The 538247-nt window shown below is 39.0% G+C and overlaps 2 protein-coding genes across 3 annotated transcripts; both read right to left on the bottom strand.

Moving 5' to 3' along the window:
• Positions 1 to 51362: 51362 nt before the first annotated feature.
• Positions 51363 to 338870, bottom strand: XYLB (xylulokinase). The gene is made up of 19 exons (XM_056804817.1): positions 338512 to 338870; positions 327733 to 327815; positions 304356 to 304425; positions 303385 to 303465; positions 294129 to 294215; positions 292406 to 292534; positions 278156 to 278221; positions 274267 to 274339; positions 213215 to 213333; positions 198571 to 198652; positions 192163 to 192203; positions 190747 to 190862; positions 185689 to 185804; positions 178415 to 178488; positions 174807 to 174903; positions 75796 to 75854; positions 68099 to 68186; positions 65865 to 65959; positions 51363 to 51975 (listed from the first exon to the last, which is right to left on the bottom strand). The coding sequence occupies exons 1-19, from the start codon at positions 338554 to 338556 to the stop codon at positions 51898 to 51900; spliced, it is 1599 nt and encodes a 532-aa protein (XP_056660795.1). The 5' UTR covers positions 338557 to 338870; the 3' UTR covers positions 51363 to 51897.
• Positions 338871 to 377455: 38585 nt separating this feature from the next.
• Positions 377456 to 421754, bottom strand: NINJ1 (ninjurin 1). Of its 2 annotated transcripts, XM_007500373.2 has the most exons (4): positions 421228 to 421720; positions 389078 to 389309; positions 381632 to 381797; positions 377456 to 378671 (listed from the first exon to the last, which is right to left on the bottom strand). In XM_007500373.2, exons 1-3 carry the CDS (start codon positions 421300 to 421302, stop codon positions 381643 to 381645), a joined length of 462 nt encoding a protein of 153 aa, XP_007500435.1. In that variant the 5' UTR covers positions 421303 to 421720; the 3' UTR covers positions 377456 to 378671; positions 381632 to 381642. The 2 variants fall into 2 exon arrangements, with proteins under 2 accessions (XP_007500435.1, XP_056660794.1); XM_056804816.1 differs by lacking the exons at positions 377456 to 378671; positions 389078 to 389309 and having other exon boundaries at positions 421228 to 421754.
• Positions 421755 to 538247: the final 116493 nt, after the last annotated feature.

The raw sequence follows: 538247 nt of genomic DNA, 5'->3' as shown, positions 1-538247 counted from the left end.
GGAGAGAAAGCTCACAGCCAAGCATGAGCTGAGCTGCCCTCCCCTACCTCACCTACGGAATTGGAGTAGGGACCAGCACACTCACTGGAGACAGCGAGTGAGTGAGGAACATCTCTGAAGTGAGAGGGGAGCACTCCAGGGTCCTTGGTATATAATGAGGACTTCCAGGGAACTACCCCTCAGAGTGGTTTCACTGGAGAGTGTGCAGACCGTGGGGGTTCTTGCAAACTGCAAATGCCATGGAGTCTCTAGAAATGGACTGAGGCAAAATCGCCTCCACTCCTCACTATAGTGAGAGGTGGGAGGACTCCAGGGTCCTTGGGAACTGACAAGGTCTACCAGGGATCCACCCCATGGAGCGGTTTTACCGGGGAGGCCTGCATGCACAGGAGAGAAGAGACCACAGATCAGGTGGGTGGACGAGCTAACAAACTGCGGAGTCTGGGAAGAACCAGCCTAAGGCAAAAACATCAAAATCCACCCATCTCACTCAGATTTCTGACTAAAAAAGAAAGGGAAAACCACCAAAGGGATGGCTCAGAGTGCCCAAGAACAACCCTCCAAGAATAAAGGGAAAAAAGTGACTATTGAAAACTTTTATGGAGGAAAAATGCAGGCTGCAGAGGAAAAAAGAGGATGAAATGCAAACAAAATCAAAACACACCCCCCAAAATGGAAATTATCCACAAGCTCTGGAAGAACTCAAACTGGAGCTTATCCAAAACATGGAAACCTTCTGGCTAGAAAAATGGGAACAAATTCAGAAAGAGGTCTTTAGCCTGACAGACAAAACTCACTATTGGAGAAATAGCTGGAAGCCTCAAACAGAAGGGCAGATCAAACTGAAAAGAAAAACCAGTCCTTAAAGACCAGAATTAAGCAACTGGAAGACAATGATCTTGCAAAATGGCAAGAATTAATAAAGCAAAGTCAAAAAATTAATGAATTAGAAGAAAACATAAAATATCTCACTGACAAGGTGACAGACCAGGAAAACAGAGGAAGGAGAGATAATTTGAGAATCATTGGTCTACCTGAAAAACCAGAGATTAACAAAAACCTCGATGCCATACTACAAGAAATCATCAAAGAGAATTGCCCTGATGTTCTCAAACAAGGAAGCAAAATAGAGATCGAAAGAGTTCATAGAACACTCTCTATACTAAATCCCCAAAACACAACCCCCAGGAATGTAATCGCCAAATTCAAGAGCTTGCAAGTTAAGGAGAAAATTTTACAAGAAACTAGGAAGAGAAACTTCAGATACAGAGGAGCGTCAATAAGGATCACACAAGACCTAGCAGCAAACATGCTAAGAGTCCGTAAAACCTGGAACACGATATTCAGAAAGGCAAGAGAACTGGGTCTTCAACTAAGAATCAGCTACCCATCAAAACTGACTATATACCTCCAGGGGAAAGTATGGGCATTCGACAAAATAGAAGATTTCCAAATATTCATAAAGAAAAGACCAGAACTCAGTGGAAAGTTTGACATCCAAACACAAAAAGCAAGAGACACATGAAAAGGTAAATATGAAAGAAAGGGAAAAGGAGAAAAATACTTTTCCCCCCTTTTATTCAAACTCTCTTCTATAAGGGCCACAATTAGATCAAATTATATGTACTAACATATGGGTGAAACATTATGTGCAACTTTCAAAAATTGTATGCATTAATAGAGTAATCAGAAGAATCACTTATAGGGAAAGATTGGGGCATTAACATGATTTGGAGAGGGGGAAACAAAAAGAAATAAAAAGGAAGGGGGGAATCAATGATGGCACTGAGATATACTTGAAGAAATAGAAATAAATTAAATAGAACAATTTTTGTCACACAAAGATACACACAGGAAGGGGAGGGGAGGAATTCTCTCTTATAAGAAGGAGAGGAAAAGGGTGCTAATTGGTATTACTTAAACATTACTCTCAATGAAACCAACTCTGAGAGGAAAGAGCATCTAGATCCATTGGGATCTTGAATTCTATCTTATCCAAAAGGGTAAGGGAGAAGGGAAAACCAAGGTGGGTAGGGGGGGAGGGAACACAAAAAGGGAGGAAAGGAGAGGAGGAGGGGAAGGGAACAAAAAGGGAGGGGCTAGAAAGGGAAGCATAACAAGGGAGGGGACTAGGGGGACTGATTTGAAATAAACTACTGGTTTAAAAGGCAATAGCAAAAAAAGGTCAGAATTAGGGGAGGATATCAAAATGCTGGGGAATTCACAAAATGACAATCATAACATTGAATGTGAATGGGATGAACTCACCCATAAAACGTAGACAAATAGCAGAATGGATTAGAATCCAAAACCATACCATATGTTGTCTTCAGGAAACACACATGAGGCGGATAGAAACTCACAAGGTCAGAATTAAAGGTTGGAATAAGACCTATTGAGCCTCAACTGACAGAAAGAAGGCAGGAGTAGCAATTATGATATCTGACAAAGCCAAAGCACAAATAGACCTAATCAAAAGGGATAGGGAAGGTAAATACATACTAAGAAAAGGGAGTATAGACAACGAGGAAATATCACTAATCAACATGTATGCACCAAATGGTATAGCACCCAAATTTCTAATGGAGAAACTAGGAGAACTTAAGGAGGAAATATATAATAAAACTATATTAGTGGGAGACTTGAATCAACCACTATCAAATTTAGATAAATCAAATAAAAAAATAAATTAAAAAGAGGTGAATGAAATCTTAGAAAAATTAGTTGAAAGATATATGGAGAAAAATAAATAGGGACAAAAAGGAATACACCTTCTTTTCAGCAGCACATGGCACATTCACAAAGATTGACCATACACTAGGTCATAAAAACATGGCATACAAATGTAGAAAAGCAGAAATAATTAATGCAATCTTTTCAGATCATAAGGCAATAAAAATAATGATTAATAAGGGTACATGGAGAGCAAAAACAAAAATCAATTGGAACTTAAATAATATGATGCTCCAAAATCAGTTAGTTAGAGAACAAATCATAGAAACAATTAATCATTTCATTGAAGAAAATGACAATGGTGAGACATCCTTTCAAACCTTATGGGATGCAGCCAAAGCAGTTCTTAAAGGAAAATTCATATCCCTGAGTGAATATATTAAAAAATTAGGGAGGGCAGAGATCAATGAATTAGAAATGCAAATCAAAAAACTTGAAAGCAAACAAATTAAACCCCCCCAGAAGAAAACCAAATTAGAAATCCTAAAAATTAAGGGAGAAATTAATAAAATTGAAAGTGATAGAACTATTGAACTAATAAACAAGACTAGAAGCTGGTACTTTGAAAAAACAAACAAAATAGACAAAGTACTGGTCAGTCTAATTTAAAAAAGGAGAGAAGAAAAGCAAATTAACAGTATCATAGATGAAAAGGTGGACTTTACCTCCAATGAAGAGGAAATAAAGGCAATCATTAAAAACTTCTTTGCCCAATTATATGGCAATAAATATACCAACCTAGGTGATATGGATGAATATTTACAAAAATATAAATTGCCTAGACTAACAGAAGAAGAAATATAATTCTTAAATAATCCCATATCAGAAAAAGAAATCCAACAGGCCATCAAAGAACTCCCTAAGAAAAAAATCCCCAGGGCCTGATGGATTCACAAGTGAATTCTATCAAACATTCAAAGAACAGTTAACCCCAATACTATACAAACTATTTGACATAATGAGCAAAGAGGGAGTTCTACCAAATTCCTTTTATGACACAAACATGGTACTGATTCCAAAGCCAGGCAGGCCAAAAACAGAGAGAGAAAATTATAGACCAATCTCCCTAATGAACATAGATGCAAAAATCTTAAACAGGATACTAGCAAAAAGACTCCAGCAAGTGATCAGAAGAATCACTCACCATGATCAAGTAGGATTTATACCAGGGATGCAGGGCTGGTTCAATATTAGGAAAACCATCCACATAATTGACCATATCAACAAGCAAACCAACAAAAATCACATGATTATTTCAATAGATGCAGAAAAAGCCTTTGATAAAATACAAGACCCATTTCTATTTAAAAAACTAGAAAGCCTAGAATAGAAGGGTTGTTCCTAAAAATAATAAACAGTATATATGTAAAACCATCAGCTAACATCATCTGTAATGGGGATAAACTAGATGCATTCCCAATAAGATCAGGAGTGAAACAAGGATGTCCATTATCACCTCTATTATTTGACATAGTACTAGAAACACTAGCAGTAGCAATTAGAGAAGAAAAATAAATTGAAGGCATTAAAATAGGCAAGGAGAGACCAAGTTATCGCTCTTTGCAGATGGCATGATGGTCTACGTAAAGAATCCTAGAGATTCAACCAAAAAGCTAATCGAAATAATCAACAACTTTAGCAAAGTTGCAGGATACAAAATAAAGCCACATAAGTCATCGGCATTCCTATATATTTCCAACACAGCTCAGCAGCAAGAACTAGAAAGAGAGATCCCACTCAAAATCACCTTAGACAAAATTAAATGCTTAGAAATCCATCTGCTGAGACAAACACAGGAACTACATGAACACAACTACAAAACACTCGCCACACAATTAAAACTAGACTTGAGCAATTGGAAAAACATTAACTGCTCATGGGTAGGACGAGCTAGTATAATAAAAATGACCATCCTACCCAAACTTATCTATCTATTTAGTGCCATACCCATTGAACTTCCAAAAACATTTTTTACTAAATTAGAAAAAAGCATAACAAAGTTCATTTGGAAGGACAAAGGATCAAGGATATCCAGGGAAATAATAAGAAAAGAATACAAAGGAAGGGGGCCTTGCAGTCCCAGATCTCAAATTATCCTATAAAGCAGTGGTCATCAAAACAATTTGGTACTGGCTAAGAGACAGAAAGGAGGATCAGTGGAATAAACTTGGGTAAGTGACCTCAGCAAGACAGTCTATGATAAACCCAAAGAATCCAGCTTTTGGGACAAAAATCCAATATTTGACAAAAACTGCTGGGAAAACTGGAAGACAGTATGGGAGAGATTAGGTTTGGATCAACACCTAACACCCTACACCAAGATAAACTCAAAATGGGTAAATGACTTGAACATAAAGAAGGAAACTATAAGAAAATTAGGTGAACACAGAATAGTATATATGTCAGACCTTTGGGAAGGGAAAGATTTTAAAACTAAGCAAGACAGAGTCACAAAATGTAAAATAAATAATTTTGACTACATCAAATTAAAAACGTTTTATACAAAAAAACCCAATGTAACCAAAATCAGAAGGGAAACAACAAATTGGGAAACAATTTTCATAAAAACCTCTGACAAAGGTTTAATTACTCAAATTTACTAAGAGTTAAATCAATTGTACAAAAAATCAAGCCATTCTCCAATTGATAAATGGGCAAGGGACATGAACAGGCAGTTCTCAGCCAAAGAAATCAAAACTATTAATAAGCACATGAAAAAGTGTTCTACATCTCTTATAATCAGAGAGGTATCACCTCACACCTAGCAGATTGGCTAACATGACAGTGAAGGAAAGTAATGAATGCTAGAGGGGATGTGGCAAAGTCAGGACACTAATTCATTGCTGGTGGAGTTGTGAATTGATCCAATCATTCTGGAGGGCAATTTGGAACTATGCCCAAAGACTGTCTGCCCTTTGATCCAGCCATAGCACTGCTGGGTTTGTACCCCAAAGAGATAATAAGGAAAAAGATTTGTACAAAAATATTCATAGCTGTGCTCTTTGTGGTGGCCAAAATTTGGAAAATGAGGGGATGCCCTTCAATTGGGGAATGGCTGAAGAAATTGTGGTATATGTTGGTGATGGAATCCTACTGTGCTCAAAGGAATAATAAAGTGGAGGAATTCCATGTGAACTGGAACAACCTCCAGGAAGTGATGCAGAGCGAGAGGAGCAGAACCAGGAGAACATTATACACAGAGGCTGATACACTGTGGTACAATCGAACGTAATGGACTTCTCCATTAGTCTCAATGCAATGTCCCTGAACAACCTGCAGGGATCAAGGAGGAAAAAAAAAACACTACCCACAAGCAGAGGACAAATGGTGGGAGTAAAAACATGGAGGAAGGACAACAGTTTGACTACAGGGGTGGAGGGGATATGATCGAGGAGAGACTCTGAATGAACACCCTAATACAGAAACCAATAGCATGGAAATGGGCTCAGGTTGAGGACACATGTGATACCCAGAGGAATCATGCATCACCAATGGGAGGGGGAGGGGGAAGAGGAAAAAAAGATGATATTTGTTTCTAATGAATAATGTTTGAAAATGACCAAATAAAATAATGTTTAAAATCTTAAAAAAAATAATTTCTAATTGTTCTCCAAAATGGTTGGATCAGTTCATAACTCCATCAACAGTATATTAATGTCCCCATTTTTTCCACACACCCCCAACATTTGTCATTTTGCCCCTTTGTCATTTTAGCCCAGTAATCTCTTATATTAATATTTTCCAATTACATGTAATAAATTTCAACACAAGTAATATGATCAAACTCATCTCTCTCCTTTCCTTTTCTTCCCAGTCCCAGTGCTGATAGGCGATTCTATTTGGATTATACATGTAATTATCACGCAAAACATTATTTCCATATTGTTTACCAGTAGTAAAGGCAAACACAGAATAGTATATATGTCAGACCTTTGGGAAGGGAAAGATTTTCTTTTTGTGTGTGTGTGTGTATTTTTTTTATAACATTATTTTATTTGGCCATTTCTGAGAATTATTCATTAGAGACAAAGATCATTCCCCCCCCCCTCACCTATCCCATAGCCGACGCGTGATTCCACTGGGTATCACAAGTATTTTTCATTCGAACCCATTTCTGTGTTGTTGGTATTTGCATTATAGTGTTCATTTAGAGTCTCTCCTCAGTCATATCCCCTCAACCCCTGTAGTCAAGCAGTTGCTTTTCATTGGTGTTTTTACTCCCACAGTTTGTCCTCTGCTTGTGGATAGTGTTTTTTAGATCCCTGCAGATTGTTCAGGGACACTGAATTGACACTAATGGAGAAGTCCATCACCTTCGATTGTACCACAATGTATCAGTCTCTGAGTACGTTTTCCTGGTTCTGCTCCTCTCACTCTGCATCACTTCCTGGAGGTTGTTCCAGTCTCCGTGGAATTCCTCCACTTTATTATTCCTTTGAGCACAATAGTATTCCATCACCAAGATATACCACAATTTGTTCAGCCATTCTCCAACTGAAGAGCATCCCCTCGTTTTCCAATTTTTTGCCACCACAAAGAGCACAGCTATGAATATTCTTATACAAGTCTTTTTCCTTATTATCTCTTTGGGGTACAAACCCAGCAGTGCTATGGCTGGATTGAAGGGCAGACAGTCTTTTATTGCCCTTTGGGCATAGTTCCAAATTGCCCTCCAGAATGGTTGGATCAATTCACAACTCCACCAGCAGTGGATTAGTGTCCCTACTTTGCCACACCCCCTCCAGCATTGATTACTTTCCATAGCTGTCATATTAGTCAATCTGCTAGGTGTGAGGTGATACCTCAGAGTTGTTTTGATTTGCATCTCTCTGATTATCAGAGATTTAGAACACTTTCTCATGTGCCTATTAATAGTTTTGATTTCTTTATCTGAAATCTGCCTGTTCATGTCCCTTGCCCATTTATCAATTGGAGAATGGCTTGATTTTTTGTACAATTGATTTAGCTCTTTGTAAATTTGAGTAATTAAACCTTTGTCTGAGATTTTTATGAAAATTGTTTCCTAATTTGTTGCTTTCCTTCTGATTTTGGTTACATTGGTTTTGTTTGTACAAAAAACTTTATAATTTGATGTTATCAAAATTATTTAGTTTACATTTTGTGACTCTTTCTAAGTCTTGCGTGATTTTAAAATCTTTCCCTTCCCAAAGGTCTGACATGTATACTATTCTGTGTTCACCTAATTTTCTTATAGTTTCCTTCTTTATATTCAAGTCATTCACCCATTTTGAATTTATCTTGGTGTAGGGTGTTAGGTGTTGATCCAAACCTAATCTCTCCCACACTGTCTTCCAATTTTCCCAACAGTTTTTATGAAGTAGTGGATTTTTGTCCCAAAAGTTGGATTCTTTGGGTTTGTCATAGACTGTCTTACTGAGGTTACTTACCCTGAGTCTATTCCACTGATCCTCCTTTCTGTCTCTTAGCCAGTACCAAATTGTTTTGATGACCGCTGCTTTATAATATAGTTTGAGATTTGGGACTGCAAGGCCACCTTCCTTTGTATTTTTTCATTATTTCCCTGGATATCCTTGATCCTTTGTCCTTCCAAATGAACTTTGTTATGTTTTTTTCTAATTTAGTAAAAAATGTTTTTGGAAGTTCAATGGGTATGGCACTAAATAGATAGATAAGTTTGGGTAGGATGGTCATTTTTATTATACTAGCTCGTCCTACCCATGAGCAGTTAATGTTTTTCCAATTGCTCAAGTCTAGTTTTAATTGTGTGGCGAGTGTTTTGTAGTTGTGTTCATGTAGTTCCTGTGTTTGTCTCAGCAGATGGATTTCTAAGCATTTAATTTTGTCTAAGGTGATTTTGAGTGGGATCTCTCTTTCTAGTTCTTGCTGCTGAGCTGTGTTGGAAATATATAGGAATGCCGATGACTTATGTGGCTTTATTTTGTATCCTGCAACTTTGCTAAAGTTGTTGATTATTTCGATTAGCTTTTTGGTTGAATCTCTAGGATTCTTTACGTAGACCATCATGCCATCTGCAAAGAGCGATAACTTGGTCTCTCCTTGCCTATTTTAATGCCTTCAATTTATTTTTCTTCTCTAATTGCTACTGCTAGTGTTTCTAGTACTATGTCAAATAATAGAGGTGATAATGGACATCCTTGTTTCACTCCTGATCTTATTGGGAATGCATCTAGTTTATCCCCATTACAGATGATGTTAGCTGATGGTTTTACATATATACTGTTTATTATTTTTAGGAACAACCCTTCTATTCTAGGCTTTCTAGTTTTTTAAATAGAAATGGGTCTTGTATTTTATCAAAGGCTTTTTCTGCATCTATTGAAATAATCATGTGATTTTTGTTGGTTTGCTTGTTGATATGGTCAATTATGTGGGTGTTTTCCTAATATTGAACCAGCCCTGCATCCCTGGTATAAATCCTACTTGATCATGGTGAGTGATTCTTCTGATCACTTGCTGGAGTCTTTTTGCTAGTATCCTGTTTAAGATTTTTGCATCTATGTTCATTAGGGAGATTGGTCTATAATTTTCTCTCTCTGTTTTTGGCCTGCCTGGCTTTGGAATCAGTACCATGTTTGTGTCATAAAAGGAATTTGGTAGAACTCCCTCTTTGCTCATTATGTCAAATAGTTTGTATAGTATTGGGGTTAACTGTTCTTTGAATGTTTGATAGTATTCACTTGTGAATCCATCAGGTCCTGGAGATTTTTTCTTAGGAAGGTCTTTGATGGCCTGTTGGATTTCTTTTCCTGATATGGGATTATTTAAGAAATCTATTTCTTCTTCTGTTAGTCTAGGCAATTTATATTTTTGTAAATATTCATCCATATCACCTAGGTTGGTATATTTATTGCCATATAATTGGGCAAAGTAGTTTTTAATGATTGCCTTAATTTCCTCTTCATTGGAGGTGAGGTCCCCCTTTTCATCCTTGATACTGTTAATTTGCCTTTCTTCTTTCCTTTTTTAAATTAGATTGACCAGTACATTGTCTATTTTGTCTGTTTTTTTTCAAAGTACCAGCTTCTAGTCTTGTTTATTAGTTCAATAGTTCTATCACTTTCAATTTTATTAATTTCTCCCTTAATTTTTAGGATCCCTAGTTTCGTTTTCTTCTGGGGTGTTTTTAATTTGTTTGCTTTCAAGTTTTTTGATTTGCATTTCCAATTCATTGATCTCTGCCCTCCCTTATTTGTTAATATATGCACTCAAGGATATGAATTTTCCTCTGAGTACTGCTTTGGCTGCATCCCATAAGGTTTGAAAGGATGTCTCACGATTGTCATTTTCATCAATGAAATTATTAATTGTTTCTATGATTTCTTCTCTAACTAACCAATTTTGGAGTATCATATTATTTAATTTCCAATTAATTTTTGATTTGGCTCTCCATGTACCCTTGTTAATCATTATTTTTATTGTCTTATGATCTGAAAAGGTTGCATTTATTATTTCTGCTTTTCTGCATTTGAATGCCATATTTCTGTGACCTAGTGTCGAAAAACTACAAACAATTTTTTAGTGCCCTCAAGACTGTCTATGGGCCATTAAAACCCACCACTACTCCCTTGCTATCCTCTGACGGTGACACTCTCATAAACGATATAAAAGGCATCAGCAACAGGTGGAAAGAACACTTCAGTCAGCTTCTCAACTGACTCTCTTCAGTTGACCAAAGCACCCTTGACCAGATCCCCTAAAACCGCACCATTGAACAACTTGACATCCCTCCTTCAATAGAGGAAGTCCAAAAAGCCATTCAACAAATGAGTGCAGGCAAGGCACCCAGTAAAGATGGGATCCCAACCGAGGTGTACAAGGCCTTAAATGGAAAGGCACTCTAGGCATTCCACATAGTGCTGACCAGCATATGGGAAGAGGAAGACATGCCCCCAGAACTCAGAGATGCCTCCATCATAGCCCTATACAAGAACAAAGGCTCACGAACAGCCTGTGACAACTACAGAGGCATCTCACTACTCTCCACTGCTAGAAAGATACTCGCCCGTGTTATACTCAACAGACTCCTGTCATCTGTTTCAGAGCAGAACCTGCCTAAATCACAATGTGGCTTCCGACCAGATTGCAGCACCATCGACATGGTCTTCACGGTGAGGCAAATGCAGGAAAAATGCCTTGAGCAGAACCTAAGTCTCTACGTTGTCTTCATAGACCTGACAAAGGCGTTCGACACAGTGAACAAGGACGCATTGTGGGTGATCCTCAGCAAGCTCGGTTGCCCAGCAAAATTTGTCAAACTGATCTAGCTCTTTCATGTCGACATGACAGGGGAAGTCCTATCTGGTGGAGAGACTTCCGACTGCTTTAACATCTCCAATGGCGTGAAACAAGGCTGCATCCTTGCTCCAGTGCTATTCAACCTATCCTTCACCCAAGTATTACGACATGCTGTGATGGATCTAGACCTGGGCATCTACATCAAATACCAACTGGATGGCTCACTATTCGACCTTCGTCACCTGACTGCAAAAACAAAGACAACAGAGAGACTCATCCTGGAAACTCTCTTCGCAGATGACTGTGCTCTCATGGCCCACCAAGAAAATCATCTCCAAACCATTGTGGACAGGTTCTCCACCACAACAAAACTGTTTGGCCTGACTATCAGCCTCAGCAAAACAGAGGTGCTGTTCCAACCTGCACCAGGGAGGCCAACTAACCAGCCATGCATTACAATTGATGGCACGCAGCTTTCTAACATCAACACTTTCAAGTACCTGGGCAGCACCATCGCCAACGACGGGTCCCTAGACCACGAGATTAATGCCAGGATCCAAAAGGCCAGCTATGCATTTGGGTGGCTACGCTGCAAAGTCCTCCAACACAGCGGTGTAAGCACTGCAACGAAGCTCAAAGTGTATAAAGCAGTGGTCCTCAGCTCACTCCTGTACAGTTGTGAGACATGGACACTGTACTGGAAGCACATGAAACAGCTGGAGCAATTCCACCAACGCTCTCTCCGGTCAATCATGAGGATCTGATGGCAGGACCGAATCACCAACCAGGAAGTCCTCGACAGAGCCAATTCCACCAGCATCGAAGTCATGGTCCTCAAAACCCAGCTACTATGGTCTGGACACGTCATCCGCATGGACCCACAGCGAATACCAAGACAGGTATTCTATGGCGAACTGTCAGCTGGACTCAGAAAACAAGGCCAACCAAAGAAAATATTCAAGAATCAGCTAAAGTCCAACTTGAAGTGGGCTGGCATGACACCAAAGCAACTAGAACTCGCTGCCTCTGACAGAAGCAGGTGGTGAACCCACATTAACCATGCTGCTACCACCTTTGAAGATGAGCGACGTCAATGTCTTGCCGCTGTGCGTGAACGCCGACACCAGGCCACAGCAGCACCTCCCATAACAATGGGCGTCCCATGCCCCATGTGCCACACACTCTGCACCTCAGTCTTTGGACTGCAAAGCCACATGAGGGTACATCAATAGATGATAATGCACAAAGACAATCGTCATTCTCGGTCACCGAGAGACTACCACTACTGTATGATCTGTTTTTGTGAATGTGCCATGTGGTGCTGAGAAGAAGGTGTATTCCTTTTTGTCCCTATTTATTTTTCTCCATATGTCTATTAACTCTAATTTTTCTAAGATTTCATTCACCTCTTTTACCTCTTTCTTGTTTATTTTTTGGTTTGATTTATCTAAATTTGATAGTGGTGGTATATGTTGGTGATGGAATACTATTGTGCTCAAAGGAATAATAAAGTGGAGAAGTTCCATGGAGACTGGAACAACCTCCAGGAAGTGATGCAGAGCGAGAGGAGCAGAACCAGGAGAACATTGTACACAGAGACTAATACACTGTGGTATAATCGAACGTAATGGACTTCTCCATTAGTGGCGGTGTAATGTCCCTGAACAACTTTCAGGGATCCAGGAGAAAAAAAACACCATTCATAAGCAAAGGATAAACTATGGGAGTGGAAACACCGAGAAAAAGCAACTGCCTGAATACAGAGGTTGAGGGGACATGACAGAGGATAGACTTTAAATGAACACTCTAATGCAAATACTATCAACAAAGCAATGGGTTCAAATCAAGAAAACATCTAATGCCCAGTGGACTTACGCGTCGGCTATGGGGGGTGGGGGGGAGGAAAAGAAAATGATCTATGTCTTTAACGAATAATGCTTGGAAATGATCAAATAAAATATATTTAAAAAAAAAATAAATTTGATAGTGGTTGGTTCAAGTCTCCCACTAATATGGTTTTACTGTCTATTTCCTTCTTCAATTCTCCTAGTTTCTCCATTAGAAATTTGGATGCTATACCATTTGGTGCATTCATGTTGATTAGTGATATTTCCTCATTGTCTATACTTCCTTTTAACAGAGTATATTTACCTTCCCTATCCCTTTTGATCAGGTCTATTTTTGCTTTGGCTTTGTCAGATATCATGATGCAATTCCTGTCTTCTTTCTATCAGTTGATGTCCAAAAGGTCTTACTCCATCCTTTAATTCTAACCTTGTGAGTATCAACCCGCCTCATATGTGTTTCTTGAAGTCAACATATGGTAGGGTTTTGGGTTCTAATCCAATCTGCTATTTGTCTATGTTTTATGGGTGAGTTCATCCCATTCTCGTTCAAAGTTATGATTGTCACTTGTGGATTCCCTGGCATTTTGATATTTTCCCCTAATTCTGACCTTTCTTCTTTAGCTACAACCTTTTGAATCAGTGATTTCTTTAGGTCAGTCCCCCTAGTTCCCTCCCTTGATATGCTTCCCTTTCTGGCCCCTCCCTTTTTATGTTCCTTTCCCTTGCCCCCTCTCCTTCCCTCCCTTTTTATACTCCCTCCCTCCTCCTCCTCCTTAATTTTCCTTTCTCTCTTACCCTGTTGGATAATATAGAATTCAGGATCCCACTGGATCTAGATGTTCTTCCCTCTCAGATTTGATTTCACTGATAGTAAGGTTTAAGTAATACCACTTCACGCTCTCTTCCTCTCCTTCTTATATGAGAGTTCTTCCCCTCCCTTTCCCATGTGTATCTTTGTAGTCTCTTAAGTAATTTAACAGATTTTTCTCAATAGTTATCCTCATCCTTCTTCTATGCAACCTATAGCCATTCTCTTCTAAGTTTCCCTGACCCTTCCCTCTACTAGTTCTCTTCTTATCAGACCACTCATCATTCTTTTTTTTTCTGGATCTTTGGGTAGTATTGAATACATATTCTCCAAGGCTCCATCCTGAGCCTCCTTCTCTTTTCCTTCTATAATCCTACACTTGGTGATATCATCAGCTGTCATAGATTCAATTATCATCTCTATAGAGATCTCTTTTTCCAGGTCTAACCTCCCTCCTGACCTCGAATTACCTAGCAAATGTTTTAATTGGAAGTCCCATAAACATTTGAAATGCAAAGTGTCCCAAACTGGACTCATTAACTTTCCTTCCCAAATCTCCCCTCTTCTCAACTTTCCTATCACTACGATCCTCCTAGTCACCCAGGCTCATAACCGAGGTGTCATCCGAGACTCCTCACTCTCTCTCACTCCCATATCCAATCTGTTGCCAAGTCCTGTCAATTCGACCTTGGTAATCTCTCTCATCTACATCCCTTTCTCTCCGCCGATACTGCTAGAGCCTAGCAAGGGCTCTTATCATCTCACACCTTGACTACTGCGACAACCTTCTTATTGGTCTCCCTGCCTCAAGTTTCTCCTCACTCCAGTCGATCCTCCACTCATCTGTAAAACTGATCTCTTAAAGTACAGGTTCAATCCAGGGCTCCACCTTTACCCCCAATGATCAGATAGAAAATTGTTTCTTTGGCTTTTAAAGCTCTTCATCTGGCTAATTCCTCCCTTTTCAGTCTTCTTAAACCTTATTCTGCTCTACATATTCTGCAAGCCAGTGACAATGGCCTCCTCCTTGCTCCTTTCGCAAAATACTCTATCTCCCACTTGGGGCATTTTAAAATGAGCACTCTGCAAACTTTAAAGCCCTTTATGAATTCTACCTGTTATTATTCTAGCTATTATTTTACTGACTGCGACTCTCGTGTCTGAGATTCTCTTTCTCCTTATCTCAGTCTCCTGGTTCCCCTGACTTTCTTCAAGTCTCAGCTAAAATCTCACCTTCTGCAAGAAACCTTTATATGGTCTCCCTTACTGCTTGTGCTTTCCTTTGAAGATCATTTTCAGGGTCTCCTTCCTACATCTTATTTGTATATAGTTGTTTGAATTGTTGGGCTGCTTTCCTCTCCCCACCCGACCTCAATTGGATTGTAAGCTCCTTGAGGGCAAATTCTGTTTTTTACTTTCTTTGTATCTGCCCCCCCTCACCCTCCCCCCCTCCCCCCCCCCTGCTTCTCATGGTGCCTGGCAAATAGCAGGTGCTTAATAAATGCTTGTTGACTTGACATCTGCTTTTTTTTTAAACTACATGTGTCCTCAAATACTCAGACCCAACAGCACGCACATCCAGGCAGGCACAATTGGTGGATGTATAAAGATGCTTTCTTTCTTTTCCTTCCTTCCTTCCTTCCTTCCTTCCTTCCTTCCTTCCTTCCTTCCTTCCTTCCTTCCTTCCTTCCTTCCTTCCTTCCTTCCTTCCTTCCTTCCTTCCTTCCTCCCTCCCTCCCTCCCTCCCTCCCTCTCTCCCTCCCTTCCTTCCTTCCTTCCTTCCTTCCTTCCTTCCTTCCTTCCTTCCTTCCTTCCTTCCTTCCTTCCTTCCTTCCTTCCTTCCTTCCTTCCTTCCTTCCTTCCTTTCTACTGAGAGTATTTAGTGGAATACACTAGTACTTTAATTAAAAGTTTACTATTAGAGAAAAAGCAACTGAGACTAACTTGTGTGTAAAAGCTCAGTTAATTACTCCTGATGGGCTTTACTCAAGAATCTATTCCTATTCTTTCTGAAAAATCCCCCCCCCCTCGCCCAGCATCACCATTCTTCTAGGCACAAAAGTCTGCAACCTTGGAATCACACTCCCTCATGCCACATGTCCAGTTGGTTGCCAAGTCTTGGTGATTCTACTTTCATAACAGGTGTGTGCTAGAGCCAGTTCTAGCAGAAATTGGCAATTGTTACAAATCAAGGCTTGACTTAGTATTTTGTTAATTGTGCAGACTTAAGAAAGTGTTAATAATGTAAATTAATCTCAAGATTGTGTTTGCTTTTATCATACACATTTTTAAAAAATCCGTTCCTGCCATTTTAGAATCAACACTGTGTATTGGTTCCAAGACAGAAGAGCAGTAAGGGCTAGACAATGGTGGTTAAGTGACTTGCCCAGGGCCACACAGCTAGGAAGTGTCGGAGGTCAAATTTGAACCTAGGACCTTCCCTTCTGGGTCTGGTTCTCAATCCACTGAATCACACAGCTGTTCCCAACCCTGTTAAACATTAACCAACATACCTGTGCTTCACAGAAGCTTTCACATTCAACTCCTTTCTCCTAGTAGAGTGACCTCCTTAGTTCAGGTTTACCCTTATTGTTGTAATTGTCTCTTAACTGGTCTCCTTGCTTCAAGTCTCAGATTTATTTAATGTGTCCTAGCTCCTGAAGTGATACTGTATTCCCAAAGTCTGACCATGTTACTCTCTTGCCCAAAAAACTCTAGGGACTCCTTTCTATTACCTCTAGGATCAAATCACAAAATGCTCTCTCTACCTGCCATTTACAGCAAGGATCCCACCTACCTTTCTAGGCTTATTGTATTATTATTATTATTATTATTATTGTATTGTATTGTATTATTAGTAGTAGTAGTATTGTGTGGTATTACCTTTCCTCTACTCTTTAGTTCAGACAACTGGTCTTCTTGCTGTTTCTCACACATTATATTCCATCTTCTGTTGATGTGCCTTTGCATCCCTTATGCCTGGCATGGGCTCCCTCCTCACCTTTGCTTCGCAGAACCCCAAATTCTTACAATGCTCAACTCCAAGTCACCTCTTACATGGATCTTTGCCTGATCTCCCCAACTCTTTCCCGCAATCACTTTGTACTTATTGGGCATATACTTGTATACATGTTGCCTCTCCTTATAGAATGTAAGCTCCTTGAGGGTAGAGACTGTTTCATTTTAGGGTTTGCATCTCCAGCTCCTGGCACAGTGCCTGGGACACCATAAACACTGAATGAATGCTTGGCAAATGATTAATTATCCAGCTGGTGGCCCACAATTGAACTGTACACCAGGGTTATTGCTTCCTAAAATTTTCAAAGGAATTATCCTAAGATTCTTATAAGTGAAAGGGAGTACAGAGATCATCTGACTAACAAACCTCCTATCTTCTTGTCTCCCACCCTAGCCAGGTTCACTTATTCTTTCTTCTGACTCCCTATTCTCTGCCTTTTTTGCTTTCTTTTTTATTTAAAATTTTTATTTAATTAATTAATTTAGAATATTTTTCCATGGTTACATGATTCATGTTCTTTCCCTTCTCCCTTCCCCCCAGTAGCCAACATGCAATTCCACTGGGTTTTACGTATGTCATTGATCAAGACCTGTTTCCATATTATTGATATTTGCACCAGAGTGATCGTTTAGCATCTACATTCCCAGTCATATCCCCATAAATCTAAGTGAGCAGGCAGTTGTTTTTCTTCTGTGTTTCTGCTCCCACAGTTTTCTTTGGATGTGGATAGTGTTCTTTCTCATAAGTTCCCCAGAATTGTCCTAGATCATTGCATTGCTGCTAGTAGAGAAGTCTATTGCATTCAATTGTGCCACAGTGTATCCGTCTCTGTGTACAACGTTCTCCTGGTTCTGCTCCTTTCACTCTGCATCAATTCCTGGAGGTTTTTCCAGTTCACGTGGAATTCCTCCAGTTCATTATTCCTTTGAGCACAATAGCTTTCCATCATCATCAGATACCACAATTTGTTCAGTCATTTCCCAATCGATGGACACCCCCTCATTTTCCAATTTTTTTCCACCACAAAAAGCATGGTTATAAATAGTTTTATACAAGTCTTTTTCTTTATTATCTCTTTGGGGTATAAAAACAGCAGTGGTATGGCTGGATCAAAGGCATTGCTTTCTTTTTAAATAGCCCTTTATTTAATACTGTTGCTCTGATCTAGAATTTCTTTTTGCCTTTTTCTTTTTCTTAGCCAGGTTCTAAATTCATCCGCTCTAGGAAGTCTGTCTCAATTATTTTTCAATGACTTGTTTCCAGTAAATTCCCTGTGACCAGCCTTGAGCTTGAATCATGGAATCTTTGAAATTCTATTCCCATCCCAGATATCTCTTGAAGACTTCTTGATATGGGCTTTGTTGGAAACAGAATGGAATTGTGGAAAGTGTACTGATTAAATTTCCCACCTGGCTCTACAACTTTGGGATTTCCAAGCTACTCCTCTGTCAAATACCTCCCTTACCTCCTTTCAGCTTCCTTTTGTTTGTTGCCTTCCCTCTATTAGATTGTAAACTCCTTGAGGGGAAGAACTGTCTTACTTTTTAATTTTTTTGTATTTGTGTCTTTAATACAAGGCCTCACACATAGTAGATACTTAATGAATGTTTATTGGCTATTGACTTGGAGTCAATGAAGACTTCAGTTTAATTACTTTCTTACCCTCTTACTACTAGTATAAGTTTGAGCAAGTTACTTCAGTTCTCTGACTCAGTTTCCTAATCTAGGAAAAGGGCAAAATGACTAAAGTTATCACACACAGGAATGTTTTGAATATTCAATGGGATGATTTATGTAAAGAGTCCAATATACATGCCATATTATTGTTCCTCTTGCCTCATTCAGGCAATCAGTCTGAGTCTGAAAGATGCTTTTTCCATGCCATGGACTTTTGGACTTTGCTCTATGCCAGAATCAATCCAGCACCTATTCTAGGGGTGATCCAATGGCGATCCCTTGAAAGAAAAGAAGATGTTTAGCTTGGAGAAGGGAAGATGTAAGATGTAGCAGCTACATTCAAATATTTGAAGGCCTGTCACATGGCAGAACTGGGAGGCTTTCATTTGGCCCTGGAAGGCAGAATCAACCCCAATGGATGGAAGTTGCAAAGTGAAGAGCTGTCCAAAAGTAGAATGGGCTGCCATCGAGGTAGTGGGGAAACCTTTCAGGTATGAGTTTAAGTAGATGCAGTTGAGATTTTTTTCCAATGCTCATTTTTGTTCTATAATTTTTTGATTTGGTAAGGGAAAAGTGTCCTAGTCTATGTTGCATGGTGGGAGATAATTCCTGGCTTGGCCATTCACTAGCCAAATGACCCGGTGAATGCCCCTTTGCCTTGTTAAGTCTCAGTAACACAAGAGGGCTGGATAATTCCAAGTGAAGGTTGGCTTCTAGCTCTGCCATTCTAGATTCTAGGAGTCTATAAAGGTGGTGTATCCCAAGAGTCTTACAGTCTTACTCCATAGGAGTAATCTTCAGGCTTTGTCCATGCACCCCCTGGTGGGAAAACAGCAGAACGGGTGATGGAGGAGGAAGAGTAGCCAGTAACATCATAGTTGTATCACCTGTGGCCAACAAGGGGCCAGATAGTCACTTTGCACAGCTGTGGTCCCTGCCTACTTGGGCTTCTCCTAACCACATATCTAGGCTGAGATTTGGGGACCATGTGCATCTATCTCAGTGGCTTTATGACATAGCAATAGATGGATACTGACTTTTACTGAGCAAAAAGCTCTGTGTGTGTGTGTGTGTGTGTGGTGTTGGGGAGAAGATTCATGGATAGACTGAGAGGAGAAGGATATAGAAGGTGATGTTGGCCCCACTTTGGGCAGATTATACCCAGTTCATAGTAGAAAGAAAATGCACACACACATTCACAGAAGCTCTAACATGTAGTACCATAGTCCAGTGGAAAGAGCACTGACTAAAGTCAGGAGATCCTGATTCGAATCCTATCTATGACACTCAGCTGTGTACTTTGGGCAAATCACGTAAGCCCTCCCCTCTTTCCTTATCTAAAAGTGAGGGCTGGGAGTAGATGGCTGCTAGACTATGACTCTGTAATGGCCATGATCTTGTACATACACAGATATCAAGTATATCCAAACACATATGGGGACATGCCATTACATCTATATATGTGCACATATACATGGATAAGGCACACACAGTATTTCTTTCACACATATGTCCCAAACTACATATCAAGGAAAGATATAAACATGCTAGTTAACCCAACTATGTAGAACCATCCATCGAAGTGCTGATGTGGATGACAATGAATGCATTTGGTCAGAGACTGGTCAAGGTAATTAGGGATGGGGAAATGGTGGGGATGCCAGAGACAATGTGGAATCTGCAGATGGAAGCTTGCACCTCCTCATTCCCTTCCTTATTTTCAGTAGCACCCTGCAGGACTTTGCGGGGGGGGGGGTTTGAGAGTGTGGATCAAGGGAAATTATATGCAGTTGTTTGTTAAGTGATATATTGAGGCCAAGGAAAGGAGGAATGTATGAAGTTTGGGTGGACAAGGAGATGGCCATGGGTTGGTTATGGAATAATGGCCATTTTAACAATATTCTTTCTTTTACTTGAGTATTTCAAACTCTTGTGATTCCAATGTTCCTATGGTGCTACTCTCCAAACATGTAAGCCCTCCTATCTACCTTCTATCTTACTATTCCAAATGTACTAATTTATATGATTATAGCTAAAATTTATAAAACTGAGCCAATTAAGTCCATAAGAAATTAGGTGGCCTCAGTAATCCCCTCTGGAGCTACTAGCCCTCTCAGAGTTCTAAGGATAACCTTGAAGAGTTAGTATTTCTAGGAAACTCATGAGTCTCCATTAGTGTCTTCCTAATTATAAACCAACTAGCTGAACTCTCTTTAAAAAACCCAACTGAAGAACAATCTGAAATTACACTCAAAGAGTTATAAAACCATGTATAGTTTTTGAACCAGCAATACCATTATTGGGTTTATTTACTAAGGTGATTGGGGAAAAAATGAAAAGAACTTCTATGTTCTAAAATATTTATAGCAGCTCTCTTTGGGGTAGCAAAGAGCTGGAAATTGAAGGAATGCCCATGAATTGGGGAATGGCTAAACAAGTTGTGGCATATGATTGTGATGGAACACTGCTACGGCAAAAGAAATGACAAGCAGGTCAATTTTGGAAAGACATGGAAAGTCCACATGATATTTTGAAGAATGAAGCAAGCAGAATCAAGAGAACAGTGTATACAGCAACAGAAATACTGTTTGGAAAATGACTTATGCATATCCACCTCTAGAGAAAGAATTGATTAATAGAAATAAGCAAGACATAGTTTTATATATACACATACCTTCTTGTACAATGATGCCTTCTTTAATGTGTTGAAGGGAAAGAGGGAGTTACCTGGGTATTTTAATGTCACAAACAAATGAATAGATTTAAATTTTTTAAATAAAAAAAAGAAAATGGATTCATTGAGAAAGTATAGCAAGATAAATAGTTACAAAACATTCTCTCCTCCCAAATGAGGGCACTCTGTCCTACAAGTACACAAAGAATTGAGGGGATGAGTGGATTTAATTTTAGAGTGTGATTGTGGTAGTAAATCATGCATGTAGGGATTATGTATGGCATAAGGGGCACTTCATAGTCCTGGTTAATAGAAGTCATTTTCTCCCTTCATGGGGTCTTTGTAAAGCCTCCTCTTGGGTATTGCCCTCCTTTGGGCTTCAAGTCTTTTTATATTTCATAGCTATTATTTCTCTCTGTCACCAGGATTAGGATCCTTGAAATTTCCACCATTCTTGGGTGACCATCTCCCCACATCTATCTCTAGGCACTTTTTCTGTTATCAGCTACTACCACTCTAGTGGACACTGCTATTTCCTGCATTTAATGGTGGGACTTCTGATGGGTCCTTGGTAAGGACCCTTTCTTAGTTGTCTGGACACCCCTCTCTTAGAATATCCATTCACATAATGTCAGAAAAGAAGGAACAAAAAAGTCCATGTATGCATGGACAAACAAAGGAAGGAACAAAAAAGGAACAGATTCCATGTATGATGGACAAATGAAGAAAGGAACAAAAAAAGAAACAGTCCACATACTCATGGATAAATGAAGGAAGGAACAAAAAAGGAACAGGTTCCATGTATGATGGACAAATGAAGAAAGGAACAAAAAAAGAAACAGTCCACGTACTCATGGATAAATGAAGGAAGGAACAAAAAAGGAACAGATTCCATGAATGATGGACAAATGAAGGAAGGAACAAAAAAGGAACTGATTCCATGTACTCATGAACAAATGAAGAAACAAAAAAAAAGATACAGAGTCCACATACTCATGGATAAATGAAGGAAGGAACAAAAAAGAAACGGAGTCCATTTATATGCATGGACAAACAAAAGAAGGAACAAAAAAAGAAATAGAGTCCCTGTACTAATGGATAAATGAAAGAAGGAACAAAAAAGAAACAGATTCCATGTACTCATGAACAAATGATAGCTGGATAGGAAACAGTGAAGCTGCTTCTTCTCCCACCCAGAAGTTCACAGCAGTCTTCTCCTGGCTAAAAAGGAAAAGAAAGTGTGAGAGATTGATAAGTTGTCTTTTTTGTACACCAACTCAGTTTTGACTCAATATCTCCCAAGTTATCAGCTCTTTTTCTTTGGTCCTCTTTCTCAGCTGATGCCAAGGACTCATCCAGGCTGCTTGATTATTCGCCCAGTTTGGATGAGATGTGAATGGATATTCTAAGAGAGGGGTGTCCAGACAACTAAGAGAAGGTCCTTACCAAGGACCCATCAGAAGTCCCACCATTAAATGCAGGAAATAGCAGTGTCCACTAGAGTGGTAGTAGCTGATAACAGAAAAAGTGCCTAGAGATAGATGTGGGGAGATGGTCACCCAAGAATGGTGGAAATTTCAAGGATCCTAATCCTGGTGACAGAGAGAAATAATAGCTATGAAATATAAAAAGACTTGAAGCCCAAAGGAGGGCTATACCCAAGGGGAGGCTTTAGTGGATTTGCTACATCAGCTCTATCCAATTTGGTGAGATGGAGGACAACCAAACCTTACAATAACCTGCTACTGCCTCCTCTGATCCTCCAGTCTTTACCACTGTCCTTGCCTTGATATCCTGTACTCACTGGACCACTGACATAACCTTAAAGACTCCTGAGTCTTCCCATCTACCCTAGCATTTCCCTCTTTGGATTTCCAGACTTTTCTACTAACAGCCTCATAACAGAACTTTCTTTTATATATTGCCTCTCCCAATTAGAGTGTACACTCCTTGAGAACAGGGACTGGTATTTCTCTTTTATTCCCTGGGTTTAGAACATGGCAAATATTTAATGCTTTTCCATTCATTCATTCATCCCCTAGAAGAGTTCATAAACTAAAGGCTAAACTCTAGCCTCCATCTGCTCCCTTGCCCTGGGCCCCACTTTCCTCATTTATAAAATGAGATGATTAGAGTAAGAGTGAAAAATAGTGCTAATCTTGGTGTCAGGTGACCTGGGTTTGAATCCTGCCTCTTCTTTGAGCCTTAAGTTTGTCATTCACACAATGGATAACCCTCATGCTAAGAGTATAGGTTAAAAACTGGAAGTGACTTCAAACTATGGCGCCATGACTCTCCTTTTGGCTAAGGCTCAGAGTCATGCCGCCCTCTCCTCTGGGTCTCAAGCTATATTCAGTCACTGACTTCTTCCTGTTCTACACCTAAAACATCTTGACTCCATCTTCTCCTTTTCATTGTTGGAACAACTACTTTTACTGAGGCTCTTGTGACTTTTTACTCTGGCTGTTGTGAAAGTATGTGATCTTCCTGCCTCCAGGCTTTCCCCTCTCCAATCCATTTTAGGCATCGAATTTTTTTTTTTTAATCTCATACCTTTTTGCCTTAGAATCAATACTAAGTATTGGTTTCAAGGCAGAAGTATGCTAAGGGCTAGGCAACTGGGGTTAAGTGACTTGCCCAGGGTCACACAAATAAGGGGAAGTGTCTGAGGTCATATTTGAACTCAGAACCTCCCATCTCTAGGTCTGGCTCTCTACTTAACCCACCTATCTGCCCCTAGAATCACCTTTCTAATGTAGATCTTTTACTGTCCTAAATCCCTCAGTTGCTTACCGTTGTTTAACCAAAAGAAATAAACAACTCCTCAGTCTGACATTTTAGGTCCTCAACAATACTGGTTCCAGTCCTTATTACAGGAGCAGCTAGGGGGTGCAGGGGATGGAGTGGCAGGTCTAGAGTCATGAAGACCTGAGTTCAAATCCGACCTCTGATACTTGCTAGCTGGGTGATCCTGGATAAGTCGCCTCACCCTGTTTGCCTCAGTTTCTTCATCTATAAAAGGAACTGGAGAAAGAAATGGCAAACCATTCCCAGTATCTTTGCCAAGAAAGCCCCCAAAAGGGGTTACAAAGAGTTGCATATGACTAAAAACAATTCAACTCCCCAATCCTGACTCTCCAAATAAGGGGAGAAGAAAGAGGGCAGATCTTTTCGTGAATGGGGAAAAGGGTGGGAAGAATGAGCCTGAGCTTGTACAGGACAATAAGGAAACTGATCTGCTTGAGGAGCTAAAGGAAATGAGGAAAACCCGGATTGCAGCAGGCCTCGAACCCCCCTGAATTCCCAAGCCGGATCCATTGCGTCCCCACAGAAAATGCCACGTCGTGGTGTCTCCCGATGCCCACCCCATAATAAGGTTGAAAACAGGGAATTGAAATTCGGTTTCTTCCTGGAGGAATTGGGGGGGACCATGACTGGCCCAGCATGCGCCATCCAGGCCGATGGGGGTTTTTGTGCGTTTGGACTGGCTCCCCCCACATGTAATGGTATGTAACCGTTTAAGAAGCCATTCACATAAAACATAGTGCCCTGCAATCTGTCAAGTAAATCTGACATAATAAATATGTCGTTTTATTTAACGCCCCTGGCGCCAAGGAGAGTGAGGCACGGCAGAAAAAAATCCAGGAGGAGCGTCTGTCACACAGCTCGCCGGAGGGAGAGAGGCAGAAATTAAAGCCATCAATCAGCCCTCCGCAAAGGGTCTGGCCCACACCATAATACTTTATTGTCTGCTATTGACTGCCCCTCCCCCACTGAATCCAGGCACAAGATGGCAAGAAGAAGAGCTTGTCTTGAAATCATCTCTACAAATCAAAGGGTCCTCCTCAGAGCTGCTGGAGGGCCTCAGGCGAGGGCCTCAGGCCCCAGCCCAGCCCCAGGCAACACTGACCAGGCCTTGGTCCCTCCGAGCGGGGCCACATGGTTATGAAAACCCTCTTCAAACAATGGAGCCCTTTTTAGCTACACCTGGTGAGACTTTGAATGGGGCTCCGGAGTGGGGCAGAAGCCAGACTCCTAAAGTTTATAAATATATACATCTCCCTGCTGCAGGTGTTCACAGTCTTCCTAGAGGAGGGAGGAGGGAGGAGAGAGAGAGAGAGAGAGAGAGAGAGAGAGAGAGGAGAGAGAGAGAGAGAGAGAGAGACAGACAGACAGAGAGAGACAGAGAGAGACAGAGAGAGAGAGACACACACACAGAGAGAGAGAGAGAGGAGATGAGAGAGAGAGAGAGAGAGAGACAGAGAGAGACAGAGAGAGAGACAGAGAGAGAGACAGAGAGAGAGAGAGAGACAGAGAGAGAGAGAGAGAGACAGAGAGAGAGAAGAGACAGAGACACAGAGACAGAGACACAGAGACAGAGACAGAGACCAAAGAGAGAGAGAGACAGAGAGAGACTGAGAGACAGAGAGACAGACCAGAGAGAAAGAGAGAGGAGGGAGGAGGGGGAGAGGGTGAGAGAGAGAGAGAGAGAGAGAGAGAGAGAGAGAGAGAGAGAGAGAGAGAGAAGAGAAGGAGGGAGGGAGAGAGAGAGGGAAAGAGAAAGAGACAGAGACCGACAGAGAGACAAAGAGACAGACAGAGGAGAGAGGGAGAAGGAGGAGGAGGAGAGAGAGACAGAGAGAGAGAGAGAGACAGAGAGACAGAGAGAGAGAAAGAGAGAGACAGAGAAAGAGAGAGAGAGAGAGAGAGAGAGACAGAGAGACAGAGACAGAGAGACAGAGACAGAGACCAAAGAGAGAGAGAGACAGAGAGAGACCAAGAGACAGAGAGACAGAGACAGAGAGAAGAGAGAAGGAGGGAGGGAGGGAGGGAGGGGAGAGTGATGAGAGAGAGAGCGAGAGAGAGAGCGAGAGAGAGAGAGAGAGAGAGAGAGAGAGAGAGAGAGAGAGAGAGAGAGAGAGAGACAGACAGAGAGAGACAGACAGACAGAGAGAGAGATCACCAGTGTTCTAGGCCAAGAGAAAGGCTGAGATGAGTGGGGAGAGGAAAGTAGCAGAGATGGGGCAATGCCCCTCTGCTTTTCCTCGCCTTTCTGATACTCCAGAGTCAATAAAAGCCATGTCTGGTCCTTGAGGTTCCAATCACCTCTCTTTCTCCATGTAGGGATTATGGGGTCATTTTAGAGGCATCTTCCAGCTTCTCTGGGAATCTGGACAGATACCATCCTGACCCCAGCCCCAGAGCTCTCTCCACACACTGTATGTGTTACCAATATGTTCATGTACATTTCTTACATATTAATGATGGGAACAAGTGATAGGCCTGATGGTGACTAGAATACATATGAGCTTCCCTCAGCTGCCCCACCCTCCCAATATCTCCTTTTATGACAGAAGCAGAGACCAATCTAGGATTCTGGACTAGGAACAGCAAAGGAGATGAAAAGGAGACCAAAGAGAGCAAGGGGAGAAAGAAAGGAAAAATGAAAGAAATGCAGGTGTGAAGAAATATTATTTTTCATTCTGGCTGCTTCATTTTCCTGGGTTGGGGGTGGGGGGGGAGAAGCTTTCTTTTTCTTTTGGCAATGTTTGGCCCACCTGGGCACTGAAATCATTCGTATGGCGACCATCCTTTCACTTTCGTGCTGCCAGCCTGACAGGGCACAGGCCTGATTCATCCCCTTTGATACTGTCTCCAGGACTTTTCAGGATGGTCACACTGCTTTATGCCAAATTCATTCTTTAGGCTGTGAAAGGAACCCTTGATTAGAAGTCAGTTGTTCTGGGTTCAAATTTCAGGTCTATTTGCTATGAGTAAATCACCTTTCCTCTGTTTTCTTAATTATAAAATGAACGAGTGGACTAAAAGATATCTAAGGCTCTGGTCAGTTCTAAGATGCTTATCCTATGATTTTCTGAAATTTAAGTCCACAAAGGGGAGATGCAACGCCCAGCGTCATATAACTAGCTAGTGCTAGAGTCAGGGTTCAAACCCAGGCTTCTGACTCTTCATCCAGGGATCTCTTTACCAGTGTGGGACAGAGTGAGAGAGACAGTCTAAGTTTCTGCCAAAGCTGTCCTGTGGCATGTTTCTAACACTCAGTTAAATGAATTCCTTTTAACCCCAAAAGGCACCAAATCATTGAGCTGGGGCTCTGCTTTAGATGGGCTGGTGGGCAGGACCTTATGTTCCTTCCCCTCGTTCCCCAGAGTTCAATTTATATAAAACTATTAACAGAGAAAATCTAAAAATTCTATTAACAGTCAGTTTAATACATCGTTCAAAGATTTAATCTCTCATCTCTGGACAGGGAGATGAATTGAGATGCTGTTAATTGGGCCATTCAGCTTCTGTATGTGAAATTCTGGGCCTTGGAGTGCTTCTGGGTGGCGTGGCTTGTAAAAAAGGGAGACAAACTCTGTGTGTGTGTGTGTGTGTGTGTGTGTGTGTGAGTGTGTTGGGAGTGGGATGGGGAGGATGGGAAATAGTCCCTTAGGGACCATTTTCCCTGTTATGCCATTCTAGATATGTAAATTCTCTTACATGCTCATTGCCTCCATCCCACTAGAAGGTTCGTATCATATTCCTTAGAATATGATGTCTAGGCTGTGTGTGTGGGGGTGTTTTTTGGTTTTCATGTAATATCATTATTCTTAAATTATATCTTTTTGATCTTTTACATTTTCAGTAATCCAGATCAATTGTTTTTGCTATAATATATCTTATATTTTATTCCATTTTTCAGTATCTTGATTCCTTATAACATTTCTTGTTCTATTATAGTCATTAGCTTCTATTTGGTGCACCATATTTTTCAGAAAGTTTGTTTCTTGGACAAGGCTTTGTACATTGTAAAACAAGCTATTAATTCTTTTTCCACTTCTTTCTTCATAGTTCTTATTTATTTTCCATTTCTCCTCTCTAACACTCATTTCATTTATAAAAAAATTAACTTATTAAAAAAATTCTTGCTTCATCTCTTCCAGGAACTGTAGTTGTACTTGTGCTTAAGCTACATTTTTCTTGAGAATTTGCTTGTAACTGGAGTCATTCTCTTCTTCTAAGATCACGTCTTGAGTGAGAGATTCTTTTTTTATTTTCTCATTCTTCTAACCTTTTTGACTCAGGTTTTTATATTACAGTTGTGCTCTGCATGTTTTTTTTTTTTTATAACCCTTACCTTCCGTCTTGGAGTCAATACTGTGTATTGGCTCCAAGGCAGAAGAGTGGTAAGGGCTAGCAATGGGGGTCAAGTGACTTGCCCAGGGTCACACAGCTAGGAAGTGGCTGAGGCCAGATTTGAACCTAGGACCTCCTGTCTCTAGGCCTGGTTCTCATTCCACTGAGCTACCCAGCTGCCCCCTCTGCATGTTTTTAAAGGAAATGTCTGGGCTGATCCTGGGGCTGCTTTTTAAGGGTATTTTGGGTTGTATTATTCCAGAATTTCAGTCACACTAGGGGACAACAAGATTTTCATGTTCCCAGAATGGTTTGATATAGAGAAAAGCCTTATTTCTGCCTCCTAGACTTAGTTCTAAAAGTTATGAATCTGGGGTTGGGTCTGAGAAACACATCCATGAGCTTGTGCCATCTGAAGTTCCAGGAGACTGACATGGTACTTAACAGCTACATTCAGCCATCCAGAAAACTCTGCTGTTTCAGAGTAACAGAACTGCAGGTCCTCATTTTGATCTGGAATTCGTGTCCTGATTATTCCTCTGCATGCTTCAGATTGGGCTGGAGCTGCGGTAGAGGTTTCAAACCCAAGAACTGGAGTTACAGTCTGGGAAATCGCTGGAGCCTCCACCACAATGGATGAGGGGCACCAGGAGAGATTCTGGAATCTTGAGAGAGCAGGAGATTCTGTGAGAGAGGCAGTTAGCTCTCTCAATCCTGAGACAAGCCTAAGAAAAGGTCTGGTCAAGACTTGCTCCTGAGAAAGGACTTACATCTTTCTCCTGGTGACTGGACACCCTCTCCCCTCCCCAATTCCCAATGGAAGTGGCCAGCTAGAGAAGACACAAAGCAGCTGACAAGACCACCTCACAATTCCTGGTGCTCTGGGTCTGAACTGTGCCCAGTGGGGCCAAGACCAGGACCATTCAAGCCTGAATCTCTCAGGGGCCCAAGGCTGCCAAGGCCTGGGTTCCCCAACTTGAGGAGGGAGGAAGGGATAACTAGAATAGGGACACCTTTTCCCCTTTCTCACAAACCCCTCCTGCAGCCATTTCCCTGTGTTATCCCCAATTGATCACTTAGAGTAAAGGTTGTTGTCTTCCCCAACTGATTCTAGTGTGAGTGGGGAAACAGTTCCAGCTTGAGGGGGAGAGTAACTTCTCTCTCTCTCTCCGTCTATCTGTCTCTTCCTCTCTCTTTCTCTCTCTCTCTGCCCCTCTCTCTCTCTCTCTCTCTCTCTGAGGAGGAGGAGGAGGAGGAAGCTCTATATATTATAGTATTAGAGGGAAGTCAAGAGGCAGTTTGGGTGAGCAGTCATAGCTGAGGGAGGCTGAAAGGGGGAGCTACAGATTCACTGCCCCCTCTCCTCTCCCTTGGCCAAGTTAAACAGCAGCTGCCTCTCCTGGACCCCTGCCTTGAGAGGGGAGGTCTCCATTCTTTCTTTCTCTTTTTACCACCAGACTAACTCGCTCTATACAGAACTGATATTGTACTTCATTCTTGGAGTTCAAACCACACAACTGCTGTTTGCTTCTGAAGTTGCTCCCAAGGATCTGGATCTGGATCTAGGATCTCTTCTTGTCATGATGCACAGCTTCTCTCTGTGTTGGAATGCTCCCCAATGGCTGGTCTCTGACTAGACTCCTAAAGAAGATCTCTCTGTTACCCTCTTTTGCCCCCAAAATGGAAAAAAAAATTCATTGTAATTATTTCTTTAATTTCTAAAAAAAATCTGGTGTGTTTTCTAGATCTTTTAAAGGAGTTGGGGGAACGAGGAATATTTCATAGTACTCCTAGCTACTCCTATGAAATATAGATATTGAAGAGGTAACCAAAGTAGGAAACCAGAAGGCTTGGTCTGAGTGTTTATTCAAAGGAATACAGATAATTGAAGAAGCTGAAAATAAGGTAATCACTCACCATGCATTTATTGACCATGAGCCATTATAAAGGAGGCAGGTAGGTGGCACAGTGGATGGAATTCTGGGTCTGGAGTCAGGAAGACCTGAGTTCAAATCTGAACAAAGACACTAGCTATGTGATCCTGAGCAAGTCACTTAATCCTATTTTCCTTAGTTTCTTCATCTGTAAATGGACTGGAAAAGAAAATGGCAAACCACTTCGGTATCTTTGCTAATAAAACCCCAAATGGGGGCATGAAGAGTCAGACATGATGGAAATGACTGAACAACAACAACAAAAATATGAATGGAGTTCAGGATATGGACTCAGGTTCTAAAAGTAGTCAATTGCATGCCCCAATGTTGCATTGCTTTTATTTTGAGTACTGCTCTAGTGGCCAGGGCCTCTGGTCATCTGTTCCTGTTAGTGGTGGACTAGAACACCTCCAGACTCCGCTGTCTTGTCCATAACTCCCATGCCTTCTTCTAGCTGCTTTAGTCAATTTTTCTTAGTTCCATCCCCTTTACTTGTTGCAGAGGACCTCTAATCAGTAAATTGAAAAGTGTGAATGAGGTTAAAACAATTTTTCTTTATTGAATATCATCAACTTCAAGGCTATCCACTTTAAAGTGCTAATTAAACCTTGTTTCTTGTCCCAGCATCCCAGGAAGACAGATTGCTAGGGACAAAATTAATTTAGTTTGCCAAGGACAGGCTAAGAGAGAGACAAGTAAACAGTGTGACCTCCCAAGAGGCAACATGGCACAGTAGAGCACTAGGCCTATAGATTTGGGTTGGAATCCAGTTCCTAACACTTGCTACCTCTGTGACTATGGACAGGTCACTTGATCTCCCTTTATCTCCATTATATCACCTATGAAACAGGAGTAAATAATACTTGCATGGGCTATGGCATTATAAAGTTGTGAAGAAAATGCTTTTGTAAGCACTATAGAAATGTGAGCTATTGTTGATAACATAGGAGGTTCACTTGTTCTACTTGAGCTAAACTCTTGCATTTTTCTAAATGATCAGAGGGGCCAGGTAATATCAGGGTTGAATCCTGAAAATGGTGGTATATAAAAGATGTTGCTAAGAGATTTGGATGACAAAGCCAGAGGCTTAGGGAAATGTGTGGATCAGAGTGAAAATAGTCTCCCATTCTCTCTCTCTCTCTCTCTCTCTCTCTCTCTCTCTCTCTCTCTCTCTCTCTCTCTCTCTCTCTCTCTCTCTCTCTCTTTCTCTCTCTCTCTCTCCCTGTCTCTCTCCTTCTTTCTCTCTCTCTCTCTCTCTCTCTCTCTCTCTCTCTCTCTCTCTTTCTCTCTCTCTCTCTCTCTCTCTCTCTCTCTGTCTCTCTGTCTCTGTATCTGTCTCTGTCTCTGTCTCTCTTTCTTTCTCTCTCTCTCCCTGTCTCTCTCCTTCTCTGTCTGTCTGTCTGTCTGTCTGTCTGTCTCTCTTTCTCTCTGTCTGTCTCATCTAAAGCTTGTTCCTGCTGATGGAAAAAGGAAACCATTAGGTTATAGAAAATACTCCTTTTAAGCTGACTTCTCTGATGATGTAATAAAGCATGTGTCAATCAAGGCTATTCCTTTCAGAAATCAGAGATATTGAAGACTGATGATGGGGAGGGGGCAACTTCTCCCAGGCAACAATGTGGGTTCTCATTTTCATTTTATATGTTTCTGGTAGTAGTTTGGGATAATAAAGTATGAGATTCAAAGGAACTTAAAGGTCATTTATTCCAGTTTCCTCATTTTATAGATGAGGAAACAGCCTCAGAAAAGTTGTATGCCTCAATGAAGGTCATACAGATAATAAATTGCTGAGTTGGGATTTGAACTCAGGTTCTTTGATTCCAGATCCAGTAATTTTTGTATTGGACCATGCTGGAGCCCAATAGAGCTTAAGAGTTTCTTGATTGTAATCATGGTGAAATTAGCTAATTAAGGAAGATGCCTCAGTAAGGTTCAATAGAACTTCACCTAATTGCTATTCTGAATTTTCTCAGTGTGGACCCAGAATCTCTGCTTTGGCACTCCTTTATTCCAAATGGATATCTAATATTTTCCCATTAGAGTCTCTCAGCTCATCTCTTTGAATGATTGACTTTGGGTTCCTCTCAACTTTTATCATACTGCATTTCAGAATGGCAATATGGTGTGGTAGACTGAAAGCTGGCTTCAGACCCAAAAAGACTTGGATTGGACTCCTGCCTCTGACACATATTGATCAAGTCCCCACTCCTCAGTGCCCCGAGCAGCTCTCTACATCTTTAAGTTGCAGAGTTTTCATTTGCATTAATAGAGGAAAGTTCTCCTTGGAAGACTCCGACATGAATGAAATCATTGGTCTGCTCAAATGCCATTCATTTTCTATTCTATAATCCAACTTGATTATGCCCATTTCTACTCTCAATGAAGAGGCACATTAGGCTATTGAATAATGCAGTTATGTAGAAAACATTGAGTTTTCTATAGGGATTTTCTCCTTCTAGAAACTGGAGAGTGGGAAGCTTTTGCTGGATAGCCATCTTCCTAACAGTATGTAGATGGGAATAATTTGGGGAATGAGCAAAGAAACATTGGGACTGTGAAGGCCAAATCAGTCAGTGGGTTGAGTTGGAAGCAAAGAGGTTAGATTTGAAGCTCAATGGCTCCTGATTTGTCCAATCTTGAGTTATCTACTTCTTGGTTTCTCATCTATAAAATGAGGATGGAGTGGGTTAAAAGGTCACTGGACTCTAGATGCTGCTGCTATTATTATCATTATTATTGTTATTATAATTATATGAATGTAATTCTTTAAGATTTACAAAGTACTGGGGCAACTATTTGGTACAGTAGAGAGCCCAGACTGAAGATGAGTGGTTCTGGGTTCAAATTTGACCTCAGACACTTCATGGATGTGTGACACTGTGCAAGTCTCCTAATCCCCATTGCCCAGCCCTTACTGCTACCTTGCAACCACCCATGGGCTCACTCCTGCACTCAATACACAGTTATCTGGTGTTGACTTCTTCTGTTCTTTTGCAAGCTCCCTGGAGTCTTTTCTGGCTATTTGCTCACACATTCTTATGTCTTGGAACTAATACCCAGCATTGATTCTAAGATGGAAGGTAAGGGTTTAGGAAAAGAAAATATTATCTTTAAAATATCTTTGGGTCCCTTGTAGCTCTACATAAAAGAATTTGAGAGTTGGAGTCACCTCAGTGGTCATCTATAATACAGATGTGAAATATATTCTTGACAAATGCTTATCCAGCTTCTGCTTAAAGATTGCCAAAGAAGGGACACCCACTTATTGCCTCTTTAAAAAAAATCCCCCAAACTTTTGCCTTTCATCTTAGCAAATAATGCTATGCATTGGTTCCAAGGCAGAAGAGTGGTAAGGGCTAGGCAATGAGGGTTGAGTGACTTGCCCAGGGTCATACAACTAGGAAGTATCTAAGGTCAGATTTGAACACAGGACCTTCCATCTCTAGGCCTGGCTTTCTAGCCACTGAGCCACTGAGCTGCCCCTAACTGCCTCTTGAGACAGTCCAATTAGGAAAGGTTTTCCTGATGTCAAGTTTAAATTGACCACTTTGCCCTTTACATGTATTTCTCCTGATTCTGTCCTCAAAGGGAACATAGAAAAAGTCTAATCCCATGGCTAGTTAGAAAAGGGGGGAAAGTATTTGAGAGGATTCATCACTAAAACAATGGTTAGAGGTTTCCATCTGTAACAGTGTCCAAACCTTGGTTGTATTCACCTTGACGTTGGTGGAAGAATGTATGAGCAATTGGCTAGATAAAGCTCCTGGGAGCTTGCAAATGGCACAGAAGGAGCCAAGGTCAGATAAATGTTTGTTGAGTGAATAAGAGAGCCAGTGAGTGGTCTTTCACGGTCTTCTTTCTGTTTATTTTTCATGGCCCCAGCTGCCAGCCCTCTGGGAAAGGTGATCAGGAAGCTGGAGGTGAGCATTGCTGGTCCCCCAGGTGTGTGAGAGGTGGTGGCAGTGGGGTCTCCAGTTTGGTTCAGGACTACTCTGAACTGACCACTGACTGTGCCAAAATAGGGAATCTAAACAGTGATGCGGCGATCTCAGTTTCAGTCTCGAACTGCCCATTTGTGTTTAATTCCTGGTAAAGATGAAGCCAGTAACAGACAGCAGAATAACACCTGGGTCTGCATACACACACATACACACACTGGCAAGAGCTCTAACGGGAATTCCATTCTTCTAGGGGCACAGTCATATTAGATGCTTGCATTCTGGCCCATCCAGATCCTCAGCTTTTCCCCTTCGCTCTTGCCTTTCCTTTTCACTTGGCTATCCAGTGGCCATCAAGGCAGTTATGACAATGTAACTTCTAGGGTGGTCTAGCAAATGTTTTTTTTTTCTTTTACTTCTGTGTAAATTAGCTTCTCTTTCTTGCTTTCCTTCTTCCCCTTCCTCCCTTCTCTCTTCCATTTTTCTTTCCTTCCTGTATTTCTTCCCTTCATCTCCCTCCGATCTTCTTTCTTTTCTCTCTCTGTCTCTGTCTCTGTCTGTCTCTCTGTCTCTCTGTCTCTCTCTCACTCTGTCTCTCTCTCTCTCTTCTCTTTCTCTCTCTCTCTGTCTCTCTCTCTCTGTCTCTCTCTCTCTCTTTCTCTCTCTCTCTCTCTCTCTCTCTCTCTCTCTCTCTTTCTCTCTCTCTGTCTCTCTCTCTGTCTCTCTCTGTCTCTCTCTCTCTGTCTCTCTGTCTCTCTGTCTCTCTGTCTCTCTCTGTCTCTCTGTCTCTGTCTCTGACTCTCTCTCATTTCTATCAAGTGTCCTCCACAAGCTCTAGGCAGTCAAAGAAAGTGGCCATCTTCTGTGACCTGTGGCACACTGAGGCACTGGTATATGAGATAGATGTTGGGTCAGCCAGGGATCTCCTCAGATATGGTGCCGTAGATGGTTGTTTTTCCTTTCTCTCTGGAAGCCATTGTGGTAAATATGAAGAAAATTGTAGGCACGAAGGTTAAGTATCTTGTCAGAAGAACTTGAATGGAAAAACATTACATCTTTATTTTCACTAACCTCAAACTCGGGTAATATTTTCTTCAATTATCCATGTAGGCAGTTAACATCATTCTGAGAGGGGAAGCATAGACTTTACAACAAAAAGGAAAATGATTCTGTGCTAGACACTATCAGATACTGCTATCATGCTGGAGATTGTTACCAAGTGTTGGGTCAAACTGTTTCTAAAGAAACTCAACCCCAGTTTTTTTTCTAAAACCCTTAACTTCCACAATACCAAGAAATATTGGTTCCAAGAGAGAAGTGTGGTATGAGCTAGCAGCATTGGCAAAGATGTGGCACACGTGCAGAGCCGGCACATGGGAAGCTATTCCACTCTTCCTCTTTCTAGTGCCCAAGAACATTTTTTGCATGCCCCAACCCTCTGCCCAGCTGCCCAAAGCAAGTACTTTCTCCCTTAGCTCTCTCTGGTAATCCAGAGCTCACAGACAGCTTGAATTTGCCAAATGAGCACTTGAACTCAGAAAAGGTTCCTAAATGAGGAAATGGAGATTAGGTGACTAGCCCAGGGTCACACAGCAAGGAAGGGTTTGAGGCTAGCTTTGAATCTAGGACCTCCCATCTCTAGATATGACTCTATCCACTGAGCCTCCTAGCTGCCCCACAACTAGAATTTTTAAATGTCAGTCAACAAAAGACTATGATTCTGTATACAGAAATTAACTTTACAAGTTGTCCAATTGAACTTATTTGGTAGTATATGACTCATCTATATTGTTTTTCCTCCTATAATAAAGTATCAAAGCAGAGAGAGCAGAGATTCAGCCTCTAAAACAGGAAGGCCTGACTTCAGAACTTGTCTTTGACATATATTGAATATGTGACCCTCAGTAAATCACTTAACCTCTCAGAGAAGGGGCCAATCTGTACTGGGAGAGTATAGTTTCAATGAGATCTTCCTAATTAGTACAAACTCAAAATTAAAATGGTAAGGGGCTTTTGATCTAGCCATAGCACTGTTGGGATTGTACCCCAAAGAGATAATAGGGGAAAAGACTTGTACAAAAATATTTATAGCCTCACTCTTTGTGGTAGCAAAAAAAATTGGAAAAGGAGGGGATGCCCTTCAATTGGGAAATGACTGAACAAATTGTGGTATATGTTGGTGATGGAATACTATTTTGCTAAAAGGAATAATGAACTGAAGGAATGGAATGACCTTCAGGAAGTGATGCAGAGTGAAAGGAGTGGAACCAGGAGAACATTGTACACAGAGACTGTTACACTGTGGTACAATCAAATGTAATGGACTTCTCTACTAGCATCATTGCAATGATCCAAGACAATTTTGAGGGTCTTCATTTTTTTAATTTTTAATTTTTTTAATTTTATTTAGTCAATTTAGAAAATTATTCCTTGGTTACAAGAATCATATTCTTTCCCTCCTTCCCCTCCCACCTTTCCTGCAGCCAATGCGCAATTCCACTGGGTATTATGTGTGTCCTTGATCAGAACCTATTTCCATGTTGTTGATGTTTGCACTAGGATGTTCATTTAGAGTCTCCATCCCCAACCATATCTCCCTCAAACCATGTAATCAAGCAATTGTTTTTCTTCGGTGTTTCTGCTCCCATAGTTTTTCCTCTGAATGTGGATAGTGTTCTTTCTCATAGATCACTCCAAGTTGTCCTGGATCATTGCATTGCTGCTAGTAGAGAAGTCCATTACATTCAGTTGTACCACAGTGTATCAGTCTCTGTGTATAAGGTTTTCCTGGTTCTGCTCCTTTCACTTTGCACCAATTCCTGGCAGTCATTCCAGTTCACATGGAATCCCACCAGTTCATTATTCCTTTGAGCACAATAGTATTCCATCACCAACATATACCACAATTTGTTCAGCCATTTCCCAATTGAAGGGCATCCCCTCATTTTCCAATTTTTTTGCCACCACAAAGAGCGCAGCTATGAATATTCGTGTACAAGTCTTTTTCCTTATTATCTCTTTGGAGTACAAACCCAGCAGTGCTATGGCTGGATCAAAGGGCAGACAGTCTTTTAGCGCCCTTTGGGCATAGTTCCAAATTGCCCTCCAGATTGGCTGGATCAATTTGCAACTCCACCAGCAGTGCATTAATGTCCCAACTTTGCCACATCCCCTCCAGTGTATTATAAGGGGGTGTGTGTTAATTTGTAAGAGGTGGGTTCATTCTTTCAGTATTGAGAGGGGAAAGAGTGGAGACCCCCCTCTTAGTGGGGTTCAAGGGAGACAGCTGATGTTTAGTGTTGGCTCAGAGAGAGGAGAGGGGGGTCTGAAGATTTTCCCACTTCTGCCTGCCTTCCTTAGCTAAAGCTGCTCTCCCCAATTCACTCTTGTCCCTCTTGCCCCCCTCCACTACTCAAGACCAAAGGGTCTCCCCTTGATCTGTTCACTCACACTCAGCTTGGGGTACAGATAACTTTTAATGTCAAATCAATCAGATAATACAAGAGGAATAACAGGCAGGGAAGAATGGGAAAAGGGAAGTGGGGAAAAGTCCCTGTCTCTATCTAAACCCTTTTTTCTCCCTCCTTGAATTTGGGGGGAACTCAGGTCTTGGCAGCCTGAGCCCCCTGAAAGTCAGGTTGAATCATCCCTGGGCAACAGGAGCTGAAATAAAGTCTGCTCACGTTTCTCTTCAGAAAGTCCCTTCAATTGGGAAATGTTGGGGGGGGGAGGATTTCCACTCACTAGCAGGAAAAAGTAGATAACCCTCAGGACAAAGTCTTTTCCCCACCTTCTGTCTTTGGCTTCTCAAGACTGAGAGCTACTCTTCTACCAGCCAGTCTTCTCCTCCTCCAGATTCCAAACTCCTGGAGCCCTCCCCCATTGAGGTGACCAATTTCACACATTCTTCAACCTATATTGCCAGCCTCTGTCACACCAGTATTCATGACTTTCCATTGCTGTCATGTTAGCCAATCTGTTAGGTGTGAGGTGATATCTCAGAGTTGATTTGCATCTCTCTGATTATAAGAGATTTAGAACACTTTTGCATGTGCTTATTAATAATTTTGATTTCTTTAACTGAAAATTGCTTATTCATGTCTCTTCCCCACTTATCAATTGGAGAATGGCTTGATTTTTTTGAACAATTGATTTAGCTCTTTATAAATTTGAGTAATTAGACATTTGTCAGAGGTTTTTGTTATGAAGATTGTTTCCCAATTTGTTGCTTCCCTTCTAATTTTGGTTGCATTGGCTTTGTTTGTACAAAAACCTTTTAATTCCATGTAATCAAAATTATTTATTTTACATTTTGTGAGTTTTTTCCAACTCTTGTTTGGTTTTAAAATCTTTTCTTTCTCAAAGATCTGACATGTATACTATTCTGTGTTCATCTAATTTACTTATAGTTTCCTTCTTTATATTCAAGTCATTCACCCATTCTGAGTTTACCTTGGTGTAGGGTATGAGATATTGGTCCAGATTGAATATCTACCATGCTGTCTTCCAATTTTCCCAGCAGTTTTTTTTTTATCAAATAGTGGATTTTGTTCCCAAAAACTGGGATCTTTGGGCTTATCAGAGACTATCTTGCTGAGGTCACTTACCCCAAGTCTGTTCCACTAATCATCCTTTCTGTCTCTTAGCCAGTGCCATATTGTTTTGATGACCACTGCTTCATAGTATAGTTTGAGATCTGGAACTGCAAAGTCTCCTCCCTTCACATTTTTTTTTTCATGATTTCCCTGGATATCCTCGATCTTTTGTTCTTCCCAATGAACTTCGTTATGGTTTTTTCTAATTCTGTAAAAAAATTTTTTTGTAGTTCGATGGGTATGGCACTAAATAAGTAAATAAGTTTGGGTAGGATGGTCATTTTTATTATGTTAGCTCCTCATATCCATAAGCAGTTGATGTTTTTCCAATTGTTTAGATCTAGTTTTAATTGTGTGGAAAGTGTTTTGTAGTTGTGTTCACATAGTTCCTGTTTGTCTCAGCAGATTGATTCCCAAGTATTTTATATTGTCCAGGGTGATTTTAAATGGAATTTCTCTAATTCTTGCTGCTGAGATGTGTTGGAAATACATAGAAATGCTGATGACTTATGTGGGTTTATTTTGTATCCTGCAACTTTGCTAAAGTTGTTGATTATTTCCACTAGCTTTTTAGTTGAATCTCTAAGATTCTTTAGGTAGACCATCATAACATCTGCAAAGAGTGATAGCTTGGTCTCCTCACTGCCTATTTTAATAGCTTCAATTTCTTTTTCTTCTCTAATTGCTACTGCTAGTGTTTCTGGTACAATGTTAAATAATAGAGATGATAATGGGCATCCTTGTTTCACTCCTGATCTTATTGGAAAGACTGCTAGTTTATCCCCATTGCAGATGATGTTTGCTGATGGTTTTAGATAAATACTTTTTATTATTTTTAGGAAAGGCCCTTCTATTCTAGGCTTTCTAGTTTTTTAAATAGAAATGGGTCTTGCATTTTATCAAAGGCTTTTTCTGCATCTATTGAAATAATCATGTGATTTTTGTTGGTTGCTTGTTGATATGGTCAATTATGTGGATGATTTTCCTAATATTGATCCATCCTTGCATTCCTGGTATAAATCCTACCTGGTCATAATGAATAACCCTTATGATCACTTGCTGGAGTGTTTTTGCTAGTATCCTATTTAAGATTTTTGCCTCTATGTTCATTAAGGAGATTGGTCTGTAGTTTTCTTTCTCTGTTTTTGACGTGCATGACTTTGGAATCAGTACCATATTTGTGTTGTAAAAGGAATTTGGTAGAACTCCTTTGCCTATTCTGTCAAATAGTTTGTGTAATATTGGGATTAGTTGTTCTTTGAATGTTTGATAGAATACCCTTGTGAATCCATCAGGCCCTGGGTAGTTTTCCTTAGGGAGTTCTTTGATGGCTTTTTAATTTCTTTTTCCGATATGGGGTTGTTTAGTTGTTCTATTTCTTCCTCTGTTAGTCTAGGCAATTTATATTTTTGTAAATATTCATCCATATCACCTAGATTGCCATATTGATTGCCATATAATTGGGTATAATAATTTTTGATATTTGCCTTAATTTCCTCTTCATTAGAGGTGAGATCTCCCTTTTCATCTTGGATACTGTCAATTTGATTTTCTTCTTTCCTTTTTTTAAAGCAGATTGACCAGTACTTTGTCTATTTTATTTGTTTTTTCAAAGTACCAGCTTCTAGTCTTATTTATTAAATCAATAGTTCTTTGACTTTCAATTTTATTAATTTCTCTTTTGATTTTTAGGATCTCTAATTTAGTCTTTATCTGAGGATTTTTAATTGTTCACTTTCTAGTTTTTTTAATTTGCATGCCCAATTCATTGACTGCTCCCCTCCCTAATTTATTAATATATGAACTCAAGGATAGAAATTTCCCCCTGAGTATTGCTTTGGCTGCATCCCTTAGATTTTGAAAGGATGTCTCATCATTGTCATTTTCTTCAGTGAAGTTATTAATTGTTTCTATGATTTGTTCTTTAACTAACTGATTTTGGAGAATCATATTGTTTAATTTCTAATTAATTTTTGATTTGCCTCTCCATGTACCCTTACTGATTATAATTTCCATTGCATTGTGGTCTGAGAAGGTTGCATTTATTATTTCTGCCTTTTTGCATTTGTTTGCAATGTTTTAATGCCCTAGTACATGTTCAATCTTTGTGAATGTTCCATGTGCTGTTGAAAAGAAAGTGTATTCCTTTATGTCCCTTTTTATTTTTCTCCACATAACTACTGACTCTAATTTTTCTAAGATCTAATTCACTTCTTACCTCTTTCTTATTTTTTTTTGTTTGTTTTATTTAGTTCTAATACAGAAAGGTTCAGGTCTCCCACTAGTATAGTTTTTTTATTTTTTCCTTGAGCTCCACTAGTTTCTCCTTTAGAAATTTTGATGCTATGTCATTTGGTGCATACATGTTGATTACCGATATTTCCTCATTGTCTAAACTGCCTTTTATCAGGATGTAATTACCTTCCCTATCTCTTTTGACTAGATCTATTTTTTAATTTGTCTTTCTCAGACAGCATGATTACGACTCCTGCCTTCTTTTTCTCAGTTGATTCCCAATAGGTTTGGCTCCATCCTCTTACTTTTACCCTATGTGTGTCTACCTTCCTCATGTGTGTTTCTTGTAGACAGCATATGGTAGGGTTTTGGTTTCTAATCCACTCTATTATTCGTTTATGTTTTATGGGTGAGTTCATTCCATTCATATTCACAGTTATGATTACCAGCTGTGTATTTCCCAGCATTTTGATTTCCACTCCTAGTCCTGCCTTTTCTTCTTTCACTATTTCCTTCTACACCAGTGTTTTGTTTTTAAGCAGTCTCCCTAATTCCCACCCTTATTTTACTTCCTTTTCTATCCCCCTCCCTTCTTATTCTCCTCTTATTTTCTTTACAGTCTTTTTAAACTACCCCCACCCTCTCCCTGCATTGTATTGCTTCCCTCCCCACCTGTTCGCTTGTTACCCTTCTACTTTCCTATAGGATACAAATCAATTCTCTGCCAGAATGTATTGGATTGTTTTTCCCTCTTTGAGTCAATTTCAATGTATGTAAGGATTGAGTATTTCCTATCTCCAACCTCTTTACCCTTCCAGTGTATTGATGTTCTCCCCCCTACCATGCGCTTCTTTTTGACATATAAATTTATTCGATTTTGCTTCTTTTCCCATTTCTCTTAGGATTAATCTCTTTTAAAACTCTAGTTGTATATACATATAGATTTATGCATACATATATCTATATGTATATTTATGTCTTGGCATTTCATCCTATACAGTTTGTCACTGTTCCCTCTAAGTATAATTCTTCTGGTTACCCAGATGATAATAACAATTTTTAAGAGTTACCAATCTCCTCTTTTCTTATAGGGATACATGTCATTTTAACTTATTGGGTCCCTTAAAAAAAGTTGTTTTTTTGTTTTGTTTCCCCCCTTTCTTAATTACCTTTTGATGATTCTCTTGGGTTCTGTGTTTGGGCATTGAACTTTCTGTTCAGGTCTGGTCTTTTCTTTACAAATGCTTGGAATTCTTCTATTTTATTAAATGACCATACTTTCCCCCATAAGAATATAGTCAGTTTTTCTGGGTAGTTCATTATTGGCTATAGATCTAGTTCCCTTGCTTTCCAGAATATCATATTCAATGCCTTTTGGTCCTTCAGTGTAGATGCAGCCAAATCCTGTATTATCCTCACCGTAGTTCCATGGGATCTGAACGACTTCTTCTTAGCAGCTTGTAATATTTTTTCCTTAGTCTGATAGTTCTTGAATTTGGCTATAAGAGTCCTGGGTGTTGTCAGTTGGGGATTAAGTACAAAAGGTGATCTGTGGATTCTTTCAGTCTCCACTTTTCCCTCTTGCTCTAGAATGTTGGGCCAGTTTTCTTGGATAATTTCCTGTAGGATGATGTCCAGGCTTTTTCTTTTGTCATGGTCTTCCAGTAGACCAATGATTCTTAAGTTGTCTCTCCTGGAATGATTTTCTAAATCTTCTGTTATGTGAATGAGATGTTTCATATTTTCTTCAAATTTTTCATTCTTTTCATTTTGTTTTATAGTTTCCTGCTGCCTTGTGAAGTTGCTTGCTTCTAATAGTTGTATTCTGGTTTTTAAAGACTGAATTCCATCCCTGGCTTTTTGGTCATCCCTTTCCTTCTGATCTTTAATATTCTTTGCCTCATTTTTCAAGATGATTAATTTTGGCTTTCAAGACACTATTTTCTGTTTCCAGATGACTTATCTTGCTTTTTAAATTCTTTTCCCAGTTGTCTTCAGCCTCTCTTAATTTTGTTTTTTGAATTGTATTTTGAGTTCTTCCAAAGCCTGTGTCCAATTCACTGGACTTTCTGTGTTTTTGCTTGGTGTTCCTTGATTTTCTCTATTACATTTATTTTTGTTCATTGCCTGGATAGAAGCTATCAATTATAATTTCTTTTTCTTTTTCTGTTGTTTGCTCATATTTGCACCTTCTTTTCCACTGTAGTTGCCTGCATTCTTGCTCTTCTCGTTATGTGGGTTTGGGCTTTTCTGTCAACCTTCACCTTTGGAGCTTCAGAGCAGTCTGTGGGGGAGGGTGTTGGAACTTTAGCTTCCCTGCCCTCTGAAGGCTTGATAAGATTAAGCCCAGAGGAGTTGAACTTGCAAAGCTGGATGTGCCCTGAGGTCAAAACCTCCAGAAAGGGCAGGGGGGAAATATCGAGAGTCTAGGCTGTGACTAGGCTGCCTGCTCTGAGCTTTTTCTCCAACTGCTTCCCTACTGCCTGTGTTCAGAGCCCAGGGCCTGGCACAGCTTTGCCTTCAAGGTACTCCCTCCAGACTAGCGCTCTTGCCCATCTTTCCATTCCAGCCACTGCTGGAGGCTCAGCACTCTATGTGGGGGAGGGGTCCTAGGATCTTCCTTCTTCCTTCCCCTTAAACTGGAGTGTTCTCAAATTCAGGCTTTTGGTGTGTGTACCTTTTAAGTTGAGTCCAGCAGGAAGGTTCCTTGGCTCTGTCCTATGTTAGGTTTGATTTTCAGTCCCCTAGTTGCATTTGGTTTATAATCAGTGAGGAAGGGTTTTCAGAGGTCTGAACTTTTGCTGCCTCTATGCTGCCATCTTGACTCCGCCCCTGAGGGCCTTCTGAGAAAGAACACTATCCACATTCAGAGGAAGAACTGTGGGAGTAGAAACAGAGAAGAAAAACAACTGCCTGATCACATGGTTCAATGGAGCTATGATTGGGGAAGTAGACTCTAAATGATCACCCAAGTGCAAATATCAATAATATGGAAATAGATCTTGATCAATGACACATGTAAAACCCAGTGGAACTGCTCCTTGGCAATAGGGGTGGGGGAAGAAAGGAGGGAAATAACACGAATCTTGTAACCATGGAAAAATTATTCTAAATTAATTAATTAAATAAAAATTTCCAAAAATCTAAAAACTGGTAAGGGGCTAGTCAAACACCATGATTCAAATCTTACAATCTCCCAAGTAGGTACAGGGGTCAATGGCATCCAGAGGGGAGTAATAAGGAATGTTTGGGTGTTGTTAGTGTATTTTGGCTTAAAGGTAGCCAGTGTATATCATCCTATCTTGGAGGACAGAACTGAAGCTTTTGTTTCAAATAAGAAAGCATGCAGACAACATTACCAGATGTTGCCATTAAAGGATAGGGGGTTTCTTCTTGGCAACTACATCATTTTTTTAAGATCTTTAAGCTTTGGGGCCAAGTTTGAAATTTCTAAGTTCTGAGCTAGATATATCCCTACCACATTGCTGAATGTAAATCCAAGAAAGAACAGGATTATAGTGATGATGGTGGTGGCAGCAGCAGATAGGCCAGATCAATGAAATCCTAGTCCAGGCAAAATAAAATTTAAAAAATTCCAGTGCCTCAATTGGATCATAGATCTAAAGCTGGAAGGAACCTTAGAGGCTCAGCCAACCTCCTTACTTTATAAATTAGGCATGGGGAGATAGAGAAATTGGGCCACAACAGTAAGAAGTAAGAAGTAAAGAGTGTCTTACGTGGCTCAGTAGATTGAGAACTAAACCTAGAGAGAGAAAATTCTGGATTCAAATCTGACCTCAGACACTTCCTAGCAGGGTGGTTCTGGGCAAATCCTTTGTCTAGACTTTGCTACTCTTCTGCCTTGGAACCAATACACAGTATTGATTCTATGATCGAAGGTAAGGGTTTGGTTTTTTTAAGAAATAATAAATGACAGTAAGGATCCAAATTCAGTTGGCAGGATTGGGAATTTGAACTCAAGTTTCTTTGTAGCCATTTCTGTCTCCAAATTCAGTGCTCTTCACACATGCTCTTCATATATGCACCATCAAGTCTAAAACCCAACATTTCCACTCAGTGCAAGGACAAATGCTTAATTATCAATCCTGAATAGAAAAGGTTCAGCTTATTTTCTTTTCTTAAAGATGAGCTGTTTGAGGTGGATCTTGAGGCAAGGACACATCCTTTGACATTTGGATCACCAAGACTTCTGGGCAACTTCCACATGATTTAGGATCATAGATTTAGAACTGAAAGGAATCGTAGAGATCAGTGAAGAGATTTTTAGTCTTTTTTTTGTCTCATGGATCCCTTTGGCAATCTCATGGAATATCTAGGGACCCCTTCTCAGAATAATATTTTAAATGTTTTAAATACACACAATGAAAAAAGAAATCAAATACACTGGGATAGTTACATATGTGTATATAATTTTTCATATTAAATTTTATTTTTACCCAATTACATGTAAAAATTTCCAACATTTTTCAAAGAATATTAAGTTTTCAATTCTTTCTCTCCCTCTCTTCACCCCAAGCTCCAAAACCCCTTGAGATTGTAAACAATCTCATAAATATTTTATATGTGCAATCGTGAAAAACTTTCTCTATATAAATCCTTTTGTGGGAGGAAATTCAAATAGAAAAAAAAATTAAGAAAGTGAAAAAAGTTTGTTTTGGTCTGGATTCAGACTCAGTTATTTTTCCCTGAAGTAGATGGAATTTCTTTTTATCATGAGTCATTTGGGATAGTTTTGGATCATCATATTGCTGAGCATAGCTGTTATTCACAGTTGCCCCTTATAAAGTATTCCCCTCATTGTACAATGCACACTGTATACTGGTTCTGCTTATTTCTCTCTGCTTCAGTTCATGTAAGTCTTTCCAGGTCTTTCTGATCTCCTCATTTGTCATTTCTTACAGCATAGTATTCTATTACAACAATATACTATAACTTACTTAGCCATTCCCCAGTCCATGGAGATCTCTTCACTTTCTAAGTCTTTACCCTCCTAAAAAGAGTTGCTTTGAACATTTTTGTACCTAAAGGTCCTTCTACTTTTTGTTTTTTCAATGGTATTACTGGGCCAAAGGGTATGTACTGTGTTATAACCCCTTGGGCACAGATTTAAATTGCACTCCTGAATAATTGAATAGGTTCACAACTCCCCCAACAATGCTTTCATGTCCCAGCTTTCCCATATCCCCTCCAAGTTTTGCCATTTTCCTTTTCTGTCATAATAGCCAATCTGATAGGTGTGAGGTGGCACCTCAGAGTTGTTTTAATTTGCATTTCTCTAATTAATCGTGATTTTAAGCATTTTTCAATGACTATAGAAAGCTTTAATTACTTTGTCTGAGAACTGCCTATTCATATTCTTTGACTATCAATTGGGGAATGACTTATATTCTTATATATTCAACTCATTTCTCTATTTTTTGATAAATGAGGCCTTTATTAGAGATTTGTAAAAGTTTTTTGCATCATTATGATCACTGTGTGTTACTTTCCATCCTATTTATTTCTGTTTAGTTTCTGACTTCCACCTCTCCCAATTTACCCTCTTATAAGCCCCACTCCTCTTCTCTTATCCCTTTCCCCTCCTATTTTATCCTATGAGCTAGCTTTCTTTTAAAAATTTTTTTAATGTTTATTTATTTTTAAGTATTTTTCCATGGTTCCATGATTCATGTTCTTTCCCTCCCTTTTTCCTTTCCCCCTCCCAGAGTCAATAAGCAATTCCACTGGGTTATACATGTATTATCACTCAATATCTATTTCCATATTATTCATTTTCGTAATAGAGTAATCTTTCAAAAACCCAAACCCCAAATTCTATACCCAACAGACAAGTGATAAATCATGTTTTCCTTCTGCATTTCTACTCCCACAGGTCTTTCTCTCGAGGTAGATAGCATTCTTTCTCATAAGTCCCTTGGAATTGTCCTGGATCATTGCATTACTCTCAGTAGCAAAATTGATTACATTTGATTGTGCCACAGTGTTTCAGTCTCTGTATACAATATTCTCCTGGTTCTGCTTATTTCACTCTGTATCAGTTCATGGAGGTCCTTCCAGTTCACATGGAAATCAAGCAGTTTATTGTTCCTTATAGCACAATAGTATTCCATCACCATCAGATACCATAATTTGCTCAGCCATTCCCCAAACAATGGAAATCCCCTCATTTTCCAATTTATTGCCACAACAAAGAGTGTGGCTATAAATAGTTTTGTACAAATATTTTTCATTATTATCTCTTTGGGGTACAGATCTAGTAGAGGGGTATTGCTGGATTAAAGGGTATGCATCAAGATAGCTTTCTCTACTCAACTGATTGTGTATGTTCTTTACTCTTTGAGCCAATCTGATGAAAGGAAGGTTCACATGCTCTCCATCCAACATCCTCCTTCTTCCCCTTCACTGTGAACTTTCATGCCTTTCTTATGGGCAATAATTTACTCCATTCTATTTCTCCCTTCTCTCTCTTCCCAATGCATTCCTCTTTCTCATGCCTTAATTTAATTTTAATTTTTATATCATCCCATTATATTGAACTCACACCCTCTGTCTTTGTATACTCCTAGCTGTCCTATAATAATGACAAAGTTTTTTAACATTACAAGAATCATCTCCTCATGTAGGGATGTACACAATTTAACTTTATTGAATATCTTTTGAATCTCTTTCTTGTTTACCTTTTTATGATTCTTTTGAGTCATATTTGAGAATCAAATTTCCATTCAGCTTTGGTATTTTCATCAGGAATGTTTGAAAGTCCTCTATTTCATTGAATATCCATTTTCCCCCCTGAAGGATTATGTTCAGTTTTGCTTGGTAAGGTTTCTTGGTTGAAGTTCTAACTACTTTGCTCTCGGGAATAACATATTCTAGGCCCTTCAATATTTTAATGTAGAAGCTGCTAAATTTTATGTTATCCTGGCTGTGGCTCCATGATATTTGAATTCTTTTTGGCTGCTTGCAATATTTTGTCTTTGACCTGGGAGTTTTGGAATTTGGCTATAATATTCCTGGAAGTTATCCATTGGGGATCTCTTTCAGGAGGTAATTGGTGGGTTCTTTCAATTGCTATTTTGTCCTCTGATTCTAGGAAATCAGAGCAGTTTTCCTTGATGATTTCTTGAAAGATGATATCTAAAATCTTTTTCTGATCATGGCTTTCAGACAGGCTAATAATTTTTAAACCATCTCTCCTGGATTTATTTTCCAGGTTAGTTGTTTTTCCCATGAGAAATTTCACATTTTCTTCTATTTTTTTTTATTCTTTTGACTGATTGTTTCTTAAAGTCTGATGGAGTCATTAGCTTCCACTTGCCCAATTCTAATTTTAAGGCATAATTTTCTTTTTTCTTTCTTTTTTTTAAACCTTATCTTCTGCATTAGAATCAATACTATGTGTTGGTTCCAAAGCAGAAGCATAGTAAGGGCTAGGCAATGGGGGTTAAGTGACTTTCCCAGAGTCACACAGCTAGGAAGTGTCTGAGGCCAGATTTGAACCTAGGACCTCCCATCTCTAGGCCTGACTCTCAATCCACTGAGCTGCCCAGCGGCCCCCAAAGACATGATTTTCTTGAGTGAGTTTTTGTACCTCTTTTTCTAAATGTCCAATTTTACCTTGTAAAGAGCTCTTTTCCTCAATGATTCTCTTTTCCCAAAGAGTTGATTCTGTCTTTCAAGAAGTTTTTCTCTTTACTGCATTTTTGTGTACCTCTTTCCATTTGGTCAATTTTGCTTTTTTAAAGATTTCTTTTCCTTTGGATTTTTGTGCCTCTTTTACCAATTGGCCTATCCTGTTTTTTAAGGTATTAATTTCTTTTGTACTTTCTGGTAAAGGTGCATCCTTTACCAAGCTGTAGACTCTTTTTTTCATGATTTTCCTGTATCATTCTCATTTTCCCCAATTTTCTTCTACTTCTCTTATTTGATTTTTAAAATCCTTTTTGAGTTCCTCTATTAATTCTTTATGGGCTGGAGAACAATTCATATTTTTCTTATAGGCTTTGGATGCAGAAGTATTGACTTTGTGGTCTGAGTTTTACTCTACTTTTCCACCAAAATAACTTTCCATGTTGAGTTTCTTTTTTTGTTATTATTTTCTCATTTTCTTGCCTTTTCCCCTTTTAATTAAAAAAAAAAACTTTTAAAGTTGGGGTCTATAACTGTGGTGAAGAAAGCACTCTTCCAACCTTCAAATTCTTTGGGCAGCTGCCTTCAGAGCTGGCACTGAGGACCTATTTGCTTTCAATTCTCCCAAGGAGGTATGGTGTAAGGAGTTTTTAATACGGTTCAGGTCTGTGCTCTTGTCTGTGAGTAACCCCAAGTATTCTTTTACCCCTTGGAACTGTGACTAGCATCTCCTGCTCCCCAAAGGCTACAAATGCTGGTGTATACTGGTACACCTTGTCTTGCAACCATGTTTCAAGACTGCAACCTGGTTTTGTGTATGGGCAATAGAACAAGAATCTTATACCCAGAACCAGCAAAGGAACCCCTGTAATCTCCTTCTGAGCAGTTGTTTGACACTCTTACCATCTGTGGCTAAAAGATCCAGAAGCCTTGGCTGCTGTTTCAGTTGCACCCAAGTCCTGTTGCTTCAATGGAGCCTGCCCTGGTGAGCTGTGCTCCACCTCTACCCAGGTACAACAGATCTCTTCTGACAGTCTTCTAAGTTATTTTGGGCTGAAAAATCACACCGTATCTTTTTGTGGATTATGCTGCTCCAGAATTTGTTTTTCGGCATTATGTTATTGCTTTTTAAAAAACCCTCACCTTCCATCTTAGAATCAATACTGTGTATTGGTTCTAAAGTAGAAGAGTGGTAAGGGCTAGGCAATGGGGGTCAAGTGACTTGCCCACAGTCGCTCAGATAGGAAGTGTTTGAGGCCAGATTTTAATCCAGGACCTTCTGTCTCTGGGCCTGGCTCTCAATCCCCTGAGCCTCCATCTTCCCCCTGTCATTGCTTTTTGGAAAGTAATTTGGTGGAATTCAAATGAGTTCCTGTACTTTCTCTGCCACTTTAAAAAGCAATTTTATTGATACCAGGTTAAGAATCCTGACACAAAATAAGGTCCTCATTTTGTAGAGGAGGCAGATGCTAATGAACTATTTTCATTTCTTGTATGTTCTTTCTGATTTTGCAAGGCTATGGTCTCTAACACCCAAGTCAAGGAAGCCTGAGGGACAGCTCTGGCCCTGGCATAATGGTCTGTGCCTGTCCAAGCAAACTAAGTTTGGTTCTCAAATAGTCTGTCTCATAGAGGGTCAGTAATATGCCAAAGTCCATATAGTATTGAGAAGCAGTGTCAAGATTCAACCCAGGACCCTGGTTCCAGGACCAGTACTCTGTCCACTACACTACAATGTATCTTTATCTTTGGTGGATGGGTGATTCACAAGATTACAAGTTTATTCAACAAAGTCCTTAAATGGTAGCTCCAGCATCATAGAATGTTAGAGCTTCGGGGGAAGCTGGGTAGCACAGTGGATTGAGAACCAGTCCTAGAGACAGAAGGTCGTAGGTTCAAATCTGACCTCAGACACTTCCCAGCTGTGTGACCCTGGGCAAGTCACTTAATCCCCATTGCCTAGCCCTTACCACTCTTCTGCCTTGGAGCCAATACACAGTATTGACTCCAAGACAGAAGGTAAGGGTTTAAAAAAAAAAAGAATGTTAGAGCTTCCACAAATCTTGGAGACCATCTAGGCTGGTGCTGAACTCAAATAAAAATGGATCCCTCTGGTCACAAAAGAAACCCGCAAATTAATATTGTCGATGCTACACTGTAGTTTTATTTTGTTAAACATCTCCCAATTATATCTTCATTGATTGGAGGTTTTATTGGCTTTTTGGAGTTGGCACTTCTGATCCAGGCCAGCCTCTTCCACCTATTTTTGTAGATGAGGAAACTGGAGAGAAAATACCTTGTTCAAGGTCATACAGCTAAGATTTTAATCCAAGCTTTTGACTCCAAAGTCTAGCAGTTTTTCTGCTATGAAGTAATTGACATATCTGAGTGCCTAGTGACTTGTGCCTTCCTTGTACCAGTTTTCTAAAGACTTTACCTACCTAGCACCTCTAACCCTGCTCTTTCCCTCAAAGATTAGGTCCTTATCCTCTCTTGCTGGGATTTCCCTGATGATATAATATTTGCCTAAAAGATTTCTGCTGACTGTCTGTCATTCAGTCAGAACTTTTCCCATCTTCCACATATTTTGTCCTTCATCCAATTACTTGTCATTTGGACCTTCATTGACTGCCTGGACCAATCTGACTTTTGCCTATGATAACTGCTGTGATCTAGATTTTAAATGGAACATAACTTGGTGACTGGAAAGGAATTAGGAAAACCTGGGCTCAAAATGCCTACCTCATACTTTCAAGTTGACTCTCAATTTTTTTCATCTATAAAATGGGCATAATGATCCCCTTAGTACCTCCTTTATTGTGAAGCTCAAATGGTATGAGGTTATGAAGAACTGTGCCAATGTTCGAGAGCAGTATGTATAAGCTATAATTCATTTTATTTGGATTTCAATTCATTTCCATTAGCCTTTAATGAGTACTCGGGCTCGTGACAGACAACGTACACATTCTACCTAAAGAGTTTTGGTGAAAGCATGTCATAGATGCTTGCGAACATTGTTTAGGAAATGTTGTACTTTATCAGGGAGTTTAGGTGAAATCTTAACATTTTTGTGAGACAATGTTCAGGGCAAATTTATGCATGGAATCTGGGACCTTCCTTTAAAGCAATTAGTGATTAAAATTATTAAAGTCTAGTTGGGGAGACAAGACACATCATTGCAACAGACAGCATTCGATGGCAGTACATAATCAGGTTTGGTGTACAAGATCAGAGGAGGGTTCAGTGTAGACCAGAGCAGTGAAAGGCAGCTTCCTAGGAGGAGACTGTTGAGTTGGACCCCTACTCATTATGCTTGATTAACCAGAGGAACAAACGGGAACAATCACAGGAAATTTCAGAACATGTCGATTCCTCTTTTCAACATTCATAGCATTCTGGAGCACCTGACTTTTCAGTTGGGTGATGCATGGGACTCCAGGACAATCTGCTGTTCCAACTCATCATACCTCTTGAGGAGTGGTCCATAAACCTGAAACAAGAGCAAATTGTTTGAGAATCTGGAAGTTTATCATGTTTGGTTCAGTGGAGAACTTCCTGCAGTCTTGGTTTGCACAACTTCCTATAGTCTGGTAAAATGATTTTTAAAGTTGTATCTTAGCATAACTAGATTTAAGAGGCATCATGATCATGGTATAGGGGATAGAGAAAGAGAAAGAGAGAAATAAAAATCTGAATCCAAGTCCTACCTCTGATACATATTGACTATATGATCATGGACAAGTCCTTTAACTTAAAAAAACAAAAACAACTTAACTTCCATCTTTGAAGAAGAGTGGTAAGGGATTAATGTGGGGATTAAGTGACTTGTCCAGGATCATATAGCTAGGAAGTATATGAGGCCAGTTTTGAACCCAGGACCTCCAATCTCTAGACTTGTCTCTCTAGCCACTGAGTCATCCAGCTGCCCCCAAGTCCCTTAATTTTTCAGTTCCCCAGACAACTTTCTAAGTTGTACAGTTGTATTCCTTGGGATTTCCATATACAGATGAAAACACAACTTGTCATTTTTTAAAAGTGAATTTATACCAATAAGCGCTGCAATTCAAAGTAGACTATCACAGAAAAGTATTGGCCAAGAAAGCTATATAATGTGACATGATGGTGAAATGATTTGACTTGGAGCCAGGGTTGGGTTCAAATCTGGACCCTCCAACTTAATATGTGCGATTCGAATGAAAGAGAAGTAAAAGTCATATCCTCTCTCTGGATTTCTTGTCTCCTTTGATCTTTACACAACATAATTACTTTTTCAAAAAATGAGAGTTTAATCCCCAAGGTAGATACTAAACTATGGTGAGCTCAGACTCTAGACCTTGACTGGTTTCCTGTGGAAGAGAGTTCCTGTGCCTCATATAGTTCTTGATTGAGACATAGATCATAGCCTCAGATGGTCTTTAGGAATTGTTGTGGCTGAAAAAAGTCATGGTTGGTGATGGGCCTTTTTATATATCTATATTGATCTATATCTAGATGTCTAGTTTTCAAAATCTGTCATCTCTTTATCAATTTATCTATCAAGAGTATCTTGTCAAGCAATACTCATTAAGTATTCCATTCGTATCAGTGGTGCTTTTGAAAGAAAAGCAAACTTCTTAAGAATTAGAGCCATGCTTTATGCTGTTCCTCTTTCTCTTCTTAAATTTAGAATTTTGGGGGGAAAGTAGGCAGTCAATAAGTGGCATCCATTATAACTCCATTATAAGCTCAGCCCAGGTACTTCTTCCTCCATGAGACCTTTCCTAATCCCCCTCAATTGTTAGTGATCCCTTTGAATTTACTTTTTTTTAAATAAATTTTATGGGTATCTTGTGTTTACATCATCTACATTACCCACTGTATTTCTCCCCCATCTCTTTCTAGAGCATCATCCCTTCTAATAGAGAACTTTAAAAAGGAAGAAAAAGAGCTCACCAAAACTGAGCGACATATTGAAAAAGTTTGACGTTATATAGTGTTCTACACCCACAAATAAGCGGGAGAAAGTATCTTCACATGTCTCTTCTTTGGGGCCAAGCTCAGCCATTATAATTGTACAACATTTACTTTTGAATGATTTGTTGTCATTCTTTCCATTTCCATTGTTGGAGTTGCATATGTTTTCTCCTGGATTAGCTTTCTTCACTTTGCATCACTTCATACAAGTCTTTGCAGCTTCTCAGTATTTTAACCATTTTCTTTATTTCATGAATGTAGCACAAGTTGTTTATTCATTTCACAGTGGATGGGCATCTATCTATGGCTTCTCTATCTTTGCCACTAAAAGTTGCTTTAAATATTTTGGCATTCTTACCCCTCCTATAAATTAATTACATTTTTATAGAATTACATAAAATTACATTTTTGTGTCTATTTATGTTGATTTCTCTACATACATGTTGTATCCTCTCAGGGGAATGTAAGTGTCTTTTGAACAAAGACCATTGTTTTTGTCATTGTATTCCCAGTGCCCAATGCAGTGAATATATAGCACATAGCAGCTGCCTAAAAAATGTTTATTGAATTGAAGTCTAGACTTAGCACATTTAGGGTATTTGGCTTTTCTACTTACAAGAAAAGTAGAAGGCTCACTCATGGTCCTTGGGAAGCTGATAGGACCAAAGGAGATAATGGATGTGAGAAACTGTTAGGTATTGTGCAAATTTAGGGTAGCACTTTAAGACTTCCATTGATTATCCCAGCAGGAGCCCTCTGTCCACTTGTACTGAATGCAGCTCCTCTTCCAGCATTTTGTAGATGATGTAATAAGTTGCTACAGCCAAACGTACGATGGACATGTTTTTCCAATTGTTTCCCCTATTAAAGTGACTGTTACATACCATCAGGGACAATGAACTCACGCCACATTGAAGGCACATCCATTTCTGTATAAACTGAGGCCAAGGGCTTTCATGAACCAAATGGAAGCCTAGGGGTCTCTGCTCACAGAATTCTGACCCTCTGAGCTCTGGGGATGGGTCTCAGGTTAGTCAAGGTAACATTTGTTTAATTGTATTAGTAGTCAGAGTTTTGGTGAGAATGAGGTGGGACCCTTTGGCCACAATGGAGTTCAGGGAATGACAAATTCATAGCTTTAGAGCCAAAAGAGACCATAAACTCAACCTAGTCTAGTCTCTAATTCTTTATGGAGGAGGAATCTGAGGTGTAAACCAAAGTCACAAAGTTAATGAGTGTCAGAGGCAGAACTTGAATCTTGGCCCATCTCTTCCTTAGAGAGTGCCCTTCCTAACCCACCATCCTACATGGTACAGCTGAAGTAATATTGGACTTGGACTTAGAATGTCTGGTTCAAACTATAGCTCCACCATCTACTACCAGTGTGAGCTTGGGCTATGTCAACTTCTCTAAACCTCAATATTCTCAAGTACAAAATTAGGGTAATAATATGAATATCATTCACAAAATAATATTAATATTAATCTAGAGTACTAAAGGATATACTACCAATATTCTACATACTACGGATACTTCCAATGGGGTAATTGATTATTAATATTATTAACTACAAGTATTATATGCTACATGACAAATAATAATATGTTTTAATACTGGAATATTATTAATTATTAATAATAGTATTCATACAAGTTTAAATGTGTATTATCCATCTATGAAATCATTAAGATGGACTAGATGGCCTATAAAGTTATCTTTAGCTCTGTGCTTATGATCCTATGATCTCCATTTATCCTGTCATCATTTATTCTTCTGCATGGTGGTGCAATTGATGAATGATATTTTTTTCTACCTATGGTTGGTTAGTAATGGTGGTCACATGGCCTAAGTACCATGGTATGGGCACAAATATGGGCATCTGATAGAGGAGGTAGCTGCCAATCACCACCATGTCCCAACTCCAAAGCATCACACACATGAACTCTACCTGGGCATTTGAATGAGGCAAGAATATGATACCACCACAACAAATAATTTTATTATTATTATTATTAATAATAACAATAATAATGTACACCACCTTCACTTCTGCTGGGAATATGTGTGGCATTTTGGGAATCAGAGTTTCATTCCTAAATGAAATAAAAATGTTGTTTAGAGGCTAAAAGTCCCAATTATGTTAAAGAAATGCAAAATGCATTTTCCCTGATGGCCTTGGCCAAATAAGCTGAAAAATCTTAAAAACAGAAAACCCCAATCATCCCCTTGGGATATTAGCTAGTTATTAGACAATCTACTGCAACTTATTAAAGGGATAAAAAAGATATTAATAGGTGTGTGGATAGAATATTGTTCTAGCATTTCTAATGGCCTATTTCACTGACTTCAGCTTATATGCCTTCTCCTAAGTGAATTCCTGAGGCAATTATAATAATTCCTTTTCTATAAATAATGTCTAAAGGAATAAAGAACATTCAATGTTATACAGAACCCAGAAATACAAATTTTTACTATCTTCCTAAAACCTAATAGGTCTGACCCAGAGATAGTCACAAAAGCCATTATCACACTATGAAACTTGCTCATACTTTTAAGGTCTTTGGGGGGAGATTTGTGTTAGGCTTTGCTCTACCAGCAAACCTTGCGAGGGCATAGCTGTAGGCTGGACCAAGCTTCAGTAACTGTCTTATGAGACTAGCATTTCCCTACTAGGAGAGGCAAATTTCACAAAAAAAAAAAATAGCACCAACTCTGGCCTTCTACTGTCTCCATGGTTATTTGCTTTCGGAAAGAACACAGACACCCCATGTCAAATGGTTTTTTAAAATGAATTATGCCATCAAAAGATAAACAGATCTGTAAGTGGTCTGTGGGCTCTCTCCTCTGAGGCATGACTTGAGACATATACTAAGTACTATATAAATGCTTACTCCTTTCCAATAAGGTTTTTATTTTTAATTTTTTAAATTTTATTTACTCAATTTAGAACATTATTCCTTGGTTACAAGAATCATATTCTATCCCTCCCTCTCCTAACCCTACCCTTCCCACAGCCAACACGCAATTTCATTGGGTATTACATGCCTCCTTCATCAGAACCTACTTCCTTGTTGTTGATGTTTGCACTAGATTGTTCATTTAGAGTCTACAACCCCAATCAAATCCCTCTCGACCCATGTAATCAAGCAGTTGTTTTTTTTCTATGTTTCTACTCCCACAATTGTTCCTCTGAATGTGGATAGTATTTTTTCTTGTAGATCCCTCCAAGTTGTTCAGGATCACTGCATTGCCACTAATGGAGAAGTCCATTACATTTGATTGTACCACAGTGTATCCATCTCTGTGTACAATGTTCTCCTGGTTCTGCTCCTCTCACTCTGCATCAATTCCTGGAGGTTGTTACAGTCTCCATGGAATTCCTCCACTTTATTATTCCTTTGAGCACAATAGTATTCCATCACCAACATATACAACAATTTGTTCAGCTATTCCCCAATAGAAGGGCATCCCCTCATTTTCAATTTTTGGCCACCACAAAGAGCGCAACTATGAATATTCTTGTACAAGTCTTTTTCCTTATTATCCCTTTGGGGTACAAACCCAGCAGTGCTATGGCTGAATCAAAGGACAGACATTTCTTTTAGCACCCTTTGGGCACAGTTACAAATTGCCCTCCAGAATGGTTGGATCAATTCACATCTCCACCAGCAATGCATTAATGTTTCAACTTTGCCATAACCCCTCCAGCATTCATTACTTTCCTTTGCTGTCATGTTAGCCAATCTGCTAGGTGTGATTTTGATTTGCATCTCTCTGATTATAAGACATTTAGAACACTTTTGCATGTGCTTATTAATAATTTTGATTTCTTTAACTAAAAATCGCCTATTCATGTCCCTTCCCATTTATCAATTGGAGAATGGCTTGAGTTTTTGTACAACTGGTTTAGCTCTTTATAAATTTGAGTAATTATACTTTGTCAGAGGTTTTTGTTATGAATATTATTTCCCAATTTGTTGCTTCCCTTCTAATTTTGGTTGCATTGATTTTGTTTGTACAAAAAACTTTATAATTTGATGTTATCAAAATTATTTATTTTACATTTTGTGATTTTTTTCTAACCCTTGCTTGGTTTTAAAATCTTTCCTTTCCCAAAGACCTGACATGTATACTATTCTGCTTTCACCTAATTTACTTATAGTTTCCTTCTTTATATTCAAGTCATTCACCCATTCTGAATTTATCTTGGTGTAGTGTGTGAGGTGTCGATCCAAACCTAATCTCTCCCATACTGTCTTCCAATTTTCCCAACAGTTTTTATTAAATAGTGGATTTTGGTCCCAAAAGCCGGGATCTTTGGGCTTATCATAGACTGTCTTGCTGAGGTCACTTACCCCAAGTCTGTTCCACTTATCCTCCTTTCTGTCTCTTAGCCAGTACCAAATTGTTTTCATGACCACTGCTTAATAGTCTAGTTTAAGATCTGAGATCTCAAGGCCTCCTTCCTTCACATTTTTTTTCATGATTTCCCTGGATATCCTCGATCTTTTGTTCTTCCCAATGAACTTTGTTATGTTTTTTTCTAATTCAGTAAAAAAGTTTTTTGGTAGTTCGATGGGTATGGCACTAAATAAGTAAATAAGTTTGGGTAGGATGGTCATTTTTATTATGTTAGCTCCTCCTACCCATGAGCAGTTAGTGTTTTAACAATTGCTTAGATCTAGTTTTAATTGTGTGGAAAGTGTTTTGTAATTGTGTTCATATAGTTCCCGTTTGTCTCAGCAGATAGATTCCTAAGTATTTTAAATTGTCTAGGGTAATTTTAAATGGAATTTCTCTTTCTAATTCTAGTTGCCAAGATGTTTTGGAGATATATAGAAATACTGATGACATGTGTGGGTTTATTTTGTATCCTGCAACTTTGCTAAAGTTGTTGATTATTTCAATTAGCTTTTTAGTTGATTCTCTAGGATTCTTTAAGTAGACCATCATTTCATCCACAAAGAGTCATAGCTTCATCTCCTCATTGCCAATTTTAATAGCTTCATTTTTTTTTCTTCTCTAACTGCTACTGCTAGTGTTTCTAGTACTATGTCCAATAATAGAGGTGATAATGGGCATCCTTGTTTCACTCCTGATCTTATTGGGAATGCATCTAGTTTATACCCATTGCAGATGATGTTTGCTGATGGTTTTAGATAAATACTGTTTATTATTTTTAAGAAAGGCCCTTCTATTCCTATACTTTCTAGTGTTTTCAGTAGGAATGAGTATTGTATTTTGTCAAAAGCTTTTTCTGCATTTATTGAAACAATCATGTGGTTTTTGTTGGTTTGCTTGTTAATATGGTAAATTATGTGGATGGTTTTCCTAATATGTAACCATTCTTGCATTCCTGGTATAAATTCCACCTGATAATAATGAATGACTCTCATGATGACTTACTGGAGTCTTTTTGCTAGTGTTCTATTTAAGATTTTTGCATCTATGTTCATTAAGGACATTGGTCTATAGTTTTCTTTCTCTGTTTTTAACCTGCCTGGTTTTGGAATCAGTACCATATTTGTGTCATAAAATGAATTTGGTAGAACTCCCTCTTTGCTTATTATGTCAAATAGTTTGTATAATATTGGGATTAGTTGTTCTTTGAATGTTTGATAGAATACCCTTGTGAATCCATCAGGCCCTGGGTATTTTTTCTTAGGGAGTTCTTTGATGTCTTGTTCAATTTCTTTTTCTGATATGGGATTATTTAAGAAGTCTATTTCTTCTTCTGTTAATCTAGCAATTTATATTTTTGTAAATATTCATCCATATCACCTACATTGCCATATTTTTTGTCATATAATTGGGCAAAATAGTTTTTAATGATTGCCTTAATTTCCTCTTCATTGGAGGTTAGGTTTCCCTTTTCATTTTGGATACTGTTAATTTGGTTTTCTTCTTTACTTTGTTTTCTTAGTTTGATCAGTACTTTGTCTATTTTGTTTGTTTTTTCAAAACACCAGCTTGTAGTCTTATTTATTAGTTCAATAGTTCTTTCACTTTTGATTTTATTAATTTCTCCCTTAATTTTTAGGATCTCTAATTTAGTTTTCATCTGGGGATTTTAATTTGTTTGCTTTCAAATTTTTTGATTTTCATGTCCAATTCATTGATCTCTGCCCTCCCTAATTTGTTAATATATGAACTCAAGGATATAAATTTTCCCCTGAGTACTGCTTTGGCTGCATCCCATAGATTTTGAAAGGATGTCTCATCTTTGTCATTTTCTTCAATGAAATTATTAATTGTTTCTATGATTTGTTCTTTAACAGATTTTGGAGAATCATATCATTTAATTTACAATTAATTTTTGATTTGATTTGATACTCTCCATGTACCCTTACTGATTATTATTTATATTGCATTATGATCTGAAAAGGTTGCATTTATTATTTTTTCTTTTTTGCATTTGTTTGACATGCTTTTATGCCATAGTACATGGTCAATCTTTGTGAATGTACCCATGTGCTGCTGAAAAGGTGTATTCCTTTTTTCCCTATTTATTTTTCTCCATATATCTATTAACTCTAATTTTTCTAAGATTTCATTCACATCTCTTACCTTTTTCTGATTTATTTTTTTATTTCATTTATCTAAATTTGATAGTGGTAAGTTCAGGTCTCCCACTAGTATAGTTTTACTATGTATTTCCTCTTTCAACTCCACTAGTTTCTCCTTTATAAATTTGGATGCTATACCATCTGGTGCATACATGTTGATTAATGATATTTCCTCATTGTCTATACTGCCTTTTATGAGGATGTAGTTATCTTCCCTATACTTTTAATCAGATCTATTTTTACTTTGGCTTTGTCAAATATCATGATTGCAACTTCTGCCTTCTTTCTCTCAGTTGAGGCCCAATAGGTTTTACTCCAACCTTTAATTCTAACCTTGTGAGTGTCTACACACCTCATGTGTGTTTCTTGTAGACAATATATTGTAGGATTTTGGTTTCTAATCCATTTTCCCATTTGTTTTTGTTTTATGGGTGAGTTCATCCTATTCACATTCAAAGTTATGATTTCCACTTGTGTATTCCCAAGCATTTTGATATCCTCTCCTAGTTCTGTCCTTTTTCTTTTGCTATATTCTTTTAAACCAGTGGTTTGCTTTTAATCACTCCCCCTAATCCCCATCCTTAATATGCTTCCCTTTCTGCCCCCTCCCTTTCTCTTATTATTTTAGAGTTTGTTAAGTTCCACCCCCCTCTCTTTCCCTCCCTTTTTGTACTCCCCACCTACCTACCCCCCTTAGTTTTCCCTTCTCATTTTCCCTGTAGGGTAAGATAGAATTCGATACCCTGATGGATATAGATGCTCTTCTCTCTCAGAAATGATTTCACTGGGAGTAAGGTTTAAGTATTACCTATTAGCACTCTCTTCCTCTCCTTCTTATAAGAGTATTCTTCCCCTCCCCTTCCCATGTGTATCTTTGTGTGATAAAGATTATCCTATTTATCTTATTTCTTCAAGTATCTCTTGGTGCCATCTTCAATTCCCCCTTCCATTTTTCTTTTTTTGCATATCATCTTATACCACTTACTACCCCAATATCTTCCTGTGAATGATTCTTCTAATTACTATAATAGTGAATATAATTTTTGAGAGTTACAAATAACATTTCCCCATATATTAATATAAATAATTTGATCTTATTGAAGCCCTTAAAGAAGAAAGTTTGAATAAAAAATCATTCTCCTTTTCCCTCTCTTTCTTATTTACTGTTTCATGTTTCTCTTGATATTTATGTTTGAATATCAAACTTTTCACTTAATTCTGGTCTTTTCTATATAAATACTTGGAAATCTTCTATTTTGTTGAATTCCCATACTTTCCCCTGGAAGTATATAGTCAGTTTTGATGGATAGGTGATCCTTGGTTGAAGACCCAATTCTCTTGCCTTTCTGAATATCATGTTCCAGGCCTTGTGGTCCTTTAATGTGGAAGCTGCCAGATCTTATGTGATCCTGATTGGTGCTCCTTGGTATCTGAATTCTCATTTTGGCTTCTTGTAAAATTTTCTCCTTAGCTTGGAAGCTCTTGAATTTGGCAATTATATCCCTGGGAGTTGTCTTTTGAGGATTTAGTGTAGAGGGTGTTCTTTGAACTCTTTCAATGTTTATTTTGCCCCTTTGTTCAAGAACATCAGGGTAGTTTTCTTGGATAATTTCTTGTAGTATGATGTCAAGATTTTTGTTTATTTCTGGGTTTTCAGGTAGACCAATGATTCTGAAATTGTCTCTTTGTGATTGGTTTTCCCTGATCTGACATCTTGTCAGTGAGATATTTTATGGTTTCTTCTATTTTGTCAGTATTTTGACTTTGTTTTATTAATTCTTGCTATTTTGCAAGATCATTGGCTTCCAATTGCCTAATTCTGGTCTTTAAAGACTGGTTTTCCTTTTCAGTTTGGTCTATCTTGCTTTTCATGTCTTCCAGCTGTTTCTCCAATTGGGAGTTTTGTCCTTTAAACTGTTATTTTAATTTTGAACTATTTCCCACTTTTCTTGCCAGAAGGCTTCCATCTTTGTGATAAGCTCCAATTTAAATTCTTCAAGAGTTTGTGGACAATTTCCATTTTTTGGGAAGGTTTTGGTGCATTTATTTGTATTTCCTCTCCTATTTTCTCTGTAGCCTGGGTTTTTCCTCCGTAAAAATTATCCAGGGTCAACCCCTTCTTGTTTTTCTTGGTGTTGGGAAGTTGTTCCTGGACACTGTTTACCATCACTATGGTCATTTTTCCTTCCCTTTCCAGTCAAAAACCTGAGTAAGATGGGCAGGCTCTCTATGTATGGAGCTAAGGAGCAAGGATTTTGCCTGAGGCCAGCTCTCAAATCTCTGAAGCTTCTATTGTTTGCTGCCCTTCTCTGTGCTATCTCCCTGTGGGTGCCCATGGTCTGTGCTCTTCAGCCTACTGGGGTTTCAGGTCTAGCTGCTCTCAGGGGTAGGTCTTTGGTGGTCTTAGTCAGCTGCCTAGGACCTAGAGGTGCTCCTTACTCACTCTAGAGGTGCCCCTTACTCACTCACTGATTCTAGTGTGTGCTGGCTCTGATTCTGGCTCCATAGGTGGAGTGGGGGATGGTAGATCAGCTCGTGTTTTGGTGGAAGCTTTTTCACCTCCTTCTAGTGTCGAAATGCCCAAATCCCATGTACCTTCAATGCTGCGCCCTATTGTAGAGTACCTTTGTTCATATGAATTTGGTTTTTTTGGTCTTTTGAGGTACTCTGTATTGGTATGTGCTGAAGAGAGGAAGAGTCCTACATCTAGACTGCCACTATGTTTACCTGGAAGTCCCCAGTAAGGTTTTTAAATAAATAAAATAAAAAATGCATAGGACTATAGAAAAAAGAATTATATTCAAATATGTTGATTTTAAAAATATATGACACATAAAAAACTAACCTATATTGAAGTTATCAATATAATCTGAAAAACAAGTTCTCAGACCCCAATTTAAGAACAGCTGGCATAGAGGGATGCATCTAGTCCCAGATAAATCACTTACTAAAGTCACCCCTAGCCCAACCTTCACTAAGCCCTCACAGACTAGGGTTCAACTTTGTGCATGGTATTTCCAGTATATATGCCCTTATAAGGCTTATGTCTTCACTCCACGGTGAAGCTGAGGACCTCCTACGTTCACCCAGGTCTAAATTCTTTATTATTATGCTCAAATAATAAGAAACTCAAGTAAGTTATAACATGGAATCAGAAAGAGCATTCACTTGAAACAGAAAAGAAAATAAGAACTCAAAAAAGAGAAACAACAAAACATTAGCAACACTCTTCACCACCAATCCCTCCCAGCTTCCTTTATCTCCCTCAGTTCAGCCCAAGAAGGAAGCTTCTTCCCTACTCCAGGCTTTTCCCTGAAAATTGGGGGAAATGACTATCTTGGCCACCTTCAACACCTGTGTGTGTAGCTGTGTGTAGCTGTGTGTAGCTATGTGTTTATGGCTCTCTGTAACCTTCACGCCCTGACAACAAAGTCTACTACTCTCTGAGTCTTAGCTATCTTATCCTCCTAAAGCTCAGTGATGGCCAGCTCATTAACTGAATACTTGGCTCCATTTTTGCAAAGCTGTGTCTCAAGACTTCTTTCCACCCCATTCCCATCCAGTGGCTCCATTTATAGGTCTTCCCCTATTTCCTTGCCATGCCAACATGACCTCACTGTCACAACAGGAATTTGAAGTCTCAGCCCTCTGATATCCAGTTTGACTTCTTGGGGTCTTTGCTCATAAGAGAAAGCAGTGGAAGATGGAGGCCCTTAAAGTTAGAGCCATGAAGAATTTCATTCCTAAGAGGATGGTCATGAACTTACACTATCCACTGGAACATATAATGTTCCCCTCTTCTGATCCATGTAACCCTGTGACCTTGTACAAAGATAGCACTTCCCTCTGGTCTCTTCTGTAAAAGGGGGGAAATAATCATGAGGGGCAACATGGTATAGTGGATAAGGGCCTGGGTTTTAGGCTAAGAAGATTTTGTCTCATTTCCCACCTTTGACACTTACAAGCTGTATGACCTTGGAAGAGGCACTATCTGGCCTTCAGCTTTTCCTTATATAAAATAGGGATTTGGATTTGATGAATTCCAAGGTCCTTTTCAGCCCCAAATCAATGATTCTATGATCTGTGCTCTGGCCAGCTCATAGGATTGTTCTGAGAATGAAATGGGATAATGGAAATGAGCACCTTGTGAACTGTAAAATGCTGTACAAATGTGAGAGATTGTTATTATGATTTTTTGGTAACTGGATTTTACTCCATATCATGGTCAGATGTGATTATCTCAGGATAATCCTATTTCCTCTTATGCCTCTTTGCTTAATTAGCCAAGAAGCCAAGCATTTCAGTTTATAATAAATTATTAACATAGGGCTGAATTTGAAAATCTGAATGCAGCAGCTGTAGCATCTCATTGTCTGTTCACATGGACTTCGGAGGTCTCCAAGTTGTTTCTTTCATGCTGGCTGGTTCGGATTAGCTTGGGGAGAGGAGCTGTTCCAGGAGAGAAGACTGATTAATGCTTCACTGAGTCTATTGGACAAGGCATTAGACTATGAGTGGAATTGTGTTTTAATTCCTTTTGCCTTTGTGGCCCCAACATCTAGCATCTAGCACAATGCCTTGTACACAGGAGGAGCTCAGTAAAGATTTGTTAAACGGAATTCAGTAGGATCACCCACCCATAAGACCTTAGACCAATTCTTTCTCTATTTTGCTTCAGTTTCTTCATTTGTAAAATATATAGTGGAAGTATACTTGTTCTAAAGTCAGAAGATCTGAGTTCAAGTTCCATCTCCATCTCTGGCAAAATCTAGTTACCAAAAATCCACTTACTACCTATGTGACCTTCAGCAAATCATTTATCTTCTCTTGGCCTCAGTTTCCTCATCTATAAAACATGGGGGAGGATATTTAGATGATTTCTAAGATCCCTTCTGCTCTGCTCTATGAACCTGAGCTTTGCAAAGTTTGCATTAAACACCTAATGAAGCACTTTTACCTATGTTATTACTTTTGATTCCCCAAAAAACTTAGCAAGATAAACAAGCTAGATGTTTCCTCCATTTTACTGATAAGGAAACTAAGTCTCATAAGAAAGAAGTGATGACTTGCCCAAGTAAGTCATGTACCTATTAAATCACGTATCCAAGATTAAAACTCCATGGTTCTCTGGGTTCAAAGCTGGCTTCAGACACTTCCTACCTATGTGATCCTGGGCAAGTCACTTAACCCCAATTTGCCTAGCCCTTACCACTCTTCTGTCTTGGACCCAATATTTAGGATTGTTTTTAAGACAGAAGGTAAAGTTAAAAAACAAAACACACAAACAAAAAAGCAACCCATGGTTCTAACTCCAGCCCTACTTGCCTCATGTGAACATGCGATAGAAATGCATTTTATGAGGACAGAATAAGCATGAATCTATGACGATCTTAGAAATCCTTTGAGGAAAAAATGCCATGTGTATAAATAAGTACCAGGCACAATGACAGATGGCTCATTTAAAGGAAGCTCCCAGTAGAGAATTGCTGTTTAAACAGGTCAGCCTCTTCTAAAGATTCGAGAAAGAAAGGAGAATTAGCCCAAGTAGCTCTGGGCTTTCTTACCATACAGAGTTAAGTGAAGGAGTAAGTCCTTGAAGTGTCCAGTGAGGTGAGGAGGTCAAGCTCCTGGAGAGTTCCTTGTCTTCACATCCAATGGAGACAGAGGAGGCTCATTTTACAATTATTTCTTAGGCAATGTGACCTCAGAGTCTTCTTAGAACAGGGCTCATTATTTCAGAAATGCAAGCCTGGCTCTTACTGGGTTTGACACACAATATGCTTAAATAGCTCTGGTTACAAAAAGAATCTGGAAATGGCTCCATTCCCTCCCTTTCCCCCTTCCCACCAGATGTGCTCACCTGAGCTGCTCCAGCAGTTGGTACAGCGGCTAATCTGGGCTCTGGGGCTAATTTCACAACATCAGTAAAGGAAATGTTCTCCCCTATGGCAACACCTGAAAGAATTAATCACATTTTGGAGCAAAGCACTAAAGTAATGAGAACTGGTTCCAGAAAAAAGAATGAGGAGGACTGGTCACTGAGAAAAGATGAGAACTTGTCCCTGAGGAGGCATGAGAAATTATCCCTGAAGAAGGATGAGAGAAAATGAGGGCTGACTCCTGAGGAGGGATGAAGGCTCATCCCAAGGAGAGATGATCAATGAATGGTCCCCAAGGTGAGAGGAAAGATGAGTTTAAAACTACACTCCCTCCACCTGGAACATCTTCTCCCTAGCTCCTCACTCCTACTGACTCACTAAAATGCTACTTACCTTCTAGGCTTAGCTTAAATGCCATATTCACCATGAACTTCCTCTGATCTCCTCACTTATTAGTGATGCCTTTCTCATTTGTGCTTCTCATTCACTTATCATAGTTTAAGTTCCATTATATTATATTTATATATATATATGTATATATATATATGTTATCATTTCAGGACATGGGTAACAGGAGCATATGTTCGTGTTGCCTAGGTTCTTTTTTTTTTATTATGCCTAGGTTCTTTTAAAAAATAATATGTTGTTTCCCTGTTAAAAGTAGAATAATTTTTAATATTCATTTTTTTAAATTCTGAGTTCCAAATTCTCGTCTCCTGACTCTCCTTCTCTCACTCAATTTGACTGTTAGATTTAATAAGAAGACTCTCAAACTGTTCTATGTTTGGCACCAAGGAAATGTCCTTAGCTTCCTTTCCTTCCTGGTCTTTCTACCCTTAAGTTCAGGATTGATTTTATTCTCTGTAGAACCTGAAGAAGGAAGAAAAGGGGATGGTGAAAGAACAAGGTGATTGAGAGATGGGGTTACATCAGGACAAGATCCCCTCCCCCCCAAAAAAAAGAATTCAGGAACTCTTTTTAGCAAAGAGATAGGGAAGTCCAATGACTTTACCCTTCCCACTTCTGTATTATGCTACTATTTTTGGCAGAGCCCTAGGACTGGATCCCTTCCTTTGGCCCCTAAACTATAGTAGCATGAGCTATATCCCCTTAAAGTCAGGATCATCTGATCTTTAAGGAAGGAAAGGAGGGGCCTTTTCCTTCCCGACCATTTAGGAGCATCTCATCTCCCCAAGGAATATATTTATTTTAGAGTCCCCAGTTAGGCTAAATGACATGGTTTGACTACTTGATATGGAAACATAAAACCTTAGGGAGGGTGTGGAGAGACAATAAAGAATTCTTGGCCATATAAGAACTAAACTCTATATAAATGGATTAGGTTCTTTTGACAACCAAAGTAATCCATCTAGAATGTGGAATCTACTGGGTAGGTCAAGGGCTCTGAGGATAAAAGCCTTCATCCTCATCAAAGACTTTGCCAGGGTAATTTCTTTCCTAGGAAATACTCCAAAGAACTGGGTTGTTACTGGGCTTCCTTCTAAAGTCCTCTCTGATCCCACAGACCATAGCTTGACTCTAAAATAGTCTCAGCCTGTTATGAACTTTGTTCTTTTGATTGCAGTTACTCTTGAGGAATGGGGTGGAAGAGATCGGTGCCTGTTAATCCTTCTAGTTCAAAGAGAGGAAAAGCAGTGAATGTTCAAGAACAGAAGGGTCCTTACTCAATGAGAAGAAGGGAGATGAAACCAACATTCCCAAAGAAGTAGACTGTTGGATGATCAGAAATACAATTTGTGACAAGCTTCATTCATTCTTTCAGGAAATATTTGCTAAGTTCCTACTATCTTAGCACAGTGCCTGGCACACAGCAGTTGCTTAAAAAGTGTTTCTTGATTGACCTGTTGGTGCCTAGACACTTTGAGAGCTGAAATTATTCTTTATTCATCTTCACATTCTCCAAAGAACTAGAAACCCATCAGTGAAAAAGAGATATGTACAAAAACAGCTATGAAATGAAGTAGATTGTGAAAGTAAAGTAAGGGTTATACACAGTCCTATAGTGTCTCAGAGGAGGAAAGTATAACTTCCACATAGCAGGAAAGCTTCATGGAGGAGGTGACACATGAAGTGGGCCTTGAAGGATGGGAAAATGAATGCCATTTTTAAAAGAGTGAATAGCATATGCAAAGGCACCAAAATAGGAAGAGGACTGAGGAATCCATTTAGCATATATAGTTATCTATAATCTTACCATGAATTGCTCTATAAGCACATCCCAAACAAGCTGAGTTGGCAGTTTCAATAGTGTATACTGGGGCATTGAACACATCAGATAAAACCTGTGGAAGAAAACAAAGTTTCCATTATCTCCCAATGAGTCAGTTCCATTACTGAGAATGGGCATTTACAGTTCTAATTCTGTTAGTTCCTCTCCATCAAGTTCCTTGACTTCTGGTTTCAAATACATCCAAACTTCTACCTCAAAAAAAATTTCACTGGATCCCATTGCTCTTTGGAGCCATTGTCTGATCACTAGTCTTTTTAAAAAAGTTATTCATTTTTGAGTATTTTTTCAAGGTTTCCTGATTTATGTTCTCTCCCTCCCCTCTTCCCTCCCCCCTCCTGGAGTTGACAAGCAATTTCACTGGGTTATAACGTGTATTATCACTCAATACCTATTAATATATTATTCATTTTTGTAATGGAATAGTCTTTTAAAACCCACCCCCCAAATCCTATGTCCATATAAATAAGTTGTGTTCTCTTCTGTATCTCTACTCCCACTGTTCTTTCTATCAATGTGGATAGCATTCTTTCTCATAAGTACCTAGGAATTGTCCTGGATCACTGCATTGCTATTAGTAGCAAAGTCTATTATATTTGATTGTCCCATAATGTTTTAGTTACTGGGCACAATGTTCTCCTGGTTCTGCTCATTTCACTCCACAACAGAACATGGAGGTCTTCCCAGTTTTTATAGAAAACAAGCAGTTCATCATTCCTTATAGGACAATAGTATTCCATCACTATCATATACCACAATTTGTTCAGTCATTCCTTAATCAAGGGATATCCCCTTATTTTCCAATTTTTTTTCTACCACAAAGAGCATGGCTATGAATATTTTTGTACAACCATTTTTTCTTATCTCTTGGGGTACAAACCTAGTAGAAGTGTTGCTGGATCAAAGGGCAATGCATTATTTTAAAGCCCTTTGGGTAAAATTCCAAATTGCCTTCCAGAATGGTTGGATCAATTCACAACTCAACTAACAATGCATCAGAGGACCAATGTTCTGATCTCTTTTTTCACTTTTCAGTTTTTGATAAGTACAGTTTGCCCTTGACACCTCCATTTTTCTATTCCAAATTCAATTCAATTCAGTGAATATTTATTAAGTACTTACTATTTTCAATACTGTGTGCTAAAAACTGGGATAACAAACATGAAGAATTACATAGTCAGGGGCCTTCAGAAGTTTACATTAACTATTTAGAACATAAAGGTTCTTTTCTGTTTCCCTGATCACTTTAGGAAACAAACCCAATAGTGCTCCTTTTGAGTCAAAAGGCATACATAGTTATATAACCCTTTGAGCATAATTCCAGATTGCTCTTCAAAATGGTTAGATCAGTTTACAATTCCACCAACAATGTATTAATTTCCACATTTTTGCTTATCCCCTCTGACATTTGTCCTTTTGTCATTTTAGCCAACCTGATATGGGAGATGTTATCTCAGAGTTGTTTTGATTGCATTTATCTAATCAATGATTTAGAGTATTTTAATATGGTCATATATAACTGATTTTATTATCTACAAATTGTCTTTTCCTATCTGTTGACTATCAATTGGAAAATGGCTTATATTCTTATAAATATGACAAAGTTCTCTATATATTTTATTTTATTTTTAAAACCCTTACCTTCCATCTTGGAATTAATACTGTGTATTGGTTCCAAGGCAGAAGAGTGGTAAGGGCTAGACAATGGGGGTTAAGTGACTTGCCCAGGGACACACATCTGGGAAGTGTCTGAGACCAGACCTGAACCTAGGACCTCCTGTTTCTAGGCCTGCCTCTTAGTTCACTGAGCTACCCAGCTGCCCCCTCTATATATTTTAAATATAGTACCTTTATCTGAAAAACTGCCTATAAAATTTCTTACTCAATTTACTGCTTTCCTTCTAATTTTTGCTACATAAGTTTTATTTGTACAAAATTATTTTAATTTAATGTAATCAAAGTTATCCACTTTATAGCTCATAATGCTTTCTATCTCTTATTTATTTATAAACTCTTATAAATTCACATTAATTTGTGGTGGCAATGATATGTGAACACGGAAGCATAACATAAGGCTGAATGTTGTAAGGGTAAAGGAGAGATCCAGAAAATTTTTTAAATTAAATTATTTTCATCTTGGAGAACAAGCAAGGCTCTGTGTAAGAGGCAGTATTTAAGCTGGCTATTGATGGAAGAAGAAGATATATGTAGATATGGATGAAGATGGAGTACATATGGGCGGGTAGTGGATTTGAAGTGTCTTCAAATATTTGAAAGATTGCTGTGTGAAAGGGGACTTGTATCTTCAGAAATCAGAATTTTTCCAACTGAAAGACTGATATAATAGTTTTCCAACCACTGAAAAAGTTCAAAGGAGGATAGATAAGCTATTTGTCTGGGACAATGAAGCAGGATTCCTGCACTGGAGTACAGGTTTCATTGCGATTCAAACAACATTTAAAAAATAGCACTTACTAAAGGAAAGGCATTGACAAGATGCTTTGAAATCTAGGATCCATGAAGCTTATCTCTGTCCTTAAGGAGATTGTAATCTTTTAGAATAGATAAGATATGAACATAAATGACTATGTGACAAACTGGAGTATTATAAGTGTAAAGGAGAAGTCCAAATAGAGCATCTAGAGAATTCTGGGGGAGAGACACATTTCAAGTGGGGTGATCCGGACTGGCTTCATAGGAAAGGTGAAACATCTTTGGTCTTAAGGAAGGAAAGGATTTCAACAGGTATGGAGTTAAGGGAAGAATACAACCCAGGAGTGGGGGCCAATAGAATAAAAGACATAAAAATGAGAAAGAAAGATGAGAGTAGTCCAATTTGTCTGGAATACAGAATCCATTAAAGTGAGAAGTATTAAAATAAGAATAGAAAGGTAAAATGAATCCAGACTGTGGGAGACCTGGGATTTCAAGCTAAGGCCTTTACTACATAGACTATGGGAATCATAGAAGGTTCTTGAGTAAATGAATGCATAAATCAAAGCTGTACATTAGGAAGATTATTTTTGCAGCACTGAGAAAGATGGATTGAAATGGGGAAAGGACAGAAGCTAGGGGGTCAGCGACAGAATGATTATAATAGTTTAAGCAGGAGAAGATGAAGGTTTAAACTAGGATAGTGGTAGAGATAGTAGAAAGAGGGGGAGTAAATATGAAAAACCTTGTAGAAGTCGACACAGTCAGGACTTAGTAACTTAATGGTTAAGGAGAGAGAAGAGAGACGAGGCTAATTTAGTCATTGAGCCTTAAACTATTGGGAAAGCCCTCAATAGACATAGAAGCTGTTAGAGGGAAGGTATTAGCCCTCTATTTTTAAAAACATTCTTACCTTCTATCTTAGAATCTTAGGACTAAGGACTAGAACTAGGCAACTGGGGTTAAATGACTTGCCTGGGGCCACACAGCTAAGATGTGTCTGAGGCCATATTTGAACCCAAGACCTCCCATCTGGAAGCCAAGCCTGGCTCTCTATCCACAGAGCTACCTAGCTGTCCATAGCCCTTAAAAAAAAAAGCATTCAATAGCACAGGTGTTGGGATAGTAACCTCTTCAGTCAGCACTAAGGACAGGGGAAAGCAAGAGCTGTATTTTAATGTTGCTATGGAACTGTGGTTCAAAATTGTGATAGTGTTAAGAAAGAGGAACTAGCCTGATTTTAAAAAACCCAACAATTAAGTCTGTGTTATTAGGTGATTTGGACTGCTCAGTGAGCAGAGAGCAGGACTCGAATGAGTATCTGAGGCATACAAAAGGAACTGGTTTTCCCAAGGGAAAATTCTCTCACATGCTTGTCTCACTTTGATTAATAACAATGGCTAACATTTATGTAGCATCTACTGTGTGCTAGTAAGCACTTCATACATATTCTCTTAACTGATCTTCTCAACAATCCTGGGAGGTAGGTGCTATTGTTACCCTCATTCTATAGAAGAGGAAACTGTGGCAAATAGGGATTAAGTGACTATCTCAGTGTTAGAAAGTTTCTGAGGCCACATTTGGATCAGGTCTTCCTGATTCCAGGTCTGGTGCACTATCTACTGCACCACCTACCTGGTTGTATGTTTATATGTGTGTAAGCATTCCCTTGACTGGCTGTAGAGTCTCTTATGACAGTATGTGGTACTATCTTTACATGGCAAGCAATCAATATTCAGCAATTCATTAGAAAACCAAACACTAATTAAATAATGATGATAATAATATAGCCTTTATGTAGAACTCTAAAGTTTGCAAAGCATTTTACAAATATTAAATCATTTATCCTCTTAACAAACTTGTGAAGCAGGCACTTTCATTGTCTCCATTTTACAGGAGAGAACACTGAGTCTGACAAAGGTTAAATGATTTGCCCAATAAGAATCCAAGATCAGATTTGAACTCTGGTCCTTGAAAACTCCATATACTGTGCTACGTAGCTACCTAATTAGGTTTCTTCTCATTGCAAGGCAACAATATTGGTAAAGGCTGAGTCTATGATGAGAAGGTATTTCAGAGGCAGCTTTTTTGAGGCTGTATTTCTGAGACAGCTATGTGGTACAGTGGATAGAGTGACGAACTTGGAGTGAAGAAGACCCAAGTTCAAATCCTGACTCAAATACTTACTAGCCATATGACTCTGCATAAATAATTTAATCTCTCTGTTTCCTCAACAGAAAAATGAAAATATAGATAGAATGAGATCATATTTGTAAAGTGCTTTGCAGATATTAAAGTGCTTTAAACATATTAGCTGCTATGTTTTACATTTTTGCTATTATAATGAGATGTTGCTTAACCCTCTGAGTTGTTAATGCTCATTGTCTCTTGCTCAGATGATGATGTATATGTTTGTCTGTTTACATGCTTCTTCCCATTGGAATGTAAACTCCCTGGGGTCAGGAGCAATTTTTCATTTTGCCTTTGCATCCCCCAAAGTATCATGATCTAGTGAATAGTGTAGTAAAGGATTTATCAGGACAAGCTGAATGCAAAAGATGCTGCAAACCAGTTCCACTCAGAACTCCCAGGAACTGGGACTGAACATGGGGGCAGTTGCTGGACACAGTTGGTGGACCCTGGAGGAGGGAGAGGTTGCTTTTCTCCAGAAGTCAGGAGAGCCCAGAGAGAATATCTGTCTGGTATTTCTGGGGTAGACCCAGAAGGCCAGTGGATCCCTCTTCTTTGGCTTTCTTGACATTTCTGCCTGTTCCTATTGCTGCTGCTAGAGAGAAGTGGATTTCAGCCATTGTTGGTGACATCTTTCTGGGACTGCTGTTTGAATCAAAGAGGACTCCTGATGTTGTGAGATTCTTTGGGCCATTTTGTCCTTGCCCCTGCAAATCCCTCCCTAACTTTAATTAATACTCAAATTAGTTAGTTTAGAATAATTATAGAAAGTTTTAGGGTTTTAAATATCTGTTGTGGGTTAGAAGTAAGTTATTCCCTGATCCCCTTCCCTTCTCCCTTTAGCTAATTAAACCTTTTAATTATATATATATATACATATATATGTATATATATATATAGTTTGAATCCCTTCTTTTAACCCACATATAACAATAGAGAGCTGATCTCTGAATCAGGAAGACCTGCATTTAAGTCATGCTACTCATGGAGGCTAACTGTATGACCTTGACTAATTCATTGAACTTCTCAATGCTTCAGACAAGTCCCTAATCTATAAACTGCAGAGATACCTTAAGTCTACATTCACAGGGAAAATTTTTTCACAGTTAATTCATTAAACCAGTGAAGGCACAAATTTGGGGCACACACACATACACCTAGATGCCCAACACATAGATTAATAAATCCTTGTTAGATAGAATTGGGGGTAGCTAAGTGGCACAGTGGATAGAGTGCTGGGTCTGGAAGCAGGAAAACCAGAGTTCAAATCTAGCCTCAGATATTTCCTAGCTGTGTGACTCTGGAAAAGTTACTTAACAATCTTTGCCTCAGTTTCCTCCTCTGTAAAATGAACTGGAAGAGAAAATGGCCAACCACTCCAGTATATTTGCCAAGAAAAGCACAAATGACCACAAAGAGACATGACTGAAAAGACTGACCTGGAAGAATATAGAATTGGAGAGTCTCCTCCAGCACCCTACAGGCATGTTTTGAGATCCCACATGTAACAGAGAAGCAGATTTGGCAGGCAATTGGATGAATTCAATTTTGGATCTGTTGAGTTTGAGGTATCTGTAAGAATGGGGTCAGTTGGCTCCTCATGACCACATTGGGGGTAGAAGGGCCAGCTTGCAGATAAAAGCTTCACTTGGCCCAGCCAATAGAGAGCATAATAAAAGCCCTTTTCATAAACACTAACCAGCTGCTTTGATCCAGTTGCTTAAAGTCCAGTTCCCGCCTTATCTCTCTGCCAAATCATGACTTCTGTAGTATGCTCAGACTCCATTTTCAGCGTGACTGCCCCAATTTTCCCCACAAATGTTGATATTCATCTTCATCTACACTCCACCCAATTTTTTCTCCCCTGTTTTTAACCTGACCAAGATTACTATAAGATCCCACCTCACATTTTTATGGGTCCCCAAAACTCTTTTAGGGCACCTCAGGCCTATTGCCATCACTATCATAATCCTAGCCTACCCTGCTGGCCAACGTTCCCCAGGATCTCCCCCAGGGAGCTTATGGCTGTTTCTGGGATAATCTATGGCCACAAAAGGCCATAGGCTCTAAGCTCATGCATACTCAGGATAATGCTGTAATGAGGTTCAGATGGAGATGCCCAGCCAGCAACTGAAAATATGGAACTAGAGCTAGAGTTCTGAAGCACAAACTTGAAAGTTATTAGTACACAGTCATGGGAATAAACGAGGTTGCCAAAGGAGAGGGAATAGATAGGGAAGAGGACTGAGGCCAGAGCTTTAGATGATCCCCATATTTAGGAAGTAGGAGGAAGACAGAGAACCAGCAGGAACAGATGAGAGGAGTGAGAAATAGGAAAAGAATTAGAAGAGTACAGTGTTTTGGATACCAAGGGAAGAGAGGAGAATATTCAGAAAAGGGGATGTCTAACCTTGTTAAACTAAATTGCTGAGACTGGAGATTGGAAGATCTGAGTTTAAATTCTGCCTCAGACACATATTAACTGTGTGAACCTCAGCAAGTGAATTAACCCTTTTTGACTTGATTTCCTCATCTGTAAAATAGAAATAAATGACAAACTACTCCAGTATCTTTGCCCAGAAAACTCCAAAAAGGGTCAAAAAGAGTAGGACATGACTGAAAAACAACTGAACAACCATGCTACAAAGAAGCTAAGGTAAACAGAACTATAACAAGTCCAGCATATTTGGAAATCAGTAGATCTTTGGGGTTGGGGGTGTAAGAAGTTTTAGTTGAATGAAGAGGATGGGGGGATTTGTGGGGGACTAAAGAGTAAGGGGGTGTTGCAAGTATAGGTCTCACTTCCTAAAGAATTGGCACTAAAGGACAAGGGAGAGCTAGAGAAGTAGCTGAATCAAGGGAAGGGTTTTTTTCACTTGTTTTATTTTTAAGAGAGGGTAGGGAAGCCTAAGCATTTTTTGTAAGCCTAGAGAGATGAGGTCCCTTTCAATTCTGAGGCTCTGTGGTTCTCAATTCCTACAATTCTGTAACAAAATCAGGGATTGAACATGTAAGCCTTAATGGTTGCTATCTGCACTCACCTGTAAGATGTCTCTATTATGTGAGGCTCCTCCAGTAGCCAGAATCTTGGTCCTTGGCACTGTAAGGGAAAAGAGTGAAGCTGAGGTTGGCTTGATCAAGCTTGCTTACATTATAATTCATGTTTCTTTGACACAGGCATATGGTCACAGATTGTCTTACTTCTTATATCCTTCTTATGGAAAAAGAAATAGAATTTCACACCCTTTGCTCTTAGCAATATGTGGTTGCTAAAAGGAGTTGTTAACTTTATCCTATTGTGATCCCAAGATATGTGATAATTTCAAAAAAGGACCGTACATGGATTCTGACCATGTATACTGATGGAAAGAATGGACAGGAAGGGAATAATAGCCGAGTCCTCTGATTACTTCCTGTCTAAGGATTCTCTTAAGAATCCCAATACAGTCAGTCCAATAAAACCATCTTCATGAACTTCCAAGAGTGCAGACTGTAGTGACTCTTAAGAACTTTCTAACAGTGACAAGAGAAAGGAAACAAAATTATAGAAGGAAATACAAATAAGTATAACAATATACTAGACTTGCCACCTCAAAAAGTGCCTGAAATGTACATGAAATATTTTCTGTGGGAATGCATCTTTGAGATTATGAGGATATTCAATGGGAAAGTATGATTTGGTATACATACATTTACATTACAAATAGTTGGTCAGGAATGCAGCAAATGCATAGCACCAAATTCTAGATTGCCTTTAGATTTGTGACTATTTGACATCCTGAATGTCCCATTGCTGATGGTGACTGCCTTCATTTAAACTGAGCTCTCATTTTTTCTAACTGTTGATACCACTTTAGCTTGTGTGTCTCTGTCTATATGCCTATCTGCTGCTATGGTTTCTGGGCTAAGCACACAGCTGCCTTGAGCCTGTAAATCCCTAAAACATTTCTGTCTTCTACCCTGTTGGTGGTTGCCCTTTAAGCTCACCATAAAGCAGCTGCTTGGACTGTGAGGAATCCCCCAGGTCAGGGACCCTCAATTCACAGGAAGTCAGATCAAAATAAGATACAGATTTCCCCCCTCCTACCCCCCCATTAGGAAATGCCTAGCTCAGACTCCCTGTAAACTATAAATATCTGAGCTCCCAGTTGGGGATAGAGACATCTATCTCTTTTAGTCCCTGAGCAATGTCAGGCTTGATATCCCTGGCCACACCTTGATTTGTAAGTTTCTATCTTCCCTAGTGCTCTCATTCCAGTATTTGTTCCTTCCTTCCCTTCTTTCCTCTCCACCATGTGCCAAATAGATTGAGTCTGTTTTTTTTCCAGGGTTTATTCAGAAGGAAAAGAGATGTATCCAGTCAGAGTGAAAAGAATGTTGGCCTTGGATACAGAAAACATGAATTTGAATCCTGGCTCTAACATTTACTAACTGTACAACTTTGAACCATTCATTTAATTGTTCTGTGCCTTGGTTTCCTCATATATCTTCTTTTTTGTTTAAGATGAGTGGTTCCAAAAGGTTGGAATACTTCACAGCTGCACCAAGGGTGAAAGAATATCCTTTCTACTTATTATTGTTATTAACATCAACATTTTTATCATGACTGAATGATACAGAAAATTTGAATTTCTAAGTATACTATCATGTCATCTGCAAATAATGGTATTTTGACTTCTTCTTTTCCAGCATTAATCCCTCTAATGATGAATAAGACAAATTCAGAGAAACCTAGGAGATTTTGTACGAACTGATGCAGAGTGAGGTTAGTAGAATCAGGAGGAAAATTAACATGGTGAACACAAAACTGTAAAGAGAAACAATTTTGAAAGACCTCAGAACTCTGAGAAGTACAGTGTGATCAATCTGACTCCAGAAGATTGATGACAGAATTTGTTTCCCACCTCCTGGCAAAGAAATAATTAAAGATGCAGAATTAGATAAACATTTACAGATACAACTACTTATTAGATTTGTTTTGTTTGGCTATAGAGACTTGTTAACACGGTGGGCTTCTATTTAGAAAGAGAATATATAGAAATGGTGGATAGAGATAGTGATACCCACACACACAAAAAAAGGAGTCTCAATAAGGCATTTAGAATATAGTAAGAAGAGAATAGGAGATTAAGAAAGGTATATTTGTAAATAGGGCAGTTGTGTTATTATCATATAAATTTAAAATACATGGAAAAAAATACACTACACAAGAAGTTCCTGGTTTTTGTACAATCTCCCTTTCCATTCTTTGTGTATATTCATAGTAAAAAGATAATTTCAAATTTTTCTAAAATAAAGGATATATAGGGATTTTTCCTCAACAAAAATTTTTACAACTATCTTAAATCAAGAGCTAACATACTATGCACTATAGAAATATATGGAGAAATCCCACTAAAACAATTCCTTTTAATGCTAGTGTATTCCCTCTGAGATTATCTCTCACTTACCATGTCAGTTTGTTAATAGTGATTGCTATTCAATTATATTGCTATTCAGTTATATATATTGCTATTCAGCTATAAAGCAATGTATTGAAACTTAAACACCCAAGCCAACAGACTTGAATCTGGGTGAACAACTAGTAGAGTTCACCCTAGAAGGGCAGTAAACAGGTTTTATCCAATATCACATCAATTTGAAAGTACTGAAAACTTGCAGGCTTCTATGCTGAGCTGTGAAAGGAGCAGAAAAATATAAAAGGACAGAATTTCAGGCCAGACATTTCTCCCAGAAACATAAGGAGCCCTGCACTAAAATAAAGACAAAGCAAAAGTAGGCTGAAAGAATGAGCAAACACAAAAGAACCCAATCATAAAAACCTGAAATGGTGACAGGGAAGCTTTAATAGAGCTACCTCAAACATAGGAGAATGACTTTTAAAACATCTACAAACAAAGCATAAGAAGAAAGAAAAATGCAGATTAGATCAAGTCCAATAAGAATTCCCAAAAGGGTTAAGGAAAGGCTAAATAGAGATTTTAAAAAATTAAATGGGAACCATGGAAGAAAAAGAGGTATAAAACTTCAGTGAAGAAAATAAGCTCCTTGAAAATTAGAATTAGCCAAATGGAAGTTGACAATTCCATGAGATATCAAGAAATAATAAAACAAACACAAAAGCCTGGAAAAAAAAAGAAGACCATGGGAAATATCTCATAGGAAAAACAACTAACCTGGAAATATATATTTAAGATAATTTAAGTGATCACTTTTTTAAAAGAATGTATAAATCCAATTTCAAAAAATCATAAAAGAAAATTGCCCAGATATGTTAGAACCTGAGGGAAAGTGAAAATGGAAAGCATCCATTGGTCATCTCCTGAAAGAAACTCCAAAATGAATACTCACTGAAGTATTGTAGTATTATAGCCCAAATCCAGAACTCCCAGGTCAAGGAAAAAATGGTACAACCAGCCAGAAAGAAATTATTCAGTTATTATGGAAATACAGTAGAGCTAACACAAGATTCTGCAGCCACTATTAAAAAGAAACAGAGAATTTGGATCCTGATACTCCTAAAGGCAAAGAATCTAGGCTTATAACCAAGAAAAAAAATGGACCCTTAATGAAATTGAGAACTTTCAAACATTCCTGAAGAAAATACCAGAGCTGCATAGAAAATATGAGAAGTAGGAACAAGTCATGTATCATAAAAAGGTAAATATTTGTGAGAAATTATGTGGTACTAAAGAAGATCAAACTAATTTACATTATCATATGGGGAAAAGATAAGGTAATCCCTAAGAACTTTATCATTACATGGGGCTCTTAGAAGGACAATAATTAAACAGAAGGTCTGAATGTGATTGTATTATGTTTGAATGATCTAAAAAGAAGAATGGGAGGATGGAGAAGAGGAATAAACTGGGAAAGGGGAAAAGGGAAAGGAAGAATGGAGAATATTATCTCACACAAACTGAGTGTGAAAGGAAGAATTTATACATTGAGAGAAAGGGAGTAGGCAACACCTGAACCTCATTCTCATTTGAACTGATTAAAGGAGGAAAGAAGGCACATAGACACTGAGTTGGATCCAGAAATTGATTTTGCTCAATAAAGAAGTAGAAGATAAAGGGGTTAATGGAAGAGAGAGAGTGGAATAAGAAGGAGGATAGGGGGAAGCTGGGTGGCTCAGTGGATTGAGAACCAGGCCTAGAGACAGGAGGTCCTAGGTTCAAATTTGACCTCAGACACTTCCTAACTGTGTGATCCTGGGCAAGTCATTTGGCCCCCATTGCCTAGCCCTCACCACTCTTCTGCCTTGGAACTAATACACAGTATTGATTTCAAAACAACCAGCCAGAAAGAAATTATTCAGTTATTATGGAAGTACAGCAGAGATAACACAAGATTCTGCAGCCACTATTAAAAAGAAACAGAGAACTTGGATCCTGATACTCCTAAAGGTAAAGGATAAGGTAAGGGTTTTTTAAAAAAGGAGGAGGATAAATTAAGAGAGGCAATAGTCAGAAGCAAAACAAACTCTTAAAGGGGGGATGGAAAAAAGAGAAGGAAAGACATAAGAACAGGATGGTGGGAAATGCATAGCTATCACAACTATGAATATGAATGAAATGAACTCACTCATAGAGTAGAAAAAGAAAGTAGAATGGCTTAGAAACCAGAATCCAACAATATGACTTTTGTTTTGTTTTGATTTTACACAAAACACTTTTGAAAGAAGAAGATAACACAGTTAAAATAAGGAACTAGAACAGAATTTATTTTGATTCAGCTGAAATTATGAGGCAGGGGAAGTAACCATGAGCTCAGACAAAGCAAAATTTATTGAATGATCTAATTAAAAAAAGATAAATAGGGAAATTGCATTTTGCCAACAAATGCCATGGATAATAAATTAATATCAATTCACTGAATATATGTGCACTAAATGGCATAGCATTAAAATTCTTAAAGGAAAAGTTAAATGAATTATAGGAAGAAATAAACAGTAAAATTATAATAGTGGAGAACCTCAATTTATCTCCATCAGACCTAGATGAATCTAATAACAAAATTAACAAGAAAGAAGTTGAAGTGATTAATAGAATTTTAGAAAAGTTTGATATTATAGACCTCTAGAGAATATTAAAAAGAAAAAGAAAGTAATAGATCTACTGCTTAATTTTGCATGGCATCTTCAAAAAAACTGACCATGTATGGGAGCATAAAAACTCACAAGCAAATGCAAAAAAGGAAAAATATTACACACTTCTTTTTCTATCCATAATTCAAAAAAATGACATTTAATAAATGGCCTTTGAAACATAGATTAAAAATTAATTGGAAATTAAACAACTTAATCCTAAAGTATCAATGACTTAAAGAACAAATCATATAGGAAAAGCAATATTTTCATTTAAGATAATAGTAACAATGAGAAATATACCAAGGACTGTGAAATGTAGCAAAAGCAGTACTACTGAACTTTCAGAAATGACCAACCCGCTAATTTTGGAAAAACATAGAAAGATCTACATGAAATTATGAAAAATGAAATGAGCAGAACCAAGAGAACATTATATAGAGCAACAGAAAGATTGTTTGAAGAATGATTTGTATATATCTACCTCCAGAGAAAAAACTGATAAAAGAATTAAGACATAATTTTAAAAAAATCCTTGCTTTCTGTCTTATTGATTCTAAGGCAGAAGAGTGGCAAGGACTAGACAATGAGGGTTAAGTGATTTTCTCAGGGTCACACAACTAGGTAGTGTCTGAGTTCAGATATGAAACTAGGACCTCCCATATCTAGGTCTTGCTCTCAACTCACTGAGTCACTTAGGTGCCCTGCAAAACAAGGTTTTATATGTACATATATCTCTTTGTCAAATGATGCCTTCTCTAAAGGGGGAAGGGAAAGGAGAGAGTTTACTAGGTATGTAAATGTAACAAATGAACAAATGATTAAATACATTGAAAAAGGGAAAAAATCAGCAATAAAGCAGATATTAGATAATGTTTATTTTTTTACATTGAATATTTATTTCTTAGAGACTATAAATATTGATGAGCTTTTTTGTCCCTTCTTCACATAGAGTGAACAAGTCAAAAAGCCCTAATTAAGTGCTTACTATGTGCCAAGTACTATGCTAACTGCTGGGGATACAAATACAAGCAAGAAGAAAGACAGTTCCTGCCTGCAAGGAGCTTACATTTCTCTCTCTTTTTTTTAACATTGTTTTTTTATTTGGTCGATTTCAAACATTATTCCTTGGTTACAAAAATCATTTTCTATTCCTCCCTCTCCTCTCCTACCCCTCCCATTATTACATGTGACCTTGATCTGAACCCATTTCCACGTTGTTGGTGTTTGCACTAGGATGTTCATTTAGAGTCTACATCCCCAATCATATCCCCTCGACCCATGTACGCAAGCAGTCATTTTTCTTCTGTGTTTCTACTCCCACAGTTTTTCCTCTGAATGTGAATAGTGGTTTTTCTCATAGATTCCTCCAAGTTGTTCAGGGTCACTGCATACAATGATCTCCTGGTTCTGCTCCTTTGGCTCTGCATCAATTCCTGGAGGTTGTTCCAGTCCCCATGGAGTTCCTCCACTTTATTATTCCTTTTAGCACAATAGTATTCCATCACCAACATATATCATAATTTGTTCAGCCATTCCCCAATTGAAGAGCAACCCCTCATTTTCCAGTTTTTTGCCACCACAAAGAGTGCAGCTATGAATATTCTTGTACAAGTCTTTTTTCTTATTATCTCTTTGGGGTACAAACCCAGCAGTGCTATGGCTGGATCAAAAGGCAGTCAGTCTTTTTGTGCCCTTTGGGCATAGTTCCAAATTGCCCTCCAGAATGGTTGGATCAATTCACAACTCCACCAGCAATGCATTAATGTCCCAACTTTGCCACACCCCCTCCAGCATTGATTACTTTCCATAGCTGTCATGTTAGCCAATCTGCTGGGTGTGAGTTGATACCTCAGAGTTGTTTTGATTTGCATCTCTCTGATTATCAGAGATTTAGAACACTTTTTTCATGTGCTTATGATTTTGATTTCTTTGACTGAAAATTGCCTATTCATGTGCCTTGCCCATTTATCAGTTAGAGAATGGCATGATTTTTTTTTTGTACAATTGATTTAGCTCTTTGTAAATCTGAGTAATTAGACCTTTGTCAGAGGTTTTTGTTATGAAGATTGGTTCCCCAGTTTGTTATTTCCCTTCTGATTTTGGTTGCATTGGTTTTGTTTGTACAAAAACATTTTTAATTTGATGTAGTCAAAATTATTTATTTTACATTTTGTGACTCTTTCTAGGTCTTGCTTGGTTTTAAAATCTTTCCTTTCCCAAAAGTCTGACATGTATACTATTCTGTGTTCACATAATTTACTAATAGTTTCCTTCTTTATGTTCAAGTCATTCACCCATTCTGACTTTATCTCGGTGTGGGGTGTGAGGTGTTGATTCAAGCCTAATCTCTCCCACACAATAATGTTTATTTTTAAAAAGAGAGAAGATAACAAAGTTGCTCTATCAAAAATGAAAGGGGGAATTCATAACCATGAAGAAAAAACAAAAGCAATTATCAGCAACAATTTTGCCCAGCTCTATGCCAATAAAGCTGATAATCTAAATGAAATAGATGGATATTTACAAAAATCCAAATTACCCAGATTAACAGAACAGGAAATAGAATACTTAAATAACTTCCTCTCAGAAAAAGGAATTTAACCATAAATGAACTTCATGTGCCCCCCCCCTTAAAAAAATCTCCAGGAATGAATGGATTTACAAGTTAATTCCATAAAACTTTTAAAAAACAATTAATTCCACAACTATGTAAATTGCTTTTTTAATAGGCAAAGGAGAATGCTACAGAATTCCTTCTATGACACAAATATGGTCTTAATACCTAAACCAAGGAGAATCAAAACAGGTTAATAAAATATAGATCAATTTCCTTAATGCTTATTGATGGTACAAACCATTTACCATCTCTGAGAGGGAGGAGGAAGGAAAAGGAGACAATTTAGATCTTGTAATTTTGAAAAATGTAGGTTGAATATTGTTGCTACAAGTAATTGTGAAAATAAAATATCTTTAAATTTGAAAACTGTTGATTGATGTAAAAAAATTTAAATATAACATTAGCAAGAAAACATGAACAATATATCACAAAGTTCATACATTGTAGCCAAGCTGGATTTATACCAGGAATACAAGGCTGGCTCAATATTAGCAAAACTATAAATATACTAAAATTAACAACAAACCAACAAAAATTATATGATTATTTCAACAGATTCAGAAAAAGCTTTAGATAATACCCATTCCTGTTTTTTTTTTTAAATACAACTCTTAAAAGCAAAGGAATAAATGGATCTTTCCTTAAAATGATAAGTAGTATCCTCTAAAACCAAGCATAAGCATTCTCTATAAATAAGGAAAATGTAGAAGCCTTTACAATAAGATCAGGGGTGAAGCAAGTATGTTATTAATTGCCATCATTATTCACTACAATATAAAAAAATGTTAGCTATAGCCATAAGACAAGAAAAAAGAAATTAAGTACAGAGAAAGGGAAACAAAGTGATCACTTTTTTTTTTTGCAGATGATATAGTTTACTTAGTGAAATTTAGAGTTAACTAAAGGAAACAATTAGCTTAAGTACTTTCAGAATACAAAATAAATTTTGAGCATTTCTGTTTATTACCAATGAAATCCAGCAGGTGAGGACAGAAAGAGAAATTTCATTTAAAACAACTAGAGAATAAATAAAAATAAATATAAAATACTTGGGAATCTAGCTACCAAAACACACATAGGAACTACATGAGTACAATTAAAAATACTCTCCATATAAATGGACATCTAAATAATTGGAAAATACTAATTGCACATGGGTAGATTGAGTCAATATAATAAAAATTACAACAGAACCAGAATTAATTTATTCAGTGACATACCAATCAAACTACCAAAGAATTACATTATACAGCTAGGGGAAAAATAACAACAACAACAAACAATCTACAGGAACAAAAGTTCAAGAATATGCAGGGAGTCAATAGAAAAATTAGAAGAAACTGGGCCGACAGTGCCAGACCCCAAAAGCTGAAACTATCAAAATAATTTGATACTAGGTAAGAAATAGATTGATGTGTAGAACAGATTAGGCACACAATATACAGAAGCAAATGAGTATAACAGTGTTTGATTAATTTAAAGATCCCAGAAATCAGGGCAAGAACCCACTATTCAACAAAAATTGTTGGGAAAATTGTAAAGTGGTTTGGCAGAAAATTGATATATACCAGGATCTCAGAATGTATAGCAAGATAAGCTCAAAATGGGTATATAACTTAGACATAAAGATAACATCATATAACTTAGACATAAAGATAACATCATAAGCAAATTAATGGGCTATGGAAGAAATTAACTTTCTGGTGTATGGACAGGGGATGAGTTCACTACCAAACAAAAGATGAAAAGTTTAAAGGATATTCAAGTGAGTAATTTTATTACATAAAAATTTAAAAATCTTTGCACAAGCAAAATGAATACAGCCAAAATGGAAAAAAAAGATAGGAAACCAGGGAAAGCCTTTGTAGCAATTTCCTCAATGTCTCATTTCTAAGTTACATGGAGAACTGAGTCAAATTTACAAGAAAAAGAGCCATTCTGTAATTGGCAAATGGTTCAAGTATATCAATAGGTACTTTTCAGAGGAGGAAATCCAAGCTATAAATAGTCATATGAAAAAATGCTCTAAATAACTAATAATTAGGGAAATTCAGATTAAGACAACTCTAAGACACTATCTCATACTCATCATATTGGCTAAGATGACAAAAAAGGAAAATGTCAAATGCTGAAAGAGCTGTGGGAAAACAGGTACACTAATATATTGTTAATAGTGCTGTGAACTAATCTAAGTCATTCTGGAAAGCATTTTGGAACTATACTCAAAAAGCTACTGAACTGTGTATACTCTTTGAATGAGCAATTCCACTACTAGGTCTATATCCTAATGTGATTCAAGTCCCATATGTACAAAAACATTTACACCAACTCTTGTTATAGTGGTAAAGAATTGAAACTAAAGGGATGTCCATGAATTAGGGTATGGTTGCACAAATTATGGCATCTAAATGTGGTGGAATACTATTGTATTTAAGAAGTTATGAGAGGGGTAGTTTCAGAAAAACCTGCTAAGACTTGCATGAACTCATCAAAGCGAAGTGAGCAGGACCAGGAGAACAATTTATACAGTAATGGCAATATTATAAAGATAATCAACTTTGAAAGACTAGTAATTCTAATCAATTCAATGACCAACCACAAGGACTCATGATGAAACATTCTATTTACCTCCAGGTAGAAAAAGATGATGATTTCAGAGTACAGATCAAATCATATTGTTTCTCCTCTTTTTTTCCCCTTCCTTCCTTCCTTCCTTCCTTCCTTCCTTCCTTCCTTCCTTCCTTCCTTCCTTCCTTCCTTCCTTCCTTCCTTCCTTCCTTCCTTCCTTTCTCTATTTCTTAATTTTGTTTTACACATTTATACATTTTTGTATTGGTTTTTTATCTTCCCAATGAGTAAGGGAGAGGGAGCTGAAAATTTTAAAAACTGAATAAAAATAAAGTACAAGAGGAACTGTTAAAAAGTCACAGCAGTAATTCTTATCACTTTTTTATAGAAGAGTATTCTATCACAATCATACAGTACAGCTTGTTTAGTCATTCTCCAATTGAAGGCAATTCCCTAAATTTCGTTTGCCCTCACAAGGAAAACTGCTATAAATATTTTAGAACATATATGTTCTTTTCATAAATATCAGCTTAGATGAAAGTTAAAGGATATGAATAAGCAATTTTCAAAAAATAAACCACAAATTGTTAATAATCACATGAAAAAATTCACCTTCACTAATAATCAACAAAATGCAAATTTAATTAGTTTTGAGATACCTTCTCACACCCACCAAATTGGCAAAAATAATTAAAAGCAAAGAAATTCAATAGTGACAGGGTTGTGGAGAAATTGCACATTCAATTCATTGCTGGCGGGATTGCAAACTTGTATAATTGATTTGGAAAGCAATTTCGCAGTATGCAGTAAAAGTAATGAAAATAATCATACCCTTTAAATCCAGTTATTCCATTGTTCATAATATATCTTAGAGATGTTATTTTCTGTTTAAGGACTTTCATAGCAGTACAATCACATTAAAAAAAAAGCAAAATAAATATCAAACCACAAGCAAATGTTTAAATAAACTGTTATGTATTCATATAACCCAATACTATAATGCAATGAGGTCTGACAAGTTTGAGGAATACAAAGAAATGTGAAATGGCCTTTAGAAGATAACATAGGGCAAAAAAGGGGGAAAGCCAAAAACTAGAAGATTGACCTACACAATAATGGTATCTATATGAGAAAAAGCAAATGAGATTGAATGTGCAGAGAAACCTGGTGGGGGCTCCAAAGAAGAAACTGAAATTTCATTTTGTTGCTATTGCTCAGTCATGTCTGACTTTTCATGGCCCCATTTGGAATTTTCTTGTCACAGTTATTGGGAGTGGTTTGCCATTTCCTACTCTAACTTATTTTGTAGATGAGGAAAGTGAGGCAAACAGGGTTAAGTGACTTGCTCAGGGTTAGGGTCACACAGCTAGTAAGCATCTAAAAGCTAGATTTAAACTTGGCAAAATTTCAGGAGGAACACTCTATCTACTGTACCACCTAGATGCCCAAATAGCATTATGATAGTTTATATCATCACTTCCCACTAAATTGCATTCCTTTTCTTTTACATCTCTATCATTCCTCAGAGGAGGTATCTTCCTTTCTTTTGGGTATCATTTTCCCTGTTAGAGAGTTAACTCTTTGAGGAAGGGACTATCTTTCATTTTCAGATTCAGTGCTTAGCACAGAGCCTGGAACACAGTAGGTGCTTAATAAATGCTTATTTATTGAATGACCGATGTGTACTGAAATAAAGCACTTTAAATGTAAATAGTTACTAAGCAAATTTAATGATTTATGCTGATTTGATGAAGTTTCTAATAAAACCTGATTAAGAAATATAAGTAGGTAAAATGACAGCCCACACACTCACAAAGAAGCTAAAAATGATTCAGATTGTATTGTATATTGTTTTTATTTTATAATAATCTGCAATATGATCTGAGTATTAAAAATGTGGCACAGAATAGAAAAGACTGAAATTTTAAATCCTTTTTTGAGGAAACCATTTCTGAGTGACCCAAAGAAGTTGCTGGCAAAGACTACACAAAATCAAGGTGCATAAATGCCTCCATGTTAGGCATGGCATGTTCCCGGCATGAAGCATAGGCTTCACACCAGACTGAGTAACCAGAGGAAGCCAAACCAACATGCCAAAGGTGCTGCCTAGAGTGTCATATCTGACCACTAAAGTCTGTGCCAAGGAATTTTTTTAAAGCTTCATTTCACTCTGTAAGCCTACACCCTGAACAATGACCTATTTCATTTTCTTTCTTTTTTTTTTTTGGTTGTTGGTATTTTTTTTTTATTTTCTAAGTTCACAACTCCAAGTCCTCATTGTATCTCCTCCTTTCTACAGAAGGGACAGATTGTTGTTTTGTTCTTGAATTTCAAGTGACCACTTCTAATCTGTCTGCCCTGATTATACAACTTTATCTCGAATAAACTTATTGTTGTTGTTTTCTTACTAAAGAAACTGGCTGGGGAAAGTTTATGCAAGTAGGCATATATATATATATAATATGTGTGTGTGTGTGTGTATGTGTGTGTGTGTGTATGCACACATACATGTATATTTAATCACTCTTCTATACACATATACCATTTTAAGCTCTCTTTGTCTCTCTCCATATCCATCCATCCATCCATCCATCCATCTATCTATCTATCTATCTATCTATCTATCTATCTGTCTGTCTGTCTGTCTGTCTGTGTTCTACTACAATTACTATTCAGTGTGTGTGATAATTTCGGTAAGAGAGCAGGATTCTACCTTTGAAAGCCCGAGTCCTATCTATCTGCTCTCTTTTCTGTCCTGACTCTGAAACTAACTAGTTGTGTGATTTGGAACAAGTCATTCCATCTCTCTGTGTCTCAGTTTGTGAAAAGGCTCTGTCCAACTTTTATCTACTTATAATTTATGATTCCTCACACATATTCGGGGTGGGGGGGCAGGATATATCTCTCATTCTCCTTCTAACTGTTTAAAACCCAGCTGTGAGCAAGCCCTGAGAGAGTGTGGACCAAGGTAAATTCATTGCCAGTTGCTGGGATTATTCAACTTTTGGGGACTCTCAACTGTGAATAGGTAGTTTGTATGAGAAGGGGGGAAATGGTTGACATAAATTAATTATAGGTTGCCTTGGGAAGACAGCATATTTCTTGTATTGTGTTTTATTTTCTGTTTCCTTTGCTCTATTATTTGGTACTATTTAAGTAATCATTTCAGGAACTGAGGCAAGAAATTCCTTTAAAGAAAAAAGAAATTCAACTGGTGGGAGAAACAGGATTGACATATTAGAAGTAGGTAATATCCCACGAAAAAATGGAGGCCATCACTGGAGAAACTTCATGTCAAGTATATTATCAAGTGAAAAACCAGATATTAACATAACAAACAAATGAGTTAGAGGGGAAGAGAGAGGATGGTGAGGACAAGGAACATTTATTTAACCAACAAGTGTTTTTGTTAATCACTTATGCTCTGATAAGCACTGAGGATAGAAAGAAAATCCAATATAACACTTAAAAGTAATAGGTAACAAAGAGGGAAAGGCCAGAAAGGGAATTGATAGAACCTGAAACCTTCTTTTAAGCTTGAGCTTTTGTCTCACCCAACTTAAGTGAAGTTAAAAATTCTATTCCTGATGGAGCATCTGTAAGAGGAGCCAACCATCCACGATTCATCCAAAACAAAGTTTGTGTGTTAAGGGTACCTGCTGATACTCTCAGCAGAAAATCCCAGGATTGTTTCTTTCAAACAAAACTGAAGGCCTCATTACTGACCCTGCATTCTAATCCAGGAAAGTCAAGCAGCAGAAATGCTAAGATCACATACAACATTTGCAATCACAGCTATGAGATGGATCCAAAATGAAATATTCCAAGAGACAGGTGACTTCCCAAGTGGGTCAATTTTCAATTATTTCAGCTGAAACTATTGACTCACTGATGTCTGCTTGAATGCTGAATAAGCATACCACCTTTCCTTCATTTCTTGCCACATATAACCCCCACCCCAAGACATTCAGCATGGCTATATAAGCAAAAGAATTACAAATTCAGATGCTTGATGCTCAGGGAAGGGAGAGGGAGAGTAAGGGTCAAAAGGAGACAAGTCTTTCAAAGGGCTAAACAAATCTAATGAAATGGCAAGAATGCTTGATTAATTATTGTATGTGACCACCAAGCTAAAAGGGACACTTTTTTGCCACTGAGCTGGGCATGAGATTATCAACTATAAAGGGCAGAGACACCTCTTGATTTGGGTCTTTAAGAGGCATCATGGTATAGTGGAAGAAACACTAAATCTGAAGACTAAATTCTGAGGACCTGGGAAGGGAGGGAAAGAATATGATTCTTGTAACCAAGGAATAATGTCCTAAATTGACTAAATGAAATTTTCAAAACAAATGTGGGCCAGCTTTGCTCTTAAAAGAAAAGCATATTTCTCCACTTTCCAGGTTTTAAAGTAGAATGAAATGTTCCTTAAAAACAACTACAACAGGAGAGTTTCAGTAGGAAAAGAAGACCCAAGCTATGAATCCAGTCTTGAAATGGATTCTAGTGCTATTCCTGCTACACCGTACTACATTCACAACTTGGCTCCTTCCAACCTTTCCTGTCTTCTTACATCTTACTCCTCTACAAATATGCTACAATCCATTGACAATGGCTTTTTTTAATCAAGATCCTCCATCTCATAACATAAGTGTTTTCACTGACTGCTTCCATACCTAGATCTCTCTGTCTCTGTCTCTGTCTCTGTCTCTCTGTCTCTGGCTCTCTTTCTCCCTCTGTCTGTCTGCCTGTCTGTCTGTCTGTCTGTCTGTCTGTCTGTCTGTCTGTCTGTCTCTCTCTCTCTCTCATCTCTTCCTCTTGGATTCCTGAGCTTCCTTCAAATCTCAGCTTCTCTTCTACAAGAAGTCTTTCACAGTCCTCCTCAATCTTGGTGCTTTCCTTCTGAGACTAACCAGTTTATCTTGTTTGTACACAGCTGTTTACATGTTATCTCCTTCATTAGATTTTGAGCTTCTTGAAATCAAGAAGGGTTTTTTTCAACCTTTCTTTGTATTCCCAACACTTGAAGAAAGTGTGGCATATAGTAAATATAAATGTTTGTTGACTTGACTATCTCTCATGACCACATTGGGTTCAAAGTTATAACTTCTGTCCTTATTGGCCTTTGATGTTAGGATTTCAAAGTCCACACAAAAAACTATGCATCCTAAACTATTGTTTCTAGTACATAGAGGTAACGGATAGTCCAGGCTCCTCAAGTGACCAATGGGAGATAACAAAAAAACCAGTGGGTAGTAAGGATTACCCACTGCAGAGAATTGGCTTTTAGGAAAGAGTGGAGCTGAAGTATCTGACTTCATCTATAGAATAAGTTGAGGTAAAGATCTAATTTCTGGAAACTAGATGATAGTGAAGAAACAGAAAGCAGAAGGACAAGACAAAGCCAGAACTTGCTTGGATAGAAAGGGGATTTAGAAGTGGAAAATACTACTGAGTCACCAATCCAGGAAACCTACAATCAGCCAGGAACAGATTTCTTTTTAAAGAAGGTTGTCCCAGTATGAAAGTTTATAATATAATCACAGAAAGCAAAGGAGAGATGGCAAAATGTTTAACTGTAAAGATGTGGCCATTAATGGTAATTTTCTTAAAGAGTATGGACAAATTTCATTTTGATTGAAATGGAAGGAGAACATGGTAATCAGAAGGACTAAAGATACCTTCAGCACTGCTTTCCCAACTTAGAACTTATACTAGAAGTTTATATTCTCACAAGTTGCTTCTTCCCAGGTTTAAAGGGTATATAAAAATAATAACTGCAAATATATACAAACAAGCTATGTATAGGATGAATAGGAAATACTTAAAAGCATTGGAATTAAGAGAGTCTGGGAAATGCTTTCCATAGAGGGTGGGATTTTAATTGGACTTAGAGGAAGTCATTTTAGGAAATGCATTTTAGGAAAATCACTTTAGTGGCTGGCTGGAAAATAGACTAAGATGGGGAAAGACTGGAGGCAAGCAGATCCAGAACTCAGCTATTGCAATAATCCACTAGTGAGGTTATGATGGTTTGATTTAGGGTGGTAGTAGTGTCAGAGGATAGAAGGGGGCATATTTGAGAGATGATGCAAAGATGGGATTGGAAACAGGTTGAATATAGGGGGTAAGAAATATTGAGGAGTCCAGGGTGACTCCTAGGTTGCAAGCCTGAAAGGTTGGTAGGATGGTGTTGCCTTCTACAGTAATGGGGAAATGGGTGGGGCAGAAGGTTTAGGGGGAAATAAAATAAGTTCTATTTTGGGCATAACTGAATTTAAGGTGTCTGCCAGACATCCATTTTGAGACATCTGAAAGGCAGTTGAAGATGTGAAATTAGAGGTCAGCAAAATTGGGGACAGGAAAAGTATATTTGAGAATCACCAGCATGAAGATGGTAATTAAATCCATGGGAGTTGATAAGATTGCCAAGCAAAGCAGTATAGAGGAAGAAAAGAGGACCTAGGACAGAACCCTCAAGGTCACCTACAGTCAAAGGACATGGTCTGTAGAAGGATACAACAAAGGAAAGAGAAAAGGAGAAAAGAGGTATGTGGAAAAATCAGAGAGAGTGGTATACCAAAAACCAAGAGAAGACATTATCAAAGATGAGAGAGTGATTAATACTATCAAAGACTACAGAGAGATCAAGGAGAATGAGGATCAGGAAAAAGCCATTGGTTTTGGCAACTAAGAGATCATTCATTAGTAACTTTTGGAGAGAGAAGTTTTAGTGGAATGATAAGGTCAGAAGTCACATTGTAGGGGCTTAAAAAGAGAGCATGAAGAGAAGCGAAGGCACCTATTCTAGATGGCCTTTTTGAGGAGTTTATCTACAAAGGGTAGAAGTAAAAAAGGATGAGGGGAAGCCAATCAATTCCTGAGTTTTGTCAATCCTACTTTCTCACACCCATCATTTGCTTCTAACTATTCACATATTTATCTAACTTCAGACCCTCATCGCCTTTCACCTGGATTACTTCATCAGCCTCCTATTGAACAATTTGTTTTCTGACAAATTTTCCCTTTCCAAACTATTCTGCTTATAATGTAGCATCTTCCTGATATACAAGTCTATGTTCTGCTAAACTCAAAAATCTTCAGTTGGCTCTAGGGTAGACTCTTCAGCTTGACATATAACTCCCTTCACAATATGACCTCAGCCTACCATTCTAGGACCATTCCACATGACTTTCATTTACTTACTCTACAACCAGTCTTTTGCTGCCCTCAGCCCACTACTCTTCCTCTATACAAAGGCTGAGTTCTGTGCCTGGAATTTGCTCTTCTAACCCCACCCCCTCTTAGAATACCATCTCTTTCAAGTCTCAGACACATGCCATGTCCTCTGAGAATCCCTTCAGGATTCCCCTGGTTAATACTATGGCCCTCCTCAAACCATCTTGTAGATCTTTTCCATTTATAGCTTTTTATCTTCCCAAAAGTTTTAAGATCTTAGAGGGCATGGACTTATATTTTTGCCTTTGTATTTCCAATACTCAGCAGAGAGGAGGCATTTAATAAATGTTGGGATGGATCCAATTTGGTGTAAATTGTTTACAACAGACAGATTGAAAATAGCCCAGAGAATCCTAGAGATTCAACCAAAAAGCTAATTGAAATAATCAACAACTTTAGCAAAGTTGCAGGATACAAAATAAACCCACGTAAATCATCAGCTTTTCTATATATCTCCAACACAGCTCAGCAGCAAGAACTAGAAAGAGAAATCCCATTCAAAATCACCTTAGACAAAATAAAATACCTAGGAATCTACCTCCCAAGACAAACACAGGAACTATATGAACACAACTACAAAACACTCGCCACACAACTAAAACTAAAGCAAGACTAAATTAAATTAAATCAAATTAAATTAAATCAAATTAAATTAAATCAAAATTAAATCAAATTAAAAAGTTTTTGTACAAACAAAACCAATGCAACTAAAATTAGAAGGAAAGCAACAAATTGGGAAACAATCTTCATAACAAAAACCTCTGACAAAGGGCTAATTACTCAAATCTATAAAGAGCTAAACCAGTTTTACAAAAAATCAAGCCATTCTCCAATTGAAAAATGGGCAAGGGACATGAATAGGCACTTTTCAGTTAAAGAAATCAAGACTATTAATAAGCACATGAAAAAGTGTTCTAGATCTCTTATAATCAGAGAGATGCAAATCAAAACAACTTTGAGGTATCACCTCACACCTAGCAGATTGTTCAACATGACAGCAAAGGAAAGTAATGAATGCTGGAGGGGATGTGGCAAAGTAGGGACATTAATGCATTGCTGGTGGAGTTGTGAATTGATACAACCATTCTGGAGGGCAATTTGGAACTATGCCCTAAGGGCAATAAAAGACTGTCTGCCCTTTGATCCAGCCATAGCACTGCTGGGTTTGTACCCCAAAGAGATAATAAGAAAAAAGACTTGTGCAAGAATATTCATAGCTGCGCTCTTTGTGGTGGCCAAAAATTGGAAAATGAGGGGCTGCCCTTCAATTGGAGAATGGCTGAACAAATTGTGGTATATGTTGGTGATGGAATACTATTGTGCTAAAAGGAATAATAAAGTGGAGGAATTCCATGGAGACTGGAACAGCCTCCAGGAAGTGATGCAGAGTGAGAGGAGCAGAACCAGGAGAACATTGTACACAGAGACTGACACATTGTGGTACAAGAGAACGTAATGGACTTCTCCAGTAATGGCTTTACAATGACCCTGAACAACCTGCAAGGATCTACAAGAAAAAAAAAAAACTATCCTCAAGCAGAGGACAAACTGAGGAAAAGCAACTGCCTGACTACAGAGGTTGAGGGGACATGATCAAGGAGAGATGCTAAATGAGCGCCCTAATGCAAATACCAACAACAAGGAAATGGGTTCAGAGCAAGGACACATGAGATACCCAGACGAAATGCGCATCAGCTAGGGAAGGGGAGGGGGGGACTTGGGAGGGGAGGAAAAGAAAATGATCTGTTTCCAATGAACAATGTATGAAAATGATCAAATAAAATAATGTTTTTAAAAAACGATGGCAATGGGACTTCATATCTTAAATATCTTATATATATATATATATTATATATATATACATATATATATATCCTATTAGGATAGATTGCTTCTAGGACCTAGAAGAAAGAAGAGCTGATAGCAATCTTCAAGTCATTTGAAATAAAGGATTACATTATTTCCATAAGGACCCTAAGAGTAACTAAGACCCTAGGAAGATATTAAATAGAACTTCCAGGAGAAAGATTTTGTCTTAATATTAGGAGAATATCACTAATAATTGAAGCTGCCCCAAAGTGGTTTTTCTTGGAAAGTATTTGGCTTCCCTGTACTGGAAAGTTTTCAGTGGATTCCAAATGGTCACGTGTTGGGAATGCTGTAGAATGAATCAGGTCAGGTAAAACATTGGACTACATATGGCTTCTGAGTGCCCTTCCTAGTCTGAAATGCTATGAGTTTTCTTGAGATATTACCAAGATGCACAACTCATATAATAACTCTTAAAAGATTAAATCTGGTGACAAAAAGCAGATATCCGCACACAAAATATCCAATCATAATGAAGTCCAACACACAAACATACCCATGAATATGGTATCCTATGCAGTCACATTTTTTATCTCACAGAATCCTAGAAATATTTGAGACCTTGGATCATTTTGTTCATAACTGGTATTGATGTTGGTTTTAAGTTTTACAAAATTCTTTACAAACTCTATTATTTGAAACTCCTAATAATACTATGAAGTAGATGCTATAGATATTATTCCCATTTTATAGAAAAGGAAACTAAGACTCAATAAGGTCAGGTCATTTGCCCATGATCAAACAGCTATTAAGTTTCTCCAGACTGTAAGTGTAGCCTTCTTTCCAGTACACCAGTATGCTTCTATGTGGTTTCTGCCCTCAAGGTGGAGGAACTGCCTTGGTAATGATCTGTTAGGTATGAGGGAAACAAGCCCAAGTCAACTTTTGATATTAGACATTTCTCCAATGATAATCTGCCTCTACCTCGATTTAGTCATTACTATCATCCCTCATCCAGCAAGAACTGTGGTGCTCCCTGGATTCCATTCTCTTTGAGACAAAGAAGACCAAATTCACCCACTTGGTGTTGGGCCAAGTGCAGTCCAATCTCTAGAGTGCCCCCAAAATCCCCACAATAACATCTGGCCCTGGGAATCCCAGACGGCACCATCTATTACATAATCATGTCAAACTCTAGATTGTTCCCAACACTGCACCCTGCAGATACACTTTGGATTCTTTCTGGGAAGAATTTCAATTGGCCAGTCTAAATCACCAGCAGTCTCCTACTGACAGAACTCACATTATATAACCTGAATGTAATTACCACCCCTTCCAGGGTGTAATTTCCTGCCAATGCTCTCACCAGGTGATGATATTCCTTCCACCTGCTTCTTTCTCTTTCCTGGATGGAGCTAGAGTGTGATTGCTCCCAGCTCCTTTCTGCTTTGCTGTTACTGACATGCTCAATAATACACATGCTCAATCACATACAGAGAAACCAAATCACAAGCAATGATGTAACTTGGCATTAAGTACTCTTTTGCCACACCAGCTCCCCACTCCAAGACCCCAGAACCCCAGCCCTATTCTTGGAACATCTCCCTTCTCTCTTTTCTGATGTCCTCCTCAACCTCACCTCCTGCAGGGTCTGTCTGAAATTCTTTAAAAAATGAGAGTGATAACTCCTTTATTTGTAATCTGTACCTCCCAAATCACTATCATACAAGCAGCAATCTTGTCTTCCCTCCCTGCTGGGAGTAACGATAAAGGAGGAGAGTGATTCGGTCCACTTTTATGCTGGTACTTTCTCTGGTGAGGGCAAAAGTCTGCCTGGAAGAAATGGAAAGGATGAGCTTTTGCAGGGCAGATATGGGCAGTTCCTTAAACTGCGCTGGGCTTATAAGAATATAGACTTAAAGCTCAAAGGGACCTCAGCAGTGAGTTAGTCCAACCTCATCATAAATGAACACTGAATACAGAGCACTACTAATAACTGACTGACAGAGCAGTGGTCAAAATGATAGACTTTTGGATAGACCAACCAAAGACTGACTAATGAACCAATTAACTTATAGACCATCAAACTGACCAGTGGTGCTACAGGCTGACTGTCTAAATGGAAGTCCACCACTGCTCACACTTAGCAGCTGCCACTCATCAAACTGGTACAAGTAGAGGAGGGGCTTGGTACACAGACCCAGATTTCACATAATCCTTTTTTGACAATTGCTGGTTGCCTGGGCAATAGGCTAGATTCATAAAGGCATTGGTTCATCCATCAAAATGGTGTTTTTCCTTTAGCTCTTTGTAATGACAAACTTCCACTCTTCTGATAATTGTCAGACTCCTGCATTTCTCTTCATCTGTCCCAAAGCTGATGGCCAACACCAAGAACATCCAGGTTCTATGGCACTTGTCCCCACCTTTTCAAGCATTAGGAAAACGGATTAGACCACCTGACAGATAGCTTGATGGCTAGGTCCACAGATAATCAGGTGGTCACCCAAAAGGCAATAGGGGTGAACAGGCTGAAATATGTTATCAAGGAGAGGACATCAAGAGTAGCTTTAGACAGATGTATAGCTGGAAAAGAAGGGAGGCTATTCGTGTTTTGAGATTGAGGGATCATGTTGTGAGATTGAGAGTATCCAGAGCTTTGGAAAGATTCTCTGGGAAGAATTTATAGACCAGAGTGCTAGTCAGTCAACCATTTACTTTGTCATGTAGTCAGCCAGTCAGTCAACAAGCATTTGTTAAATGCTTCTAATGTATTAGGTTCTATGCGGAGTTTGAGGGATATAAAGAAAGGCAAAAACAGTCCTATCCACAAGGAGCTTATATTCTAATGGGTAGATAACATGAAAAGATATATCCTAAATTTATGGTTAATTGCCCTAAAATTGGAAGATTCTAGTCACAGACATGAGTCAAAGAGCATGTGGATGGGTTGTGTATTATTAGAGAAAGTTTCCACTCTTTTGCAATCACAGATCCAATGATATATCAGAGGATGCAATCATAGGAACTTAAGAGTTAGAAGATCCAACTCCATACTCTTCTTTTCCCTTTCTATGAAATCCCTGACAAGTACATGTAGTCATCTTGCACTTGCAAAATTCATTACATCACAGGTAGCTCTATCCCCACCTTGCTAATACACTCTATTAACAGATGACACTAATTGCTAGAATGGTTTTTTCTTATATTGAGCTAAAATCTGCTTTCCTACTCCCTTCCTTGCTCTAATTCTGCCCTTTGAAACCATATAGGGTAAATTTTCTTCCTCTTTTTCGTGCTAGCTTTGAAATTTGTGAGGCAGTGAGGTGGCACAGTGGATGAAGTACTGGACCTAGAGTCAGGATAGACTTGAGACCAATTTTCACCTCAGAAACTAGTTGTGTGGACCTGGGTCTGCCACTTCATTTTCAACATTTTCAACTTCAGAAACCATTTTTTTCTCATTTCAATAAGAGTATGGAGCCCCAGAAGAGACAATTGCATCCTCCTGAAGAGATGTGATCATTATTTAAAGTGAATCTGAACATGAGTTACACAATTGAAAGTTTTGTCTCTTCGGGGTCCTTTTACCATTGGCATCATTGTGAGATCATTTATATTTTGCAATTTCCCATTCCTGTGATGCAATTACTCACCTCTACCTCTGAGAATCCTCCATATTCTTCACTATCCAGTTCAACCACCATTTTCTACCTAACAGCTTTCCTGATTTTTCTTCCTCCTAACCTCAACTGCCTGTGTCCTCTTTGCTTAAGTCCATTGTATTTAATTACAATGATGTTTTATATTATTTATCTATGCCTACTATCACCTGGATAGGAATACAAGACCTTTAAGAACAAGGCGTATCACATTGCTTTTTTTGGTAGTGAACATAATGGATATTAGACATGCCTATTCGTAGTAAAAAATATTTTTCAGACTATCCCAGTTTCCCCAATTGTAAAATGGGAATAATGAAAGCACCCACCTTTCAGAGTTGATGTAAGGATCAAATTAGGTAATATTTATTAGGAGATATTTAATAAATATAGATTTCCTTCCCTTCATATTCCCTGCCATCCCACCCACCAAGTACTCTCTTTTCCAGCTTTGGAGATGGAAAATACTGTTTGTGTGCTAAGTGTTTTTATTCAACAGTTTGTTCTCAGTACTAATTGGTGCACTCCCCACACTCCCAACAACACTCCCCTCCCTCAATGGGCCTTCTGGCAGCTCTGAGGACTTTCACACAGTCTGGGCTGAGATCCATATTCCATGGTTATTATAACTAGTCCAAAATGAAAATGCAAAACATTCTTTAAAACAGCAGGTGGCAAACGGCATGTACTCAGAATAATCAGGGCAACATGACTCTCACCCATTAATTACTTCTCATAGCCCTTCCACCAAAAATCAACCTTTTTAGGGATCATTATGGTCATGATGGCCAAAAGTCCTTTCTTGAAACAAAACCAAGATCAAAATCAATCATTCTTGTCAGGGTCCTGGTCCCAGGCCAATTCCCTATAACTGACCTTGGGGAAGGATGTTCTGAGGAGGATAAATCAGTCAGTGAGGAGGATGAAGAGGAAGTCTCATTCAATCACTCCCTGAGCAGTGCACTGAATCCCTGGAGATTGTGGCAACTCCTGTGAAGAGGAGCCTTTCATTTATTCAAAATATAGAATCCTCTAGTCTAAGGCACAGGCTAAAAGCTCCACAGGGAATGTGGATCCTGGCAAAAAGGTGCAAGGCACCTTGTAACTAGTTCTAGAAGTTCAGACAGGAAGACAATTGACAAGAGGCAGGTAGATAGCAGGGGACAAGGGAGTGGTAATATTCAAAAGCTAGCAACAGAAAAATGGTGACGTTTCAAGCAAGCAGGTCATTGGCAGCAGGTGAAAGTGTCCCATTAGACAGAGGGAGTCAGCATCAGAGGAGTCAAGTGGCAAGCAAAAACAAAGGTTCAGGAAGATTGCCAGGACTGGGAGTAGATGGCAGAGAGAGGGCTTCAAGGGCAGAGCCTCTACTTTTTAGCCCAAAGTAAGAAAGGGTCTCAATTTTGGAGGAACAGTTACTCAAGCCAGGTGCTCTGGGAACAGGTAACAAAATGACAAAAACATCTTAGAATCTCAGAGCTGGAAGGTCCCTAGAGACAACTAAATCAAACCCAGACCTATCTTTATAAAATGAGGACGAGTGTATTATTTCCAAAAGCAGTCTATTCTACTTTTGGATAAGTTAACATGTTAGATTTTGTAATTTCTCCCATCCTTCCACTATTGCTCCCAGTTCTGCCCACTGTGGCCAAGACAAACAAGTCTAATCTGTCATCCATATGACAGAAACTTTAGATATGTAAAGATAGCTATTGTGTAACTCCTCAAAACCTTCTCTTTTCCATGCTAAATAACTCCAGTAATTTAAAATGATTTTCCAATAATATGGTCTTAAGGCCATTCATCATTCTAGATTCAATCCAACTTATCAATATCCTCCCTAAAATATGCTACTCAGAATTGGACACAATATTTCAGATTTGGCCCAGCCAATACTAGACAAGTCTAGCAAGATAATCACCTCTTTAATATTGGGCTATCTTTCTTTTAATCCAGCCTAAAATCACATTGGTTTTCTTGGTTTGTATATCACATTTGATATGTTTGAATCTATCATCCACAAATATTTTAGAGACAACTCACCTAGCTATATCATCCCACTCCATCTTGCACTTATGAGGTTGATCTGTTTAGCCTAAGTACAAGATTTTAAATTTATTTTATTAAATTTCATCTTATTAAATTTGTTCCAAATGTTCTGGCATTTGTGGGGAGCTTTTTGGATCCTCACTCTGTCATCCAGCATGTTAGCAATCCTTCTCAGCTTTCTGTAATCTACAAATTAAAAGGCATGTTTACCTACCCTTTAAGTCATTGATGAACACGAGATCAGGACAGAGCCAGGCTTAGATTCCTGGGTACTCCACTAGAAATCTTTTCCCAGGTTGATTTGTAATCATTAATGCCTACTCTTAGGGTCTAGTTATTCAACCAGTTTTGAATCCACCTAACTATACACCATCACCTAATCCACATATCACCATCCTTCCCATAAAAAAGGCATGAGAGCCTAAGGAAAATAAGGGCACCTCTACTTAATAGGGCAATGTATGACAGGGTTAGGGTCACAAGAATGGGAAGAAAAGCTCAGAATCCTGAGCCAAAGTCAGTAAGATTAACTACATAATTAGTTCATGGGCTATGGCCTCTTTTATCTTCCCTATATAGTGAATGACTATACACAGAACCTGAGATAGGGCTTGGCATGCAGGTGGGAGCAAGAATGACATGGGGGTAGGGAACTGATGTGGTTTTTAAACACTTAAATTAGGAGATAGTCAGCTGCTTACAAACGACTCCCTAAGTCTTCTTTCAATTTTGAAGTGACCCTTTGGGTCTCCCCATTTTAAATAGCAGAACTAGCTACCCTTTGATTAGTATATCTAAAGCCCCACATTTATCAGTCATATCACTTTGCTCAAGAACCTTCAAATAGTACCTATGATGGTCACCAATCCTCAGAGGATGAAATTTGGACTCCTCATCCTGGCATTTAAGACCCCATCTTCTCTCAGAAAAGTACATTCCTCCTTTAACATAACATGAACATTCTACTCTAGTTAGGCCTTCCTCTTCCCTTCTCATACTATATTCATTCCTACCTCTTCATTTTTATTTAAGTTCTTCTTCTTCCATTTAAAAGACTTTTCTTTGCCCTTTTATTTAAGATGAGAAGAATAGTGGAAAGAATGTTGGCTCAAGAGTCAGAGAACCTAGGTTCAAATCCTACCTGTAATACTTATTACCTGTATAACCTTGTGCTAGTCAATTAACCTTTCTGGGCTTTGATTTCCTGACCTGAAAAATGAGAAGGTTGGACTTGATGGTTTCTATCATAGTATGATCATGAAAGTAAGAGGACTAGAATTGCTCCATGTTCCCTAAGGGAGAGAAAGAAGAGTAAAAGTTTTTTACAGAGGTAGACTTTTATCTAGTTAGATGGAAAAGACTTCCTAGTCTTCTGATGTCATGGTTCTTTACAAGAGGTCTTTAATTGAAGGCCACATGAATACCTGTGAGAGTTTGGTGTAAGAGGGGTTCCTATTTAGTTATTTGTTAGACTAGATGATCTCTGAAGTGCTTTTCAACTCTGGAGATGCTGTGATAATTTGTGATACAAGTGGAAAGAAGGATGGATTTGGAGTCAGAGAAAGCTGGATCTGAACACCAGCTGTGTCACTTACTACCTATGTGATTTGAGGCAAGCCAATTAACCTTTCTGGGTTTCAACTTCCTCATTTGTAAAATGAAAAGGTTGGACTAGATGACTTCTAAGATCCCACATAGCTTTAAGTCCATGATCTTCAATAGGCTTTGAGGATGAGTCCTCTGAAAAGTCTCAGAGACTACCTCACCCTGGGGGCTATCCAAGGTACTGAACAGTCTCTCCCGGCCTTGAACCTTGCTTGCCCTTCTGACTGACTTAATTTTAGTGTCCAGTCTCTACCTGGGTGTTGACAGACTTCAGTGAATCCTTGTGATATTTGGCTGTCCTAATGATAGCCAATCTGGCTTCCACTACTGCATACATCTGCCACTTGACTTACTGAACAATGACCTGGCAGCCCAGTCAGGTTCCTGACAATTATCATTTCCAAGTAATTAAATTGTAAGCTTTTCTCCAGGACCCACCTGTTTCATTCACAATATAGTTTTGATCAAATAATAAAATGAAACCTTTTCCTTTTCATTAAAATTAATGAATTCTTACAGAACAAAGCCCATTTTCCATAGTCATTCTATGTCTCACTCATGGTTGGAATAAGGGGCAACTAACTCTGAATCTTTGGAACAAGAAAAGGGAGTACCTATACTTGATCCTTTGACTCCTCTCATGTCAGAGCAAGAGATACCTAAAGTTTATCTACTAGTCTTGTGACCCTGTGATTCTATTATGCCAGGGAAAGGTGACACAAAACCTTGGTCATCTGATTTCTGAGCACGTGTTTTTTGTTTTGTTTACAATAGGAAGAAGCAGCTCAGTAATAATGGGAAAATTGGAAAACTGTGTTGATACAGATCTAAGAAGAATCAATTATCAAGCATTTATTAAACGCTACCTGCCAAGCAATATGTTAAGTAAGATCCAAAGAAAAGCAAAAACACAAAAACAGTGTTTGCCCTCAAAGAACTTATATGTGAACAGGGGAGACAATGTCTAAATAATAAGTACATGTATAGTAGAAAGTAGAAAAAAAGGCTCAGGTAGCTGGGGGAACTAAGCATATTTCACAGAATGGAGTCTATAGTCTGAATTGAGTCTTGAAGGCATTCAGGAATGTCAAAGGGTAGAGGACAGGAAAGAGTATTACAGGGGTGTAGGACAGCCAAAGGCATTGAGCCTGAGGCAGCAAGACAAAGACAGATGGAGAATGAACTCTGGACTGGTTTGGTGGAGTGAAAGCAAGAATCCAACATCAAAGGGAAACTGGACTTCTCTGAAGCCAAGTAGAAGGAGATGCAAGACAGGAAGGAGATAAAGGGGGCAAAATCAGGGTGGGGACAGTCTCTGAGGGACACAGGTCCCTAACAAGCTTCTGGTACTCTACTATTATGTGTAATTAACAAATCTCTATATGAGCTGAACCTGATCCTCCTCACATCAGGGTGAAGGAGTTTCTTAAAGGTCTAAATGAGGCTTTCCATATTCCTTAGGAAAGGTGTAGAGAAGACCTGTTAAAGCTGTAACTTTACACCAGTTTCTCTTTCCATCATACAGAGACCTGAACTAAATGTAACTTTCAGCAAGACTAATCAGCACAGTCTGTTTCCATGGCAGCAAGATCACCAGATAGCTGGAGGTTGCTCTGGTTGCCTGGTCACATAGATAGGCTACACTCCCTTGTAAGACTGAAAGCTAGGGTGGACCCACTTCTCATAAATGACTACAGAATTCTCACTGACAAGGTGACTAACCAGGAAAGAAGAATGTCAAAGAAGACAAGAATAGAGAGAAGGATGGGGTGGCCAGGGATGCCAAGGTTAAGGGAAACCCAAGAAGTTAATCAGGCTAATATGGTTCAGAATGAAATGAATTTTTTCTCTCTAATTTCCAAAATTAAAATGATGTTGAATTCACAGATCAGCTTTCTTTTGTACCTTTCTTTTGTTCACCCTTCAGTTCTATCCCCTTCAATCTCTACATGCTCAAATTCATCTTTTTAAACATTTTGATCACATCTTGTAATCAACAAAAATCAATTAAAATGGCAGTCTTTGCTAGTAAGGTGATTAATCCATCTTCCCATGTCAGGGGCCAGCATATATCTAGAACTATTCTTTGCCACCTTGAACTATTCTTATTTTCCTATTCTTTGCATATTTGTGAACTTTATGGCACTTGAGTGAATGTTTAATGCCCTTTTTCATTCTCTGTCTTCCACATTCCTCTAGTCATCAATATAACACTTTCAGTGAATATCCTTGAACAAGGAAATTAAAAGCCCCCAGATTTCCCAAAACAGGTACTTTTAAAATAGGGACACATTGTGAAGCTATTTCAAAACCAAAAGCTGAAAATACTCTTTTAAAATGAAGCCAAATCTAGAGAGAAGTTGAGAATTTCTCAGTCTGAGTCCCTCTCCTATAGAGGTAGGAAGACCTGGGGATCTGGCGTGGAGTGCTATTTGGGGAGATGCTTTCTTCCCAAACAAATTTCCCAACTTCCTGATCCCCTTTCAGACATATTCCACCTCAGTGAACCTCTTTATATCTTTTCAGAAAGGCTCACATAGAAACACTAAAAATTTTAAAAGTCCCAATCTCGGAGGGTAAAATTATGAGATTTGTTAGCATTTATTGCTATAGGCATATAGATGGGGTATTAGAAAAACTGTCCTCTTCACAGCAGAGGGCTTGGCAAAAATCAGGTGCTTAATAAATGCTTAACTGATTGGCTGATTATATGACTGATATATGTAACAGTTTCACTTCCTTCATAAATGGTTTGAAAATGTATTACCTTAGTTGTAAACTAGTTCAACAGTTCCGGAAAGCAATTTGGAACTATACCCCCAAAAGCTACTAAAATGTGGATACCCTTTGACCCAGCAATTCCATTACTAGGCCTATACCCCAAAAAGATCAAAGAAAGAAGAACAGTTCTTACACATACAAAAATAGTTATAACAGCTCTTTTGTGGTGGCAGAGAATTGGAAACTGAGAAGATGCTCATCCACTGAAGAATAGCTAAACAAGTTATAGTATATAAATATGATGGTACATCACTGTGTGGTAATGAATGATAAAGAAAATTATTTCAGAAAAACCTGGGAAGACTATTTGGGAATTAATACAAAATGAAATGAGCAGAATCAAGAGAAAAATCTACAGAGGAATAGCAATATTGTAAAGGTAGTCAACTTTGAAAGACTTAGTAATTTTGATCAACCCAATGACTGGTTGGTTAAATGTTCAAAGAACGTATGATGAAACATGCTATCCATCTCCAGATAGTAAAATGATAGACTCAGTGTGTAAATTTAAGTATATTTTTTCTCCATCCTGTTTTCTTTTGGGGGGAAGGGGAAAACATGGCTAATGTGGAAATTTGTATGACTGCACATATATGTGATGAGTTTTGTTTCTTGCCTTCTTATTGGATGACTAAGGGGGAGAGGGGAGGGAGATGATTTGGAACTGAAAATAAAACAAAATTTAATTAAAAAAAGAAAATCTCTCTCCCTTATGATATACATGTACATATACAGTGGGAGGAAAACACTAAAAGGAGAAATCAGAAGACCAGGAGTTGAGATCCAATCTTGTCATTAGGTAACTTTAAGCAAGTCAATTAACACAGAATTACAGGAACATAGATTTAGAACTGGAAGGGACATTAAAGGACATCAAGTCCAACTCTATCACTTTACAGAGAAGGAAGCTGAGGCTGAGAGAAGTTAAATGACTTGCCCAGGTTCACATTGATAGAAAAATGGCAGAATGAAGATTCAAACCCAGGTCCTTTGGTCCCAGAGTTTATCTAACCATTCTATAGAAGAGGTGAATGCAGAAAGGAAGTACTGAACTTGGAGTGAGAAGAGCTAGGTGTTGATTCTGGCCCTTCCACTAGGGCAAGTCAGTGCCATGGGACCTCAGTTACCTCCTTCTATAAAGTGGAGGTTGAACTAGATGATCATAGATTTTGAGTTGGAAGGATTCTGAGAAATCATATGGTCAAATGCCACCATTTAAAGGAGGAAACTAAAGCCCACAGATGTGAAATGATTTGTTCCAGGTTATAGTGGTAGTAAGGAGCAGAGTGGGATTTGAACCAATGTCCTCTGATTCCCTGTCCAGCATTCTTTCCACTGTACCATTCTGCTCTAAAATCCCTTACAGATTTGAGATTTCTTGTTTCTCAAACCAGCTTCACAAGGTGATAAGGACCAGTTATGATCTATACTTTTCTCCCCCTCTATGTTAGATTCCAAGCCCCTGACCACATGGTTTAACATTCTATTTGTTTTCCCAGCACTAGTCATCCTGATAAACTTGCCCCCTGACCTGGATCAAGAAAAGCAACTTCTGCTTGCATAAAGATGCTCACATTGAAGGAAATCAAATCAGTGAGAAGAATGGTCTTATAGTCTGATCAATGAGCTCAGTTCAAATGGAACTGAAAACCACTGGAAATTAAAACCCTCTCAGAGCAAACAAGGTTTCTGCAAATAAAGGTCATTTACCTGGCCCTGTGGCAGTAAGTTATTTGCCTGGTACCTTCCTATACTAATTTTTTTAATCCAAGTCTTCATCCTGAGACATTACTCTTAGTAAATAGGAAGGGAGCCAGTCAGCCAGAGATAAACATTTACTGGGCACCTACTATGTGCTAACCACTGCAGACACAAAGCAAAGCAAAAAAAATAAACAAAAACAATTCTGCTCTCAAGGAGCTCACAGGCTAATGGGGAACATAAATAACTATGCATAAACAACATATAAACAGGATAAATTGACACTATCCAACAGAGAAAAGGCACTGAAACTAAGAGGGAAAAGGAAAGGCTTCTAATAGAAGGTGGGATTTGAGCTGGGACTTGGAGTAAACCAGGAAAGTCAGGATGTGGAGATAATGAGGAAGAATATTCCACACATTGGGGAAAACCAGAAAAAATGCCTAGATTTGAGAGATGGAGTATCTTGTTTGAAGAACTGAGGAGCATATAGCAATCATGGTAATAATAGTTGTAGTAATGATAATATGGTTATAACAACATATTGGAGAGAAGTTGGTCCTGGAGTCAGAAAAACTGGGACTCTAGGCTTGCCTATAATATGGCAGTGGAAGGAGTACTGGACTTGAAATCAGACTACCTAGTTCAAATCCTCACACTACCACTTAGTACCTGTACAAATTACCAACTTTTGGGGGCTGCCGTTTCCTTATCTGTAGAATGAAGGAGTTGGATGAGATGGTCTCTGGAGTGCCTCTTAGCTCTAAACACATGATTCTATGATCTTTACATGCCAGCTACATGGGCAATTACTCCATACTTAAGAACCCAAGTCTTTTTTCTAAAACTTGAAGTTAGGCATAAGTTAATGAGCTACATGGATGGAATGTTTTCCAAAATGGTAATTCCCTACACTTATTAAGTTACGGCTCTTCTCCCCAACCCCCAAATGATTATATCATTATCTTACATTTCCATCAGGACTTATGACTTCCCAAGGTATTTTCTCACAATCAAAATTGTGAGCTCTGTGGTACAAGTATCAGAAGCCCCATTTTACAGATGAGGAAATCAGCTCTCATAGAGTTTAAATAACTTGTCCATAGTGCTCCAGCCAGCAAGTGGCAGTGTTGGGTTTTAAACACATGTTTTTACTTCAAAAACACTTTCATTCAAAAACAACTACAATAACAGGGCAAAAATATATTAATTCCATGATGTGCATGAATCACATAAAGTTGTATGGCTCCATTGAAAAACATTAGAAACTTCATTCATCTTCAGAATCTTTCTTTAATGGTATAAAAATGTCACTTAGACTTCATAAGTATACCTTGTCTTGAATACCTCTTACTTAGAGAGGGTCACAGTATTTATAGGTATTACCTTAACCCATTAGTTCAAAGTGAGCTGCAGATTCACTCTTTGAGACTTTGAGGTCTGAATTTTCTGAAGATGAATGAGCTTATACGTATATACACATAAAACTTTGTTTTGTTTCTTTTTTCTATTTAACAGTTCATCCTCTGATATAAAATATTGATAGGTTTACAGGCATATTGAAGTAATTAACAGCTATATAATTCTAGTATTAATGAACATCTTAGAAACTATAAAACTGTCCCCAAAAGATTTGTAAAGAATCCTAACAAAAACAAGATTAATGAAAGACAGGCATAATCACCCTGAGGGAGTTATAAAATCAGAGGATGATAGATTTATAGATGTAGTATTGAAAAGGAATTCAAGAGCTTTTTAGTTCCACCTTCTTTTACAAATAAGATACTGAGGCCAGTCAAGTTAAGTGACTTGTCCAAAGTCACCTAGTTAATAAGAGTCAGAGATGGGGTTTGAGCCCAGGTTTTCTGACACAAGAAAAATAATCCTTTCTATAATATCATGCTATCTCCTAGATGACCAACTTCCTTGAAAAAAGGAGGAAGAAGATTGATAGATATTGTTTGATTGGATGATAAACAGATCAAAAACCTACAGAAATACTTTTGGGATAAGCAGATACTACCTCACTGAGCAATACTAAAGGTTGATAACAGGTACAGGACATTGAATATGCCAGATCTGGCTTGAGATCATTTGATTCCATATGGAGTCTAGAAACAACTGACAGAAGAATGGAATCAAAAGGCCCACTATGGATGATATCTTCCTGAACTCAGTCAGCATATGGCAACAAAGAGGTAGTAAATAAATGACTAGCATGCATTTTTCTTGGACGGGGTAGAGGAAAGAAGGGTTTATAAAGGCAACTCGGGTCATTGCCATTAGAAATTAGAGAAGTCATCCTTAAGGAATTTGAACTTAGTAACCATTGAAGATTGTGGAAACAAACTGTGCAACATATCACTATAAAAATTTAGCACCTATCAAATATCTAGAAGTACCTATTAGAAGCTAATTATCTGTCATGGACTAGCTGACCACAAATTTCCACACTACAAATACAGTCTTCAAAATACTTGGGAGAACCCAACCACATTAAACCACATTGGAACTGGACCATTATCATAGAAAAAAACTGTCGCACACAATCACAAAGCTGTAACATTAAGTCATAAAACCTTAAGAACAACATTTTAAATCCATGTTTCTCTACAAGATACTCATGTTCTTCATGATACATGGAACAAAACAATGTCCAAATATAGAGACTTAGTAGAGACGATCAAAATCATGTGGAAACAGAATGAGATGTGTTTTATCCCTATAGTCCTGTCTACTCCTGGAATTATACCCAGAATGCTTTAAGTGAGTCTATAGAGGATGGTTTATATCATAATATTTTTCCAACTACAAAGAGCAGTTATTTTTCTCACCTGTATAATGATCTATAGAACACGAAATATAAAAGAATAATAATAGCAGGATAGTGACTTGTTCCAGGACCATTTCTACCTGAATGCCATCAGAAAAAATGAAAAGAATGAACCACTGATACTGATGATGTACATGTATTTAAGAATTTGTGCTTTAAGAGTTTGTAAAATGCTTGACATACATTATTCCTCTTGATCCTAATAGCAACTTGGTCAAGTAGTCACAAAAGACAGGCACTTTAAGAAAAGCTAAATAGAAAGAACTGATGAACAGAAATAAGTAAGGCATATATATATATATATATATATATATATTTGTCAAATGATGCCTTCTTTAATGGGGGAAGGGTTGGAGAGAGTTACCTGGATATTTTAATGTAATGTAACAAACAAATAAATAAATGAGAGAAAAAAAAAGAAAAGCTCCATGAGAAAAATCTGTGTTTATCATGTAAATAAGTTAACATTCCATGATTTTTTGCAAATCCTTTCCAGATGAATTTAACTAATACACTTAAATTTATCCCACTTTTAGAAATTTACATATATATTTATATATATACATATATATAGTTTTTTGTATCTATTACCTCTGTATAGTGTATTTTTCACTCTGTGTGGTTTGGTGGAAAGAGCTCTAGTTTGGGAGTCAGAAGGCTTGGATTTGAATCATAGCTCAGCTGCCCATTGCCTTGGTGACTAGTACAGAGTCTTTCATCTCTCTGACCTTCATATGTGATCTCTGAGGTGTGAGGAGATCAAATGAGATGTTCTCTAAATTCTGAGATCTGTGACCACTAAGTTCTGTACCTCAACTGGTTGAGTGCCACAGGGACCAGCTTCCATTTCTGTTGCCCCTCTCCCATCCTTTTCAGTTAAGCAGGCAAAGACCTGATGAGTGAGCAGTAATGAAAATGAAACAAACATCATCCCATTGCATTTCAAGAAATCTATATCGAATTACATCCTGAATTACCGTATAGATTTCTTCTAAGATGATGATTTTAATGGTTTACTTACAGACTAAAAGAGACATGGGACTTTGACTTGGTATAAAGTATGCATGAATATAGCAATAGAGTATATTTTCAACTATATTAAGTGAGAGATACAATATTTAACAACTTGCATTTTGCCTCAATTTAGTGACTATCTGATTTAAAAGGAGGAAATATGTGATAATAAAGAAAGATCTGGGTTCTAAGGCCCGCTCTGCCATGAATTAGCTATGTGACCATGGACAAATCTCAGAACCTCTCTAGACCTCAACTTCCTTATTTGTGAAATGAGAGGTTTGATTTTCTGAGGATCCTTGGAGCTCCAAAAGAACATGTAATTTGATAACTCTGGATTCCATTCGCTAGACTTTTATTAAATTGTTCCTATGTAGAAGGCATTATATAACTAAAGAATATGCTAATAAATCACAGGCTTCTACTCTAACTTGGGGTCTTTGTAATGTTAGTAGTATTTTGTGAGAAGGACTCAACCTTATAAAAATCACTCTGGGAATGTTTGCAATAATTTAAACTTGAAACACTAACCTTACAGGGAAGTATATTTCAACAATCTTTTAACTATGTTTAAAAAATAGCAGAAATATCAACTTTCAAGCCGTTTTAAACTATTTTTACTCCTAAGGCAAAGCCAGAAGGCAAGAGATTCAAAGCTGCTGAACCCCTGGTAATTTTTTCTTTTAAAGTTTATTTTAAAGACAAAGTCCCATAGAGAAATCAGTTTATACTATTCTCATTTTCATTTGCTAATCTATGCTTTGTCAATGTTGTAATTTGTGTGTGTGTGTGTGTGCATACGCATTTGCCCAATCTCTAAATGAACTGTAGACTTTCCAAGGGAAGGGTGGTTTGGTGTTTCTTTCTCATAAAAAAAAATTATTGAAAGCAGAACTTAAATCTCTCTCTTCAACTCAGACCTTCTCACAGCAGGATCTTGGATTATTCCAATCATACTGGATGTTTCTGGAGGCCAGGGCTCATTTCTCCTTATCAAACCAGAGTCCTCCAAGGGCAGTGCCTGTGTCTCTCCCATCAGACCTGGAATAGTGGTTAGTCATTCTTTAATTTCTTTTATATCTTTTCTCTAATTGTCTGTTCCCAGTGCCTTGTATAGAGCTCTGCACATAGAAATTACAAAATATAAAATCACAGAATTTAAAAGCTCATCTCAGAGATCATGTAGTCCAGGGGTAGGTAAACTGTGGCTCACCATCTGTTTTCACACAGAACCTTTCTTAGTTTCAAGGCTGACAGGGCAGACTTGATCCTTGGGCCATAGTTTGCCAAACCATGACCTAGTCCAAACAACTCATTCTGGAAGTGAAAAAAGCAGAGATCCTGAAAGAGAAATCACCAGCCTAAAGAATTCCTTGAACTAATGTCAAAACTGGGCTTAGGATTCAAATCTCCTGACTGTCAATTCAGGACCCTTTCCACCATCCTGTCTCACTGAACTACATCTGTGCCATTGTCAACCTCACTATGAATGATTTTTAATTACTTTTTAAAAGTTTTAAAATAACAGTGTATTGGGGAACCTAAAGAAGCTACATTTTAGTTTGTTTGCTTCTATTGTGCAGTACTGAAGATTTTGTTCTAATCATTCATTTACTCTTACAAATATTTGCTGAATATTTCCTGTGTGCAAAGCCCTTTATTAAGCTTTGTAGAAAAGAGATTTTAGAAGAGCTTTGGCTCATGCCCTTATGGAGTTTCTAGTTTAAGACAGTTCAGTTGTTTTAGGTTGTATATGACTCTCTGTGACCCTATTTGGGGTTTTCTTAGCAAACATACTAGAACAATTTGCCATTTCCTTCTCTAGCTCATTTTACAGATAAGGAAACTGAGGTAAACTGGGTCAAGTGACTTGCCCAGAGTTACATAACTAATAAATGTCTGAGGTTGGATTTGAACTCAAGAAGATGAGTCTTCCTGACTCCATCCACTGTGCTACCTAGTTTCCCCCAACTAAACATCTACTGATACAGAATAACTATGTTAGAAGTGCCATTTGAAATATGGGGTTGAAGGAGGAGGAATTGTTTTTTCTTTTTATGTATTTAGGGAAGCCTTCCCGAAGAAGATACCTCTGAATTGGGCTTTGAAGGATATATGATCTTCAAGAGGCAAAAATGGGGGAAATAGAGGAGTGTGAACAAAAACAAGAGATCATTTTGAGAATAGAGTGCCACCCAGGTTGACTGAAGCACAGTATGGAAGGGAATAATAGGAGATAAAGGTGTCCAGGCAGGTTGGTTAACAGATTGTAGATAGCCTTGAATACCAAGAAAGGGAATTTAATCATAGGATTTAGGTTTAGAGCTAAAAAATAACAAAGAGAACATCTAGTTCAACCTTCTCATTTTAGAGTTGAGGAAATAGGCAACAGAGGTGAAGTGATTTCCCAAGGTTACACTGGTAGAAAATGTCAAAGCCTTAATTTGAACTCAGGTCCTCTGGCTCCAAATCCAATGCATAGATTCACTGAAGCCTTTTTCAGCAAAGGAATAAAAGAAACAAATCCATGAATGAGAAAGGGGGATTGAAATGGGGAGAGAGGGGCAGCTAGTTGGCTTAGTGAAGAGGGAGACAAGTCTGGAGACAGGAGGTCCTGGATTCCAATCTAACCTCAGGCACATCCTAGTTGCCTGAGCAAGTCACTTAACTCCAATTGCCTAGCCTTTACTTTACTACTCTTCTGCCTTGGAACCAATACTCAGAATCCATCCAACTCCTAGTAAGAGTTTAAAAAACAAATGAAGACTGGAGCCATGAATACCTTTTAGGAGACTACTGAAATCAATTAAGTGAATGGTAATGAGTTCCTCAATCATCAGAAAGACACCATAACTTTTGGTAATCTGTATGAAGCAGACATGGCCACAACTTTATTAAACTTCAGTTGATCAACTCAATATTTCATTAATTAGAACCTCTCCTCTGAGCATAACCAATTTAACGCAAAACACAAGCAGTCTCAAAGAGAAGAGCCTATCCCTTGTAAAATAGACGTTGTTTTGCCCCTCCCCTCAACAACTGAGTCCATGATAAGGGAAGAAAACTATGATTTCCTTTTAAAGGCTTTAGCTTGTTGCCTGCTAACCTCCAGCAGTGTCCTTAGCCCTCTGGACACACTACAATCAGGAGGACAGATTATAATAATGTTTTGCTACTGATCAGAGTTCCAAGGAATGAGAAGCCACTGGGGACAGGACAAAATATAAATTTCAAGGCATTATGTGGCAATTATGTGGTAGCTCTGAGATCCTCATTAAGCACAAAATAATTCTATGAATTTTAAAGACTTTGTAATGTAAAATTATTTTTAGCATTTGCTCAGAACACTCCCTTTGAAAAGACCTTTACAAACACAAATACTATTTCTCACAGTTGCCTTGGAAATTATACATTGGAATCTTCATCCTTCTACTGTTTCTAGTAGTAGTAGTGCTGGTGGTGCTGGTGGTGGGAAGAGGAGGAGGAGGAGGAGGAAGAGGAAGAGGAAGAGGAAGAGGAAGAGGAAGAGGGATTTACAGGCATCAAGTAACCCTTCTGAGAAAGGTCATTTGAGATAGAGAGCTAAGATTAGAACTCTGAAATTTTGATGCTGTAGGACAGCATTGGCAAAGTATTGGCATGTGCCCAGCACACTTGGGGAACTGTTCTCTTTTACATGCCCTGGCCCTCTTCTAGCCATTCAAAGCAAGCAATTCCTCCCTCCACTCTGGGGGCTCACAGATAGATTTAATTTCCCTCTGGGCGCTTGAACTCAAAAACCTTCACTAAGACTGCTGTAGGGTCACTTAGAATATCCCCCACTTAATAGAATTCTATGTGCCAGAATTCTTGAATCAGGACATCAATTAGCACCAATGAAACCATATAAGCCAAGACCTGAACATCTTGTCCTTGTTATTCCCTTAATCGGTAGCTAATAGTTATCAAAGGTTTGAACCTTACTAGGCTCAAAACAAACAAACATTTTGAGGCTCCAAGAAAAGCATCCATTAACTGAATGGACAAACTCCACAGGATGGAAAGAATAATCATCATACTCATGAGCTTGTTATCAGATGTGAGAGGATTAAGAAACTAGACTGATAATGGGGGAAATTTGACCCTAATGGAAGATACTAGCAAATATTTGAGGGTGGTATGTTTCTCCTTGGTCTCAGATGGTGCAGCAACCAGAAACTTCCAAGTGGAGACAAGCGTACTTGGAAACAGAATGCAGAAGAAAGTTTGCAGCTTGGGAAAGCCAGGAGGAAAAGTGATAAAATCTTCAGTTTCCTAAGTAGTAGTGACAGACTAATTCATAAGGAAAGAAAAATAAAGGAGGAAAAACACAGGAGATCCTAAAGACAAGGTCATGGATAGGTATTGGGCATCATAGCTCATTGGGTCATAGATTTAAAGCTGGAAGGAACTTTAAAGGCTCTCTAGTCCAGCCCCCTCCCCTATTCTGCAAGCAGGAAAACTGAGGCAAAGGGAGGTTAAATGACATGGTCAAGATCATACTAACAGAAGTATCAGAGACACAGTTTGAACCCAAGTCCTCTGACTCTTGATTCTACCACATTACTCTTCTTAAGTTGAATCTCATTGAAATGCAGGCATGAACAATGAAGAATCTATTTTGCTCTCCTTGTAGGAAAGGTGTTTGGGGAAAGAGCCACCACAGGAAAGGGATTTCTTGACTCTCTAATATCCCTAAATTCTTTACCCATCCAGGATAACCTATTTCCTCTTCCCCACCAATAGGCAATACTTTAATTGTAGCACACTCTCTGGGTCTCTGGAAAAGGACGAAAGAAAGGGAAATTTTCTTGACTGTGTGCTCAGGTACAAATCGTTCCTCTATTCTTTGTTATATGTAATAAATTCATTCTCAATTCCATGCCTTGCTAGTTTGGTGCATGTATGGGGGCTGAGTATCCTTTTAGACACGATCCAAAATCTGATTTTCCCAGGGGAAACCATGAATCAGGAATGTGCCAGAGAGATTTTAGCGAGAAGTACTCAAGATAAGGCCTGAGCTTGTAACTATAGGGAGATGGGTTCCATGCCAAGGATAACCTGTAGCCCCACCATGCCGCTTGGTTGGTGTGGATAATTGAAAGCTAACTATTTCCAATGCAATAATTTGAGCAATTACTACAAACCTATTGAGTGCTGGCTGACACAGCGTTGAGTCAGAGTGCAAGCAAGACATATCCACAAATGATTATGCTACAAGAAAAAAGCACTACATGACATTTGAGGAGAGAGGGAGGGATTTTCTTTTTAATCTGGGAGGAAGGATTTATTGCCTTGAAGGAAAGAAGAGATTTCAATATACAAGATGGAAAAAGAAATCATTCTAGACATGAAGGTATGGGTAAGAAAAAGCTTGGGAGAAAATGGAATGAGAATGGAGGATTAGGTGGAAAACAGTCTAGTTAGATTGGAACTTAGATTATATAAAAGGAAATAGTAGGATATAAGACTTGAAAGATAGTTAGAGGCCAGATTGGGGGTAGTCATAAATGCCAGGATTAGTCATGTATAATTTATTTGGAAGGCAACTGGAACCCACTGAAGATGTCAGTATAAAAGTGACATGATCAAACTCCATTACCAGCTAAAAAGGAGGGATATTCAGTTGTTTCTTTTCTTTTAAGTGTGAGTCTCTTTACATGGTTTTCTTAAATAGTCAACCCACGGATCCATGGAGGTTTTATCTTTCAATAGCAAATCCTGTGGGAAACTGTGAACGTAGCTGAGGGCAAGAACAGAGCCATGCGCTGGAGTTTATGAAACTTCCTATGGTTTTTATTCATCGCTGAGAGACTAAGGTGTTGCTACATGAAGGAAGTCAATTTTCCATCCTGGGGCAAACTCTCCACTTGCTTTTGATCTTTAACAAGTTAGCCTTTGTTCTGGGAGCCTGCATTCCTTGCTGAGAGATGAGCCAGGTTCTTGTGTCTTTCACTGCAGTCTTTCACCCCCCAACCACTCTTCCGAAGGAAACAAAGCACTATGGAACCTGTTTCCAGCAGGCATTCTATGATATAAATCTTGATTTAAAGACATTTCCTTTGAACCAAACAAAATTCCCATTTTCATTGGATAAATAGAATATATTCTGAGGGTAATGCCTACCCTGATTTTTTGGCTTTGTTTTGTCAGTAGACTAATTTCCCTTTGATTAGCTAACTTCTGACAAAGAAAAAATATTCTCTCTATATTAAGGTGCTTTATATACTATAACAGAAGGGAGAGGGTATCATAATTTGAAGACAAAATTCAACAAATGCTGCTGAGAGTATGACATTTTGATATGTCTATGAGGTCTCTGCTTATAATGTGCATTTACAGACAGCATAGACTGACCTGTCAACCTTAAAAAGAACAAAAAAAAATTTTTTTGATCAAGTTTCTAAGACCTGAAACTTTCCTTGGGGTTAAGCAGTTAGAGATCATGTTCTCTCCTTCCTCAGTATATACTGTTTAAGAGGTTGATTTTCTATTTTGAGGCCAAAAGGACACTATTTTTAATTTTTAAAATTCCATTCTCTTGTTTATTCTTGGGTAATATTCCCCTCATGTTTACAACTTTCTTCCAGAAGCTTCCATACCTCCCATATCTCCTGAATTTGCAGAGGAAAATTAAACAATAATTTGGATTTTCTAATTTTCCAGTGGCACAAAGCATTGACTGAAAAAGATCAGAGTACAGGACTTCTGGGAAGATTGTGGGATGAGTACCCATTTACTCTTAGCCTCGGCATCAAAGGTCACAAGAATACAGAAAAACAAAATTTCTAGAAATGAGAAGAGAAATAAAACTTATCTAAAAGACAATTATCCAATTCAAGAAAAAGAACCTCTCTGATCTATTATATGAAGAGTCAGATTTGCCACCAATTTAGCTATATTGCTTGGAATAAATTACTTTACCTCTCTTGGCCTTGATTTCCTCATTTGTAATATGAAGGAGTTTGACTAGATTATCTCAAATCATGGTTTTGAAATTTGGAAAGGGCTTGGCAGAGTAAATTAGTGTGCTGTTGGGGAAAGAAAAACAAAATCCTGAATCTGGTTTCAAAGGAAGTGAGTCTGAATCTGAGCTCTACTATTAAGTAAGGATGTTATCCTGGAAAGTAATTTGCCCTCTTGGGACCACTGCAAGTAGGAAGAGGGAGAATCAGCACAAAGAATTCTCTACAACAGAAACAAAATGGAAAAGACCAACAGAACTAAAATGACCAAAAAAAAAAAACTTTTCAAGAGGGCTAAAACGGTAGAAACAATGAGTAGCATGTCAGGAAAAAGCAAGCAGCCTAGCAGATTTATTCAAAAGAGTCAACCTAAAAATCAACAACTTTCTAGTAAGCATTGAAAAAGAAAAGACCTGGAATGCTATTTTGAAAAAAAATAACAAAAGAAAAATTCTCATAATTAACAAGTAAAAGCAACATCTTCAATGAGAAAGAATTCACAGTGTACCAGCAAGGAGAATCTCCATTTCAAATCTCCAAGGTATATTATACTCAAATGTGAAAGCTATAGAAAAGGAGGAAAAAAATAAACCTGGAAGCTTCAAGAATGAAGAAAGAAATAGTATATAAAAATCATTCATCTGGATTTCATTATGTTTCTCAGAATAATACAAAAACAAAAAAGCAGGGAAGAATGGCACAATTAACACATGCTTAGATACTAGAACCTAATTTCCAACTAACTAAAGAAGTTGTTCAAAAGCCAAGCAGAACTTAAAAGCAAGTAAGGTTTCAAAGAATTCATAGACCAAAACACCTATCTGATAAACAGAAACCTAAATAAATCCTTATAAATAAACATAAAGAAATGTCATCAGATATAAGTAAAGACATATATCAAGAAGAAAGAAAATCTAAGGACCATCATTGGGTACTCCTGAGATTATGATGTAAGCTATCAACATTTTTCATAGGAAGCAAAAATAAATACACCATTATGTCAGTTAAAATAAGTCACGTTATAGTGAATTTAAAAATATTAATAGTAAGAGTAAAGATATGAGCCTTAAGACTGGTGTGGTATAGAGTGAGCTCAGCTCATAATTCAGAACTAGATTTGAATTCTTTTCTCTGACACATTAAGGGGTATCTTCTTTAACATCTCAGGGCTCTTAGCAACTTTCTAAGATCAGTCAAAGAGAAGGTGCCAATCTATCTTTGTAGAGGGAATTTCTTCATCAATCCAAATCAACCCAATAAATATTTATTAAGTATCTACCATGTGTCATGCATTGTGCTGTACCCCAGGATTCCATTAATAAAAGGAATAATAATCCCTGCCCTCAAGGAGTTTACAATCTAAAGGGAGAAGACAGGGATTTTTTAAAGTAATAAAACTCAATGATAAAACAGGGAAAGGAATGGGAAATTCTCAAAACAAAATTCTTATCTTTCATGAAAGGGAAAGGGAGTATTAAACCTCGGGGAAACAGAAAGTTGTATGTATCAAATACCAGAATTTAACTTAGTTTTAAGTTATAATTAGTTTTAGTATCAGAGGATCAGAAACCTAGGGCTGAAAGGGACCTCAGAGGCCTTTTAGTCTAAGTCCCCTCATTTTACAGATGAGGAAACTGATTTTAGTAGAATAAATAAAGATTATATTTCTTTCCAGCAAAATTGATAGCAAATAAATGGCTGATCTGTCAAATACAAGAATTACAAAATTCAATTAATTCCCATACATCAAGGTTAAAGAGTTAGGGAATGGGCCATTAAACAAAATCCAAAACTAGCATACAGAAACCACATCTAACTCAAAAAAGGGTGCTAAAAACTGAAAGGCTAGGTTGAAATTTATCATATAATAGCCAGCTTGAGAAAAGCAAGATCAAATAACAGAATCATAACTGATAAATCATTAAAATAGGTGAGAATATTAAGTGATAGTAGAGGGAAGAGTAATCAATCACTAAGGAAATACTTATGGAAGGAAAATATTAAGTGATAGTAGAGGGAAGAGTAATTAATCACTAAAGAAATACTTATGGAAAGAAGGAAGGAAGGAAGGAAGGAAGGAAGGAAGGAAGGAAGGAAGGAAGGAAGGAAGGAAGGAAGGAAGGAAGGAAGGAAAGAAGGAAGGAAGGAAGGAAGAAGGAAGGAAGGAAGGAAGGAAGGAAGGAAGGAAGAAAGGAAGGAAGGAAGGAAGGAAGGAAGGAAGGAAGGAAGGAAGGAAGGAAGGAAGGAAGGAAGGAAGGAAGGAAGGAAGGAAGGAAGGAAGGAAGGAAGGAAGGAAGGAAGGGAGGGAGGGAGGGAGGGAGGGAGGGAGGGAGGGAGGGAAGGAGGGAAGAAGGAAGGAAGGAAGGGAGGGAGGGAAGAAGGAAGGGAGGAAGGAAGGGAGGGAGGGAGGAAAGGAAAAGAAGAAAGGAAAGGAAGGAAGGATTAGAGGGGAAAATATTTATTAAAAATTTATTGCATGATTTGGACTTATACCCAAAGGGCCATAAAATTGAGCATACCCATTGATCTTTTAATGCCACTACTGGGTCTATATCCCAAAGAGATAATAAAAAAGGGTTAAGGACCTGTTTGTACATCTTTTGGAATATCCATCAATCAGAGAATGGCTAAACAAATTGTAGTTTGTATTAGTGATGGAATACTATTATGGTATAAGAAATGATAAGCAGGATGATTTCAGAAAAAAATGGAAAGATCTACATGAATTGATGCAGAGTGAAATAAGCAGAACCAAGAGAACATTGTATACAGTAACAGCAATATTGTACAATGGTCAACTGTAAAAAATTGATTAATCTCAACAATGCAATGATCTGAGGCAATTCTGAAGGACTTATGACAAAGAATTCTATCCACCTCCAAAGGAAAAAAACTCTTGGAGTCAGATGTATATGGATCAAAGCATACTATCTTTCACATTAGTGCATTTGAGGTTTTATTTAGGGGTTTTTATTTTGTACGAGTGTTCTCTTACAACAACCAATATGGAAGCGTGTTTTGCATGATAATACATGTATGGCCCAGATCTAATTGCTTACCTTCTCTGAATGGGGGGAAGGAAGGGAGAAAAAGGGGACACTAGATCTTATAATTTTGAGAAACATATGTTAAAAATTATTATTACATGTAATATGGAAAATAAAATATCCTTTAATTAAAAAATCTTAAAAAGAATTTACTGAATGCAAAATACTGTGCTAAGATCTGGCTATAGAAAGAAAACTACAAGGAGCTCAAAGTTTAACTAGGAAGGTCACATATAAAGAGGGGAGTTCCACTGTAAGTTAGATTTTAAAATCCAATAGTCTTTAGGGAGCAGGAAAGAATCTAACAATACTAAATGCTTCAAATAGCAGGATTGTTTATTGTTTTTAAAAGCATTACAAAACTAGAATATTACAGTCATAAAACTGATCACACTTCCATATCTAATAATTTCACCAGTAAAAATGATAATACCAGGATAGAACAAGAAAAAAGGATCTTTCTGAAAAAAGATATCTATGGCTGTGTTCCTATTAAAAATTATAATGCTGATAATAATACTAACAAACTGGAAATAACTTAAATCACCAATAGCTAAAATAATTGTGGTATGTTATTTAAACAGATCATTATACCTTTATTAAGATGATAATGGTAGTTGACATTTATTAAGCATTTTATGATCCAAAAAGCATGGCATTTGATTTAAAAAATGAGGAACATAAAGAAATATGCAAAATGTCAAAACTCTGGAATTTGTGATTTCATCAATTTTAAGTATTCTTTCCATAAGTATTTGCTGTCACCCATTAATGTTTGCTCAACCTTTGTGGTTTTATTTAAATTAGATTTAGTAATATAGGTGGGTTTAGTAGAATGTTGTCCCTCTGTATCACTATTATATTACTAAATCTGGTTTTATGTTTCCTGATGACGTCCACACTCTGGTATGGCAAGGCATGAAATAATACAAAGTGAAGAAAGCAGAGTTAGAAGAGCAGTATATAAATTTTAATTACAATAAAAATGTTTCCACTGATACAAATGTAAATAGTTTAATTCAAAAGATATTGTAATTTGGGGTTTCAGTTTTAAAAGATTACTCTATTACAAAAATGAATAACATGGAAATAGTTTTTGAGTGATAATATATGTATAATCCAGTGTAATTGCTTGTCAGTTCCAAGAAGGGGGGAGAAGGGAAGGAGACAATAAGACGATATGAATCATGTAACCATGCAATAAAAATTAAAATAAAACTTAAAAAAAAATTTAAAAGGTGATATTCTAGGAATCACTGAGGTTGTATTATTTATACATTAGGGGATTTTCTATAATGTGATTCTGGGTGAATATTCAATTATTTTTGGTAAAGAAAAATTTAAGGTTAAAGTTGATTTTTAAAATTAGCATTTAGTCTACTGATTTGGGAATTCTGGATGTGTTTTGCTTTGCATAAAAAAAGATTGAAGAGGGATGGGATATCACATATTTTAAGGTTCATTGCCTGAAAAGGGGATTTGTCTTATTCAGAATAAGAAATTATTCTTTGATTAGGTAAAGGCAAAACCCAGGACCCACCAACGGAAATTATAGATTCAAATCAATAGGAGAAACTTTCAAAACAAAACAGGGAAATGATGTGATATGTGTTGCTTTAAGAGGTATTGGGTTCCCTACTATGTGAGGTGCTCCCGCAGGGGATTAGATGATCCTGGCAAGGAGGGAGGAAAGCAGTTAGGAAGGAGAAAAAGAATCTAATCAATTCAACAAGTGGTTATTGAGTATTCACTGTACACTACACACTGCTCTAGGTTTGATGATTTGAAAAAAAACAACACAAGATAGTGTCTGTTATAAGACAAAATGAAAGAATTCTTCCTCTCAGGTAGACTGCATTGTATAGTAGAAATCAGGATATTGTAGAAGAGATTCCTGCTTCAAGTATGGCTGGACTATTGTTTTTCTGTCATTAATCTGTATCTGATTCTTTGTGACCCTGTAGACTATACGTCCAAGGAATTTTCTTGGCAAAGATCCTGAAGTAGTTTGCCATTTCCTTTTCTAATGGATTAAGGAAAGCAGAGGGTAAGTGACTTGCCCAGGATCACACAACTAGTAAATGTCTGAAGTTATATTTGAGTTCAGGTCTTCCTGACTGTAGGCTCAGGACTCTAGATCCACTGAACCACCTAGCTGCCTTCTTTGGCTGAATTAGACAATTTCAAAGGATCACATAATAGAGGGGTCTTAAAGGTGTTTGATTTTAAAGAAGAGAAAACTGAGGTTCCCATTCTCAGTGGCTAAAAGATTAAGCGACTTGCCTAACTCCCCACAACTAGACATTTGACAGAACTGGGATTTGACCTCAGGTCCTCTGACTCTGGGGCTTTCTAGCTCCCCATGTTGCACAGTCTTAGATCTAATGATGTGATGATGCTTCAGTCTCTCCGCCAGTATCCCACACTGACCCCCTTAGAGCAAGGACTCCTCCTTGGAAGTGTTAACTGAACTGTTTGCATTTCTTCCTGTCCTTTCTTTTTTTTTTTCCTAAAAGATTCCAGTGGGCTTAATAAACACCAATCACTTCCCCCTCCATTTAAGAACAGCGGCCTTGACCTTGGGGAGAGATTACAGAAGCTGTTAAGCAGCAATATTTCCCTGCTTAGGACAGGGAGAGAAGAGAAAAATCTATACACAATACAATTGAAATTGCAAGGGTGATTGGGTAAGCAAAATATCCCTCCCCAAACAGAAGACTCTCTGGCATGCCATAGGCAACTTCCACAGCTCACTTGGGAACTTCAAAGAGAATGCAAAACCAAATGTGACTCTCCCCAGGGAGGTGGGGCAGTGGAACCTTAGAACCCTCAGAGAACAAAGGAAAGAGAAGCAGGGTAGGAGAAATAACAGCTCACAGACATGGAGTACTTCACACAGTCTGGGGAGGTGAAGAGTGTACGGATTACTGTCTCCATTAAATAGATGCAAAGAATTGTGCAAGAGGGGTCAAGCCGAGCCATACCAAGAAGTATTTATTAAGCACCAGCATGGACCAGGCATTGTGGGAATTTTGACAATACAAAGAAATGCAAAGTCAGTCCCAACCCTCAAAGTAGCTTACTATCTAACCAAGGAAGACAACATGCAAACAATTACACACACATACATATACACTTATACACGAGATATATGCAAAGCCAATTGGAGATAAATTGGAAGAGGACAGTGAAGCAGATTACCTTTGGTAAACAGTCCAGTTCTTTCAATGGACTCAAGATTCTCTATCAAACAATGGATGTCATTTTTTAACATAAAAAATTTCCAGTGAAGTTTGGTGGTTGTAAGTCCTGGGAATACCACCATCTCTCAAGAAATGAAGTTGAGGACCACCCACAAGGTCTTGCAGAGGGAACGTGGTGAGTGTGAACATATATTACCATTGTGGAATTATACAGGAAAGGTGGTGGAAATGAAGTCATCAAGGAAATGTATTGCCTGGGGGAAATAGGTCAATCAAGGAGCAAAAGTGTGGAATAACCAATGGACCACCATGGTGGCATGTCAAGAGAATGAGAAGAGGATAGCTCAATATGTTGGATAAAACTCAAGGGTGAATTATTGAGATCATATGAACAAGAATCACAGAGGAGAAGTAGGCATAGATGGAATTTATCTGAGTGGAGGTACAACCATTGATGAAACTATAATGAAATTATCAAATAATATCAAATCCAGCAAACAGATGGGGTTGGGGCTGAAAAAATAAAGTCACTTGTCCAAGGTCACAAGACTTTTAAGTAGCAGAAACAAGACTCAAACTCAAGTCATAAACTCATAGAGTGAAGGATTGAGATTTGGAAGAAATGTCAGAAGTCTTCTGGCCCAATCTTTTCACTTAAGAAATAGTAAATTGGGCTCAAAAAGTCATCTGACTCCAAGCCTTATGATCTTTCCATGGTACTCTATAAGGTAGCAAGTCATAGGGGACAGGGCATTGGATTTGAAGTCAAGAAGACTCAGACAGAAATTCTGCCATAGATAGTGTGACTCCATGAAGGTAATTTTACCTCTCTCAGTCTCAGTTTCCTCATTCATAAAATAAGGACTCTAAAGTCTCTTCCACTTCTAAGTCAATGACTCTGATTTTGCATTGCCTCTACTAACACAGAAAGAAAAATATAGTAGCAACAGGGAAGAAACAGAGGAGATGGCAGCATTCTAACTAGCCAATTTGTTTCTGAGGAAAGAATATAACATTCTACCCTTTATGCCCACTCTAAAGCTATGGAATTCTTGGGATGGTAGGTGCATATTTTGTGTTATTCTAAATCCCTCATCTATGCATACCTTCACTTGACTTACCATTATTATGACTGAAAGATGGGGAAAAGGACAAAGAGAAGAATGGAAGAAACGGTTGCCAATCTGCCTTACTGACCGTACTTTTGTATGTTTCTTTTATTTAGCACCCCCTTTAATAAGATTGTGCAAGCCTCAGTCAATCCAGAATCCATATTCTCCAGAATCCATAATCAGAAATCCATATTCTACAGCATAACATAGTGGTTAGAGAGAGAGCTTTAGAGTCAAGAAGATGTGGGTTTGAATTTTGCCTCTGGCATTTACTAGCCCCTGGCAAATCCATTGACTGATCAGCTGCCCAGACATCTCCAAATGACTCCAAGTTGTAAATCAGGATCTGATCTGAATTCAAGAAAGGAGTTTCCATACCAGGAGTTCCCTGTACCAATGAAATAAACTGAAAATATCTATAGAAAGAATATTCCCTAGGAAACCTAATCAAAACCACTCATTATGTGAACATGGGGAAATTTGCTATTCTAGTGACAAGTATTCACATCTGTACATCACGATCCTTTAACCCAAACATCTGTTTGTCAAATTTGTAAAACCAAATTTCAAACCAAGGTATTAATTATTTAAAAAGTTTTTTGCATGCTCAGCAGCAAAGATTGCTCACGTGGCAGGTGTAGAGGAGGCAACTTGCCAGCATGAGCAGAGAGACCTAAACAGACGGAAATATTAGCTGAAGCTCTCAGCCAAGAAGGCTGGCCCACCTGCAGCTCAGGTATATGCAAACCCAAAGATGCACATGCACACATACACACACACATAATTTAGGACAAGATATGATTTAGAACACCAGACTTTATGGAAAGAACACCATGGACACCTAGTAGGAGTGAATAGAGTGTTGTGAATAGAGTGCTGGGCCAGGAGTCAGGGAAGAGCTGAGTTCAAATTGGCCTCACATACTTACTAGGTGTGTGACCCTGTGCAAGTCACTTAACTCTGCCTTGGTTTCTTCATCTGGGTACAGCTAGGTGGCTCAGTTGATGGAAAGTCAGTCCTAAAGATGAGATAGCCTGGGTCCAAACCTGGCCTCAGATGCTTCCTAACTATGAGACACTAGGCAAGTCATTTAACCCCCATTGCCCAGCCCTTACTATTTTTCTGCCTTGGAATCAATACATGGCATTGGTTCTAAAATGGAAGGTAAAGGGTTTTTTTTAAAGAAGGAAAAGGAAGGAAGAAAGAAAAGGAGAAAGAAAGGAAGGGAGGGAGAAAGGAAGGAAGAAAAGGGGAGGAAGGGAAGAAGAAATAAAGAAAAAGAAACAAAGAAAAGAGGGAAAGAAGAAGGGGAGGGAGAAAAGGAAGGAAGAAAGGAAAAAGAGACTCAGAGTCATGATACATATTTGAGTTCAAGTTGGAGCTCTGAAATTAACTGTGTGGCTCTTGGGCAAGTCATTGGGTCTCTCAATATTCTCATCTGTAAAAATGGAATAATAACTTGTTTCTCCCCAGTTTACATTAAGGTTATGAGAAAATCACTTTGCAAATCATAAAGTGCTATGTAAATGTGAGCTATAATTATATTATAAGGAAGTTAGCAGAGGAGAAAAATTTTAAGTAAGTTAGTTAAAGGATGCATGGTATAGAGTGATTGGCATTTAATTTTTAAAGCTGAAAGGAACCTGAGAGATCATCTTGCCCATTGTCATCATTTTAGGAAGCAGATGAGGAAGGAGAGGTTCAGACTATAAAATCATTTACCCCAAGTCACACAGATGGTAACAGCTAATATCAGCCAAAAATAAGCTCTCCTGTATTCGTTTCAGGATCAAATTTATCTAATGGATATAGTGTAAATGAGATGAAAATCAACAAGTGTTTATGCTAAGCAAGACATCACAAAAAAGAAGTTGGGCATCAATATGTCTCAGAATTGATCCTCACCTGTCACTTTAAATTTATGAAGCAACTGGAGCAGAGGAACTAATTTGATTCTCATAACAACCACAGGAGGAAGGGAATGCAAGCATTATAACCCAATATTACAGGTGAGAACATTGAGGCCCAAAGACATGAAACAACTTAATAAACCGCTGCCAAGAATTAGAAACAGAACTCAGAGCTTGGTCTCCTGATTAGAGCTGATTGTTAAATTTTTGGTGTGAATATTTATACCTTGGAAATCAGTAAATGTGATAAATTGGGTCTTATCTTGTTGTACGCTGATTGTCTAGACTCAGGAAGATGATGGAGAAAGTGTTAATAATGCAGATTCATGTTATTATCATGCTGTAAGAACACACATACAATAACCAAACTCCAAAATAAAACCATAAATGCACTGATGTGAAAAATAGTATGCTTTGATCCCTATCCATTCAACTCCAACAGTGCAGATTAACTTTAAAAGTGTGTTGTATGTACTTTTTTTAAATTTCTCAGCATGCCCCTGATCCAAGCCCATTGCTAATTTTTCCCACTCCCCCAAGTCCCATATTCCCTTAGAGAGGGTGCCATGAATAGGTACCCTCTCTTCTTCTTGAAAAAATGTGTATAATCTCATCCAGGGGAAAAAATGTTTCATTTCATAAAAATGCTGAGGCAATTTGATTAGCAGAGCAAACCATTCAGTCTGATGTAAAAGGTCAAAAACAGTCAAACCAGTTCATTCAAGTTCACTTAATTTGAAAGACTCTCACATCCAGAGATAGCCAACACAGCTCAAACGGTGAAAACGAGACAACCATGGGATTGTAAGAGGAACTTGAAGAGCCATTTGGGGGTGGGCTCAGTTGACAGAAAGTCACTCCTACAGGTCCTGGGTTCAAATCTGGCATCAGATACTTCCTATCCATGTGACGGAGCAAGTCATTTGACCCCTATTGCCTAGTCCTTGCTACTTTTCTGCCTTGGAACCAATACACAGTATTAACTCTAAGATGGAAAAGTAAGGTTTTTTTTTTTTAATTTTTTGAAAAGTCAATTATTGGGTCGCTATCTGGCTCAGTGGATAGAGTGTCAGGCTTGGAGTTGGGAGATCCTAGTTCAAATCTGAACTCAGACACTTTGTAGCTGTGTAATCCTGGACAAGTTCACTTAAATCCAATTGCCTAGTTTTTAAATTCTTTTGCCTTAGAACTGATACTTAGTATTGATTCTAAGACAGAAGGTAAAGGATTTTTTTAAAAGTCAATTAGGCCAGATCCCCTCATTTTACAGAAGAAGAAACCAAGGGTTAGTAAGTAGTGGAGGAGACTGGCCTTAGAGGAAGGATATCAAAGATGAGTTCAAGTTAACCATTTACTTAGTTGGTTGAGTTTTGGCAAATCACTTAACCTATTTATGCCTCCATTTCCTCATCTATAAAATGGATTGAGACCCCATACACATACCAAATGCTAGATAATCTTCCTGACTCTAATATCTAACCCACCCTCCACAAAGCTGGCAAAAGGAATTTCCATAGACTCAATTCTGATCATGTCCTTCTCTTCCAAAAACCTTCAGGGAGCTCTCTATGGTCTAGAGGATAAATTAACAACTCCTCAGCCTGGCATTTAAAGCTCAGGATAATTTGGTTCCAGCATTACTCAAATGATATTACCAGCGATTCTCTGTTCTTGCGCTGCTGTTTCTCACTCCTGTGAATTCACAGATGCTGTCCACCCCTCCTCCTCGTCATCTACTGACATATCTCTCTTCCTTCCAGGTTCGTCTCAGGAGCCACCTCTTCCATGAGGTCTTCCTCGACCCAGTCCCACTGGAAATGATTACTCCTCTCTTCAATGTTCCTGGAACACTTTCTTTGAATCTCTCCTTTGCTCCTTTCACATTCTATTTTGTATTATACCCAAATACACATCAAAACTACCCTGAGAGATCATATGCTCCTTAAGGAGACTACCTCAGGTTCTTATTATGGGCTATTACACCTGGGCTGTTACAGTAGCCTGTTTAAAAAAACCCTTACCTTTTGTCTTAGAATCGATACTATTATACTGACTCCATGGCAGAAGAGTGGTAAGAGCTAGGCAATGGGAATTAAGTGACTTGCCTAATGTCTTACAGCTAGGTATCTGAGATCAGATTTGAACCCAGGACCTCCTATCTCCAAAGTAGGCTCTCTATCCTCTGAGTCATCTAGCTGTCCCCTTATAATAGCCTCTTAACTAGTATCCCTGCTTCCAGCATCTCCTCTCACTACTCTATCATCCACCCACACACCTGCCAAACTGTCATCCTTAAATACAGAGATGATCTCAGTTCAAAGATCTTCATCACTTTCCTATTTTGTCTAAAATAAAATACAAACTCCTCAGCTAGCATTTAAAACCCTGTCTTTTCCATCTGGTTTCAGATTCCAGAATGCTGACCCTGGAGTCAGAAAGATCTAAGCTCAAATCTGAACTCAAGATGCTGATGACCCTGGGCAAATTGCTTCAACTTTTTTGGGGGCTCAGTTTCTCCTTCTGTAAAATGGGTATAATAAGAGCACCTACCTCCCAGGGCTGTTGTGAAGATAATAATAGTAAATTGCTTAGGACAGTACCTGGAACATATTCAATGCTATATAAATGCTAATTATTATTTATTATTTTATTATTACTAATTTAAATTTTATTATTATAATTTTGTTACTATTTGCTACTATTCTCTTTTAGTCATTCCATGTCCCAAACTAGCTGGAAGCTGTTCTCTGTACATGTCATTTTATCTGCCACCTCAGTGACTTTGCACATATGGTCTCCCATGTTTGGAATTGATTCCCTCTTCACCTCTATCTCATATAATCTCTTTTTCCTTCAAAGCACAATTTATATTCCATCTTCTATATAAGATTTTACTGATTTCCTATTTATTAGCATTCTCCCACTCAAAATTATTTCATGTAATAGAGGGTGTGCCATCCCCTTTCTCAATAATGCAGGGGTCCTGAACTAGATAGGTACAAGGCCCAGACATCTCTATTGATTGAATGGATCTAAACATTTTAACTAAGTGTAAAAAATCCTTAGTCAGTTTGGGGGTACAAGCCACTGGGTGATTGAAGTGAGCTGACACAAAAAGTGTTTTCAGATTGGTGAAAGAGACTTGATCATGCCCTCTGGGACTTATATCAAACAGTGTGCTGCTTTGGAATTGGGGACATTCCAGGCAAGCTTCTGGGAGGAAAATCGAGGGGAATAAGGTGGTCTCTACCTTGACCAAAGGAGGATTTTGTGAATTTTTGGAAGGCAGGAGGATTTAGACTTCTGCCTAGAAGCATTCCCAGAGCAGCAGGAGCTGGTGGCAATGATCATAGTGGGAGGTAAAGACAACTTGTAAACAAGCTGAAGGCAAATGAGGAAGACATCTTCAAGACTCTATAAGGGAGTCTAGCAGAAAGCCACCATGTGCCTAAGGGGAACATTTCGGTACCTCTGGAAAGGGAGAAAAGGATTCACAAAATGATTCCTAATAACTCCATTGCCTCTTATACTCTCTAAACTTGAGTCCACTTTGCTTTCAACTGTGTATGTATTGGCAAGAGAATATGACTCATGGTACATAGGGAACTGAGTCAAATTTATTAGGATAAGAATCATATTTCAATTGATAAAAGCCAAATGATATGAATTACCAGTTTTCAGAAGGAGAAATTCAAGTTATCAATTGCCATCACTAATAAATAAAGAAGTGCAAATTAAATCAATTGTGAGGTACCAGCAGCCATCAGACTGGCAAAGTGAACAAAAAGACAAAATGATATCTGCTAGAGGGACTGTGGGAAAAATATATACATTAATGCACTGTTGGTGGAGTTTCTGTGAACAGATACAACAGTTCTGAAAAGCAATTTGGAACTTTACCCCCAGAGCTATGAAGTTGTGTATACCCTTTGACCCAGAAATATTGTTAGTAGGTCTAAAAGAGATCAAAGAAAGAGGGGGAAACACCCATATGTTCAAAAATATTTTTAGCAGTTCTTATTGTTGTGGTAAAGAATTGGAAACTGAAGGAACATCTGTCATTTGGGGAATGGCTAAACAAGGTGTGGTGTATGCAGTTGATGGAACACTATTGTGCTGTAAGAAATGAGGGAGGTGACTGCTTCTGAGAAAACTGGAAAAACTTGTATGAATCGATGCAAAGTGAAGTGAGCAGGACCAGGAGAATAACACAATAACAACACTACTGTAAAGACAAACAACTTTGAAAGACTTAGGAACTCTGATCACCACGATGGAACCAACCAGTCCAGATGACTCATGATAAGACTCATGCTGTCCACCATCAAACCGAAGTGACGAATTCAGAATGCAGACTGAAGTATGTAACATTTTTGGACATGGCTAATGCTGGAATTTGCTCTGTTTGACTATACACACATGTAGCAGATTTTGTTTTCCTTGCTTTCTCAACGAGTGGAGAAGGAGAGATGGAAAAGAGAACTAAGAAATGAAAATAAAGTAAGATTGATTTTTTTTTTAAAAGGTAGACTCTGACAGATTTGGGGGTATGTTATACTAACAATTTTGAGTATACCATCTTAATAAATACTCACTTCCAAAAGCTAAGTCTCATTGCCTAATTGATATCAACTAACAATCACTGAGATAAAGTATATAGGTGGGGGTTTATAAGGTATAGTGCTAGAAGAGATACCTCAAAGGGAGAAGTGACGACTGTCCTCTGGAGGCCAAGCCTTATAGTATGAATGGAAATCAGAAAAGTGAGTCCAGAACATACACTTCATTAGCTTAGACAAGCTGCTCTCTGAAGTACCATCTAGCTGTAGATCTATGATTAAATGCTTTTACTTTGAATTACTTTGTATATATTTTATCTTTTCTTACTTAGGTCTGGTTGTCTCCTCCTTTATGGGAGTTCCTTTAAAAGATGAATTATTTTGTTTTTTTACTTAGTTAGATTAATTGAATTTATATTTTTGTATCCCCCAAACCTATTAGATCAATTTATAGTATCATTGTTTTGGTCATCATTAACTATCTTGACTCTGTATAGTCATTTAGCAGCTGAGTGGATTTTAATACCTTAACTCCTACCTCTTGTATTATATCTTTCTATATTATAAAGAAATTTGAAGACCCTTCAGATAACTTGTCAGATACAGTCTGCCCCATGGATAATGATCACAATAGATCAAATGTATTTAGCATATTAAAGCTTACAAAAGACTTTCCTCCCAAGCAACCATGTTGAGTAGGTAGCATATTATCCCCATTTTCTAGATGAAGAAATTAAGGAAAACAGAAGTTATAAGACTTACCCATTATGTTTTAGTGCTTATAGATATTATAGTAATAGTATCTAAGATTATCTTAAAATATTTAGAAAAACAATGCCTATTCATACAAGTATTAGGTATGTAGGGAATCATTTCACAAAAACAGTGTAAGATATTACTTAAAAAGCATTTTAAACCCTTACTTTCTGTCTTATTATCAATACTGTGTATTGATTCCAAGGCAGATGAGCAATAAGGGCTAGGCAATATGGGTTAAGTGACTTGCCCAGGGTCACACAGCTGGGAAGTGTCTGAGGTCACATTTGAACCCAGGACCTCCTGTCTCTAGGCCTGGTGCTCAGTCCACTGAGCTACCCAGCTGCCCCTTAAGACATTACTTTTGAGGAAAAATTGACATTTAAAAGGCTACCCATCAACTGGGGCATCGCCGAACAAGCTTTGGTATATAAATGTGATGAAATACTATTATGCTGAAATTATGAAAGGGTTGGTTTCAGGGAAACCTGGGAAGACTTGTAAAACTGATCCAAGTCAAGTGAGTAGAACCAGGAAAACAATTTACATAGTAACAACAATATTGTACAAACAGCTTTGAAAATCTTAGGATTCTCATGAGCATACTGACCAACCATGATTCCAGAGGACTAAGGACAAAACCTGCTACCCACTTCCTGATAGAGTGGTGAAAGTTGCAGAGTACCGAATCATGTACACATATGCTGCATATGTGCACATATACATTATATGTGAGACACATGTACGTATTTGGACATAGTCAATACTGAACTTTATTTTGCTTAACTATTCAGGTTTCTAACAGGAGTTTTGTTTTTCTTTCATTTGCAATTGAGAATGGGGTAGGAAAGGGAAGAAAGCAGATTTGGGTGACTGAAAAAATAAAATGTCATTTTAGAAGATTTTTAAAGACATCTCTACCTCTGGGGAGATAAGATTTACACACATACTAGAACATAAAATAAATTATAACTCACATTTATAGTGTGCTTTATAGGTTACAACGTGATTCCCTCACAAAGACCTTATAAGTGGAACAAGTATTAATATCCCTCTCTGATAGATGAGAAAGGGGAGGCACAAAGAACTTGAATGACTTGCCCATAGCTATATGTAAGTGACAAAGCTGGATTTTGCACCAATCTTCTCATTCCAAGACCCAACTTTAATGTGCTCCACTGAACAGTCCAGTCTACTAGAGAACTGGTCAGTAAATAACAAGAGATCTAATATCTAACTGGCCTCCACATAGCCAGTGAAGCTTTCATCATTTCAGAGCTTTAATCGACTTATGACAAATAGGCAATGAAGCACGAGAAGCTTGCCCCATAGCTATGTGTGGATCTGTGCAAATGTGTAAATAAACCATCAAACCCAATTCCCATCACCCTGAAATCCAGGGACAAGAGGAAATGACTGCCAAGAGTCCTGCCTGGTGCCATTCCAATCAAACAATCGGACACTGTCACAGCAAGTCTAGTTAGTCCTACCAGATACGATGTCAGGGGATGAAGGGCATTTCTGCCAGTCATCATGGTTGCTAGCTGATAATGGCAGAAATGGGGCCATAGGCTCTTTTCAAGGACATAAATGATCAGTTTCTTTAGAAACTGATCAACTCCTACATATAAATATCTAAACACATTGGATGATAAGACGAAATCCCCTCCTGCAAGGGTGCAGCTGAGTAGCTCAGTGAATTGAGAGCCAGGCCTAGAGAGGAAGGTCCTACGTTCAAATCAGGCATCAGACACTTCCTAGCTGTGTGACCTTGGGCAAGTCACTTAACCTCCATTGCCTAGCTCTTACCACTCTTCTGCCTTGGAGCCAATACACAGTATTGACTCCAAGATGGAAGGTGAGGATTTATTTTTTAAAAATCCCCTCCTGCAACCAAAACAGTCCATGAAGGCTCCTTAGGTCCCAGGATGCCCAAGCTCATAAGAGCTAGGGAAAGGGGTAAATTCAGAGATCATTTAATCCAATGTTCTCCTTTTACTGGAGAAATGAGATAGAGGGAGAGTCACTAGCCAAAGATCAGTCCTGAAAAGAATGTTCAGGAACTAAGAATGGGGGTAAATTTGTGAGTGACAGCAGAGGTCTGGGAATGCCAGGCTGACCTGCTCAAAATGGTGCCTCTCAGGCACAGAGGAGAGGTCACTATCTCTCCTTGTAAAGAGATCTCATATATTCAAAGGGTGATATAAACAATCAATGCACAGGCTGATTTATGCCCACTGGGTTAGCCTTTACCTTCAGGGAAGGAGGAATTTCTGCCTATAGAGGCTCACTACAATTATGTCATCTCTGATCTTGCCTCCAGCTTTCCAGGCTTTCAAATGTTTCTTCACATTTTTATATCACTTCAGATGCTGGCCCATAATGAGTGATGCTGATGGTTATCAGCAGGGGTCATGGGCATGTTCCTTTTCCTATGTCTACTACTGAAGGGCTCATCACCCACCCCCAAAGTGGGGTCCCCTTTGGAGCTGAAGCAGCTCTCCCACTTCTGTCAAAGGGGTTTTTTCATCTCTCTCAGATTGTACCCCCTTGACAGGAATGAGATCTATCCCTCCCCACATAATCTATGGGCCAGTAAAACTGTCCTTTGTTGATCCCCAAAACTGCCAATTCTCCCCCTACCCCAAAATTATCTTCTTGGGGTTTTTTGTATATACTAATATGACTAATAGGCAAACATAACATGGCATTTCTCTCTCCTCTCCTTGTCTCCTTCTGCTCCCCTAGAATGTAAATGACTCAGGGACAGGGATTTTCATTTTAGACCTTCTATCCCTAGTATCTGGCACATAGGATGAATAAATAATCCTTGTTGACTGATTGGCCAATTACCTTGTTTTGAGAGAAATGAACTGAGGTAAAACAGCTAGACCAAATTATTTCCTTCCTTCCAACTTTTACCTTCCTCTTTGTATCCCTTTCTGGGAATTGTGAGTGCCTTGCCCTATGGTTAGGAGCTTTGGACGTAGTGTCACCATTGGCAAAATTCCATTTTTGGGACAACAGTCATCTGTATGTGTTGTTAAGCAGAGATACCTTATTGATTGACATCAGCTCTTGGGTTCCCATCCCAAGAGGGGAAGGAAGGAATTTGTGGTCTGACTCTGGAGATAGCGCAGTAACAACTTACAGGCATGGAAAAATAGAACACCAGGTGAGATGGGAAGTAGAAAACTATTACCAAAGCTGAAGAAGAAAAATTTCCAAGGCTAGAGGAAAGTCTGCCTGCAACAAGGCCAGGAGGATGGGATATGTAGACCACATGGATACTGCTGACTGACAAATTGTGTTATACAAGGAATGGACCTAAGATCTCATTCTTTTTTTTTTTAATCTTTTACTTCCATCTTAGAATCAATACTAAACATTGGTTCCATAACAGAAGAGTAGCAAGGGCTAAGCAATTGAGGTTAAGTGACTTTCCTAAGGGCACACAGCTAGGAAGTATCTGAGGCCATATTTGAACCCAGGACCTCTTGTCTCCAAGCCTGACTCTCTATCCACTAAGTCACCTAGTTACCCCTGAGGTATTGCTCTTGAGCAGCAGCATTCTAGACTGTCTGTTCCACAAGAGGCCAAACACCAAAAAGTAACATCAGGAACTCAGCCACGCTGTAGGGACTGGAAGGGAAGTGACCCTTTAAAAACCAGCATGAACAGAGTGGGCTGTCAGGTTAATGTTCATACCTACAGAGTCCAATCACTCTAGTACTTTGCCATCCTTTATATCTCTGTGAGTCTTGAGTCTAACCCCTTGCATTATGCTTCAGACACGGTTCCCCATCTACTACCTTTGGGTTTCATCAAACTGGTACCCCAACTTCCTGTTCTGATCTCAGACTTTTTCTGCTGCTGGTTTCCCTCATTAGATAGATAGATAGATAGATAGATAGATAGATAGATAGATAGATAGATAGACAGACAGACAGACAGACAGATAGATAGATAGATAGACAGACAGACAGACAGACAGACAGACAGACAGACAGATAGATAGATAGATAGATAGATAGATAGATAGATAGATCAATAGACACTGAGAAAGAGAGAGATGGATGATAGATGGATAGGTAGAAGATAAATAGGAAGATAGATAAATGTATGAATGGATGATAGAGAGAGATATAATGTTTATTAATCACTGTGTTAAGTGCTGGAAAAAAATACAAGCAAAAAGAAAAATAAAGTTCCTATCATCAAAAAGCTTGCATAGTGATAGGGAATACCACACATAAAAAAGGATATAGAAAGGGGAAAGGGGATAAAGGTACACATATACGGTCAAAGTAGAAAAATCTAAAGAGTCTGGAGTGGAGCTGGAAAAGAAATGAGCATGAATGGTCTGGACACTTCCCAAAATGATAGTTGTGGACAGGAGCTCCTCAGTTTGAGGAGGCTGCCTCTGGGGCAGAGGAATCTCCAGGGTGAGAAGGCTGGCTTTAGAGGTGAGAAGTCAACAGTAGGAACAGTAGGCTAGGCACAATATGTGATACATAATAAATGCCTAAGAAATGCTTGTTGACTGTCTGACAACTCCCTCCTGCAATGCCTGAAATTCTGAGCTGGGTGCCCCAGCTTTCTCTCAATGTTCTTCCCATTATTCCAGTGTGATGTGTGCATTTGCTGGTCCCAAGTGAGGCCCCTACTGCCCTCTACTGGCACTAAGAAAATCCCTAGGGCTCCTGGTCTCTTCTGTTTTTGTTAACCCCTTCATCAGTCTGGACCTCCTCTACAGGTCTGGAACATTTGATGGGAACTGGCTCCTAGACCAGTGAGAAATTGATTTCTGAGCCAAAGAGAAGGGTGGCTCCTTCACTTCACAAAATGCGCAAAGATGTTTTCCCCCATAACTGAGCCTGCAGCACCCCTTAATTTTAAATGTGAGAAAATATATGAATGGTACAATAGCAAAACTATCTATGGAAAACACTTCCTACCCCACCTCCTATAACTTCATAGTTTTCATGTGCAATGAAATCTAGAGCAATGTCTGAACACCTAGTCAATTTATGAGGCTTTCCAGAATTACCTCTTTCAGCAGTTACAGTTCCCAAATATCTGACTTCACAATTTAAGGAAGCAAGGTGCTAAAAATTTTAATTTCAAATTAAGCAGCTTAAACAAACTTCCATAATTCAGCTATTTAGCAAGTTGCTTTCTCTCAAAATGTAGCTTCAATTAGAGCCCCACTAAGCCCTTGATTTCCCCATGAATTAAACAGGATCTTAAGGGGGTTCTAAAAACCAAGCAGTGCCCATAGGACACTTTAGGAAATTCTTGCTCCCTTCTCCAGTTAACACTGTTTTGGGACAGCAGGATACCAGAGGGGAGATTTCACCAAGCTTTGGAGCAGTGAGAGCAAATAAATGGTGGGTGGTTGCTGGGAATAGTATGGAGCTGCTTTAGGATCATTGTTTAGAAGAAAAAAATGCAGAAGGAAAGTAATCCTAGGGTTTAGAGCTAGAAGAGATCTTAGGCATTCTCTACACCAGCCTTCTCATTGCACAGATGAGAAATCTGAGTCTAGGACAATATTGAATGGTGATGGGGGCATCTAGAGAACCAGATCTGGAGTTCGGAGGATGGATGTGGGTTCAAATCTGACCTCAGCCCCTTCCTAGCTGTGTGATCCTGGGCAAGTCACTTAACCCCAATGGCCTAATCCAGTTGATGATGAACCTATGGCACAGGTGCCAAAGATGGCACACAGAGCACTCTCTGTGGGCACATGGTCACCTCCCCCATCAAAGTTCATTACTAAAAAGGTAAAAGGACTTGGGTGGAGCTGCTCCTTTCCCCCTCTCTACCACACACTGAACCTGACAACATTTTTTTTAACATCACCCACCCCTCTGCCCAGCAGCCCGAGGGGAGTGCACAGGGGGTAAGATAGGTGGCCAGCTCATAGGAAGCAGAGCTGGAGTGGAGCAGAGTGCTAGGGCCACTCACCTCTCCTACTCTACACTCACTGAGGACATTCCTCACTTCACCCACCCACCCCACCCAGCAAACCAATGGGAGTGCTTCTTCCCTCCCCTGTGTGGGGCAGGCACCCCCAGCACTTGGTGGGGTGGGGTGGGAGAAGGGCTTGGCTTTTGGTCTGGGGTGGGAGTAGGGGTGAGACCCAGCACTCTGGCTCTAAAAGGTTTGCCATCCTAGCCCTTACCATTCTTCTGCTATATAAATGACACCATATTGATTCTAAGAGAAGGCAAGGGTTTTACATATTTATACTGCACAGGGGTAATTAGTTACTTCATGTGGAATATACATTCATTTATTTAATGTGTATAAAATAAGTGTTGGTTTTCATCTTAGCTTTCTCTATAAAATGAGTGTGCCATCAACTGATGGTCTCTAAGATCCCTTCAAGCCTAAAGATGGATTTTCCAAAATACCTATAATAGCTAGTGTGGAAAAAGAAACAGAAACAGTCACAACAGCTCAAACTTTAATATATGGCACCTTGTAGGCATTTTATTAATGCTTGTCAATTAATAATATTCTAATCTGAATTCTCTGGGTAACTAGGTAGCACAGTAGATAGAGCACTGGTCCTGGAGTCAGGAAGATTCATCTTCTTGAGCTCAAATCCAGCCTCAAACACTTGCTAACTGCATGACTCTGTACAAGTCACTTAACCCTGTTGGCTTCAGTTTCCTCATCTGTAAAATGAGCTAGAGACGGGAATGGCAAAAAACTTCAGGATCTTTGCTGAGAAAACCCCAAGAGTCATGGGATTCAGACATGACTGAAGCAATTCAACAAGAAGAATCTTAAATTCCTATTTCCTCAAACCACTCCTCCTTTTGACTTCCTTATTTCCATTGCTTCTTCAAATTACCAGGAGTTTGAGCATCTTGGAATCAACTTTGGTTTTTTCCTTTCTCTCTTCCTTCATATTCCACTCACCAAGTCCTCACTTATTTCACAAGAAAAGATTCCTTTTGGAGGCAGGTAGTTGGCATAGTAAATAGAGAGCCAGGTCTGGAGATAGGAGGTCCTGGGTTCACATCCTAGCTGTGTGATGTTGGGCAAGTCACTTAACCTCCATTGTCTCACCCTTGCCAGTCTTCTGCTTTTGAACCAATATACCATATTGATTCTAAGAGGGAAGGAAAGGGTTTTAAAAACCAATCTTAATAATCTATTCCTTTTTTAGTCCCACCATCATCAGCCTTGCTCAGACCCTCCTTCACATCTCATCAGCACTATTACAAGAGCCTCCTAAACTGGCCTTCTTGAGTCCTGTCTCTCATCTTTCCAATTTGTTCCTGACATCATTGCCAGATTAATCTTCCTAATGCACAGGTTTGATCATGTCACTCACTTGTACGCTCAAACTAGTTAACGGTTTCCAATTATCTGAGGAACGCAGCCCAAACTGCTTAAGGGGATTCATTTCTTTGGGTGCAGATCTCATTAGGGGAAATGGTGGGAGCATCTCAGAAATGTGTTCTCAGCTGCATTTTGGATACAGAAAGCAGTTCAGTTCCTCTCTATTTCTATCCCGGGGAAAGAGGTTTCCCCTCTGCCCACAGATGAACATTCCCTGCATCCCAAAAAGCCGTAGTGCCATTTTTAAATTCACTAAGACTATTAGGATAGCCTGGACCTCAGCAGATTCTCATCCAGAGCAAATTCCCCAGCTCCAGCATATACACAAACAGGTCGATCTACCCTAGAGTTGGGGCCACAGGCTTTAGAGCAGGAAAGGACTTGAAAAGTCCTCATTTTCCAGATGAAGAAACTGAGGTCCAGGGGGTAAAGTGACTTACCTCAGGCTACACAGGTGGCAAGCAATAGAGCCAAGTTTTGAACAAAGGTGCCATGGCTCCAGATGCTACACCACACAATAATGGAGACACATGAAATGGACACAGAGGGACCAACAGGAAAAAGAACTCTCAGACAGCTGCAGTGAATCCAGATTCCCTAGGGCTCCCTTGCTGAGCAATTCTAACACCTGCAAAAACCCAGAACTATCCTGGGCCAAATGATTCCCAACTCACATCCCCACAGGGGCAGCCTCCACTGATGATACAATCATGACCAGAAGAATGTCAGCCTTTATTTATGCCCTGGTTAGTAATTGGGTGACCAGGAGGGAAAAAGTCAGGAAACAGAACACTAGCCAGGCTGCTATGGAGCCCTCCTGCTCCGGTTCCTCAGCTCATATCCTGGTCTATGTCCTTTCTTAGGTCTATTAGTGGGGGTGGCTGTCCCTTAGGAGCAAAATGAAAGGCTATTATCATAGCAGAGGGGAGGCAGCCATCGTCAGGGAGGAAGCGTTCAGGCTGGGCTTTCAAGGATGGGGAGGGAACAGCTTCAGGGAAGGAACAGAAGCAGGAAAGGGTATAAGGCACAGAACACAGCCGGCTGGCAGAGTGTGATGATGAAAAGGTATGGTGGCACCAGATGAGAGAAGGCCTTCAATGCCAAGTAAAAGTAAATTTTATTCAGGATGTAACAGGCTTACCTAGGGCTAAAAAGGGGCATCCAAGGCCATCTAATTCAGCCCCCTCTGATGACTCAGTGGATAAAGAGCTAGGCTAAGAGATGGGAGATCTTGGGTTCAAATCTGACCTCAGACATTTCCTAGCTGTGACCCAAGGCAAGTCACTTAACCTCATTTGCCTAACCCTGCTATTCTTCTGCCTTGGAACCAATATTTAGTACTGATTCTAAGAAAGAAGGTAAGGGTTTTTTAAAAAGTTCACAGAAAAGAAGGAAGGCAAGAATCACAAATAGGACAAGTGGAGGCTAAATTTATTATATTTTTATATAAATATATTTAACATTTTAAAAGAAAAGCAAGCCATATACAACAGATTCAAATTCATGAACAATACTTTGAAGTGCTGATTTTATTTTGTGTTCAAGATCAGAATAAAAATAAAAACTTTTTAAAAATCCTAACCTTCCATCTTAGAATCAACACTGTGTATTGCTTCCAAAGCAGAAGAGTAGTAAGAGCTAGGCAATGGGAGTTAAAGAATTTGCCCAGGGTTACACAGCTGTGAAGTGTCTGAGGCTAGATTTGAACCTAGGACCTCCTGTCTCTTGCCTGGCTCTCAATCCACTGAGCTACCCAGTTGTCCTCCAAAATAAAGAATTTTTAAAAGAGGGGGTAAAGGTAGATGGAAATTCAAATCTGGATCTATCATGGAGATATATGGCAAATCTAGTGGACAGAATAACATGTTTCATAGGTGGGTGTCTTATATTGGAATTTTATTGCATAAACAGAGAAAAGGTATTATAGGTGACTTTAGAATTTTCTTCCTGTGGGCTCTTACTTACTGTAATGTTCAGGGGAAAAAAAACAAAAACAACAAATAACCATTGGGCAAATACCCCGAGCAATGTCTGGGTTGCAGTATCACTAGACAGTTTTCTAAAATGTTCTTTCTGAAAGAATTTTTACACTTCAATTCCACATTAGCACAGGCAGATCGAGGTTCCTTGAACTGTCCACCCTCTTGGAACATGAGTTCTTAGTTGATTTCTCCAGGAGGAAATTGCTGAGATTCTGTCTAAATTCATATCTGAAATAAGAGGGAAAGTAGAGCCCAGCCCACTTAGAGTCAGAATTTCACTCCTCCCTTTGTTTGGCCCTTGCCTTCCTTCCAATCCCTGCACAGCAAGGGAGCTCTGCTACTTCTAGAGAAAAATTAGAGAATCACCAGCCAAAGCTGGCTTCTACTATGGTTCATTATACCTGCTGGTGATCCCCCATTTGAGGTGTGAGTACCAACTGCCTGTCATCTGCTGGAATGGACTTCGTGCACCTGTCTACTAGCTTGTCCAATGCCAGCTCTTTACTGAGAGGAGGGATGACCTGCCCCTGGAAACACTCAAATCTATTTTCCTGTGCTCAGTCACTAAACCTTAGGAGGGGAACAACCCAGCTTTAATCATGTAATCTCTCTCCACCCACAGGTTCCCTGCCTGATTGTTGCTGTTCATTCTTTTCAGTCCTGTCTGCCTCTTCATGCCCCCAATAGGGATTTCTTGGCAAAGATACTGGAATGGTTTGCTGTTTACTTCTCTAGTTAATTTTACAGATGAGGAAATTAAGCCAAACAGGGTTATGTGGTTTGTTAAGGTCACACAGATAGTTTGCCATTTCCTTCTCCAGCTCATTTTACACATGAGGAAACTGAGTCAGAGAGGTTTAAGTGACTTGTCCAGGGTCACACAGATAGTGTCTGAGATCACATCAGAATTCCAGGCTGGGCACTTTATCCACTGTGCCACCTAGCTGTCCCCTCCCTCTTTGATTGTTCAATGAAATAGCATCTAACATTAGCACCTATGTGGGTATAATATATGGGAGCACTGACCTTACCCTGAACAAACACTGATTAACGTCTTATTATGTAACTTTCTCTAGTTCATTGAGAGGTAAATGACTTACACAGGGTCATACAATTAGTATGGGTGAGAGATGGGACTTGAATCCAGGTTTTCTTGGTTCTGAGGCCAGCTGTCTATCCATTATACCATGCTGCCTTCTTGACAAAGTATAATAGTTCATAAATTATAGAATTTAGAGCTAGCTAGCTGCTACCTCAACATGGCACAGTAGAAATGGATTTGGGGCCAGAAAACCTGGGTGAGCTTAGACAAACAACTTCACATCTCTGGATTTCAGTCTCTCCATTTGTAAAATGGGAAGGCTGGACTAAAAACGACCTCTAAATTTTCTTTCACCTTGAAATCTAAGATTCTGATAATCCTATCATCATTATTTGGTATGGCTAAATAATGCCTCAGTCGCCACACTTCAATGGTGGGGTCAGATGTACAAGAGTACAGATACTCTTGTAAAGGAAAAGAGGACTGAGGAGTAGAATGGCACCCGAAACCACAATTAGCAAGTTGCCATTCTAGACGTTGACTGTGTGATGGGCAAACCATGTCCTGTGTAATTCCTGGACCATATTATCAGCCCCAGGGTTAGGGGATACAGGAACAGACCAAAGTCCGATGAAGCTTCTGAAACTGAGGATAAATCACAGGGTGAGACAAATGTTTCTACAGCCCTTAGAGTGATGACCAAAGAAGTCTACACATTCCCATTCCTGGGCTGGCAGAGGAAAGCCATATAGGCGTCTTATCTAGAAAGAGGTCCTGATTTGGGATTGGTCAGGACTTTGGGATCAGATGAAAATACAATTTGTCAATGAACATTTATTAAATACCCACTTACTATGTGCTATGCACAATGTCAAGATATTCCATGCAAGTAAGACTTCTGCTTTTACTATCTAACTAAATGCTTCAATTATTAATGATGTGGGGAGATATAAAGTATCAAGCACATAGCCAGAGATACTATAAAAAGTAGGGGGCAGCTAGGGAGTTCAATGGATTGAGAGCCAGGCCTAGAGACAGGAGGTCCTGGGTTCAAATTTGACCTCTGATACTTCTCATTGCCTAACCTTTATTGCTCTTCTTCCTTAGAAACAATACACGGTATTGATTGTTTAAAAAAAAAAAAGAATAAAAGTAAGGGCAGCTGGTAACACAGTGAATAGTGTGCCAGGGCTGGATTTTGGAGGTCCTGGGTTCAAATCTGTCCTCAGACACTTCCTAGCCGTGTGACTATGGGCAAATCACTTAACCCCAACTGCCTAGCCTTTACCACTCATCTGTCTTAGAATAAATACTTAATATAGATTCTAAGAGAAGAAACAAGGGTTTAAAAAAAGGATAAAAGAAATAGTCCATGAAGAAGGGACAACCAAACAATTTGATCTCATTCAAGTTTGATTAGATGATTCACACACACCCCTAGACTAAGAAGGGGTGGAGCCAAGAGGTGAAATTGCTCTTCCAGTCTGAATGAGGAACAGGGAGCCTGGTGGATACCCCAAAGTGTCCTCTGGTGCAAGGCGGTAAGTATTACACTATGCTCTTGTCCAATCTTCTTATTTTGCAGGTGTAGAGAAGGTAGGGGAATTATACTAAAGCAATGTGGATGCACAGGGAACTCACCAACTAAATTAGATCTTTATAAAAAGTATTTGCAAAAGAAAAAAAAAAGGACAGGTAATAGGATGAGAAGACTGGTAAAATCTGTCTCTGATGTGCCAGAGTTCACAATGGGCAGCTTTTGGCTACAAAAGCCAAAGGCAACTTTTTTTTTTTTTTAGTTTATCAGAGAAGGAGGAGGACCAAAAAAGAAACAGACTTGTTTAGGGGTAAAGTGGAACGATGATAGGACAATTAAAAAAAAAACTACTCCGTTGTTTTTTGGCTTCTGTTTTCTCTGCGAAGGAGAATAGCTTTTGAATTGGAAAGAACAGAATAAAAGTGGCTAATAGGGCATTGAAAAAAAGTCAATAGTAGGAAATCATCTAACTGAGCCTTGATGACTTCCATTTGACTGATGCAGCTGGCCTGCATCCTCAGGGACTAAAACAGCTAATGACACAACTGTGGAGCTACTGTCCATGATATATTACAAAAGAGAGGAAAAAGGGAAGGAACCACAGGATGGGAAAAAGAACAAATGTCCCAAATTTCAAAAGGGGAATGGGGTAAACTGTAGGCTGACTCCTAGGTCTATACCCCAAAGACATCAAAGAGAGGAAACTCAGGTATGCAAAAAAAAAAAGTATAATAGGTGTATTTTTAATAGTTGTGAAAAACTTGTCTGGGAACTAAGAGGGTAGGTACCTACCTACTAGGGAGAGCTAAAGAAAACATAGTATATGAATAAAAAAAGTACTATAATGCCATAAGAAATGATGAAATGAATATCTTCAGAAGAACCTGCCTCTAAAGTCAGCCCTCTATCTCCTCTGTCATGTTATATTTCTATTAATAGTACATTCTTAGGGCAGCTAGGTGGCTCAGTAGATAGAGAACTAGGCCTGGAATGAGGAGGATGTGGGTTCAGATTTGACCTCAGACACTTTCGGGTGCATGATCCTGGACAAGTCACTTAACCCCATTTGCCTAGCTCTTACTGTACTTCTATTTTGAAACGGATACTTAGTATTAATTCTAAGATAAAAGGTAAGAGTTTTTTTAATAATTCATTCTTTGTTTTGTTAATGAGAAGGGAAGGGAATAAACATTTTTATAGTATCTACTATATGCCAAGCATATAGCATGGGATGCTGAGCATTTTTTAAACAAGTAATATCTTCTTTGATTCCCATAATAACCCTGCAAGGTAGGTACTAATATGATTGTATCTTGCCCAGGGTCACAGGTAAGTAGGTGAGGCCAGATTTCACTTTGGGTCTTTCTGACTCCAGGTTCTGTGCATAATGGGGACACCTTTACTTTAATGGCTGCCCTCAGTTTTGATCTAATCAAATGCTAATCTTAAAAAGAAGATAAATCCCATCCATCTTCTCTTCTTCAACTTTCCTGCTATAACTGAACATAGGATCATAGATCTGGAAGCATAGATTAGGCAGCCATCTAATTCAATACTTATTTTATAATTGAGTTCCAGAGAGGTGACTTGGCCAAGGTCACATAGTAGTAAGTAGCAGAGTCAGGATTTGAATCCACCTCTGACTCTGACTCCGGGGCTCATTCAAGGGTACCACATTACGCATCTAAATTTAATTGTTCCAAAATTAGTCTCATGCTTCAGAATCAGCTTTATGCATCTAAACGAATGCCTTAAACAAGAAAAACAAGTAATGGCAATAATTTTGGAAAGCTCCAATTCTAGAAGACAGCTTCAAGAACACTGTAATCCTCTTTCCCTCCCCACCTGCAAGAACTAGGAGAATCAACACTAAGAAGATCATAGAAATCCCTATAGTTCCTATGGGCCTTCTTCCATAAGTAACTCCTAAGGGAGTAAACGGCAGTTTTGTAAACATAAAAGCTTCAGGATCTGAGCCAATTTCTGGGGGAGGCACAAGCACAAAACTGGCAAGGACTATAAACACACATGAGCCACTAAAAGAAAGCTATTAACGTAGGGCAAGTGAATGACAATGAATTCATCCTTGACTCAAAAACATTTTGGTTTCCTGATTTCTCTTTTCAACACAGCACATGCTGCAGGGGAAAATGAAGCAGCATCGACTCATTACTGAGCCAGGCTCCTAGCTGAGGGGGGTGAAGGGGGGGGGAGGAGGAGGAGGAGGAGGAGGAGGAGGAGGAGGAGGAGGAGGAGGAGGAGGAGGAGGAGGAGGAGGAAGTGGCAGCATGCCACCTAAAGAATCCCACTTTTACAGGGACTCTATGGAGGAATAGGTGGATTCAGTCTGAAAGGTTGAATCTAGGGGCCAGGTTTAGGAGAATAAGGGAAGAAGCCATGGGAAGATACTGCTAGACATGCAAGGTCCCAGGCCACCTCTTTTTTGTTAGTTGTCTCTCTGGGCTTATTTTGGTCCCATCTCAGAACCTGAGCCATGTTTCCCCTGTTCCTTCTGCCTCTGATTTTCAGGGCATCAGACCTCCCTTTTCCTTTATTATTATCATCTTTCCCAAGATCCTAATCTCTGTGTTTCCAGCTTTGAAAGACCAGTTAGTCCAGTCACTCAATCAGTGAACACTCAGTTTATTGACTGACTGCCCTGGTGACCTCTGAGTGCCAGGGAATTTCACTCTGATATTCTCCCACCTAGATCCAGTGGGTTGTAGTGGAAAGAGTGCTGGACTTCAAGGAGAAGCTGGACTCAGATTGGTCTCTTTCACAGGTTCTCTGAGTGACTTTTGGCAAGCAACTTGCCCTCTCTGAGACTCATCCGCAAATGAATGGGTTGGACTAGATGAACACTAAGGTCTTTCCACTCCTAACACTGTGGGGTTCTGTGATTGCACCCTAATTTCCATCACAGTTCAGAAGTGGCTCATTCCTCCACTAACAGAGACTTTGATTAATTTTTTAAAAACCCTTAACTTCTGTCTTAAACTTGATATTAAGTATAGGTTCTAAGGCAGAAGAACAGTAAGGACTAAACAATTGGGGCTAGGTGTCTGAGACCAGACCTGAACTCATGTCCTCCCAACTCCAGGTTTGGCTCTTTATCCACTGAGCCATCTAGCTGCCATAATATTCATTGCTTTTTTTAACCCTTACTTTCCATCTTGAAATCAATACTGTGCATAGGTTCCAAGGTAGAAGAATAATAAGGGCTAGACAATGGTGGTTAAATAATTTACCCAGGGACACACAGCTAGGAAGTATCTGAATTCAGATTTGAACCCAGGACCTCCCAACTCCAGTGGATCTTTATCCACTGAGTCATCTAGCTTCCCTGATATTAATTTTTAATACCAGGAAGACTGAAATTTCACACCTTAAAGGACCAAGCCATGCCAATTGACACAGTTCATTGTTTTTATCCGTAAGTCAAAGAAAATAGAGATAATTGAATGAAAAATTCACTTCAAAATACAATCATATCTGCTTATAAAAATGTGTGTTTAAAGTGTGTTTGCACAGACAAGAGAAATCAGTTATAAAAATTATAATTTTATTTTTAAAATCCTGCTTGTGACAAGCTGGATCCTTCTAGTGTGATCCTTGATCTTTGATAGCAGTGCCTAGGTATACCACAAGGCTCCAATGTGGGATACTCTTGGTGAAGGGAAGCTGGACTCTTCTATACCAGAAGACAAGTCAGAAGTTTTATGGGAATGAGTGATCAGGTGAATATTCATTCATTCATTCAAACTTTTACTGCATAGCTACTGTCTGCTAGTCACTGTCATGGATATTGTAAGGGAAAACAAAAAGTTAAACCATAGCACTTGCCCTCAGGAAGCTTATAGTCTAATAAAAAAGGGAAGTCATATATGCAGACACCCACAAAACAAGGCAGCATGTAGTGCTACAATATGTTATTTGGGTCCATTTCAGTTAAACAAGTACCTTTAAATGCCTCCTATTATATTTAAATGCCTATCATGTTCCAGAAACTCTACTAGGATCTGAGAAAACAAAGATCAAAATGAAATAGTCTCTGCTCTCAAGGCACTTATCTCAAGAAGCAGGGAGAGGAAATGACAACATGTACACAGATAAGTAAATACAAAAGGTGTAAAAAATACACCCAAAGTAATGGAGAGTCAGGAGGTGACAGCACAAGTAACTGGGGGAATTAGAAAAGACAGGCAGGGCCACAGGAGCTGAGAGTCAAAGATAAGAAGGGAGTGCTCAGAGACTACTCTGAATGGAAGAGGCTTATTACCAGGAGATCATAATTCTTTAGTGGGGGGGGGGGGGAGGACCATAGAATATACATGGGGAAGAAACCTCAGCTAAGGAGCTAGATTGAGTTTATAAAGGCCCTTGAATGCCAAGCTGAGGAGTTCGGACCTTATTTGTTAGGCACTAGGGAGCCATTGGAGGTTACTAAGTAGTTTAGAGACACTTGGAGTATCTAGTTTGCTTCAAATAAGTAAGCCAGGTCTGGTTGCTTCCTGCTAGTCACTGTCCAGAGGATTCTTGGGCAATACAATAAGGTTTGGAACCTGGTTAGTGGAGTTAGCTTTAGTTCTGATTTCTCTGGGCCATAGACCAAAAGATCCAAAGCACCAGTATGAGCATAGGTCTAAATCAATAAATTCAACCTTCTCCCTGGAGTCTACCTAAGGAGGGTAGAGAATCTGTTCTTATAAGAAGTCAGAGCCTCAGGGGGTAATTAGTTCATAGCTAGCCATCTGGGAATCTCAAGATCAAAATCAACCTGTAATATCATACATCACACATCCTAACATTCAGGTGACAACCCTACACACACACACACACACACACACACACACACACACACACACACACAGAAACACAGAACACAAAGGGGGACAGAGAAAGAGAGAGGGGGGGGCAGAGAGAGGAGAGAAGGTAGGGCGTGAGAGAGAGGGGTTGGGAGGAAGAGGGAGAGGGAAAGGGGCAGGAAGACAAAGGAATGGAGGAAAGAAGGAAAGGAAAGACGGAAGGAAAGGGAGAGAGGAGGAAGGAGGGGGAGGGGGAGAGAGAAACAGAGATGGGGGAGAGAGAGAGGAAGAGAGGCAGAGGGTGATAGAAGGAAGGGAAACAGAGGCAGAGACCAAGCTGATCCTAACCCATATGCCCAAAACACATTTCATCTGGCCCTTCCTTTTTGCATGGTTCCCAGTATGACTGACCCAATCTAATCTTTGTATTCCAAGTATATTCACCTTGGGAGGGAGAGAGGAGGATGAGAACACATACACAGATCAGTAAATACAAAAGATAAAATGAATAAACTGACTTTAATCCTGCTTTTCCCCTTATAACTTCATCATGACTGATGGTAATTCAGCCTCTGCCACAAAAATGTCATCCCAATTCTATCCCCCGCACACAACTGATAATATCTCACCCTGATCCAACCTCTCCACCAGTTAGCCTAATATAAATTGATACTCATCTATCTTCCATCCTCCATTATACAGTGGATTTGGAATGGATCTGGGTCACAGGATCTGGGTTTGAATCCTGCCATTGATACTTATTAGCTATGCAAGCGAGCTTGGATAATCATTTGCTTCACAATGGAAAAAACTGAAGGATATGGTTAAATGGCTTCCAAGATCCATTCTAGCTCAGAACTATTGTGCTCTTATTCATAACCTGCTAACAGATCTGACCCTAACTTGTTCTTTTGCCTACTCACTATGCACACAACTAAAATGAGGACCAGACCTTTCTCCCACACAGCTCTGCTCTTGTGAAAACCAGGGCAACATGAAGAGAACAGATGAAAGCTTTAGACAATTCATCTAAAGAAATGGAAGGCATTTCTGTCTTTCTAGAGCTCCCTGAGAAATATTGCCCATTATTTATTGGTTTGAAGGGCCAAGTCAGACTCTCTCTCTCTTCGTCACTGGCATCATTGACTCAAGGACTCAACATGTCATAAGATTAATCACTTACAATAATGTGATGAGCTGCCTTACTGTTGCCCTACAGAGAGCAAAAACCAGCTCTAGGTAGCAAGTGGCAGGTACTGATTGGTAAGGTTCATATACATAAACTCTGTTCATAAAAAAGGGCAACATGATGTTAGACTTTTCTGTCTGCATGTTAATGGAGTGGAAGAATGTATTAGAGAAATCATTTGTGAGCTACTGATTTTGTACATGACAACCAGGGACAAAACCTTCTCCTTAACAATCAGTTCCAACTGCCTCATTTGATGCCTGAATTTGAGGCCTAAAATATTCTCACATTGGCTCATGGAACACATTCTGGTGTTAGAACAGACTAGACTGAGTCTAGGCCAAGGAATGGTTCAGAATATGCAGAAAGGCAGAGAGATTTAGTAAAATAAACTTGGAAGGGACTTCTGTTTAAGATGGTGAGAGGTCATAAAATTGAGCTCTCAAATATACTCTGGCAATGATCTAAAAAAGGGCACCAGCTACAATAATGGTTGAGCACTACAAAGAGATTCTTCACTATGCTCTTTCTGGTGCTGGAAATTGCATGCCAGCAGGAACGTCAGTATGAGCTGAGGTGAAGAAGCAAGAAATCCACAGCAGCACTCAGCTCGAGTAAGCTACAGAAGGAATGGGAGCCCACATTAGTACCAGGGCCAGAGATGGTCTAATCCAGAACTCTGACTGAATGCAGAGAAGCCTGCCAACACTCTGTGCATAGAAATATCAGAGGAGGTAGAAATCAATAGCAAGAACCCAGGAAATTAAAATCAAGACAAAACAAAGCCTGATTACTGCACCCAAAAGTGCAGGAAGGGGAAGAACTTGTCCTTCATGGTACACAAAGGTGCATGTGCACATGCACACACACACACACAAAACAAACCAAGAGCTGAGGTTGGAGATATGAGTTAACAGAAGACACAAAACACTAAAGAAATACTTTGGGTCAAGAAACTTCTAAGAGGTAACAAAAGAAATTACAAAGGAACCAAAATTACAGAAATTACTGAAAGTCTTGGAATGGATTTTTTTTTTAATTTGACATTTTTTATTTAATTTTGAATATTTTCCCGTGGTTACAATATTCATGTTCTTTCCCTCATCTCCCCCCATAGCCAACATGCAAGTCCACTGGGTTTTACATGTGTCATTGATCAAGACATATTTTGGAATAGATTTTTAATGGAAAAGAGGGATTTCAAACATTCTGGATGAAAAGAACAGAGCTGAGAAAAATTGCAAACATTATAGTCCTAGAAAAGTAAATATATTTGAGCACCTAGAAGTGGAATATATTACAGAAAGAATGGGAGAGAGAGAAGTGTTAACCCTAATCTCCAATAAAGAAGTATTTATATTCTTATCTCCACTGCATTGATTCCATTGTTATCTTCCATGCCATCTTTGTGACCCCAGGCAAGTCTCTTAACTTTCCCAAGACCTAGGCAACACTAAAATGGTAAGTTGCAGGAAAGGTGATGATGTCCATTTATAGGTATTTCCTCATCTAGGGAGTTCCCCATACCAATTAAATCATAGGTCCAGGCTCTATCACTACATCCTATAGACACATATATGTACAGTAGGACCTAATTTTACATGACCAATGTGTCGAAAACCCTTTTAGGAACTTGAAAATCCTGCATAATATTGAACCGCATTATTTAATAAGTATTCCTTATACAAAAATATCTAGTATTTTATGACTTTTCTTAGGTTTATCAGAGCTACAAGCATTCACAACTCTCATACTTTTGTTTTTAATAACAATAGTGTTTAATGAACCAAAAAGAAGTACTTGTTTGACATAGGTGTGACTTGTTACAAGTGAGAACTCTGGACAAAGACTGATGCCAGAGTTAATATTTGGCACAAAATAACGTAATGACTCACACTAATGCTTCTCACAGTGAAAATGAATGAGATTGTGTGAGTTATTTTGAGACTTTATGCCACTTGGGAAAATGGCACAGATTTAGCATGTAATTAAAATTTTTCATTTTACATATTTTTCTGTCTTCATTTTTTTTATTGCCAGTCATGCACACTTGAATTTGGGTGTGCTGATTTTGGATAAAATAGAGTCCCTACTGAATATGCATATATATATATGTACTTATATATTGTCTCCCCTGGTAATAGACTATATATATATGTATATATGTATACATATATACATATATATATATGTATATGTATATATGTATATACATATGTATATACATACATGTATACATATATACATATATATATAGTTATCCCATTCAAATCACAACTTTTCCCCTACTGTAGTTTTAATATATCAATATAAGAAATTAAATTGGAATTTGAGGGGAACTTTGTGGAAGCCATAGATAATACACAAATGGCAGCAAACGGCAGACTGAGAAATGCATACTTAACCCAAAATTTACTCTAAGGTACTATAAACACTCCAAAAAAAGAAAAAGAAAAAAATTCAAACCTTCTCTGGTATGAAAAAAGGGCAAAAACATTTTATGCAGATTTTTCTGATCTTGGGGAAGCCATGCCCCTAGCCCCTGCAATGTGGAAGGGACAACTATACTTATATATTGTCTCCTCTGATAGGATATAATATATACTTATATATGACCACCACTGGGGGGATATAAACTCAGTGAGGACAGAGAGTTTGTTGTTGTTGTTTTTTAACTTTCTGTTTCCAGTACATAGCCAAGTGCCTAACACATAGTGGATGTTTAAAAAATGCTTGTCCGTTTTTTGACTCCCTAACTCTTATTTATGTTGCTCATAAACAAGGTCACAAGTGAACTTGCCAAAAGCATTTATCATGGCATTATGGTAAAGCTTATAGATCCTTTCATAGAATAACATTTTGAACACAGAAAATAAAATACATAGGATCACAAAGAAAACCAAATATATTGTGGAGAGTGTAATTCTCCCCCCCCCCCATTCCTTGAAATTCCTGGGTCCCCTGAAACTTCTCCAAATCTTTTGAGAGTCCCAGGACACCTGGCTAAGAACTCCTAGATAAGCCTATTGTGCCTGATCCCAGAAGGCAACATTAGGAGCACTGGGTAAAACTTGAGGAAAAGCATGTTTTGGCTCAATATAAGGAAAACCTATCAGATGTCATAGTAATTACCAATCCATAAGGCCCCAAAGTAAATACTAGAGGAATTTTCTGTGTCCATGCTGTCTTGAAGAAAAGCAATTCAATACTACCAATTAATGAGCAAGATAAGAAAAAAGGAGAAGGAGAAGGAGGAGAAAGAAAAGAAGGAGAAGGAGAAGGAGAAGGAGAAGGAGAAGAAGGAGGAGGAGGAGGAAGAGGAGGAGGAGAAGAAGAAGAAGAAGAAGAAGAAGAAGAAGAAGAAGAAGAAGAAGAAGAAGAAGAAGAAGAAGAAGAAGAAGAAGAAGAAGAAGAAGAAGAAGAAGAAGAAGAAGAAGAAGAAGAAGAAGAAGAAGAAGAAGAAGAAGAAGAAGAAGAAGAAGAAGATAAAATAGCCTTTGTAGAGTAAAGCACAATTTTAAGTGCTCTACTTTGAAAACATTGTCTCCTACCTATACATTACAATTACATAAAACCTTTTTAAAAAATGCAACCATAGAAATAACTTTGTTCAATGATTCATTTTTTATTAGGTCAAATATAAATTAGCACATATGCTCACCAAAGGTGTTGACTATTGTCATGGAAGATGGTCTGTAAAGCTTTCAAAAAAGAGGAATTCCCTAAAAATTGTGAGGTTTTCCCAGATGCTCCTGTTTCTGGATGATATGTACTGATTGCATCAATCTTTAGCAAATTTAGCCTATTAATCCATATAGCAAGAAACACACAAAAGTAAATGAAGAATGTGCATTGCTCAGATTATGACATTCAGTTGAATAGATGGTCCACTGAGTTAGTCCATCATTTAGTACATATATCTTGAATAGGCTCTACAGATAAGCAACAATCTAGGCCCAGAACTGACAAGGAGATTGGAATTAATGATATTTGGGAAATTGAACAATGCTTTCAATTATCTGAAATTGTACTTACTCCATGTAGAACTTTGGACCTTAACCTCTCAGGATTAAAAAGATAAATAGATTTTATAAAGAGAGGTGAAAAGAGAGAATAAGAGGGAAGAGAGGAAAGGGAAGAGGGGGGAAAGAGAGAGAAAATATTTTTAAGCACTTTCTATATGCCAAATATTGTAAATACAAACAAAAACAAATAATATAGTCCCTGCCTTCAAGAAGCTTTTACTCTGAAGAAGGAAGACAATATATAAAAGGATGTAGGAAAGGATGAGCCATGATGTGGAGATAGCCAAGAAGCGTTGAGGAGGCCTAGTTCTGGGCAAGATAAAATGAAAGCTTACCTCTCAAGAGTGAGTAACCGAAGGGGAAGAGTTCAAGTTCATGGAGTAAGGAGATAAGAGTGATGACCAAAGAGCAAGCAGTGTGGTATGGAGATGGCCAAGAAGTAAATTGTGTCTAAGGTCCCTTTCAGCTCCAACCCTATGCTAATCTGATCACCATACTTTAGATATGACTTTTTTTGTTCAGTCATTTCAGTTGTCCAATTTTTTATGACCTCATTTGCAGTTTCCTTGGCAGAGATACTAGAATGGGTTACCATTTTCTTTTCCAGATCATTTTGACAATAAGGAACTAAGGTAAACACTGTTAAATGACTTGCCCAGAGTCACATAGCTAGTAAATGTTGGAGGCTACATTTGAACACAGGTCTTTCTGAGTCTAGATCTGGAGTTCCACCTAGTTGTCCAACATGGAATTTCAGGTTACCCATTGGGTAAAGGACAGAAGCATGGAGGATGTAAGATATAACAGTACTGTAAATATGCAATGTTATCAAACTACTGATAATAATTTGCATGCTAGAAGAGGTATAAAAAGATCTATGATGTGTGTGGCTGGCTAGGTTTTGGCTGGTAATATTGTTTCAGCAAGAGATATTTGTTGTTGATGTTATTCAATTGTTTCAGTTGTATCTGACTCTCTGTGACCCCATTTGGGGTTTTCAGTAAGAGATTACACATCATTTGAATGTTGCTCTGACATCCACAGAATGTTTTTTTTTTAATTTAGATATTCCAAAATATTTATAGCAGCTCTTTTTATAATGGCAAAGAACTGGAAACTGAAGGGATGTCCATCAGTTAGGAAACAGCTGAACAAATTGTGGTAGATGACTGTAATGGAATACTATTATTGCATCATAACAGATGGCAAACAAGTTGATCACCAAAATCCTGGAAAGAAATATGAAATGATACAAAGCGAAGTGAGCAGAACCAGGAGGGCATTGTACATAGCAACAACAATAATATAGGAAGATCAGCTGTGACTTAACTGTTGTCAATAAGACAAGGATCCAGGGCAACTTATGATGAAAAACAACATCCACCACCACAGAAGGCACAGAGTCTGAATACAGATTGAAACATACTATTTTTCATTTTATTTCCTCCATGAATTTTTCTCTAATGTAAGCAATATGGGTCATTCCACAACATGATGAACAGGAAATATGTACTATATTATATAAATAATATATAAATGCATGATCTATATCATATTACCTGCCTTCTTGGGGAGGAAGGGAAAATGAGGCATTCAATTTTTGGACATAAGTAATGTGAAAATTTATTTCTCTTGGATAAGCATATTTACAAAAAATCATATGTTATTGTTACATCTTACATAATGGTATATGTAAAAAACAAAAATAAATGGTACGTCAAAAATATGTAAAGGAAGATCTCTAGCATATTGGATAGATTCTCTATGAAGGATTTATAGAGATATGCAAATTAAAGAAATCTGAAAGTCTTACCTTACCCATTAGATTGGCAGACAAGAGACCCTGGAATGCATCAGAACAGAGGAGCTATGGGAAAACAGTCACGCTAATGCATGATAGGTAGAACTTTGTATCAGTTCAACCATTCTGGAAAATGACTTGGAATTACATTTTAAAAATCATTAATCTGTATATATCCTTTGTTTTGTGATATTTACGATGTCACAGCACAGATGGTACATCAGATAAGAGCACTGGACCTGGAGTCAGGAAGACCTGAGTTCAAATCCAGCCTCAGATACTCACTAGCTGTGAGACTCTGGTCAAGTCATTTCACTTCTGCCTGCCTCATTTCCTCATCTGTAAAATGAAGATAATAACAGTACCAATTTCCTCATCTGTAAAATGAAGATAATAACAGTACCAATCTCTCAGGGTTATTGTGAGAATCAGATGAGAGTATCTCGGCTAACTATAATTTATGATAGCACTACTAAGCATATTTTTCAAAGACAGAGTGAAAGGTCTCACATGTACTATATAATTATGTTGTATGGCCATATAAATTGCTGTAAATTAATACAGCATAATATTATTGTGGTAGTGTTGTTTTTTTTAAATGACAAATGTAAAAAATTCAAAGAAATCTGGGAAGAAAATCATGAAGACATACAAAGTGAGGTTACTAAAATCAGGAGAAGTTTACACAAGCAAAAGGAAAACAACATGGAAAGACTTGCTAATTCTGCTCAGTACAGTGACCAATGGTGACATCACAGAGATGACATCAACATAGAGGAGACAGATTGCAGCTGTGGAACAAGGCACATGTTTTCAGACATGGCCAGTGTAGGGTTTTGCTTGATTGTGCTTATTTGATTAAAAGGAAAAGTTCTATTTCTGTGCAGTCATTGGGAAAAGAGATTGATGTGAAAAAGAATAAAAGAGCTTCAATAAAACATTTTAAAAACAAACTTTAAAAAAGGAATATAGAGCAGAACTGTCACAGATGGGAAGACTGTGGTGAAGAGTTGGGGTATGTGCTGAGGGAAGGACTAACTACACAGATGATCAAGTGAAAGAAATTTCCTAACCAGTCAAGTTGCCCCCAAAGGGAAAGGACTGTCTTGGGTAGAAGAGAGCTTCCCAGTTCTGAAGGACTTCATGTGAAGGCTGGATTACCACCTTTCAGGAAAGTAGGAGAGCAGATTTCTCTTCAGGGATGATAGGACTAGGAATTCTAGCACTTTTTAACCCAGTTAGTAAGTGGCCAAGTTTACATTTAACTGGAGTTTTCCTAGTCCTGCTTACTCAACAGAGTATTTAATCTAATATACTACATTTAATGAAGAGTCAAGAACTTGTACTAGGAATAACAAACATAATGGGCATTTGTTCCACCCCACTTACCAACAACATATCAATAAAAACAGTATCTGCAATGGATTAGGGGTTTGCCTCATTTGCATTTCTTAATTTAGTGTTTAGCTAATTTAACAATCGTAATGATTTAATTCAAATTAAAATCCGGAGTGAAATAAAACAATTTTAAAAAGTCATTAAAGATTTCATTAAGTTCCATCTAAATTAATATTAACTTTCTTGATGCTATTTTCAGGAAGTGTGTGTGTGTGTGTGTGTGTGTGTGTGTGTGTGTGTGTGTGTGTTTTCCCCTTGAAACAAACATGGTTTCCTTTGTGCAGTTAAGCTTCAGACAAGGCTTGTTAGATTTATTGGCATTACTTCAGGCAATTAATTAATATACATTAAAAATTCTTTAGGAAAAAGGGCAATGACCAGGAGGAAAATGAATGGAGCTTTTTTCCCCAAGCATCAAATTCAATTGAGATAATTGGCCTTATATTCAAAGACCTTCACGATGGCAGCTGTCTTCAGATGTGTTATCCATTAATTCATATTTTCAAAGCATTTGAAGCACTATCCTTAAATCCTGGATGTGTGTCCATAAGTTATTTAATTTACAAGCTACAACTAAACAATGGATTCATCTGTCCATCCATCTACCAATCAATCTAAATTCTGCATAATGCATATGTATTTGGGAAGTGGTTGAACAAACTGTAATCATCAATATTATAACAGGGGCAACTAGGTGAGACAATGGATAGAGTACTGAGTCTGGAGTCAGGAAGACCTTAGTTCAAATCCTTTCTCAGACACATTATTTCTCAGACACTCGGACACAGACACTCGACCCCTTAGACAATTATTATCTCAGATACACACCGTGAGACCATGGGCAAGTCACAACTTCTGTTTGACTCAGTTTTCTCATTTGTAAAATGGGAATAATAACAGCACTATGTCACAGGGGTGTTGTGAGGATCAAATGAGTTAATGATTGTAAAGCAATTAGCACAGTGTCTGGCACACAGGAGGCTCTATATAAGTGTTACCTATTAGTATAACATCTTTTTTTTAAAAAACTTTACCTTCCATCTTAGAATTAATACTGTGTAATTGTTCCAAGGCAGTGGTAAGGGCTAGGCAATGAGGGTTAAGTGACTTGCCCAGGGTCACACAGCTAGGAACGATCGGAAGACAGATTTGAACCTAGAACCTCCCATCTCTAGGCCTGGCTCTCAATCCACTGAGCTACCCAGCTGTCCCCTAACTTATCTTTCTTAAAGAAAAGTCAGGTGGCTGTATCCTGCTCTATGAGACTCAAAAAATAAAAGGAAGGGTTTACATGGAACTAGTCATACTCTTCTCCAGACACTCTTTTCTACTAATGGCACATCTTTGTTCAATGATTTTAGAGGGTCATCTGAGACTGGGGATAAAAGGGTCAATTTATTTGCTAAAATAAGAATTTAAATAATGTCAGGGTTAGTGAATTAGTCTGAAGTTTGGGTTATGGATGAGTCCCTGCCTGGGATTAAGAGTTAGGCTATGTCTAAGGTTAACTAGTTTGAAACTGGAGGTAGGAGGTCAGGTTGTAGCTGGGAATAAAGATAAGAATGTCAGTAGTCGGGAAACAGCTTTACTCTGAAGGAAGTCAATAATATCTCTATGCTCATCCTGGAAGCTGTTCCCTAACTTTCTTCTATTTGCTAGAATTTCGTGTGCTGGTTCCAAAAAATCAAATAGATTTGCTCACTACAATAATCTTTCTGAGCTAGATTGAGATACACATCTAAGTCAGATCACCAGCATCAGAGGAACAGCTAACCCTGTTTCTTATACAGTAAAGCTAATTTCCTCTAGCTAGCCAAGGCTGCAGTTAATGATAACACACATCAGCCTGCTAAGGGGTTACTTTCCTCTATAAGAAGTCTATGCCCAGGGGGCAGCTGGGTAGCTCAGTGGATTGAGAGCTAGCCCTAGAGACAGGAGGGTCCTAGGTTCAAAACTAACCTCAGACACTTCCCAGCTGTGTGGCCCTGAGCAAGTCACTTGACCCCCATTGCCTAGCCCTTACCACTCTTCTGCCTTAGAGCCAATACATAGTATTGACTCCAAGACGGAAGGTAACAGTTTAAAAAAAAAAAAGAAGTCTATGCCCAAAGACTTTTCTCTAAGACTCAACTCTGCTCATGTGATGTCTCTTGGACTATAACTTTTTCCAAAGGCATAATGATTTGTATTTATTTTATAATTTTTCTATTAGCTAAACACTTGTTTTCTCTCCCTTTCACTTCCTATTTGCCCTAATTTGAAGAAAAGAGAGTCAGAGACAGAGACACACAGAGAAGAGAGACAGAGACAGCGAGACAGAGAGTCCTAATAATGAATGTACATCCCTAAGTCAAATGATGCAAATTCTCTCATTGGCTGTGACCAAAAATGTCTCATTCCGCATTTTGCGTCCATCACCTCTCTGGCAGGAGGTTGGCTGTGTGCATTCCTTTACTTTATTTAGCTGTTGCCAAAGAAAAGAGCTGCTGGAACTATGTTTGTATATATAAGGTCCTTGTCCTCTTTCTTTGATCTCTTTGGGGTATATATAGGTCTAGCAGTGGTACTGCTAAATCAAAAAGTTCAATCAAAACATCACATTTTAGTGACTTTTTGAGCATCGCTCCACATTGCTTTCCAGGACATCGAGATCCATTCAGAGCATCACCGATACTCTACTAAATTCATTTTTTGTCATCTTTGCAAATCTGATGTGTGTGAAGTGGAACTGATGAATTGCTTTGGTTTATATTTCTCTATTAGTTACTTGGTTGGTAGTTAATCACTTTGCTTCCTCTGAAAACTCCCCTTTCACATATCCTCTGATCATTTATGTATTGGGGATTAGTATTTATTTTTAAATTTTTGAATCTGTTTCTTACATTTGTCTCAGATATCAAACCTTTATCAGGTAACTTACTATGAAAATTTGTTCCCGAGGTTGCTAGATGGTGGCTAAGTGGATAGGGAGTCAAGCCTAGAGAAGGAAGGTCCTGGGTTCAAAACTGACCTTAAATACTTCCTAGCTGTATGACCCTGGCCAAGTTACTTAACCACAATTGCCTAGCCCTTACCACTCTTTGGCCTTGGAACCAATATTTAAAATCAATCCTAAAACAGAAGGTAAGGGTAAGAAATATAAAATAAAATAGTAAAAATAAATAAATGATAAAGAAAAGAAAAGAAAAGAATATAGAGAAAAAATAAAAATAAAAAGTATTGTTTCTGCTTACCTGGCTCCCTTCTAATTTGTACTGCATTGATTTTTCTTTGCATGCAAAAATTTGAAAATTTTACATAATTGAAATTGTCTTTTTTTTTTGTTGATCCTCTCTAACCTTCTTTGGCCATGAAAGCTTCCCTTTATCTGTCTATCAGAAAGGTAATTTCTTTGTGGCATCTATAATTTGCTTACAATTTTATCTTTTATGTTTAAATCATGTGTCCATTTGGAGTTTATTTTGATCTATGAAGTGTTAAAAATGAATATGAAGTATGAAGTGTTTATCTAGGCCTAATTTATACCTTTATTTAAATTCTTACTCCAATAATTACTTTGGGTTTATCAACCATTGCTACTATGTTTGCTTTTGTGCCTAAATCGTTGCACTGATCAGCCTCTCTATTTTTAAACCAGTACTAAACCATTTTGATAATTGCATATGGATTTGTTTGGGTCTTTTTTTATCAGCTATCATTCATTGGTAATGAAGAATCTTATATTGGCATTAATCAAAATGGTAAGGTAGTCTGAAAAGCCACCAAAAGAATAATAAAAGCATTCTTCCTATAGGCCCTGATATAGTCTAAAAAGTGATCAAAATATGTTGGGCTACAGAAATAGTTTTTTATTTTAAAAATCTTCTTATAGCATTTCATGGCTCCCAAATCACTTCACTTAATGTTCCTATTTCTGTTGAAGTTATAAGAATTCTTCTAATCAATAGAATTCAAAATCTGAGTCTTATCAAGGACTTTTACCAAGCCTTCAACCTCTACATCCCTGCTATGAATAAACTTTGTCAATCAACATCTCTCATATCCATTTCCTTTTCTCGAAACATACAGACTAGTTCAATCCCCTTATCACCAGAGGCAACCAACATGAGGCCTTTCTTGATCCCCACCCCAGATTTTTGTGCTTTTTCCCTCTTAAAATTATGATAGACAGATAGACATTAGATAGATGGATGGATAGATAGATAGATAGATAGATAGATAGATAGATAGATAGATAGATAGATAGATAGATATGTAGGTGGGTACATGGGGGTGGGGATGGGTAGATAGAGAGATAGATGGATGGATAGATAGATAGATAGATAGATAGATAGATAGATAGATAGATAGATAGACAGACAAAGAGATAATGTTGTTTCTCCTAGAATATAACTACTTGAGGGCAGGGTTTATTTCATTTTTATCTTTTTAACTCCAGTGTGTCCAGTGTTAATGAACCTCCTGTAGCAAACTTGTGTAAGGCAATAGATGAGAGCTGCAAAAAATGGACAGATGTGAATGGATCGCACTATGTATTGTTAAAGAGAACTTGTGAACTAACAAGATCACAGCTACATGTAAGTATAATCCCAGCATCTAATAACACTGTGTAAATAGCTAGATTATCATTAATTTCTTCAGAATATACAACTTCTGGAATGAGAACTCCTTCCATCAATAGAAATTGGCTTGAAACCCTGAGAGGTTAAGTGAGTTGCCTAGGGTCACATAGTTAATAAATGTCAAAGCTGGGATTTGAATCTAGATTTTCCTAACTACAGGTCTAGCACTCTTACCATTACACTACACTCTCTCTTTTTTTAAACCCTTACCTTCTGTCTTAGAATCAATATTGTATATCAGTTCCAAAACAGAAGAGCAGTAAGGGCTAGCAATTAGAGAAGAAAAAGAAATTGAAGGTATTAAAATTGGCAATGAGGAGACAAAGCTATCACTCTTTACAGATGACGTGATGGTCTACTTAAAGAATCCTAGAGAATCAACTAAAAAGCTAGTCAAAATAATCAACAACTTTAGCAAAGTTGCAGGATACAAAATAAACCCACATAAGTCATTAGCATTTCTATATATCTCCAACACATCTCAGCAGCAAGAATTAGAAAGAGAAATTCCCTTTAAAATCACCCCCAGACAATATAAAATACTTAGGAATCTATCTGCCAAGACAAACACAGGAACTATATGAACACAACTACAAAACACTCTCCACACAATTAAAACTAGATCTAAATAATTGGAAAAACATTAATTGCTCATGAGTAGGAAGAGCTAACATAATAAAAATGACAATCCTACCCAAACTAATTTACTTATTTAGTGCCACACCCATCGAACTACCAAAAAACTTTTTTACTGAATTAGGAAAAGCCATAACAAAGTTCATTTGGAAGAACAAAAAAATCAAGGATATCCAAGGAAATCATGAAAAAAAAATGTGAAGGAAGGTGGCCTAGCAGTATCAGATCTCAAACTATATTTTAAAGTAGTGGTCATCAAAACAATATGGTACTGGCTAAGAGACAGAAAGGAGGATCAGTGGCATAGACTTGGGGTAAGTGGCCTTAGCAAGGCAGTCTATGATAAACCCAAAGATCCTGGCTTTTGGGACAAAAATCCAGTATTTGATAAAAACTGCTGGGAAAATTGGAAAACAGTATAGGAGAGGTTGGGTATGGAACAACATCTCACACCCTACACCAAGATAAACTCAGAATGGGTGAATGACTTGAATATAAAGAAGGAAACTATAAGCAAATTAGGTGAACACAAAATAGTATACTTGTCAGATCTTTGGGAAAGGAAAGATTTTAAGACCAAGCACAAATTAGAAAAAAATTTAAAAATGTAAAATAAATAATTTTGATTACATTAAATTAAAAAGGTTTTGTACAAACAGAATCAATGCAACCAAAGTTAGAAGGGAAGCAACAAATTGGGAAAAAATCTTTATAACAAAAACCTCTGACAGAGGTCTAATTACTCAGATTTATAAAGAGCTAAATCAATTGTACAAAAAATCAAGCCATTCCCCAATTGATAAATGGGCAAGGAACATTAATGGCAATTTTCAGATAAATAAATCAAAACTATTAATAAGCACATGAAGAAGTGTTCTAAATCTCTTATAATCAGAGAGATGCAAATCAAAACAACTTTGAGGTATCACCTCACACCTAGCAGAGTGGCTAACATGACAGCAAAGGAAAGTAATGAATGCTGGAGGGGATGTGGCAAAGTTGGGACATTAATGCATTGCTGGTGGAGTTGTGAATTGATCCAACCATTCTGGGGGGCAATTTGGAACTATGGCCAAAGGGTGATAAAAGACCGTCTGCCCTTTGACCCAGCCAAAGCACTGTTGGGTTTGTACCCCAAAGAGATAATAAGGAAAAAGGCTTGTACAAGAATATTCATAGCTGCACTCTTTGTGGTGGCAAAAAATTGGAAAATGAGGGGCTGCCCTTCAATTGGGGAATGGCTGAATAAATTGTGGTAAATGTTGGTGATGAAATACTACTGAGCTCAAAGGAATAATAAACTAGAGGAACTCCATGTGAACTGGAACAACCCCCAGGAATTGATGCAGAGTGAGAGGAGCAGAACCAGGAGAACATTGTACACAGAGACTGATACACTGTGGTACAATCAAATGCAATGGACTTCTCTACTAGTAGCAATGCAATGATCTTGAACAACCTGGAGGGATCTACAAGAAAGAACACTATCCACATTCAGAAGAAAAACAACTGCTTGATTACATGGGTCGAGGAGGATATGGTTGGGGATATAGACTCTAAATGATCACCCTAGTGCAAACACCAACAACATAGAAATAGGTTCTGATCAAGGACACATGTAATACCCAGTAGAATTGCATGTCCGCTATGGGAAGGGATGGAGGAGGGGAGGGAAAGAATATGATTCTTGTAACCAAGGGAAAAATCTTCTAAATTGACTAATTAAATAAAATTTTCAAAAAAAAATTGGTTTGAAACCCTGGGAGGTTATGTGAGTTGCCTAGGGTTACATAGTTAATAAATGTCAAAGCCGGGATTTGAATCTAGATTTTCCTGACTACAGGTCTAGCATTCTTACCATTATACTACACTCTCTCTTAAAAAAAAAACAAAAAAAAAAACTCTTACCATCTATCTTGAAATCAATATTGTATATCTGTTCCCAAACAGAAGAGTGGTAGGGGCTAGGCAGTGGGGGTTAAGTGACTTGCCCAGAGTCACACAGCTGGGAAGTATATGAGGTCAGATTTGAACCCAGGAACATTCATCTTCAGGCCTATTTATCCATTGAGCCACCTAGCTGCCTCTATACTCCCTCTTATATATACATATATATATATATATATATATATATATATATATATATGATTAATGAATTTTGAATTTAAGTGAATTATCCCAATGTCAGGGTAAGTAAATATCTGAATTCCATATAAACTCAGTCACAGAGAATCCTCCATTGTCTAAATGCAGAATTCACATGCTGTAAATACTTTGACTTCTGCTGGTTATGCAGGAAATGCAATTGTTCAGTCAGTGACAGCATTTTATCAACATGTCAGGAAAGAGGCTGACAGTGCACCTTCTACACATTTTTATTAAACCTTTTCCCCCATTGTCTTCTTGTTTAGTTTCTTTAGCACAGGTAAGAGAACAAGATGGGGAGGGGAGACAAGGATGTGGAGAGAAAAACAAACAGCTTAGGAACTCTCTTCTATGAAGGCAATTTCACACACACACACACACACACACACACACACACACACACACACACACACACACACACACAAAATCCATACCTTCCTCAAGGTCCAGACCCGTGATTTCATTTATCCCAGATATTTGCTGGGAGGAACTTTCCCTCTACCAATGTAGATTTTTAAAACTTCTGTAATTTATAGTTTTAGAGTACTTTTCTGGGGTCTTACAGCCAGTATGTGTCAGAGACTGAACTTGAATGCGGATCTTCCTGATGCCAAACTAGTTCATTATATCCACTTTATAAGGCTATTGTAAGACTATGGTGATATGGTTATTTCTGGTACCAGCTGAAAATCAAAATAGTTTTCTCAATTAGAGAAAGGAGTCTCTGTCCCTCATCTGTAATAATCTATGGCTCAGTCAATAGAAAATAGTTGGATTTGGAGGTAGAATACCTAGTTCTACCTCTATACCTTTAGGGGAATTATTTAACCCCTCTAGGCCTCTGTTTCCTCATCTGTAAAATGAGAAGGCTAGATTAAATGGCCTTCCAAGGTCCCTTTCAGCTTTAAAGGTCTCTAGGATTCACTGGAATTATATTAGCTAAAAAATGGAAGAACCCCCTCTCTCCTACTTATACCTGGTTGATAAATACTAGCGTAAATCTTTGCTGTTACCATAATTTAATTTTTGTACTTCCTGGTTTTCCTCATTCTAAATGAGTTCAATAAGTACACTTTAAAATAAAAACAGATTATATGTACAAGAAGCATTTTTAAGGGTTTACTGAGTATTAGGCACTAGAACAAAAATACAAAAACAAAATCACCCCAGACTTCTAGGAGCTTTCTTACTCTGGTAAACCCACAAATTTTCCATAATGCAGAGCCTCAATATCAAGAAACTTTCAAGGTGCAATTGCAATTTAGCTCTATCAGACCCTACAGACACCTAGAAATGCATTTATTATTAAAGAAAAAGAGGGTGGTTCAGTTATTTGAAGTTATTGAGCTTAGATCTCTTGAGTATCAGCTTTTTTCAAGAAGGAAGGGAATTCTTTCAGCATAGGCTTAAGAAGCTGTAGATGGCTGATGGCTCAATGGTAATCCATAAGGAGAGGAAGCACAGTAAAATGTGGGAAGGAAACACGTCCCCTTCCACCTCATAAATGAAACAATTCTCTGTAGTAACAAAGCTTTTGCTACTTCTGCAGTGTCTGCAAGGCCACAGGGTTGGCCACTAGCTTAACGCCTTTCTCATCTCCCCTTTAATGGGAAAGACAGAAGGTAAAGCACTCCCTGAAACCACTATTAGTTTTGCTATAATACTTGTTTCCTAACTGAGCCCAGAGCTGAGGGGCTCCTCCATGGCAGGGGGAGAAGGCAAGGAAGTCAGTCTCCTTGGAGTCTGTTGACCAGATACTCATATAAGGATCAAGCCAAAAAGGCTTATTTTTTTCTTTGAAAGATAAAGAGGTCATTTCGAGTCAATCACAGGTCCTAAATTCCTCACATGCTCAAGGAATTCTAGGAGGCCAGTTTTCAGAGAGGCTTGATTTTCTTTTCTTTTTCTTATTTCCCCACCTTTATTATTTTGGAATAACTTTAAAGTCCTTTTGCAAGCAGTAAGAGTGGTATCAACCCATTAGAACTTTGTAAAATGGTGTGGTTTTGTTAAATCATGGCATGTGTTTGGAAAAATGGAGAGACTGTTAATTACTGCATTCGAGCACTCACCATGCCACACAGGGAGGCTCTTTAGTATAAAGTACTGAGGGAAGGCATTTGAAAAGGATAAAGCTGATCCTCTCCAAGTCACTTAAGAGCACTCCAGATTTGGGACTAAGGACTCTGCTAAACACACTCCAGTAGACATTCTCAACACAGCAAAAAACTGGGTGGAATGTAAGGGTGGGGTTGATCATGCCACCCCGCTTAAAGACAGTGAGGAAACACTAGCCCTGGTACCTTCACCAGGAAGAAATTTGTCTTGGTTGAATCAAATTGATCAAAACCATTCCAAGAAAGTATTAAAAAAAGCCTTAATGAGTCATTATATTAACTACTGAGAAGCTGAATGGGAAGAGTCAAAGGAAACTTGGGGTCGTGCCTAGAGTTCATCTATAAAATATCAAGTCAGTTGAGAACTGGAGTTATTCAAGGGATTTGAATTCTACAGAGCAGCGAACCAGGAGGCCATGGTGCAGCTCACCTTTGTCCAGAAGAGGACCTTATAAGCTTTGGAGGTCAGCAGGTCTTCCTATCAGCATCCTAGCATCATCCCTCAGGGACAGAGGCAGTTGGAGCCAGTGTCAGTTTCAGGAACCAAAAAGAGACTAGAAACAGATTGAGAGCAAAGAAGATGTACCATATCTAAGTGAAACATATTGAGTCCTTCAAAGGGAGAGGACTTCCAGCAGCCAGGAGGTCAAAGGTACTCTTTGGCTACATGTGTTCCCTCAGCTTAAGCCCTCTTTGCCCTGATTCTGTATTACTTATGGGACCATCCATGGTAGTCTTTGGGGAAGGGGTATATTTTATACCAACTGTTCTTATTGTAATTTGTAAAGCACTTAGCAGAGTGCCTGGCACACAGTAAAAAGCCCCATAAAAATGAATGAGAGAATGTAGTGCATGTGATAAGCTACCAAAATTTCAATTCCTTAGAGCCCAGGATTGTATCTTACTCATCTTTTTATTCTTCACAATACTTTCACATAATAATCACTCAAAAATATTCAGGAATATTAAGGGATTTTATTTTTCTGAAGAACCAAAGCTCCTAAGTGGCATACTAGATAAAATATTCAGCATGGAAGTAAGGAAGAATTGAGTTCAAAAACTGCCTCCAACATTTACTAGCTGTGTGACTGAGTAAATCACTTAAACTGTTTGCCTCTATTTCCTCATCAATAAAATGGGGATAATGTGAGCATTTACCCCTAAGGGTTGTAGTAAGGATAAAATGAGATCATGCTTGTATAGGACTATCTAAATGGTAGAAATCAGAAGTATTCTATTTTATAATGATAGCCCCCCCCCCAAAGACTGACTCTCCTAAATTTTGCTCTCCAACAACTTCTATGTCTATTCCATAAAATGAGGAGTTCTGTATCTTAAACTACAAATTCTTATTTATTTACTGGAGCAAAACTATCAGACACAGAGTAGGTTCTCATGTAGTGTTTAAACAACATCCATACCCTTAGCAACACATGCTGAGACACCAGCTTGCAGTCAGCACAACATTTTAGTATTGATTTTCTTTGAAAAACTTAAATCCCACTTGGGGGTGGGGAAGAATCATCCACTTAATCTGTAAGCAGCCACAGAATTGTACCCTAAATCTCTGTGCTGCCAGAAATGGAAAACCCAGTAGTGCTTTTCAAGGATACATGACCCCCTTCTGCAATGTGAATTGCAATAAAACAGACTAATCCAGCTCACACTGAGAATACCATGAGTGCAAACATAATGCACATTATTCTCCCACATATGTGTGGGGAATTCACTGTGTAATTTTTACCTCGTGCCCTGGATAAATCCAAGGAACAGGAGTCACCCTTTATGCAGCTGCCCTGGAACCCAGTAGACCTAATGTAAGGCTTACATTGATGGGATACCCCTACTTAGTGTTCAAATGGAGACTTGAACCCCATAATGCCAATGACAGCAGCACAACTTGAAATCTTGGCTCTTTCTTGTCAATGATCATCTCTTGCAACATCCCCAGCCCTGAGTATTTAAGGCAATGCCCAAGTCATAGAGCCCCACCATCTTTTGCACAGAGCTTGGTCACAGCTTGGCTCTGGGTCTGGAAAGCAGAGCACTGAGGACAGTAAAGTGCTATACAACCAAACCCTGTGAGATAGTAGTGATGAGGAATATCAAATTTTCAGAAATGTGCTACAACACTCTGTGTCTCTGTCTATCTCTGTCTTTGTCTCTCTGCCTTTTTTGTCAAAAACAGAGCAGATAACTAGTCCTATACCCGCCTTTCATGTGAATTTCTTTCCCCAAAAGATGGAAAAATCAGTAAGATATTCTTTTCTGAATTGGCTTCTCACTAACAGGGAGAAACTAGTTGTTGGTATGAAAATAATGGGAATGCTAGGAAAAAGTGACCACTTCATCCTACAGTTTGTGGTAGAGAAAGAAAAGAAATCTAGCCAAAGTCTGACACAAATCCTAGATTTTTGAGAAAGCCAATTTCAAATAGTTAAAAGGAATGATAGGAAGGACACCAAGGAGTAAAGTGATTCAGGAAAAATCAGCCCAGGAAAGATAGGAGATGCCCAAGAATGAAATTCCAAAGACACAAAGAAAAACAGTTCCAATAAGGAGGAAAAGTAGGATTTGTCTGAAAAGAATGGTGAATACATATATGGGACACTCCTACTAACTTAGATTAAAAAAATGTTTAGAAGATGGAAACAAGGCCAGAAAAACAGAAGATTAATATAAAAGCATGTCATGGTCCTATAAAAATAATGCTAAAGAATGAGCTGAGACTATGTGGAAAGGAAAACTGAATCAAGCTCTGGACTTTCTGACACTGAGGTGGAGCAAATAGCAGTTGGAAGATTAGGGTGAAATTGATGGACAGCAATGACAGTTGGTGGGGGCAGGGGGACTTGGAGAGTGACAGTTGCTCTTGAAAGCTCTCTCTTTCCTGGCCCTTGGACTGGAAGGAGTGCTCTCTCCCTGTCTCTGGATAGAAGTACCTCTATTGCTGGATTTTCCCAACTCTACCTGGATTCCTGTGATCATATCATCAAACAAAAGGATTTAAGGGGAGAGGTTTGAACAGTAAAGCTGGTCTTTAGGAGCATCAGCCTGAAGAGACAGGCCCAACCAGCTCTGAAAGTCAGAACCTTTTCTTCCTCTTGCTGTCTACTGCTAAAGACTTTGAACCTAAGAAAACTAGCACAGATTAGCATAGATAGGAATAAACGAAACCTTCCACAAGCCTGCAAGGCCTGGCCTCAGCTTGAAAACTGAGAGAGACTCAAACCCAATCTAGGGAAATCCCAATTCCCTCTTCCCAATCCAAATGTTATTAAATTCATCTTGAGTTAAATAACCTGCAGTCAGATAAGAGAACTGTCATTTCAGGGGGACATAGAGGGAGCTGAACCTAAGGACAGCCATTCAACCATAAATTGTCATTATTGTACCCCTGCCAAGTGACCTTGGGGGGGGGGGTTTCTCCTGTGTTTACCTGCCCTGGGGTATCTTCAACATTAATCAATAGAGAAGACATCCCCTCAGGCTATCATAGTTGGCCCATTTCTCAGGAACCCCATTTTTCAAAAATAGCCTTTCAGCAGGGGATATCTCTCTCCTTTTACCTCACCAGCATCCATATTCCCTCTATCTCTCCTTCACTCCTCTATTCCCTGTTACAAAACCTTACTTATTCCTTGTACTTCTTAAATCCCTACAATTCCTTTAACTAATACAACTATCAAGGGAAGCTATGAACAATAAGAAATACTTTTTATTGGGAGAATAAAAAGGAATACCAAAGAAAGGCAAGGATCTTCGAATGGGATGAATTAGATGGTTGTAACTGACAAGAAAGAGAAGGAAAAGTTGTTCAAATCTTTTTTAAATAGTCTTTACAAGCATTTATTATTTCTCCATCTCATTATTCTTTTCCCACCCTCTTGTTTGAATAATTTTTTAAAAACTATGAAAAGCAAAATCTTATTCTATTTCTGTTTTCTTTGAAAAGAGGAATAAACTTTAGAAATGGTGAAACAAGAGCAGCGAGATACCACAGCAGATAGAGGGCCAAGCCTGGAGTCAAGAGGACCTGGATTCAAACCTGACCTTAGAGACTTCTTATCTGTGTAGCTCTGGACAAGTCACTTAACCCTGTTTGCCTAGCCCTTGTTCTTCTGTCTAAAAGTTGTTACTAAGAAAGAAAGAAATAGTGAAACAAAAATTACTATCTGAGAGCTGATATTCAAGATAAGTCAGGTGCTAATAAGAAAGAACCTCACTGGCCTTAATAAATTCAAGTCACTTGGCTTAAAAGAACTACATCAAGTAACTGACTGATGAGATGGCTGAACCATTGTCAGTGACATGTGAAAGATATGAAAAACAGAAGAGGCATCGCAACATCAGAGAAGGGTAAATGTCCTGATTTTCATCAAAATGGAAGTGAGCTAGAAGTCAATGAGCTTTACTTTGATTCCTGGGAAAATTCTAGAACAAATCATGAAAGAAAGAATTGGTAGACACTGAGAAAGGGAAGCATGATTGCAAGCAGGTCATGCCAAAATAAACTTCATTTCCTTTTTGGATAGAAAAACCAGACTAGTAAGTGAGGAGAATACTATAGCATGGATATAGTTTCTATCAATTTTTAAAAATATCTTATTTTTCCCTATTACATGTAAAAATAATTTTTAACATTCATTTTTTTTTAATTGAGTTCCAAGCGCAGTTAGGTAGCATGGTGCATAGAGCACCAGTCCTGAACTCAAGGGGACCTGGATTCAAATATGACCTCAGACACTTCCTAATTGTGTGACACTGGGCAAGCCACTTAATCCTGTTTGCCTAGTCCTTGTCCTTCTGTCTAAAAGTTGTTACTAAGACAGAAAGTAAGAGTTTAAAAAATTAAATTTTGAGTTTCAAATTCTCTCTCCCTCTCTCCCCTCTCCATTCCCTGTGATGCCTTCTAACCTAGGCTTAAGTGAATCCTTTGTTAAAAAATATCTAATTTTATGTTTGTGGAGAAAATGGAGAGATACAGATAGGATATGATCAGATGGATTCAGAACTAAATAAAGGGTTCAATGTCATTATGGAAGAAGCTTCCTGGAGAGATCTAGGCTCGGTCCTATGCTATTTATCATTTTTATCAATGACTTAGATAAAGGCACAGAGTCTGCTCATCAAATTTGCAGAGGATACAAAGAAACCAGATGTTGTGCCAAATGGATGGTTGTTTGCAATGGCAGATCAATTCAGCCCCAACATAAAACTATATTCCAACAGAAATGCACAACATCGGAGAAAACCTGCCTGATGTAGGGCTTGGATGAGCCCAATGAGAACTGGGACTATGATGAGCCACAGATAACAAGCAGAAGAGCCGTTATATTGCTTATGTTTCCACGAAAGGAGCAAAATGACCTTGGATGTTTACAATGCATAGAAATTCAGAGCCATACTAATGTTTCAAGAATATGCACAAGAACCAGAAAAGCATGTAATAAAACCTATTTCTCCTCAATAGAGAGGAGAGGCACTATGAGGGGAGTATGACATATCAAAATAGTCACTCTATGGATTGTTTTCACTGAATAGCTGTTTTATTATTACAAGGGAGGGTTCTATTCTGGATGGTATGTAGGAGGGAGAGATTAGTACCCAGAGATAAATGGGATATAAAAACTAAAGACATTAATAAAACTTTTTTAAAAGAACATGAATAAGATAAAGGGCAATATTATCTGGACTGCCCACATTTATTGTCCACTGGTAGAGAAATAAACCAAGGAGATCAGGTTTTCCATTAGTGAATCTGGTAAATTCACTGTTATTAAACATTTATGTGGCACTTTATATTTTCAAAGTGCCCTCTAATAGATAGGAGCACTCAGTGCCAACTATATATTTTTCACATGGCTAAGAAGGCCATCATATGATCAAACCAGAATCCAAGTCTTTTTTTCTATATTTACTTATTATCTGCATACATATAGTTTTCTCTGTAGAAGAATGTGTGCTTGAGGATAAGCAGTTATTCATGCCTATAGTACCATAGTAGGTGCTTAATTAATTCTTGTTTACTTGACTTAGACTCCGGTCCTTTCAGAACATTTATATTTGTTGTCTTCAGGCATTATCTCTAAGACTATATCTATAGGAAAGATCAGATAGATTGTTGTCACAACTTGCTAAAAATTCAACTGGAAACTATGCCAAACCTTTTCTTAATGGCATTGATTCTTTGGTTCAACATTGTATTAGGGCACAAGAAATCGTAGTATTTAAGCCAATGCTGTTAAGACTTTGTCAATTGATTAATCAATTTCAAAAATCCAATCAATTTACTGGGGGAGAGGGGGAAATCTTTGAAATTGTTTGTTTTGATACAAGCGGTTGATTTAATTTTCTCCCTTTCCAAATGGCTTGCTTTTCATGAAAATCAGTTTAAACAACATTTAAGATGCTTGCTGAGCACTGTTTACTAGCAATCATTGTCCAATGTGGGATCTGCAAATTGGCCCAAATGCACCTGGAGCAGTGATAGCTCCTGATTTAATCTGAAGCCCCAAATCATGAAGACCAGAGAGGCTAGCATGTGGTGACAATTTTCAGGGAGGATTGTTTTCTGGAAATTGCTGGGAAAGGGAATATTTTCTACCTGTTATGCCTTCTCAGAACTCAGATCCATTTTTCAGATGCTTTTTAAATGTAGGCTTGTTTGATTGTTGTCCCTTGTGCTCTCAGAGGTTCAGAATAGATTCTCTATGCTTGACTCAAAATCTAAAACCTTTGTTTAAATGAATAAAAACTTTTCTATTTTTAAAGCTTGCTTCTGAAGATAAATATGAACATCTAAAATCTCAGGACAATACGGGTTTTTCTGTTAAATTCTTCTTTATTCAACTTAAAAACATTAAAATAAGGACATAGCACAACTGACCAAAACCAAGACCATAATTATATTTCTCTAGCCATTCATAACTATCAAGGCTCTAGGATGTAATCTAAATCCAGAACTCCCATGTGCAGATCAAAGTTCTCATCCCCCACATCATGCATATGAAATTATACTTGTGCAATCCATTATACAGGCCCTTTCACAAACATTTATAGTCATCCCGTTAAATTTCATCCTCCAATTAAAAGGGAAAATTTTTATTTTTAACCTGCTAACAGTATCAGCAAGCCTAAATTACTTTGCAAAAATAACACTTCCTACATTGGGGAAGGGGAGCTATGACATAGCTGTTATTGTAATAAAAAAAATTTTAAGTCAGCCTAGAAGATATGAATTCCAGGTTAACAGCCACTTTTCTCTGCTGATTCATAATTTACATACACATGGAAAAAGGAAGCCACTTAAAACAATAAACACAAGAAACCAAAGGTTGCTTTTGATAAGAGGTGCCAGTATTATCAAACATATGCTCTTATATTTCATGCTAATCCCCTCCATGCACCCTGTGCTTCAGACAAACTGGACTCCAAGCTATTTCCATCTCCCACCTCCAAACATTTGTACAAGTTTTTCTTCCAAATCAATAATATGCACTACCTACTCACCTCTACATCATGAGTTCTTGTCTTCTTTCAAGTCTCAACCCAGGCACAATTTCCTTCATGAAGTCTTCCACAATCCTCCCCATTCCACCCTCAAAATGTCATTGTTCTCTCTCGTCTCAATTTATTTAGTACAATGCTTATTTAGGTATAGGCTGTATTTTGTTAACATCCTACACTATTAGAATGTAAGCCCCTCCCTGAAGTCAGAGTATGGTTCAACACATGACAACTTGGGCAACTGGGAATTTTCCCACAGTCCCCACAAAGCAAAATTGTTTTTCTTCCGATAAAGCCCAATCAACTGTTACTTCAGCCTCCAGAACCTTCTACAACCATACTTACCAATTCTGTAGCCCAGCTTTTCAGCATGAATCCTTTTGGCCATGAACTGTCCTTCAATCAAAGCTCTGATCTCCATCTCTTTAGGAAAGTTTGATACCTGTATTAGAATATGAATAAGAGAAATAAACAAAGTTTCACCTTACTACTCTTTGTTTGAATCTTCTAAAAAAGAACACGATAACATAGTTCTACAGTTCAGAATTGTTACCCAAGTTCACAACTTAGCTAGACTCGCCCAACTCGGTTTCTTTCTTGGTCTGTCTTCTTCTTGCTTCTGTCTCTTCCTCTCTCTGTCTCTGTTTCTCTGTCTCTGACTCTTTCCTCCCCCACATGTACCCACAAACACACAGCTTCTGGTACTGTATAGTAGAGGATATCCCCAATCTTTGTTTGGCTAACCCTCCAAGCGGGTATAGAACAGAAAGCATGTAATGCCAAAAGAAAATTCTCTGATCTTCAGACTCTAGCAACAACTGTTATTATAAAACTTGCCTCAGAAATAATAGCTTCTTTGGGAAAAAGATAAGGACAGAAATCTGATGTACAGGCAAGTTTACACATAAATGTCTATCTTTTCTTTATGAACAGTGATAATCAAATCTAATGTCTGTCCCTGGGGAGAAAAATTGAAGTAAGTCATTTTACTTTCAAGTAAAGCTTTTTTATTTGACAATTAAGTATCATAAAAGCAACTTAAAGCATAAAACCTAATAGAAACAAATTATTATATTTAGTACATCAATATTCTGTACTGACATTTTCTAAGTATTTATTAGGTACATAAACATCTGTCAAGTCCCCGGGTACATACGATGCACTGTCTTTTTCATGGACTTTAATGTCAATGGCACTGTGATCTTTGATTTAAAGAGTCCTTCTTCCATTAGTAGAGACCACAATCCATCTACATCTTGGCTATTTATTTGTTTCCATAAATCTTCCACAAAGGGCCCACCACCTCACATCCTACAACCTTCCTTCAGAGATCTCCTGGGGAAGGTGGTGGATTCCAATGTAGGCACTTTGGGTGTGAATCTGTTAACTCTCATCTCACTACATAAAAAGCTTGCTTCTTTTTCTGGTTATGCATCCCTGCAATAGCTTTTACACCACTTCTTAAAGTACATCTTTTTTTTTTTTGACTAGGAAAACCAATTTAATTTGGGAAGCATTTCCAGACCAATTACAAAGGGTCTAGCATTGTGCTAAGCCCTGAACTGATGCACAGGATATCAATGACTGTTTCATTAATTAAGTTAAGACAGTATTCCCTGCTATCTCCTTAGTCTAGTAGTAGTCTCTCGGTAACGGAGGATGACGATTGTCTTTGTGCGTTTTCATCTATGATAGATGAGTGTGCACAAAAACACTTGTGCATGAAGATTTAAGTGGAAAAGTCGATGCACAGAGACAGTCTCACTCTCGCAGCATTGGAAGCCTGGGTCCATTGGCACGAAAAGTTGTTACACCTGGAGACTTCCTCAGCTGCATTGGATGGCCGTGTTGTCTTTTGTGCTCCATCATGCCCTGAGCACTCCACAGTGCTTTGCTGCGTCGCCATCTCAGCCGTTGAACCTTCTTATTGGTTTCTTCCGCCTGTTCCGCCGAAGCAGTCTTCACATGCTGGGTGAACAAAGCCCTGGTTCACCAGGGGTCCACGATGACCCGATGGCTACCCTCACAAGGTTTAGCCGGCCTGTCGAAGCCGTTGCCCGGGGTGTGGCAGCTGCCGCATGCTAGCAGCTACTGGGAGCCACAAGTGAGTGGCTTACAATACAATAAAACAATATATTGATTAAGGGGGGGGAGCCATAAGCAAACAGAAAACTGGTTTTTGACACTGGCTTTGTACCTTCCTTATGGTAAGATTGTGAGCAAACCCCAGGATTCCCCTGTTGCCTTCAACCGCCTCATTTGTAAAATGAAGGGCCTGGATTAGAAAACCTCTCAGGTTTCTTCCAGCTCTAACTCAACATGTTTATTAACCTTCCAACAATCTTGTTTGTTTAGTCATGCCAACTCATCATAACCCCATTTGGGTTTTTCTTGGCAAACATCTTGAAGTGGTTTGCCATTTTCTTCTCCAGCTCCTTTTACAGATGAGGAAACTGGGACAAATGACTTGCCCAGGGTCACACAGCTAGTAAGTGTCTGAGGCTGGATTTGAACTCAGGAACATGAGTGTTTCTGACTTTAGGCTCCGTGCTCTGTGCACTGTGATACCATCTACCTGCCCCAAATTAGACAATTAGAACTGTCCAAAAATGGAATGAGATACTCAGGAGGTAAAGAGTTCTCTTTCTCTCTCTGAGTGTTCCTATATGGTATAAAGGATTCACAAATATGGTAGGGGATTGGATGAAATGATCTCTAAGCTGCTAAATACAACTTACTTTGGCATCATCTCTTCTCAGTAGTCAGTAAGGCTGTTTTTTCCCCTTTATGTAATTTTCAGCTCCTTTGACACATCTCTTGTCACTCAAAAGCCCTGAGCCCTAATGTGGAAAACTGGTTCTTTGGGCACACAAGATCCTTGGACATGCCAATCAATCTCAGCCAGGTATCACCGGCATCCATACACAGATTGGAGGAAACAGTTGCTGTCTAATGTCAGCCCATCCTCCTCTTCTTTCCACTAGAACCCTGGATTCAGCTCCTCAGTCCCCCAGCCCTATTGTGTCAGTTTTTGCCTTCATGCCATTGTCTTCTCACTATTATGGGTCTCTCCAACATCCCTTCTTGTGTCATCTTCCCCCATTTTATGGGAGTTCCTTGACAGCAAGGACTGTTTTCTTGAATGCATGCCCAGTGCCTAGCAACTCCTACCAATTTAATAAACGCATTGTCTTTCTATCTTTTATCCTTTATCTGTCTCTCTATTTATATTCTCTACTATCATGTATTTATTATGTATCTATCCTTTCTCCATTTTGTGATTCAGTTCTTCAATTGTATCTCACTCTCCATGACCGCATTTGGGGTTTTCTTAGAAAAGATACCGACAGACACTCCCCAGCTGTGTGACCCTGGGCAAGTCACTTGACCTCCATTGCCTAGCCCTTACCACTCTTCTGCCTTGGAGCCAATACACAGTATTGACTCCAAGATGGAAGGCAAGGGTTAAAAAAAAATATATACTGAAATGTTTTGCCATTTCCTTCTCTAGCTCATTTTATAGATGAGAAAGCTGAGGCCAACACGATTAAGTGACTTTCCCAAGGTCACCTAGCCATTTAGCATCCAAAACCAGAGAAGTCTTTCTGACTCCAGGTCCAGCATTCTATTACTGTACCACCTAGCTCCCTCAATCTATCTATATTATTTATTTATCTCTATCGTTATTATCTACCATCTATCTATACCTATCAATCAGTATCTATTGATTTTTTTGGATATTTAAACATTCTACATTGTATCTGATTATACAGTGTCTTTGCTTAGGAAAAAAAACTCTTAAAATTACAGAAAATGGTTGCAGAGGCCTGGAAGCCTGTTGAAGCAGCAGAGCTTAATAGATAATTCAATTAAAATCAAGCTCAAGCACATAATATTATTAAGAATATTTTAGGGTAAATGATATTAGGGAAATTACAAACACTGGTCTGTACCTTCTGATTGTCTGCATTGAACCTGTGACGCCCAGTGGTCTCTGGAGTAATTTCCATCACATCAAAATAAAAACCTAAAAAAAAGCCAAGAAAAGATTAAGTTTATAAAAATAAAAAACTAAAAGATCAATTTCTTTGATGGTCCTACAAAAAATGGCAAATTTGAATAAAACAGGGAAATGAAACCCACATATTCTCTCCTATGGTGTTCCAGAGTGTTCTCTCAAACCATCACACCCTTAGGAATCAGGCTTTTCCCTTTTTCTCACTAACATGGGATCTGACCATTGTGATATGTCACTATATGGGCATTCTATCTGGTTTCTCCAGAAGAACCCAATATACCTTTGGGAATTAAGCTTAGATTTGGGATGAAATTCAAGAGAGATATAAACTGGAGATATCCTTGTAAATTCAGGGCTACCCCTCCAGAATAGTATGGCTTTGGGATGGCTCAAGGACTCCTGAAAGATACCAGTGACTGATGTTGAGGAAGAGACAATGGTGATGACAATAAATGCAAGAGGTTGACCATAGATGTAAAGTTACTAGAACCTTACTTACAGCACATTTGAATAGCCTAGGAAGTGGGTGAGGGAACTGCTCTTCCTTAACTGTGTTAAAAGCACATCCTGACAGTCCACTTCTTTCCCAGGACATCTGATTCTATAATATTCTGGAAAAATCCAAAGATGGATTGGCCCCAGCATGTAACATGGCAAACCACCTGTTGCATGGATTCAGGGCCAACGTGTCTATAGTAGATTAGGAAATCAAATAGTGAAGAGTTAAAGGGAATTGACTGTTTGCCTGGTACAATCTACTTCCTCAAAGCTTTCATCTTTCTGTTGCAGCTGCTGGCTTTCTTTACCCCTACTCAGCCAGTGGGATAATGGGCCACTGGGTCCTCCAAATCTCCTCGTGACCTGGCTGCCCAGCAGGCTGTGGGAACATATAGGTCATTTGGAAAGGCTTGGCAATAAGGAAGAACCTTGATTCCAGACCCCTAAGGATTCTGATTTAGTGGAAAAAACAAGGAGTACCAAGAGTCTTTAAAATCAGACTCAAACTGATTTTATACCAGAGACCAGGTGTTCTCAACTGTTGTGGGGTCATGGGTTCCCATGGCAACCTGGTGAAGCCTATGAACCCTTTCTCAGAATTACAGTTTTAAATGCATAAAATAAAATTAAAAGGTTACAAAGGAAGTCATATATACTGAATATACAGTTATCAGAATATATCAAACAAACAAATTTACGGACCTCAGGTTAAGAACCCTGGCCACAGATCAAATCAGGCAATAAGTTTAGGTCCAGGAACTATCAAAGATGCCTATATTTTTACACTGAATTTCTGTCAGGACTAAAAATCACAACGCATGATGGCAAAATGGCACATAGGTACAGCATTCCACAACCCTGGACAAATGGACCCACCATCTTCCAGACACACTATGATGGTATCACATGCTGCAAACATCTGGAGACATCAAACATCCCAAGCCATGGCCATGCCAGGAGTGATTATTCATCAGTATGTAGCCTACAGTAAAGGAACAGCCCTTGTTCCTATTTTTCCAGTACCCCAGAGAGATCATGCAATCCAGAAGACTACAGGACCCCAGAGTGAATAGACTTCTTTCTTCTCTAATCCTTTAGTCACAGAATGGAACACTGTAAATGCTCACCAACAATGTTTTAGCATCTGCCTGTCCTGGAAACCCAGAAAGGGAATGTGAGTAGAAACAGACTGGTGTAGAGAAACTGCTCAAGTTATAAGCCAGGAAAAGTTCTGAGAATAAAACAGCTGCATGAATGGTAAAATGTAAATGAATATTTTTTACATATTTCATATTTAATAATTACTCTCTAACCAAAATTTTCTACTCATCTTTCTCCAAACATGTCGTACACATTCCTTTGCTCCCTTTGTTCCTTGTCCTATACCTGCCAGCTCCACCTGGACTGTTCCTAAGGCCCCTTTAGGTCCAGCTCAAATGCTGCCTCTCCGAAGAGGAACTCCTTAACCTACCTTGACCCAAATCAGAAGTAATCTATTCCTCTTCTGAGATTCCTCCCTTGTTCTGCCTCTCCATCAAACTCTCACATTTTATCTTGTGTTGTAGTTACTTGTGTACCTGCCCTATATCTTCCACTCAACTGGAATCTCCATCCCTACCTTCAAGGGATGATTAATAAACATTTAGAGAAAGATGTGGGTCTTCCCAAAGAGTTGGCATGGCTTCCTCAAGAACAGATCACATCAGATAAACCATCCTTCCCTTCTCTGATAGGGTTCCTAAAGAGGTGCATATAGTTTAGCCAGATTTCATCAAAACATTTGACAGTTTCTTGTGGATAGTATGAAAAGATGTGGGCTTCATTATAAAGTGCTTAGATGGCTATAAAACTGGAGACTCAAAGAGAAGTCACTCATGTGTTGATTTCAATTCAATAATTCAATTCATTAAGCATTTTTCAATTGTCCACTATATGCCAGTGACAGTACTAAGTGCTGGGCATACAAATAAGGAAAAGATAGTCCCTGCCTTCAAGGAACTTACAATCTAATAGAAGAAATCCTGGAAGAAAATTTTATGGCAAGTGCTCTAGACACGCATCCTTGAATCTGGGATGTTTAATATTTCAATCAGGGTTTTGAATCAAAGATATAAATGACATGCTAATTAAATTTTCAGAAGACACAAAATTAGGGACAGCTAACATGCTGGATGGCTTAAGGATCCAAGAAAAGTCTAGTAGGCTAGAATGTTTGGCCAGATCTCTTAGGATGGAATGACAGTCATAAAGGCTAAATTTTCAACTTGGGTTCCAAAAATCCAGCTTCATAGATACAAAATGGCTATTAACTTAGGTTCCAAAAAAATCAACTTCTTAGATACAAAATGGAAGAGTTAGGGTTAGATAGCAATTCTTTTGAAAATGATCTGGGAATTTTACTGAACTGCATAGGAACCATGAGTAAACATTGCAATATGGCAGTCAAAAATGCTAATTCAATCGCTGGCTATACATTAAGAGAGGTCCAATGTTCAGGCCTAAATGACTGACAATTCTATTCTCAACCCTGATCAAGCCACATTTATGAAGGATATCATTCTAGACAGAATACCCCTTTGCACGCTCTGCTATCTGGCCAAATTGCCCTTCTCTATGTTCTATAGCAGGCACAATACCCATCTCCTGTCTCTCTGCCTTTGAACAGGAAGTTGTTCATACCTAGAACACATTTCCTTCTCACCTCTACCTCATACAGTTTCTGGATTCCTTCAAAACTCAGCTCAAGTGCTGCCTCTATGGCTATGAAACCTCTCCTGCTCCAAATCTGTTGGGCCTTGACTCAACATTCCCTTGCATTCACTTTGTATATATTTTGCATACATTTATTATATGTGTACATATTTTCCTTCCACAACAGAATTTAAGTTTTTTTCATTTTTTTACTTTCTATATCTAGTTCTGGCATGTAGTAGGCACTTTTAAAAAGACTTACAGGTTGATTGATTGACATTAACAAGCTGAAAAACACAGAGTGAGAGAAACCAAGAGGTAAAAAGTCTTGAGAGCATTCCATGAGCAGAGGAGTAAAAGATACTGGGGGGAGGGGGGGGGGGAGAAAGGTGGCTAACCTGCAGAAGAGAAGGCTTAAGGGTGACATGAAAGCCATCTTCACATATCCAAGAGGTTGACATATGGAAGAAATATTTAGTACTTTTAGGGGGTTCAGAAATTAGAATTAAGAGTAATTAGTGGAAATTTCAAAGAGGAAGACTTACCATGACATAAGGAAATTATTAACCATTGGAACTATCCAGATTTCCTCTCAGCAGCAGCCTTCAGGTCAAGGTTGAAAAACCACTTGTTGGGGAATTTGTGGATTCAGTTCCTAATCAAGTATGGGCATACCAGATTGACTCTGATTTCTCTTTTGATTCTAGATTGTCATGTAGTTTTCATTTTTTTAATTCCTCTTAATACCATACACAGTTCTATATAAAGTAAGTGCTCAATATATCTTAACTGAATGAATGAGTCAATAAAACTATATTGAGGATCCATTTAAAAAGAGTTTGATACATATACCAGAGATTCAAAAATGAAACAAAAAGAATCTTTTCACCTCTTAAATTAAACCTTCTGTGAAAAAAAAAATTATGGGGAAACATGGAAAAGAATTACATGGGATGAGAAGAGGGTGTGATTTGCATTGTTGAGGCAATATTCACACTAATGAAATTTCAGACCCATCAAACCATCATTGGGATTGAAAACACAACAAATTGTTTGAATTAACCTGAGATGACTTTTAATTTTCTGAATGTATTATGTTATGGAAGGAATGTTTGACTTTATATCTGAATATAATAGACTAGACTAGGTGGAATTATCAGAACTCAACCCATGAGACCTCCCATATTAGAGAGCTAATGGATATATGCAATTGCTGGTAGAATACACCCCTTATCCAAAGACAATTGATTCCCTATTGAATTTCTCACAGTGGCTGTGTTAACGAGGATTTTGAGAAGTGTCAAAATGGATCTGCAGAAAAGCAAGAGGCTTGGAACTTGGTAAAACGCCAATCAACTGAGAGGGAGACAGAGTTCTAATGGAATCTTGAAGGAAGCAGCTGAACTTCACTGTCTTCTCTGACTGTTGGAAAGAGAAGGTGGAAGAAAATCTTTCTCTTTGGTAATTGATTATCTATATGACTGAGTGCTGAGAAGACTTTTGGGTTTAGCTCAGAAGAAACCTGTCAGCCTTTGCTGTCACCATCTCCCCTTAGGGAAAGATAATGTTTTTTCCTGAATTTGACTATATCTTGAACTCTTCAATCAACAGGGATAACTTAGAAAATATAGGGAAATTTTCCTCTCACCCCTACCCTCTCCCTACTTCCTCTACCCAAAAGTATAAAAGACTTTTTAGTTAAAAGATTTGGTTGTGGAACTTAGAGGAAACCTTCAAACTTACCATTTCTGAGAAGAACTTCAAGACAGTTGAAAAGGGAACAGGAAGTAGGGTAGGGGGCAGGAATACAAGATCCAGTCTTTCCCCTAGTTGGCTTCCTGGTGTTAGGGCTCTAGTGTTTCCTATTACCATAATTCTCCTAATAGTGGTATCTACTACAACTGTTTTAAACCTTTTCCTCTCCTTAAATTTCTGCTCCACATATCTCCCCCTACCACAGTGATCTCCTTAGTAGATTACCTCTTGTTATTCTGAAAGGATCCAAATCATCTAAACTGAGCTTCCTCACTCAATTTCTATTCTCTCCTTTTCAAAATTTCTTTCTTGACTCTTGGTTTCTCCCCCTTGTCTGAAGAAGAAATGACTCTGCTCTCATCCTTACCAAGGTCATCTTCCCTTCATGCATCCTTAAGACTCCATCTTCCATTTTTTAATTTGACTACATCCTTAACATTTACAAACATGTTTTGGTTCCTCCTATTCTAAAAAAAATCTTAAAAATATTTCTTTCAAATGTATGTATAGCCTTTAAGATGCCAGAGAGACATGTTTAGAGCTGGAAGGGATATTGGAGATCATCTAATTCAACATTCTTGTTTTACAGATGAAACCAAGGCTCAGAAAAGTTCTGTGAATTGACCATGGTCACACAGGTGATGAATGGCACAGCCAGGATTTGATCCCAGATGCTTGGACTTCAAATCAATGTCTTTCCACTATTTCATGTTGCCTACTCAACAAACTTCTAGAATGAATAGTCTGCCTTGTCTGACACTTCCACTTTTTTGCCAGTCATTTGTTTCTCCATCTTGTAATCTGGCTTCTGTTCCTACCTAAAAAGAAATCTTACACATAAGAAGTACTAAGTAGATATTTTTAATTGAATTGACTATTGCATACACAGAAACCAGAACTTTTGAGATGAATAACAAAATCTCCAATAGATATTTTACAAATTAAATAGATCAGATTCCTTTCACAACTGCTAGATGGAAAGTTAAATATGAAATGATATATTTCTTTTAAATGAAATAAGGCAGAAACTTCCCCTTAATAGAGTGACCTTCATATCATATGTCTATTTTAAGACAGAACCATACATGCTAGTCCTCCTTTAAACACTTTATTTGGTATGCAGTGACAATTTAGGGTTTTTTTCTTTCTATCCCAGGTGCCCACCACAGTGTCAGGAATAAAGAATGCACTTTATAAATGCTTATTGGTTGATAGATTGATAAAATGCAAAAAAAAAAAGCTAAATGACAGCTCAGAGAACTTTGAGCCAATCTCATACCTTATTAAAATTATCCATAAAATTAGTAAACATCTATATTTTGCTTAAGACTTATTTTTTTTAACCCTTACTTTCTCTCTTAGTATCAATTTAAAGACAGAAGAGAGGCAAGGGGTAGTCAACTGGGGTTAAGTGACTTATCCAGGGTCGCATAGCTAGGAAGTATAAGAAGCTAGATTTGAATTCTGTCCTTCCCACTCCAAACTTGATGCCCTATTCACTGTGTTATAATAGTGAAGTCCTTACCTTGTGGCTTTGTGATAGGTATAATTGTCAGATAGTTCTTCCATACATTGAAATGAAATCTTACCTCCCCTCTAGGTCAAGGTAGAATAAGTCAAATCCTTTTTTCTCTTCATAGTCTCACACATTTATAGAGAGCAACTGTATTTCCCTGTCTTCTCTTCTCCAGGTTAAATATTCTCTCATATTTCAATACCTCTCATGTGCTAAAGTATCCACTTCCTTCAGCATCCCATTGCCTTCCTCTGTATGTTCTCCAGCTTATCAATGTCTTTCCTCAGATGTGACACAGAGAAATAAACAAAGTACCCCAGGAGTGATCTGAACAGGGGAGGCTCTATAGAACTATCACTTCTAAGAGTGTATTAGTGCTGTCAGTTGCCAAATCTCACTGCTGACTCCTTCTGAGCTAGCAGGCAGCCAACAGGTCTAATCGAGCATAGAAGAGTTTCCCATTGGTAAGTAGGGAGGTTAGTTAATAAATCCTTTCACCTAACACAGAGAAAAGGGCAGTTAAAGAAAGATCTTTATCTCTCCCTTGTTCTCATCACAGTGAAAAATCCTTCACTGCATTATACTGCCAAGAAGAACCTTAGAGGAAACAATACCCAGAAATTATACTCCATCAAGCTATCCCACAGGGTCCTCTTAAGTCCTCCACATTCTACATGAACTTCTTAGACTCAGAAAATTCAGCCCAGAACAAAGGTCCCTGGAGTTTTGTCTTCCCCTAAAGCACATACCCAGATTTCCACAATTTCCAATTTCAGTGGATCGTAGAGCTATAGAGAACTCATCCCAGGAGCCTGAAGCAGATTCATCTCGGACCTTCTCTCTCATCAGAGACCCATTCTTAAAGCTAGAGAAAGTAGAAATGATAACTTAAATTAAAAAAATTAATTTCCCCAAAAGAGTTGTTGACATAAATACGTAGAGCCATCTGCCTAAAGAGGCCCACAATCAGATGTTCTTTTTCCTACCATTCAAATTTAGTAAAGCCTAACATTCTGTAGCCTGGTATCAAGCAATAGGACAAACAAGTATTTATTAGATATCCATTACTGATGTGGAGTATAAATTGCATGCATTTCTACCACATGGAACTATAGATATCATGATATAAAGGCACAATGATATGAACCCTGGAATCAGTATCATGAGTGCATACAATTTAGAGCTGGAAGAAATCCTGGAGATCATACTGAGAAAAATGAAATGACTCACCCATGGAGACCAGAACTCTAGTCTCAGCTCACATTTATATAGTGTTTTAAGATTTACAAATTACATATGTTATCTAATCTGATCCTCACTCTCATCCTTACCCTGGAAGGTCAGTGCTATTATTATCCCCATTTTGTAGGAAGAACCTGATGCTAAGAGGCAGGATTTGAACTCATGTCTTCCTGACTCCAAGCCCAGTCAGTGCTCCACTTACTGTATCACCTAACTGCCTTCATTTCTCTGGAATTCACTTTCCTCATTTATAAAATGAAAGGGTTAGACTAAATAACTCCTTATATCCCTCCCTTGCCTAAATTCTATGACTCATATTTGTAGAATTTGAACTGGGGACTTCTAGCTGCTCCTGGAGAAGGAAGGTGATAGTAGAAGGAACTGGGTTAGGGTTAGGAAAAAGAAGAAAAACAAGAGAGAACAACTCTTCCTGTAAAGTTGCCCCTTAACACATTTATTCTTTCCTTTTTTCCTTCTTTCCATCCATCCTATAATGTGCTAAGGTATCCTTGCCCATTCGGTGGTTTGGCCCAAGTAAAATGGGAAGCCTTTAGGGTATGGGCTACTACATTTTCATCTTTTTATTTCCAGTGCCTCTTACGGTGTGACCCACAGTAAGTAGGTGCTTTATACACTGAACTGAATTGAATTCAACTCAGAGGGTTCTTTAGTCATCCCTCTCTGGATTAGCCAAGCTCATTTTTTCTCCCTTTTAAAATTTACAATATTTTTCCATGGTTACATGATTCATGGCCCCTCCACCTCTCTGCTCTTTCCTCCCCCCTCCCAAATCCAACAAGCAGTTCCACTGGGTTATATATGTATCATTGTTCAAAACCTATTTCCTTGTTATTCATATCTGCAGTAGCACAATCCTCTAACATCAAAATTCCAGTCATATCCCTATCGTACTACATGATCGATCACATATTTTTCTAATGCATTTCCTTTTCCACAGTTCTTTCTCTGGATGTAGACGGGGTTCTTTCTCACAAGTTCCTCTAGATTGTCCTGGATCACTGCATTGTTGCTGGTAGAAAATCCATTACATTCGATTGTACCACAGTGTATCAGTCTCTGTGTACAATGTTCTCCTGGTTCTGCTCCTTTAGCTCTGCATCACTTCCTGGAGGTTGCTCCAGTTCACATGGAGTTCCTCCAGTTTATTATCCCTTTGAGTACAATAGTGTTTCATCACCAACAGATACCACAACTTGTTCAGCCATTCCCCCATCAATGGACATTTTCCAATTTCATGCATCCTTAAGACTCATTTTCCAATTTTTAGTTACCACAAAGAGCGCGGCCAAACCCATTTATATACCCTCTAAAGGGAGAGAACAGAAGGCAGATCACAGCAGAAGAGCCTGTCATATCTGGTCAGAATCTAGTCTGAAATATAATGCTTCAGGACTAAAGGGAAAGGAGATAAATTCTTTAGCAAGCTAAATAGCATGCCCATTAGTGAGGCACCTATAATGTGTAGTTAGCCTGTAAACTTAGTATGTGATGATGTATATTGTGTATGACCTCTGTGAGAGTTCTATTATATGAAACAGTGCATAGGGAAATAGTTTTCAAGTCAGGAAGTCTAAGGTTCAAGACTGCCTTGAACACATAGCAGTTGGGTGACCCTTTGGGAAATCCCATAACCTCTTGGTGCCCCAGGCAATTCTCTAAGACTCAAATTTACAGCCTAGATGTCAGTCTGCATAAGGGGAGGAAATTTCTCCATAGATTTCCTCATGCTATGAAATAGGTCCAGACCAAAAACAGCTGCTGCTTTTGGTCTTGTCTGTTGCCCTGATACATGACATAATAATTGGTGTTGTACCTATGACATCTAACTTTGCCCAACTATATGCAATGCTGACAGGATAAGAGGACATATATTATGCACTCCATGTGACTTACATATGGCCTCTTTGGTTTCCATATTATAATGTAAAAATCCGCTATAAGATGACATCTATTATGCATGGCACATGACATATATCTGGGCAATGGAATGGATGGGACTTTGCTATATGTACTAGATATCCTGTTTCTGTCCAGGGCTAATGCGTCTGCTCAGCTGCCTGCAATGCTAATGTAGCTGCTGTGTGTGATGTGCCTGCATGTATATTGTATATTTGGGATAATTAACTCGGGACAATACTATATAACAAGTAATGAATGTGTGCTTACACATGTACTTGTGTGATTAGCAGTGACTGCAAATTTGTGTCTTGAGAAGGACATAAAGAACGTCTCCCGTAAACCTCCTTATTTCCAGAATGCATAAGGATCAGAGGAAAGCTGGTGAAAGGTTATGTTTAAAAATTATCAGCAGAGGCAGTGAGCTGGCTCAGTAGATTAAGAGTCAGGCCCAGAGATGGGAGGTCCTAGGTTCAAATCTGGCCTCAGAGACTTCCCAGCTTATAACCCTGGGCAAGTCACTTAACCCCCATTGCCTAGCTCTTACCACTCTTCTGCCTTAGAACAGTATTGACTCTAAGATGGAAGGTAAGGGTTAAAAAAAAATAATCAGCCTATGGCCACAGAAGCTGGGGGGCTGAGTAGAAGAGATTCAGGTGGACAGGAATGACATGACATTACCAAATATCAAGTAAGTAGGTAACATGCCCAATGAAATCAGCAATTGAGAGGAGACATGTTTGGAAAATAGAACAGAAGGCTATACAACTGGAGATATTGGCACCAAAAAGCCAATGTCAAGAGTGAGAGGCAGGGAAGGCAACCAGAGGCTCTAAGGGAAGTGGCACAATTGGAGACAACAAACATGGATAAGTGTGAGGCAGTTCTAAAATATACAGCATAGAAAGTTAAGGTGAGATGGGACAAGAAGTGATGTATGTTTGAGTGGCTATTCCTGCCAGGTTAGGAATATGAGGGAGCTTAGAGAAGAGACTCACATTCCCAAGTGGAATTCTCATTTGGTTTGGATGCCAAGAATGCTATTACTTAATTCAAATTTAGCTTATTTTCCTTCTTTTGAAAAAATGCCATTTTTAGCTATGATCTCTCATATTTCATCCTGGTATGAATGATCTGGCTAAGCTACATTGGTAAAGAAGAATAAATGAAAGAAAGTGATTTGTGATACCATCCCTGCAAATAAACTTGTTCCTCATAAATTTGGAGCTTCTGGCCAATGGAGTGCAAGAATATTATTAGTTATTTACTCAGTAATTCCACATATATTTATCCTAAAACTATTATATGCAAGCAGCTAGGTAGCTCAATACTGTGGGGAAAATATTGCACAGAAAGGGTTCAGAATGTTAGAGCGAAGACTGACGGACAGCAAAGGCAGTTGGGGGGGGGGGGGAGATTTGGAGAGTGACAGTTGCTCTCAAGTGGTACTCTTTCCTGGACCTCTGGACTGGAAGGAGGTATCTCCCTGTCTCTCAGAATAGAAACCACCTCTATTCCTGGATTGTTCCCAACTGTTTGCTTTACCTGGATTCCTGTGGATTGTGTTATCAAACAAAAGTATTTAAGGGGAGCTGCTTGAACTATAAGGTCAGTCTTTAGGGGTGTTAGCCCAAAGAGACAGGTCCAACCAGCTCTGAAGGTCAGATTTGTCCTCTTTGTCTCTTTGTCCTCTTGCTGTCTACTGCTAAAGACTTTGAACTCAAGAAAGCTAGCATAGATACAGCATAGACAGGAATAAAAGAAACCCTCCACAAGTCTGCAAGACCTGGCCTCAGCTCAAAAGCTGAGGGAGACTCAAACCCAATCTGTGGCAAAGTACAGAGCAAATCCCTATTCCCTCTACCCTGATACCTTCCCAGTTTGAACTTCTTAGTAAATTAATTTTTAGTTAAATAAACGCAGTCAGATAATCTTTATAAGGGTGAGGGGACCCTGAAGGGAGTAATTTTTTTTAGGGGAAAAGGTTCTCTGTAATCTCAAGTACCCTAAATCTTGAGGTGCCCATCCATGCCTCTCCCCCTGTTATATTATCTGTAAGGATAATAATAATTTTCCTACAGTAGAGCACTGGGCTTTGACTCAAGAAGACTTGAGGTTCAACTCCAGCTTCAGCTACTTTCTTCCTGTATGATCATGGGCAAGTCACTTTAACCCTGTTTGCCTCAGTTTCTTCATCTGTAAAATGAGTTGGAGAAGAAAATGACAAACCACTCTAGTATCTTTGCCAAGAAAACCACAAATTGATTCACAGAGTCAGACTAAAAAATGAATGAATATGCAAAGGACTATATTAGACGTTGGGTTAATACATAAGGTTAATAAGTTATATTCTAGTCCTCAAGGAGCTAGCATTTCATGAGAAGTTATAAGATATATGAAAAAATGATACAGATCAAATTTTGTCTCCATCTTAGGTACTATATCTTTTTTTTAGCTTAGTTATTTGTATATCCAATGTAGCCTCTTACTAAACTCTAGAGTCTAAGCATGCTGGAAGCATCCTTAGAGAACACCCCTTTAGTCAAACCTCCTAATCATAAAGACTTTGTGTATTATGTTTCAACAAACTTAACACAATAATTAAAGTGCATTTACTGTTTTCAGACCACCAAATATAAACAACATACCACAAAAGGGCCATGTATTCTTGAGAATTAACAGGGTTACAGAAGATGTGACCTTCTAAAGCAGGAGTTGGTTCCTTGATCCAGAGAAACAGAGTATCACTGGTGCCAAGGCTGACCTGGGAAATAAGAAAGCCCAACTAAGCAATAGGAAAGTGTGTAGAAAGAAATTAAGGCTAAGAAAAATGACTTCTGTTTTTCAACAGAATTTTAAACCACTTTAAGTCAATAACATGCAGAAGAGGTGTAATCCCAGCTTCTCACCATATAAATTGTAGCTTCCCCCCTACATTCTCCCTACTCAGCTTCTGAAACATTCATATACACTCACAAATACAGAAACTCATGAACCATTTGAGCTGCAAATTCACCTAAAACACCACAATATCATTAATTTAGAGCTTGGAGGGGCTTCAGAGGCCAACTAGTCCAATGACCTCATTTTACACAAGGGAAGTGGTTAAGTAACTTATCCAAGGTCATGTAGGTAATGAGCTAAGCTGGGATTGGATCCTAGGTCCTCATACTTCAGCATTAGTGACATTCCCACTATAGTATATTTCTTGACCAAACAGACTACAGGACTCCTTGATCCAGGTGCTATAGATCTGGACTCTTAACCAGAGATTTATGAATATTTTTTATTTTGATGTCTGTATTCCAACATAAATGGTTTCTCTTCTAATCCCAGGTATTATTTTATGAATTTAGAAACATTTTTTTCTGAGAAGGGATACACAGGCTATACCAAACTGAACGAGAGGTCTATGACACAAAAATTGTAAAAAAAAAAAAAGAAAATACCTTTGCTTTAGGATTACCTGAGAGCTAGTACATGGCCTCTAAGGTCCCTTTCTACTCAAGAGATTTTAGGGTTCCATGGTTCACTTATTCTAACATTCTATAATTCTATGGCTCACACTGTACAGCTACTAAAAGGTAGAAGGCACAAGTTAGGAAGGCATATTGCCAGAAATTCTGTAGGCTAGTCATTTAGCAAAGGAAAACAGCTTCCCTTATAAATAGGATGTCGTTTTCTTGATTCAAACCAATATTCCTCTCAATCTCTTGCTTTCTTTCTTACTCTCTCTTTTTGTCCGTTTCTTTCTTTTTCTTGTATCTCTCAGCCTCTAACTCTCTCCCTCCCTCCCTCTTTCTGGACCTCATCCCGTCTCTCACACAATGGATGAGAAGGAATTGATAGAAAATTCAAGAAAATTCAAGCCAAAGAAACCATGGTAGTCTATAAACGATATCTCAATGTGTTGGTGCCTCTCCTCCCACATCCTTCATCTGAATGAGATTCAGTGGGAAACCCCTGGGGAACCTATACCAGCTTTGAGCAATGAAATGTGATGAGTTTATGAATGAATGAATGGATACTGGTTGAATGATGTTCCTTTAAAAAATAAAACTTACTGCAATGTCACCTTCTTCCAGTCTCATTCCAGCTAATGATGCTGAAAAAGATAAAAGAGAAGCTTTTGTTTAATTGATAAATAAGAGCACAGCCACACTATTATTACAATCAACAGAACAATACGCGAGACATTTATTAAGTGCTTCCTGTGTGCAGAGCAAAGACTCAGAAGTGAACAATCTGGACAATTTTTGGAAATCATAAAGAAAAGTTCAGGCCACTGCAACACTGATTGAGTTGCATTGTTCTGGTTTGCTTCCTGCAATCTCAAACAGACTTTCTCCTTCACTAATGAGAAGAGGCTATGAAGGGGGCATCTCTGTGACAAATGAGACATTTACACAAAAAGCCAAGTTCTCTTTTTATTGAAAAATCAAATAGAATCTATGAGGGGACTAACTTTGGGCTCTTCACTTGTCACAGGAGGTACTAACAGAATGATCTAGAACAATCCCACAATTCAAAAGGAAATTTCATCAGAAAATAACTGAAGTATCTCAATGATTTGTTCAGAGATAAAGGAAAGTCATGGATCTGTGAAGTCCATAAGTTCTTCGTACCTCTACAGGATGAAGTGATGTTTCACTTTACCAAGGCTAATTCTTCCACATTTGCTCTGAATCTTTCCTCCTCTTCTTCCATCTCAACCCACTAGCCCAAATCTGATCTGGTGGAACCTGAAGGAAAGTAGGTGCCACAGTCTGCCTTCTCCTCCAACCTTTCTCCCAATTCAGAGACTCTGCCAATGTAAGGACTCTGCCTGCCCTCCCATAAGAAAATGTATGGGGGTGGGATCATTATCCATACAGGAAGATGAAAGGGCCTTCCTACCTGAGCTACAACTACAGCCTCCAGACTCACAGGCATTGCCATATGATCAAAGGATATATCCAAGGACACCCAAGTCAACTAGATGGCACAGTGGACAATAATAGCACTTAACCACCCAGGGTCAAACAAAGAGGATCAAATGAGATAATATTTGTAAAACACTTAACACAGTCCTTGGAATATAGTAAGTGCTACAGAAATGCTAGCCACTACTATTACTAATGCTATTACTACTACTACTACTACTACTACTACTACTACTACTACTACTACTACTACAAGTACTATAAATACTACTACTACTATTACTACTACTACTACTACTACTACCACCATGACCATCACTACAACAATGATGCCAGTTACTACTACTTCTTTAAAAATATCTACATCCTTAACATCACTGAGCCTTTCCATCTACTTTGAAGTGAATCCCTCATGTATGTGTTGTCACCTCCAAAAAAGAATGTGTGCTCTTTGAGAACAGGGACTGCCTAGCTTTTCTATATTTATATTCCCTTGTCACCATGCTTTGTATGTAGTAGGCACTTAATAATAACTTTTTTCACTTATTCACTAATTTATCTCCACTCCCTTTTCTTCCAGGACCTTACCCCATAAGTCATGCCCCTATCTCTTTCATCTTCAACCTCTCCTTTTCCACTGGCTCCTTCCCCTCTGCATACAAATACATTCATGTATACTGTTTCCTAAATAAACTTCTCCTTGATGTTGTTATTCCCTTTCTCTTCCTTCCCCAAAGTGTCATATTTCTAAAATCTCTTTTATATTAACAGCCTTTCCTGCCTCACCACCCACTCACTCCTTTGTCCCTTTTAATATAGTACTGAAATCTCTAACATTGCTAATAACTTCATTACCAAATTAAATGGCTTTCCCCCCCTATTCTTTATTCTCCTTCACCTTTCTAAAGTATCTGACATCTTAAGCTGTTCTCTTCTCTTCCACAGGTTTTCCCTCCCATCTCCCTCATTATTCCTTTTGTCATCAACAGGCTTCTCTTCCTCTTCCTCCTCCCATCTCCCAAATACATGTCCCCAAGGTTCTGTCCTAGGCCACCTTCTTTCTATTCTCTTAGGGTCTTTATCTATTATGGATAAAATAATCACTTTTATGCAGGTGACAATGTAACCTATATCTTTCTATCAATGTACTCTTGGTAAGTTATGAAGAACTGTGAATTTGCCGAGCCATTTTGGAAAGCAATTTGGAATGATGCCCAAAAAGTCCATGAATCTTGTCCCAACAATACCATTCCATCTTCCAGATGCTCAAGCATTTCCATGAACCTTTTTTCATGCTTTTCCAATACCTTTTGGAATACTGACACCATCCATGTTTGCCAACATTTCTAAGTAGTTCACGTCAGCAAGCACATTCTTCATGAGCCACTGGAAAGGGATAAGTGCCTAAGAAGTTCCTTGGGGAATGCTCCCAAACTGGTAAATGAAGTCTACCTTCTCCTTGCCTTTCTTTACCAGCAGAATATGAAAGTATTTACTGCATGAATCCAACACTGAAAACCATTTGGATTCATAAATGACTATCCAGGACATTTTGAGTTTCTAGTATGAAACATTTATTCAGCTTAGTTTTCTAGTTCAAAGTATGAAAGCCTACATATATCCAGATATTTTCACTCTCCTTCCATATCACTCCTATGAGGAAATCACACAGAGTACAGGACTCCATTATGAAACCATTAACCAACAGTTTCTTTAGGTAATTACTGTAGTTTCCCATCTCAAAAAGGGCAATTTTCCATTAACAATGTCAAAAAGGTCAGGACTTATTGAGGTAGATTCTGCTGATTATTTCACAGGCATACTACATGCCCCATTCATGTAGTCAAAGAACATTAGTCTCCATGGTGAGTTTGTTCCCTAGATGATCCTTCTAGTCCGTAGGTATTAGAGACTCACTAAAATCCAATTTTTCTACATTCCCTCTTGAGGTGAAAGGTACAGTGTTGTTTTGATGCTCTCTTCAACCACTAATCTCTCTATTTCATCAAACAAAATACAACCTGCTTCTGGGGGTTGTTGTGGTGGAATAGTAATAAGCTTCCTTACCAGAAAGCAGGATTCATCAGGGTGTTCTGTGAATCGAGCTCTAACCTGCTACATGCAATATTCTGTCTCTACTTTGAACAGGCTTGACTTGGACTCAATAAACCCTGACATTACAGAGGAGTTTCCCAGATGCAGACATTCTTCATTCATGGTAGCCACCTTCTTTCTGATAGTCACCACCTTTCCAGGGAAAATCAAGGTCCCATTGGGGACCAAATCCAAAAATGAGTTTAGCTCTTCTCACTCAATGCACAGAGTCCTAACCCCTGCACAGGGTGTAGAAGTACAATTTGCAAATGTCCTTCACAAAATGACCAGTCTACAATTGTCACTTGGGATTCACAGCTGAGAAGGACATCAGGGCACTCTATAGCTTCAATTCTAGGCAATGTGGCCAATACAGTCCCAGCCTTGCAGTCAGCAAGATCTGAGTTGACACAACCTGTTTCAGATACTTATTAGCTGAATAACCCTGAACAAGTCACTAAACCTCCAAGATTCATTTTCTTCCTCTGTAAAATGGAGATAATAATAGCAACTTGGATAATAATAGCAACTATCTTTTCAAGTGGTTTTGAAAATAAAATAAATTAAGTTAAATAAAATTAAATAGAGAGTGCTTAGCAAATCTTAAAGTGGTATATTTGTTAGTTATTATCATCATCATTGTAATTATAATTACTATTATTGTTATTTTCTTTACTATCACTATTGCCTGAGGTTTTATAAGTTCAAATTTAAAGGACACAAGAATTTGTTCAGCTGAGAATAAGGCTATTTAAGAACTGGAATAATCTCTATCCCTATCTTTAAGCTCACAGCCTATTGCTAGACATCTGGGATTCATCTTCTGAAATACTAATTCCAAATTTCTCCCTTGACTGCATCCAGTACTCATGTGACCACCTAGCCTATAGCTGGGCTACAATGCTGTCTCTTTGGCTGTGCTCTCTGTGCCATCTCTTAGGAGATTTGCCCTAAGGCTCTGAATGCTCTTCCATATGACCTGGGGCTGCTTTTCTTGGGCTTTGCTTCTGTGACCCAAATCTGAGATGTTTTAGAACTAATCAAAATGAGTTCAGTTAATGTAAAATCTCTCTCTTCCTCTGTCTCTCTTCCCCTCCATCTCTCTGTCTCTGTCTCTATTTCTCTCTCTCTCTCCCCTCCTCCTTCTCTGTCTCTGTATCTCTGTCTCTGTCTCTCTCCCCCCTTACTCCTGCTCTGTCTCTGTCTGTCTCTGTGTCTGTGTATCTGTCTCTTTCTCTCTCTCTCCCTCCCATCTGGAATTTCTTCAGCACTCTAGGAGCTCTGCCTCCTTTAGAAACTATTTATGTTGTTCAATCATTGTTAGGTACCCCCTAAAATGGTCTTGTCATACAGCTCCCTCTTGGTCACTTGTTAGAATAAGACAACTGTTGGTCAGGAAGAATACACATGTGTGTACAGTACAGCCTAAAAAAATACATTGCAAATATAAAAAATCATTTGGTTCTAGCTTGAGCCTCAGATCACTCCATAACTAGTGTAGAAGGGACAATCCTTCCAAAGTTCTGGCACTCAGAAAGAAGTAATGGTGGAATCTCTTAGCCTAGCAAATGAGAGCCATTAGAACCATGTGGCCCCAAGAGAGGGGAATATTGCACCACAGGACCCAAAAGACAGCAGCAGCTTTGGTATTGTGGTGGAAGAGTGGGAGGCATCATAGTATGGGGGAAAGAGCACTGGTCCTGGCATCAGAGGACCTTTGAACTAAACTCCAGTCCCACTTCTGAGACTTGCTTACCACCTATGTTATCTCAAGCAAATCTTTTAACCTCCATGAGTCTCAGTTTCTTCATCTGTAAAATGAGAAGGCTGGCCTGCTGGCCTCTGGAGTTCCTTCCATCTCTACAGTTCTTCATCTATGGATTCAGAAAGTTTTGGGATCCAAAGGAGAGAAGAGGGACTATCTGCACAGTGCCTTCTAGGGAGAAGTAGGAATTGCTGGATGGCCCTGACTTTGTGAAGGGGAGAGCAAGCATAGGGCCCTGTGCCAGAGGAGCAAGAAAGGACTAATCCCTGATATTTGGTAGCAAACCTGCTCCAATATTTGAAATGTGGAGGTCTGAAGCAAAGGAGATTACCCTTTGGGCAATGCCAGACACAAAAATCCTTTTATAGGTACTCCAAAGATTGTACCACAGGATTATTTTTGCTAATATTATAAATATTATAAAATTCTTATATAGCTTCCTATGAGAAATGAAGGCTCAGAGGAAAGAAAGGTTCAATGTCAAGTTTGATTCCCTTCTAGGATGGGAGGACCAAACCACAGAGTATAGCATTATATATCTTGAGAAGTGCATTGGCCCCTAGAGGAAGAAGTGACCCAGAGGAGAGGAAAGGAAAATAATTAGGTCTTTTTATGAACTAGTGTGCATCCTTTATGTTGTGGTCTATTTTCTGGGGGTTCAGCCAAAGACTGTCCTATATCTAAAATATGTTGTTAGTTGAATGCTTGCATACGACCGAGAGGCCTTTTACTGACATCTACAGAGATCAAGGTAATGCTCTGCTATTCTCAGAGGGGACCCTAAGAACATTAGTCAAAATTAGTCAAATTCAGCAATTTCTCAGATACTGCCAGAATTAAGCCAAGCCGCTATAAGCTCAGAGTTTAAGGTTCCAGGCAAAGGGCTACAGGAAGAAAATCAACTCTTAAACTTTAAATAGCTAGCTATCCTTTGAAAATCAGTGAGCCAAGTCCTGGAGGAGATCCACACTTAAAGGGCATGAGGAAAAGGAGATTCCAGAGAAAGAGACAAGGTATATAATATCCTGAAGAAATGTTTTATTTAAAGTCAACATCCATACTTAAAAAAATAAAATAATGATTCCCTTTATTACAAGAAGCTTAAAAACAGTGATGGAATCAAAACCTCTGTCATAGAGAAATGGATGAAGGAAATGCATATTTAGACTACAGGGGAAAAAATTAGAGAAAACATGTTATCTCTGAATAATTGAAAGGCTATTATGGGGAAAAGAAATTAGACTTATTCCCCATATGTCTAGAGGATGAAAAGAGGACCAATAAGATGGGAACTCTAGAGATGCAGATTTTGTCCCAATACAGGAAAAATTCATGAGTCAGTGCTAAGTCAAAAAGAAAATGCTACCTCAGGAGGAAATGATCACCTGTTTACTACAAATGTGCAAATGAAGAGTGAATGGACCCACTGAAGATGCTGAACATGAAATTCTTGCATGGGACAAGAGCTGGGCTTGGTCAGGTTCTTGCATCCTATAAGATTTAATTTTATGAATCTCCAGAATATAGTGAAAGTACAATTGCAGTGCAAACCTTATAACAGAATGATGAAAAAAGATGGGAAAGCTACTCTAAGAAGTAGTGACTATGTGCAATTGTCCTACTGATTTGTTTTTCTTGTGGATTGATGTGTTCATTCACAAACCTCTGAAAACATACAATGTTCTTCGTACCTGGATTGTCTCCAGTGAAGGCTATCACTTTACATTCAGAGTTGAACCCGTAACGCTGAACATGATAGGAAGAAATGGGTCCCTAGACAGAAAAATAAAACAAAGTCAATCCATCAGCTACAGAGTGTTATTTTCATCATTTTGCAGATGAATAAACATATCAGAGAGATTTAATGATTAGCCCATGGTCAAACAGCTAGTAGGTTGCAGAGGCTGGATTTGAATTTATGTCTCTTCTAATTCTCTCCATTACAGCATATTGCCTCTAAAAGAAGCTCTCAATTTTATAGCTGTTAGTATTTACATAATCATAGTCAATATATATATAATTATTATTTTGATTTATATTTTTAAATTTTGAAATAATTTCATATTCCATATCTCTTTGTATTCTTTATATTTTATCATTTTATGGGACAATCATATGTATCTTTAAAAACCCCAAATTATATGTGTTTTATATATATACCATTTTTGTTTTTGCTATTATGAATAAATCTAAGAAACAGTTATGAATATAGAGACGACCTTGGAATCATGAAACCCTGGCTTAAAGTCCTACCTCTGATATATACTGGTTGGGTGACCTAGACAAAGCACTTAAGCTCTCATTGCTCCTCACCCCCTTCAAATTATCTAAGATGATAAGTTTCAGAGCAAATGTTGATCATACAGGTATAAAAATTTCAAATCCAATACAAAATAACAATTTATTATGAAAAAGTTTTAAACTACCTCCTTTAATAAATAAGTATGGTCCTAGTAGTAGGATCATTGAGACAAAGCTAAGAATGATACTCATTAATCAAGAAAGTTTATTTCCTACCATGTGCACCATTCCCCCCCCCCATCACACCCCAAATAATAGCAGCAATCATCTGGAAAGTAGTTTACCAAAAATTTTATTACTAGTCTGCTGAATCAGTTATAAAGATATGAAACTATGAAGATATGAATATTTCATTTAGAATATATTTAAACAAGTTTAAAAAACATTACTCCAATATTCCTCATTCTCAATTCTTTAACCAAGCTAAACAATTATGAGCTGTAGGCTAAAATAATGATCATTCCCTTCTCTACATCATCAGCCATGAGATCTTTCAGCTTGGGTGATATGCACTGAAATTTTCTTGATAAGAATTTCTCTGAAATATGCTAACATCCCAGGAAAGCAAAAATCAAAAACATGCCTTCAAAAATTAATAGCATATAGCAGCAGGTGGTTACTGCTGAAAAGAAATTGGACATGTCTGAAAGTAATGTACAGAAATGAATTTTAAAATGAGAGAAAATTAAACACATACCCAGGTTTTCACTTATCAAAAAAGTAATCCACCCTGACAGGAGAGGGAAGGGTGGAGGAAGGAGATACTAGAAGTTTTTTAAAAAATACATTTCCAAAAGTTTCAGTATTTGAGGTGTTCTTGACAGAAAAGAGGGTTTGTTTGGGGATTTGTTTCCTTTGTTGAAAGTTTTATATCTTTCATTTTCCAATTCAACTTGGGGGAAATCATGTGTACAGAAGGGTGTCACCAGTATCTTTATGATGCCCAGGCAAGCCTATTAGTCAGTAAGGCACAACCAAGACACTTGGAGGGAAAGATTCACTGTAGTCTACTCTGTAGGGGCAGGATGTAATCTGTAGTAGAACGTATACTGGAATATAAGACTAAAAGTCTTTCCCCATTAAATAAAAGCTCAAAGGGTAGGAAATAACAATTTTCAAGAGAAGAAATGCAAACTACTAATGACCATGTGAAAAAATGCTGTCACTAAAAATGTAAATTAAAATAACTCTGAGATTTTACCTCCCACAACAAATTGGCAAAGATAATAAAATTGAAAAATATATTCTATGTCAGAGGAGCTGTGGGAAGACATATATAACAATAAACTGCTAACAGCGCTGTGATCTCAACCAACCATTCTGGAAAACAATTTGGAATCATGCAAGAAAAATCACTAAATTGTTCATCTTTTGTTCCAGTGATACCACCAGTCACTATATAACCTAAGGATGTCTAAGTTGTATCTACCAAAACATTTACAAAGGTACTTTTTGTGGGAGTAAAAGAAATGGTTACAAAGAAGTACTCATAGATTAAGGAATAAACTAAAAATGCTATGTAGATACAATGTAACAGATTGTATTTTAAGAAATAGCAAACAGGAGAAATGCAGAAAAACTCAGAAAAATTTCACAGAGTAATGAACCAAAAGATACATAATGACTACAACAACAAGGAAGATAACACAAAAAGATCAGATCATACCCTGATTTAATAACATAACTTGATTCCAGAGAACGAAAGATAAAATATTTTTCCTTGCTCTCAGTAGTGAGGTGTGGGAACACAAGAAGCCTCAAAGAAACATTTTTAAAAAAGAAAGCATGCTTTCGTCTTGCCATTTTGTAAAGCAATTTAGAACTATATCCCTAAAGCTACCAAACTGTGCATATACAGTAATACCACAACAGGATTTATTCCCTAAAGAGATCAAAGAAAGAGGGAAAGGGACCATGTGTACAAAAACAGTTATAATCGCTCTTTTTATGGTGGCAGAGAATTGGAAAGTGAAGGGGTATCCATCAAATAGTGAATGGCTGAATGAGCTGTGGTATATGTATACGATGGAATACTATTGTGCTGCAAAAAATGCCGTTGCTCTTACCACTAATAATAGCTAGCATTTATAAAGCATCCTACGGTTTGCAAAGTACTTTAAATACATTATTTTATTTAATCCTCATAGCCTGGTGGGGTAGTTACTATTATTATTGCCATTTTATAGATAAGGAAACTAAGGTTGAGAGAAGTTAAATAGTTTGTCTAGAGTCACATAACAAATAAGGTCAGAGGCAGGACTTGAACTTATCTCTTCCTGATTCCAAGTCCAGCATTAGATCCCCTGCACCACCTAACAAAGGAAATGGTTTCAAAGAAACAGGGACATTAGTATGAACTGATCCAGAATGAAGTGAGTGATTTGTATAATTAATAGCAGCATCACAGAGACAATCAATTACAAAAGACTTATGGATTCTGATCAACACAATGACCAACCACAATTCCAGAGGCCTTGAGATGAAATGTGCTACCCACCTCCTGACAGAGAAGTGTTGGATATGGAGTACAGATTGAGGCTTTTTTTTTTTTAACATGGCTAATGTGAGGAAAATTTTTTTCCTTGACTAAACATACTTGTAACAGGGTTGTTGTTTTTTTCCTTGCATTCTCAACTAGTGGGTGGAAGGAAGCGGAATAGAAGATGGGGATGGGGATGGGGATGAGAAAATAATGTTCTGAAAGAAACAAAAAGTTTAATTTAAAAAAGAAAAACAGGGGGTAGCTGGGTAGCTCAGTGGATTGAGAACCAGGCCTAGAGATGGGAGGTCCTAGGTTCAAATCCGGCCTTAGCCACTTCCTAGCTGTGTGACCCTGGGCAAGTCACTCGACCCCCATTGCCTAGCCCTTACCACTCTTCTGCCTTGGAGCCAATACACAGTATTGACTCCAAGAAGGAAGGTAAGAGTTTAAAAAAAAAAAAAGAAAAGAAAAATAAGTATTCTTAACCTGGAGTAAGGAGATCCTTGGGTTCAAAATCTATCTCTACTACTTATTGTCTATTTATAAGGTTTGGCAAGTCACTTAACTTCTCTGACTATTTACATATCTGTAAAATGGAGATAATTACACCACCTGTTTTACAGGGTTATTGTGGAGAAAGAGCTTTGGAGGTCCTAAGTGCTATAAAAATAAGGGGTTTGGGTACAACTTTCTTACAAATTTCAGATAGTCCAATTTGTTTTCCCCTATTCACTACAATGTCTGGCAAGGTAGACTTGCCTCACTTTTAGCTGAAGATCTCACTTCCCTATTTCATTGAGAAAATCAAGACTTTCTGTGATGAATCCCCTCTTTCCCCCATTCCACAACTAAAAACCCTTCATTACTCTCTTTCTTTTGTAAAATCTCATTACTCTCTTCTTTAGATTTAATTTTTGAAGAGGTAGGCCTTCTCTTCACCAAAACCAATCCTTTTGCAGGTGCCGTTGATCTCCTTCTTTTCCCTATCTTCCTTAACAATCATCCCCCTGCCTCTTTCACCTTCAGTTTCTCCATCTCTACTGGATCCTTTCCTACTATTCCACAAACAAGTCCAAATGTCTCCATGGTTCCGTAAACACTCCCTCCCTCTGAGATGACCACCTCCAACTTCACTCATCCTTAAGAGTTGGGTTCCCATCAAGTAGATGCTACTTGAGGCTCTAGTGTACTATGTGGGTGGTCACTCCTAAAATTATATAGCTCCAGATCTCCCACCAGTGTATTTTCCATTACCAGTCATATAGTAAACATAACTAGTCTTTCCTAAAATGGCACAGAAAGAACAACAGCTACAAAACCACTCCCCCATAAACCTGGGGCATCTTGCCCCACAAATATAAAAAGCATCCATGGGAAGAGTGGGCACAGGCTAAGAGCACAAAATAGCATAACACATATGTAGGGAACACATGTGGCAAACACAACTTACAACTCCAATAATGCAGGGTCTCGGTGTCAGGGTCTCTCTGCAATCCAACTCTCAATTGCTAGGGCTAGCTCCCTCCTGGGTCCAGATCTGGCTCTCTTCTCTTTAACTGATGAATCAGACTTTTCTCAGTCCTCATCCTTCCTCTTTTCTCTATCGTTTCTCTCAAACTGTTGACAACCCACCTGGACCACCCTTAGCATCAATGACACTGTCCTTTTCTTGGATTTCTTTATACTAATCTAACTGCTCATTCTCAGGTTCTGTGTTAGGTCATCATCTAACTACTCCCCACCTATCATGAATGTTACACAAAGCTTTAGCCTGGGTCCTCTCTCCTCCTTTTTTATACCCTATCTCTCGATAATATCATTGACTTCTATGGATTCAATTATCATCTCTTTGCAGAAAACTTGAACATTTTCCTGTCCCTTTCTAATCTCTCTCTCTGAAACTCTAGTCCTAGACTTCCCAATGCCTGCTAGATATCTTTGTCTGGGTATCTCATCATCATTTCAAACTGTTTTCAAAATGTTGTGACATTTTGTAGTCAGGAAGACATAGATTCAAAATATGGTTGTGATACATATCAATGCTCTATGACATAGATAAGTAACAACCTCCTTGTGGCTGAGTTTTGCTGTTCAGTAGTTTTTAGTCATGTTTAACACTTCATGACCCTATCTGGGGTTTTCTTGGCAAAGATACTAGAGTGGTTTGCTGTTTCCTTCTCCAGGTCATTTTATAGATGAGGAAACTGAGGCAAACAGGGTGAAATGACTTTCCTAGGGCCACACAGTTAGTGTCTGAGGCCAGATTTTAACTCAGGTCTTCTTGACTCCAGACCTGGCACTCTATCCACTGCACCACCTGGCTGCCCTGTGGCTTAGTTTATTCATATGTAAATTGAGGATAATAATAACAACAATAACTACCTCCCAGGGCTTATTGTGTCAAAAGAATTCATCAAATGAGAAAAAATGTAAAATGCTTTGTAAACATTAAAATGCTATATAAACATTAATTATTATTTTTTAAATAAATCCTTACCTTCCTTCTTAGAATCAATACTGTGTATAGGCTCCAAGGCAGAAGAGAGGTAAGGGCTAGGCAACAGGGATTAAGTGACTTGCCCAGGATCACACAACTAGGAAAATTATTATTATTAGTTACTCCTAAACCTCCTGTAAACTTCCACTTTTCCATTTTATAAACTTTATAAACTTCCACTTTATAACTTCAGTCTTCTTTAACTTAAATCCTCTCCATCTATTCCTTCACCCTCCACATTTAATCAGTTTCCAAGTCTTTTCAATTGTACCTCCAGAATTCCTCATATTTGTCCCCTGCTGTACACTTCTAGAGATCTTCATTGCCCTCTCTACTGTGGTAGCCTTCTACTTGGTTTCTGTATTACCAGTCTCTCCCCTTTCCAATTCCCCTTCCATGCCCCATATCTTTGTTGTTTATATTCTCCACTATCAAGAAAGAATCAAAAATGGACTTTTGTGAGGTCCTTAAGCCAGAAGGTTCTATCTTCTTCTCCTCCTTTGCCTTCCATATCCCCTATAACATAAGACTAGGCTCACGGCAAACAATAAATATCCAATGATTTAACTCCACCATCATTCCTGCTTCTAGAAAAACAAATAAAATGAGAGAGATAAAAATAATATTTTCTTTCCCCGATTTTGCCTCAGACCCAGAGGAAGTTGAAAAAAAAAAAAGATGAGCTTTTCCTGGTATCTGGAAGGAATACTTTGCCTCACTCAGCAAAACTCAGAATTGCACACCAGAATAAGACATATCTACTGAGGAAATAAATCTTTCCACTTTCTGCTACCAAAAAAAAAAAAGTTAAAGAAAGATATCCAGAGGCTATATTTCAAAGACAGAGATTCTCCAGAAGATTGTTTTAGCTTCTCCCTCCTTTGCTCCATCCCTCTCATAAGCCAGACAGATTGTGAGTATGTTGTGATTAAAGGTGCTTTTCTGAAAAAAAAAATCAATTCATATCTATTCCTTTAAGCTGCTGTTCTCATTAGCAGCTGCTTACTGAGGAAAGCATATCTTTTTTAGCCTAAAAGTGACCAAACCATGCTATAATGAAAAACATTATTTCATCCTACCTACAAATAAGCACACACAAATCCAGGAATTAAATAGTAATTTGTTATTAAAAATGAAGATTTCTTGTTAAATAAAAAGCATTATTTTGTGTTGAGACGGTTTTTACACATCTGTCCGATTCATTGTTGTCCGTCAAGAACACCTGTTTCACTCAGTGTCTCTGGCAGATGGTCTCTTAATTAATTAATTAATGCTTCAGATTATGATGATTTGGGTTAATTTTTCACATTGGTTTTGAATTTCTGTCCCTTTTCAGTTGAAATAGATTGCGTTTAGTTCTTGGCATATATATGCACTGCTTTTATATTTTCATTTTAATGAAAAACTCCTTGTAAAGTGTTTTATTAATGTTTGTTATGTCACAGTATTCTTCTAGATCCACCCCCTTGCACACACCTTATTCATCACCCCACTAATGAGTCTTCTAATGCAATAACAACTTTAAAAATTACACAAAACCAACTAACACAACATTCTACCCCCATACTCCATCACCTTGCCAGTGAAATAAAAGCATTTATTTACACTATTTTTTAAAGAAAAACTTTCTTAAGATCAATGCTTTGGTAACCTATTAGTGAACAGGCAAGGTACTAAAACCTTCATAGGCATCAGCTTCCTCATCTATAAAATGATGGTGTTGGTCCACATGGCCTTCTCAAGTCTCTTTTAAGTATAGATCATCAATCCTATGATCCCAATGATATTCTGTGACAAGGAAATCACTTTAAAAGACTGATATATATTAATTTAAGGTCGCCAAGGAATTCAGCTATGTAATTCCTAAATGAAAACTCAAGTCAGCAGTCAACCTTTTATGGAGTTTAATTACAACAGGAGGAAGAAAGGAATTAGAGATAGAGAGAGAGAAAAGGGAGAGAAGGGAATAGGACTTAAATACCCCTTCTGTTTAGGCTGGACCAAAAGGCCCAAGCCCTTAGATAGCTGGGGCAAAGAAAAGAGATCAGTCCCTATTACTCACGTGACCAAAATGGAGAAACAGTCTCAGAGGCCCCCACCTTCAGCTTCCTTCAGAGCAAGCTTCTCAGAGCACACTCCAACCACTCAGACAAACTCCTCAACCACCACCCCCTGAGTCTTCAGAGCCCTCTATCTTTAAGGAAACCATCCAAGTTCCCTCCCCTCAGTTCTCACATCTACCAATCACTGTCCATCAATTTCCCTGTGCCAATGGAGGCTCTAGCTTAACCCAGGACCGCCCAGAGGTCTCTGGCTTTGCACATGTCTGTTGAAGGTCATATTTTCAAATAATTAAATCTTTGATCCTTTGCTACAGCCCTTCCTAAATCCTGTTAACCTGAGTAGGGTAGAGATTGGAATAATTAAATTTTGATCTATGCTGCAGCCCTTCCTCAATCCTGTTAGGACTGAATAGGGTGGAGATTGATTCCAAGTATCTCCATTGTATCAATTCTAAAATCAATCATGACTCAAAGAAATTCCTGTTCTATGCTTAAGCATAGGTCAAAGTCCTTTCCATTGTTCAGCAAAAGGTTTCTGTCCTAAAGTAATCTTAAGAAGGGAGGAGGAGGAAACTCTCATGCCAATGGGGTTCACATTCCAATAGCCAAGACCCACTATCAATAGGAAATTTTTCAAGTATGAAATTTCCCAATGGTGAAATTTCCAACATTTATAAGTCTAAGAAATTTTGAGGTTTACAATTCATAAGTGATCAAAGTTCATCCCAACCAAAGGTCAAACAGGGAAAGTTAATGTAATAATATTGGAAATGCTGGACTCAATCTGAAATATATTTATATATATATATATATATATATATATATATATATATATATACACATACACACACACACATTAAAAAACCCTTACCTTCTGTCTTAGAATCAATATGTTTGTCATTTCCAAAAAGAGCAGTAAGGACTAAACAACAAGGTTTAAGTGACTTAACAGGGTCATACAGCTAGGAAGTATCTGAGACCATACTTGAACCCAGGACCTCCCATCTTTACGCTCAGCTCTCAAGCCACTGAGCCACCTGTCTACCCCCCAGTATGATAGAACAATATATGGCTTATTCTTTTCTGCAATCACTGTCCATGCTAATGTTCCTTTTCTCGGAATTCTTTAAAATAGAATTTCCCATATGTTCCCCAGACCTCTACTGATCTACATGAGAAGAATACCAAATATTCCTGTGGTGAAATTCTAGTTCTATACACAAGGACTACAACAATATAAATGGAAAGAAAATCCACAACAAAGCAATCTAGATAGTGATATTATAAAACTTTCCTCAAAGAAAATGCAAGAGAAGGCATCTCTTCCCCCTTCTTTGCAGAGATCAGGAACTATGGGTATGGAACACTGCACATTATGTGAGACTTTTTCAATATTTAGGTTAGTAGTTTCCTTCTTTTGGTTTCTTTGTTAAAAGAGGTGGCTCAGAGCAGAGTAGGAAGAGAAAGGTGTACTTTGGGAAATGTTTGTGGTATAAAAAAAGATACCAATAAAATTTATTTTCAAATAAAAATTTTAATTCGAGTAGCATTTTCCTCTCTAGAGCATTAGCCAAGAAATTGCATCTGTCTGAAAAGCAGCCGCCACTTTACTCCTCCTCTGATGTCTCATCAAGGCATAGAGATGACACAGAGTTCTCAAAGTCCACGCCAGTGGAACATAAGCTCTGGTAGGTTTTATCAAGCTGGAAATTATTTTATTAAGAACTATCAACTAGGTCTACCATCTAAGAACCAAGCCAGCTAAGTAAAGAGAGCCTCATTACCAGAAGGCTAGCCATGATGAATTCTCTGCCCCTGGTAACCTATAAAGTAGATAAAAATTGAAAAGATGGCTTTGGGCCCTGCACAAGCCCTTTCCATTTCCCTGGTGACAATGAAAAATGTTGGAGAAAGGGGAAGACGACAAAGAATCAAAGTTTCTAGATCTGTACATTTGGGTGTGTGTGTGTATGCGTGTGTTAGAGGGTTGACTTTGAGTCAAAAAGATCTAAGTTCAAATCTGGCTTCAGATTCATCCTAACTGTGTGACCCTGAGCAAGTCACTTAATCTTGTTTGCTTCTGTTTTCTCATCTGTAAAATGAGCTGGAGAAGAAAACAACAAACCACTCTGTATCTTTGCCAAGAAAACCCCAAATGGGGTCACAAAAAGTCAAGCATGACTAAAAATAATTAATAACAAGACTGCTCAATAATCAATGAAATTATATTCTGTGGTACATCATTATTGACTTTCATTGCTATAAATCAAGGATTCTTAACTTTTTTTGGTTAGACACATAATAGCTAGGTGAAGCCTATGGATCCCTCTCACAAGTGCCTTTAAATGCACAAAATAAAATGCCTAGAATTACAAAGGAAACAATTATATTAAAATACAATTACAAAAAATTTTAGTTAAAGTTAATTGCTAGAGATGATGGATGATGTTATCCAGATACCTAATCCCACTTAAGCTAATTCTAGAGCTATGTGGGGGTTCAGAAAGGACCTTAAAAAAAAGCAGACTCCCAGGAGCAAGAGAAAGCTAAACTTGTTAATTTAGCTCAATACTTAACACCTTCTGATAATGAAAAAAAAAACTAGGTTAAATTAGTTAATCTTTCCAATACAAGGCAATACAAGGCAAGGAGGGGTGGAGAGGGTGGAAACATCTTCCCTAGGTGAAGCCCCAGGGGCCAGCTAATTGTTGTTTAAGAAAAAATACTGGGCAGCAGCAAACAATTGCTGGTAATTTAGCTGTTTACAGTTTAAGGAAGAAAAAATAATAATAAATTTAGGACTTACCCATCCATGCAGGAAACAGACCAATAGCTATAGCTTGTGAGCTAATCTGCCCTTTTATCTATTATAAACTACCCTACCAACTTAGAGCAGAGTAAGAACTCCAAGCTCCAGAATTAGCTACTAAAGACCTGATTTAAGGATTGTTTTAGAGAGAGTAAAAAGTGAAGAAAATTAGGAAAATGAGGGTATTCATCAAACCTTTGTTGTCTGCCAAAACTGTAATAATTAAAATGGGTTGTGGTCAAATGAAGACTTATAAAAAGTTGTGGTCACCATTTATAATAGTTAAATATTGAGTCATAAGGTTGTTAGTAGCTTTATTACAGCAAGATAGAGATAGTAAAGAGGGAAATATAGGAAGGAGGTAGAAAATAATGCCAAGCTAAATACCCTAAATCTAGATCCAAGTGCCTCCAGACCGTGAGTGTGAATCCAAATGTGAATCTCACTAGCTCATGAGAGTGTCTCCAGCCAAGCTTTTCATCAACCAACAGAGAGCCTTCAACACACAAAGGTCTCCAACGCCCAAGAGGTTGAGCCACACCAGACTGAAACACTCAAGAGTGAGCTGTCCAAAAGACCTACAATGCTCACACAAAGCTAAGCCACAAAAGATCCTGAGAGTCCCAGGGGTTCCCACTTATATGCAGTTTTCTCCACCCATCAACTCTTCCCATCACATCTCAGGAACCAATCATAGTTTCTTCCTGGGCAGTGCCTGCAGGATCCACCTCCTGTCCTCTTAGGGTGTGAACTTTTATCAAAAGGATCCTCAAGTTCCTGACTGATTAAGTGAAAAGGGTGGAACATTCCAAGTACTTGATTAAGTTAAGATAAACAAAGGGGGTTAAAAATTCCCTTTCATACTGGGTGAGTCACTTAACTCAAATTGCCTAACCCTTACTGCTCTTCTGCCTTGGAATTAATATTGATTACAAGACAGAAGGTAAAAGTTTTTGGTTTTTTTAATGTAAATGGGAAATATTTAACAAAATAAATAAAAATATAATAAAATTGATAGCATTACATTTAAGCCAGTATATGAACTGCAGGGATCTTTATAGACAGTCTAGTTGCTGCCCTCCTCATCCCTCTAATTCTATATGAGTCTGAGCACTGCAATGTTGAGTGATTTGTCGAGTCATCTATCCCGCATGTGTTAGAGAGAGGTCTTAAATCCAGGTATCTTGGGCTGGGAGGCTAGCTTTCTCTCCACAATGCCATGCTACTTTCCTACTAGGGGATAGACAGAACATTAAACTCAGTCATCAATGATATATTTTGAACAGATATTACAGAGGAACAATTAACTGGGACCAGAACTGAATGAGAGAGGGCAAGTGGAATAGACTGCATTCGAAAAACCACATGGAGCCTTCAACAATTCTAAGATTTGCCTTGACACAAAATCATAATTTTTCAGCAGCAATATTCTCTCAGTGATAGTAATTATATGGCTGCCAATCATGACACACCATGATCTCTGAGGAATCTATACTGTGGGTGACCTAAAGAGCAGTGGGGCAAGATATATAGTAGGTGTAAGAAGACTAGTATAAGAGCAATAATGATTTGCACATAAGATATCATATAAATGATACCATTAAAAAACATGTAGACAAGAAAAAGAAGCAGGTGGGGAAGTTGGGTGGCTCAGTGGAGAGGCAGCCAGAGCTGGAGATGGGAGGTCCTGGGTTTCAATCTAGCCTTGGATAGTTCCTAAACTGTATGGCCTTGGGCAAGTCACTTAATTGCAATTGCCACACCTTTACCATTCATCTACCCTGAAACTCAGTATCCATTCTAAGATAGGAGATAAAGGTTTGTTTGTTTTTTTAAGAAAAAAAAAAAGAAGCAGGTCAGTCAGGAAGGAGGAATAATGGACTGTCCAAGTGTTGTACCTGCATCCGTAAAATATTTAAAGATCTAGCAGAAAGTCTCAAAGGTATTAGGTAGTTGCTATTTTCAAGATTTATTGAAGGGCATGGATAAGATTCGCATAGGTTGAGAAGTCATGGGTAAGTTGCAATCTGTACCAATAGAAGGAAGTATCCAAAATATTTAAGTATCCAACCATCAAAAGAAGAGAGAGATGAGGAGGTTTGGATGGATGCTGCCTAAATAAAGCACGAATCCCAGGGTGCTCTAATTGAATGGGGAAATGCAGAAGAGAAGGTACATACGAGATAGAAACTTTAAATAAACAAGCATCAGTGGGAGGCTAGACACCAACATTAATGAAAGGGCATGGTTGGTAGAAAGCCAACAAGCTAACGGGGGGGGGAGGGGGGGGGGAGGGACAGGGAGGGACAGAGTCCACCATTCAAACTCAGATGAGAACAGAAGCCAGAATTAGAAGTGAGAGTTGAGCACATGCTTTCAGCAGAGCAAAGGAGGGCTGAGCCATTCCTTTGCTGATGTTGTTTGCTTTCCTACAGTGCCCTGCATGGACCCCTGGGCCTTTGAACTACTTGTGAATTCATACTGCATTTTCCTGGCTTTGATCACTGGATAGTATTCCCAAAGATCATGTTTCATTTCTTGCTTGCTCTGTTGATTCCCCACCTCTGGCAGTGGATTGGGAATGTCCTGCTCATCTCCTCTGGGCTTTTTAACTCTCTAACAATTCGAATGGAGACTTTATAATCCCCCATTAATCCTGAGCACATGTTGGCCCCTACCTTCCTACTGTGTAGTTAGAGGTACCAAGATGGGCTGAGGATAGGGGTGGGATAAAGTGGTCACTGTCCAATACCTTGACTTACTGGAACCTATCACTATGCATTGACCTCCATTTGGAGTTTCCTTTGTGAGTAGGGAAATTTCTGTCTTAGAGTCAGGAAGATTTAGGTTCAAATCTCACCTCTGATGTTACACTGACCATGTGGCTGTGGACAAGTCACTTCATTTTCTAGTATCCTAGGCAACTCTCTAAGATTCTCTGTTCCAGAGTGGAAGATGATATATATTGTTAGAGGGAGTTTTTTCACTGAGAAGGTCCCTATACCAGTGAAATCAAAGGTCTACTTTGCTAAAAAAATTACAATTAAACCTCATTTTATGTGATCAAGATTGATGCATTTCAAGACCCTTCATATAAGTTGAAAATCATGCATAATAATTAACCCCATTATTTAATAAGTCTCTCTTATACAAACATGCCTAGGTACTTTCTGACTTTTTTTTAGGCTTATCAGAATTACCAGTATCACTCCTCTTGTTCTTTGGGGCCATTATTAATAACAAAATAACATCAATGGAACAAAGAGATACACCATTCTGATGCAGACGCAAATTGTTAGAAGCAAGAATTCTGAACAAAGACTAATGAGGGAATGAATATTTGGCGCACAACAATGTCATGATTCACACTAGCACTTCAGAGCAAGAATGAGTGTGATTGGGTGAAATGCTGCAAGACTCTGCTCCACCCAGGAAAATGGCACAAATTTAGCACATAATTTAAATTGTTTATTTTACGTATTTTTCTGCCTTTATTTTTTTATTGCCAATCACATATACCTGAATTGAGTGTGTTAAGTTCCTGTGAAATGAGGTCCTACTGTACTAAATAACAACAAAGCTCTAAGATGTGAAGTCTGATCAGACAAGGCTATCATTTTCTAGTTGTGTCATCATGTGTGTATGTTGTGCTTCTGTTATTCCAGAGCTTTCTAAAGGCAGGTTCCATATTCCTTTTTCTCCCCAATGCTGTACATTTACTTGGTATAGGGAAAGTGTTTAAACAATACTTACTGATAATCTGCACAATATGACATAAAGAAGAAGCAAGAAATAATCGATAATGTGTAGGACCTCAAGTCAGGAAGACCTATTTTCAAATCCTGCTTTGACAGGGCAGATAACCTTGAGTTAAACATGCATATGTAAGAGGATTTCTTTTTTACATGAACAACTTCTTTGAGGTGCAACTTTCTCATTTTAGTTGAACAGACATTTATCATAAACTATATTCAATGACTCTGATGTAATTGTGTACTACAGAAAATACAGTGCTTCTGTTTTCTCCCTAATTTTCCTCATTTTCTATAGAATTCTTCCACGTCTGTATAGGCAATGAAATTCTACTTAATGATTTCTCTACTTAAGCAAACCATATTTGTGCTAGAAACTATACTAAAAAAATAGCATCCGTAAGCTTTTAATCATTGAGCTGAACACATACCAGTACTGAACTCGAGGGTACCGCTGGTCCAAGTTTCTCCTCTAACTCAGGTGCACATGCATCAAGGCAGAGCTGGGACCAGGATTTTTTACGTATGTTCAATAAATTCATCCCAGAACCTAAGAAGTGAAGTTATGACAATATGAAATAATCACCTTAAAAATGACATTTTATTAAGCTATGTACAGTAGTGAGAAAACAAACAACTGTTGTGACCTTTGAGACTGAGCTTCTTTTTCACTGAATACACATAACTGACCTTCAAGTATGTAAAACACATATATTGACCATAGCCAATCCAAGCACAGGAAATTTGCTCAATTCCCATTGCTACCTCAAGGAAATTCCTTCTAAATAAGCCATCTCCTTCTTGAAAAGATCTCCAATTATTGGCATGACTCTCCCCCACCCTCAGACTTATACAGGGATGGGAGCTAGACTTGTAATTTCACTGGAAGAAGGAAATAATATGTTGGCCTCTCTTCTGCATCTTAGAGCCTAACTAAGAGTTGCCTAGAGCACTGAGAGCTAACTCAGCAAGTATGTGTTAGAGGCAAGCCTTGAACTTGAATCTTCTTGGATTCAAGGCCACCTCTACCCACAATGCCTTAATGATTTTTTTACTCACTATATACAAGACCTCTTTATACTCATCATATTTATATTGTTACTTATGACTAAGATACTATCCAAAAACAACTCCACTATTTACACATCTACTGGGAAAGTTAAAATGTTCCTCTGATTAAAGCCAAGAGTGCCCAGAAGTAAATTTTGATGTTTTTGAGTTTTTCAGGCATGTTTGAATTTTTGCATTAAATCCAGAACTTGTATTTATTTGAATTTATGTTTGAATAGTTTGAATGCCAGCTGAAGAAGTGACCAATTCCCAAGTGCTTTGGTTTATGTGCTTCATTCTTTATAAACTATTGCTTGTATTATAAGAAATGATAAACAAGAGGTTTCAGAAAAAAATGGAAAGATATGCATGAACTGATGCAGAATGAAATAAACAGAATGGGGAGAACATTGTACACATAACAACAATATTGTATGATGATCTGGAAAACTTATCAACTCTCAGCAATGCAATGATCTGGGACAATCCTGAAAGACTTAGGACAGAGAATGCTATCTACCCCCAGAGAAAGAACAGTTTGAGTTGGCTGGATGCAAGTCAAAGCATACTATCTTTCATATCAGTATATTTACAGTTTTATTTGGGGGGTTGGTTTTGTATGAGTGCACACTTACAGCAATGATCAATATGGAAGTGTGTTTTGCATGATAATAAAAAAATTTTTTAAAGAAAAATAAACTGTCAATGTAAAATGAGAAACAGTGGCAGGCAGGGAATAGTAAAAGCAATAGCAGCTTGGACTCTCAGTTTAAAGGCATAAGCATTCCATCTAGACTGGAGACTACTGAGCAAAATGAGAGAGATTTAATTGATATTGATTTCTTTGATATTTTGTATAATTGTCCTAAAGCAATGTTACAAGTTGTTTCCAGGTTGTTTTTCTCCCTTAGGTAAAAAAACTAAACTAGCTGATTGTCATGATTGTCAGCTGAAGGGTTGAATATTATTGGGCAATGCTTTCTTCACTGTTTTTCCCCATTTATATCGAAATCTCTCTTTATAGGTAGAGTAGTGTAGGGCAGTGACTATGGAGTAAGTCTGCCTATTGGGAGGGGCAAGAATGGCCGAAAAGCTGGTAAAACTGACATTCCAAGTGTGGGAGCCCTTGAAGAGGGAATAGTTCTTCTTTCTCTTACACAGTGAAGTCTCAGACAGGTGGTAAACATTAAAACAGGTTTTCTAACCCCTCCCTAAACCCACTTTTCCTCTTTCCCATTCTGTACCTTGGGCTCCAGTTTTCTCACCAGTAAAATAATGATAATGATGTCTGCAGTACCTACCTATCTCATAAGTTGTTTTGAGGGCCAAATGAGATAATGTTTATACAGCTATTATTATTTTTATTCTTCAACTAAAAATCTTTTCTCTTTGTAGAAATTTGAACTAACTAAACCTGATTCAAGTTCCCTGCTCTTTGGATTTTTGCCTTTAGGCTAACAGAGAATTCTCTGTTAATTACCTTCTTGTCTCCCTAGAGGGCAGAGGAAAGATTATTCATTAATATGCATCTCAAGTAACTAGTACTGTGAGAATCAGACTTCAAGAACTCACTGCCATGTAGCCAACCAGGTCACACAAAAATGATTCCCTTCCATTGCCTTCATTTCCAGTGCTCTCAATCAACAGCATTAGAGCACCATTAGTTCCTGTGCTTTAATTTCCTGCTGTGCTGGAAACTCACTTTGCACCTCTCTGTAGCAATACAGCTGCTGTGGATTTTGGTCATTCAAACGTCCCTAAGCAATGCTGCTATTTATGCTAGTGGACAGCTCCCAGCCTATGTCTCCAGTATGATGTATGTGCTCTTTCATCCTGCTCATATTTATTTTCTCTCTCCCATGCCATTTGCTGATTGTCACAGGACTGGAGAATCTAAGTTGGAAGGAACGGGCATTCATTCTCTCTATCATGAAGATAACAAATGATTAGCCAACCTTTGTTTAAGGTCTTCTAGTGTGAAGGAACAATATATCCCACCTTAGGACAGCTGTAACTGTTGGGAAGATTTCTTTACATTACATTCCATCAACTGCATCTAGTTCTGGTCTTTAAGGTAAAAGAAGAGTTGAGTTTAGAGGTTGCCAACCTAGGGTTTGTGGAATTTTAAATAATATGTTTATTATGGTATTTTGCATAATTGGTTTCCTTCATAATCTTATGTATTTAAAATAATATTCTGAAAAGGAATCCATAGGGTTCAACCAAGCTGCCAAAAGGGTCCAAAACACAAAAGAATGCTAGGAACCCCTAGCTCTAATTCTTTTCGGTAATATTGGCTCTCATGCCCCCCCATAAATGCTTTCTTCTCCAGGATAAATATTCCAAATTCTGGAAAAATTACTTGCTCACAGTGTCTAAACTGCCACTAGTACTTAGATATTTTGTTACTCTAGTTCATTACTCTCCCCTTTACATTAAGCAGTCCCTCTAATAATTTGGACAATATTTTGTTGCCTATTATAGGGGTTCTCTCTCTCCTTTTCCTTATTCCTCCCTCTGTCTCTCTGTCTTTGTCTTCTCTCTCTTCCTGACTCTCTTTCTTTCTCTTACATACATACATACACATGCATGCATTTTAAAGTAACATGACAGTAGAGGGCTGAGGGCAAGGGCAGTTATAACCTTTACATCTATGAGACAGAAAAATGATATTCTAGAGTCAAGGCTGGAAAGTGCTTCTCTCTCTTAGCCTTACAGTCCTACTTGCCTTTATTCCCCATTGCCCTTCAATATATCTGGCTGGTCACCTTGAGTTTGAGGTGGTTGTGTGTATTTGTTAGAACTCTCCTCTTTCCAATAGCAGGACATATGTTTATAAAGTCCTTTTGGTGATGACTTAGGACTCTTTTATACAATCTAACACAACAAACACTTACTAAGCAACTATTATTTGCATAGAACTAGAATTAAATGAACATTAATTGCACTCAAGGAGCTTACATTCTCCTGGGGAATCCCATACTCTTAAGGGCAGTGGAATATGGTAGAAAAAGCATTCTAGTATCTTTGCCAAGAAAATCCCAAATGGAGTCATAAATAGTCAGATACACCTGAACAACAGAAAAATGTAATGAGGTAGAGGCTGACACATGGGTTCTAGTCTTGGCTCAGCCACGAACCTTATGATGCTTTAAATGCACCTTTCTAGGCTTCAATTTCCTCATCTGTAAAATGAGAGCATTAGATGATCTCTAAGGGTCAGTCCAACCTAAGACTCTGTAATGATCTCTGATGTTATTTGCAAACTGATATTGTGGGGGGGGGGGGTGTTTCTTTTAGTACTTTCCCAGATTGAGAAGTTAACCTCATAGATCTGGTATTTCCAGGGTCGGGTTGTTTCCCAGAGAATTTGGTCATTTCCTTACTTGTCCCTATGGTTAATAATGACACCATTAAACCAAAATTGGGGTTCTTCTGTCTTCATATTATTGGTACTTAAATTTAATCTATTTTTTTAATCTAGCTAGCCACTTCCTAGGGTAATGACTTCCCCAGGCTCACTGCTTCCCTGCCTCCAGTGCATTTCTCACACTCAATAAAAGTTAACTGATAATAGTACATGATGGAGGCACTTCCCCTCATTTGTTTCAAATTTACTGTTAATGGTACAGATTCTTTCCTTCCCCACTCCCCACTTTCCTCAAGTTCACATTTCTGGAACTTTGACAAGCGTCCTAGTCAAAAGGCCAAGTAAAATGGCAACCAACGTTTCAGAAATCATATCAAAGATTGCAAAACCATTGTAATATCTCCATTATGTTTACACAAAAGCTCTCCAAATTCTTAAGAAGTAAAAAAAAAAACAGAAGAAGAAGAAGCCTTGTGATATAAACCCAGGAATTCTTAGGCAAATAAATCACTTCACTGACCTAAGCTTTTGTTTTCTTACCTGTAAAATGGGGACAATAATGCCTGTCTCATCTTCTTTAGAGGACTATGTAGTGAAGATCCAATGAGGTAATGCATGTGAAAACACCAAGGACTCTTTATAAATGGACCTATTTATAGCCGTTTATTGATGCTGTTGCTAGCTGAGGTGCTTAAGTTGACTATCTGAATGTTTCCCATTCCCATCTTCAATTGCGTATGCTGAGGGGAAAACTCTTGGAAGTTAAGTCATCTCTTCCACAAGAGAGCAGAAGGGTCTGGCACAGGTAGCATTTACTCAGATTAGCAGATGATTTACAGACCAAGAGAGAGTCAGTCAGCCTTGGGAAAAAGCCCAAGGGCCAAATCAGGAAACAATGGAGCATCCTATAACCCTGTTAACTAGTGATCAATTCAAAGGTCAAAATCCAGAACACCCAGAAAGCAAATAGATGTAAAAGGGAAGGCAGGAGGGGCAGCTAGGTAGCTCAATAGATAGAGAGCCTTGTACCTGGAGAAAAGGTCCTGCATTCAAATCTTGCTTCAGACAATACCTAGTTGTATGACCCTGGGTAAATCACTTAACCCCAATTGCCTAGCTCTTATTGCTGGTCTGCCTTAGAACAGATATCCAGTATCAATTCTAAGACAAGTTAAGATTTAAATTTTTTTAAAAGTAGACAAGATAATACAGGCCAATTCCTATAGCATATGTTGGGAGTTGTGGGTGGAGAAGAGAAAGAAAAGGAGCATACAAAACAAGGCAAGGAAAGCAATGAAAGGCATATTCTTTCTACAGCAGTGACATCTTGGCCATGCCCATGCGCCTCTTAGATGAAGTAAGTACAATTCTGGGCCAGGACATAAATCACAGCAGACTAAATGGTTAACACAGTTTAAAATGTAATTCATTTTGAAATTTTAAAACATATGGTGATTTGAAATGTATGCCAGGTAGGAAAATCCATATTTAATCAGAACTTTGAGAAATATTAAATCAGATTTTCTTATTCCAATTTTTTAAAAAAGGCATAACCTTTCAAGTTTTTAACTCGTCACCATCTATGGATGGTTTCCTTGAGCCCTTGCTTTTGTATATATATATATGGCTGGAGTTAATGAAATATGATAATTTGTGGTTTTTTTCTTTTAATGATCAGAAGCAGGTAAGTGCCTCAGTGTATAGAGGGCCAAGCCTAGAGATTGAAATTCAAATCTAGGTTCAAATTCTGGCCTCAGACACTTCCTTGCTGTGTATGTCTGGGCAAGTCCCATTGCCTAGCCCTAACCACTCTTCTGCCTTGGAACTCTGTGTATTGGCATATATGTTCCTTGGCAAATTTTTTGAATGTCACAGAATCTTGAACTCAATTCCTTCCTCTCCTCTTCTGTCCTTCCTCCTGCCCTGGACTCAGAAACACATTAATAATTCATGTTTATTTTACATTAGTTTAGTTATTACTTAATAATTACCATACCATAACTTCCTTCATCTAACATTACTGTTCAATAATTCATTCATGTCTGACTTTTCATGGCCTCATGGACTATCACACATCAATCCTGTCCATGAGTTATTTGCCATTTCCTTCTTAGATTAATTAAGGCAAAAAGAAGTTAAGTGACTGGCCAAAGGACACATAGCTAGAAAGTGTTTTAGGCTAGATTTGAACTCAAATCTTCCTGATGCCAGCACTCTATCCATCCAGCCATGTAGCTGCCACTTTCACCTAACATATACACATCCTAATGCCCCAATGGTATTTTCTTAAAGAAATACTAAGCTTAATAACTGATTCTATGCCTAATAAAGAAGTATTTGATGATGAAGTATCAGAATAAACTAATAGTATTCTTATAGGGAGCTCACTGAGAGGAAGAGAGAAAAAGAGAAAAGCAGAGAGAATCAGATAGATGACAAAATGGGAGAGAGACAGAGATAGATGAGAGAGACTGAGAGGGATAAAGACAGAGGCAGAGACTATGTTGTATAGTTAGATAAAATGGAGAAAAGGTAATAGCATCTCCAAAGTTTCTAACCAGGACATAGTTGTTATTTTTCATAAAAGGGAGAGGTTGATCCAGTGAGGTTAAAAGAGTTTCTTTACCACCACATCTCTCATTGCCACTTCTACTTAAGGAAACTGAGCCCTGGGGAAATTAACCCCAGCTAAGAAGTATGCAAAGATAAAAGAACTATGATGGGTTTCTGACCAAAACTTAGGAAACAGTTGAAATGAGAGACAAAAAGGAGACAGCAAAAGATAAGAAAATTAAAGTCTGGTTCGATAACATTCAATGAAGAGTAAAGAAGGGAAGTTAACAGATGAATTATAAGAAGAGACCAAATGGTCCTCTCCTATATGACCACTCTTTCTCACTTTCCTTTCTGGGATCTTTGTCTATGTTACACCCCTAACTATATATAGGTATCCCATGTGGCTTTGTCATGAGATTGCTTCTCTTCTCCTTCTATATTATTTCATTTGGCAATCTCATCAGTTCCCACAGCTTCAATGATCAATTCTATGATGATGATTCTCAGATCTGCATAATCAACCCTAACCTCTCTACCAAAATTCAGCCTCTCATTTCCAGCTGCCTATCAGACATCTCAAACTGGAAGTCTTTTAGGCATGTTAAACTCAACCTTTCCCAAACTGAACTCATTATCCTTCCTCCTAAAGCCCTCCACACTTCCCTATTTTTGGTCAAGAGCACCACCATTCCCCAGTCACTCAGACAAACAACCTAGGTATCATCCCCACCTCCTCTCTCTCTCTATGACCTCCCATATTCAGTCTGTTGTCAGTCAATTGTTTCTCTGTACTGCTTCTTGTATATCTCCTCAGACAACTCCTGAGGAAGGTAAGGCTCCACACCTGGACAAAAGTCTGCTGCTTCATCTCCCTGATTCAAGTTACTCCTCACTCCAGCCTATCCTCCATTCAGCTGTAAAATTAATATTCCTAAAGCTCGGATCTCATATGGCATCCCTCGATTCAATAAATTCCATTGGTTCCCTTGTTGTTGCTCAATTGTTTCAGTCATATCTGACTCTTCATGACCCCATTTAGGGTTTCTTGGCAAAGGTATTGGGGTAGGCTGCCATTTCCTTCTCCAGTGGTTCCCTATTACCTTGAAAATCAAATATAAAATCCTCTGCTATGCTAGTCCTTCAGAATCTTGCTGCCTGCTCAGAGTTCTTACCCCACTACTTTGTGATCCAGAAATACTGGTCTCCTTGCTAATCCTCAACCAAAACACTTCCTTTCCAGTCTCTGGGTATTTTCACTGGCTTTCCCATATGCCTCTCTCCCTCTTGGCTTCTCTGGCTTCACTCAAGTCCCAGATAAAATGTCCCCTACTATAGGAAGCCCTTCCAGGTTCCCCTTAATGTCAGCACTTTCCCTCTGGTGTTCATCTCCAATTCATCCTGCACATACCTTGTTTCTACATCATTGTTTACAGTTTGTTGTCCTCATTAGAATGGGAGCTCCTTGAGGGCAGGGGCTATATTTTTGTCTTTTTTTTTTTTGATCCCTAGTACATAGCACAGCATGGCACACAGCTGGTGCTTAATATATGTTCATTGGCTGTTTGAAACGAAATAATTTATTTCAATCTAGGCCTTGATACCTTCTGGTATAGCCTGACTAATGAGAAGAGAGTTTTCTAGATATTGGCTGAAAAGCTTAGCTAATGAGCATGGCTGGAAAAGCTACAGAGAATGAGAAAAGGAAAGCAGTTCGGCTCAGTGAATAAAGAATGGCATTGGAAGGTCCTAGGTTCAAATCTAGTCTCAGACACTTCCTAGCTCTCTGGACAAGTCATTTAATTGCCACTGCCTTAAAACCAACACACAATATTGATTCAAAGATGGAAGGTAATGGGTTTAAGAAAAAGAAATTGGAAAATGGGTGCATGGGGGAAGGGGATAGGGAGGGCATATATATCATTAGCTTATTTACATTGCTACTTATTTAGAATATACTTTTCATAACAAAGTGTCCTATGACTGAGTAGGACTAGATTTCTAGATTTCCTGAGTTATGCCTTAGAAAGGATCCTCAGCTATAAAATACCAGAACTTGGCGTAACTCACTAAAGGGTCCAGAATGGGTGAGGTAGGCAGAACCTCATGAGCTAAGGAAGAAGAAAGCACAGAAATAATAAAAGAAGACATTTTTGTTAAATCTTCATTTATTTCCAGGGACAACTACCTTTGTATTCATTTGGCTGGAAGTCTAGGAAATGTATCCAGATGTTAAATTTAGTTAATTGCTTTATATAATTGCTTTCTATCCCAAAGTCCTTTACATTTCTATAAATTAAGAGAAACTGCTAATCAGAGCACACATACAGTATGTTCATAAAAATCAAAAGACGTAAACATATCTCATATGTGAATTCATACAGTGAAGTGTGATATGTAATGCAGGAATCATGAGGTGGGTCACACTGGTGAGCGGCATATACCAACCAGGTATATCCCAGGCCTGATATTGGTAATAGGGAGTCTGCATAGTTTTTTATGGGTGTGATCCTTTATAAGTCCTGATTCTGAAAAGACTCAGCTCCTGCACTGGAGAAACAATCAATATGTGTAAATTCTAATTGAAAAATTAACTGCCTTTCATTATTTCAAAGGAGAGGCTTAGAAGGTCTGGGAGAGCACCAGCAACTTGGAGTGTGTACCCTGTTTAGACAGCTGGGTGACACAGTGGAACTGTTGTCAGGAAGACTTGAGTTAAAACACAGCTTCAGATATTCACTAGCTATGTGACACTGGGCAAGTCACTTAACCTCTGTCTGCTTCTGATTCCTCAATTTCAAAGTGAAGATAATAAATAGCACCTACCACACTGTAAACCTTAAAATTCCTTATGGTGACCTTAAATTAATATATATAGATCAGTCTTTTAAAGTGATTTCCTTGTCACAACACAGTGCTATGAGAACCAAATAATTTATGAAGCACTTGGCACAGTTCATAAGCCTGTGCAGTTGGTGCTTAATAAATGTTCATTCCTTTTCCCCTTCCCTCCAGTCTTGGTTTTGCCTGTGGTTCTCTCTATGGTCTCCAGCAATTCATTCTACTCTCTTTGACTGAATTTCATGTTTAGAGGAAAAGAAAACTTAATGCTATTCATCTACATGAAAGGATAGCTAAGTAGATATTTTAAAGTGAAAAGAATAGTTTCACAATTCAGTATCTTTGTGTTGTTTCTTTTAAGAATTCAATTATATAGATTTAATTTAACAAGTATTTATTAAGCTCCTATTATGTGCTAGGCACTGGGGCAAGTACTTTATAAATATTATTTCTTTTGATGCTAATAACAACCCTAGGAAATAAGTGCCATTATTATCTGCATTCAACAATTGAGGAAACTGTGACAAGCAGAGGTCAAGTGACTTGCCTAGTGTCACACAGCTTGTAAATGGATAAAGTCAGATTTGAATTCATTTCTTCCTGATTCCAGGTTCAACACTCTAATCATACCACCACCTGGCTGCTTCATACTGGGGGCTATATGACATATATGTAGGTACGGATAATTCAAAAATCAGGAATGATAGGAGCAAAAAAAAAAAAAAACCAAAGTACTCTAGAAAAGTTTAAGGAGAGTGTAAACATTTCTGTTTAGAAAATCAAGGAAGGAAGGCTTCAAGGAAGAATAGAAGTATTAAGCAAAAAATGGACACTGAAAAAATAAAAGATGGAATGGGCAAAAAGTCCATTGGTAAAACAGAAATCATTAGAGCAAAGGCAAGAGACATTGAAATTGGACAAACCAGAGGTATCTCTATAATTAAAATAATTTACCTTAATCACAAGGTTCAAAGAAAGAACCTAAAAATCATTAGTTTCCCAGAAAAACATAAAGAAAAATGATGAGCACAAACATCATCTTTCCAGAAATCATAAGATTTTCCATTAGGCGGGGGCAGCTGGGTAGCTCAGTGGATTGAGAGCCAGGCCTAGTGATGGGAGGTCCTGGGTTCAAATCTGGCCTCAGACACTTCCCAGCTATGTGACCCTGGGCAAGTCACTTAACCCCCATTGCCTAGCCCTTACCACTCTTCTGCCTTGGAGCCAATACACAGTATTGCCTCCAAGAAGGAAGGTAAGGGTTTTATAAAAAAAAAAGATTTTCCATTAGGCATAAGAACCAATAGGCAAAGCAGAGATAAATAGAATCCTTAGACATCCCTCTTAGAGCTACCTCAAATTTAACTATCCCATAAATGTGTTGGTTAATTTCCAAGACTCCAAAATCATAGAAATATTATTGAAATGGTTAGGAAGATATTTCAGTCAAAATAGCATTTCTAACCAAAAGCAATAAATTTAAAGAAAAAGGTTGGAATATGCTAAACTGAAAAAGCACAACCTTATATAAGAATACCTTATCCTAAAAATATCAGCATAATTTTAAGGTTGAAAATAAATTACTTGGATTGAAATCTTCCAAGCATTCCTTTTGATAAAATTAGCGTTAGCAGCATCTTTGAAAAATAAAAAAATAAAAAATTCTAAAAGTCATCAAATATAAATAGCTTAAAAGAGTTTAGACAATGAATATCTTGTGCTTACATAATAGAATCAGGAGAAAAGAAAACTGTTCCTTGGGAATCCCACCTCCATCTTAGGAGTAATTGAGGAAACAAAGGAAGAAAAGCTCTGGACCTAAATGTTTAAGAATCTTCTGTCCTATTATAGGACAGAAGATGTTAGTCTAGTATTTAATACTTCTTAAAATAATGGTGCTACAGATGAAGATCTTTCAAAAACAAAAGTAGAAGTGGGGAAAAAAAGGGAAAATCATAAACCTGGACAGAGGGAGGGGGAAAATATAGTAGAAACAGAGTAAAGTTATCAGGAGGACTGAATTATAATGGGGAAAGAGGATTTCTGAAGTGAAGGGTGGGGTAAGATATTGTTTCAAGAAAAAGAAACTACAGCTACTGAGTTCAATACAAAAAAAAAAAGGTAGAGGAGAGAGCGAGATTCAGTGATTTGGGTCATGACTAGAAAGATTAGAAAAAAAAAACTTTGATCAGATTGCTTTAAGTCAAACTGCAGATACCAAATGCTGATTTTCTCTCTTTTTTTTTTCTCCAAAGAGAAAGGAAAGAAATATTATCTAAAATTTATTGTAGAACAAAACAATCATAGTCATAACTATAGATGGAAATAGGATGAACTCATGCATAAAGTGTAGGATGACAGAATGTAATAGAAAGCAAACACAACAATTTACTATATATTAGAAATATAGTGAAAAATATAAAGATTCATGTGGAGTTAAAAGGAATTGGATTAGAGTTTTTATGCCTCAACTAAATCCAAAAAAGTAGGAGTAGAAATCGTGATTTCAGATTAGGCAATGGTAAAAATAGATATGGGTAAGAGAGACAAGCAGGAAAACTACATTATGCTTAAAGGCACCACAGAGAATGAAACAATACCAAAATTAAATCTATATGTGCTAACAGGCAGAGCACATAAATACTTAAAGGAAAAGCTGATTGAATTCCAAGATGCCCAAGATAGTAAGACAATAATTATAGATTACTTAATCTCTGAGATAAAAACAAATTTAACCAAAAGATAAACAAGATAGAAGTTAAAGATTTAAATAGATTTTTAGGAAAACTAGGTTTGGTAGATCTTTGATAATAATGAATAGGGATCTCAAAAAGCATACTTTTTTCCCTAAAATATAGGGAGACGTTTTTAAATGATCATAAGAGAGCTTACTCAGAATAGCGGCAGCTCTTCTTATTCCACATGAGTCAGCTATGACCCCTGATGCCCCAGCAACCATGTTAAAGAGACCCACAATCAACACTGATCAGGCTATCATTTATTGCTGTGTGGGAGTCTTCCAATACAGAAAAGTAGACATCATTGCTACTGACCAAGGAAACAAGACCAATCCAAGCCACACTGCCATCATTAATACAGAATATTTCATTGCTGATGCTACAAAGAATCCAGTGAAATGTCTGATTGGTCTCAGATTTGAGGTTGCAGTTGCACAGACATGAAACATTGGCCTTTGGCAGTGTTGAATGACACAGGCAGCCCTAAGGTCCATATGGAGTATAAAAGGAAGACCAAAAGTTTCCATCCAGAAGAAGTGTCTTCTGTGGTCTTAACCAAGATGAGAGAAATTGGTGAAGCTTATGTTAAGAAGACTGTCCCAAATGCTATTGTCACAGTATCAGGCTGCTTCAGTGATTCAAAATCAGGCCGCCAAAGATGCTGGAGCCATCACTGGTCTCAACGTGCTCCAAATCATAAATGAGCCAACTGCTACTGCTATTGCTTATGGCTTGGACAAAAAAATTGGAGCTGGTAGAAATCTGTTGATCTTTTACTTTGGAGGTGGTATTTTTAATGTCTCCATTCTTACCACTGAGGATTGCGTCTTGGAAGTGAAGTCCAGAAATGGGAGACCCACTTGCTTAGGGAGGGCTTTGACAACCACATGCTCAACCATTTCATTACTGAGCTCAAGCAAAAGCATCAGAACATCAGTGAAGAAAGGAAGACTGCCTGCCACCTGCACACCACTTATGAACATGAAAAACACTCTCTCTCTCTTCCAACACCCAAGTGACTATTAAGAGTGGTTCCTACTATGAAGATGTTGGCTTCTATATTCCTATAACTTTCTATACCTGTGCCCATCTTGAAGAGTTAAGTGCTTCTTTTGTGGCACACTGGACCCTATAGAAAAGACCCTAAGAGATTCCAAGCTAGATTAATCACAGTTTTGTGGGTGATTCTACTTGGTCCCCCAAATCCAGAAGCTTCTGCAGACCTTATCCAATGGTATGCTGCTCAAAAAGAGTATCAATATGATGAGGGCTGTTGCCTATGATGGAGCTGTCTAGGCTACCATCTTGTCTGAAGATAGATCTGAGAATTTGCAGGATTTGCTGCTTTGCACATCACCCCCTTTTCCTTGGAATTAAAACCTCTGCTGGAGTTATGACAGTTTTGATCAAGTGCAATACCACCATTCCCACCAAGTAGACACAGACCTTTACTACCCATTTGGATAACCAGCAAGGTGTGATTATTCAGGCTTAAAAAGGTGAGAGAGCAATGCCAGGGATAACAACCTGCTTGGCAAGTTTGAGTGGACAAGAATGTCCTCAACCCTTAGAGATGTTCCTCAGATTGAAGTAACATTTGACATTGATGCAAATGGCATCTTCAATGTTTCTGCTGTGGATAAGAGCACAGGCAGGGAAAATCATATTGCCACTGCCATTGATGAAGGTCATCTGAGCAAAGAAGACACTGAGCATGGGGTCCAGGAGGCCAAGAAATACAAGAACGAAGATTAGAGAAATAAGGCATTTTCCAAGAACTCTTTTGAATCTTATGCTTTTATTATGAAGGCTACCATAGAGGATGAGACATTCCAAAGCAAAAAAATGGTGATGAAGATAAACATCATATCCTTGGCAAATGTAATGAAATAATCACCCAGCTGGAAAAGAACCAGATTGCTGAGACAGAAGAATTTGAGAAATGAGTTGGAAAAGGTCTGCAACCCCATTACTAAGCTGTACCAGAATGGAAAGGCCAGACCAGGAGGCATATATGGTGGATTCTCAGGGAATGGAGCAGCCTCATATGGAAGTTCTTCTAAGAGTTCTTCTAAATACATCAGAAGAAAGAGAATTCCACCCAGCATTCCAAACATGAAGGACTCAAATTTGTTAGCTGAGGCAGTAACAGTTTAAAAGTCATACTTAAGCTATTGTGTAAATCTGGGCTTTCAGAATGTTTGAATGTATATATATATACATATATATAAAAGGGGGGGCATGAATAATGCACTTTATCAGTACTATAAACAAGGAGAAATGCAATTCTTGTCCTGGAGAATAAAATCTATTTTAAATGACACCATAAAAAATGATTATAAGACAAAATTAATTCATAAACAAATGCAGAAAATTCAACATATTAAATATATTTTAAAGACTATAATATAATAAAAATTATAATCAATAAGGGAAATATGAAAAATGATGCAGACTTAAATGAAGACTAAACAACCTGATCCTAAAAATGAGTGAACCAAAAAAATTTATAGAAACAATAATCACATTAACATAATAGAAAGCAATTAGATAATATATCAAAAATTTGTGAGATGAAACTAAGAAAAGTCATGAGGACTAAAACAATTTTTAACATATTAGGGGGATAAAGTGACCAATGAATTAAGCATGTAACTTAAAAACAAAACTAGACCTTAAAAAACAGTAACATGAATATACACAAAAGTAGACATTCTGAAAGTCAAGGAAGTGAATATTGATTGCATTAAAACTGATTTTTAAAAAAATCTTACTTTTCATCTTAGAATCAATACTATATATTGATAAAGGGTGATAGTGGTAAGGGCTAGGCAATAGAGGTTAGGTGACTTGCTCAGGGTCACACAGTTAGGAAAGATCTACAGGAAGATTTGAACCTAGGACCTCTTGTCTCTAGGTCTGGCTCTCAATCCACTGAGCCACCTAGCTACCCTCCAAAAAGAACTGATTTCCAAAAAAATACTAACAAATTCAGTAAGTTAGTTAAAACAGTAAAATTTTTAATAAAGGAAAACCACATTATCTAAATCAAAATGAAAGATGGAAATTCACAATGAATTTTTGTTCTATTATTTTTCAGTCATGTCTAATTCTTTGTGACATCATTTGGTGTTATCTTGGCAAAGATACTGGAGTGGTTTGCCATTTCCTTCTCCAACTCATTTTACACATCAAGCCAACAGGGTTTAAATAACTTGCCCAGGACCCCAGAGATAGGAAGCATCTGAGGCCAGATTTGAACTTACAAAAATAAGTCTTCCTGACGCCATATCTGGTGGCACCACCCAGCTCCCCCCTTACAATGAATAATGAAGAAAATAAAAAATTGTCAGAAAGTACTTAAATAAAATGCATTTTTTCAAAAATGTAATCCAGATTGACAAAAGAGGAAACAAAGAATCCAAACAACCTTATTTAAGAAAGAGAAATCAGGCAAGTTATAAAAAAAATGTGAAGAAAAGTAGACTTGGTCCAGATTTTTTTTTACAAATTAATATTACCAACTATTTAAAGAGCAAGGAATACCCTGTATAAAATCTCTAGCAGGTAATCCTCCAGGCTTAACTTCAAGACCTCCAGTGCTGAGGAATCTATTATCTCCTAAGGCAGTCCATTCCATTTTTGGATAACTATTTTGAGGAAGTATTTCCTTACATCAAGCTAAAATTGCCTCATTACACTTTCTGTCCACTGCTTTTGGCTCTACCCTCTCTTGCCAAATGGAAGGAAAAAAGCCCAATACCTGTCTTACATGGCAGTTTTATAATATTAAAGACAGCTATCATGTGACCCCCATAAGATTTCTTTCTTTATTCATTTAAACCGTTAATTTTAAGACAGAAGAGTAGTAAGGGCTAGGCAATTGGGGTTTAAATGTCTGAGGCCAAATTTGAACCTAGGACCTCTGGTTTCCAGACCTGATTCGCTATCCACTGAGCCACCTCGCTGCACCAGGATTTCTTTTTTTCCATGCAAAGCACTGTCAGTTCTTTCAGCCTCAAATGACTTGATTCCCAGTTCCTTCGCCATCCTCAATGTTCTCCATTAGATGCTCCCAGTTTATCAGTGCCCTTCCTAAAAGATGGTGCCAGAATCGAACATAATACTCTAGAGGTGATCTGACCAGAGCAGAGTTCAGGGGATTGATCACCTCCCTGGTCCTTGACACTATGACTCTTAATAAACTCTGAGATTGCATTCGCTTTTATTGATGCCAGAGGGATCGCTTCTGAATCTTGTTGACTTCTTTAAAGCACTAAAACCACCAGTTTGCATAGGTATCAGACAAACAAAGAAGAGATTGGAACCCAAACCTTTTTACTCTAAAATCAGTGTTCTTCCCACTCCAAGAGTATGCTTTCTTCCTATTCTATCTATGGGCCCATAATAACTCTTGTCTTTCTCTTCTATTTATGAAACCTCTCAAAGCTGGTTCTTAGAAATGTGTTTTGCTTATTCCTTCCTTCCTTCAAAGAACGTTTCGTGCTCTGTAATAAACCAAGTGAACACACATTCCTTAAGCCTTTTCTTCACGTCTTCTGGCAGGGAGGCCAGCTGGCCCTTTCAGCATGTCTCCTCAGGTAATCATCTCAGGCAACAAATAAGCATAAAGTGACAGCCCAAACCAGCAGGTCACTGCCATTCACTTTTTGTCCCTTTTCTTGTATCCCTCTAGATGAACCAATGGTCTGTCTTAGCTCCTACTGGAAACTTTCACAGAAAATGCCTGTTTCTGGACCTATTTCCCAGTGTTCCTGGAAAGGCTGATAGTAATGCTGGCCCCCCTCTCTCCTGCCCCTGATGCTTGACCTCCTAAGCTGCAGCTGAGCAGGAGCAATCAGCAAAGTGTCAAGCATCGCCTCATAAAACATTCACATACCTCACCTAATGAAATCCTACTGACGCCTCCCAGGCACCCAGTAATAAGCAGGAGAAACAGGAATCTAATGAGAAGAGTCCACACTAGTCCACTTACACCTTCCCTGGCTCACACCTGTTTTCATTGCCTCTGTCCTGGCATACCTGGTTGTGTTACAATCTCAGAAGCTTGAAACTTGATGAATTCTTTAAATGTTAGGTGGAACAATAGCGTGAATAATCGCTATACAGGTGGAAATGCTTTATAACACTGAAAAATCAGAACCTGCAGCTAAAATATCTGATGCTTCAATATTCCAATGTCAGCAGTATGAGTAATCCTGCCAAATGAATTAATGAATATGTGATTGAACTAATAATTGAAAAAAACATTTCTAAAACATTTATGCCTTCTCTAATGGCGGGGAGAGGAAAGGAGAGGAGGAGTTAACTGATTTTAATGTAACAAATAAATTAATTTTTTTAAAAGATAAGTTTGGGGGAAAACACCATATGCTAGGCTCTGTGCTAAGGCTTGGGAGTACAAATATATGCAACCAGTGTGGTCCCTGACCTCAAGGAGTTCACCTTATTAGGGTGAAAGACACATAAAGGAGAGATAGGAAGCAGAGACAGAAACATATGTGTGGTGGCATGATTTCAAAATGGCATCCTTGCCAATTGGATCAAGTGGCCTGGTTCCAGGCAAGAGAAGATGAAAGCTCACTGATCAGGTCCCCGAGTTCCAGTGGGAGGCAGATGAGGAGGAGGCAGGCATTATGGCTTAGAAATAACAATAAGAGGGGTAGCTAAGTAGCACAGTGGATAAAGAGCCAGGCATGGACTCAAACCTGGTCTCAGACACTTCCTAGCTTTGTGCCTCTGGGCAAGTCACTTAATCTCATTGCCTAGCCCTCACTCCTCTTCTGCCTTGGAACCAATAATACACTGCATTGATTTTAAAACGGAAGATGAGGGCTTAAAAAAAACTCAACATACCCAAACAAGAATTCTTTATCTTTTCTTCCTAAATATCCCTCCTTGCAAATTTCCCTATCACTATCAAAGAAACCATCCTCAAAGTCCACAGTCGGTGTCTTCCTTTACTCTTCAATCAAATTCATTCCACTTATGCAGTCTATTGCCAATTCTCATCATTTCTACTTTTCATGACTTCTCTGGAGCACATCTCCATCTTTCCACTCCAATTTTAATTCAGACCTTCATTACCTCTTGCCTGCACTTTTGCAATAATCTTTTTAATTAGTCTTTTTGCCTAAAGTCTCTTCTCATGCCAAAACATCCTCCTCTCATATATCAAAGTGACTCTCCTAAAGCAGGGTTGAGAAGGTGTGGCACAGGTGCAGAGTGGGCACTTGGAGAGCTGCTCCATTCCTCCTTCTTCCCAATGCCTGAGGACAGTTTTTGCACCCCTCCCACTCTATCCAGATGCCCAAATCGAGCACTTCCTCCCTCCACTCTCTGGAGTAATGACTGAGAGGGGGCTCACAGGCAGCTTGAAGATGAGGTTTGAGAACCCGAACTTGAAAACCTTCACCAACACTGTCCTAAAGCATAGATCTGATCAAGTTCCCACCTTTAGATTCCAATCAAGAATCTCCATTCCTTTGTATTGTTTTCCTCCCATGCCCAGACTCTGCCTACTCACCTCCCCTTCTTCATTTCCCTGGCTTCCTTCAAGGCTCAGCTCAAATCCCACTTTCTGCATGGGGTTCTTCCCAGTTGCTAATGTCTTCCTCTTGCAGATTGCCTTCATCTACAAATCTTCCACATACCTAGTTATTGACATGTTTTATCCTCCATTGGAATGGATGGCTAAGTTCCTATTCAAGAATAATTTTGAATCTTTTGAAGTGGTCCCATGTATTTGAATTCACACTATTCAAAGTTATCATTATGCAAAATATGGTAATTGGCTGCAGCCCAATGGAAATATGCAGTGGGAATTCAGATAATGAGACAGTTGTGTAGAATTCATTATTCTCACTAGTGTGGACCCAGTTGTACCCTTCTGGAGGACAGAGGTTATTTTTGGCCTTTCTTTGTACCCCTATAACTTAGCATAAAACTGGTGCACTGTAAAGATTGAATAAGTGCTTGTGGGCTGACACAGACCCCTTGCTGATGTTTTATCATTTGTTTTGAGTGGAAGAATCCTCCTGGACCCTTTCCACTTTAATCTTTTGTAATCTTTCATACACACGTGAGTACAAAATATATTAAATCTTTCTTTTCTTTTCATCTTTTACATATACGTATAATTTAAGCAATACTTGAATGCCTTTAAAATTATATTATTTCTGGTACGAATGCCTTCTTGATGTTTGTGATCAAACCTAGGTACTCTTTGTGACTTCATCTTCTAAAAGAGCAATGCCATTTCTTTACCTCATAAATCTAGAACATTATAATACAATATTACAAATATTACATATTATAAATGGAGACTATACTGAAGTATTAGTAATCCAAAGTGGTTCCACAATGAGCCTGGAAGATGGTCAGGTCATTTCTGCTTTCTATCTACTTGTACAGCATTCAAAATCCAATAAGATGAAGGTAGACCATCTGCCTCAAGTGCTGACTGATAATCAGCTGCCCTATATTTAATAAAGACTTAAGGCAGTGTGGCAAAAGGAGCCCCAAACTTGGAGTTCATTGAGACCTCGGTTTGAATCCCATTCCAGATTCACTAGTTGTTTGATGCTGTATCCTCTATGAACTTCATTCCTTCACTTGTAAAATTGGGAGTCAGAATATTGGCACCACTTATCTCTCAGGGTTGTTGTGTACCATAAAAAACTTTCATTGTTATCATTATTATTATTATTGCTAGAGTTAATAAGGGAAAGCACAAAATTAAGAAAATTGCTAAATAACTTTGGATGAGAAGATAATTTTTTTTTTAATTGAGAAAAACATGTGAAGTGGAGGGAGGTTAGCCTGAATTACTTAGATAACCGCCTCTATTTCTTTGTGTACTGAGGTCATAGTCATTCCATTTCCCTGTAAGCATAGCAGACTCACCCACAGCACAGGAAGTTTCACTAAAGCAAAGTTTGATCTCAGATAGCCAATTAGAGGATTTGATTAGACTTAGCAGATTTTAGGCTAGGAGCAAGCAGTGACTTTGGTGGCTCAAAATGGAAATCAGACACCTTTTAGGCTTCCTTCTCCTCAGCTCCAGAAAAAATATAACTGCTCTTCCAAATGTTGTTCTTTGATATTGCATATAACTTAATCTAAGCTATCTCTGAGTACTCTGAAGTCAAAATAAATCAGGCACAATTCAATTTACAACAGCACAGTCTTTTAAATGAAAGAGCAGTCACAGGAAAATTGAAATTAATTTTTGGCTTATTACCCAACAAGACTGTCTGAAATAAAATGGCAAAACAAAGAAAAAAGAACACCACCTTTCTCGAAAGGAGAAAGAACCTTTTAAAGACTTATCTTGAAGTCCTCTGAGGTGCATTAAAAGGGGAAAAGAGAGAGCACTGAAACGACCAGAATAATAACTTACATTTATGTAGCCACCATGCAAAGCCCTTTATCTATTTAATCTCATTTGAGTTTCATAACAACACAATGCAACAGGCAGTTCAAGTACAAGAATAGCCCGCAACCACACTGCTAGTAAGGACCAGAGCTGGGAGTCCAACCCTGCGTGCTGCAAAGAACCAAGTGCTAAATCTGGAATTCAAAGACCTGAGTTCAAATCCCAGAGCTGCCCCCTATGAGTGGAGGTAAGCTTTTTTTAACCTGTCTGGGCCTCATAAATAAAACAATTTGTTCCTTGCAAAATAAAAGGGTAGGGCTAGAAACTTGGAAGGTCCCTTCAAGCCCTAAATCTATGATTCTGTTGTGGAAGCAATCAATCTGCACGGAAGAATCTGATATAGATAAGAAAAGGAAGATGTACTACTGAACTTTTGGAGTTAAGTAATAGGATGAGGCTCTTCCCTATTGGTGGGATAGGAGAGCTAAAGCACCTCTAAACCTCTAAATTCATCCAATGAATAGCCCTTTATTAAATATCACCTATATACAAAGCACTGGGCTAGGCACCTAAGATTGTTACTATTACTGCTTCCATTGCTGATGCTGTTGTTGTTCGTCCTTCATCTTTTGGAGAGTTACAATGGCATCACAACAGTGATATCTTAACTTATGCTTGAGCAGGATTTAAGTGAGGCAGAGTTGCCAAAAGCCCTTGGTCTCACTCTTTCTTCCAGAGTCACTGAAGCCCAGGGGCAGGATAAAAGTTGGAGCCACTGGTGATGGGCCATGATGCAGTGAATGGCATTGGCATCCTCCATGAAGGACCAAACTCTAAGTCCTTCACAGCAGCTGCTTCAGTCCCCTTCATGGCCTTTATAGAACAAATTGTTCCTATCCAGTTATTCTCCTGAGGAAAGTCCTCACATGCTGGGGATAAACACCCCTAACTCACTGGTGGGCTTAGTCCATGCGTCAAGACCAGTACCCCTGTGGGGCTTAGCAATCCTTCACCTGAGATCTGCTAGTCCTCCCTGAAAATCCCATATGCTCCAGGCACCAGAGATACAAATTCTAAGAACAACATAATGTCTAATCTCAGAGAATTTTCTGTTTTGCTACCTTGAAACCGATGCTAATTCCACAGCACCACAAGACCCTTGCAGAAAGAAACTGTATAACATTTATTCACTAACACAAATACATATAATACAAATACTCAAATAAGGGTAGAAAGGGCACAATGGATTGATAGTAACTTTAGTCTGAGATATATACATATATATAAGGAAAGGATCACTAATGCCTACTTTTCTAGTATTATTAGTAGAAATAAGTGTTACATTTTGTCAAAAATCTTTTTCTGAATCTACTCCTATAGTCATACGATTTTTACTTTATTGTTAACAAGAATATTGTCAATATAACAATAATAATAACTGGCATTTATACAGTGCTTTAAGGTGCAAAGCACTTTACACATATTATCTCATTTTATCCTTAAAACAACCCTGAGGGGGCAGCTGGGTAGCTCACTGGATCTCAGCCAAGCCTAGAGATGGGAGGTCCTGGGTTCAAATCTAGCCTCAGACACTTCCTAGCTATGTGACCCTGGGCAAGTCACTTGACCCCCATTGCCTAGCCCTTACCATTCTTCTGCCTTGGAACCATTACACAGTATTGATTCCACGATGGAAGGTAAGGATTTTAAATAAACCCTGAGAGGTAAGTTCTATTATTATCCCCACATTAGATATGAAAAACCAGAGGCAGACAGAGGTAAAGTGACTTGACCAGGGCCACAAAGTAAGTGTCTGGGTAGGTAGGATTTTAATTCAGGCTCAGGTCTTCTGAATCCAGATCCAATACTTTATCCCTGGTGCTACCTAGCTATGTAATATAGTCAATTAAGTTTATAGTTTTTCTAATATTAAATCAACCCCATATTACTAGGGTATAAATTCAACCTGATTATAGTATATAACCTTTGTGACATGTTGTTTGAGCCTCTCTGCTATTTTCTTTAAAATTTTTGTGTCTATATTCATTAGATATATCAGTCTTGTTTTCTTTTTGTTTTGATTTTTCCTGATTTGCATATTAAAACCTTATCTGTGAATTAAAAGGAATTTGGCAGGATCCCTTCTTTTTCTATTTTTGCAAATAATTTATGTAATACTGGATTTTTTCGAATGCTTAATAGAATTCCCTGAATCTACCAGGTTCTAGAATTCTGGTTTGTTTTTTCTTCCTTCCTAAGTTCATTTGTGGCTCATTCAATTTCTTTCTCTGAAACGGAGTTATTTAATTCCTCTATGATTGACATCTAGGTAGCACAATGGATAATGGATAGAACACTAGGCCTGGGTTCAAATCTAACATCAGGTACATCCGAGCCGTATGACTCTGGACAAATCAATTAACCCCAATTGACTAATCCTCATAGCTCTTCTATCTTAAAATTTATACTAAGACAGAAGGTAAAGGTTTAAATAAATAACTTCCTTATTACTTGTTCTCTTAATATGGGTATTTTACTTTCTGTAATTGCTTCAGACCTAGAGTAGATCCACACCTTCTTGTCCAACAAAAGTGGAAGAATCAGAAAAGGCTTGTATCAAAGATGGCACTTGAGTTGAACCTAGGAGAGGATCAGGGCTTTGAAGAGAAAGCAGAGAAGAAAGAGAACATTCTGGGCACGATCGACATCCCATGCAAAAGCACCAAGAATGTTTTGTAGGGCAGCAATAAACAAGTCAATTTGGCTGGTGTCGAGTGTGTGACAAGAAGTCATGAAATAAGTCAGAAAAGAGAAATTGGAGCCAGATTCTCTACACAGTCAGGTCTCCAGAGATATCCCAGAGTGGGTCTGTCTGAACCTAGCCCATGAAAGGAACAGGACTTAGTACAAAGGTAACATCTCAGAGACTGGTCCTACTTCAGAGAAGAACATGTTTATGTATATATGTATGTATGTGTATGTATGTATGCATGTATGTATGCATGGCACATTTGTACACATGTATATGTATTATATGTTGTGTGCATATATTGATATACAAATGTAGGTGTGTATACACATATAATTTGGGAATGCCCACTAGTTCTATTCATTCAATGCATGATTAGGACTACAGGAAGTCATTGATGGGAGTAATTCAGCACTGGGGTTCAGTGACAGGGCAAGGAAATTATACACATATACATACAGTAAATATATTGTATATGTGGTATATTTATCAAAAATCTTTGTTGAGTCTTAGCAAAGCTAAAGCATACAAAGCACTTGGATTCCCCTAAACCCTCACAATAATTCACTCTTTTATGAATATATTTTATTTATAATCTCTCAAGAATGTTTCTGCCAACATCCTTTGATTCCTCTTTCTGAAAAGCCCCTTGTCTTTCAACACTCATTATTCAAAGTCCTACCCATTCTTCAAGGTCCATTTCAAATGCAAACTTCTTAAAAATGCAAACTTCATGTAATCTATTTTTTTCTTTCTCTCTCTTCCTTCCTTCCTCCCTCCTTCCCTCTCTCTTTCCTTCTTCCCTCCCTCTTTCCTTCCTTCCTTCCTTCCTTCCTTCTTTCCTTCTTCCCTCCCTCTTTCCTTCCTTCCTTCCTTCTTCCCTCATTCTTTCCTTCCTTCTTTCCTTCCTCCCTTCCTCCCTCCCTTCCTTCCTTCCTTCCTCCCTTCCTTCCTTCCTTCCTTCTTCCCTCATTCTTTCCTTCCTTCTTTCCTTCCTTCCTTCCTTCCTCCCTTCCTCCCTTCCTTCCTACGTTCCTTCCTTCCTTCCTTTTCTCAAAAGATTTTCTCAAATGATTGTTGTACCACCCTTCTTGGGCCTCGGCCTCCTTTTTTCCAAGGGCTAGGCGTTCTCTTAATTTTGCCATTGATTCTCTGACCATGCCCGTGTGGTTAGCATAAAAGCAGCATTCTTCTTTAATGACTGCACACAATCCCCCATATTTTAAATAAATCTGGTCGAGGCCACGTCTGTTTTGCAGTACAACTTCTGAGAGGGAGGATAGGGATTTTTCTAAAGCAGAGACAGATTTTTCTAGGACATCAAGGTCAGATGTCATAGCAGAATGTAAGGCTGTAAAGTGTTGGGTCTGTAGGAGAGCGGTGGTGCCGGTACCAATGCCGGCAGCAAGACCACCAATACCTAGAATAATGGCAATAGTAGAGAGGGGTTCCCGTATAACCCGAGGGGATGAAGACAAAAGTTTATCCAAGGCGGTGTTTGAGTGATAGGTAATTCTGGGCCCTAATTGTATAAGCACACAGAATTCGGAGGAGGAATTAAAGACCTGAAGGGAAATGCAGGGGGTAAGGCCGGTGTTGCAGGCCCAAAAGGTGTTATTGGGGGCCTCTAAATAATAAGGGGAGTGGGAGATGGGAAGGGTAACATTACAAAGATGGGAGTGAGAGGAAGGGGGGTGACCTATGCAAAGGCCTTTTCCGGAGACTTTGGCAAGGGTGAGGCGGTGGGGGGACTGGGCGCAGCGAGGGGAAGGGGCAGAGGTGTTGTGAGGGTGATCAGTAAAGGCGATTCCTTCATAGTATGGGGGCTGCAAGTGGAGACATAGCCAACAGCTGATCGTAAGGTTTGGGGCGGTAGCATTCAGAGCCAAATTGGAGCGATCAATGAGGTTGAGGAGTCTATCAGTGGTACCAGGAGGTACTTTGGGAGTAGGGGTAAGTGAGAGAGTAGAGGAGGGGAATCGGGTGGGGGAGAGGGGTAGGGGGGGCTGAGGGTACAGATATGAAGGGCGGTGCTGGTCGGTAAGAACAAAATTAGGACCCATAGGGGTGGTAATAGGGGTCACGCGCAGTCGGAGAGTGAAGAGAAGGACATCATCGGGGCCCATTTTATAAAGGCGCAGTCCCCAGGTGAGTCCTTCCGTCCAACGGGGATCCGTTTTACCCTTGTTGGTGAATTTAATAATAAGGGGGTTGCAATTGGGCAGGTTGAAAGAACAGTATTTGGGCTTGGAGCCTCTGCGGAGTGTGATAAGGTCTTTATCTTGAGGAATCCAATCGGCTGTGCCAATTGTCTCGCATCCCCAAGTGGCACAGAATCCATCTGAGTACTTCCCACAGTGAGTGGGCTGTCCAAAGCCAGGGCACCCGTATAGTGGGAATTGGGTATGCTGGGACCATTGATCTTGACTCTGGGCGCCAAGCACGAGGGGAGAACAATAATGAACTGACAAAGTGTAGGGAATGCCAAGGGTACAAAGATCAACTGTGATATCGGGGAACCAGAGTCCACGCGGCCAATCTGAGGAAGAGATGGAGGTGATGGTGCGTTGATTAATAGGGTTAATGAGTTCCCATGTTTGGTGTACGAGAAGATGAGGACTCTCAGGGCTTGTCGATGAGGGGCAAATGCTCAGGAACAGGATCAAGCAAATCGGGATCATTCTGTACTTTCCTGAAAATAAACAAAAGAAATCTCAGAGGCAGACCCCTGGAGGGTGTGTGTTAAGGGAAGGGGCAGGGGAGTCAAAGGTCTTTATCAGATGGGAGGGGACCCAGCGGGCGTTGTTTGCTTTGGCATCAAAGATACAAGCTGAGCCTTTTCCCCAAGTGAGGACAGGGTCAGGGACTTGCCAAAGGCCTGTAAGTGGGTCTCGCCAAAGGACTTTTGCCAGATCAGATGTGGTATGTGGATGCCAGTGGCGATCAGCAGCAGAGCGCCCCTCCTCGTCCAGAGTGAGGAAGTTAAGAACAAAAAGTGCATGTGCGAGGAGCAGGGTCTGATTGCCACATAATGGGTAAAGGGTCTCTTGGGTCTTAAGTTTGAAAAGGGTATTCTTAAGGGTTTGGTGTGCTCGTTCAACAATACCTTGTCCTTGTGGGTTGTAAGGGATACCTGTAACATGTTTTATGCCTAACTGGGAACAGAATTGTTTAAAGGCCTGGCTGGTGTAGCCAGGGCCATTATCTGTCTTAAGGGAGAGGGGTTTCCCCATCATGGACATAGCAAGGAACATATGTTTGATAACGTGCTTTGTGGCTTCGCCGGGTTGCGCAGATGCAAAAAGAAAGCCGCTAAACGTATCAATGGAGACATGGACATACCTGAGTCTAGCGAAAGAGGAGACGTGAGTAACGTCCATTTGCCATAGATGGCCGGGGAGAAGACCTCGGGGGTTGATCCCCAGATGGGGCTCAGGCAAGAGAGTAACACAATTCTTGCAACCTTTAACAATTGACCTGGCCTGTTCCCTGGTAATTTTGTAGGCCAGGCGAAGGGTTTGAGAGTTGAGGTGGTGCAGTCTATGTGCCTCTGTTGCAAGGGAAATAGGATCGGTTGAGGGATGGGGAGGGGGGGTAATTGTGGCAACCAAGGCAGCTAAGCGAGTGTGTTGATCCGCAAGATCGTTCCCGAAAGACAAAGGGCCCGGGAGGCCGGAGTGGGCACGTATGTGACCCGTGAAAAAGGGAGAGGACCGCCGTCTAATGGCTTGTTGAAGTTGGGAAAAAAGGGAAAAGGTAGCGGTTGTTGGCTGAACAGCGGGGACAATCTCGAGTTGGAGCAGAGATTGAACAACGTATCTGCTATCCGAGTAGAGGTTAAATGGGGTATCAGGCAGGGAATGGAAGACAGTTAGAGCAGCATAAAGCTCTACCAGCTGTGCAGACTCATAAGGTGTTTTGATAGAGCGGGGGCGGTTATTCATAACTATGGCGGCAAGGCCAGTTTTAGAGCCGTCCACGAAGACCGTGGGTGCCCCCGGGATAGGCGAGGATCGGGTTTGGCGTGTAAGTATGAAGGGGGTAAGGGTGAAAAACTGCAATAATTTATTACTGGGCATGTGGTTGTCCAAGATGCCCTGGTAGGTAGAGATGAGTATAGCCCAATTATCATTTTGAGATTTGAGCCAGTCAAGCTGCTCCTTGTTATAGGGGGAAACCACATGGTCAGGGGAGCGGCCGAAATGCCGGGTAGAGAGACGGATGCCCATCATTGCTAATCGGGTGATCAGGTCAGGATAAGGGGCGAGAATCTTCCGGTTATACATAGGGAGGTGGATCCAGATGAGGGGAGAGGGATCTTGCCATAGAAGTCCCGTGGGGGAGAATTCAGTGGGAAAGATGAGAAGGTAAAGGGGAAGGTGGGGAGAAAAATATCCAATGTTCTGTGTAGCTATAGCTTGTTCTACTTTCTTAAGGGAAGCTTCGCCTGCTGGGGTTAGGGAACGAGGAGAAGAGGGGTCAGCATCCCCTCAAAGGATGTCCTCCAGAGGGCGAAGGTCTGCCTTGGCGAGTTGTAGATAGGGGCGTAGCCAATTGATGTCCCCTAGAAGTTTCTGGAAATCATTAAGGGTTTTGAGAGTGGAGCGTGTGAGTGAAAACTTATGTGAAAATAAGAAGTCAAGCTCAAGGCGGAATCCCAGGAAGGTGAAGGGGTACTGGGTCTGGACCTTGTCAGGGGCTATTCTAAAGCCACTGGCCTGAAGTGCGCATACAATGGTCTGAGCTATAGTCTGTGTTAAGAGGGAGGATGAAGCTGCTATCAGGAGGTCATCCATATAATGAATGATGTAAGCTGAAGGGTATTGTGTCCTTACAGGGTCAATAGACTGAGCTACAAACTTTTGACATAAGGTGGGGGAGTTAGCCATTCCTTGTGGGAGGACACGCCATTCGAACCGAGGGTTGGGCCCAATGTGATTGACTATGGGGATAGAAAATGCGAAGCGGGGACTATCGGCTGGGTCAAGGGGAATGGAAAAGAAACAGTCCTTGATATCGATGACTATTTTACTAAAACCTTTTGGGATGGCAGTTGGAGATGGAAGGCCTGGTTGTAAAGCCCCCATGGGAAGCATAGTTTTATTGACCTCTCTTAGGTCCTGCAAGAGCCTCCATCCCCCAGATTTCTTTTTGATAACGAAAATGGGTGTGTTCCAGGGGGAGGTAGAAGGTTCGAGGTGACCCAAGGAAAGTTGCTCCTGCACTAGCGTTATGGCAGCCTGAACCTTCTCAGATGTTAAAGGCCACTGATCAATCCAGACAGGGGAGTCAGATTTCCATGTAATTTTATCAGCCTGGAGTGCAGGAGGATCAGTGACCCTTACGAAAAATTTTGTGAAAAACTTTGCAACCCCAGACCTTCCCTGTCCTTATGAGGTCGAAAGGAAATGGGGTGGGGGAGGCCTTGTTCCCTTTTTCCAATGCCCTTTCCTGGAAGGTATCCAGATTTTAACATCATGGTGGTGACAGGGTCACTAGGGCTAACCATGAGAAGTCGCATTTGGGCTAGGATATCTCTGCCCCAGAGATTGACAGGAAGCCTTGCCACTACATATGGGCAGGTAGTGCCACAATTGCCCTCAGTATCTTGCCAATTAAGGATCTTAGAGCTCTGAAGGGTGTCTTGGACTTGGCCTATTCCTGATAGATGGGTAGATGAAGGTTGAAGGGGCCAGGAGCGGGGCCAGTGAGCCTGAGAAATAACAATGGAATCCGCTCCTGTATCTAGTAATCCAGTGAAGGTTTTCCCTTCGATTTTCAACTGGAGAGTGGGCCGGGACTCAGTAAGTTGCTGCACCCAGTAAATATTGGAGGAGCCTGGGGAGGAAGGGCCCCGTGTGTGGGCTGACGCAGGAAAATTGCCAATCATGGGGAGGGGGAGGGCTTGAGCTAAGCGTCTATCTGCAGGGATGGTGACAGGGCCATGTGGAGATTCTATGATAATTTTTATTTCCCCTGTGTAATCATTATCGACAAGGGTGGGATGTACTACAACACCTTGCAGGGTGGTGAGTGCTCTACCGATGACCAAGAAAAACATACCAGGGGGTGGTAGTCCAAATTTGCCAGTAGGGAGGACTATTGGGCCCTCCTCAGGTGTCAATATTCTGGTGGTGGAGGCACAGAGGTCCAGGCCTGCGCTACCTACTGTGGCTCGAGTAAGGGAACTGGACAGGGGCTCCCGAAGGAGCCCCGCATCCCATTTCCCTGTAACGGGGGAAATATCTGCCCATCAAAGGTGGTTCTGGATCGGCAGTCTCGGGCCCAGTGCCGGCCCTTCCTACACTTTGGGCAAATGCTAGGCGGTGGTTTGGGGGGGGGGGGCTATTATTGGTGCGGGGGCCTGCCTAGGATTTTGTCCGGAAGGGCATTGACGTGCAAAATGGCCAGGTTGCCCGCATTTAAAGCAGTTCCGAGGGGTGTTGGGGCGAGAGGCCTGGATGGCTGCCCCGATGGCTAAGGAGATGGACTTGTTTATTTTGTGATCATAAGCGTCAATATCATTGCATAAGCGGATCATTCCATCTAGATCAAGATCTCTTGCTTTTCCTCTTAGGGCGGCCTTACAGGCAGAATTAGCATTTTTGATTGCCAAATGTCTCACCATCGGGTTATCTGCTCCATCTTGGCCCAAGACCCTTTCAGCGGTTTCTAAAAGTTTTGCAACAAATTGAGCGTATGGTTCATTGGGTCCCTGGAGAATTTTTGAGAGGGGTGCTGTGACTGACCCAGCGGCAGGAACTGCCCGCCAAGCAGCCATAGCGGCATGTGCAGTTTGCATGAGCAAGCCAGGGGGTAATCTCATCTGCTGGTTTTCTAATGCAAAGCGGTTACAGCCAATGATTTTGTCAATCGTCCAAGTGGCTGTCTGGGCATTTTTCAAGTTAAGTTTAGCCTGATTTTCTGCCCTTTCAAGGAATTCTGCCTTCCAAATTAAGAATTGTCCCCTGGAGAGGACAGACTGCACTACCTTGGACCATTCGGAGGGGAGCATGTGTCCTTCTCCTCCAAGCCCCTCCAGAATGGAGAGCGTAAAAGGAGCGTTAAGGCCATAATTTTTAACAGCTGAATGGAGGTCTTTAATGTTTTTGAATTTTAATTTTTTATAGATCGGGGTACGGGACTGTGGGGAGCCAGAAGTATCAGCCCCCTTAGGGTTTTCACCATCAGTCTCATTTCCCTCAGCTCCTTCGGAGTCAGAGGATTCTTCAGAAGGGGGGAGGGAAATGTCTTCGGGTGGAATCTGAGCAGCCTGTTGTTGCCTAGTAACAACCGGGAAGGCAAGAGCGGTCTTATCTTTTAATCGAGGTGGCTTGGACTTAGGGATCAGAGGCCGGAAAATATCTATTTGCAGATCATGTAATTGGTTAGTTAATGTATGCACCTCCTTTTGAAGTCCTAGGAAATTTTTAAGTTCAGTAACTTGCTGGTTGAGTTGTTTTGTGGCCTCTTTAAGATTCTCAGAGCCAGGGAGTATGGGGAAAACAGGAGGGGTGAGGCTGCCACCGAGATTGTACGGGGGAGACTTGTTTTTATACTGCAGGGGGGGGGGGCCTGTTTTCCAGGCAATTACTGTCCTGATAGCGGGCGGCCTCTTCTTCTAGCTCTGTCTGATAGGTGGGATTAAGTATGTCCTCTGATTCAGGGTTTGTATATAGAACAGGATAAAGGCGGGGTTTGGATTTGGAAGGGACAAGGGGTTCCCTAAGGGAGGAATTTTCAATTGGTTCATCTAAGAGGGAAGGAGGGCGTTTGTCTTTTTCTGGTGGTATTTCCTCCTCCTCAATTTTTGTTTTATGGTCTAGGATAGCATCTTCAGCTAAGCTAAGGAGGTGGGAGACCTGTTTATTAGTGTCGGCTTCTTTAAGAATATCACAGATTAGTCCGTAGTAAGAAAAATATTCATCGGAGATCTCTTGGTCTGATTTTATTAGGCCGTTCAGTTCTTTGCCCACTTTGTTCCAAGTAAGGGGGTGAATTCCCGGGCCATGTAGAATGAGCCAGGGGCAACGTTCCTCTATAAAGCAGAAGAACTTAAATAATTTTTTTTCTTTTTTACCCTAATACCTCTCTCCCTGAGACTATTTTTTAACTCTTTAACAAATAGAGTTTCTTTTGAGAGTGTCTTCCCCATCTCATTCACACAGTTATCACATACGCTTCCCCACTTTCTCGCCAATCCTCTCGCGAGGGTATAGAAATGGATACTAATGGGTCAACACTCGTGAGCGATTCGAGGGCTCAGTCAGAGTCGGTCCGGCCGAAGCCTTCCACTCACCCCAGAACGGGATGGACCACGTCGCTTGAGCTTAGGCGGATGGTTTAAACCCCCATCAGGAGATCGCCCTGTTACTCGTATGCGAATCGTGAACTGAGTTTTTCCTCTCCTCTCTGCAATCATACACACAGTCACACACACAGTCACTCTGGGGTAATCACTCTCAATTTTTATGCCTATGGGGGATGGGACGACTTACCCTTATCTCAAGGTTGTCCGTTCAGCCTCTACAGTTACTTTGTCCACGGAATTTGTTTCTCAGTCGTCCGGTAAGCTGTCTTACTCAAACCCCAACACATTGGGCACCATCTATATCCGGAGCCGGCCGGATGCAACGGTGGGGTCCGTGAAGCAGCCACCTAAAAGACCATAGGGGGAGAGAGGGGAGACCAAGCACGAAAGGAAGACAGAGTCTGTCTAATAGTGTCAAGGCTCGTTTATTGCAGGTGCAAGGCAAGAATATATATGCTTGAGGTAGAGGGGGTGGTGGTGATTAAGGACGGTTTGTACCAGGAGGGAACATGAAGAATTATTATGGTTTGTGGCTGTTGGTCTTAACGACGCCTGTTTTCAGGAGGTAACTTGTTTGTTCTGATTCCAAAAGATCCTTATCTTGTTTCTGGTCAAGTTGTCCCCAAATATGGTCTCTGACAGCCTCATATGGAAGTTCTTCTAAGAGTTCTTCTAAATACATCAGAAGAAAGAGAATTCCACCCAGCATTCCAAAAATGAAGGACTCAAATTTGTTAGCTGAGGCAGTAACAGTTTAAAAGTCATACTTAAGCTATTGTGTAAATCTGGGCTTTCAGAATGTTTGAATGTATATATATATACATATATATAAAAGGGGGGGCATGAATAATGCACTTTATCAGTACTATAAACAAGGAGAAATGCAATTCTTGTCCTGGAGAATAAAATCTATTTTAAATGACACCATAAAAAATGATTATAAGACAAAATTAATTCATAAACAAATGCAGAAAATTCAACATATTAAATATATTTTAAAGACTATAATATAATAAAAATTATAATCAATAAGGGAAATATGAAAAATGATGCAGACTTAAATGAAGACTAAACAACCTGATCCTAAAAATGAGTGAACCAAAAAAATTTATAGAAACAATAATCACATTAACATAATAGAAAGCAATTAGATAATATATCAAAAATTTGTGAGATGAAACTAAGAAAAGTCATGAGGACTAAAACAATTTTTAACATATTAGGGGGATAAAGTGACCAATGAATTAAGCATGTAACTTAAAAACAAAACTAGACCTTAAAAAACAGTAACATGAATATACACAAAAGTAGACATTCTAAAAGTCAAGGAAGTGAATATTGATTGCATTAAAACTGATTTTTAAAAAAATCTTACTTTTCATCTTAGAATCAATACTATATATTGATAAGGGGTGATAGTGGTAAGGGCTAGGCAATAGAGGTTAGGTGACTTGCTCAGGGTCACACAGTTAGGAAAGATCTACAGGAAGATTTGAACCTAGGACCTCTTGTCTCTAGGTCTGGCTCTCAATCCACTGAGCCACCTAGCTACCCTCCAAAAAGAACTGATTTCCAAAAAAATACTAACAAATTCAGTAAGTTAGTTAAAACAGTAAAATTTTTAATAAAGGAAAACCACATTATCTAAATCAAAATGAAAGATGGAAATTCACAATGAATTTTTGTTCTATTATTTTTCAGTCATGTCTAATTCTTTGTGACATCATTTGGTGTTATCTTGGCAAAGATACTGGAGTGGTTTGCCATTTCCTTCTCCAACTCATTTTACACATCAAGCCAACAGGGTTTAAATAACTTGCCCAGGACCCCAGAGATAGGAAGCATCTGAGGCCAGATTTGAACTTACAAAAATAAGTCTTCCTGACGCCATATCTGGTGGCACCCCCCAGCTCCCCCCTTACAATGAATAATGAAGAAAATAAAAAATTGTCAGAAAGTACTTAAATAAAATGCATTTTTTCAAAAATGTAACCCAGATTGACAAAAGAGGAAACAAAGAATCCAAACAACCTTATTTAATGTAGCATCCCAAGCATATTCATATCTATGAAATATAAATGACTGTATGGCAACTGTGTCTCCAAGCATAAGGTTATACCAATGAGGCTTGTGAATGTAACCTTGAACTGGCCATGCAGCCCTTGGCTAAGACAAACTCATTAACATGCTCGGACTCAATTCCCCGGGAAAGCACGGTTTGCAATCTACACGCCCAAAGGTGTTCCCTCTACCTTGCCACCCAATCTTAATTGTCTATACTTTGTGATGTGGTTACTACGTGCTTAGGAGTACCGCCCAGGCAGGACAGGAATAAATTCAGAGCAATCCCATGAACTTCCTCTTGGCTCTTGGCCTTTCTCCCCTTCCATGGAGCTCCACTGGGCTCCTCAATGACTGTCTCTCTCTCCTCTTGACCTTCTCCTTCCCCGAGGCTGTAACCATCTCGGCCTGCATTTCCTACCTTAAGCTCCTCCTCCGCCTCCTGTTCCTTTGTACTCATACTTTCCTATCAAAGGGAGTATCATAGGGATTGCCTGCCCTATCCAACCACTGACTTGTCCATGTCTTTCATTTCCACCCTGGTTCTCGGTTCCTACCTCTCCTCGGGTCCCATCACAAAGGTGAGCCCCTTCCCTTGTGGGACCCTGCTGGTCAGGGAAGTCCATTAAGGAAAACCCCACACTGGCACCATTTGGGAGCGAAATTCCTTTGTCACAGGCATTCAAGCACATGCAACTTGAGGAGTGATCATTGAGGTACGGAATCACAAAGGCGTGACCTCGCAGGTGGCCTCTGAAGGTGAGAAACATCTTTTATTTCAATTTCTTATTTAAAAAATTATCTAGAACCGGGTCTATAAGCCTCATCATATACTAGTCAGCTCAGACAGTTAATGTCTCTGACTGAACAGAAAGGTATTGAGATCTCTGAAACATTGCTTAAGTGGGCACTGAAGCAAAGCCTGAATTCCCAGCAAGGGGAGTTCCCAAAGTGCAGCTATGAGATCTGATTGGTAAAAGAAAAAACGAGGCCGTGTCAGAAAGAAAGACAGAAAGTATCGCAAGTCAGTTGGAACACTTGGGAAACTACAAGGATGGCCTTGATGGCACAACCTGTGCAGATTTCAGGCATCACAGGGGCTGGAAAGCCAAGCCTCAGTCTAGCTCGAATTCTCAGAATGCAGAAGGTCCCTCCACCTGTGGAGGAAAAAGCCTCTGCTCTAAACTATCTCTTAGGGCAGATGGCCGAGAGAGCGCCATGGGCAAGTCTAACACTTTCTCCTAATCTTTTCACTATGGAGGATTCCATTCTAAAAAGTGCAGAAGCCATAATGTTCAATGCGTTTGGCTCGCTGCTCCCTCCTCTACCTTTTAAAACGTGGGAAATGAGGCAAAGGGCGTTAAACACAAAGCCATTTCAGCATCCCGATCATAAGGTAGAAGAATCTTTCCAAATTCAAGAGGAAGTCCCTTCCTCGGAAGCTTTCAGCCTTCTCCAGCCACCTTCATCCTTTAAGGCTTCTTGTCTTGTGCAGCCCGCCCCCTCCCCCGCAGAACTCTGCAAGCCAAAATGGCATTAAGGAGGCTACAGATAGCCCCCTGCAAAGGAGAAGCAGGATTTCTAGATTGTGCTGAAACATGCAAAAATATGGGAACTTCGCAGCATTACAGAGCTGATCAAAACTCTTTAGCAACAAATTTTACACCAGATGATTGGAAATTAAGACAAATATTACCTGCTGCTAAGAGCACATGGATTCTAGTGCTACATTAAACAAGGAGGATTGACTTGTCTCTTAGTCTCTTGCCCTTCCTTTCACTAAAGATACTAACAATATACTTCAATCACTTCCTTTAACTGACTGATCTGTCCTTGCTCTCTCTCCCCTGTCTGTTGCTGCAGAAACAGACAGAAATATTCTATGTCAACCTCTGCCTCCACCCATGCTTAATGTAGTATTATGACCATTTAAAATGTATAGAAATAAGCAGGTAGAAATGTTTCTTCTACAAAACTTAGAAATGATTCCAATACTACAGACGGAAGTTTAATTCAGCCTGTGGCCATTGAAATCCTGACTCCTCTAGAAATTCAAAGCTGAGTATCAAGCTTCTAGCTAAAGCATACGGGGCTAGATAAGACTAACACTGACAAGTCCTAGAACCAAACCATTCTTATCAATTAATATAAGTTCATGGCAAGAAATTTCTTTACTTAAACATTGCTTATTGCAAAAGTGAGGCAAGAAAAAAGCCAAAAATCATAACTCTGTGCCATAACACTGTTACCTACCAGAAGTTACCCGGCACAGGTGAATGGTGAAAGCTTAATGAGCAACGCTTAAACTTAGAGCAAACCTTTCATCACTTTGGGCTACTAGCGTAAGGTTAAAGTGCTGCGAGGAGACGATCCCTCATATAAGGACCATAAGATCATATCAAAGCATGAAAACTATTCCTTAAGCACCTAAAGGAACACCAGCTTTAAAAAAGCAGAGCACGTGTTTGCCCTAACTAGGAAGCAAACAGACATTTTGCTCTCATGAGGACAAACAGAGCAAAAAGACTTTCTTATCAGCAAACCTCTCCACTAGTTCAGCATTTCTAAAAGGAACAGGCCTTTTGAAGCAGCACCAGAGAATGCAGGAGGACTATGATTTAAATGTAAAGGTATAAACCTGTTATGTCTTTCAAACAGATCTTTACTAAAAGATGGTATTATTATGAAGCAAAATTTAAAAATTAAATTGTCTTAATTTGGATTGGACATGGCAAAATCACATAAGAAGGTCCAATTGTACTTCTTATAAGGCAAAGTTTTTTAAAGTTAAAAAATCTTTCTCTGACTTTTGTCATATGCTACAGGAGATATTTTATCTGTAATAATATTTTAAAATGAATTATTGTATAACGGTAGGCCAAAAACCAAGGTATAAACACAAATTTATCAAGGTTTTCAGAGGTAAATCCTCATGGACTCTTGCAACCATGTGACTCACTACCAAAACTATTTGGACCTGGAAAGGAAACTTAATTCAGCAGTTTCATAAATTGATCCATACGCCTACACCTCAGGTTACAAGTTTTTATGACAAGTATTGAATATTATCAAAAGCAAAATTAATAATCAGTGCAAATTTTTAATTGACTAGCATCAATTGGCATATGCTTTAGAAAACTTTCATATATATTCAAATTTTAAAGATGTAGGAATCATTAAATTTTTAAAAAGGACATAAGGTCAACAGGGATAATAATTAGCAGTCATTATTTAAAAACCTGGATAAAGTTAAAAAATTGTATGTAAAGCACATTACTGCTACTTTATACAAAAAGCAAATTAATTAGAATTACTCAATATCAAAAATAATATAGCATCAATTCTAAATATGAGACACATTCTCAGCATTGCAAGGCATCAGAGTAAAAACAGTGCTGGTAGGATTCAAATTGTTAATCAGTAATAAATTATTAAGGTTATTAATTAATTTGATTAACCAGTAATAGTGACACGTGTGGTTTAGAATGGGCAACACTACCACTCATTCAAATTGCATATATCAATCCTAATCATTAATGCAGTATAAAACCAATTACTAGTGTACAAGCTCAAATATTACTTGCACTAGGTGGTCCATTTTGGCAACAGAATCTTATAAAACTCTTAGGTAAAATTGATAAGTCCATTCATATTATCAAAATCTTTTCAGTAATAAATTTAAATTTGACAGTTTAAAAATCAAAATCACTGCAATTGCTATGCTTACACTTACTGCATCTATTTAGGGTACAGCAGATATTGCCAAATGCACAGTATAAGTTGATACAAAAGCAAAAGTTACATGCAGATAGGCTACTGCTTAAGATCACAGCACAAGCTGGTAAAATCAAATGTGATTTATGGTATAATGCTTTTATGAGTATTGGTTCAAAATGTGAATATTAAACATCTATGCAGGCCTTATTGTAAAGCCAAGGTGAAATCATTATCAAAGGCAAATGGCCTTGAGGACACTGCTTTGAGCAGACACAGATCACTTGCACTCTCTGACACATCAGAGTGCCAAGTCCAGCATTCCTCAATATTTTATGCACACAAGTGAAATTAGCTACCAGTGCAAAATCCTGTGAATGTTATCATGTCACTCATGCACTTCAAACATGTGTCCGAACAAAACATTGTGGACTAAGGGAGGCATTACAACATGCCCCTGTGGTATAAAAATTTAAAAGCTAACATGTGATGGGAGATAATCACTCTCCTGAGGTATAGGATTAATCTCAAAATGATAAAGTATGCAAAGTTTTTACAGATCTTTTAAATAATTGGGCATATCTAACTATTCCAAAACAATTGTGAAGTAACAGTGCTTGTAACAGCAATACATGGGCTGAATGGGATAATCCATGGCCTAAATGCAAGCAATTTCAAAAGGGCTCAAAGGAATTGATAAGCCCCAAACTCCAAACACAAGGAGATATTTTCAGCCACTTTCTAATTTAACAAGACCCAATAAGGCTTTCTTTTGGGGTCGAGATCTTCTGTTTATTTTCTCAGATACCAGAAGTCCATGGAAGAAAACTGAAATGATCCAGCTGAAAGACAGTCTGCCCAGAAAGTCAATACAGATGTGCCTGGCACCATCCACAACAGGGCACCGATGCCAGACAACAGGAAAAGCAGCCAGTGACTGGGAAAAACCATCACTGCCCTATAGGCAGGTCTAATGCAATATCCACACAAATGTACTTGTATGAAAGACAAATCTACCTAGAGAAAAATATCATTGTTACTCACTAGCATTCTATTCTGCCAGTATATAGGTATTTGTTGTAAGAGCTAAGTTCATCATGTACCTGAAAACTTCAAAGGGTATTTGTACAATATGTAACCTGCAATTATTTTAGTGGAATTGTTCCATGTTACCCAAATTTGATCAAATGAATATCATACTATTGAAATGTTATAACAATACAGTGAATGCTGTCAAATTGTAACACAAATTGTTGCTATCATCTAAAATGTATGTATAATATTTATCTTATAGGGTTAATTTTAAATTTGTAAGAACGAAATAGATCTTCATTAGAATCAATCTTATTCTATAAGTTTTTGGAAAAGGCAGTGAAGCTTTTAAAAAGAAAAACGGGGTAGAAATGGTATTACTAACCATCTATCTCTCCTACACCCCAGAAGGAATATAAGCTAATATTATTAAATCACAATTCCCATGTAATGATAAACGTTGCATTATATGTTGTACATGGATTGGGCTGAATATTGCCAGGAGATTAAGACTGTCAGGGACCCAACAGGATGATAATTTTGGGTCGAGGTTTTGTTTGTATCTTTACAGAGGATGAAAACACCTGGTCACCCACCAAGCACATCATACCATGTGGCATGGGACCAGGAAGAGAAGCAGACGAGTACCATCTACGATGCCAGCTGATTGCATAACAAGCACACAGGAAGAAACCATTATTGGTGACTATAAAAACCAAACACTGACATTACAATACTTTTAATGACATTTACTATTCCACTGAAGGACAATTGTCATACTGACATCCATTGGTCTTTTATACCTAAACCAATATCAAGCATGTCAACTTGTATGGACTAAACTCCACTCGTATATATTTATGACACCAGATGGATCCCATACTCCAAAGACTTTATCATGGGATCAAAATCGAAACAGCTATAATTGTTCAAACACTAATGTATATCTTTCATTTTGGATATCTGTTATATATGTCAAAAGGAAATTTATTTTGTATGCATTGTAAAACTCCTTGTATTGTAAAAAATTGGTCTATCAACAAGGGAATAGACATTGGTATGACTCTCAAAAGGAAAGGAGATAGAAATTTTTCTTTCATAGCACAAACCTAGCAACCCTGACCACAAAAATTATGTTCAATGCAGGAGATGCTGAACAGGAATGTTCAATGCACAGATATCACTCTTAAAAAAGGGATGAGATATCAGGCAAAATGCACTTTAGAAATTTTTAATTAGGAACCAATGTTATTGAAAATTGATCATCTACATCCATGTGTAGGTTATATTCCTGACAAAATCTACGTAGACATTATGTGCCAACTGCCATTGCTGTAGTTAAATGTTAACATCATTGTTGATCACTACTCCTGAAACCCCATCTTTATGGAAACTCTTTCTTGCTCTCTAACACCAGTCCCAGAATTCAGACGGCCGCTGGATTCGGGGTATATTAACTTCCACTTCAGGTACTGGAAGACGTTCTGGTACATGAAAGTAAAGCCTAGGTTGGACAATCTCTGTGGACGCGCAGTTGTTGAACCTCCTAGATGGAATAGATTATTACATACATACATGGAGCAAGGCAAAGTATACACTAAGTTTCTCTTTTTTGGAGTATGTATTGAAAATAGGAAAAATTTTGGCACTAATAAGATTGTAGAAAAAGCACATTGAATATTATTCATTTACAACTAGGAAAAGTAAGTTACATCAAACTCCGTATGAACAAGTAACTGTAGAAATTGCTTCTACATAGAAAGCAACTCAAGCTTCTATCAGTCCAAACATTGGTTTGGTGGAATGAACTTTGCAAACATCGGTTATATTATATTCTTGGTTATTATATTGATTAATTCATTTATAGCAGAAATTTAAATAAGGCTCATATAAGAAATATGCAGCCAGAATGTACAAAGTCATTTCATTAGCTTCATTTTTGTTATGTCTTCAACAAATCAAAATGTTATATTTATGGCAAAATTGATATTTGTATTAATGTTTGCACTACTGTCTGAAACATGTAAAAGATGCTAATATCTTTGGTATGCTATTCAAAAAAAAAGGGGGATAAGACAGAAAGTATTTTTAAGAACATTTTATACCATTTTTATATCATTTTAATCCTATTGAGCAATTTTGATTTGATGCTCTCACTATTTTCTCTGAATATTTTGATTATACTATGTTTTCATTTTCCTCTTATATTTTGAAAAATATTTCAAATACTTTTAACACTCTAATCCTGAGCAATGAAGGTGCAAATGTTTCTCTTAATATGTACCCAACAGCATCAGATTACAAGAACGTGACAGCAATTGTTAAAGTTGCAGGTGACTATCCTGGGAAACCATCACTGATTGCATAAAAAGGGAATGCAGAGGACACCTCAATGGGCTGGATAGCCAAAGCCACACACACACAGGCATATATTCCATAAGAGATGGATATATGTGGGCTGCTGAGGTTGGAGGTACTGGGACACGGTGCTTGACACCCTCATTCACAGGTGGTTCGGGTATCAAAGTCCAACCATATTGCCATGTGGCAAGCATCCAGGTGGGTATATCCCTAAAATGCATAATCAGTACAAGGGAGAAAAAGGAAATTCCCCTTCATATCCAGATGCAGTCATCTTTTATCTTGCTACAAAAGCACTGGCAACTTCTTGTAATCCTAACTGTGTGTGGGTGATAATCTAATGCACCTATCCTATGTTCTATGGGACTACTACCTCAATAATTCAGGATAAGCAGAGTGAAAACTATTTTCTTAATATCCTTGACATTATTTTTATCGTTTATGAAAATTTTCATCCTTGATTTTGATTGTTTAGTATTAAGAACACATTTTATCTTTGCAATAATCTTTATGAGCAAAGAGGAAGATTTATTATTGTTGATAATCACACTTCAGCCAAGGCTTTGGCAATATATGGTGAATATCTATTTTTAATCACTTGAAGCATCAATTGGTGATGCTACATGATTTTTATATTTTTAATTTTAGTCACATTTCCATATCAACCACATTTCAAAAAAAAAAAAAGGGGGATATGTAGCATCCCAAGCATATTCACATCTATGAAATATAAATGACTGTATGGCAACTGTGTCTCCAAGCATAAGGTTATACCAATGAGGCTTGTGAATGTAACCTTGAACTGGCCATGCAGCCCTTGGCTAAGACAAACTCATTAACATGCTCGGACTCAATTCCCCGGGAAAGCACGGTTTGCAATCTACACGCCCAAAGGTGTTCCCTCTACCTTGCCACCCAATCTTAATTGTCTATACTTTGTGATGTGGTTACTACGTGCTTAGGAGTACCGCCCAGGCAGGACAGGAATAAATTCAGAGCAATCCCATGAACTTCCTCTTGGCTCTTGGCCTTTCTCCCCTTCCATGGAGCTCCACTGGGCTCCTCAATGACTGTCTCTCTCTCCTCTTGACCTTCTCCTTCCCCGAGGCTGTAACCATCTCGGCCTGCATTTCCTACCTTAAGCTCCTCCTCCGCCTCCTGTTCCTTTGTACTCATACTTTCCTATCAAAGGGAGTATCATAGGGATTGCCTGCCCTATCCAACCACTGACTTGTCCATGTCTTTCATTTCCACCCTGGTTCTCGGTTCCTACCTCTCCTCGGGTCCCATCACAAAGGTGAGCCCCTTCCCTTGTGGGACCCTGCTGGTCAGGGAAGTCCATTAAGGAAAACCCCACATTTAAGAAAGAGAAATCAGAGACTACCGGTCAAGATGGCGGCTTAGAGAAAGCTAAAGTTCAGATCTCCGGAAAACCCTTCCTGACCGATCTCAAACTATAAGCTCCTAAGGCGCCGAAATTCAAAACGATCAACAGCACAGACCCTGGGAACCCTCCTCCTGGACCTGGACCCGGATCAAAAGGTACGGCCCCACTCAAAAGCCAGAACCCGAGATCACTCGGACCTAAGGGGTAGGAGCGCAGAGTCCAAGGCTCCGGGAAGCCGCAGCCCCGCCCGGCTCAGAGAGCAGGGTCCTTGGAACAACAACCCTCAGGGCCTTCTAACCGAGTCCCAGTGAAAGTCCCTGCCCTCGGAGCTCCCCCGGCAGAGAGCAGGGTCGAAACAACAGCAACCCTCAGGGTGGGCAAGACAGCCTCATGGGCTAGATCCTGCTATCCAAGTCTCAGTGAAAGTCCCTGCCCCCGGAGCTCCAGGAAGCCGCAGCCCATCCCCCCGCAGGCCAACGAAACAGCCTCACGGCCAGCTATTCTGAAGGCAACTTCCGGAAAGCAACCTGACCCAGAGAGCCAGGGGAGAGTGTGGCTTCCTGGTCCGACCCTTCCATTCCAGTTCCAGTGAGGCATATTCAGTTTAACCCAGGGAAAGCTCATAGAACCGATGATCTGCCCAGGACTAAAGCCTCTGAACACCAGACAGAGATAAGAAAAGCTAATCCTCCCCATTCAGAGATGGCAAACTCCACAGAAGCACAGAAGCCCCAAAATACCAAGAAAAATAAGAAGAAAGGGGCGACTTTGGACACATTCTATGGAGCCAAAATACAAAATACAGAGCAGATAGAATATGATATACAAGAAAATGCTCCAAAACCTTCCAAAGGAAATGGAAACTCTCCACAAACCTATGAAGAATTTGAATCAGAAATGACCAAAAAGATGGAAGCCTTCTGGGAGGAAAAGTTGGAAATAATGCAAAAGAAATTCACGCATCTACAAAACCGGTATGATGAAACTGAAAAGGAAAACCAGGCTTTAAAGGCCAGAATCAGGCAGCTGGAAGACAACGATCGTGTAAAAGAGCAAGAATTAATAAAGCAAAGCCAAAATACCAAGAAATTAGAAGAGAACATAAAATATCTCACCGACAAGATGACAGATCTGGAAAATAGAGGGAGAAGAGATAATTTAAGAATAATTGGACTCCCAGAAAAGCCAGAAATAAACACCAAACTGGACATGGTGATACAAGATATAATCAAAGAAAATTGCCCAGAGATTCTAGAACAAGGGGGCAATACAGCCACTGACAGAGCTCACAGAACACCTTCTACACTAAACCCCCAAAAGACAACTCCCAGGAATGTAATTGCCAAATTCCAAAGCTATCAAACAAAAGAAAAAATCCTACAGGAAGCCAGAAAAAGACAATTTAGATATAAAGGAATGCCAATCAGGGTCACACAAGACCTTGCAAGTTTTACTCTGAATGATCATAAGGCATGGAACATGATCTTCAGAAAGGCAAGAGAGCTGGGTCTCCAACCAAGAATCTACTACCCAGCAAAACTGACTATATACTTCAAAGGGAAAGTATGGGCATTCAACAAAATAGAAGACTTCCAACTTTTTGCAAAGAAAAGACCAGAGCTCTGTGGATAGTTTGATACCGAAAATCAAAGATCAAGGAATACCTGAAAAGGTAAATATTAAGGAAAGGGGAAAAATGTTATCTTCTTCTTTTACTCAAACTCTCTTCTATAAGGACTACATTTATATCAATCTATGTATACTAATATGTGGGGAAAATGTAATGTATAAATAGGGGGTAAAGAAAGACCAAATAGAATAATCGTTCTCACACAAAGATTCACATGGGAAGGGGAGGGGAAGAAAACTCCTATAAGAAGGAGAGGAAGTCTAGAGGGGTTTTTTTTTTTTTACTTAAACCTCAATCTCAGGGAAATCAACTCTGAGAGGGAAAAACATCCAGATCCATTGGGATCTTGAATTCTATCTTACCCAACAAGGGTAGGGAGAAGGGAAAACCAAGGGGGGGAGGGGGAGAGGGAGAACAAAAAGGGAGGGAAAGAGAGGGGGGAGGGGGAGGGAAGAAAAAGGGAGGAACTAAAAAGGGAAACATCAAGGGAGGGGACAAGGGGGACTGATTCAAAGTAAATCACTGGACTAAAAGGTAGAGCCAAAGAAGAAAAGGTTAGAATTAGGGAAGGCTATCAAAATGCCAGGGAGTCCACAAATGACAATCATAACTTTGAATGTGAATGGGATGAACTCACCCATAAAACGTAGACGAATAGCAGAATGGATTAGAATCCAAAACCCTACCATATGTTGTCTTCAAGAAACACACATGAGGCGGGTTGACACCCACAAGGTCAGAATTAAAGGATGGAGTAAGACCTTCTGGGCCTCAACTGATAGAAAGAAGGCAGGAGTGGTAATCATGATATCTGATAAAGCCAATGCAAAAATAGACCTGATCAAAAGGGATAGGGAAGGTAATTATATTTTGTTAAAAGGGACTCTAGACAATGAGGAAATATCATTAATCAACATGTATGCACCAAATAATATAGCACCCAAATTTCTAATGGAGAAACTAGGAGAATTGAAGGAAGAAATAGACAATAAAACCATACTAGTGGGAGACTTAAACCAACCATTATCAAATTTAGATAAATCAAATCAAAAAATAAATAAGAAAGAGGTAAAAGAAGTGAATGAAATCTTAGAAAAATTAGAATTAATAGACATATGGAGAAAAATAAATAGGGATAAAAAGGAATACACCTTCTTCTCAGCACCACATGGCACATTCAAAAAATTGACCGTACACTAGGTCACAGAAACATAGCACACAAATGCAGAAAAGCAGAAATAATGAATGCAGCCTTCTCAGATCACAAGGCAATAAAAATAATGATTAGTAATGGTACATGGAAAACCAAATCTAAAACCAATCGGAAATTAAACAATATGATACTCCAAAACCGTTTAGTTAAAGAAGAAATCATAGAAACTATAATTTCATCGAGGAAAATGACAATGGCGAAACATCCTTTCAAACCTTTTGGGATGCAGCCAAAGCGGTAATCAGAGGTAAATTCATATCCCTGAATGCTTATATTAACAAACAAGGGAGAGCAGAGATCAATCAATTGGAAATGCAAATGAAAAAACTCGAAAGCGATCAAATTAAAACCCCCCAGCAGAAAACCAAACTAGAAATCCTAAAAATTAAGGGAGAAATTAATAAAATTGAAAGTGATAGAACTATTGATTTAATAAATAAGACAAGAAGCTGGTACTTTGAAAAAACAAACAAAATAGACAAAGTACTGGTCAATCTAATTAAAAAAAGGAAGGAAGAAAAGCAAATTCACAGCATTAAAGATGAAAAGGGGGACAGCACCTCCGATGAAGATGAAATTAAGGCAATCATTAGAAATTACTTTGCCCAATTATATGGCAATAAATACACCAATTTAGGAGAAATGGATGAATATATACAAAAATACAAACTGCCTAGACTAACAGAAGAGGAAATAGAATTCTTAAATAATCCCATATCAGAAATTGAAATCCAACAAGCCATCAAAGAACTTCCTGAGAAAAAATCCCCAGGGCCTGATGGATTCACCTGTGAATTCTATCAAACATTCAGAGAACAGTTAATCCCAATACTATACAAACTATTTGACATAATAAGCAAAGAGGGAGTTCTACCAAACTCCTTTTACGACACAAACATGGTACTGATTCCAAAACCAGGCAGGTCAAAAACAGAGAAAGAAAACTATAGGCCAATCTCCCTAATGAATATAGATGCAAAAATCTTAAATAGGATACTAGCAAAAAGACTCCAGCAAGTGATCAGAAGGATCATTCACCATGATCAAGTAGGATTCATACCAGGGATGCAGGGCTGGTTCAACATTAGGAAAACCATCCACATAATTGACCACATCAACAAGCAAACTAGCAAGAACCACATGATTATCTCAATAGATGCAGAAAAAGCCTTTGATAAAATACAACACCCATTCCTATTAAAAACACTAGAAAGCATAGGAATAGAAGGGTCATTCCTAAAAATAATAAACAGTATATATCTAAAACCAACAGCTAATATCATCTGCAATGGGGATAAACTAGATGCATTCCCAATAAGATCAGGAGTGAAACAAGGATGCCCATTATCACCTCTACTATTTGACATTGTACTAGAAACACTAGCAGTGTCAGAGACCATGTATGGGGCAAAAACTTATGACCAAAAATAAGATAATTATCAGAGACTATGTGTGAGGACAAACTTATGACCAGGATTGAGATAAGGGTTTCTGAAAACATGATCAAAAAGGTTACCTCTTGGAAACTGGCGTCATTAAGTCCAATGGCCACAAACCATAAACAATTCTTCATGTTCCCTCCTGGTACAAACCGTCCTTAATCACCACCATCCCCCTGCTACCTTAAGTGTATATATTCTTGCCTTGCGCCTGCAATAAAAGAGCCGAGCTGAGCCTTGCTGCAATCAGACAGACTCTTTGTCCTTCTTCCGTGCTCGGCCTCCTCTCTCTTCCCCTATGGGCCTTTAAGTGGCTGTTCCCCGGACCCCACAGCTGTATCTGAGCTGGCCTCGGAAAGGAAATCTTTTTTCTAGCAGTAGCAATTAGAGAAGATAAAGGAACTGAAGGCATCAAAATAGGCAAGGACGAGACCAAGTTATCACTCTTTGCGGATGACATGATGGTCTACTTAAAGAATCCTAGAGATTCAACCAAAAAGCTAATTGAAATAATCAACAACTTTAGCAAAGTTGCAGGATACAAAATAAACCCACATAAATCATCAGCTTTTCTATATATCTCCAACACAGCTCAGCAGCAAGAACTAGAAAGAGAAATCCCATTCAAAATCACCTTAGACAAAATAAAATACCTAGGAATCTACCTCCCAAGACAAACACAGGAACTATATGAACACAACTACAAAACACTCGCCACACAACTAAAACTAGACTTGAGCAAATGGAAAAACATTAACTGCTCATGGATAGGATGAGCCAATATAATAAAAATGACCATCCTACCCAAACTTATTTATCTATTTAGTGCCATACCCATTGAACTACCAAAATACTTCTTCACTGATTTAGAAAAAACCATAACAAAGTTCATTTGGAAGAACAAAAGATCAAGGATATCCAGGGAAATAATGAAAAAAAGCACATATGATGGGGGCCTTGCAGTCCCTGACCTAAAACTATATTACAAAGCAGCAGTCATCAAAACAAATTGGTACTGGCTAAGAAACAGAAAGGAAGATCAGTGGAATAGACTGGGGGAAAGCGACCTCAGCAAGACAGTATACGATAAACCCAAAGATCCCAGCTTTTGGGACAAAAATCCACTATTCGATAAAAACTGTTGGGAAAATTGGAAGACAGTGTGGGAGAGATTAGGAATTGATCAACACCTCACACCCTACACCAAGATAAATTCAAAATGGGTGAGTGACTTAAACATAAAGAAGGAAACCATAAGTAAATTGGGTAAACACAGAATAGTATACATGTCAGACCTTTGGGAGGGGAAAGGCTTTAAAACCAAGCAAGATATAGAAAGAATCACAAAATGTAAAATAAATAATTTTGACTACATCAAACTAAAAAGCTTTTGTACAAACAAAACCAATATAACTAAAATCAGAAGGGAAACAACAAATTGGGAAAAAATCTTCATAGAAACCTCTGACAAAGGTTTAATTACTCATATTTATAATGAGCTAAATCAATTGTACAAAAAATCAAGCCATTCTCCAATTGATAAATGGGCAAGGGAAATGGATAGGCAGTTCTCAGATAAAGAAATCAAAACTATTAACAAGCACATGAAGAAGTGTTCTAAATCTTTTATAATCAGAGAGATGCAAATCAAAACAACTCTGAGGTATCACCTCACACCTAGCAGATTGGCTAACATAACAGCAAAGGAAAGTAATGAATGCTGAAGGGGATGTGGCAAAGTAGGGACATTAATTCATTGCTGGTGGAGCTGTGAACTGATCCAACCATTCTGGAGGGCAATTTGGAACTATGCCCAAAGGGCGACAAAAGAATATCTACCCTTTGACCCAGCCATAGCATTCCTGGGTCTGTACCCCAAAGAGATAATGGACACAAAGACTTGTACAAAAATATTCATAGCTGCGCTCTTTGTGGTGGCCAAAAACTGGAAAACGAGGGGATGCCCATCAATTGGGGAATGGCTGAACAAACTGTGGTATATGTTGGTGATGGAATACTATTGTGCTAAAAGGAATAATAAAGTGGAGGAGTTCCATGGAGACTGGAACAACCTCCAGGAAGTGATGCAGAGCGAGAGGAGCAGAACCAGGAGAACATTGTACACAGAGACTAATACACTGTGGTATAATCGAACGTAATGGACTTCTCCATTAGTGGCGGTGTAATGTCCCTGAACAACTTGCAGAGATCCAGGAGAAAAAAAAACCATTCATAAGCAAAGGATAAACTATGGGAGTGGAAACACCGAGGAAAAGCAACTGCCTGAATACAGAGGTTGAGGGGACATGACAGAGGAGAGACTCTAAATGAACACTCTAATGCAAATACTATGAACAAAGCAATGGGTTCAAATCAAGAAAACATCTAATGCCCAGTGGACTTACGCGTTGGCTATGGGGGGGTGGAGGGGAGGAAAAGAAAATGATCTATGTCTTTAACGAATAATGCTTGGAAATGATCAAATAAAATATATTAAAAAAAAAAAAGAAAGAGAAATCAGGCAAATTATAAAAAAAATGTGAAGAAAAGTAGACTTGGTCCAGATTTTTTTTTACAAATTAATATTACCAACTATTTAAAGAACAAGGAATACCCTGTATAAAATCTCTAGCAGGTAATCCTCCAGGCTTAACTTCAAGACCTCCAGTGCTGAGGAATCTATTATCTCCTAAGGCAGTCCATTCCATTTTTGGATAACTATTTTGAGGAAGTATTTCCTTACATCAAGCTAAAATTGCCTCATTACACTTTCTGTCCACTGCTTTTGGCTCTACCCTCTCTTGCCAAATGGAAGGAAAAAAGCCCAATACCTGTCTCACATGGCAGTTTTATAATATTAAAGACAGCTATCATGTGACCCCCATAAGATTTTTCTTTATTCATATAAACCGTTAATTTTAAGACAGAAGAGTAGTAAGGGCTAGGCAATTGGGGTTTAAGTGTCTGAGGCCAAATTTGAACCTAGGACCTCTGGTTTCCAGACCTGATTCGCTATCCACTGAGCCACCTCGCTGCACCAGGATTTCTTTTTTTCCATGCAAAGCACTGTCAGTTCTTTCAGCCTCAAATGACTTGATTCCCAGTTCCTTCGCCATCCTCAATGTTCTCCATTAGATGCTCCCAGTTTATCAGTGCCCTTCCTAAAAGATGGTGCCAGAATCGAACATAATACTCTAGAGGTGATCTGACCAGAGCAGAGTTCAGGGGATTGATCACCTCCCTGGTCCTTGACACTATGACTCTTAATAAACTCTGAGATTGCATTCGCTTTTATTGATGCCAGAGGGATCGCTTCTGAATCTTGTTGACTTCTTTAAAGCACTAAAACCACCAGTTTGCATAGGTATCAGACAAACAAAGAAGAGATTGGAACCCAAACCTTTTTACTCTAAAATCAGTGTTCTTCCCACTCCAAGAGTATGCTTTCTTCCTATTCTATCTATGGGCCCATAATAACTCTTGTCTTTCTCTTCTATTTATGAAACCTCTCAAAGCTGGTTCTTAGAAATGTGTTTTGCTTATTCCTTCCTTCCTTCAAAGAACGTTTCGTGCTCTGTAATAAACCAAGTGAAGACACATTCCTTAAGCCTTTTCTTCACGTCTTCTGGCAGGGAGGCCAGCTGGCCCTTTCAGCATGTCTCCTCAGGTAATCATCTCAGGCAACAAATAAGCATAAAGTGACAGCCCAAACCAGCAGGTCACTGCCATTCACTTTTTGTCCCTCTTCTTGTATCCCTCTAGATGAACCAATGGTCTGTCTTAGCTCCTACTGGAAACTTTCACAGAAAATGCCTGTTTCTGGACCTATTTCCCAGTGTTCCTGGAAAGGCTGATAGTAATGCTGGCCCCCCTCTCTCCTGCCCCTGATGCTTGACCTCCTAAGCTGCAGCTGAGCAGGAGCAATCAGCAAAGTGTCAAGCACCGCCTCATAAAACATTCACATACCTCACCTAATGAAATCCTACTGACGCCTCCCAGGCACCCAGTAATAAGCAGGAGAAACAGGAATCTAATGAGAAGAGTCCACACTAGTCCACTTACACCTTCCCTGGCTCACACCTGTTTTCATTGCCTCTGTCCTGGCATACCTGGTTGTGTTACAATCTCAGAAGCTTGAAACTTGATGAATTCTTTAAATGTTAGGTGGAACAATAGCGTGAATAATCGCTATACAGGTGGAAATGCTTTATAACACTGAAAAATCAGAACCTGCAGCTAAAATATCTGATGCTTCAATATTCCAATGTCAGCAGTATGAGTAATCCTGCCAAATGAATTAATGAATATGTGATTGAACTAATAATTGAAAAAAAATTTCTAAAACATTTATGCCTTCTCTAATGGCGGGGAGAGGAAAGGAGAGGAGGAGTTAACTGATTTTAATGTAACAAATAAATTAATTTTTTTAAAAGATAAGTTTGGGGGAAAACACCATATGCTAGGCTCTGTGCTAAGGCTTGGGAGTACAAATATATGCAACCAGTGTGGTCCCTGACCTCAAGGAGTTCACCTTATTAGGGTGAAAGACACATAAAGGAGAGATAGGAAGCAGAGACAGAAACATATGTGTGGTGGCATGATTTCAAAATGGCATCCTTGCCAATTGGATCAAGTGGCCTGGTTCCAGGCAAGAGAAGATGAAAGCTCACTGATCAGGTCCCCGAGTTCCAGTGGGAGGCAGATGAGGAGGAGGCAGGCATTATGGCTTAGAAATAACAATAAGAGGGGTAGCTAAGTAGCACAGTGGATAAAGAGCCAGGCATGGACTCCAACCTGGTCTCAGACACTTCCTAGCTTTGTGCCTCTGGGCAAGTCACTTAATCTCATTGCCTAGCCCTCACTCCTCTTCTGCCTTGGAACCAATACACTGCATTGATTTTAAAACGGAAGATGAGGGCTTAAAAAAAACTCAACATACCCAAACAAGAATTCTTTATCTTTTCTTCCTAAATATCCCTCCTTGCAAATTTCCCTATCACTATCAAAGAAACCATCCTCAAAGTCCACAGTCGGTGTCTTCCTTTACTCTTCAATCAAATTCATTCCACTTATGCAGTCTATTGCCAATTCTCATCATTTCTACTTTTCATGACTTCTCTGGAGCACATCTCCATCTTTCCACTCCAATTTTAATTCAGACCTTCATTACCTCTTGCCTGCACTTTTGCAATAATCTTTTTAATTAGTCTTTTTGCCTAAAGTCTCTTCTCATGCCAAAACATCCTCCTCTCATATATCAAAGTGACTCTCCTAAAGCAGGGTTGAGAAGGTGTGGCACAGGTGCAGAGTGGGCACTTGGAGAGCTGCTCCATTCCTCTTTCTTCCCAATGCCTGAGGACAGTTTTTGCACCCCTCCCACTCTATCCAGATGCCCAAATCGAGCACTTCCTCCCTCCACTCTCTGGAGTAATGACTGAGAGGGGGCTCACAGGCAGCTTGAAGATGAGGTTTGAGAACCCGAACTTGAAAACCTTCACCAACACTGTCCTAAAGCATAGATCTGATCAAGTTCCCACCTTTAGATTCCAATCAAGAATCTCCATTCCTTTGTATTGTTTTCCTCCCATGCCCAGACTCTGCCTACTCACCTCCCCTTCTTCATTTCCCTGGCTTCCTTCAAGGCTCAGCTCAAATCCCACTTTCTGCATGGGGTTCTTCCCAGTTGCTAATGTCTTCCTCTTGCAGATTGCCTTCATCTACAAATCTTCCACATACCTAGTTATTGACATGTTTTATCCTCCATTGGAATGGATGGCTAAGTTCCTATTCAAGAATAATTTTGAATCTTTTGAAGTGGTCCCATGTATTTGAATTCACACTATTCAAAGTTATCATTATGCAAAATATGGTAATTGGCTGCAGCCCAATGGAAATATGCAGTGGGAATTCAGATAATGAGACAGTTGTGTAGAATTCATTATTCTCACTAGTGTGGACCCAGTTGTACCCTTCTGGAGGACAGAGGTTATTTTTGGCCTTTCTTTGTACCCCTATAACTTAGCATAAAACTGGTGCACTGTAAAGATTGAATAAGTGCTTGTGGGCTGACACAGACCCCTTGCTGATGTTTTATCATTTGTTTTGAGTGAAAGAATCCTCCTGGACCCTTTCCACTTTAATCTTTTGTAATCTTTCATACACACGTGAGTACAAAATATATTAAATCTTTCTTTTCTTTTCATCTTTTACATATACGTATAATTTAAGCAATACTTGAATGCCTTTAAAATTATATTATTTCTGGTACGAATGCCTTCTTGATGTTTGTGATCAAACCTAGGTACTCTTTGTGACTTCATCTTCTAAAAGAGCAATGCCATTTCTTTACCTCAGAAATCTAGAACATTATAATACAATATTACAAATATTACATATTATAAATGGAGACTATACTGAAGTATTAGTAATCCAAAGTGGTTCCACAATGAGCCTGGAAGATGGTCAGGTCATTTCTGCTTTCTATCTACTTGTACAGCATTCAAAATCCAATAAGATGAAGGTAGACCATCTGCCTCAAGTGCTGACTGATAATCAGCTGCCCTATATTTAATAAAGACTTAAGGCAGTGTGGCAAAAGGAGCCCCAAACTTGGAGTTCATTGAGACCTCGGTTTGAATCCCATTAAAGATTCACTAGTTGTTTGATGCTGTATCCTCTATGAACTTCATTCCTTCACTTGTAAAATTGGGAGTCAGAATATTGGCACCACTTATCTCTCAGGGTTGTTGTGTACCATAAAAAACTTTCATTGTTATCATTATTATTATTGCTAGAGTTAATAAGGGAAAGCACAAAATTAAGAAAATTGCTAAATAACTTTGGATGAGAAGATAATTTTTTTTTAATTGAGAAAAACATGTGGAGTGGAGGGAGGTTAGCCTGAATTACTTAGATAACCGCCTCTATTTCTTTGTGTACTGAGGTCATAGTCATTCCATTTCCCTGTAAGCATAGCAGACTCACCCACAGCACAGGAAGTTTCACTAAAGCAAAGTTTGATCTCAGATAGCCAATTAGAGGATTTGATTAGACTTAGCAGATTTTAGGCTAGGAGCAAGCAGTGACTTTGGTGGCTCAAAATGGAAATCAGACACCTTTTAGGCTTCCTTCTCCTCAGCTCCAGAAAAAATATAACTGCTCTTCCAAATGTTGTTCTTTGATATTGCATATAACTTAATCTAAGCTATCTCTGAGTACTCTGAAGTCAAAATAAATCAGGCACAATTCAATTTACAACAGCACAGTCTTTTAAATGAAAGAGCAGTCACAGGAAAATTGAAATTAATTTTTGGCTTATTACCCAACAAGACTGTCTGAAATAAAATGGCAAAACAAAGAAAAAAGAACACCACCTTTCTCGAAAGGAGAAAGAACCTTTTAAAGACTTATCTTGAAGTCCTCTGAGGTGCATTAAAAGGGGAAAAGAGAGAGCACTGAAACGACCAGAATAATAACTTACATTTATGTAGCCACCATGCAAAGCCCTTTATCTATTTAATCTCATTTGAGTTTCATAACAACACAATGCAACAGGCAGTTCAAGTACAAGAATAGCCCGCAACCACACTGCTAGTAAGGACCAGAGCTGGGAGTCCAACCCTGCGTGCTGCAAAGAACCAAGTGCTAAATCTGGAATTCAAAGACCTGAGTTCAAATCCCAGAGCTGCCCCCTATGAGTGGAGGTAAGCTTTTTTTAACCTGTCTGGGCCTCATAAATAAAACAATTTGTTCCTTGCAAAATAAAAGGGTAGGGCTAGAAACTTGGAAGGTCCCTTCAAGCCCTAAATCTATGATTCTGTTGTGGAAGCAATCAATCTGCACGGAAGAATCTGATATAGATAAGAAAAGGAAGATGTACTACTGAACTTTTGGAGTTAAGTAATAGGATGAGGCTCTTCCCTATTGGTGGGATAGGAGAGCTAAAGCACCTCTAAACCTCTAAATTCATCCAATGAATAACCCTTTATTAAATATCACCTATATACAAAGCACTGGGCTAGGCACCTAAGATTGTTACTATTACTGCTTCCATTGCTGATGCTGTTGTTGTTCGTCCTTCATCTTTTGGAGAGTTACAATGACATTACAACAGTGATATCTTAACTTATGCTTGAGCAGGATTTAAGTGAGGCAGAGTTGCCAAAAGCCCTTGGTCTCACTCTTTCTTCCAGAGTCACTGAAGCCCAGGGGCAGGATAAAAGTTGGAGCCACTGGTGATGGGCCATGATGCAGTGAATGGCATTGGCATCCTCCATGAAGGACCAAACTCTAAGTCCTTCACAGCAGCTGCTTCAGTCCCCTTCATGGCCTTTATAGAACAAATTGTTCCTATCCAGTTATTCTCCTGAGGAAAGTCCTCACATGCTGGGGATAAACACCCCTAACTCACTGGTGGGCTTAGTCCATGCGTCAAGACCAGTACCCCTGTGGGGCTTAGCAATCCTTCACCTGAGATCTGCTAGTCCTCCCTGAAAATCCCATATGCTCCAGGCACCAGAGATACAAATTCTAAGAACAACATAATGTCTAATCTCAGAGAATTTTCTGTTTTGCTACCTTGAAACCGATGCTAATTCCACAGCACCACAAGACCCTTGCAGAAAGAAACTGTATAACATTTATTCACTAACACAAATACATATAATACAAATACTCAAATAAGGGTAGAAAGGGCACAATGGATTGATAGTAACTTTAGTCTGAGATATATACATATATATAAGGAAAGGATCACTAATGCCTACTTTTCTAGTATTATTAGTAGAAATAAGTGTTACATTTTGTCAAAAATCTTTTTCTGAATCTACTCCTATAGTCATACGATTTTTACTTTATTGTTAACAAGAATATTGTCAATATAACAATAATAATAACTGGCATTTATACAGTGCTTTAAGGTGCAAAGCAATTTACACATATTATCTCATTTTATCCTTAAAACAACCCTGAGGGGGCAGCTGGGTAGCTCACTGGATCTCAGACAAGCCTAGAGATGGGAGGTCCTGGGTTCAAATCTAGCCTCAGACACTTCCTAGCTATGTGACCCTGGGCAAGTCACTTGACCCCCATTGCCTAGCCCTTACCATTCTTCTGCCTTGGAACCATTACACAGTATTGATTCCACGATGGAAGGTAAGGATTTTAAATAAACCCTGAGAGGTAAGTTCTATTATTATCCCCACATTAGATATGAAAAACCAGAGGCAGACAGAGGTAAAGTGACTTGACCAGGGCCACAAAGTTAGTGTCTGGGTAGGAAGGATTTTAATTCAGGCTCAGGTCTTCTGAATCCAGATCCAATACTTTATCCCTGGTGCTACCTAGCTATGTAATATAGTCAACTAAGTTTATAGTTTTTCTAATATTAAATCAACCCCATATTACTAGGGTATAAATTCAACCTGATTATAGTATATAACCTTTGTGACATGTTGTTTGAGCCTCTCTGCTATTTTCTTTAAAAATTTTGTGTCTATATTCATTAGATATATCAGTCTTGTTTTCTTTTTGTTTTGATTTTTCCTGATTTGCATATTAAAACCTTATCTGTGAATTAAAAGGAATTTGGCAGGATCCCTTCTTTTTCTATTTTTGCAAATAATTTACGTAATACTGGATTTTTTCGAATGCTTAATAGAATTCCCTGAATCTACCAGGTTCTAGAATTCTGGTTTGTTTTTTCTTCCTTCCTAAGTTCATTTGTGGCTCATTCAATTTCTTTCTCTGAAACTGAGTTATTTAAGTCCTGTATGACTGACATCTAGGTAGCACAATGGATAATGGATAGAACACTAGGCCTGGGTTCAAATCTAACATCAGGTACATCCGAGCCGTATGACTCTGGACAAATCAATTAACCCCAATTGACTAATCCTCATAGCTCTTCTATCTTAAAATTTATACTAAGACAGAAGGTAAAGGTTTAAATAAATAACTTCTTTATTACTTGTTCTCTTAATATGGGTATTTTACTTTCTGTAATTGCTTCAGACCTAGAGTAGATCCACACCTTCTTGTCCAACAAAAGTGGAAGAATCAGAAAAGGCTTGTATCAAAGATGGCACTTGAGTTGAACCTAGGAGAGGATCAGGGCTTTGAAGAGAAAGCAGAGAAGAAAGAGAACATTCTGGGCACGATTGACATCCCATGCAAAAGCACCAAGAATGTTTTGTAGGGCAGCAATAAACAAGTCAATTTGGCTGGTGTCGAGTGTGTGACAAGAAGTCATGAAATAAGTCAGAAAAGAGAAATTGGAGCCAGATTCTCTACACAGTCAGGTCTCCAGAGATATCCCAGAGTGGGTCTGTCTGAACCTAGCCCATGAAAGGAACAGGACTTAGTACAAAGGTAACATCTCAGAGACTGGTCCTACTTCAGAGAAGAACATGTTTATGTATATATGTATGTATGTGTATGTATGTATGCATGTATGTATGCATGGCACATTTGTACACATGTATATGTATTATATGTTGTGTGCATATATTGATATACAAATGTAGGTGTGTATACACATATAATTTGGGAATGCCCACTAGTTCTATTCATTCAATGCATGATTAGGACTACAGGAAGTCATTGATGGGAGTAATTCAGCACTGGGGTTCAGTGACAGGGCAAGGAAATTATACACATATACATACAGTAAATATATTGTATATGTGGTATATTTATCAAAAATCTTTGTTGAGTCTTAGCAAAGCTAAAGCATACAAAGCACTTGGATTCCCCTAAACCCTCACAATAATTCACTCTTTTATGAATATATTTTATTTATAATCTCTCAAGAATGTTTCTGCCAACATCCTTTGATTCCTCTTTCTGAAAAGCCCCTTGTCTTTCAACACTCATTATTCAAAGTCCTACCCATTCTTCAAGGTCCATTTCAAATGCAAACTTCTTAAAAATGCAAACTTCATGTAATCTATTTTTTTCTTTCTCTCTCTTCCTTCCTTCCTCCCTCCTTCCTTCCCTCTTTCCTTCTTCCCTCCCTCTTTCCTTCCTTCCTCCCTTCTTCCCTCATTCTTTCCTTCCTTCTTTCCTTCCTTCCTTCCTTCCTTCCTTCTTCCTTCATTCTTTCCTTCCTTCTTTCCTTCCTTCCTTCCTTCCTTCCTTCCTTCCTTCCTTCCTTCCTTCCTTCCTTCCTTCCTTCCTTCTTCCCTCATTCTTTCCTTCCTTCCTTCTCTCTCTCTCTCTCTCTGTTTCTCTCTCTGTGTTTCTCTCTCTCTCTCTTTCTCTCTCTCTCTCTCTTTCTCTCTTTCTTTCTCTTCTATCTTAGAATTGATACTAGGTATTGGTTCCAAAGCAGAAGAGTGGTAAGGGATAGACAGTTGATATTAAGTGACTTGCCTGTTGTACAACTAGGAATATTGGAACCCAGGACCTCCCATCTCTAGGTCTGGCTCTTTATCTACTGAGTCACCTAGCTGTCCCCATGAAGCCTGTCTTGGTTGTTTCTAAATTTCTATAGCACTTACTAAACAGACTACCTTGTGTTACAGTTGATTATGTACATGGCAAATTTCCCACACTAAACTGTATACTCCTCAAGGGAGTTTTACCTTTGAATCCCTTACAGCAGTGGTTCTCAACCTTTCTAATGCCATGACCCCGCAATACAGTTCCTCATGTTGCAGTGACCCCAGACCAAAAAATTATTTTGGTGGCTACTTCAAAACTGTCATTTTGCTACAGTTATGATTTGGAATGTAAATACCTGATATGCATTATATATTCTCATTGCTACAAATTGAGAGGTTGAGAACCGCTGCCTTACAGAGTCTAGAATGATGGCTTTTATATAATACATAAATAGTGATCAAATATTGACTGAATAAATAATTGTTTCCTAAATTTGAAGAGCCACCAGACACATAGAGATAGGAGGGGAGGCAACAAGCATTTGTAATGCACCTACCATGTGCCAGATACTGTACTAAACTCTTTAAGTATTATCTCATTTGATCCTAATAACATCCCTATGAGATAGGAACTGTAATTATCTCCATTTAATTATCTCCAGGAAATTTAAGTTGAAGTTGAATGACTTGTCCAAGATTACACAGCTAGTAGGTGACTTAGGTTGGATTTGAACTCAATTCTTCCTAACTCTAGACTCAGCACTCTATCTTCTGGGCTATCTGGCTTCTTAGAGAGAGTCAACTGGGAAGGCAGCTAATATAGCACAGAATGGAACCTCCTCAATTAGACTATAAACTTCCTTAAGGCAGAAGCTATCTTTCCTACCTTTTCTCTAGTTCACCAACACCTCTCACAGACCTACACATAGTATACATTCTATAAATGGTTTTTCCCATTACTGCTGATTAATAATTTATAGCATGAACAAGTACATTCAATTCAACAAACATTTATTAAGCACCAATTCTATTCAAAGCACTATGCCAGACATGGGGAGAGATAAAAAGCTTAGATAAGACAAAGCCCCTTCCTACTTAGATCTGACGGCAAACATGACTTTGATTCCTGGCAAAATTCTAAAATGCTCAATTTTTTCAATGCTTAATGAACAACTAGAAAATGAAGCAATAATCACAATGGGAAGATGGATTTAACAAGAAAAGGTCTTGCTAGACAAACCTTATTTCATTTTTTGACAAGGTTAATAAACTGGTCTGTCAGAGAAACACTGTTAAGACTCCCTAGATTTTGGCAAAGCTTTGGATAAAACATCTCATGCTATTCTTATGGATAAGATGGAGCAATGTAGGCTAGATGAATAGGATAGTTAGAAGGGTGCAGAACTGGCTGACTGTTCAGATTTAAGAAAGAGTCATTAATGTTTGAACATCAATCAGCCTGGAAGGAGGTCTCCTGCACAGTGTCCCCGAGATCCATGATTGGCCCTGTGCTGTTTAGCATTTTAATTTAGCATTTAGCTAAAGGGATAGAAGGCAAACTTAACAGATTTATAGATGGCACAAAGCAGGCAAGGATAGCTAACACATTAGATGGCAGAATGAGGATCCAAAAAGATTTTGACAACCTAGAACAATAGGTTGAATCTAAAAAGATGAAATGTAATAGGAATAAGTGTCAAAACAATCAATTTCACAAATATAAGATAGGACAGTTGTGGTTTGATAGATGGTTTTCTGAAGAAAAAGATCTGGGGTTTTAGTGGAATGCAAGCTCAATTTGAGTTAATAATGTGGTATGGCAGCTTAAAAAAGGAACATAATCTTGGGCTAAATTAATTGAGTCATAACTTCTAGGAATATATATGTAGTAGTTCTTCCATACTCTGGGTCACCTTGCTCATCAATGGTAATAATACAACTGTATAAGATATACATTTCTTTGTGGCTTCTTTCTTGCCTTCTCTTGCCCCTTCCCTCTGACTAATTTTTAAAAAGTTACTACTCAGGTGAGCCACTACAGTAAAATGATTTAGGAGCATCTCATGTTTGATCTGTTCCTCCTGATTCTAGCATGAAATAAAAACACAGTCCAACTCAAGAGATGGACAACTCCTTGGTCTCCAGTGTAACACAGAAGCTGAGAATGTCAGAATTAGAAGAGAAATCAGAGTTCATACAGCCCAAGATACATTCACACAAGAATTTGCTTCACATCCTCCCAGACAAGGGTATTCCCCACTTAGACTTAAAGACCCGAAGTAAAGGGAAACTACCTTCTGAGGTACTTACTACCTTCCTAGGGCAGCTAGGTGGTACAGTGACCCTAAACCTGGATTCAGGAACATTCATCTTTCTGAGTTCAAGTGTAGGCTCAGATACTTACTAACCTTGTGTTCTCAGGCAAGTCACTTAACCTCTTTTGCCTCATTTTCCTCCTTTGTAAAATGAATTAGAGAAGTAAATGGCAAACCACCCTAGTATCTTTGCCAATAAAATCCCTTTAGGATCACAGAGAATCAGACGTGACTGAAACAAATGAACAAAATACTACCTCCTGAAGCAGCCTATTCCACTGGAGACATCTCTAACCAAGTCAACTTCCTCTTCTATATAGCAAGCCTTTTCTACATAGCAAGCCTTTAAATACTTGAAGACAGTCATCATAGTCAGTCGGACTCCTCTCATCTGTAGGCTAAACATCTCTAGTTCCTTCTACTAATACCTATAGCATGACCTGGTGGCTTTCACTCTCCTGCTTTTCCTCCTCTGTCCACTGGCCATCTTTTCAATGTCCTTCCTAAAATGCAGCAACAGAACTGAATGCAAGATTTTTTCCAAGTGGGATGTGATCAGAATGTAGTGAGTGTAGGGTAGCAATGAATATAGTGTGAGATTCTGAACCACCCACATAAAATTAGCATCTGAAAAAACCTCTAACTTGTGTGTTGAAAATACAAGAAGATTATGAATTTAAATACTCCCTTCCTTTCAAATTAACCAGATATACACTACAACAAAGAACTATGGGAAGTCCCCACATTAGTGATGCCCACCCTAATCTACCAAGCCCCCAGCATGCTATTTGCTACATGAATATCCCTGTACCCATAAAGACAGATGGTACACATACCCATAATGTGCAACACATACAGTAGGCATGCAAAGCAGAGAACATGCCTAATGCATACAATATAACACACAACATACATTTCCCCAGGCAATACACTCACTTACCATCACCGTAATCAATGGGTGTATAGGATCCAAGGAAGAGGGAAGCCGCAAAATTACTAACCAAAGCGATTCTCTGTAAGAGAAACATCACAACCCAGGGTGATTCATTGCCACGCTCACCTTGAGTAAGGGACCATTTTAACAAACACCATTCAAATGTGAAGGACTGCCACCTTTGGCTCCTTAGAAAGAAGGACAAGTGATGCCTGCCTGCTTTTACACATGTGGATGAGAACACTTTGTAGTATATCAAACATCAGACAAGGGAATCCTAGGGGGAAAACTGCTAATGTCTTTGAAGGGACCCTATTCTCTTCAGTTTCCTGACTTTTTATAAGGCTGCCAAATTCAATTGAAACAAATTATTGAGGAAAATAAGGGAATGTTCCTATCTATTAGTGACTGTGTTCGCTTTCCTGTTTTACAAGATCTTTCCTCTGTGCAACTCCCTTTAAATCAGGTAACAAAAGACTTCTTGGGACACAGGATGAATACCCACTAAATTAAGAACAAATACTTTGCACAGACTTCACCCTTGCCTGGAAGGCATTCTCTCTTTGCCTTACCCTCTTCAAATCCCTGGCTTCCTTCAAGACTCATCTCAGAAGCCACCTTCTTATGGAAAGCTTTTCCCATGCTCCCCAGATGCTAGCACCTTCCCACTGAGATGACTTTCCATTTCTTCTAGATGTATCCTGCAATATCTATTAATTTGCATGTTGTTGCCTCCATTGGAATGTAAGCTTCTTGAGGACAAGTATAGATTTTCCCCCCCTTATGACTCCAGGGATTAGGGCAAAGACTAGAACAAACTACTTAGAAATGTTGATTGTTTGATAGACAAAAAACCTAAATATCGGTCCTGTGGAATTTCTAAAGAAATAACAAGCTCACATTCACACTCCTTTCTTTATTTCAAATGCTAGTGTAATCACTTTCTCTGCTATATGGTCCTATATGGACACTAGATTTGAGATAGACAGTAGTACCTTATCCCATTACTCCCTACAAAGTCCACTTCGTCTCTAGACAGAATTTAGAAGGTTTGGCACCTTTTCCCAAAGCATAAGTTACCAGCTAATTCAGAAGAGCAATCTGTCATCCTGAATAGTTAAATAATAAACTCTATGTTAATTTTGAAGATTAAAAAGGCACTTTGGTTTGAAATGAGCTAATCATTTTATAATTATGACTTAGAGATCAAAATAACTAGGAAATGTGTTGAGCTGATTCATATGCAACTTTTAAGTGCCTGATTTTAGCTACTGCAGGTCTAGCAGTTTAGTTGGGCTTCTGGCTTTGTCTACCCAGAGAGAACAAAGGTCTGAACAAGGGCTTTTTCTTTATAGATTTCTAATTAACAATTAACTGGAATCACCCTACCCATGGTGAAAGGAAAGAAGGAAAGGAAAGAAATAAAAATTTAAGTGTTTGCTATGTGCTAGGCAATATACTGAGTTCTATAAATATTATCTCATTTGGTCCTCTCAACAATTCTGGGAAGTAGTTGTTGAAATCATCCCAATTTTATAGTTGAGGAAATCAAGGCAAACTGAGGCTAATTGGCTTATTCAGGAAGACACAGCTAGTGAGTGTCTGAGGACAGATTTGAACTCAAGGCCTTCCTGACTCCAGGCCCAGCACTATATTTACAAGGCCACCTAACTGTCCCATGATCAGCATTGATGGCCATTTATGAGAAAAAATAAAGTGAATGAGGACCAATGGCACATTAGAAAGACAGCTGGATTTGAAGTCTAATGTCCTGGATTTCTGATTTCTGACACTTATTAAAGTTTTGTAACTTTAACTCTGTAACTTAAAGGGCTCTCTGAACCCCAGTTTCTTCACCTTCAAAATGAAAGGGTTAGGGGGCAAGTTAGTGGTTCAGTGGATTAAAAGCCAGGCTTAGGGGTGGGAGGTCCTAGGTCCAAATCTGGCCTCAGACATTTCTCAGCTATGTGGCCTGGGCAATTCACTAGCCTTTACTGTGCTTCGGTCTTAGAACCAATACTGAGTACTGATTCTGAGATGGAAGGTAAGGGTTTTTCTTTCTTTCTTTTTTAAGATAAAATGAATTACTTTGATCTAGCATATCATTCCTGGATCTGTATTTCCCAACCCCCCCCAAATCAAAGATAGGGGAAAAGGATCACTTATACAAAAATATTTATAACAGCTCTTTTTGTAATGACAAAGAGCTGAAAACTGAGGGGATGTCCATCAATTGGGGAACACCTGAACGCGCTGAAGTTTATGGTTTTAATAAAATACAATTGTGCTCTAAGAAATGATGAACAGGTTGAATTCAGAAAAACCTGAAAAGGCTTATATAAAGTGATACAAAATGAAGTAACTGAAAGATTATACAGTGACTATGAAGGACTAAACTATTATCAGTAAAGCAAGGTGCCAAGATAACCCCAAAGTATTCATGATGAAAAATGCTATCCACAGCCAAAGAAGGAACTGTTGATTCCGATTGCAGATCAAAACATGTCATTGTTCACTTCCTTCAAGAGTTTTTTCTTGTATGTGTAATATGTGTCTTCTTTCACAGCAAGGGGACTATGGAAATATGTATTCCATGACAGCACTGGTATAACCTAGATCAGATTATTTACTGCCTCAGGGAGGGTAGAGAGGAGGGAGGGAGTGAATCTGAATTGCAAAATGTCAGATAACAATTGTTAAAAATTGTTTCTATATGTAATTGAAGAAAATGAAGGAAGGAAGGTGAGAAAGAAAGGAAGGAAGGAAGGTGAGAAAGGAAGGAAGGAAGGAAGGAAGGAAGGAAGGAAGGAAGGAAGGAAGGAAGGAAGAAAGAAAGAAAGAAAGAAAGAAAGAAAGAAAGAAAGAAAGAAAGAAAGAAAGAAAAGGAAAGAAAGAAAGAAAGAAAGAAAGAAAGAAAGAAAGAAAGAAAGAAAGAAAGAAAGAAAGAAAGAAAGAAAGAAAGAAAAGAAAGAAAGAAAGAAAGAAAGAAAGAAAGAAAGAAAGAAAGGAAGGAAGGAAAGAAGGAAGGAAGGAAGGAAGGAAGGAAGGAAGGAAGGAAGGAAGGAAGGAAGGAAGGAAGGAAGGAAGGAAGGAAGGAAGGAAGGAAGGAAGGAAGGAAGGAAGGAAGGAAGGAAGGAAGGAAGGAAGGAAGAGAAAGAAAGAAAGAAAGAAAGAAAGAAGAAAGAAAGAAAGAAAGAAAGAAAGAAAGAAAGAAAGAAAGAAAGAAAGAAAGAAAGAAAGAAAGAAAGAAAGAAAGAAAGAAAGAAAGAAAGAAAGAAAGAAAGAAAGAAAGAAAGAAAGAAAGAAAGAAAGAAAGAAAGAAAGAAAGAAAGAAAGAAAGAAAGAAAGAAAGAAAGAAAGAAAGAAAGAAAGAAAGAAAGAAAGAAGGAAGCAAGGAAGGAAGGAGAGGGAGGGAGGGAGGAAAGATGCAATGGAAAGCATGCTGGATTTTGAAGATTTCAAGTGTTGATCCCACTCCTTATGTGGCCTTGATAATGACATCCCTACCTGTGTCACAGGATTGTTAGGATCAAATAACATCACGTCTATGAAACTACTTTGTAAAAATAAAGTGAGACATGAATCAGAATATTATTGTTCTCTTTTACATCTGCCACACCACATAGAAAGTCAATTAATTCCCTGAGGACAGGGACTGTCTCCTTTTCTGTGTATCCCCATATTCCAGCTCAGTGCTAAATAGTAACTGCTTTACCAATGCTTGCAGATAAAGACATGTAATACAGAGGATGTGCTATTAGTCATTAAATAGCATTTTCATTTCTGCAACTATTTTTAGCAAGTATGTGTGATACACATTTTTTTCTTAAAGATAAACATGACAGAAGGGTTTTCATTAGGACCTTTCAATAAAAGACAATGATGTTGAACCAACCTCTGTTTGTGAGTAGGCATCAGTGTTCTCCTTGAAAATCTTTGCTATCTGGTTTCCTGTAAAACGCTGAGAAAGAAAAGCAACTGTTTAGAAGATGAGTCAATAATCATTAACTCTATGTAATGAGTTCAGTCCAATGCACTCTGGATGCTTAATTTGGCTGATGTGCACTGGAAACTGGCCCCCAGCAGATAATGGCCACTAAGCAGAAGTCACTCGTGCTGTTGTTATGAGGCTTCGCCTCACCACGTAGAAAAGGCAGCCCTGAGAAAGAGCGTTACTGCCTATAATGTACACCTCAGAAGGGGCCATTCTCTGGATGAATTGCAGTTTTTACCTGCTGAAATCCAAGACAGGGCAATGGTTGCCTTTGGTTTCTGAAAAGAAGCTTTCCAATGTGTGCAGCTCAATAGAATGGGGTGGAAGGGATGGAATCAATTCAAAGGCAAGCAGAACACCTTTCTAAGACCCAGATTCTTGGGCAGATAGGCATTCAAACATAAGGGGAACATTAAAGAGACTTAACCTGCATTAAAGAGTTGCCAGTTCCTTCAAAGATAAATAAACAAGACTACTTCAGATGCTTAAAGGGGTTCTGTGATCATCTAGCTGAACCAGAACATGAATTCTGCTTAACAGGAAGACACTGCCAAACTTAAGGACACAAATAAAGTGTAACCCCCTTTACCAACAGAAATACACTAATTGGTGTCAGCTAGTTATAATGGATAGAAGGCTGAATCTAGAGTCAGGAAGAAAGGTCAAATGCAGCCTCAGTCACTTATTGGCAGTATGACCCTAGGTAAGTCACTTAAATTCTGTCAGCTTCTGTTTCCTCATCTGTAAAATGCAGATAGTAATAGCAGTTTTTGCAAGGATCAAACGAGAATGTATGTATAGAATTCTGCAAACCTTGAAGAACTACCATAAATGGTAACTCTTATAAAAGAATAGAAAAGAAGCACATTCTTAACTCCTCTGATTTTAACCATTAAAAGACCAGTGTTAACAGAAACAAAGGAGCACAGCATCCCCCTAAAAAGAATTCACATGGTCCAGTGGAAAGAGTCTCTAGAGTTGGAAAACCTAGATTCAGATTCTACTACTGATTCTTTCTACCTGAGTGACCTGGGTATTCCCTTGAACTTTCTAGACCTCAGTTTCCCAACTATACAATGAGGGGGCTGGACTAAATGGCCTGTGAGACCTCTTTCAGTCCTTCATCTCTGATTCTATGATCCATGACTTAACTCTCAGTGAGTCAAGATACTCTGATTAATCTGCAGAGTAATGTGCAGGTGACCACCTCCTTGGCAGCAATGTTCTCAGTAAATAGTCCAGAGCCAACAAAGGAAATTGACACCTTAAGCAGATTTGTTGGTTCTATCTAGAGAACAGCACTTGCCTCCAGAGTTTCCTAAACATCCCTCGATGGGGCTAGACAGGGACATTGGCAGATATCATTCACTGCAAGGATATTCTAAATATGATATTATATTGAGGCCATTGGTTAGTGACTGGAACTGGCTGACTGACAGGAATGGCAGACACAAATTAAATTGCTAGCTACAAAAAGATTCAATGGCCACACAAATGCAATTAATCAAGACTGATTATGTGCCTAATATGTGCCAGGTACTTTGCTAAGCACTGGGGTTACAGAAAGAGGTAAAAAAAAGTCATTGCCCTCAAAAAACATATAATATAATAGGGAAAACAACATGTAAACAAATATATACAAAGCAAGCTATATACAGAATAAATGGGAAATAAAAGATGGATGGTGCTGGAATTAAGGAGGGTTGGGAAAGGTTTCCTGAAGGATGTAGAATTTTAGAAGGGACTTAAAGGAAGTCAAGAAGGTTAAGAGTCAATCCTACCCAAATTAATTTACTTATTTAGTGTCATACCCATTAAACTACCAAAAAACTTTTTTACTGAATTAGTAAAACACCATAACAAAGTTCATTTGGAAGAACAAAAGATCAAGAATATCCAGGGAAATAATAAAAAAAAATGTGAAGGAAGCCTTGCAGTCCAAAATCTCAAACAATACTATAAAGCAGTGATCATCAAAACAATTTGGAACTGGTTAAGAGACAGAAAGGAGGATCAGTGGAATAGACTTGGGGTAAATGACCTCAGTAAGACAGTCTATGATAAGCCCAAAGATCCCAACTTTTGGGACCAAAACCCACTATTTGATAAAAACTGCTGGGAAAATTGGAAGACAGTATGAGAGAGATTAGGTTTGGATCAACATCCCACACCCTATACCAAGATAAACTCAGAATGGGTGAATGACTTGAATACAAAGAAGGAAAATATAAGGAAATTAAGTGAACCCAGAATAATATACATGTCAGATCTTTGGGAAAGGAACGACTTTGCTTCCGGTCAAGATGGCAGCTTAGAAAAGTTCAGACCTCAGAAACCCTTCCTTACCGATCCCAAACTGAGAGCTCCCAGGACACCGAAATTCAAGCTGAACAACAGGACAGACCCAGGAACCCTTCTCCCGGACCTGGATCAAAAGGTACGGCCCCCCAAAAGCCAAAACCCTAGATCACTCAGATCTAAAGGGCAGGCAAAATGAAGGTCCCAGGACCCATCCCCCCCAACCCAGAGTGCTGAGCCCACAGCAGCAGTGGGAACTTCTGGGTCGGCAAAAGGGACCCAGGGCTGGCTATTTTGAAGGACTCACCTTGTAAGCAACCTGAGCCAGTCTCCGGGACGCCCAACACAGACAGCAGGGAAACATAGAGAGAAGGGGGAAGCCTGTAGACCCCTGGCTGGGTCCTTCCAACTGAGTCTCAAGGGAGGTCCCAGCTTTAGGGCACCAGCTGAACCCAATCCCATCAGGAGCCCTCAGAGCTACTGAAAGGAGAGAAATCTTAGGGCCCGCAAAGGGGTTGCTCTGAAGAGCTTACCTTGAAAGTAATCTGGGCCAATCTCCAGGCATTCAACACAGATTGTGGAGGAGGAGGTTTTTTGCTTTAGGGTTCATTCAGTACAAACAAGCTGAACCTAATCCCATCAGAGGCCCTCAGAGCCCAGGGAGGCCACGACCCCTTCCCCCTTAGAGAGCAGAGTCTTCTGAAAGAACCAGTTGAATCTAATCCCATCAAAAGTCTCCAGAACACAGGGAAGCCCAGGCTCCCCACCCATCCTCATTGACTGCTGGACTTTAAGCCAATCAAAAGCCTCTAGAGGACAGGGAAGCTCAAACCCCCAACAACCCTCCCCCAAAGACTACACCAAGAGATCTTCTGTTAAAGCTCCAAGAGGGAAGACTGATAGAAGTCCCCCAAAAACAAAGAAAATGAGAGGAACAAGAGCACAGACAAATACGGGGAGTAAAGAAGGGGTGAATTTGAGCAAACAACAGAAAAAGAAGAAAGAAATTACAATAGACAGCTACTACTCAGCAAATGGAACAGAGGGGGAGAGATCAGCAAACTATAAACCAGAAATCCCAGCGAATTGGATACAGGCTGTGGAAGAACTCAAAACACAACTAAGAGAGGCTGAAGACAATTGGGAAAAGAACTTAAAAATTAAGATAAGTCATCTGGAAACAGAGGCACTTGAACTAAAACAAGAAAATAGTGTCTTGAAAGCCAAAATCAACCGGCTGGAAAATAAGGCAAAGGAGATGAAATATGAGGCAAAGGAGATGAAAGATGAGGTAAAGAGGATGAAAGACGATCTTCAAAGAAAATCAGTCCAGAAGGAAAAAGACGACCAAAAAACCAGAGATGAAATCCAATCTTTAAGAACCAGAATACAACAACTAGAATCAAGTGACCTCACAAGGCAGCAGGACACTATAAAACAAAACAAAAAGAATGAAAAAATTGAGGAAAATGTGAAGCATCTCATTCACAAAACAGACGATTTAGAAAATCGTTCAAGAAGAGACAATTTAAGAATAATTGGACTACCAGAAGACCACGACAAAAGAAAAGCCCTGGACATAATACTAGAGGAAATTATCCAGGAAAATTGTCCCGAGATCCTAGAACAAGAGGGGAAAGTGGAGATTGAAAGAATCCACAGATCACCCCCTGTATTTAATCCCCAACTGACAACACCAAGAAATGTTATAGCCAAATTCAAAAACAATCAGATGAAAGAAAAGATATTACAAGCTGCCAAGAAGAAGCCATTCAGATACCATGGAAACACGGTGAGGTTAACACAGGATCTGGCTGCATCCACACTGAAGGACCGAAACGCATGGAATATGATATTCTGGGAAGCAAGGGAACTAGGTCTACAACCAAGAATAAAATACCCATCAAAACTGACTATATTCTTACAGGGGAAAGTATGGTCATTCAACACAACAGAAGAGTTCCAAGCATTCATAAATAAAATACCAGACCTGAACAGAAAATTTGATGTCCAACCACAGAACTCGAGAATCATCAAAAGGTAATTTAAAAAGAGGGGAAAAAAACAAACAAAACAACAACAAAAATTTTATAAGAGACTCAATAAGTTAAAATGATATGTATCCCTATAAGAAAAGAAGTCATTGGAACTCTTAAAAACTGTTGCTATCACCTGAGCAGCTAGAAGAATTACACTCAGAGGGAACAGTGACAAACTGTATAGGATGAAAGGACAGGACATAAATAGGTATATAGATATATGCATTCATAAATACATATACATGTGTATGTCTATATATATATATGTATATATCTATATACATGACTAGAGCTAAAAAAGAAAAGAGGTTATGACTAAAAGAAATGGGAAAAGAAACAAGGGGAGTAAATTTATATGTCACAAAGAATCTCACGGCGGGAGGGGGGAGAACATCGATACACTAGAAGGGTAAAGAGGTTGGAGACAGAAAATACTCAACTCCTACATACTTTGAAACTGACCCAAAGAGGGAAGAACAACCCAATCCATTGGGGAAGAGAATAGATTTGCACCCTATAGGGGAGTAGAAGGGTAAAAAAAACAGACTGGTGGGGAGGGAAGCAGTACAAGGGAGGGAGAGGGTGGGGGGATTATAAAAAGACTAGAGGGGAAAATAAGGGAGGGAATAAGAAGAGAGGGGGGTAGAAAGGGAAGTAAAATAAGGGAGGGAATGGAGGGGGGGGTGGGGGCTGACTATAAACAAACATTGGTATAGAAGGAAATAGTGAAAGAAGAAAAGGCAGGACCAGGAGTAGAAATCAAAATGCGGGAAATACACAGCTAGTAATTACAACTCTGAATGTGAATGGAATTAACTAACCCATAAAACGCAAGCAAATACCAGAGTGGATTAGAATCCAAAACCCTACCATATGGTGTCTGCAAGAAACACACATGAGGAAGGTAGATACGCATAGGGTGAAAGTAAGAGGATGGAGCCAAACCTATTGGGCATCAAATGATAAAAAGAAGGCAGGAGTAGCAATCATGATATCGGACAAAGCCAAAGTAAAAATAAATCTAGTTAAAAGAGATAGGGAAGGTAATTACATCCTGATAAAAGGCAGTATAGACAACGAGGAAATATCTGTACTCAATATGTATGCACCAAATGGCAGAGCATCCAAATTTTTAAAGGAGAAACTAGAAGAGCTCAAGGATCAAATAGATAGAAAAACTACACTAGTGGGAGATCTGAACCTTCCCCTATCCGAACTAGATAAATCAAATAAAAAAATAAATAAGAAAGAGGTGAGAGAAGCAAATGAAATCTTAGAAAAATTAGAGTTAGTAGACATATGGAGAAAAATAAATAAGGACAAAAAGGAATATACCTTCTTTTCAGCAGTACATGGTACATTCACAAAAATCGACCATGTACTAGGGCACAAAATCATTGCAAACAAGTGCAAAAGGGCAGAAATAATAAATGCAACCTTCTCAGACCACAGTGCAATAAAAATGATAATTAGTAAGGGTACATGGATAGATAAATCAAAAATTAATTGGAAATTAAACAATATGATTCTCCAAAACCAGCTAGTTAAAGAACAAATCATAGAAACAATTAATAACTTCATTGGAGAAAATGAGAATGGTGAGACATCCTTTCAAAACCTATGGGATGCAGCCAAAGCAGTACTCAGGGGGAAATTTATATCCTTGAGTTCATATATAAACAAATTAAGAAGGGCAGAGGTCAATGAATTGGGTATGCAAATTAAAAAACTAGAAAGTGAACAAATTAAAAATCCTCAGATGAAGACTAAATTAGAGATCCTAAAAATCAAAGGAGAAATTAATAAAATTGAAAGTCAAAGAACTATTGATTTAATAAATAAGACTAGAAGCTGGTACTTTGAAAAAAACAAATAAAATTGATAAAGTACTAGTCAGTCTAATTAAAAAAAGGAAAGAAAAAAACCAAATTGACAGTATCCAAGATGAAAAGGGAGACCTCACCTCTAATGAAGAGGAAATCAAGGCAATCATTAAAAACTACTATGCCCAATTATATGGCAAAAAAATATGGCAATCTAAGTGATATGGATGAATACTTACAAAAATATAAATTGCCTAGACTAAAAGAAGAAATAAATTACCTAAACAACCCCATATCAGAAAAAGAAATTGAACAAGTCATCAAAGAACTCCCTAAGAAAAAATCCCCAGGTCCAGACAGATTCACAAATGAATTCTATCAAACATTCAAAGAACAGCTAACCCCAATACTATACAAACTATTTGACAGAATAAGCCAAGAAGGGGTTCTACCAAATTCTTTTTAAAACACAAACATGGTACTGATCCCAAAGCCAGGCAGGTTAAAAACAGAGAAAGAAAACTATAAGCCAATCTCCCTAATGAATATAGATGCAAAAATCTTAAATAGGATACTAGCAAAAAGACTCCAGCAAGTCATCACAAGGGTTATCCACTACGATCAGGTAGGATTCATTCCAGGAATGCAAGGATGGTTCAATATTAGGAAAACCATCCACATAATTGAACATATAAACAAGCAAACCGACAAAAATCACATGATTATTTCAATAGATGCAGAAAAAGCCTTTGACAAAATACATCACCCATACCTATTGAAAACACTAGAAAGTATAGGAATAGAAGGGCCTTTCCTAAAAATAATAAACAGTATATACCTAAAACCATCAGCAAACATCATCTGCAATGGGGAAAAACTCAAAGCCTTCCCAATAAGATCAGGAGTCAAACAAGGATACCCATTATCACCTTTATTATTTAATATTGTACTAGAAACACTAGCAGTAGCAATTAGAGAAGAAAAAGAAATTGAAGGCATCAAAATAGGCAAGGAGGAGACCAAGCTGTCACTCTTTGCGGATGATATGATGATTTACTTAAAGAATCCCAGGGAATCAACCAAAAAGCTAATTGAAATAATCAACAACTTTAGCAAAGTTGCAGGATACAAAATAAACCCACATAAGTCATCAGCATTTCTATATATCTCCAACCCAGTTCAGCAGCAAGAATTAGAAAGAGAAATTCCATTTAAAGTCACCCAAGACAATATAAAATACTTAGGAATCTATCTGCCGAGACAAACACAAGAACTATATGAACACAACTACAAAACACTCTCCACACAATTAAAACTAGATCTAAACAATTGGAAAAACATTGATTGCTCATGGGAGGGATGAGCTACCATAATAAAAATGACCATCCTACCCAAACTTATCTATCTATTTAGTGCCATACCCATTGAACTACCAAAAAAATATTTTACTGAATTAGAAAAAACCATAACAAAGTTCATTTGGAAGAATAAAGGATCAAGGATATCTAGGGAAATAATGAAAAAAAAAAATACAAAGGAAGGTGGCCTTGCAGTCCCAGATCTCAAACTATATTACAAAGCAGCGGTCATCAAAACAATTTGGTACTGGCTAAGAGACAGAAAGGAGGATCAGTGGAATAGACTTGGGGTAAATGACCTCAGTAAGACAGTCTTTGACAAACCCAAAGACCCCAGCTTTGGGGGCAAAAATCCAGTATTTGATAAAAACTGCTGGGAAAATTGGAAGACAGTGTGGGAGAGATTAGGTTTGGATCAACACGTCACACCCTACACCAAGATAAACTCAGAATGGATAAATGACTTGAATATAAAGAAGGAAACTATAAGTAAATTAGGTGAACACAGAATAATATTCATGTCAGAACTTTGGGAAGGGAAAGATTTTAAAACCAAGCAAGACTTAGAAAGAGTCACAAAATGCAAAATAAATAATTTTGACTACATCAAATTTAAAAGTTTTTGTACAAACAAAACCAATGTAACTAAAATTAGAAGGAAAGCAACAAATTGGGAAACAATCTTCAGAACAAAAACCTCTGACAAAGGTCTAATTACTCAAATATATAAAGAGCTAAACCAGTTTTACAAAAAATCAAGCCATTCTCCAATTGAAAAATGGGCAAGGGACATGAATAGGCACTTTTCAGTTAAAGAAATCAAGACTATTAATAAGCACATGAAAAAGTGTTCTAGATCTCTTATAATCAGAGAGATGCAAATCAAAACAACTCTGAGGTATCACCTCACACCTAGCAGATTGTTCAACATGACAGCAAAGGAAAGTAATGAATGCTGGAGGGGATGTGGCAAAGTAGGGACATTAATGCATTGCTGGTGGAGTTGTGAGTTGATACAACCATTCTGGAGGGCAATTTGGAACTATGCCCAAAGGGCGATAAAAGACTGTCTGCCATTTGATCCAGCCATAGCACTGCTGGGTTTGTACCCCAAAGAGATAATAAGGAAAAAGACTTGTGCAAGAATATTCATAGCTGCGCTCTTTGTGGTAGCCAAAAATTGGAAAATGAGGGGATGCCCTTCAAATGGGGAATGGCTGAACAAATTGTGGTATATGTTGGTGATGGAATACTATTGTGCTCAAAGGAATAATAAAGTGGAGGAATTCCATGGGAACTGGAGCAACCTCCAGGAAGTGATGCAGAGTGAGAGGAGCAGAACCAGGAGAACATTGTACACAGAGACTGACACATTGTGGTACAAGAGAACGTAATGGACTTCTCCAGTAATGGCTTTACAATGTCCCTGAACAACCTGCAGCGATCTATGAGAAAAAAAAAACCAAAAACTAAACTATCCTCAAGCAGAGGACAAACTGAGGGAGTAAAAACACCGAGGAAAAGCAACTGCTTGACTACAGAGGTTGAAGGGACATGATCGAGGAGAGACGCTAAATGAGCACCCTAATGCAAATACCAACAACAAGGAAATGGGTTCAGAGCAAGGATACATGTGATACCCAGATGAATCGCGTGTCGGCTAGGGAAGGGGGGGGGCTTGGGGGGAGGAAAAGAAAACGATCTGTTTCCAATGAACAATGTATGAAAATGACCAAATAAAATAATGTTTAAAAAAAGAAAAAAGAAAAAAAAGAAAGGAACAACTTTAAAACCAAGCAAGAGCTAGAAAAAAATCACAAAATGTAAAATAAATAATTTTGATTACATCAAATTAAAAAGGTTTTGTACAAACAAAACCAATGCAACCAAAATTATAAAGAAAGCAACAAATTGGGAAACAATCTTCATAACAAAAATCTCTGACAAAAGTTTAATTACTCAAATTTATAAAGAGCTAAACCAATTGTACAAAAAATCAAGCCATTTTCCAACAGATAAATGGGCAAGGGACATGAATAGGCAATTTTCAGTTAAAGAAATCAAAACTATTAATAAGCATAAGAAAAAGTGCTCTAAATCTCTTATAATCAGAGAAATGCAAATCAAAACAACTCTGAGGTATCACCTCACACCTAGCAGATTGGCTAACATGACAGCAAAGGAAAGTAATGAATGCTGGAGGGGATATAGCAAAGTCGGGGCATTAAGGCACTGCTGGTAGAGTTGTGAATTAATCCAATCATTCTGGAGGGCAATTTCGAACTATGCACAAAGGGCACTAAAAGACTGTCTGCCCTTTGATCCAGCCATAGCACTGCTGGGTTTGTACCCCAAAGATATAATAAGGAAAAAGACTTGTACAAGCATATTCATAGGGTGCTCTCTGTGGTGGCAAAAAATTGGAAAATGAGAGGATGCCCTCCAGTTGGGGAATGGCTGAACAAATTGTGGTATATGTTGGTGATGGAATACTATTGTGCTCAATGGAATAAAGAACTGAAGGAATTCCATGGGAACTGGAATGACCTCCAGGAATTGATGCAGAGTGAAAGGAGCAGAACCAGGAGAACATTGTACACAGAGACTGATACACTGAGGTACAATCAAATGTAATGGACTTCTCCATTAGTGGCAATGCAGTGATCCTGAACAACTTGGAGGGATCTATGAGAACAAACATTATCCATATGCAGAGGAAAAACTGTGGGAGTAGACACACCAAAGAATAACAATTGTTTGATTACATGGGTTGAGGGGATATGATTGGGGATGTAGACTCTAAATGAACATCCTAATGCAAACACCAACAACATGGAAATAGGTTCTGATCAAGGACACATGCAATACCCAATGGAATTGCGTGTTGGCTATGGGAAGAGTAGGGGGAGGGGAGGGAGGGAAAGAATATGATTCTTGTAACCAAGGAATAATGTTCTAAATTGACTAAATTAATTAATTTTTTTAAAAAGGTCAAGAGTCAGAGCAAAGGAGGGAGAACATTACAGATATGGGGCATACTCTATCAAAAAAAAGTGTTGGGGAGAAGGCATAAAGAGATTGGAAGGTAGGAGGCAGCTAGGTAATAAAGGGATTTGAATGCCAAACAGAGCATTTGGTATTCACTCCTGAAGACATTTTTGTTTTCACTCCTGAAGCCACTGGAATTTATTGAGTAGGGGGAAGAAGGATGATATGATTGGACTTGTCCTTTAGGAAAATCTCTTTGGTGGATGAATGAGGAATGTTTTGGAGAGACATGATGAAGACACACCCATAGTATGTATGCTATTGCCATTACCCAGATGTGAAGTCATTAGCACCTATATCAGGGTGGTAGGAGCAGAGGGGAGAAGGGGGGCATATTGGAGTGACATTGCAAAGGTAAAATCAGTACACCTTGGCAACAGCCAAGATATTGGGGGTTAGAGACAGCAAGGAACCAAGGATGACTCCTAGGTCATGAGCCTGATGGAGTGGGAGGGTTGTATTGCCCTAAACAGTAACAGGAGTTGGGGGTTAGGGAGAAGAGTTTAGAGAGAAATATAATGATTTCTGTTTTAGACATATTGAGTATAAGATATCTACTGGACATCCAATTTGAGATGTCTGAAAGACAATTGGAGATGTGAAATTAGAAGTCAGTAGAGAGACTAAAACTGGATATGTAGATATTAGAATCATCAGCATGGAGATGATAATTAAATCCATGGGTGCTAATGAGACAACCAAGCGTAGCTGAATAAAGGAAGAATAGATGAGAATTCAGAACAGAACCCTAAGGGACACCCAAACTGCATGATCTGGAGAAGGATCCAGCAAAAGAGTCAGAGAAGGAACAGTCAGATAGGTAAAGAAAACCAGGAGAGAACAGCATTCTAAATACCTACAGAGAAGAGACCATTAGGGATGAGAAAGTGATTAACAACATCAGAGGCGGTGGAGGGATAAAGGAGAATAAGGACTAAGAAATGGCCTTTGGGTTTGGTAGCTGAGAGATCACTGGTAGCTTTAGAGAGAATCCAAGGATGATAAGATTGAAAGCCAGACTGTTGTAAGGAGACAAGAAGGCATTGTGGCTCCTATTGTAGTTGGCTTTTTCCAGGAAAGTCATCTACAAAGGACAAAAATGAATATAGGATTATAGTAAGCAGGAATGGAAGTAAAGGATTTTTCAGTATAGGGGAGACATGGGCATGTTTGTGCAGTAGGGGAAAAGCCAGTAGAGAGGGAGAGATTGAAAATAAGTGAAAGTATGGCAACTAAGTTAGTAGCACAGTGGATAGAGCACCAAGCCTAGAGTCAGGCCACTTGGATTTAAATCTGGCCTCAGATACTTCCTAGCAGTATGACTGTGGACAAGTCACTTAACCCCAATTGCCTAGCCCTTGCCACTCTTCTGTTTTAGAACTGATATTAAGACAAAAGGTTAGGGTTTTATAACAAAGTGGAAAATTAGGAATAAGAGAAGGGGGCAATTGGTTGGAGAAGATGGGATGGAATGGGCTCACTTGCACAAGTAGAAGGGTTGGCATTGGTAAAAAGTAAAGTTAGTTCATCAAGTGAAATAAGTGTGAAAGAGGAAAAAATGACAGAAGGTACTTGAGTGATAGGAAATGTAGAAGAGGGGAGAAAAGAGGAATCCAAAACAAATTGTACATAATTACTTTTCTATAAAACATGAGGCAAAGTTCTCAGCTGTAAGGTGGGGGGAAGGACCATGGGACATAGAAGAGAGAAAAGTTTGGAAGAGAAATAGTGGAAAGTGAGATAGTGAGTTGATAAGAGAAATATAATAGGACTGCCTAATAGCAGTGAAGGGATTTCAACATAACATTATCGAGGCTATGCAACATAAATTTATGGTAGATCAAGGCAGAATGAAGAGCATTCACAATCTTCATTCAGTAGCACATGGGTAGAAGCAAAGGTGATGATGAATGATGGGAGTGATCCATGAATGTTTGGGGCTAGGCTGAGCATAACTGACAATATGAGAAGAGGGCTAGGGACTCAAGAGAGGAGGACAGTATAGAATTGAATTCCTTTACCAAGGAGTCAAGATAGGAAGATGAGGAGAGAATAGCTAGGCTGGGAAAGAATTGAAGGGTCAAGGAATTGGAGGTCATAATGTGAATAAAGAATAGGGTTATTTAAGGGAAGGTGGAGGGAAAGGTAAAAAGCTAATAGATTATGGCTGCATAAAGGGATTTCAAATTATTGTACATGGAGATGATGCATTTGTGGGTGTCGGCAAGATGAAAGATAATGACCATCTTTGTATGTGGCCAACTTCATGGAAAGTGAGGAGGTTGAGGAAATGAGTGGTTAGGCTAGTTGAAGATTAAATATGTATTTTGAAGCCCCCTAATATTAAGACAGGAGTTGGACAGGAGAGGAAAACTATGAACCAAGTATCAAACTCATTGAAGAAGAAAGGGGAATGACATGGGAATCTACAGATAACAACTACTATGATTTTGATTAGGTGATGGATATGAATAGCATGAACCTCAAAGGAAGACAGGTTACTGAGTAGTGGAAAAGTGGGCAAAACCTGGAAGTGGAAATGGGGAGCAATTTCAACTCCCTTGCTTTGACTGGTAAGCCAAGGAGAATGAATAAAAGTGCAGCCAGTCCCTGGAAAGGGTTGAGAGGGAGGCTGTCATCAAGGGGAAGATGTAAGTCTAGGGAGTCTTCAGATACAGAAAACAGAAAATGAGAACCAATTTATGGTGGATCAAGGCAGAATGAAGAGCATTCACAATCTTCATAATAGCAATAGCTAATGACCATATAGCACCTACTATCTGCCATGGATTTATAAAGAGCAATTTATATGATCTTCACAATCCCCTGAGAGCTAGCTATTATTATCCCCATTTTACAATGGAGGAAACAGGCAAACAGAAATTAAGAGGCAGACAGAGGTTAAATGACTTGCCTAGCATCACACAGATAATAAATATCTAAATCTGAATTTGAACTCAGGTCTTCTTGAATGGGGTCCCATTATAGTATCTATACTACCACCTTGTTGCCAGAGAGCTACAGCAAAATGGAATGAATAAATCTCCTTCTTAGCCAGGTAAGAAGTTAAAGAGCCAGGACCTAAAAGTGTCAGGTAGATAAGCAATATATTATGGGACTGAGAGATATTAATTGTCTCATCCATTAAAAGTGGTGGTTGCATTAGATATTCATTAAGGTCCCTTCTAGCTTTAGGACCCTATGTCCCTCTAATACTGATTGCTTTTTGTAGTCCTAAATAATGAGTCATTTTGTGCTGATGGCAAATAGTACTGGCGGGTTTTCAGCGACGTTGACGTCTTGCCACTGCGCGTGAATGCCGACACCAGGCCACAACGGCACCTCCTATAACAACTGGCATCCCATGCCCCATATGCCACAAACTTTGCACCTCAGTCTTTGGACTTCAAAGCCACATGAGGGTACATCAATAGATGATAATGCACAAAGACAATTGTCATTCTCGGTCATTGAGAGACTACCACTAATACTTCCTTCACTTATTTTGATAACCCCCCCTTCTAAGGTCATTTGATCCACTAGGATCCACTTAGAGGGACAAGTCTGTCCCTATCCCATGCCTACCTCATATGCCCGGGACCCTGTAATATCGCTGAGATTCTGGGCTCCTTTAACAGCCTTCTCCAGGTTACGGCATTCCACTGTAGTGCTAGAGTCCATCCAGATGGGACAATCAGAGAGTGAGAAAGAGAACTGAAGAAAAACAACCAAAGAAATGATTATGGCAACCAGGTCAGAGGGACCAAGCCTTCTAAAGAAAACCAGCAAAGGATGTCTGTCAACAATCTGATAAAAGACCTGGATCATTTTGTAGGTTCACGTTTGGGACACATAATACCTCCCAAAATTCTTTAGATGGTGGGCACTTAGGAAATGGCAATGTTAAGTAAAGGAAAGAGAACTAGAAGCAGGTCAGGAGACCCTAGGTCTAGCTCCATCTATGATACTTTCTCTTTGGATAAACTTTGAGCAGGACATTTCCCCTCCCTAAGCCTTAGTTTCCTTCTTGGCATCATGGATCTTCTCAAGGATCCTTCAAACTCTAATGGTTTATGGTTCTACTATGCTATGAAACTCTTTTCTTCTTGACTTTCATGAAACTGTACTCCTAGATTTCTCTATGACCACTCTTGTCTTAAATGAATCCTCTCTACCCTTCCCTAGTCTAGAAGCATTCTGCAATGTACAATAATTGGCCCTCTTCTTTTCTGTCTTCATATCTCCAATGATTATTCTAGTACCCTGACTTCAGCTCTCCCTCCCTCCCTCCTTCTCTCCCTCTCTCCCCCCCCTCCCTTTCTCCCTCTCCCTCACCTCTCCCTCTCCCTCTCCCCCCCCCCCTCTCCCTCTCTCTCTCCCTCTCCCTCTCTCTCTCTTTCTCCCCTTCTGTTCCCTTTTCAAAACCAGGAACAACAACAGGGGAAAAGTTTCTCCAGCCCAGCTTTCTAGTCTGTAAAGTCAGGATGATGCAACTAGGGACAGGTCTCTGGACCACCCCCACCCCAAGCCTGCTAAAAAAAAAAATTAAAATATAATGTCAAGTCTTTCCCTGAGTCCTTGGCCCATGTTAGCAATTGTGCATGATAAAATCAGGGCCAGAACCTAGAGTCTTTTGACTTCTCACCAATATCTACACCACAATAAATGGATTTTAAAAACCCACCAAAGGTCAAGAATCTCTTACATGACAAAGAGACCAAAACAGCTTTAAAAATTCAGGACTCACCCAACTAGATGAAGATTAGAAGCAATTCCCTCAGTTATAATCAAGAGGGAAGTGAATACTGACACTAAAGATAAATATGATTCTGTTTGACTTTTATGGCTTCACCTTTTTCTGGATGTAAACTACATACTCACCTGCCCTATACTACACAAAGAAGAGAACTCTCCAAGTCTACATAGTCCACATTTATGATGAAAATGAAACTACATATTTTATAGTGATTCCTATATCATCTCTATAAATAAGCCTAATAACAATTACCTTGAGTTACAGGGGAAATAAGATCTCTCAAGTCCCTTGTAATTGCATTATAGGGCCAGTTAACTGCTAGACCAATAAACTCATTTAAAAGCTGCTATAAAATGGGATTCACATATGTAGCAATAGCTAAAATGGCATTTTTGCAGCATTCACTATGCTCTTTTCCTATTATCAGTGGATAAAAGGCATTGGTTTTTCAGGTCCTAAAGGTACCTTGTTATATCTCTCACCTCAGCCCATAAAAGGAACCAAAGCAAAAAGCAGAAAGAAGGGAGGAAGCGTGGATGATGAGGTGTTTACCTTTAATTGCTGGTGTAAAGGAAGATCAGGGGATAAATTCTTCAAAGTTTTGCAGGCCCCTCTTTTCCAGTATACACTTCCATGTTGCTGTAAAAGAGATAATCAAATAGGAATCTCTTTATTCTGAAACACTTGAGTGATTTATCAAACATGTATCAATTCTCAGAAACATTTGTTGTTTCTAAAAATAATTAAGTTAAAGAAGTTCTTTCAGTAGAGTCTTCCTTGGATGTTTCATCATATTGGGGATGTGTTCTCAAAGGCTTTGCCAGAAGAACATGAGCTCAGACAGATGTTTGGAAACTAGAAAGGCTTTAAGTAAAGACCTGATAATAGACTACACATCTAATCCAAAGATCAGCCTAACTAAGGGAGAAAAACTTATTAAACTCAGAAGAATGTCCACCATAATAAATTTTTACAGCACTGTAAATCACAAAGACCATCTGCTAAACTAAAAAAAAAATTGTAATCTACATTAGGAGGCCTAGTGGTATAAAAAACAAAACAAAACAAAAAACATGGTACAAAAAGCACTGGCTCTACACTTAGAAGATCTACATTCAAATTCCACTCCTGATGCTTACTATCTATGTGATCCTGGGCAAGTCATTTAATTTTTCTTGGTGTCAGTCACTCTAATCTGTAAAGTGAGGGGCTTGATTTGGAATTATACCTAGAATCACTAAACTCTTCAAGTCTTTTGACCCAGCAATGCCACTACTAGACATAATCCCAAAGAGATTTTTTTATAAGTGGAAAAGGATACAAATGTATATAGATATAAAATAGCAATTTTGTTACTGGAAAGAGTGCCCATCAATTAGAGAATGGCCTTACCAATTACAGCATGTGAACATAATGAAATTTTAGGGGAAATTAGATGGTCCAATGGATAGAGCTCTGGGTTTGGGATCAGGAAGAACTAAATTAAAATCCTTCCTTAGATACTAGAGGAGCTTCCTTTTTATCTGACTCAGTTTCCCCATTCTATAAAAGGAAAGTAATAATAGCACCTGCCTCCTGGGATTGTTGTGAGGATGAAATGAGATCATGTTTATAAAATGCTTTGAAAGACTATATGAATTCTAGCTATTATTTTTATTATTTTGCCATAAGAAATGAAGAGATGAATTCAAATAAATCTAATAGGGCTTGTCTGAACTGATACAAAGCAAAATATGTAGAACCAAGAGAATAACATGCACAATAACAACACTGCCAAGGAAAATAACTGAAAAACTTAAGAAAGTTTTTTAAGAAAGTGAAGACTGCTTTGGTGGAACAGGCGGAAGAAACCAACAAGAAGGTTCAACGGCTGAGATGGCAATGCAGCAAAGCACTGTGGAGTGCTTAGGGTATGTTGGAGCACAAAAGACAACACGGCCATCCAATGCAGCTGAGGAAGTCTCCAGGTGTAACAACTTTTCCTGCCAATGGGTCCAGGCTTCCAATGCCGAGAGAGTGGGAGTGTCTCTGTGCATCGACTTTTCCACTTAAATCTTCATGCACAAGTGTCTTTGTGCACAAAAACACACAAAGACAATCGTCATCCTCGGTTACTGAGAGACTACTACCACCATGGTCAATGAAATGACCGTTCATAGTTCCAAAAGACCAATCATGAAGCATATTTCCTACCTCCTATAGGTACAGAAAGAGACATGACATTTTCAAATATGGCTAATGTTTGGATTAATTTTGTTTACCTATTTGTGATGATGGGGCTTTTATTTTGGGGAAGGTAAGTTATGGGAGTGGATAGAAACAGATGTTAAAAGAAAAGAAATGAAAAAAGGATGTCAGTGAATTATTTAAAAAATACACAAAAGAGAGCAGATGAAATTTAGAAAGGGACACAGAGAAGCAAAACTATTGGACTCACATTAAATTTGAAATATGCTTTTAAAAACCAAGCAGTACATTGTGAAGACTCATATTTTCATATGAAGTGCTTTTTTAAATGAGAAAATGATTGTTTATTGGTATTTATTAAGTTCAAAATAATAAAAAGTTGTTTAAAACAAAAAATAAAGCCTCTGGATGACCTCCAGCTATAGAACTATGATCTCATAAATTATTGGAATCATGGATCCTTGACAACACACACACAAAAATTATTCAGAGTCTTTATCGCATCATGTTCTCTATACTTGTACAGCTATTCCATGTTGGCCAGAATTGTCTACTCATCTAGAAGAACAGAGTTCCTGATTGTTAAACACAAAACCAAAGGAACCTATTTAACTTATTTATTCTATTGTCAATTCAGGCTGTGAGAAATCTAAAATGGATGAATAGATTTGGATTTGTTTTTTAACACAGAATTTTTATCAAAGAGAACAACTTGAGGAATGAGACCTGGTGATGAAGGTTTGGCATTGCTACTGTCCATCTTGAATGAAGATTTTACCCTAACTGCAGACAAAGTAACATGTAGGCAATAAATAGCTTCTGGAGGTTAAGTCTTGAAAACTCAAATTTTACCCCCCAAAATTTATCTAGCTCATAGGACTATAGGATTTAGAATTGGAAGAGACTTCAGAGAAAATTTCCTTCAACTCCCTCATTTTATAGATGAGAAAACTAAGACCCAGCCACAGATGCACATTAGTTGAGGAAAATGATGCTCAGGTTAATTCTCATCTAATCTCATTCTCTCTAGTCCCATTCTCTCTATGCCCCTGGCTCTTTAAGTGAAATTGGCTAGAAAGTAGCCATAAATTCTCCCATTACAAAGATCTAGACCAATGCTGTGTATATCTTAGACCAGAGAGGTGGTGATCAATGCTATTCATTACCACAACTTTATGATGTCAAATAGAGGATAGATAACAGGAAAAATAGCACATATACCACAAGCCAAAGGACCTCTGTATGGCATTTAATTACTTGCTTTTCTTACTTTTATCTATAAATTCAGCTCTTAAGCTATTTGGTCTCCCTCATGTCAAATGGCTTACAGCATCTCCCTCTCAATTTAACCATTATGGAACATCTGTACTGCTGGCATTTGTTAGAGAATACAGTCATGAATTGACAGTGATCCAGCTTCTGTTGAAGGTATGCTTAAGACATCTAATACTATATTTGCAGGAATCAGTCTAATGGACATATTAATACTCCATTTGGCTAGCTTCTGTTCCAATATGGTTAGGAAATGTAATGAAAGTAGTTACCTTTTATGAACTTCTCTATTTCTTTAACTTTTCCTCAGTCACAGGGAGAGGGAGATATTAAATGGCCAGTGATTAGGTAGAAAAATGAGTATGGATCATTCAAAAATTTGGTCAACAACAAAGAGGTTTCCTGGTTTGCTCAGAGCACACCTAGGATTTTAGAACAGACTGTGCTCAGGTACCCTCAGGGGAAAATTCAAAAAGAGTATAAAAATGTTTATATAAATATATGTTTATATCATCATCATCATTCAGAAGACTAGGAAAGGGGAGTAGAGCATGCTCGTGTGCTCTATGCCTAGACAGAATTATGAGGGCCCATCTAGGGCCAGGAAATTTTAGTTAAATAATTTGGTTAAAAAGCTTAGGTACCACCAAGCCTGGGAAAGCATCATTTTTGCTTTATATCTACTTCCCTGTAATTAACCTGGTATTTATTTTTTTTATTTTCTATAATCTCTTTTCTCTTGAAAATGAACTCTTGTGGACTAGCATGTATATCAGAAAGAGTAAAGACAAAAGGAAAGAGGAAGTTGAAATTCAGTTTCATCAGACAGCTAATGACAGTAGCAGAATTAAAAGAAAAAGAATAGATAGGGAGACAGACCACTAAATACCAGAAGACAAGCAGGACAAAGGACCAAGAAGATCAAGAGAGAGCTTGATTGAGGCTCAGTGCTCAGCATAGTAAAGGAATTCACAAAGGAGAAAGGTCTGAGAATGAAAGGAAAGTCCCTAGGCCTAGTTTCAAGAATGATCAAGGCTCTGGGAAGCTGACACACTTCAGAAAAGCTTAAGGCCCAGGGTCAGATCTTTTTTTTTTTTTCCTATAAAACCCTTACCTTCTGTCTTGGAGTCAATACTGTGTACTGGCTCCAAGGCAGAAGAGTGGTAAGGGCTAGGCAATGGGGGTCAAATGACTTGCCCAGGGTCACACAGCTGGGAAGTGTCTGAGGCCAGATTTGAACCTAGGATCTCCCATCTCTAGGGCTAGCTCTCAGTCCACTGAGCCACCCAGCTGCCCCTGGGTCAGATCTTTTAAAGGGTGTCAGGTACCTGAACATAAGGTATCTGACCCATGTCATCTCAGTCTCTCTCACAGAAATACTTCTTCTGAAAAGCCATTGATTGGCCTCAGACACTTCCTAGTTTTCTAACCCTAGGAAAATCATTTAACTGTAATTGTATAGCCCTTACCAATCTTCTGCCTTGGAACCAATACTTAGTATCAGTTCTAAGATAGAAGGTAAGAAATGTAGGAAGGAAGGAAGGAAGGAAGGAAGGAAGGAAGGAAGGAAGGAAGGAAGGAAGGAAGGAAGGAAGGGAGGAAGGGAGGAAGGGAGGAAGGAAGGAAGGAAGGAAGGAAGGAAGGAAGGAAGGAAGGAAGGAAGGAAGGGAGGAAGGGAGGAAGGGAGGAAGGGAGGAAGGGAGGAAGGGAGGAAGGGAGGAAGGGAGGAAGGGAGGAAGGAAGGAAGGAAGGGATGGAGGAAGGGAGGGAGGGAAGAAGGGAGGGAGGGAGGAAGGGAGGAAGGGAAGGGAGAGAGAAAGAAAAAGAAAGAAACAAACAAAGAAACATGTTATCTGATAGGCACCTTTTGAGCAGAGGAATGCTATGCCTACTTGTGCATTAGGAAGATTTTTTTTGGCAGTGCTATGAAAGAATAGACTAAAGGGGGGGATTGGAAATTTTTATACTAATTATATTAATCCAGGTGAGATGTAATTAGGATCTGAACTAGGGATATGGTAGTATGGATGGGCAGGCAAGATCAAATTTTAATATATGAAATCAATAAGGGCTGGCAAATAAAAAACTGGGTGCAGAATGTAAGTGAGAGGGAAAAAGGAGAAAAATGACTTTCAGAATTAAATCCTGTAAACCTCAAAATTTCTTAGACTTATAAATGGTGGAAATTTCACCATTGGGAAATTTCATACTTGAAAAATTTCCTATTGATAGTGGGTCTTGGCTATTGGAATGTGAACCCCATTGGCATGGGAGGTTCCTCCTCCTCCCTTCTTAAGATTACTTTAGGACAGAAACCTTTTGCTGAACAATGGAAAGGACTTTGACCTATGCTTAAGCATAGAACAGGAATTTCTTTGAGTCATGATTGATTTTAGAATTGATACAATGGAGATACTTGGAATCAATCTCCATCCTACTCAGTCCTAACAGGATTGAGGAAGGCTGCAGCCTAGATCAAAATTTAATTATTCCAATCTCTACCCTACTCAGGTTAACAGGATTTAGGAAGGGCTGTAGCAAAGGATCAAAGATTTAATTATTTGAAAATATGACCTTCAACAGACATGTGCAAAGCCAGAGACCTCTGGGCAGTCCTGGGTTAAGCTAGAGCCTCCATTGGCACAGGGAAATTGACGGACAGTGATTGGTAGATGTGAGAACTGAGGGGAGGGAACTTGGATGGTTTCCTAAAAGATAGAGGGCTCTGAAGACTCAGGGTGGGGGTTGAGGAGTTTGTCTGAGTGGTTGGAGTGTGCTCTGAGAAGCTTGCTCTGAAGGAAGCTGAAGGTGGGGGCCTCTGAGACTGTTTCTCCATTTTGGTCACGTGAGTAATAGGGACTGATCTCTTTTCTTTGCCCCAGCTATCTAAGGGCTTGGGCCTTTTGGCCCAGCCTAAACAGAAGGGGTATTTAAGCCCTATTCCCTTCTCTCCCTTTTCTCTCTCTCTATCTCTAATTCCTTTCTTCCTCCTATTGTAATTAAACTCCATAAAAGATTGACTGCTGACTTGAGTTTTCATTTAGGAATTACATGCTGAATTCCTTGGCGACCTTAAATTAATATATATCAGTCTTTTAAAGTGATTTCCTTGTCACAATCCTGGGTAAATGGAAGTTCATTGACAGAAAAATGGTGATTTTGGAATAAAGGACAAGTACGGGTAGGAGAAGTGATAAATTCTTTTATGGACATAATGAATGTGAGATATCCACAGGATGTGCAGGTGAAGATTTCAACTAAGTAGGTGCAAATGCAGGAATGGCGCTCAGAATAAAGGTTCTGATTATTTATATATTTATATATTATAGATTTTATATTTATAGACTATTGAGACAACCAAGCCAAAGATATATCTGAGGTCACAGCTACCTTTGGGTATAGTAGGGTACTAATTATACAAATTATTCAAATAAAGCTCAAGCCCCCATTCTAAAGAACAGTGTCTACTCAGAAACCACTGAAGAACCATAATTCAAGTAGCAAAGCATTTAATAGAAGACAATAGAAGGTAACTCATTTAGGAAATTAAACAAGCCACAGAATCATCCTCAGTTTTCTACCCTTCTCTTCCCTCTCATGCATAAAATTTGTGCAAGGGAAGAACCTCCTACAATTTCTTGTGAAAAAAAGTAACCCCGAGGGAAACAAATGGAAAAAAGAGAAAATCTCTCCTGTTCATGAGCAGACAGGATTAAGAAAGAACCCCTCACTCTTCTCCCTTCCCTAAGCTTGATCCATAGCTACAAGATTTTTCTGGAATTCCTAGGTGCAGAGATGCCATACCAGATTCATTTTCCCAGCCTTGCTTCCTTCTTTTCAATATAGCCAAAGTGCTCTCTTCCCAGTCACGAAAGGAGACTGTCTTTGTCTTTCTTTCAACCTCTTCAATTTATCTTTTACCAGTCTCTACATCCAGTCACCAGCCTCACTAGATTCTGACATCTTGGGTCTTTATCTAATGAATAGTAGCCTCCCTTGACCTACCTATTATGGGCAAATGAGGACAGACAGGGTAACTCCATTGCCTTAGCCATTATGGGCAAGCCCCTATTAGGAAGTGAATGAAGAATGAATGTCAACAGAGGAGAAAGCCATTAAAGCAGAGTTTCTATGCCTTTTGCAAAATCATAGCTGAAGATCTGTCATAAAATTTTTCCTATAAATCCATGACAAAAAATCCTGCAAATGAATGTGTGTGCTTCTTTTCTACTGTTAAACAATGAGAACTATTTAGCCAGAGTCTTTTTCTTTTGCCCTCATTACCTGAAAACCTAAAACTTAATTCAGTTCTCAAATGTAATCATTAGCCAATCTCAGGTATAAGCTAGCAATTGCTCCCTTGGCTTCCTTTAGTGACTCTGTGCTCCATTATTATCCCTGATTGTCCTATTTTGCAGTATGTTATTAACAACAACAACAACAATAAAGACTGCCATTTATAGTGCAGTAAGGTTTGCAAAGTGCTTTACAAATATTATCTCATTTGATTTTCACATTAACCCTACAAACGGAGGGAAGGAAGATATAAAAGAAGGGAGGAGAGAAGGAGGGAAGAAGAAAGAAAGGAAAGAAGCAAGGGAGGGAAGCAGGGAGAGAGGGAGGAAGGAAGGGGGAAAGGAAGGAAGGGAGGGAGGGAGGGAGGGAGGGAGGAAGTATTTGCTATCAAATTATATTAAGTGCATAAATTCAAAAATTCCCATCCTCGGATGTGGCAAAGTTGGAACATTAATGCATTGCTGGTGGAATTGTGAATTGATCCAACCATTCTGGAGGGCAATTTGGAACTATGCCCAAAGGGCACTAAAAGATTGTCTGCCCTTTGACCCAGCCTTAGCACTGCTGGGTTTGTACCCCAAAGATATAATAAGGAAAAAGACATGTACAAGAATATTCATAGCTGCGCTCTTTGTGGTGACAAAAAATTGGAAAATGAGGGGATGCCCTTCAATTGGGGAATGGCTGAACAAATTGGTAAATGTTGGTGATGGAATACTATTGTGCTCAAAGGAATAATAAAGTGGAGGAATTCCATGGGAACTGGAAAGACCTCCATGAACTGATGCAGAGTGAAAGGAGCAGAACCAGGAGAACATTGTACACAGAGACTAATACACTGTGGTACAATCGAACGTAATGGACTTCTCCATTAGTGGCAATGCAGTGATCCTGAACAACTTGGAAGGATCTATGACAAAGAACACTCTCCACATTCAGAGGAAAACCTGTGGAAGTAGAAACACTGAAGAAAAACAACTGCTTGGTTACATGGGTCGAGGGGGATATGATTGGGGATGTAGACTCTAAATGAACATCCTGGTGCAAACATCAACAACATGGAAATGGGTTCTGATCAAGGACACATGTAATACCCAATGGAATTGCATGTCAGCTATGGGAAGGGTGGAGGTAGAGGAGGGAGGGAAAGAATATGATTCTTGTAACCAAGGAATAATGTTCTAAAATGACTAAATAAAATTTTTTAAAAATAAAATAAAATGCCTATATTCAAGTCCTTATTCATTCACAGGCATTCAAGAAATACAGCAGGACCTCAATTTATGCAAACTCAATAAATATGAATTCAGGTAAAAAAAAATCCCATCCTGGGAGAAGATATTTAGGAGAATAGTGCCTGGGGAAGAATATTTTGTTCTTGGAAGTCAAAAGGCTGATGAGTGGAACAATCATGCACGTCCTTTCCCAGAGTATTAGAAATGTAGATGTAATTAGAATTCTCAGAGAGGTGGGAGAGGAGTAGCAATGTACAAGTCCTGTGATACATTTGGTCCTACCACTTAATTTATTTGGAGGGGGAGGGCATAGAAACAGGATACCAACTCTTTAAAGTAGATACTATTATCATCCCATTTTGTGGATGAAGAAAGTGACCCTCGGAGATTATATGACATGCCCTGAGTTCCACTCTAGTAACTGTATAAAAGCAGAATTCTAACCCAGGTCTTCCTGGTACTAAGTCCAGAGCTCTACCTGGCTTTCTACCTTAAATCTTTTGGGAAGTAAGTGCAGATCTGCCTCTACTGTATGATAGTCACTAGCTAAATAGATTCAGAAATAATATTTCATAAATAGTAACAAGACATCTTCATTTTGCTATAGAAAAGATTTTCTGTGAGAACAACCTATAAAGACCTGAAATTGTTTCTAAATACAATTTCCCAGTAATAATGCTATCAGAGTCATTTGCCTATTACCAACGGAGATGAGTTCCCTTTTATAAGCAGGGTAGTAATTATGTGGTTTGTAAAACTCTTTCACAATGCTACAGTACAAGATTAAGTTATTTATGGTTTTACTTTTATAAACCAACCTGGCCAGCCCCAGACAAAGCTTTGACTTGAGAAAAGTTGAAACCAGAAGACTTCATCTTCTCCAAGATTATATCCAAGGCCTATGAAGAAAAACAGAATCAAGAGTGATTGTAATGAACTACAGAATTAGGCAAATGCACAATCCTCAAAATTAAATTTTAAGTGCCTGCCATTATAGATGAGGACTCTGTAGCAGATAATGAAGAATTATCTAATGACTAGGGATTTCTTAAGCAGTGGAATAAATTAATTAAGTAAATAGGAACCAATCAAAAGAAAAAAGTTCAACTACCCCCAAAAAACTCTTTAAACAAGTTGAATTACAAATCACTAATCTTAAAATCCTCTTTTCCTCTCATTTTATGTTCAAAGAACTCAGGAGTATCTACTGCAGAGTGGCCCAAATTTTGATATGAAAATATTTGTTTTTCTTGTTTCTTGAATAGTCAATAACCTGGCTTTATGGGGAAATAGGAGCAACACTTGTGGTTCTCTGTGGACAGAATCCTTAGTTCTTAGGGGTTAGGGTAGAAGGAACCTTAAAACCATCTAGTCCAGTCCCCTCATTTTATAGATGATACGGCTGTTATGGACTCTCAATAAGATGCCATATACTAATGAGGAATCTAAGGGAGTCCACTGATGGGAAGGGATTTTGCTCAAGGTCACATAGATGGTAAAGTAGAAAATGGGACTCCAAGACAGGCCTTTAGGCTCCCAAATGAATGCTCTTTTCACTAAATTACAATGGCTCTCTTACCTCAATTTTCAAATAGATGCAACCCTACTGTTTAGGTTTTCATTGCTGTGTACCAAAGCAAATAATGACAAAAATAAAACCTTCAGGCTAAAGAGAGGGGCAAAAGAAGGGGATCCAGGATGGTAAAGGTTCCAAGTTCATACCACATGTAGATCAGTCAAAAGGACTTGGGGGGGGGGGGTAATGGGGGGCCTAATTTTTGGTTCTTACCTTGACCCACATTAAAACAGGAGAAGTCACTGTGAGTTTGTCACTATGAACGTGCACTCCACCCTGGGTCCTGCAGGAAAGTCAAAGAGTTTATTAGGGGAATCAGAGGATAATTGTTCCTCATAAAGATAGAGGAATTTGAGCTTATTAGTCCATTTCCCTGCTTCTAAGATGATTCACCTGAACTGGGCTTTTCTTTTCCTTATTCTTTAACAACAGCAGGAAAGCTAAAGCCTCCCTAAAATCATATCTATATAGTCAGTTAACTGGATAATGCAAACAACCTCTCCCCCACTTCAGGGTCTATTTAACTAGGAATGTCTAAATGGCCATAACCTGCCTCAAAATTCACCAGATAATTGCTCAGTGCCCCTATTTCATTTCAGCTCCTTAGAAACTGCATGAAAAGGGGGATGTGGCAAAATTGGGACACTAATGCATTGTTGGTGGAGTTATGAACAGATCCAACCATTCTGAAGGGCAATTTGGAACAATGCCCAAAAGGTCATAAAATTGAGTATACCCTTTGTTTCTGTAATACTACTGCTGGGTCTGCATAATAAAGATATCATTAAAAAGGGGAAAGAGCCTACTTGTACAAAAATATTTATAGCAGCTCTTTTTTGTGGTGGCAAAGAATTGGAAATGGAGGGGATGTTCATCATTGGGGAATGGCTAAACAAATTGGGTTATATGTTGGTGATTGAATATTCTTGTACTATAAGATATGATAAGCAAGATGATTTCAGAAAAAGCTAGTGAACAGATGCAGAGTGAAATAAGGAGAACAAGGAGAATATTGTACATAGTAACAGGAATATACGATGATCCAGGACAATTCTGAAGGACTTATGACAAGGAATGCTACCCATCTCCAGAGAAAGAACTGTTGGAGTCAGATGAAGATCGAAGCATACTATCTTGGAGGGAAGGAGACAATTAGGATTATATAATTTTGGGAAATGTATGTTGAAAATTGTTATTACATATAATTGAGGGGAAATATCTTTGAATAAAAAAAGAAATGACATGAAAAGAATGAGGGAAGGGAAAAGTGGAATGAGACAAAGAGAGAGGGGTAGAGATAGAAAAATGGGAGGTGGGTGTAGAAGAGAGTAAAGGAATAGCAATAAGAGCTGATGAGGAAAAAATTAAAAGAATCTGTGTTCTAAATAAAATATTTCTAGCAGCTTTCTTTGTGATAACAAAGAATGGAAAATGAAGGGATGTCCATCAACTAAACAAGTTGTAGCATATGATTGTGATGGATACAACTGTACCATAAGAAATGACAAGCAGGTAAATTTTGGACAAACACAGAAAGATCTTCATTAAATTATGATGGGTGAAACAAACAGAACCAAGAGAACATTATATATGGCAACAGAAATATTGTTTGAAGAATGACTTGTGTATGTCCACCTCCAGAAAAAGAACTGACAAATAGAATTAAGTCTATATAAATGATATATATAGATATATATATATATATATATATATATCATTTTGTCAAATGTCTTCTTTAATGGGGTAACAGGAAAGTTAAGAGTTTAACTGGATATTTTAATGTAATAAGCAAACTAATTAATTAATTTTTTCAAAGAGGCATAGTTGATAGAAGTTTGGATTTAGGGTCAGAAAGACTTGAATTTAAATCTTGCCTCAGATACTAGGATATTGCTCTTGGCAAGTTAATTAACTTCTCTCTGTCTTAATTTCCTCATTTGAAAATTGAAAATAATAGCACCTACCTCACAGAACTGTTGTGAAAATCAAATGAAATAGCTTATATAAAATGCTTTGTAACCCTGAAAGTGCTATCTATCTATATTTGCTATATATAAGCTTCCTTTTAGCAACAGATGGGGCAGCTACAGGGTACAATGCATTCAGCACCAGTCCTGGAGTCAGAAAGACCAGAGATCAAATATAGCCTTAAACACTTATAAGCTACGTGACCCTGAGCAAGTCCCTTAACCCTCTTTGTCTCAATTTCCTCATCTGTAAAATAAGATGGAGAACTAAATGCCAAACCAATCCAGTATCTTTGTCAAGAAACCCCCCAAATGGGTCACAAAGACACAATTGGACTTCCAAGTAAACATGGCTGTAGTTTAGACACAGGAATCTACCTCTCCTTAACACCTACCGATATAGACTACCTCAGAAGGACCCAAAAAACAAATTCATATGAACGAAGGGACTCCATAGTAGGGCACAGCATTGAAGGTACTGGGATTTGGGTATTTCCACACTATAAGGGGGTGAAATAGCTTCCACCGAAATGCAAGCTGATCTACCCTTGCCAACTCCACCTATGGAGACAGTGTGCTAGACTCGGAGTCAGTGTGCATATGATTGTGATGGATACAACTGTACCATAAGAAATGACAAGCAGGTAAATTTTGGACAAACACAGAAAGATCTACATTAAATTATGATGAGTGAAACAAACAGAACCAAGAGAACATTATATATGGCAACAGTGAGAGTGAGGGGCACCTCTAGGTCCTTGGCAGCTGACTAAGACCACCAAAGGCCTACCCTTGAGAGCAGCTAGACTTGAGACCCCAACAGGCAGAAGAGCAAAGACCTCAGGTACAGAGATAGTGCAGAGAAGGGCTGTAAACAGTAGAAGTCCTGAAGTATAGAGAGGTGGCCTCGGGCAAAAACCTCTCTCCTTAGATTCATACACACAGAGAGTCTGCCCTCCTCACTCAGACTTCTGACTGGAAAGGGAAGGAAAAACCAGCATAGCGATGGCAAATAAATAAATAAAATCAACTTCCAACACCAAGAAGAACAAGAAGAAGGCTTTGACCCTGGATAATTTTTATGGAGGAAAAATCCAGACTACAGAGGAAATAGCAGAAGACCTTCCAAAAACAATGGAAATTGGCCACAAGCTCTTGAAGAATTTAAATCAGAGCTTATCAAAAAGATGGAAGAATATTGGCAAGAAAAGTGGAAAATAGTTCAAAAAGAAAATAACAGTTTAAAAGACAGAAACTCCCAATTGGAGAAAGCCTCCAAGAAATCAAATGAAATGATAAATAAATTAGAGACCAAAATTAAATAGCTGGAAGCCATGAAAAGCAGGATAGACCAAACCAAAAAGGAAAAATTAAAAGATTATAGTGGAAAATCAAAAGATTATGGCAGAAAATCAGTCTTTAAAGACCAGAATTGGGCAAAGTAGAAGCCAATGATCTTGCAAAACAGCAAGAAGTAATAAAGCAAAATCAAAAGATTGACAAAACTAGAAGGAAATATGAAATATCTCACTGAGAAGATGATTGACCAAGAAAACAAGAAAACAGGTCAAGAAGAGACAATTTGAGAATCATTGGTCTACCTGAAAACCCAGAAATAAACAGAATATATATAAATAATATAACTATATATAAAATATAAAATATATAAATAAACTATATATATATATGTATATATATATATGTATATATATAAACATACTGCCCTTGATGTTCTTGAACAAGAGGGCAAAATAGACATTGAAAGAGTTCATAAAATACCCTCTACACTAAATCCGCAAAAGACAACACCCAAGAATGTAATTGTCAAATTTAAGAGCTTCCAAGCTAAGGGGAAAAAACTAGATGGTTATATTTGAAGTTCTACCCTGGAACATCCTCCCAAGTAACACCACCTCCAGAAATGACACCCAGAGATGCTTCAGTCTCAGCTCTTTGAATCCCAGAACCACAGAACCTCAGAGTTTGAAGAAATCCCAGTGGCTGTGTGCTTCAACATTAACCTGAACATGAATGACCTCTATAACAAAAAATACACAATCAGCCTTTTACCTGAAGACTTCTCATGATAACAAACTTATTACCTTCTAAGGGAGCCCATCCCATATAGGCATAGGTCTAATTATGGAAGTTTTTCCTTATGTGCCTCTGGCCTACATTTGCCTTTTTGTAACTTCTACCCACTGGGCTTAGTTCTATACTCAAGGAATTTGCATTTCAGAAATCACAGGCTGAGAGCTAAATCTGGTCCACAGACTGTTTTCATTTGGCCTAAAAACTAATTTAAGAAAACTAAAAAAATTTTTTTACATTTTTAAATACAATAAAACCTTATTTTAAAAGGTAAAAACTGGTATTAAGCACATTTCCCCTTTATTTTTCTAGTTTTATTCCCCTCAGAATGTGGCTATTGCAGAAATATGTTTTGCATGACTTCTTCAATATAATGAGTATCGTATTTCTTGTCTTCTCAATGGGTGGGAAGGAGGTGGAGGAAAAGGAGAGAATTTGGGACTAAAAGTTTAAATTTTTCTTTAAAATTTTAGTTAAAAAAACAAACCATATTCCTACTTTAATGACCTTGATAGGGTGACAGATAATGGCTCTATCTAGAGGCAAAAAGAACAAATCCCTTTTTCCCATAAAAAGTCTTTAAATAATAGAGTATAGCTATGATGTATCACCTAAGTGTCTCCAAGTCTAAACATCTGCAGTTCCTTTAATCATTACTCATGTGGCATGAACTTGGACCCTGACCACTCTGGTTGCAATCTCTAACTTATTCATGGCCTTCCTAAAAATGCCATGTCCATAACTAGCCATCTTGTGCTTCCTACTTGTATATAAAACACTAGATAAATTCAAATTTTTAAAAATTTAAATATGTGTCTACTAATTCCAAGATTTATACTAGATATTGTTCTTATTTGGTCATATACACCTCTTTGTGACCTCAGTTGGGGGTTTACTTGGCAGAGACACTAGAGTGGTTTGCCATTTCCTTGTCTAGCTCATTTTTACAGATAAGAAACTGAGACAAAGAGAGTTAAGGGACATGCTTGGGGTCATACAGCTAGTAAATGTCTGATGCTGGATTTGAGCTGAGGTCTTCCTGACTCCATGTCCAGAGTTTTATTCAGTGTGCCACTTCACCCATTATTGCAGATATAAAAAAAAACGGATGATTTGTTTCATAGATTTTTGTGGCAGAAAAAAGACAGGAAAACCTATAATCCTCAGATACATGAGAATATAGTAAATAAAGAGACAAACCTAGTACTTGGTAAAAAATTCTAAGTGTAGAGAAATTACTTTTTTTTTTTAAGGCTTAGATCAACACGGCGCATTGGTTCTATGACAAAAGAGTGATAAGGACTAGGTAATGGGGGTTAAGTGACTTGCTCAGGGTCATACAGTTAGGAAGTTGTCTGAGGCCAGATTTAAACCTAGGACCTCCTATCTCTAGATGTGATTCAATCCACTGAGTCATCTAGCTTCCCCCTGAGAAATTACTTATAATTGAGGGGTTCGGGGAAGACTTAGCTATACTAGACCTTTAATGAATGGACAGAAAAATGGGAAATAGGTGGCTTAAAGAATAAACAACTTATCTGGAGGGCAATTTGGAACTATGCCCAAAGGGCACTAAAAGACTGTCTGCCCTTTGATCTAGCCATAGCACTGCTGGGTTTGTGCCCCAAAGAGATAATAAGGAAAAAGACTTATACAAGAATATTCATAGCTGCATTCTTTGTGGTGGCCAAAAATTGGAAAATGAGGGGATGCCCTTCAATTGGAGAATGGCTGAACAAATTGTGGTATATGTTAGTGATGGAATACTACTGTGCTAAAAGGAATAATAAAGTGGAGGAATTCCATGGAGACTGGAACAACCTCCAGGAATTGATACAGAGCGAAAGGAGCAGAACCGGGAGAACATTGTACACAGAGACTGAAACACTGTGGTACAAGAGAACGTAATGGACTTCTCCATTAGTGGCAATGCAGTGATCATGAACAATTTGGAGAAATCTATGAAAAAAACCACTATTCACACTCAGAGGAAAAACTGTGGGAGTAAAAACACAGAAGAAAAACAACTGCTTGAATACATGGGTCGAGGGGATATGGCTGGGGATGTAGACTCTGAATGAACACTGTAGTGCAAACAACAACATGAAAATAGGTTCTGATCAAGGACACATGTAATACCCAATGAAATTGGGGGAAGGGTGGGGGAGGGGAGGGAGAGAAATAATGTGATTATTGTAACCAAGGAATAATGTTCTAAATTGACTAAATAAATTAATTTTTTTAAAAAGAATAAACACCTTATAACTCCTCCCCATCTCCCCAAATGTACAATTCCTAATAATTATAGGGAAAACATTCATTTTAAAACGATCAGGAAGAGAAAAAGCAAATGATAAAAATGTTCAAGCAGCTGAGAAATCTTCCTTTAAGATCAGACAGTTCAAGTCTATCTACTCTTTATGCTTTCCATCTCCAAGGGATCCTCTCCCCTCTCCTGCCTCTTTTAACAATCTAGCTGTACTTCCCTTCTACCTTACCATATTCAAATTTGCATTCCATTTATAATGTAGCTATTTGTGTCTCTCACTTATCTGGATTATCAGTTTCTTGAGGGCAGGAACTTTGTGTTCTCTGTCATGCTTCAATTTGTATCATAGCTATTTCTAAAATTGTCTCTCCGTAAGACTGTAAAATCCTTTGAAGGATGTCATCTTATTTATCCTTCTATCCTGGTTAATGTAAAGGACTTTACATACAGTGAGCATGTAATAAATATTTATTGAATTAGTTAAAACTGACCTTTGAAGACTGGTGAGATATCCTAGAGTAAACTGCAATAAATATATGGCATGGTTAAAATCCAATCAACAATGAAATGTACATAATTTACATCTGGGCATCCATCCAATAGTCTTGAAGGAGTCCATCAATGAGATGGAACTACTGCCCAAATCTGTTTGTTGGAACTTGTCACTAACAATCACATCTGTTATAACTTGTCATCACTAACAATTGCTAAGGTACTGAAAACATTGTGAAATCACAAATTTAAAGCCAGAAGTGTCCACAGAGGTCATTTGGTCTAATCCTGGGTGAGCAAATGGCATGTAAAACAGTCAGAGATCTTAAGTGGCAGGACAGGATTTGAACCCAGGGCTTCAGATTCCAAAGCCATTGTTCTTCCTACTACACCATGCTAACTAACCATCGGACTGATAAGCTAACTCTCCTGTATACAACTGACAAGTGGTTAAAAATCTAGAGTTAAAGATAGGACCACTGAAAATATAACCAAGTAGATCTCCTTCCCTGGACATTTCCAGCTGAGTTATTTCCATTCAGGCTCTCACTTCTGTCCATCTACCTCTGTGTAAAATTGGGCTCTGCCCTTGGAGAATCCTCCTTGTGCCAGCCTTGACTTTATGCTTGCTTGGTTCCAGGACTTCACATCTCTCCCTAGACATTTCTAGCCACACCAACATATATCTTCCTGAGGGTCCCTTCCCCATCCAGGCAGTTCCCCTTTATGCTATCTTCACCCATTATCTTAGCTCCTTGAGGAAAGGAACTATTTATCAGACTTTTATTTGTATTTCCAGCTCTTAGTACAGTATTTAACACATAGTACAGGCTTAATAAATGTTCTGTCTCTGGAAGAAGAGCAAAATGAATGTTTAAGGGAAATCTATTAGAATTCTTGAAAGGAGAATGAGTTGGGTTAGGTAAGTATAAATTATCTAAATTTGCAAAATGTATTTGAAATTCCACCAAAAAAAAGATGTCTAAAAAATGAAGGTACCAGAGACCTAGGAGGAAAATGGGGGGGTTCTTATCATAGAACTACCTTAAAGGCAGGGGCAGAAAGGGTAGCTAGGTAACACAAGGAATAGAGTTCTAGAGGAGGCTGGAGAACCAAGATTCAAATCTGGCTTCAGACACTCCCAGCTGTGTGACCCTGGGCAAGTTACTGAACACCCATTGCCCAGCCCTTGCAGCTCTTTTGCCTTAGAATCAATACTTAGTAGATTCTATTTTTTTCTTAGTAAAGATCCTAAATGGAAGGCAAGGGTTAAAATAAAAAAGATGGGGGCTGAAAGGTATGATAATTAGCTACCTGCTCTGAATTAGGTTCAGCAGAATCAGGAGATGAGCATCAAAGTAAGAGATCATCAGTGGAACAGATAGCAAGAGACTAGTCCAACTCAGGCAAAAGCTTATCAAAGCCTATGGAGCAATGGTGGAGTGGAAAGAGCACTGGATTTGAGACTGAAGAACCTGGGTTTGAACCTCAACACTGTCTTAACTTAAATAAGTTATTTAAATTCCAAATCTAGCCTCAGATACTTCCCAACTGTGTGACCCTGGGCAAGTCATTTAACGCCCATTGCTTAGCCCTTAATGCTCTTCTGCCTTGTAACATATACTCAGTTACATTCCAAGACAGAAAGGTAAGGGTTTAAAAGTAAATACATAAGTTATTTAACTTCTTGGGGCCTCAAGTTTCCTCATTTATAAAAGAATGGAGTTGAACCAGACAATCTTGAAAGTTCCTTCCATGTCTAAATCTGTAACCATGTGAGTGATCCTGCCTTTTTGACCAATTCCATTCATGTACTCTATGGTCTAATAATGATAGATTACTTCCTTCTTGTTAATCTTCTTCCACTCACGTCTGCCTCAGCAACTTTCCTCACCACCTTCTCTATGTCTAAAATGCATCCATTCTTCTTTGACTATTGAAATCTTCCCCATCCTTTAAGGCTCAGTTCAAGTGCCCCCTCCTTCCTGAAATATTTCTTGACCCTCCCCTGCCAGAAATGAGCTAGCTGCATTGTACTTTATACCTTTTTTATAGCATATAACATATTGTCTTTTACATCACAACCATTTCTCCTACTGTTCTGAAAGCTCTGTAAGGCCAGGAACCATGTCATATTAATCTTTATATTCCCCTATAGTACTCAGTATCATTCATTCAGATCATGTGCTTTAACAATATTTGTTTAAATGAACTAAGACACAACCCTACAAAGCTGAAAAACATCAAAGGATCATCATAGTTTGGCCTGTTTCTTGAGGGCAGGAGTTCCTTTTTTTTTTTTTTCAAACACTAGATCTTCCTTTCTTGTCCAAGCTATAAGCATAGGACTACTCACTGGCCCAATCTCACTCTTCTTGGTATAGGATCTTTGACAAGCTCCATTTTTTCCCCCTTGTTAGACAGTCTGGTGGCCCTCCAATCTGGGTGGCTCACCATATTAAAACCAAACTCAGTTCTGACACCCAATCATCTTAGCCCATTGCAGCTAAGAATTCTGGAGTTCAAGAGGTCCCCTACAATGCAGTGATCCTGAACAACTTGGAGGAATGTACAAGAAAAACCACTATCCACAATCAGAGGAAAAACTGTGGGAAGAAAAACACAGAAGAAAAACAACTGCTTGAATACATGAGTTGTAGGGATATGGTTGGGGATGTAGACTCTAAATGAACATCGTAGTGCAAACAACAACATGGAAATAGGTTCTGATCAAGGACACAAGTAATACCCAATGAAATTGCATGTCAGCTACAGGAAAGGGGGTGGAGGGGAGGGAGGGAAATAACGTAATTATTATAACCAAGGAATAATATTCTAAATGACTAAATAAACTAATCCAAATGAGAAAAAAAAAGAGGTCCTCTAGCCTCAGTCTCTGTTAGTAGCAGGGATTATAAGTATGTATCACAATATCTAGCTTACATTTTATGTATCTCTGTAACTTTTTTTTGTTTGTTTCATTTATTTTATTTTTAAAACTCTTGCCTTCTGGCTTAGAATCAGTTCCAAAGCAGAAGAGCAATAAGGGCTAGGTAACTGAAGTTAGATGACTTGCTCAGGGTCACACAGCTAGGAAGTGTCTGAGGCTACATTTGAACCTAAGACCCCCTCCATCTCCAGGCCTGGCATTCTATCCATTGAGCTACCTAGATGTCCCATTTTTACTGGGGTTTTAACTCTGTTGAAATAGCAAAAAACTCAAAGAAAGATAGAAGGGAGACTGTGCCAGGTGAGTCAAAACCTCCTCCTCCTCCACCCCCTCAACCATCACTTCTACTCAAATGCCAATGGATAGAGCCAGGACCTAGAATCCAACAGTCCTGAGAATAGCATCATCCTTGAATCCAGTTTTGCTCTCAGAGCCACCATCCAGGGAAGCAACCTCTTTGAAGAAGGGGCTCATGATCCTCACACTGTCAACACCATTTGATGTCCAACTACCTCTAAGAAGTAGGCAAATTCAAGGACCTCAGGAACCTCCTGACCTTATATCCTGCTCCCAATCTAATCTCCAAAACCATCCAAAGAAGCAAAATTTGAGGGGATTTCTTGTTTGTTTTCTTTTTAAAACCCTTGCCTTCTGTCTTAGAATCTGTTCCAAAGCAGAAGAATGGTAAGGGCTAGGCAACTAGAGTTAAATGACTTTGTAGAGAGAGAGCAAACCATTCCTATCAACTGCAAATTGACTGTCACCCATGGGTCAGACAAGCAAACAAGCCTAGATCAAGCAACAAGGTACTCTTAGAGAAAGGAAGCTTCATATTCCAGGCAAGTCAAAACATAGTGACCACCACAATCACCACTTCTAGCTACTGGCCAGTTGCCATTGCAGCCCCTTCATGCTCAGCAGACATCACCACTGAAGATTTGGAAAAGAGAGTTCTTACCACAAAGTCTTTGGCATTGACAAGTGGGTAAATGTTAGAAACAGATATGGTTTTATTGGAGGAAATGACATTAAAGAAGATGCATTGTCATCTGCTTTGCTCCTGTACCCTAAGAATCATGGGACCTTTCTCTCTGACTTGCAGTTGAAACTTCCTTTAGGCACTGTCTCCCCTAACTAGAATGGGAACTTCTTGAAAGCAGGAACTCCTCTTTTTTATTTTCATTCTCTGTGCTTTTTGGAATTTACATCTCACAGTGTTTAATTTACATACCATCTAAGTGGTTAATAAATGTTTTCATTTATTCATTCAATGCCTTCATTTTATAGATAGAAACCTAGGCTCAGTAAGGTCCCAAGGTCACCCAGGAACTAAGTAGTAAACCCAAGATTTGAACTCTAGTCCTTTTGCTCCAAACCCAATACTCTTTCCATTCTCTTACTGCTTTAGGACAATTAAAATGAAATCATAGTTTGCACAAAAGATCAGGTAATTAATTTATGGAACCTATTGCCCCCATAGGAGCTACAAAGTTAAAAATACAAACAGAGAAAGGTTTAAATAAATATAAGGGTAACACATAAGGAATTCTCTTGTCAGTTCTTTGTATACTGAAATGCTCATTTTGTTGAGGCTTTTTATAATAAAAAAAGAAAATTCATTAAAAAAAAAAACACTTTGAAGCCATTAAAAAAAGTAAATAGGCAAATGTATGACAGATTCATTAGGTGCTATTAGGGGACCCAAGAGATGTTTGTTCAGGGTATTCTTAACCTTTTGGGTTTGATGGCAAGAAAGACAACTGCGCCCCTCCACAGAACCCCTGCTTCCTCTTCCAGAGACCGAATCCTGGGTATGATGAACCACTGATCTGATAAATGCAGCAATCTTCAGGTTCTGCTCCATTTACAAAAGACTTTAAGTGGGGCAATGTCAGGACTATCCTAGAGAATGTTCAACAATCCTTGAATGAGTTGAAAAAATAATAAAAGCATAAAGTTCAGTATGAGTGTGAAGAGCCCTTGAGGAAAAAACACAGAAATATAAGATAAGAAATAGTTATCTAGACATAAGTGTGGCAGGGGAAAAGCCATAAAAAATTACAAGAAACCTCAAGCTAAAGTAGAGCTGTTGCTATATTTTATTGCATGGTTAATAGAAATTTGGCCTTGGAGTCAAGAAAACATGGATTCAAGGACTGCCTTTGACATATACTGGCTGAGTTGCCCTGGGTAAGTCACTTAATTTCTCCATTGGTCTCAGGCAACTCTCTAAGACCACAGAATAAGTATTCATCTGCACTGGTAGAAATTTCCACAAGAGAAATCTCTATGCAAGAAATCACATATTTGGTGTACCCATTTCCCTACAAACTTATTTCTGTTCTAGTTCAGCTCTGTAATAACATGGATATAACAAATTCCTACCTTCTTCCATCAGGCTTTCTAGTCTGGAGCACTTAGAAATTAAGGGACTCAGGGCAACTAAGTGGTTTAATGAATAAAGTGCCAGGCCTGGAATTGGGAGGACCAGGGTTCAAATCTGACCTGTCACTTCCTAGTTGTGTGACCCTGGGCAAGTCACTTAACCTCAATTACCCAGCCCTTACTGCTCTTCTGCCTTGGAACTAATACTTGTATTCATTATAAGACAGAAGGTAAGTATTTAGAAAAAAAAAGAAAAGAGAAAAGAAAAGAAATTAAGGTACTTGCCCATGGTCAAAGACATAACTTGAACATAGGTCTTTCCAGCTCTAGTGCCAGATCTTTATCCATTATTCCACATTGCCTCTGTTTACTGTTATACTTTTTATTGACATGTTTTGTTTTGATTTGACAGATATTTCCCAATAAACCTCTAAAAATATCCCTCCATAAAGTGCATTCCCTTAAAAACCATTAAGCTAAAACATTTAATACCATGATTTCAAATCGTAGGACCAATCACCTGCCACTTTGTTTAATGTCATTATTTTTTAAAGTGAACACAATCCTGGGATCTGGTAACAGGAAGATAAAACAGATGGCCCATGAAGTAGTGAGTGGCCCAGCCCTTATTAGAGCACCGAGTCCAATTAAAGAGGTAGGAGAATAAAAGGAGAGTCCAAAGGACTCAAGCCAAATTGAGTGATTAAACTGATTACAGTGAACAAAATTAGAACCAGGAGGAAAAGATAAATTAGTTAAAATTATTCCTCTGAAGAAAACAGACTAGACTAGAGCAGAGGTACTTAACCTGGGGTCCAAGAACTTGTTTTGTAAATATTTTGATAACTTTTTCAATATAATTGATTTCCTTTGGAATCCTGTGTACATTATCTCATTATCTAAAACAGTTAGAAAAGGGGTCCAAAGGCTTCTCCACACTGCCAGAGGGTTCCATGATACTAAAAAAGTTAAAAATTTCCATAGTTGGAACCAATGGCTTCTTCTCTTCTACAGAGGGAAGATGGCCAGATGCTCTAAAGTATCAGAAATGACAAAGACAATACCATCTTGTCATGATGAGACTCTCCAACAAGTAGAAAATGAGTCCAATCTCGAGGAACTTCCATTCTAATAATAACCAATTATTATTAATAATTAATAACTAACAATAAAGTGCTTACTATGAGAAAGGCACTGTGCCAAGCACTGGGGACACATAGAAATGGTAAAACCATCCTTGCCCTCAGGGGACTCACATTTGAAAAGAAGAAATAAAATGTAGGTAAATAAGTGAAATCACAATACAGCATAGAAGGAAGACAAATCTTTTTTTCTTTTAAACCCTTACCTTCTGCCATAGGATGGATGCTAAGTATTGGTTCCAAGGCAGAAGAATAGTAAGGGCTAGGCAAACGGGGTTAAGTGACTTGCCCAGGGTCACAAAGCTAGGAAGTGTCTGAGGTCACATTTGAACCCAGGATCACTCATCTCCAGGCCTGGTTCTCTATCCAGAGTGGGCCACCCAGCTGCCCCAAGAAAGGCAGACTTATAGGGAAAACTTCAAAGGTCTAGTGGGCCTGGGAAAGGATACAGAAGAATGTTCCTACAGAATGCAGCATTTGAACTGTCTTGAAGGAATTCAGGAATGCCAAGAAGCAGAAATAAGGAGGAAGAGAATTCGAGGCATGGGAGTCAGCTAATGAAAAGACAGACTGGCTTAGATGAGGAAAGTAAAGCAGGTTAGTACTGTTGAAACATAGATATGTGACCATATGTAATCTATATTCATTACTTTTGGTAGATTTAAGGACCTTATGACAGTAACAGTTGTCAAGAAACTAGGCAGGTGGAAAGCTGGGTAGCTCAGGGGATTGAGAACCAGGCCCAGAGACAGGAGGTCCTGGGTTCAAATCTGACCTCAGACACTTCCTAGCTCTATGACCCAGCCAAGTCACTTGACTCCCAATGCCTAGCCTTTACCACTCTTCTGCCTTAGAACCAATGCACAGTATTGATTCTAAGATAGAAGGTAAGGATTTAGAAAAGAAACTAGGCACCATCACTGACAAAAATGACCAGATACACTCTCCTGGGGATAACAGAACAACCTTGCAAACAGCTTTGAAAAATCCACTCAATTACCTTCAGCTCCCAGTATCTGCATTGGCTCAACCCAGTCCTTGCTCCAAATGAGTCCCACTTTCTCTTCCCACCTCCCAAATTCACACACATGTCTACAACAAAGATGTTCTATTTTGTGATGCTCCCTCCACCCCCAAGATGTTCCCATTAAAATAGGAGGAACAAAGCAGATGACCTTTGTCACTAGATCAGCTTTGGCTGTGACAAAGTCTCCATGATATGTCTTGGGCGTTCTAGAGATAAGGAATGGCATAAATGATCCTTAGTAGCTTTAAGCATTGTCTATAGTTCTAAGCATCACCTCTCCCCACAGAGATGCTTTCCAAGGTAGAGAAGAATCTGGCTTCCATTCTGAAAGGCTTGTTCAAGTCCAAGGCTGAGCTGAGAGCTCCCTCTACTGAACCAGAGCTTTCTCTACTCAGTTTTCTTGCTCCCTGCTTAGGTTTTAAGGCTCTGGTAAAATCACAGTCCTAATTATATTGGATAATAAAATAGGAGCAGAGAAAAAAGTTCTCCCCTCACTTCCTCCTCAAACTCCTCCACACATATACCAAATACAAGGAGAAAGCTAGTAACTGAGTATCATAGAAATCAAAGAATTACTGAGGTTAGGGTCAATGTCTTTCATTTCTTATGTGCCAGATCCTATTGCCAATCTCCAGTGGCTATATGTCAGTCACATCAGGCTGATCAGACCTTGTTAAACAGTCCATGCTAAACAGAAAGGGACCACAAAAAATGTTTTCATATGGCATAGGTCATATGAACATACCTGAAGAAACTCATTTGAAGGGCTAAAAACATGCATCCTGGGATTAACAGGAAGCCGAATTTGGGGCAGCTAAGTTGCTCAGTGGATAGAGTGCCAAGCCTGGAGTTGGGAGGACCTGAGTTCTGGCTTCATACACTTCCTGTGTGACCCTGGACAAGTCACTTAATCCCAATTACCTAATCCTTATTGCTCTGGGATAAAAAAAAAAAGTAGTAGCAGCTTCAAGTAATTTTACTAAACTTAGTTTCCCCTCAAAATCAAACAGGTTCCCATGACAGGGAGTCTCTGCTCAGAGGTAAGTAATTTTATCAAATCATTTTAGGTACAAAGCCTGAAATGCACTCATTCCTTCCTCCCTGCTGTGTCTTGGATCCCTCATAACTCAGCTCAAATATCGTCTCCTATATGAGGCCTTTCCTGATTTTCTCAACAGCTGATGACAAGCTTCCCCCTCTAAAAAATTGCTTTATGTACCTTACGTACATACATACATGTTGTTTTCCCTGAGAGAAGGTAAGCTCTGTGAGGGCAGACCTTCATTTTTGTCTTTGTATCTCCAGTAGGTACTTAGTAAATGCTTGTTGAAAGACATCCTATTGCATTAATCATAGTATATTATATTCAGCCTTTCTGTAATATCAGGAAACATACACAAATACTGTATGCTTTGATAGACACATCATGAAAATAGCCATTTCTGACTAATAAAAACCACTTATGATAATGCATGTATAATGGAGTGGAATTGCTTGTCAACTTCTAGGGAAGAAGGGAGGGAGAGGACACAGTCATGTAACCATGGGAAAAAAAAAACTTTTAAAAAAAGAGAAAAAAAATAAAAACCACTTACATTTCTGTAACACTTTAACAATTACATGGAGCTTTCCTCAAGGCAACCCATAAATTGTTGTCATTTTACAGATGAGGAAACTGAGGCCCAAAGAGATAAAGGATATACTTACGGTCATATAGCTAATAAGTAGAAGATGATGCCAGATACTCTCACATAAAAAACCAATATTACTCCATACACCATACTCCATACTCCATATACTCTACTACCTCTACAGGCAAAGCCAGACCTGTGACCCTATAGGCCAATATTCTTGTCCTGAATTTGTATATTTGCTTTTTGGTGTCCTTTTATATAGAGATCCATTCAGTGGTCTCTCTGAGGGTCTGAGGTTACTCTGTCTAGATGTGACAATCCAGTCGAGTAATGGAGACACTGTGTGCAAAGGCCCATGTACATAGGCGTCACACAGTGTTCTGCCATGGCACGGAGGTTGGTTTATTATATAGAGTTTCAAGTACATACTTCTTTGGCACACAATCAATTTTCTACACATATGTTTCCATGGAACTTAACAACAGACTCATAGCCTAAGGAGATAGTCAATGAAACATTGTTGCTATAGATGAATGACATAAACAGGGTGATCTAGAGGTTAGTTCTCCCTGACCTAGGAGAATCATTGTTACTTTTGGTAAGCTTTCACAATCAATCACAATTACTTGGGAGATGGGTAACAAAACATTTCTGGGCTAGGTACAAGGTTAGAGGGCAATTTAATAGCAAACCAGATTTGGGATTTTCCTCAATTTACAAGTTCTATTTTTCTTGTGTTACTTTAAAGCACCTGGCAATGTTGCCTGGTTTCTGTCCATAAACAGAATTCAGTGGAGTGTGCCTTGAAGGTGATTGATGTTCTTGGCTTGCCTGGCTTGTAATGGGAGTGAATGTAACTCTGTGAAGAGGGAAAGGAAGGGGGTGATGATCTTTAGGTTTTAATTCTGTGAATGTAATCTTTTGGGGTAATAGTCTGGGGGATTAAGGTGGGATATATGTGTGTTAATCCTATAAGTATTTGTTCTCATATTATTTCTCCTGTATTGGGGAGAGAATAATAATCATAACAATTCCTTTAGAGAGAGAAGTCACACAGAGAGGGGTTCTATGAGTGCCTTATTTTTCCAGAAAGTCGCTTTACAACTCTGGAACTCATGTGCAACCATGTCAGACATCGTGGACTTGATGGTTTCCCACACTTTTAGTCCTAGATTGTCAATTCACATAACCCAAGTTTCAGAGGCTTTATTGGTAATATAAGGATAAAAAACATTCCAGTACTTAAAAATGATTTCCTCGGTGTAGATATTTCCTTGATCCAAATACAAAAAAATTTCTCTACACCTTAGGGGTTTTTTTGGGAGGGGAGGAATTGCCTTACAATAAATAAGCATTTATTTATTTTTCCTTTACCTTTTCCTCCCCACAGGGAAAAAAAAGAAAGAAAGAAAAATGTACCCAGTCAAGCAAAACAAACCCCTCCATTGGCCACATCTTAAAATATATCTCATTCTGTGTTCTGTGTCCATCACCTCTCAATCAAGACATGAGTTACAGACATCATCATAGGCCCCCTGTTGGTCACTGAATCTTTTTTAAACAAATTATTGTCTAAATGTGCTTTCTCAAACTAACACTTGAATCCCTTCCCATATCACCAATTTCATTCAATCCTGCTTCAGCTTTGGATCACTTCCAACATTCATCATCTTCACTCCTACAGAAATGCTGCTAAATAAAGGTTGAAAATCACATTCTGACTGAATTCACTAAAAATTGATGTTACACTGCCTCAACTGAGCCCTCACAGCTGCTAGGCAATCCTGCTATACATTCTTTATCAACTCATTAACCCCTTTCCACAGTGGCTCTTCCAAACCTCAAACCTCCCATGGAGCTCATGTTTTACAGAATAAAAAACTGAGGCCATTTGCCATGAACTCTTTCTTCTCCCCTCTTCCTCATCTTCTATCATTCAGATGTCACTACCATTTTCTCCTCCATCACAAATGGACTCATATGATGAAGTGACCTTTCTCTTTACCAAGGCTAATCTCTCTACTTGCTCAAGTCATCCCATTCCATCCCATTTCCTCCCACTAATAGCCCCCTCTGTCAACTTCACTTTTTCACTTATTTTTTAGTCTCCCTCTCTACTGGCTCCTTTCCTGCTCCCTACAAGCATGCCCATGTTCCCCTTAATCCAGAAAAACCCTTACTTGATCTTTCCATTTCTACTATTGTCCTATTTCTCTTTTGTCCTTTGAGGCCAAACTCCTAGAAAAGGAGTCTCTACTTTCTCTCCTCTCACTCACTTCTTAACCCCTTATGATCTGGCTTCTGACCTTATCATCTCACTGAAACTGCTCTCTCCAAGTAACTAATAATCCCTTAGTTGCCATATTCAATGAATCCTCATTCTCCTTGATCTCTTTGAAGTCTTTGGTACTGTTGATCACTCTCCCTCTTTTCTAGTTTTCTTCCCACTGTGAATTTCAAAACTACTCAACCCTGTTCAAACCATTCTTTAGAGGATGGGATTGGATTTGGCTATTTCCTGATCAATAACAATAGAGATACTTGGAATGATAGAATCAGGTCTTGGAAATTACAATCTCCACCCTACTCAGGGTAACAGGATTTAGGAAGGGCTGCAGCAAAGCTCGAGATTTAATTATTTGAGAATATGACCTTCAACAGACATGTGCAAAGGGGACAGACCTCTGGGCAGTCCTGGGTTAAGCTAGAGCCACCATTGGCACAGGTGAGACACAGGAAGTGAGGTAGAGGACAGCTGAGGAGTCTGGGGACTTCCTGTGTGAAGGAGAGGAGGTTGTTGGAGGCTGGTGCTTGGAGTGGAGGCCCTCAGACTGTTTCTCCATTTTGGTCATGTGAGTGATAGGGACTGATCTCTTTTCTTTGCCTCAGCTATCCAAGGCCTTGGGCCTTTGGGCCAGCCTAAGAAGAGTGGGTATTTAAGCCCTATTCCCTTCTCTCCCCTTTCTCTCTCTCTCTCTCTCTCTCTCTCTCTCTCTCTCTCTCTCTCTCTCTCTCTCTCTCTCTCATACCTTTTTTCCTCCTGTTAGTAATTAAAAACTCCATAAAAGGCTGACTGTTGACTTGAGTTTTCATTTAGGAATTACATAGCTGAATTCCTTGGCGACCTTAATTAATATATATCAGTCTTTTAAAGTGATTTCCATTTCACACCACCTATCTGAATGCTCCTTCTCAGGCTTCTTTGCTGGATCCTCCTCCAGATCATGCCTTCTAACCATAAGTATCCCTTCAGATTCTTATCTTGAGACCTCTTTTTTCCCTCTATACCACTTTGTTTGGTGATCTCATCAGCTCCCATGGATTTAATAACTATCTCTATGTTGATGATTCTCAAATCAACCTTTCCTGCCCCAATCTCTCTGCTGATCTTTGATTTTGAATCTCCAGTTGTCTTTCAGACCTCTTGAATTGGATATCTGGTAGACTTCATAAACTCAATATGTCCAAAATAGAATTCATTATCTTTCCCCCTTAATTCTTCCCTCCTTCAATTACTAGAGAAGGCAATAACATCTTCCCAGGCCCTCAAGCTCACAACCCAGAATTCCATTCTATCCATCCTGGATTCTTCACTCTCCTTCACCCCAACATCAAGAACTGTCAGTTTCACCTTTGCCATATGTCTTGAATACACCCTCTTTTCTCCTAACATTACCACCACCCTCATCACCTCATGTCTTGACTATTAAAATAGCCTACTGACGGGTCTGCCTCCCTCGAGTCTCTCCTCACTCCAATCCATCTGAATGGAGACTCAGCCACTAAAATTATTATCCTAAAATGCATATCTGATCATATTACTCTCCTACTCAAGAAACCCCAGTGGCTCCCTATTGACTCCAAAAGCAAATACAAAATGCTCTGTTTGACTTTCAAAGTTCTTTATAACTTAGCTCTCTCCTATCCTTCCAGTCATCTTACATCATCCTCCCCAACATTTCCTTTTATGTCCAGCAATAATGGTATCCTGCTATTCCATGAACAAGACCCTCCATCTCTCCACTGTGGCCATTTTCTTTGGCTCTCCCTCTTCCTCTCTAACTACTGACCTCCTTGGCTTCCTTTAAGTCCCAACTCAGAATCTCATCTTTTATAACCTTCTTAATTTCAATGCCGTCCCTCTGCTAATTATTTCCTATTCGTCTTATTCACAGTTTGCTTTTTATGTTTTAATGTTGACTCTCCTGTTAGACTGTAAACTCCCTGAAATTAGGAATTCTCTCTAGCCTCTTTTTTTAGCACAGTGCCTAACACATAGTGGGAGCTTAATAAATGTTTATTCAATGAGGTGAATGAATCAATTTCAGATAAGAAAAAGAAGGTAGGGGAGTTAAGTAGCTCAGTGGATAGATAGCCAGGCTTAGAGATGAGAAGATCCTAAGTTCAAATCTGGCCTGAGACACTTCCTACCTGTGTGTCACAACCCCCATTGCCTAGCTCTTACCACTCTTCTGCCTTAGAATTAATATTGATTCTAAGTTTTAAATAAATAAGTAAATGTCTAGTTGAATTAGCACATTATTCTATGATTTTGGTCATATCAACATGCAGCACTCTCATACTTTTTGATGAGTGTATAACATTGATGCAGGGCATCACCACTGACTGAGCTGCTTTCTGCTATCACTGGCTAGATTGCTGTCAAGTCTCCTTAGGCTTTCTATAGCCAGAACTAAGCTTCTTTACTGAAAAAGAGTTAAATTCTTTTCAGGTGGATAGTCTCAGGGTAAAACACAAGGAACCTGGTAGGTTCATCCAGCAAAAGTCAGTAGACCTTCAACCCAGAATTAAATGCTGTTCTCCCCCTTATGCTCAGAGACCCTTTCCTGAGTCAGGAATTAGAAAATTACTTCAAACTCCTGTTAAATCCCTAAATTGTTGAAGTGTATCCCCACAAAAGTTTGGGAATTCCACCCCCTCAAACTGCAAATCTCCTCAACTTCCCAAAACAATCTTGAAAGACATCAAGATGAAATAAGCCAAAGTTGCTGCCTTTACAGAGCAGAGACCCCCAGATAGAAGAACTCATTAAGTAGGTTGTAGAAAGGATTTTTTAAAGCCTTGCCTTCTGCTTTTGAGTCAATACTAAGGATTGGTTCCAAGAAATAAGGGGCTAGGCAATAGTGGTTAAGGGACTTCCCCAGGGTCACACAGCTAGCTACAGTCAGATTTGAACCTAGGATATCCTCTCTCCAGGTCTAGAGTAAAGAGGATTCTGGATCAGGTATGGGATGGACTAGATGACCTTAAAGCAGGTCCCTTAACCCTTAGCTTCAGTGATTCTGATTCTAATTCTTTCAGATTAGTAATACTTCAATGCTTCAATGAATCCAGTGTGTTAATGTGGGTATGAAAGGCAATAGCTTGAGGCTTTTTTAACTGGAAATTTCATCATCTTGCAAGATACAATCAGTCCACTTTGTTGTTGTTCAGTCCTGTCAGACTCTCTACCAGGGCCTGGAGTAAGAAGGGCCTAAGTTCACATTAGTGCTCTATCCCTGGATCATCTTGCTGGGCCTTGTTTCTTATACTTTACTATTATCTCACTTGATCCTGATATCAACCTTGGCTATTTTTATTCCCCTTTTATAGATGAGCAAGCTGAGGCAAATGGCATTAAATGACTTGTGTAGGGTCACATAGCTGTCTAAGGCTGGATTTGAATACAGGTCTCCTTAAGAATGCTGAATTGGGGAGGGGGGCAGCTGGATAGCTCAGTGGAGTGAGAGTCAGGCCTAGAGATGGAAGGTCCTAGGTTCAAATCTGGCCTCAGACACTCACCAGCTGTGTGACCCTGGGCAAGTCACTTGACCCCCATTGCCTAGCCCTTACCACTCTTCTGCCTTGGAGCCAATACACAGTATTCATTCCAAGATGGAAGGTAAGGGTTTAAAAATTTTTTAAAGAATGCTGAACTGACTGCAAGTCCAATACTCTATCCACTACAAAACCTAGTTGTCTATTAAACATTTGAGTATTACTTTGCAAAAGGTTTTGATCTCAAAGACCCTCTGAAAGAGTTTCAGGGACCCCTAGGAGCACCCAAGTCACCCCTGGAGAGGTGCATTAGAAGAATCTCTTTTTTTAACCCTTACCTTCCATCTTAGAATCAATGCTAAAAAAAAAAGAATCAATGCTAAATATTGGTTCCAAGATAGAAGGGAGGTAAGGGCTAGGTAATGGGGGTCAAGTGATTTGTCCAGGGTCACAAAGAGTCTGAGGTCAGATCTGAACCCAGGACATCCTGTCTCTAGGTCTGGCTCTCAATCCACTGAGCTTCACCCCTGTGCTAGATTCTGCAACATCAAATAAGACACCAACAGAGCACTCTGGGCCATCTGTTAGTTACATGATCAGCTTCCCTCCTTTTCCAGTGGTCCAGCTCTCTGATGATATTCTTGGCACTACTTCTCCTGCATTGGTAAAACACCAGTCTACTCCTAACAGCATGCACTTTTCTCCATTGCCTTTTGGTGATCCTCAACTTTATTCATTTAGAGATCCTGACAGTCCATATCTTACAGCCATTTAACAGGCCTGGAAGAATGCTGATGTTAAAAAGATGGCCTTTTGTCTGCCGGAGACACTCCAGGGGCACAGAAAAGACACAGCTCAAATCCTGCTTAACTGGATTGTTTCATTTTCAGAGATGGAGGTGGGGTTGTTATTAGAAAAATAGTGTTGTGCTAAAATCAATAAAATATTCCAAATAAAACAAAAGGCAATGATTTGAAAAGGAGAAGCATGTAAATAAAATGAAAGCCCTGGGCAATCTAGCCTGATCTTCTGCTCTCATTCAATTCTGGGCTCAGTTTACAAAGTGCTAGTAAAACATGTATTGCCTGTGGCTGATTCCAAGGCTTGGATCCTCAGCAGACTTTCTCAGCAGAGGCAAAGAGGAATAGAAGAGAGACTGAAGAATGGGAGCTTCAGCCATATATAGCAATAGGTCAAAGTTAAAGCAGTGAAATAAAGAAACTATAGAACTAGTCTTGACCCAGAGATACCCTTTATGGGAAAAGTCGAGGGCTTCCCCCAAAGGGACAACTCTGTTATTACCCTGGTTTTTGTCTGGCCTGTTCACACTCTTCTGAAGTGTCTGTGTTCACAATCAAGCGCAAGTATCTTCCTTGGTCCCAGGAACTGTAGCCTCTCCCCACTCCCCTACCCACACACACTTCTTTTCTATAGTCCTTTTGTATCTCTGCAGAGTAACATTTCACCTAGACAAGATCCCCAGATCTGGAAGGAACCTCAGAGATTCCCTAACTGGATCCCTTCATTTTACAGATAGGGAAACTGAGACTCGGAGAGGTTCAGTGTATTACTCACTTCCACACAGGTAGTAAGTGGCAAAGTGGGATTTGAATCCAGCTTTTGTACTGCATCAAGGGAGACTGAGGTTGAGGGATGTTAATAGGATTTAGAGTTGAAAGGGAACCCTTCCTGCATTCTTCTCTCTTTTTATCTCTAAATAACTAGGATCCCTAAAACCGATATTCCTTCACATCTCCAGGTTAGGAATAAAATAGCTGGGGCTGGTAGATTCCATGTCAATATTCTAGGGAGTAAAAGACTTTGAGGTTTAAATCATACACTGTTTTAAACATACCCAAATTCTGGAAGTTCTTTATCAAAATTAACACTCTCCTCATAGGTGACATTCAGTTTTTCATCAACAGCAATGACTTTCACCTGAAATAAAATTAAAAAAAAAAGATTAGATCAGATTAAATGGGGATGGAATAGTCAGTGATCTGTGATAGGTTTCGTCTGCGTACACACAGACACAGACACACACACACACAACTTGTTGCCCAAGTCTACATCAATATAGCACTTTGTCGTTACAAAATGTTTTACAGCCATCACTTCACTTAATCTTCACGATGTCCCTACAAGGTAGATATGTAGGTATGTATAAAAGAGGAGGCTGACTGGCAACGATCTCAGAGTTTTCTTTGGGGAACATATATGTCTTCTGTCTCCCAATATCTAAAGGGCCATCTCCAAGAAGACGTATTAGACCTCTGCTTAGAATCAGAGGGAAGAAATTGAACTATCTGGTAAAGTCCTAGAGAATCTGTCCAAAACAGGAATGACTAGCTCCCTTCTTCTGGAGGAATTCAACAGAAGATGAAGCTCTCCTTGTCAGGGATACTACCCAAAGCAAAGATTCCTGCTCTCCCTTCTATCGCTGGCCCATGGACCTTGTGTATTGGGGGTATCATCAGAACTATCATTCCTAGTGAAGGATAATGAACAACTTCAGGGCTCCAGTGGTAGACACAAAACATGAAAAGGAGGCCAGAGATAGGTCTCCTGTGCATTCGGTGAATAACTAGTAGAGGACTGAAAGAAAATTATGGTCAAGAATCACACAGAAGGGTCAAAATGGTGTGATGGATAGTCAGTAAATCAAGCATTTAAGTACTTGATACATGTAGCACAGTGGACAGAATGACAGGTCTGAAGTCAGGAAGACTCATCTTCCTGAGTTCTAATCTGACTTCAGACAATCTGGCTGTGTGACTGTGTGAGTCATTTAACCCTGTTTGCTTCAGTTTCCTCATCTGTAAAAAGAGTTGGAGAAGGAAATGGCAACCCACTGCATTATCTTTGCCAAGAAAAAAACAAACAAACATGAAATGGGCTTACAAATAGACCTACACACGTGGGTTATTGAACCACAACTATTTGTGAGGCACTATGTTAAGCCCTGAGAATACAAAGAAATGGGAAATGAGTTTGGGGATCAAGAAGAACAAGTTTTAAAGCCTGCCTCAGTTGACTTCTAGTTGTGTGATCCTAGGCAAGTCACTTAACCTCCACCTGCTTCAGTTTCCTCAATTGTAAAATGGAGATATGAATAGCACCTCCTTCCAGGCTTATTGTTAGTATCAAAGGAGGTATCTATAAAGTATGAACAGTATCTGGAATATAGTAAGTGCTTAATAAATGATTATTCCTTTCCCCTCCCACTAGCTGTGTAATCTTGGGTAAGTAATTTAACTTCAGTTAAATTAACTGGGCTTCAGTTTCCTTATCTTTAAAATGAAGGAGTTGAACTCAAAGTCCCTAACCACTCTAAATTCATGATCCTATTATCTAAAGGATAAAAAGGCTGTGAATATTTTTTAAACCCTTATCCACAGTTCTAGAATCAATACAATCAATCTAGAATCAATTGGTTCCAAGGGAGAAGAATGGTAAGGGCTGGGAAATTGGAAGTTAAGGGGCTTGCCCAGGGTCACACAGCAAGGAATGTCTGAGGCCAAATTTGAACCCAGGACCTCCCATTTCTGGGCCTGGCTTTCAATCCACTGAGCCAACTAGCTAACCTCTGTAAGTATTTTTTATACGTAGCTGGGAGGGAGTAGCCATATAAATATACTCATGGGTTCAATATTGAGCTATCAAATTAAAGAGTGAGTATTTTAAGTTCTACTAAAATTTCACCTTCTACCAAAAAGCCTTTCCTGATCCCCTTGAATGCCCAAACCTCACCTCTTTTGGTTACCTCTGGTTATTCTGTTTATGTCTTATTTGTACATGTTTGCATGTTGTCTCTCCTAGTAGATTGTGTGTTCCTCTAGAGAAGAGATTGTCTTTTTTTAAATATTTTTTTTCTATTTTCAGATAGAAACAATTTTTAACATCCATTTTTGAGTTCCAAATTCTCTCCCCCGCTCCTTCTCCTCCCCCTTCACCAAGAAGGCAAGCAATTTGATATAGGTCATACATGTGTAGTAAGCAAAATATATATCCATATTAGACATGCTGGGAAAGAACACACACACATAAAAGAAAACAAGAAAAGTCTTAAAAGTTTTCTTAAAACAGGCTTCAAAAATGCCTTCAGATTTCAGCCATTCTTTTTTCTGGAGATGGATAACATTTTTCATCATGAGGCCTTCAAAACTGTCTTGGATTGCTGCTTTGCGGAAAATAGCTGAGTCTTTCACAGTTGGTCGTCATTCAATGAGAAGAGATTGTTTTCTACCTTCCTCTATGGCCCCAGCACTTAGCACAATGCCTGGCACATACTAGGTGTTTAATAAATATTTATTTACTGCCTGCCTAACTGCCTCAATTTTCCAGGTCCCCAAATCCACTCCCTCTTCAAAGAACAAAATATCATCAATATACAGCATTGCCAAGTCAACACACCACATTTTCCATTGAGGTCCATGGCTTTCAGAACGCTAAGTTAGGGATCAGGACAGCTAAGTTCTAGTCTCACTTCTGCTACTATCTATGTGACCCCGAACAAGTCACTCATCTTTCTGGGGCTGTATTTCCTCATCTGTAAAATGAGAGGTCTGAACTTGATTGACCTCTAAGATCCCTTTCCACTTCTCACATTTTATTATTCCATAAACCTGCAGGCTCATTCCCACATTTTTTCAGAGCTGCGTGAGTGAGTCCCATTGGTTTTAAAGCTCTCTAATGCTTCTCACACCTGGATGGGCTCCCAGCTTTCTTCTTCTTTCTCACCCTCATGCCACAGGGCTCTGGCCTTCCTCCTTTCTTCCTTGGCTATACCAGACTCTCTTCCAACTGGGATTTCACACCCCCACCAGTTCTCTGTAGAAAGACCAATAACTTTTTTTTTTTGACAGAGAGCCCAGTCCTTTCTGGTCCTTCCTGAGGTTGGCTTAAAGGATCATGAGCAGAATTGGTGAGCAGGAGAATAGGGGAACAGTACCAGAGGAACAAAGAAAAGAGACATGAAAACAGACAGAGTTCCAGAGCAAGAACACTATTCTTGGGAGAAAAAGGTGAGTCTTTCTTTGTATCCTAGGTGGTGGTGTGATGTGGGAGCATGAATCTCAACTCTGCCCCCACTGAAGTTTTTTCTTCTCTCTTGATCTCAGTTTCTTCATTTGTAAAATTGTGTCAAGTCATTTTTCAGTTGGGTCCAACTCTTTGTAAGCCTATTGGGAGTTTTCTTTTTCTTTTTCTTTTTAAACCCTTACCTTCCGTCTTGGAGTCAATATTGTGTATTGGTTCCAAAGCAGAAGAGTGGTAAGGGCTAGGCAATGGGGGTCAAGTGACTTGGCCGGGGTCACACAGCTGGGAAGTGTCTGAGGCCACATTTGAACCTGGGACCTCCAATCTCTAGACCTGGCTCTCAATCCACTGAGCTACCCAGCTGCCCCTGGGAGTTTTCTTAGTAAAGGTAGTAGAGTGGGTCATCATTCCCTTCTCCAGTTCATTTTACAGATTAGAAAACTAAGGCAAACCATTTTAAGTGACTTGTACAGGGTTCCAAAGCTAGTAACTGTCTGAGGCTGGTTTTGAACTCAGGTCTTCCTGACACTAGGTCTCACACTCATTTTGCCATCTAGCTGTCATTTATAAAAACAGAGGAAGTAATATTTATAAGCATCACAGGTTGGCTGCAAAAAAAAAAAAGTCTGCTTCTGCCATATAAATGGGTCAGCAGAAAGTACTTCACAAATCAACAAATAACATTGAGAAAGGCTTAAGTTAACTCTAGTTCCAGTTCCAGTTCCAGTTCCAGTCACAGGTCATTAACAGGAAGATATGAAAAATAGGCACATTCAAAGAGCAGGAGAAACTGCATTCAGGACCCTTTGTTTAGCTTCACATTGTCCTCAAGTTCTAGGTTCTCCAGACCTGCTTCTGAGCTGCTCAGAACATTCCCCTTCCCTCCTAACCTGCAACTACTAATATAGACTTAGTGGGACAGAACAGTCAAAGGGATTTAAGTGCAGTAATCAATTGGGAGTAAGAAAGACCTGCATTCAAATCCTACTTTAGATGCTTTGTTGGCTGTGTGACCACAAGCAAATCACATTATCTCTCTTATTTTTGGTTTCCTCATCTGTAAAATGGAGTTGATAAGGGACCACTGGGTGGTAAAGTGGATAGAGTGCTATGCTTGGAGTCAGGAGAATCTGGGCTCAAATCTGGCCTCAGACACTTTCTAGCTGGGTGACCCTGAGCAAGTCACTGAACCCTGTTTGCCTAGCCATTGCCATCTGTCTTATAGTTGTTTCTATGATGGAAAGTAAGGGTTGTTTTTTGTTTTTTTTAGTGGAGGTGTAATAGCACCTATTTTGTAGGGCTGCTCTGAATATGAAATGAGGTAATATATAGAAACTATTTTTCAGACTTTAAAAATACCTGTACAAATGCTACCTATTATTATTATTATGAAAAGTCTGAAATTTTAAAGAAATGCAGTATTACTACTTTAAGTATGTATTATTAACTGGCTGTATCATAACACGCTTCAATAAACCTTGGTGCTTTAAGAAATTAATAAGAAATACTTGGATTTAGCACATTTATTTTTAATGCAAATAATACTGCTTTCATTTACATGATTGCACATATAAAATTCATATCTGATTGCTTACCATCTCAGAAAAGGGTGGGAAGGGAGAGAAGGTGGATAGGAAAGAATTTGGTGGGGGAAAGGGGGTTAAAAATTGTTTTTACATGGAAATGTGGGAAAATAAAAAATAATAAATAAATAAATAAAGCACAAAAATTATTTTTTTTGGTCTTCACACTCAAGTAGACTAAATATTCCCTTTATGTGTGCTGTTCATTCAAAGATGGTGCACTTAAGGTAGGCAAGCCATGTTCAAATGAGAAGAAACTCCTAATCAACTAAATCCAAATCTCCATGGCCAGGACACAGAGTTAGACAGGATAAGGGACAAAGATATGGTTGTTGTCTTCAAGGAATTTGCAGCCTAACAGGGAAATAAGACAAGCACAATAATAAGTGTTACAGACAAGTTTTCTATCTAGGTCATTCCAGCTAGTATATGTCAGAAGCAGGACTTGACACCAGCTCTCCCCAGAATGCAATGCCACCTCTCTGATAGTGTCATATATTAGAAGGAAAACTGGATTTACAGACATAAGATCATAGATTTAGAGCTGAAAGGGACCTTAGAATGGCATCCAATTTTACAGATGAACTGATGCCCAAAGAGATTAAGTGAATAGAAAAAGATCAAACATGTCTTAAATGGGAAAAGTAGGATTTGAACTCACAGCCTCTAATTCTAAAGCCAGAGCTTTTTCTGCTATACTGTGTTGACTTGTGCCAAAGGATCTCAGTTTGAAGCCAGGCAACTCACTATGAATATTTACTGTTATAAACATAAGGTGATCTTACTTGGTGGAGGAAATTTCCATGGTTGGGATTCTCTTTATTGCTGAAATCACAGATATATTTTTAAAAATAATAGCACTTGAGGCAGCTAAGTGGCTCAATGGATAGAGCATCAGGACTGGAGCCTGGAGATCCTGGGTTCAAATATGACCTCAAACACTTCCTAGCTGTATGACCCTGGGCAAATCACTTAAACCCCTTTGCCTAGTCCTTGCCATTCTCTTAGACTTGTAACTAAGACAAAGTAAGGGTTTAAATGAATGAATAAATAATAGCATTTTGGGATTTTACTCTCCTCCAAAGTAAATTTGGGATTTACTCTCCTCCTAACAACTCCAGTCTCCTCTAAATTCAGGTTTTTGTCAATGGAAAGGCCAATATATTAATTTCAGATCCATTTTCTTTAATACATTGATGAATCAGTAAGTATTCTCTTCTCCAGTATCAATTAAAATCCATTCACACTTTAATCAGTGCTGTTTTGGTGCAAAATTGTTCTGTTCCGGTAGATAAGGAGAGAGAAAAGCTCTAATTCTTAATTGAGTAGTAAGATTAACCTTGAGAAGGCAGCAGGTGACCTCAGAAATCCCAAACGTTCCTTTTATCTTAGGGGAATCTTTGTCCTAACAGCATCAGACCTTGCTGATAACAAGAAGGTAAATAATGTAGGGAAATTGGACAGCAGCACTTTGATGTTCTTTTCCTCTGCTACTACTCTGTCTAGGCTTTTCTCTATCAGTTCAAAATTGTCTTAAATGAGAAACATTTTGACCCTTTTGTATAGAAGATATAAAACCTCTGTGTGAAACATTTGGGGAGGAGAAAATTCTAAGCTAAAATTTCAGTTGCCACTCTCCTGTAATTGCAGTAATAAAAATTCGCTTGTCTCAAGGTATAATTTGCTTTATTATTGGAATACTTTCTCCTTAATAATATTAATCATTTAACCATAAAGGACTCATGATGAAAATGCCATCCACAGCCAAAGAAGGAACTTTTGGAGTCTGAGCACAGATCAAAGCATGCCATCTTCCATATTTCCTTCATGAGGTTTCTACGATATGTGTGACAAGTGATTTCCATCATGACAAGAGCAATGTGAAAATAGACATCACATGGAAACACAGGTAGGTATAAACTATATCAAAGTATTTGTTGCCTCATGAAGGGAGGGAAGGGAGTTAGTAAACCTGAATTCTAAAATATCAAACAACAATTGTCAAAACGGTTTCTATATGTAACTGAAAAATTAAATAATAATAATATTAATCATTATTCCTGCTATGGAAAAAATGCCCTGGAAAAGTGAATAGAGTGCCACACCTGAAATTAGGAAGACTTAGGTTCAAATCCTGCCTCAAACACTTACTAGCCATGTAACTATGGTGCCCTGGGCTAATGGTTCTTTTTTTCTTTTAAATCCTTACTTTCTGTCTTAAAAGCAATACTAAGTATTGGTTCCAAGGTAGAAAAGCAGTAAGGGCTAAGAAAATGAGGCAAAACAGAGTTAAGTGATTTGCCCAGGGTCATAGAGCTTGTAAGTGTCTTGAGTCCAGATATGAACTCAGAAAGCTGAGTTTTCCTGACTCCAGACCCAGCAGTCTCTCTACTGTGCCACCCAGCTGCCCAGTAATCCTCATTATATATATATATATATATATATATATATATATATATATATATACACTATATATATATATTATATATATATATATAAAACTCATATTAACAAAAGTTCTTTGAGGGGAGTCCTCAGTAATTTTTAAGAGCCTTACAAAGTCCCGTGGCCAAAATGTCTGAGAACCACTGCCCTTGTCAATAATACTTAGACTAAATTATGGAAGAGTTGCTAACCTATATTGGGAGGAAAGGGAGAAAGGGATTTCCATATTGGGAATTTCCTCTACCCTATAGTCCACAGATTCTGACCGCCAATTAATTCAACAGGCATTTATAATTTATGCTAGACTCTAGGAAAACAAAGACAAAAATGAAAACAGCAACTGCCTTTCAGGAGCTGATGTTCTGTTGAGCTAATCAAAGAAATATGCATGTATGCATACATACATATGCACACTCACGTATATATGCATGCAATAAACGTGTTGTTTCCACATATAAGCACATACATGTGTGTTTGTGTATATGTGTTTATACACATGTATTGTGTATGTATAAATACGTAATAATATATTTGTGTGGTAATATATACACATTTAGAGGTATCTGTAAAGAAAATCTAATGCTACTTCTCAAACAACTTATACCTCCATGTTGCTTTCCATTTTCTGTTACCCTGAATTTTGATTCTTCATTGAGAGCTAGAAAAATCATTATTTGTCAATTAGCTGATGCTAATACTAAGAATGGGCAGTGGATGCTAAAAACCAAAATGCAATCTTTTCTGCTTTGTTGTGTTTCCTCAGGGGGTTATTACCTGAGGAGGCTGGAGTTCTGAAAGCCAGGGGCAAGAATAAAGTGTCAGTGGCTCACACATTCTAATCCCCTGCAGATCTAAAGAAACCTGAGTTATAAAACTTGTTAAACCAGAACAGTTCCTCTCAGTGGGATGAAAGACTGGGTTTGGGAAAAACAAAATGCCGTGACCAGGCATAGGATTTAGAATTGAAAGGGAACTCAAATATAATCTGATGGTGAAACTTTTAGAGATGGTATGCTGGGGCAGCCCCTGCCCCCAGACAGAATGTTGTGCCTGCCCCCACCCAGAGATCATGTGCCTTGCCCCTCCCCCACCAAGTATTGGGGCATGCTCTGCCCCACCCCTTACCCCACATAGGGGAGAAAGTGCTGCCATTGGGCTGCTGGGCAGAGGAGCAAATGATGTGAAAAAAGGGCCTCAAGTGCAGTTGGGGGGGGGCAGCCATGTCTCCAGAGAGAGTGCTCTACATGCCATTTTTGGTACCTGTGCCATAGTTTCACCATCACTGATCTAATCCTACCCTTTCATTTTAGAATGTCATAAGAATATACATGGAGACCTAAAAGGTACATGACAGATTATCTAGTCCAAACTCCTCATTTTACAGACGGAGGAAGTGAGGCCTACTATGTCAATAAGCTGCATTTTGGCCCAAGAGTCCGTCAGAGATAAGTATATTCATTATCCTCTGAGCCAGTGGTTCTCAACCTCTCAATTTGTAGCAATGAGAATACATAATGCATATCAGGTATTTACATTCCAAATCATAACTGTAGAAAAATTACAGTTTTGAAGTAGCCACCAAAACAATTTTTTGGTTTGGGGTCACTGCAACATGAGGAACTGTATTGCAGGGTCACGGCATTAGAAAGGTTGAGAACCACTGTCTAAGCAGAAGGTCTGCTTAGAGCAGTGTTCTGCATCCAAGTGGGTCTATGATTTTTTTTTAATACCCTAATGGTGAATAATGTTTATTATAATGCTTTTTTTTGTAGTCTTATTTATTTTATTTTATGCACTTCCAAAGATTATTCTGAAAAAAGATCCATAGACATCACCAAAAAGCCAGCAGGGCCATGACTTTAAAAGGTTAAGAACACCTGGCTAGAACAAGAAAAATAGAGGCCAGTTTCTCCTCAAAGTTGGAATTCTTCTCGGTCCAAACTTCATCTACTTATATTTTTATAGTATCATGAAATAAGAAGATAAAAATCTCATGTGTGGCTGTGCTTTTTGTGGTGGAAAAAAATGGAAAATGAAGGGATGCCTTTCAATTGGGGAATGGCTGAACAAATTATGGTATCTGATGGTGATGGAATACTGTTGTGCTGAAAGAAATAATGAACTGGAGGAATTCCACGTGAACTGGAATGACCTCCAGGAACTGATGCAGAGTGAAAGGAGCAAAACCAAGAGAACATTGTACACAGAGACAGATACACTGTGGTACAATCAAATGTAATGGACTTCTCTGCTAGCAGCAATGCAAAGATCCAGAACAATTCTGGGGGACTTATGAGAAAGAACACTATCCACATTCAGAGGAAGAACTGTAGAAGTAGAAGAAAAACAACTGCTTGATCACATGGTTTGATGGGGATATGATTGGGGATATAGACTCTAAAGGATCACTCTAGTGCAATTATCAATAATATGGAAATAGGTCGTGATCAATGACACATGTAAAACCCAGTGGAATTGCATGTCAGCTATGGGGGGCAGTAGGAAGGGAGGGAAAGAACATGAATCATGTAACAATGGAAAAATATTCTTAATTAATTAATCAATTAAAATTTTTCAATTAAAAAAGATTAAATTTCATAACAAAATAAAACAAAGGTACTTAGTTCCACTTTTTAAAATGTACCAAACAGAACTATAGTAGTGTTATTATCAGGAGAGGAGATCTTTCAACAAATAGTAACCTATATAAATATTAATACTGGAAGGGGCATCCTAGGGAATGACTTTCTACAGAATCAAGATCTGGTTCTGGTGTAACACCCTATATTTACTGCCTTTGAAGATTCATCTCAAGTGCCACAGAAGTGAAGCCTTTCATGATATCACCAGCTGCTGCTGCCACTCCCCCTTCTCCCACCCCACAAATTATCCCGTATTTATGTTTATATACATATTTACTCATGTTTTCTCCCCAGATAGAGTGTCAACTTGTTGAGGGCAGGAGCTGCTTCATTTTTGTCTTTGCATGTCCATTGCCTGGCACCCATTTGGCACACAATAGGTAGCTGATATTTGTTGGTTGCTTGAATGAATGCCAAACAGCAACAAAGCGTTCCCGTTATGATGAAACTGTGATCGTGCCCTTTGTACTCTGAGCTCTGGCCCTGAACTAGAGTCAACCAGGGAAGCTATGAATGAAAAAAGTCAATAAGAATAGGAGGGCAAGACGCAGCTGCGTTGGTAGAGTACCAAGGCCCAAAGAGGGGCTCAGTGTCCCTGCTTTTCATTCGTAGATCATCTGGATCTTAGATCATCAGTCACCCAGATACCCGGAGGAAGTGGGGAGGAGGAAGTCGGAGTGACAGGTCCTAGGACCAGAGACGGACTACTTGGGTGGGAAGCGATCCTGGGAGGGCAGAGGAGAAAGGCCTATACTAACGGGAAAGGTCGTAGAGAGGAGAGGATTCCAGGGGTCAAGAATCAGGAATAGAGGTGGAGCGAAGAGTGAGTGCCCGGAAACCGAAAGAAAGAAAGAAATGTGGCCCCGAGCTCGGGAGAAGCAGCTGCCGCCGCTGGCCCAGCCCCGGTGGCGCCGCTCGGGCGGGTACCTGCTGGGTGCTGAAGTCCCATCCTAGGTAGGCACCTTCAGCCATGGCGGTGGAAGCAGGGAGCACAACGCGCTGCGAGCTGGCAGGAGGCCCAGCTGCGGTGCACAACGCCTCTGAATGTGGGCGTGTGTGTGAGTGTGGCACACGGCGTGTGTCACTCTGTGCGCGCGCTGCGTGCGTGCCGGTCCCAAGTCCAGGCGTAAGACTACGGAGAGCCCCTCCACTGGGCTGCGTGTGTTCAACCCACGTGTGGGACTGGAGCGGAGGGTCCCTGGTCTCTGTGCCCGCCCAAGCCCGGCCCCTCTCTACCAGGTCCTGCCCAGTGCTGCTGTCTTCCTTCCTGTTGCTGCCAATCCACCCCTCAGACCAACCCCTCAGACCATCCCCCACCACCACCCTCCCCCGCCCATATCGGTGGCGAGACCTTGTCCTTCGGGATAAATTCACTCATCCCCAGCTTTGGGGGCCACGGGAGAAGCACTCGGCCACAACCGCTGACCAAAGGAAACCCTGTGAATTCTTCTGGACTTTCTGAGTTTCACTTCTCTACGTTATCGCCTCTTTTTTTCTTCCTTTGCTTTACTTCCTCCCTCACTTTTTAGGTCTCCATACGATTTTTTTGACCAAGCAACAAACTCGCTTTCCTGGGAAGAATCTGTTTAGTGAGAGTGTCATTCATTTTCCTCTCTTTGAACCCTTGCATTTGTATTTGTGAAACGAGAGATTTGGGGCTCTGAGGTTGCAGTTTTTCCTGTATCCCAGAAATTGCAGTGATGTGAGGCTTTGCTATTCTTGCTTCAAGAATCAGCTCAAAACCCAACCCCAATTTATGCAAGAGGCCTATTCTGGGGGATGGGGGAAGGGGGAATTCCTTCCCTCTAAGAGTGCCTCCAATTTATTGTTCGTTAGTGTCTGATAAGGTGATCATGTTTGTAGTTTTTCTTGGCAAAGACAGAGAAGTGGTTTGTTGGTTCCTTCATTATACAGTTGAGCAAACTGAGGCAAACAGGGTTAAGAGTCACACTGATAGTGAGGTCAGCTTTGAACTCAGGAAGAGGAGTCTTCCTGGTACTCTATCCACAGAGCCACCTAGCTACCCCAGGGGGCTAAACTTTAACAAAGTCCAGTACAGCTAAGAAGTAGGTCACAACAGCATTACTCTCACAGAACATTAGGACATCATAATAATGAGAACTGAATTAAGTAAACATATTAACTTAGTGTTTCAAAGATAACTTCTGGAGTTTCAGAAAGAATTGACCAGGATCTTGACTCTAATTGTGAGCTATCTGAAGAAATTCTAGAAGCTGCAACAAAAGATCATGGACTGATCTTAGGGGACTGAATTATCCACATCCAGCTTCATGGAGTTTTCATTGGCTAGAGATATGAAAGCCTGCCTCAGGGACAAAGCAAAATGCCCTTCTTCTTGGTTCTGAACAATTATAGAGTGCTATAAGAAATTCCTAACTAATATTAAAGGAAAATGTGGTTGTATTACTGTTAGTGACATTAGCATTGGTCCAGGAGAAGTCTTGGTATCACTTTTGACTTTCCTCTTCCCATCCTCCCATGTCTAATCGGTTCACAGATTTCTCAATGTAAAGGGACCTTCTAAAATCATCTAATATGGGGGCAGCTGAGTGGCTCAGTGGATTGAGAGCCAGACCTAGACATGGGAGGTCCTGGGTTCACATCTGGCCTCAGACACTTCCCAGCTGTGTGATCCTGGGCAAGTCACTTAACCCCCATTGCCTAGCCCTTACTACTCTTCTGCCTTAGAACCAATACACAGTATTTATTCTAAGATGGAAGGTTTAAAAAAATAAAATAAAATCATCTAATCTAACACATATTAAACCAAGAACTTTCACTATATGATTCATTAATAATAAGAGAATTATCAAGGCAGTGAGGTAGCCTGGAGACAGGAGGTCTTGGGTTCAAATATGACTTCAAACACTTCTTAGCTGAGTGACCCTGGGCAAATCACTTAACCCCAAATGCCTAGCCTTCACCACTTTCTGCCTGAGAATCAATATTTAGATTCTAAGACAAAAAGTCAGGGTTTAAAAAATAAGGAAAATATGAATCAAAACAACTCAAAGTTCTCACTTCACACCCAGAAAACTGATAAAGATGATAAAATGGGGAAAGTCAATGCTGGAGGAGTTGTAGAAAGAAAGGTACAGTAATATATCAGTTCTAGAACTGTAAATTGGCCCAATCATTATGGAAAGCTATTTGAATTTTGCTTTAAAAGTGGAGAAGGGCCAAAAATGTCTAAACATGTTGACCTAGAGAATGCATTGCTAGGCATAAATACTCTAAGAAAGTCAATAATAAAAAGAAAGATCTCTTCTATCCAGATATTTAGATATTTAGATATTTAGCATCACATTTTAGAATAGCAAAGAACTTGAAACAAAGTAGGTGCTTGTTGACTGAGTAATATAACTAGCCAAGTTGTAATATGTGAATGTAATGCAACATTCTCTGATGAAAGAAACAATGAATATGATGAGTATGGAGAAGCATCAAGGAGATGTACGAATATAAAGTGATGTCCCAGTGAAGTGAGAAGAGCCTGATAATCTGTAGATTATCAGAAAACAAGCAGTTATCAAGCACTCATCTATGGCAGGCATTGGGCTAAGGGCTAGCAAATTTTTTTAAAGTCAAAAACATGTTCCCTCTCCTCAAGGAGCTCACATTCTAATGAGGGAGGCAACAAGCCAATGTGTTCATATCAGAGAAATACAAAATAGATGGAAGGTAATCTCAAGAGGAAGGCACTAGCAGTAGGCCAAGGTAGAAAGGTGGGATATGAGCTAAGTCTTAAAGAAAGCATGGAAGATAGGGAGGGGATAAAATTGTGGGGGCTTTGAAGATCAAAGAGAGGATGTTAGAGTTGATCTTGGAGGTACTAGGGAGCCATAAATGTATGCTGAGTTCATGAGTGACCTGATCAGACCTTCACTTTGACATCTGAATGGAGGATGTATTTGAAGTGAGGAAAGACCTATGGCAGAGAAACCAAACAACAGGCTTTGCCAACAGTCCAGGCATGAAGGGATATAGAGGTCTGCACCTGGGTAGTGGCAATGTCAGAGGAGAGAGGGGGACATATGCAAGAGATGTTACTGAGGTAAAATTAACAGGTCTTGGCGACAGATTGGAAAAGGGGGATAAAAGAAGCAAAGAGTTCAAGGATGACATGTCAATTGCTAACCTAGGTGACTAAGCAAATGTTGAGTTTAAGATGTCCACAGAACACCAAGTTTGACATGTCCAGTAAGCAGTTAGAGATATGAATGTGGAGATCAGTAGAAAGGGTTAGGCCTGAAAAAGCAGATTTGAAAAGAATCCACCTAGAGATCATTGAATCCATGGGAGCTGATGAAATCATCAAGATCACTGTGTAATTAGTGATTCAGCTCAAACATCTCCTTTCTCCCTTGGCTCCACTCCTCTGAGACTTCTCAAAGTCCTGATCCTCAGGGCATTCCAAACCCTACTATTAGACATCTTCTCCCATTCCAACCCCCCTCACCAAGCTTCCTTATGTATGCTGTCTTCCCTGATTCAGTGTCAAGCTCCTCAAGGACAAAGACTATGGACAAAGACATAGCAGAGTAAGTGCTTAATAAATGTATTATTAGCATTACTATTATTGTTGTTGTCTGGCTAAAGAGACTAAGATGGAACATGAGACAGGTAAAAAAACCAGGAAAGATAATTGTCACAAAAACCTGCAGAAAAGAGTATCAGGGAGGAGGTAACTAAATGTCAAAGGATGCAGGGAGGTCAAGAAGGATGAGGACTGAAAGAAGCCATTAGATTTGACAAGCAAGAGGTCATTAGTAACTTGGGAGAGAGCAGAGAAGGTTAGGGCTAGATATTCATTCATCATTCAGCTGAATGCTGAGATCAGATGCCAGGTTGAAGAGAGTTTAAAGAGAGAGGGAAAGGAAAGGAAGAGGAGTTACATATAATATAAGACCTTCTCAAGGAGTTTAGCTCCGAAAGTGAGGAGAAATATGAGATCATAGCTATTAGGAATGGATAGATTAAATGAGGGTTTTTGAGGATGGGGGAAACATGGCAAGTTTATAGGAAGTAGAGAAGGAGTCAGTTGACAATGAGAGTTTGTTGAGTGAGTAGAGAATAGAAATGGTACAATCTACTAGAAAATGTGGGATGGGGGGGGGGGCAGCTGGGTAACTCAGTGGATTGAGAGCCAGACCTAGACATGGGAGGTCCTAGGTTCAAATCTGACCTTAGACACTCCCCAGCTGTGTGACCCTCGGCAAGTCACTTGACCCCCATTGCCTAGCCCTTACCACTCTTCTGTCTTGGAGCCAATACACAGTATTGACTCCAAGAAGGAAGGTAAGGGTTTAAAAAAAAGAGAGAGAGAGAGAATGTGGGATGGATTGTGCATGTAGACCAAACCTCTCCTTTTATTTGTTTATTTGCTTGTTTTATTAAGACTAAATCTCTATCTCACATAGGCTACAAGTTCAGGGGCTATTCATTGGTCCAATCTGATCACTAGTTTGGACTGAAGCTTTAATTCTGCCCCTGGGGGTTCACCATTTTTATTCCAGATAGTGCTGAAGCCAAATCAGGTTAGCCCTCTACATCTCAGAAAAAAATAAATTCAAGAGATCTACCAGCCCCAAACCTTTGACAAAATGTAACACTCATTCCTATTAAAAAACACTGGAAAGCCTAGGTATGAGTAGATATTTTCTTAAAATGACATAAAACATCTACCTAAATCCACCAATAAGTATTGTTAGTAATAGGGATAAGCTAGAAACCTACCCGATAAGCTCAAAAGTGAATCAAGGATGCCTATTATCACCAATATTATTTAAAATAGTATTAAGAAAGGCTAGCAATAGCAATAAAAGAAAAAGAAATTGAAGGAATTAAAATGGGCAGAGGTAATAAAACTCTCTGTATTTACAGATGCTATGATGGTATATGTGGAAAATCCTAGAGAGTAAACTAAAAAATTAGTTGAAACTATCAATATTTTTAGCAAAGTAGCAGAATACAAAATAAGCCTACATAAATCATCCATATTTTTTAGATATCACTAACAAAGTCCTATAAGGAGAGAGATTCTCCATCTAAAATAATCACAAACAGAATAAAATACACCTGGGAGTATGTCTGCCAAAACAAACCCAAGGACTACACACACATAATTATAAACACTTTTTACACAAATAAAGTCAGATTCAAATAATTGGAGAAATATTAATTATGTGTGGGCAGAGTCAGTATAATTAAAATGACAATCCTATCTAAACTAATCTACTTATTCAATACCATCTCAAAGTAACAAAAAAATTACTTTATAGAGCTAGGGAAAAAATGATAACAAAACTCATTTGGAAGAGCAAAAGATCAAGGATATCAAATTAATTCATGAAAAAAAGGTAAAAGAAGGAGGCCTAGCAGTACCAGATTTTGAACTGTATTATAAAGCAGTAATTATCAAAATTATCTGGTACTGGCTAAGAAATAGAAAGGTAGATCAGTAGAACAAAACAGACATACAACAAACAGTAATAAAAGATGATAGCAACCTTGTATTTGACAAAAGTATAGGTTCAAATTTGGGAGATAAAAACTCATTATTTGGTTAAAATTGCTGAGACAATTAGAAAGTAGATTGTGTGGATTTCAAAACTACTCCACCCTGTTCAGACCATTCTTTGGAGGATGGGATTTAGCTATTTCCTGATCAATGACAATGGAGATACTTGGAGTAACAGAGTCAGGTCTTAGAAACTGCAATCTCCACCCTACTCAGGTAGAGATTAGGAAGGGCTGCAGCAAAAACTCAGGATTTAATTATTTGAGAATATGGCCCTCAACAGACATGTGCAAAAAAGGACAGACCTCTGGGCGGTCCTCTAGGAAACAGCCTCTGGAATTTGCTCATTTAGGAATTGGCTCAATTAGGCTGTTCCCTATCTCACTTCCTGTGCCTCACAAGTGCCAATGGTGGCTCTAGTTTGACCTAGGACCGCCCAGAGGTCTGTGCTTTTTTGCACATGTCTGTTGAGGGCCATATTCTCAAATAATTAAATCCTGAGTTTTTGCTGCAGCCCTTCCTAATCTCTACCTGAGTAGGGTGGAGATTGCAGTTTCTAAGACCTGACTCTGTTACTCCAAGTATCTCCATTGTCATTGATCAGGAAATAGCTAAATCCCATCCTCCAAAGAATGGTCTGAACAGGGTGGAGTAGTTTTGAAATTCACAATCCCCCCTGATGATGATTGGGGGACTAGTCTCCCCAATTGATCACTAAACATAAGTGTACTGCACCCCGAAAAATTCTAACTGCAAGTGTATACAAAATTTTGCCCACTAAGAGGAAAACTATAATAGTTGTAGGCTAGGGGAAATAGAGGAGAGAGAAAGACAGCAAACCAATGTTTTGCTGGGTGCATTGACAAAAGCCAATTAGGGGGCAGTCCCCTTTGGCATAAGAGTGTATATTCAAAAAAAAATGTTCAATCAGCCGTACCCCAAGGTTCATTCTGGATCTTCCTGTAGTGAAAAGGTTTAGATATCTTTCTGCAAACAGTTCATTCTCTGGATTCAGTTAGTTAGCAAGCTTCTTCTCTGAAGATCTATCTCGAACAAAAATTTAAATCTTGGATTTTATAAAAATAAAATTGGCAGAAATTAAGTATAGGCTTCTATCCCACCCCATTCACTAAGATCAAAATAAATACACGACCTAAACATAAAAGAATATACCATAAGAAATTACAACAGTAATATTTTATCTATCAGATTAATGGATAAGAGAAATTATGAGTAAACAAGATATGGAGAGCATTTGTGACATGTAAAATGGTTAATTTTTATTACATTAAATTAAAAATGAAAACTGAGGAAATTGAGTCCCCAGCAGTTTAAGTGGCTTGCCCCAAATCATGAAGATATTATTATTATTATTATTATTATTATTATTGTTTAGTGGTAGTAGGAGTAGTATTTGTTAGTATTATAAGTATTAGAGAGAGGATTTGAAACGAAGTCCTCTGATTCCAAAGCCAACACCCTTTCCACTGTATCATGCTGCCTCTAGAGTACTATTTTAAGTTCTTTACCATCAAATTTCCAGAAGAATATTGATAAGTTGGAGAACAACAAGAAGAAAACAACCAGGATAGCAGAGAACCTTGAGTACATGTTTATATATAAGTTGAAGGAACTAGTGATGTTTAGACCCGAGAAGAAAGGATCTAGGGAGCATTTGCTAGCCAAGACAGAACTAGAAACAATGGATGAAACAAATTTAAGTTTGAAAAAAAAAAACATCCTAACAGTTAAAACTGTTCAAAAATGGAATTGTCTGAGGGCTTCACCCTCTTTAGGATCTTCACACAAAAGCTACTTGACTATTTGTTAGGAATGTCAGTGTGGATTTTCCTCCCACGTTTCTGTTGGACTGGATAGCCTAAGATGGCCCTTCACATTGAAATTATGTGATGCTGGGAAAATGGATAACATAACACCTGTATTGTCTAACCCTGTACCTCTCTACCTCAGTATTGTGAGAATTACATCCAAAGCTCTAAAGCATGAACTATCATTGTTAATTTTTAAAAGTTGAGAGCTTGGTTCAGATTCCAATTTGGAAGCATCATGTGACCTTGCCCCTGGCACATACTGACTTTGTAACCATTGACTGAAAAGCCTCTCTGAACCTCAGCTTCTTTTATCCTTAAAATGAGAGGGAATGGACACAAACACGTAAGCCATTTTCCAGTGGATAAGAGACCAAAAGGTATGAAGTGTTTTTCAAAAATATTATGAACTATTAGCAACCATTTGAAAGATGAACATGTCACAATAATAAAAGATGCAAATGAGAACAATTTACCTCATGTAGCAAATCCAACATGATGACAAAAAACAGGAATAGTCAATGTTGGAGGAAAGACAAGTACACTTATACACAGTTGGTGGTATTATGAGTTGGTCCAATCACTATGAAAAGCAATTTTTGACCCAGAGAATATTATATTGTTAGGTATATGTTCTCAAGAGGTCAGTATTAAAAAGATCCAATATACACCAAAATATTTGTAGAAGTGATGGTTTTATTTTGTTTGGGGGGGTCATGATTTTTTAGTAGTAACAAAGAACTAGAAACAAAGTAGACACCCTCTAATTGTGACTAAAATTAAAATGAATGTGTTATAAGAAACAAAGAATACAGAGAAGCAGAGAAAGAGGGGAAGGGAATAAGCATTTATATAGCACTTATTGTGTACCAGGTACTATGCCAAACTCATATTATTATATCATTTGATAATAAATATTAGTAAATATTATATCATTTGATCCTCACAGCAACCCTGTGAAGTAAGTGTTCTTATTATCCCCATTTTACAGCTGAAGAAACTAAGGTAAATAGAGATTATGTGACTTGTCCAGGGTCTTGCAGCTCATATTTAAATTAAAAAATGCTTTTTAACATAAATCTTTAAAGTATAAATGCCAAAAAAAATTCCTTGGGTAGCCAGATGGTACAATGAATATAGCACAGAGCCTAGAGTCAGGCAGACTCATCTCCCTGAGTTTAAACCAGCTCCAGATACTAGCTGTGTGACCTTAGGCAAGACACTTAATTCTCTTTGCCTCAATTTCCTCACCTGTAATATGAGCTGGAGTAGGAGAGGACCAATAACTCTAGTATCTTTGCCAAGAAAACCCCAAATAGGGTCACAGAAAGTCAAACATGACTGAAAATGAATGAACTACAACAAATAACTGCACCTAAGTCCTTGATCTTAGTCATTTTTCAAAGTCATGGCTACATCAATTGCTCCAACATAAAAAACTGATAAGATTAAATCAGTGGAAATGACATTAAAGAAGAGACATTATTACCATCTGCTTGGCCATTGCACCTTAAGTACCAGGGTAGTTTTCCACCCAATGTGCAGGTAAAACCTTCCATTTCTGTTGTCTCCCCAATTTGAATATGAGCTCCTTAAGGACAGGGAGGTGGCTCAATGGAAAGAGCCAGCACTAGAGACAGGACGGTCCTGAGCTCAAATCTGGCCTCAGACACTTCTTAGTTGTTGTGACCCTGACTGAGTCACTTAATCCCCATTCCCTAGCCTTTACCATCTTCTACCTTGCAACCAATACTTAGTATTGATTCTAAGACAGAAAATAGGTTTTTAAAAAGAAGAAGAAGAATGTGAGCTCCTTGAGAGCTGGGACTGTCTCTGCTTTTCTATTTTTATCCCCAGGACTTAGATTTAGAATGCTTGGCACATATTAAGTCCATAATAATTATTTTTTTCACTTGTTTATTTATATAAATGTGAACACTCATGATAAAAGAGCTGGAAGGAATGTGTATGTGTGTGTGTGTATTCACACACATAATGAGAGAGTGGAAATTGCAGACAGTGCTGACCTTGGGGAATACAGTAGGAGGTTTGGGGGAGTTTATATGTCCCTTGCAAGTTCTGGGGAAGAAGTTCTGCCATCTAAAAAAAGATAAGATACATGGATAACTCAGCTTGAATTGCTTGCCCACCATGGGAGAGGCAAGGGAAGAAGGGAGGGAGAGCATTTGTTATTAAATTTTAATTTAATTAAAATTAAAAAAAAAAAGAAGATAAAGTGTATCCCCTTGGGAGGATTGGGAGAGAAGGAGTGGAAAGAACACCTCATCCTTGTCATTGGCCAGAGACCTCTGCCTTGGTGAGGAAGAGAGGGCTGATGGGAGTCTCAACCATCCTGACCCTGGACCTGTTCCAGGGGCAGGAAATTCTCTAAATAATGTCTGTCAAAGCCTTTACTAGGTCCTCCCCTCCCAAAAGGCAGAGGTTGTCAAAGAGTTTATTCAACAAGATGGATGCTGTGCACAGGCTGAGGAAGGTCTCTCGCGCCATCTGGTGGCCACTATGAGTACCTGCACCAAGCCTGTAAATTTGGCTTTAGTAATGGGGGAGGCCACTCTGACCATGAAAACAGTTCTCTTCCCTAAGGTCATGTGTACCAGGGCTTTCCAGACTTTGGGGATCATGCACCTGTATCAATAAAAAAAAAAACAAAAATGTTTTGAAATACACTTTCCACACATATATACGTGTATCCATTTACTATATAAATATGTAACTTTACTAATAATTATGTATATTCCACAATTACCGAAGCATAAGGGGGATGTCAGGGGAATATTCAGAGTACCTGAGACATACCATCCCATGTAGGGAAGCTGAGGAGTCTGCCTCTTAGAGACTGGTGATAATATGGAATGAAAGTGCCTCTGATAAACTGTGGAGCACTCACGAACCTTCCAGAACTGGGGCTGACCTACTGTGTGGTTAAAAGAATCTGTCTAATCTGGCAGGATAACCAGAACTGAGGATGTCTTCACAAAAAGTGAGTCAGCCTTACCCTGTTACCTTTGGCCATTTTTAATTTGGCTTCTCTCAGAGTCTAGAGAGAGAGAATTGTATAAGGGGAGAAGCCTGGGGGATTTTTCTCTCTCCAGATTATATAATTATTGGACACTTAACAATGATGGGAAATAGTTAGTGGGGACACAAGTGGAAAGAAGAGACATCCACAACCCTTTTGGGTACTCTGGAACCCTGAAAGAAAGATATTAAGCTTAGCTCTGGTAGAGTGTGTCCAAATACACTTGTTACATGAAAAATGAGCATTTTTTAAAGGATGAGATTTTAAAAAAGAAATTATATTTGCTCCTAGACTCAACATGAACTATTGGCATTTATTGGATGGGATCTATTTTAAAAAGGGACAATAATACTTACGATACTTATCCGGTCAGGCAAGTCACTTAAACTCCCTAGGTGCCAATTTCCTCAACTGTAAAATGAGAGGGTCCTTTCCAGCTTTAAATCTACAATTCTTTGATTCTTATTTCAAGTAGTTATTATGGTAAGTGTGCTTTCTAAACAGTACAGGGCCATATTAATGTGAGCTGTTATTGGAAGATCGAGACTCAGAAAATAATTAGAGGTCACAAGGAAGTTTATCATAATAAAAATAAAGCATTTAATTGTATAGTACTATGAAAATATTAAAGCACTTTCCCTACATTATCTCATTTGAGCCTCATAACAGCCATGGTAGGTAGGAACTCATTGTCATTATCATCTCCATTCTAAAGCTGAAGAAACTGACTCAAAGGGTAGGTTGGTGTTACTTCAGCAGGATTTCAAAGAAGGTAAAAGTCAGTGTGAGCTTGAATAATCCAATAAGGCTTCCTTAAAGTAGAATTTTTCTACAAGCAATCAATCAAAAGCTGGCTGCCTCTTGGTTCTGTAGTTAAGGAAAGTAGCACAAATGAGCACATTGTTACATGATAAGAGCAAATGACATTTAAAGCTCTCTGAAACCAGAGTGAGATGGTTTAATAGGTAACTGAGCTCCCCATTGTTGGAAATGTTCAAGCAGAGGTTAGTTCAACATTTATCAGGCATGCAGAAGAAAGGATCCTTGCATGTGGTGAAATACTACATGGTGATTTCTAAGGTACTTTCAAACTTCAGGGCTCTAGAATTATGTGGTTCAATCTAAAGCACACCGGCTCCTTCTACAGTAAATTTATAATTATGAAATTTAGAGCTGCAAGGAGCATTAGAGATTATCTAGGAGTAACTTTTTCATTTAACAAATAAGGAAACTGAGACCCGAAGCAAAGCAATAACCTATCCAAGATCACATGGGTAGTAAGCAGAATGAGGATTCTTAATCAGTTTTGGTGGTTCCAAATCTAGTGTTCTTTTTACCTTTTCCTACTAACTGTCAAATCATCTTTTTAAACCCCCATCAGCTCATCTTTCCTGCTCCAAAATGCCTAATGTAAATCTGGAATCAGGGATTAACTGGGCCTTTTTGCTCAGCTACAAAGAGCTTTGCTCTTCCTGATGAAGAATTTGGCACCACAACTGGTATTGTGCTCTGGGAAAGGAAACCACTAAGCAAACAGGTGCTAACCAGTTCCATAGCCCAAGAGACTTCTGGGATGGCTCTCTTCTGGGCAACCATTTCCCATTTGGGCCTCACCGTCTGCTTGGAGGGCCAAAATCATTTATTGGTGAATAAAGACAGCAAGGCATTGGCAAGGCAAACATCTGGCCAAGGAGTCAGGAGTCCTAGATTCTAATCCTGACTCTTCACCTTCTTTCCATGGTTCTCTTACTTGAGAAGATTTAGATGTTTTGTTCCAGTATGAAACTACAATTTCTTCCTTTGGTGTTTTTTTTTTAACCCTTATCTTCTGTCTTGGAATCAATCCTGTGCATTGGTTCCAAGGCAGAAAAGTGTAAGCAAAGGGGGTCAAGTGACTTGGCTCCCCATCCTAGCTACCTAGGTAACTAGGTAACATACCACCTAACTTCCCCCTCCTTTGGACTTTTTGATCCATCAGATACAGCCAGGGCTCATATTGTCTTGTGCACACCAATAAATGTAAATATTCAGGATTAGTATTTCACTCGGAAAAGTTGTATGGGGTAGTGGTTGGGTTGTACTTAGAGAAGGAAGAACTAGGTACTAGACCTCCCTCGGACATTTACTGTGTGTGTGACTATGGGTCAGTCCCTTCACCTCTCAGGGATCCCAGACAATTCTTGAAGACTATGAAATCATAGGAACAGGATGTTCTCCTCCCCTTCCTCCCCCCCAAAAAAGTGTCATTTCAGGGAGAAGTATTTCCTTGTTTAAGAACAGAAAATTATGGGCATTTTGTAAAAAGTGAGCTTAAACTTAAACTTGGAAGTTAAATCAGATCATTGATTTAGAGTGGGAGCAAATCTTGAAAGTCATCTAGTCTAACCCATTCATTTCACAGATAAGTAAACTGAGATCTCTGGAGGCTATGACTTGCCCAGGGTCACACAGGGAATAAATAACAGTTTGTGGATAGAGTGCCAGGCCTAGAATCAAGATTTGAGTTCAAATTCAGTCTCAGACACTTACTAGCTTTGTGACCTTGGACAAGTCGCTTAACCCTGTTGGCCTCAGTTTCCTCATCTGTAAAATGAACTGGGGAAGGAAATGGCAAACCACTACAGTATGTTTGCCAAGAAAACCACAGATGGGGTCACAAAGAGTCTAACACAACTGAAACAACTCAAGAACATCACAGGATTTTTTTTAACATTATTTTATTTGGTCATTTACAAACATTATTCATTGGAAACAATGATCATTTTCTTTTCCTTCCCCTGCCCCCCTCCCACCACATCTCCCATAGCCGACATACAATTCCACTGGGTTTCACATGTGTTCTTGATTCGAACCCATTTCCATGTTGTTGGTATTTGCACTAGAGTGTTCATTTAGAGTCTCTCCTCAGTCATATCCCCTCCACACCTGTAGTCAAGCAGTTGCTTTTCCTTGATGTTTTTACTCCCACAGTTTATCCTCTGCTTGTGGATAGTGTTTTTTAGATCCCTGCAAGTTGTTCTGGGACATTGCATTGACCCCAATGGAGAAGTCCATTACCTTCAATTGTACCACAGTGTATAATGATTTCCTGGTTCTGCTCCTTTCGCTCTGCATCACTTCCTAGAGGTTGTTCCAGACTCCATGGAATTCCTCCACTTTATTATTCCTTTTAGCACAATAGTATCCCATCACCAACATATACCACAATTTGTTCAGCCATTCCCCAATTGAAGGGCATCCCCTCATTTTCCAATTTTTGGCCACCACAAAGAGTGCAGCTATGAATATTCTTGTACAAGTCTTTTTCCTTATTATCTCTTTGGGGTACAAACCCAGCAGTGCTATAGCTGGATCAAAGGGCAGACAGTCTTTTAGCACCCTTTGGGCATAGATCCAGATTGCCCTCTAGAATGGTTGGATCAATTCACAACTCCACCAGCAATGAATTAATGTCCCTACTTTGCCACATCCCCTCCAGCATTCACTGCTTTCCTCTGCTGTCATGTTGGCCAATCTGCTAGGTGTGAGGTGATACCTCAGAGTTGTTTTGATTTGCATCTCTCTGATTATAAGAGATCTAGAACACTTTTTCATGTGCTTATTAATAGTTTTGATTTCTTTATCTGAGAACTGCCTATTCATGTCCCTTGCCCATTTATCAATTGGAGTATGGCTTGATTTTTTGTACAATTGATTTAGCTCTTTGTAAATTTGAGTAATTAAACCTTTGTCAGAGGTTTTTATGAAGATTGTTTCCCAATTTGTTGCTTCCCTTCTGATTTTGGTTACATTGGTTTTGTTTGTACAAAAGCTTTTTAATTTGATGTAGTCGAAATTATTTATTTTACATTTTGTGACTCTTTCTATGTCTTGCTTGGTTTTAAAGTCTTTCCCTTCCCAAAGGTCTGACATGTATACTATTCTGTATTTGCCTAATTTTCTTATAGTTTCCTTCTTTATGTTCAAGTCATTCACCCATTTTGAATTTATCTTGGTGTAGGGTGTGAGGTGTTGATCCAAACCTAATCTCTCCCACACTGTCTTCCAATTTTCCCAGAAGTTTTTATCGAATAGTGGATTTTTGACCCAAAAGCTGGGATCTTTGGGTTTATCATATACTGTCTTGCTGAGATCGCTTTCCCCCAGTCTATTCCACTGATCCTCCTTTCTGTCTCTTAGCCAGTACCAAATTGTTTTGATGACTGCTGCTTTGTAATATAGTTTGAGATCTGGGACTGCAAGGCCCCCTTCCTTTGTATTTTTTTTTCATTATTTCCCTGGATATCCTTGATCCTTTGTTATTCCAAATGAACTTTGTTATGTTTTTTTCTAAATCAGTAAAGAAATTTTTTGGAAGTTCAATGGGTATGGCACTAAATAAATAGAGAAGTTTGGGTAGGATGGTCATTTTTACTATATTGTCTCGTCCTACCCATGAGCAGTTAATGTTTTTCCAATTGCTCATCACAGGATTTTAATCCAGGTCTTCTGATTACAAATCTAGCTCCTTTTTCACTGTACCATGCATGGCTTTTCCAAGGTTATACTGGCAAAGTTATCAAAGCCATATAAATGGAAGATAAAATATTGATGTACAAAATATTGAAGGGCTGTTATATAGTCATAGTGGCAATTATTGTTGTTCAGTCATTTCAATCTTATCTGACTTTTATGATGCCATTTGGGGTTTTCTTAGCAAAGATACTGGAGTGGTTTGCCATTGCCTTTTCTAGGTCATTTTATTGATGAGGAAACTGCAGCAAACAGGGTTAAGTGAGCTGCCTGGGGTCACACAGCTACTAAGTGTCTGAGGCCAGATTTTTGAACTCCGGAAGATGAACCTTCCTGATTCCAAGCCCTGCACTCTGTCCACTGGGCTGCCTAGCTTCCCTGCTAACAGTCAACAGTAGAGAAGTGATCCAAAAATCTGGATTTCTGATGTTCATAAGAGGAAACGTTAATTGATGGTAACTACTTTAAATTCTAACAGATATACAGAAATTAAAACATCGAAATAGCAAAAACACTTAAAAGCAATGAAACTCACTGCTGCCTGTTTTGTGGATAAAGAAGGCCAATCTTTCATTTCAAACTTGTAGTATCCTTTTGGAGAGCAAATTGGTGATATATAGTATAAGTTATAAAAATAATAACCTTTAACTCAATAATTACATTGTTGGGAATATACCCTGAAAATGTCATAAAAAATAAAACCAAAATGCACCATTTAAAAAGATTTGCATAGTATTAGTATCTGTAAATGGGGGAAAGAGAAATGTTGAAAAATAAAGAGATGATTAAATTGTGGTAAATTATTGTAAAATCTATTGATGCAGGCAAATCTAATGAGTATAAGGAATATAAATAAATCTGGAAAGACCTCTGTGAAAAAAAGTAAGGCAACCAAAAAAGCAGAACCCAAAGAAAAGAACACACTGAAAAGTATACTAGAGGAAAAGTGAATTATAAAGAAAGGAAATGCAAAGAATCCCAGTGATGACTAAGGAAGCAATTGAAAAATTATTATATTATATTGTAAGTATGCATTTAAATAGAGTTGCTAAGCCCTGATATATGTAACATTTAATAAATGTTTGTTGATTCATGTGGTATTAAACTTTTTCAATCTATATAGATCATGGCGGCTATTATTGCCTGACCCCCAGGTCATTCTCGCTCCTCTCTCAAGGAGTTCAGCACCTAGCTCATTGTCTTCTTCTTCCCACCTCTTGTCTTTGGACTGTGGACTTCAACATACATTTTGATTTCTCTTCAACCCTAACATTTTCCTCAATTTTCTCAAAAAGCACACATAGAGGGACTTATGAGAAAGAATGCTATTGTAAAAATAGACTCGAAATCTGGTCTTCAATCCCCAGAAGCCCTTGCTCCACTTCCCCAGAATGCTTTGGATTCTCACATGGGCTGAGATCAAGAAGGGATTTAAGCTGATTGCAAAGGCTTTTGTGTCTTTTGGACTTCCATTTTGGAGCAGACGTGGCTCTTTCCATAATGTAGGTGAGATCTTATCTAGGCCTCTCTGGCCTAGGCATGTGTTTCTTATCCTGTATTTCTTTAATCCTTAATCTTTAATAAACCTCTAAAAATATAATACTCCTTGCAGAGAGAAACTAATTTCTACCTGCCTCAGTCTCCCCTAAATTTTAATCTTTACAGTTGGCGACCTAATGGGAGAAAAAACTCTCAATCTTCTGATTTCTTTTCTGATCTTTAGTTCAGCTTTTAATAGCTAGTGCCTACAAATTTTTTTAAGCCACATTTCTCTGGTCAAGGTTTTTTTTTACCCTCACAAAGCTGCTGCTCATTCCAGCCATTAGATAGCTCACAGGCTCTGGACCTGTTGCGTTTGCCACCCACCCCACCCGGCTCGGCCGTCGCTTCCTGCCTGCAGCCCCGATCATCCTCACCTGGTACTCTGGCTCCCGGCCCTGCCCACCCTGGCGGCCCACTCAGGCTCTGGCTCCTGCTCCTGGCCTCTCACCTGGTGCCCGCTCTCCTGGCCCTGCCTGCCTGTTTCTGCGCCCCAGACCCATGAGCATGACCGTAGCCGGCTCATCACCCAGATCCTCAGAGCAGATCACTCAGGACTCATTTCTACCAGCTGGTAACAGGGAATTGGGCTCCACGTGGGTGGAGTGGATCGGAGGAGGGGAAGAGACTAGAGAGAAGAAACAGATTTTTCAAACAGAAACTTAAAAAGCAATGGGCTATTTAAAAGGGTACCTTTTGACTGTTCTGGTAATTTCATTGATTTCACCTGTGTGCCAGAAGAAAGATTCAGCCCAAAGATTCAACTTTGAAGGGGCAAATGGGTGGCTCAGGGAACTGATAGCCAGGCCTAAAGACATGCGGTCCTGGGTTAAAATCTGGCCTCAGATACTTTCCAGCTGTGGGGCCCTGAGCAGATCCCTTAACCCCCATTGCTTAGCCCTTACCACTCTGCCTTCTGACAATAGGCATCTAAATGGATAATTAAAAACAACAAACACAACAACAACAAAAACCAACCCCAAAGAACTTTGAAAAGACTGGAGGTTATGATTTTAAGGCATTTCAGACTCCAATGGTTTACACAAATCTCTGTATTCTATTGCATTTTTGTTTAAGGTTTAACTTTGTGATTTTAAGTTCATATATTACTAGATTCAATATTATTCTGTTACACTGAAGGTTGATTGAATTTATTTTGAATGTACTGAGTTTTAAAATTCTGTTGCTTTTCCCCTATAACTGTGCTGAACAAATATTATTGTAATTAAGCCCATAAAAAAAAAAAAACAGCCTTTCTATTTTTGCCTTTGTAAATTGTCACAGAGGATAGATGAACTTCAGAACTGGTTGTAATTGTATAACAACCTTTGGAAAATTTAATGTGCTAAATATCTCAACTGATTTTAAGGGTTTTTTAAATATGATTTTTGTATTTTTTTTAACAATCTCTGGTTATTTTGCCTGCCCCTACCACAAGGTGTAAGGCTCACTCTAGTAGCTGAAGTGAAATACATTTTATAACCCACAACCTTCCCACATTTCTAAATATGTGAATGGAAGTTGGGGCAGTTAATCTCAGGGCATTTGTACCCCTAAAAAGACTCCCAAAAAGGAGCATCCCTTTATTTATACTCTTAAGCTCACTATTTTACTTCTACCAGAATGATATATAGATTTCTTGATTATGTTCTTAACCCAAGATGAGTTTTACTTTGTTTAAAAATATGTTTATTACCAAGGTTGAAAGATTGCTACGTTTGTAAAAAAAAACAACAAAAAACAAAAAACAAAACATGTATCAAATGTCCATCAATTCATAGGTTTTTTAAAATGCCATGCAGCAACTTGTGTGAAATATGATAGTGTGTTTGTTTGCTATTGTAATTAATTGGGCTATTGAGAATTTTGGGGATATTGATATCTACATATTTGTGCTACTGTTCAATTCATTTGCCTCATACTTATAGTGGAGCATGGCCAGACACTAAGAGGAAATGGATCTCATATTTGGTGAGAAAGCCTTGTATTCTATATTTTCTTAGCTGACACAGAGTGTCAATGACTATAAGCTACATTTTTGAATTTTTTAAATTTTGAATTTTTAAAAATTATTATATTTTTCTTGCATGTGCAATATACTTTTTCAGTTTTTTAAATTTTTTTCTCTCTTGTTTTATATTTGAAGCACATGTCACCAGTATTAAGATTTTCTTTAACCTTTTGATTTTTCAGTACTACAAGTTTAAGATACATTTCCCAATGCATACCCCAAAAAAGCTTGTGACTATAAAAACGATGCCACTAATTATTTAAATAAATTATGGGACTTTGCTTAATGATTCTGTCTGATTCCAGGACAAGATATACACACAAGAGCCATTTCACAGAGCCAAAGAAAAGCCAATCCAGGATGGATTGATGCACTTCTAGGCCAACACAAAGGTCTTGAACCTAGTGTGAAGACTCAAGATTACTGCGTTTAACATTGTTAGACACAGGCTTTCCTTGTGTCCACACTCACTCTGAAAATACTCACAGACGAGTATCCCGGAAACCTTGGCTCATAATCTGGTCCTCTTTTCTGCCTTTCATAGTGTGGTACCTTTCTGTAGTCCTGGCTATTGACTGGGTAAATGCATCATTGCTTAGATCATTTTGATTGGGCCCTGATAGAAGGACCTGTTATAGATTTATTTTTCTTTTACTTGGAATTTTTACACATAAGACTTTGATAGTCTATATTTTCATACAGAAATTTTTCTTTTCTTTTGGATTTTTCTGATGTTTTTGTTCATTTCTCTTACCAATTGATTCATATACCTCATACCTCAGCCACACATCCCTAAGTGATCCTGTATTTGTCAATCACCCTCTTAAAGGGGGAATATAAAAAATATCATTATTTAAATTGCAAAGTTTAAATTCCTTTTGAGAAGAATTTTAGGTAAAGAAGATGCTACCTCTGAAACCAGAAACTGAACTGTTGGAGAAGCCACCATGAAGAAGCCTCCAGACCACAAGCTGCACAAAAATGAACTTTGGGTGTAGTTGATTGAACATTTATTTGTATGTATACTTTCATGCCAAAGAGGACTGCCCCCTAACTGGCTTTTTGGCAATGTATCCAGCAATTATTTGTTTTTTTTTCTCTTATCCTCAAGTTACTATAATGTTTAAGTTTATTATATTTTCATGATCCTTTTTGGGGAAACTTGTCTCCCCAATAACGATCAAACGGAGAAATGTAAAAATAGACTTGAACTCTGGACTTCAATCCCCAGAAGCCCTTGCTCCACTTCCCCAGAATGCTTTGGATTCTCACGTGGGCCGAGATCGAGAAGGGATTTAAGCTGATTGCAAAGACTTTTGTGTCTTTTGGACTTCCGTTTTGGAGCAGACGTGGCTCTTTCCATAATATAGATGAGGTCTTGTCTAAGCCTCTCTGGCCTAGGCATGTATTTCTTATTCTGTATTTCTTTAATCCTTAATCTTTAATAAACCTCTAAAAATATAATACTCCTTGCAGAGAGAAACTAATTTCTACCTGCCTCAGTCTCCCCTAAATTTTAATCTTTACACTATCAACATCTAGAGAAAGAACTGTGGGAGTAGAAATGGAGAAGAAAAACATATGACTTATCACTTGGTTTTATGGGTATATTGTTTGGAGTTTGGGTTTTTAAAGATTATTACAAAAATGAATAATATGGAAATAGGTTTGGAGTGATGATACATGTATAACCCAATGGATTGTTTGTCAGCTCTGGGAGGGGGGAGGGAAGAGGTGTAGGAAGTTAGTAAGGGATAGAGTAAATTTTATGGATTAGCTTTAAGAAGAAAGAGGAGAATTTGGGTACAAGCCCTAGGAGAAGATTCTGACAAGGAGAAAAGGATTGTGGGAGTTTGTATTGGCATTAACAGTCACCCCTGTTTTCCACTGAGCTGGAAGAAGGATCTCTGCCTTGGCATTTTCCCTTGGCAATCCTAATCTCGTGGAGAGGCTAGTGATTCCTTGGTTTGAGAGTTTGCCTTGGAGTGGACTGTTTTTTCCCTGAAGTACAGAGACCATCTGCCTATGATCCATCTGCCAGAATTCCACTTGACTAAGGTAATCCCAAGCATTTATCACTTGGGACTTTGGGTAACCTAGTGAAGCCAACCCCAGGCTTTAGGTAGGGGTCAAATACACCTCAGAGTTCTTCCTCTTTGCCTTTTTGATAATCTGTATTAGGTTAGTTTATCGTCAGATAGCTTTTGGGGAGAGCAGGGAGCTATAGGAAGGGCTTGAGAAGATCAGAAGAGCAAACCTCATGAGGGGGAGCATAGATTGGTGGAAGGAGCTATAGCTGTATAGATTCAGGATTTTGTTTATCATTTCCCTACCCTTAATATTTTTGTTATTGTTGTTGTTGTTGTTGTTTGTATTTGCAAGGGTTGTGCTTTACTGGCCCTGGGGAGGTCCCTAGGTGGGATTTTATCATCTTCTATCCATCTAGGAAGGATTTTTATTTCAGAAGGGAGAGAGAGAATATGAATCATGTAACCATGGGCAAAAAAATTTTAAATAAATACATAGAAATAAACACACAGAAGTGGTCACACCCTGGATTTCAATATTGCCCATTACTGTCCTACTTCCTTGATCAAAACTCTGATATTCCTCTATCTAACCATGAACAATCATTATTCTATCTCTCCCCATGCTTCATGTCTCCTCCATCTGCCTATTCTTCCCCTTCATCATAGCTTTCAGTTCTTCTCCTGTTCTGTATTTTCTTAGGTCATTCCCCTAGCTCTGACTTCATGTCTTTCCCTTCCCAATATTGACCCTATTGTTACCCAATTCGACTCCATACTGTCATCACCTCTCAAATTTCTCAGCCCTCTTGTCCTATTGTTGCCAAATCCCACCCTTGTATTATTCCTACAATCTGCATCTTCCTCAACTCCTACTCCAATGAAAGATGCCAGAAGTCACACAAAAGTCAAGTCCACTGCCACAAGACAAATTTTTTATTTCTTTTTAATTGATTCTCATTTCACCCTCCACAGAAGAATTATCTTCTTTCCTTGAACATCCCAGACTTGACTCTCTCTCCTTTTTTACCTGAGATCTTAAAGTAAGACTTTACTGTGAAAATTGAGGCCATTTGCCATGAACAATATCTTCTTCCCTTCAACTCAAAATTACGTGACATCATTGCCCACACTCTCTTCCTTTCCCTCAGCCTCTGGTAATGAGGTGATCATTCTCATCAAGCCCAGTCTGTTATATGTGACCTCAATCCCATTCCCCCTCATCTTTTCCAGCAATTTGTTCCCTAAATCATGACCTCTCCTTCTAATCTTCAATCCCTCCCTATCTACTGATTCCTCTACAACTCCCTTCGAATCTTTCCAAGCTCCCTTTATTCTTGTTTTTTTAAGTCTTTACTAGACCTCATACTTTTTCTCCTGTATCTTTCTTCATTTTCTAAGTGAAATATTTTTCTTTTTTTAATTAATAGAATTTATTTCCAGGTATCTCAGATTCTCCTCCCCCTTCCCACATCCTAGATCCTAGAGGGCATCATCCAGCAAACATATATATATGTGTATGTATGTATATATATAATGTCTTTCCTGTTTCCATTTTTCAGTTTGTTTTCTGGAAGTGAACTTTTGCAAGTTATTCTTCACATATTAAATCTGTAGCTATATATAATGTTCTTTTGGCTCTACTTATTTTACTATGCATTATCTCATTTGGTTCTTTCCAAGTTTATAAAAAAAATCAATTTGCCCATCTTTTCTGAATATATATTTTTTACAAAGCTACTTCCTTTCTTTTTATTCACTCCTCATATGTTTGTAATCTGACTATTGACTTCATAATTAAAATGAATCTCCTCTCTCTAAAATTACTAACAATCTGGTAATTGTCAGATCTATTAGCCTTTCTTCAGTCTTTATCCTTCTTAACTCCTTTGCTAAATTTGGCAGTCCCTCCTGGACACAATTTCCTCTCTGTTTTGTTTTTTTAAACCTTTACCTTCCATCTTAGAAGCAATATTGTGTATTGGTTCCAAGGCAGAAGAGCCATAAGGATTAGGCAATGGGAGTTAAACAACTTGCCTGGGGTCACATAGCTAGGAAGTGTCTGAGGTCACATTTGAACCCAGGACTTCCCATCTCTAGGCCTGGCTCTCAGACCACTGAGCTCCCTAGCTGCCCCTGTCTCTGGGTTTTTGTAAAACTGCTCTCTCCTAATTCTCTTCTGATTTATCTAACTTCATTTTCATTTGTTTACTGATTCATCATTCATATCATGCCCCTTAACTATGAGGGTTTTCCAAAACTCTGTACTGGGTACTCTTTGCTTCCTAATACTCTTTCTTGGTGACTTCAGCTTTTATGAATTTAATTTCTATCTCTATTCAGATGACTCACAGTTAGATTTATCTTGACCTACTCTCTCCGAGTTCCAGTTCCACATCACTGATTGCCTTTTGGATAAACTCAACATGTCCAAAACAGAACTTTTTATCTTTCTCCCCAAATCTACCTATCTACCAAAGCTCTCTATTTCTGTCAAATTCTTCTATGCATTCAGGTTTATCACTTTGGTATTATCCCCAATTCCTGATTCTTCCTCACTTCCTTCTCAGTCATTTCCCAGGTATTCCAGTTCTCATCACATAGTCACACATTAGAAGCAACCTGAGGTTGTGCTATAGAAATAATTCAGTGTAGCTATTAAACCCTGCAACAGAACACTGGGAAAAGTCTCGATGGGTAAAAATCTGAGACTGTAGCCTGACTTTTGGCCTCAAGCTTGCCCCTGGCTTTTCCAGGCATCATCTCTCTATGATAGCCCATAAGAATCTGGTAGACAGATACAGAGAGTGTTAAGGTCAAAGGGGGTACAAAGACCAGACACTGAAGGTCTAGTAGTAACAATCTGGGAAAACCCAGACTGTATAACCAGCATGATCTCTAGTGTTGCTAGAGAAAGAGAGAGCTTTTGCAAGCTACATCCAGAAATCTGTCTCTTAGGATCATGTTTCATAATAGAGGAGTTTTCAGAGGAAAAGAAAATAAATATGTTGACATTACAAGACTCATCTTCCCAGGCATGTGACTTCTTGCAACGAGGAATGAGCCAGGGGTTCAGAAATAAAATGTTATGTGGATCTAGATACTGGTGATTTATCTATTTCCCTTATCCAGAGACCAGAAGACCAGTCTCAACTAGAAGAGAAAGGGCCAGACCTAGAGATGAGTGGTCCCAGATTCAAATGTGGCTTCAGATACTTTCTAGCTGTATGACCCTGGGCAAGTCACTTAACCCCTATTGCCTAGCCCTTGCTGCTCTTCTACCTTGAAACCAATACTTAGTATTGATTCTAAGACAGAAGGTAAGAATTTAAATATAAAAAGATTCTAAGAAGGCCTCATCAGATTGCCAGACAGTACTGTGTGGCAAAAAAAAAAGAGTTAAGAATCCCTAGTATCAATAAAATATGCAACTATTTCTCAGTCAATTTGGGCTAAGATCATGTACATTAAAAGATAAATTAAGTAGGAATAGAAATATGGAATGAGATGAACTATGAGCAGTAGAAGAATAGTACTATTCCAAGCCTGGGTCAGTTTGTAAAATGACTAAAGCTCCTACTCCCTAAAAGGCCTTTGCCCAACTATTGGCATATCTTCTTAGTCACATAGGTGTTTCCATTTGAACAAGGGTCATTGACCCACACTTCAATTCTTTTTTTTAAATCAAAAATAGAAAATATTTAAATCACTTAATTTTTCAAAATCAGAACTGGGGGCATTTGTTGATGAGAAGCATTATCCATTAAATACTACATATGATTTATTCAAATTAAACTTCTTTTCTTCCTCTTGTCTGTTAAGAGAGGTGAGGGTAAAGAAAAAGAAAAATAAGATTGAGGAGAGAAAAGAAAGAAGGAAAGAGAGATCTAGGGGCCAAAGTATAGAAGTAGAGAATGTGGAATGGTGTCTATCCCCCCCACCCCTCCATAATTGTGTCTGATCTTGTTTTGCCACTGAGATTACCTTCTATTTTTTCTTACCTTTGGGTCCATAGACCCAGGGAATGCATGGATTTGGATGGGGAAAAATCAATAGCTTTACTTTCATTTGGCTCTAACTGAAATTTAGCATTTCCTTCATTTGTGAATGTGGGCAACAAAACATGATTCTGAGCAGGCATTCATAGACTTTTCTAGACTGCCAAAGAGGTCTAGGATACAAAAAAAAAAAAGTTAAGAACTACTCATTTACACGGTATATGGCTTATCTATACAGTCATTTGTTGCCTCCACTGGATTATGAGCATCTTGAGGGCAGGGATTGTGTTTTTGTAGTTCGTTGGATCACTGGGGCTTGGCACAGTGCCTGATAAGCAAGGAATACTGTTGATGGATAGATTGTGACTCCTGAATCCAACCTCCTGGTTAGGCTATTCAGGATTTGTTCACTGGAGTATTTAGCTATTGCCTCATCTAGTTCTTGACTCTGCTCTACATTATAGCCACCTTGTTATACAGTATTCCTTCTGCTGTAATTTGTTACAGATAAACTAACTTTCTTGCTACTCCTTACACCTGGCATTCCACTTTCCTTCCTTCGTGTCTCCTTGATGTCTTCAGAAGGTGATATTGTCCTACTCAGGGTAGCAGTTGGATGGTGACACTGGGAAAAGGGCAGACATGAAGTCATTAGACTCACACCTTTTCATAAACTGAAATACTTCATAGTAGAGTATCAACTCTAGGTGGCACACTAGTGAGTTGTTAAAGACAAGAAAAAGATTGGTATAGACATGCAAAAGCTGGTCTATACACTGAATATTTGAGTGCTCACAAGTCAAAATATTATCCTCAAGATATAACATCCTTTACAATATTTACCCCCTTGTGTTTCATTATTATTGTTCAGTCACATCTGACACTCTGTGGTCCCATTTGGGGTTTTCTTGGCAAAGATACTGGAGTGGTTTGCCATTTCCTTCTCTAGCTTATTTTACAGATGAGGAAACTGAGGCAAATTGAGTTAAGTGACTTCCCCATGGTCACACAACTAGTAAGTTTCTGAGACTGATTTTGAATTCAGGAAAATAAGTCTTCTGACTCTAGATCCATAATTCTATCCACCTAGCTACCTCATGCATTTCACAGAGGGTCCTGAATGTCTTCTTAATTTAACTAATTCCAGAAACCTTAAATTCACATTCAGCAGGGGTACAGCAACAAGAGGATCTTGTATTGACTAGAGCAGAGGTGTCAAACTCATAACCTACATGCCTCATATAGTTTATAAATTCCAAAATGTAGCCAAATCAGATTAAATTATAATTGGGAAATGTTTCATAAAATAAAAATGCAATATGACATAGATGATATAAATTTGTGATTTTCTAAGTCAGTATGAGACCCATAGGATTCCATTTTGATTTGACTTTGACACCATTGGACCAGAGGATGCTATAGTTCAGAATGGATTCGCTTATAAACATGTCACCCTGAACGTACATCTGGAAAGAGAATTTCCCAGAATCCCTGCCTCAGAGTCATCAGACTAACTGCTGAGTTATTCCTCTGTTCACCCCAGACTTGTTTTCCTGACTCATAGAGGAACTCAGCAAATGATTAGCCAATTCATTATTTACTCACCACAAGATGACATAAGCCTAATTGTAGGAACTGGAAAATATTCATCAGTTACTTCACTCCCAAAATGTGGCCCATGGCAAATGCAATCAAGATAGTTTAGTAGAAACTCAGATGCCTAAAGGTTCAAATTTAGCATCCCAAATGTGATTGATACTAACCCAGATCCCTTTAAGTAAGTCCCTTCTCCTCTTTGGCCTTTAGTCCCATCATCTCTAAAATGGGCCTTTTTTATTTCAGAACTTAGAACTCAACTTACAGGATTGGTGTGATACCTAATGAGATAATGGATGTAGATAAAGCATTTCGTAAATTATAAAAGTCTACATGAATGTAAATTGTGGTTTTTGTTAGAAAGTACAAAAATGACTTTTTTCATGAAGATTGCTTAATAATCACACTGTGTGTAACTACCTATTTCTGATCCCATTTGTGGCTAAATTCATTGAAAAAGCCTTTTACAATAGGTACATCCAAATCCTTTCCTCCCAGGCTCTTCTTAACTCTCCTCAGTCTGATTTCTGAACATGATCATTCAATTAAAACAACTTTCTCCAAAGTTACTAACTTAATTGTCAAATCTAATGGCAATTCTCAACCCTCCTCCTTCTTGATAGCTGCCCAGCAGCCTTTGACACTATCAATGAATTACCCTCTTCTCTTCCTATCATGATACTCTCTTCTCTCTAGGTTTCCATGACAGTTTTCTCCTCCTTCTCCTCCTCCTTCCTTGTAGCTGGCTGCCCACTTCTCATTTTCCTTTGCTGAATGTTCATCCAGGTCATGCCCACTAACCCTAGCTGTCCCCCAAGGTTTGGTCTTGGGTCCACTTCTCTTCTCTCACTAGACTATTTTGTTTGGTAATCTCATCATCTCCTTGGGATTCAATTATCTTCTCCACGCTGATAATTCCAGAGCTATTTATCCAGCCTTAACCTGTTTTCTAATATCTAGTTAGACCTCCAGTTGCCTAATGATCATCCTGAACTGGATAGCCTGCAGGTTTCTTAAACTCAAGATGGCCCAAACTGAGCTCTCTATCTCCCTGCTCAAGCGTTTCCTTCTTCCTAACCCTCCCTGTTACTACTAAGGGTAGCATAATCTTCTTAATCACCCAGGCTCACAACCAAGCTATTATCCCTAACTCTTTAGTCTCTCATCCCTTCCTTTAACCACTAGTGCCAAATTCTACCTTTGAGGCATATCCTATACCCCGATGTTTTCTCCTCGGACACTTGGTGTAAGCCCTCATCACCTAGTGTCTAGACTATTGAAATAACCTGCTATTGGTCAGCCTGTCATAAATCTCTCTCTACTCCAGGACACCCTCTATCTAGATATCAAAGCAACCTACTTAAAGCATAGTTCTAACCATGTCACCAAAGCATGTAAGTAGCACAGGAGATAGAGGCCTGGGCCTGAAACCGAGAAGATTCATCTTCTTGAGTCACTGGGCTTGAAATCAGGAAGATTGATCTTCATGAGTTCAAATCCAGCCTCAGACACTTACTAGCTCTGTGACCTAACCTCTTTTGCCTCAGTTTCCTCATCTGTAAAATGAGCTGGAGAAGGAAATGGTAGACCACTTCAGTATCCAAAAAAAAAAACCTCCATAAAAGGGTCACAGAGTTGAACATGACTGAAATAATTGAACAATCATTACACCACCTCCCTACCCACTTAATATAAACTCCAGTGGTTCCTTTTGAGTTCCAGGATCAAATATAAGATCCTCTGCTTGGTTTTTAAAGCTCTTAATAACATATGCCCTTCTGATCTTTTCATTCACTTTATTCCATCTATTTGCTTCCACTAGCCTTTTTACAGTTCCCTGCAACAACAACAAAATATCTTATATCGGAGTCTGAATGCAGATAGAAACATACCGCACTTCCTATCATCATTTTTCAGTGGTCTTTTGGGTTCCAGTTCTTTTTCACAAAGTGACTAGTATATAAAACCTATATCAGAGTGCTTCCTGTCCCAGGGAAGGGAGAAGGAAAGGATTCAAATTCAAAAAATTTCTTAAGGAATGTCAAACACTTATTTTTCAAGTAATTGAGGAAAAAATAAAATATTATTTTAAATCTATTCTTCTGGAGGAAAAGGGGGAAAAATACTCTCGCTCCATGTATTTGCTGACCCCCATGCCTGTAATTATCTCCCTTCTCTCCACTTTCTGGCTTCCCTATTTTCTCTTGAGTCTCAGGTAAGGTCTCATCTTCTACAAGAAGACCCTGAGGGGATGGCCATTGGACAGTCACTTCTTGACTACTAGACCCCAAGACTCTTGTAAAACACCCTGACATTATACTGGCTTTATTAGCTGCCATAGCATACCTTTGCCTCCTGCTGAGATCTCAGGCCCCAAAAACCCTAGATCTTATTTTCAGAGGAATTTCTATGGAGTCACACTTCCCCCATGTGACTTGTGCAGTTGGTTTTTTAAACCTAAGTGTGAGACATTATTTTTATCTGTATTAAATTTCATTGGGCTCAGTGTTCCAAACTGTCAGGAGAATTCTGAATCTTGACTGTCATCTAGTGTGTTAGCACTCCCTCCTGGACTGTTCCATTTGTCAATTGTAACAAGTATTTCATCTATACCTTTGTGGAAGTCATTGGCTCACCCAAGCTCATGAAGCTAGTAAGTGGCTGAGCTGAACCTTGGTCTTCTGGCTCCAGATCTAGTGTTCTTGTTATTATAAAGGAAACTTAGCATTTTCAAGAAAATGGGGGGGGGGGGAGAGAGGACGAGGGGAGGGGCAGGTTATGTAACTTTAGAAGAGGGCAGATTTTCTTTAAACAGAAGACAACTTTTCAGCCCTTAGTCTCATATTCATATCTATGAATGTGCTCATTACAAACAAGATTCTTATGTATTCTTTAGACATCATAGGCTGAGCCTCTACTTGGAAAACCATTGAAGATCGAGTTCTTTCTGTCCAGTATTCCAATTTAACAGAGAAAGATGCTGAGATAGTACACCTTAAAACTGGCCAAAGAAATGATAAATATCAGGTCATTTGAGCCTCATGAGAACGCTGTGAGGGAGGCAAGTAGGTGGCTCAGTGGATAGAAAGCCAAGCCTGGAGATAAGAGGTCCTGGGTTCAAATATGGCCTCAGATACTTCCTTAATGGGTGACTCTGGGCAAGTCACTTAACCCCTACTGCCTAGCCCTTATTGTTCTTCCATCTTGACACTAATACACAGTATTAATTCTAAAATGAAAGATAAGGATTTGGCAAAAAAGAAAAAAAGAATTCTATGAGATACGATTACAGTTGTCATCACCCCTATTTCACAGATGAGCAAACTAAAGAATAAAGAGGTCAACTGATTTATGACTGTGGTCTCATTACTAGTAAGTATCAGAGGAAGAAATGGATTCCAGATCTTTCTGACTTCCTCATTTTGTTGTCCTTCAGTTATCTCAGTTTTGATGACTCCTTGTGACTCCATTTGGGGTTTTCTTGTCAGAGATTCTGAAGTGGTTTGACATTTCCCTATCCTGCTCATTTTCCAGTTGAGGAAACTGAGACACACAGAGTCAAGTAACTTTCCCAGGGTAACACAATAAATGTTTGAGGTCAGATTTGAACTCAGGAAGAGCCTTCCTGACTCCACACCTGGTCATCCTGCAAAAATAGGATTTGAACCCAAATACCCCAACTGCAAATTCAATACTTTTCTCATTACATTTTGACTTTATTACCCAAACCCTTAATTCTCTTCTTATGTGTTTTTTAAGAAATGGGATTGTATATTTCTAATAATATTCAAAATTGGAAAGGCTCTTTCCTCAATAAGTCCAAAATGAAGGAGATTTTGTTAGTCAATAAAGATAACCTATGGCTGTAATGGTGAACCTTTTAGAGACCACATGTCATGCTCCCCTCCCCCCCAGACTAAGTGCTCCTCCCCAGACAGGGGAAGAAGAAAGGGAGGAGAGTAGCCTGGCTCTGCTCAGGGGAGGGAGTAAGCCCAGTAGGGCAGGGAGGCACAGTGGAGAGGGGGAAAGGAACAGCTCCGCAAAGTCCTTCTGCCTTTCTAGTAACTAACTCTGCTGGGGATGGTATGCATGCCCACAAAGAGGCCTATGCATGCCATCTTTGGTATATATACCATAGGTTTGCCATCACAGATCTATGGAATTCATTTAACATAAGAAATAGTGACTTTTGTTCCATCCAGAATTTTATTTAGAGTCTGTTATTGTTGACCCCACAGGCACAATTAATTAGGGGAAAAAATTCAGGAACGTCAGGAGTTAAACTCCCAGAATCTTAGCACTAGAGGGACTATTAATTTAGAATCAGGGGAAATGGTTACTTTGTTATTTTGTGATTGCAACTAAGTCCCTTTAACCAATCTCACCTTCCTTTTTCTCATCTATAAAAAGAGAAAGGGGTTAGATAACCTTTTTAAAACTTTTATCTTTTGCCTTAGAATTGATATTGAGTATTGGTTCTGTGAAGATTGGATTTGGCTCTCCCCTGATTGTAACAATGAAGGTACTTAGCTCTTCCTTGATTGTGAAGATTTTAAATTGTAACTCATGTCTATTTTTAGATTTTAATCCCCATAAGTGTAAACACCTTACTTAAAAGTTAAGTATGGAGACCTGCCTATTTTCAGATTCAAAAAGTGCAAACACGGTACTTAAAAATTAAGTATGAAGATCTTCCCATTTAGATCTAATCACCAAAAAGTGCAAATATCCCACTTAATCATGAAGTAGGAGGTCTGTGACCCATGTGTGTGATAGTGGGTAAAGAGACTTCCCGAGTCCTCAGCTTTGCCGAGGTCGGCTAAAACGAATTATCCCTGCCAGGAGGGGCCACAAGTAAATTACTTAATGCTAAGGCTAGATATCTTACCTTATCCTCTCTCTGATTTCTTGTTTCACTCTTTCTACATTTTGTAAATAAATTGTAAATAAAATATCTTTAGAATTAATTAAATTCCTGGTGACCGAACTTTTAAATAATCAAGTCCAACCCTTTAAAAATTAACCAATTTCCTCCCTTAAAGTTCCAAGGCAGAAGAGCAGTAAGGGCTAGGAAATAGGGGTTAAGTGACACTCAAGGTCACATAGCTAGGAAGTATTTGAGGACAGATTTGAACCCAGGACTTCCTGTCTCAGGCCTGTTGCTCTATTTACCATGCTGCCCCAACTGGATCACCTTTAAGCTCCCTTCACTTTGAAGTCTATGATGCTACAATCCTATGACCTAGTCCAAAGCTCTCCATTATACAGTAGAAACAAAGGGTCAGAGATGGGAGAAAGAGTTGCCCAGGACAAAGAGAGAATTGGAACTAGAGTGAGAGAATTGGAACTAGAAGCCAAGTTTCCAGATGCTACCTCTCAGAGTTGTAATCTAGGGGAGTTGGTAGTAAAAAAAGAGAGCTCTAGGCCAGGGAGACATGAGTTCAAATGTGACCTGACACTTCCCAGCTATGTGGCTGTAGACAAGTCACTTAGCCTCTATTTCTTCAAGTATGAAATGGGGAAAATAATAACTCTTAACACCCAGGACTACAGTGAGGATCAAATGAGATACTATCTGTAAAGTGCTTAGCACAGTCCCTGGCCCAGAATAGGTGCCTGATAAATTCAGTTTTCTTTCTAATAACCTAGTTGTTGTTGTTGTTCCTATAAAATCCTGCTCCTAACTAGAGTTTTAAAGGTCATAGATGATCTGAACATGTGGCCATTTCAGTCTAAACTCATCTCAAAGAGCCTTTTGTCAGGTTAGAAAATGTGTAATCTTTGAAGGATCCCCTGACTTGACTTCTGAGACAGTCTGTCTGCCCATTGTGACTGAGAGGAGGGATTTCATCAAAGTTCAGTACATTAGAAGAGTCCTTTCTTTTCCCTGGAAAAATACCCTTCTTCAGTTTTTCAGCATGAGATGGCTCAAAGCTGTGACCCTGTGGGATCAAAGCACTTTGCAAACCTTCAAGCACTTTATAAATGCTAACAATTGAGATTGCTGAATGGAAGTCTCCTCAGCATCTTCTTCTCAATTCTTTGTATTTGGTGATGCTACAGAGGATCAAGACCATGTTGTATGAAGGAACTAGGGATGCTGAGCCACAAGGAAAAAACACTTAGTGGGAATTTGAGAAACAAAGATTCCTAGAATTTCAAAGTTGGAAAGAACTTCAGTGGCCATGGAGTCCAACCTATTCCTAAAAAAGACTTTTCTTGGGGCAGTAAGATGGCTCAGTGGATAGAAAACCAGATCTAGAGATGGGAGATCCTAGGTTCAAATCTGGCCTCAGACACTTCCTAGTTTTGTGACCCTAGGTAAGTCACTTAACTCCCATTACATAGACCTTACTGCTCTTATGCCCTGGAGTCAATATTTAAGATTATTTCTAAGATGGAAGGTAAGGGTTCAAAAAAAAAGAATTTCCTCTATGACATAAATGACAAATGGTTATTCAGTTTTTAACTTTAAGTCTTGAAAGGAGAGGAAATCCATTACTTCCACTTAAGGTAACCCATTTTACTTTTATTACTGTTATTCAGCCATTTTAGTCATGATGGATTCTTCATAACTCCATTTGGGGGTTCCTTGCAGAGATATTGGAGTAGTTGACCATTTCCTTCTCCAGCTCATTTTTTAAAAACCCTTACCTTCTGTCTTAGAATCAATACCCGGTTCCAAGGAAGAAGAGTGGTACGGGCTAGGCAATTAGAGTTAATAAGTGACTTGCTGAGGGTCACACAATTTGGAAGCATTTGAGGCCAGATTTGAACTCAGATCTTTGTGACCCAAAAGCCAGAACTCTACACTGTTCTACCTAGCAATTCTACTTTTGTATAGTTCTAATAGTTCATAAGATCTTAGAGCTGGAGATAGAGGGGATCTTGGAAGTCACTTAATCAAATTCCCTTCACTTTACAGATAAGGAAATTGAGGTCCAGGGCATTTAAGTGACATATTTAATTATGGGTCACACAAAAAACCTAAGTTTACTTCTTTTTTAAAAAACTATTATTTACCATCTTAGAATCAATGCTATGTATTGGTTTCAAAGAAGAATAGTAAAGGCTAGGCATTGAGGGTTAAGTGATTTTCCAAGGGTCATATAGCTAGGAAGTATGTGAGGCCAGATTTGAACCCAGGACCTCCCATCTCCAGACCTGGTGCCCCATCCACCAAGTCACCTAGCTGCTCCCCTAAATTTACCTCTTTGTGATTTCCAACCAGTGTGATGTAAAGAAAAACAGCCACAGCTCTTCCATTTTACTCATGTGACTTCAGCAATTCCTTGAACCTTTCTGAACCTCAGCTTTCCCATCTGTAAGATGAGAGTGGTGGACTAAATGACCTCTAAAGGTTCTTTCCAGCTCCAAATCTGTGATTAGAGCTATCTAAAAATCATACAGGATGCTTTGGGAGGTAATGAGCTCCCTGTCACTAAAAGTGCTTGTCAAGCAGAGATTGGATAAGCTTCTCCTGGAGAGTATTCCATCAGTTGGGGATTAGGTCACCTCTAAGGTCCCATTTAAGATTCTATGATAGTATGATTCAGTGAAGCCCTTTAGGCTAAATGTGTGTTGGCAAACCAATGGCACATATGCTGGAGGGGGCTGCTTCCCTTCCCCTCTCCACACACACCTGAGGACATTTCTTCCATCACCTGCCCCTCTGCCCAGCAACCCAATGGGAGTACCTTCTCCCACCCCTGTCTAGGGTAAAGTGAGGGCTTCACACATGGCACGAGAGTTGCCATTTGGGCATTTGGTCTTTAAAAGGTTCACCATCACTGGATTATATGACTCTGTTGTGTGTGGTGGTGTGTATGTGTGTAACTGAAAAAGAAAAAAGTTTCTTGACATTCGTAATATGACACTAAGTTGCCTTTTTTGTTCTTCAAGCAAATTCAAAACAGTTGATAATTTATTCAGAGCAGGAATGAGGCTTTTTCGTCTCAGTAGAAATGTATCCATTAAACACAATGAAACATCTGTACTCTTGAGCATTTCTTTCTAGGCTCTCTTTTCAAAGGACTAGCTTGTTCCAATGAAGTCCATTTAATGACTTATTCCAATGAGAAAGACTGAAAGAAAGGATGTGTAACTGGAGTTGTGATGGAGAAAACACAGAGCACTTAGCCTAACTTGGACACAGGATTCCCCCATGGGAAATCCCCCAAAGCTCTCTAAAAAAGCAAATCTGACAAACAGCTTCTCTACTGATTCTTTGCCTTGGGCTGTTTGTCTGATCAGTTGTTGTATTCAATTCTGTCCATAGGTCATAGTCCATAATGCATAGACTTAAACTGTAAGAGACTTTTAAGGTCACTTCACCCACTGTAAAATGAGAATTTTACAGACAGGAAAACTGAGGTGCCAAGAAAATAACTCACTCCAAAGCCCACAGGGGAGCCATAACTCGAACCCAGGTCCCCTGACTCCATATTGAAGAAACACTCTGCCCATAATACTATGAGGAGAGAGAAGAATTATAAAAACTCACATCTCTATAGGGGCTGGCATATTACAAAGAAAAATGTACTGCATTTGGGGTTTGAGTTCAAATTCCTGGGTTCAAATTCCAACTCTGTCATTTTTACCTATCTAGAATTCGCGTTCTTCATCTGTGAAGTGAGGGGGTTGTATGAGATGACTTCAGAAGTTCCTTTTGGTTCTCAATCTATGATCTGATTATCTATGAAATCACTGAAATAGGTTATGTATTAATTACTCCCATTTTACAGAGGAAGAGACTGAGGCTCCTAAAAAATTATGACTTGTCCACAGTTACGCAGTCAGCAAGTTGTGGAGCTGGGATACGAACACAAATTTTTAGCTGGCAAAATCGTATGTGCTTTCTCCCAAATCCCCATAACCAGGGAAACCAGGCTAATTCCACAAAGCATATAAGAGAAATAAAAACTTGGGGAGTCACAGCTATGAACAGTTATTCTCCTGATTGCTTACTACAGACTATAAAAGGGGGGAAGAGTTGTTTGGCCTTGTATATACAAGGAAATATGTTAAGAAGCCTTCAAGACTGTTTAGTGCCTCCCATTTTGGAATCCCCAGCTTATCCCATGGGGAGTGATCAAATTCTCAAAACAAAATCAATTTAAATTCATCTTAATGAATTAAATGCATCTGTAAAAGGGAGATAATAACAATTCCTGCCCAACAGCGTTGTTGTGAGGATGAAATGAGATCTTGTGGATAAAATCCTAAAGGCTAACTATAATATAATGATGCTAGCTATTATTACTATTAATAATCATGTAATCATTAAAGATAGGCTCAAGACTTTATGGGGAAAGGTGGAGGGTAGAGTTTGACGGGGATCCTCATGGTCAATGATAGAAGCATCAGAACTTTTTTTTCATAAAGGATTACAACTTTTTTTTTGCCTTACCTTCTGTCTTGGAGTCAATGCTGTGTATTGGCTCCAAGGCAGAAGAGTGGTAAGGGCTAGGTCAGATTTGAATCTAGGACCTCCTGTCTCTAGGCCTGGCTCTCAATCCACTGAGCTACCCAGCTGCCCCCAGGATTACAACTTTTTAAGTGGCTTCTTAAGTGGCTAGGTGGCTCAGGGGATAGAATGCCAGACCTGAAGTTGGGAGGATATAAGTTCAAATCTTGCCTCAGCTACTTCCTAGCTGTGTAAGCCTGGGCGAGTCATTTAACCCCATTTGCCTAGCCCTTGCCCTTCTGTCTCAGGATTGCTACTGAGAAAGAAAGTAAAGGTTTAAAAAAAAATAACAAAATAACATGACATTTCAAACTTTTGAAATCAACAGGAAATAAATGGAGAAGGAAGCAAGAACCTAAGTCAAGAAAAGGGAACAAAAGCTAGAAATTCCACCAGGGCACAGGCCTGTCTTCTACCCTTGTGCCTAATGATGCTCCATGTGCAATGGGTCTTCAGGATGTGTCTGCATTAAGAATTACTGGGGCCTCAGACACTTCCCAGCTGTGTGACCCTGGGCAAGTCACTTGACCCCCATTGCCTAGTCCTTACCACTCTTCTGCCTTGGAGCCAATACACAGTATTGACTCCAAGGCGTAAGGTAAGGGTTAAAAAAAAAAAGAATTACTGGGGCTGCTGAGTTCTAGCTGCTGCCACCGCCTGCCTTGCCTCAGGCACTGATGGGACCCTTGGGGTCCTCTGCAACTAGGCTGCTTCTCATGGGTGGATGCTGCCTTTTCAGCTGCAAAGGAGATAATAAAACCTTTACCTCCCAGAGTTCAGACCAAATTCACTGCAACAAAGGAGCATCTCTGAGCAGAGGCGATCGGAAAGCTCGGCCACCACCTTGACTTTGGGCCTCAGCATTATCCATCCATCACAGGTCAATGGACAAAGGCCTGGCTACAGCTCCTTGGGGCAGGCAGCCCCAGCCCCAGCTCCTGGAGCTCGGCACTGGGCCTAACCAGGCCTTCAGCAGCCCAAGCAGAATCATTTTCTCCTTCCTTCCAAACTGAGTTGGCTTCTCAGCTTCCCTGTAGCTGCCCAAGATAGTGCTTCTGCTCAGCCAAGAGTCAGGAGTCACTGCCCATCCTCAGTGGTCGCTGTAAAAAGCCTGCTCCATGGAGACAAGAGCCATGCAGAGGAGGATCTGATGAGAGCCAAGGGAAAGGAGGACAAGAATTCCCTCAGTCTGCTGGGTGGGGTTGGGCTCTGATCCCAGCCTTGTCTGTCCAAGGGCACTGATCAAGCGGAGTATAACCAGGGGTCATCCCTCTGCATCCCACCTGAAACGGTAGGAGGATAACCAAGCTATCTGCTTCCAGAGCAAGAGTTTATGAAATACTAGGGCCATTTTCCCCAACCCCCTATCCATCACTCCCCAGGCCAGGCACTCTGCAGGGCAGGAGAGCACAGTCTGCTTTATTTGACCCTGTGGGACAAATCTTTATCATCTGTGGGCATGCCTGGACCTTCTAGGATCCCTCTGCCACAGGTATCTGATCTGTGGCAGTCTTCCTTTGAGCTGATTGAGAAGCTAAGAGCAGCATGACTCCTCTCCCAGCCCCTCTGTTCCTCTCTCCTCTCTCCCTCTTCCTTCCTTTTTCTTCCTCTCTTTTTCTCATTCACCCTTTCCTCCAAATGAGGAAAGAAGTTGTTTCCAATGGGCCAAAGTTTGGCAGAAGCACATGGCCTCTGGGGTGGTGGAGAAGCCTTTATCCTGGGGAACAAAGTGCCATTAAATCAGGAATTCTTTTGTGAACAAATACATTTTCTATATATTTATAGAAGAAACTTTGACTTTTTATAAAGAGATGGCTTGGGCCCAAAAGATTTTTTTTAAAGTAATATCAAAAGGGCTGCTAGGTAACTCAATGGATTAAGTACCAGATCTAGAGATAGGATATGTTGGGTTCAAATCTGGTCTCGGGCACTTTGTAGCTGTGTGACCCTGGGCAAGTCACTTAACCCCCATTGCCTAGCCTTTACCACTTTTCTGCCTTGGAACTGATACTTAGTATGGATTCTAAGATAGAAAGTAAAGATTTTTTTAAAAAATCATCATAAGGGCTGCCAGGTGACTTGAGAGCGACATCTAGAGAGGTCCTGGGTTCAAATTTGGCCTTGGATACTTCCTAACCTGTGCCTGAGAGCAAGCAAATCATCTGTCTCTGCATCATCTTGTCCTGAAGATGTAGGTAAGGGGAATGTGACTTGGAGATGCTTTTTCCCATTTAATAGGAGTCATCTTCACTCGAAAGGCCCCTAGAATGTGGAGAGATAGGTGGCACAATGGATAGTTTGGAGTCTGGAACAGGAAGATTTCAGTTCATATCTGACCTCAGACACTTACTGTGACCCTGGACAAGGACATGATCTGTTTGCCTCAGTTTCCTCATCTATAAAATGGTGATAATAATAGCAACTTTCTCCAATGATTGTTGTGAGGATCAAAATGGGATATTTATAAAAGCTCTTAGCAGTGTCTGGTACATGGTAAATAAATACATACACAGGTGTATATATTAACTATAAATTATTTCAGAATGAGAGCTTAAAGATCATCAAATGAGCAGAGGTCCTGAATTTTTTTTAGAAACAGAATTTAATTGGTTTCCTTTGTTATCCTATGTATTTCATGCCTTTTAAAATATCATTCTAGGGGCAAGTAGGTAGCCTCATGGATAAAGAGCCAGACCTAGAGATGGAAGGTCCTGGGTTCAAATTTGGCCTCTGATACTTCTTAGCTGGGTGACCCTAGAAAAGTCACTTAACCCCCATTGCTCAGCTCTTATCCATTCTTCTGCCTTAGAACCAATACTTAATATCAATTCTAAGACAAAGTAAGGGTTTGTTCTGTTTTGGTTTTTTACCATTATTCTGAGAAAGGGTCCATGACAAAAAAAATTAATAAAGTCAAGATTTCCTGATCTAGCCTACTTGGTATCTCTGCTTCTGCTTCTAAGGACCCGCAGGCAAGATGTGAGTGGCTGTGAATGGGCTATGTGCCCTAGGCACGTGCTTTCTTATTTTGTATTTTCTTTATTTCTTAATTCTAATAATCTTTAATAAACATCATAAAATATAATACTTTTAGTAGAGAAACTAGTTTAATTTTTACAGCTGGGATTTAAACTTGAGTCATCTGACTCCAAATGGAGGGTTCTTTTTATTCCATGAGCCATTTAATACTTTTTAACAGTATAAAGTTGGATTTCCAAGCTGCGGAAAACACAGCCCAATCCCTCCAACCCCCCAGAGCCAATCACTGATAATCCAATCAATGTGTCATAGGAAAACATTCACACCAAAAGGTTTTCCTCGGGAAATAAGAGTATGAGAAGCTTTATTTACAATTCCATTTTCTTTCAGAAAAGATTTCATTTTTAACCACAGCAAGAAATGACTCCGATGTTTTCTTCTTTCTGTTGTTTTCTTTTTCTTTCTCGTTGCCCCTGGTTGAAGGAAAGAGCCCTGTGTGCAGGGGGTTCAGCCAACCTAAGGAACAGGGAATATTTCTGATACTGTCTCTTCTGAGCCTGGTCTAGCACTGATGATTTCTACAAGAACACACAGACATGAAGCTGGAAGCCTGCCATCCAAGGGGCAAGTGCCAGTGTTCGCCTACAAACATGGTGGCAGTCCCGCCAAAGCAAGCCTCTTATTTGAACAGTGAGTGACTCGGAAACAGGATGAAGAAAGAAAGCCTTTCGACAAATACTGCAGGTCAGGTCCCAAGGTTGCCCTGTGGCCAGAAAGAGTACAGGTTGCTTTCTAAGGAATCAAGAGCCCAATTTCTGCTCCTAACAGGGGAAGGGAGAGGCTGATGATTAAAAGGTCCTAGCTTGGTCTTAAGGGCATTTTTATTTTCTTTTAAGTACACGGTGGCGTGAGGAATTCAGAAGGCACAGGAGTGCTGAGGTCAATTCTCCAATCTGTCCAATTGTTCAGCACCTCTAGGGAGACAGCCTCCAACAGCCACGGATGGGACCCAAAGGGACTTGGACAAGCCACACATGGAAAAGCCCTGCTTTCTGCAACAGAAATGAGAGCATCTACTTGTTGTCCAGTGATTTTGCAGGCATTCTGCCACTCTGAATACTCTCTGGTCTCTCAGAGGGCCGCCCATCCCGTGGCCAGGCACCTAGTAGAATGTGAGCTCCCTGAGGGCAGGGGGTCTCTTAGTTTGGGTCTTCCTAGCCCAGTGCCTTGCACTTAGTCGGTGTTTAATAAATGCTTGTTGGGTTAAATTTCTTCAAGAGGAAAAGGACAGAGTCCCAGGAAGATTTCTTCTGCACAGTGAATGAAATACCTCCCACCCCCTCCCACCCATCTAAGACAATGTGTTCAGGTACATGTGCCAAATGAGTAATGATGATATATGCTCTGGGAGAGCTCACTCAGGAAAAACATGGATGGAGGGGAAGGTTGGCTTGGGAAAAACGGACGTCCTTCTCTTTGCCTTTAGAGAGAAGCCAAGTCTTTGGTGTCTTTCTTACACCATGTGACTGCAGGAAGGGAATGGTGTTTTCTGTTGGAAAAGAAAAGGAGAAAAATAAGACAAATTGTCCCACCATGGCCACTTGCTGACATCTGTCCTTTCTTCAAGGTTCATCTCAAATATTACCTTCTCCATGAAGCTTTTGGATTCCCCAAGCTAGAAGCAATTTCTCCTTCATCTCAATTTTACAGCACTTTATATTCCCCTTTAGGTATATATCAGACCATGAAGAATTACATTTCTTTTGCCAAAAGTACCAGCCTTAGGGGGAAGCTGGGTAGGTCCGTGGATTGAGAGCCAGACCTAGAGATGGGAGGTCCTGGGTTCAAATATGACCGTAGACACTTCCCAGCTGTGTAACCCTGGACAAGTCACTTGACCCCATTGCCTAGCCCTTACCACTCTTCTGCCTTGGAGCCAATACACAGTATTAATTCCAAAATGGAATGTAAGGGGGTTATTAAAAAAAAAAAAAAGAACCAGCCTTAGCCAAATTTGAAGAGGTTCATTAACAGAAGGTTGACTCTTCATGTCACCATCCAGTAAGGCATGGCAGGGTTGTGGTCTATAATGACTATTTTATACAAATATTTTTATTAAAAATATACAGATTTTTCATTAAATATATAAATATAATTTATGTAAAATACCTTATTAAATATATAAATGTATTTGATATAAACATATATACATTTTATGTATTTTATTAAATATAGAATAATTTTCTATGAATATATTTTATTAAGAATATATTTTTGTAAATATATTTTATTGAATATATATTTGTTTATTATATTTATTTCATTTATTTATTTTCTTTAAGGCCAATGCCTGATTTTTAGGAAACAACTAGTAAACATGTAATTTATTGATGAAAGTTGGCATGGGATGACCACACTAAAGAAATCATGGATCTCTGACATGTTAATATGCAAATCCCACATTCTAATTTAAAAATTGTTCACCTGTTATTCTCTTATCCTCTTATTCACTATACTGTCTACTTGGTAATCTTATCAGCTCCCATGGATTCAAATATAATTCCCCTTTTTTTTCTCCTTAAACTTTTATCTTCTGTAAAGAAGAGTGGAAGAACTGTAAGAAAGATAAAACTAGGCAATTAGGATTAAGTGACTAGCCTGGGTCATATGGCAAGGAAGCATGTGAAGTCCAGATTTGAACCCACCTAGTTCTCTATCCACTGAGCCACCTAGCTGCCCCTATTACATATATTTTCACAAGTACCTAAGTAGTATAGTAGAGTGTTGATTTGGAGTCGGGAAAACCAGAGTTCAAATCCTGCCTCGGATGCTTTGCTACATCAAGGAAGCTAGAAGGCACAGTGGATTGAGCGTTGAGTCTGACAGAGGGAAGACTTGAGTACAAATCTAGATTCACACTTCCTAGCTACATAAGCCTGAGCATGTCACGTAACTCCATCTGCCTCCGTTTCTTTAATCATAAAATGGGGATAAGAATAGAATCTACATTGCAGGGGTTGTTTTCATCATCAAATTAGATAATTTCTGCAAATAATACTGGCCCACAGCAGGCACTTCATACATGTTTATTTCTCTCTTTCCCCAAGTGTCTCTGAGAAAGTCACTTAACTGTTCTCAGCCTCAGCTTACCTTCGTTTAGGAATGAAGCACTTCGGAATAAAAACATCTGTTTCTCAAGGTTGTTGTGAAGAACAAATCAGATTATATATAAATATAAATTATTATATGTTGTATATATAAAGTTCTTTATAGACCAAAGTAAATGTTTTGTTATTATCAGACACAATAAATGAGTGGTGAACGAATGGAAAAGATGAATAAATGAATTCTCTAACTTAGGGGAAAGAAGCCAGGGATGAGAGACTGCCAAGGGGTCTATTCTTTCTCCAGTTTGTCAAAAAGCAGATCAGGCTGGTCTCTCTGTGGCAAGTGCCAGGAGCCTTGGATTCATGCCACCAACTCTGGTCAGACCACGCATCATGGGGGTTTTTTTCACCGTGTGAAAATGGTCAGTGCTAAGAAACATGATCTTAGTCTCAAGCCTGCCATCCGGCCGGCCAGGACAACCAGAGGTGTTTAATACCTGGATTCTTCAGGTCAATTGAGAACGACAACCCATCCCCTTCTCAGAGCCATCTCCCTTCTGCTTATCTAAAATAGATCCCCTTGGGAGGGAGAGAAGGAATGGTCCAACAGCTCACTGTAAAGGAGAGGATTTACAAGCCAAGCCAAGCCAAGCATGCAACACAAAGTAAAGAACCTCAGCTGTCAATCAAGAAAGAACATTCCAAATAGAATGTATTTCCCAGGAAAGACAGTTGGGGAGTCAAGCCAGGCTGAATGGGGAAGAAGCTCTGAACTGGTCCCCTGTTAGCTTCTGTCCTCGGCTAAAGGACCCGGGGGGGGGGGGGGGGGTGGAGCTAGGCAGAGAAGAAATTAACTTTTGGTTGGTGGCTAAGTGTGGTGAAGAAGATATTGGTGTCTCTGATATTTGAGTTTGAAGGAAGAAGAAAGAAGATTAAACAGTTGTCCTCCCATCTCCCTGACAGACTTTTGTGTCACAGTTGTGACAGGTCTGACATTTCCCAAATCCTCCTAACCCTTATTATAGACTAGGGATAGCCCCATTCCTCTCACCTCATCTTCCATCCTGTCCTATCTTTCCCAATAAACCTCCTTACTTGAGAAAGAAAGAGTATTTTCTCTAAACCTCATCGTCCACTCTGGGAAGGAGGGGGGAAGGGGCAAAGCTGAAAGGCTTTTGAAGAGGGAGGTAAAGGGAGGTATTGAGGGAGGAGGAGGGTAGGAAAAATATTAATCAATTATTCATCTAGGGAATTGATAGACACCCTCAAATATTCCCCTAGTATCACTCTCTCCATTTATACTAGGCACTTTGAGGTTTCCTCTAGTATCTCTCTAGTCAAGGCAGAGTATCTCATTTATTACAACTAAAAATATCTCCAAGTATCCTTTCTATTACATCACCTGAATAAATTCTACTGCTGGGCAGAAATATCAACAGATGGTTTCTGAACTCCAAAGGCGGTGATAAAGATGTTGACAACAACAATGATGAACACCAGTCCCGTCGCCAGGTTGTTGAGGAAATCCAGCTTTGCATGCTTGGCGGGATTATTAAGGTCGTACTTTACTATAATTGAGGGAAAAGAAAGAGAAAAGAAATAAGTTGGTTTCTTGACAAACACATCCATTTACCCTATTGCTGTCTTGCTCTAGATTTTAGTTTTTAAGCTCAAAGAGAGCCTTCCTGGAATATTCATCAATTGGGAAATGGCTGAACAAGTTGTGGTATATGATGATGATGGAATACCATGGTGCTTTGAGAAATGACAAGCAGGATGGTTTCAGAAAAAATTGGGAAGACTTGTATGAACTGATGCAAAATGAAGTGAGTAGAATGCCAAGAGATTATTGTATTCAGGAACAGCAATACTGTGTGACGATTGACTGGGAATGATTTAGCTATTCTTAACAATATAAATGATAAAAAGACAATTCCAAAAGATGTATGATGAAAAATCCTATCCACCTCCAAAGAAAGAACTGATGGACTCTGAACATAGATGAAAGCATACTCTTTAAATTTTATTTTTCTTGGTTTTTTAATCTTTTCTTTTTTGGTCTGTTTTCTTTTGCAATATGGCAATATGGAAACATGTTGCACATGTAAAATCTGTCTCGAAGGACAGGAATTTGGAACTCAAAAATTACTTTGAAAAAACAAATGTTAAAAACTGTTTTACATGTAATTTGAGGAAAAAAACCTTTTTAAAAATTGGAACTAATTTTTTTTTATTAATTTGCTTGTTACATTAAAGTTCCCAGATATCTCCCTCCCTCTTTCCCTTCCCTGCACTAGAGAAGGCATCCTGTGACCAAAAAAAAATGTATATATACACAACCATGTCTTGTTTGTTTCTATTTATCAGTTGTTCCTTTGAAGATAGACAAGTTGTTCTTCAAACAATATTTCTTTGCTCTGTGTATAGTGTTTCCTTTTCTCATTTCATTCTTCATAATGTCATGTAGGTCTTTGGGGAAGCTAATTTCTTTTTCTTAAAAGGATGTGGATAGCGTTCTCTCTCATAGAGGGAGCTAATTTCAACAGAGATACTACGATGGTTTGCCATTTCCTTCTCCAGCTCATTTTTCAGATGAAGAAATGGAGACAAACAGGGTTAAGTGACTTGCCCAGGGTCACACCACTAGTAAGTATCTGAGACTGGATTTGAACTTAGGAAGATGAGTCTTCCCAACTCCTGCACCACAAAGCTGCCCATTCATCTTCACAATAAAATAATATAAAATAATAAAATAAAATAAGGACCCCTGAATAGATGGTCCCAATGTCCTATTACACACACATGCAATACCTCTCCCTCCAGGCCCTTCTAACTTCCACTAGAGTTGGAAGGTTTCACTTAAAGTATTTCCTAACAGCATCTGGAGTCATGTTGCTAAATCGTCACTTCATTTTGACGCGAGCAAAGTTTTGTTTCCTCACTTGTGGTTTTGGTTTTTTTTTTTTTTTGTCTTGGTCAGAGGGTGGGTTGGCCTAACAGCCATCTTTGCAAGACCAGGGGTAAGAGAAAAAATAAATTTTAATATCTGTGATGAAATTTTATGTGCTAAGTCAAGTCGTCCTGCAAGCCAAGTTGACAAAGATGCGAAGATACATCAAATGGTGAATCTTTCAAGTACCTTCTAAATAAGAGCAAGATATTGCAAGGTTAGTGGAAAGAGTAGTAGTAGTAGGGTCAGAGGAACATTCTCTGGATGACCCTGGGTAAGTCACTACCTTCCACAAGCCTTAGTTTTCTCTGAACAAAATTTATGTGATTTATTTGGGTCTGGCGTCAGAAAGACCCAAGTTCAAATCCATCCTCAGATACATACTAGCTATGTGAACCTAGGCAAGTCACTCTATCCTGCTTGCCTCAGTTTCCTAATCTGTAAAACAAGCTGGAGCAGGAAATGACACACTGCTCCAGTATTTTTGCCCAGAAAACCCCAAATGGGATCATGGAGAGTCAGTCACAATTGGAAATGACTAAACAATAGCAATAGAGTGAGGGTCCTCCTCTGTCTCTCCTTTCAGAGAATCACAAAATCTTAGGCTTAAAAAGGACTTCAGAGGTCATCTAGCCTGACTCATTCACCATTTACCACAGACCAAGAATTCCCTGTAGAGCATTTATGACAAATAATTGTGGGACCTGTGCTGTAAGACTTAAAGAGAGGGAATCTACCATCTCTTGAGGCAGCCCATCTCACTTTTGTACAGCTCTAATTATTAAGAAATGTGACCCTGGGCAAGTCACTTAACCCCCACTGCCTAGCCCTGACTGCTCTTCTGCCTTAGAACGAGATATAGTATTAGAGAACTATACACAGTATTGATTCTAAGATGGAAGGGTTTTGTTTTTTTTTTTTTAAAGAAGAAGAAAAGGAGAAACAAGACCCTAAAATAAATGCCCCATGCCCAGAACTCATTGGGAGCCTTCCTGAACTCCAATCAGAAGAAGGCAGGGAACGGGGATGACTTCCAAACACCAAGACCTAATGCAGCAGAAAGCACTGCGGTGGAGGGCAGAGGAGAAGGTGGAAGACCATCAGGAGAACTGCCCAGCTCCCAACCCAGCTGGCTCCAGAAGGCACCTAGAAACCGAGGGAGCCACGGCTGACCCTTCCTCTGGAGAGGAGGCAGGGAAAGGTGTTCAGATTTCTCCCAGCCACATCTGAAAAGAAAACTTTCCACCTCAGCCCTAAATGAAGTGTCAAAGGAATCGATGGAACCAGGAGCCAACGAGAGCCTGCTTTGTGGAGGGAGCTCGTAAAGAGCCTTGGTGGTTGGTCTGGCCTTCCTCCTTCACGGCTCTCCACGAACTCTGTCCACAATCCATTAAAAAATGCCCCATTTTCCAAACAGCCATCCATGGCCCAAAAGACGGAAATGAGAGAGAAGCTCAAAGCCTTAGCCAATGGCAGGATCACAAGTCTTTCCAGAAAGGGCTCTAATAAACCCAACCCAAATCTTCTCTTTGGGCAGCTGCTGGACATTCTATGGACAATTCATAAAAGGTGGTTGCTGGCCAAGAACAGGCAGAGCCACTCAAGGAAAAGCAGCAGAGCTCAGCTTAGGAAGAAATCACGGGACCACAGATTCCCAGATAAAATGAAAACTAGAGATGACTTAAACCAGTTCCTTATTTTGTCTATGGGGAAACGGAATCTTGGGGAAGTTAAGTGACTGATGCGGATCACAGAGATACACAGAGCAGAGCTGGGATTTGACACCAAACCCATTCTTGGGCATATGGTGTATTGAGGAAGAAACAGCTAACCAAAGCCCTTCCCGGCTCACTTATTAGGCTAATTAAATACTTATTCCCTCCCTTAAGGATTTTACTTTTTTTTTTCTTCTAAAACCCTTCCCTTGTGTCTTAGAATCAATACTGTGTATTGGGTCTAAGGTAGAAAAGTTGTAAGGACTGGGCAATGGGGGTTAAGTGACTTGCCCAGGGTCACACCGCTGGGAAGAGTCTGAGGCCACTTTTGAACTCAAGACCTCCCATCTCCAGAACTGGCTCTCTATCCTCTGAACTACCCAGCTGCCTTAAAAAGTTTAAATATATACATAAGGAGGATCCAAAGAATAATGGCTCTAGTGCTAGAAAGAACCTCAGAGGTCATTCAATCCCATTGCCTAATTTTACATAAAAGTAAACTGAGGCATAGAGAGGCTCAGAGTCACACAGCTAGTCTAGCAACTTTGCCTTTTTCCCTATATTTTTCCCCTTCCAAGTACTTTTCTGCTCTTTCTCTGCAGGGTGGTCAAACTGGGTTCCCAGACTCAGACCACACCTCCTGAATTTATAAATACCAGCAATTTCTGGATCCATATCCTCATCCCACTAATCTATCATTATTGGAAATGCAAAAGAACCAAATTTAGAACTGGAAAGGGATTCAGCAGTCTCCTAGTCCTCATTTCATTGCAGAGGAAACTCGAGCTTAGAGAAAAGAAAGAAATGCCTAAAATCACCAGGCAGTAAGAAATCGAGCCAGATTTTGAATCCAGGCCTTATAAACTTCAAATCCAGTTCTTTTCTCAATGTCCTGATCCTTATTCCCCGGGCAGGAAAATAGCCAAGGAATTAGACCTGGGCTCTGGAGCAGGAAATGTCCATTTGAATAAGGAAAAGGCATTTGGAGTGAAGCAGGAAAGAGGTCAAAGTCCAGGCAAATCCTTGGAACTTTGGGCCAGAGGTAAAGCCCAGATCCCTGGGGGAGAGCAGCTTCAGTTTGATTTTTGATTCATTAAAGCCCTACTGTGTGCCAGGGTAAGAGAGGGTCGTAGTCCTCTTCTCAGGTTTACTTCCAAACCACCAGTTTGCACTTGCCAACCCCTTGGCTCAGCTCACAGCCCAAGCAAGCCCTCACCAAGTTTCTACCAACATTGGAAGTAGGTCAGGAATGTGCTGGATCCTTGAGTCAAGTCAAATATTATCTCCCTGCAGCAGGAAAGGGGAGGAAATAGCCAGCACTGAAGGGCAGAAACAACCAGAGGAGGAGGAAAGAGAGAAAGAAGAGATAAAGATGGAGGGAGGAGGAAGAGGAGAGGGAGATAAATGAGGAAGGAGCCAACAGAGAAAGGAAGGAAGGCATTTACCACAGCGAGCTCATCTTTCTGATCGTAGAATCTGAAATCTAGAACAGGGGGAGACCTCAGAGCCCATCTTATCTCCCTCCTTTTACAGAAAAAGATACTGTGGCTCAGGAATAAAAATAAGAAAGTCCTGTGAAGTTGGCAAAGCATTTTAATAGCTTACCTCATCTAATTCTCACAATTCACCTATGTGCTGCTATTATCCCCATTTTGCAGATAAGAAAACTAAGGAAAAAAGTGCTCAAGTGCCTTAAAAATGAAGATGTACAGTAATATGGAAATAGGTCTTGACCAAAGACATGTGTAAAACCCAGTGAAATTGTGCGTCTGATATGGGAGGGGGTGGGCAGAGGGGAGGGAAAAATTATGATTTTTGTAATCCTGGAAAAATGCTCTAAATTAATCAATTAAATAAAAATTTTAAAATACAATTTTTTTAATTTAAAAAAATTTAAAAATCAATTAGATAAAAATTTAAAAATATATACCCAAAAAACAAAGATTTCTAAAACAAGAAAGACTTGAGAGATTTGAACCAGTTAAAGATTCTCATGCCTTTGGGTGCCTGGGCTCATTTTAAGCCAATATATTCCTCCCCTGGAATCATGGCAGCTAGAATGGCTTTCCCAAACAGTAACACCAGTGGCCTCCCTGCTCCCACTCAGGGATCTCAGCTTCCCTCTGAGTCACAGCTCCAGGAATTTCTTATTCCTGCTTCCCTTCCAATGCCCTTTCCTGGACCAAGGGGGCTTCTCCTGCCTCCCAGCCCACAGACTGGGTAACAAGGACCAGAACCTTCGTGCCGGCAGAGTACTCCATCATCAGCCTTTCTGTTGGCCCAAAGCAGATGCCCATCTGCATCCCCATCATAGACCCAAGTGGTCCCCACGGCAGAGGCTCCAGGCTCCGTGCATGACCGGTACAAGCTGTGGGCATGCTACGACTTCTAGCCACAAACCTCAGATTACGCAATCCTGACTGTGGTTGGATCTCCTTTGAGAGCTTCCCCCTCCGCTTCAGCCCACAAGCTCCAGTGCTGTGCAGGAGAAAGAATGTTGGCTCTAGACTTAGAAGAGACCTAGGACTGAGTCCCACTTACTCATGTCATGAGAAGGACCATACAAGCATGAACTCTTACAGCTGAGAAGATCAGAGTTCAAATCCCACTTCTGACATAGAAGAAACAAACTTAAACGTCTCTGTATCTTAAGCAACAATTTAGGAACTCATATAAAAATCATAGAGGTGGGGCAGTTAGAGCTGAGAGGTCCTGGGTTCAAATGTGGCTCTAGAAACTTTCTAGCTGTGTGTGATCCTGGACAAGCCACTTTGATCCCCACTGACCAGCCCTTCCCATTCTTCTGCCTTGGAAACAATATCTAGCATTGATTCTAAGACAGAAGGGTTTATTTATTTTTTATTGAAAATTTTTATTTAATTAATTAATGTAGAATATTTTTCCACGGTTACATGATTCTTGTTCTTTTCCAGAAGGGAAAGGTTTTAAAAAAATAATTCAGAGATATATCCCAACAATGTGAGTTTCCCATAGAGGAACATAAATCCTTCCTCTGTTCACCTCTTTTGATATGTCTCATGGCTTATGTACATTACTATAATACTTTCCATTTTACAAAAGACTAAAACCTAGAGAAAGGAAGTCCTAGGCTTAAATCTGGCCTCAGACATTTCCTAGCTGTGTGACCCTGGGCAAGTCACTTGACCCCCACTGCCTGCTCCCTTATTGCTCTTCTGCCTTGGGACCAATTGGTTCTAAGGCAAAAGGAAAGGATTATGGGAAGGGAAAAAAAAAGATCTAAGGGCTAGAGATCTACAGCTTAGAAGGTAGCTAGTCCACTACAGATGAGGAAATTAATTCAGTGACTTCCCCAAGATCACATACCCAATTAAGTGATTGAGCCAGGATCTAAACCAGATCCTCCAACGCTCAGTCCAGGCATCTTCCAACCACACTGCGCTACCTCCTGCAATCTCAATTCAGTTGGGGGCCAGAAGTGATGCCAGGACCCCGGCAGGGCACTTGCTATCATGGTTGTGACAGAGGACAAGCTGGGGATAACCACTGGGGCTTCCAAAGAAAATCATCCGGTAGCTTCTGCCTTCACATTAACTAGGGGCAAAGCTTAATTGCTTCTATTGTGAATTTGTAAAAATGGAGACTTGAATCCTGGACTCCAAATCCCAGAAGTCCTTGCTCTGGCTCCCAGAATGCTTTGTAATCTCACTGAGATCCTCACCAGGGTGGGATCAAAAGTTCTATTTAACTGGTTGTAAAAGCCTACTGGCTCTCTTCCTGTTTCCGCTTGCAAGCAGTCTCATGATGTAGGTGAGGTTGAACGGGCCTCTCAGCCCACCTATGCACATGCTTTCTTATTTGTATTTTCTTAAGTTCTTAATCTCAAATAAAACTCTAAAAATATAATACTCCTTGCAGAGAAACTAACTTCTACCTTGCCTCAGTTTCCCCTAAATTTTAATCTTAACAAATTTTAGATTTACTCCATATTTTATTGGGATTGAATTTAAATTCCTGGCGACCACTAACATATTCAGTCAACAACCCTAATTTTTACCCATAACCCTATAGAAGGAAGGTGGGAGGGGGTCCTCTAAATTTTCATACTCTGGGACAAAGCGCTTGTTACCCTCCTTTAGTTACTCCAAGGACTAAGCCTATGAAGTAGGGGGGACCCACGATAAACAACAAATAGAGTACGCACCCAGAAAGATGAGCAGCACGCCCACTCCCACCTGGAGGACGAGGGAGACAGAGATGAGAACGATGAGGGGGACAAAGAAGGCGAAGGAGGGTCCTTGTTCTATCACAGCCTTTAGCTGGGAGGCATTGGCCATCAGCAGAGCAATGTCCAGCATGCTTTCAGCCGCACTCTTCTTGTTAGCATAGTGGTTCATGTTGATGGATCTGTTCCTCCAGGCCCAGCCAGCAGCAGACTGAAAGGCGAGGGGGGAGGACTAGTTAGGAAAAGGGCACAAAAGCTAATCACGCTAATAGCTCACATGCATACAACACCTCGGGATAGCCAAGTGGCTCAGTGGATAGAACACCAGACCCGGAGTCAGAAAGACTCCATTTCCTGGGTCCAAATCCAGTTTCAGATATTTCCTCACTGTGTGACCCTGGGCAAGTCACTCCATCTCTTTGCCTCAGTTTTGTCAATTGTAAAGTGAACTGGAGAAGGAAATGGCAAACCACTTCACTATCTCTGCCAAGAAAATTCCAAATGGAGCCACCACAACAGAAAATGACTAAATGACAACAAATATGTATGGAAAGAGAACTTTTTCCTGTGGAGTCCCAAAGTTGGGCAGGACTGAACAAAAGAAGAAACCCGAGACAACCCAAAAGTCAGTGTTTCTCTAGCTAAAAACTGGGATGGGGGCAGCTGGGTAGCTCAGTGGATGGAGAGCCAGGCCTAGAGACAGGAGGTCCTGGGTTCAAACCTGGCCTGACACTTCCCAGCTGGGTGACCCTGATCAAGTCACTTCACCCCCCACTGCCTAGCCCTTACTGCTCTTCTGCCTTAGAGCCAATACACAGTACTGATTCTAAGACAGAAGGTAAGGGTTAAAAAAAAAAAAGAACACAACTGGGATAGCCTATATATGTTGCTGTGTAAAATCCAGAGTGCAGTATTCCGTAACTCTTTCTTCTCTCTGAAGCTTACAGGGCTTTATCCCCACAAGGATGTTAGGAGAGAGGTAGAAAGGATACCTTGGTCTTCTACTAGCCATTCATTATCTAGCATGATCTCACCTTTTCCTTAAGGGCTTTTCCCTATCAGCACTGAATTCATTCATTCACTTACTTGTTTTTGTTTGTTTAGATTGGGTCTCCCTATCTCATGGGGGCCAGAAGGGCAGGGGCCATTCCTGCCCATCCCAATCTGTAGGGAAGCTTTAACCTGGCCAGGGTTTGTCCCTCTGTTGGCAGCCTAGGAACTTCCCCTCTCAGACTGGTGTTGGTCTTAGGGGAGACCCTCAACAAGCTTGAGAGGGATTCACTACCAATTGCAACCTCCTCCGACAGCCTGGGTGACATGCACGGACCACCCAGACCCAGATTTAACAGACGTTTATTTATTAGCTACTAAATTCAAGGAGTCGTTCAAAGGAATGATGAACTGGAAGAACTCCATGTGAACTGGAAAGACCTCCAGGAACTGATGGAGAGTGAAAGGAGCAGAACCAGGAGAACATTGTACACTGAGATGGATACATTGTAGCACAATCGAATGTAATGAACTTCTCTACTAGCAACAATGCAATGATCCAGGACAATTCTGAGGGACTTATGAGAAAGAACACTATCCACATCCTGAGGAAGAACTGTGGGAGTGGAAACACAGAAGAAAAACATATAATCGATCATATGGTTCAATGGGGATGTGATTGGGGATGTAGACTAAATGATCACTCTAGTGCAAATATCAGTAATATGGAAATAGGTCTTGATCAAGGACACATATAAAACCCAGTGGAATTGCGTGTTGGCTACAGAAGGGGGGTGGGAGGAGGGGAGGGAAAGAACATGAGTCATGTAACCATGGAAAAATATTCTAAATTAATTAATTAATTTTTTTTCTGAAAAAAAAATTCAAGGAGCTGTGCTATGGAGGATGAAAAAATCATGAAGAGATTGACTCAGCTCAAAGAACTAATAGGGAGAGGGTGGGAAGGTTGACAAAACCTGGGCATCTAGAGGATAAAAATAACTGATATTTAACATTATTGCACTATATAAATATCTATTATTACTAATACAGTTATTTTTACATTATTCCTCTCCCTTCCCCGGAGAGCCATCTCTTGTAAGAAAGATAGAAAAACAACAATTTAAAAACCAATTCAGCATAACTAACCAAGACATCGACTATGTAAGACAGTATTTGCAGTGTCCCCCACCCTTAGTCCCCAATCTGTGTAAAGACAAGAGGGTGGTATATTCTCTTTTCTCCCTTTGGCCAAGCTGAACTATTATAATACAGCAAAAAGTTTTTAGGGTACTTTTGTCATTGTGCTTTCCATTGATATCATTGAAGTCATTGCATATATGCAATCAACTATTATAACACTACATGTGAATAAGGCTTAATGCTTAAAAAAAAAATAACCCTGATCTTCTGTTTTAGAATCAAAACTAAGTATTGGTTCCAAGGCAGAAGAGTGGTAAGGGCTAGGCATTTGGGGTTAAGTGACTTGCTCAGGGTCACACATTTAAGAAGTGCCTGAGGCCAGATTTGAATCTGGTACCTGCCATCTTCAGGACAGATCAGCTTAATATTTTTTAAAAATATTTTATTTTCCCAATTACACATAATAACAATTTTCAACATATATTTTCCAAAATTGTAAGATCCAAAGTGTCTCTCTCTTCCTTCTGTCCTCCCTCCTCCTAGAGATGGTAAACAATTTGATCGGAGTTATACATGTGGCTTAATACTTTCCAAAGCTTTTTCTCTTCCATGATAACAATGATACCATCAGTTGTAAAACTCCTCCTTCCTCAAGTTATCCTGCATTTCCTTCTTTCTTTATATCTCCGCAGAGAGTGGATGCTGCCTCAGGTACAAGAATTCATTTTTGTCATTTGTGCCCAGTACACTGTAGGCATTTAATAAATGTGCTTCAAATTCTTGCGCGCCCACTTAGGGTTTGCTGTTTCATTTACATTTGAACATGGCATGGAAAGATTCCCTAAGACTTGCTGTGGCTGGTAGGCAAACCTCAAAACTGTAGCAATTATACCAAAGATGACTATTTTCTAAAGATCAAAGGGGAGAAAAAACAATGTGTCAGCAAACCATGGCACATCCCTCTATGGCCTCTGGTTGGGAACAGGAAGCTGAGGGTATCACAGGGACAAGAAGTTAAACCAACAAATGCACAACCAGCACGACATTATCTATGAGATCATCTTCTTTGTAGAAAGTCCAGAGCTTTCGTCCCTTGGCCAACATGCTGAAATTGATCTGATAGAGAACTAGATGTGTATGTTGGTCTGGGAGAGGGAGGGTGGGGAGTAGGAAGAAAAAGAAAGGGGGAAGGAAGGGGGAGAGAGAAAGAGAGAGAGAGAGACAGAGAGAAAGACAGAGACAGAGAGACAGACAAAGACAGAGAGAGAAGATAGAGAAAAGACAGAGAGAAGATGGAAAGATAAGGAGGGGAGAGAGACAAGACAGAGAGGAGAGAGAGAGAGAGAGAGAGAGAGAGAGAGAGAGAGAGAGAGAGAGAGAGAGAGAGAGAGAGAGAGAGTTTAAGTTTGGCTGAGCAGCAGACACTCAGGACCAATGGTTTTTTAATGTTACAAATTAGAATCTTAGAGCTGGGACTTCCTGAGTTTATAAATGTAGAAACTGAGACCCATTGACAAGAAGAGACTTATCCAAGACATTACAGCAAAGCCATAACAGAGGCAGACTTAGAACCCAGGTTTCTCAATTCCTATTTCACTGATGCTAATGTACACCACATTCTATCAAACCAAATGTAGATGTGACCCAGGCTGATGGTTGAGGGTTCTACAGATCATCTTCCCCCTCAAACTTCTCGTTTTATAACTTTATAATGCACTTAGCATGTAGTATCACAGACCTTTTTAAAATTAATTTTTTTTATTGTATATAGAAACAATTTTTGACACTTGTTTTCTGACATTTTGAACCCAGGCCCTTCTGACTCCAGATCTGGCACCTAGCTGTCCCAAGTGAGTATTAATTATCATCTTCATTTTACATATAAGGAAATCTCTGAGATTCAGAGTTTAAATGACTTTCCCAGGATCTCAGGATCACAAAGGCTCTCTCTCTCCCCCAAGGAGTAAATAGTCATTTTTGGTGGTATTTCATCATTTATTAGACTATAGCACAGTGGACAGAGTGGCGGGAAGACTCACAAGTTCAATTGCCTACCTCAGATACTTATTAGCTGTGTGATCCTGGACAAGTCACTTAATCCTGTTTGCCTCAAGTTGCCTTATCTGTAAAATGAGCTGGAGAAGAAAATGGCAAACCTCCTCAGTATCTTTGCTAAGAAAACCCAAATGGGGTCACAAAGAGTCAGACACAACTAAAAGGAGAACGATAATAGACTGTAAGCTTCTCGAGAACAAAGACTTGGGTCTTCGCTATATTTTCTCTTCATTAGGCCCTTAATAAATGTTGTGAATTACCATATTGTTTGGCTCTGTGACCCCTGCCAAGTCCCTTAACTCTTTTTGCCTCAGTTTCCTCATGATCTGGAGCAAGAAATAACAAACCACTCCAGTTCTCTTTGCCAAGAAAACCCTGAAAACTGAAGACTGAAATAACTGAAGACTGAAATAACTAACCCACAACAAATAGGTATGGAAAGCAATGAGGCTAGAGAATTCTTTCCGGAGGGCAGCAAAATAGAGTAGATAATTTGTGTGACTCTCAGGAGCGGAGCTACTTAGACATTTGAAAAAAAGAACCAACAACCACTCTGGAGGGCTTTTGGTCGAGGTAGCAGCAGGTCTGCCTTTTGGGGCTCCAGGTTCATGCTTAGAGCTGCTTCTCCTGGGACTTTGCTATGGAGGGAAAAAAACAGGAAGGAGCCCCTGGGCAAAGGCTTTGAGCCAGGCAGGAAATGTTTTTCCTGAGTAATGCAAACAGTCTGCAAAGGCTACTCGAGAGTCTGCTGAATTCCAACCCTGCTCACCCTCCATGCCCATAGTGTCTCTCACCCATTCTGTGATAGACCAAAATTCTGGCAGCAACCATGAAGTGTCTCAGGTCACAGCACCCTCCCCATGCCCAGGGAACTCCCTGGCAGCTGGGCTCCTCCCAGGGGCTACTTCTTAGGGTGCAGGTGATGCAGAGCCCTGGGTCTGGAGTCAGGAAGACCTTGGAGTTCAAATGTGGGCTCAGGAACATGCAAATGTCTAAGTGGATAGAGAGCCAGGCTCCGCCGAGATGGAAGTCCTGGGTTCAAAAATAGGTCTTGAGAAATTCCTTATCTGGGTGAGCTTTGGCAAATCACTTCACCCCAATAGCCTAGCCTTGGAATCAATGATTCCTTCCTATTGCTTATAAGACAGAAGGGTAAAGGTTAAAAAAAACACACAAATTTGGGCTTAGATACTTTCTAGCCGGGCAAATCACTTAACCCCAGTTATCACTCTTCTGCTTTGGAATCAATACTTTTGATTATACTGATTTTAAGAAACTAAGGGTTAAAAAAACCTCCAAACACACACAAACTTGGGCTTAGACACCTGCAAGCTGTATGATCTTGGGCAATTCCCTTAAACTCTGTCTGCCTTCGTTTCCTCAACTACAAAAATGGCAATGATAATAGCATCTACTCCCTGGGTTGTGATGAGGATCAGAGGAGAACTGTCAGGAGCCCAGGAGCTAGCTCATAATAGATGCTCACTAAATACTTGTTCCCTCCCTCCCCTAATTTCCCACCCCTTGCCTCTGTTCCAGCCTCCAGAGATGAGAGAAGGAAAGAAGTGGTTGTTGACTAACGTGCCCGTGTGACGGGCGATGGCACGATGTGAGGGGTGTCCTGCCAAGGCAGCTGTTTCTAAGAGACCAACGCCCCGAAGCACTTGCCACTGTAACTAATATGCCCTCAGAATGGGATGTGGCCCAGGCTTGTGGCCAAGATGACGCTCAAGTTGGAGGTTCTCGGCGCTCTGGAGAGAAAGTCACCTCAGAAAGCACTGGTGTGATAGACAGGATGCCTGGGTTTAAATGCCAGCTCTGACACCCAGCTGGATGGCCCTGGACAACCTCTCTGCTCCTCGGTTTTCTCAAGTAGAGAAGAGAGGCGATATAGAATGCTGGGGTGATCCACCTCACAGGGCTGCTGTAAACAAGGGACTTTGGGGTACAGTGCCTGGAATTCAGAGGGCTGGGTTCAAATCTCACCCCTGATAGTACTTTGTATGACTTTAAGCAAGTTACTTAAAACTCTTGGGCTTCTGTTTCTTTATCCATTGAATGAGTGGGTTGGATTCAGGGGTTTCTAATGTCCCTTCTTCCTGATCCCATCTGGAGTTTTCTTCTAAGAAACTTTGAGTGGTTCGCCATTTTCTTTTCCAGCTCATTTTACAGATGAGGAAACTGAGGCAACCAAGGTTAAGAGACTTGCCATGGGTCCCACAGCTAATAAGTGTCTGGGGCTGGATTTGAACTCGGGGAGATGAATCTTCCTGACTCTAGGCTTGGCGCTCAGCACTATGGCACCACCTAGCTGCCCTATATCTACACTCCTTTGATAAACATCACAGGGCTTCATCTGTAAAATGTGAATAATGCTACTTGCGGTACTAATTTTGTGCTGTTTTTGGAAGGAAATCTCTGTAAATTTTAAAGCACTATAGAGGTGCAGCTGGTAGCACAGGAGATAAGAGTGGGGAGATCCAGGGTTCAAATGTGACCTCAAATACTTCCTAGCCTTGTGACTTAACCCCAATTGCCTCGCCTTTACCTCTCTTCTACCTTGGAATCAAAACTTAGTGTCGATTCCAAGACAGAAGGTAAAGGTTAAAAAAAAATTTTTTTTAATAAAAAACATTTTTAAAAGTACTATAGAAAAGTGAGCTATTATTTATTGTTTTTGGGGAGGTGAACTGGCCTGTGGTGTCCTCTAAACCACGAGAGGGAAAGATGTTTTATATTACAGTTTTCAAGACTTCTGAAGCTTTATTGGGGAGAAAAGAGGCAGTGAAGATATAGGTTGAAATCATTCAAAATCAAACCCCTAAAAAGGTAGTAGGGTGAGCTTAGCCCAAAGGGTGTCCTGGAGCCTGATCTGGTCACTACCAAGAGTTGACTCTTAAATTTTCAGTGTGAGATTTACGCCTCAGAAATGAGTAAACACTTACAAATCTGGGCTTGATTTATTGTTTTACCGATGATCTAGGCTTAAAAAAATGATGGAGAAAGAGTTAAAAATGCACATTAAACTTAAAAGTGTATCTAGCATATAAGTTTTTGGTCCCCACCCCATCCCACAGAACCAGTTGTTAAATATTTACCAGCCCACCCCAGTTACGTCCCTTTTTTCCAAACATCAATGCCAATCTTAACTAAAAGACTGTGCAGTATAATGGAAGAACACTGGGCTGAGTGTCTGGAAACCCATCTTCTATTGCTGTCCTTTCCACCCATCAGCAATGTGAGTGTACACATTCATTCACTCACTCACTCACTTAACACCTAGTATAGACAAGGCTTGGCATTATAAAGAAAAATGTTTTCTTTGACAGTCACTGAATATATATGCTTCATGAAAATCAAGCACTTTCCATGACTTAAAGTCTCTACACATACGTCTCAAAGAAGGGCATTTAGTGAGGGATGTTTCTCATTTTTGTGGATTTTATCATCATTAATATTAATTAATAAATTAATATTTTATATTTAATAGTAATTTAATATTATATTAATTAATAAATAATTATAACATAATAAAAAGAAATTAATAAATTAATGAAAATAATTAATTAATAATAATAATTAATAACTTAATAATTCCCAGTTATAGTTCTTGGGTTTTTTGCCTCATTGTGTCATGAGCCACAGAATTTTATAGAATGTTAGGACTAAAAGGGGTCTTTAGAGACCATCTCCGACTACTCCCTTAGTGGGAGGCTTGTAAAGGGATCTGCCCCAGGTCAAACAGCTAGGAAGAAGCAAAGACCAGCTTTGAGCCAGGTCTTCTGAGGGTGCTCTTTCAGGTATAACAGGCTGCCTATACTAAAAATAAAAATTAAAAAAAAAACCACTACCTCCTAATTTCTTTTTAACCCTTACCTTCTATCAATATCAATTCTAAGCCAGATGAGCAGTAAGGGCTAGGCAATTGGGGTTAAGTGACTTGCCCAGGGTCACACAGCAAGGACGTGTCTGACGTCCTTTTTGAACCCAAGTCCACCAAACTCTGGACCTGGCACTTTATCCCCTGTACTACCTAGCTGCCCCCCTACCCTCTATCATTAAACCATCTATGGGGAAAAGCAGAAGTCCCCCATAGCCAGTCAACTTGCTATTACTGTGGATGGACTTCAGGTTTTCTCTGTCCAGAAAGGTCTGAACATCATTTGAGTGGACAGTAATTAACCAGGGGCTTTCCATCTGCTAATATTCTCCCTGCCTTGAACCTGATCTACCATATCTCCTCCAAAACATATTTCTACAAGATCTAGGCTGGTCTCTACACTATCCCCTGAATCCCTCACCCTGCCCATTGCAAGCTGAGTGGAGAAGAGACTCTGAGGGTTACTTCAGAATGAATTCTTCCCAATTCCTTCAACGAATATGGATCCTCGCCAGCTCCCCCAAGGAATCTGGACCCTTTCAAGTGTCCTCTTTCGAAGTCTTTATCTCTGCAAACTAAAATTCTTCTTCTCTTTTTAATACTTCTCTAAGCATCCTCTCTTTTCCCTACAGCCCTGCATTTGTGCCTCCTCATAGGCATCCTTCCCACTGTTCTGAAACAGCCTTTCCTAATTGCGGATAGAGTGCTGGCTCTGGCATCAGGAAGACTCATCTTCCTGAGTTCAAATCTGGCCTCAGACACTTATTAGTCACTTAAGACAGTTTGACTCAGTTTCCTTATCTGTAAAAGGAGCTAGAGAAGGAAATGGCAAACAATTCCAGTATTTTTGCCAAGAAAATGAAGAAATAGGACTTGACTGAAGACTAATGGAATGACAACTAGAGGGTCTCCACCAAAAATATAATACTGCACCTCCCTCCCTCTAACCCTACCTACCAACACTGACTTTTATTGTTTTAATACCATCTTTGCCAAGTGTCTGCAGCATGTGGACAATTTTCTCCCATCTGCAAAAATTTTACTAGCGATGATTTCTCTTTCTGAAAACCTACAAACTAAAGAATCTGGATTTTGGCCTAAACAGTTTCAGATTTATTTATAGTTTCTTTAAATTCCTTTTAACATGGAGTTGATGTGCTACCTTGCTATTTCACATTCAATAATGAAGTTTAATAGATATTTGATAAATCAACAAAATCTGACTTCTGAGGGCTAAAACTTTTCTTTACCACTATGAAGGATGATCTGTTTTTAAGAAATCTTATTTCTATTTTATCTTTTTTATTTAATGTCATTTTTGTTTCCAAATACATCTATTCTCTATCATCTCCTAGCTTGTCATTTTTTAACAAAGTCCTTGCTTTTTATTTTTGTTTTTTTTTTAAACCCTGACCTTCCATCTTAGACATCAATATTGGTTCCGAGGCAGAAGAATGGTAAAGGTTAGACAATGGGGTGGGGGTGACTTTCGGGTCACACAGCTAGGAAAGTGTCTGAGACCCAAGACCTCCTATCTCTAGGCCTGGCTCTCAATCAACTAAGCCTCGTAAACTGCCTTTCCATAAATTTATTCAAAAGTAGGTTTACCTCCAGAAACTCTTTATACTATCTATCTGCCTTCTTCCACCAATTCTCTAAGCCCATTTACAAGAGTTCAAACTTCCATCATGTTTAAAGGTTTATAAAGCACTTTACAAATATTATCTCATTTGGCCCTCACAACAACCCTGGGAAGTTAGTGCTATTATCATCCTCATTTTCTGGATAATAATAGTAAGAGTTAACATTTATATTGTACTTATTATGGGCCAGGTACTGATCCAAGTGTTTTACAATTATTATCTCATTTGAGCCTCATAATAACCCTGGGAGTAAATGTAATTATTCCCATTTTACACCTGAGGAAACTGAAGCAAACAGGGTCTAAAAGTAACTTGTTGGGGTTCACACAGAAAATAAGTATATGAGACCAGACTCATACTCAGGTCTTCCTGACTCCAGCACTCCTTCCACTATACCACCTACTTGCCTCATTTATACAGGAAAACTGGTTCTGCCATGCTGAAACATGGCGACCCAACATCTCATTGCTACCATCTCCTTTCTTTCCCTTACAGGTGGTTCTTTCCCCAAATGATCCATTATACTTTTTATTTATATGGTATCATTAGAGAGGTAGGGGATGTTTCAGACCTGCAATTCCACTGGTTGAGGAAATTTCTGGTGTGGAAAGAGTTGCTTGTGATATTGAGAAGTTAAACGATGTCTCCACTTTCATATGGCCGGGATGTCAGAGGCAAAAGTCTCCCTAACTCTAAAGTCAAGCCAATCCAATATGGTAGGTGATTGCTCCTTCTGTATCCATCATATTCTAATTAGCTTAATATTTAGCTACAAATATACCTTATCTCACTTTCCTGAATTATAACCTTCTGGAAGGCAGAGACTCAGTCATTTAACTTTTTTTTTTAACTCTTATTTTCTGTCTTAGAATCAATACAGTAGATTGGTTCCAAAGCGGAAGAGGAATGAAGAGCCAGGCAATTTATGTTAAGTGACTTGCCTAGGATCACATAGCTAGGAAATATCTGAGTCCAGATTTGTGAGTCCACATCATTTAATTTTGTACCTCATGATGGAAGGAACCATCAGTTGCACTGAAATTTGCATTGAACAAATATTATGTCCTCTAACAAGAATACTGACAGCTCTGTATCAAGAAAAAGGGAAAGGGCCAAAACCTACACCTCTAGAGAGGTTGGAATGCCTGTGAGTACCTTGTGATTTTCCCCTAAATGCTCAGTTTACCATTTTCCTGCCTTACTTGTACAAAAAAAAAACCTTACAAAAACAAGTTCACTTGCTTTTTCTCAATCTCCTCTTCTAATCAACTGACAAGTGATGGCCATTTTGCCTCCATAACATCCCTCCAACTCATCAAATTCCCTAGTTCACCCGGCTATTGGCCCTCATCTGGGTCTCGATCACCTTTCACCCAGACTATTGTCTTCCTTGGTCTCCCTGCAACTGGTGTCTTCTCTCTCCAATCAATCTTCCTCACAGCTGCCAAAATAACCTCCCTGACAGCAGGTGGCACAATGCATGGAAAGAATATGGGATTTGAAGTTAAAAGAGTGGGTTCAAAGCTCAGTTCTTGCACTTACTATCTGTGTGACCTTGGCCAAATCGCTTCATTAATCTGAGATTGAGCTCCATCTATAAAATGCCAAGCAGGGATGAAAAAAATGACCTGTAGGGTTGCTGTTAGCTTTAAATCTAGGAACCAACAAGCCATGCGTGATCCTAGGCTAATGAGGGGAGACAGTGATCAGGGTAGTTGTGGTGACCTGACTTGCATGCCATGTTGTGTCCATCTATTGCCCTCCAAGGTTGCCTACTGCCTCAGAGTCTGGTTTATCAGTGGCTTTTATGTATACATGCATAAATTCCGTCTGGACCATCCCTAGCCCATTCTTTGAGCTCTGATCCAACTCTTGTATTTCAGGGAAATCTTTTACTTTTAGGATAAACTACAAATGGCTAGGTAGGCAGGCAGTGGATAGGAAGACACCTTCCTGAGTTCAAATCTGGCTTTAGGCACTGTGGAAGAGGCATGAAGAAAGAGGGGATTTACAAGACAAACCAAGCATGCAAACCAAAGTAAAGGACATGATCTCTCAATCAAGGTGAACATTCCAAAACATAATGTTCCCAGGAGAGGCAGTTGGAGCTAGCCAGGGGAAAGGAACCGATTCTCTCTCTCTGGGGTTACTAACCAAGGGAGAAACCTCTTCTCTGGGGTTCCTGACCAAAAGAGACTGGCTTTTTCTGATCTAGTCAGAGAGAGACCTTGGGGGAGCTTCTGGAATTAATCTGAGAAGAAATTTACTTTTGCTGGTAGCTCTGTGTAATTGAAAGAAGAAAGAAGATTTAACAGTTGTCCTCCATCTCTCTGGCTGTCTCTGAGTCACAGTTGTGACTGGACTGACATTTCCCCAAATCCTCATAATCCTTCCTTGTAGATTAGGGACAAACCTCACCCCTCTCACCTCAATTCCCATCCTGTCCTATCTTTCTCAATAAAACTCCTTACCTGAGAAAGAGAAGAAGAGTATCTTCTCTAAATCTCACAGTTCACCTTTGAGTTACATAGAAAGGTGGCTGACCAACAGGGGGGAGAGGGAAAAGGGGCAGAAAGGCGTGGGTGGAAAACTGGGAGATGAAGGGTGGCACTGAGGGAGGAAGAACATAGGAAACATCTTGACTTATTAGCCATTAGTGATCAATAGACAACCCCAGAGTAATCCCCCTCTAGCAGGATCTCTCATTATCTCTCATCTATCTCCATTACAAATAGGCATCCTGAAAGTTCCCCCAGTAGCTCTCTAGTAAGCCACAATACCCAGTTATTGCAACCAGAAATAGTTTCATACAGATTATCTATTTTATTACAGCACCCACTAGCCATGTGACCCTGGGCAAGTCACTTCACCCTATTTACCTCACTTTCTTCATCTGTAAAATGAGCTAGAGAAGGGAATGACAAACCATTTCAGTGTCTTTGCCAAGAAATGGAGGTCACAAAAACATCAGACACAACTAAAAACAACTAAAAAACTCTCTCTCTTTCTCTCTCGTCATATCTCTGTGTGTGAGTGTGTGTGTGTCTCCCCTCTCCAGCCAAATTATAACCTGGCATTCTATTCTTGTCTCCATCTCTTTACTCAGGTTCTCTTCCTCCATACCTGGAATACAGTCTTCTCTCAACTCTGTTACTCACCTTTATTTTCCTTAGAAGTTCCACTTGGATGTTTTCTTTCTTCATACCTCCTTCATGAAATCTACTCTTATCCCTCAATTGTTAGTGATGGGCACAAGAGCCCTGGGCATGGCAGCACCTCCCAAACCACTGATTCTACTTCCAATCCAGTCCTCAGAGCCATCATCCTGGGCAGAATGGGCTAAGTCTTACCCACCAGTTGCCAATCAACTGCTCCTCCCCCCAGGGTGATAAACCAGACTCTGTGAGGCAGGAGGCAACCCTGGAGGGTGATAGATGGGCACAATGTGCCAAGCAAGTTGGGTCACCATAACCACCCTGATCACCGTCTCCCCTCAGATCCTGATGGAGACAGCCCAGAAGATCCCTGTACCCAAGAGCCTTGGGAATAAGCAATGCTTCAAGCCCAGTGCCTTCAGCCGTCATATCCTGGGAAGCAATCTATGGTGCAGATACAGTCTGGCAACTGCTCCCATAGCTTCTACAGCCTCAGCTCCAGAGGAAAGTTCTTGCCACCAATCCTTGTTCTTATCAAACGGCTCAATGTCAGAAACGGAAATGATTTTGTCGGTGGAAACGAAGAGGCAATACCCTCTGCTTACCACCATCCTCCAAGGACCACCAGACCTCCCCAGCTGACTTCCAGCTGAAACCTTCCATATGGGTTGTCTCTGCCACTGCAATGGGACTTCCTTGAGATCAGGGACTGCCTTATATTTGTATCCTCAGGACTTAGCACAGTATTTTGCCCATAGCAAGTGCTTAATAAATGTTTTGTTCATTCATTCATTCTCTCACCTCAAATTCCTTCATATTTCATTCTTCGTGTGCAGGTTATAGCTCCCTCTGCCCCCACAGTTGAGAGTAGGGACCCATGTTTCTGTTAGTGTATCTCCCGCCCCCATCCCACTCCCATAGTGCTTTACACACAGAATTCACTTAATGAATGTAAATGGAATTGTGGTGGTGGTTCTGAAAGGAGCAACACAAAACCCAGGCTTTGCCAGAGGGGTTGGATTTGATATTCTCCAAGGTGCCTTCTCAGCTCCACAAAGCTCTAGTTTAATAAACTACTTCTGTCATTTGGACAGAAATTGTCCTGTGCCAGGTCACCCATAGAGGGTCAGGGGAGGGGGATGGCAACAACTGGGGCTTTAATACTTAGACCAATACATGGAATGATGGGGGGAAATGCAAATTCTAAGAGTCTCAGAAAGTAGCTGGGAGGAATAAAGTAAATTATGAGATTTCAGGCACCTTACAGAAGTAACACCCTTACATTAATTTATTTACAGTTTTATTTAGGGGTTTTGGTTTTATATGAGTATTCGCTTACAACAATGGCCACATGGACGTGTATTTTGCATGATAGTACATGTATAATGCAGCTCAAATTGCTTACCATCTCTGGGAGGAAGGAGGAAAGGGAAAAGAAGGAAACAATTTGGATCTTATAAACTGGAAAACGTGTGTTGAAAATTGTTATTATTTATTACATGTAATTGGGAAAATAAAATATCTTTGAACAATTATTTTAAAAGTAAGGCCTTTTCCCCCAAAGAATAAATGGTTAAAGGATGTGAACCAGACACTTTTAAAAGAAAAAATAGAAAATGCTAATTATCTTTTAAATAGTTTTGCTTGACTATGCACAGTTGTCACAAAGGTTTTTATTTTTCTCTTTTTGAAGGCAGGGAAAGAAGGTAGGTTTTCATTAACTGAAAAAAATCCATTTGAAAAAACTGCTTAGGCCTCTAATAATCAGAAAAATACAAATTAAAATAATGCAAAATGCCATCTAACTCCCATCATCTTGGTGAAGGCAGTCTTAAAATGATAAAATTTAATAGTAATGGGGCTACAGAGATATTGGCCCAATATTAAGCTGTGGGGAGAGCTACGAACTGATGCCATCTATTTAAAGAACAATATGATGCTATGCAATAAAAAGCTACAAAATGATTTGTACCCTTTGACTCTGTGATCTCTCAGCCAGGACTCTAATCTTAAAAGATGCTATTACCTTCCCACTGTGGAAAACTACAAAAACAGCAAAAATACAAAATATTTGAGGTGGCTCTGATGCTGAACAATTAAAAATTCAATTCGAATAACACTTGTAAGCGCCAAGACGCTGGGCTAGTTCCTGAGGATACAAAGACAGTAACAAAGAAGCCCCAGCTCTGAAAAAATGTTGTTTTCTACCGGGAGGGATATTGGGTGTAAACAAATCAGTAAATACAAGGCAATTTGAGGAGGAGGAAAAGACTAGAAACTGGAATGGAGGACTTGGGGATAGTTATATGTGTCCAATGAATGGGGAATAGCTGGATCCATTGTGGTAACTTGAAATTGCTTTATGAATAGGAATTTTATGACAAGGTAATAAAGTATTATTGTGCCATAAAAAGGCAACTAAGAAGAAATATAAGAGACACGCCAAGTGATGGCAAGAGAAGAAAGGAGAATTAAAACAATATTATGCATATAGTCAGAGGAATTAGGTTCAAATGCTGACTCTGCTCACAACTAAGTCATGTCACCTCTCTTAAGATTTAGTTCTCTTATCCATAAATGAGACATTTGGATTAAATTATACTGAAGGTGCCACTCAGCTATAAATCCCATGACTTTATTAGCTATATTAACTATATTAATATGAAAAAATTAAGTCAACTGCAGGAACAAAATTGTATAAGTATGTAGATGAAAAGATTGGGAAGGAGGAACTGAAAGGCAACTAAGAGAATATTATTTTTTAAAGAAATGATTCCTTTTCATATTAACAAACCACAAATATTTTAGAGTTTAAAGTCTAATGTATCATTTTACTCCTTATTTCTGCTAATTAATTGGATTTATTTTATTGATGATCACCAAGTTTATAATAAAATTTACCCTTAAAATACTTTGGAAGTTATAGAATGATTACACTAACCCACACATCTTCCTTTCCTAAATCTGTTTCAGAGGGTACAAAGTTTTAATTCCTCAGTTAAATAAATTATAATTGTTTAGATATTATCTTCATTTTGTAGGTGAGGAAACTGAGGCTCAGGTATGGAAAAAAGGAAAGAAGGAAGGAAGGAAGGGAGGAAGGAAGGAAGGAAGGAAGGAAGGAAGGAAGGAAGGAAGGAAGGAAGGAAGGAAGGAAGGAAGGAAGGAAGGAAGGAAGGAAGGAAGGAAGGAAGGAAGGAAGGGAGGGAGGGAGAGAGGGAGGGAGGGAGAGAGGGAGGGAGGGAGGAATAAGCATTTAAACACTTTATAATTATCTCATTTGATTCTCACAACAACCCTGTGAGATAGGTGATTTTTAAATCCTTAATGTAAAGCTGAGTAAACTGAGGCTGTCAGCAGTTAAGTGACTTGCCTAAAATTACACAACTAGTAAGTGTCTGAGGCTATATTTGAACTAAGGTGTTCCTAACTCCAGACCCAGCACTTTAAGTAAGCACTGCAACTACCTAGAGATGGGACATGCCCACAGCCACATGGCTAAGGGCTAGAGCAGAGTTTAGGTCCAGATCCTGGACATCAGAGCCAGCATCCTTTCTACTCCAGTGTAATCTCTACTCTATTCCAAAGACTTGGAACACAAACAGTTGATCTCAGCTTCATGTAGGGATTATAAAATCCTGAGAAATAAGGTTGGATGGCTGGGGCAGGGGTTGATGGTAGAGTCTAGATTTGATTAGGTGGGAAATGGGACCCTTGAAGAGCATAGATTAAAGCAGGGAGTAACCAGAAAGGAAAGCATTGTGTAATGAGTATTAGCCTGTAAGTGGCACAGAGAACAGGCTGGTAAAGAGAAGCTGGTGCCAGGAAGGCCAGGGAAGACATTAACATCTTTGGAAAAGTTCCCTGTCTTGAGCCACGTTGGACGCTAACTCCCACAACCAAACATCAGCGTTGCCTTTTCTAAAGTCTAATGGGCAAGGACACTTAGCAATTACATGCAACCCTAATTCTAACCCAACAGGCCCACAGTTGTTTCATGTGCTCAGAAATTTTGCCCAGCCTGGTACAAAGAGATCCAGTGAATGAAACACCCCAGCTGGGAAGAAAGATGACATAACAACATATGGAAAGAAACACAGAATTTCCAGAGTTGGAAGGGACTTCAGTGTCTATCTCTGAGGTGGTGAAGTGAACAGAATCCCCAGGCTAGAATCAAGAAGACCCCAGTTCCTACTAGTCCTCAGACACTAGCTGTATGCCCCTGGGCAATTCTGTTTGCTTCTGTTTCTTCAATGGTAAAATGAAAAAATAATAGAACCCACCCCTGGCGTTGTTGTGAGGATTAAATGAGATAATATTTGTAAAGCCTCCAGTTGTTGTTCAATCATTTTAGTTACATCTGACTCTTCGCCACCCTATTTGGTGTTTTCTTGGCAAAAATACTAGAGTGGTTTGACATTTCCTTCTCCAGATTATTATTTATAGATGATGAAATGGAGGCAAACAGGATCGAGGTACCTGCCCAGGGACATTCAACTGGCAAGTGTCTAAAGCTAGATTTAAACTCAGAAGATGGTCTTCCTGACTTCATGTCCCTCACCCGATCCACTGAGCCACCTACCTGTCCCATCTAACACATGGAAGGTGCTTAATAAATGCTTATTTCCTTCCAACTAGTGTCCAACCCATTCTCTACAATGAAATGCCTCTAAAATAGGTCAACCAGTTTTTGTTTATGAGTTTCAGAGATGAGGAACTCACTACCTCAAGAAGTTGGCTCATTCCATATTGGATAGTTCTAATTGTTTGGAAGTTTTCCTTATGTTAAGCCTAAATTTTTTCCTTTGCAACTTGCACTCATTCCCCCAAAGCCAATCAGAATGAGTCTGTCTGCTTTTTCTCCTGACAGTCTTTTTTCTTAAGCCCTTACTTTCTATCTTAGCATCAATACTATGCATTGGTTCCAAGGCAGTAGAGTGAAAAGGACTAAGCAGTTGGACTTAAATGACTAGCCCAGGGTCACACAGCAAGGAAGTGTCTGAACCTCCTGTCTCCAGACCTGGTTCTCTATCCACCCAGTCACCCAACTGCTCCATGACAGCCTTTCAAGTAATTGAAGACAGCTATTATGTCCCCCTGAATCCTCAATTCTCCATGTTACCCTTTGCTCCTTCCCCCCAAATTCCCAAAGATTATTCAAGCCCTATCTCACTTTTTTCCTGGGCCAAGTTGCCTCTCTGTAACCTTTGAAGGAAACTTAGTACTAGTCCTAAACTTTCCAATACCAGATACAACTTTCCACCTTGAATCACTTTCTAAACAAACTAAAGGAAAGGTTTCCTCCCAAGGAACTCTGGTGGAAATACACTTTATCAAAGCTGTTTCTCTTTTCCAGACCTCTGCTTCAGCTTTTCCAACTGGCAACCAAGGGAGCGATGCCTGACCTAATGGAGGCTCCAAACTTCTTTGGACATAATAAGAGAGCTTGCAAAAAAAGACTATCCACCAAGTAAGAGGAACCAGTTGCAGCTCCCTTTCATCTAAGAAGATAGAAGAGGCTCAGACATGATTTTAGCTACAGTCTGGATGCAATGACCACCAGGGCAACAGAGCCACATTCTATTCTTGTGGCCTCCTCTATTCCAAGAAAATGTAAGCTCCTTGAGGGCAGGCTGCATTTGCCTTTCTTGGTGAGTCTCCAAGACTTAGGGTAGCACCAGGCACTGAGTCAGGGTTTAAGAAATGCTGGTTGGTTGATTGTGTTTTTAATTGGGTAGGGCCGGAAAGTTTGTTTTCCTGACCAATCCTGACCTGCTGAGGCTGGGGTCCTTTGTCCTTCATGCCTTCCTAAGGGGCAATGTAGACTCACTCCGATCCCCACCCACTCCAAGACTAGCCTGGAGTCTTGAGCCAAGGAGATCCAGGAATAGCTCGAAGGATCAGCTGTGAAGACATCCATCTTTGACTTCAGGGACCACCACTGCCTTTCTTCCCCTTCCTCTCCAACCCACTCTCCACTCAATATCCTCCTCTCTCCTCACTTTTCTCCTCTCCTCTTTGCAATCTTCTTTTTCAATTAATTCAATCTAAAAGCACCCACTATGGTCACATAATGTGCTGGATGATAGAGATACAAAGTCAAAAAGAAACAGTTTTTACCCTCAAGGAGGGTACATTAGGCAGACAAATAAGAACAAATATATACAATTTATCTGTCGACAAATGAAGGTAACAACTAGGGGTGGGGGTGGAGATGGAGGGGACTCAGAAAATACCTCCTATGGGAGTTGATAGAAAAGGGAGGGAGGCAGTGGAATTGCTCAGGGATGGGGGAGAGAAGAGGGGAGGGTAAGAACATGAATAATGGAACCATGGGAAAATATTCTAAATTTAAAAATCAACTAATAAATAAAAAACAAAAAAAAATTTTTAAGAGGGAGGGAAGGATTCCAAGAAGCTCAGGAGAGAAGGAAAAGCATTTCAGGAATCAAGTATGGTCCATGCAAAGACTCCCCTAGACATCCTGGGAACAGCAGATAATCCAGTCAATTTGGAAGTAAGGTAGGGTGGTGGCATGTAAATCAGCATAAAAAGATAGGTTGGAGGAGATTGTGAAGGGTTTTAAATGTCAAACAAAGGAGTGTGCATTTATCTTATATCCAACAGTCTTGAATATCTCTTGAATTAAGGAGTGGTATGATCAGATCAGTGTTGAGAATGGGGAGAAAAGAAAATCAGAATTGTCCCCTCCCTCCAGACTCAAGTCTATAAATTCGGATTCACAGAGATCAAGACAAAAATCATTTCGATGAAACAAGGTTTAAGGGGTATAAACTCCCCCACTCCCCAAATGGGACTTCTCTCCGATTCCCCTAATGGGGCGGGATACAGTAGAAAGACGGCTGGATTTAGAGTCCAGACAACTTGAGTTTGAATCTCATCTCTGCCTCTTACTTACCTGTGTTACCTACAGCAAATTGTTTTACTGTTCCATGACCCAGTTTCCTCATCTATCAAATGAGGGTGTTTGGACTAGAGGGCTTCAAACATCCCTTCTAGCTACAAATCGGTTATATGTCTCCTCCCCCGGGGTTCCTTTTGTCAGAGAGTGCCTCAGTTTCTAATGGCTTTGTCATTTCAAAATAGCCTTTGTTTGGAGATCTCCATGGGAGAACAGCAGGATTAACTTGATAATACAATGATGCCAGCTATGGAAGTAACCTGTAAATATTTCTGCAGGAGAATAGTTCAGTCCAGCCCTGAACGGTCCCTACAGATATCACCAAATCTGTCTGCCTGTCCTCCATGTTCTCAAAGTTCTGTCCTGGTCTACATTCCAACAAACATCTCTCATTGCTATACAGACGTCTCTAATCTCAGAGACCCCCTTCCCCCCCCCCCCCCCCCCCCCCCCGATTCTCCCAACTCCACACAGGTGCTTTTTTTGTCTCTTAAAGGACATAAGCAAAGTTGCTGAGCACACTGTGACAATCTGGTCTTTCAGTGGAACAAGATAACTGGTCCTCTCTAAGGGTTAACGCTTTCATCTTCGGATGCTCACTAAAGCCCAACTTGGTCATGAAGATGACTATATCTTTTGGCACTGTCCCAAGACTGGCTGCTCCTGCTCTCTCCCCTAGACACACAGAGCCAAGAGCATAGCAAGTTATCTCCTCTGTTCTCCTTAACAACTTCACTTTGTTCTTCATTCACCATCACTCAGCAACTACCTTCCTTCCTTTAAGGTGAACTCCAAGCTGCCTAGGATCCTTGTTGCTATCCTTAATGGACCTCTAATCCTCCCTCCCTCTCTCTCTCCCCTCCCTCTCTTTCCCTCTCCCCCCTCCCCCTCCCCTATTTATATTGGCCACAAACTTCACCCCCACCGCCCCCTGCCTTCTGGGAACATCCTGGCAAGGTCACATAGGAAGTAAGTGGCAGATAGGGGTTAAGAACCAAGGCTATATGACTCTAAATCCGGGACACTACCCACTGTACTACTTTGTCTCCCCAAAGAAATGAGTCAGTGACAAAACTGGGACCAGAATTCAGGTGTCTTGGCCAGACACCAGTTCATCCTTGAAGAGTCTGTTCTGTCTGCTGTCACCTACTGCAAAACTTTCCAGGTTTTTACCTCAATGGGCAAATATTATTCTAGCTATTAATGAAGCCATTTGAAGATATTTCCCAATGAACCTTCCCAGGAATGGCATCTGTAGGAGACCCACCTCTGTCTTGGAGCCAAAATTCATGAATGCTGGCTTCTACATGCCAGGGAGGCAGTTTGTGTTTGAGTTTATGTGGCTTCCACCTTTTTTTTTTTGAAATCTCTTCTTTTCTGCCATAGACTCAATACTGTGTGTTCAATTCAAGGCAGAAGAGCGTGGTTAGGGCTAGGAAATGGGGGTTAAGTGACTTGCCCAGGGTCACACCAGCTAGGAATTGTCTGAGGCTAGATTTGAACCCAGGACCTCTCTAGGTTTGGCTCTCAATCCACTGAGTCACCTAGCTGCCCCTATATTCTCCATCTTTTACTGACAGTATTTGGGGGTGGGGGGAACTCTAGTGGTAGGAATCCTACTCCAAGAAACAAAACTATACTACTTTCAAAGCAAACCAAACCAAACAAACCTTAGGTTTGGAGAAGAATGGCTGTTTGCAAATAGTGTGCTTCTGAGACTCTAAGGCCTGGAAAAAGTCTTAGTCTGGACAAGGAAATATTATTTTACTTAAACTGAATTTTAATTGGGAAAAGATCCCAGAATTCATTGGTCCTAGACTCCAAGCTGCCAGACCCCCCCACCCCCAAGTCTATCCAAGCAAATTTCACTTTTTTAGAGATCTGTGTATTTCAAATACTGGATTAACCCTGGGTGCCCCCACCCTCCTCCCAGTTTCCTTTCCTCATTCCCTACTTGCTTAAAAAGGGTAGAAGGGAAGGATTGCAACTATAGGGGAAAAAATGAACCTTTTGAACTTCTTTCAACACATGGAAACTTCTCCACCCCCGTCTCTCTCCCATTTAAACTACTTTGCATACCACTACAATGTTATACTTCCTAAAATATCACTTTTCTCCTGGTATAGACAGCAAGAGATAAAGAAGAAAGCAGCGGAATTGAAGACAGAAGACCTATATTCTGTGCCAGGCTTTTTCCTCTTTAAGCTTAGCACAGTGCCTGGCACACCGTAGGTGCTTAATTATAATGTCTGTTGACAGTAGATGTTCTACATGGCTAAACGTACATAATTCCTCCTGCCTGGCTATCTGCAAAGGCTGTTCTAAGGGTAAAACAGAATAATTTGTCCTATACTATATTCTTCTATGGGAAAAACTTGAGAGGCAGCCCAGTATAGTGGAGATAGAGTCCCAGAGACCTGAAGACCTGTGTTCAGGTTTAGCCTTTGAAACCAAGGCTGAGAGACCCAAGGTGAGTCACTTAATCTCTCAGGAGCCTAAGCATCTCTCTAAAACTATACATTGCAGAGCAGGAAAGAAGCTATATTCAAAGAGAGCATTTTACTGTCTGGGAGTTGCCAACAGCAACAGAATCACTGATCCAGTTCAAACATTTTTCAAGAAGTCACAGTGGCTTCAGAGAGGAAATTCCACTGATGCAGAAGGGCAAATCACATGTCAATGAGTCTTGGTGAGTTTCCAGGAAGTCTAAATGATGCAAGGACTAGCCTAGGGTCAACCAAAACTAAAACTTGATTCTTGTCCTCTTGATTAAATACAAGCATTTGCTAAGCACTTAATATATGCCAAACGGGGGCAGCTAGGTAGGCACAGTGGATCCTGAGTCAGACCTGAAGTTGGGAGGTCCTGGGATCAAATATGGCCTCAGACTCTTCCTAGCTGGGTGACCCTGGGCAAGTCATTTAACCCCAGTTGCCTAGACCTTGCCACTCAAATTGACCCTTAAGGTGAAGGTAACAGCTCTTAAAAAAAAAAAAGATATGTGCCAGACACTGTGTTAAGCACTGGGGATACAAGTAGAATAATGCAGTTCCTGCCCTCAAGGAGCTTACATTCTAGTAAAGGAAGATAATATTGTACATAAAATGGAACAGAAGGGAGTGAGGGAACAAACAAGATGAGTCAGGGGCTCCCTTTTGGGAATTTTGATATAAGAAAATGTGACTGAAGGAGTTTGTTGTTTAAATAACTGGTTGAACTCAAGTCAATAGAAATTTATTAATCATCTACTATGTGTGATATTCCATTGCCAAAGGCAATAGAGAAGTGCATGATAGATATGAACAGCTTACAGGACATTAACAACCAAGAACAGGGACAGCTGGATGGTTCAGTGGATACAGCACCAAGTCTGGAGATGAGAGGACCTGGATTCAAATCTGTGGACACTTCTTAGCTATGGGCAAATCTCTTAACCCCATCTGCCTTGTCCTTACAGCTCTTCTGTCTTAGAACTCACTTAGTATAGATTGAAAGATGGAAGGTAAGGATTTTAAAAATTACAACTAAGAATTGTCCAATAGAAGTGGCATAAGGGACACCATTAGATGAGTATATGGCTGGAAAAGGAGGCAAAGTACTTATGTGAAGAGAGCAAAGGGAAACGAATGAATAGTTAATAATCTCTCTCCCCCCCCCCTTTTCACCATCTCTCCTTCCCTTCTCCTCCCCTATCCTCTGTTACAATCATAATAATAGCTAACCCAGTTCACCTAGCAGAGCCAATTGTTAAATATTCTGTATGAGCATTTTACACCCTAGAAATCAGTAAGCAGCTGATTTATTGTTTTGTTGGTTGTCTAGATTTAAGAAAGTAATGAAGAAGGGCAACTAGGTGGCTCAGTGAAAAGAGTACCAGGTCTGGAGTTGGGAAGACCTGGGTTCAAATCTGACCTCCAATACTTCCTAGCTATAGGACCCTGGGCAAGTCAATGATTGCCTAGCCTTTGCCACTCTTCTGTCGTAGAATAGATATGAAGACAGAAAGTAAAGTTAAAAAGAAAAGGAAATGATGAAGAAAATGTCAATAATGAAAATTGGACTCTAAAAGTATATCATATATACATACTTTTTTGGGAGTCAGTTGTTAAATATTTACCAGCACACTCTCACCTTACAGGGTCCATTTGCATCTATAAACTATCAAGAGTGACAGAAGAAAGCAAGCCCCAACAAGGAAGATGTCCCTGGGAAAATATTTATGGAAGGGTTTGGACAAGAATTAGGTAGAATGAAAAGGCATGAATAGATGGGGATCTGCATCCCTGGAGGGAGCATCCATAATCAATGCAATCAGAGTCAGAAGCCACCTCTACCCAGGAATCTCTACATGATCCCCAATAAACATTCTTCCTACCTCTTCATCTGCCTGAAATAGATCTGACCTTATCTAATTAGCTCACAAGTTCTGACAATTCTGCCAACTTTTGCATCTATCCCCTCTTCTTCATTGAATTCGTTATCACCTATGTTAAGGTCCTTATCAACTCTTACCTGAATTATTGCAATTAAAAAAAAAATATATATATATATATATTTTTTTTTTTAAACCCTGACCTTCTGTCTTAGAATCAATGCTATGTATCAGTTCCAAGGCAGATGAGAAGTAAGGGGTAGGCTATTGGGGTTAAGTGACATGTTCAGGGTCAAATTTGAACCCAGGTCCTGACTTTCTATTCACTATTCTACCTAGCTGCCTCCAATTATAGTCTCTTAATTGCATCCAGGTTCTCCCCCTCTTTTATCCATCTTCTACATAGCTGCCAAAATGATCTTCCTAAGAAACAGTGGGAAGAGAACTAGATTTGGAGCCAGAAGAGATGGGTTCCAATACCTCTTCTTCCACTTACAGCTTTGTGACCTGGAGCAAGTCACTTGATTCCTCTGAATTTTGGTTTCCTCATCTTTAAATGAAAAGGCTGTATCAGATGGTCAAAGAGAACAGATTACGAGAAATGTTGGAAGGGCTGGGGGATGGGAAAGAGGCACATCAATGCACTGTTTTGAATTCATAACAGAGGTATGAATTCTGGAAAGCAGATGGAAAGTAAGAGTTAAAAAAAAAGGAACCATGATCGATGCAATTACAAACCATAATCCCAGTGGATCAACAATGAAATGTGCTACCTACACTGCTTTGAACAATGAGGATAAATACAAGATGCAGAATGCTATATCCATGTTTGGACATGGACAATGTAGGACTTACAAGGGCTTTCTCCCCATTCCCCCAATGAAGGGCTAATAGGGTGGAGAAAAAGTAATTATTTTAAAATAAATAGATTAATAAAAAGAAAGGGGACAGGCATTAATGAGTAATATACTACAGTATGTCACATCTTTGCAATCACACAATTGATGGAAAGTTGTGGAGAATATATGGTTATGGGCTTTTTTATCTTTTTTCCCCCCAATTGATTCTGCAGGACAAAACACCTTAAAGTCTCAAAAAATAATAAAATCTGGTGCTTGAACTATATGATCTCAAAGGTCCTTTCTGGCTGCAAAGCTATTACCCTAAGTAATGAATATCTAGTCACTGCATTGGGAACTGTAGACCCTGCTGAGAAATATGGCACAGACTGCTCTTGAATGTGGGACCTAACAATCTAAATAGAAAGAAAAACCCTGAGAGCCCCATCAGCACCCTGATTCGCCTTTCTGCATTTCCTACACTGATGTCTCGCCTTTCTGAATCTTCTATTTACTATATAACTCCACCTAAGCACACCTGGTACAGGTCTGGGCAAAGACAAGACACTAGACTACCTTCTACAGTGTACATTGCAATGTTCCAATACAATAATGATTCAGAGAGTGCTCTGAGAAACATGTTTGTACACAGGCCAGATAGTGGTATTTGAGTAGTTTTTTGTTGTGAGTAGGTTTGGTTCTTTTTTTTTTTCACTTTTAGTTTTGATGTTTTGTTCTAATAAATATTTAGTCTGACTACTGATCTGTCCCAGCCATACTGAGGGACCAAGATAATTTGAGGGACCTCATCCCTAATTTTCATGAGGGTCATTCAGTCACAACTATTCCTGCAACTCCAAGAAACCACATTTCCCAAGAACACGAATTTAACCAGACTGCAGAATCAAAAGGTTTTTAGAGAGGGAAAGATGCACAGCTAAGAAAGAGGTGCCTTTCGGCAGATTCTAATTCCTCACCCCTCCTTTCCCAGTCACCAAGCATTGTTGACCCCCCAAAAATAATTAAGCTTTTTTACTTTTTCCAAAGTGGATACTCTGCATAAACTTTTAGAAACTTGGCAACAGACATCACTGTCATTTAGAATGCTGGGCTTATAGTCTAGAAATAGCTTAGAGTCATAAGAAACAAACAAACAAAAAATGTGGCATCTTATAGTCATGTGAAAACAAACCTCAAAGTACTTAAATCAAATCCTGCACAAAAACCAAAGTTATACTAGATCTGTAGCCCTAGAATGTCAGCCTAAAGCAGAGGTTCTTAAGTTGGACTGTGTCATAAACTCCCTTTGACAGTCTGGTGAAGCCTATGAACTCACTCTCAGAATAATGTATTTAAATGTCTAAACTAAAATACACAGGATTACAAAAGAAACCCAAGTCAGAGAAAAGAGATGTAGGTTTTGTTCCCTTTCAAGTTCGTGGGCACTCTCAAATCTATAACCCTGAATGATGTTGTTGGTGAGTCATTTCAGTCATGTCTGACTCCTTATGACCTCATTTGGGGTTTTCTTTGCAAAGATACTAAATTGGTTTGCCATTTCCTTCTCCAGAAAAATGAGGCAAATGAGGTTAAGTGACTTGTCCAGGGTTGCACAGCTAGTATCTGAGGCCAGATTTGAACTCGGGAACAATCCACTGTACCATCTGGGTACCCCAAGAACCCCAGGAGAGGATTTTGTTATTCTTTAAAGTCTAAAGTGGGTCTGCATGCTATGAGTCTATATTGATAAGTGAATCCCTTTTCAGCTCTATAGAATTCTACAATTGTAAATTATTTTGTATTTACTATTTTCTCCAAGGAAGATACTTGAAGGTAGACACTTCTCTTTTTTTCATTTTAAACTCTGTATTTCCCTTAGCAAAGACTGTTGAGAGATCCACTGAAGGTGTTTATCTCCATGAGAATGAGTCAGTTAGTCTTTTCTGAAAGGCTCCTCTGGGTTGCTGTCACTGTCTTATCACCAGGTTTAAGCTGATCTTTTTTTTTTTTGGAAAAATTTATTTAATTAATTCATTTAGAATATTTTTCCATGGTTACATGATTCATGTTCTTTCCCTCCTCTTCTCCCCCCAGTAGCCAATGAGCAATTCCACTGGGTTTTACATGTGTCATTGATCAAGACCTATTTCCATATTATTGATATGTGATTATTGATCACTTGGGTGATCATTTAGAGTCTACATCCCCAATCATATCCCCATCATAGATTGATCCTTTGACTGACTTCATCCCTAACCCCAGAGCCACACAGTCTTGGATAAAAGAGATTAGGGGCAGCTAAGTAGCACCAGGTCTGGAGTTGAGAGCATCTGGGTTCCAATCTGACCTCAGATACTTCCTGAGTGGCTCTGGGCAAGTCACTTCACCCCAATTATCTAACCCTTGCAGTTCTTCTGTCTTAGAACTGACAGGAAGGTAAAAGTTTTAAGAAGAAAAAAAAAGTAAAGATTTTAAGAGGGAAAAAAAGATATAAGGGATTACCAAAAGCCTTCTAGAACCAAGATCTCATAGGGACACAAGCTGACCCTCTGACCACGTAAATCTGATGAAACTCCCAAGGAAGAGCCCAGGGTCTAGTCTATGCAGCCTAGACACTGTCTAAACTCCAGCCAAGGGATGCAGCCTTTGACTTTGCTTCTGGCTGAGGAGTCAAGAAGGGAGGGATGGAGAAAAGGGAAGAAGGAATAAAAAAATCAAAAGATTAGTAAGCAATGTGTGCAAGCCTACAGCAATTCTTCCTCCATTCTGTTTATATTTTTTATGGTAACAATTGCTGGATATGGGCTTGATGATGTAGCAGTTAAAAGACCTGAATTCCTGTCCCAACTCAATTACTTACTACAAGACATTCCCTCTTGTTAGGCTTCATTTTCCAGGGAAGGGGGGGGGGGGGTGTCCCCATGTGGTTAGACTAGAGACCAAGTCTGAAATTGTATTATTTAAATCTAACAGAAAAGTGGGAATTACACCCTGTTATTAGAAGGCACACACTAACCTGACAGAAAGCCATTCCTTCCCTGGGAAGACAAAGGATGGCCACCTGCCTCAATGGAAAACTTTTTCTGCACAGAAGAAAATATCTCTACAGCCTTAAAGTAATGCAAATTGGAGTCTAGAGTAGGGTATAGGAACTTTTGCATTTTTTTTTGTTTTCATTCAAAGCTTTCCCATTGAGGTCATCTCATTTGAACCCCACAAAAATTGTACTAAATAGATAAAACTCCATAACCTGGTCCTTTCCCCGTTTCCAGGTTTCTTACACTTTTCCTCCTTCCCATTTACCCTAAGATCCAGCTACAGTGGCTGACTTCATGCTCCTTGCCCATGACACTCCATTGCCAATGTCTGTGTCTTTGAATTGGCTGGGCTCCATGCCTGGAATGTTTCCCTTTCATCCCTGACTTTTTCCCTGGTTTTTGCAAGACTCAGCTCAAATCCTTCTACCCCATTAGATGTTTAACTACTTGAGAGCAGGAGCTGTTTTTTGGTTTAAGGGTTGGAGTTCTTTGTTGATTTGTTGCTTTTTTTTTTGTCTCCCCAGGGCTGTTTATAAACCCTTACCTTAGGTCTCAGAATCAATCCTGTGTCTCAGAATCAATCCTGTGTATTGGTTCTAAGGCAGAAGAATAGTAAGGGCTAAGCAATGGGTATTGGGTGACTTGCCCAGGGTCACACAGCTAGGAAGTGGACCTCCCATCTCTAAGACTGGCTCTCAGTCCACTGAGCTACCCAGCTGCCCCCAAAGTTTGTTGTTCAGTTATTTCAGGTATGCCCAACTCTTCATGATCTCATTTGGGATTTTGGTAAAATACTGGAGTAGTTTGCCATTTCCTTCTCCAGCTTATTTTACTAATGAGGAAACTGAGACAAATAGGGTTGCCCAGAATCATACAGCTAAAAGACTCTGAGGCTGGATTTGAACTCAGGAAGATGAGTTTTCTGGGACTCTACCTACTAGATCACCCAGCTGCTCTGTTGTTATACAGTTGGTGCCTAATAATGCCAGTCAGTTGCCCTTCTTCGAGACGTCTTCCCAGGTCTCCCAGATGCTAGAGCCTTCCCCTCAGAGATTACTTCTAGAAGGCAAGGGTTGGTTTTTACCTTTCTTTGTAATTCAAAGGCTTTTGCATTAATTGATCCTAATTTTAGAGGAAAAAGCTGGGAGTCCAAGTCTTCAATGAGATCATTCAGCTATTATGTGGCAATGAGATTACTTGGAATTACAAATCCCTGAGGCTAGAAGAGACCTTAGAAGTCATTTAATTTACTGAATACTTATTCAGTATTCAGGAACTTGAACTCAGGTCTTCCAACTCAAAATCCAGTGCCTGCTCCTTTCTCCCTACCATTATGTCTCTTTGCTCACTGTTCTTCCCTCCTGCCCTCTCCACTCTCTGACCTTTAGAACCCATCCCTCAATGGTTCCCTCTGGAAGTCATTAACTATATACATTACCCACCTCCCAGGCAGGTTTTAAGGAAAGTATTTTGTGCACAAGATTTCTCTTCCTGAATTCAAATCTGGCCTCTGACACTTTTTGCCTCAGTTTCCTCCTCTGTCCAATAGCTGGGAAAGGGCACATCACTCCAGTATCTTCGCATAGGACATGACTGAACAACCACTGCAGAGCTGATGAAGCTGAAGCTGAAAGGATCTAACTAGGGTCACACAACCAATAAGTGGTAAGTGAAGCATTGGAACCCAGGTCACTGCTGACTTTAGGTCCTACACTCTTTCTATTACATTGTCCCTAAGACAAATTAATCTGGACTAAAGAATGTAAATTGTCTGGAGCCAGCATCTTTCTAGGTCTTGTTATTGTTGGCACCTTGTGTGAGCCACACAACATCCAAGCAATTTAAATTTGTTCACTATCTTCTCATACATTTCCTGTAAAAAAGTCCAATACGTAACTTGTTCAGTTTCACCTTTAACAAAGTAAATCTCCAGGCTGCACTGATATGTTGGTTACAGAAGAAATCTAGTTTAGCTCTTCTTTAGGTAGGTAGAGGAAAGAAGAGAGCGTCCAGGGGCAAAAAGGTCAGGGAGAGTGTCAAAAACTTCAAAAAATATGGAACCCCCCCAAAAAATCACTAATTTGGGGCAATATCTTTTCAGGGAGTTATCCCCAGCCTCTGCAGAGGCCTGGTACCTGATCCCCTTTGATTTCCTGCTTTACTTTTCTTTGAAAAGAATTTTGTGGCATAGTTATTTTTAAATCATTTCAAAAATAAATTTTACTTTTAAAGTTAGCAATCATTTCTTCCCCCCCCTCTTTCTCTCCCACATCCTGGGGGTTAAAAAGGGGGAAAATCCTTGCCATGGTTATTTGTTAATTTAATAAATTTACCATAATTATATTTGGGAAAACACTGGGGAATGCTTAGAGAGCCTGAAGACATCCCTTTAAAGGGTCACAAACCTAGGGCTGACTCATTGAATATCAGCTTGCCAGGATCCAAACCCTTCCTTTTAAAATTGAGGAAACTCAAGCCCCCATAAATAGAGTTTGAAGGCCACAGGTGTAATCAGTAGCTGGGCAAATAATGGCACCCAGATGCTCTGATTTCCAAATCCAATGCTGCATTCTCCAAACCCCAGCAAGCATCTCTTCTCTCTTTTTTCATCCAACTGTCTCAACTCTTTACTGTAAAACTTTTTTGGCACAAGTCCCCGAGGCCAGTGCTGGTGGGTAAGTGAGATGTGGAGAAGAAATTCAAGCACTGCACAAGAGGAGGGGTGGGAGATGGGAGAGAGGGTACTAACCGGGACCCAGAAAAATAACTAGACAAGTGTTTGTGAAAGGTTTGCAAAAGCTGTTGGGGAGTTATTTAGCGGCAGTCTATGGCGCAGCCCCTCTCCTCACCAAGATCACCATCACCACCATCATCACAGGGTTGCATGGCAACCCGGGATGTGGCTTTAGGGAAGGAGATTCTAACCTAAGAGAGCTTAGCTAAAGGGTGCTGGCCTGCATCCCACAGATGCCAAACCTGGGAGCCAGCCCCCAATCTCCTGCCCTGGTCCCAGAAACCAGCTGCACTGCCCCCCATCTTCTGCCCTGGCTCCAGGAACCACCTGTGCTGCACCCCTCAATCTCCTTACCTTGGCTCCAGAAATCAACTGCGTAGCACACAGGCAGGCACCCGCACACACAGCCTGCCTAGGTTTCAAGAACCACCTGTGCAGAACCCCCCCACCCCGATCTCCTGCCCAGGGTCTAGAAACCAGCTGCTTTGTCCCCTCCTCCAATCTCCTATTTTGACTCCAGAAATCTGCTACGCTGCCCCCAATCTCTTGCTCTGGCTCCAGGAGCCACCTGTGCAGCAACCCTCAATCCCAATCTCCTGCCCTGGATCCAAAAATAAGCCACGCTGCCCCCACCTCCATTCTCTGGGCCTGACTCCAGAAATCATCTGCGCTGCACCCCAATAGCCTGCTCTGGCTCCAGGAACTACCTGTGCCGCCCCCCAATCTTCTACCCTGGCTCCAGAAATCCGCTGCGCTGCTATCCCTGCCCCCCCCCAATCGCCTGCCCTGACTCTAGCAACCACCTGTGCCGCCCCCCCAATCTCCTGCCCTAGCTCTAAGAACCACCTGCGCACTTGTCAAATCTTGGGGAACTACGGGGCCACCAAGACCTTGGTCCTTCCCACATTAAGCCTGCTGAGCTGTCCCCCTCCCATTTCTTCGGGCCAGACCCCCGGGAAACCCTCTGCGTGGTCCTTTCCAATTCCCCTGACATGACCCCTGGGGGAGCGCGCTGTCCCCTCCCTTTTCCCCTGGCGAGACCCGCCCCCCAGGAGACCTCTGCTCTGCCACTTCCCATTTCCTAGGACGAGTCACCCCCTACCCTCGAAGCCCTCTGCGTTGTCCTTTCCCTTTCCCCCTGGCCAGACTCTCGGGGAGCCCTCTGCACTGCTCCCTCCCATTTCCTCTGGCCAGACCCCCGGGGAACACTCTGCGTAGTCATTTCACATTTCTCCTGGCCAGACTCCAGGGGAGCCCTCGGTGCAGAACCCTCCCATTTCCCCTGGCAGGTCCCCGGGAGAGCCCGCCGCGCTGGTCCCTCTTCCAGTCTCAGAACGGCCCAAGGGCCACCTACTTACCCTGCCCCCAGATGAGGCTGGGGATCCGGGCCCTACATCCCCGTTGAGCTCGTACTCCTCCGGGCCTGAATCCATGCCGCCGCCTCCTTCCCCGTCGCCGTCGGGGAGCAGAGCACGCTCCGCAGGACTGGTGGCCGCAGCCGGGCCGCCGGGTTGGGCTGCGCTCCCGTCCAGCTTGGGGCCCTTTCCCGCGCCCTCTGGGTTCTCTGCGGCTCCGCGAGGCTGCAGGACCAGCCCCGGCTTGGATTTCTCTTCCCCCCGGCCTGCTTGTACTCCCTCCTTCTCCCGCTCCGCTCGCCGGCAAAGGAGGAGGAGATTGACGCAGCCCCAACCCCGCTACCTCCTTCTCCGGGGGCGGGGAAAATAAAATGTAAATACACGGTTCTGTAATTTTGTTGGGAGGGAAAAAAACTTATGGGCGGAGCTAGGTAGGGTTGTGAATGAAGAGGGAGGAAAGAGCAGGAAGAGGGACTGCGCTGGGCGAAGGGCTGATGGGGCGGGGAACACACCATCTGAGTGCATCTCTCCCTGCCCAGGGGGGCCACCTGTTAGCACCTCAGAGGAGCGCGGGAGTGCAGATTCTTGGAAGAAGCTCCAGATAACGAACTGATCCCACCCCCTCCCCATTTAACGGACGGGCTCTGACAGCTGAATAGGCTGTGCCTAGATTCCAGTTAGAGGCAAAATGGGGCCAGGCCGACTCGAGCCTTTGGCGTGACGAGGCAGCAGGACTGCAGAATCAGGAGCGAAAGGAGCTCCCTGGGGGCCATATTAGTCGTGGCGTGTTACCCTCCCAAAGAGCCTAGGAGATCCCCTGGTGTAGTACCTTGATTCTAAACTTTCTAGACATTCTCAACTTGCTGAGCCCTCCTAGGATCTTTTTTTGTTGTTACCATTTAATATATATGTAACATAATTATATATATTATTATATATTATAACATAAAATATATATAACATAATATATTATTATGTTATATATATTTTTAAATGCATATGATTTGTTATATATACCATATCTATAACAAATATATGACATAAATATGCTTATCCAAGAGAAACATTCTCATATTAGTTATGCCCAAAAATCTATGTCTCATTCTATTTTTTCCCCTCCCTCACACCTTTCTAATTTCCCAACAAGGCTGGTAATACTATATAGGTTATACATATATTTTCATATAAAAATATTTCCCACTATTAGTTATATTGTGAAACTAGACATTATCTTGTATATTGAGAAAATGAGAAAAAATTATGGAGGAGATAAATTGAAGAATGATATATTTCCATTTGTATTTGGGTTCCTTCCATGGCAATAGATGGTTCCAAGGCAAAAGAGCAGTTAGAGCTAAGCAATTGGGGGTAAGTGACTTTCCCAGGACCACAAGATGGGAAGTGTCTGAGGCCAAATTTGAACCCACAATTTCCCATCTCCAGACATGAGACTCTATCCACTGAGCCACCTCCATGCCCTTCCTCACAGGCTCTTGAACCTAGAGCTTCAGGAGATCTTGTCCAAAATGCAGAATGAGACATTTATTTTTGAACAAGGCCACTGTGAGAATTTGTTTTGCTTGACTGCATATTTTCTATAAAATTTTGTTGTTTTTTTTTTCCAGAAGGGAGAAGTGAGAGGAAAAGAAGAAAGCAAACGATTAATTGTAAATATAAGAAATTAAAAAGAAGTCAATTAGTTTAACCCCTTCATTTTATAGATGAAGAAACAGATCTGGAGAGATTAAGTCACAAAGGAAGTAAGTTGGAGAGAAGGTAAGTATTCTACTTCTGTTATTCTTTCTCCTTTACTATATTGATCCATAATATCATAGAACTGTTTACAGCAAGAAGGGACCTTAAAGATTCTCTAGGCAAAAATCCTTTATTTTATAGATGAGGAGACCCAAATCAGCTGTTAAATGATAGAAATAGAACTCCAAACCAGATTATCTTTCCGAGTCACTAGAGACCCTACAAACCACAAAAAATGTCCCTCAGCCCTTTATTTAGAGAGTGCTTCTTCTTCTCTTCCTCTTTGGTCCGGGTGGCCAATAGCTTAACATCTAGATTCCTAGTACAGGAGGATCAGGGTGAGCTGTGTTTGAGAAACAATCTGTCAATCCCCAAGAGCTGACTGAGTGCCTAGCGTGGGGCTGGTACCCTCTTAGTGCCAGAGATGGAGAGGCATGCCCTCAGCATACAAGGATAAATAACCATCCAAAGTCTCCTATCTCATCCAGCTCTGAAGTTCCGTGACTCTGGGATGCAAAGGCAATATAAACTTTTCCAAACAAATAAACATAAAAATGCCACAATCAAATATAAGACATTACTCCACCCTTGCCCTGCCCACCTCCCACACAAGCAGGAGCCCTTGTAAAAACCACAAAACTTTGAAAGATTCTGTGGGTCAGGAAATGGAGGATGGGAAGAAGTGATGGGAAGCTGGCCTGAGCAGTAACCCAGGCAGGATGGGAATGTCCAGCTAAGAGATTCCCTCTGCCCCCAAATTCTGCTTTTGACCAGCATGGACTATGCCCGCATTTTTTTTCTCTTCTCTTTGCTTGGCAGCTTGAAGCCATTAGAGAGCTCTTTGAGCCCAAAGGCACCATTAAAAAATAAATAAATAAAAATAAGTCCCAGTCTTAACCACTGACACAGTTATATTCTGACAGGAAAGTGGTTAAAGGTAAACAGCTTATTTCAAAATTCTGCCCAGGGTGAACACTGTAATCAGGAAATGGGGGGAAATCTTTCCTCCTGATCCACATGATGCCTGATCTCAAGACCCAAAACTAAGTATTACTCAGTTCTAGGACTAATAGTTAATAGAATCCAAATTTAGAGTTGGCCATAAGGTCCAATAATCTCATTTCACAGATGTGGCCCAAGATGTGGCCCAAACTGAGGCCCAAGAGAGGTTAAAGGACTTGCCCAGAGTCACACTGGTAGTAAGTGTCTAAATCAGGTTTTGAACCCCAAATTATGAGGCAGACAATACTTGTGGTGTCAGGAAGAACCTGGGTTCAAATCCTGATTCAAAATTTTCCTAGCTATGAGATGCTGGCCAAATTATTTAATATCTCTGCACTTTGGTCTGCTCTTCTATAAAATGAGAGGGTTAAATTCCCTGAACTTTCTTCCAGCTTGAAATCTATGACTTCAAACTATGACTTTCCTGACTCTAACTCGAGTGCTCTATCCATTATACCACATTGCCTTCTCAGATTGGCCTGTCTTCCACAAGAGCCCCATCTTCAGTGTGTCATTTTCAATGGGCATAACTCAGGACTTTGGAGGCTCAGCCAGTGAAACTCAAACCTTGGCAGGCCCTACCATCTGGAAAGGTTTTGAATATGGGTGGCAGATGACAGACTGTCTTTCATCCTAGGGCCAGATTAGCTGAGCTCAGAGAGATTCAACTGATTCATCCAAACAGCAGCTGCAGGCTGCTGATCTTTTTGGGTTACAACTCACAAAGCTTGACTAGGAAGGCGTAGAATCACCAATTATATCTATTTTCAGTGGTAGGGATACCCAACCAATGAAATCACAGGAACGTGAAATATTTAAGCTGTTTTATAAATGAAGTATGGAGGCTTTCCTGGACTAGATTGAGCATTGTTTTTTATGGAGAAATGTGTCCCGATTTCCAAATTAAAAAACAATAACAGAAGAAGAAGAATTGGGGGAACACAACCCACTCATAAATTGGTGACTGTCAGAGTGCCAAAGCAATGGAATAGGCAATGAGTCCTGGGAAAAAATCAAAGTAAGGAAAGAAATGAGCTGGGAGGATAAGGGAAGACTTCTTAGAAGAGATAGGACTTGTGCTAAGTCTTGAAAAACGGATAGGATTTATACTGATGGAAAGGTTTTTCCTTTCAGTCAGGGAAGCATCATGAGCAAAGATATGGAGGTGACTCTTGGGGACTGGAGTTTTGCCCTTAAATTCCATTGAACCTCATGACTATATCCCTTCTACTTGCTTCCTCTCTGGCCCTCAGTTCATTGCCTACTGCAAGACTACCTCAGGAATCTGCTTTTGCCTGACTTCCAGGACACCTGGTTCCTGCCAGAATTCCTATTTTTTTCTTCAGCTTCTGTCTCTTGATTACTTCCAGAGCCTCACACTTTATGCCTCCATACCTGTCTTCTAAGCCCCAACCATTGCGATCAACCAGCCACCTTCCCTAGCTACACATCTAATTATCATCCCATCGAAATTCCCCTAACATGACTCAATTATCCAGTCTGCTTCCCTGAATGATATACCCTTCCTTTGTAGGTCTTTAGTTTCTGTATCCCAACTGACACTAATTGGACTTATTCCTGAGTGTAGCTATTGAAAGAGAATTCATCACATTTCTACACTAGTTTCCAAAGTACTTTCCTTTTTGTAATCAATATATGTTGCTTTGACTTAATAATTTCATCCTTTACAAAAGAACTCCACCTTTCATAATACCTTACTATTAAAAGACATACAGTTGAGCAAAATCACTGGATATAGTGATTATAATTAACGATACATGTTAATAAAGCACTTTCTTCACCTTCACCTTGTAGGCAGCACAAGCATCATTGTCTGCATTTTTATTGTCATTCAGTCATGTTTGATTATTCATGACCCCTTCTAGAGTTTTCTTGGAAGAGATACTGGAGTGGTGTGTCATTTTCTTCTACAGCTCATTTTATAGATTAAGAAACTGAGGCAAATAGCATTAAGTGACTTGTCCAGGATCACACAAGTAGGAAGTGTCTAAGGCCAGATTTGAACTCATGAATCTTCTTATCTTCTGCCTTGTGTATTGGTTCCAAGGCAGAAGAATAGTAAGGGCTAAGCAATGTGAATTTTAGATGTACTCCATCCTGCTTAGTCTTTAGAATTTTAGCAGCCAGGAATATATACACTCCCACTTAAGGATTAACTGTGGGAGAGGAAGGTCTATGACCTGAGTGTGCTAGCAAGTGACAAATAAGAAACAACTGACTGACTCCCTGGGCTGTCCAAAGCCAAGTTTAAACCACCATTGATATATGTGAAACACAGGAAGTGATATAAAGAACTCCCTTTATATTTCATGTCACTTCCTGTGAGAGGGACTTGGGAGGTGGTGCTTGGCTCAGAGGGCTGGAGCATGGGACCTCAGACTGCTTACCTTAGACAACCATGTGGTGAGTTATAAGACTGACTTCCCTTTCCCTTGACCTTTCTGAAGGCACAGCGTCCGAGGAGACCCTTCATTTTGGAGGAGGTCTCGTGGCTGGAAGCTGAGCTAGATTTAATCTTCTGGGAAGGCCCCGTGGCTGAGGTCTCTGAACTCCCCCTGGCTTACACCAGGCCGGAGCAGTTTCTTCCCTTTCTCTCTCTCTCTCTCTCTCTCTCTCTCTCTCTCTCTCTCTCTCTCTCTCTCTCTCTCTCTCTCTCTCTCTCTCTCTCTCTCCCTCTTTCTTTCTCCCATTTTCTTCTTTCTATTGTAAATAAACCACCATAAAATTCCATCCTGACTTGAGTATTTCATTGGGATTTAGAATTTAAATCCCTGGAGACCACTAAATAATATATTCAGTCTCAACCCTAAAATTTTACCCTTAACAGTAAATGGGTATTGGGTGATTTGCTGCAGCATTCCTTTCATCATACCACCTAGCTGCCCCATTTTACAGATAAGGAAAATGTGACTGAAGACAAGGAAGTAAATAAGGATTTTGGTTTTAGGTAGATTGGGGTTGAGATACGAAGAGAGTCTTCATGTCCAACAGGCTTTTGAAAATGGAGGGTAAGGTCAAGGAGACAGAAGAATCATGCACATGGGAAATATTGGAATGAAAATGTTCAGTAGTCCTGGTCCCACCTAAGCATTAGACTGTACTTAACTTGGCAACCTGTGATTATTGATGCTCCTCCAGACAATGATGTTTAGGTAGAATAAACAAAAGCAAAAGATGTCTTCTAAAATGTGCCCCAGACGAGCCCTTTCCTCCCCGGTGATTCTGTTCCACTCTTCTGATTACATGGTCCACCCTGTAGCCAACCTGGGGCCAGAGGTATGGGGCCAGAGGTGGGAGGCCGGTGTTGGGGGCAGGGGAAGGAGGAAGAGGAAGGAGTCCTGCTCAAGTTAAGTCTGAAGCCCTGATGCTTCAGGAAAACTCGCCGTGTCTGACACTGGAAGGAAAACCCATCCACCAAAATCTTGGAAGTTGGGCTCTGAGTGAAAAACCACAGGATGTTGCCTCACATCATATGTGCGACTGGGTCCATGATGGGGAGAGTGAAAGGCTTTGTGGTTACACTGGAAACAAGTGAGGATGATGAGACCCCCTGAGGAAGCAGAGATTTCAGGAAGGCAGGGAGAAGGAGGTAGGGGAAATCTACAGTTACAGTGGGAGATATTCATTTCTCGGGCTGATTTCAGGCTTGCCCCTGTGAGTCAGGCCAGTGTTAAATTCTTAACCAATGCAGAACTACAAAGAGAAAGGAGAAGGGGAAGATTGAACTAGACCATGGTGTGTCCATATGTCTGAACAGAACATTCAAAGGCCAGAGACCTTCCAGTCCAGCACCTTTAATTTATAGATAAGGCAACCGAGGCCCAGAAGTGACTTGTCCAGGACAGATAGGTGTCATAATGGGTAGAGCACTAGGCTTGGAATGAGGAAGATCTGAATTCAAAGCCAGCCTCCAACACTTATTAGCTGTGTGACCCTGGGCAAGGCACTTGCCCTCTGGCTGCCTCAGTTTCCCTAATTGCAAAATGGGGATGATAAAAGCACCTGCCTCTCAGGGTTATTGTGAGGATTAAATGAGACAATATTTATAAAGTGATTGGTGGCATGTAGTAAGTACATCATAAATGCTTGTTTCCTTCTTTCCCAGGATTCAAACCAGATACTCTGACTTTCATTGTGAAACTCCCTAAGATTCTGTTTTTTTGTTTAATAGTGACCTTCACTGATGAGAGATAATCCTCACCAACTGTATGGAGTTATCAGGAATTATAGAGTGACAATTATGAGATGTTACCCGTGGAAGTTGGTAAAATTTGCCATTGACATCCTCCCACCTACCATCCATCCCAGTTCTTGTCTACAGCCCACCCTCCCAGATACCTGGGTCTCCTACTTCAGTACCCCCTGCTATAGACCTTTCTCCCATCTATCTCCTCTTCAAAACTCAACTACCCAATGTCCTTGTTAACAAAGTTAATCTAATAAAATAAAGCCTACCAAGGCATCAATGGTTAATTATTTATGGTTGACTGCATTGCATCTCCAAAGTATTGCAGCTAAATAAAGAGCTCCAAAAGTTTCAATGCCTTATTCCTTTAGGTTAATATATTATTATATTATTTTTATCATATATTATAAGATATATTATTTTATTATATATTATAATATAAAACATTATATTATATCATGTCATGTCATGTCATGTCATGTTATGTTATGTTATGTTATGTTATGTTATGTTAAAATAACCTAAAGGAATGACTGCTTGTCTAATTGGCATAATTTCAGGTATTGAAGCTGGTTAGTGAGGAAATATTTCTTCAGAAAATTTCTTTAGAGCCTTTCTTGTTACCCCTTCAAATCATATACCATGTAAGATGGCCACCTACTCTGGTGGTATACATACCAGGTGATATATATAACCTAGATAGGATCACCTGTATGAGTAAGTTCAGTTTCCTTAGCTGTAAAATGAGGATGTTTGATGAGATCAGAAATACATAACTTTTTATGTCATGGACCCCTCTGGCAGTGTGAAGAAGTCTTTTCGTCCCTTCTCAGAATAATATTTTAAAATGCATAAGATTACAAAAGAAGCAGTTTTATTGAAATAATTATGAAAATATATTTTTAAACCAAATTCACAAATCCTTTAAAATCTACTCCCAGCCACCTTGAGGATCTGTAGTTCCCAGATTAAGAACTACTAGAAGACATGATCTCTAAGGTCTAAAAAAGTCTAGAATTCTATGCCACTAACTTTTTGTAGTATAGTTTAGTGGATTCATTATCAGCCCTCAGTGCCATGGACATTTGGGTTCAAATCATGCCTCTGACAAACATTGGCCCTATTGAGGGAAAGTCACCCTCTCAATGACCCAGGCAGTGATCTAAGATTACAAATTGCAAAACAATTGCTGATTTGAATTGGGAGAGAGTGTTTTCTCATAGGGAGTTCCCAACAATCATGAAATAAGAAAAATTCCTATGAAAAAGTTTAGAGCAACAGGAAGGGACACACCACAATCCTCTGATGGGGTGGGGATGGGGTGAGGAAGGGGGTGCATCTCAAAAGGAAAAGCACTAGATTAGCCTGGCTGTGATCCACAGAATTGGCAGATCTGCTCCCCAAATCTCTCTGCCTCTTTTTTATCTTCCTCTCCGGTCCTTGAATGGAATCTAGGAAGAGGAAAATAAGTGGCTGATAGGGATTATGAGAATAGAGAGGAAAGGAAGGCTGAAAGAGATGGCAGAGACAGAGAGAGAGAGAGAGATTGGGGGAACTCTATCTCTGACCTTGGTGAGTTGAATGTGAAATGGGGTAAGGAATAACCTGGGAATGGACCAAGATTTTTTTTTTGGCTGCCATTTTTAGGACCTTATTTGCAAATTAAAATGAATTCATTCTGGAAACTTAGGTATATACAAACTAGAGGATTTTTAGAAATTCACATCTGTTAATGAATCTTTTTCTTTAGTTATATAACCCAGGTTTTAGCATTCTGGGAAGGAGAAAGCAAAAGATGAGAGAGTGAAAGATGGACCTCATGAGAAGTGAATGAGTTCTCCATCCTGAAGGAGAGAAACATGTAAAGAAATTTATCTTCTCCTCAGCACTTGCAAACAGAAGGACTATGAGAAAGCCCAAACATGGAGATGTAGTCATAGTGGGGCCTGGTTTGGATATGACAACCTTTTCAGATATATTTCTCCTATCATAACTCTGAGTAGGAATGTGCTAATGAACTTTCCCTCTCAGATATTCAAGCATATTTCTGCTACTTAGGTCCCAACACTGCTGGCCAGTATGGTCTATAATAATCACTGTTGAGTGATCTGCCCATCTTCCTGCACTCCTTTATGTTCTAATTTGTTCTCCTTGATACATGAAACATTTTAGTATGTTAGCCTTAGCTATGTGGCACTAGTTGGGGATGATAGAGGAAAGGAGGAAAATAAAATTGATCTGGAATAAATGTATGAAATTCATCAGTGCATGGTTAAGGAGGCAGCCCCAAGTGCTAAAGCAACCAGGAGAAATATCCCCAGAAACCAGTCCCTAGCATCCCCTGTTTTAAGTTGACCCAAGGTGGAATTGAGAGAAACATAAAATAAAAACCAGAGGTAGTGACTTAGCATAACACAATGATGCACTCTTGGACAAATCAAGACAGAAATCTTGGACAGAAGCAAGAGCAAAAAAAATAATAATAATTTGGAACTAAGTCAAATTTATAAGAATACAAGCCATTTCCCAATTGACAAATGGTCAAAGGATACAAACAAGCAATTGTCAGATGAAGAAATCAAAGCCATCAATAATCATATGAACAAATGTTCTAAATCACTCTTGATTAGAGAAATGCAAATTAAAACCACTCTTAGGTACCACCTCACACCCATCAGATTGGTCAATATGGCAGTAAAATAAAGTGGTAAATGTTGGAGAGGATGTGGCAAAATTGGGACACTGATGCATTGTTGGTGGAATTGTGAACTGATCCAACCATTCTGGAGGGTGATTTAGAACTATACCTAAAGGACTATAAAATTGCATGTACCCTTTGATCCAGTAATACCACTACTGAGTCTGTATCCCAGAGATAATAAAAAAGAGGAAAGGACCTACTTGTACAAAAATATTTATAGTTGCTCTTTTTATGGTGGCAAAAAATTAGAAATTGAGGGGATATCCATCAATTGGGGACTATCTGAACATATTATGGTACATGCTGGTGATGGAATACTATTGTGCTATAAGAAATAATAAGCAAGATGATGTCAGAAAGAGCTGGAAAGATCCTTGGGAACTGATACAGAATGAAATAAGCAGAACTGGGAGAACATTGTATACAGTAAGAGCAATAATGGGTAATGATTATCTGTGAAAAGTTGGCAATGCACTGATCTGGGATAATTCTAACAGACTTACAATGGGGAATGCTATCCACATCTTGAAAAAGAACTGTTGGAGTTGTCTTTCACATAGTACATTTATGGTTTTATTTGGGGGTTTTGGTTATATATGAGTTTGCTCTTACAACAATGACCAATATGGAACTGTGTTTTGCATGACAATAAAAAAATAAAACATTAAAAAAAATTTTAAAGAGGGATTTGGGAGAGAGATTATGCTCTAGAGGCTTTTCCCAGAGTTCCTGTTAATCCACTGGATATACTACAAGTGGAATGAAAGTCTCATTACAAGTGAGTCATTTAACCCTCATTACAGTTGTACAGGCAACAGAGTCAAACAGGTAACTAGTAGGGTTGCAGAAGTGAGCAATCTCCAGAGAGTGACAATAAATAGGTATTTCAGGGATCTGAGATTTTGTAGCTGTGAGCACTCCCTTCCATCAGCTCCTTTAAGAGGTAGGATAGTTTTTAAAAACTATGAGGATTGAAAGGGAGAATATGGTCTATTTGACTCTGCATATTACTAGGAAGGTTGTTTCTTTTAATTTGAAGCATAGCAGGGAGAGGGAAGCTAATACTACTGATGACTCTCACTCCAAAAGAAGAAGAGAAGAAAGAATTGAAACATTTTTTAAATGCACAAAAGAGATAAGAAGGATGTTCAGCAGGAGTCACAGACAAGCAGGACAGCTTTGGAACCAACATGTTGAATTTATCATGTACTTTAAAAAAAAAAAGCCAAGTTAAATATAGTAGAGATTTTTAAATTTTATATGCAATCCTGTTTTCCCACACTTTCTATACAGAAATATTGGAATTAGTGATATTTGAAGTAAAAAAATAGAATATTTTCATCTAAAAAATTGAATACTTCCTAGGTTTGTAGGAGATTAATGCTACAGAAAACCTGGAAAAGCAGATGTAATGAATGGAAGCTTGAAGATCTATCCATCAAGGAAAATTCCAGAGAAAAATGTGACCTAGAGAAGGCAGTTGAACAAGGAGAACCTTACTTACTCACTCTTTTCCTGGGACTTTGGGAAAAAGAACTAAAGGAGATTTCTCTGCCTTTCTGGTTATTGGTTTCTCTCTGACAGATTTGGAGCTTGGCTCTGAAGACCTTTGAAAGCTATTAATAATATCCCTCTTAAAGACTATATAACTTTACTTATTCATCTTGAGATTTATAATAGATTAGGGAAATCCTAAACTCTCTTTCTCCTTTCAAAATTCCCTTTACCCCTCCTGCCTTAAAATAAACCCCTGTTTCTGGTATTTTAGAGAGTGAGTTATCTGTTAAAATTTCAGTCAACGTACCCATTCTGAATCCCAGTTTGATTCCAACTGAAAAAGACAGCAGAAGTTAGTGGGAGGTGGGGGAGGGAAAGAATTCTGTCTTCCCATTACCTTATTTCTCAGTGTGTTTGCCCAGCACCTCCAATAACAACCCAGTAAAGAAACCTCCTAATACAAGGGCTTGCCAAAATTTTTGTACTACTGGTTCACCTCCATCCCATGATTAAGCATGGTAGTCAGAATTTTTACTGAAGATAAATAAAAATGAAATTTTCAATATTTTTTCTAATACTTTGCATTTCTGATTCTTAAAAAAAAAAAGAAATGTCAGGCCCTGTCATCTTGTGTAGATGGATAAAATAAATAATTCATTAATAAACTTGTGATTTAGACAACACCAACACACATGATAACCCAGTTATGACTTCATAGATGGGACCTAGGAAGTTTTTGTGAGTCACATGGAGGTTAATTAACTTGCCATGGGGTTAACAGCTATTTCAAAGTGGATTTGATCTCAGAATCACCCACTGGTTCTATGCATCAAAAAAAAAAGTCTTTCTCTTAACATAGTATCATACAAAAAGCACTACATTTGGAGTTAGAGACTTTGGTTTTAAATTCTGGTTCTGTTATTTATTACTCGAGTGACTTTGGACAAGTCATTTAACTACTCTGGGTCTCAGTTTTCCTGTTTTTAAAATCAAAGAGTTTAACTATTTCAGTGATGGAAACCAAGTACCCAAACTGTACCTTCACACTGTATGTGAGCCCTCCCTCCCCCCACCACTTTATCCCAGACAGGGGAGGAAAGAAGCACTCCCATTAGGCTGCTGGACAGAGGGGCTAGTGATGGGAGAAATTTCCTTAGGCATGTGCGGAAAGGGGGAAGGGAGCAACGCCATCTGGCATGTGTGCCATAGGTTCACCAATAGAGAACTAGATGATCTCAAAAATCTCCCTGCTCTAAATTTAAGATCATCTGAACTCCACAAAGCTGTCAATTAGGATCATTTCTCTATCACCAGAGAAGAGAAGGAGTAAGAAATGATTAAAAATAGACTTGTCACAATATGTAGTAGAAAGAGTGAAGTCCCAACATCTACTATCTGTGAGATACTGGGCAAATCAACTCACCTCTCCTAGTCTCTTTTTCCTCATCTGAAAAACACTGATAACAATACCTGTGGTACCTACTTCACAGGGTTGTGGTTAGGAAATAATGTTGCAAACCTTTTAAATATTATCAAGATGCAAGCCTCTTTTAACATCACCCCAAAGAGGAAGGGAAGGTAGAAGGATAAGAATGTTGTCCTTTCTTCCACTCTAACTTACTCTCAAAATATGCACCAAAGTCCTTAAAAGGGGAAAATTAATTCCTCAGAAGGAAACCATTAAAAAAACGCAAGTCATAGTACCAGTAGGAAAGAATCCTTATCTGAAGAAGCATATTTCCTTCTAAACTCCTGTGTTAGCCATTATTATACCATTCCTCCACTGGGTATTTCTGTGGCATCAGCAGTGCAGAAGCTCAAGGATAATATATAGAGCAAATAGAGAAGAATATTATAGTTCCTTTGGAGAGACAAACAGAGGTAGGTAGCCTACTGCTCCCATTTTAAAGATTAGCATATGAAAATACAGAGACACAGAGACAGTAAGATCACAGGAATATAGATTTAGACCTGGAAGAAACAATTGATCATGAATCCAATCCAATCAATCAACAAGCATTTGTTTAGCGGAACAGGGAAATCCTTCAATAACTAAATCACTTCTAAATGTTCCTAGACAGTTGAGCATAAAGGACCAGGACAAATAATCTGATAATAGAACATAAATTTTCCAAAACAACCTAATAAATTGATTTCTGAGGGTGGAGCCAAGATTGTGGAATAGAATAAACAGCTGAGTTCTCCCAAAATTCCCACCCAAACAACTTTCAAATAATGCTTCAAATGGAATTATGGAGTGGCAGAGCCAACAAAAAGTCAGGATGAGATATTCTTTAAGCCCAAGATAACTTAGGAGGATGGAAAGAGAGATCTGTCAATGGGGGTGGAGGATGACCACATGGATGAAACGCCAGTAGTGGAACTTGGTTGTGGCAATAGCAGCAACTTTAGTATCTCTCAAGCCAGAGATGGGAAGAGGACTGGGCAATTGGCCAGAAAGAGGTTACAGAGGACTCCTGTGCTAGCTCTGGGTACCAAATCAGATGCTGTTTGGAAACTCCATTGTCCATACTTAATTCAAGGTCATGATTTAAGAGAAGAGAGGAATAGTTTTAGTTATAAAGGGGCAGGAGCTCTTAGGAGCAATGTCACTTCAAGTACCAAGGGATCAAGAGCCCTCTTTGGATAAGGACCAGACTGTAGACCAAGAGAGCAATAACTATACCTCTCTCCAGATCACACCATTTAGGAAACACTGAAAACTTCCAAACCCCTAGAACTAGGCTCTAAAAACACTAGTGTAAAAAAGCCTGAAACTTGGTACATACCAGGAACAGAGCCCAACTTTAACTCAAAGTTAAAAGTCAAGATAGGCTGGGAAAAGTGAGCAAATAAGAAAAAAAAATAACTTGGCCATAAAAATATACTATGGCAAAGGGAAAATCATGACATAAACTCAGCAGACAGTGATGTCAAACAGCTACAAGCAAAGCCTCAAAGGGGGAAAAGTGTGAATTGGACATATACCCAACAAGAATTCCTAGAAAAGCTAAAATTTTTTTCAAAATCAAGTAAGAATGGTAGAGGAAAAATCAGGAAAAGATGAGAATGGTACAAGAAAATTATAAAAAGAAAATTAATAGCTTAGATGAGACACCAAAAAATGCTAAAGAAAAATAGCATCTTAAAAAAAAAAGAAAATTGGCCAAATGGTAAGAGAGGTACAAAATTTTCCTAATAAAAATAATTCCTTGAAGCAGAATCAGCTCAAAGTATCTAAGATAGAATGAAAGAGTAGGTCTTGGGATATGAATAGATCAAGGACCTGAGGAGTTATGGTGTTTGAGGGAGTAAAAATAGGAATATGGACATCTCCTAGTGTGAGGGCAGAGGTTGTTGTAGAGAAATGAGCACTAAATTCATTAAAGAAGGAAGGAGAGAGTTCTAAGGAATGGCAAATGAAAAGCTACTAGTTTCTAGATTGGGTAATAAATTTAGATTGAATGAATTCAAAGGAAGTGAGATTACAGTGATATTAGTTAATGAACAGTCTGGAAGTGGTAATAAGGAACAAATAGCATTCTAACTTCCCTGCCACAACCAGTGAGTCAGAAGGTATTGTGGCAAAAATTTTATCACACAAGTACAAAAACTCCAAGCTAAATAGGTTTAATGAGAGGAGGTCAAACTCCCAATAAAACTGGACCCTTCTCAAGATCAAGACCAGAGACTCAGAGCCTTAGGAGATAGCCTCTTTTATGACAAAAAGATCTGATGACAGAAAATACAATCACCACATTAATGATGCAAGTGCTGATTTAGCTAGAAAGTGTAAAAAAAAATTACTATGGGTGGTGACCTACAGTTTATTATTATAGCTGATCTTTCTACGGCCTATGTAATAAAAAGGTTGGGGGCTAGTTGTTTTTCTGATGACAATTATGAAATACTAGGAATCAGCAGTTGGATGCCTGTCTATCTTTTTACACAAAAAAAGAGTAGTCCTTGGGGGCAACTGGGTGGCTCAGTGGACTGAGAGCCAGGTCTAGAGATGGGAAGTCCTGGGTTCAAATGTGACCTCAGACACTTCCTAGCTATGTGACCCTGGGCAAGTCGTTTAACTCCCATTGCCTAATCCTTATGGCTCTTCTGCCTTGGAGCCAATACACAGTATTGACTCCAAGAAGGAAGGTAAGGGTTTAAAAAAAAAAAAAAGAGTAGTCCTCCACCCCCCTGTCCCACTATCTTGTTATACAAAAGAAAAGGGTGTGGTGGGCTAAATGGAAACTCTTGTAATATAGGCTTAAGGTCAAGAAGTAAACAAGATTTGACACCACCCTCAACTGTATTTTTCTTAGCTAAGTTTTATTTTTTATCTAAAGAAAACTATATTATTTGACTATGAATGAAAATCAAGTAAGAATGGTAGAGGAAAAATCAGGAAAAGATGAGAATGGTACAAGAAAATTGATGATGGCCTGGGAGAGTCTGGACAGGGCTCAGAGAACTGGCAACTCAAAGTGGGGATCCAATAGGAGAATGTCTGTTGGAACACTAGAGAAGTTTCTGGGGAGAAGACAGAAAACAGAGGCAGGTGGCCAGGATTAGGAACTGACATGGGACCACCAATAGAGCAATGTCTGATAGAGATAAGTAGGAATTAAGACTTTTAGTGGCTATGAAGCCCCTCAGACACATGTCTTGGCTTTGTTTTTTACTATTTGTGTGCCTTTCTTATCATGATTTCTATTTGAGATAACTGTCCCTGATTTTGTTGAGTCCATTTGTGGGAGAGTACACCCCAAGATTAATCATGGTCCTAGATCAAATCTATGAGCTGAAAGGAACCTTGGAGGAAGATTCTAACTTTAGCCCTTGTTCAGATGAGGAAACTGAGGAAATAAGAGGTTCCAATATTCATACAACTAGTAAAGATCTGTGGTGAAGCTGGAATCCAGATCTCTGTGATGTGAGTACTCCAAGTAGTGTAATAGGGAAGATGTTTTGTTAATACTTTTCTTACCGTACTATTTCAGTAAATGCATTTGCTTTGGACCATTTGTGTATTCTGCCTATGTACTGAAAATAATGATTATAACAGCTAACATTTATATAGCAATTTAAAATTTGAAGATATGTCTGTCTGTCTATCTATCTATCTATCTATCTATCTATCTATCTATGTATCTATCTGTCTGTCTGTCTATCTATCTATGTCTAGCTATCTTTCCATCTATCTATCTATCTCTATCTATCCTTCTATCTATCTATCTATCTATCTATCTATCTATCTATCTATCTATCTATCTCTGTCTATCCATCCTTCCATCTATCTGTCATCTATCCATCCATCTATCCATCCATCTATATATCCATCTATCCATCTACCTATCTATCTTATCTATCGATCTAACCATCTACCTATCTATCTTATCTATCGATCTAACCATCTACCTATCTATCTTATCTATTGATCTATCCATCCATCTATCTATCTATCTATCTGTCTGTCTATCTATCTATCTATCTATCTATCTATCTATCTATCTATCTTTCTTTCTAGCTAGCTTGCTATCTTTCTATAATTTGATCAATGGAGGCTCATATAGTGTGATTTTAGGGATGCAAGCCCACATAGTATCTCAAATTCGGCATAGTTGTCTTTTGTGGGAAGAATTGTCCTTCATGTATGCTGGGGAAGGTACTGGAGTCTCTCTCAAACACTAAGGTCCTAATGATTACAAACAACAAATCCCGGTAAGAGGTTTTAGTATTCAAATTTGAATGGCATATTTTCACTGAGCATCTGGGAAATTGGAGTCAGGAAGATGAGTTCAAATTTGACCTCAGACACTCACTAACAGTGTGACCCTAGGCAAGTCAATTAACCTTGTTTGCCTCAGTTTCCTCGCCTGCTAAATGATCTGGAGAAGGAAAGGACAAATTACTCCAGTACCTTTGCCAAGAAAACCCCAAATGAGTTCACAGAGTTGGACAGGTTTCTACAACAAAGAAAAACAAATTCAAACACATAGGACCACTTGATAGGATTCCCTACTCACACTAATCCAGACCTAGTTATACAAATACAAAGTTATATAAATACAAAGGTAGTTGTGTGTGGAAGGGTGGAGAGGATTAGCAGCTGGGAAAATCTGGATAAGTTTCAATTGGAAGACAGAACATGATTTGTTCCTTTGAAAGGAAATAGAAAATTCTAAAAAACAGGTAAAGAAAGACAATATCCAGGAGATGGAGTGTGAGGAACAGTTTGGCTGAACCAAGAAGAGGAGAGAAAAGAAAGAGAATGAGCATTTATTAAGCACCTACTATATACCAGTCGCTATGCTAAGTGGTTTACAAAACTTATTTCATTTGATCCTCACAACAGCCTTGGGAGGAAAGTGCTATTATCCCCATTTTGAAGTTGAAGAAACTGAGGCATATAAGAGGAAAACTCTGACTTGTCCAGAGTTCCAAAGTTGGTAAGTATCTGAGGTCAAATATGAATTCAGGTCTTCCGGACTTTGTGCTGTATCCACTGTGCCACCTAGTTGCTTCTAATAAAGGGAATAATGTATAAAAAAACAATCTTAAAAGATAGATTGGCCATTTACTATTTGCAGAGCCCTGGAAGGAGACCTAAATGAGAAATCAGTGACTGGGTATGGTAGTCCATGCCTATAAACTCTGATCAGAAGGAGGCTAAAGTTAGTGAATCTCTTCTGAACTATAGTGGGCTTAAGATGATTGATTGTCCATGATAAGTCCAGCATCAGTAAGAGTCCCAAGGAAGTGGGGACCACCAGGCTGCCTAAAGAGGAGCAAATTGAGCCAGATTGGAAACGGGGTGGGTGAAAATGTCCATGTTGATCAACATTGACCTTGAGTCTAGAGTGATCTTAGTTGAGATAGGAAGATAGACAAGGAAGAGGGAGAGAGACAAAGAGAAACAGAGAGGAGACAGAGAGAGACAGAGACAGAGAGACAGAGGGCAGAGACATAGAAAGAGACAAAGAGACAGAGAGAGCAGATACAATCAATGGCCTCAAGTTATCTGAAAAATCATTGAAGTTAGGATACCCAGATATAGTGTGAAAGGGAACACTACTATTTAGAGAGAGTTGTGATTAGGACAGAACAGCTGGTAGCATTGACTCCTCCTATAGCTAGAAACAACAGAGCTTAGCACCTGATTCATTTTTTCTTTCTAAAAAATATTTTATATCCCCTCAGTCACATGTAAAAACTATTTTTTAACATTCTATTTTTTTTTATTTTTAATTCCAAATTCTATCCTTCCCTCTTTCTTTTCCTCCCTTCCCTCCCCAAGTAAGCAATCTGATATAGATTTTACATGTCAACACCTAATTAGTAAGAAGAATTAGTTTTAATAGGAAATCACCAAGTTGAAAGGCCAACACACATACATACACAATAATCCACTATGTCCGAGGACCTAGGGTCTCTGCTCATGGAAAATGGGTGGTTTTCTGTCTTTTTCTCAACTAAATTTGCCTTAAGTTTATCTGAAAACAAAACAAAACAAAACTCAATGATTTGAAGGCATTTACTTTATGCCCTGAGCCTGCCACAAGTGCAAAAAACCCCCCCCAAAATTGCCACTTTGGGCTATCAAGAGGACTATGTAGTTAAAAATATCCAAAGACCATAGCACTTTTGTACTCACAGAGAGCAAAGCCTCACCAGTTCTAAAACTTTTGGCAAGCTAAAAAAATATAATTGGATCAAAGGCTGCATTAATAGAAACATAGGAAAATGATAGTCTAGCTATATTCTGCTTGATCAGAATACATCTTAAGTATCATTATAAATCAGCTTGATTTATAATTTATTTATAATACTATATATACATAATAATCAATTTATAATTGATTTATAATACACTTTAAGAAAGTCATTAACAAACTAGAACATGTCCAGAGAAGATTGAGCAGATTGGTGAAAGAACTTAATCATCATTCTATATATGGACAGAAATGAAGGAATTGATAGTGTTTAGTAGAGAGAAAAGACTTAGGAGTAATATGATAATATAATCCTATAATTGTTTTCAGTTATTTAAAGGACCATCATCAAAAAATTGAAAAATGAGAGGATGCCCTTCAATTGGGGAATGGCTGAACAAATTGTGGTATATGTTGGTGATGGAATACTATTGTGCTAAAAGGAATAATAAACTGGAGGAATTCCATGGAGACTGGAACAACCTCCAGGAAGTGATGCAGAGCGAGAGGAGCAGAACCAGGAAAACATTGTACACAGAGACTGATACATTGTGGTACAATCGAAGGTGATGGACTTCTCTACTAGAAGCAATGCAATAATCCAGGACAATTCTGAGGGACTTATGAGAAAGAAGCTATCCACATTCAGAGAAAGAACTGTGGGAATAGAAAAACAGAAGAAAAACAACTGCTTGATCACATAGTCGATGGGGATAGGATTGGGGATATAGACTCTAAACAATCACCCTAGTGCAAATAATAATATTGAAATAGGTCTTGATCAATGACACAAGAAAAACCCAGTGGAATTGTGTGTCAGCTACAGGAGGGGAGGGAAAGAACATAAATCTTATAACCATGGGAAAATATTCTTAATTAATTAATTAAATAAAAAATTCCCAAAAATCTAAAAAAATAAAAAATAAAGGACCATCATGTAGGAAAGGGATTGCTATTGGCCTTAAAACAATAAATTCTGAAGATAAAAACAAATTGTTTGGATTTATTTCCATTCAATTCAATAAGATTTTATTCAGCATTTCTAATATATTTCTTATATGTTAATCTATATCTGATATCTATCTGTATTGAGCTTATATTTATTGTATCCTTTCTGATCTATTTCTAATATACTCTTCCAACCTACATTCATATGTTAAAGATCTCAGAAGGTGACTGCTGATTACTTCTCATCCTAATGGAGTAACTAAACTATACATTAAGAATATTTGCTGATATGAGGAAATTAATGAATCAGAAGAAGTATGGGGAATTTGTACTTTTTAATTTGTTGGTTCAATTACGTTATCTAGGTCTTCTGTGATTATATCAATATTATTAAGTAGTATAATTACTAATTTGCTAGAAACTGGAGACACAAAGATAAAAATTCAAGAGTCCTTATCCTCAGTGAGCTTACATTCTTCTGGAGGATGCAACATGTACACAGGTAAGAAAAAGAGATATAATTTGAGAGGAGAGAGAATTCTAATGGGGGCACATATATTAGCACATTATCAGGAAATTAGCACATATATCAGGAAAGGCTTCACAGAAGTGGTACCACCCCAGCTATACCTTCAAGGAAACTAGAAGCTCTAAGAAGTAGAAATAGAGTGGGAGTATATTCTAGGCATGGAAGACAACTTGTGCAAAGGCATGGGGAAGAAATGTAGATCTAGAACCTTCCTCAGAGGCCATCTAGTCAAATCTCTTCATTTTACAGATTAGGAAACTGAGACCTAATTAGGTTAAAGGACTTGTTCAGTCATATAGGTAGTAAACATCAAAAATCAGATTTAAACTCAGGTCTTCTGACACTAGAATCAAAGCTCTTTCCACTGACCCAGAGAGATAGAATGTTGAATTTGAGGAACAAAGAGGTCAAATGGCCTAGAATGTAGAGTATATGAAAGGAAATAATGTGAAATAAGTCTGAAAAGGTAGATTGGAGCCATGTTGTGGAGGACTTTAAATGACATCAATCAAGGAAGCATTTATTAAGAGCCTACTATGTGCCAAACATTGTAAGTACAGGAGATACAAGGGGAGCCAAAAGATAATCCCTGATCTAAAGAAATTTAAAATCTAATGGAGGTAAAGGGGCAGCTAAGTAACAGTGGATAGGGGAGAATCTGGGTTCAAATGTGGCCTCAAACAGTGAGGTGTAAGACCCTGGGCAAGTCACTTAACCCCAATTGCCTAGCTTGTAATTACCACTCTTCTGTCTTAGAATTGATATTTAATATTAGTAAGGGTAAAATAAAAATCTAATGAAGGAGATGGCATGTAAACAACTATGCATAAAGAAGCTATCTATATACAGGATGAACAGGAAATAATTAATAAAGCAAAGTCCCTGGAATTAAGAGGGCTTGGAGAAGGCTTCTTATAGAAGGTGGGATTTTAGTTGGAACACAAAGAAAGTTAGGTAGTAGTTAATAGTCTGAATGAAGGAGAGAGAGAGCATTCCAGGATTGGAGGACAGCCAGAGAAAATGCTGGGGCCAAAGAAAGGAATGTCTTGTTCCCAGAACAATCCAGAGACCAGTTTCATTGGAGGAAAGAGTACATGTGGAGGAGTAACAAGTAAGAAGACTAGAAAGGTAGGAGGACACTAGGTTATGAAGGACTTTGAATACAAATAAGAGTGTCTTTGTATCTGCTCCTGGAGGAATAGGAAACCACTGGAGTTTATTGAGGGGAAGAAAGAGGTATGTGACAACAGCATGATCAGAGTCTCTGCATCATGCTGAGGAGCTTGTATTTTGTACTAAAATCAAAAAAGAATCACTAATGATTTTTGAGCAGAGGACCTGACATAATCACACCTATATTTTAGGAAGATTATTTTGGGAACTGTGTAGAGAATGGATTGTAAAGGGAAGAGATGAGAACAGGCATATCTACTGGGGATGATTGCAATAGCCCAAATAAGAAACACTGAAGACATAAATTTGAGTTATGGTTGGGTAAATCAGGAGAATAGGACAGATATAAGAGGTGTTTTGTAAGGTCAGTCAATAAGACCTGGCAATTGATGGGAAATGAGAGTTATAGGAGAGAGAGGAATCAAGGACAACTCCAAAGTTGTGGAGCTAGGTGGTTAATAGAATGGTGCTGCACTCAACAGAAATAGCAAAGCTTGAGGAATTGACAGCTTTAAAAAGAAAGATTAGTTGGTGGAGCAGGGAGGTGGCTTTGTAGAATGAGAGCCAGATTGAGAGATGGAACATCCTAGGTTCAAATCTGACCTCCAATACTTCCTAGCTGTGTGATTCTGAGTAAGTCACTTAACCTCCATTGCCTACCTCTTAACACTCTTCTTCCTTGGAACCAAAACCCAGTATTGATTTTAAGATGAAAGATAAGTGTTAAAAAGAAAAAAAAAAGACTAGTGGGGTCAGAATTTGGTGAGGCACAAATGGCTAAAAGATAAGTGGGAAAAAAGTTTAAAGGATACAAGACAGTGTGCAATTGAACTGGTTAACTTTTATCAGGAATGTAGAATTGGTTCAATATTAAACTAAACTTATTGATCATATTAGTAACAAGAACATCAAATAACATTATACTATCAATAGATGAAAGAAAGCTTTTGACAAGCTACAATACCCATTCCTGTTAAAGTCTATCATGTCAAGATTGAGAAAAAAGAGAGAAAAGATAGGAGCCAAGCTATGGTAGAGTAGTGAGACTAGAGTTATAAATGGTTACCATGGATATGAAGAATAATTTTAGGAGAAGCAAGGAAGAGAAGGAAGGGCAGGAGATTATGATCAGAAGGTCAGAAAAGATCTGCAGGACAATTTAGTCCAACTCTTTCATTTTACAGATGGGCAAATGAGGTCCATAGAGGTTAAGTGACTTGTCCAATGTCACATAAAATCAGTCCAGAGCTGGGCATTAAAATTAGCACCTGTTACTCCAAATAGTACTTCACATACTCTAAGGGATACTTCAGTATTCTTTTAACCAAATCCCACTTCTTCCCTTTTTTCCTCCAAGGACTCAAAAGAAGATGTAGGAGTCAGGTCTGTCAGATTTGCAGATGACCCAGTCGGAAGGGCCAGCTTAACGCTAATACATCAGATATGATTATCAACATCCAAAAAATACTGATGAGGTAAATACAATGAGATAAAATGTAAGAGGGTTAAATATAAAGTTCCATTATTTGTTTTTTTGAAAGATCAGCTTCACAAGTACAGTATGGGGGAGGCATGACTAGATAATGTTTTCTGTGAAAAATATCTGGGCTTTTTAGCTAACTGCAATCTCAGAATGAATAAACAGTAGTATGATAGTCAAAAATGCCAATAATATCTTAAACTGCATTAAGAAGCACAGTGTTTTAAAATGACTGACAGATAGACAGACAGACAGATGGATGGATGGATGGATGGATGGATGGATAGATATAGAAATACATGAATAAAATTTGAAAGAGTACAGTTCCTACTCTCATATAGCTTATATTCTATTAATTGGTCATATTTCAGCTTGAGATAAGTGTGGTATCAAAGAATCAACATTGGATTTAAAGTAATGAAATCTGGGACCTAATCATGGCTCTTTTTACTTTCTATCTGTGGCCAAAGGAATTAACTTCTTTTGACCTTAGTATTATTACTTATATAATAAGGAAGTTGGATTAAGTCAGCAATTCTCAAACTTTTTGGTCCCAGAGCCCTTTTACACTCAAAAATTATTGATGATCTACCAAAACAAAAACAATGAGATCAAGATTAGAAGGGAAGCAACAAACTGGGGGAAATTTTTTTATAACAAATTTCTCTGATAAAAGACTCATTTCTTATGTATATAAAAAACTAAGTCAAATTTATAAGAATCCAAGTCATTCCTCAAATGGTAAATGGTCAAAGGCTATGAATAGACAGTTTGCAATTGAAGAAATCAAAACTATCAATAATCATATGAAAAAAATGTCCTAAATCCCTTTTGGTCAGAGAAATGCAAATTAAAACAACTCTGAAGTACCACCTCACATGGTTCAGTTTGGTCAATATGACAGCAAAGGAAAACAATAAATGTTGTGGGGGTGGGAATGTGGCAAAATTGGGGAAACTAATGTATTGCTGGTGGAGTTGTGAACTGATCCAGCCATTCTAGAGGGCAATTTGGAATTATGCACAAAGAGCTATAAAAAATGCATACCCTTTGATCCAGTAATACTGCTACTGGGTCTGTATCCCAAAGAGATTTTTAAAAAATGGGAAAGGACCTGTTTGTACAAAAATATTTATAGCTGCACTTTTTGTGGTGGCAAAGAATTGGAAACTAAAGAGATGTCCTTCAATTGGGGAATGACTTAACAAATTGTGGCATATGGTGGTGATGGAATACTATTGTGCTATAAGGAATGGGGAACAGGAGGAATTCAGAAAGAGATGGAAAGATCTACATGAATTGAAGAGTGAAATAAGCAGACCCGGAAGAACACTGTAAATAGTAACAACAATACTGTGGGATGATCAACTGTGAAAGACAGCTACTTTCAGCAATACAATGATTTGGGTCAATTCTGAGGGATTTATAACAAAGAATGCTAACTGTTGGAGTAAGAATGCAGATGGAAGCATATGATTTATCACTTGTTTATTTGGGTATATGTTTTAGGGTTTTGGTTTTACAAGATTATTCACTTATAGAAATGAATAATATGGAAACTTGTTTTGCATGATAATACATGTATAACCCATATTGAATTGCTTGCCAGGTACAGGAGTTGGGAGGGAAGAAAGGAAGAAGACAATTTGGATTTTGTTATTTAAATAAAATTTTTTTTAATGATTGAGGATCCCAAAGACTTTTTGTTTTTGGAGGTTATATCTGTCAACATTTACTATAGAGAAATTAAAACATCTTGGCATTATTTTGAAAACAGTTTTGAACTTGAGGACCATATGAAAGGATCTTGTGAACCCCTAGGATCCCCAAACCACACTTTGAGATTCACTACAACTGCAATTCCTTCCACCTCCCAAAGTTGTGATTCTGTGATATTTGGGATGTCATCACAAGAATTCCTTTTCAGGTTTGTCTTAACCAGATCCCCTTCACAAAAATGAAAGTGAGAAAAGACCTCAGAAACTATCTAGTCCAACCTACGCCTAAGCAGGAATCTCCTCTAGTTCATCTCCAACAGGAAGTCATCCAGCCTCCACTTAAATGTATCTACAGAAGCTTGAGCAACCCCCTCCCAAAGCAACCCACTCTGCCTTTGTACAATTGTCGTAATTAGGATGTTTTCCCTTCATCAAAATTCTAAACTTGCCTCTGCAATTTCCAGCCACTGTTTCTACTTCTGCCCTCTGAAGCAAAAGAGAACAACCTTATTTTATAGGAGGGTCTCTCAAATACTTGTTGCCCTTAAGTCAGTTTTTCTCCAGGCTACACATCCCTATTTCCTTCAATCGATTTTCATTGGCGTAACTTTGAGAACCTGTAGCATCCTGATTGCTCTCATCAGGACATTTGCCAGTTAATAAATGCTCATCCCAAATTGTGGCATCTTGGACTCTCCTGCACACTATACCTCTCAAAGCAGCCTGGAGGAACACTAGCCTTTTAGGCTGCCATATATCACTTTGCAGATTCATACTAAGCTCCGAGGCATCTTGGTCCCCAGACCTCAAAACCAGCAAGACCTGAGCTCAAATACAGCCTTAGATATTTACTAGATATGTGACCCTGGAAAGTCACTTAACCTCTATCTGTCTCAGTTTCCTCAATTGTAAAATGAGGAATAATGGCGCCTAGTTCTCAGGGTTGTTGTGAGCATCAGATGAGATCATATTTGTAAAAATACTTGGCACAATTCCCTGGCCCAGAGTAGATGTGTGATAAATTCTTATTCCTTTCTCCTTGTTCCTCCAACTCTTTAAGGCAAGAAGTTGTAGAGAAAAGTGCTGACCTTCAGTGGTAGAAAGAATTTATTTATCCAAGAGTTCCTTATCCCAGAGATATCTGGGTACAAAACTCCTGATTCCAGCTGAACTGCGTTAATATGTAATGGAGAGGAAGTATTTAACAAAATAAATAAAAATACAATATGGCACCAATAATGGCAATTTGTGGTTTCTAAATCAATATGTGGGCCCACAGGGATGCACTTCTATTTCAGTTTGACACTGCCTCAGACCAGTGCAATGACAGGTCTGCTCCTTATCTTTGACTCTTTCATAGTTTACATTCCACTAAGTGAAAGCGAATCTGGAAAAGACAAAAGCAAATCAATGAAGAAGACATGATTTCCAAAATTAGATTAAAACGTGACTTTTCAGGAATGCAGCTGTTGCACCAAGTAAAGGATGCCAACATTTATGACCCCTGCTTAAGAGGGGCTGCATGATTATCGTCTCTTATTTTCTCCCAGGTCTCTGGTTCTGTGGTTCTAAAGAAGTTGTAACTGATTGTAACAAGCTCCTCATATTCAACTCAGCTTTCCTGTCCTTCTCCACCCCATCTCCCATAGACCTCTGCCTGGTGGGACTCTGTGACCAAAATCTAGTCAAATCCAGGAGTCAGGACCCTCAGCAGCCGTCTGTCCCTCAAACATAGCCCTACAAGTCATACTTGGCACCAAACACCAGTGGGTCCTCTGCTGAATCTATCCAGTTCCTTGTGCCCCAAGCTGCTCAAGCTTACTCCTTTGTTATTTCCCTTTGGGGGTGGTGTTGACCTTCTCCTCTTATCTAGGGGGCTGAGCTGGCATCATCTAATCAAATCTTAGAGCTGACCCCATTTGCCTAGGAAAATTCCCATCTTTCATTTTTTTTAACTGTCTGGGCCAAAGGGTGTGCACAATTGTACAGCCCTTTGGATATAGTGTCAAATTGCTCTCCAGGATGCTTGGATTAGTTCACAACTTCCCCCACAGTGCATCAGTGTCCCAATTTATCACATTTCCTCCAGCATTTATAATTTTCTAGAGATGGATTTTTGAGGTCAGCTAGTCCAACCCCACTCTGTTTACCAGACACTAACCACATCTGTCCATTAATTTCCTCAGTAAGGAAAAGGCTTTTAATTTTGAAAGTTGTCATAAGATGGAATTAGAGCACCTAAACGCAACTCATTCAGAGCTAAGGGGTTGGGGAGAGACAGGGAATGAATGGGGAGAGGGGATTGAATTTGTTGTTGGAGATTGGGGACTTGGAAAGCTCCCTATTGAGGAGGTAGCTTATGCTTTTCTTTTCTTTAACTGTCTTCCTGACACTATGATATCTAAGCAGCTTATGAAGCTCCCTCAAACTTGTCTAATATTAAAGCAACTCAATGAATGTATCTGGTTGCCAGACAGAAAACATCTGGAGATTGGACAGCCTGAGAGCAAGGCTAACATACCAGATACCACCCTGAACATGTACGTCTCAGTGCCAATATAGACTGTTACCAGGTCTATATCCCAAAGAGATTTTTTAAAATGGAAAAGGATCTATTTGTACAAAAACAATTATAGCAGATTTTTTTTTGGGGGGGGGTGTTGGCAAAGAATTGAAAATTGACAGGCTGTCCAGAGAATGAATGAGCAAGTTGTAGTTTAAGACTGTAATGGTATATGATAATCAACTGTGAATGATTTAGCTATCTTGATCAATAAAAGAATCCAAGATAATTCTGAAGGGTTTCAGATGAAAAATGCTATCCGTCTCCAGAGAAATGAAAAGCTGGATGATTTCAGAAAAATCTGGGAAGATTTCTATGGACCGATATAAAACGAAGTAAGCAGAACCAGGAGAACATTGTGAACTATAACAGTAATATTGCATGATAATCAACTCTGAACAACTTAGCTATCCTGATCAATAAAATAATTCAATATAATTCCAAAAGGTTTGAAATGAAAAAATGCTATTCATCTCCAGAGAAAAAACTGATGGTATCTGCGTGCAGATTGAGGCATATTGTTTTTCACTTAATCTTTTTTCATGTCTTTACTTTATGTGAGTCTTCTATAATATGATAAATGTGGAACTATGTTTTGCATGATAGCTCATGTATATCATAAATAAAGTTGCTTGCTATTTCAAGGAGGAGGGAGGAAAGAAGATAATGTGGAACTCAAAATGTTAGAAAACAAATGTAATAGTTATTTTTTTCACGTAATTTGGAAAAAATCCAAAATATTACTGAACTAAAAGAAACTGATTTCATTCTAAAAAAATGTCCAGGGGGCAGCTGGATTGAGACAGGCCTAGAGATGGGAGGTCCTAAGTTCAAATCTGGTCTCCCATCCTTCCTAACTGTGTTACCCTGGGCAAGTCACTTAACCCCCATTGCCTAGCCCTTACCACTCTTCTGCCTTGGAACCAATATATAGTATTAATTCTAAGATGAAAGGTAAGAATTTATTAAAAATAAAAAATAAAAAAATGTTCATCTCTAAATCTACTGTCCTATAATAGTGGGCCAATGACAGATAGAACCATTGTTAATAATGTCATGAGCTACAATAGCCACAAGCCTAAGAGGTGACATACTTCCAAATAGTCTTCTTTGAAACTTTTCAAACCTTTGAAACATCCACCTCTGGGTAGCCCAGAATGTTGGTCCTCATTCTTTCCAATGACATTTTTATCCCACATCCTGTTTGCTCAGGCTTCTGACTTTTTGTTGCCTCCTTAACCTCAGGCTGCTTTTATGTTCACCACTAACAGCAGGGTTTTCTCTTTTCTTCCTTTTGTCAAGTGCTTTTGACCCCTTTTTTTGGGCACAGGAATAGAAACAGACCAAAAAAAGGCAGCAAAGTATTTTGAAAAGACAATGGAGGGTTGGCCTTCAAAACCCCCAATAAAACCAGTAGCACCCTGGGACTAAGCCACTACAGTTCATAAGTTTATTCAAACCGTTTTCTTTCATTTGAGAACCTGCTTTTTTTCCTTAATGACAAAGGAAACAAATGGGACTAAATCTTCAAGAAACAAAGCGTCTACCAGTCATTCTGGAAAGCAATATTAAACTGTACCCCAAAATTCCTAAACAGCAGTACAACTGGTAGGTCTATGCCTCCAAAGAGATCAAAGAAAGAGGAAATGGACCCAAACGCACAAAAATATTTAAAGCAGCTTTTTTTTATAAGCCAAAAATTGGAAACTAAAGAGCTATCCTATTGTGGAATGGCTAAAAACATGACCTAAGAATATAATGAAATATTATTGTAATACAAGAAATGACAAAATGAACAGTTTTAGAGGAAGCTGAGAAATGAATTGATATAGAGTGAAGTGAGCAGAACTAGGAGAGCATTTATACGACAACAGCATTGTGCAGCTTTGAAATTTTAAAACTTTGGTCAATGCAATGATAAACTACAAATCCAGAGGAATAAAAATGAAACATGCCACTCCCCTCCCGCCAAAGAGGTGATGAATTTCAGATGCGGAGAAACATACATTTTCTGGTGAGGCCAGTATGGGTATTTGTTTCACTAGAACTCGCTTGTGATGGATGGGAATGCATATGAGAGTTTTGCTTTTGAGCTCCTCTTTGGGAGCGGTTCAATAAGTGGGATAGACAGATTTTAAATACATGTGAAAATAAATAAATAAATTCTTTTTAAAAGGAAAAAAAAGAAGTTAAGAGAAACTAAAGGAAAAGGGAAACCTGCCTTTAAGATGCAGGTATAGCCCAAATATTCAAAGGATGGAGCGCCATGTGGATATAGAACTCAAAGATTTTCCATTGTAAATATATTGATAAAATCTGTCACTGCCCCAAGTAAGCGCACTACATAGCTCAGGTAGGACAAAATAAGTGTGAAGCCCCCTCAGACCTAACATGACTGGTTAGCCAAGGAGGAAACAACTAGAAACTCATCCGTGTGTGAATTTAATATAAATTCTGCCCTTTGTTCCATTTGAAAACCCATTTTGGTTGGTATCAGCCCCACTCTTTGATTGGGTACTTCCCTGGCTGCCTAAAGAGGCTGGCTTTAGTTCCCATGACTCCTGTCATCTGGAAAATGGGCTCTGACCCAGACTGATGCTGTCTGTCCCGCCAGAGTCCCAGAAGAAGGGAAGTCAGTGGCTTTACAAGAAAATGGACTAGGGAAGTGGGAGGCTTTCTTTTTGGTTGTTGGGCTCTTGGCCAGCTTAGACTAGAGACTCTTGCTGGAGTGGCCACTTCTGGCTGGCGAACAGAGACAGTGTGGCCAACTCAGATTAATTACACCAGTCAGGTGATCATGTGATTTTCAATTTCTCCAACTTTTACTAGTAAATAACTATCCGTTAATATGCAGTCTCCTGGGAAGTTTAATTATAACATCCATAAAATCAAGTAGGCAGGCTCTCTAGGCACTCTAGATTAAAAGTCCAGAGATGTTCTCCACTAGCCCAATACACTGGGTCCCTTTTGCCTCCGGTATAAATCTTTTAGGTGGGTTTCATAGATATGACCTTCTCTGTCCTGTTTAGATCCTGCTTCGGTTAACTCCAGAGTTGCTTTTCTCTCTAACATTCTAAGTGTTCATGAAGCTTTCTGAGGTAGGGAAAAATCAATATAGCAGCAATTAATTCAATTCATTTAATAGGCTATGACGCAGGATTGGTCCCTAGGAGAGAGCACTGAACCTGGAATCTCAGGACCTGAGTTGGAAACCATCTCTGGCTAGCATTTACTCGTGTGACCTTGGTCAAGTCTTTTAACTTCATTGAGTCTCAGTTTCCATTTCTGGCAAGTGAAGAAGTTGAATTAGATGACCACTAAGGTCTCTTTCAGCTCTTAATTTATGAGCTTATGCTGCTAGGTTTCTATTTCTACTATGTGTAAGGTGCTGAAAATAGAAAAATGGGGGGAAACACTATCATCAAAGCACTTATAAATGGAACAGGGAAGTGACAAAGAGAAAATTAATCACCGAGCATAGCCTACACAAAGAGCCTAGAACATCACTTAGGGAAGGAAGCAACATTGTTGTATAAAAGCAAATAGAGCTCTTAACAGTTAAGTAATATGGGGCAACTAGTCTAGGGACAGGAGGTCTTGATTCAAATCTAGACTCAGTCATTTCCTAGCTGTGTATGTGATCCTGGACAAGTCACAACCTCAATTGCCTAGCCCTTAATGCTCTTCTGCCTTTGAACCAATACTTAGAATCAATTCTAAATCAAAAAGTAAGGGTTAAAAAAAATAGCTAAGTAGGGAGAAGAGTATATAATTTCTAATGTACTTATAAGTTTCTTTTTCTTGTAATATTTGTCTGACAGTTATGAAGTTCCTTATTAGTAGAAAGCAGAAGCTAAAACTTTATGCCTTGCTAAGTTAATAATGGATTTAAGGGGGCAGCTGGGTGGCTCAGTGGATTGAGAGTCAAGCCTAGAGACGGGAGGTCCTGGGTTCAGATTTGGTCTCAGACACTTCCTAGCTGTGTGACCCTGGGCAAGTCACTTAACTCCCATTGCCTAGCCCTTAACTACTCTTCTGCCTTGGAACCAATACCCACTATTGATTCTAAGCTGGAAGGTAAATTTTTTAAAAATGGATTTAAATTATACCAATACTAACATAAAAGAATCCCAATGTTTTTAGCACTGGAGTATTTTGTTCAATTCTTAACTCCATTCTTTAAAAGCAATATAGAAAAGTAGAGAGTGCTAAAAGGAATGTGATGAACCTTTAGGGGGTCCTGTAAACTATCTTATGCAACAAATAGTTGAAGGATTTGGGGATGTTTAGCCTAGAGAAAATATTGATGGGGAGGGGAAGGTAGAGAAGAGGATATGATTATTGTCTTCAAGTATTTGAATGTTTGGCACATGAAAGAGGAAATACCCTTATTCTGTTTTGTTCTAAATAACAGAACTAGGACTAATGGGTAAAAATTAAAATGAAGTTGATTTTGATTTAATAAAAGAAAAAAAATTCTCACAATTGAAGTTGTCCAACAAGGGAATGGGATTAGGAAAGGTGAAGGAAGATGGAGTACACATAGCCTGGGGTGATAGAGGATGCAATAATTTAAGGAGAAAGTGAGGTCTAAGTGGAGACAGGAAAGGAGAAGAGAAGGAAAGAGACTAGAAGCAGATTTAAGATAAAAAGTAATTTGTACCCTAGAGATCTAGAATTCTATAGTGCACAGTAGGAAGGAGTTATGTTTCAAAAGTGAGGGAAACAAGGATGGGACAGTTATGTGGGTTTAGGATTAGTTAGATATGAAAGTACATTTTAAAAAGCTTTGATGGATCATTTCCAGGAGAACAAACATGTTGTACAGATGACTTGGTTTCATTATTGTTAGAAATTATGAAGTTAATTGGTTCAGGGGATTAACAACCAAGCGTAGAGACAGAAAGTCCTGGGTTCAAATGTAACCATAGATACTTCCTAGGTGTATGACCCTGGACAAGTCAATTAACTCCCATTGCCTAGTCCTTACCACTTTTCTGCCTTGGAAGCAATACAAAGTATTGATTTTAAAACAGAAGGTAAGGGTTTGCTAAATAAACACAAGTAAAGTTTTACTATTACTAGTGACAACAGCAATAACATCTGGTGTTTTATAATTGCCTCTAAATCTACATGTTTCCTAAACTCAAATAGACACATTCTCAGAGTTAGAGAACTGCTGAAATCTCTCAAGAACTTTCAACAATCCTGGGAGACCAGCAAATATTTTTTAAAAGATGTTTTATATTTTACCAATTGCATGTAATAATTTTCCATGTAAGTTTTCTGAAGTTATAAAATTCAAACTGTCTCCCTCCCTAACTCCCTTTCCACCTCCCTCTCAAAGATGGTAAGCAACTTCATCTGGGTTATTATACATGTATTAACAGGCACAACATACTTTCATACTAGTCACTGTTGTAAGAGAATACTTATCTAAACTAAAACCCCTAAATAAAGCCATAAATAAACTAATGTCAAAATAGTATGCTTTGATCTGCATATTGACTCCAAGGGTTCTTTCTCTGGAAATGGATAACATTCTTTGTCATAAGTCCTTCAGAATTGTTCTGGATCATTGTATCATTGAGAATAGTTAATTCTTTCACAACTGATCATCCCACAAAACTGCTGTTACTATGTACAATGTACTTCTGGTTCTGCTTATTTCACTCTGTATCAGTTCATGTGTATCTTTTCAGCTTTTTCTGAAATCCTAATCATCATTTCTTACAGTATTCTATTACCATCCTATAACCCAATTTGCTCAGCCATTCCCCAATTGATGAGCATCCCCTCAATTTCCAATATTTTATATAAGTAGGTCCTTTCCCCCTTTTAAAATTCTTTTTGGAATACATACCTAGTAGTGGTATTAATGAATCCAAAGGTATGAGGCCAGCAAATATACATTTGCAGCTTGACCTAACTACTGACCAGGAGCAGATGATTTAGAAAAACAAATTCCCTCTCTCTAAAGTTGCTACTCTGATAGAAAATTGGTTATTGTTTTGTTGGGTTTTTTGTCATGAATTCTTTCAATTCTATCAAAAATGCAAATCCCTCCATCTCTCTGATACTTAATACTTTCAAAGTTCTGCATTGCTCTCATTTGACCTTTACAATCATCCTGTGAGGTGGGCAGAACAAGTATCATTATCTCCATTTTCATTATTATTGCTAATAACAATAATTCAGCACATTATAAGTGTGGCATGCTGTTTCCTTTACTGCATATGGGTGACTAGACATGATACAGAGATTGAGAAACTTTATAAACTCACTTTATTTAAAGAGATTATTAGTATGCCTATTAGAGGAAATATACCAATAGCACTAAGAGACAGAATGATATAGTGGATAGAGAGGGGACCTTCAATCCAGCAAGACCTGGGTCCAAGTCCTGCCTCTAACACTTACTGAATGTGTGACTTGGAAAAGTCCATTCCCTAGACGACTCACTAAAACTTTCGAGTTGCTGAGAAGATGCCAAATTGCAGTGGTAGAGAATTTTCTCATGTATGTGCTCCCCACGCCAATGAAACCACAGACAAGCCCTTATGAGCATCCCTGGAATAAGTGTCAATCTATTTATATTTATAAACTCCAATTCTCCCTCTTTTTTTAGCAGCCTCAGTGCACAGTATTTTTCAGGGAGGAGTTTTATTTTAATACAAACACCTTCAGTTCCAAAGGAACTGAACCTGGAACCCAGGTCTCCTGGCTGCTAGTCAGGGGTTCGTTCTAATAAACCATACTACTTATGGCCTTCTTCCTTGTTTGTTCCTAAAATAAATCCAAGATCAGCTTACTTATAGTAACAACTAATATCTTTATAGTAATAGTGTTTTAAAGTTTGCAAAACACTTTCATCCATTATTCATCATCATCATCAACAATCCCATGAGGCAGAAGCTATTATTATCCCCATTTTGTGGATGATAAACCTGAGAATTGTAGATATTAAATTATTTGCCCAGAAGCACACAGAGGAGTGGGTCTTCTTGATTCCATCAGCATTTAATAAACTTCCTTACCAATGCTTCTATTTAAAAAGTTAATTTAATAAAAATTGACACATAACTGGGGAGGAGGAAAACTTGGTTCTCCTCTTTCTTGATGTACCCAGAGAATGCAAGAAGCAAAATGGCAGAGACTATAAGGGATTAATATGGTAATGAAGAGCAAGTGTCACTACACTGTTATCCCTCTAAGAAATATGAAAGTTTCTCATTGATACAGAAGAGGGAGAATCAATGGACAAAGGGAATTTCTTCACAGGTTACATACTTAATGACAAGTGAGCAAAAATTCACTTTTTTATTATGTTTGTAGGGGTTAACATAACATTTTTCCCTCAATATTTCTGAGGCTTATTTGGTGTGCTTTGATGATACCCCACTATGCTATGAAGTATATTATCATCAATTGGCTCATTTATGTCACTTCCAGCTGAAATTCTTATAGTATTCATCATCTGAGAGGCCATCGCATCCAAACAAGAAGTTCTTAACGTAGAACTAACAATCAGTATTGAATGACTTTACATCAGCCCTCTACCTTTTCATACATTCAAACAACCAGTTTTCTTTAAATCTTAATTCAAGAAAGGGAGGAATTGAACTACCTAAGATTGATTTCAAGTCAACCCAAAAATCTTTATGACTTTCTCATAAGATATTAGTCAAATCATCACATACCTTTGCCATAGTTACATCATAGGTTTAAAACCTATATATCTCATATGCCTTATCCTAAACAACTAGGTTTCTGAGATGCCACATCCCCTATTCTAGAAGAACTTAGATGTTTCCATGACTACACATTAATGATCATGTCTCTAATTAGCTCCTTGGTATTATATATGCCATTGTCCTAATGCTTACAACAAAACTCCCCCTGGGCAAGTCACTTAACCCCAATTTCCTAGCTCTTACTGTTCTTCTGCCTTGGAACTGATACTTAGTGTTGGTTCTAAGATTGAAGGTAAAGATGAAAAAACAACAACAACAACAACTCTTTTAGGGGAAAACATCAGACCAGTCATCTCTCATTCTCCAGACTTGGCCATTATCCTCCTGCCTAAGAAGCTCCTCTCCCTCAGTATATAGCTTTTCAGCTCCCTATTTATGTGTCCATTGGAATGTAAGCTCGTTGAGGGCAGAAGTTGTCTTTTTGTTCATTTATCACAATACCTGGCACATAATAAATACTTAATAAAAGATAGTCAACTGACTTTAGGAGAAGTATGGAGACTTCCTTGATTTAATTGGAAGGGACCATGTCACTGATTGGGTAAAGATTTGCCAAATCCACGACTTAAAAAAAGTTCAATTTGGTACTTTTAGAGTCAGTTTGAGCAGAAGTGAGCAGTTGAACAAGGAAAACGATAGACAGACAGACAGAGGCAGAGGCAGAGAGAGAGAAAGAGACAGACATAGAGAGAGAGAGAGACATAGAGAGAAACAGAAGCAGAGAATTGCTCTATCTCTATAGGGGAGTTAGATAAAGCAGTGAACAGAGTGACAGGCCAGAATTCAGAAAGAATCAGTTCAAATCTGGGCTCAGACACTTTCTAGCTATGACCCCGGGCAAGTCACTTAACCCTATTTGCCTTGGTTTCCTCATCTTTAAAAAAATGAGCTGGAGAAAGAAAAGACAAACTTTCCAGTATTTTACCAAGAAAACCCCAAATGGGATATAAAGAGTTGAACACAACTGAAAATAACTCAACAACTAGTAGGGTGTGTGTGAAGAGGATGACAGAAAAGGGAAGGTCTTCTTTCCTCTCCTCACCGTGGTGTCTTGCACTGGAGCTTAGGAGAAAGAATTTCATGCAGCAGAGAATAGTTTATAATCTCAAAGTTTGTCTTGATTTGGAAGGCCAGTTCAGTCTTAAGTCTATTGTTGGCTCTCTTTTTTGCTGCCATAGGTGATCTTCCTAAATGTTATTTTCTACCTCAAGAGATAGCCTCTCTGCATTTGTCTATCTGGAGAGTGTATATATTCATTTTCAAGTTACTTTGAGACCCTATAAAATGTTCCTTGCTAGATGCAGTTCTTCCCCCTGAGCAAATAGCTCCAATGCAGAAGATCCTTGAGAACCAGAACCAAGCTAGGTGACCCACTAGGGGAAGCAGTATGAGGACTCCATGAAGAGAGAAAGGACTTTGAGGTTCTTTAGTACCAGAGTCAGAAGATTCTGTGGCCATGCACATTCCTTTCATGCTTGCCTCCCTACTAGTTTACCCTGTTGTACTTATTCTTCCCAGGGGGTGCTATGTGAACTCATAAAAGTGTGCCCCAGTGGGAAAGTGGGAAAGTATTCTGTAGCTACTCTTCTCTCTATATTATCTTAGTAAATATCATTGCTTCAAGCTATTTTTCTCTACTGGCTCATCGCTAACGAGAAGTCCACCAATAGGGGCTCATAAGCTGTAGAAGCAGTATAAACTTATAGGATACCCTAGCACCCAAGGTAGCTGCCACTCTTTGGAGCCCACCTCTCAAGTGTGAACTTAAGTTGAGGAAAAGGGTAACTCTCATAGTGGAAGCCATATAAATGAACACTTCTTTTTAAACACATGGAGCTCTTTTCTTCATGAGAAGATCAAGTTGAAAGCCCAGTCTATCAAAGGTGGGAAAAGATTTCCCACTTTGAGTCTACCCAATTCTTAGGAAATCATTTCCTAAAGCTTCCTGCATCTCCTCAGGGCCATGAGTAACCCTCAGTTCTCATCTTTTTAGCCCCACTCAGTTAAGGCTGGTGAGAAATACCATCCACAATTTTACACACACACACACACACACACACACACACACACACACACACACACACACACACACACATTATATGCCTTACAGAAATGGAGTTTCACCATTCCATAAATTGAGAATCAAAATTATCAGAATTATTCCTACTGGCATGTGCTAACCAAATGGCACAGTGGTAGAGCACTGATCTTGGAAACAAGAAGCCCTGAATTCAAATCCAGACTAGCTGTACAGATTACAACTTTTGTCTGTATCAGTTTCTTCAACTGTAAAATGGGAATAATAACATCATCTTCCTCCCCTGGTTGTTGTGAAGACCAGAAGAGATGGTTTTCATACAGTGCCTGATGCATAGCAGGTGTGATATAAATATTTATTGCCTTTCTTTCGCCCATACTCTGGGCTTGAAAAAAAAGGCAAAAAGTGATACTTGGGCTCCCTGACAAGAATGAGATGGTCCCCTAAGGCATATCCCCTCTCTACCCTCTCAGAGAGCTAGTGCCAAACACAGGCCTAAGGCCAGGCAAAGACTGGAGAACTGGTTCCCAGAAATGCATTTCTTCTTATTACATCATCCCTGAGTCATGATAGTCTATTGTACACTTACCCAAATTGCAGGAAACCCAAATGGACTGGGGCCTTATAGGTGGGTGAAATGGTAGCTTTATGTTGCCTCTGTAATTCCTGCCTGAATATCAGCTACTCAGTCTATCCCCATGAGGCTGAAACATTCCACCTTGTTCTTATGAAGGACAAGGAGCTCCTATGATCCTTCCCTCCATGGATATTATTTGGTTGGTCCCCAAGTGTGCCTGGGTGAGTTTGCCTGTGCCTTCTCATGGCTACCTCTTCTCCTCTGCTCATCTCATAACCAAGGGAATCATTGAAAAGCTCAGCTCTGCTTTCACTCACTGAAAAATGATCCATCTGTGCTGGCTGCTCTGGAAACAGACCAATGCTTCATTGTGGAATATGAAACTATAGCTTTTCTTAGGTCTCAGGCTGGTCATTAAGCTGACCAGCTTAAATCATAGGTTGGATTGAATTTGCTGTAACCCAGGAAAACCTCTTTTTCAAGGTTTCCTTGTTCAATAATTATGCTTTCTATCCCTTGACCATGTTCCCTCTTTCTCAGGAAGAAACCTAATACTCTCTCCCTGTTTATTACTTCCTTCCCACCTGGTACCCCCTGCCTTACCCCCAACTCAGGAATCCTGGTCAATTGGCATCTCCATACCTGTGACCCCAAGGATGGAGAACTAGCTAGGATCACCTGAGCAAGACCCTTCCCTTCCTTTGAAAACATCTAAAACTAGCTTGATATATGAGCTGCTTTGATATTCACCAAGAAATCCAAGATCATCATGATCCCTCCTCTTGTCATGACCTGAAGACCATGATGTCACAGGCTTCCTGGACACATCCCCGGTTGTATCTCTTCCTTGACTTTTCCCAGTTCTGCTTTAAAGTTACCAATGCCAGGTCTCAATGCAAAGGAGAAGAGAAGTCACCCAAAGATCCCTCCCTTGATGTCCCTGCCTTCTCCTTCATGTTCTCCCAACATCTCCACATAAGGCACCTGCACTTCCCTTAAGTGATCCAAGTAGAAGGACCCATTGCTTTCATCACTAGCAAGCCTGCTTGATTACTCCAAATCCTGGTATTGAAGATCCTTGCAATTCTCAAAGAAATACCTGGTCCCTGCATCAGGGTAAGAAGTAAGACTACTTTCCTACAGAAAGTGCAAGGTGTCATGGAAAACAGCACTGAGTTGTTGCCTGGATCACAGGCTGGAAGGACCTTATACATCATGGTAATCCCTGAGGGTAGATACTCTGGGTAGAATCTACCACTACTAGAATTGGATAAGTCATTTCCCACTTCTGAGTTTTTGTTTCTTTATCTGTCAAACTTTTGCCCTGCTTCCCATACAAGGTTCTTGAGAATCAAATAAGGCAGTATATATTAAGATACTTTGCAGATCATAAGATGAAGTTTAGGAAGATAAGGAGGAGAGGGTGTAATATTAGAGAAAGAGCCCGTTTTTTGAGAAGCAGAGGATTTGGGTTTCAATCCAAATTTGGATTTCTTACAGACTTTGGGTAAATCACTTGATCTCCCTGGACCTCAGTGTCCTCTTCTGTAAAATAAGAGCTGCACTCAATGCTCTCCTCAGTCTCTTCAAGTTCTAGATCTATAAGGAAGAGGAGGAACATGACATTGGAATAGCAGGTGGAGAAAGGTATAGAATATGGAAAAGAGGATCCTCAGGAAAATAGAAGGATATGGATAGGGACATGAAGTACCATGACTGCTTCAAGCAGCATGAAAGTGGGAAAGGAGGGTGAGCCATGGCCAGCATCTGTCTTCCATAAGATGTGGAACAGAGATTGGCACAGCTGGCTGCCTACTGACTTCTATTTTCAGTCAATAGCAAGCTCATTTGAAAAAAAGGAAGAAATTGGTTTTCTCCTTTATGTCGCTTAGGATACCACTTATGCCCAGGCTGGTCCTAAGTGTATGCTCAGAGCACCTATTTGCCTATTTTTCTTCCCACTGCTCTCACTCTCTGGTTACCTAGTCACCCATCTATCTATTTCTGTCTGCCTGTCTGTCACAGAATTATAGAACCTCAGGGGTAGGTAACTTAGAGGATTTCTAGTCCTCCCTGCTCCTAAAGTGGTGATACATCCTTTACTGAAAGATCCCCAGAGATGATGAATTTGTTCTTTTCTGACGCAGCCCATTCCATTTTGGGGTGATTCTAATTGTGAAGATGTTTTTCCTTATATAGATCCCAAAGTTCCATCTACTACTCAGAATTAAACCCTCTTTCTGGGGTCAAGAGAGAATGCTTTTTCCCCATAACCTTTCAAAACTTGATTAGAGCTATTACGCCTCCCCAAAGTCATCTTGTAGTCATCTCCTTCAACTGGCTTTCCTATGCCTTTCACTATCCCAGTTGTCCTCCTGTGAAGAGGCATAGCTTATCTCTATTCTTCCTAAAATGTCATTCCCATAATTGAGCACAATACTCAGGGGTTTAATCTGATCAGGGAACAGAGTGCATTGAGACTATCACCTCTTTAATTCTGGGCAGTAAGCCTATATTAATGAAGGCTAAGATCACATTAGATTTTTCGGCTCCCAGATCATATATTTTCCCTGAACTGTTGTCATGTTATGGCTCTCCAACCCTACTCTAGTGCAATTTTTAAAACCCAAGAGGAGGACTATGACTTAATCGTTGTTACACATCATCCTATTAGAATTGGCTCACCATTCCAGCCAATTAAGAATTTTTTAAAATTCTAACTCTGCCATGGAATGCATTAGCTATCTATTCCATCTCAAAACCCTCCATAAATCTGGTAAGAATGTCATCTCTGACTTCATCCAAATTGTTAAAAAAAAAATTCCCAACAGAATATGGCCAAAAGTTCTGTGGTATTAGAGATAATCTATTGTATTAATATTGATCTTTTAATCACCATTCTTCAATTGTGGTTGTTCAGCCAGTTGTGAATCTATATAATTGCACTATCATCCCTCCTGAATCTCTCTCCCCACCTCTCTCATTTCTTGCCATAAATGAGTTATGAGAATTTTTTGCCAAATTCTTAGCTGAAATCCTTGGATGTTAGGGTGCATTGGAAATATGGCTGGATTTAGATTAAGAAAACCTAGGTGTAAATCTGAACTTTTCTACTTATGGGCCATGTTACCTTGATCAAATCACTTAGCCTCAGTTTACTTATCTGTAAAATTCACTAGATGATTTCTAAGATCCCTTCTTAGCTTTAAAATCTATGATCCTGCATCTAAGAAACTCCTCTGATCTGCCAAGCTGGTAATAGTAAAAAAATGAACATAATTCTTTCATGACCTGTTCTTGCTGACTCCTTCTTGGCCCCTAGTGACCCAGCATCATTTTTTTTTCTAAGTGCTGACAAACTATCCCTTTAATTCCCAGACTTGGTCTGAAATTTGAAGATATGATCACCAGCTTCTAGTGAGAAAACTCCTTTCTCTGTCCCTTTTGGAAATTTGGGGCATCTGTTCCTCTCCAGTCCTGTGGTTTCTCTCCTGTACACACACAGTTGTTATTTTTAAGGGTCACCAACTGTTGCTTAGCAACCACAGCCACAAGCTCTTTTGGTAACCTGGGTCTAGAAAATTGAATAAACAGAGAGCCACCAGGTGCTCTCTTATCACTGCCTCAATTATGTGGGATTCAGTTCTCTGTTAAGCTTTTTCATTCTCCCCATCTGAGAATCATTGTCCTCAGTAAAGAATATGGAAGCAATGCAGGTCCACAATCATTCTGCCTTGTGGCCAAGAGCAGAAAATGTACAACAACGCTCCGAGGATGGAAGCCATCTTCTACCTATCCAGTTATCACCAGTGCTCAAGAAATGCTTGGTTAACCTTTCCTTTGTGTGACATGAAAGGAAATAGTCTCTCATCTTCTTCAACTCTGAGAAGTCTTTTCTTTCCTAAAATTACATTTTCTTTCTTTTCAGAACTACATTCTACCCTCCCCTTCCCCAATGGATGAAACAAGAAAAACAAAATCCCTGTTGCAAACATATAACAATCAAGCAAAACAAATTAATACATTGGCCATATTAAGTATGGGTGTGTGTCTATACATATGTCTCAATCTTTGTACTTTGAGTCCATCACCTTTCTTAGGAGGTGAGTACCATATTTTGTCATGAGCTCCCTGGAATTGTGCTTTGGCACTGTATTCATCAGAGTTCTTGTATCTTTTAAAGTTGTTTATCTTTACATTGTTGGCAATATTGTGAGAATGATCAGCTACGAAAGACTCAGCTACTTCGATCAAGAGTTAGCCAAGACAATTGCAAAGGATCCATAATGAAAAATGCCATTCAATTCTAGAGATAGAACCGATGAACTCTGAGTTCAGATGGAAGCAGACTTTTTAAAGCTTTCTTTAATTTGTATGTGTGACTGAATGTTTTCTTTTGCAACATGGCAAATCTGGAAAAGTTTTGCTTGACTTCACATCTATAATGACATCTTGCTCGCCTTATGCATGGTTGGGGGAAGGAATTTGTTATTCAAAACTTTTAAAAATTAATGTTAAAAATTTGTAAGTGTAATTGGGAAATATTTTTAAAATAAAAATATTTTAAAAATAATACTGCTATTTTGTTTAGTTATCATAAAGACCTTATTCAATTCAATTCTTTCCTCATTTTTCAATTATTTCAATTATTCAATTCAATCTCAATTCTTTCCTCATTTCTATCAAAAGTTATTCTTCATAATGAACAATATGAAATATATTTCATATGGATTTTTCTTGAAGTGCGTGGATGTCTATGGATGTATATCATCTTAGAGTTTTAAAAAGTAGTTGAAGTGAATTTGTTTCTGATGGTACCACTGTCAAGGCAAACCACCAGGACCTCATTTTAGTTCTCTCCAGGCTCTCCTAACTCTGTATTTGGTATAGTTCAAGAGTAGAGTGGCCATCTTCATTTCTGGATATCTTCTCTCAGTTGTTGTTGAGATATATTATTGCTATTGCTTTTTCTTCTTCTTTATTTTGTTCAATGTTATTTTGGGGTCTGCATTCTCTCCCTCCTACTTCTCCCTCTCCTTCTTTGAGAAAGCAATAAAATCAAAAGCTGTTACAAACATGTCTGATCAAGCAAAACAAATTCCTGTCTTGACAATCTCTTTCAAAAAGCTATGCCTAAATCTGCCCTTTGAGTCCATCAGCTCTCTATGTGGAGATGTTCTACCACCTTTTCTTCTGAATGACTTCCACCTAATTTTTTAAGTTCTTCTTTTATTTGGAGCAATAAATGGATCTTCTGAGTCTTTCATATACTTGGAATCTCTTTTATTTATTTTTTTTAATCCTTACCCTTCTTCTTAGAATCAATACTGTATATTGGTTCTAAGGCAGAAGAATGGTAAGGCTAGGCAATGGGGTTTAAGTGACTTGCCCAGGGGCACACAGCTAGTAAATGTCTGGGGTCAAATTTGAACCCAGAACCTCCCGTCTTGAGACCTGACTCTCAATCCATTGAGCCATCAAACTGCCTCCCCACTGAACTACCCAGCTACCCCCTGGAACTTTATTTAGTATAAGTTAACCTTAACAGCTTGTAGAAATGAGGGGTAAGAGGCTGATTTGGAAGAAATGTTGAAATTAATCCCTGATCTCTAGCTAACTTACTTTATGCCTTTGCATGTCTCTGACCTCACTAATAAAATGAAAACAGTAATATAAATTCACCAAATATTACATTATTAATATCCTGCTCTCTTCATTAAAATTCAGGATGAAAAAAAGGATTTTAATACAGTTTTAAATTCTATAGTACTAGTTATTATGGTACTTTCAATATTGTGTGTGCAAATCATATTAATTACCAATTACTTCTGACTCAGTAATATGATTGTATGAAGGTACTAAACACTCTATGTAAATATTTTTGAGTGGATATATATAAGTATACATGTATATATCCTTAAATCAAATTTAATCATGTGAAAGTTTACTTTAATTACCAAATAGCCAGTTGTTTCCTTCGAGCTACTACAATATCTGAAATTTTTATATCCCCAAATTTTATGCCTTCACAGTCACTGTAGCATTGTACAATAGAAAAAATTATGAATTTGGCACCAGAGGACTTGGATTCAATTTTCTGCTTTGCTACTTATTTTATATATGATAAATCACTTTCTTTCCAGGCCTCAGTTTCAACATCTCTAAAAAAAGGGAGAACTGGGCTGGATCCAATTCTCCAACATTGCTTTTTGTTATTGTTTAGTCATGTTTAACTCTTTGGGATCCCATGATCCCATGACATCCCAGACCCTTCTATTTTCCACTATCTCCCAAAGTCGGTCCAAGCTCATGTTAATTACTTCCATGACATTATCTAACCATCTGCCATTCCCTTCTCCTTCTGCCTTCAATCTTTCTCAACATCAGGGTCTTTTCCAATGAGTTCTGTCTTTTCATTATGTGGCAAAAGTATTTAAGCTTTATCTTTATCTTTAGCATTTGTCCTTCCAAAGAATAGTGTTAATTTACTTCATTGATTAATTTTATCTCTTTGATGTTGAAGGCATTTTCAAAAGTCTTCTCCAGCATCACAATTCTAAAGTGTCAGTTCTGCAGGGCTCAGCTCACAATCCTACATTACTATTGGAAGAACCATAGCTTTGACTATATAGATCTTTGTTGGCAAGGTAATACTTCTGCTTTTTAAGTATGCTGTTCAGATTTTCTATAACTTTCCTTACAAGGAGCATGTGTCTTTTATTTTCATGGCTGTAATTGCTGTCTGCAGTGATTTTTGAGCCCAAGAATAAAAATCTGACACTACTTCCATTTCTTCTCCCTCTATTTGCTAGAAAGTGATGGAGCCAGTTACCACGATCTTAGTGTTCTTTTTTTTAATGTTAAGCTTCAACTCTATTTTTATACTTTCCTTTTTCACCCTTATCAAGAGGCTTCTTAATTCTTCACTTTCTGCCATCAAAGCACTCTCATCTGTATATCTGACACTGATATTTCTCCTGGTAACCTTAAATCCAGCTTTTGATTCATCCAACCTAGCATTTCTCATGATGTACTCTGCATGTAAGCTAAATAAAAAAGGTACCAACATACAATCTTGTTATATGCCTTTCTCAATCTTATTTTTATTTTTAAAAATTAATATATTCTTTATCATATACTTAGTAACCACCACAGCCAAAAAAAGACTTTTAACTAAAAAATGCACTTAAAAAGATTATGTGCAAAACTACAAACTCTGCATTGTTTACAATTTGCTTAACATTTGTCAAATATATATTTACTAATACAAACATCCTCCCTTTTTAGTTCCCTTTGAATTTGTTTTACTTGTATACTATTTTCTCATGATTTTGTGGTTGTTATTTTTCTAGAGTAATCATGGTATGTTTTATTCTTATTCTCTTTTCTTCTCTTTTACTCTTCATGTACTTCTCTTATTTTATATATATTTCCAATATTTTTTATTTCTAATAACATAATACAATCCATTACATTCAAATATCACAATCTATTCATCCATTTCTCCTATTCATTGCACTTATATTATTTCCAGTTATTTTGTCATAACAAAATCCATTTTCATGAATATGGAAGCTTTTTACTCTCAATAATGCTTTTAGGGACTAACCCTAGTAATGGGATCTCTAGGTTAATGAATATGAATAGTTTTACAACTCTTAATGTTTATTTCCATCTTGTTTGCAAAAAAAAAAACAGAGCAGTTTCAACAGTGTGATATTCAGCCCATTTCTCCATGTTCCTATCAGCATTTAATTTGACCATTTTAGCCCATCTGGTTCTCAGTTAACATATATTACCAGGACCATATTTTGCTAGACTGGTCTTTAGGTATCAGACACAATTTGTCACTAGGACCAAACTCTTTCTAAAACAAGTCTTTCCAGTGTGGTCGTACCCAGTGGAACTTTTTTTCAGGGCTACAACCCCTTAGGGATGAAGGATTACCTCCATGGTATGATGAATGTTAAAGTAAGACTTTTGCAAAATATTTATATTCTCTAAGCAATTGCTGTCCCACCAAAAACTATGATTGCATTATGTGTATGCTAAAAACTTAGCCTTAAACCTTATACCAACCAGTTGTTCTATGTTCCATTCTAACTCTTATTTCTTGACCTGCATACAGGTTCTTCAAGAGATAAGTAAGATGATCTGGTACTCCCGTCTCTTTGAGGACTTGCCACATTTTGTTGTGATCCACACAGTCAAAAGTTTTAGTGTATTCAATGAAACAGAAGAAGATGTTTTTCTGAAACTCATTTGCTTTCTCCATAATCTAGCAAATGTTGACACTGGTCTCTAGTTCCTCTGCCTCTTTGAAGACCAGAACTTATGAAAATTCTCATTTCATATATTGCAGAAAGCTAGCTTGCAGAATCTTAAGCATAACCCTCCTGGCACATTAAATGAATGCAATTGTTCAGTAATTTGAACATTCTTTGGCATTTCTCCTGGAGAGAGAGAGAGAGAGAGAGAGAGAGAGAGAGAGAGAGAGAGAGAGAGAGAGAGAGAAAGCTTTTCCAATTCAGTGGCCCCTGTTGAGTTTTCCAAATTTGCTGGCATATTGAGTGTAACATTTTAACAGTATCATCTTTTAGGATTTTAAATAGCTCAGCTAGAATTCTATCACCTCTACGAGCCTTATTATTACCAATTCTTCTTTCCTAAGGCCCACTTGACTTCATTCTCAAGGATGTATGGCTCTAACTCAGTAACCACACAATCTTGGTTATTAGTAATGTTAAGATCTTGTATAGTATCAAAATCTTTACTGTCTCAGGGAAAGGGGATGAGAAAGGGTAGAGGGAGGGAGGAAAAAGATTTAGAACTCAAAATATTAGAAAACAAAGGTCAAAAATTGTTTTTACATGAAATTGGAAAAAGATAAAACATTACTGAAGGGGGAAAAAAGATCCTCCTTGAACAATTTTGCATATTTTTGCCATCTTTTCTCAATCCCCTTTACTTCTGTTAAGCTCTTGGGATTTTTGTCTTTTATCAGGCCAATTTTTACATGAAAGTCCCCCTACTATCCCTAATTTTCTTGAAGAGATCTCTTATCTTTCCCAGTCTATTGTTTTCTTCTTTGTCTTTGCATCACTCATTTATGGTAACTTTCTTATCACTCCTTGCTATTCTCTGGAATTCTGCATTCAGTTGGGTATATCTTACCCTTTCTCCTTTATTGTTTGCTTTCCTTTTTTCCTCAGGTTTTAGTAAAGCCTAAGCAGACAACCAATTTGCTTTCTTGCTCTTCTTTTTCTTTGGGATTTTTTTTATTGCTGCATCCTGTACAATATTATGAACCTTTGTCAACTGTTCTTCATGCACTCTATTTACCAAATCTAATCCCATTAATCTATTCATCACTTATACCTCATATTCATAAGGGATGTTGTTTAGGTCATATCTATGTAATCTGATAGTTTTCCATACTTTCTCCAATTTAAGCCTGAATTTTGCAATATGGAGTTCATGATCTGAACCTCAGTCAGCTTCAGCTCTTGTTTTAACTGACTATATAGAATTTCTCCACATTTGGCTGCAAAGTATATGATCAATCTGATTTCAATATTAAATATCTAGTTATGTCCATGAGATTAGAGTTGCCTTTTTGAGTTGTTGAAAAATCAGTGTTTGCTATGATCAAATGAATCATATTAACCAAACTCTATCTCTTCCCTGTTTCATTTTGTACTCTAAGATCAAACTTGCCTATTATTCAAATTATCCTTTGATTTCCAATTTAACATCCCAATCCCCCATGATGAATGTGACATCTTTTTTTTTATCATTTCTAAAAGCTGTTATAGGTCAGTGATGGTGAACCTATGGCATGGGTGCCAAAGATGGCACGTAGAGCACTCTCTGTGAGGATATGGCCTCTTCCCCTACTGAGTTCATTACTACAAAAACAGAGGGACTTGAGTGGAGCTGCTCCCTTCCCCCTCTCCACTGTGCCTGATGATATTTCCTCATATCACCCACCCCTCTGCCCAGCAGTTCAATGGGAGCACTTTCTCCTCTGTGTGGGGTAAAGGTAGGGTAGAGTGCACCTGGCTCTCAGTGTGGGGGAGGGGCACAGCATGCAGTCTCTGGGTGGAGCACATCACTTGGTCTGGGGGATAGGGTAGGGGCAGGGCCTGGCATTCTATCTCTAAAAGGTTCACCATCACTGGTATAAGTCTTTACTGCACTGATCAACTTTGGCTTCATCAGCATCAGTGATTGGAGCAGAGACTAGTAGTACTGTGATATTGAATGGTTTCCCTTGGATTAAAAAAGATATTCTGTTATGCTCAAAGGGTTATAAAACTGTGTATACCCTTTGATCCACTAATACCACTATTGGGTCTGTATACCAAAGAGATCACAAAAAGAGGTAAGGATCTACTTGTACAAATATATTTATAGCTACTTTTTTTTTGTGGTGGCAAAGAGCTGGAAACTGAGGGGATATCCATCAATTGGTGAATGGCTGAACAAATAATGGTATATGATGGTGATGGAATACTATTGTGCTATAAGAAATGATAAGCAGGTTGATTTCAGAAAGTTGGAAAGATCTACATGAACTGATGCAGAGTGAAATAAGCAGAATCAGGAGAACATTGTACACAGTGATAGCTATATTGTGGCATGATCAACTGTGAAAGACTTAGCTACTTTCATCCATACAATGATCCAGGACAATGCTGAAGGATTTATGACAAAGAATGCTATCCAACTTTAGGAAAAGAACTGTTGGAATCAGATGCAGATCAAAGCAAACTATTTTTCATATTAGTTTATTTATAGTCTTATTTTGTGATTTGGGTTATATATAAGTATTTTCTTATAGCAATGACCAATATGGAATTATGTTTTAGCATGTGTATATATATGTATACATATATATATGGTAAACAATTTGATCTGGTATATGTATATACCAGATCAAATTGCTTACCATCTCCAGAAATGAGGAGGGTGAGGAGGGAAGGGAAGGAAAGGAGGGAGCCAATTTGGATCTTATAATTTCAGAAAACATATGTTAAAATTTGTTACTACGTGTAATTGGGAAAATAAAATCTTTGAATGTTTAAAAAGTTATCATTTAGTCATTTTTAAGATTATGTCCCAACACTGCTTTTTTCATCCTTTTATTGACTATGAGAGCTGCTCCATTTCTTCTAAGGGTTTCTTGTCCATGGTAGCATAAGTAATGATCATCTGTATTAAATTTACCTGTTCCCATCCATTTAAGTTCACTGATACTTTAGATGTCAATGTTAAATCTTTCTATCTCCTTTTTGACCACATCCCCCTGACTTTGGTTGATAGATCTTACATTCCAGGTGCCTATGCAGTATTGATCTTTTCAGCACTGGACTTTCTGTTCATCACCAGACACATTAATAGCTGAACTTCCTTTCAGTTTTGGCACAGATACTTCATTCTTTCTGGAGCTACTTGTAATTATCCTCCATTCTTTCTCAGTACTGTTGGACACTTTTGACCTGATGGGCTCATCTTCTGGTATTGTATTTTTTGTCATCTTAATCCATGAAGTTTTCTTGGCAAAGGTACTGGAATGGTTTATTTCCCTCTCCAGTGGATCATCTTTTGTTAGAACTCTTCACTATGACCTGTTCATCTTGGGTACCCCTGCACAGCATAGCTCCTAGTTTCACTGAGCCATGTAAGTTCCTCCAAACACAACAAGGCAATGATCCAAAAGGGGTCCAATGTCTCTAACAGGGACATTAAGCTTTTAAAGCTCATTATCTTCCATTGCCATCATCCCAATTTGCTCTATGAGTGTTTCACTTTCTTACCTGATTTTATTTTTAAACCCTTACTCTCTATCTTTGCCACAGAATAGTGGCAAGGCTAGGCAATTGAGGTTAAGTGTTTTGCCCAGGTCACACAGCAGGAAATGTCTGAATCCAGATTTGAACCCATGTCCTCCTGACTCAAGATCTGGCACTCTATTCACCATGCTACCTAGCTGCTCCTTATCTGAGTTTCCTTTTTCCTAAATTTGTTGTTCTCAATTTTACATCCTGAATCTGAAAACACACTAAGATGATAGGATCAATAGGAATCAGTACAGATTTTTTCTTACTAGAACACTAATGTCCTCCTTCTTTTGTTAATAAGCCAGAAAAGAGACATAAAGACATGGTTAGATCAAGAAAGATTCTTAGGAAACCTAAACAATGCAATAATATCCTTCCTGTGCTGTCTGAATCTTAGTTTTGCCCCATAAATAACAGAGATCACCAAAATGCCTGTCAACAAACTTAAATAAACCTATTGACCCCAGAATCAGCCTTTGTTCCCCTTTAAATATCCCAGTTTTTACCACCTCTGAATTAGGTAAGGTGGTGCAATGACACTCCACTGGGTGCCTTGTTGCTATCCATTTCTCCAGTGCTGAACCATGGCTGCTTTGAGCATTGTGGCCATATTACGTACTTTTAAAAATGCCTCTTCTTTCACTCCTTGTGTTCTCTGGGAGCTGAGGGTAAGGAAAGAAGATAAGAGCTTTGGTTTCCTTAAAGCCATATGGGAAAAAATAGCTTACAAGCAAAGACGTAGACCTTCTTCCTCCGTTCATTGGCATAGTATGGGAAAGGCATACTATGTGATGATCTGGTTGTCAGTACCTGTATAACCACCTATTTTTCCCAAGCATCAGATGTTTCATTTCAATAAAAACCTGTACTTTAAGTCTCAATGTTCCTATGGCCAATTCTTTTTTCTTCTGGTTTTTCCTTCTTTACCTTCACTTAAAGAACTGGCTAGTAACAATTCCAATTAGGCCCCTACCCTGTTTGAACTTTCAGGGTTTTACCCAAAGGAATAGATTGCTAGCTGCTACATGGACTTTTTTACTGCCTCCTCATTTGGGGAAAAGGCTTGAATTTAAATACCCTGTGTGTCAGGAGCTTTCTGTACCCTCGTAAACAAGGCTCACAGAATAGAACCTACTATTCAGCCCTTGTCTCAAGGATCTGGCCTTTAAAATGGAGAATTGGGAGGCATCAAAGGCCCCCTTCTATGAGCCAGGTTTACAGAGGTGCATTGACCTGAGCTCCAGTCAAGGTAAGAATCTTGTTCCCTGAGTCATGCAGCCTGAATGACTCCACTGCTGTGGAGGTCATACTGATCATTCCCCAAATTACTTGGCCTGACCAACTCTCTACCTGCCATGTCAGTGAAATGGTTTTCTGCCAGCCTGTCTCTTGCAAACATTCTGCTATAATCATTCACTCCCAGACAGACTTTCTTCAGAAAGGCATGCTTTAATTCACTGCTAAGCTTCAGGCAGTATAATTTCTTGGGCCCCAGACTCAATCAGGAATTATGCCCAACCACAACCATTTAGAAGCAGTGTAATAGTCATCCAATAAACATTTACGAAGCCTATACTATCTGCCAGGCTCTGTGCTAAGTTTCTGTCATTTCTTCTTTGCCAACTCGTTCCTCATTATCAGGTCCATGATAACAATTACCTTTGTCATTTCCTCTACATTCTGAAGGATGAAGGTATTAAACTGAGGCAAGAATTGCTCAGCTTCTTTTCTCTTAGCAAAGCCAGACAACCAACACAAACAGATTTTTAAAAAATCTCTCATCACTAGTATTACTTTCTTCAGCGTTACCATTATAGTCCACTTCTGGAATTCATCATCCATTTCTTCCTTCTGGACAGTTGGTCAGTCATATGCTTCCATTGCAATATCTCTTCTGATTTTTCATCTATTAATATTCACTTACTCTCTAGCATTCCCTCCACCCCCTCCTGTTCTAATTCAAGGGTTGCTACATAGATGTATGTATTCTTTTTTATTTTATTTTTTTATTGCTATAATCTTGATAAGCATTGACAAATATGACCATTTCCACATTCAAAGAACAAAAAAGGACCACAAATGAAATTATAAATGTCCATTACATATAGATTTTAAAACATATGTATTTCAAATTTAACTTGGCAGTTCCAATAGTGCTTTGCTTGTCTAAGTCTCATTCTGCATTTTCTTTTGTTGTCTTATTTGTATTTTTAAATAATTCATCAATGTTCTTTTCTTTCTTCTTTTTTGATATGATTCTTATTAACCCTCCTTCTTTTAAAACCCTCCTATTGAACAAGAAATTAATAAACCTTTTCCCCCTCTTCTATTCTCCCTCCCCAAGAAAGTGGGCAATATGATATAGGTTGTACACATATCATCATATAATACATATTTCCTTGTTCCTTGTGTTGTGAAACTAAAGAATGAACACTAAAGAAAAAATCATGGAGGAATAAAGTGAAGAATGGTCTGCTTCAATCTGCATTTGGACTCCATCTTTTCCTTCTATGGTAGTGAATATTCTTTTTCTTTATGAGTTTCTTGGAGTTGTCCTGGATTCTTACTTTGTTGATAATAGTTAATTCATACACAATTGATTACTATATAGCATTGTTGTTGCTGTATTCTTGATCTATAATGTCATTCCACTGATTATTTTATTTAATCTCTTCTTGAATAAATTATTCCCTTCTATTGCTCCCATCACATGCATGCCACTTAGTTCCAATACCTGCAAGCTAGTAATGATATCATATTTACAACGATCTATTAGGAAGTCTAATTTGTTTTATTTTCAATACTCTGCACATACATAAGTATCTTTGGCCATAATTGTTATTATTGTGCCTCTTCCCATTACTTTGCTGATATTTCCCATTACATTCCCGTTAATTTCTTTGCTGATACCTTTCTTATATCCTACCTACTCCTCTAAGTGATGTCTGTCTTAACAATTATATATGGGACACTAATTACTTCCCTGTCTATTTTCAATTTAAAACTTCCTTATTCAGTTCAAGTATCCAGGTAAATTCTTTTTTCTGGCCTTCATTAGATGCACTCCAACCATAGCAAAAACCTGTTAAACCTTGATTCAAATTCCAAATCTTGTCTTTCTACCCCATCTTTTTTAACCAAATGTTTACTTTGCATATCCTCTTTTCTTTTCCAAAACTTCTACTTCTGTTTAGCAGCCATGTTAAAAATAAAAATAAAGCAAATACAAGTAGTATACCAAAGTGTCATTTCCTGACCAGAATTTAGACATAGAAGTACCTAGAGGTTTTTATTTTTTAATAACCATTAACTTCTGTCTTGGAGTCAATAGTGTGTATTGGCTCCAAGGCAGAAGAGTGGTAAGGGCTAAGCAATGGGTATTAAATGACTTGCCCAAGGTCACACAGCTGGGAAGGGTCTGGGGCCAAATTTTGAACATAGGACCTCCCGTCTCTAGGTCTGACTCTCAATACACTGAGCCACCCAGCTGCCCCCACCTAGAGGTTTTTATAATCACTTTGTAAAAATTAGGAAGCTGCTTCTTCCTTGGAGGACATAGTTCCAACCTCAAGCCTGTTCCATAATTTTACTGATTAAATGTTGTTTATCTTTCTTTCCTCTGTCACCTTTTTTCTAACCCCCAATTTCCTGACAGCATTTAATTCCTCCTTTGCTAATTCTATTTTTTTTCTAATTTTTCTCCTGAAGCATTAATTCTACTCTTTAAAAGAATATATCATGCTCCTTGATATGACATAAATATAAATGTATTCTTCTAATTCTTCCACCTTATCCTCCAGCAGAGAGACTAGTCATTTGTCTTTGTATCCCCAGTGCCTAGCATAGTACCTAGAACAATGGAATAAATGATTCATGGATTGGATCTAAACTATGGAATAATCCTTGAGGATCACTAAAACATTCTTTTGTTAGGTTTTCCAGTGCTACTAAGGCAATTCACATCAACAAGAATTTATTAAGTACTTAATGTGGAGCAGCTGGGTGGTCAGTGGATAGAAAGAACCAATATGCAATATTGATTCTAAGATGGAAGTTAAGAGTTTAAAAAAAAAAGGACTTAATGTACAGCAGTTACTGTCCTAAGTGCTGAGAATACAAATATAAGCAAAAAGAAAGAGATTGCACTCTAACGGGGGAAAATAACACACAAAGAAGTTGAAAGGGAAGAAAAGGGAAAATTCCAGGAAATATGGTGGAATTCTGGGCAGTCAAGAATGGGACCAAGAGAGGAACAAAGGAGTGAAGATGACTGAGCTGGGCTGGGCACCTTCTTTAAAATGGAGGTTCTGGGATGAACTGACTAATCAGAGGAGTGAAATTCTAAGGCAGAAGGGCACCATAGCATGGCAGGGAAAGAAGTCCAGAGAGTCACAAATAGAACTTGGGCTCCAAACATCCTTCTCTAGGAATAGAACCTAGGTGCCAGGAGCTATCTGGACTCTAGGAAATAGTTCTTCTGCTACAATTTGTTTTATTTTTAAAATTTTTTAATTGAAAAAATTTATTTAATTATCTTCTGCTATTATTTAAATTTAGATAAATAATGGTGAACAGGATCTAGATTTTATAGTTTTACCATCACTCATTGTCCATATTGGAACATGGGAGAATTAGAACACCTAAACCATACATAAATATTAAGATAATACCTTGTCATCCAAAAACACACTACCATAATGACAAAAGGGAAGGCGACCCAAGATTAGCATTACTTCCATCTCCCTGACATTTCCCAACTTCTCTCTCACAAGTACCCTTTCTTTATGAAAAAAATCAGTTTTTAATGTTTTCTATTTCTTACATCATTATAGTTATACCCAGAATTCTTTTCACTACCCTTTCAAGAAAGCTACTCCATATAATGAAAAGTATTTTTTTAAGAGAGGGAAAAGGGGGCATCTGGGTGACTCACTGGATTGAGAGCCAGGCCTAGAGATGGGTTGTCCTGGGTTCTAATCTGGCCTCAGACACTTCCTGGCTGTGTGACCCTGGGCAAGTCACTTAACCCCCATTGCCTAGCCCTTACCATTCTTCTGCCTTCAAACCAACACAGTATTGATTCTAAGGCAGAAGGTAAGTGTTTTAAAAAAATAAATAAAGGTGGGGGGGGAGTCAGTATAATTAACTGATACTATGAAAAAGACCAAAAACATAAACTTGTGTGATATTTGTGAATTCTCCCACCTCCACAAAGGGGTGGATTGGGGAGTATTCTCTTATATCCCTTAATCTGAGTGATGTCAAGCACTCTTTTAACATCACATCATCTATTCACATCAATGCTCTTCTACTAAATATCAAATAATTTATAACAAATAGCTAAGTGGTGCAGGTGACCTAGAGTCAAAAAGGCCTGAGTTCAAATCTGTCCTCAGACACCTACTAGACAGGTGACCCTTAACTTCTGATTGCTTCTGTTTCCTCAAATGTAAAATGGGGATAATAATAGCACCTACCTCCTAAGATTTTTGTGAAGATCAAATGAGATATTTATAAAGTGCTTTGCAAGGGGGCAGCTAGGTGGCTCAGTGGATTGAGAGATAGGAAGTCCTAGGTTCAAATCTGACCTCAGATAACCACTTCCTAGCTGTGTGACCCTGAGCAAGTCATTTGACCCCCATTGCCTAGCCCTTACTGCTCTTCTGCCTTAAAACCAATATATAGTTGTGATTTTAAAGTGGAAGGTAAAGATTTTTAGTAAAGGAAGGAAGGAAGGAAGGAAGGAAGGAAGGAAGAAGGAAGGAAGGAAAGAAGGAAGAAGGAAGGAAGGAAAGAAGGAAGAAAGGAAGGAAGGAGAGAATGAAGAAAGAAAGAAAGAAAGAAAGAAAGAAAGAAAGAAAGAAAGAAAGAAAGAAAGAAAGAAAGAAAGAAAGAAAGAAAGAAAGAAAGAAAGAAAGAAAGAGAGAGAGAAGAAGAGAGAAAGAGAGAGAGAAAGAGAGAGAGAAGAGAAAGAAAGAGAGAAGAGAAAGAAAGAGAAGAAGAAAGAAAGAAAGAAAGAAAGAAAGAAAGAAAGAAAGAAAAGAAAGAAAGAAAGAAAGAAAGAAAGAAAGAAAGAAAGAAAGAAAGAAAGAAAGAAAGAAAGAAGAAGAAAGAAAGAAAGAAGAAAGAAAGAAAGAAAGAAAGAAAGAAAGGAAAGAAAGAAAGGAAGGAAGGAAGGAAGGAAGGAAGGAAGGAAGGAAGGAAGGAAGGAAGGAAGGAAGGAAGGAAGGAAGGAAGGAAGGAAGGAAGGAAGGAAGGAAAGAAAGAGGGAGGGAGGGAGGGAAGTAGGGAGGGAAGGGAGGAAGGGAGGAAGGAAGGAAGGAAGGAAGGAAGCTTTGCAAGTCTTGGAAGGTAGGTGCTATTATTATTCCCATTTTGTAGCTGAAGAAACTGACCGTGTGGGAAAAGGTCTTGTTATTTCCTATGGAAAATGGGAGTTATTACCGGTCACCTGGATATTCCATTGTAGAACCAGAATTTGAACTCAGGTTCACAGACTCCAAATCTAGCCTTCTTTCTGCTTTAAAATTGTTAAGCTCCTCAATGACAAGAAGAATCTGAAGTTAAGAAGACAAATTCAAATTCAGCCAGCTGTATGAGTCTAGGCAAATCACTTAACTTCAGTTTCCTCATGGATAATAATAACAATCACTTTCTAGAATCACCTAGATAAATCAGTAGACAGAGCATTATGCCTGGATTCAGGAAGATCCAAGTGAGTTTAAATTTGGCCTCAGATACTCACTAGCATCATGACCCTGGGTAAGTCATTTAACCTCTGTTTGCCTTAATCTACTGGAGAAGGAAATGACAAACCACTGCAGAATCCTTGCTAAGAAAATTCCCTAGATAGCATCGCCATGCAATGGTCCAGGGAATACAACAACAACTTCCCAGGGCTGTTGTCAGAATCAAATTAAATAATATTTGTAAAGCACTTTGCAAAGTTAAAGGGGTATAAAATACTATTGTTTTTATTAATTTAATACTTTTAATGTAATTAAATTATTATCATTTATAAACTTTCTCTTTTGATCCTCATAGCAGTCCTGTGGGATACTATCGCACTATTTATCCAAATTTTAGAGATGAGAATACTGGGACCCAGAAAATTTAAGATTTTCGTCCCAGGGTCTCAGTTTCCTCATCTGTAAAATGAAGAGGTTGGACCAGATAGTTCAGATAGACCATATAGAAGTCCCTGGTGTGTCTAATTGGCCATCCAATGAAGAACAGCCAGTGGCTATTCTTTTCAATGTGGTCCCCCATTGAGGGTGTGTAGGTTCTGTTTGCATCTAAATAATTAACTCCATTGGACTCAGCTGGGGAATCTGAGTGAGCAGAGGGAAGACCCAGTCTGGGAACAGCCAGCAACAATCTGTGCCATCTCTTTCTCGTTCCTGATCTCCAGGGAGGCCCCTTCAGTTTCTGTGCCTCCTTTATTTTGCTTCCCCTGGACTTGCCATTCCTGTCCCTTGGCCCCAGGGGGAAGCCTCAGCCTGTCCTTTGAAGGCTGTTTGAACTTCTCCAGCAGGGCTCCGGGCCAGGGAGCCCACAGTATTGTGCCAGTGCCCAGGCAGGACAGACAACCTTGCCTTGTTTTTCTTTCCTGGCCTGGCACCAGGCTGACAAGATTGTGGCCTGAAGGGGGCCTGGGGTGGGCCCCCCTCTCGGTTGCTGCAAACAGCCCGCCCTCTGGCAGGGAAACAGGAGCACTGCCTGGGCTTTGGGCCAGGGGGAGGCACCGGCCAGCTCTCAGTCCTGCTTTGGGCAGCCGCTGTATTCCCCTGGAGAGCAATTGTGATGGGCAAGTGTCCCAGGCAGTGGCATCCGGGGCCCTACTTCCCGAGCTCCTCTCTTACTCCCCGAAGCTCCGACCTGAAGGGGCTCTGCATGAGACCAAGGTAGATTCTCCTTGCTAATATTGACCAGGAGCACGCTGGCCCCAGCTAGAAAAAGCGCCAGAGAGGATCAGATTGCTGGCAGGCTTCTTGCTGAAGAGAATTCGATCCCCCCTTGGGCCAACCGTCAGGGGCTACGGCCATTTCTGAGCCCCAGCTTCCGCTGAAGAGCCCAGAGCTTGCTTTTCTTTCCCCCCTTGCCCTCTTACTGTTCGCCTGTCCGATTCTTCCGCCCTCCCCATCCCCAGCCTAGGTCAATGGGCGGAGCCCTCATCAGGACCAGGGGAGCCACTCTCACCCATCTCTGCTGCTAAAGAAAGATTGTCCCTGCTCCCTGGCTCCAGTCCCCAGCCGGCTTGTTGCTAGGCAAAAACACACGTTGGCTTTGCAATTTTCACATGCTGGAGTCAGCCTTTGTAGAGCCCTGAGAAGGACAAGAAAACATCCATAATACAAAAGGGGCATTTACATGGTCGGATTCTGTTAGTTCTCTTCTCCATTTAAAAACTGGCCTTTTGGCAAAAAGAAAAGGCCAGTTTGGCAAAAAGGTGCATGCACTGAAATCCCCATTTTCTCCTTATGCCAACAGAATTGACCCAATCAAACTAGTATGGAGCCTAAAGGTACGGCATTACCATGGCAAAGATGTCCTGATGGAAGTCATCTTTTTTTTTGGGGGGGGGGCAGCAGTCTTCCTTCCTTCTTATCCAAATAGGGCTATACTTTCTGAAATATCCTTTGGGAACTTCCTCTTGGCACCCATGATTTTTTGGTACAAGTTCTCCAGCAAATAGAAGTGTTTTTTTTTTTTTTTAAAAATAAAATCAAATAGAATTCTAATAAATAGAAGTAATTTTTGAAATTTTAATTAGAATTAATTGGAATTTTTAATGGAATGGAATTCTACTAAATAGAATTCTACTTAAATATAATGGATAGGGGCTACAGAGAAAGAGGATTCTCTATCTGGATCTCCTGCTATTTACTTACTGTGTGAAGCAGGGCAAGTCACTTAATTGATATCTGCCTCAATTTCCTCATCTGTAAAATAATGGGATTAGAATAGGTGACTAATGAGGTCTCATAACTCTAAATAGACAATCCTATGAACATTCTGGGGGTCCATTTTGGTTACATCCTTGAGGATAAAAACAGTTTCTGGTTTTTCCTTTATACATTTAAACTGAGGTCCAGTCACTTATACAAAGATCACACAGGTAATTCATTGCAAAATTGAGAATTTAGAATTCTTGTTCAATCCTCCATCCATCTTTATACATTATACATATACATATAGAGCAGAGCCTTGCAAAAGTTGGTGCTTAATAAATGCTTATTGGGTTGGACTGAATTAAAATTAATGGAGTGTTGTTGAAGCTATCTTTGGCATCAGTATATTTATGGTTTTATTTTGGAAGTGAGTGTGCTCTTACAACAATGACCAATATGGAAGTGTTTTACATGACAATAAAAATAAACTTTAAATAAATTAATGGAGTATTTCAATAGCAGCATTCAGATCATAATCAGCTTCAGCTAAATTTTCCTATAAATATATTGAATCAATTCAGGACATTTTCACATCATTCCTCACTCCAAACAGTTTGACAAAAGAGGCTAGTATGCAAAGACGCTGGAAATTCTTGAGTAAATTTTAAGAAATATAAAGTCTAATGAAACTTGGCATGATATATAATATTTTTGAAAAGCAATCTTGGTAGCAGCTGTCGTGCTGAATTAGCATCCAAAAAATATTTTATGGAAGCATAGAATTTTAGAAGGAGACCAACTTGGGGCCCCTCCATAATCAAGTTAGGGAAAGTATAGCCCATGGAGCAAACAATTTGCCCAACGCCATAATAGCTAGAAAATAGAATTTTATAGCTAAAATACACCTTGTAAAAAAAGTGACTGATTTTACAGATGAGGAAACTGAGGTCCAGTCACTTGTACAAGGTCACACAGGTAATTCATTGCAAAGCTGAGAACTTAGAATTTTTGTTCACTCCATCATATTACACTGCTCTTTGCTAGACACTGAGAGAGATCATAGAATCATCCACCCCAACCCCTCATTTCACAGATGAGGTACCAGAAGCCCAGAAAGGTGAAATGATTTTCCAGGTGAATATAGCTAGCAAGAACCCTTCTTTAAAAAATTCTTACTTCTTGCCTACTCTTAGCACTGCACTGATCTGGGATAATCCTGAAAGACTTATGACAGGGAATGCTATCCACCACCAGGGAAAGAATTCTTGGAGTCAGATGGATGCAGATCAGAGTGTACTATCTTGAAACAATAAGTAAATTAAGTGAACACAGAATAGTATACTTGTCAGATATTTGGGAAAGGAAAGATTTTAAGACCAAGCAAGAGTTAGAAAAAATTGTTGGTTGTCTCTCGAACCGAGGATGACTATTGTTTTTGTGCATTTTTGTGCACAAAGACACTTGTGCATGAAGATTTAAGTGGAAAAGTCGATGCACAGAGACAGTCCCACTCTCTCGGCGTTGGAAGCCTGGGTCCATTGGCACGAAAAGTCGTTACACCTGGAGACTTCCTCAGCTGCATTGGATGGCCATGTTGTCTTTTGTGCTCCAACACGCCCTAAGAACTCCACAGTGCCTTGCTACATCGCCATCTCAGCCGTTGAACCTTCTTTTTGGTTTCTTCTGCCTGTTCTGCCAAAGCAGTCTTCACATGCTGGGTGAGCAAAGCTCTAGTTCACCAGGGGTCAACGTTGACCCGATGGCTACCCTCACAAGGTTTGGCCGGCCTGTCGAAGCCGTTGCCCGGGGTGTGGCCGCTGCCACATGCTAGCAGCTACTGGGAGCCACAAGTGAGAGCTGGGTGTCAGGTGAGGGTCAGTGGCTGGAAAGCTGCCCTAGAAGGGCACGACAAGCCCTCCATACCAGAGATATTACCCCTCCCTGAGCACCCCATACACCTCTAGAAAAAATTACAAAATGCAAAATAGATACTTTTGATTACATTAAATTAAATTTAAAAGGTTTTGTACAAACAAAACCAATGTAACCAAAACCAGAAGGGTAGCAACAAATTGGGAAACAATCTTCATAAAAACTTCTGACAAAGGTTTAATTACTCAAATTTACAAAGAACTAAATCAATTGTACAAAAAAATTAAGCCATTCTTCAATTGATAAATGGGCAAGGGACATGAACAGGCAGTTCTCAGTCAAAGAAATCAAAACTATTAATAAGCACATGAAAAAGTGTTCTAAATCTCTTATAATCAGAGAGATGCAAATCAAAACAAGTCTGAGGTATCACCTCACACCTAGCAGATTGGCTAACATGACAGCTATGGAAAGTAATGAATGCTGGAGGGGATGTGGCAAAGTAGGGGCATTAATTCATTGCTGGTGGAGTTGTCAACTGATCCAACCATTCTGGAGGGCAATTTGGAACTATGTCCAAAGGACACTAAAAGACTGTCTGCCCTTTGATCCAGCCATAGCACTGCTGGGTTTGTACCCCAAAGAGATAATAAGGAAAAAGACTTGTACAAAAATATTCATAGCTGCGCTCTTTGTGGTGGCAAAAAACTGGAAAATGAGGTGATGCCCTTCAATTGGGGAATGGCTGAACAAATTGTGGTATATGTTGGTGATGGAATACTATTGTGCTAAAAGGAATAATAAAGTGGAGGAATTCCATGGAGATTGGAACGACCTCCAGGAATTGATGCAGAATGAAAGGAGCAGAACCAGGAGAACATTATACACAGAGACTAATATACTGTGGTACAATCGAATGTAATGGACTTCTCCACTAGCAACAATGCAATGATCCAGGACAATTCAGAGGGACATATGAGAAAGAACACTATCCACATCCAGAGGAAGAACTGTGGGAGCAGAAACACAGAAGAAAAACAATTGCTTGATCACATGGGTCAGTGGGGCTATGAATGGGAAAGTAGGCTCTAAAAGATCACCCTAGTGCAAATATTAATAAGGAAATGGGTCTTGATAGATAGCACATGTTAAACCCAGTGGAATTATGCATCAGATATGGGAGGTGGTGGGGGAAGAGGAGGGAAGAAACATGAGTCTTGTAACCATGGAAAATTATTCTAAATCATCTAATTAAATAAAATTTTAAAATAAAAAAGTATACTATCATTCACATCAGTATATCTTTGGTTTTATTTTGGGGTTTTGGTTTTGTATGTGTGTGCTCTTACAACAATGACCAATATGGGAGTATGTTTTGCATGATGATAAAAATAGAATAAAAAATAAAAACTTTACCTTCGGTCTTGGTATCAATTCCAAGACAAGAGTGGCAAAGGGCTAGGCAATCAGGGTTAACTCACTTGTCCAGGATCACACAGATAGCTTAGCAAGTATCTAAGGTAGGATTTGAATCCAGGTTTTTCTGACTTCAATTCTAACATTCTATCCACTAAATCACACCTGAATCGAGGGAATTTAGTTTTATCCTTAGATATTATATCATATCTTTGAACAAATAAGACACAGGGGTGAAAATTAAATAACAATATGTCAATATATGGTAAGCATAAAATTTACAAACAATATGTCCCATTTAAGTTTAGACAGGTTACTTGGCCTTTCTGGGACCAATTTTCTTATTTGGAAAAGGAAGACTTGGTGACTTCTAAGGTCCCTCCTGATGCGAAATCTGTGATCCTATAAATACTATGAAAAATAAAAACAAGAAAGGATCACTGTGACCTGACACAAACAAGGCTTCATACCAACCTCCCAGGAACATCTGAATTGAAAAAGTAGAAGGGCTGTGCCTTGGATGTTGGGCCAGGATATACAGTTGCCTGTAATTTTATTTTTAATTTATTCTGAATGTTACAAACACCAAATACAATGAGCATCTCCATAAATACTATAAAACTGAAGGGAAATTGTACATGAATTTATACATCTCTATTATGTAGAGTTTGCTTTTATGTATATAACAAATTCATTATATATCTTTCAAAGCTGTCCTGCTGCTCTATGATTCTATTTTTCTTGTGATTTTATGGCCCTTTGTAATTATTGAGTGGATTCATTTGTGTCCAACTCTTCCTTACCCTGTAGTTATCAAGGGTCATTTGTGTCTGAGGTCAGATTTGAACTCAGGTCTTCCTAATTCCAGACCCAGTGCTCTTGCTACTGAACCACCTATCTACCTCCTATGGCTCTATGTAACAAGTTCCAAAAAGTCCTCTAACACATCCTTTCCGTTAGAAGCATGGTAGAAACTTGCCTGTGAACGGGGGAATGTTTGAAAAACAGAGTGTTTCATAATGGAAGATGGTAGGGTAGGAATAAATCTGTGTTGGGAAGCAAGAAGGGAGAAGAGCTCATGGAAAGGGAAACTGTTAAAAATGCTAGAACCATAGGAAGTTCTTCATAGAACTTTAGAAAGTTCTTTCCTTTAATTATTTAGTTCATTCATGCCTTCTGATTTTGAGCTAAGCAATAAATACCTTCGGTTTTGTTTAATACAGTTAAAATTTTCATCTGTGGCTCATATTATGGAGAGTCTATATGGAGGAAAAAGAGGGAGACACCTTCCTTTCAGTTCCCGCAGAACTGGCCAGCTCTGGCTGCACATTGAGCATTACCCTAAGAGGAGACATACATGTAGGTTTGGGGTTTTCCTCAGTCTCACAGAATAATACCGTCACTGGAAGCCATGCTGAGACACCTGGGTAGAGTCTGTGTTGTGTCCAAGCTCCTGAGTCTCTGCAATGGAGTCTTCATGGGATGGGAAACTGGAAAGAGGAGGAAGACAAAATCTAATTCTCAGATGTGGGTGACTATGAGTAATAGTACATGACACATAGAGATGATACAACTTGACATTAACCCTGGTTAGAGAATTTTGGAGAAGGGAAGAGTAGAGGATAGGATAACTAGGTGGTATAGTGAATAGAGTGCTGAGCCTAGAGTCTGGAAGACCTGAGTTCAAATCAAGATTCAGAAAGTTATTAGCCATATGACTTTGGCCAAGTCACTAACTTTTATTTATTTTAATCTGTTAAAGAAAGGAATGGAAAACTACAATTTTCTTTTTAAGCATATGACAAATTCAAAGTATAACTTGTGGTTTTTGAACTGAGGTCCCTCCAGACTCCAGCTCCACTGCTTCTATGGCATTGTTCATGTGACCTTTGCAATATATTTGACATATTGTGAGTTATTTTTTGACATAAGCAAAAGAGAGGTAGATGAATAGCCCTTTCCCTTCCAGACTACATAGTCCCTGATTCAAAGGTGTTACAGTTAAAATTAGTTTCTCTGACAAAAGTATTTTATTTTATGAGGTTTATTAAAGATTAAGAAATTGCAACCTCCCAGCCCTCGAGAGGTTGCAAGGAGAGAAGATAGAAACAGGATAGAAGTTTTGGATTCCGCGAAGGGCGTGAACGAGCCCGTTTTAGAGATGTAAATAATCGAGTCAGTAATCAATTATTAATTTTCGGGAGCCACAGCCTGCTCCGACCACTGGTGGTTACTAATTCAGGCTATTCCCATCCAATGATCTCAATTTAACACTGCACTGGTCAGAGGATAGTGCTAGCTCAGAAGGAAAGGAGATCAGAAACTAAAGGCAGTAGATAATGCTAGCTAGGTATTAGCATTAGAAAAGAGAGAGAAAGATAGAGAAGAGAGAGAAAGGGGAGAAGTTGCTCCATTGCAAACCTGTCGGTGTCCCCCTAGTGGGTGGGCTGGCTGTGTCTCGCCCATTTATTCTCTTTGATATACAAATGAGCTCAATACATATTGATCAGTTACATGATACTTCAATACATATGGATGAGTTACCTGGTGTATTGCCATTGGATAATGCAACTTATGACAAGGTGAAGGTGGGGTTATTATCCTCGGGCAAGTGAGACAAAGGGAAGCAAGGTTTCGTGCCTAAACTTCAGCCACGCTGAGAATAGAGCTCATTGCCATGCGCAGGGTGGCCATGTGCTCACTCACAATCCTTGTCTCTCCATAATACCTATGGGCTGGACTGCTATAGAAATAAAGAAAATACAAAATAAGAAAAAGCACGTGCAACCTACATCTTGCCTGCCTGGTAGAGAGCCACCTGTCCCTAGAAGCTGAAGCCGAGAGCCAGAGCTGCATGTACAATCGCTTTAAATACCCCTTTTGCTCTGGGGCCAGGTGAGGACTCAGGGAGATTAGGGGGAATTCTGGGAGCTACCAAGGACTCCTGGGAATTGAAGTCTGGGGTTAAAATCTCCATTTTTACATTTCCTCTTTTGATCCTATTGGGAAAAGATTTTCCCCAAAAGGATCATGAAAACATAATCAACTTAAAGATTACAATAATTTGAGGATAAGAGGAAAAAAGAACAAAACCAATAATTGCTAGATGCATTGACAAAAAGCCAGTTAGGGGGCAGTCCCCTTTGGCATGAAAGTATACATACAAATAAATGTTCAATCAACCACACCCAAAGATCATTCTTGATCTTCTCATGCAGGTTGTGGTCTGGAGGCATTTTCATGTTCAGTTTCTGGATTTGGAGAGGTAGCATCTTTCTTAACCTAAAATACTTCTCAAAAGGAATTTAAACTTTACAATTTAAAATAATAATATTTTTACATTTCCCCTTGAAGAGGGTGATTGAAAAATACAGGATCACTTAGGGATGCATGGCTGAGTTATGAGGTATATGAATCAATTGGCAAGAGATATTAAAAAGACATCAGAAAAATTAAAAAAAGAAAATTTCTGGATGAAAATATAGATTATCAAAGTCTTATGTGTAAAAATTCCAAGTAAAGGAAAAGTAAATCTATAACAGGTCCTTGAATCAGGGCCTAATTAAAATGATCTAAGCAATGATGCATTTACCCAGTCAGTAGCCAGGACTACAGAAAGTTTGCCACACTATGAAAGACAGAAAAGGGACTAGATTATAGGAGCCAGGTAGGAGCCAACTTTGGGATACTCGTCTGTAAGTATTTTCACAAAGAGTGGATACAAGGAAGGCCTACGTCTTAACATATGTTAAGTATTGCAACCTTGAGTCTTCACACTAGGTTCAAGTCCTTTGTATTGGCTTAGAAGTACATCAATCCTTCCTGGATTGGTTTCTCTTTGGCTCTGTGTAATGGCTCTTTTGTATATCTTGTCCTGGAATCAGACAGAATCATTAAGCAAAGTCTCATAATTTTGTTTAAACAATTAGTGGCATCATTTTTATAGTTTCAAGCTTTTGGGGAATGCATTGACATTATAGCAAATGTATTTTAAACTTATATTACTGCAAAATCAAAAAGTTAAAGAAAATCTTAATGCTGGTGACATGTGCTCCAAATATAAAAAGGAGAGAAAAATATTGAAATATATATTGCACATGCAAGAAAAATATAATAAAAGAGTTTAAAAATTCAAAAATGTAGCTTATAATCATTGACACACTGTATCAGCTAAGAAAATAAAGATTACAAGGCTTTCTCACCAAAAATGAGATCCATTTCCTCTTCATATCTGGCCATGATCCACTGTGAGTACAAGCAAATGAATTTCACAAGGTAACTTTTTTTTTAAAGAACAGTAGTACAAATATATAGGAATCAGTATCCCCCAAATTCTCAATAGTCCAGTTAATTACAATAGCAAACAAAACCACTATCATATTTCACATAAGTTGCTGTATGGCTGCATGTATGGATATATACTTTCAATCTTGGTAAACATATTTTTAAACAAAGTTAAACTTATTTTGGGTCTAGAACATCATTAAGAAATCTAGATATCATTGCAAAAAATGTGTCAGAGGAGTCTAGGAAAAACCCAAACCTCTGTAAAGTGAGCTGAAGAGTATAAATGAGAGATGCTCCCCTTTTTGGGGGGAGGTATAAAAATGGAGACTTGAATCCAGGACTTCCATCCCCAGAAGTCCTTGCTCCACTTCCCCAGAATGCTTTGTAATCTCACTGAATTCTCACCTGGGCTGAGAGCAAATTATGATTTAAAAGGTCTCCGCCATAGGCAGGGTCTATTCTCTTTCCTGTTGCCACTTCGGAGGAGACAAGTCTCTCATGATATGAGTGAAATTGAATTGGGCCTGTCAGCCCACCTAGCACGTGCATTTCTTACTTGTATTTTCTTAAGTTCTTAATCTTTAATAAAATTCTAAGAAATAATACTCCTTGCAGAGAGAAACTAATTTCTACCTGCCTCAATTTCCCTAAAATTTTAATCTTTACAGGGGGGGGTCTCTAGGGGTACTATATGCCCTGGGATTAACTTCTGAGCTTCCATTCACATTTTTATAAATGCTGGAGTTGGGATTTATAATTGTATTTCACTTCAGCTACTAAAATGGGCCTTACCTCATGTTAGGGGCAGGCAAAATGACCAGAGATTATTAAGAAAAAATTCTAAAAATCATGTCTAAAGAACCCTTAAAATCAATTTGAGATATTTAGCTCATTAAATTTTCCAAAGGTTGTTATAGCAATTTTCTGATGGAGTCCATCTATCCTCTATGTGATAATTTACAAAATCAAAAATAGAAAAGCTATTTTTATATGGGTCTACTCAATAATGTTTGTTCAGTATACTTATAGGGGAAAAGCAACAGAATTTAACAGTAGTTAAAACCCAGTACAGTAAAATGATTCAGTGTAACAGAATAGAATTGGATGCAGTAATATATGAACTTAGAATCACAAAGTTAAATCTTAAACAAAACAATCAGCAAAATGCAATAGAATACAGAGATTTTTATGAACCATTGGAGTCTGAAATGCCTTAAAAATATAACTTCCAGTCTCTTTAAAGTTCCGTGGTTTTTTATCCATTTAGATGCCTATTGTCAGAAGGCAAAAGATTGGTAATGGTTAGCAAATGGGGGTTAAATGACCTATCCAGGGCCACACTGCCAGGAAGTGTCTGAGGCCAGATTTCAACCAAGGACCTCCTGTCTCTAGGCCTGGCTCTCAATTCACTGAGCTGCTGAGCTGCCTCCACATAGTGAGGGTGGATTTTAAGAATCTCAAATTTGGCTAAAGAGTTGCAGGGAGCTTAATTTTTCCCCTGACTCCCAGGTGAGCTAAGTGAAAGAATCAATACAGTCAAAAGATATCCTTTTAAAGTAGCCATGCTTTAAGTTCCTGTTAGGAAAAGTCTATTCCTTCTTTCTTTCTCCCCCCCGCCGTGATTCCCTGCCCCCAGTACACATGGAGGCTAATTGCAGCCTAAGGAAAATCAGCCCCATTTTTTACCAGCTGGTCTTTGATCCTGAAGAAATTGGGTCTGCTACCAGTAGCCTGGGTGATCAGCTGGACCAGGTGAGCGAGAGAGAGAGAGAGAGAGAGAGAGAGAGAGAGAGAGAGAGAGAGAGAGAGAGAGAGACCACCGGGGTGCGCAGGGCCGGGACCAGGTCCGGATAGCTGCAGGCAGGAACGCAGGCAAGCAGGGCCGGGAGCTGGCAGGCCGGGAGCCAGGAGCCAGGAGCAGGAGCAATTTGAATCAAATCACTGTATAGGCACTAGCTATTAAAGGCTGAACTTAATAAAGATTTAGGAAAGTTAAAAAGATTGAGGGTATTTCGTCACAACCCACGTGGTTCGCCATAACTGTTAAGATTAAAATTAGTTTCTCTGCTAAAAGTTTTATATTTTATGAGGTTTATTAAAGATTAAGAAATAAAGAAAATACAAAATAAGAAAAAGCACATGCAACCTACATCTTGCCTGCCTGGTAGAGAGCCACCTGTCCCTAGAAGTAGAAGCCGAGAGCCAGAGCCGCGTGTACAGTCAGTTTAAATACCCCTTTTGCTCTGGGCCCAGGTGAGGACTCAGGGAGATTAGAGGGAATTCTGGGAGCTACCAAGGACTCCTGGGAATTGAAGTCTGGGATTAAAATCTCCATTTTTACAAAGGTGAAGCCCAAGTTTCCCTGCCTAATGTTCCTTCTATCTTCCAAAACAAAACATGAGCCCAAAGAACTTAAGAGAGCAATCTTGCATGAAACTAAGAATGATAGGGTGAGATGGGCCCATCTTAAATTGTCTGTTTTACTATCTGGAAGAGACATCAAAGCTATTGAGTGTTACTGATGGGAGTGACATTAATTTTCTCTTCTGTGGACATTTTTTCTGAAAGAAGGCTGATAGTGTATCCCTTTGATCTGCATGGGTTGAATATCTTATTAAAAACAAAAGGATTCTTGCTGGGAGATTGAACTTGACAATCTCTGAGGACCCTTCCAACTTCGAGATTCTGTGATAAGCAAGAGGCTTTCCAAAAGATGTTGAGCAGAGGAAACAACAGCCTGCATATCTTTGTCAAGTTTTATTTCTTTTCCTATTATAACTCTGGGCACACTGAAACCTGTGGTGAAATCAATGGGTTCTACTGCTTGTTGGTCCATCACAGGATTTAAAATAAAAAGCTGATTTATTCTACCCAGCTGCCTATAGGAATGGCCACACTCTAGACTTCACCTTCACTTAAAAACTGCTTCACTCTGTGACTTTGGACTCTGAAATTCTCACCAATGATCAAAATCCTTTGTTTATCCATTTCTTCTTCCGTATTATTCTTCCTAAATCTATTTATCATTATTATGACTTTAAGTATTTCTATTGCTCCCTGTCTTTCTGGTTCATTTATTCTTGTTCTGCTTTCACTTTCCTCTCTATATTTAATGAGTTTAACTCTGCATTGTCTTCCACCCTTAAGCTTCTCACTCCACTGTGCTTCCCAGATTTATGCCTTCCCAGGGTTGAACTTTGAGCTGCACACAGTATCAGTTTTCTCTCTTCCCATAGCTGCTAGAGAAAATTGTGCTATTATTCCAAGTGAGTCCTCTACAACTCACTGTAATGTTATAACAAATGGGTCTTCCCTGTTGCATGGCCAAACAGTTTTCTTCCTTGATTGACTTATACTAGTGAAGCAGAAAATACCCAACCATCCTCACTTCCCTGTCTCACAGCAGATGACCTCACCTCCTACTTTACTGAAAAATTAATCTCCTTCATGGTGAGTTCTCTTCCCCATTACACTTATACCCTAAAACCTTTCGATAGCTGCATATATCTACTCCAATCTCTGGAGAAAAAAAGGTATCCTTCCTTTCTCATTAATTAGGCCAGTCCCTCCACTGAGATCCTTGTCTTCTACCTTCTCTTCTATTCAGAGAGCTTTTCCCTTTGATCATTTCCTCTCTCACATCTTCAATATCTTTTTATCTACTGGCTCCTTCCCCACTACCTACAAACATAATTTTCTCCTTTCTCCTTAAAGAACTTTCCTTTTAACTCTGTCATTCCCTCAAGTTATCATTCCATCTCCTCTCCTTTTTTGTAGCTCAGTTCAGAAAAAGTCATCTATACTCACTTCTCAATCCCTTGTAATGTGACTAATAACTAGACCACTGAATTGAACCTGTTCTTGAGGTTATCTCTAATTTCCTAATTGCTAAATCCAAAGCCTTTTTTTTCCCCAATACTCATTTCTTAACTTCTCTGTAGCTTCCTTAATGATGAGGACTAATGGCCAGGGAGGGGATAAGATGCTAATAACAAATGACCAAGAGAAAGAAGAGCTTCATGTCTTACCTTCCTTCTCTTTTTTGCTGACTGGGAGAATAGTTTCTAAATTGGAAAAGAACAGTACCAAAATGCCTACTAGGGAGCTCCATCCAAGATACACATGGAAGTGTATTAGTCTCTGGATCATTCCTCTATCACAGAAGTAATAGAAGAGCCACTAGCTGTGTCTCAATAAGTTCAAGTCAATGGAACTAGAAGAATTCTATTCCAGGGCATATAGTTCCTAAGCCAAATTACAAAACATGTTGCTTTTATCAAATCATTTAACTTCTTCAGGCCCCAATTTCCACAGTTGTAAAATGAAAGGGTTGGACTTGATGGCCTCAAAGGTCCTTTCAGCTAAAAATTTAAAAAATAATGGTGGAAAAAAAAGAAAGGTAATTCAGACCTGAAAAAGGGTGAATGTCCCAAATTTTCAGAAAAGGAAATAGTGGGATCCACCAATTACTGGTCAATCAGTTGGACTAGCAAAATTCTAGAATGCATTATTTAAGGAATCAGGTTAGTCAATCCCTGTGAAATAGGTAAAGCAGGTACTATTTTGTCGGTAAGGAAATTGAGATTAAGAAATTGAGATTAAGAATATGATAAGAATAAGATTAAGAATTATCCACTTGAATTGCTCTTTGGCTATGGGAAGGGGAAGGGAGGTGGTAGGGAAAGAATATGAATCATGTAACCATGGAAAAATATTCTAAATAAATTATTTTTTTAATGAATGGTTGCTAGTTGATGCTGGCATTGGTGGAGGAGGGGGTCTGAAAGTCAAAAAGATGACAAACTTCTTCCTTGGGGCTTAAGTTGAGACTTAAGACAGAAACTGCTCCCAATCCAGTGTCTAGAAGTGCAGTGTCTTCGGGTAGAGCCAAGTTTCTGTTAATACAAGACAAACAGAGGATGAGAGGTAGAATTCTAAGCTGAAGGGAATTTTACTAATCATTGTGAAAGGTTCCAGAAGGTACAATGGAAGGAAAGGGAAGAAGCAGGATAAGGACTCAAGAGGGATAGAAGAGATTGAGTGAACAATGCTAGTAGAGGAAACAGATTTTCAGATAGCTGGGTATCGTCTTTAAATATTAGGTATCTAAAGAGGTAGAGGTCAGAATTTACCAGCCACAGGTCAGGGAAGGATTTTTTAAACTATAATGGCCCCAAGATAATAGAATCCAGTATCAGTTGGTTTCCTATAAAACACCAGAGAAGAATGAAGGTCAAGTCAACAATAAATAAATAGTCAGTGAATGACTCTATTACATATAGCCCCAATTCCTTTACCTTACCCTATGATAGTAGGTATAGACAGAGCACAACCTACATATGGAACTTGGTATTGAGTACTCCTGGATAAAGTTCAGTGAGGAAAAGACCTAATGTCTGAGACTCTTAGGCAGACTGGTAGCAGTGAGAAGCCTACCTGGGTATCTAATGGTCATAGAGGGCAGAAATGTTCTTGCAGTTATCTAGAGAAGAGCAATTTCTAAATCCATTCATCAATCTGAAAGGACAGCATGGCAGAGAAGATCTGCCACCAGTTCTGATGCTTATTTATCTTTGTGACCTAGGGCAAGTCACCACCTCCATAGACTTAATTTTAGTCACCTTTAGAAGAGGGATTTGAGCTATATGACCTCGGAGGTGTAAAAAATAGACTCGAATACAGGACTACAATCCCCATGAGCCTTTGCTCCACTTCCCCAGAATGCCTTGTAATCTCACCTGGGCCGAGATGGAGAAGGTATTAAAGTTGACTCAAAGGCTTTTGAGGGGGCTTGGCTCTTTTTGGACTTCTGTTTTGGAGCAGACACGGCTCTTTCCATAATGTAGGTGAGGTCTAGGCCTCTGGCCTAGACACGTGTTTTTTCTTATCCTGTATTTTCTTTTAATCCTTAACTTTAATAAACCTCTAAAAAATATAATACTCCTTGCAGAGAGAAACTAATTTCTACCTGCCTCAGTCTCCCCATATTCCATAAATTTTAATCTTTACAGAGGTTCTTTCTAGTTCTAGAACTATGAGCCTATCTATGATCAGAAACTAGATTGTAACAGTAAATACCTAGAATAAATGGCTTGAGAAGACCAATATACCTGACCCAGGAGTAATGGTGTGATTGATTAGATCATAGGTCAGGGTTCCTCAACTGGTTTGGGGATGGATATGGGAGGAAGAAAGAGTACCCACACAAAGACAAAGTTGCTATCATGACTATGAAGAAGAAGGTCAGAGAATCAGGAGGAAAATGAAGCCTAGCTGGGACTTTTCCTGAAAGAGTGGTCTGAGAAAGGTCATTACCAATCAGGAAAAAGGGTAGAAATTTCTGTAGGAGGGAAAGATATTGATGGAGGTTATGGAGAAGGTAATTAAAGAAGTTAGAGTGAAATGAAGCATGGCTGGATATATTATATAAAGCACTGTTAGCATCAATAGTCCCTTTTCCAGTGTTTGGGATTTAAATAATATGTTGCTTAGATTCCTACCATGACACCTTCTGTTGGAGAAATAGGTTCAGCTGATGTTTGGTTTATAAATCTTTATCTGCCCAGCAATAATTTCTAAATATATCTCTGTGTTCAAGGAAGACTTCCTGGAATAGGAAGCATTTGACTTTGTGAATTTTAGATTTACTCCACCCTGCTTAGTCTTTAGAATTTTAGCAATCAGGAATGTATACACCCCCACTTAAGGATTAAGTGTGGGGGAGGAAAGTCTATGACCCATATATGCTAGCAAGTGACAAATCAGAAACAACTGACTGACCCCCTGGGCTGTCCAAAGCCAAGTTTAAGCCACCATTGGTATATGTAAGACACAGGAAGTGACATAAAGACCTGCCTTTATATTTCGGTCACTTCCTGTGAGAGGGACTTTGGGCAGTGGAAGTTCATTTGGAGGAACTTGGGCATGAGACCTCAGACTACTTCCCTTAGATGACCACGTGGTGAGTGTTAAGGCTGACTCCCCTTTCCTTGCCCCTTTCCTTGGCTCTTTCTGGAGGCACTAACCTCCAACGAGGCACCTCATGTGGGCCAATAGATCCAAGGATGCCTAGTATCATTAGGTCTTTCTAGTACTTAGTGAAAGCAGCCCTAAGTCTGTCCTCTTGGATCTTCTCCCAGTCATTCCCCTGCCTTGATCCCCCACCTCCAGAACAGCCCTGGGTAAGAGAAATCATGCCAGTCTGGTCATTCATTATTCATGTTCCTAATGGAAGAGCCTGTGTAAATCTTCCTTCCTTCTAGACATACTGCACTCAAAGGCGGAAACAGTGCTGGCTGAGCAGGGAATCATCTTAGTCACCAGAGGGAAGCATTATACATTTGGGGGGCCTAGGGAATATAGTAGGGCAATAAGGAAAAGGAAAAATGTGTAAAGTGAGAGATTGAAAAAATCCTAAACACAAGCTGCTGTTGCTGTGATTGGGTTGAAAATGATAAATGGTTCATAATGGTGGCAACAACAATAATAATAATGATTCCATTGCTAGAGTGCTTTTTGTCTTTTCTTTATATCCCTGGGAGTGGAAGGGTGGACAAGCAGAAAGTAAAATATTATTATTTTTACTTTGGGCAATTAGGCAGTGCAGTGGATAAAGTACTAGGACTGGAGTTAGGAAGACCTGAGTTCAAATCTCAAGTAAGACACTTACAAGTCACTTCACCTTTTTTGCCTCCGTTTCCTTATCTGCAAAATGAACTAGAGAAGAAAATTTCAAACCACTCCAGTATCTTTTCCAAGAAAACCCCAAATGGGTTCACAAAGTGTATATCATGACTGAAACAACTAAACAACAATGACATTATTATTTATATTTTGTAGTAGATGCAACTGTTCCACAGCTAGGTGAAATAATTCATGTGGCAGAACTAGGATATTTTTTACCTCTTATCATCTATCTTAAATCAGTACTAAATATCAATTCCAAGACAGAAGATTAGTAAGGGAAAGGCAATGGGAGTTAAGTGACTTGTCCAGGGTAACACAGCTAGGAAATGTCTGAGGCTAGATCTGAACCCAGGACTTCCTATCTCCAATGAATCTCTATCCACTAAGCCACCTACTACCCCCAGAAATAGGATTTTAGCTCAGGCTTCTGACTACAAGTTCAGCATGCCCTGACACAATGTTTTTTTCTCCCTAGACCCACAGACAGTGGAAAATTGGAGACTTTCCTCCCTACTTCTCCAACAGCAAGACTGAATGAATGCTCCTGAAGATCAGAATGGGATGGTAGAAAGAATGCTGCCTGGGTTCCAATTTTGCCACTGTCGCCAACTTTGCTGGAATAAATTTGACCAAGTTATTTAACTTCCCTTGACCTCAGTTTTTTTTATCTAAAAAAGTGTTGGACCTCTAATGAATGAAGAGGAAATTAAGGCAATCATTAAAAACTATTGTGCCCAATTATGTGGCAATAAATATGGCAATCTAGGTGATATGAATGAATATCTATAAACATATAAATTGCCTAGATTAACAGAAGAAGAAATAGATTACCTAAACAACCCCATATCAGAAAAAGAAATTGAAGAAGCCATCAAAGAACTCCCTAAGAAAAAAATCTCCAGGACCACAAATGAATTCTATCAAACATTTAAAGAACAACTAATCTCAATATTATAAAAACTATTTGACAGAATAAGCAAAGAAGAAGTTCTACCAAATTCCTTTTATAACACAAATATGATACTGATTCCAAAGCCAGGCAGATCAAAAACAGAGAAAGAAAACTACAGACCAATCTCCTTAATGAATATAGATGCAAAAATCTTAAATAGAATATTAGCAAAATGGCCCCAGCAAATGTACAAGAATATTCATACCTGCACTCTTTGTGGTGGCAAAAAGTGGGAAAATGAGGGGATATCCTTCAATTGGGGAATGGCTGAACAAATTGTGGTATCTGTTGGTGATGGAATACTATTGTGCTCAAAGGAACAATGAACTGGAGGAATTCCATGGGGACTGGACAACCTCCAGGAAGTGATGCAGAGTGAAAGGAGCAGAACCAGGAGAACATTGTACACAGAGACGAATACACTGTGGTACAATCAAATGTAATGGACTTCTCCATTAGTGGCAATGCAGTGATCCTGAAAAACCCAGAGAGATCTATGAGAAAGAACATTATATACATCCAGAGGAAAAACTGTAGGAGTAAAAACACCAAAGAAAAACAACTGCTTAATTACTTGGGTCAATGGGGATATGACTGGGGATGTAGACTCTAAATGATCACCCTGGTGCAATTATCAATAATAGGGAAATAGGTCTTGATCAATGATACATGTAAAACCCAGTGCAATTGCACATTGGCTATGGGAAGGGGTGGGAGAGGGAAGGGAGGGAAAGAATATGATTCTTGTAACTAAGGAATAATGTTCTAAATTGACTAAATAAATTTTTCAAAAAAATAATAAAAAATTTAAAGTGTTGGATTAGTTGGCCTCTGAGCCTCTTCCAGTTCTAGAACTATAAGCCTATAAAATTCTCAAGGAGCTGACTAGGAAAGCAGGTCATTTTTGTTGGGTCTGGATGAACTCTTGGAAATGAAGCCTGATGGGAAGGCAAAGGAGCTTTTATGGTCATGAATCTTCTGAGCTTTCTATTCCTAGAGACTTCAAGTGGAAACCAAATGATTAACTATTGTCAACCATATTCATGATTCAGATGATAATAGTAATAATAGTATCATCTACATAGTGCATTATGGTTACAAAGCACTTTTATAGATATTGATCTTCAAAACAACCATGGGAGGTAGGCGTTGCATAAGAATTCCCATTTTACAGATAGGGACACTGAAGCAGACAAAGATTAAGTAACTAGTAACTGTCTGAAGTGAAATTCAAACTCAGGTCTTTCTGATTCCAAATCTGCTATCCACTATACCACCTAGCAACCTATGTCCTGTCTGAAGTTGTAGACTGGATTCCATAAAGTACAATTGAATGAGTCTTCATCTAAGAAGGGGTTAAGAACAGATCATCAGTTTCCAAATGGGAGAATTCCATGGAAAACTAAAAGGGTTCAAGTTATAAATCAGAGCATTTGGGATACCAGCCAAGTCAGGGGGAATGCACAGTGGTCAGAGGTGCCAGTTAACTGGACACATTCAGGAAGGTGGCTGGAGAGGTTACTACCACTTGCCAAGGCAAGGAATAAAGAGATGAACAATCAGAGAGAGGAGCTGAGGTCAGATATCAAATAACGAAAATGAACCAGATTCATATGGCCATTGATTCATAGTTTGCTCAGAGAATTCTGTCTCTAGGGTTAACTTTTATGAAGCTGTTAATCACATTCCCTCTTGGTTTATTAGATCATACCACAGATTTAAAATTAATCTTCAAGTCATAAGATCATAGATTTAGAGCTACAAGGGACCTGAGTCAACATGTAGTCTAGACCCCTCATAGATAAGGAAACTAAGGCCCAGTAAGGTTAAGGGACTGGACCAAGGTCAAACAAGTAATAAGGAATGGAGCCAGGAGGTAGAAATGGTACATTTATTAGAGTACTTGATTTGGACTCAGAATATCTGGGTTCAGATCTCAGTTCTGCCACTTCTTGCTACTATCTGACCTTGGGCCAATTATTCTCTAGGTCTCAGTTTCCTTATTTACAAAATGAGGGGTCTGGAATAGACAACTTTCCAGTCCCCATTCAGCTTTAGATCTGTGATCTCAAAGGTGCAATAGGCAGGAGTGACTCAGTTTGGGCAAGGCTTTACAATTCCAACCCACCTGCAATAATCTATGACATGAGTACTATTATCTAACCATCCATAAGCTCTGCCACTTAATCTGCTTTGATCCAGGGCTCATAATACTTTCAAATACAGAGAAGTCACCCCCTACCTCACCCTTTCATCTAAAATTAGCTTGTGCCTAGTGTCTATACATGTAAATGAAATGGAAATTCTTATGGATCATTCAAATTTTTTAATCAATTTAATTTTTTTTTAATTCAAATAGAAATAGTTACTTTGGGCAGGATGTCATAAATGTGTTTGATGCATAGATCCAGTCTTAAAAGCAGCCTATCTTTTTTTGTTCCAGATAGAGTCAGTCGATAAATATTTAAGTGCCTTACTATGTGCCAGGCACTGTGCTAAGTGTTGGGGAAGCAAAAAGAGGCCAAAGACCGTCAATCCCTGCCCTCAAGGAGCTTACAATCTAATGGCGTGCTAAACTCAGAGTAAGAAGGCCTTGAATCAAGCCTGCAGCACCACCATAAAGGGACATAAAATCACTTCAGTTCAGAAAGTATCTTTGCTCTCATCTGTTTGATAGGCATAAAAACAAGCAGCTACTTCACAGCCAGTGAAAAGATCATGTGTGACTGTCTATATAAAACAAACCTTGAAACCCATATAAATGTGAAGTGTTTTTTTCAGCGGCATAAATGCCAAGGTAGACACCAACTTATTTGTGGTTCAGGAGAATACCCATTCTAAGGGGCAGCTAAGCAGCAAGCAAATAGAGAATCAGGCCTGGAGACGGAAGGACTTGGGTTCAAATCTGACCTCAGATGTCTCCTAGCTGTGTGATTATGGGCAAGTCACTGAACCCCAATTGCCTAATCCTTACCTATCTTCTTTCTTAGAATTGATGCTAAGACAAAAGGTAAGGGTTTGAAGAAGAATATCCAATATGGAGACCATGGCATTTCTTCCACTGCCTTTAGTTTCCCCATCTTAATTTTTTTATCTTCTGTCTTGTTATCAACACTTCTGGTTCCATGGTTCCAGGGCAGAAGAATGATAAGGGCTAGACAATGAGGGTTAAATGACTTGCCCAGGTTCACACAACTAGGAAGTGCCTGAGGTCAGATTTGAATCCAGGACCTCCCTCTATCTATCCGCTGAGCCACCTAGCTGCCCTCTCCCTATCTTATTTCTGATCAGTCTAAAATGGAAAAGTAACTACCCAAATTAATCTACTTATTTAGTGCCATACCCATTGAACTACCAAAAAACTTTTTTACTGAATTAGAAAAAATATAACAAAGTTCATTTGGAAGAACAAAAGATCAAGGATATCCAGGGAAATCATGAAAAAAAAATGCAAAGGAAGGAGGACTTGCAATCCCAGATCTCAAACTATACTATAAAGCAGTGGTTATCGAAACAATTTGGTACTGGCTAAGAGACAGTGGAATAGACTTGGGGTAAATGACCTCAGCAAGACAGTCTATGATAAATCCAAAGATCCCAGTTTTGGGGACCAAAACCCACTTTTTAATAAAAACTGCTGAGAAAATTGGAAGACAGTATGGGAGAGATTAGGTTTGGATCAACATCTCACACCCTATACCAAGATAAACTCAGAATGGGTGAATGACCTGAATATAAAGAAGGAAACTATAAGCAAATTAGGTGTACACAGAATAGTATACTTGTCAGATCTTTGGGAAAGGAAAGACTTTAAAACCAAGCAAGAGTTAGAAAAAACCACAAAATGTAAAATCAATAATTTTGATTACATCAAATTAAAAAGTTTTTGTACAAACAAAACTAATGCATCCAAAATTAGAAGGGAAGCAACAAATTGGGAAACGATATTCATAACAAAAACCTCTGACAAAGGTCTAATTACTCAAATTTATAAAGAGCTAAACCAATTGTACAAAAAATCAAGCCATTCTCCAATTGAAAAATGGGCAAGGGACATGAATAAGCAATTTTCAGTTAAAGAAATAAAAATGATTAAAAAGCACATGAAAAAGTATTCTAAATCTCTTATAATCAGAGAAATGCAAATCAAAACAACTCTGAGGTATCACCTCACACCTAGCAGATTGGCTAACATAACAGCTATGGAAAGTAATCAATGCTGGAGGGAGTGTGGCAAAGTCAGGACATTAATTCATTGCTGGTGGAGTTGTGAATTGATCCAGCCATTATGGAGGGCAATTTGGAACTATGCTCAAAGGGTGCTAAAAGACTGTCTGCCCTTTGATCCAGCCATAGCATTGCTGGGTTTGTACCCCAAAGAGATAATAAGGAAAAAAACTTGTACAAGAATATTCATAGCTGTGCTCTTTGTGGTGGCAAAAAATTGGAAAATAAGGGGATGCCCTTCAATTGGGGAATGGCTGAACAAATTGTGGTATATGTTGGTGATGGAATACTACTGTGCTAAAAGGAATAATAAAGTGGAGGAATTCCATGGAGACTGGAACAACCTCCAGGAAGTGATGCAGAGCGAGAGGAGCAGAACCAGGAGAACATTGTACACAGAGACTGATATACTGTGGTACAATCGAATGTAATAGACTTCTTCATTAGTGGCAATGCAGTGATCCTGAACAAAACCACTATCCACATCCAGAGGAAACATTGCGGGAGTATAAACACCAAAGAAAAACAACTGCTTGAATACAGGGGTCGAAGGGATATGGTTGGGGGTGTAGACTCTAAATAAATATCCTAGTGCAAACATCAACAACATGGCAATAGGTTCTGATCAAGGACACAAGTAATACCCAATGAAATTGTGCATTGGCTTCAGGAAGAGTGGGTGGAGGGGAGGGAGGGAAATAATGTGATTATTGTAACCAAGGAATAATGTTCTAAATTGACTAAATAAACTTATTCAAATAAAAAAATGGAGAAGTGATGGTCAAGCCTGGTCTCACCTGATGATTTGCCACAGGTCCCTAGGAGTTCTTTTTTCTTCTTGTGCATGAAGACTAAAGATAGTCTATTGTGTGGCTTATGGAAACTCAAAAGATGCAGGAAAATAACTTTATTTTAAAGCTGAAAATCACTTACTGGGCAAGATTGCCAGTGATCTAGCCAAACAGATTGAAGCAGGTTTGATGGGGGGGATTTCCTTTATCTAAACAGTTCTCAGGAACAGCTTCTCTCTCCCTATTCCTCCCCTCACTGCACTCCAAGGCTATAACTTTTAGAAGGGTTGTGCCCTTACAATATGATGTGCTCATAGCAAGGTGTTTAACCCTCCAGGTCTTCTCTGCTTCCTCCTCTTAAAGAAAAACAAACAAATAAACAAACACAAGAGGATCCTTGCTTCATTGATTCATATTTTAATCAGACATTCCAACTCAGATGCATGAGAGCTATGTAACTCTGATACAATCCTTTCTCCAGTTTGGGACTGATGCCCCATGCTTGAAGTTTTTTGCCTTCCCTTGGGCCAGATATAAAAAGGTGATAACCAGCTTGACCACAGTCCCTCAGGGGTAAAAACCTGCCAGGGGCTGTAACCTAGAAATACCAGTGCTTAATAGCTCTAAACTGGAAATCCTGGGGAAAGCAGGCTCTGAATTGTTGGTGCCAAGACAGAGAACTAAGGAGCACAGGGAGTAAGATAGGTTACCAGGACAGGAAACTGTGTGTGTAGAAAGCTGATTCCACCAAGCCTTAGGGAAGAGCACAATATCTTGCTGGGATTCATTTGAACTACCCAAAAGTCACTTGGGGCAGAGATCTAAGCTAGTGAACTATTGAATTGCCCACAATGGGAGGAGACTGACACACTTTGAGATCCATCCCCCAAGGAAACCACAGTCAAGAAGAAAGAGTCAGGAAGTGAATGATAAGGAAAATAAGGGGAAGGAGAGGCTAAAAGTACCAAAGATTTCAGGAAGAAGAAAATTCAAATATCTTGAACATAAACAGATAAATTAACAGGAAAAACAGTAACAGCAGAAGGAAATATGGCACCCAGATATAGTAAATGGGTTCAGGCATCGATGAATATTATTACAAAATAAAAGGAAATTATTTAATATTTAATGAGAAAGAGGACTCTGTGAAATAAGAAAACATTGAATTATAGCACACTATTCTTGAGAGATTTAAAAGAGAAATGAGAACAGACTTTATGCCCTAGAGAGCAAAAATAATAAACAGAACTTAAAAAAACATGAATCTGCAATGGCAAACCTAACCAAAGAAACAAGAAAGGACATTAGATTGGGAATGCAAATACACAGAAGTGAAAGACAACCTAGAAGAAAAGAAGCAAAAATAATAACATTCAAAGAAAAGAGTCTATAGGGGAATATGTAAGTGGGAGGGAAAAATCCAAAAAAGAGAAAAAGAAAGGAGGTCTTACTTTGGAGATAGGAGGTGGTTCCACTAATGAATAATAGGCATTATTTTTAAAATGAGGCACCATGGAAAGGAGGAATTTCTGTGGTAGGCCTTTCAAGGCAATGGTGTGTGTGTGTGTGTGAGAGAGAGAGAGAGAGAGAGAGAGAGAGAGAGAGAGAGAGAGAGATCATAGATCTGCCAGGTAAATTATTCTATGATCTCCTAATTTACTTATATCACCCTTTATATATACATATATATGCCCAGTTTATATACCTATATTTATATATAAAATATGTGTATATTTATTTTGAACTTATCTTGGAATAGAGTATGAGATAGTGGTCTATAACTAGTTTCTGCCATATTGGTTTCCAGTTTTTCCAGAAATTTTTGTCAAATAGTAAGTTCTTATTCCAAAAACTGGGATTTGGGGGTTTATCAAACCCCAGATTGCTAAAGTCAGTTACCCCTAATTTAGTCCATTGACCTATCATTCTGTTTCTTAGAAAGTAATAGATTGTTTTGATGATTACTACTTTAAAGTATAGTTTGAGATCTGATACTGTTAGGCCACTATCCTTCACATTTTTTCATTAATTCTCTTGATATTCTTGATCTTTTGTTCTTTCAGATGAATTTTGTTATTTTTTTTCTAGTTCTATAACAGTTTTTTGGTAGTTTGATTAATGTGGCACTGAATATATAAATTAATTTAGGTAGAATTATCATTTTTATTATATTAGCTCAGCCTCCCCATGAGCAATTAATGTTTTCCCAATTGCTTAGATCTAACTTTATTTGTGTAAAAAGTGTTTTTTTAATTGTGTTTATATAATTCCTATATATGTCTTAGAAAATAGATTCCCAAGTGTTTTATATTATTTAGTTATTTTCAATGGAATTTCTCTTTCTATCTCTTGCTGCTAGACTTTGCTGGTAATATATAGAAATGCATATATGTGGGTTTATTTATTTTTTTACTTTCTAAAAAAGAAAGTATACAAGGAGTCAAATGTTCCCCCTATACAATCCCATTTTACAAAGGAATAAGATCATCTCATTTTCCCTTTCTCAGAGGGATCAATCACTGTCACTTTGTTCTGATAACAACAGACTTAGTCTACATTCAGTCCTGTAGGCTTCTTGCCTCTACACATCTCTTTCGGATTGTCATAATTCTTTTGGTGATGGCCCAACATTCTGTGCCTTAGCCACTGGAACTGCCACTGCCCCAGTACTAACTGACACTCTGACTCTGTAGGCACCCCTGCTATGCTCATGCTTTTAGCCCGTCTTCTTTATCCCACCAGGTCCTCCCTCCTTGTTCTCCAATATGCATATGCATCTTTGGCCCAAGGGAAAGCAAGTCCTTTCCAACTATGCATGCCTGTTACATATGCCAAGCTTTATTTTTAATACCTTTTAGACAATTTAGTTCCACTGGTCTCCTCTCCCTACTTCCAGAACTTCCTTTTCCTCCCTTTATATCTTTAAGACCCTTTTTCTCTTTCTGCTCCACATAGAAGTCTAGCCTTCCTTTCCATCCTTACTCCTTTCAGACTTGTTCTTTTTTTCTCTTTCTCTTCTCATCTTCCAGGGAAATGACAAATCAGTCCTTTCTTCCCCCACCCCCCTCTTGCCCAGACTCAGAATCACATTAGATCAATAAGTTGTTAATCCTCCTCTTTACTTCAATTGGAACTCTGAAGTTCAAAAGCCTGAAACCCAGACAAGTCAATACACTACAGGGGATTCATATTCTGGACCCCTCACTGTCAAAAGGACTAAAGTTGATTTTGACTAAAGCTCTAACCTCCTGAGTGATTCAGTCTTCCCCAGCCAACCAAGGAAAGGCAAGAGAATGGGATCATGAAGGATCTGAAAATAGGTAAAGGTAGCTCTCAAAAACCTTATCAAATACTCTCTTTCATGTTCAGGATCTGGTGGAAAACTTAGTGCTCATGGCTGAGCAGAACTGGTGTCCATTCACTAATGGCCACTTTAGAAATACAAAGATGGACTCAGTGAACTAAAAGTAATTAATGGAACACGGTCCCAAATGATTCATGCTCACACAGTTTTTCTGAGGGCCAGTCATGACAAAAAAAAAAAGAAAAAAAAATCATCTTTCTGCTTCTTAAGAGAGAATCTCTCCTTCTTAAGGCTCCTTCCCCTCTTATTATTTTCTAGTTATTTTTCTTCCAGATGGAAAGGGCTCTCCTGTAGACTTTAAACTTTGCAGGGTGTACCATTTAATTTATTGACAGCATCAGGGTCTCATTACCTCAAGCTGAAAGGGCCCCATGACCTCTAGAATAGGCATACCCAAGAGACTAAGGAAGGGCGTAGAAAATAATGTTGAGGACGGAGCTGTTTCTAACACCATTCCACTAAATCACCATTGCCCAGGTTCTTTGGTAAATGCCTTAAGACTTCCAACAGCCCATTTGCATGAGTCTCTCCCTAGGGACAAAGACAACACAAGGAAAATACAAACATAATAACAAAGGGAAGGCCACCTACTTAATCAGACTACAGAAAGCTGCCCTGATGCAGGGGTCCTACCTTATTTTCTGGATTTCTCCCTTGACAACATAGGCAATTCTGAAATATGAGTCAGTTTAGAATCACTAGGTACAATTCAGTTTTTACTACTCTCAGAACAACTATAGGAGGGAAGAGAGGCAGGTACCCTCTTCTGGATTATTATCAACAGCTGTTGTCCTCTTGCTCTCCCAATCAACTGCCCATCCTTCCTGATTTTGATGATAAAGGGAACCCTCTCCCCCTCCCCCTCCCTCTCTCTCCTCTCTCTCTCTCTCTCTCTCTCTCTCTCTCTCTCTCTCTCTCTCTCTCTCTCTCTCTCTCTCTCTCTCTCTCTCTCTCTCTCTCTCTCTCTCTCTCTCTCTCTCTCTCTCTCTCTCTCTCCTCTCTCTCTCTCTCTCTCTCTCTCTCTCTCTCTCTCTCTCTCTCTCTCTCTCTCTCTCTCTCTCCCCCTCCATCCATCCATCCCCCTTTTACTCACCACAGTTCAGACTCTCCTTTCAGTTTCAGAGTCTTTACTCTTATACTGAGAATTAATAAGATCACTTAAAGTGATATGATAATTTCAAATGACTAATAATGACTTGAAATGCTATCTTTCTTGACAATGTTTACATTTTTCTCTGTGAATCTGAAAGGAAAAAAATTAAGGAGTAGAGAGGATTATAGTATCACCTTTTAACTATCATCACATCATATTACATGGGCAGCTGTTTACTTTTTCTAGACCCAGGATCAAACAATGCCAAAGTATCCAACTTGGGTAGAAATTAGGATCCCATCTTCCAGATGTAAAAGTTAACCAGTGACTGAATAACAGTTCACTTTATGGCAAGTGATGAATGTAGTATGACTTATCCTTTGCCCTCAAAAAAAATCTAATAAAGAGCAACTCTATCATGGGTCTAGGGGGGAATCACAAGAGGTAGAATAATGTCATCATTTATGATAGGTCAGAAGCACTCAAATTCCCAGGAATGATAGCTTCTTTATTGTTGCTTCAAATATAAAAGCAAATAGATACAATATCCTTCACAATCATCCTAGGCATATTTTGCCTTAGAACAGAGATTCTTAAGTCAGAGGTCTATGAACTTTTTTTTTAATATTCTGATAATGATATTTTGATGTAATTGGTTTTGTTTATAATCCTATGTATTTGTTTTTATTTGGGGTGTCTTTTCATTTCCTTTTGAAAAGAACATTTTTTTTGAGTTACCATTTTATATATTTATATAACATAATATATAACATAACAATAATAAAGTACATATGATTTCTTGTAAATATATAATGAATTATGAAAATATGCATATTCTGTAAATTATATATATGACATATTGTACATATTTTCCTGTATTGGGGGCATTTAAAATTTTTTTTGAGTTTCAAATTTTCTCCTTTCAGCTTCTCTTTTACACATTGAGAAGACAAGCAATATGATATAAATTATTATATATTTATTTTATACATTTAAAAATAATATTCTTGAGGGAAGCTGGGGAACTCAGTGGATTGAGAGCCAGGCCTAGGGACAAGAGGTCCTAGGTTCAAATCTGGTCTCAGACACTCCCTAGCAATGTGACCCTGGGCAAGTCACTTGACACCCAATGCCTAGCCCTTACTACTCTTCTGCCTGGGGACCAATACACATTATTGATTCCAAGATGGAAGGTAAGTGTATAATCATCATCATCATCATCATCATCATTCTTTAAAAAACTCATACCTTCTTTTATAATTTGTTTTAGAATTGATACTAAGTATTAATTCCAAAGCAGAAGAGCAGTAAATGGTTGGCAATTAGTTTTAAGTGATTTGCCCAGGGTCACATAGCTGGGATGTATGTGAGACCAGTTCCAGGCCTCACTCTCTATCCAATGTGCTACCTAGCTGCCCTAAATAATAAATAATTAAATTAATAATAAATAAAAAAATAAAAATAAATAAATAAATAATAAATAAATAAATAATAAATAAATTAAATAATAAATAAATAAATAAAATTATTATTCTAAGGAGTCCATAATTTCACATGACTATTGCCAAAGGCATACATACACACAAAAAATGTGAAGAATCTCTGCCTTGGAATTTATGAAATAACATGAATCTGTGGGTGGTTAGTAGAGATAGCTAATACCCTGGATGACATAACTAATATTCAAAAACATTTTTATATGATGGAACATTGGGAAAAAATTACCAAGATGGTATATAATGGGGCTGGGACCCTTGTGGGTGGGATTTATTATGGAGATATGAAGAAGGATGTTAGACTCATGAAAGATATATCATTCATTTATGTAAAATATTTTTCTTTGTCTATGCAAATATTTCTTTTATTTGGTTTTGTAAAATTTGGAAATAAAAAAAAGATGACATAACACTGATGAATGTAAAAATAAACACTTTGGTTCAAAAAAGCAACTGTACCAGTTGATTACAAGATGAGGAAAACCTGGATAAAGAAGAGTTCATATGAAAAAAATCCAGGGTAGAGGAACTTAATAGACACAAAAAACAAACAAACAAATAAATAAATGAATAAATAAATAAATAAGAAGAAGGTAACAAAAAGGGAGGGGGCAGAAAGGTAAGTATAATAAGGGTGGGAATTAAGGGGACTGATTAAAAGCAAACCACTGGTTTAAAAAATATAGCAAAAGAAGAAAGGGCAGAACTAGAAGAGGATATCAAAATGCTGGGGAATACAGAGATGGTTATCATAACTCTGAATGTGAATGGAATGAAATCATCCATAAAACAAAAGCAAATAGCAGAGTGGATTGGAAACCAAAATCCTACCATATGTTGACTACAAGAAATACACATGAGGCAGGTAGACACTCCTAGAATAAGGATCAAAGGCTAGAACAAAATATATTGGGCCTCAACTGAGAAAAAGAAGGCAGGAGTTGCAATCATGATATCTGATAAAGCCAAAGTAAAAATAGATCTGACTAAAAGAGATAAGGAAGGTAATTATATTCTGATAAAAGGCAGTATAGACAATGAGGAAATATCAGTAATCAACATGTATGCACTAAATGGTATAGCATTCAAATTTCTAAAGGAGAAACTAGTGGAGTTAAAGGAGGAAATAGATAATAAAACTATACTAGTGTGAGACCTGAACCTTCCTCTATCAGATCTAGAAAAGTCAAACCAAAAAATAAATGAGAAATAGGTAAGAGATGTGAATGAAATCTTAGAAAAATTAGAGTTAGTAGATATGTGGAGAAAAAATAAATAAGGACAAAAAGGAATACATCTTCTTTTCAGCAGCACATGGTACATTCACAAATATTGACCATGTACTAGGGCATAAAAACATGGCAAACAAGTGCAAAAAAGCAGAAATAATAAATGCAATCTTTTCAGATCATAATGCAATAAAATAATAATTAGTAAGGGTACATAGAGAGTCAAATACAAAATTAATTGTAAATGAAATAATATGATACTCCAAAACCAGTTAATGAACAAATCATAGAAACAATTAATAATTTCATTGAAGAAAATGACAATGATGAGACATCCTTTCAAAATTTATGGGATTCAGTCAAATCAGTACTCAGGGGGAAATTTATATCCTTGAGTTCATGTATTAACAAATTAGGGAGGGCAGAGGTCAATGAATTGGGTATGCAAATCAAAAAATTTGAATGAGAACAAATTAAAAATTCCCAGTTGAAAACTAAATTAGAGATCCTAAAAATTAAAGGAGAAAGTAATAAAATCAAAAGTGAAAGAACTATTGAATTGATAAATTGAATTAATAAATAAGACTAGAAACTGGTATTTTGAAAAAACAAATAAAATAGTACTAGTCAATTTAATTAAAAAAGGAAAGAAGAAAACCAAATTAACAGTATCAAAGATGAAAAGGGAGACCTCACCTCCAATGAAGAGGAAATTAAGGCAATCATCAAAATCTATTTTGCCCAATTATATGGCAACAAATATGGCAATCTAGGTGATATGAATGAATACTTACAAAAATATAAATTGCCTAGATTAACAGAAGAAGAAATTGAATGCTTAAATAATCCCATATCAGAATAAGAAATTGAACAAGCCATCAAAGAACTCCCTAAAAAAAATCCCCAGGGCCTGATGAATTCACAAGTGGATTCTATCAAACATTCAAAGAACAACTAATCACAATACAATACAAACTATTTGACATAATTTGCAAAGAAGTTCTACCAAATTCCTTTTATGACACAAATATGGTACTGATTTCAAAGCCAGGCAGGTCAAAAACAGAGAAAGAAAACTATAGACCAATATCCTTAATGAACATAGATGCAAAAAATTTAAATAGAATACTAGAAGAAAAAAAAACTCCAGCTAGTGATCACAAGAGTCATTCATTAGGATCAGGTGGGATTTATACCAGGAATTCAAGGATGGTTTAATATTAGGAAAACCATCCCCATAATTGACCATATCAAAAAGAAAACCAACAAAAAATCACCTAATTATCTCAATAGATGCAGAAAAAGCCTTTGACAAAATATAACACTCATTCCTGTTGAAAACTCTAGAAAGTATAGTAATAGAAGGGTGTTGCCTAAGAATAATAAACAATATATATCTAAAACTATCAGCAAGTATCATCTGCAATGGGGATAAATTAGAAGCATTCCCAGAAAGATTCCCCAAAATAACAAGGATGCCCATTATCACCTCTATTACTTAACATTGTACTAGAACCACTAGCAGTAGCAATTAGAGAAGAAAAAGAAATTTAAGGTATTAAAATAGGTAATGAGGAGACCAAGCTATCACTCTTTTCAGATGATATGATGGTCTACTTAAAGAATCCTAGAGAATCCACCAAAAAGCTAGTGGAAATAATCAACAACTTTAGCAAAGTTGCAGGTTACAAAATAAACCCACATAAATCATCAGCATTTCTATATATTTCCAAAACATCTCATCAGTATGGATGAGTAATTGAAGAAAACTTGCAAACAGAGGCAATGGATGAAGGTTTACAGAAGCTGTCAATCAAGGAGCATTCTGGAAGAGAATGTGACCAGAAGGAGACTGTTAAAAAGGAAACCTCCAAACTGTTGGAGGTCTCTTTTTCTCCTGAGACAAGGAGTAAGGACTGAGAAGATCCTCTTCTTACTGCTTTCTCTCTTTTGTATCAGAAAGTGACTTAAAGATCCTCAACCCTGTTAGCCACATCTCTCATTCAAGACTCTATTATATTGTTTTCAATTTAGGATTATTTAAGATTAAGGAAACCCTAAACCCTCTCTCCCATCCAATTCCCTTTTCCTCCCCCTGTCCTCAAATAAACCCCTTATTCCAACCATTCAAAGAGTGAGTTATCTATTAGATATATCAAGAAACTTACTCAGAACTGACTTCCAGTTGTCACCTACTGAAGAGAGTAACTGAAGGGGGAGTGTGAAGGGAGGAAGGAGAGGAAAGGGGGAGGGTGGCAGATATTATTGATCATTACCATAATCCTTAAAGAACAACCACCTAATATATTAGCAAGAGTTAGAAAGATAAATTCCATTTAAAATCACCCTAGACAATATAAAATATTTAGAAATCTATTTGCCAAGACAAAGACAGGAACTATTTGAAGACAACTACAAAACACCATCCACACAATTAAAACTAGATCTAAATAATTGGAAAAACACTAATTACTCATGGGTAGGATGAGCTAACATAATAAAAATGGCAATCTTACCCAAACTAATTTACTTATTTAGTGCCATTCCCATTAAACTACTAAGAAACTTTTTTCAGTGAATTAGAAAAAAACTATAATAAAGTTCATTTGGAAGAACAAAAAATTAAGAATATCAAGGAAAATATTGAAAAAAAAATGTGATGGAAGGTGGCCTAGCAGTACCAGACCTCAAACTATACTATAAAACAGTGGTCATCAAAACCATATGGTACTGGCTATGAGACAGAAGGGAGGATCAGTGGAATAGACTTGGGGTAAGTGACCCCAGTAAGACAGTATATGACAAACCCAAAGAGCCCAGCTTTTGTGAAAAAAAAATCCACTATTTGACAAAAACTGCTGGGAAAATTGGAAAACAGTATAGGAGATATTAGGTCTAAATAAATATCTCACACCCTACACCAAGATAAACTCAGAATGGGTGAATGACTTGAATATAAAGAAAGAAACTATAAGTAAATTAGGTGAACACAGAATAGTATACTTGTCAGATCTTTGGGAAAGGAAAGATTTTAAGACCAAGCAAGAGTTAGAAAAAAATTTTAAATTGTAAAATAAATAATTTTGATTATGTTAAATTAAAAAAAATGTACAAAAAACCAATGCAACTAAAATTAGAAGGGAAGCAACAAATTGGGGAAAATAGAATAAAAACCTCTGACAAAGTTCTAATTGCTCAAATTTATGAAGAGCTAAATCAATTGTACAAAAAATCAAGCCATTCTCCAATTGATAAATGGACAAGGGACATGGATAGGCAGTTTTCAGATAAAGAAATCAAAACTATTAATAAACACATGAAGAAGTGTTCTACATCTCTTATAATCAGAGAGATGAAAATCAAAACAACTGAGGTATCACCTCACACCTAGCAGATTGGCCAACATGACAGCAGAGGAAAGCAGTGAATGCTGGAGGGGATGTGGCAAAGTAGGGACATTAATTCATTGCTGGTGGAGTTGTGAACTGATCCAACCATTCTGGAGGGCAATTTGGAACTATGCCCAAAGGGTGATAAAAGACTGTCTGCCCTTTGATCCAGCCATAGCACTGCTAGGTTTGTAAAGAGATAATGGGGGAAAAGACTTGTACAAAAATATTCATAGCTGTGCTCTTTGTGGTGGCAAAAAAATGGAAAATGAGGGGATGCCCATCAATTGGAGAATGGCTGAACAAATTGTGGTATCTGTTGGTGATGGAATACTATTGTGCAAAAAGGAATAATAAAGTGGATGAATTCCATGGAGACTGGAACAACCTCCAGGAAGTGATGCAGAGCGAGAGAAGCAGAACCAGGAGAACATTGTACACAGAGACTGATACACTGTGGCATAATTGAACGTAATGGACTTCTCCATTAGTGGCGGTGTAATGTCCCTGAACAATCTGCAGGGATCTAGGAGAAAAACACTATCCATAAGCAGAGGACAAACTGTGGGAGTAGAAACACCTAGGAAAAGCAACTGCCTGACTACAACGGTTGAGGGGACATGTCAGAGGAGAGACTCTAAACGAACATTCTAATGCAAATACTAACAACATGGCAATGGGTTCGAATCAAGAACACATGTGATACTCAATGGAATCACGCATCGGCTATGGGGGGGGGAGGAAAAGAAAATGACCTTTGTCTCTAATGAATAATGCTTGGAAATGATCAAATAAAATATTATTTTAAAAATTTTGTACAAAAAACCAATGCAACTAAAATTAGAAGGGAAGCAACAAATTGGGGAAAATATTTATAACAAAAACCTCTGACAAAGTTCTAATTACTCAAATTTATGAAGAGCTAAATCAATTGTACAAAAAATCAAGCCATTCCCCAATTGATAAATGTACAAGGGACACGAATAGGCTATTTTCACACAAAGAAATCAAAACTGTCAATAAACACTAGAAAAAAATGTTCTAAATCTCTTGTAATCAGAGAAATGCAAATCAAAACCCCTCTGAGGTATCATCTTACACCTAGCAGATTGGCTATCATGACAGCAAAGGAAAGTAATGAATGTTGGAGGGGATGTGGCAAAGTTGGGATATTAATGCATTGCTGATGGAGTTGTGAATTGATCCAACCATTCTAGAGGGTAATTTGGAACTATGCCCAAAGGGCACTAAAAACTGCCTGCCCTTTGATCCAGCCATAGCACTGTTGGGTTTGTGCCCCAAAGAGATAATAAAGAAAAAAACTTGTACAAGAATATTCATAGCTGTGCTCTTTGTGGGGGCAAAAAATTGGAAAATGAGGGGATGCCCTTCAACTGGGGAATGGCTGAACAAATTGTGGTATCTGTTGGTGATGGAATACTATTGTGCTCAAAGAAACAATAAACTGGAGGAATTCCATATGAACTGGAATGACCTCCAGGAATTGATACAGAGTGAAAGGAACAGAACCAGGAGAACATTGTACACAGAGACTGTTACACTGTGGTACAATCAAATATAATGGACTTCTCTTACTAGCAGCAATGCAATGATCCAGGACATTTCTGAAAGACTTATGAGAAAGAACACTATCCACATTCAGAGGAAAATCTGTGGGAGTAGAAACACAGTAGAAAAACAGCTGCTTGATCACATGTGTCAATGGGGATATGATTGGGGTTATAAACCCTGAATGATCATGGTAATGCAAATATCAATAATATGGAAATAGGTCTTAACCAAGGACATATATAAAACCAAGTGGAATTGTGCATCAGATATAGGAGGGGGTTAGAGGGAGGGGAGGGAAAGAACATGATTTTTTGTAATCTTGGAAAAATAATCTAAATTAATCAATTAAATAAACCAAAAAAATAAAGATAATAAAAAATAATTTTAAAAATGAAAAAGATTTAGGGATTTCCTTGATTACAAACCTAATAGCCAATAGTGAGATCTTGGAATAATTAACAAAGAGTTATCAAGGCAAAGGAAGCAATAGTTCTACAATATTCAACACTGGAGTATTTTTTGCAGTTCTGAATGCAACATTTCAGGATGAATATCAAGCATCCATAGGAGATTAGTTAGGGTTGTGAGGGATCTGGAGACCATATGACATGAGAAATGGATGAATAAATTGGGAATTTAGCTTAAAGAAGAAAAAAAATTGTTCTGTGATAGAGGGAACATAGAGAGAGCACACAGGAACAATTGAAGGAAGATCAAGCAAGGCATATTTCATCTTAATATGGGGGTGGGTTCTAATAATGACAGCTATCCAATAATGGAATTGACTGCCTTATGAGGTAGTGAGCTCTCTGATATAAAGTGTTCAAACAAAAATCAGATGATCTACAGTTGAGAGGTTAGGGTTAGGAAGGAAGGAAGGAAGGAAGGAAGGAAGGAAGGAAGGAAGGAAGGAAGGAAGGAAGGAAGGAAGGAAGGAAGGAAGGAAGGAAGAATAGGGGAAAATAAAGAAAAAACTTGACTCACAATAAGAGTTTGGACTTTTGTATCATACATATCATCTTAAAAGATTGTAAAGAAACTGAGAAGTGGAGGAAGGTAACCTACTTAAGTGGTCAGAACTGGGATAAGACATTTGTCTGCTCTAAAGTAACATTTAAAAATCATGTACCCTGGGTATTCTTATCCAGCAGAAGCTCTGAGTCTTTACTGTAACACTCAAAACTTGACTTAATCAGAAAGAAGCAACTATATGTCACGGAGTACAGCATCCTGCTGTTAAAAATATATGACTTTATAGAAAGTGCCTTTCTTGTGCCCACCTCCAATATATTACACCTAGGGCATCTGCTTGCTCTGCCTAGCTCTAGTCTTGACTCTGATTTAGGCCCCCAGAGAGAAAGAACAAGGGAATCCGCCCTGGAAACAAGAAGAGGTTGAAATAATAGGTCACTGACAAATGCTTAGCACATTGGCCATGGTTTAAAACAACAAGAACACTTTGATAAAGAGGGCAGAGGCCACAACCACGTGGTGCTGGCTTAATGCCCTAGATGTCAGGAACATCAGGCATAAAAACATAAATTTTAATTATTGGCCTTGCTTAAACTGGGGCATACTTCTCCTGTATGTCACAGATGTTAGAGACAGAAAAGCAATTCACAGTTTTTTGTGCTGGCAAAAAGCTTCTGTCCTTGGTCCTGACAATCAAGAGCTGGATGAGGAGTGGAAAGCCATACTGTGCTCTCAAGCAAAGAATAATAATAATAATAATGACAATAATAATGGATGGAAGAAGAGACCATATGACATACCACCTCCATCAGAGCAGAGAGGGGGAGAACTATTAGGACAAAACATTGTATTCGTTTTCAGATATAATTTCTGTGATGGATGTTTTTGCTTAATTATTTTTCTTTTTCACGAGGGAGGGTTGAGTTGGAAAGAGTATATGGGAAATGATTGATGTAAGGACAAAAGACATCAGTACAATGCATTTTAAAATGTTTCAGGTTGCCACGATTCCTGATTTTTCAAATAAGATCCTATTTTTCTGAATATTTTAGCTTGCTGTGGGTTCTGTCATTAATAACAATGAAACACTTATTGGGTGCTGGGCACTACCCTAAGTGCTAGGGATACAGAGGAAACTTAGAAAAGGTAAAAGTTAAATGCAATAAAAATTATTTTAAAATGACAAAACAAAGGAATATTTTTAAACCCTTACCTTCTCTCTTAGAATCAATACGGGGGGGGGGGGGAGGGGCAGCTATACACAGTAGTGATTCTAAGATGGTAGGTAAGGGTTAAAAAAAAAAAGAATACTGTACTTTGGTTCCAAGACAGAAGAGTGGTAAGGGCTACACAATGGGGGTTAAATGACTCGTCCAGGGTCACACAGGTAGGAAGTATCTTAGGCCAGATTTGAACCCAGGACCTCTCCATCTCTAGGTCTGTTTCTCAATCCACTGAGCCACCCAGCTACCCCCAAAGGAATATTTTTTAAAGAAAAACATTCCAAGGGTTAAAATAACTCACTCATTCACTGCATAAAAGTATTTTCCCCAGTTATGGTGACTGAAGTTTCCCTAATCCTTAGGGATTAATTATTTTGATCTAAGATGCTGGACATGTATATAGCTCCTCTGAAATTACAACTATGGGGACAATGAGGGAGGCATAGTGTCCCCCAGGGTTTAGAGTAGTTCCAAAACTGGCCTATCAAAACCCCAGGTGACTCCAGGGACAGAATCCCACTCAAGTGAGGAAGCAGTGAAGATGATGATCAGAGTTGAACACAGACAGCCTGGCTGAAGATGTTCATGTTAGAAAATTCAGCTCAATACTCTAAAGCCCAACTGTTTTTCTTCTTCTCCTACTTTGTTGTTACTATAAATTATATTGCATATTTCAGTCATTCACTTTATTTGTCAAATAGTTTATCTTTTCAAGGCTATATATTCTATTAATAGTAACAGCAGTTGACATTTATAAAGAGCTTCCAGGCTTAGAGAGTGTTGTACATACATGATTTAATTTGATCCTTGGAACAATGTTAGGTAGGGAACCAGTATTATTGCTCCCCTTATCAGAGTGGAAAGAGGAATAGGCTGAACATTAGAGTTTCTCTGCTTTGGGCCTCTCGCCTCCATGTCATAGCTTCCTGACCCAGGACAATTCACTAAAACTCTCTAAGTTTTGTCTCTATCATTTGTATATTGGGGCTTCACCCATTCATTCATTGATTCAGTAAACGTTTACTCTCTATGCAAGGTTCTGTGCTAGACCACAGAGATACAGGGATAGATGAAACCCAGACCCTGTTCTCACAGTGCCAGTTTGTAAGAGAGGTAACTTTGTTGATTGTAAAGAATACCAAGGATAAGGAAAAACCCCTGAGACTGTCAGAAGCTGTACCAAAGAAACTAAAAATAAAGCTAGCATTTATATGGAAACAAATAACCCTGATACAATAGAGCATATAATAAGTATAAACGGGGAGTCTCAACAGAATGCTACAAGAGAGTTAAGGAGTGAGAGAATATTTTCATTTGGTGGGTGAAGTTAGGTAGAAGAATAATTATGGGAGGCTTCATAAGAAGGTATTACTTTGAAAAGAAAGACTTCAACAGACAGCAAGGTACAGGGAATGGCGTGAGCAAAAGCACTGAGCAGGGAGAAGATAGCACATAGATAAGGAAGAGGGATGACTCAATTTCATCCAACAAGTTGGATCCAGCAAATTAAGGATCTATTACGTACTAGACATTATGCTACATGCTGGTGATACACAGTGGATAGAACAATGGGTCAAAAATCTGAGTTCATTTCTAGGTATGGGACCCTGAGTAAATCACACATAAATACATATACATATTCATATATATTTACACTCACTTATATACAAATATATTTTAGAGCTAAATGTAAAATGTTGTTATTCTCTATCATCTTTGTAATTTATTTTTTTAGTTTCCTTTATCATCTTAATCTTCATCATCATCTCTTTCATCATTATGTGTGAAAGAGTACTAGATAATCATCTGAGAAACATATATTTGAGCCAGACTATGATCGCTTTAAATGTCAAACAGAGAAGTTTAGATTTTATCTTAGAAGTAAAAGGGAACTACTCAAAATTCCTAAGGAAGAGAGTGACACAGTCAGACCTGGGCTTTAGGAAAACTAATTTTCAGGGACAGCTAGGTAGCTCAGTAGATTGAGAGCCAGACCTAGAGATGGGAGGTCCTGGGTTCAAATGTATCCATATGTGACTCTGGACAAGTCATTTAACCCCCATTGCCAGGCCCTTACCACTTTACTGTCTTAAAATCTAAGATAGAGGTAAGGAGAAAAGAAGAAAAGAAGAAGGAGAGAGAGAGACAGAGACAGAGAGACAGAGAGAAAAAAAGAAAATCAATTTGGCAGCTGTGAAAGAAGTTAAATTGGAGATGTACAGGCTAAATGTAGGGAAACTGATTGAAAGTCTAAGGAAGTCTAATATAGGTAAGAAGTTACAAGAGAAAACTGTCCTGAGGTCATTGGAATAAAAGGATCTTTTTTATTAGTATCTCCATTTTTCTACATCTCCAACATTTGTCACTTTGCCCTTTTATCATTTTAGCCAGTCTGATATTTTAATGTAACAAGCAAATTAATAAATAAATTTAAATTAAAAGGAAAGGAAAGATTGCTGTGTCATTTGGGTCTACCTAGTTTTAAAAAAATGTTAAATTTGTGTTGCCAAAGAAGGCTCATTTGGTGAAAGAGTATATCTGGAAATAACTATGATATAAAGATAAAAGACACAAATATAAAAAGAAAGTGAAGTTGAGCAGAACTATTGGATCATGAATCTGGATGAGACTGAAAGAAAGGAAGTTAGGAGGAATTTTTAAGATGACTTAAAGCTAAGGGGGATAGCTAACACACTGGATAACAAACTCAGGATCCAAAAGGATTGGGTTTGGTTTAATAAAATGAAATTCCAAGGGGAAAAATGAAAAACTTTGAACTTAAATACATTCAACTTCACAAGTTTAAGGAGACAATACAGATAGATTCACTGTACCATAAACCCAGTATGAATCAGCAATATTATGTAAATAAAAAAACTAATGAAGTCTTGCTCTACTTTGAGGGCTGTAGCTTCTATGAATAGCAAGGTCAAAGTACCACTGTTCTCTAGCCTTATCAGATTTGACTAGAGTATTTAATTTAATTTAATTTAATTTGGGGCACATTTTAAGAAAGATGTTATTAAACTGAAAACTGCCCAGAGGAGACCAATTAGGACAGTAACAGGTCTTGAGACCATATCATATAGGGATTGGATGAAGTAACTGAGCATTTTTAGCTTGGATAAAAGAAGGTTTAATGGGTGGGGGGAGCATAATAGTTGCCTTCAAATATTTGAAGGACTATCGCATAGAAAGGGATGCAACATTCTGTGTGGCCAAAGAGGGTTCATCTTTTATTTTTTGAAGAGGACCAATGACTTCATGGAGTGATGTTTCACTTGCGAGTGAAGTTAAGTGAGGCAGAGTTGCAGAAAATAGTCAACCTAACTCTCTCTTCTAGAGTCACCAAAGTCCTGTGGCAAGACAAATCAAAATGATTGGTGATGGCCTGGGATGCAGTGGATGACCTTGGTGTTTTTTTTTTTAATGTTTGACCAATCTCTAATTGCTCCACAGTGCATGCTTTAGCTACTGTCATGGTCATTGGAACAAATTGTTCTCATCCACCCATTCTGCCAGAGAAAGTTTTCATATGCCTGGGGTAGACATCCCCCTAATTCACCAACTGGTTTGAGGCTTGTTGATCACCTTACCCTTCAACCTGGATTAGCTTATCTATCAAGATGGTTTTACTGTGGCAGTTGAGTAACAGTAGATTGAAAGCCAGACCTAGAGATGGGAGGTTCAAATCTGGTCTCAGACACTTCCTAGAAATGTGACCCTGAGGGACAGCTGGGTAGCTCAGTGGATTGAGAGCCAGGCCTAGAGATGGGGGTCCTAGGTTCAAATCTGGCCTCAGACACTTCCCAGCTGTGTGACCCTGGGCAAGTCACTTGACCCCCATATACCTAGCCTTTACCACTCTTCTGTCTTGGAGCCAATACACAGTATTGACTCCAAGATGGAAGGTAAGGGTTTAAAAAAAAATGTGACCCTGGGCAAATCGCTTAATCTCCATTGCCTAGCCTTTACCACTCTTCTGCCTTTGAAGCAATACATAGTATTAATTCTAAGGTGGAAAGTAAGGATTAAAAAAAATAAAGATGGTTTTACCAGGATGTCACTGCTGAGCATGCTATAATTTCTTGGTGCCACAGGTGAGAGTTGAGTGATAGATGGATACCAAAGGTGGATGAGCAGTTCTGCACCAGAACTAGGACAAAAGGGTCAACATTGCAAAGAGATGAATGATGTCAGGAAATAGTTCCTAATCAAAAGAGAAGTCCAAAAGTGGAATGGCCTGCTTCAAGAGGTGGTAGGTTCCCTATCTCTGGAGTTCTTTGTGCAGAGATGAGATGACTACATTTCAGTATGTCATAGAAGGGATTCTTTTTGTGTATCGGTTATACTGGCTGGCCACTGAGAACTCTTACACCTCTCAAATTTTTATTTATAGACCTTAAAGTGCTATAAAAATGTAAGTTATTATTACTTAATAAAAATAATTCAAAATAACATGATCAATGATACAGAATTAATGTTATTTTTCAGAGTATAAAAAGACCATTGAGAGAGTTTCTATCTTTTTTCTACAGACTGCATATCCAAGAAGGCTTTGGGGTTAGGGAATATATGAATACTGAAGGCGATTCTCCAGAGACCCACCGGGGAGGAGTAAACCCATGTTGTTCAGCACAAGGTTAAAGTTGGAAAGAAAGAGAAAAATTGAGCACAAGTACGGTAATCAGTAGATGCGTGATATTTTCCTAAAAGCCATATAAAAGGACAGCGAACAGTCCCCTCATTGTCAAGCAGAAGTGATCCAGACTCTCTTGCAGAGTGCATCAAGAGAGCGCCTATCCAAAAAAGCCAGTGAGCAAGCATGGTAGAGATCCAATAAGTCAGTGAATAATGTTTCTGCATTTTTTGCAATTTGAAACAAGAGGAAGAGTGTCAGTCCCAATATAGGACAGACCATTCTAAGGACCCAGTCACCTCTTTCTGCATTTGCAGAATTGCAGACTTATAGTAAACAAACCTTGGCTTTTTCACCTGGCATCATGAGGCAGTGCAGACTCCAGGACCAAGACCCCACCTTAGTGATGGGGGAAGTTGAGATGGCTGTCATTTCTGAGATACATATACGTCATTTGCATGTCATCACAGTTTTATTTAATCCAATTAAACTGATTACTAAGGCAATGCCTCAGATGTTTGACTAACAAAGCACTTTGTGGGGCACCTAGGTAGCACAGTGGATAGAGTACCTGGCCTGGACTCAGGAAAACCTGGGTTCAAATCTGGCCTCAGACACTTTCTAGCTGTATGATGTTGACAAGTCACTTAACCTTGATTGCCTAGACCTTGCCACACTTCTGTCTTAGAACTAATACTAAGACCGAAGGCAAATAGATTAAAAAAAAAAACACTTTGTGAAGGAAAATGAAGATGATGGGGGACATAAGAGAGAAATTCAGTGACATACTCTTAGAGATAAAAAAGGATCTCATATATGATTGTGGAAGTATGGAGTGGGCCATGTCCACCAAAGTGTCCATGCTGTCTTTCTCGGCTCCTTATAGAGGTAGTAAGGTAGTACAGAAGATAGAATACTGTGCTTGAAGTCTAGAAAACCTGTCTTCAAATCTAGCCTTAGACACATAATAGCTGTGTGATCCTGGGCAAGTCACTAAACCTCTTAGGTTTCCTCAACTAGAGAAATGGAGATACCTCCTAGAGTTGTTGTGAGCATCAAATGAACTAATGTTTGTAAAGCATATAGTGGCTAACAAATATTAGGCATTTAAAAATGTTTATTCTCTTCTCTCCCTTATTTTCTTCCATTCATAGAGTACCACATAGACAATGTGCCATTCTCTTTGGTACACTTTTCACATAAATAATATATGGACATTTTTTTTATAAACCTTTACCTTCCATCTTAGAATTAACACATGGTATTGGTTCTAAGGCAGAAATGCAATAAGAGCCAGGCGATGAGTATTAAGTGACTTGCCCAGAATCAGAAAGGTAGGAAGTGTCTAAGGTCAAATTTGAACCCAGGACCTCCCATCTTCAGGCTTAGCTCTCTATCCACTGAACCACCTAGTTGCCCCCTTAATAAATGTACATTTCAACAAGGGTTGCTAATGCCATAACAAGGAGTAAATAATAGAAAGATTGGTTCGTGATAGAGCCAATAAAGGGGTTTTTTTTAGGAGGTTGCTTGTACCTCTAATTAAAGTATGTAAGTGGCTACACTGTACAAAATTACTCCTAATTTTATCCTTTCCCTGATTCTTCTATGCCAATTGTAGATCTCTCTGGGAGTACTCATGGCTTCTGGCCAGCAACTTTGATTTAATGTCCTGAGGTCCTGTCCCTCTGATTGCTATTGAAAAGAAGCTGTCTGATAATCTTCTCAAATGGAAAGGGTCTATGTGGGATAGATGGAAAGAAGCTTTATAGCCCCTATTCGCTGCAGGTAGCATCTTCAATGATTTGTAAAGCCTATTCATTTTCTTTACAAAATGGAGGCTTTGCCCAGGGTGAGTCATTGGATTTTCAAGCACTGTAATCCTGATCAGGGTTTCAAAGGATTATGAAGCTTTTTAGACATGACAAGTCAATGCCTCAGACAAGACAAGCTATTTCTGGTGCACACTACCTCTCGTCCCTGGTCCAACTGTACAGACAGGTGAAGTCACCTAAGGAGTGTGATGAGAGAAGCACCATGGGAAGCTCCTCTGCCACTGCCACCACCCTTTCAGTGTCTCTAGTTCTAGCCTATCAGAACTCCCTGAAATGTCAGCCTTAGAGAATGATTCCTCTGTGTTGATGCATATGTCTTCAGAAATCCCCTGTAAGCAGAGCAAATCTGGGCATGCGGGGGGGGGGGGTGTAGAGAAGGTACCACAATAACTAGAAACACCATTTAAAACCTGAGAACAAATTAGGTCATCAGATTAATCTTGGCAGAGAAGATTCTGAAAGAAAATAATATAAGATGGCTGATTTTGGAGGGGGAAAAGGAGAAGGTAATGATCCAAAGAAAGAGAATGCTGCTTCTTTTTGTGTGTGTATGTGAGAGAGAGAGAGAGAGAGAGAGAGAGAGAGAGAGAGAGAGAGAGAGAGAGAGAGCAAGGGGGGGAGGGAGAGAACAATGTGGTAAAAAGATTGATAACTGAATTGTATAATTATTTTGGCTCCCTGGGTTGGGGAGACAAGGCATATACTTAAAAAATTATATAAAATCAAAATATATCAACACTTATGGGTTTGTAAACTTAAGCCACAACCTCACTGAATGTCAGTTGATTTATCTATAAAAGAAGGATAATAATAGGTGTACTTTCTATCTTGCAGAGTTGCTACCAGGAAAATTTTGACAACTCCAAAGGGCTACAGAAATTCAAACTACTAATAATAATGATTTAGAAGTAGAAAAGAAAATATTTGAGATCATCCAATCCCTCAATCTACAGATGAAGAATTTGTCATCATCATTGACTTGCTATGACTAAAAAAAGTCACCACCTGTGAGCCAACTTTCAAGTAATAATGATTTACTGAAGCATAAAGCAATCATCTGTGATCTGTGTCTATACTAGGAACAATCACATTGGGAATCATGGATCCTTGGATTTTTTTAATTAATTTTATGGCTCTTATTGTTGTTATTTCAACAGCATTGACTGGCATTGTATTATAAAACAGTAATCATCAAAGCAATCTGGTACTGGCTAAGACATAGAATGGTGGATCAATGGAATAGATTAGAGGTAAATGACCACAGCAATCAAGTAGTGTTTGATAAACCTCAAATCCCAACTTTTGGAATAAGAACTCACTATTTGACAAAAACTTCTGGGAAAACTGGAAAACAATATGGCGGAAACTAGGAAAAGACCAATATCTCACATCCTATACCAAGATAAGGTCAAATTTGTTAATTAATTTAGAAATAAAGGGTGATGCTCTAAGTAAAATAGGAAAATATAAAAGTTTACCTGTCAGATCTATGGAGAAGGGAAGAATTTATGACTAAACAAGAGAGAGAATATTAAAGATATAAAATGAATAATCTTGATTATATCACATTTAAAAGGTTTTGTACAAACAAAATCAATGTAACCAAGATTAGAAGTGAAACAAGTGGGAAAATGTTTATAAAAAAATTTCTCTGATAAAGTTCTTATTTCTCAAATACATGGAGAAATAAGTCAAATGTATAAGAATACAAGCTATTCCCCAAATGACAAATGGTCAAAGCACATGAATAAGACATTTTCTGATAAAGAAATCAAAGCTATCATTAATCATATAAAAATGTTCTAAATCACTCCTGGCCATAAGATAGTAAAGTGATAAATATTAGAGGGTATGTGGCAAAATTGGGTCACTAATACATTGTTGATGGAGTTATAAACTGATCCAACTGTTCTGTAGGGCAATTTAGGACTATGACCAAAGGGCTATAAAACAATGCATATTCTTTGATCTAGCAATACCATTCCCAGGCTTGTATCCCAAAGAGATTTTTTACAAAGGGGGGGTGGCCCTACTTGAACAAAAATATTTATAGCAGCTCTTTTTAGTGGTGACAAAAAAATTGGAAATAAAGGAGATGTTCATCCATCAGGGAATGACTGAACAAATTGTGTCACATACCCAGCTGTGTGACCCTAGGCAATTCACTTAACTCTCATTGCCTAGCCCTTACCACTCTTCTGCCTTGGGACCAATATACAGTATTGATTCCAAGAAGGAAGGTAAGGGTTTTTTTAAAAAATTGTGTCACATGATGGTGATGGAATGCTATTGTGCTATAAGACATGATAATTTCAAAAAGACCTAGGAAGACCTATATGAACTAATGTGGAACAAAATAAGCAGAACCAAGAGAACATTGTACAAAATTACAGCAATATTGTGAAATGATCAACTGTGATTGACAACTATTCTCAGCAATACAATGATGCAGGAAAATTCTGAGGGGCTTATGACCAAGAATGCTATCCATCTCCAGAAAAAGAACTGTTAGAATCAGTATGCGGATCAAAGCATACTATTTTTCACTTTAGTTTGTTTGGGTTTTTATTTGGGGGGTTGGGTTTTATATGATTATTTTCTTTTAACAATGGCCAATATGGAAGTATGTTTTACATGATAATACACATATAATCCAAATCAAATTGCTTACCATCTCAGGGAAGAGGGAAAGAAAGAAGGAAGGGAGTCAATTTGGATTATGTAACTTTAGGAAACATATGCTAAAAAATATTACATGTAATCGGTAAAATATCTTTTAAATTGGCATTTAAAATTTTTTTGTCTGAAAGTTCAGTTATTTCCTTACATAACTGCATTTTTCAAAATTCTCTATGCACATCCCATCAACATTGCCTATAAAGCAGCACTGTGCAATGTAAATAAGCTTAGATTCAGTTCTGAACCTGACTGCCATTTTCTGTGCCTTGGAAGAATAACTTTCCCTTTCTGAGCCTCAATTTTCTCATCTATAAAATGAGGAAATTGTAGATGATATCAAAGGTCCTTTACAATTCTAATAGTCCGAGACTATAAAAGTAGGTTTGATTATTAAATAGTATTAGTTAATTTATTTAATTGATTAGCATTAATTAACTAAACAGCATTAATTTTTTAAAGGCTCTCAATATTAAATAGTAGAGCAGAGCCTCCCACAATGAAGTTGATTCCAAACCTTATATCAGGCCCTTTCTCCCATTAAATAGAAGACATAGGGGCAGCTAAATTGCTCAGTAGATAGAGAGCCAGGCCTGCAGATGGGAGGTTCTGTATTCAAATGTGGCCTCAGATACTTCCTACCTGTGTGGCCATGGGCAAGTCACTTAACCCCAATTGCCTAGCCCTTACTGCTCTTCTGCCTTGGAACCAATCCTTAGCATCCATCCTATGACAGAAGGTAAGGATTTTTTTTTAAAAAGAAAGAAAAAAGACATAGAGACAGCAGTCCAAGAAGACAAGCCCTGACTGCAAAAGAATTCTACTAAGCCCTTCTCATTATTATGTTTTAAAATGCATAAAATAAAATAGTCAATAACCAACCAACCTCTGGTTAGTCCTATCTGACCTAATCACGACTGGTGTATTCAAAGGTGGCTGAGGTTTTGTTTACCCTAAGTGAGAGAACTTAGTAGCTCCCTCTGTCTATTGTAGTATAAAACCACATGGACCCTTATATCTCTGGGCCACTTAAAGCCATTTGTCCTCCTGGACTGTCATTTGCTCCTTTGAGGCTGGCGTATGAGTATGTGTGAAATTATATATTTGCCTGTCTTCCTACTGTGGGGTGGGCTAGCCTCCCACAGGGGATGGGGTCTTGGAGGTGGGACAGTGTTGGCGAAATGATGGATGGGACACAGTTTTCGCATTCAACCCACAACATAGGTTTCACAGGATAAACTGCTCCACCTTGTCTGAGGCCTGGCTTTATTTTATACCTTCATGATCACATATCTACTTGGCACACAGTTTCATTCTCAACATGCATGTTTCCATGGAACCTAACAACAGACAGGAAGCCTAGGGAGATAGTCAATGAAACATTGTTGCTAAGGGCAGGATCAGTGGGTAGAATCAACATGACCCAGATGTAGGTTAGGGAATTCAGAGCACAGATTTGCCAGAAGTTTTTATGCCTAGACAAGAGGGTCCTATATAAATGGGTATATAAGAATCCTTAGGTTTAATTTTATAAGTGGGCTCTCCTGGTGATATCCTAGGGGGACAGAGTGGGACATCTGTATTAACCCTGCAAGCATGTTTCTTTCATCTATTTTTCCTGGGGCTAAGTAAGAATAATAATCATGGCAATTCCAATAATAAGGGGATGTTAATAATGAAAGTCACTTAGGGAGGTTTCAGTGAATGTTTCCATCCTTCCTGAGGGCTGCTTTTCAGTCCCCGGTTTCCATGTGCACCGTGTCAAACAGCATGGTCTTTGATGGCTCCTGGCATCTTCCTATATCCAAATCAGGTCAGTGGGAATTGCAAATGGAGAATAAGGCAACATAAATAAATATGTTGTGCCATTTTTTTAACCCCTACCTTCTGTCTTAGAATAAATGCTAAGTATTAGTTGCAAGGCAGAAGAGCAATAAAGGTTAGGCAAATGAGGTTAAGTGATTTGCCCAGGGTCATGCAGCTAGAAGAATCTGAGGCAAGATTTGAACCCAGGGCCTCCTATCTCCAGGCCTGGCTCTCTATCCAGTGAGCCACCTAGCTGCCTCCATGTTCTGCCATTCTTATTCAAGTGAGTAGATCATTTATTTTCAATAAACTCTGAAGTAGGATGAAGATGTATGTGACTGTGTCTCTGCCCTTCCCAAACCCAAACCTAGCCCAGAAGTTCTTGGCTGCAACTGACCTGCTGTCATGGAAGTAGTATATCATAGTCTCTACTGCAGAAAACTAAGGATGAAGAAATCTCCATACTAGGGATTTTTAACATCTTTTAAGTCCTAGATCCTCTGTCAGTGTGATGAAGCATATTGACCTCTTCTCAGTGCAATGCTTTAAAATGCATTAAATAAAATAGTCAATAAATATTTCTTAATCACCTCCTACAGTCAGGTACTGTGTTAAGGGCTTGTAGGAAGTAAGGGATAGAGTAAATTTCATGGATTAGTTTTAAGAGGAAAAGATTAGAATTTGGATATAAGCCCAGAGGGGAAAGATTCTGGAAGGAAGAAGAGGATCGTGGGGGAATACTCTGGCATTCCCTGGAAATCCTGATCTTGTGGAAAGATTTGGATATTCCTGAGTGGGAGATCTGCCTCAGAGAAGACCTGCTTTTCTCTGAAGTACAGAGACCATCTGCCTGAGGTCCATCTGTCAGAAATCCACTTGGTGACAGTAGACCAGGGTTTCATCATCTGGGACTCTGGGTATACCTAGGAACAACGCCAGGCTTTAGGTAAGGGCTCAAATACATCTGTGAGTCCTTCTTCTTTATCCTTTTTTGATAATCCATACTAATTAAGTTAGTTTGTAGTCAGATAGCTGGGTTTTATGGATCTTGATCAGAAATAAGGTGTTTAGAGTAGTTTGAGTGAATCCTTAAGAAGAAATAATTCACCTTGAGGTGAAAGAGGTTGGGTGGAGATTGGATCTCTAGTTTTAGGAACCTACCTATCATTTCCCCTTTACTCCTATTATAAAAAATAAACTTTGTTTCTAGAGTCCAAGGAGTTTTGTGCTTTACTGGCCTGGAAGAGGTCCCTAGGTAGGTGGTTATCATCTCCCATCCATCTAGGAAGAATTTTTATTTCAGGCTAGGGTTACAAAGAAGCAAAAGATAATACCTGCCCTTAAGGAGTTTGCAATCTAATATCTAGAATTACAAAGGAAATAAATTATATTTAAATAGTTATAAAAATTTTTTTTAAATAAACCAAGTTTACAAAACCCAAGTGAAGAACTCCTGCTCTAGGCACTCATCTAGCTGTGAGTTTCATTGGCAAGACTGCAGAAGAGCAGACCTAAGGACCATAATTGGTAGGCTGGAGAGCTCAGTTTCACACGGTGCCAGGGGAGCACTGGCTGTGAATTCAAAGCATCAACAACAAATAGGCTCCCCTGGCAAACCACAGTGAAAGAAAAGGGGCTCATTCTGAATTGGGGATCTGAAAGAGGCCAGATCTCTAATGACAAGTTCTGAAAACCATGCCCTCCCTCAGCCACCAGGGAGTATATGTGTGCTATTCATAAGTTACCTCCTCTCATGTTTATCTTTTCCATTCTATCTTCATAGCAAGCAACAGTTTTATGTAACAGCATTTTCAAACAGAAAATATGATTATAGTCTTAATCTTGGATATGTTAAGATTAAAATTCTCTAGAGATTGTATCTTAATTTATAATTATTTATTAAATAATAAAAAGCAGACCAGAGGAAAAAAAGGCCATTCCAGCTGTTCCCTTAGTAAGCCTTCTAGGAGAGAGGAACCAAAAAACACCATCTTGCTCTGGATTCCCAACCAAAAAAAGTCCCCACTTCCCCTTGCTACTCCAGTTTATGCTTTTAGTGACAAAGCTTTCCAAAGTCCCTCCAATTGGAGGACTTCTGCTTCTCTCTGGGCAAGAGGCAGGTCTTCCTGACACCAAGAAGTCACAGGGAGCACGAGACAAGGGTCTTCGGGAGTCAGGAGACTTTTAGAATGGCAGCAAAGTGCACATACCCACCACTATAGCAATGATTGGGAACCACTCCCCAGACTAAGTGCCAAACCCAATCCACACAGACCTTGTGCCATGCCCACCCCCCCTTAACCCACACAGGGAGGAAGAAAGAGCTCCCATTGGGCTGCTGGGTGGAGGGGTGGGTGAAGTGAGGAATATCCTCAGTGAGTATAGAGAGGAGGAGGAGAGTGGCCCAAGCACACTGCTCCCCTCCAGCTCTGCTGACTATGCACTGCCCACTTTACCCACTGTGTGCTCCCATTGGGCTACTGGGCTGAGGGGCAATGATGTGAAAAAAATGTCATTGTGCACAGTGGAGAGAGTGGGAGGGGAGCAGCTCCACCCAGGTCCCTCTGCCTTTCTAGTAACAAACTCTACAGGAGGAAGAGGGCAGCCAAATGCTCCCAGAGAGTGCTCTGCATGCCATCTTTGGCACCCAAACCATAGTTTCGCCATCATTGCACTATAGTCTTAGAGTAGCTTAAGTGTTCACAGATAAACAACAAGCTTTGTTTGCATTCTTATTCAACTGAAGATGGGGTAAGAAGCAAAGTTATACTTCCATCTTAATGGTAAGTCTTTCTCGCCTTTAAAGTCCAAAGTTTGTCTTGGGGTGCCAAAAAAAGGGGTACAGGCTCATGTTAAATTTTCAGATATCCATTTGTTCTTCTAATTCTGAGTTAGAGAAAACAAAGATGGGCAGATAGACAATGGAAAGACAGTGCATTTAGTCTGGGCTATCTATCTGCTCCTGCACTGTGCTAAGCAATAGTGATATGAATGAAAGCAAACAAGATTATACCTGCCCTTAAGGAGACTACATTCTAATTGGGAAAGAAAGTAGGGGTAGGGTGGGAGAGAGCCATTAATGGCTAATATGGAGATAGCTGATGGTAAGGGTAAAATTAGGGTTGTTGACTGAATATATTATTTTAGTGGTCACCAGGGATTTAAATTCAATCCCAATAAAATACTCAAGTCGGTTTGGGATTTTTATGGTGCTTTAATTACAATAGTAGGAAGAAATTAAGAAGAAAAAGAGTGAGGAAAGGGTATAAGATTCCTCCAGCCTAGCCTAAGCCAAGGGAAGTTCAGAGGCCTCAGCCATGAGGCCTCCTCAGAAGATTAAATCTATTTTGGCTTCCAGCCACGATGTCTCTTCTGAGCTGAGGGGCTTCCTCGGAGGATAGTGCTTTAGGAGGTCAAGGAAAGGAGGAATCAGCCTAACCACTCACCCAGGTCGCTCAGGGAAGACGCTTCACCTAAACCACGCTACAAAGCTTCTCCCAGTAACTTCACCGCCAAGCCACAAATGCCAAACCACTGCCAGGAGCTCCCAATGTCTCCAAGCAAGCAGACAGAGAGAGGAAATATATAGACAATTCTTTACCTCACTTCCTGTGTCTCACATGTACCAATGGTAGCTTAAGCTTGACTTAGGACAGCCCAGGAGGCCAGTGAGTTGTTTCTGATTTGATATTTGCTGGCACATGTCAGTCATAGGCCATCCTCCTTACAGTTAATCCTTAAGTGAGGGTGTAGACATTCCTGGTTGCTAGAATTCTAAAGACTAAGCAGGGTGGAGTAAAACTAAAATTCACACTGAAAAGTGACATGGAGATGTGGTTCTTGACAACACAATAGTGTAAGTCATGTAATATGAAAGTTCAATTATCAGAGCCAGGTAACCCAGGATCAGAGTCCAAGGTGGGGGGTAGGGGATGGGAAGAGGAGCAAATGAGGATGATGGTGTATGAATCTAATATAAATTATACCCATTATTCCTTTTGAAAAGCCATTTTCGTCAGTATCAGCCTGGGTGCATATGGGTATTGTGGGAGGACTCCAGAGGCCTTGTAGCTCCCTGGCTTCCCAAAAAAAGGTTGGCCTCTAGACTCCATGACTCTTGATATCCAGAAGAATTGGTTCTGACCCAGACTGAGGTTAAATCTGTTCAACTAGAGAGTCACTAAAGAAGTGACATCAATGGTTTTATAAGAGAGGAGTCTGAGGAAATAAGAGCTCTCTTTTTGGGGACTTTTTGGTTCTTGGTGCTCTGGAGTTGGTGACTTGCTGGCAAGGCCAGAGGTAAGCATGGCAATGCAGCCAGGTGATTGCCTGGCACTCTCTCTCTCTCTCTCTCTCTCTCTCTCTCTCTCTCTCTCTCTCTCTCTCTCTCTCTCTCTCTCACTAAAAAATAAGTTAATATACAGTCTACAGTCTACAGAGAATTTTAATCATAACAATGGCCAGAATGTAGGATAGATGATAAGGAGATGACTTGGGAAAGAAAGACAAACTGTTGAATAGTGTTTAAAAGTTACATATGTTCAGTAGTAGTAGTAGTAGTAGTGGTAGTCTCTCAGTGGTCGAGTATGACTATTGTCTTTGTGCAGTTTCATCTACGGGGTACCCTCATGTGGCTTTGGAGTCCAAAGGCTGAGGCGCACAGTTTGTGGCACATGGGGCCTGGGACGCCAGTTGTTACGGGAGGTGCAGTTGTGGCCTGGTGTTGGCATTCACGTGCAGAGGCAAGATGTCAAAGTCTCTCATCTTCAAAGGTGGTGGCGGCCTGGTGAATGTGGGTTCGCCAGCTGCTTCTGTCAGAGGCAGCGAGTTCTAGTTGCTTTGGTGTCATGCCAGCCCACTTCAAGTTGGACTTTAGCTGATCCTTGAATCTTTTCTTTGGTCGGCCTTGTTTCCTGAGTCCAGCTGACAGTTCACCATAGAATACCTGTCTTGGTATTCGCTGTGGGTCCACACGGATGACGTGTCCAGACCATCGTAGCTGGGTTTTGAGGACCAGGACTTCGATGCTGGTGGAGTTGGCTCTGTCGAGGACTTCCTGATTGGTGATTCGGTCCTGCCATTGGATCCTCATGATTGACCAGAGGGAGTGTTGGTGGAATTGCTCCAGCTGTTTCATGTGCTTCCGGTACAGTGTCCATGTTTCACAACCATACAGGAGCAAGCTGAGGACCACTGCATTATACACTTTGAGCTTCGTTGCAGTGCTTACACCTCTGTGTTGGAGGACTTTGCAGCGCAGCCGCCCAAGTGCCTGGCTGGCCTTTTGGATCCTGGCATTAATCTCGTGGTCTAGGGACCCGTCGTTGGCGACGGTGCTGCCCAGATACTTGAAAGTGTTGACGTTAGAAAGCTGCGTGCCATCGATTGTAATGCACGGCTGGTTAGTTGGCCTCCCTGGTGCAGGTTGGAACAGCACCTCTGTTTTGCTGAGGCTGATAGTCAGGCCAAACAGTTTTGTTGCGGTGGAGAACCTGTCCACAATGGTTTGGAGATGATTTTCTTGGTGGGCCATGAGAGCACAGTCATCTGAAAAGAGAGCTTCCAGGATGAGTCTCTCTGTTGTCTTTGTTTATGCAGTCAGGCGGCAAAGGTCGAATAGTGAGCCATCCAGTCGGTATTTGATGTAGACGCCCAGGTCTAGATTCATCACAGCATGTCGTAATACTTGGGTGAAAAATAGGTTGAATAGTACCAGAACGAGGACACAGCCTTGTTTCACACCATTGGAGATGTTGAAGCGATCGGAAGTCTCTCCACCAGATAGGACTTCCCCTGTCATGTCGACATGAAAGAGCTGGATCAGTTTGACAAATTTTGCTGGGCAACTGAGCTTGCTGAGGATCACCCACAATGCGTCCCTGTTCACTGTGTCGAACGCCTTTGTCAGGTCTATGAAGACAATGTAGAGACTCAGGATCTGCTCAAGGCATTTTTCCTGCATTTGCCTCACTGTAAAGACCATGTCGATGGTGCTGCGATCTGGTCAGAAGCCACATTGTGATTCAGGCAGGTTCTGCTCTGAAACAGATGACAGGAGTCTGTTGAGTATAACACGGGCAAGGATCTTTCCAGCAGTGGAGAGTAGTGAGATGCCTCTGTAGTTGTCACAGGCTGCTCGTGAGCCTTTGTTCTTGTATAGGGCTACGATGGAGGCATCTCTGAGTTCTGGGGGCATGTCTTCCTCTTCCCATATGCTGGTCAGCACTATGTGGAATGCCTGGAGCGCCTTTCCATTTAAGGCCTTGTACACCTCGGTTGGGATCCCGTCTTTACCGAGTGCCTTGCCTGTACTCATTTGTTTAATGGCTTTTTGGACTTCCTCTATTGAAGGAGGGACGCCAAGTTGTTCAATGGTGCGGTTTTGGGGGATCTGGTCAAGGGCGCTTTGGCCGACTGAAGAGGGTCGGTTGAGAAGCTTACTGAAATGTTCTTTCCACCTGTTGCTGATGCCTTTTTTATCTTTTATGAGAGTGTCACCGTCAGAGGATAGCAAGGGAGTAGACAGTCTTGAGGGCACTGAAAAATTGTTTGTAGTTTTTCGTATCAGCAAACCGCTGGATTTCTTCTGCCTTTTTTTCCCACTATCGGTCTTGCATCTTCCTGATTTCACGCTGTGCCGTGGCTTGGAGAGACTTGAATCTGTCCTTTTTTAGGAGCAGAGTTTGGGTTATTTTGCCACTCCATAAAGGCTTTGTTCTTCTTGCTCAATAGGGTCTTCAATAGCAGTGTTGTTCTCGTCGAACCAGTCCTGGTGGTTGCGTTGTTTTGGGCCTAGGACTGCCTTTGATGTTTCCTTCACTGCGACTCTGAACTGGTTCCATTTCTCAGTTGAGCTTCCAGTGAGTGGTCCCTTGGCAGACAGCTTGTCGTCCAGGCAGGACTGAAATGTTTGCAAATAAGATGGATCTCTAAGACGACTCACGTTGTAAAATGCGGGAACTGTCTGGGCATGTTTTAGATGGCGAGGCGCAATGCGCATTTGAAGAGTCGCTCTAACCAATTGGAGGTCTGTCCAGCATTTAGCTCCTCTCATGGCTCTGGTGATCTTTACATCCTGGATGTCTCACCAGCGTACAATGATATAGTCAATGAGATGCCACTGTTTTGATCTTGGGTGCATCCACGTTGTCTTATATTTGTTTGCCATTCTGAACTCAGTGTTTGTGATGGTGAGTTTGAACTCTGAGCATTTGCTGAGTAGCAGTAGGCCATTGTTGTTCATTTTGCCCACGCCGTGTTTGCCGAGTACTCCTTTCCATCTTTCATGGTCCTGTCCAACGCGGGCATTGAAGTCTCCCAGTAGTATCAGCTTGTCATTTGTGGGCACTGAGTGCAGGACGGCACTCAGGTAAGAGTAGAACTGCTCGATGGTCTCCTCTGTGCTGGTCAGTGTTGGGGCATATGCGCTGATGATTGTGGCATACCGGTCTTTGCTGAGAGGCAAACGGATCTTCATGAGCCTCTCGCAGATGCCCACAGGCAAGTCTGGCAGCTGTTTGAGCAAACTGGTCTTGATGGCCAGGCCAAAACCGTGGATTCTGTCTTCATTTGAGGCTCTGCCTTTCCAGAAGAAGGTGTATCCAGTGGTGGGTTCACTGAGTGATCCCTCTTCTGGTAAGCGTGTTTCGCTTAAGGCTGCGATGTCGATGTTATATTGCGCCAGTTCTTTACCGATTAGATGTCCTGATGTTCCATGCTCCTAGAAAAAATACAAAGAAAATACATATGTTCAGTAGTGATTAAACAAACCTATATCTCTCCATAGCAGTTGTAGCCAATTTTGAGGCTTAAGCTTAGTCTTCCAGGAATAACCCATGCAGCTGTGCCTATAAAGACCCATGAGGAACTCAAAGCCTCACAGGTTCTCTTGCCTGGCTCCTTTCTCAGCACCCCTGGGAAGATTTCTCAGCATCATGATGCTAGGCACTAATGCTGTGAATAAGTCCTCATTGAAATCATGCTTTGGAGAGCGGTTCTCCAATGAATAAGTGGTCAAAGGATATCAACAAACAATTCTCAAAAGAAGAATTGCAAGTGTAAAGTTGCAAACCTCCAATTAATATAATCACAGAAGGCACAGACACCTTAACTTAATCAATCGGTAAACATTAAGGACCTACTATATGCCAGGCACAGTATTAAGTATTGGTGTTACAAAAAGAAATAAAAAAGTCTCTACCTTCAAGGAGCTTACTATCTAAAAGAGGAGACAACATGTCAACAAATCTATATAAAGCAAGCTATATACAGGAAAAGTAGGAAATAATTAACAGAGGGGAGGTATTAGAATTAAGAATTAAGATGAATTGAGGTAGGTGTCCAGTAAAAGATGGGATTTTAGTTGGGACTTAAAGGAAGCCAAGGAAATCAGAAGGTAGATTTAAGTATGGAGAGCATTCCAGGCATGGGAAACAGAAAATGCCAGAAGCCAAAGAATCTTGTTCATGGGCAATCAGGAGACCAATGTCACTGGACTGAAGATGAGGAATAAAGTATAAGAAGACTGGAAAGTTAGGAATGCAAAAAAACTTGGATCCTCAAGGCAATAGGGAATCCCTGGAATTTTTTGAGTAAGGGGTGACATGATCAAGCTGAATGAATTGATGGAATGAATAAATCAATAATATAACGTAAGCATTGAGGAATTTTCCTATAACCTCATATGGTCAAGCCCTTAATAAATTTGAAAGGACAGTGGGACTTTGATGCATTGCATGAAATGGCTGAGATAAAATTGCATCCCTGATTCCATATATAAAACAACTAGGCAGTTTAGAGTCAAAAATTCCAGAAGCATCTAAATTGACTAAAAAAAATAAAAAAATTTTAAAAATTAAAAAAATAAAATCCAAATTGTCATAGATTAGAAACTTAAAAAAATTGTAATAATTTAACTATATGCACATCTATATAAATATACAGATCTGTTAACAAAAAAAAAAAAGGTCCAGAATCAGATCTAGCAGTGGAAGAGTTCCAGCCAAGACCCTGAATGAGAATGTGGGGGGAGGGGAAGGGGGCAGGGGAGGTAGAGAATTGATGTGCACCTTCCCCCAACCAGGCAACCTTGAGATCAGGAGATTCTGAGTTCCACCATTGACTAGAGGCAATAACCAGAGTGCCAGAAGGAAGTCCTATAGATAGATGTGGGAAGATATAGCAACATTTTCAAGAAGTGGCATAAATAAGTGGTATCTATGGTTTCAACAGCAGCACTGAACCCCAGAACCCAGTAGAGGTCTACCTAAGGGAAACTTCACTAGGAAAGACTCTACAGAGGGGGAAAAAAGGACCCCCAGGAACTAACCATGAGTTTACCCTTTGATCTGTGGAGAACCATGACCCCTGCTGTCTGATAGAGTCACAGTCTCTGGAAATGGAGACTACAAAGCAACCCCCAGAAAGATGAGGCAACCACTGAACCCCCTTTTGTGTGACTTCTCCCTCTAATTTCCCTTAATAATGGAATTGCTATAATTATTTTTCCCCAATATAGAAGAAATAATCAACACATATATCCCACTTTAATCCCCCCAGATTATTACCCCAAAAGATTACAATCTTAGAATTAAAACCTAAAAACCATTACCCACTACCCCTCCCTTCTCTCTCAAGCAGAGGCATACCCATTGCAGGCAAAGCATGACAGGTAAATTAATCATTCCTTTGAAACACAAGTTACTGGCACACTTCGCTGGTCCATAACCAAGCAACCTTGCTAGGTACCTGAATCAAGCACAAGAAATATACAACTTGGAAATTGAGGAAAATTCCAATTCTGATGTGTCTTAAATTACCATCTAACCCTGTACCTAACTACGAAATGTTTTGTCACCCATCTTCTAAATAATTGTGATTGATTGTGAAAACTGACCAAAAATAACAATGATTCCCCTAACTGGTAATTCCTTAGGTCAAAAGGAACTAACCTCCAAATCACCCTGTTAATGTCATTCATCTCTATTTCTGTCATAGCAACAGTGTTTCATTGACTATCTCCTTAGGTTTCACATCTGTTGTTAAGTTCTATGGAAGTATGCATGTTGAGAAATGATTGTGTGCCAAGAAAATATGTACTCACTGAACCTATAAAATAAACCAACCCCTGTGCCATGGCAGAGCACTGTGTGATGCCTAATACAGGATTGAGCATACAGTGCCTCTCATCATTTATCCAACTGAACCACCACATCTAGATAGAAGGACCCTCCCCTCTGAGAGACCACTGGCTCGGTTCTCAAAGTCGGCCATTGCATTCTTCATATCATTGTCATTAAGTCCATTGTCTCTGGGAACCTTATATGGTAAAAATGTCTTTGCAACTACTGGTTTGTTTGGTTTTTGACCCTTCCTCTGTCTTAGTATTATTTTTAAGATAGAAGAACTTTAAGATCTAGCCAATTGGAGTTAAGTGACTTGCCCAGTCTCATAGTTAGGAAGTATCTAAGGCCAGATTTTAAGCCAAGTTCTCCCAATTCCATACTAGGCACTCTATCCACTAAGCCTCCTTACTGCCCTTTGTGACTATTGTTCTTGTGATACTTTGTCAGAAAATTATCTTGTATTGTCCATATGCATTTTTCATATCATTGTCATTAAGTCCATTGTCTCTGGGAACCTTATATGGTGAAAATGTTTTTGCAACTATTGGTTTGTTTGGGTTTTTTTAGAAATAATCTAAAATCTCATTGAAGTCTTGGTGACTACTGTTAATGGGAAGCACATAAGGGGACTTTACTGAGCAACAGTATAGAAAATTCCAGTACCTCAAGATTATTCCTAGAACCCTGAAGGAAGTAGTGGTCAATCTCCTTCTGGGCACTAGTTGCTAATATGAGTGGGAGTTGGGAAAGTATGTTGGAAGGAACCACATGAAAAAACCACTTAGAAGATTGTCCCAATCACTAGTAACAAAAGAAATACAAATCAAAACAACCCCATACTTGACAAATTAGCAAAGACAAAAAATGAGAATGGTTCAATGTTGAAGGGGAGGGGGGGGGAGGGGGAAGGAATGATAATGCACTATTGATTGGTCCAAGAGTCTGGAAAACAAATTGGAATTATGCCAAAAAAAGTCAACAAGAATTTGTTAAATGTCCATGTGTCAGGTACAGTACTATGGACATAGTGCCAAAAAGATAGTCTGTCCTCAAGCAGCTTAAATTCTAAGAGGTGTGGCATGTGTGTTGTGAATTTTAAAACTACTCCATCCTAATCAGACTGTACTTTAGAAGATCTGATTTAGCTATTTCCTGATCAACAACAATGGAGATACTTGGAATAACAGAATCAGATCTTGGAAATTCTACATTTCTCCCTCTCCTTAGAGCAACAAGATTAAAAAGGTCTACACCAAACTCAAAGATTTAATTATCTAAGGAGATGGCCTTCAACAGACATGTGCAGAAATAGTGGACAGACTCGTGGGTGTCCTAAGTCAAGCTAAGCTATCATTGGTAAAAATTAGACACAGGAAAGTGATGTAAAACCATCTATATAAGGCATGTCACTTCCTCTCTCCTCCTCTTTCCCTGGAGAGGCAACTCTGGCTGGCAGCATGCTAGGCGTTCCGACATCTTGGGAGTGGTGGCAGTTATTTATCTGGGTTTTGGCGGTGAGTTTTGTCCTTGACCTGATTCAGGTTCAGGCATCTCAGCTGAGCCCCTTTTGGAGTTCAGGTTGATTTCTTCCTCCTTCACATTCCAAACCCTTACTTTTTGGATCTTCTAATCTTCCTGCCTGGTACCAACCAGATGGGGGGAGAAATCCTTCACCCTTTCCTTCTCCCTTCTTCTTAATCTTCTCCACTATATCAATTAAATCACCATAAAATTTCCAGCTGACTTGGGTATTTTATTATTTGGGATTTCCCCTGGTGACCATTAAAATTTAAAATTTAAGTCACAACGCTAAAATTATCCTCACAGTGTATGCAGGGGACAGAGGGATAACACTTAAAAGGAAGCATGAAAGGGAATCAAAATATTTATAGTCACATTTTGTGTCATAAGAAAGATCTAGAAACAATGTCTAAATAAATTATGATATATGAATATGGTAGAACATTCTTACAAGGGAGAAACAATCAA

Source organism: Monodelphis domestica, chromosome 7, assembly GCF_027887165.1.
Source record: "Monodelphis domestica isolate mMonDom1 chromosome 7, mMonDom1.pri, whole genome shotgun sequence".
Lineage (NCBI taxonomy): Eukaryota > Metazoa > Chordata > Mammalia > Didelphimorphia > Didelphidae > Monodelphis > Monodelphis domestica.
Note: the sequence above shows the minus strand (reverse complement) of the source record. Positions and strands in the feature narration are given on the sequence as shown.

Coding starts and splice junctions, on each gene's coding strand:
- XYLB (XM_056804817.1), bottom strand. CDS start 338,556: ATGGCTGAAGGTGCCTACCTAGGATGGGACTTCAGCACCCAGCAG. Junction 303,466..304,355: donor CTGTTTTAATGTGGGTCAAG/GTAAGAACCAAA, acceptor TTTTCTTCATAG/GCCTTGGATATAATCTTGGA. Junction 294,216..303,384: donor CTTTGTCTGGGGCTGGCCAG/GTTGGTTTATAA, acceptor TCTCTTTTACAG/CAACATGGAAGTGTATACTG.
- NINJ1 (XM_056804816.1), bottom strand. CDS start 421,739: ATGGTGTGTTCCCCGCCCCATCAGCCCTTCGCCCAGCGCAGTCCCTCT.